The 427282-nt window shown below is 44.2% G+C and overlaps 8 protein-coding genes, 1 long non-coding RNA gene and 1 pseudogene across 43 annotated transcripts; 5 read left to right on the forward strand and 5 right to left on the reverse strand.

The window, feature by feature from the left end:
• Nucleotides 1-41901: 41901 nt before the first annotated feature.
• LOC126960705 (uncharacterized protein C8orf86-like) lies at nt 41902-60255 on the forward strand (annotated as a pseudogene).
• Nucleotides 60256-88906: 28651 nt separating this feature from the next.
• LOC126960706 (dapper homolog 3-like) lies at nt 88907-108381 on the reverse strand. The gene is made up of 6 exons (XM_050800331.1): nt 108341-108381; nt 106470-106586; nt 105959-106148; nt 105047-105185; nt 103928-104894; nt 88907-88987 (listed from the first exon to the last, which is right to left on the reverse strand). Exons 1-6 carry the CDS (start codon nt 108379-108381, stop codon nt 88945-88947), a joined length of 1497 nt encoding a protein of 498 aa, XP_050656288.1. The 3' UTR covers nt 88907-88944.
• On the forward strand, nt 104741-164391 carry FGFR1 (fibroblast growth factor receptor 1). Of its 15 annotated transcripts, none has more exons than XM_050801261.1 (18): nt 104741-104813; nt 115911-116089; nt 145099-145365; nt 146614-146703; nt 146955-147127; nt 148800-148923; nt 150334-150524; nt 153084-153228; nt 155282-155484; nt 156944-157089; nt 157323-157444; nt 157893-158003; nt 159576-159766; nt 160727-160849; nt 161001-161071; nt 161339-161476; nt 161613-161718; nt 161832-164391. In XM_050801261.1, exons 2-18 carry the CDS (start codon nt 115999-116001, stop codon nt 162006-162008), a joined length of 2469 nt encoding a protein of 822 aa, XP_050657218.1. In that variant the 5' UTR covers nt 104741-104813; nt 115911-115998; the 3' UTR covers nt 162009-164391. The 15 variants fall into 15 exon arrangements, with proteins under 15 accessions (XP_050657218.1, XP_050657219.1, XP_050657221.1 ...); XM_050801262.1 differs by having other exon boundaries at nt 155282-155478; XM_050801264.1 differs by having other exon boundaries at nt 146614-146697.
• Nucleotides 164392-167271: 2880 nt separating this feature from the next.
• LETM2 (leucine zipper and EF-hand containing transmembrane protein 2) lies at nt 167272-190067 on the reverse strand. 2 transcript variants are annotated; one of them, XM_050801326.1, is made up of 11 exons: nt 189233-190067; nt 187767-187847; nt 183325-183778; nt 181792-181935; nt 175627-175764; nt 174664-174864; nt 173080-173199; nt 171237-171350; nt 168730-168822; nt 168305-168406; nt 167272-167992 (listed from the first exon to the last, which is right to left on the reverse strand). In XM_050801326.1, the coding sequence occupies exons 2-11, from the start codon at nt 187811-187813 to the stop codon at nt 167969-167971; spliced, it is 1437 nt and encodes a 478-aa protein (XP_050657283.1). In that variant the 5' UTR covers nt 187814-187847; nt 189233-190067; the 3' UTR covers nt 167272-167968. The 2 variants fall into 2 exon arrangements, with proteins under 2 accessions (XP_050657283.1, XP_050657282.1); XM_050801325.1 differs by having other exon boundaries at nt 167272-167551; nt 189233-190066.
• Nucleotides 190068-192372: 2305 nt separating this feature from the next.
• Nucleotides 192373-193409, reverse strand: LOC126961231 (uncharacterized). Its single transcript, XR_007728223.1, has 2 exons — nt 193309-193409; nt 192373-192852 (listed from the first exon to the last, which is right to left on the reverse strand). It is a non-coding gene; the product is annotated as an uncharacterized LOC126961231 (long non-coding RNA).
• A 54-nt stretch (nt 193410-193463) lies between these two features.
• On the forward strand, nt 193464-308112 carry NSD3 (nuclear receptor binding SET domain protein 3). 9 transcript variants are annotated; one of them, XM_050801247.1, is made up of 24 exons: nt 193464-194031; nt 229013-229731; nt 239125-239196; nt 239743-239905; nt 245261-245415; nt 247242-247757; nt 250273-250399; nt 256907-257007; nt 259137-259182; nt 262039-262169; nt 262541-262669; nt 263312-263438; nt 272679-272876; nt 273365-273538; nt 278839-278985; nt 282399-282582; nt 287187-287389; nt 288360-288472; nt 289111-289380; nt 296192-296308; nt 298097-298238; nt 299354-299460; nt 301278-301482; nt 301905-308112. In XM_050801247.1, the coding sequence occupies exons 2-24, from the start codon at nt 229057-229059 to the stop codon at nt 302144-302146; spliced, it is 4344 nt and encodes a 1447-aa protein (XP_050657204.1). In that variant the 5' UTR covers nt 193464-194031; nt 229013-229056; the 3' UTR covers nt 302147-308112. The 9 variants fall into 9 exon arrangements, with proteins under 9 accessions (XP_050657204.1, XP_050657210.1, XP_050657209.1 ...); XM_050801253.1 differs by having other exon boundaries at nt 296192-296275; XM_050801252.1 differs by having other exon boundaries at nt 282426-282582.
• On the reverse strand, nt 300571-346664 carry DDHD2 (DDHD domain containing 2). Of its 7 annotated transcripts, XM_050801314.1 has the most exons (18): nt 346650-346664; nt 345314-345541; nt 343953-344143; nt 340937-341026; nt 340355-340475; nt 338917-339006; nt 336557-336692; nt 332890-333098; nt 332540-332607; nt 330715-330837; nt 328905-329000; nt 326437-326553; nt 326178-326333; nt 325574-325676; nt 325271-325441; nt 324362-324524; nt 317909-318016; nt 315289-317459 (listed from the first exon to the last, which is right to left on the reverse strand). In XM_050801314.1, exons 2-17 carry the CDS (start codon nt 345531-345533, stop codon nt 317935-317937), a joined length of 2136 nt encoding a protein of 711 aa, XP_050657271.1. In that variant the 5' UTR covers nt 345534-345541; nt 346650-346664; the 3' UTR covers nt 315289-317459; nt 317909-317934. The 7 variants fall into 7 exon arrangements, with proteins under 7 accessions (XP_050657269.1, XP_050657268.1, XP_050657271.1 ...); XM_050801312.1 differs by lacking the exons at nt 315289-317459; nt 346650-346664 and adding an exon at nt 300571-301296 and having other exon boundaries at nt 345314-345558; XM_050801311.1 differs by lacking the exons at nt 315289-317459; nt 346650-346664 and adding an exon at nt 300571-301317 and having other exon boundaries at nt 345314-345558.
• PLPP5 (phospholipid phosphatase 5) lies at nt 308572-314928 on the forward strand. Of its 4 annotated transcripts, none has more exons than XM_050801359.1 (7): nt 308572-308672; nt 308804-308912; nt 309355-309445; nt 309854-309917; nt 310421-310545; nt 311526-311696; nt 313433-314928. In XM_050801359.1, the coding sequence occupies exons 1-7, from the start codon at nt 308599-308601 to the stop codon at nt 313594-313596; spliced, it is 798 nt and encodes a 265-aa protein (XP_050657316.1). In that variant the 5' UTR covers nt 308572-308598; the 3' UTR covers nt 313597-314928. The 4 variants fall into 4 exon arrangements, with proteins under 4 accessions (XP_050657316.1, XP_050657318.1, XP_050657317.1 ...); XM_050801361.1 differs by having other exon boundaries at nt 308575-308712; XM_050801360.1 differs by having other exon boundaries at nt 308575-308672; nt 309409-309445.
• Nucleotides 346665-363714: 17050 nt separating the features above from the next.
• On the reverse strand, nt 363715-400748 carry BAG4 (BAG cochaperone 4). 2 transcript variants are annotated; one of them, XM_050801327.1, is made up of 5 exons: nt 400295-400640; nt 383355-383462; nt 368967-369221; nt 367714-367968; nt 363715-366977 (listed from the first exon to the last, which is right to left on the reverse strand). In XM_050801327.1, exons 1-5 carry the CDS (start codon nt 400562-400564, stop codon nt 366492-366494), a joined length of 1374 nt encoding a protein of 457 aa, XP_050657284.1. In that variant the 5' UTR covers nt 400565-400640; the 3' UTR covers nt 363715-366491. The 2 variants fall into 2 exon arrangements, with proteins under 2 accessions (XP_050657284.1, XP_050657285.1); XM_050801328.1 differs by lacking the exon at nt 383355-383462 and having other exon boundaries at nt 400295-400748.
• Nucleotides 400749-401024: 276 nt separating this feature from the next.
• LSM1 (LSM1 homolog, mRNA degradation associated) lies at nt 401025-414967 on the forward strand. Of its 2 annotated transcripts, XM_050801368.1 has the most exons (4): nt 401025-401159; nt 405140-405208; nt 407879-407994; nt 414538-414967. In XM_050801368.1, the coding sequence occupies exons 1-4, from the start codon at nt 401114-401116 to the stop codon at nt 414706-414708; spliced, it is 402 nt and encodes a 133-aa protein (XP_050657325.1). In that variant the 5' UTR covers nt 401025-401113; the 3' UTR covers nt 414709-414967. The 2 variants fall into 2 exon arrangements, with proteins under 2 accessions (XP_050657325.1, XP_050657326.1); XM_050801369.1 differs by lacking the exon at nt 405140-405208.
• Nucleotides 414968-427282: the final 12315 nt, after the last annotated feature.

A 427282-nucleotide genomic window follows, 5' to 3' on the forward strand; every position in this document is an offset into this window, starting at 1 on the left:
TCTTTTTTTTTTTTTTTTTTGAGACAGTCTTGCTCTGTTGCGCAGGTGGGAGTGCAGTGGCGCAGTCTCAGCTCACTGTGCAAACTCCACCTCCTGGGTTCAAGTGATTCTTCTGCCTCAGTCTCCCAAGTAGCTGGGATTACAGGCAGCGCCACCGCACCAGGCTAATTTTTGTATTTTTAGTAGAGACGGGGTTTCACCATGTTGGCCAAGCTGGTCTCGAACTCCTGACCTCAGGTGATCCGCCCACCTCAGCCTCCCAAAGTGCTGGGATTGCATGTGTGAGCCACCACACCCAGTCTTTTTTTTTTTTTTTTTTTTTTTTTTTTTTCATTTCTAATAATCCCTTCGCTCATGCGGCCCAAAGATTTCCTGGTTATTTACAAATTTAGATGACATTCATTACATCTGAAAATTTTAAAAATCGGAAGAAAGTGTACAGTGCACACAGAGAGACACTATATATATTCTAATACCAATGCGAGAATGACTTGACAGAACTAGTTACAAGAAAAGGAATAACCCTCCAAGATCTCCAAGAGTGACTTAAGTCTTGTTATCTCCTCTTCCACAAAACCTCATTTTCCAAACCTGGCATTCAAGACCAGTCTAGCCCCATCATAAAATGTAAAGCCTTCTTTTTCCTAAACTCCTTTTTTCTCTAGTGAAGCAGAAACCATTGTCTTTTACTCAAACCTATTGAGCTTTCCTGCCTTATGTCTTTGTAGTTGATAATAAAAGATGTCACCCTTTATTGAACATCTACTATATGCCAGGCACCATGCTAAGTGCTTTATGGAGGTGTTGGGACTCAGAAAACAATACCCCAAAACAAAGACCTGAAAAGCAAAAGTTTTTCTCTGATCTTCTCCCGCTCTCCTGTCTCTTACTTAGTCCATTCTACCCCCAAACCTAGCTATAGAAACTAGAGCGGGTCATAGAAACCAGAACCTCTTTTCCCCAAAACCAGCCATAAAACCTAAAAACATTACTCCAACTTTCCCTTCACCTTTGCATGTAAAAACTGGCCATAAAGAAATTATCTGACCTACCTTGTTTGACGGTAGGTCATAAGACCTTCATTTTAGAGAAAGTCCTGCTCCATTCCCAGATGGAAAAGAAGCTGCTCAGAGAGGCCAAGAAGAATCTAGACAGGCTTTGTTGGGTTTTCCCACTCATAATAACTAATCTATCAGCATTAGATCAGCCTATTTTTGTCCATCATGTTTCTGCACCGCTGTCCATACTTCATTGAACCTGAGCATAAAAATGGACAATTAGCCCTGTATCCATGGGTCGTCATTCTGAAAGCTCCCCTGTACACACATAAAATAAATTTGAATGCCTTTTCTCTAGGTAATCTGCCTTTTATGAGTTGGATTTTCAGCAAAACTCTGTTTTCCCTACAGAGGATATTTTAGGTAAGCCTTATAACAATCCTATGAAGTAGGTACTATTCGTCCCCATCTTACATATGGAAAAATGGAGTTTAGAAAGGTTAAGTAACCTACACCCAGCCACACAGCTATTCAAAGGTGAGCCAGCATGGGAAACCATGTCATCCTAACACCAACACGTCAGCGTTCAGTCTCTACCCTGCATTGCCTGACACTCTGCTCTCTCCCGCTCCTCACAATCCAAATCCTCAAGATGCAACTCGAAATCTCTCTCTTTAATAGTGTCCCACTTTCTTCTTTTTTTGTTGTTTGTTTTTTGAGATAAGGTCTCACTCTGTCACCCAGGCTGGGGTGCAGTGGCATGATCTCGGCTCACTGCTCTGACTCCTAGGTTCAAGCAATGCTCATGCCTCAGCCTCCTGAACAGCTGGGATTACAGACACATGCCACCACGCCCAGGTTTTTTGTTTGTTTGTTTGTTTTTTGTATTTTTTGGTAGAGACAGAGTTTCACCATGTTGGCCAGGATGGTCTTGAACTCCTGACCTCAAGTGATCTGCCCACCTCAGCCTCCCAAAGTGCTAGGATTACAGGTGTGAGCCACCGTGCCTGGCCTTTTTTTTTTTTTTTTTTTTTTGAAACAAGGTCTCACCCTGTCACGCAGGCTGGAACACGATGGCATAATCTTGGCTCTCAGCTCACTGCAACCTCCACCACTGGGGTTCAAGCAATTCTTTCGTGCCTCAGCCTCCCAAGTAGCTGGGATTATAGGCGCACACCACCATGCCTGGTTTTTTATTGTTGTTGTTGTTGTTTTTTCAGTGTCCCACCTTCAACCAAAGAGAGCTAAAGTGACTCTTCAAAAAGAGAGCTGAATGCTCTCTTTTGTCATTCTGAATCTTATTGTCTGAACTCTGAAGAGGTCGTCGTTTCTACTCCTTGCCACCACTGTTTCAGTTTAATTCATTCAGTTGATCAGTTTTTCTTCAGTCTCATCCATGGACCATGCCCTGCCAGGTGAACAGTCCGCACCCCCAATCCTCAAGGAGGTGAGGTCAGGTCGGTCGGGTCTCCCGACTAGATGGTGAGCTCATTGGAGGCAGGGACCAGATGGGTGCCTCTCTGCATTCTCTGCAACACTGGGAGCCCAGGAGACCTGCAACAAATATTTCTATATTGATTGGTACCTTGGATGGTTGACAACTGTGCAGAGGGAGGGCTGCTTTTCTCCCCGCAAATCTTCGCCTGCCCCTATGACCGGCCTGGTCTATGGATTCACCGCTTCCTGTTCCAGGCATTTCTCTTCCCACCAGGAGGCTGCTCGGGCCAGGTCATTTATCTCTCAGTCCTGTCTTCTTGGGAGAAGGACTGCTCAGCAGGTGCCTGATAACAAGCCCATTAAACCTCTTTCTCTGCTCTCAGCATGAGCGCTCCTGCACTCTGCAGTGTTTATCTTCCCTTCCAAGCAGCTGGGAGGATGAGCAGAGTCCACCGTGGAGAGGGGAAAGCAGGAAAGAGACTGTACCTGGAGCTGCAGGTCACCGGAACAACAAGAACTGCACACAACACCCCCCGAAGGAATAGCAGTGGGGCAGAGGTTAATAGAAAACCGAACTTCATCCCATCCTTCCTCCTCCACCTGCTCCTCTCTCTCTCTCACACACATACATACACACACACACACACACACACACACACACACACACACCCTCCTTCCTTGCACCCCTGACATGAAATACAGGAGTAATACCCACAGTGGAATACAGGAAAGAGGAAAAGCAAAGGAAGCTACCTTTTATGATGGGAACTGGTATAGGTGGTCCCTAGTCTCCAGGGTGCAATTTGAGAGTATCAGGTGGGCCTAACTCCTCTGCCCCCTGTCACCAGGGCCTGAAAATTCCCATTTAGAGTTGTTCCCGTGTGATGTTTCCAAAGTCCCCCTTTGAGAAGTAAATATTGCGCAGCCAGAGCTGGCTCTGTGGCACTCGGAAGGGCCCCACACTTGGTTTAATGCTCTGCTGTTGCTATCTTGAGATCCTTAATTTTTTAAGGAGGAATCTTACGTATTCATTTTGTACTGGGCTTAGCAAATTATGTAGCCAGTCCTGTGGGCCACAGAGAGGAAGGGTCTTTAGGGGCAGGATGAGGACAGAGCAGGATCTCCTTGTGGGACTGTGTGCAGGGGCTGGTGAGTGCTGGCAGAGCTGTCCTGGGATTGAGGTTTCACTTCACGGGCTGTATTCAGGCCCACAGAGCACAGGAGGCCACAGCCTGCAGCTGCTCAGGGAACCTGCCCGGGGCCAGGCCAGACTTTCTGTTTTTTACCCCTCACCAGCCTTTTCCAAGTCACCAAAACCAGGGTAGCACAGAGCTGAGAGCTTCTGGGTCTCACTGTGTCTTAGGGAGGACATCAGAGGTCCCCCGTCCCCAGCTCTGAGCGTGCACAGGAGCCTCACCACACTTACACCAGGCCCTGGACTCAGCCTCCAGTCACAAATCCTTCCACAGTCACCAGAGCCCTGACAAAGCTGACTCTAAGGAAACTGGGACTGGGAACCCCCAGTTCACCAGGGTTGAACCGACTCCAGAAGGAGCTCATCAGAGAGACCACAAGAGAGCAGAGAATTCACTCCCAGCGCCACCTCCAGCAGGAGCCCTGCTGCCTCTCTGGGAAAAGCAGCACTTTCTGCAGGGTTGGCAGAAGCAAGGCCTTCCTTCAGGCCAGGACTCAGTTCCTTTGCATCCCAGTGTCAAGCCCAGGGCCTAGCCCAGGGAAACCCCTGGAAGAGAAATGGGGAAGGAGGAGAGAGGGATGATCTAGGCATGTCTATTCAGAATGGAGCCTGGGAGGCCCTCCTGTCTTCTAGTCCCCTCCAGAACAGCCTCTCAGATTCCACCAATATGATTTCATTACCTTTGCCTTTGGGGCTTGAGAAGCACTCATAAAATTCAAATGTCCCTGGAAATAGTCATTCTATGAGCTTTCTTCCATGGAGATGAAGGGTAGGTGCTTAGAGATGGTGAAGGCAGGAAGGAGGCAGGGAGGAGGGAGACAAGGAGGGAGGAGGAGGAAGGGCAGGGATGACACACAGCTGCTGCCCCCGTGGGCCCTTGGCAGGAGCACAGCAGCCGCTGGAGTGGGGAGAGGCCCTGGGCGGTCACTGAGGCCACATCTGTGGCTGCCGGGCAGACGGAGGCTGCTCCACAAGGCTCCTGATCTGCTGCTTGTTGACTTCTGTTTCTCCCAGGCTCCTTCCTGCCCTTGCTGTCCTGGGCCGATGCCTCGTTGCTTCCCTGGCGACCAGAAAGCAAGGCCTCCCCTGCACAGTGGGTGGGAGCACAGGAAAGGGTGGTACTACTGCAGAGTGTCAGAGCTCTGCCTCCTGCCTCCCCTCCCCCAGGCCCTCTGAGCATGCTGCCTCTGAGCATGCTGCCGCTGAGGCTGAAGCCGCACTGGGAAGTCTCCTGCCACGTCCGACTGCAGGAGTGGGAGGAGGAGCTGGAGGTGGGGGCTCTCAGACACTCATTCAAAATCCCGCCCTCCCCACAGAACGCAACCTCATTAAGACGGCCTGCTGGAGAGAGGATTAGGCATCACGGTGAGTCCTCATCATGTGGTTGTTATTATCAGTAGTTTCCATCATCATTCAGAACTCATAATTCAAAACTGGTGCCCTCTTGCCAGCCGCGGCTGCCCTTGGATCAGCTGATCAGAGCCAGGCTCCCCCACACCTACATTCCCGCTTTGAACCCATAAGCATGTGGAAGCCTCAAGCACGCAGGCCTCCAGACCTGCCTAAAAGAGAAAGGGAGTGGCCCACTCCCCCAAACCAAAGGGAGTGACAGTGGCCAAGGGGAGGGGCAGCTGGTGGTCAGGGAAGGCCTCATGAGGGAGGCAGCACCAGGCCCTTGAATAGGGGAGGGGCAGAGAGGACAAACAGAGCTTCTCTCCTCCTAAAGCACCTGTCTCTACTCTCCTTCCTCGCACCCCTAATAGCCTAGAAGTTTCCCTGTATCCCCAGCAAAAAGCATTTTCTGGGGAATTCTAGGGATCAAAGTGGTCTTCACTGCCTCAGTGAACCTGGTAGTGAGGACAATAACTCCTGCCTGGTTCCTCTTCACACCTGCAGCTGCTACCGGGGTGACCTCCAGGGTCCTCACTGCCGCTCCCTCCCGCCTCAACCTGGAGAGGAAAGTCACTCCTTGGAATCATCTCCTGCAGTGACCCTAGGCATGGGGGAGCACCCCAGGAAGGCCTTAGATACTTTACAGTGTCCCCCTACAGGGGAGGCTCAGCTCAGGCTGCTGCCCTCACAGACAAGGACGCCACTGCAGGGTGAGTTTCTTGGGGTTTTTTTGTGGGATGAATAAGAGATGCTAGAAAGCTGTTAGAGGGCTGGGCACGGTGGTTCGCCCCTGTAAACCCAGCACTTTGAGAGGCAGAGGTGGGAGGATTGCTTGAGCCCAGGAGTTAGAGACCACCCTAGGCAACATGGTGAAACCCCACTCACACAAAAAATAAAAAATTAGCTAGACATAATGGCGCACACCTGTGGTCCCAGCCACTCAGAAGGCTGAGATGGGACAGGAGATTGAGGCTGCAGCGAACCATGATCACAACACTGTACTCCAGCCTGAGTGACAAAGTGAGACCCTGTCTCAAAAAAAAAAAAAAAAAAAAGAAAGAAAGAAAGAAAAAGAAAAAGAAAGAAGAGAAGAAAAAAAACTGTTAGGTATTCCTGCCTAGACCTTGAACTTTACAGATTTGGAAGACAATGGCAAACTGCAGTCATAAATGTGGTCACCCAGTTTGTAAATGACAACAAGGATAAGTCACAGAGGCACACCCTCATTTAACAGAAAGGGAAGGGGAAAGGAACAATAAGAGAGAGAAGAAAAAATCAGGGCAGAAAAAGAGAGTGCATTAGGACTTCTCTGCATGTAACAACAAAGCCAATTCAAACTGACCTAAATAGTAAAAGTGATTTACAGGGACATGTGACTGGAAACACATGGCCAGATCTGGCTTCAGGTTCAGTTTGATTCAACCGCTCTACCAATGGCATCAAGGATCCAGTTTCTCTCTGTCCTTCAGCTCTGCCTTCTGCAGGATTAGCTTTATTATAATGCCAGTAGCCAAAACACCCAGGTTTCTTACTTCCCCCTCCAAATTCAGGGGGAACAGGCCATCATACCCAGAGACCTCCCAGTACATCAAGGAAACATCTTACCTAGAAACTGCCAATAAATTTTTTTCCCAAACTGATTGTCTTGAATTTGGTAACATCTTCACCCCTCAACCAATTTCTGTGGCTCTTACTTCTTATGCCAAAGCCATTTTCCCCAGACTTGGAGCTCAGGATAGAGTTGATTTTCCACAAAGCACATAAACAGAGGAGTAGATTCCTCAAGTAAAAGCAGGGTACAAGAGTTACCTTATTACCAAAAGATAGAAAGAATGGGCATGAGGGAGGCAATCACAATACAAAATAACACAGGTGAGAGTTCTTATATAAGAGAAATTAGACAACAGCAGCAAAAACTATAGAGAGGCCAAGGAACACCCAAATTGAATGTGTGTCTAAGGTGGGATAGGGGAGACCTATGAGGAAATTCTTCCTGAAAAACTGCAATCCTTGAAGGGCATCAAACCGTGTGTGGACTTCAGAAAAGATGTGTGTGTGCACATGTATGCACACATAGGCTTTAGATAGGACACATGGGTGCATTGCACGTGTATGCATGCATGAGTTTTAGATAGAATGCGGGTGTGTGCGTGTATACATGCACAGGCTTTAGATAGGACACATGTATGCATGCAAAGGCATTAGATAGGACACATGTATGCATGCATAGGCTTTAGATAGGACACATGTATGCATGCATAGGCTTTAGATAGGACACATGTATGCATGCACAGGCTTTAGATAGGACACATGTATGCATGCACAGGCTTTAGATAGGACGCGTGTATACATGCACAGGCTTTAGATAGGACACATGTATGCATGCAAAGGCATTAGATAGGACACGTGTATGCATGCATAGGCTTTAGATAGGACACGTGTATGCATGCATAGGCTTTAGATAGGACACGTGTATGCATGCATAGGCTTTAGATAGGACACATGTATGCATGCATAGGCTTTAGATAGGACACATGTATGCATGCATAGGCTTTAGATAGGACACATGTATGCATGCATAGGCTTTAGATAGGACGCATGTATGCGTGCAAAGGCATTAGATAGGAGACATGTATGCATGCATAGGCTTTAGCTAGGACACGTGTATGCACGCATAGGCTTTACATAGGACACATGTATGCACACATGGGCTTTAGACAGGATGTGCATGATACCATGCATGTGTACTAGTGCACACACTCACACCACACATATTGGAAAGGAGGGGTGTCCTGGCAACAGGAGGGTCTTGTGCAGAGATCCGGAGGCACGTCTGACAGCACAGTCTGATGGGGAAAAGCAGGAATCCAGTGCAAAAACTGGAGATGGCAGAAGATGAGGAGCCATGAGCTGGGGCCAAATTCCGGCAGCTCTCAGCAGAGTCCCCCTGAGCCTCTTGGACATAGTCCTGAAGGCTATGGAAACTGCTGGAGAGCTCCGAACGGGGGATGGCACAGCCACAGTGAAGTTTAGAAAAATCACCGTAGCCTCACTGCAGGGTGTAGTTAAGGAGCAAGAGAACAGGCGGGAAGAGCAATGGGAAGGTGATTTCAGATGTCTGGGTGGCCTTGCAAAGGTGGTGGGGGCAAGCAACATTTAGAAGGGGACAAAGCGAGATACTAAAGGGGATGAGAGAGCAGGGCTGGGGAGTGATTGATGTAGAGAGTGACAGGGGAGGCACTATGGATGTAAGAACAGGGCTGGACAGCCACAGCCACCATCCATCAGTAGAAGGCCACCATCCACTGTGGCCACCATCCATCAGTAGAAGGCCACCATCCACTGTGGCCACCATCCACCAGGAGAAGGCCACCATCCACTCTGGCCACCATCTACCAGTAGAAGGCCACTATCCACCAGAAGAAGGACACCATCCACCAGGAGGCCACCATCCACCAGGAGAAGGACACCATCCCCTGTGGCCACCATCCACCAGGAGAAGGGCCTGCCGGAACTCTCTTCCCTCCTCCCCTCCCCCTGCCATTCATCCACCTCTGAGGTGCCAGCGGTGTCACAATGTACTGCCACAGTCAGGGTGACCACCTATGAACCCCCTATGATTGTGAGAAGGAAATTGCAGGTACTTGCGTGGGAAATGCTGCAGTATCCAGCTGGCTGCACAGGTGGTGGGGGTGGGGAGCGGGAGCTTAAAAAGGAAGAAAACTGAAGGGGACAGATGATCCTGATGAAATGGAGATTGGCTTTTTATTTTTTAAAAAATGCAAGTGAAAGAGAATGCAGCCCCAAAGAGTACCTGGAGCAGAATGGGATCCTGAGTCTTCGCCTCAGAGGTAGCTCCCTTCGTGTCTGGTAATTTTTCTTCTTGAAGGTGAAGGGTTTGCAGTCCCTGTTCCAAGAACTGAAACCTCACGTCCTATTTCTTGTAGACTTTGGCTTTTGTTGAATGGGAGATGCTGGAATCTCTTCCGCAGGAGACCAAACCAAGTCGTCCTCTTGGCTACACTTCCTTGGCCCTGGCTCTAGTTTTGGGGGAAAGAGGAGAGTGCTGAGGAATTGATAGAGTGGAGAACGCACAGGGGGATGCAGGAGGAGGAACGGGGCTCCTCCCAAGGGCCCTTGGAAGAAAAGCCCGGAAGGAAGCCCTGGTGACGCTGCTAATGTTCTGCTCTCCTCAGCATCTGCAGGCCTGGGGCCTGGGCCCTTGTCTGACCCCAGGGGAAGAGGAGGAGGAGGTGCTGATGCTGAAGCGGGTTTCCAAGGCCTGCTCAGCCCAAACGAAAGCCACCAATTTGGAAAACGCAAGACCCTCGCTGGCCACAGCCCACCCCTGCCTCCGCCCACCCTGGAGGAATTGCCCCACTCGCCTCCCCAGTACACTGTCCCCATCCAACCCCAACCCATGTCCACAGGAAGGCGCCAGGGAAGCTGCAGTCGACGGGATTAGCCATCGAGTGCCCAGGATGGGGCTTTGGCCTTCTCTCTGTCCCAAAACTAGCAGTTGAGTCCAGAAGGAGCCAAACTAGAGGCCCCAGTCTCTATTTTCAGAAGATGCTCAAGGAAATCTCTTCCTCAATCTTTAAAAACCTCTCCACCCAATCGCCAGGAAGGCCATGAGGTCAAAAGCAGCCGTTTTGCTCACATCCCGCCCCTCCTTCCCCCTCCCTGAGCACCAAGAATAACTTCCTGCTGGGGATGAGGGTGGGTAAAAAAAGATTTAATTACAGCTTCTGTTTCTGACCTTGCTCCCCCACCCCTGGGAGCTGCCATGTTGCCCTGCCTGGCTGTGGTGTCACCAAGCGGACACTGGCCTGGGGACACCAACCACAGGCTAGAGAGAACCTGGGGGCTGAGGGTGGGTTCCCTGAGCCAGCTCTGATAGTACCAGAAAATCCAGGGTTGGGCTGCCTACTAAGGCAGGTCTCCTACTACAGCCGAACCAGTGGGAGCACTCAGAGCAAGGGTGCAGAGCAGGCCTCCATGGATTGTTTTAAGAACATAGCAGGTAGGCCGGGCGCGGTGGCTCACGCCTGTAATCCCAGCACTTTGGGAGGCCGAGGCGGGCGGATCACAAGGTCAGGAGATCGAGACCACGGTGAAACCCCGTCTCTACTAAAAATACAAAAAATTAGCCGGGCGCGGTTGTGGGTGCCTGTAGTCCCAGCTACTCGGGAGGCTGAGGCAGGAGAATGGCGTGAACCCGGGAGGCGGAGCTTGCAGTGAGCCGAGATCACACCACTGCACTCCAGCCTGGGCGACAGAGCGAGACTCCGTCTCAAAAAAAAAAAAAAAAGAACATAGCAGGTCAAGCTCGGTGGCTCACGCCTATAATCCCAATGCTTTGGGAAGCAGAGGTGGGAGGATTGCTTGAGGTAAGGAGTTCAAGACCAGCCTGGGCAACATAGTAAGTACCCGTCAATACCAAAAAAACATTAACCAGGCATGGCAGTGCATGCTTATAATCCCAGCTACCTGGGAGGCTGAGGCAGGAGGATCACTTGAGCCCAGGCATTGGAGACTGCAGAGAGCTATGATCACACCTCTGCACTCCAGCGTGGATGACAGAGCAAGATTTTGCCTCTAATAAATAAACAAACAAACAAACAAAATCACCAACTGGACATAGGGGAAATCGCTGGCTTTGGTAAGGCCAAGCTGAAGAAAAGAAAGACTCAGGAGAACATTTGGCCCGCCAGAGACCACTGAGCAGAAGTAGAGTGAAATTTCCTAAGAGCCTGGAGGGTTCCCTACCCCCATCATCCTTGAGCTCACAGCACTGATGTGGAGGAACAGCCACCACAAGATGGGCCCGAGCCACAAGCTGCATTGTGAACCCAGGTACCCTGCGCCCATGTACTACGTTGGTGTCTGAGGGAACCCCCCCAATCAGACTGCCAAATTCTCCAGTGTGCCCTGGGATATCCTAAAAATTATTTCTATGATTATGAAAAATAAAACACACCTTGTGCACCACCCCCCCAAAAAAATTCTAAGGCAGGATGGAAGATGCTTCTAAAAGACAGGGTAATTTTCTCCCCAGATGTTTCCAGACCAGCACCGTCCCCACCTCCAATTTCCAAATCTCACCCTCAACCCCCACCCCATCACATTCTGACTGGCCAGATTGCTTCACAGTCATTACTTTTTCTTTTTTAGAGACAGTGTCTTGCTCTGTCACCCGGGCTGGAGTGCAGGGGTATCATTTTGGCTCATTGCAGCCTCAACTCTGCTGGACTCAAGCAATCCTCTTGCCTCAGCTTCATGAGTAGCTTGGGACTACAGGTGTGCACCATCATGCCTGGCCAATTTTTTTATGTTTTGAAGACATGGGGTCTCCCTATGTTTCCCAGACTGGTCTTGAACTCCTGGGCTCTAGTGATCCTCCCACCTTGGCCTCCCAAAGTGCTGGAATTACAGGAGTGAGTCACAACGCCCAGTGGTCACTGCTTGTTCACATTTAGTGTTCAACAGCATCAAATAAAACCTTGGCGTGCGGCCACCCATCATCGTGAACAACCCTATTCATGCGACTTCTCTGGGCCCTCCACCCCCTTCCCTCATCCGCCCTGCCTCTGCCTTCCACGGCCACCAAGCAAACATTTGCAAGTCCATCTCTGCAGACTGCAAGTGCCGAGTGATCCTCTGAAACTCTGATAACCAGATGAGGAGGGCCTTTCTCCCCATGAAACCCCTTAAACTCCTCAGAGACCCCTTTTAATCTGGTCATCAGATGTTTTTGAAAACCATTGCAGAGCCTGGGGAAGGCATCCATGGAGCTATGTGAAAATGATCTCCCTGCTTTGGGACCTTACCCACCAGGATTCCGTTAACTTCCTTTGTTGTCCAAGAATGTAAGTAGGAATCCCTCCAGGAGACAGGAGGGGTGATTCCAGTGAAGAAGAGAATGAAAGCTTTTAGACATGGTCCCTCTGTGCCAAGAACAGCTTTGGAGGCTTACAAGTGCTCACAGGACCATCAAAGGGAGCCGGCGCTGATACCTGTTGTTGACTCGGTGAAAATACTCTATCTCAGGGTTATTGCCATTGAAAACATTTCCTCTATCTGGAATCTTTTCTACACCAAGCATACAATTGCTGCCTTCATCTCTTGGGAGGAATCTGTCACCAAATCCATAAGCTGCCTCTGCCAGCAGGCGGGGCAGGATACCAACTTGCCCGACCTCCGCCCACTGGGATGAGCCAGGATGGAGTTCCTGTGTTAGTAAAGCCCCAGATGTCTCTCCTACCCCTGTGACTGCACCCTCTTCCTCCCCCACCCCACCCCTCCCCTCTCACCCTCATAATCAAGGCAAGAGGAGAGGGGTGGAAGCAGAAATTTTCACCTCAATCAATGTTTGGGGACATTTACATAGACATAGGATGTGCTACTATACCCAAGCAAAGGAAAACTAGGCTGGGTGCAGTGGCTCACACCTGTAATCCCAGCACTTTGGGAGGCCAAGGCAGCAAGGCAGGAAAATCCCTTGAGTCCAGGAGTTCAAGACTGGCATGGGTAACAGAGTGAGACCTCACCTCTACAAAAAATAAAAACTAGCCAGGCATGGTGGTGCACACCTGCAGTCCTAGCTACTCAGGAGGCCGAGGCAGGAGGATCAATTGAGCCCAGGAATTGGAGGCTACAGTGAGCTATGATTGTGCCATTGCATTCCAGCCTGGGCAACTGAGTGAATGATGCAATCCCAGCACTTTAGGAGGCTGAGGTGAGCGGATCACCTGAGGTCAGGAGTTCAGGACCAGCCTGGCCAACATGGTGAGACCCCACCTCCACTAAAAATATAAAAATTAGCCAGGTGTGGTGGCACTCGCCTGTAATCCCAGCAACTTGGGAGGCTGAGACAGGAGAATTGCTTGAACCTGGGAGGCAGAGATTGCAGTGAGCTGAGATTGCGCCACTGCACTACAGCCTGGGCGACAGAGCAAGACTCAGTCTCTAATAATAATAATAATAACAATAATAGGAAGGAAGGAAGGAAGGAAACTCGCCTTGTACCATGCCCTCTATATGCCAGACATATGCTATGTCACACAATCTGATAGTAACACACTGAGGCTGGTGTTTCATGGAGGAGAAAATTGTCCAAGGTCACAGTGGCAAAAGTGAGACTTGAACCTAAGTCCCACCAGATGATGGCAAGAATGTGGGCAAACCACTAAGATGCTGAGCTTCGGGCCACCTGTCTCCACACTGGGAATCGCAATAGCACCTCACTGACCCACCTCCTAGCCCTGTGCGGAGGGAAGACAATTGCAAATGCAAAGTTAATTCACAAGTGTCAGTGGGCTGGGAGCACCTGAGAACAGGGAGATCCTCCACTGTACCACAGTGTGCCCAGCATCCAGATCCACTCTGGGGCGTTGTCAGCCCTCTACCGAGTATCAGCCCTCTACTGGAGTGGAGTGAAGCCATGCCCACACTGTGTCCCATGGAAAGCAGAGGAGAACTCTTCTCATGGTGTGGATGGAAGGAGTGGGGGCAAGCAAGGCATCCATCACACGGCAGACCACCCTAAGCAGAGATCGAGCTCACAGTTCTAGGAGTGGGAAGCGGATAAGGGGTCCCCCAAACCTCATCTTTTGGGTCAACCAAATTCATGGCAGCCTAGTCCAAAGAGCCCTGTGGCCCTCTCACAAGAGCTAGAAATTGAACTGAGGCCCACTGCACACCTCGCTTTAATGGGACAGCTGAGCCCAAGCGTTGGTAGGGGGGGCAGGGCAAAGGGGCTGATGGTGGCCTGCTGCCAACCTCAAAGAAACCACATGGCTCCTGACACAGGGGCAGACAAGCAAGGTGTGGTGGTTCTTGCCTGTCATTTCAGCTACTCAGGAGGCTGAGGTGGGAGGACTCCCTGAGCCCAGGAGTTTGAGACCAGCCTGGGCAATACAGCAAGACCCCATCTAAAAAAAAAAAAAAAAAAAAAGCAGGGTGTGGGAAGGACAGACAAGACCCTGAGATCTGGGTTTGGCTAATCTAAGAGTAAAAATGGGCCAGGCATGGTGGCTCACACCTGTAATCCCAACACTTTAGGAGGCCCAGGCAGGCAGATCACAAGGTCAAGAGTTTGAGACCAGCTTGGCTAATACGACAAAACCACATCTCTACTAAAACTACAAAAATTAGCCAGGTGTGGTGGCAGGCGCCTGTAGTCTCAGCTACTCAGGAGGCTGAGGCAGGAGAATCGCTTGAACCCGGGAGGCAGAGGTTGCAGTGAGCTGAGATCACGCCATTGCACTCCAGCCTGGACTCTGTCTCAAAAAAAAAAAAAAAAAAAAAAAAAAGTATTTTAAAAGGATAAAGTGCCCTGGAGATGGAGATAAAACAGAGAATCCCCACAAAACCAAGTCAGCCTTGTCGCCAGGGCATCTCCTGTGTTCTGTCCTGAACATTAGCGTCACCTCATGGAAGGCTCCCCTGACTCTTGCTGAGAGGTCTTCACAGTCCCAGGACACCTCATCTGTACCTGTGTCATGACACTAACTGCATTCAATCTTTTGTTGCAAGCATTTACATTCCTATTTCCTCTTCCTCTAGAACTAAGTGCAGGACCAGAGACTTACTATTCTTGTGTCCTTCTAGGGCAGCTACGACAGTGCCGGGTGCCTGGGGAGTGTTTGACAGATTCAGGTTGAAGAAACAAAGGCAGGAAAAGGCAAGGAAGGGAATGAGGGGACCGAGGAAGGTCGGAATCAGGACTCCTGGACCCACTGCCGCCTGCCCTACCATCCATCACCCCATCGTCCATCCCCCAGGTTCCAACATGGTCCAGTGGGGTCCCAGACACATTCGGGGGGTGGACGGCGTTTCAGGCTAGGAGGAGGCCTTTTCCCAGGCCCTGTGGCCCTCCCCACTGGCGGGAAGCGATCTTTCCAGGTGATCCTGCCGGATCGTATCTGCAGAACTACAACTGAGCCGCTCTCTCGGGTGATTTGTGTCTCAAAACCACGCCAAGGCTGTAAATCAGGTGGTAGGAAGCTCTGTCTCCTGTTTTCCTGCTCAGCCAGACGGAGACAGAATGTACTGCCACCGGCTCCCAAATCTGGAAAACCAAGTCTGATTTAAGACGAGATGTTTTAGCAGGCATTAGCTCAGGTCAAGGCTGGGGAGCCGGGTCTCTGCATCTCCCTTCCTGCTCCGAAGCAGAGAGAAACAGCCACCTCCTCCCCAGCTGGGGGCTGAGTGGGTGGAGAACCTGAAAGCCAGGTGCCTAACAAGCCCTGGGGTTCGGTAGCAGCTGCTTAGAGCTCCTCCCCGGGAGGCTCCGGAGGGGAATTTTCCACTGCCCAGTTCAATTTAGCTCAGCTATACCACGGCCTTGACTGTTTACAGTGGGGAGGGCAGGGCGGTGAGGGAGCCCTGTAAGAGTACTCGGTGCAAGAGGGCCGCGGCCGAGCTAGAGGGGTCTGCAGGGGGACAAGGTGTGGCGGAGTGGGATTCAGGCGCAGGTTTTGCTTGTTTTCACCACGCCCCAGGTCTAGCTTACGGCCTGCACCTGGGATGTTGGGGCTGCGCAGAGGCGCTGTGGGTGGGGACCAGGCCCCCTTTTGGGTAGGGAGGGGAGGAGCAGGGCCCTGGCTGCGGGGAATTGGGAGAGAAGCCAAGGCGTCTCCCCGCTCCCTGTGTTCCTGCCTTTCTCAGGATGTCTGAGATGCCCAACGTGGGTGAGTGCACCCTCCCTCCCTGGCTCTGCTCCTCCCCCTCCCCGGAACCACCACCCCCTCAGCCCTGAGCTGCCGATGCCCTCGGGGTTCTGTTTTCATTCCAGGCTGTGGATCCGGTCTTGGGAAGCAGGTAGGAAACCATGATTCTGGGGGTTAAATGAAGAAATATATTTAGTGAGCACAGAAATTTAGAAATTTAGAAAGCCAAATATTGGGTTAGCCGCCAGGAATGGAGAGGGAAAAAACCCAAAGCAAACAGCAGAGGAAAGAAATTCCTACCAGACAAGGTTCTTATTCATTCTCCCAACCCCAGGTGCAGGGGCCTGCAGGGGAGAGACCCGCTGAACTTAAGACTCTGATCAAACCCCAAACTCGGATCCTAGGCTGCCCATGGGGCCGGCTGTTCATATCTGGATTGGCAATGGCACCCCAAAGCCCTTTGGGAGCCAGGGGTGGGGGTGGGGAAGGAATAACAAAGTAGAATGTTCCTGGTTTGACCTGGAAAAATCAGTTTAACCTCCCTGGGCCTCATCTACGGAATGTAAGGGTTAGATTATGATTTCACAGGTCATAGCATCCTACTATTCTGTTTCTGCCTAAAATAAGAATGAGTGTGAGGAATAAGAATGAATGTGAGGAAGACCACAGAAGTGGGACCCACCTGTTTCTGAGGCCTAGGGAGATGCAGTGATAGATTTCAGCTTATTCCCCATTCTTGGGTTTCTGTACCTTGACCCTCCATAGAGTAAACTTCTAGGTTCTGAGCTGACTCCTCGGAAACCCTAGACTCCAGGGACGCGTTTCTAGCACCTGCTCAGACTGCTACTCAGTTAACAGCCTGGCCCAGAAAGATTGCAACACCCAGCCTGGCTCCCAGGCAAGCTAAACAGGGCTTGATGATGGGAAGAGGTTAAGGGGTACATGGAGAGAAAGAAGGATCAGAAGGCGGAAACATCATAGACCTCCTGGGATGCCTTCTGCAGGATCACACAGAAGGCAAAATTTGTCCTCCTGACTCCAAGATGCCAAGACACATTTGTGTTGAGCCACTGAATTATCTACCCCTTCGGTAGATGTGGTTGGGGAAGAGCTGCAGTAAGAGGCTGGGTCCCAAGCAATGAAGGACCTTTTGAAGCAGAAGGTGTTAGGATGGGGGCAAAGGACTGAACTCTGACCAACCAGAAGAAAGGAAAAACTGGAATTCCTTTCCCCTAGGTCTGCCTCTCTTTCTCAGGGTCTCTATTTACTTCTTATGCACTTGACTCTCTGCTTCCCTGTCCCTTTCCTTTCCACAAAGGAGCCCAAGCTTCAGGTGGATCTGGCACCCCCGCACCTTGTGGGCAGGAAATCTGAGCACAGGCATTTCCTGTACGCTGACAAATGCCCACTGCAAAGAGCCCCGGCCTGAAGGTGGCCCTGTCTCCTAGTTATGTCCCTCCTCATCCTTATCTCCCCAGGCTCCAGCCCTCACCAGCAGGGACTCAACAAACATTCATCTGTCAGATGAGTCATGGGACCAGAAGCTTGGGAGAAGACATGCAGAGCCAACCACTAACAAAACTGGCAAATGAAATATATGCCCAGAAACCTGCTCCATCCCCGGCATTCCTTAAGTCCTGTAAATTGTACCACCTTTCACAGTTTTCAGAAACTAAAAGTCATCCTTGACATCCATCTAATCAGTCACCTCTTATTTATCTCCCAGATTCACTCTTTTTTTTTTTTTTCTTTTTGAGACAGAGTTTTGCTCTTGTTGCCCAGGCTGGAGTGCAATGGCTCTATCTCAGCTCCCCGCAACCTCCGCCTCCCAGGTTCAAGCGATTCTCCTGCCTCAGCTTTCCTGAGTAGCTGTGATTACAGGCATGTGCCACCACGCCTGGCTAACTTTGTATTTTTAGTACAGATGGGGTTTCTCCATGTTGGTCAGGCTGGTCTCAAACTCCCAACCTCAGGTGATCCACCCACCTTGGCCTCCCAAAGTGCTGGGATTACAGTTGTGAGCCATCACACCCGGCAAATTCATTCGTATAATCTTGCGACCCCCACGACTACTGCCCTCATGGACCCTGGGCATGCCTCACCCGAATTACAGAAATTCCCTCCCAGCTGGTAAACATGCTTGTGTGTGGCTCTCCTTCATTCCATCCTCCCTGGTTTAGCCAGAGAAATAATTCTAAAATGTACACATCCCAAAGCATCTGATTTTCCTGCATGCAGTCTCTCATCATCCGTTCACTAACTGGAGGACAACATCTGAATTTATTAGTGAGCATACAAAGGCTTTTCATCCGCTGAACCCAGCCCATCTGCTACCATTTCCCTGGTCTCCAGTCAGAACTAGTGACCGTCCCATAAACAGGTTCTGCTGGACTTCCAGTCAAGATGGAGCGGTGAGTTCTCTATTCCAACCACAAAGCAGCAGTAAATAAAACATTCTCGCATGTAACCCAACACACACAGTTGGGCTCAAAAACAAGGCAAGCTTTCTGTGAACCAGAAGCAAGAACAGAGCCCAAAATCACTAAATGGGGCTGTGACCGACATGCTGCTGGGCTCTGAGTCCCAAGAGTTTGTTAGAGAAGCCAGGAGCGCAGTTACCTTAGAAAGGGCAGTGACTAAGATGAACACCAGGGGCCTTCTGGGGGCCAAGAATGTTCTTTTTGTGCTCTGGGGGTTTGTTACACAGGAGCATTCACTTTGCGAAAACTCATCGAGGTGCCCCTTTACGATTCATGTGCGTTTCTGTATGTCTGTCATATTTCGATAGAAATGTTTACTTGAAAAACGTTGTCCTGAGAGAAAGCCGAGAGGAAGACCCTGCTTTTAGATGCTGGAGACCAGGATAGGGTGAGGTAAGGTGGGGTGGAAATAGAGCACAGCCTCAAAGTGAGGACCCGTGCCAAGCCACCCACAGCTCCTCATCTGGATTGGCATCATTCTGGCACAGAAGAAGAACCATGAAACAACACGTAAGAGCTGGCACTGGAACAGCGGCTTAGGAAAATGGGTGGAGGCGACCACAAAACTATAAACTGCGCATTCAGGAAGAGGAGGAAAAAAGACAAAAACAAAACAAATCAAAGGGGGAAAACCAGCACTAGAAATGGATCTGCAAATCAAAATTCCAAAACACATTTTAACAATGAAAAAGTCTAATGCTAAGAAAGATGGTAAAATCAACAAACAACATGAATTCATTCCAGTTGACATCAGTTTTATAGAGCAGAAGTCGTAAAATCTATCAGTTTTATAGAGTAGTAGTAAAATCTATCAGTTTTACAGAAGATAGGTTTTGCAGTATATATGAATTTACATTTCTCAAGGAAATCATAAAAACATATTAAAAATAAGCAATAAATATTAGATGAAAATAGGAATGGAACAAGAAGAAGTAGGAATAAAAAAGATTAGGAAAAGTCCAGGCGCGATGACTCACGCCTGTAATCCCAGCACTTTGGAAGGCCAAGTCGGGTGGATCACCTGAGGTCAGGAGTTCGAGACCACCCTGGCCAACATGGTGAAATCCTGTCTCTACTGAAAATACAAAATTAGCCAGGCCATGCCTGTAATTCCAGCTACTCAGGAGGCTGAAGCAGGGGAATTGTTTGAACGCGGGAGGCGGAGGTTGCAGTGAGCCGAGATCACACCACTGCACTCCAGCCTGGGTGACAGAGTGAGACTCTGTCAAAAACAACCAACCAACCAAAAAAAAAAAAAAAAAAAAAAAGGAAAAGAACAAACTGGAAATCTTAGACAAAAATAGCCATTGAATTTTTTAAGCCTCGGTATTCAGGTTAAACTCTAGACTGAGTGAGGTCAGAGAAAAGATGAAATGGGGGATAGTATGGAAAAATTTATCCAAAATGAAGTACAAAGAGGCAAAGAAGGAAAAATATGAAAGACAAGACATAAGTAGATTAAGAGACTCTAGCCTAAGAGAGATCTAGAAGAGGAGAATAGAGAAGCTGGCTTTATGTATTTATTTTTATTTTTTGTTTCTGTTTCTATTAGCATCTTGCTACCCTCTTCTAAACTTTGTACCAGAGATTTGGAAGGGAGATTGGAGATGAGTCATTTTCTTCCTCCAGCAGAGGCAGTGGGTGTCTAGACTCGGTCAGACATAGTTTATACAGAGTGGCTAAACTCCATTCCCCTGCCACCCATGAACCCCAGGGATACAAGATAAGTGTGATACCAGCAGAGATTTCCTCCAGTTCTCTGACATCTATTAATAGATGATAACAGCAACTTCTAGACTCTCTGGACCGTAGCTACAGTGGTCAATCTGAAAGTTACATGCATCCCCTGATTTTCTTTTTTTGTTGTTAGCACCCAATTCCCTATATTCAACCCCTTTCTGCTTGAAATACCTAGATTAGTTTCTATGTTCTTTACTGATAAAGGCATAATGGCTGTATTTGAAGATATACCACCCTTCCACATAACATAGACCCAAAAAATAAAGAGTTATAAAACAGGAGGAAAAGATCACAACAAGTTCAGGAGACCCAACATCCAAATAGAGTTCTAGAAACAGAACTTGGGGGGAAACTGAGGGAAGGAATTCAGCAAAAATTCAAAAAGTGTTCTCAGAAAAAAAGGACAGAAATGTGTCAATTAAAAGAGCCCACCTAGTGCACAGCACTAAGGATGAAAATGGAGCCATGACAAAGCACATCATAATGAAATTTCGGAATATTAGGGATAAAAAGAAGATCCTATAAGCATCCAGAGATGGGGACAAACAGTTGTATACTCAGTTATCAAGAATCAGAATTCATTCAGACCACTCAAAAGCAAAAATAGAATCTGGAAAATAATGAAGCAATGCCCTTGAAATTCTAAAGGAAAAATTATTTCTAACATAAAATTTCACACTCAAAGTTGCAATCACGCGTAAAGATAGAGAAAAAAATATTTTACACGTGTACAAATAATTTTTGTGATGTATTTCCTTAGTATCTTCTCTCAGGAAGCGACTGAAGGATGTGTTTTACCAAAAATAAGAAAGCAAAAAGAGGAAGCTATGGAATCCAAAACCAAACCTGGAAAGAGACAAAGAATCCCTAGGACAATGATGAAAGGGGACACCAAGGTAAGAGCTGTGTAATGAGTGTGGAAGGCAACCAGTCCGGATTGCAGCAGATCAGAATGCTCCAGGAAAGATTCCCTCAAGAAGATAAAAGTGATAAACTGGCGGGGCGCGGTGGCTCATGCCTGTAATCCTAGCACTTTGGGAGGCCGAAGCGGGCGGATCACCTGAGGTCGGGAGTTCCAGACCAGCCTGGCCAACATGGTGAAACCCCGTCTCTACTAAAAATACAAAAATTAGCTGGGCGTGGTGGCACGCACCTGTAGTCCCACCTACTTGGGAAGCTGAGGCAGGAGAATCGGTTGAACCCAGGAGGCAGAGGTTACAGTGAGCTGAAATGGCGCCACTGCACTCCAGCCTGGGGGATAGAGTGAGACTCCGTTTCAAAAAAAAAAAACAAGTGATAAACTACTTAATGTTTGGATGCACTGAAAGAAGGTTTATACATGGCCAGGCATGGTGGCTCACACCTGTAATCCCAGCACTTTGAGAGGCTGAGGCGGGCACATCACCTGAGATCAGGAGTTCAAGACCAGTCTGGGCAACATGGTAAAACCCCACCTCTACCAAATACACAAAAATTAGCCAGGTGTGGTGGTGCACAGCTGTAGTCCCAGTTACTCAGGAGATTGAGGTAGGAGAATCACTTGAACCTGGGAGGCGGAGGTTGCAGTGAGCCAACATCGTGCCACTACACTCCAGCCTGGGTGATTAAAAAAAAAGGTTTATATAACTTGGACTAAATTAGTAGTAAGAATATAGAAAATGAAGCAAATGAAAAAGGAAGACAATCATGAACTCCAGGGAAAATAAAAAGTTGTGCAGAAAAGGAAAAATAATTAATCACAGTGTTACAATAGTCATAGTAATATAAATATTTGATATTGATCTCATCAAAATTATAGTACTGAAGGGATTAAGGGACAAAATAGTGTATGTGTAGTGGTGGAGAAGGGGGTGGAAGAGAGCCAAAGCTTTATTGTCCATAGAGAGAAGACCATAAGTAAAAGCTATAGTTGAAAAATGAATATACGCATATTATTTAGAGAGAAAGAGATAAACACCAAAAAAAACTAGCTGAAAGAGTTGAAAAAGGAGGGGGGAGGATCAGTTGAGCCCAGGAGCCCTCGGTTGCCGTGCACTATGATCACAACTGCGAGTAGCCACAGCACTCCAGCCTGGGTGACATAGCAAAACTCCGTCCCAATCAATCAATCAATGAGCTGAAAAAGGTTGCCTCTGAAGAAAGGGAAACGTGAGGCAAGGAGTAGGGAACTGCTGTTTTTCATAATAAGTCTTATAGACCAATTTAACTCTTTATGTGTATGTGTGATTTCATATAAAGATAAAGCTAAAAAAATAAGATCAGAACTTAATGAAACAAAAAACAAACAATAGAAAGGATAATGTAAAATGCTGGTCCTTGGGGGAAAATTAATAAACCAGACAAATCTCTAGCAAGCCTGATCAATGAAAAAAATAGAAAAGAAAGAAAGGAGGCTGAGCACCATAGCTCACGCCTGTAATCCCAGTACTTTGGGAGGCTGAGGCGGGCAGATCACCAGAGGTCAGGAGTTTGAGAACAGCCTGGCCAACATGGTGAAACCCCACCTCTACTAAAAATACAAAAATTAGCTGGGCATGGTGGCGCATGCCTATAGTCCCAGCTACTCAGGAGGCTGAGGCAGGAAAATCACTTGAACCTGGGGGGCAGAGGTTGCAATGAGCCGAGATAACGCCACTGTACTCCAGCCTGGGCAACAGAGGGAGACTCGTCTCAAAAAAAAAAAAAAAAAAAAAAAGGAAAGGATGCGCTAACAATATCAGGAATAAAAAATTACTATTTCCACCTACACAGAAGATTTGAAAATTTTTGTGAAAAGCTTTATGTATTAAATACTTCAGATAAAATGGATAATTTTCTAGGCATAAATAGCCAAAACGATGCAAAAATAAATGGAAAGCCTAACTAAACTAATTACCATCAAACTTTTTGAACTGGTAATCAAAAGTCTCTTGCCTTAATAATGCTGGGCGCAGTGGTTCAAACCTGTAATCCCAGCACTCTGGGAGGCCAAGGCAAGGGGATCACCTGAGGTCAGGAGTTCCAGACCAGCCTGGCCAACATGGTGAAACCCTGTCTCTACTAAAAACACAAAAATTAGCTGGGCATGGTGGCGGGCACTTGTAATCCCAGCTATTCAGGTGGCTGAGGCAGGAGAATCACTTGAACCCGGGAGGCAGAGGTTGTGGTGAGCTGAGATCGTGCTGCTGCACTCCAGCCAAGCAAGACTCCAACTCAAAACAAAAAAAGAAAAGGCTCTTGCCCTAAATGATATCTGTCCCAGATGGTTTTAGGAACTCATTTTCTTTTTTTTTTTTTTCCTGAGACGGAGTCTGGCTCTGTCGCCCTGGCTGGAGTGCAGTGGCGCGATCTCGGCTCACTGCAAGCTCCGCCTCCCGGGTTCACGCCATTCTCCTGCCTCAGCCTCCTAAGTAGCTGGGACTACAGGCGCCCGCGACCGCGTCCGGCTAATTTTTTTTTTTTTTGTATTTTTAGTAGAGACGGGGTTTCACTGTGGTCTCGATCTCCTGACCTTGTGATCCGCCCGCCTCGGCCTCCCAAAGTGCTGGGATTACAGGCGTGAGCCACTGCGCCCGGCCAGGAACTCATTTTCTTAAACCACTAAGGCACAGATAAACTGTTTGTTTGTTTGTTTGTTTGTTTGTTTGTTTGTTTGTTTGGAGATGGAGTCTCCTTTTGTCACCCAGGCTGGAGTGCAGTGGCACAATCTTGGCTCACTGCAACCTCCACCCCCGAATTCAAGCCATTCTCCTGTCTCAGCCTACTGAGTAGCTGGGATTACAGGCACACACCACCATGCCCGGCAATTTTTGTATTTTTAGTAGAGATGGGGTTTCACCATATTGGTCAGGCTGGTCTCAAACTTCTGACCTCAGGTGATCCGCCCGCCTTGGCTTCCCAAAGTGCTGGGATTACAGGTGTAAGCCACTGCACCCAGCCACAAATAAACTCTTAAAAAAGAGTTTTCTGTTCCTGTGCCATTTGTCCTCCTAAATTCTTCTTCTGGTAAGATTTTCTGTAGAGCACAGGATAGCCCAGTTACGGCCTGCATCTTCCAACCTTCCTTGCAACTGAGGTGTGTCTGACTAAATGCTCACCTTAGATGATGAGCAAATGTGGTGCCATTTCTCCATTACTTGCTATGGAGAAATGGCGATTCCTAGGGTTGCTGTAACAAAGTATCACAAACTGGAGGATCAAACAACAGAAATGTATTCCCTCACAGTCTGGAGGCTGGAAGTCCAAGATCAAGGTGTCAGTAGGGTTGGTTCCTTCTGATGATTGTGAGGCGAAGTCTGTTCCACCCTGTGTCCTAGCTTCAGGTGGTACACTGGCAATCTGTGGCATTCCTTGGTGTCTCTCTACCTTCATGTTCACATGGTGTTTTCCCTCAGGTGTGTCCAAATTCCCCCACCCCTCTTTTTTTTTTTTTTTTTTTTTTTTTAAATTTTGAGATGGGGTCTCACTCTGTCACCCAGGCTGGAGTGCGGTAGTACCATCATGGTTCACTGCAGCTTCAACCTCCCAGGCTAAAGTGATTCTCCCACCTCAGCCTCCCAAGTAGCTGGGACCTACAGGCGTGTGCCACAACACCCAGATAATTTTTTTTTTTTTAATTTTTATTGTTGATAAAGATGGAATCTTGTTCTGTTGCCCAGGCTGGTCTCCAACTTCTGGCCACAAGTGATCCTCCCTCCTCGGCCTAGGAAAGTGCTGGGATTATAGGTGTGAGCCACTGTGCCTGGCCCAAATTTCCTCTTTTTATAAGAACACCAGTCACATTGGATTAGTGGCCCACCCTACTCCAATATCACTTTAAACTAATTATATCTGTCATGACCCTATTTTCAAATAAGGTCACATTCTGAGTTACCGGGAGTTAAAACTTGAACATATGAATCAAGGGGACAACATTTGCTTCAAAGGAAATTGCTCACCCACCTCTTTCCTATCCTCCCTTTCCTGAGGGTTGCACACATACAGAGCTGAACCTGTGTTGCCGTGTAGATGAAGACAAACACCTTTAGGAGATGGCACAGAAACCAAACAGGAAACCCTCAGGTCTCCAAATGACTGCACTGAGCAGAATTGCCCCATCAGCCTGGACCATTCATTTCTAGAGTGTGAGCAAGAAGTACACTTCCATCTTATTTAAACAACCGTATTTCAGTTTTTTTGGTGGTGGTGGTGTTATAGGAGCTTAGCTTTTACCCTAAGAAATACAGCTACTCAACTCACTTCATTAGGATCTTAACTATAATATCAAAACTTCATAAGCACTGAATAAAAAATCCAGTAGAGCAATATCATTTATGATCATAGATGCAGAGCTTCCAAATGAAATACTAGCATATTAAATTCAAGGAAAGATATATATACCATGACCTAGTTGTGTTTAATTGCTGGAATTCAAAAATGGAATGTTAGACATAAGAAAATCTATTAAATTATACTACTTTAACAAATTAAAGGAGAAAAAATCCACTTAACACAATGGATGAAGAAAAAATATTTGCTGAAACTCAATACAGTTGAACACGTAGACATGGAGTATATAGTTAAGGAATTATTTTTAAATGTGTTTAGGTTTGATAATGGTACTATGGTTGTTTTTCTTTTTTCACTAATTCTTATCTACAGATGCAGCTGGGCGCAGTGGCTCACACCTGTAATCCCAGCACTTTGGGAGGCTGAGGTGGATGGATCACCTGAGGTCAGGAGTTCGAAACCAGCCTGGTCAACATGTTGAAACCTCAACTCTACTAAAAATACAAAAATTAGCTGGCCGGGCGCAGTGGCTCAAGCCTGTAATCCCAGCACTTTGGGAGGCCGAGACGGGCGGATCACAAGGTCAGGAGATCGAGACCATCCTGGCTAACATGGTGAAACCCCGTCTCTACTAAAAATACAAAAAAACTAGCCGGGCGAGGTGGCGGGCGCCTGTAGTCCCAGCTACTCGGGAGGCTGAGGCAGGAGAATGGCGTAAACCCGGGAGGCGGAGCTTGCAGTGAGCTGAGATCCGGCCACTGCACTCCAGCCTGGGCGACAGAGCGAGACTCCGTCTCAAAAAAAAAAAAAAAAAAAAAATTAGCCAGGCGCGGTGCCACATGCCTGTAATCCCAGCTTCTAGGGAAACTGAGGCAGGAGAATCGCTTGAGCACAGAAGGTGGAGATTGCAGTGACCAAGATCGCGCCACTGCACTCCAGCTTGGGTGACAGAGCAAAACTTCATCTCAAAAAAAAAAATTGCAATTGAGCTGGGCACAGTGGCTCATGCCTGTAATCTCAGCACTTTGGAAAGCTAATGCAGGAAGATTGCTTGAGGCCAGGAGTTCGTGACCAGACTGGGCAACATAGTGAGACCCTGTCTCTACAAAAAATGAAAAAGTTAGCTGGGCATAGTGACATGTGCCTATAGTCCCAGCTACTCAGGAGGATACATACACATACACATACACACACACACACACACACACATATATACACACACACACACGCAAGAGATAACTTATAAAAATTTTAAGACAAGATTGGCCAGGCACGGTGGCTCACGCCTGTAATCCCAGCACTTTGGGAGGCCGAGGTGGACGGATCACGAGGTCAGGAGATCGCGACCATCCTGGCTAACATGGTGAAACCCTGTCTCTATTAAAAATACAAAAAATTTGCCGGGCGTGGTGGCAGGCGCCTGTAGTCCCAGCTGCTTGGGAGGCTGAGGCAGGAGAATGGCGTGAACCCGGGAGGCAGAGCTTACAGTGAGCCGAGATCACGCCACTGCACTCCAGCCTGGGCGACAGAGCAAGACTACCTCTCAAAAAAAAAAAAAAAATTAAAGACAAGGACTGAAAGAAGATGTGTGCAGTATACTCAATGACAAGGGGGTTAGTATACATATTTTATAAGGACCCCTTAAAGATCAATTTAAGAGAGCGTCCAGTTCCAGCAAGATGGAGTAAGCATGCACTACCTTGTCTGTCACATGCAACACAACTATAAACCCTGGCTAGGCTGCATAGGGAGCAGCTAACTATCCAAGCACACTGAAAAGTAAATGGTAATAGGCCAACTGGGGAAGGATACCAGAATTCAAAGTTCCACCTAACCAGTGGTATGTTTACCATTTGTTTTCCTTCAGTATTACCTGGCCAAAACCCAGGAGTACACATCAGATGAGAACAGAAAGGAAAACCAAGAGAAAACTTTTTCTAGTGTGAGAAAGGATAAAAGGGAACCACTAAGAGTTAGAAAGAGTCCTCTATTTTGCTTTTGTTTTTTCTTCTCTTTTTTTGTGCTCTCCCATTTCAGCCCGCAGTCACTATCACAATAGAGGCACAATACTGGCAGATGTCTGAAACTCAGAAGAAAACAGAGGAGCTGTGGTCTTGAGAATGTGGGGTACATTCCCATTGCTTATCACTCTCTAATTTGAATGACTGCAGATTTCTCATCAGAAACCACAGAAAGCAGAAGGGGGAGAAATGACATTTTTAAAGTGCTAAAAGGAAAAAAATCTATGAACTGATAATATCCAATTTAATGCAATCACTATGACTATTTCTTCTGTACTTTTTGTACAGAAATGGACAAGCTGATTCTAAAATATATATGAAATCACAAGGGACCCCAAATAGCCGAATCAATTTTGAAATTAAGCAAGCCAGGAGACACACGTCCTGATTTCAAAACTTACTACAAAGCTACAGTAATCAAAATAGTGTAGTACTGGCATAAAGATAAACATACAGATCAATGGACTAAAACAGAAAGTCCCAGAAATAAACCCACACAACCATAGTCAATAGATTTTTAACAAGGGTTTCAAGATCATTCAATGCGGAAAAAAAATCACCCTCAACAAATGTTGCTGGGACAACTAGATAACCAGATGCAAAAATTAACTCAAATTGGACCAAAGACCTAAATACAAACACTAGATCTATACATCTCTCAGAATAAAACACAGCTGTAAATCTCTGTGACCTTGGATTTCGCATGGAGACTTTGATGTGACACTAAAAGCATAAGCAACAAAGTTAAAAATGGGTAAACTGAATAAATAAAAAATAAAAAACTTTTGTACATCAAAAGACACTATATCGGGCCAGGTGCAGTGACTCATGCCTGTTATCACAGCACTTTGGGAGGTGGAGGTGGGCAGATCACCTGAGGTCAGGAGTTCGAGATCAGCCTGGCCAACAGGATGAAACCCCATCTCTAAAATACAGAAATTAGCTGGGCATGGTGATGCGCACCTGTAGTCTCAGCTACTCGGGAGGCTGAGGCAGGAGAATCACTTGAACCTGGGAGGTGGAGGTTGCAGTGAACCAAGATCACCCCACTGCACTCCAGCCTGGGTGATGGAGCAAGACTCTGTCTCAAAAAAAAAAAAAAAAAAAAAAAAAAAAATACATATCAAGAAAATAAAAATACAGCCTATAGACTGGGGAAACAGAGCTAGATATATGTTTGTAAATCATATATCTAGTATTCAGGATATATAAAGAACTCTTAAAACTCAACAATAGTTTGGGTACAGTGGCTCACGTCTATAATCACAACGGTTTGGAAAGCCGAGGCAGGGGATCACTTGAGCCCAGGAGTTTCAGACCAGCCTGGGCAACACAGGGAGATCCTGCCTCTACAAAAATTTAAAATTAAAAAAATAAACCTCCACAGCAAAAACAAATAATCTCATTCGAAATTGGGCAAAAGAGGCCAGGCATGGTGGCTCACACCTATAATCCCAACATTTCGGGAGGCCAAGGCAGGTGAATCACTTGAACGTAGGACTTTGGACCAGCCTGGGCAACACGGTGAAACCCTGTCTCTAAAAAAAATACAAAAAAAATTAGCCCGGCATGGTGGCATGCTGCCTGTAGTCCCAGCTACTCAGGAGGCTGAGGTGGGAGGATCACCTGAGCCTGGGAAGGTCAAGGATGCAGTGAGCCATGATTGTGTCACTGCACTCCAGCCTGGGCAACAGAGCCAAACCCTGTCTCAAAAAAAAAAAAAAAAAAAAAAAGGCAAAAGAGCAGACATTTCTCTAAGGAAGATATACAAATGACCAACAAGCACATGAAAAGATGCTCAAAATCATTAGTTATTAGGGAAATACAAATTTAAAAAACAATAAAATGCCACTTCACACCCATTAGGATGGCTATAATCAAAAAACAAAACAAAAAATACTAAGGGCTGGTAAGGATGTAGAGAAATGGAAACCATCATACATTGTTGGTGAGAATGTGGGATGGTGCAGCTGCTACAGAAAACAGTTTGGCAGTTCCTCAAAAAGTTAAACATAGGATGTTTGAAAATTTAAAACGTACATATGACCTAGCAATTCAACCCCAGCTATACAACCAAGAGAATTCAAAACAGGTGTTCTAACAAAAACTTGTACAGGATTGCTCATAGCAGCATTATTTATAATAGCCAAAAGGAGGAAACTACTCAAAATGTCCATCAACTGATGATGAATGGATAAACAAAATATGTTATATTTCTACAATGGAATATTATTCAATCATAAAAAATGAAATGTTGATAAATGCCAAAATGGACGAACCTTTAAAACATGCTAAGTGGCTAGGTAGGGTGGCTCATGTCTGTAATCCCGGCATGTTAGGAGGCAGAGGTGGGTGGGTCACTTGAGCCTGGGAGGTTGAGGCTGCAGAGAGCTGAGATCACGCCACCGCACTCTAGTCTGGGTGACAGAGCAGACCCTGTGTCAAAAAAGAAAGAAAAGAAAAAACAGAAGAGAAGAGAAAAAAGACAGGAGAGGAGAGAAGGCAAGGGGAGGGGAGGGGAATGGAGCGGGGGAGGGGAGGGGAAGGGAGGGGAGGAGAGGAGAGAAAGGAGAGAAAAGAGGAGAGGAGAGGAGAGAAAAGGGGAGGGGAGGGGAACGGAGTGGAACATGCTGGCCAGGCGCAGGGGCTCATGCCTGTACCCAGCACTTTGGGAGGCCGAGGTGGGCGGATTGCCTGAGCTCAGGAGTTAGAGACCAGCCTGGGCAACACGATGAAACCCTATCTCTACTTAATACAAAAAATTAGTCGGGCGTGGCGACGTATACCTGTAGTCCCAGCTACTCAGGAGGCTGAGGCAGGAGAATTGCTTGAACCTGGGAGGTGGAGGCTGCAGTGACCTGAGATTGCGCCACTGCACTCCAACCTGGGTGGCAGAGTTACACTCCCAAAAAAAAAAAGAAAAGAAAAGAACATGTTAAGTGGAAGAAGCCAGACAAAAAAAGCAACACATTAACACATTGTATGATTCCATTTAATGAAATATCCAGAATAAACAAATCCATAGAAATGAAGAGCAGCTGAGGGGTTGCTGGGACTGGGGAAGGGGGAGAAATCAGGAATGACTGCTTCATGGGTACAGAGTTTTCAGGTGATGAAAATCTTCTAGAATTAGATAATAGTGATGGTTGCACAGCATTATGAAAATACCAAAAGCCACTGAACTGTACACTTTTAAATGGTTAAAACAGTGAATTACATATTATGTGACAATTTTTTAAAGAATTCTGGCGGGCTGCGCTGGCTCACGCCTGTAATCCCAGCACTTTGGGAGGCCGAGGCGGACGGATCACGAGGTCAGGAGATCGAGACCATCCTGGCTAACACGGTGAAACCCTGTCTCTACTAAAAATACAAAAAAAATTAGCTGGGCGTGGTGGCGGGCGCCTGTAGTCCCAGCTACTCGGAGGCTGAGGCAGGAGAATGGCGTGAACCCGGGAGGCGGAGCTTGCAGTGAGCCGAGATCGCGCCACTGTACTCCAGCCTGGGCGTCAGAGCGACACTCCGTCTCAAAAAAAAAAAAAAAAAAAAAAAAAAAAAAAAAAAAAAAAAAAAAAAAAAAAAAAAAAAAAATTCTATATCCAGTGAAAATATTCTTCAAGAATAAGAGGGAAATAAAGGCGTTCTCAAGTGAAAAATCAAGAGAATTTATCATTAGCAGACCTGTTGTAAAATAAATACTAAAGAAAATTCTTCAAACGGAAGAAAGAGGATACCTGAAAGAAATTTAGAACATCAAGAATGAAGACAGAGAAACAAAAATGGTAAAAATCTGGTTAAATATAGTAGACTATTTTTATCTTAAATTCTTTAAAATATGTATATGTTGGGGCTCAGAAAACAATACCTCAGAAGTATGGCGCTTTGGTATGCTGAACACTTTGAACTAAAATAGAAAGGACTTAGAAGCTACCTCAGAATTAAGGCTTTTCTGGCCTGGTCTCTCTGCCTAGAGACTTCTAGAGACTTCTAGAGTCTCTATTCTCCTAGAGACTTCCCCTAGAATTTGCTTATCTGACTAAGGAAACTTCTTTCCAAAAGAAATGCGATTGTCTTAAGATCCCCTTCCTAGGAATCTCATCAAATAATCAGAAAAGATTAACCGTCAGAGAAGAATCAAGACTAAAGTCAGATAACTCTTCAGCTAGTCCTCTGAGGCAGCGCCAAGAGATAACCTGGGAAGCTTTATCTACCAAGTTAAGTTTCACCCCTCACCTTCCAGTAACTTGCTGGCATCATTTAGTTTCCTAGGAGAATCATTTACAAGATAATGTCTGAGCCTCCTGGACCCATTCATTTCCCCTAAAAATTATTAACAACCCCTACATTTTCCCCATCTCCCTCTTCCCTGTGAAGAGGATATATAAGCCTCAATCATCTGGCCCTTCTTTGGGTCTCATATATAATATTGCTCCCATGTTTTTGTATGTTAATAAATTTATATGCCTTTTTCTCCTATTAATCTGTATATTGTCAGCCATTTTAGCAAATCTTTATTTTATTTTATTATTATTATTATTTTTGATATGGAGTCTCGCTTTGTCGCCCAGGCTGGAATGCAGTGGGGCGATCTCGGCTCACTGCAACCACCGCCTCCCGGGTTCAAGAGATCCTCCTGTCTCAGCCTCCTAAGTAGTTGAGATTACAGTTGCATGTCGCCACACTCGGCTAATTTTTTTGTATTTTAGTAGACAGGGTTTCCCTGTGTTGCTCAGGCTGGTCTCGAACTCCTGAGCTCAGGCAATCTACCCACCTCAGCCTCCCAAAGTGCTAGGATTACAGGCGTGAGCCACTGCACCCGGACTTTAGCAAATCTTTAGAGAGAACAAAAGGGAAACTTTCCCTCTGCCCTTACATATGACAATTGAAAGCAAAAATTGTACCGTGAGACCTTGAAAGCACAGGCAACCAAAGCAAAAATGGACAAGTGGGATCACATCAAGCTAAAAAGTTTCTGCACAGCAAAGGAAACAGTGAAGAGCAAAGGAAACTAAGAGAAGAAGCAACCCACAGAATGGAGAAAATATTTGCAAACTACCCATTCGGAAAAAGAATTAATAACCAGAATATGTAAGGAGCTCAAACAACTCCACTGGAGAAAAACAATCCAATTTTAGAATGTGCTAAAGATATGAATAGACACTTCTCAAATGTATGGCCAACAGGCATAAGAAAAAATGCTCAACATCACTAATCATCAGAGAATTGCAAATCAAAACTACAATAAGATATCATCTCACCCCAGTTAAAATGGCTTTTATCCAAAAGACAGGCAATAATGAATGCTGGCAAGGACATGGAGAGAGGGGAACCCTCCTATGCTGTTGGTAGAAATGTAAACTAGTACAGCCACCCTGGAGAATAGTATGGAGGCTCCTCAAAAACCTGAAAGTAAAGCTACCACATGATTCAGCAATCTTATTGTTGAGTATCTATCCAAAAGACACAAAGTCAGTATATTGAAGAGATACCTGCATTCCCATGGTTATTGCAGCACTACTCACAATAGCCAAGATATGGAAGCAAATTAAATATCCACCAACAGATGAATAGATAAAGAAAATGTGGGCTGGGCATGGTGGCTCATGCCTGTAATCCCAGCACTTTGGGAGGCTAAGGAGGGAGGATCACTTGAGGTCAAGAGTTCGACACCAGCTGGCCAATATGGTGAAACCCCATCTCTGCTAAAAATACAAAAATTAGCTGGGAGTGGTGGCACATGCCTCTAATCCCAGCTACTCAGGAGGCTGAGGCAGGAGAATCGCTTTAACCTGGGAGGCGGAGGTTGCAGTAAACCAAGATCATGCCACAGCACTCCAACCTGGGCAACAGAGAAAGAAACTGTGGCACATATATACAATTGAATATTATTCAGCAATAAACAGTGAAATCTTAGGCCGGGCGCGGTGGCTCACGTCTGTAATCCCAGCACTTTGGGAGGCCGAGGTGGATGGATCACAAGGTCAGGAGTTCAAGACCAGCCTGGCCGAAATGGTGAAACCCTATCTCTACTAAAAATACAAAAATTAGCCGGGCGTGGCGGCAGGCGCCTGTAATCTCAGCTACTCAGGAGACTGAGGCAGGAGAATCACTTGACCCGGGAGGCGGAAGTTGCAGTGAGCCGAGATTGCAACATTGCACTCCAGTCTGGAAGACAGAGCAAGACTCTGTCTCCAAAAAAAAAAAAAAAAAAAAAAAAGAAATCTTGTCATTTTCAACAACATGGATGAAACTGGAAGACAATATGTTAAGTGAAATAAGCCAGGCACAGAAAGACAAATACCACATGCTCTCATATATGAGAGGTTAAAAAAAGAAAAAAAAATGAACAAATGGAGATAGAGGATGAAAGGATAACGGGAAGTGGAAGATAAAGCAGAGATGGTTAATGGGTACAAAAATACAGTTGGATAGAATGAATAAGATCAAGTATTTGATAGCACAATAGGGTGACTCTAGTTAACAATAATTTATTGTATATTCTTAAATAACTAAAAAAGTGAAATTGGAAAGTTTCTAACAAAAATGATAAAGTCTTGAGAGGATGGATACCCCATTTACCCTGATTTGATCATTATATGTAGCCTGTTTGAAAACGTTACATGTAGGCTGGGCACAGTGGTTCATGCCTGTAATCCTAGCACCTTAGGAGGCCAAGGCAGGGGGATCACTTGAGGCCAGGAGTTCAAGACCTGCCTGAACAACATAGTGACACACTGTCTCTACAAAAAATGTTAAAACTTAGCCTGCCTGGTATGATAGCATGAGCCTGTTGTCCCAGGTACTTGGAAGGCTGAGGCAGGAGGATCTCTGAAACCCAGAAGTTTAAGGCTGCAGTCAGCTGTGATCATGCCACTGTACTTCAGCCTGGGCAACAGAGCAAGACCCTATCTCTACAAAAAAAAAAAAAGTACTCCATAAATATATACAACTACTATGTACCTATAATAATTAAAAATAAAATTTAAAAAATTATATCATGGCCAAGCGCAGTGGCTCACACCTTTATTCCCAGCACTTTGGTAGGCTGAGAATCACTTGAGCCTAGGAGTTTGAGACAAGCCTGGGCAACATAGTGAGACCGTCTCTACAAAAAAAAAATGTTTTAATTAGCTGGGTTTGGTGGTGCATACCTGTTAAATCCCAGCTACTTGGAAGGCTGAGGTGGGAGGATCACTTTAGCCTCAAAGGTAGAGGGTACAGTGAGTCATGACTGCACCACTGCACTCCAGCCTGGATGGCAGAGCAAGATCCTGTCTCAAAAAGAAGAAAAAAAAATTATGGTTTAAAGAGTTTTTGATGTGTGTAGGTATAATATAGTTAACAACTATAAGCAGAAAGGGGGAGGGTAAAGAAATCCATGTGGTGGTAAGGCTCCTACATTCCACCTGGGGTGGTAAAATATGAATTCTAAGTAGACTGTGAAATATTAGGTATATATATCATAATATTATAGAACAACCTATTTTAAACAATTTTTTTTTGAGACAGGGTCTCACTTTGTCGCCCAGGCTAGGGTGCAGTGGCATGATCTCAGCTCACTGCAATGTCTGCCTCCTGAGGTCAAGTAATTCTTATACCTCAGCCTCCTGAGTAGCTGGGACTACAGGCGCGTGCTACCAGGCCTGGCTAACTCTTGTTTTTTTTTTTTTTTTTTTTTTTTTTTTTTTTTTGATGGAGTCAGCTTATTGCAACCTCAGACTCCTGGGTTCAAGCAATTCTCCTGCCTCGACCTGAGGCAGGAGATTACAGTATTTGGGATTACAGGCCCACGCCACCCTGCCCGGCTAATTTTTTTTGTATTTTTAGTAGAGACAGAGTTTCACCGTGTTGGTCAGGCTGGTCTCGAACTCCTGACCTCGTGATCTGTCCGCCTCAGCCTCCCAAAGTGCTGGGATTACAGGCGTGAGCCACCACGCCCGGCCTAATTTTTGTATTTTTTGGTAGAGACAGGGATTTGCTGTGTTGGCCAGGCTGGTCTCAAACTCCTGGCTTCAAGCGATCCACCCACCTTGGCCTTCCAAAGTGCTGGGATTACAGGTGTGAACCACCACACCCAGCCAAAAAAAAAAAAAATTAAACTATACGATGGAAGATGTGGTTAAAACTCAACAGATAGCCACATGTGGTGACTCATACCTGTAATCCCAGCACTTTGGTAGGCCAGGGCGGGTGGGTCGTTTGAGCCCAGGAATTCAAGACCAGCCTGGGCAACATGGTGAAACCCCATCTCTACTAAAAATACTAAAAATTAACCAAGTGTAGTGGTGTGGGCCTGTAGTCCCAGCTACTCAGTAGGCTGAGGTGGGTGAATCACCTGAGCCCGGAAAGTAGAGGCTGTGAAGAGCTTTGATCACACCACTGCACTCCAGCCTGGGCAATGGGAGTAAGACTGTCTCAAAAGAGAAAACAAAAACAAAAACAAAAAAACAGATAAATTAAAATGAAATACCAAAAAAAATATCAAATAATCCAAAAGAAGGTAAGAAAGACGAAATAGGAATTTTAAAAACAGAACAAACATAAAATAAATACTAAAAAGGGAGACCTAATTTCAAACATATTGGTACTTATATGAAATAAAGTGATCCGGCCGGGCGCGGTGGCTCAAGCCTGTAATCCCAGCACTTTGGGAGGCCGAGACGGGCGGATCACGAGGTCAGGAGATCGAGACCATCCTGGGTAACAAAGTGAAACCCCGTCTCTACTAAAAATACAAAAACTTAGCCGGGCGAGGTGGCAGGCGCCTGTAGTCCCAGCTACTCGGGAGGCTGAGGCAGGAGAATGGCGTGAACCCGGGAGGCGGAGCTTGCAGTGAGCTGAGATCCGGCCACTGCACTCCAGCCTGGGTGACAGAGCGAGACTCCGTCTCAAAAAAAAAAAAAAAAAAGAAATAAAGTGATCCAAAAGAGATAGTCAGATTGGATTGGATTTCTTTTCTTTTTTGACAGAGTTTCACTCTTGTTGCCCAGGCTGGAGTGCAATGATGCAATCTCTGCTCACCACAACCTCTACCTCCCAGATTCAAATGATTTTCCTGCCTCAGCCTCCCGGGTAGCTGGAATTACAGGCATGCACCACCATGCCTGGCTAATTTTTGTATTTTTAGTAGAGACAGGGTTTCCCCACGTTGGTCAGGCTGATCTCGAACTCCCGACCTCAGGTGATCTGCCTGCCTTGGTCTCCCAAAGTGCTGGAATTATAGGCGTGAGCCACTACTCCTGGCCCAGATTGGATTTTAAAGCAAACAAAAACAGACCCAACTATTTACCATCTACAATTTTATAGTACAAGTAGGTTAAAAATAAAACAATGGGAAAAGATATACCATGCAAGCACTAATCAAAAGAAAGTTGGAGTGCCTATATTAATATTAGACAAAAGAGACTTCAGAGCAAAGATAATTTCCAGAGATAAAGAGAGGCAATACATAATAATAAAAGAGTCAACCCAGTGGGGCCTGGTGGCTCACGCCTGTAATCCTAGCACTTTGGGAGGCCAAAGTGGGCAGATCACTTGAGGTCAGGAGTTCGAGACCAGTCTGGCCAACATGGTGAAACCCCGTCTCTACTAAAAATACAAAAATTAGCCAGGTGAGGTGGTGCATGTGGGTAATCCCAGCTACTCGGGAGGCTGAGGCAGAAGAATTGCTTGAACCTGGGAAGCGGAGGTTGCAGTGAGCTGAGGTCGCACCACTGCACTCCAGCCTGGGCAACAGCATGAGAGTCTGTCTCAAAAATATAAGTAAGTAAAATAAAAATAAAAAATAAAAGAGTCAGCCAGGTGTGGTGGCTCATACCTGTAATCCCAGCACTTTGGGAGGCCTATGCAGTTGGATGAACCGAGGTCAGGAGTTTGAGACCAGCCTGGCCAACACGGCAAAACCCTATCTCTACTAAAAATACAAAAATTAGCCAGGTATGGTGGCAGGCACCTGTAATCACAGCTACTCGGGAGGCTGAGGCATGAGAATCGCTTGAACCCAGGGGGCAAAGGTTGCAGTGAGCTGAAATCGTGCCACTGCACTACAGCCTAGGTGACAGAGTGAGACTCTATCTCCAAAAAAAACCAAAATCTATTCCCCAAGAAGACATAACAATTTTAGATGTGTACGCACCTAACAAAAGAGCTTCAAAAGACACACAGCAAAAGCTGATAGAATTGAAAGAACTAGACAAGTCCACAATTATAGTTAGAGATTTCAATACTCCTTTCTCAGTAACAGGACAAGCCAACATAAAATCAGCAAATATAAAGAGTTGAACTATTTCATCTACCAACTGGATTCAATTGACATTTACAGAACACTACACCCACCCAACAAGAACAGAATATACATTCTTCTGAAATGCACATGGAACATTCACTATGATAGATTATATCCAAGATCATAAAACAAATCTTAATAAGTGCAATAGCCTTGAAATCATACAAAGTATGTTCTCAGATCATAATAAAATTAAATTAGCAATCAATAACAAAAAGATAACTGAAAAATCCCAAACACTTGGAAATTAAACAACATAATAATCTATATGTCAAAAAGAAAGTTTCAAGGGGAATTAGAAAATACTTTGAAGTGAATGAAAAATATAATATAAAATTTGTGGGATGCAGTTAAGGCATGCATAGAGGGAAATACATATTATTAAATGCTTATCTTAAAAGAAAAAATCTTCAATCAATATTATAAGCTTCCACATTAAGAAACCAGAAAAACAAAACCAATATAAACTCAAAAAATCAGAAGGAAAGAATAAAGATGAAAGAATAAAGATAAGAGTGAAACCAATAAAATTAAAAACAAGAACAATGAAGAATATCAATAAAACCAAAACTACTTCTTTGAAAACATCCATAAAATTGATAATCCTCTAGCCATATTAACCAAAAAAGTGGGGAGAGGGAAACATATTACCTGTATCTGGAACAAAAGAGAAGACATCACTACAGATACCGCAGACATTTAAAGAATAATAAGATAATACTACAAACAGTTTACACAAATACAAATTTGATGACTTACATAAAATGAACCAATTTCTTGAAAACTATAAAGCCAAAAAATTGAATTCATTTTTAATGAATGGTTAAAATATTCTGATCATTTCTTGGGGTAATAGAATTGTTATGCATCCTGCTTCCTACAGTGGTGACATGAATCTAGACGTGCTAAAACTCAGAACTAGGCTGGGCACGGTGGTTCACACCTGTAATCCCAGCACTTTGGGAGGCTGAGACAGGTGGACTGCCTGAGGTCAGGAGTTTGAGACCAGCTTTGTAAAAACCTCGTCTCTACTAAAAATACAAAAATTAACCGGCTTGGGGGCATGAACCTGTAATCCCAGCTACTCAGGAGTCTGAGGTAGGAGAATCCCTTGAACCCGGGAGGCCGAGGTTGCAGTGAGCCGAGATCGTGCACTCCAGCCTGGTGACAAGAGCGAAATTCCATCTCAAAAAAAAAAAAAATTAAAGAAAATAACTCAGAGCTATACATACCCCCTCCTTTAAAAAGTCAATTTTACTGTTAATTTTTAAAATTTATAAAATCAATTAAGAAAAGGCCAAATCAATCAAATGGACACAAGTAAACAGAAGAAACAAACAAAAACTGTAACAATATTCAACTGTCCTAGTAATCAGGAAATGCAATTAAAATAACAATAAGAAATTATTTCAGACCTAAGCATTAACAACAGCAAGTCTTGGGAACATGTAGATTAATAGGACTTTCACACACTACTGGTAGAAGTACAACTGGTCAACCCCTTTGGCGTGGAAGTTAACAAGACGAAGCTGAAAATGGGCCTCCCCTTCACCGCAGCAATGCCCCTTCTAAAACTTCTCTTAGGAGACTGGACATCGTGTCTCATACTTGTCATCCCAGAGCTGTGGGAAGCCAAGGCAGGAGGATACCTTGAGACCAGACTGGGCAACAGAGTAAGACCCCATCTCTACAAAAAGTATTAATAAAAAAAAAAAATAGGCAGAAGTGGTGGTGTGTGCTTGTCGTCCCACCTACTTAGGAGCTTGAGCCTAAAAGTTTGAGGCTGCAGTGAGCTACAATCATGATACTGCACTCAAGCCTGGGCAACAGAGCAAGACCCTGTCTCAAAAAAAAAAGAAATTCTCCTAGGAGGGCAAAAAAGGATGTGCTCAAGAAAGTTCATTGCAGCATTGTCTGTAATAGCAAAATATTTTCAAAAGCTAGGAAATTCAAACATGGTATATTATTCATAGAATGGAATACTATATAGTAGTATTTTAAAGATATATAATACAATTTATGACATGATATTATATTTTATTTATTTTTGAGACAACCTCACTCTGTCACCCAGGCTGGAATGCAGTGGTGCGATCTCAGCTCATTGCAACCTCTGCCTCCCAGGTTCAAGAGATTCTCAGCCACCTGAGTAGCTGGGATTACAGGCACCCGCCACCACGCCCGGCTAAGTTTTGTATTTTTAGTGGTGACAGAATTTCTTCATGTTGGCCAGGCTGATCTCTAACTCCTGGCCTCAAGTGATCCACCCACCTCAGACTCCGAAAATGCTGGGATTGCAGGCACAAGCCGCTGCACCCAGCCTGACATGGTATTTCAAATAAATGAACTTAAAATCATGTGGAATTAACAAAGATAAAATCTCAAAAATATAATGTTGAATGTAAAGCAACCTGTAAAAATGACACTATTTATACAAGTTTGAAAACATGCAAAAGACTATTACATATTGTTAGACATCTACAAATGCTTTAATAATATAAATACATGCCTGGAAAAGAGAAACCCGAATTCAGTCTTTATCTCAGGGTGCAGTACACAAGGGGATTTCCGTCATATCTTTTTTTCGTAACTTCTTTTCGTTTTAAGAAAAATTAAGTAAGCAAGGCAAAATACTGGAATTTAGTGGAGATGAACGGTGGATTTATGGACCTTCATGATGTTATTCTTTGCATTCTTCTTGGTATTTTAAATATTTCATAGTCAAAATAATAATTGCCTCTATATACAAAAATATATAATAGTGGTTAAAAGCACTAACCATGAGCTCTGGAGCTGGAAAGCCTGGGTTTTCTCCCATTTCTACTGCTCACTATCTGCGGGCTTTAGCAAATTACCTAACTTCTCTGAGCCTGGTTGCTTTTCTGTAAAATAAGGATAGCAGTAGCTCTTTCCTTATTTTTTATGAAGATTATATGAGTTAAAATGCAAGATGCTTAGTATTATATAATGTTGGGCATATAGCAAATACAAGTTTTAGGAATGTTTCTTAATTTTTTGTTGTTGTTGTTGAGATACAGTCTCTCTCTGTCACCCAGGCTGGAGTGGAGCTTACTGCGGCCTGGACCTCCTGGGCTCAAGCAATCCTCCCACCTCAGCCTCTGAGTAGCTGGGACCACAGGAGCCCACCACCACACCCAGCTAATTTTTTAATTTTTTGTAGAAAGGCGTCTCACTATGTTGCCCAGGCTGGTCTGGAACTTCTGGCCTCAAGCGATCCTCCCACCTCAGCCTCCCACAGTGCTGGGATTACAGGCGTGAGCTACTTACTGCACCCAACCCTTTTAAAAATTATTCTTACTTCTCATCCTTGGAAACTCTGCTGTCAACTCTGTGGTGGCTTCCCCAACACTGTCCCCACGTCTAGTTGGGCACCCCATCCTGAGTTTTTACCCTTGCTCAAGTGGGTGGCTTTCCTTTTTTTTTTTTTTTTTTTTTTTGATACAGAGTCTTGCTCTGTCATCCAGGCTGGAGTGCAGTGGTGTGATCTTGGCTCACCGCAACCTCCGTCTCCCAGATTAAGTGATTCTCCTACCTCAGCCTCCCGAGTAGCTGGGATCATAGGCATCCGCCATGCCCGGCTAAATTTTTTTGTATTTTGGTAGAAACGGGGTTTCACTATGTTGGTCAGACTGGTCTCAAATTCCTGACCTCAGGTAATCCACCCCCCTCAGCCTCCCAAAGTACTGGGATTACAGGTGTGAGCCGCTGCACCCGATCCTTGACTGTACTATTATCTTATTTACCTTTGTATTCCAAATGTCTTGCAATGGTAGGAATATGAGTCATTATTAACAAACAAACAAATGAACAGGTGACTATCCCTTCTTTCCCCCAATAAACCTACCTGTGTTCTTTCTCCCCTTCCTCCTTCCTCTTCCCAAGGGCCCAGTACTCTAATAGACTGGCTTAAGTACCTCTAGTCATGGAAGATATACTTAGCAACACTCTTCTTGTATAACAAAAGAAACCCTTCTGTAGAAGTCACTCTTGAAACAAAAGAAAGAGTCGCTAGGGGTGGAATCTTAGATCCTAAGGCACACCCCCTCCTCCGCAGCTATTCTCTCTCTCTCTGCTTAGTGCGGGACCATCTCAACAAATGAGAAACACTGGAAGATAACGTGGGAACAGAGCTCTCAGGGAAAACGCCACGAGTGTTCTCTTGAAAAGTTGTGTGTGAGACACATTTTTTAAAACACAAATCATATTCTGAATGAGTAAAAGAATGTTTTTAATTTACTGGAGAAACTGGCTTGTTAAATCCTATTGTGAATTCTTTCTTAAAACCGAAGTAAGGAATTCTTTTGTTAAGTAAATATCAAACCCTTCCCTGCCAAAGATCTTTTGAAATCTTTGCCGTAATGATGCTGATGTTTTCTGTGTTTATATGTCAAATGCCTGGAGCTTAATCGTTAATGGGTAAATAAGAGACGCCGCTAGGTCCTTGCCAAGAGAGGCCCAATAGCTGAGGTTGGGAGAACAATGGCTCTGCAGGACTCCCCCAGAGAGAGAAGAGGGGAGAGGACAGTTAGGGAAAGAGTGGCTCTATTCTCTTGTAGATGCGGCTCTTGAAGGAGTCAAGGAAGAGACCAGCCTGAGGAATGAGAACGCAGGCACGTGTGCTGGAGTGGACCTGAGTCTGAACAGCTCTGGCTTTGCTTCATTTCTCCTTCTTGCCAGTAGATCAGGAATTCCTGCTGCTTTCAAGAAAACCATCAGTAGCATATGGTGCTATTGGAATCACCGCCCACCAGTGGGCAGAAGAAAGCTGGGGTCACAGGCTAATTTCCCCAGGCAGGTGGCCTGGGTTGAATTCCACGCCCGCCACTGTACGCTAATCTGCCCCACTTTAGGCATGTTATTTAACCTCTGTCCTTGGAGTCCTATGCAGCAAAATGGGGATGAGAGTGCCTACCCCATAAAGGGTTTTCTGAAAATTAATTAATATTGTAGAAAAATGCTTAGAACCGTGTCTGATGTACATGCTATATATGTTAAATATTTAACTGACCGTTAAGGCCAGGCACATTGGCAAAGTAACCTTAAATCCAAAAACAGCAGACCAACTGTAAGGAAAGAGCTAACTGGAAATTTTTGTAAGTCTGTTTGCTGAGGAAGCCTTTTCCAGATTTTTTTTTTTTTTTTTTTTTTTTTTTTTGAAACAGAGTCTCGCTGTGTCACCCAGGCTGGAGGGCAGTGATGCGATCTTGGCTCACTGCACCTCTGCCTCCTGGGTTCAAGCGATTCTACTGCCTCAACTTCCTGAGTAGCTGGGATAACAGGCACACGCCACCACACTGGGCTAATTTTTGTATTTTTAGTAGAGACGGGGTTTCACCATGTTGGTCAACCTGGTCTCGAACTCCTGACCTCAGGTGATCCACCCACCTCAGCCTCCCAAAGTGCTGCGATTATAGGCATAAGCCACCGTGCCTGGTGCCTTTTCCAGATTTGAAGTTGTAGGGAGAGCTGAGGATATTCACAGGGCAAGGACTCGGGTCTGCTAAAGCAAGGTCATTCCCTGTGGATTCTAGTTCTTCAGATGGATAGAATGAGGTCAAAAATAAAGCTCTCACCCAAGTAGGAGGGAAAAAATGCTCTCAAGGATTGCCAGACTAAAAGTTTCAGAGTTGAAAAGGGCATTTCAAGCTATAAGCAGCCAGCCAAGAGCTAGGCACAGGGTGTCTCAGTTCTTGGCATTGCTGGGCCAGCATCTATACTTAGGGAAAATCCACATGGAAGGACCCCTTCTCCTCTCTCCAGGAAAACACTCAGCTCAATGACAGCTGGGTCCAAAGCAGGGGCCTAGCAAGTACTTGTCTGGGCCTCTGGTGCCGGAGTCAAAGGAGGTCCCGAACCAGCCTTGGGATTCCAGCAAGGACTTTACCCCATGTTCAGGAGGGGAATCTTCAGGTCTCCCTCAAAGACTCTCTGTGGGCAGCTCCTCCACCATCTCCTTGCTGCTGTTCAAATTCTCACTTTTTGTGTGTGCCACTTTTAATTTGTGAAGGCATTGTCACGTCTGCTAGCTCACCTGATCCGCGCCCCCATATCTTCAGAGGATACGGAAAAGTGCTATTAGAACATCTGACAGTCAAGGAAGCAGAGACTCAAATGGTTAATGTCAAGCCCAGGACCACAGAGCTATTAGCAGAGACTTACGCCTGCGCCTCTGACCCTGGCCTGGGCTCTTCACATTACACTCTGCCACACTCCCTCTCCTGTGTGAGGGCTCCCCCAGGAAAAGAGGAAAGACAGGAGTTATTCTAGGCAAAGTAACCTTAAATCTGAAAGCAGAAGATGAATTGTAAGGAAGTGCAGCTCCAGGACGTGTTCCCCTATCTTCCCATCAGACCTCAGCCAGCAGCCATGGACACAGGCCTCTCTTTCCTCCCCACCCTGCTTCCCATTCTGGGGTAGGTCCCTCCCAGCCCATTATGGCTGGGACGTGCAGCATCTTTTTTCTCTGCTTCTCCAGAACCAGCTGGTTCTGCTCAACTCCCAGAGATGATTTTCTAAGAACCCCAACACTTCTATCTGCCCGGGCTGCCAGAAAGAGAAAGGGCACCCCCAGAGACACTGAAGACTCAGAGACTCCAGAAGCCGCCAGCACTTTCTATGATGTGACTGGCTCTGGGTGCTCCTTGTCTTGTGAAAGGGGCTGGCTCAAATGGCACAGATATTGAAGATCTTCCTGAAGAAGACAGGAAGAGATGCTCAGGTCGGGGAGGGAATGAGACCCCCTGAGGAAGGGACTCCTCCCAGCTGAGGAGTTGATTAGAAGCAGCCTTGGAGTTGGCAGGAGCCTTAGAGACTGCCTGAGCCAGTCCAGGAAGCTGGCTGAGGAGCTTGGGAGCAAGAGACTAAAACCAGCCAAGTTTGGGACAGAAGGGAAGGAAAGGGTTGAGCAGTGAACAGAAAGACAAAGAACAGGCGGTTCCAAAGAGCCAAGAATGCAAATCATTTGCAGACACCGCTAGCAAGAGCCTCCACCAAGGCTGCTGTGGGGGTGCCTGACGCTGTGGGCACAACCACTTCTACACGTCATGGTGAGCGTGAGCCCGTGTGTGAGCGTCCCCGCTGAGTCATCCGATGTGTGTAATGATTGTGTCAGTTGTGAGTCACCAACTGTGTGTCAGTCGGGGCGGGCTGTGTGTGTGTGCTCAGTGCACAAGCACGTGAGGGCTGCCTGTGCCCAGAGTGACAGTGGAATGTGAATGAGAGCCAGAGAACCCGAGGAGCTCAGAGCACTCCCAGGGGGAAGCTGTGTTTAAAGGGCACCACGCTTCATTCACACCGTACATCACACACCACATTTCTGAACACGTTCCAGAGAAAGCCATCTGTGCCTGCTTCCTGCTGAAACCCCCTATGGAGCAGCAGTGCTGAATTCTTCAGGCTCATGGGGTTGTTATCAGAGTCAGATATGGCCACAATCTTAGAATCCTGCATTTCAAGCCCTTCATTTTGCAGAGGGAGGAACTGTGGCAGAGAAAACTGACACAATGGTCTCAGAGTCACAGAGCTAGCTGGTAGAAAAGCCAGGTGGGGGCCCAGGTGTCTGTCCAGACTTCCCTGCCCAGGACTCGGTATGTCAGCACAGAGTGGGTCCTTTTTCCTTTTTTCAGCAGGGATGTGATGACATCACTTCTTTTAACTAAAATGCACCCAGATCCTCCCATGAAATGACACTCTGATGTCGCGTCCTAAAGGCTGGATTTGATGAATAGCCCAAAAGGCAAAGTTGGGGCATCTCTAGCCAGACGGTTCTAGACCAAGAGTCATTTGACCTATTTTCCCAGAGCCTTGCCCCACCCAGGTCAGGAGGAGTCCACAGGGAGACCCATTCTTAGGTCTCCAGGTCCAAAACTGGCCAGGCACTTTGGCAGCCTTGATGCTGTGTGATTCAGAAGCTGCTTATGAGATGTTTGCGGATGTCTCACGCAGGACTCCTAACTCGTCATCCTGCCACCTTCCTGGTGGCCATTTCACAGCTCAATTTCTCCTGCCCCACAACAATGAAAAAATAAATGAAAGTATGGGATTTATTTTAGCAGTTTTCAAATTGAGTATCTCAAAGGGTTTAATAGGTAAAGAGCCTAACCCTATTAACTAGTAAGTTGAGGTTTGGGGATTATCTATCAGTTTCAATTACCCATTCCATTCATTCTTCTCAGATGGCTCAGAGTTGACCTGAACTTCAAAGGGATCACTTCAACCACTGGATTTATTGTTCTTATTTCATATTAATTAAGTAGTTACTATATACACAGCACTGTTGAGGCCATTCAATAGGCACAGACACTGCCCTGTATCCCCGGAGAGCAGAGATTTATTATCTCATTTATCGGAACTTCAAAGCCCTTTCGCTCCAATTACAGCTTGTCACTGACCATGGAGGCGGGGGGAGGTGCTCAGGTCACATGAGACAGGGAGAATGGGAGGGGCAGAGAAATCACTGCTCCAGGCTAGATCTGGAGTGAGGCTGGTCTTACATTTGGGCCCAGGTTCTACATTCATAAACTGGTGTTTTTCCCAACAGGGCTCTGCTAAAAACATGTCCTGGAAAGGGAGGTAAAAGGATGCCTTCTCAGTCAGACGCAGTGGCTCACGCCTATAATCCCAACACTTTGGGAGGCCGAGGGAGGGTGGATCACCTGAGATCAGGAGTTCGAGACCAGCCTGACCAACATGGTGAAACCCTGTCTCTACTAAAAATACAAAAATTAGTCAAGTGTGATGGTGCGCACACCTGTAATCTCAGCAACTCAGGAGGCCGAGGCAGGAGAATCGCTTGAACCTGGGAGGTGGAAATTGCAGTGAGCTGAGATCGCACCACTGCACTCCAGCCTGATTTTTTGAGACCCCATCTCAAAAAAAAAAAAGATGCCTTCTCATGTGGCAGACTGATGGACAGATTAAGGGTTGATATAGTAAGTGTCCTTCATATGTGACACATGGGCCAAAAGAGTAGAATCACCAAATGTTTCCTTGAATATAAAAAAAATATTTGCAAGGGTATTTATGTCAGCATTATGTGTAATTGCAAAAAGCTATAAAGGACCTGAAAAATCCATTGATAGGAGATCAGTTAAATAAATCAATCATGGTACAACCATACAATGGAAGACAAGCCACTATGAAGAAGGAGTTAGATCTATCTACATTGACCCAAAAAGAGGCATGGGATTACTAGGTTTAAAAAAAGGAAAAGAGGCCGGGCACAGTGGCTCACTCCTATAATCCCTGCAGAGGCAGGAGGATCTCTTGAGCCCAGGAGGTCGAGGTCGAGGCTGCGGTGAGCTATGATTGTGTCACTGCACTCTAGCCTGGGTGACAGAGCCAGACAAAAGAAAGAGAGAGAGAAAGAGAGAAAAGAAAGAAGGAAAGAAGGAAGGAAGGAAGGAAGGAAGGAAGGAAGGAAGGAAGGAAGGAAGGAAGGAAGGAAGGAAGGAGGGAGGGAGGGAGGGAGGGAGGGAGGGAGGGAGGGAGGGAGGGAGGAAAGGAGGAAGGAAGGAAGGGAAAGAAAGAAAAGAGAGGAAGGAAGGAAAGAAGGAAGGAAGGAAGGGGAAAGAGCAAGGAACAGAATATGATGTTATTTTGTATTAAAAAATTAAAAGGGGCATCCTATAAGCAAATATGTATGTTTATATATTTGCATATGTAAACAAGAAAATAGGAAAATGTATAAAAGTGTAAAAATGTGGGAAAAGTGTAGTATATAAAAAATGTAGAGAGATACACATGAAGCTGGTTATAATGTTTACTTCAGAGGGTGGGGTTAAAATGGGTAACAAAATTAATATTTTGTATACTCTACATGTTTTGCCTTATCCATATAAGTTACAAAAACTTATATGGATAAGTCAAAACATATTTAAGGTTTATACATACAAACTACACTTTATAAAGTTTATATTTATAAATATAAACTTACATTAAATATATTAATAAACATAAACATGTTTATAACCTAAGAATAAAATGTATTACAAAAATAAAGAATAGACAAAATGGGCTTGCAGATGCTGCCTGGCCACACTCATCCTTGGCGCTTGCCCCCATGGAGGACTCACCTACTGTGACACTCGGAGAGCTGGCAGCCATCACTCAAGAAATCAGGACACATTTGGCCTCTGCTGCAGCATCAGGGAACAAAACAAGGACTAAGGCTGTCAGTTCTCAAGAAAAATACTGATGTGCATAAACATATGTGACATAAATTTATTCAGTGACTTTGAGATATCTTACTCTAAACAGATAAAATTAATTAAAACTAGTGCAAATTTCTGGCAACAGTATTTCAACTCCCCATTATTTATTGAGGACATTGAAAATTGGAACACATCACAGATCCTTAAGTCATTCTCTGAATCAGGAGGAGAAAAGGGGAAGGCAGAGAGCACTCAATATTTGTGCCAGGCACTGGGCTGAGTGCTGTACCTACATTATCCCACCTGATGCTTGCAATAACCCTGCAAGGTGGCAGTAAAAGGAACACACACACACACGCTCACACACGTGATCACACACACACTCATACACTCACACTCAAGCATGCGCTAGACAATACGGAACAAAGCAAGCATTGGCAACTAATAGAAGTATAGTGCTGGCTAAGCACAGTGGCTCACATCTATAATCCCGGAGCTTTAGGCTAGGAGTTTGAGACCCAGTCTAGGCAACATAGCAAGACACCATCTCTACAAAACATTTTTTAAATAAAAATCTTTTATTTTTCTTCAGATGGAGTCTCGCTCTGTCACCCAGGCTGGAGCCCAGTGGTGCAATCTCAGCTCACTGCAGCCTCCACCTCCCAGACTCAAGTGATTCTCATGCCTCAGTCTCCCAAGTAGCTGAGATTACAGATGTGAGGCACCACGCCCAGCTAATCATATATTTTTAGTAGAGACGGGGTTTTGCCATGTTGGCCAGGCTAGTCTCAAACTCCTGACCTCAAGTGATCTGCCCGCCTTAGCCTCCCAAAGTGCTGGGATTACAGGCGTGAGCCACCACACCTGACCTAAATAAAAATCATTTTTAAAAACAGGTATAGTGCCTCAGGGCTCAAGGAAGCAATACCCCTATGGCTGTATGGTAAGCAGCAGGCAAGGCTACTGATCAGACCAGGGTAGTAGTAATTCCAGAGTTCTTTGCACACTTAGCCAGGAGACTGGCTAGCTCAGCACTGCCTGGGTTCACTTTATCCTTTTTACGGCTCTAAAGCTGTGAGAGGCGGGACCTAAGCCCAAAAGGAAGTGAAATGAGGCAGGACTCTCTTCACTGCAAGTGACTGAAAACTAGCTCAATCCAGCAAGGCAGCAAATTATTTGGCTCTCATAACTAAAAATGTCCATGAGTAGACGGCTTCTGGCTCAGTGGGATCAGGGGTCAGCTAATATCAACCAAAACTTATTCTGTCCCTTCATTTCTTCTGCGTTGGCTCCATTTTTCAAGCAGGCTCTTTTGAGAGAGCAGCAAAGATGGCCCCAGAAATTTCACGTTACTTACTGCCTTGCAAGTAGCTATTCCAATGAAAAGAAAGCACCTCATTCCCAGCAGTTTCAGCAAAAGTGCAGGGATGACTGTCATGGGCCTAGCTTGGGTCACATGCCCATTTCTGAGTTAACTACCATGCTGATCTGATTGCCTATGGAGGGTCAGGCCTTCCCAAATCACATGGACTAGAAATGGGGTAGTGATCCTCCCCACCCAAAAAAAATGGAAGGATAGTGGCAAAGGAATATAGGAGGGATATTGGACAAGCAGACCACAGATGACCTTCACAATGTCACGTAGAGTCCTACCAATAAGAGGACAAGGATGGTGACTCACATCTGTAATCCCCACAACTCGGGAAGCTAAGGAAAGAGAATTACTTGAGGCTAAGAGTTCGAGACCAGCCTGGGCAACATAGTGAGACTTCATCTCAATTAAAAATCAGCTGGGGGTGGTGGTGGACTCCTATAGTCCCAAGTACTTGGGAGGCTGGGCTGGGGACATCATTTGAGGCCAGGATGTCGAGGCTGCAGTGAGCTATGATTGCACCACTGCACTCCAGCCTGGGCAATAGGCCAAGACAAGAAAGAAAGAAAGAAAGAAAGAAAGAAAGAAAGAAAGAAAGAAAGAAAGAAAGAAAGAAAAGAAAGAAAGAAACAGAAAGAAAGAAAAGAGAGGAAGGAAGGAAGAAAGGAAGGAAGGAAGGGAGGGAGGGAGGGAGGGAGGGAGGGAAACCCACCAACAAACTGTAAACTGTGAGAATGTGAGAAGTTGGTAGGCATTAGTTTTTTTGTTTGTTTGTTTTTGTTTTTTGTTTTTTGTTTGAGACGAGTCTGGCTCTGTTATCCAGGCTTGAGTGCAGTGGTGTGATCTCAGTTCACTGCAACCTTCACCTCCCGGGTTCAAGCGATTCTCCTGCCTTGAGTATCTGGGATTACAGGCACATGCCACCACACCCAGCTAATTTTTGTATTTTTAGTAGAGACGGGGTTTCAACATGTTGGTCAGGCTGGTCTCAAACTCCTGACCTCAAGATCTGCCTGCCCCGGCCTCCCAAAGTGCTGGGATTACAGGCATGAGCCATCACGCCCGGCCAGCATGAGTTTTTCATTTTTCATATCTTGGCCACCACAAGGCCCTTGGAAATTATTCAACATGATAGAAGTTCTGAAGACCCTGAGAACCCTCTTTTTCCATTGCCAAGGTTAAGGATTCAGGGAGGATGCCCAAGAACTCCGCGAAAAGCCTTGTCAGTAAATACTGGAACCATCAGTTCCTGACAGCCCACAGAGGACATGGGGAGTTCCAGTTGCCTAAAGAACTGTAACAGTAGAAGCTTCTCGATGCTAAGGAGGCTGGAAATGTCCTCCCAGGAGCCAAGGACACAGGTTTCAGCTCATGCTCTGCCTCTAACAAGCCACAAGACCTTGAAAACATGCTTAAGTGTTGGGGGCAGTCAGAGCTTTCATATGTAAAATAAAGAGGTTGGGCAAAGCAACATGACATGCAAAGTCGTCTCCAGTTTCAAAATTGATTCTAAGTCAGAGTCACCCGAGTTGGAAAAAGTTTATGGGTAAATAAATTTTACCCATAGGTAAAATGACTAAATAAATAAGTGAGAAAACAGTAGGCTAAAAAAGCAAAACAAAACAAAACAAAATCCCACACCACACCCACCAGCCAAATCTGTGACAATTTGAGCAATAAATAAATGCTAACAGTAATGGATTATAACCCACTAATAAAATAACAACCTACAAGTTCATACTGATATCCATCCACCCATCCATTTATGCATACATGGGAAGGTCAAGGAAAAGCTCTTCTTACAGTAAAATGTTAATTAATAAATTAACAAGGAATAATGATGTTACAAAATCATCAGTGGATATTTAAACTGGTGGTTCAAAGTTTAATGAGGAACAAGATATTTACAAAGTCTCAAGGCATCTCCCCATAAATTACTTATTAATTACAAAGAGGAAACATAGTAACTTTACAGTGATGAAACCTGAAGGCTACTACCTTAGCCAGTGATCAAAAGTTAACGTCCGCTGGCTGGGTGCAGTGGCTCACGTCTGTAATCCCAACACTTTGGGAGGCCAAGGCTGGTGGATCGCCTGAGGTCAGGAGTTCGAGACCAGCCTGGTCAACATGGTGAAACCCCATCTCTACCAAAAATACAAAAAATTAACCCAGCATGGTGGCAGGCGGGCCTGTAATCCCAGCTACTTGGGAAGCTAAGGAAGGAGAAACTCTTGAACCAGAGAGACAGAGGTTGCAGTTAGCCAAGATTGCGCCATTGCACTCCAGCCTGGGCAATAAGAGTGAAACTCCATCTAAAAAGAAAAAAAAAAAAGTTAACATCCCCAGTGTTGGAATAGGCCAACATCATGTGTATCTTTGATATGGTGTTCTGAGGAGGTCACAGCATCTCCCCAGTGTCCTGCCCAAAACCCATAACCTGAATTTAATCACAAGAAATGTTACTTAATAATTGACCTGTACTATTTTAAAATGTCAAGGTATAATTTGAACTTTTTTGCCACACACATACAAAAAGTCAAGGTCATAAAACACAAAGAAGGCTAAGGAATTGCCCAATTTAAAAGAACTGAAGAGACAATAACAATTAAATGCAATGTGTGATCCTGGATTAAATCCTGAATTGAAGAAAAAAATAGTTGTCAAGGACATTACTGAGTGTAATTGATGAAATTGAATATGGATGATGACGTGAGCATGCATAGCAACCTGCCTGGTGTGGGTAGTCCAGGGACACCAAGCCCCGACGCTCCAGCTAAGGCGTTCATTCCCGAGCCTGGGGACTGTGGCACCCAGCCCTCTGAAGCTTCATGGTCCCAGGATTTCTTTCATCTTCTGCTTCCCTCTTTAAGCTTTCTGATTCGTTCATTGGCATAGTCTGCTGGGAGAGGCAGCAGAAATGTCTGGAAGATTCTCCAGAGCCCCAACAGTCTGCCACCCTCACCTCTCACATCTACTTCAGCTCCAGTTCTTTCCCTGTTCCCACAGGGAGAGTCCATCCTAAACAGGGAGTTGGTGACCTGATGTCCCTCAGGAGCTCAGGAGGCCCTGACGCAGTGTGAGCTCAGGTCCCACTGGTGTCCAGAGGGAACTTCCAAGTGTGGAATCCCTTACACAGAAATACTTTCTGTAAACCACTCCTCCTTGCTTCTTCCCATCCTGGCTCAGTGCCCAACCCCAGCTCCAGCACCAGGAGGGAGTACTCACCCAGTTCAAAGCAGCACATCTGTCCAAGAGAAAAAAGCAAAGTCACCAATATGAGCCAAGTTACTGAGATGGAGGAAAAAAACTCTAGGCCACAGTCAGGATTCTGGTTCTAACTCTCTTTTATTTATTTTTATTTTTATTTTTATATTTTTTTGAGGCGGAGTTTCACTCTGTTGCCCAAGCTGGCGTGCAATGGTGCAATCTCGGCTTATTGCAACCTCTGCCTCTCAGGTTCAAGCGATTCTGCTGCCTCAGCCTCCCAAGTAGCTGGGACTACAGGCGTATGCCACCACACCCGGCTAATTTTTTTGTATTTTTAGTAGAAACAGGGTTTCACCATGTTAGCCAGGCTGGTCTCAAACTCCTGACCTCAGGTGATCTGCCCGCCTTGGCCTCCCAAAGTGCTGAGATCACAGGCGTGAGCCACCACGCCCGGCCTATTTTTTATTTTTTTAAGAGATGGAAATCTGGCTACTTTGCTTAGGCTTGACTTGAACTCCTGGCCTTAAGTGGTCCTCCCCACTCAGCCTCCCAAGTAGCTGGGACAACAAGTGCATGCCATCACTCACAAACTAACTTTTACAACCACGTACTGAGTATCAGCCCTGTTGCAGGCATCATGTTGTAAGTTTTACACACGTTTTCTTTCATCCTAATGATGCCCATGTTACAACAGAGGAACCTGAAGCCTCAGAGAGATTTAAATACTTCTCCATACCTCCCAAAAGATTTTAAAATAAAACCCAAATGGATTCACAATGTAACTATTTTTTTTTTCAATGAAGAAATGTAGAATGTTTATATAACTGTAGGAACTGGAGACCTGCACAGGCCAGACTCTGTACTAGAAGACATTAAAAACACACATTTGATTATATAAAATGTAAAATATGGTAAAAGACACCTTAAACAAAACTAAAAGACAAAAGACTGAAAGAGGAGGCTGAGGCAGGAGAATGGCGTAAACCCGGGAGGCGGAGCTTGCAGTGAGCTGAGATCCGGCCACTGCACTCCAGCCTGGGTGACAGAGCAAGACTCCGTCTCAAAAAAAAAAAAAAAAAAAAAAAAAAAAAAAAAAAAAAATTGGTAGCCCATAACATAAGAATTGATAGCCCTAACACACAAAGATTGCCTACAAATTGATTAGAAAAAGACAGTCAGGCCGAGCGCGGTGGCTCAAGCCTGTAATCCCAGCACTTTGGGAGGCCGAGACGGGCGGATCACGAGGTCAGGAGATCGAGACCATCCTGGCTAACACGGTGAAACCCCGTCTCTACTAAAAAAATACAAAAAAAACTAGCCGGGCGAGGTGGCGGGCGCCTGTAGTCCCATCTACTCGGGAGGCTGAGGCAGGAGAATGGCGTAAACCCGGGAGGCGGAGCTTGCAGTGAGCCGAGATCCCGCCACTGCACTCCAGCCTGGGCGACAGAGCGAGACTCCGTCTCAAAAAAAAAAAAAAAAAGAAAGAAAAAGACAGTCAGAAAAAGAGAGGCCATGTACAGTGGCTCACACCTGTAATCCCAGTGCTTTGGGAGGCCAAGGCAGGAGGATCACTTGAGTCTAGGAGTTCAAGACCAGCCTGGGTAACATAGTGAGACCCCCATTTCTACATAAATTGTTAAGTTTTAGCCAAGTGTGATGGCATGTACCTGTAGTTCCATTCACTCAAGAGACTGAGGTGGGACGATCACTTGAACCCAGGAGTTCAAGTCTGCAGTGAGTTATGGTCACACCACGGCACCCCAGCCCAGGAAACAGAACACGACCCTGTCTCTAACAAAAAAAATAAATTAAATTAAATGTAAATTTAAAACAAATTATTGTACAACTACACTATGGAATATCATGCAGTTATCAAAAATATTAATGAGCACATGCCAACATATTGACCCAGACTGTAGATTTCCACACTATATTCTTAAACTTTATAAAAGGGCATAGGGCCGGGTATGGTGGCTCATGCCTGTAATCCCAGCACTTTGGGAGGCCAAGGCATGCGGATCACCTGAGGTCAGGAGTTCGAGACCAGCCTGGCCAACATGGTAAAACCCCATCTCTACTAAAAATACAAAAAAAAAAAAAAAAAAAAAAATTAGCCAGGCATGGCCGGGCACGGTGTCTCACACCTATAATCCAGCATTTTGGGAGGCCAAGGCAGGCAGATCACGAGGTCAGGAGATAGAGGCCATCCTGGCCAACATGGTGAAACCTCGTCTCTACTAAAAATACAAAAATTAGCTGGGCATCGTGGCATGCACCTGTAGTCCCAGCTACTTAGGAGGCTGAGGCAGGACAGCCTGGGTGACAGAGTGAGACTCCATCTCCAAAAAATTAATTAACTAATTAACTAAAATGTAAACATTTTTAAAAAATTAAAAAATTAAAAAGTGCTGGGCACGGTGGTTCATGCTTGTAATCCCAGCACTTTGGGAGGCCGAGGCAGGCAGATCATGAGATCAGGAGATTGAGACCATCCTGGCTAACAAGGTGAAATCCCGTCTCTACTAAAAATACAAAAAAATTAGCCAGGCGTGGTGGCGGGCACCTGTAGTCCCAACTATTTGGGAGGCTGAGGCAAGAGAATGGCGTGAACCCAGGAGGCAGAGTTTGCGGTGAGCCGAGATCACGCCACTGCACTCCAGCCTGGGCGACAGAGTGAGACTCCGTCTCAACAACAACAACAAAAAATTAAAAAGTACATATATAGTATGATTCAATTTTGTTAAAACACTTGTTTAAAGAAACAAAAACCCATATATGCATACATATGTTTGCTTCTGTTTCCCTTATCACACATTAAGTACTGGAAATATGGAAAAAAATATGAAAAAAAATGCACTATTAAGTAGTGGAAATATGCAAGCAAGCTTAGCACTGGTTACTTAGTAGGCATGAGAGGCAAAGAGTAGCAAGAATGAGTGTTCAATTTGTTTTTGTATCCCTATTTAATTTAATTTGTTAGAAAAGAGCAGGTAACTTTTGTAATTTTCACAATTTTAAAAAATTAAGGACAGGCTGGGAGCAGTGATTCATGCCTTTATAATCCCAGCACTTTGGGAGGCCGAGGCGGGTGGGTTACTTGAACTCAGGAGTTTGACACCAGCCTAGCCAACATGACGAAACCCAGAGTCTACTAAAAATACAAAAATTAGCCAGGTATGGTGGCCTATAGTACCAGCTACTCAGGAGGCTGAGGTGGGAGGATCACCTGAACCCAGGAGGTGGAGGCCCTGATTGCACCACTGCAATCCAGCCTGGGCAACCAGAGTGAGACCCTGTCTCAAAAATAAACAAATATCTCACTGTTACACTGAAACTTACTTTATTTAATAAATAAATATAAGTAAATAAATAAATAATAAATTAATGACCTTCCAATCCAAGGATCACTATATACAGTTGCTCAGGTTCAGCACTGTATAAAGGATCTGGGGTGGGAGGTATGTGTAGTATTCACATCGTACATGTCAGGGAATGAAGGGATGTGTGGAGACACCAGCCAAAGTTCTGAAGCTGCAGGGGAGAGTCCTCTCCTACTTAAAACCCACACCATACAATGGATCACACACACACTCAGAACAGCTGCAAGTACATTGCTGACACTCTCATATGCACCACTGTGCCTCTCCCAGACACACTTCAGGGGGCCTAATTCCTTACCCTTCCCCACTTTGAACCTGGTATAATCCCTTTACTTAATGGAGGAATTCGGGTTAAGGCAAAGGTACAAGCTGCCAGAGACAGACATGCCCTGGCATTGGAGGGCAGGGGTGGGCAGGGAGCATAAGCGATGAGAGTGTGGCACATGTGTGCCCTCAGCCAGGAAGACTGCAGTGCAGATGTTCCAGAAAGCACAACCAGGATAAGGCTGCCACCACAGTTGTTCAAGCTATGCGGTAATATACTAAATTTAACACAATTTTACCTGAGCAAGGGGCATTGTTTTCCAATTTGCACAGAGATGCCATATGGGCAGATAGAAGCCCCACTAGTAATTGACAGAGACAGGATCCAACCCCAGGATCTGCTTCATTATCAGCTGTATGACTTTGGAGATAAAAATAAGATCATGGATGTTACAGCACTTTTTGAAAAGTCATTAATATAAGGTATCGTTATAAACAATTCTCCATTCTCCAGCCAGCAGACTGCTGGAGATCATCTCATCTGTTCCCAGTCTCTAGGCATATGAGAATATAGGCCACTGGGAGAGACTCACATCTGAGGTTTCTTCAAAAACACTGGAGCCCACAGTGATCTCTCATTCTTCCCATTTCTATCACATTTAGGTCTGTAGCAGGCATTTAGAAATCAGTGTGTTTTACAAGTTCAATAATCTTTCTTTGAGTGAGTAAGGTATATATGTGTGGGATGTGTGCATGTGTACATATATGTGTTCTCAATAATATCTGAAACTCCCAGAAGACAGACATTGTCCTTCTTTGCATTTCCTACAGCCCTGTAGCACCTTACAGGTATTCATCAACTGTTTTCCCAGGTATCTTTTATTTATGTATGTATGTATTTATTTATTTAGAGACAGAGGCTGGAGTACAGTGGTGCGATCTCAGCTCACTGCAACCTCCGCATCCTGGGTTCAAGCAACCCTCCCCCCACAGCCTCCCAAGTAGCTGGGACTACAAGCACCCGCCACCACACCTGGCTAATGTTTCTATTTTTAGTAGAGACAGAGTTTGGCCACGTTGGCCAGACTGGTCTCAAACTCCTGACCTCAGGTGATCCACCTGCCTCGGCCTCCCAAAATGCTGGGATTACAGGTATGAGCCACTGTGCCCAGCCTCCCAGGTATCTTAACTGTGTTAAGATATCACTGCCCGTGTAGTCTAGATTTAAACAAATGAAAGCTCTTCTAATAGAGATGAAATTAAATAACATATAGATGACGGCTACACAGTACTTGGTCTGTGATAGATGCTTATAAATATTTCTCTTTACTCTACTTATGATGCAGAGCGAATAACATTCATTCAACAACATTCATTCAAGGCCATTTTTTTTTTTTTTTGAGATGGAGTTTCACTCTTGTTGCCCAGGCTGGAGTGCAATGGTGCTATCTCAGCTCACCACAACCTCTGCCTCCCGGGTTCAAGCGATTCTCCTGTCTCAGCCTCCCGAGTAGCTGAGATTACAGGCATGTGCCACCACACCTGGCTAATTTTGTATTTTTAGTGGAGACAGGGTTCTCCATGTTGGTCAGGCTGGTCTTGAACTCCCGACCTCAGGTAATTCGCCCGCCTCAGCCTCCCAAAGTGCTGGGATTACAGGCATGAGCCACTGCGCCCAGTCAAGGTCATTTGTTAAGTATCAGGCAATGTGCTGGGTATTGGGGATAAAATGATATGTAAAAAAGTCTTTTATCGAGTTCTGTGGGTCATCTGGCCAGAAAAAACGACCTTGATGGTGAACTCCCATGTTATGTGAAGTAGTGAACAGGCACTTTTAGATGGAGCATAACGAAGGGATAATTGGATGTATTCATGATTTTCTAGGGTTGAAAGGGGGTAGGATATGGCAGTTTTGAAGGTGATGTTTGAACAGGGTCTTGAGGGATAACTAGGAGTTCACAGAGCTGAAAAACAACAAGAGCATCATAGATAGAGGAAGCAGAATAAGAGAAGCCACTCTCAATTTTTAAAGTTAGTTTGAAAATAACCATCTTCTTGAACAGAGCTATGACTCAACGCAATACCAGGGAAATGACCCCAAATCAAAATCAGCTCATAGGAAGAGACAAAAGCATTTCAGGCCTGGGCCCTCCATCCACCATCCCACCCCTAGGTCTCTTCCGGGCCTGACACTAGCCTTTACCAACATGTAGTTTAAAGGTGTTTGTGGCTGTTTTGTTTTGTTTTAATGGAGTCTTGCTGCCACCCAGACTGGAGTGCGGTGGTGCAATCTCAGCTCACTGCAACCTTTGCCTCCTGGGTTCAAGCAATTCTCCTGCCTCAGCCTCTCAGGTAGCTGGGATTACAGGCGCCTGCCACCATGCCAGGCCAATTTTTGTATTTTTAGCAGAGATGGGGTTTCACGATGTTGAGCAGGCTAGTCTCGAGCTCCTGACCTCAAGGGATCTGCCCACCCTGGCCTCCCAAAGTGCTGGGATTACAAGCATGAGCCACAGCACCCGGCCATAAAGGGGTTTGTGGCTTTTTCAAGTTTGCAAGTTATTATTTTCCTTTATCTAGAAAATAACTATTTTTAAAGCCAAAGACTAAAAGTTACAAGCAGCCCCAGGGATTTATTTTAAAACTGAGAATTTCCCCAAGGCCTGAAATTTGGTGTCTGGGTTCCAGACCTGGGGGTAATTGTTTGGCTCCCCTCTCAGACCTGCCCTCCCACCCTGCACCATCTGTTCAGCAGGGCACAGCTTCCCAAAGGTCTGCCCAGTCCTCTCCTGGTAACCCTACCTGGGGAGAAAAGCCATTCCTATGACCCACCAGATCAAAGATAGAGCCCACAGTGTTTACGGTATCAGCTTTCGCTCCCCGAGGGAAGGGCTGTATCTTTCTTTATGGCTACAAAACCAACGGTGGCTTTGTGAATGACCGGCCCTGTTGGCACCTCCAGGCACAGGAGCCCAGCTGCTGCCCCAGCCCAGGTAAGGAGGAGGCTGCGGACAGGGCGCCCAGCCCGAGAACAAAGCTATCAGTCCCATCGCTGCAGGGTACCAGCCTCGCCCTCACACCTGCCAGGCGGGGACCTTTTCTTTCTCAGTTAACTTCTTTGTCTGCCTGGTTCAGCACCAGGCACACTGGAGACTCCAGGTTTGTGGCAGCCCAGTTTTGGGACAAGACCTTGAGATCTGGCCTCAGGAGATCTGGGTCATACCCTTCCTCTACCTATGACCAGGTGCCTGTCTGAGCCTCAGTTTCCCCATCTTTTTTTTTTTTTTGAGACGAAGTCTCGCTCTGTCACCCAGGCTGGAGTGCAGTGGTGCGATCTCGGCTCTCTACAAGCTCTGCCTCCCGGGTTCACGTCATTCTCCTGCCTCAGCCTCCCAAGTAGATGGGACTATAGGTACCTGCCAGCACGCCCGGCTAATTTTTTGTATTTCTAGTAGAGACGGGGTTTCACTGTGTTAGCCAGGATGGTCTCGATCTCCTGACCTTGTGATCCACCCACCTTGGTCTCCCAAAGTGCTGGGATTACAGGCGTGAACCACCGCGCCCGGCCAGTTTCCTCATCTTTAAATGATGGTGATCATCATGTCTGACCTGACTGCCTTTCAAGGTTGGTCACTCATGTAAAAGGGCAGCATCGTGGGGCAGCAGAGGCAGCGCAGGGTGGAGGCTGAGGGCTCAGCTGGAGCTTACCAGCCAGGCTGTTATTTCCTAGTTATGTGACCCCAGGCAAGTTATGTAACCTCTCTGATGCCTCAGTGTTCCTCATCTGTAAAATGGGATTATAACAGTTCCTGCTTCACAGGGTCATTAGGAGGATTAAATGAGATCATGTTTATAAAGAGCTTAGGACAGCATCTGGCACATAATACAATTTAGCCAGCATCTACTCTGTGGAAGGTGCGGGGTGGGGTGGTTTACAGAGATCAAAGGCACCGAGTTCACAGCATGGTGACTGCGAAGAGAATCAAATGAAATAACAATTGCAAAAGCAAATCAGGTCATTAACCCCGCACGCACACCCCACTTCAAACATCGTGTGTGTGTGTGTGTGTGTGTGTGTGTGCCTGTGTCTGTGTCTCCACTGCATGTTGTGATACCTGCCTCCCTCTCCAGCCCCTCAGTCATTACCCTCCAGCCACACCGGACTCCTTTCTTGTCCTGGAACCTATCAAACTCTTTCCTGTCTCAAGCCTCTGCAGTCCTCTCTGCTTGAACTGTGGCTCCTGCAGAGAAAGCATCACAATCTCTGGGGAACTGATTGGAAATGCACATTCTCCAGCCCCGCCCAGACCTCCTGAATCAGAAACCCTGGGGTGGGCCAAGCAAGCCATGCTTTCCGGGGCACAGGTGATTCTGATGTGTGCTGAAGTTTAAGAACCACTGGCCGAGAACATTTTTAGGTCTGCTCTTCTTTTGCCTGGCCCCTCCCTCATGGAAGAATTCCTTCTTATTCCTCTCTAAAGAGTGGCTGCTGCCAAAAAACATTTGTGAGATGGCCTGGGTTTTCTTTGTTGATTTATCATTTAGTTTGGAAGAAATCAGAAGTCTCTTTAAGAAGCCAGTTTGAGGCCGGGCGCGGTGGCTCAAGCCTGTAATCCCAGCACTTTGGGAGGCCGAGATGGGCGGATCACGAGGTCGGGAGATCGAGACCATCCTGGCTAATACGGTGAAACCCCGTCTCTACTAAAAAAAATACAAAAAACTAGCCGGGAGAGGTGGCGGGCGCCTGTAGTTCCAGCTACTGGGGAGGCTGAGGCAGGAGAATGGCGTAAACCTGGGAGGCGGAGCTTGCAGTGAGCTGAGATCCGGCCACTGCACTCCAGCCTGGGCGACAGAGCGAGACTCCGTCTCAAAAAAAAAAAAAAAAAAAAGTCAGTTTGAAACATCCACCCCAATGGGAACAGTTCTAGATGAAGTCGGAAGATCTGGAGGCAGCGCAGTAACACACATAGGTTTTCTGGCCATATGGACATTTCAGAGAAAACAATGCACAGAGGCCTGGAGCAGGTGAACTGGCTTAAGTAGAGAGAAACTAAGTCATTTGGGGATATTTAGCACCTAATATCAAGGCAGAAATGTCAAAGACGTAATTAACAGTTATATTCTAATCTCAATAGTAGCTAAGTACAGACTTAAACATAAGCCCGTATATAACAAAATAACCCCAGGAGACACAAAGAAAATCTAGAAAGTTGCTGCTAAAAACAGTTATGTTAGTGATATCTAGGAAAGTTTTTTTTTTTTTTTTTTTAACATGTCATTGTGGTTTACAAATGAAAATTGAGGCCAGGCGTGGTGGTTCACGCCTGTAATCCCAGCACTTTTGGAGGCCGAGGTGGTGGCTGCCTGTAATCCCAGCTACTAAGGAGGCTGAGGAAGAAGAATCGCTTGAACCTGGGAGGCGGAGGTTGCAGTGAGCCGCGATCGTGCCACTGCACTCCAGCCTGGGCAATAGTGTGAGACTCCATCTCAGAAAAAAAAAAAAAAAAAAAGAAAGAAAGAAAATTGAAACTTCACCAATTTATGGCTATTGCCTAAAGAATTTGTAAATGCATGGGTCATTGCAAGCATCTTGCTGACATGTCTCGGTCTGTGTTACCCTGGCGGACATCACCACACTCACCTGACAGGCAGCAGCTTCCTTCCAGTAAAAGCAAAGAATCTGAAAGGAATGGAAAAGGCTCCACACAGTGCCATTTTATAGAAGGAAATGCAACAAGGTCACAGACCAGGAGGACAGCAGCCCAGGCCGGCTGGGCATGGAGGAAGGCCCAGGATGCTGCTGGGCATGAACAGACTTCCTCATACAATGTGCCTCTGAAGAAATAATGCAATTGTGCGGGGCCAGAGGAGCCACAAATAGAACAAAGGGAGGAAAGGAAAAATCAATACGCAGTAAAGAGGAGGAAGGGAGCCCGGCACGATGTCTGAATCTTGCTGGCAAGAAAAGGAAACAGGTGGTCTAAGCAAGCAACCCTTCACCCCACATTGTAATGCCTGGGCATGGACGTGTTCCATAGACCACTCACTGAGAAGTCTTCGCAAAAACACTCCAAGGCAGACACTGCTATCCGTCTTCCACACATTGGGGGATTGAGAGTCAGAAGGATTATACAGCTTGTTCAAATTATAAATAAAAGCACTGAGATTTGAGCCCAGGGTCCCAAGCCCTTTCTAAGCTACAATAGCTGCCTGGTCTATGAGGCAACTCCCCAAATATGAGCTGCAGCAAGCTTGGGAGCAGATAGGACCACTTTACCTGTGTTATGGAGTTGGCTTTCCCAGGCTGATCCACCTGGGAAACAGCCTCTGGGGAAACCTGACTCCTTCCCTTCCCTGCCCTGCACAAACTGATGCTATCTCTGCAAGCAGTCAGAGGGAGAGCTGCAAGTGGCCTTCACCGGGGCCTCGGGAAAGGGACACCTTTCTCCTTAGCTCCCTGTTCCCCTCTCTTCCTGGAGGATGTATTATAGAGAAAAGGGATACTCAGAGAAGCAGGAAATGGCAACCTTGGAGCTCCCAGCACTGGAATCTGCATTCTTTCCTAGTCGGTCCCTTCCCAGGGAAAAGTGGGGACTCCCTTTACTGCTCCACATCCTGAGCCCCTGAGACCCAGTAGTGCCCCCCTTCCTTCTTTCCACCCTGCAGCATTTTTCACTGGAGAGTAGAACAGAACTCAATAAATCAAAGTGGTTTCCCCAGCAACCGTGGGAGAAGCAGGTTTACTTACGCCAGGTAAATAATGCATGAGCTCGGGCTGAGAAATACAGTGACCAAGTTCATGTTACTAACGGGTTCACTGAACCTCCAGGCTGAGTTTCTGAGCCGCAGTCTCAGGGGATAAGGTTGCAGTTCCCCGCCAGGCCCTCCTCTCCAAAGGAATCCTTTCTGTATTCAGGCTTTTTGTTTTTTGGGTATTTTTTTCTTTTCCCCAGTCTCACTGTGCTATATCCTCCTCCCTGAATCAGATTGCCTCTGCCTTCGACAGCCAAGAGACTAGGTACTCATTCTCTGAGAGGCTTCTCCTGCTTTAAAGACAGGGCATATGTGGGGAGAGGCTGGATTTTGCAAAGTCAGGCTGGCTCCCTTGTCTCCTTGGGTCTACCAGAAGACTGTTGGCTTCCAAACGCATTAGGTATACCTGACAGGTCAGCCAGGTCCCCATGCTCCCTGGCACAGATGGACTGTCAAAAAGAAATGTAAACTGAACCAAATTGTGAAAGAACAACTGTGATAAAGACCGTAGGCTCCTCCCTCCCCCTGAGAATAACTGATACTGAATCTACATCTCTCCCCTCGCAGATGTTTGACTCTCTCTGATTTGCACTCTGAAAGTAATAAGTTCTTTTTTTAAAAAACAATTTTATAATTACTAAATTATAGTATAATGCAGAAAAATCTTTTTTCAAACTTCCCTCTCCCAATCTAACATGTCCCCCACCATGTCCCCACCCTAAAGAGAATCTCTCATTTTTAGATGATAGAAAACTTGGCCAGGTGTGGTGGTTCACGCCTGTAATCCCAGCACTTTGGGAGGCCGAGGCAGGTGGATCACCTGAGGTCAGGAGTTCGAGACCAGCCTGGCCAACGTGGTGAAACCCCGTCTGTACTGAAAATACAAAAATTAGCCGGGCATGATGGTGCGTGCCTGTAGTCCCAGCTACTCAGGAAGCTGAGGAAGGAGAATTGCTTGAATCCAGGTGGTGGAGGTTGCAGTGAGCTGAGATCACACCACTGCACTCCAGCCTGGGTGACAGAGCAAGACTCCATCTCAAAAAAAAAAAAAAAAATATATATATATATATATATATATATGTATATAAAATTCCCATGGAGAAAAAAATTAAGAAGTTGCCTCAACACAGGCAATGAGATTTAGGCAATATTGCCGTTTATTCTCTCTATTCTAACGTGTTAATGGTATTATAAAATGGTCTGAAAGCCAATCTTGTATACAGTATCGAAGTGTTAATGAGTAACTACCTATGGAAATACCCCGATTAAAAGCCTTCCTGTTTCTCAGGTGGAAAGGAAGTAATTCACATTGACAACAGATGCAGCCCCCTGATGCAAAATGAGGCAAGCCTTCGGGGAGTATCATAGCAACCTCATTGGTCTGTGAAAATTATAGCAGTTTCACATTAAAACCGGAAAACTGAACAGCCAAATCTGTTGGAAAAACTACAGGGGGAAAAAAAGCCCATGGAGCAAATGTAAATGAGACAACTAAAAAAACCTTCAGGTACCTATTAAAGCAGCTTAGGTAAAATCACACAGATAAAGCAAGGTCTAGCTTGTGACTGAAATAAAGTACAATGTTTGATCAGGACTACACAGTTGCTTAGGGGATTCAGGATCATGCATTCACCACTAAACATTGTGACAGGCACATAAGAAATGGCCGGGTGCGTTGGCTCACACCTGTAATCCCAGCACTTTGGGAGGCTGAGGCAGGCGGATCACCTGAGGTCAGGAGTTTGAGACCAGCCCACACAACATGGCAAGACCCCGTCTCTACTGAAAATACAAAAGATTAGCTGGGCGTGGTGGTGGGCACCTGTAATCCCAGTTACAGGAGAATCACTTGAACCCGGCAGGCGGAGGTTGCAGTGACCGAGATTGCACCATTGCACTCCAGACTGGGCGACAAGAGCAAAACTCCATGTAAGAAAGAGAGAAAGAGAGAAAGAGAGAAAGAGAGAAAGCGAGAAAGCAAGAAAGCAAGAAAGAGAGAGAGAGAGGGAGGGAGGGAGGGAAGGAGGAAGGAAGGAAGGAAGGAAGGAAGGAAGGAAGGAAGGAAGGAAGGAAGGAAGGAAGGAAGGAAGAAAGGAAGGAAAGAAATGAACGTGCTCAGTAACAACCAACTGACAAAATGACTGGAGGTATAATTGGGGGACGTGCCACCCTGTCTCCCACAGATCCTGCAAACAGGTATGTAATGATGACACAGCAGTAGTTAGCCCTGAAATGTGGGCTGATAAATGGATTCGTGCAATACGATAGCACAACCTGAAGAATGCTTCGGAAAATCGCCACCACAAAATGTACTGGGATTGAGTTGTAACAGCAGATCAACAAATCCTGTCCCACTGAGCAAACAGTCTGTCTATTGGAGAATATGAATAATTACTCTGGAAGTTATCAACAGAAACACAAAAGTCTTGATAGAAAATCACAGAACTTATTTTTTTTAAAAAAATAAAACAATGCGTGTCCCCAGCAGAACAGCCCTAGAGTAACTATGGAACCTGAGAAACTCTTGTAGTAAAATCTGCTATCCCTCTGGGAGTTGGAGAGGTTTCCAGACACTCACTGCCCATTTTTCAGGTATCAGGACTTAGCACATTTTGGCATCCATTCAAAAGGCAGTACATCTAGACAATTGCCATATCAGCATGACATTCCTGTCCCAACAACAGATTATTTCCACATTGTTAGCTATTAATCCCACAAGGATTGTTAGAAGTTATACAAACACAATTACATTATACCTTAAAGTTTCATAGTATCGATAGTACTTTCAAAGCATTATTGCACTTTTATTAAACTTTTTTTCTGTTTCTTTTTTTTCTTAGAGTCAGGAGTCTCACTCTGTTGCCCAGGTTGGAGTGCAGTGGCGTGATCATGTCTCACTGCATATTTTTGTTTCTATGCTCTCATTTTACTACCCACAAGAAAATTGTGGGACTAGTGGAACTAGCATTTGACAAGAGAGAAAACTAAAGCACAGTCAGGCCTTCCAGTGCCTTAAACCCTCAGCAATTTCAGGCCTGTCGTTGTGGCCCGGGGTATTGCTGGAGCAATACCAGGACATTCATACCCTCAGAGACACATCCCTACAGTTCAAGGTATATTATCCAAATGATAATAACACAGCACGTCACAGGCTTTCCCCTGTGTCACCCCAATAATTGAAAGGAAAAACTGGAAAGTATTTCACGACCCTAAGTTGCTAGACAATTGCAAAACTTCCACGTAAAATGTGCCATCTGCATGCATCTGAGACCTGGGAGGTCCTCCCTGCTCCCTCCGCACCCTGCCCTGACACATCACCAGGGGAAGGTACATCTCACCAGGACGATTCTGCCCTGGCCCCTGACCCACCTGGCCACAGCCCTGCACCTCTCCATGAACCATAGAAAATAATTTAAGAGTTTGGGTCTAGGGAGTGCCAATCAATCAGTCCTTGGTGGGCTGCAGAACACGTGAGGTAGGGCCAGCAGTCAGCAGGGTGGAGGTCAGACAGGATTTAGGTGGAGCTCACGGACAGGCTCGGTCACAGAGACCCCTGCCCCCACAAACACATCCCCATCCCAGTTGAGAACCAGGAGGATACTACAAAGTCTAAGGTGGGAGGATTGCTTGCTTGAGGCTAGGAGTTTGAGACCAGCCTGGGCAACATAGCAAGACCCCATGTCTATGAAAATTAGAATATTAGCTGGACATGATGGCTCACGCCTGCAGCCCCAGCTACTCAGGAGGCCAAGGTGGGAAGATGGTTTCAACCTGAGCCCGGGAGTTTGAGACCAGCCTGGGCAACATAGCAAGACCCCATCTCTATGAAAATTAGAATATTAGCTGGGCATGGTGGCTCACGCCTGTAGCCCCAGCTACTCAAGAGGCCTAGGTGGGAGGATGGTTTCGGGCAGGGAGTTTGAGGCTGCAGTGAGCTATGATTGTGCCACTGCACTCTAGCTTAGGAGACAGAAGAAGACCCTATCTCTAAAAAATTAAAAATAAAATAATAATTTTTTTTTAAAAAAAGGAGATTTCTTTAAAGGCCAATGGGTGTGGCCTGTGACCCAAGCCTCTAAAGCATTTTTAGGGCATGTGGGGAGGAATAGCGGCCGTCCCTGATCACTGTCAGAATTGCCCACTCTACTATACAGCTTCAGAGCTGGGCCCTTCCTCTACTGGGCAATCTTTGACCAGATTTCACCGCCCCCCACCCCGCCGCCCGCCAACCACCCGAGCCTGGCTCCTCTCCCAGTTTTTCCAGAATGCTCTTAAAATATCATAAGCTTCAGTTTAGCTGTACTGACCCCCTGCTCAGGCGCTTCCTCCCCAGACAGGCTCTGCCCCTGAAAGGAAAACCACACTACACTCTCAGACTAAGCCCCAACTTCTCAGAGGCCCACTGCCATGCGCCTAACCCGCCCCGCAGTCTTCAGAGGAAGCCTGAAGCCTCTCCTAAGGCAGGAAGCAGAAGACAGAATGCTGGGCTCCAGGGCCAGAAACTCTACTCCATCTTCCCCTTGCCCTGCCCACCCCAAACATCAGTCCCACACCCAAACTCCACCTCCCACCTGATCCCATCTCAGGGTCTGCAGAGCACCCTCCAAAGCATCGCAGCACCGTAAAGTCTCAAATGCACTTTCCCATACTCAGAAAAGCTCTGCAGGGCAGGTGACCATCCCTCTTTCACAGATAAGAAAACTGAGGCTCAGAGAGGTTGAGTGCAGAGGATAGAAAGGAGGTTGGTACAGTGAGTGGCAGAGCAGGGAATGAGCCCAGGCTGCAGGTCCTCAGCTTGGCATTCTCCACTGCCCTGCAGCTCCCAGTCCTTGCCGGGGGGCCCTTCTCTTTGGGCCCCCATTTAGGTCTTTGGAAACTGAGGCACACATTATTCTGCTCCCTATACTTGACTTTCAGCACGACAGTGACTATAAATGACAGCAGCCACAGGAAGCTGGGGATTTCCTTCCATCCTGCTTGTAAAGAGCCGTGGGGGTGGGATGGGTGTGGTGGCTCACTCCAGGAGACCCAGCACTTTGGGAGATGGAGGCGGGAGGATTGCGTGAGTTCAGGAGTTCAAGACCAACCTGGGCAACATAGTGAGACCTCGTTTCTACTAAAAATTAAAAGAAAAAAATTAGCTGGGTGTTATGATGCATGCCTGCAGTCCCAGCTACTCTGGAGGCTGAGGTGGGAGGATTGATGGAGCCTGGGAGTTTGAGGTTGCAGTGAGCCTTGACTGCACCACAGCACTCCAGCCTGGGCCACAGAGTAAGACCCTGACTCAAAAGAACAAGCCAACAACAACAAAAACAAGAAATGTGGAGGCAGTGGACAGGACCAGAGCAGCCCAGAGTCAAGCCAGGGGCTCCTGAAACAATACCAGGGGCAGTGCTGGGAGAACACAGTCCCACCCTTGACCACACATACATCCTACAGTCGGGCACTGGCCTGGTGGGTCAGCCTCTGATGGCACGGGCGCCTCTCTGCTCTGAGTCCTGAAAGAAGGCTTGGGCTGTGTGGCTGGGCCTCCCAGACCTCAGAGGCCTAATGGGATGCAAATTGGAATTTGCTCCCCTAATGATGTATTATGCATGGACTTCCTATTAGAGTTCGCTTGAAAACTCATCATCCATCACCCCAGCAGGGCCGAGACAGCCTTGGGCCTGTGTCAGCAGTTTCTTATCCTTTGGTGTCTAATGGCAAATTCATCTCCCTCCGCTATGGGGTTCAGGGGACTCCAGAGGTTTGGCACGTGGCCTGGATGGAGCGGGAAACCACTTTCCAGCATCCTTTGAGGTTTCCTGACCTTGCTGGAAGCAGGCAGGGCCAGGATGGGAAGAAGGAGACTGGTCTGCATGGTGGGGACCATCTCCAGTGGGCGCTGGACGACTTGACCTCTTGCAAAGGTGCCCTGGAGCGTGGAGATTTGCTGGCGGTAGGAGGGAGAGGTGTGGGCTAGGAGGGAAAAGGGAGTGGGTGCTGGCATCAGGTACGGTCCCAGGACCACACGGTCTTCCACCCACGGGAGTAGATATGGTCCTGAGTGTTCTCACATGATCAGGCTGAGGCCCGTTTCCTCCCTCCCACACACCCACTTGCACACACACACCCCCACACATCCACATGCAACCTGTGTCCCTGTACCCCTGTATAAACTCATACTTCCCACACAGGTTCACATACACTCTATCTAAACCCCCACTCACACACAGCACATTCCTCCAGAGTCACATACACACACCCTCACATACCTACAATCACACACATACCCCACAGCACACCACCCTCATACATGTACACTCACACATACCCATATACCCCCACACACAGCACACACAGGTTTATACCCATATGTGCACACTCGCACTCACAGTCACATAATACCACACACATAAACACACCCCTTCACACACCCTCACACAGGACACACAGGCTTATACACATATATACCCACATCACACACCCACACATACCATGCACATAACACACACCCTCACTCACACACACTTACTCTCACACTCACATATACACTCACATACATACACTCACACACTCACACACTATCATTCTCTCACACACACATTCACACACACTCACACACGGTCATGTAGACTCACACTATCACACTCACCCATATACACACTCTCACATACACTCACACACATACACAATCACACACTCGCACTCACACACATATACATTCTTACATTCACAAATTCACACTACCACTCACACACTCACATACACACTATCACACATACACATTTTACATACACTCATATACACACACACATATTCTTACATACACTCACATACACACACGCATACTATCATACACACATATACACACACACTATCACATACACATACACTCACACACACTATCACTCACACTCACACACATATACACACACACTCTCACACACGCACACTCACATATACTCACACTATCACACTCACATGCACATATACACTCTCACATGCACTCACAAACGCACAACTGCACTCACAATCACCCTCACACACACATACACACATACACTCACACACTCTCACACACACGATCACATACTCACACTCGCACCGTCACACAATCACACACACTGTCACACACATACACATACAGTCACACACTCACACACACACACATTCATATAGTCACACTCTCTCACACACACTCACACGCCAGTGTGGTCTCAGAGGCCGCCTCAGAGCGAGCTGCTCCTCATTCATGAGAGGCTGGGAGGAGCTCTCCAGAGTCGCTAGGATACAGACTGTGTGGGCGTGTTTGGAGCAATGATAAAGTTCCTTGTGGATGTGAAGGTGGGAGTCGTGTTCCCTTCTGCAGCATCTTCCCACCATGGAGAGGCGGCTGGGCATTCAGGACGAGCAGCCTGACAGGAAGGCTTCCTTAGGCTCCGGAGATGCGATAAACACAGGTCACAGGAGGCTTCAGCCCATGAAGACTGTGGAGCGGGAATCCCATCAGCCACTGCTGACTGAGCACCTGCAGGGGCCAGGGCTGAGCCGGGTTGCCCAGGAGACCCAGACCCACTCCCAGGCGAGAACCCCTAACCCAGGGTTGTTTATGACCTGCCACACAAGGGCTTACAAACCCTAAGTGCTAGTCTGGACGGTCAGAGGAGCACAGCGTCACTGTGGGCTGGAATGATCAGGGAAGAAGGAGAAAGCAAGAGCATTCCAGGTGGAGAGATTGCCGTGAACTGAGACCTAAGGTAGGATTATGGAAGGTGTGGAGAGAAGAGCCAACCTTGAAGAATTGGGTATTAAGGGTCTAGTCCCTGGGTTGCACTGAGGTTGGGCCTGGTTTTGAACTCACTATTGCCTCATCTGAGGAAGAAGAAAGACCTCCGCCTATCCTTCAGCCATGCTTCCACGTTCACCTCTTCCAGGAAGCCACCCAAGATCTCCCCTCCTCAGAGCCCAGCACATCTATTGCCTCTAATACTAATGTCTCGTGATCTCAGATTTAGACCTAGTCAGCCCATAGTTAATGAGTTTTTATGATAACTCCCTGATATAAATGGCAGAATCTCTATCTACCAGGGCAAGTCATTGAAACCACTAGCAGCCTCAGTGAGGTACACGCCATATCTCAACACAGATTGTTAGAAGTGTTCAGAGGAGGAAGAGAAAACACCCAGATAGGACCATGAAGAAAGGCTGCATGGAGGAGGTGGTGTTCATGATGGCCTGCAAAGGACAGCCTGAATGTATCCCTCACCACTCATCGGCTTACAGCTGTCTCCCACACTACATTTTGTTGATTATGGCTTAGACCTGGTCATTCCTTATAATGTCTGGCACAGACATTACAGAAAAGTAGGAGCCCACCTCCAGCCCACTCCCGGTTCTGTGAGTCTGTCATTTCCAGGGAAGGTTGGAATCCTACCCTTGGTAGCCCTGTGGCTGCTGCCTTTACTCTGTATGGCAGAGTGAGTAACAGAGTGCAATGTAGAACCTAGGAACCAGGACCTCAGAGCTGTTGGTCTTTCTTTTGCTTTTATTTTATTTTTTTTTTTTTTTGAGACGGAGTCTCGCTCTGTCGCCCGGGCTGGAGTGCAGTGGCCAGATCTCAGCTCACTGCAAGCTCCACCTCCGGGGTTTACGCCATTCTCCTGCCTCAGCCTCCCAAGTAACTGGGATTACAGGCGCCCACCATCTCGCCCGGCTAGTTTTTTGTATTTTTTTAGTAGAGACGGGGTTTCACCGTGTTCGCCAGGATGGTCTCGATCTCCTGACCTCGTGATCCACCCGTCTCGGCCTCCCAAAGTGCTGGGATTACAGGCTTGAGCCACCGTGCCCGGCTTTCTTTTGCTTTTATAGCCAGGAACTATAGATTATAAGTGAAAGTACAAAGCTCCAAAGATACTTCAATGAGATGAAAGCAAATCACACATTTAAAAGTGTGCTTTCTAATGCCAGCACTTTGGGAAGCTGAGGCAGGTGGATCACTTGAGCTCAGAAGTTCAAGGCCAGCCTGAGCAACACAGCAAGACCCTGTCTCTATTAAAAAAAAAAAAAAAAATATATATATATATATATATATATATATATATATATATATATATATACACAAAAATTAGCCAGGCACAATAGTGTGCACCTGTAGTCCCAGCTACTTGGGGGGCTGAGGTGAGAGGACCGCTTGAGCCTGGGAGGTTGAGGCTGCAGTGAGCCATGTTGGTGCCACTGGGTGACAGAGCAAGACCCTGTCTCAAAAAAAAAAAAGAAAGAAAGAAAAGAAAAAGAAAATGTGCTTTGCAAAGAAATGGAATCAACCTAAGTGCTCATCAACAAATGAGTAGATAAAGAAAATGTGGTATATAGGCTGGGCGCGGTGGCTCAAGCCTGTAATCCCAGCACTTTGGGAGGCCGAGACGGGCGGATCACGAGGTCAGGAGATCAAGACCATCCTGGCTAACCCGGTGAAACCCCATCTCTACTAAAAAATACAAAAAACTAGCCGGGTGAGGTGGCAGGCGCCTGTAGTCCCAGCTACTCGGGAGGCTGAGGCAGGAGAATGGCGTAAACCCGGGAGGAGGAGCTTGCAGTGAGCTGAGATCCGGCCACTGCACTCCAGCCTGGGCCACAGAGCGAGACTCTGTCTCAAAAAAAAAAAGAAAAAAGAAAATGTGGTATATATACACAATGGAATACTACTCAGCCATTTAAAAAAAGAACGAAATCATGTCTTTTGCAGCAACTTGGATGGAACTGAAGGCCATTATCCTAAGTGAAGTAACTCAGGAACGGATAACCAAAATACCTCATGCTGTCATTTATAAGTGGGATCTAAGCTAGGGATATGAGAAGGCATACAGAGTGGTATCATGCATATTGGAGACCCAGAAGCAGGGAGGGGTCAGGGATTGAAAAATCACCTATCAGTCAGGTACACCGTACACTATTCAGGTGATGGGTGCACTCAAAGCCCAGACTTCACCACTATACAATTTATCCATGTAACCAAAACCACTTATACCCCTAAAGCTAAAACAAAACAAAATCAGGCCAAGCGTGGTGGCTCACGCCTGTAATCCCAACACATTGGGAGGCTGAGGCAGCTGATCAAGAGGCCAGGAGTTTGAGACCAGCCTGGCCAAGAGACCAGCCTGGCCAATATGGTGAAACCCTGTCTCTACTGAAAATACAAAAATTAGCCGGGTGTGGTGGCATGCACCTGTAATCCCAGCTACTCGGGTGACTGAGGCAGGAGAATTGCTTGAACCTGGGAGGCGGAGGTTGCAGTAAGCTGGGATCACTCCATTGCACTCCAGCCTGGGCGACAGAGTGAGACTCTGACTCAAAAAAAAAAAAAAAAAAAATCACACTCTGAAATAACTTTTACAGTGGAGAATCCTAACAATTACTGTACGCTAGCCAGGTGACCCAGGTCCACATCAACAGTGACAAGTTATGTTGACAGTATGTGGTCTTGGTATGATAGGCTGAAAATGACCTTTGATAGCTGCAGTCCTTCTCGCCAAACCTATAACTCCAGTCTAATCATGAGAAAAACATCAGACATACTCAACCAATATGCCTCAAAACTGTCAGATTCATCAAAAACAAGGAAAGCCAGAGAAACTGTCACAGCCAATAGGAGCCTGAGGGAACATTACAACTAAATGTAATATGGCATCCTGCAATCAGAAAAAAAAGGACTAAGTAAAAAGGATATCTGAATAAAATACTGGCTTTAGTTAATAACAATGTATCCATGTTGGTTCAGTAATTGTAACAAATGTATCTATTCATGTAAGATGTTGATAGTAGAGGAACTGATGCAAGTAGATGGGAACTATCTACTGTTTTGCAATTTTTCTGTAAATCTAAATGGTTCTAAAAGAATATTTTTATTCAAAATAATTGTGCTTTTTTTTTTTTTTTTTTTAGACGGAGTCTCACTTTGTCACCCAGGCTGGAGTGCAGTGGTGCAATCTGGGCTCACTGCAGCCTCTGCTTGCCAGGTTCAAGCAATTCTCCTGCCTCAGCCTCCCAAGTAGGTGGGATTACAGGTGAGGGCCACCACGCCCAGCTAATTTTTTTGTATTTTTAGTAGAGATGGGGTTTCATCATGTTGGTCAGGCTGGTCTCAAACTCCCGACCTCAAATGATCCACCCACCCTGGCCTCCCAAAGTGCTGGGATTACAAGCGTGAGCCACAGTGCCCAGCCTAATAATTGTGCTTTTAAACAATAAGGGAATTCTGTCAATGTTAGTCATTACAAGTGTTTTTGTTTTGTTTTGTTTTTTGATTTTGAGACAGGATCTCCCTCTGTTGCCCAGGCTGAAGTGCAGTGGTGTGATCATAGTTCACTACAGCCTCAAAGTCCTGGGCTCAAGGGATCCTCCCACCTCAGCTTCCTGAGTAGTCAGGACTACAAGAGGGTGGCACCACACCCAGCTAATTAAAAAAAATGGTTTTTGTAGACATAGGGTCTTGCTGTGTCACCTAGGCTGGTCTTGAGCTCCTGACTTCAAGTGATCTTCCCACCTCAGCCTTCAAAAATGCTGAGATTGCTCATGTTGATAATAGACTCCCAATCCAGTGCTCATCCTGTCCCATCACATGGTTGCTGGGCATATTCTATGTGCCCATAGGGTCCTCTTGGCTGTGACAGTTTCTCTGACTTTTCTTGTTTTTGATGACCTTGGCAATTTTGAGGAGTCAGGTATTTTACAGAATACCCTCAATGGGGCTTTGTCTGTTCTTCTCAACTTGATTTCAAGTCACTAAGAACCATGATAGGGCCCACAGAGCTGAAACCACTGCTTTTCCCCAGGCAAGTAGGAGGGAGAAGAACCCCTCTTCCCTACACCATGAGTCCAGGGACACTGAGAAGCCAGGGCTCAGGGGTAAAGCTGTGCTTTGGGGAAGCATGGGAGGTTTTCAGAAAACAGGCTCTGAAGGCCGGGCACGTTCTACAGTCCCAAAGTGGGACTACAGGTGTGAGGCCAGGAGTTCAAGACCAGCCTGGGCAACATAGCAAGACCCTGTCTCTACAACAAATGGATCGATTGATTGATTGATTGATTTTTATTTTTGAGACAGGGGCTCACTCTGTTGCACACACTGGAGTGCAGTGACATGATCTTGGCTCACCCTCCTGGGCTCAAGCGATTCTCATGCCTCAGCCTCTTCAGTAGCTGGGACTACAGGTACATGCCACCATGCCTGGCTAGTTTTTGTATTTTTTGGTGGAGATGAGGTTTCACCATGTTGCCCAGGCTGGTCTTGAACTCCTAGGCTCAAGTGATCCACCCACCTCAGCCTCCCAAAGTGCTGGAACTGCAGGTGAGAGCCACTGTGACCCACCTCTACAACAAATTTAAAAATTAGCCAGGCGTGGTGGCTCATGATTGTGGTCCCAGATGCTCTGGAGGCTGAGGTGGAGGGATCCCTTGAGCCTGGGAGGTCAAGGCTGCAGTGAGTTGTGATTGTTCCACTGCGCTCCAGCCTGGGTGACAAAGCGAGACCTCCATCTCCTAAATTAATTAATTAATTAATTAAATTTTAAAAGGCTCTGGTCTCACTGCACCAGCGCTGGGTATGATGTTCCAGCTTCGCGTCTTATGGAAGATTTGGCCTCCTGCTAAGATGGGTCCAAGAGGGAGAGTCTTGGCTTGGGATTGGATATTCCGGAGGACTAGTCTCTCCAGAGCCAGTCTGAGGGACGACCTCCTTCCTTCACAGCCGGCTTCAGTGGGTCCGTGGGGACCAATGGCACTGTGGATGCTGGTGCCTTCAAGAAGTTGCCTTGACAAGCCATCCTTCCAGGTGTGGGGGAGAGAGAGAGCGCCTGCGTGAGTTCTGAAAAGGACAGAATTCTAGGATGTTGAGCTGCCTCTAAGGCTGTTGTCATCTTGATGGGTACCTTCATTATACAATTTTCTAGGCTCGACCCTCCCTTGCCAGCCCCTCCTCTTAGGACTCAGCCTGATGAGGGGGTGGCAGCAGCTGCTGGGCACTGGCCTGTGTGGGTTGGACAGAGCTGGCAGCAGACGCGGCACGCTAAATTCAGGGGACCATTCGAGATGTCTAGACAGGAAGTCAGGCCGAGACAAAAGCAACGACACTCCCCTCACACTAGAGCCCAAGCAGGCTGTCCCACTGCTTCAGGAGCCCAGAGGATCAGACCTCTGGGATCTGAGTGCCAGCCCACAGCAGGTCTTTCTTTTTTCACTTTTTAGAGCCAAGATCTCACTGTGTCACCCAGGCTGGAGTGCAGTGATACAATCATAGCTCATTGCAGCCTTGACCTCCCAGGCTCAAGCAATCCACCTGCCTCAGCCTTCCCAGCACCGGGACCACAGGCGTGTACCACCACACTCAGCTAATTTTTAAATTTCTTTGTAGACACAGTGTCTTATTATATTGCCCAGGCTGGTCTCGAACTCCTGGCCTCAAGCAATTCTCCTGCCTCAGCCTTCCAAAGCGCTGGGATTACAGGTGTGAACCACCTCACCGGCCCCAGGGCAGGTCTTTACAGAAATAAAGAGTATGTTTTGACCCAGCCCCTGTGCAGCAGACTTGTGCAAGGTAGGGCAGGGAACTGTGGGTGGGTGGCACTCAGGTGAAAGCGGCTCACTATGGCCTTAAAGTTGAGGCTGGGAGAGTAGATCTGGCATCAGTGCTTCAGGCCCTCCTCCCAGAGCTAGCATTGGGTGTGCTCTGAACATCACTTAACATCCAAGTGGGAGTTGGCAGGGAGAGCAGGGCCTCAGGGGTCTAGCTCAGCTTACCCAGCATCCAGCACTGGGACCTTGAACAGTCAGTCTGTCTCTCTGGGTCCCCGTTTGTAGAATGGGGCTAATCCTATCCCTGCCCTACCTGCCTCTTGGGTTATTATGAGATGTAGATGAAACGCTGCTTGGGAAAGACCTGTGTGAAGTGCTTGGCAGGCATGACTCTAAAGGGTGTTTACACTGTGAAGCTTTGAGGCTGTTGAGATATTCAGTTCCATTGAACTGGGAGACTCTGTTTCTTTTGGCTGTCAATGACTGAGTTGCTTAGATTGGGAAGTCTTACAGGTCATTGAGTCCAACACACCCATGTTGTTCTTGAGAAAAGCTACAGCATGTGATGTTGTGACCTCCCTTGTCCCAGAACAAGTCGGTATCTGAGCTGGGACAACAGCCTAGGGCCCCCAATTCCCACACAGGGCTCCGTGGCTCATGCCACACGGCTTCCATGTCTGGCAGGGCCCATTCTCCTGGCGCTAAACACCTTCCTCTCGCCTCCCTCACAGAGAACCCAACAACCATCATTTGCATTTTAGTGCACACCCGCTTCCTGCCAGCTTATCGTATAACCAAACACCCATGCCAGATTCTGGGATCTTTAAGGAAATACAAAAGAGTGAAAGACACAACAGAAAGATGATAACCGAGTGTTCCTTGGGCGCTCTGCCAGTGTGGATCGGCAGTATGCCTGGAACTCCCAGCCTCAATCTGTTCACCAACCTGTTACTTTCCCTCATCCAAGCTGCTCCTGAAAGCCCGTCTCCTCTGGGAAGTCTTCCCAGATCAACTGAGCGACTGGCAGCTTCTGTGGTTGGCCCGGTCTGAACCTCGTACTTCCCTGGGTGTCATGCACCCACCTTCCACCCCTGCGGGCACATGGCCTTGTCCCCTCTTCCCAGTGGCTAGGCCCCTCCTGGCTCCCCGCTTCCCTTCCTGCACCCGACAGCTCCCCAATCTGCCCTGATTCTGGTCTGCAGCTTGACATACATTTGATGTTAATACTTTTTCATCTCCTCATGTATTCGCCTCCTGCTTTCATTTGGTGACAAGTGTGCCCTCTCTTTGCTTCTTCACATCTGTGTGGTTCATCGGAGACATTTGTAACTCAGGGGGTTTCATTATCAAGAAAGGAGAACCTCATGCCTCTGCCTTTTCTTGGGTCCGATGAGGAGATGGCTGGACTCTCATTTCCAGTGCTTTAAACAAATCCAAATTCCATGTCTCACTAGCTTCAGCTAGCTAACTGGATTCCTGCTTCCCAGAAGTCTCTCTATCCATGAGCAACAATTCTATCTTTGATTTTTTTAAATTTAAGCTATGAAAGAGATAGACAAGTCAATTTATTTATTTACTTATTTTTCGAGACAGAGTCTCACTCTGTCTCCCAGACTAGAGTGCAGTGGTGTGATCATGGCTCACTGCAGCCTCAAACTCCTGGGCTCAAGTGATCCTCCCACCTCTGCCTTCTGAGGAGCTGGGACTACAGGCCCACACCACCATGCCTGGCTAGTTTTTTAATTTTTAGTAGAGATGGGGTCTCGCTCTGTTGCCCAGGCTGGTCTTGAACTCCTCAGCTCATGCAAGCCTCCCCAACGTCAGCCTCCCAAAGTGCTGGGATTATAGACATGAGCCACCACACCTGGCCCATTTTTCTTCCTCAGACTTTCTACTTACCCTGATCTTTGGTTATCTGAGGTTAGTGTTGTTTAAAAGGGGCCTGCAGAAATGCTACCATTTGTCTAAAAAGGAGGGGAGGTAGAATACACACACACACACACACACAACACGCAATACACATACACACAAGATAGCTATACATAAATATGTACATGCATAGGTATGTATGTTTTTGCTGTCGAGTTTAACTTATCTTGGAATGATATGTCTAAATTATCTCCGTAACTATACATTATCTCTGAATGATGCACCAACATCTGAAAATATCAGTTGCCTTTGGAGATTTTCATTATATGCCTTTAGAGCTTTTAAAACTTAAAAAATAATAAATTATTTGATATATATGAAGCTTAATTAAAATAAATGTTTATCTTGAGGTATAATAAGAAATACTTCTTCCCCATGGAGCCACCAGCCTCCCATCTTAAGAAATGGAACCTCACCAATGGTGCTGAATCTTCCTGCAGCCCCTCCCTGCTTCCACAGAGGGAAACACTGGCCTCAGTCCTATTTTCATGCTTTCTTGGAGTTTATCACAAATGTATATATTCCTAAGTAATATATCATTTCACTTTACTGCTTTCAACTTTATAAAAATGGTATCACACTGTTTGTATCTTACTGTGACTCGCTAGTTGCTCTCACTATAGCACTAATATCATCCATGCTGATGCTGGTAACTCTGTCTCACTCTGTTGTCCAGGCTGGAGTGCAATGGCACGATATTGGCTCACTGCAGCCTCCACCTCCTAGGCTCAAGCAATCCTCCTGCCTCAGCCTCCCAAATAGCTGGGACTACAAGCATGCACCATAATGCCCAGGTTTTTTTTTTTTTTTTTCTGAGACGGAGTCTCACCCTGTTGCCCAGGCTGGAGTGCAGTGGTATGATCTCAGCTCACTACAACCTCCACCTCCCAGGTTCAAGCAATTATCCTGCCTCAGCTTCCCGAATAGGTGGGATTACAGGCATGTGCCACCATGCCTGGCTAATTTTTAAATTTTTATTAGAAACGGGGTTTCACCATGTTGGCCAGGATGGTCTCGAACTCCTGACCTCAGGTGATCCTCCCACCTCGGCCTCCCAATGTGCTGGGATTACAGGCGTGAGCCACCGCGCCTAGCCGGCCAGCTAATTTTTGTATTTTTAGTAGAGACGGGGTTTCACCATGTTGCTCAGACTGGTCTCCAACTCCTGAGCTCAAGCGATCTGCACGCCTCTGCCTCCCAAAGTGGTGGGATTACAGGTGTGAGCTGCTGCACCTGGCCTGGCAACTTTTATTCATGTATTTTCATTGTTAACTAACATTCCATTGAGTGCATACACCCACTTTCTCCATCCATTTTCCTGGTGATCCACAATGAGTTCTTTCCCATCTACGTGGCTATGAACATTCATATATCTGCCTCCTGCTGCATGCATGCAAGAGTTCTCCAGGGTTGGCTCCTGGCAGTGGAACTGCTGGGCCAGTGGGTAGACAGACTCCCAGCTTTTGCCAAATGGCTTCCAACATGGTTGTGCCAATCCTCTCAAGCAGCATGAAGGGGTTTTCTTTTGTTTACCATTTTATCCATGCTTGATATGAACAGTCTTTAAATTTTTTGCCAATCCAGTGGGTGTAAAATGGTGCGATCTTATAAGCTTCATTCACATTTTTTTGGTTACTGCTAACATTGAGAGCATTTTCTTCTGTTTATTGGGCCATTTGTGTTTCCTTTTCTATGACCCTTTGAATTCTGAACCATGTAAATATATTACCTGTCCAAAATATTTATTTATTAAAATGGGCCTGCAATAACTCATTTCTCATATACAAAGGGCCTACCACTTTACACACAAATATCATGTCTGAACAGTGTCACAATAAATAAAATTGCTAATAATACATTTGTGAGTGTTATGAGCTGAACCACATTCCTCAAACATTCATTTGTCTGGTTGGGCGTGGTGGCTCATGCCTGTAATCTCAGCACTTTGGGAGGCCGAGGTAGGCAGATCACAAAGTCAAGAGATCGAGACCATCCTGGCCAACATGGTGAAACCCCGTCCTTACTAAAAATACAAAAATTAGCTGAGCATGGAGGCACGCGCCTGTGGTCTCAGCTAGTCGGGAAGCTGAGGCAGGAGAATCCCTTGAACCCAGGAGGCAGAGGTTGCAGTGAGCCGGGATCACACCACTGCATTCCAGCTGGGCAACAGAGCAAGGCTCTGTCTCAAAAAAAAGTTTATTTGTAAGCCTTATCCTCCAATACCTCAGAATGTAACCATATGTGGAGATAAGGTCTTTTAAGAGGTGATTGAAGTTAAAATGAGGTCTTTAGAGTGGGCCTAATCCAATCGGACTAGGGTCCTCATATGAAGAGGATGTTAGGACACAAACACACAGACCAAAGGACAACCATGTGAAGACGCAGGGAGAAGGGTCCCTCTGTAAGCCCAGAGAGAGGCCCCAGAAAAACTCACCTCATCAGCACCTTGATCTTGGACTTTCAGCCTCCAGACCCATGAGACAATAAATGTCTATTGTTTCAGCCACTCGGTCTGTGCATCCAGTACAGGGAGCAAACTACGGTGTACACAGCATCTCCACATCCTCATTTCAGCTACTCATTCATCATCAAATATCAGCAGAGCACATCCTGGGTCTAAGGGCACTTTTCATTGTTAAATCCTCACTGCAGTCTTTTAAGGCAGGAATAACTACTCCTGTTTTTAAAATGAAGAAACTGGCTGGGTGTGGTGGCTCATGTCTATAATCCCAGCACTTTGGGAGGCCAAGGTGGGAGGCTTCCTTGAGCCCAGGAGTTCGAGACCAGCCTCGGCAATACAGTGAGACCCTGTCGCTACAAAAAATTTAAAAACTAGCTGGGCATGGTGGTACATGCCTGTAGTCCCAGCTACCTGGGAGGCTGAGGTGGGAGAATTGCTTCAGCCCAGGAGGCAGAGGTGGCAGTGAACCAAGACCGCACCACTGCACTCCAGCCTGGGCCACAGAAGGAGACCCTGTATCAAAAAAATAAATAAAATAAAATGAGGAAACCAAGGCTCACTATATTTAAGTGAGTGCAAAGGAGGATAACCAGAATGACAAAGAAATTGAAACCTCCATATGAGGAGCCAGAGAAAACTCAGGCAGAGGTAATCATCATGTTTACATGAAGACAGGCTATCATGGGAGACAGCCCTTTATAGCCCTTCTTTATAGCCTTAAGGGATGGAACGATGGTGAATAGGAAAAAACCTTAGGCACACAAATTTCACCTGAATAGGAAGAAAATCATTGTCACAGTCAGACTGCTCTAAAGACAGGGCAAGGCATTTGGGGAATAATGAATCATCCCTATAGAAGCTGGACAGCCACTTAATTCGGGCTGGCGTGTGTGTGTGTGTGTGTGTGTGTGTGTGTGTGTGTGTGTGTGGTGAGATTCAAGCTTCAGGTGTGAGGTTGGATGACAGGACATCAAAGGTCCCTTCCTGTCCCAAGAGAGTCAATGGTGTGTCTGAGACCAGGTGACAGGTAAGCAGTGGACCCTGATTCCCAAATCTCTCCACCACACTGAGCTGCCTTTAAACAGATGAGTGGCTGGACAAATGAGCTCCAAGGATGGTAGGGTTCACTCAGCCGCCTGGGGACGGGACACAGTGAAAGGGAGTCTATACAGCTTTTGAAATGAGAGAATGAATTCCTTGCCTTTCCCTTTTCAGAAGTCTGGCACATGCCTTTTTGGAAGTTTCAGGAGCAGGTAGGCAGCTGGAAGTAGTAGGGAAGGAGCCATGTTAAGAAGCCACCAAGCACCAGCTCCCCCATATGTCTCCTCCTTAATTAATCTTCTGCATTAGTTCCAGCTGTAAGATGACTTTTCCCCTCCATTTTACAGCTGTGGAAACTGACACTTAAAAAGGCTATGGGGCCAGGGCGTGGTGGCTGACGTCTGTAATCCCAGCACTTGGGGAGGTCAAGGCCAGTGGATCATGAGGTCAGGAGATGGAGACCAGCCTGGCCAACATGGTGAAACCCTGTTTCTACTAAAAATACAAAAATTAGCTAGACATGGTGGCAGGCACCTGTAATCCCAGCTACTCAGGAGGCTGAGGCAGGAGAATCACTTGAACCCGGGAGGCAGAGGTTGCAGTGAGAGGAGATTGTGCCACTGCACTCCAGCCTGGGCGACAGACGAGACTCTATCTCAAAAAAAAAAGAAGCTATGGAACTGTCCAGACTTACAAAGCTAAGTCACAGCAGTGACCTTCACTAAATCACCTAACTTCAGGATTTTTTTTTTAAAGAGAAACAGGGCCTCATTCTGTCACCCAGGCTGGAGTGTGGTGGCACAATCACAGCTCACTGCAGCCTCCAACTCCTGGGCTCAAGTAATCCTCTGACATCAGCCTCCCAAGTAGCCAGGACTACAGGCATGTGCCACCATGCCCACCTAATTTTTTAAAGTTTTATAGAGATGGGGTATTGCTATATTGTCCAGGCTGGTCTTATACTCCTGTCCTTAAGAGATCCTCCCTCAGCCTCTCAAAATGCTGGGATTATAGGCGTGAGCCACTGTGTCAGGCCTCCATTTTCACATCTTGTTGCCCAAAGGCTATCTGAATGCAAACAGTTTTGATTTCTTTTCTGATTTCTGTGCCAGAAGGGGATAGGACAGGGGCACTTCCTTCTTATTCTCTGATTCAGGCAATTAACAGGTGAAGTAAATGCTTCCAACCCTGGATTCCAACCAGACGGCCACCCTTGGTCTTCTCCCTAATGAAATTCTCCAGGAAGAGAACTAGTGCTTCCTTCTCCTACAAATGTGGCCCTCTCTTCCTTCCTTCACTGAACACTTTTATTCCAGAAGAGAGTAATGCTCCCTTCTAGCAGAATCTCAGTGGAGAAGGGCGACTGCACTGGCTACAGCAGAGAGGCCTGAATGGGCCCGTTTCAAGCTGAATGATCTATTCAGCCTTCATTGATCTGCAAACTGGCTGAGAGCCCTTTGAGCTAGCCAGGAACGTGGCATCGGAGCAGGGAGTGCTCTGTGCTCTTCTTCTTCGTGTGTGTGTGCGTATGTGTGTGTGTTGGGGGGGAGGGGTGTGCGTGGATCCAAGGCAAAATATAACTCCTATTTTAGTCTGAGTCCCACCCTCATTGGTTAGGACACGTAAACATGGGGCGGGCAGCGGTTCTCCCAGACAGTAAAGAGGCTGAGGGGGAGGATCAGGATCATTGTTTTCCCTTGGAGCTGGAAAGCTAGACGAATCCACTCCCCAATTCAGCTGGTTCTGCCAGAGAGAGGAAGCTGGGAAGGTTCCAGAACAGGAAGGAACTTCTTCACTCTATCAGCTTTTCTTTGACTTCTGGGGGCTTCAAAGGCCTTCCTCCTCCTACAGAGGTCAGAATCCAGGTCCTTTCTGCAGCAATCCTGTCCCAGAACTAAAGAATGGCACATCTTTAAGCTCTGGGTCCATAGGGCTGAGCTTTCCTCTCTCCTCTCAAACTTGGCCTCAAGAATTCCTTTCTCCGCAGTCCAGTTCCACCCTCTCCTGCACCCCTGACTTATCTGCCATATTATTTCCGCCATCCAACCTTCATAGAACTCAGAACAGAGCACACTCCATCGTTACAGATAACCCACAGAAGGGGTAGAGAGTTACAGAACAAAGAGAAGAAACAGTTGTTTCCCTTAGGAAGTTTAATTTAGATCAGGTGAGTACAAGGCTAAACCACTTAAATACAAAATTTATGAGCCAGTGCCCTGCACAAAGCACATGTCTTGCAGGTCAGACCTGGGGACCACTGCTGGGGATGACTTTCATGCCTGCGTTTTAGGAATGACCTCGCAGAGGAGGCCAGCAATCCGCTGTCATGAAGAGGAGTGCCAGGCTGCCATCAGGTTTACAGGGGAAGCTGTGGTGTGACCGGCACGGGACGCTGTGCCCACTAAGCACAGGAGCAAATGCAGAGAGCCAGTGGCAGCTGGGTAGGAGGGAGGGACTGATGCTGTAATACCAGACACAGGGAGAGGAGATTGCACAGAGGGAGATCATCCCACTGTCAGGGACCAGGTAGTGTTTGTCATATTCCACGGGTCCAGTGGCACAAAAGCCCCAGAATGGGGAACACAATGAAAATAGACACAGCCAGGCAGAGGCTGCTTACCTGCCGAGTGACCTTGGACAACACTTCAAGCTGGTTGGGCCTCAGTTTTCTCACCAAGGTGAGGAGGGGGTTGGATTTGATCAGTGATTTCCTGAATTTTAGACCAGTCTAGTTAACTTAAAGTTTGGGGGACTAACTTTTCATGCTGCCAAAAAAGAATATTTTAAAAATATCACCATCACTATCAGTTTTAAAAAGAAAGCACATTTCAGTACTAAAAAAGTACATGAGGCTGGGTGCAGTGGCTCACGCCTGTCATCCCAGCACTTTGGGAGGCCGAGGTAGGCAGATCACAAGGTCAGGAGTTTGAGATCAGCCTGACCAACATGGTGAAACCCCGTCTATACTAAAAATACAAAAATTAGCCAGGCATGGTGGCACATGCCTATAATCTCAGCTACTCAAGAGACTGAGGCAGGAGAATTGCTTGAACCCAGAAGGCGGAGGTTGCAGTGAGCAGAGATCGTGCTACTGCACTCCAGTCTGGGTGACAGAGTGAGACTCCGTCTCAAAAAAAAAAAAAGTAGATGAGACATCATCTTAGAATAGTAAGGAGAGGCCTTTAAAGAAATTCAGCTATATGGAAAACACTACCTGATCGTACTTTTCTCATTTCATCAAAGACTCTTGAAAGCTTCATTATGGAGGGAAACTGATTCAAGAATAGATGACTCCAGAGGAGCTTCCTAGCTCCAAAGATTTCAAGATTTGAATCCCACCTGAGCAAATCACCTAACCTTTGAACTTCTATACAATGAGGGTGGCTCAATGAGAGAATATAGATAGGTACTGGGTGTTTCCCCAAGGCTGCAGCATAGTAATAACTCTCAGAGAATGGTGACTGATGTACTCTCTGCAGGTGATGCCTGACACCTGGAAAGAAAGTTATCATTCCTCTTGTTTAGCCGTTCCAATTTCTCCTGTGTCCTGGGGTGCCCAAGAAGCTTCCTCTAGGGATTTCCTGTAGCTGTGAAGGTCTGGGCAGGGTGCTACAGGCAGAAAGCTGGGAGATACCCCCTACTTCTTGCACTGGAGGCAATAAATCACACAGGGGAGGAGCCGCACCTCGCCCTTGCAGCATTTGTAGGTGAAAGTCTTTCAATGGGCTGACACGGTGGCGGTGGCTCATGCCTGTAATCCTAGCACTTTGGGAGGCTGAGGGTGGGGATGGATCACTTGAGATCAGGAGTTCCAGACCAGCCTGACCAACATGGTAATACCCTATCTCTACTAAAAATACAAAAATTAGCCAGGCATAGCGTGTGCCTGTAGTCCCAGTTACACAGGAGGCTGAGGCAGGAGAATCACTTGAACCAAGAGGCAGAGGTTGCAGTGAGCTGAAGATCTTGCCACTGCACTCCAGCCTGGACAACAGAGTGAGACTCAGTCTCAAAAAAATGTCTTTCAATGAACATATGTTAGATTTCACTTCTATCCTCTGAGGTCCAGAGACTCTATGCTTTACACAAAAGAAAGAAGCTGTATGTGCATAGTTTTAATAGACCCCACCCCAGGCTACGGGCTCCAGAATTTCGCAACAGATCAGCCAGAAGGGAAGGGAGGTATTCTTCCCTAGAGCTGTCATTGTGGTGACAGAAACAATTGAGGGAGCAGCTCCCAACCCAGCCCCAGGATCCGGGTCCAGCAGACCCGGAGAGTCTGCCCTGGTTGCACAGACCGTGGTGGGACTGTCTGGCGGAACTGTTGTCTGGAGACAATGCAGCCCATGTGACAAGCCCTAATGAGTCCCTTCTGGAATCCCACAATGGCCAAGTGGCACAGGCTTCCTGAATAGGTCGCTGTTTTTCAGCAGTGACAGGAGCTGTGTTGTGGCAATCTCCTCTCTTATTCTACCTCTGGCAACCTCTCTTCTTTTCCTTTCTTTCTTACCTTTGTCTTTTACCTACTTTAACTCTCCTGTTCCCTTTTGATCTCTTCTTTCTCCTCCATCCTCCTGATTTCTGTTGTTTCTTAGACACAAAATCACCCTTCCTTTCTGCCCTGTGGTTGCCCCATTCCTGGATCACAGAGTTGAACAATTGCTGCAGCATGTATCCCCTCTCCTTCCTGGGGACTGCTTTTATTTATTTATTTATTTATTTATTTATTTATTTATTTATTTATCTGAGACAGAGTCTAACTCTGTTGCCAGGCTGCAATGCAATGGCGTGATCTCAGCTCACTGCAACCTCCACCTCCCTGGTTCAAGAGATTCTCCTGCCTCAGCTTCCTGAGTAGCTGGGATTACAGGCGTGCACCACCACGCCTGGCTAATTTTTGTACTTTTATTTTTTTATTTTATTTTATTTTATTATTTGAGATGGAGTCTCGCTCTGAGTCTTGCTCTGTCGCCCAGGTTGGAGTGCAGTGGCGCGATCTCGGCTCACTGCAAGCTCCGCCTCCCTGGTTCACACCATTCTCCTGCCTCAGCCTCCCAAGTAGCTGGGACTACAGGTGCCTGCCACCACGTCTGACTAATTTTTTGTATTTTTAGTAGAGACAGGGTTTCAACGTGTTAGTGAGGATGGTTTTGATCTCCTGACCTTGTGATCTGCCCACCTTGGCCTCCCAAAGTGTTGAGATTACAGGTGTGAGCCACCGTGCCCGGCCCCTAATTTTTGTATTTTTAGTAGACACGGGGTTTTGCCATGCTGGCCAGGCTGGTTTCAAACTCCTGACCTCAAGTGATCCGCCCGCCTTGGCCTCCCAAAGTGCTGGAACACAGAGGAGTGAGCCACGGCGCCTGCCCTGGGGGCTGTTTTTAAATCCTGCTTTCCCTGCTGCTGGGAATGTGGAATAGTCAGCGCATCTCTGTGATTGAAAGGAAAAGCCCCTGTGATATAAGTTAGTTGTGTGTGCTGCCATGCTGTGCCCCTGTATTAAAGTTCTCTAAGCACCAGCAGGATGGCTTCTTTTTCTCTGCCATTATGGAGAACTGGAAAGTTCTGATCTAGAAAGTACGCAGTTGGGTATGTTTGCCTTCCTGCTCTTCCTTCCTTGATTGGCAGTGACAGGGGTCATGGGCAGCAGAGACTGAGCCAATCATGGGCACCGGGGGCCCCTCCCAGCCCAGGCCACACTTTAGGGCATCTCCTGGGTGCCTTCCCTACAGCCTGGCTGGCTGGCTTCAGCTGTGAATCTGTCTGTAAGAAGCCTCACTGCTGGGGAGGGTCTCCTCTGCCGCTGCCAGCTTTCCTTCACCATCCACCCCTCGGCCTGCACTCTCCACCCCCACCTGACCTCTTCAGAAACAGAGCTGTGGAAAAATCAGCCTTGATGAATGGAGATTACAGGGCTCTGTGTGTTACAAAATGTGGTCAGGAAATGCTGAGGGTCCTCCTGAGCTCACTAGTGGATTCCCTAGAGAAGGATAATACAATTGAAGAGGAATTGCAAGGAGCTTTCCAAAGAGAAAGAAGAAAGGCAGCAGTTTCTGTCCAGGAGGGGAGATGTGGCAGAGGACAGAAGCCAGGGCCAGAGCACTGCAGCCACTCCATCAATCTGCAGCTTTCCATCACTTCAGCCCTGGCAGTGACGCTGAGGGGAAGGGAAATCCGAGGCCAGAGAGTGAGAGGACAGAGAGCACAAGAGATTGCCAAGGAAGTTATTGAGAAAAGGGATTTGAGAATCACCAATGTGTTTCAGGCTCCTGGATTGCTCGCCCTTCTTTCTCTGCCTTAATCACGTTTTCTTTGATATCTGTCGTTACGAAACCCAGGTGCAGGATGAAATGTTGAGTGAGGATGGAACAAAGGAAGACCACTGATGAAAATAAGGAAGGCAAAGGGGGCAGGACCTCCCCACACCTCCTTTTATTTTTTAAGAGACAGGGTCTTGCTGTGTCTCCCAGACTGGAGTATAGTGGTGTGATCATAGGTCGCTGCAACTTTGACCTGCTGGGCTCAAGGGATCCTCTTGCTTCAGCCTCCCAAGTTGCTGGGATTACAGACACATACCACCATGCCCAGCTAATTTTTAAATTTTTTATAGAGACATGGTCTCCAACTCCTGGCCTCAAGCAATCCTCCCACCTCAGCCTCCCAAAGCACTGGGATCACAAGTGTGAATCACTGTGCCTGGCCCCCACCTCTTTAGATCCAAACTGGCACCAATCTGGGTGGCAGCTTCAGAATGGCTCTGTGGAGGGGTGAGCCTGGTACCACCCCCAAATGTCTAAGCAATAAACCAGAGGGTAGTTCAGGCTTTCTTGCCCATCAGTGACTCCTGGTACCCCGCACAGCAGCTCAGGTAAAGGTGCTCCACATCTAATGAGCACCAACCCAGTTAAAAAGCCCTGAGCTTTACATTCTCCTAACCCTACAAATCCACTTTACAGTTGAGAAAATTGAGGTGCAGAGAGGCTGCTAAATTTGCCAAAGTGACAAAAGAAAAAATTTGTACCTTGGACAGACAGATGCTTACCCAGTTCCAATGAGAATACTGGAAAGTCAGTGAAGCAAAATACTAAGGAGGGTTGCAGTTATTCTGTATATTTGATTAAGGATAGTCTCATTTAGATCCTCTGAAGGGCTTTAGAATTTAAATAAAAGGCCACCTGAAGCAGAAACAGGAACAGGAACAGGAAGGTAGGAAGGGTGCATAACTGCTCCCCAGTCCCAGGACAACCCCCCTTAGCCAGGACCAGGGGGACGGACCACATCTTTGTCTGGACAAAGTTATGTGGGCATTTATTGTCCCAATGTGTGCTCCAACGATCCTCTATCTGTCATCAATCCTCTGTTTTTGCTGCCACCAACACATGATAATCTAATCTGGAAGTAAAAAAAAAAAAAAAAAAGCAGTGGAATATCTGTAGAAACAAACATCATGAAATGTCCTGGCTCCCTTCCCAGGGCTTCCATAAAAATGCAGGAAGGAAGAAGCCACAGAGCGGAGTCCACATCAGCAAGTCCTTCCTGAGTCTCCATTAAGTACTCAGGAGAGGACTGTGCAGCTTCAGTGTGGATTGCCAGGTGCTGTTGCAGAGGGGACCCTCCTGGTGGAGGAACAGGCTTAAGGATGAACAGGGGACAGACATGTGTTGAGTATTTGTATTCCTGGATTGTTCTCTTTTCTTTGCCCCCATATTCAACATTTTGACATAACAAACTTTCTTCCTGGCCAGGCACGATGGCTCACTCCTGTAATCCCAGCACTTTGGGAGGCCGAGGCAGGTGGATCACCTGAGATCAGGAGTTTGAGACCAGCCTGGCCAACATGGTGAAACCTCATCTCTACTAAAAATACAAAAAATTAGCCAGGCATGGTGGCAGGCACCTGTAATCCCAGCTATTCAGGAGGCTGAGGCAGGAGAATCACTTGAACCTGGGAGGTGGAGGTTGCAGTGAGCTGAGATCACACCACTGCACTCCAGCCTGGGCGACCGAGCGAGACTCTGTCCCCCACCCCCCAAAAAAACCAAACTTTCTTCCTGATTGTTTTAAAACTTCACTGCACTTAAAAACTTGGTTTTGAATTATGGTATAAAGTACAGCTCTAATTTGAGCAACTAGTGACCTGTGTTCTACTCAGGAAGCTGAAGCTGAGAGGCAGGGACAGGAGATCTTTCGTAGAAGTGAGGAACACAATAGCCAAACAGAAAGTTTATGGTGAGAAACCTGACAGTGAAGTCAGAAACAAAACCATATCTTTTTTTCTTTTACTTTTTCTTTTCTTTCTCTTTCTTTCTTTTTCTTTCTTTCTTTCTTTCTTTTTTCTTTCTTTCTTTCTTTTTCTTTCTTTTTCCTTCCTTCCTTCCTTCTTTCCTTCTTTCCTTCTTCTTTCTTTTTTTTTTTGACATAGGGTCTTGCTATGTTGCCCAAGCCAGTCTCCCACTACTGGGCTCAAGTGATCCACCCCGCCTGGCCTCTGAAAGTGCTGGGATTACAGGCATTAGCCACCATGCCCAATCAAAATAGTTTCTTTAATCAGAAGACTACCTACCCCTTGCTCCTCTACTAAAAATTCTGAAAGGCCAGGCAAGGTGGCTCACACCTATAATCCCAGCACTTTGGGAGGCCAAGGTGGGCAGATCACGAGGTCAAGAGATGGAGACCATCCTGGCCAATATGGTGAAACCCCATCTCCACTAAAAATACAAAAATTAGCTGGGCATGGTGGCGTGCGCCTGTAATCCCAGCTACTGGGGAGGCTGAGGCATGAGAGTCACTTGAACCCGGGAGGCAGAGGTTACAGTGAGCCAAGATCGCACTACTGCACTCCAGCCTGGTGACAGAGTGAGAGTCCATCTCAAAAAAAAAAAAAAAAAAAAAAATTCTGAAAGACGGAAGGAGGTGGAACTATAGGCAGGCTGAAGGCATGCAAAAAGATACAAATGAAAAATAAACTAGAAACATGCTAGCAGAAAGCACACTTGATTTGAAAGATTCTATCTCAGTTTTCTGTGGACCTATTCATAACACAGAAATATGGTTTCTTTTTTTTTTTTTTTTTTCTTTTTTTGAGACGGAGTCTCGCTCCGTCACCCAGGCTGGAGTGCAGTGGCCGGATCTCAGCTCACTGCAAGCTCTGCCTCCCGGGTTTACGCCATTCTCCTGCCTCAGCCTCCCAAGTAGCTGGGACTACAGGCGCCCGCCACGTCGCCCGGCTAGTTTTTTGTATTTTTTAGTAGAGACGGGGTTTCACCGTGTTAGCCAGGATGGTCTCGATCTCCTGACCTCGTGATCCGCCCGTCTCGGCCTCCCAAAGTGCTGGGACTACAGGCTTGAGCCACCGCGCCCGGCCAGAAATATGGTTTCTTAAAATACAGTTTCTGCACTGGTGGGTTGAGTCTCCTCAAAAATGCCTTCCATATTTTCACTGGCCCCTGCTTTAGCATGAACTCATAATTCCTTTTTTTTTTTTTTTTTTTTTTTTTTTTTTTTGAGACGGAGTCTTGCTCCATCACTCAGGCTGGAGTGCGGTGGCCGGATCTCAGCTCACTGCAAGCTCCGCCTCCCGGGTTCGGGCCATTCTCCTGCCTCAACCTCCCGAGTAGCTGGGACTACAGGCGCCGCCACCACGCCCGGCTAGTTTTTTGTATTTTTTAGTAGAGACGGGGTTTCACCGTGTTAGCCAGGATGGTCTCGATCTCCTAACCTCGTGATCCGCCCGTCTCGGCCTCCCAAAGTGCTGGGATTACAGGCTTGAGCCACCGCACCCGGCCGAACTCATAATTCCTGAACATCATCTCCAAGTGGGCTGGCAGAACTGGAGCAGGCAGGGTGGTTCTGAAACCTAGGGACACCCTTAGTGACACTGAGATTTGGGCACACAGGTGTCAGATTGCAGCTCTTTTTTTTTCTGTCATCCCACCACCTCCCTCAACACACACACACACACATACACACACACACTTCACAGGATCCTATGAAGTGGAACTGTTTTAGAAAAATAGTACTGGTGTTGATTCAAGCAGATTACTAACAAGTTTTCTCTAAAAACGCACACTCAAAATGTTACAGTTCTGTTTGGTGTGGTTTAAACTTTTTTTCTAATAGTTGAATTTTTAAAGAAAGAGGGGTTTTAAATTCCCTTCTGTAGACACTGTTAATCAAGAACAGCCTCTTTTCCCACATGGACTGGCTGGACACAAATGCTCTGGAGTCAGCCTATCTGCATTGATAGGCTTGCTTCCTTACATAATGACTTGCGGAATTATGTAGCCTCAGTTTTCTCACCCGTGAATTGGGAGCTAACAGTTGCATCTGTGAGGCTGAAATGGGATAACTTCTATAAAACCATTTACCATAGTACCAACTCATAGTAAGTATTCATTAAATAGTAGCTATCATAACTTCAAAATAAAAAATACCCCCAAAAAGGCTTATGTAGAGAGAGAAAATCTAACACTGTGACATTTATTTATTTATTTATTGAGACACGATCTTCCTCTGTTACCCAGGCTACAGTACAGTGGCATGAACACGGCTCACTGCAGCCTTGACCTCCTGGGCTCCAGGGATCCGCAGCCTCTCAAAGTGCTGAGATTATAGGCCACCACGCCTGGTCCACTATTTGTATTTTCTATACAGGCATACCTTGGAGATATTTTAAGTTCGATTACAGTCTATCACAATAAAGCTAATATTGCAATAAGGTGAGTTGCGTGAATGTTTTGGTTTCCCAGTGCATATAAAAGTTACGTTTGGCCGGGTGTGGTGGTTCATGCCTGTAATCCCAGCACTTTGGGAGACCTAGGCGGGTCAATCACCTGAGGTCAGGAGTTCAAGACTAGCCTGGCCGACATGGTGAAACCCCGCCTCTACTAAAAAATACAAAAATTAGCTGGGCATGGTAGCACATGCCTGTAGTCCCAGCTACTCTGGAGGCTGAGGCAAGAGAATCGCTTGAACCAAGGAGGTAGCGGTTGCAGTGAGCTGAGACTGCACCTGCACTCCAGCCTGGGCAACAGAGCGAGACTCCATCTCAAAAAAAAAAAAAAAAATTAACCAGGTGTGGTAGCACACACCTGTTGTCCCAACTACTCGGGAGACTGAGGCAGGAGAATTGCTTGAACCCAGGGGGTGGGGGTTGCAGTGAGCCGAAATAGTGCCACTTCACTCCAGCCTGGGCAAAAGAAGGAAACTCCAATCCTGTCTCTACTAAAAATACAAAAATTAGCTGGGCGTGGTAGTACACGCCTGTGATCCCAGCTACACGGGAGGCTGAGGTATGAGAATTGCTTGAACCCGGGAGGTGGCGGAGGTTGCAGAGAGCCGAGATCGCACAACTGCACTCCAGCCTGGGCAACTGAACGAGACTCCATCTCAAAATAAAAAAAAGAAACCACTCTCGTTGCTCATCCATAAGAAGCAACAAAGCAGCTCCCCATCCATTCACGTTCTATCATGAGCTTGTAGCAATTCAGTTACATCTTCAGGTTCCACTTCTAATTCTAGTTCTCTTCCTATTTCCACCACATCTGCAGTTACTTCCTTCACTGTAGTCTTGAACCCCTCAAAGTTATTCATGAGGGTTGGCATAAACTTCTTCTAAACTCTGATTAATGTGAATATTTTGACCTTCTCTTATGAATCTCAAATGTTCTTCATGGGATATAGAATGGTGAATCCTTTCCAGAAGGTTTTCCAGTTGACTTTGCCCAGATCCATTAGAGGAATCACTAAGACCGCTATAGCCTTATAAAATGTGTTTCTTAAACAATAAGACATGAAAGTTAAAATTACTCCTTGGTCTATGACTGCAGAATGGATTCTGTATTAGCAGGCATGAAAACATTTATCTCCTTGAACATCTCCATCAAAGCTCTTGAGTAACCAAGTACATTGTCAATGAGCAGTAATACCTTTAAAGGAATCTTTTTTTTTCTGAGCAGTAGGTCTCAGCAGTGGGCTTTATTCAGTAAACCACCAGGCGCGGTTGTTCACGCCTGTAATCCCAGCACTTTGGGAGGCTGAGGTGGGCGGATCATGAAGTCAGGAGATCGAGACCATCCTGGCCAACGTGGGGAAACCCCGTCTCCACTAAAAATACAAAAATTAGCTGGGTGTGGTGGTGCGTGCCTGTAATCCCATCTACTCAGGAGGCTGAGGCTTGAACCTGGGAGTCGGAGGTTGCAATGAGCTGAGATCACACCACTGCACTCCAGCCTGGTGACAGGGTGAGACTCCTACTCAAAAAACAAACAAACAAACAAACAAAAATTCAGTAAACCATGCTGTAAACAGATGTGCTGTCATCCGGGCTTTGTTATGCCATTTACTGAACACAACCAGAGTAGATTTAGCATAATTTCTAACAGCAATAGGATTTTGGAAACAGTAAATGAACACTGGCTTCGACTTAAAGTCACCAGCTGCATTACCTCCTAACAAGAGTCAGCCTGTCCTTTGAAGTTCTGAAGCCAGACATTGACTTATCTATAGCTAGAAAAGTCCTAGATTACATCTTCTTCCAGTAGAAGGCTGTTTTATCTACATTAAAAAATCTATGATCTTAGCTAGATCTTCTGGATGACTTGCTGCAGCTTCCACATCAGCACTTGCTGCTTCACCTTGCACCTTTATGATATGGAGATGGCTTGTTTCCTTAAGTTGAAGCAGCCTCTGCTAGTTTCCAACTGTTCTTTCACTGCTTCCTCACCACCCTCAGCCTTCATAGAATTGAGGAGAGTTAGGGCATTGCTCTGGATTAGGCTTTGGCTTAAGGGAATGTTATGGCTGGTTTGATCTTCTATCCAGATCACCCAAACTTTCTCCATATTAGTAATAATGCTGTTTTGCTTTTGTATCATTCATATGTTCACTGGAGCAGCACTTTTTTTTTTTTTTTTTTTTTTTGAGACAGAGTCTCGCTCTGTCACCCAGGCTGGAGTGCAATGGCATGGTCTCAGCTCACTGCAACCTCTGCCTCCCGGATTCAAGCAGTTCTCCCACCTCAGCCTCCAGAGTAGCTGGGACTACAGGGGCGTGCCACCACACCCAGCCAATTTTTGTTTTTTTAGTAGACACGGGGTTTCACTATGTTGGCCAGGCTGGACTTGAACTCCTGACCTCGTGATCCACCCGCCTCGGCCTCCCAAAGTGCTGGGATTACAGACGTGAGTCGTCGCACCCAGCCTCACTTTTAATTTTTTAAAAGAACTTTTGGCTGGGTGTGGTAGCTTACATCTGTAATCCCAGATCTTTGGGAGGCCAAGGCAGGCAGATCACCTGAGGTCAGGAGTTTAAGACCAGCCTAGCCAACATGGCAAAACCCCATCTCTATTAAAAATACAAAAAGTAGTTGGGTGTGATGGCACATGCCTGTAATCCCAGCTACTCTCAGGAGGCTGAGGTGGGAGAATCACTTGAACCCGGGAGATGGACACTGCAGTGAGCTGAGATAGTGCAGCTGCACTTCAGACTGGGGACAGACTGAGACTCCATCTCAAAAAAAAAAAAAAAAAAAAACACTTTTCCTCTGCATTCACAACTCAACTAACCATTTGGCACAAGAGACCTGGGTCTGGGCCTATCTCAGTTTTTAACATGCCTTCCTCACTAAGCTTAATCATTTCTAGCTTTGGAATTAAAGTGAAAAACATGGAATTCTTCCTTTTACTTGAACACTTAGGAGCCATTGTAGGATTATTAATGACCTAATTTCAATATTGTGGTATCTCAAGGAATAGGCAGGTCCAAGGAAAGGGAGGGGTGGGGGTCAGCCAGTCAGTAGGGCAGTTGCAACACATATTTATCGATTCGGTTCACTGTTTTATATGGGTATGATTCATGGTGCCGCAAAACAATGACAATAATGAAAAGATCACTGATCATAGATCACCATGACAGATATAATAATAATGAGAAAGTGTGAAATTTTGCAAAAATTACCAAAATGTGACCCAAAGACATGAAGTGAGCACACTCTGCTGGAAAAATGGTGCCGATGGCCTTGCTTGACACAGGGTTGCCACAAACTTTCCATGCTTAAAAATCGCACTATTTGGGAAGTACAATTAAGCAAAGCACTGGCCGGATGCGATGGCTCACACCTGTAATCCCAGCACTTTGGGAGGCTGAGGCGAGTGGATCACAAGGTCAGGAGTTCAAGACCAGCCTGGCCAATATGGTGAAACCCCGTTTCTACTAAAAATTAGCCAGGCGTGGTGGCACGTGCCTGTAGTCCCAGCTACTCGGGAGGCTGAGGCGGAAGAATTGCTTGAACCCAGGAGGTGGAGGCTGCAGAGCCAAGAGCATGCCACTGTATTCCAGCCTGGGCAACAGAGCAAGACTCTGTCTCAAAAAAAGCAAAGCACCATCAAACAAGGTCCATCTGTATATCTCTCAGAAAATAAGCTCACATGCTTGGAAACCTATCAGAACCAGACAAGCGGTGTTAGGAACACAGCCGCAAATACTTGGCCTGTATCTAGCCTTAGCAAGAAACATCCTGGAAGAACTAAGGGGATTTAACACCCATGCAGATTACTTTCTAGATAGGCCTGAGAAATCCATCCCAGCTGACTCAGCAAAGAGATACCTACAGACCTCCCTCATCTGCTAATCAAAACCCTTTATTGGGCCGGGCGCGGTGGCTCAAGCCTGTAATCCCAGCACTTTGGGAGGCCGAGACGGGCGGATCACGAGGTCAGGAGATCGAGACCATCCTGGCTGACACGGTGAAACCCCGTCTCTGCTAAAAAATACAAAAAACTAGCCGGGCGCGGTGGCGGGCGCCTGTAGTCCCAACTACTCGGAGGCTGAGGCAGGAGAATGGCGTGAACCCGGGAGGCGGAGCTTGCAGTGAGCTGAGATCCGGCCACTGCACTCCAGCCTGGGCGGCAGAGCCAGACTCTGTCTCAAAAAAAAACAAAAAAACAAAAAAACAAAAAAAAAAACCCTATATTGGCTGCAGGGCACTGTCGCGGTATGCCTGGCTTCTTCTTGGCTGGGCAGGCCTCATAAAGGTGCCCTGCAAGTTCTCTGCACTCATTGGCATGGAGAAAACCAGGCTTTGGTGAAGACAGGCAGTCAGAGGCATCTCCAGCCCTTCCAGGACCCAAACCATTCTTCAGTCATCTGAGATATCAGGAGATCAGCTTTCATGTTGTCCCTCTTTCTGTTTTGATGACTAAGAAGGCTTCTTTTTTTTTTTTTTTTTTTTTTTGAGATGGAGTCTCACTCTTGTCACCCAGGCCAGAGTACAAAGGCGTGATATTAGAAACGGCACGCACCACCCCCGTTTCTACTAAAAATACAAAAGTTAGCTGGGCGTGGTGGCACAAGCCTGTAATCCCAGCTACTCTGGAGGCTGAAGCCGGAGAATTGCTTAAACCCAGGAGGCGGAGGTTGCAGTGAGCTGAGACGGCGCCATTGTACCCCAGATTGGGCAACAAGAGCGAAAATCTGCCTCAAAAAAAAAAAAAGTCACTATTATTATTATTATGTTTTGCTGATTAGAAAACTAGTACACGATCAGGGCCAGGGTGCCTTGGAACACGCTGGAAGAAGGCCACTTCCTCTAGGCAGAGGCAGCCGGGCAGTAGCGCATAGGATTCCAGCCCAGGACACAACCTCCTCAACCACACGGACAGGCCTATAAAAAAAACTCCTCTCAAAAAAGTCAAACAATTTAAAGGTACATAAAAAATGAGCCAGGCACAGTGGCTCATACCTGTAATCCTAGAACTTTGGGAGGCCAAGGTGGGAAAATCACTTGAGCCCAGGAGTTCAAGACCAGCCTGGGCAACATAGCTACAGAGACAACTCTGTCTCTACAAAAAATTAAAAATTGTAAAATTGGGCAGCCATAGTAGCATGGACCTGTAGTCCCAGCTACTTGGGAGGCTGGGGCAGGAGGATCACTTGTGCCAAGGAGTTCAAGGATTCAGTGAGCTGTGATCACATCACTTCACTCCAACCTAGGCAACAGAGAGAGGTGGCTCAAAAAAATAGAGCCTGGCTCAAAAAACAAACTAAACCAAAGTATAAGCCTCTTATAATCACATTCCCAAAGAAAATCACTATTAAAAATTTGGTTAACTATTTTGTTTTGTTTTGACAGAATAATAAAATTCAGTTACGGGGAAATTTAACCTGAATGGGAGAACACCGTCTATTTTTAAATTCTCTTCCTCTCTGACCCTACCCAGCCCAATATCACCAAAGGTTCTTAACAACCCAGGAGAAGTCAGCTGCAACTTGATTAGCATATCCTTGGATGGAATCCACTTCAAAGTTGAATCCTCAAGTATCTCAGTCTAACCCTGAAACTTTGATCTTTGTCCCTAGGCAGGGCAAAGCCTAAGGAACTGGGTCCTTCACTCCTGGGGGTGGAGGGGGGTTCTCAGAAATGCAAATTGTTCGCTGTTCTGCCACTGTCTCCTCTGTCACCTCTCCAGACCCCAGCCTTTGGATGAGTGGCTTTAACTGGGAGAGGGTTTACAAGTCTGTGTCAGAAAGAGAAGAGCCTTTGGAGAACCCTGAAGAAACACAGAGGACAAAAGACCAGCCGGTTTGCAGTTAGTGTTCTGAAGGGAGTCACAATTCTAGACCAGCGACCATAACTGGAAGGATTCGCTGAGGTTTTATAGGCCCCCTTAGTTTCGCCATATGTGTTCTTGTCGTTTTTCTCTTATTTCACAGTAAAACCTATAACAAAAAGGGCTGTTTATCTTGGGGTACATCAAGGAAGAGGGAGATGAGGGTGAAAAATATATCCTTTTCTGCAGCTGGTGTTGGGGAACAAAGAATCTGGGGTAGAAGTGGGGGTAGAGATGGTAAATACATAGTAAAGCTGCAAAGAAGGCTGGGTGCAGTGGCTCACACCTGCAATCCCTGCACTTTGGGAGGCTGAGGCGAGTAAATGGCTTGAGCCCAGGAGTTCAGCACCAGCCCGGACAACATAAGGAGACTACCACCTCCACAAAAAAATTCAAAAACCAGCTAGGCATGGTGGTGCATGCCCGCAGTCCCAGCTACTCGGGAGGCTGAAGTGGGAGGATTGCTTGAGCCCAGGAGGTCGAGGCTGCAGTAAATCAAGATCGTGCCACTGCTCTCCAGCCTGGGGAACAGAGTGAGGAACCCTATCTCAAAAAAAACAAAAAACAAAAAAACAAAAAACAAGCCACAAAGATATGCAGCCTCCAGAAGGTGTCTTCCATCAAAGGGAAGTTCCTGGGCTAAAAAAATAATAATAATAACGACAACAATGACTACCATTTATTGAGCATTTACAATGTGCTGGGCGCTTTGCCAAGTGCATTACATGCATTTTCTCATTTAATCCTTTCAACAGTCCTGGGAAGAACAGTTACCATTGTCATCTTCATTTCACCATTGAGCAAATGCAGCGTAGCTAACTAGCTTGCCTAAGATCACACAGCTAGCAATAAGTGGCAGAATCAGGACCCATGCTCAAAACTGTTTGACCCCAGAGACTAAGTTCATCCCTTCAGGGCAAAATAATTCAATGCTTCAATGACTACCAACTGTCTACCTCCCACCCCCACACCTCAACACATACTCTCCAGGCTTGCTTTCCTCAGCTATCCCAGATGAGTTTGTGGATTTTCATGTTGTCATCTTTCAAGATTCAGGCATCGCTTCCCCTGAGTCATCTTCCTTCCTGATCTCTCCTCCTGCAGCCCCCTGCAGATGCCCCTGGGGGGCACTACATGTCATGTTTGGTCTCCCCCACAAGACAAGTGAGGTTCCCCAGGCTGTGCCCTCATCTATCTTTGGATCCACTGTGCCCGGCACAGCGCCTGACACACAAGAAGTGCTCCCTGGCACCCCAAGGCTCCATGAATAGATGTGGCATTCAGGCCAGACAGCTGAGCTGCCATGCAGCTCGTTCCCTTTCTCACTCCAAATTGGCAGAAGAGAGTGAATGTTATTTACAAAAACACCAAGCCAAACAAGACCCTCCCTTCCCTGACACACTGAAGCTGCTCTGGGAACAGACAGGGGTCACCAAATGGTGGCCAGATGGTGACTGCTACTCCATAACTCCAGGGGCCTGGGGCAAAAGGCTTGGCTGCCCACCTGCTCCCAGGACCTGTGAACGATCCACTTTGTAGGGAAAAACCCAGACAGTTCCCTCCTTCCAAATCCCCTTCTGCAACCAGCTCTCGGAGTGGAGACTCTGTCAGCTCTCACCACATCCTGGGGACTCCTGAAGCCTGGGCTGGAAGTTCTGCAACCTTGCCCCATGTCAATGGCACTTACTTTACCTGACTTCTTCCTTAACAGAGAGGTGTTAATTCTGCAGTATTGACCCAGGGTAGTGGGGTGATCACCCCTGGTAGGCACAGCTGAGCCCTAAAATAACTGAACCCAGACAGAACAGGGGAGCCCTGGGGCAGAAGGAATGTGGGGAGAGGGGAAGAGGAGCTCCCTTCTACCAGGGAAAACTCTGAGGACACAAGTAGCTGGAGGAACAGGGAAGGGATTTCCTACAGTGTTCCCAAACAAAGAGAGCTGGCGGGGCTTTGGGGAGAGCTCCGTTTCCCTTCGTTTCATTCAGCAGTGGTCTCCTCCTCCCACAGATGTGGGAGGCAACAGGCCCCCAACTGGTTATCAGGCCCTCCAGCGTGAGGGCCTTTGTCTCCCCTTAGACATCGAGCTGGCAGGGCGAAGGGCCGACAAATCCTCCCTGACCCTCCCAGCTCTTTGTTATCTCAGAGGGAAGATTACATTTCTGTATGGGGAGGCAAGGTGCCAGGAGGCCTCGGGCAGGACAGAGACAGGCAGAGCTGCTGTCTGACCCCCATTGCCTGGATCAGCTCAGGGCTGCCCTAGGGACACTCTCCCTCCACTGGCCTGGGGCCCTTCCAGAAATGGGAGGGCTGCGTTTCAGAAAGGGGGAGGGGTACAGGAGTGGGACAGAAGGGGAGGTGGGCTGGAAGGATAAAAGCAGCCAACTCTCAATTATTCAGAAGCATGTCTGCAGTGCGTGGACAGCCCATGCCTTCGCTGAGTTTCTCACCTTCTCTGTTCAGCTGCCATCAGCTCTTTCCCTGAGAAGTGGAGAAGGGAACCCTGGCAAGTTGGCCACTTGCTTTCATTTTGGCTTCTTGATGAATCTATAGAGGATTTTTCAGCAGCAGACCCATGTCCCTCAACACCAAACAAGCATTTAGATCATTCTCCTTCTGTTTAAATCAAGAACACATTCTTTAGCCTTTTCTTTGAGGTTCAAGATACTCCTACAATGGTTCTAAACCATAAGAAAAAGGGGCTTGATTTAAAACCCCTTGTTCTGGGCCAGGCTCATGCCTGTAATCCAAGCACTTTGGGAGGCCAAGGTGGGCAGATTACCTGAGGTCAGGAGTTTGAGACCAACCTGGCCAACATGGTGAAACCCTGTCTCTACTAAAAATACCAAAATCAGCTGGGCATGGTGGCAGGCGTCTGTAGTCCCAGCTACTCGGGAGGCTGAGGCAGGAGAATTGCTTGAGCCCAGGAGGCGGAGGTGAGCCGAGTGAGCTGAGATCATGCCATTGTACTCCAGCCTGGATGAAAAGAGCAAGACTCCATCTCAGAAACAAAAACAAAAACCTTGTTTGAGAAGAATTACGGAGAGGAAGGGCGATACACACTCCTTTAGGAACGAAGTAGAAAAATAGTAGCTGGGTGTTAACATTAAATGCTGGATTTTTTTCATGGCTTGTTTTCCCAATCATATTTCCTCAAATTGTATTTCCTCCTCTGGTAAGCCAGGTGGGTTATGCTTAGCAAGTCCATCAACCACAAATATACATGGAAAACCTCCTGAGTGGAACTGGTCAGACGCCTTAGATGAGATCCTTGCCCTAAAGCAGTTTAGAAGCCAGTTAGAAAGCAGAGTAAGGAAAACTACTAACAAAGCTATGGTTAGTATCAACTCAGTGGATAGTCAGAAAGTGAGCAGGGGATCCAGCGACTGACAAAGCTGGGATGGGCAGGGAAGGCCTCTTGGGGGTAGGGTGTGAGTTTGGCCTTACAAGCCTGTGATGAGTATTAATTAAAATGCAGGAGGCCTAATGGGTGGGCAGCTTATTTAGGAGTATAAACCAAACCTGACCAGGAGCTGAAGGGTTAAATGGTGGCTTGTAGGGGAAAACTCTATAAACAGTGGCTGAAGTTCATTTATTCAACAAAGATATGAGTTCTTGTTTCTCATTTTTTTTTTTTTTTTTTTTTTTTTTTGAGACGGAGTCTCGCTCTGCCGCCCAGGCTGGAGTGCAGTGGCCGGATCTCAGCTCACTGCAAGCTCCGACTCCCGGGTTCACGCCATTCTTCTGCCTCAGCCTCCTGAGTAGCTGGGACTACAGGCGCCCGCCACCGCGCCCGGCTAGTTTTTTGTATTTTTTAGTAGAGACGGGGTTTCACCGTGTTAGCCAGGATGGTCTCGATCTCCTGACCTCGTGATCCGCCCATCTCGGCCTCCCAAAGTGCTGGGATTACAGGCTTGAGCCACCGCGCCCAGCTCTCATTTTTTGTTTTATATTATTTTGTTTTGAGACAGGGTCTTACTCTGTCACCCAGGCTGGAGTGTAGTGGCTGATTATAGCTCACTGCAGCCTCAAACTCCTAGGCTCAAGCCATCCTCCTTCTTCAGCCTCCACCTCCAGCTAATTTTTAAAAATATTTTGTAGAGACAAGGGCTCACTTTGTTTCCCAGTCTGGTCTTGAACTTCTGGCTTCAAGTGATCCTCCTGCTTTGGCCACCCCAGGTGCTGGGATTACAGGCGTGAGCTGTAATTTAGTTGTTTATTTATTCATTTGTTCAACAAATACTTATTGAATATTTGCTCTTTGGCCAGTCAAGGAATTTTATGAGTGTCTACTATGTGAATAACACCGTGTTGGCCACTAGTCTGTCACCTACTGGTGGATTAGAAAAATAACGCGAGGACCCTTTTCTTTTTTCTTTTTTTTGAGACAGAGTCTTGCTCTGTTGCCAGGCTGGGGTACAGTGGCACGATCTCGGCTCACTGCAACCTCCGCCTCCCGGGTTCAAGCGATTCCCCTGCCTCAGCCTCCCCAGTAGCTGGGATTACAGGCGAGCGCCACCATGCCTGGCTAATTTCTTTGTATTTTAGTAGAGGCGGGGTTTCACCTTGTTGGCAAGGATAGTCTTGATCTCCTGACCTCGTGATCCACCTGCCTCAGCTTCCCAAAGTGCTGCGATTACAGGTGTGAGCCACCGCCCCCCTCCCCCAACTCTTTTCTTAAATTAGCCAGGGAGGCGTGGGTGGGGTGGGTGAGGAGTTGGGTGGGGGTAACTCATTCAGTATTCAAACTTCTACAAGTTTTGGGGATGAGGTGAACAGGCCCTGCCACTAACTTACATAGTGACTTCTATTTGTGTAGTATTTTTGGTCCACGGAGAGCTATCATTTTATTTGATTCTTACGATCATCTTGTGAAGGAGTATCAACAGATACCGCTGTTTTGATTTTATCAGATACAAGATTTGTCCTACATCAAACTTCACAAATGATGGACAGAATGGAGGAATCCTTCAGACCTAGTGCTGCCTACTTCCCACCCCAACGGTGGCCTCAACCTGGGCTTTCACATCACAGGCCCCACGGAGACTTGGAAAAAATACAGGCTCTTGGCTCCTTCTTGGGACAGCCTGATTCCTCATGTCTGAGCAGGCCCATGAATTTGTATTTTTCAGACGTTCCCTGGAGGACCCGTGTCCATCTGGATTAGGAAACCACTACATTATACCACCCCGCGGCAAGACTCAGGGGGAAGAATTTAGCCACTTTCCTGAGTTCCACAGTACTGGAGGGTGTTCTGAGTGGGCTGTAATTAATTTCCAAACCAACCACACCTCTCCCCTCAACTCCCACTTACTCTTTGCTTCCTAGACGTTCACTTCAGGCTGGAGACTTCTGAAGACCAACAACATTGCTGTAGAATTTACAGGGTCCAGTTCCCGGTGGAGCACAAAACCTAAATTATGTGGCTGGGGAAAGCGGAGATCCAATGGAAGGGTTTGAGGAGGGGCTGACCTTCTCATAATAAAACCAGCTTGTATTTACTAGGTGTTAACTATGCGCCAGGCCCTCGTTGACCTCTCGACTCTATACGAAAAAGCACTATTATCCCCCTTTCACAGATGGGAAAACCGAGATTTAGAACGCGAAAATCATTCCCCAAGGTGCACAGACTCCAAAGTCCACGCTACCAGGTACAATCTCAAGGCTGCGGCGTCTCTTCACCTGTCCCCCACACCCCCCCAAACTGCAGCTATGTCTAGGGCCTGACATTCCGGCGCCCTCTGGGACGCGCTCAGATGCAGGGGCGCAAGCGCCAAAGGAGACCAGGCTGCAGGAAGAGAAGAGTAGAGCGCCGGACAGCTCCGCCCGCTCGGCCGGCTCCCCCTCCTCTGGGGCCGCGGCTGGAGAACTACAAGGCCCAGCAGGCAGCGGCAGGGGGCGGAGGCGGAGGAGGGACCAGCGCCGGTGGGAGTGAGAGGGCGAGCCCTCGCGCCTCGCCGGCGCACAGCGCTCGGAGCGCTCCTTCGGCCACAGGCGCGGCGTCCTCGGCGGCGGGCGGCAGTGAGCGGGAGCCGGGACGCTGGTGCAGCCGTAGCGCGCGGAGGAACCCGGGCTGTGCCGGCAGCAGGGCCACGTCCGGACGGGACCGGGACTCCGCGTAGCGCATTGCGGCGACCTCGCCTTCCCCGGCCGCGAGCGCGCAGCTGCTCGAAAAGCCGCGGAACCCGAGGACTTTCTCCCGTCCGAGCTCGGGGCGCCCCACAGGGCGCACGGTACCCGTGCTGCAGTCGGGCACGCCGCGGCGCCGGGGCCTCCGCGGAGCGATGGAGCCCGGTCTGCAAGGAGCGTGAGACGCCGCCGCCGCGGTCTGGAAAAGAGGGGCACAAGGTCTGGAGACCCCGGGCGGCGGACGGGAGCCCTCCCCCCGCCCCGCCTCCGGGGCACCAGCTCCGGCTCCATTGTTCCCGCCCGGGCTGGAGGCGCCGAGCACCGAGCGCCGCCGGGAGTCGAGCGCCGGCCGCGGAGCTCTCGCGACCCCGCCAGGACCCGAAAAGAGCCCGGGGGCGGCGGGCCGGAGCCGGGGACGCGGGCACACGCCCGCTCGCGCAAGCCACGGCGGACTCTCCCGAGGCGGAACCTCCACGCCGAGCGAGGTAAGAGTCGCGGCGCCCCCGGATCCAGGGCTGGCTTGGCGTCCCGAGCGGCCCCCGGCGCCGGAGCCTCCCGGCTGCGCGCTTTGCCCGCCGCAGCCCAGCCGGGACCGGCGCCTCCCTCCGCTCGCCGCCCGCCCCCTCCACCTCCCGGCTCCCTCCCGGGCGATCCGCGCCCCCCTTGGGTCTCTCCTCCCTTCCCTCCGCCCGCGTCTCCTTCTGCGCCCCCTGCCTACGCTCGTCCCGCCGCTCTTCCCGCTGCCCAACTTTTCCGCCAACTCGCGCTCGGGAGCTGGCGAGGCGGCGGCGGCTCCTCGGTGAGTCCTGGGAAGGACAGGCCCGGGGCGAAAGCGGCGAGGCCCGCGGTTTCCTGGACTGGGGAGGAGGGCGGGAGTGGGCGGCGAGGTGGGGTGCGTTGTGTGTGTGTTGTGTGTGTGTTGCATTCCACTCCATCTCTTTTTGGTCCCCTTTTGGGGATTCACCCCCAATTCAGCAGGTAGCTTTGGGCTCAACGCTAAAAATCCAGGACATTCCTCAGTCCTTTTCCACCCCCGCTAAACCTGGGGTCCGGGTTGTGGGCGAATGGAGTAGGGGATGAACTGCAGAGGACGTGGAGGGCTAGGTTAGCTTCTCTTGGATAGGCTTTAAGGAGGTGTCGTCACCAAATGGCTGAATCTGCTTGAGCTGAGAGCGAAAAACGACTCCGCTTTCCAGAAGGGGTGATCTTATGACTTGGACGGTCTCTGAGAGGGTCGGAAGTTTGGGGAACGGGAGGACGACCCACAGTCGTTAAGCCGAGGTATGGGACGGGGGCGGGAGGGCCGTTCCGTCCCAATCTCGTTCCTGGAGGTGGGGGAAGGGATGAGGTTTTTGTCCGGTGCGGTTCACTCGGCAGCGATGCGTAGGCTTCTCTGGCCCAGACCCCTCTGCACCCCGCTTCCCCTCCCGTTATGTTTAGGGTTGGGAGAAAAGGGAGGCTACGACCCATGTTTGCAGAGGAATTTGTGGACCTTGTAGATGGGGTTCATATAGAACACACACCCCCTATGAAGCAGCCAGACACTTTTTTGGTGGTGGTGGGGCGGGGGGTGTGAAGCGTGTTTCTTGTTCTGGTCCCAGAAGCTATCAACCCGTTTGAAAAACATTACCACGATGTCTTTCTCCCCCAGCCCTCCCCCACCCCCATTTTCCAGATGTAACAGCCGCATCTGGTTCCGTTTCACCCCACACGGGTACACCGCAGCCGCATTATTAACTTCCCTCTTCCTCCCCTCCCCCTCCCCCAAATTGAAACTCGGATTCTTCAACTCGTCTTGACCACCTCCCTCCTTAACATTTCTGGAGACATGGAGATGCGGCGTTGAGAAAAGAAAGTTCCCTTGGATCCCGAGTTATCTAAGATCTCACTAAGTTAGTTATTCGCCGCCGCTAGTGGGTGGCGGCGGTCGGGGTGCTTTCTGGATTGCTCAGAAAAGAGGCATCTTGGGAGATGGGTCCAAGGTTTTAGGGGGTGGCATTCGCGAACGGTTCATCCGCTAGACTAGGGGAGGCTCTTTGGCCGTGCGTCTGGCCAGAACTGGCCTTGACGATGGAAGTTTCTGGAACCAAAGCGTTGCTTTCTCTCCCTTGTGTTATAGCTGGAGCTGCGAGAGCGCCTGCCCTGCCCGGAGCCCGCGGTCCCCTCTCGGCCGCCCCTCGGTGGCGTCACGCGCCCCTCCCGGAGCGAGCCCGGTGCGCTGGGCCGGGGGCGTGGGCGACTGCTGCCAGAGGCGCTCCCTGTGTGTTTTTAAGGACTGATTTGGGCCACATCCCCCGGAAACTAAAGTGGGGCGTTTTACCATTTAAGTAACGGCTACAGGTTTGAAAGCGGGGGGTTGGATTGTCCAGTTGTGTTTGGTAATAGTCTTTGAGGCAGGAAAGCGCCTTGTGGTCCAAAGTTGCGGGAGGGTGGAGAGAGTCAGTCTCTCTCACCCTCTTCTTTCCAGCCTCTTTCAGATTGAAAACACTTCTCTGGTTTCCTTCTTTGGGCGGTAGTTTTGGAGGCTGTAATGAAATCGCACTTTCTCTAGACGTGGTAATTAAGGTGACTGTTTCCTCCGCAGATGTGCCCTACCCTTTGCACCTCCGGACCAGGGCTTTTTTTGGAATACTATCTAGCCTTGAGACTGTTTAGCAGAAAGTGGCCATTTTCCTCCCTTGGCCCGGGCTCCCGGTTTCCTCCCTGAGGCTTGTTTAAAAGCGAAGTAGCAGGGCCCCGTGGGACGCGCCTTGGTCTGGTTAATCACCCCCATCCCCGGGTCATCCACCTTCCTCTCAGTGACCGAGGTTCAGCAGCCTCTGCTATTGCCGTCCCGTCTGTGCCGAGGGCCTGCCTCCCTAATGACTTGTTTACATATCCTACCCCCAGTGGGTTAGGAGAAGCTCCGGGGCTGCCCCTGACCCTCCGAGTGCAGGGTGTTTGGGGACCGGGAGGCTGCTGGGGCCTGACTCCAGCTGGGAGGGTTATGAACTGCATCAGTGACGAGCTCCTTGAAATATCTGTTGCATTTACTCTTAGTCATAGCTGAGTGTCAGCTTTTTAATGAGGTTCATCCAGATTGAGAGCCACTTGGACTTCACTGCTTGCTTTTCCAAACATGCCTGCAGAAATGCTCATTTTCCAGGTATTTTTCCCAGTACAGATTCGGGCCAGAGTGGGCACCGCTTGAACAATCTTAGGGTGCTTCTTTTCCTTGACCTCTGGCCATGGAGGATGTTAGAAAGTTCCATTAGGTGGCCCTTTGATAGCCAGGGAAGCAAAGGCTCAGGAAGAAATGGCGAAGTGTCCCCCACTCCCTAGGGGCAGAGGATTAGATACGTCGGGTGCATCCCTCAGGCTGGGCTAGCTTTATTCCTGGTGGACTCCAGAGGGCAAGAAAATTGAATTGAACACTGGGTAGGCAGACTCAAGCCTTAGAGACCAAGGAAAATCCATGGGTTTTGCTTTTAGTGGTGTGCTCTTTGTTTTCAGTATTGACCTGAAACAAGACTCCTAAAATGGGAGATTTGCTGGTGTGAACTTGGGGGTTTAGCAGCGGGCTTCTCCAAAGGTTTTTTTCTTGCCTCCGTTTCTAAAGTGTCTTTTGTCAAAATGGCTGTTAGGTACAGAACGTCCTGGCAAAGTTTGAGCCTGTTGCTGCTGGAGGAAAAGGCATTAGAATTGATTCAAATGTCTTATTCTGAAAGGGCCTCACATCACTTGATGAATTTAATTTCCTCCTGGGAAATTTGTGTCTTGCATTTGTCTTCCCCAGAGCTTTGTAAAAGGCCTGAAAGCACCAGGGACTGGTAGGAGTCCAGATGCAGAGCTTTAGAGAAGATTCTGGTGTTTCCAGAGAGGATGAAATGTCAGACTTGGGCTAGGATATTTGTTTTTCCCCCTAAGGTTGCATCTACTTTAAACAGAAATTCCCTCCTCACCACCATTTCTCTCTCCCCTGCAATGAAAGAAACCATGTTTAGGGCCCTCTCTCCCATTTAATAGCACTCACCTGGGTGAACTATCCCAAGAATTTGGTGGGGTTCCACTCATAGTACATCCTGTCTTCAAGAGCAAGGTTTTCTAGATTATGTGCAGCAGTTGTGTTCGCCAGGCTGGTCTTGAACTCCTGACCTCAAGCGATCTGCTGGCTTCGGCCTCCCAAAATGCTGGGATTACAGGTGTGAGCCACCGTGCCTGGCCACTTATTGCTAATTTTTTATATGTCTTTTACTTCCAAGGACATGTAGACTTTTTTTTTTTTAACAGAGACACAAAAAATAAGCATTTCTCTTGGACCAACTAAAATTTTGCAAGCTGAGCTGAGTAACTTTCTCCATGTTTATTAAGTACTTGCCCCCTGCCCTCTCAACATGTGAGTAGAGAATGCTCACTTTGGGGAAGAAATAAGTCTTACTCCCATCTGAAGGGAATAATGTTTTGGTATTACTTCCTTAATTCTGAAGAACCAAGTTGTCCAGAAATTTTCTCGGTACCCTTTGGACTACAGTTTGGCTGGTTAACAAGGGATACTAGCTAATTGCTTTTCTCTGATATTCTGAGCCTCTTTTTCTGGAGGAGTATCTGTATCAGTTGCTTTTCATCAGCTCTTTTTTTTCCTTCATTCACTTACTCATCCAGTTAACGAACATGTTGGCATCTCCTGTGTACATACTAGGTGCAGAGAGTGTTAGCAAAGGTTAGGGAGGCACAGACCCTGCTCTGAAGGAGCCTGCAGTTTCATGGGGAGAGAAGAGAATGAAGAACATAAGTAACAATCATATCATGTGACCTAAGCACCCTGTGAGAGGGGCTAGTAATGTGGTTTGCGAATTTGGAGGAATAAAATCCTCCAGCTAGAAGGCCCAAGAAAGTCTTATGGAAGAGACAGCTTCTTAAGGTGGGGTTCAGAGAAAAGGGAAGGCCTGGCCTGTTGCAGAACAAGGAAGGGCAAAGAAGAAAGTCTTGCACAGAGGCATGGAGGCTGCTTCGAGCTGTGGTGCCCTATAGAAATAGAACATGAGGCTGTGCACGGTGGCTCATGCCTGTAATCCCAGCACTGTGGGAGGCCGAGGCAGACGGATCACGAGGTCAGGAGATCGTAATCATCCTGGCTAACATGGTGAAACCCCGTCTCTACTAAAAATGCAAAAAATTAGCTGGGTATGGCGGCGGGCGCCTGTAGTCCCAGCTACTTGGGAGGCTGAGGCAGGAGAATGGCGTGAACCCGGGAGGTGGAGCTTGCAGTGAGCGGAGATCGCGCCACCGCGCTCCAGTCTGGGCGACTGAGCGAGACTCCGTCTCAAAAAAAAAGAAATAGAACATGAGCAGCTGGGCGAAGTGGCTCATGCCTGTAATCCCAGTACTTTGGGAGGCCAAGGCAGGCGGATTGCTTGAGCCCATGAGATGGAGATGAGCCTGGGCAACATGGTGAGACCCTGTCTCTACCAAAAAATACACAAATTAGATGAGTGTGCTCATGTTGTCTGGTAGTCCCAGCTGTTCAGGAGGCTGAGGTGGGAGGATCACTCGAGCCTAGGAGGCAGAGGCTGCAATAAGCTGTGATTGCACCACTGCACTCCCACCCGGGGGACAGAGGAAGACCCTGTTTAAAAAAAAAAAACAGCCAGGCACAGTGGCTCATGCCTGTAATCCCAGCCCTTTGGGAGGCCAAGGCGGGTGGATCACCTGAGGTCAGGAGTTCAAGACCAGCATGGCCAACATGGTGAAACTCTGTCTCAAAAATAAAAAAATTAGCCGGGCTTGGTGGCTCATGTCTGTAATCCCAGCTACTTGGGAGGAAGAAGAATTGTTTGAACCCGGGAGGCAGAGGTTCAGCCGAGATTGCGCCACGCAACCCCAGCCTGAGTGACAGAGCAAGACTCCATCTCAAAGAAAAAAAGAAAGGAAGAAAGAAATATAACATTATAACATGAGCTATGTGTACTTTCAGATTTTCTAGAAGCCACATTGGAAATTTAAGTTAAAAGAAAGAAACAGGTAATTTTTTTTTTTTTTTTTTTTTTGAGACAGAGTCTTGCTCTGTTGCCAGGCTGGAGTACAGTGGCGCAATCTCTGCTCACTGCAACCTCTGCCTCCCGGGTTCAGCGATTCTCCTGCCTCAGCCTCCCGAGTAGCTGGGACTACAGGCGCGTGCCACCACGCCCAGCTAATTTTTGTATTTTGAGTAGAGATGGGGTTTCACCATGTTGACCGGGATGGTGTCAACCTCTTGACCTCGTGATTCGCCCACCACAGCCTTCCAAAGTGCTGGGATTACAGGCGTGAGCCACCACACCTGGCCAAAATTTGTTTTTTAATTAACTTGTTTAGATTTTAATAATTTATTTAATATAACTATATTTCCAAAATATTATCATTTGGACATGTAATCAAATATAGAAATTATTGATGAGATACTTTACATTTTTTTCATAATAAGTTTTTAAGATGCGGTGTATACTTTTTACTTCTAGCATATCTGTTAGCACCAGCCACATTTCAAGTGTGCAGTGGCCACCGTGTGGGCCACAGATCTAGAATACAAGACATGAAGATGGAGAGTGAGAAATGCCTTTGGAAAGGTTGGAAGTTCCTGTCCTCCTGCTGCCAATTACCAGATCTCCTGAGAGTGCTGTCAAGGAGTGACTAAAAGCACTACACAATGAGAATTATAAATATCTTAATATTATATGTGAAATACAAATACATAATTCTTTACATTTGATTGGTACTTTAAAGAGGAGAGAATGAGCACATTCACCCACACCAACCATTTGAGCCTCGTAATCACCTGTGATGTAGCTTCCTCTAAGTGGGAAACTGAGGCTCAGAACGGTTAAGTGACTGTCCCAGGGTGGCAGGATCACAAATGGAAGGGCATGAATTCATACTGTCTCCAGCCGACAGGAATGAAAAGACTCAGGCTGGGTGTGGTGGCTCATGCCTGTAATCCCCGCACTTTGGGAGGCCAAGGTGGGTGGATATCTTGAGCTCAGGAGTTCATGACCAGTATGGGCAACATAGTGAGACCCCATTTTTAAAAAATATACAGCAACTTAGCCCAGCTGCTTGGGAGGCTGAGGTGGGAGGATCACTTGAGTCTGGGGGATGGAGGTTGTAGTGAGTCGAGATCGTGCCACGGCACTCTAGCTTGGGTGATAGAGCAACACTCCGTCTCAGAAAGAATAAAAAGACTCGGCCATGAATTCATCAGATAGTTTTCCTTACATAATTTTTGGACAAGGAGATCTGACCTTCACAGAAGGCTTTTCTCTTAGAAGTGGGAGAGCTGCAAGGTCACGGTGGTCCAGCCAGCCCCTGCTGTCTCACCAGATACTGTCCACCCTTTATGTTGGATCAGTACTCCAGTGAGAAGACAGCAGGCACTTTCACCCATGCAGCCCATTCAGTCTTCATAACCACCTGTGATGGAGGCAGGGCAAGTAATTCAGCCCCCTGCGATGAGTGGGAAACTGAGATCTGCCCCCTGCCTCCTCCCCACCGAGGACCTCTGCATGCAGGCGTGAATCCCAGGAGCCTGGCTGATATTGGAGAGGCAGGGCGGGGGGGAACCAGCTGCAGGGTCTTGGAGGAAGCTGCTGTGTACACCTGCAAGGCTGCAGGTCACATCTGTCAAGCAGTGAAGGAAGGAAACTGTTCCTAAGGGATTGGAAAAATTCATTAATTAGTAGAATGAGAAACTGAGGTGAAGGAGGAGGTGGCAGGGTCCAGACAGCATGTGGACTAGTGGCCTGTCACTGTGTTTTTTGCAGGCGGGTGGCATGGGGTGTATGCCCACTTCTTTTTCCAGGAGTTGGTGCCAGGAGGCCAGGTTTTCTTAACATCTTTGTTTTACAGATGTCAAACCTGAGGGCCAGAGGGGTAGGAGAGGAAGAGACTTTTTGCACCTTTTTTGGGAAAGAACGAGAGGGAAGCTGGCAGATGAATTTGCAGTGCATTGACCAGGGAGCTAAGAGAGGGCGGTCTGCAGCCAGCCCACACCTGGGAGGAGGCGGCAGGTTTTTCTGGGGACAGAGTGGCCAAGTCCAAGCAAGCTTAACCATCTCAACATGACATCACTCTTTCCCATTGGAACCTGAGAACTTGTTCAATACTCTGGCATTTACCATGGGACCTGGGTTTTCTTGGTCAGGTATGCATTTCTGAGTGACAGGCCTGCATCAGGTATATCTTTGGGATGTAGTGAGATGTGGAATATGGGTTTAGGGGTATCCTCTGGCAAGCACTGCTTCTATCCGGGATCTGGGAATGTGCCCCATGCAGTGTCCTAGATGGCCCATCTGTGGTCTGCTTTCAAGGGTCTTTCTTTTAGTTAGTTGGTTTTGAAACAGGATCTCACTCCGTCACCCAGGTGGGAGTGCAGTGACACAATCTCAACTCACTGCAACCTCCACCTCCCGGATTCAAGCAATTCTCAGATTCAAGCAATTCTCATGCCTTAGCCTCCTGAGTAGCTGGGATTACAGGTGTGCACCACCACGCCCAGCTAATTTTTGTAGATTTAGTAGATGAGGAATTTCACCATGTTGGCCAGTCTGTTCTTAACTCCCGACCTCAGGTGATAACCCGCCTCAGCCTTCCAAAGTCCTGGGATTATAGGTGTGAGCCACCACACCCTGGCACAAGGGTCTTTTGACCAACGGAACTGCAAATCAAGGCTCTTTTGTTACCAGAGTTACCTTGGATTTGCCTTATCTACTTGGTTTGGAGAAATTGAGTTTGCATCAGATGGAGTCAGGCTTGATCAGTCCCTTATTTACTTCCTCCCACCATGTCCTCTAATATGCAAAAACTTTGAGGCACTATTACATGCTAGCTACATTTCCTTGGGTAAAGTACTTAATCTCTTTGAGCCTCAGTTTCTCCATTGCTTAAAAGGAATAATGAAACTTATCCCCCATAAGTTTATAGTGAGGAATAAATGACGTTTTATAGTTCTAAATTAGTTCTACTTAGGGCATCCGTGGTACATAGTGGGTGTTCAGTATTCATTTCATTTTGTCTTCTTTTTTTTTTTTTGAGACGAGTCTCCCTCAGTCGCCCAGGCTGCAGTGCAGTGGCGAGATCTCGGCTCACTGCAAGCTCCGCCTCCCGGCTTCACGCCATTCTCCTGCTTCAGTCTCCCGAGTAGCTGGGACTATAGGCGCCCGCCGCTATGCCTGGCTAATTTTTTGTATTTTTGGTAGAAACGGGGTTTCACTGTGTTAGCCAGGATGGTCTCGATCTCCTGACCTCGTGATCCGCCCGCCTTGGCCTCCCAAAGTGCTGGGATTACAGGCTTGAGCCACCACGCCCGGCCTCATTTTGTCTTTTCTAATTCCTTTGGTAAATTTAGAAAAATGAAATTTTGAGAAATGTTTACTTCTCTTTTGATTTGAAATCATTAAAACATTTTAGTAAGCCTTGGGAGGGAGCTAGTGGTGTGGCATGTGTATCCCGCTGGCCAAGCACATGTGAATGAAGCCAAGAATCCAGGGGCTTTTCTGCCAGCCAGCACTGACTCACTTTCGAGGGGCCCTGCCTGGCTCGGGGGAGGCAGGGCTGAAGTACCACATTAGGGCATGTTCCGGGGAAGTAGATTCTCTGAATAACTTGGATGGCTCCCTGGAGCATTTAGGACAGAAGCCACCTGGAAGATAGAGATGGTCACCCCCATGTAGCCCTGACAGTGCCCAGAAAGTCTTGTCACTTGGTAAATGTTAACAGCTATGATCCGTTCTTTAAGACCCTGGGGAGTTTTAAATTTTACCCCTCCAGACCTGAGAAGGGTAAAGGGCTGCAGATTCTGTTCTTTTAACTGGGGCCAGCGTGAGCCATCTTTGACTCAGTGCTTGCAACAGCCCTTGATTCTGCAGTGGGACCTCCTAGGACCCTTTGCCCCCTGCAGCTTCTGGACTCATATCTGTCAGATGTCACTTGTCACCTTCTAGCATCAGGGAGAACTGGATCCCTCCTGGCTCCACACTCTTAGGCTCTTTGTAAGTAGCTCCCTCTGCAAGGGAGGCTGGTAGAACTATGGATGTGATTCATACAATTTTAGAGATAAAAAGAAAGTACCCAGGAGGTCATTTATTTTAGCTGCTTCATTGCATAAGTCGGGGAGTTGAGCATCAAGTCCAGCAGCTACTAACTAATTATGTCTGTACTTGGCTTCCATTTACTAGTCCTTAGCTTGTTCCATGATTCTTCATTGCCCCTTATTTCTCACCAGAGGGACTGGTTGGCCCTTAGATGGAGTGGTCTTTTTTAAATTTTCTTTTTAATTTTTTTTTGAGACAAAGTCTCGCTCTGTTGCCCAGGCTGGAGTGCAGTGGTGCGATCTCGGCTCACTGCAAGCTCCGCCTCCCGGGTTCACGCCATTCTCCTGCCTCAGCCTCCCAAGTAGCTGGGACTACAGGCACCTGCCACCATGCCCGGCTAATTTTTTTATGTATTTTAGTAGAGACGGGGTTTCACCGTGTTAGCCAGGAGATCTCGATCTCCTGACCTCGTGATCCGCCCGTCTTGGCCTCCCAAAGTGCTGGGATTACAGGCGTGAGCCACCACGCCCGGCCTTCTTTTTAATTTTTTGAGACAGTCTCACTCTGTCACCTAGGCTGGAGTGCGGTATCGCTATCTCAGCTCACTACAACCTCTGCCTCCTGAGTTCAAGCAGTTCTCCTGTCTCAGCCTCTTACAGGTGTGCACCACCACGCCCAGCTAATTTTTGTATTTTTAGTAGAGATGGGGTTTCACCATGTTGGCCAGATTGGTCTCGAACTCCTGACCTCAAATGATCTGCCCACCTTAGCCTCCCAAAGTGCTGAGATTACAGGTGTGAGCCACCGCACCTGGCCTGGGCGGAGTGAAGTCTTATGCTGGGGAGCCATCGGCATGCTCAAACCTCCTGCAATTGTAGCACACTTTGTAAAGCTGTTTCCCGCAAAAGGGCAGAATTATTTGGGACTTTCATGAGACCATTCACTTGGTAGCACATACTACCTGGAAGTTTATACCTTGGAAAACCTCATGATGGTATTCCCAGGCTTGTACATAATCTACACTCAAAACATAGCTGTAGAATTGAACTAAAGCATCCTTCTGTCCAATTAAGACATATAACCTCTTTTTGAGACAGAATCTCGCTCTGTCACCCAGGCTGGAGTGCAGTGGCACAATCTCAGCTCACTGCAACCTTCACCTCCCGGGTTCAAGTGATTCTCCGGCCTCAGCCTCTAAAGTAACTGGGACTACAGGTGTGTGCCACCATGCCTGGCTAATTTTTTGTATTTTTAGTAGAGACAGGGTTTCACCATGGCCAGGCTGGTCTCAAACTCCTGGCCTCAAGTGATGCTCCTGTCTGGGCCTCCCAAAGTGCTGGGATTACAGGATGCACCACCGCACCCAGCCAGGACTGATAATCTAATTCATTGTTGGGGTAGATTCACAGTTTTCTTCTGGACGCCTTAGTAAGTCCATGCTTTAAGCAGCCGCCACGTGGCATGCTTTACCTTCTGTTTCTCCTTGTCCCTCCCCTACCTGGACCCTCCTAACTTTTGGGGTTTTTTTTCTTTCCCCAGGGTCAGTTTGAAAAGGAGGATTGAGCTCAAGGTGGAGTATCCATGGAGGTGTGGAGCCTTGTCACCAACCTCTAAGTGCAGAACTGGGATGTGGAGCTGGAAGTGCCTCCTCTTCTGGGCTGTGCTGGTCACAGCCACGCTCTGCACCGCTAGGCCGTCCCCGACCTTGCCTGAACAAGGTAAGGTACTGGCTGGGGGCAGCCTGGACTCCTGGGCCTGGGAAACAGGATGGGCTGGGAGGGAGGTGATATGGTTGCAGGTAATGTGGTCAACAGGGAAGGCTCCTTCCCAGGTGGAGCAAAGAACTCCCTTCCTGCAGGAGAAACTCTCAAGATACCTGGGTTGGTTCTGGTCTGGTTATAAACATAACTGACTTCATCAGAGGTTGGGGTCATGAAGGCTGGTGACATCCATTTACCTGAGGTGACATGTTTGTGGGAGTTAATTTGTGCTTTTCTCTTTCTGAAGAAAGAATATCTGATTAGGACCCTAGTGTCACACTTTAACATAGGTGATGTATAAAATGCAGCTGGTGGTGCCGTGGGGAGAGAATGACCTTTGAATTTGGATGTAGAACTTGGGTTGGAGTACAGGGGATGTTGTAGGAGGTGAGAGCTTGCTAAAGACCTCTGGCTTCTAGAAAATTGTTCCAGAGCCACATCTTTGCCAGGCATGGTGGGTCACACATGTAACACCAGCACTTTGGGAGGCTAAGGCAAGAGGATCACTTGAGGCCAGGAGTTCAAGATCAGCCTAGGCAATATAGCGAGACCCCATCTCTACAAAAAAAAGGAAATTAACTGGGTGTGGTGGTGCACGCTGCTAGTTCCAGCTACTTGCTACTTAGGAGGCTGAGACAGGAAGATCGCGTGATCCTGAGTTGAGGCTGCAGTGAGCTATGATTGCACTACCATGCTCCAGCCTGGGTGAAAAAAAGGCACATCTTCTATAAAGATCAGCAGTCATGGCTCCATGCCTGCATTTTCCTATCCTTGATTGTATCTCACAGGTCCTGTCTGGGGGCCTGCCAAGTGGTTTGCTTTGGATAGGTAGTGTTTGAGGGGTTTTGAAGTGATTGAGACCCAGGAAGCATGAAGGAGCATGGAGACCTATGGCGTGTTGGAAATTCAGAGCCATCATCGGTAACAGGAAGGACTTACCCGACCATTCTTGGGATCTGTTTGAGCTGTGAAAAGGCCTCTTGGGAGATTACAGGTATAGCATACCTGGTGGCTTTCGAGGGACTTTGAAAACTAATGTATGGGCATTTCTGCTGCCAGAGGATAGTATGGTTTGTGACTCAGTGGCTGGTCGCACAGAGAAGGTTGACACAGTGGGTGAAAGGTTGGAGGTGCACGTGATGGTGTGGCTGTGTTCAAAAGGCTGCCACTCAGCTGGCCAGGGACCTATTTGAAGGATGAGTTATGGGTGAGAATATGTGTCCCCTGGATGGAGTTGGGGGTGAACAGGGAAAGTTGTGTGAGACTTTATAGAAGGTACAGTGTCTAGAGCAGGCATATTCATGTTGCTGTCAGTAACAGAACTGAAGGCAAGGTCTGAACTGGAGCACAGTGGAGACCCAAAGTGGGAGAGACTGTCTGCCCACAGGGAGTTTATGGTCAGGAGGGGATGGGCAAGTACAGGGATAAGTAACACAGACAGACTGTGTTTAAACCACCTGGTGAAATTACAACCAAAGGTGATGGGAATGCAGAGGAAGAGGGGAACAGAGAGCACCTGAGATGGGCTTGAGTTCAGAAGGGGAAAATGAAGGGCCCTCCATGTTGAACAGCATGAGTGTTCAGAGGCAGCATGTATATGGTTTATGGAGAACGGTTTGCCTGGTGAGTAGATAGTTGGGAAGCAACACTTGGAAAAATTGGATTGAGTTAGCATATGGAAAGCTTAACGCCCTGCCAAGAAAACTATATTTAGGGCCGGGCGCAGTGGCTCACGCCTGTAATCCCAGCACTTTGGGAGGCTGAGGCGGGTGGATCACAAGGTCAGGAGTTCCAGACCATCCTGCCTAACACAGTGAAACGCCACCTCAAGTAAAAATATAAAAAAATTAGCTGGGCGTGGTGGCGGGCGCCTGTAGTCCCAGCCATTCGGGAGGCTGAGGCAAGAGAATGGCAGGAACCTAGGAGGCGGAGCTTGCAGTGAGCCAAGATCGTGCCACTGCACTCCAGCCTGGGCAGCAGAGCGAGACTCTGTCTGAAAAAAAAAAGGAGGAGAAGAAAACTATACTTAGGCCAGGCGTGGATTTTGCTGGTAATCCCAACACTTTGGGAAGCCAAGGCAAGAGGATTGCTTGAGCCAAGAAGTTTGAGACCAACCTGGGCAACATAGTGAGATCCTGTGTCTACAAAAAATAGGAAAATTAGCCAGATGTGGTGGCACATGCCTGTAGTCCCAGCTACTAGGGAGGCTGAGGTGGGAAGATCACTTGAACCTGGGAGGTGGAGGTTGCAGTGAGCCATGATCATGCCACTTCACTTCAGCCTGGGTGACAGAGTGAGACTGTCTCACCAAAAAAAAAAAAAAAAAAGAAAAAGAAAAGAAAACTAGACTTAAATGGGTAGATGTTGGGAAACTTGAAAAGTTTTGAGCAAGTAATGTCACAATCGGCTTTCAGAAAGTTAATTTGGCAGCTCAGTGTGGATGGCTAGGGGGAAAGAGTGAGGTGCACCTGTGTTTGCGCCCTGCTCTGCCACTTGATAACTGCATTATTTACTTCAACAAACTACTCAAACATGGTACGCCGCAGTTTGCTCATCTGTAAAACAGGGATAAATAATAAAGGGTTAAGTGGGATAATCCAGATGAATCACTTCCATGTAAGGTGTTAGTAGTTGTTACTGCTGCCACCGCTGCTGCCAGAAGGATGAGGTTGAAGGTTGTTTTGAGTGTCTGGCTAGAGGAAGTGCAGGTACTGACCAGGATGGGGACTGGGAGATGATAAAGGAAGGAAAAAGTAGTAAAGACCCTATAGCAATAGCATCTGTGGGTTTAAGTAGGTTAGGTGTCAACTCTGGGCAACTGGAGACTAAGATGAGAGTGTAAAGGGAGGTTTGAGGGGAGTTGAGATTTGAATCCGCCAATTGTAGACAACGATAAAGGAGTCGAAGTGCAGCGAGGACCTGGTTGAGGTTTGAGAATGTGAATTTATGATGGATCCTAAAGTACTTTCTTTTTTTTGCAGCCCAGAAGGGAGATGTGGGTCTCGGGCCTGGCCGCTTGTGGGCCAGCCCAACGGGATGAGTACAAGGAACTTTAGGACCAGAGTGAGGGTGCTGGTAGAGGAGGAGGGTGTCACGGAAGCTGCTGGGGCAGGGTGGAGGCTGGAACCTGGGGGCTGAAGGTCTTGATGAGCACAAAGTACTGGCCTTGTGAACAGAAGAAAGGGAGGAAGAGAGGTGGATGGGGCTCTTAGGAGGCCATGTACCCAGGAAGACTGACATTAAATGACCATTTTTTAAAAATCAACTTAACTGGCAAAGGCACAGTGGCTCCCACCTATAATCCCAGTACTTTGGGAGGCAGAGGCGGGAGGATCACTTGAGCCCAGGAGTTTAAGATCAGCCTGGGCAACATAGCAAGCAAGACCTCATCTTTATAAAAAATAAAAAAAGGTAGCTGAATGTGGTGGTACACGCCAGTAGTACCAGCTCTTTGGGAGGCTGAGGCAAAAGGATCACTTGTGCCCAGGAGTTTGAGGCTATAGCGAGCTGTAATTACCCCACTGCATTCTACCCTGAGTGACAGAGCAAGACCTTAAAAAAAGTGGGTTTTGTTTGTTTGTTTTCTTAAAGAGACAGAGTTTCGCTCTGTTACCCAGGCTGGAGTGCAGTGGCATGATCTTGGCTCACTGCAACCTCTGCCTCCTGGGTTCAAGTGATTCTCCTGCCTCAGCCTCCTAAGTAGCTGGAATTACAGGTTCTCGCCACTATGCCTGGCTAACTTTTATATTTGTAGTAGAGATGGGTTTCGCCCTGTTGGCCAGGCTGGCCTTGAACTCCTGACCTCAAATGATCCACCCACCTTGGCTTCCCAAAGTGCTGGGACTATAAGTGTGAGCCACCGTACCTGGCCAAACCAACTTAATTTAGGTATAACTTACCCACTATAAAATACAACTGTTTTAAGTGCGTAGTTTGATGTGTTTTGATAAATGTCTACACCCCGTGTAACTATGACCCCAATCAAGCGATGAAACATTTTCCTCATGCCCTTTTGCAGTCCGTCCCATATTTGTTGGGTCACCTGTATTTGGGTTAACAGTTTGGGCTATTAATAAAACTGCTGTGAACTTTCATGTGCAAGCAAGCCTGTGTGGGCACACATTTTCCTTGGACTGCCCTGGTTTTGATTTTGGCTCCACACCTTACTGACTGTTGGCTCTTGGGAAAGTTCCTCTTTGTGCCCTTTTATAAAATATATTGATAATGAATGTGTGCTCATAAAGTCTTTGTAAATGCCATATGAGTATGTCTGCAGAGCTCATAGGATCCTGCCTGGTCCTAGGCTGTGAGCAGTCAATGGCAGTTGTGGGTCCCTTTTCTTGGGCCTCCAGGGGAGGCAGCACATGGCGAGGAGCATGTTGTTTCATGGGACACAGCAACGGAAAGCCGCTGCACTTGGAGAACAAGCCCCAGGTCTCCATTTGGTGGAGTAAACCCCATCTCAGTGTGAGTGTGTTGCTTTCACATAGCCTGTCTCTCATGAGCTTTCTGACAGAACAGAGAACTGCTGTGGCCAGGACCTTCTAAGGGGAGATCTGGCTTCATGCTTTGTAAGCCGTAAGGAACTTCGTAAGTGTAAAGTGTATTATATAGTCTTGGGCCTGCTGATTATTAAATAATGCTGCTGCTATATTTAAAAATTTATTTATTTATTTATTTATTTATTTATTTATTTATTTGAGACGGAGTCTCACTCTGTTGCCTGGCTGGAGTACAGTGGCACATTCTCAGCTCACCGCAACCTCCACCTCCTGTGTTCAAGCGATTCTTCTGCCTCAGCCTCCTGAGTAGCTGGGATTACAGGCATGTGCCACCATGCCCAGCTAGTTTTTTTTTGTATATTTAGTAGAGACGGGGTTTCACCATGTTGGCTAGGATGGTCTCGATCTTCTGACCTCATGATCCACCCACCTCGGCTTCCCACAGTGCTGGGATTACAGCTGTGAGCCACCATGCCTGGCCAGTGCTGCTATTGTCTTAAAAAAAATCATAGGCCGAGCACAGTGGCTCACACCTGTAATCCCAGCACTATGGGAGGCTGATGCAGAAGGATTGCATGAGCTGGGGAGTTCCAGACCAGCCTGGGCAACATAGCAAGACCCCATCTCTAAAAATTTTAAAAATTAGCTGGGTAACGTGGCACACATTGGCAGTCCTAGCTGTTCAGGAGGCTGAGATGGGAGAATTGCTTGAGAGTTGCTTGAGCCCAGGAGTTGAGGCTGCAGTGAGCTATAATCAAGCCACTGCACTCCAGCCTGGGTGTCAGAAGGAGACCCTGTCTTTAAAAAAAGAAAAAGCAGGCCGGGCGCGGTGGCTGAAGCCTGTAATCCCAGCACTTTGGGAGGCCGAGACGGGCGGATCACGAGGTCAGGAGATCGAGACCATCCTGGCTAATACGGTGAAACCCCGTCTCTACTAAAAATACAAAAAACTAGCCGGGCGAGGTGGCGGGCACCTGTGGTCCCAGCTACTCGGGAGGCTGAGTCAGGAGAATGGCGGGAACCCGGGAGGCGGAGCTTGCAGTAAGCTGAGGTCCGGCCACTGCACTCCAACCCGGGCGACAGAGCGAGACTCCGTCTAAAAAAAAAAAAAAAAAAAAAAAAAAAAAGAAAAAGCACATTATAATCTATGTATTAAGGGCTCTGTCCAAAAGGTGAGAACAAACCACACCCAAAACCCTGTTCACACTGAGTTTTCCCCATTTGAATGGCCTTGCTGTGATTTTAATTGTGTGTGTGTGTGTGTGTGTGTGTGTTGGGAGCCCCTCCCCACTGAGCGCAGTGCCAACGCCCCTCAGTCTGCAAGTGCTCCTGAGGGATTGGGGAGGGCCTGGAGTTTCTGGCTGTCCTTGGAAAGTTGATTTAATAAGGGTTCCAGGAAAACAAGCCTCCCTCCCCTCTCCCTCTCCTTCCCTTCCTTTGGTTTGGGATCTTACAGAGCCTCAGCTTGTTTTAGATCAGGCTTTGAGAGTGGCGAGGGAGTTGTTTGGAAAGACTGAAGCCAGTTTCAGATGATAAGCACCAACATTCTGAGCTTGTGGAGGGTGCATTTGTCTGTGTTTTGCAGTAAGTCAAGTCTTGGTGGGGAAAGCCAGTGAGTGTTTGCAACACTGCTTGCAAGGCCACTGCTGGCAGTTGGGGTGGGGTTCCTGCCCCCTTTTCAACAGTACTGTGGGTTAAACACCCCAGGCCCCCTGCTTTTGCCTCCCTGCTCAGAAAACCTGCAGCTCATAAGCGATTTAATGGGCTGAGTTTTACAGCTCCTCCCACCCACCCAGATTTGAAGGAGTCTGGTGGCCTGTTAGAGGCGGGAGATGTTGCGCTTAATGGAAAAACCGCACATTTCCATTCTGGCCTCAAGCCCCCTGGATACCCTGTGTGCACCACAAAGCGGGGCTTTGTCTCTGTGTTTTGCAGAAACCTGCATCTATGGGGGAGAGGCTGTGCGTTGTCCAGAGCTGTTGCCTAGCCTCAAATCATAGGACCCTTGCAGCTTCTCCATCCCTGGGCGTGTCCAGCTGCCTTTGGCCAAAAGGGGTGTGCATTTCAGCGTGGCTGCAGGGAGAGTCTCAGATAGGTACTACAGGTTCGGTAGTGGGACATCCTCTGTTCTGCTACCAGACCTGTAGTCTAGCATCTACACTGGACTGTGGTCCAGTGTCCTAAGGCTGCCTCGGGACACAGGCATGACCCTCCCCTACTCCCACCCCATCTCCAGCATAATTTCTTCTGATGAGAAGAACTTGTTTGCTTCTCACTCACACTGGATGGTAAGAGGAGTTTCTTCATCCCCTGCCAGGAGGCTAGTGGAATTCCATGGAGCAAAAGGTGATGTCAGATGACCCACTCGAGAACAAGGGTGGAGGATTTAGGCCTCTAGAAATCTGCAAGGTGCTAAGCTCGTAACAGGTTTCCCCAGAGTATCAGCTCTGTCCTGCTTCCCCTGGAGAGGTGGCTCCAGTGCCTGGAAGGGGTGTTTGCAAGTGTTCGGAGCTGGAGAGGGAGGACCCAGCCCTCGGCCTGTGAGAGAATGTGAGGACGCTCACGTGGCCCTCTTGACCAAGCTGGGGCGAGCGCAGCAGAGCTGCTCCGAGGCTGTGTTCTTGGCTCCAGCTTCTGCATTGCTACACCATTAGCTTCACTGATTTTCCACTCTGGCTCTGCCAGGCCCGCTCCCTGAAGTCAGGGAGGAGGAATTTCTCAGGGAAGAACAAATGGCTGTCCAGAGATCTTGCTGCCAGTGGGGGAAGGGAGGGATCCCAAACAAAGACTCTGTCAGGGTTTCCATCACCCGGTTTCTGTGACTACCTGGAGTCAGGTCAGCAGGAACTGCAGAGACAGTGTCAGGGATTCTTTGGGAGCCTGTGGCCCCGGCCCGGAGGGATGTTTGCTCTGGCCAGGCAGAAGCAGTGAGTGATGGCTTGTGTCTGGGCGGTGATGGATGGCCCTGGGAGAAGTGAGTCCTGGGGAGTCATTATCCCGGAGGGCGAGGTCTGGGGTCAGAGAGCCTGACCAGCAGCTGCTCCTGTTTTCACAATGCCTGTTCCTCCAGGGCCACTGGGGGCTCCAGCTCACCCTGTAGACACCACCTTTGCCTCTTTCTTCCTTCCCTGAGGCTTGGAAATGAGACAACTGTTTCCTTGTTGACCGGGGAAGTCCAGCTGCTCTCATTCTCCTGGGCTCCTGAATGGGGCAACCTAGGCCTTTCTCCTGGGCCTGGCTCTTTCACCAAATTGCAGGCAATCCCTTCTCCCCGCCTGCCCTACTCCCCAGCCTCACTGCACCCTAAATAATTAAGCTGAAAGCTAACTGCCCTACATGGATCTGAAAGGCCTGGGCAAATCCCAAACTGTTTCCTCCTAGGAGAAGCCTGCTGGAGTCTGGGCCACTTCTTACCTTGGGATTTGCTTTGACTTCCAGCTGGTGGCAGCCAAGTAGCAGGGCCAATTGCCTGAACCCCTCCTCCCCAGTAGTGGGCCTGTTGCCTCTTAGCATTGCCAGTGTGGCACCAAGAGACATTGAACTTCTACCCTCAGAGTTCCCTCCCTTCTCCTGTTTCTTGGCTCACACAATTCTCACCTTTCCACTTGCCAAACGAGGTATCCACTGCCTTCATGTAAAGCATTTGTGCCCTGCAAACTAGGGGCTGTGGGGTGAGGGGTCCGTGTAGTTGGTTTCAGGCACTGAGAAAGATCTACCCTGGCAGAGCTTGAAACTCCACGCCCTCTTCTCGTTCACGTGCTGTGGCGTGGCTGAGCCTCCCGGGATGGGTTGTGTAAAAGGAGGAGGATGGTGGGGCGGGGGCTGTGCCGTTTATGTTCGCAGGCCCTGGACATGGAGACACATGGAGCCTGAAGTGGGTGAGAGGGTCAAGGAGTTCCGCAAAGAGTGAACTTAGTGGTTACGAGGTTGGGCAGGGAAAGAGGTCAGAAACAGCAACACTGAGGTTTGTAAGAGTTAACCAACAGTGAACATTGAATTCACAGCTTAGGCCTTCCTCACATTTCTCTAGGATCAAAAACTAGCCTCTGGCTAATGGTCTATTCATTCACTGATTTTTTTTCACTCACTCACTCATTTATTCATTCATCTAATCAAGCAAATCTCTTCCTTTTTCCATAAATACAACGTATACTTTATACATTGTGTATCCTCGTCCCTTAGCTGGAAATGTCTGTTCCTGTCCTTTTCTTCCTTTTCACTTTTTATAATTCCTACTCAAATCTTAGTTTAAGGTTTAGTTTGGGTTTAGATTAAGGCTTAATTTAAGGGCCACCTCCCCCACCCCCTTTTTTTTTCCCTGAGACATAGTCTCACTCTGTTGCACAGGCTGGAATGCAGTGGAGTGATCGTGGCTCACTGCTGCCTGGACCTCCTGGGCTCAAGCGATCTGCCGGCCTTAGCTTCCTAAAGTGTTGGGATTGCAGGCATGAACCACCATGCCCTTTTGAGATGTAGTCTCGCTCTGTCATCCAGGCTGGAGTGCAGTGATGTGATCTTGGCTCACTGCAACCTCTGCCTCCCAAGTTCCAGCAATTCTTCTGCCTCAGCCTCCCGAGAAGCTGGGATTACAGGCACCCACCACCATGCCCAGCTAATTTTTGTATGTTTTGTAGAGACAGGTTTTCGCCATGTTGGCCAGGCTGGTCTTGAACTCCTGACCCGCTTCAGCCTGCAAAGTTCTGGGATTACAGGTGTGAGCCACCATGCCTGGCCTCTTTTTAACTTTCATTCTAACACATACTTTAGTCTGCCTCACATTATGTGGAGTTTTTAATATATGTCTGTTTACTCCACTAGAGCAAAGTTCTAGAAAGTCAGCAAGTATGTCTTTATCACTGTTTTAAAAACATTTGTGTTTAGGCCGGGCGCGGTGGCTCACTCCTGTAATCCCAGCACTGGCCAACATGGCGAAACCCTGTCTCTACTAAAAATACAAAAATTAGCCAGGTGTGATGGCACGCACCTATAATCCCATCTACTCAGGAGGCTGAAGCAGGAGAATCACTTGAACCCAGGAGGCAGAAGTTGCAGTAAGCCAAGATTGCGCCAGTTCACTCCAGCCTGGGTGAAAGAGCGAAACTCCATCTCATAAATAAATAAATAAATAAATGGTGTTTTGATAGGTAATCTGGGTTCATCTTTCAAAATTCAGAAAATACAGACTTGTAAAGAGGAAAAGGAAAACTCCTATATTTCCGTCATTCAAAAGCAATCACTGTTAACTGAATTTATTGTTTTAGACTTTTTTCTTGCATTTGTATAAACCTGACTTTTCAGAATTAGGATTTATACTGTATACGATGTTTTGTAACTGATATCAGCATTTAGAGTCATACAGAGAATATTTTTCATCATGCTTAAGAACTACATAATATTTCATTGTGTGAGTGTACAGAATTGATCCAGTTCTCTACATTTGGGCATTTAGGTTATTTTCAATAGTTTGCATTCAGTAGAACATACTCTTACAAATAAAATCTGTCCATGTATCCAAGGATAGTTCCATTTGTTTTAAGTTTTGATTATATCACTGTTATATCACTATACCAAATTGCCCCCAAAATATTATACCAGTAAATGTCTTTTAAAATAATAATAAATACTAGCCAGGCGGAGTTGCTCACACCTGTAATCCCAGCACTTTGGGAGGCCGAGGCAGGCAGATCACTTGAGGTCAGGAGTTTGAGACCAGCCTTGGTAACATGGCGAAACCCATCTCTACTAAAAATACAAAAATTAGCCGGTCATGGTGGCGGCCACCTGTAGTCTCCCAGCTACTCAGGAGTCTGAGGCAGGAGAATAGCTTGAACCCGGGAGGTGGAGGTTGCAGTGAGCTGAGATTGCACCACTGCATTCCATCCTGGGCGACAGCAAGGCTCTGTCTCAAAAGTAATAATAATAATAATAAATATCATCTCCACACTCTGCATGCTTGACATTTTCCCATTTTTACAATGATTCCACAGACATCGGTTTTATGACCATAATCAGATGAGTAAACAGGTTTGGGGGGTTAAGTAACCTATCTAAGTTTACATAGTGGGTGAGGGGTGGAACTAGGATTTAAACTCAGGTGGTTCTGACTATAGTATTTTTTTTCCACTGTATTTCACTATGTTTCTATGTCAAATTGGGTTTCCCCACAAAATCCAGGTGGACCAACTTCTGAAAGTAAACATTGCTCTCAGTCCCCTTTGTCTCACAGGAGTTGCGCATCCCCTCCCTTTGTCAGGGTGTGTGTGTGTATGTGTGTGTGTGCACGCGCGCGCGCGTTTGCTTGCTTGCTTGCAGTAACGTCTCCTGTGGCATTCTGTAGAGAGGTTACACATCAGTCACAGGTCTGTGAGCTGCCTTAATGAACAGGTTCCCTAGCGTAGAATAATCAGTGTAACAAAATCCCCATGGACGCTGCCATTTCCACTGTTGCCAGAGACCTCCTACTTGGAGAAGGTTCCCAAGGTATCAGATCCGACACCTGAGTTTTCTTCATAGATCACAGCCTAGACTGTGTGGTATATGGTATGGGTATTGCCTGGACACATAAACTAGATTGCTTCTAATATGGCCGTGATCCAACAATTTCTGATGGATGGAAGTAAACATATCAAAAGCTTCAGAGGCTGGGGCATTAACATTTTTTTGAGGCTACTAGTGTATTTTTTTTTTTTTTTTTTTTTGAGGCGGAGTGTCGCTCATCATCCAGGCTGGAGTGCAGTGGCGCAATCTCGGCTCAGTGCAAGCTCCGAGTGAGTTCATGCCATTCTCCTGTCTCAGCCTCCAGAGTAGCTGGGACTACAAGTGCCCACCACCACGCCCGGCCAATTTTTTGTATTTTTGGTAGAGACGGGGTTTCACCGTGTTAGCCAGGATGGTCTTGATCTCCTGACCTCGTGATCTGCCCGCCCTGGACTCCCAAAGTGCTGGGATTACAGGCGTGAGCCACCATGCCCGGCCTAGTGTATTTTTTAAGTAATGAAGAAGGGCCAGGCACAGTGGCTCACACCTGTAATCCCAGCACTTTGGGAAGCCGAGGTGGGCAGATAGAGTGAGCTCAGAACAGCCGCTTGGGCAACATGGTGTAAACCCCGTCTCTACAAAAAATACAGAAAATTACCTGGGCGTGGTAGTGGGTGCCTGTAATCCCAGCTACTCGGGAGGCTGAGGCAGGAGGATCACCTAGGCCGGGCGTGTTGGCTCACACCTGTAATCCTAGCACTTTTGGAGGCCAAGGCGGACTGATTGCCTGAGCTCAGGAGTTTGAGAACAGCCTGGGCAGCACGGTGATGAGGCAGGAGAATCGCTTGAACCACGGAGTCAGAGGTTGCAATGAGCTGAGATTGTGCCATTGCACTCCAGCCTGGCGACATAGCAAGACTCCCTCTCAAAAAAAAAAAAAAAAAAAAAAAAAGGTCTGAGTCAATTTGCCTTGGAGGCATGGGGGAGGAGAAGGATGTGAACAGGGAAGTGATCTAAGAGCTTATGTTGTCCTGCTCTGCCACAGCCTTTGGTCAATTATCACAGCCTTTAGAATGCTGATCAGCGCCCCGGCCCTTCAGAAGTGTCCTTTTGCATTCAGAAAACTCTGCTCCTCTGGTGTCAAACTCCAGAGTTTACTTTTGGAATTAAGGTTTATTTTCCTTAGGTTTTAGGAAGTAGCTTTTGAACCTTAGAAGATTCAGGTTCCTTTACTAACTACTGAATGAAGTTAGGCATTCAAAACGTGGGTAGTCATGATTTGAAGTGTCACTTGCGGCCTGGCACAGTGGCTCACCTTTAATCCCAGCATTTTGGGAGGTTGAGGTGGGTGGATCACCTGAGGTTAGGAGTTCAAGCCCAGCCTGGCCAACATAGTGAGTGTTTCTACTAAAAATGTTTTTTAAAAATTAGCCGGGCGTGGTGGCGGGTGCCTGTAATCCCAGCTACACTGGATGCTGAGACAGGAGAATCACTTGAACCCAGGAGGCAGAGGTTGCAGTGAGCCAAGATCGCGCCACTGCACTCCAGCCTGGGCAACAGAGACTCTGTTCCCCCAAAAATGAAGTGTCAATTTCATTTGTTTATTTCATAATTTTATAAACATATTTTTCATATGTTTATTTTATAATTTTAGTCCTTCACTACTCCCAAACTCCCAATGCATTTAAAAAATTTATTTGCCTAACCGTTCTCATGGGATAATATATCATGACCGTCAAAAGATGACGCTAAAGTGAATCCTCCATGTATAGCTGGGCTTTCTGTCAGCCTTAGAATCTCGAGAAGCACTCCAGGCCAGGGAGCAGGGATGAAGAGGAGAAGCATTTATTGAAGGTGCTGGTGGCTGGAGCCCTGAGACCAACAAAGAATCGTTTTTTTCTGAAGGACAGTTCAGTTGAGGGCTCTTCACTTCCCTCACATTGGAGGGAGCTTTGTGCCCACGGTGGGCACGGGAAGGGATGTCAGTAAGCGATGCCCCTCTATCATCTCACAAGACCCAACTAAAATGGGACATTGGTTAGGGCTGGGACAGGGTCAGTCAGCCCTCTCATTTTCCAGTGGAGGAAACTGAGGCTTGAGAGGGAGAGGGGAGGTGACTTGCCTGAGGTCACACAGTAAGTGATCAGCTGTCATCTGAGTGATTTCTTCAGGTGCTGTCACTGGCTGGATCTAGCCAGTGACAACCACCTGTGACTCAAACTGAGTTTGGGACTAAATGGTTTTACAAGGACCTCAAAGTATGCTCTCTCTCTTCTAGTAGGACATGGGGAATACTGACTTTGCTGAGAGTAAGGGCTCTTTTCCCAGGATTATTCTAGATCTCCTGATCACTGGAGCCCTGAGCATAGATACTAGGCTTTAGCTTCCTGGCTACCACAGAGCCATGTACTCCAGGTAGAAAAATCCCTCAATTGACTGGGCATGGTGGCTCATGCCAGTAATCCCAGCACTTTTGGAGGCCCAGGCGGGTGGATCAGCTGACGTCAGGAGTTCAAGACCAGCCTGGCCAACATGGTAAAACCCTGTATCTACAAACAAATTAGCCAGGCATGGTGGCATGTGCCTATACTCCCAGCTGCTTGGGGGGCTGAGGTGGGAGGGTCACTTGACTCAGGCAGGTGGAGGCTGCAGTGAGCTGAAATCGTGCCACTGTTTTTTAGCCTGGGCTACAGGGTGAGACCCTGTCTCAAAGGAAAAAAAAAAAAAAACGAAAAAAAACCCAAACCATGTTTTTAATTTCTTAAAACTGAGAGTACTGAATGCTCAACGTTCATGTTGTGTGCATAAAAGTGAGCCTGAAGGAAGAATGTGTGGTGTATGGATGGATGGGATATGAATGAAGCAGTCTCTGGGTCCATGCTCTCCTGGAAATGCGTGGAACAGACCAGTGGTCCCAGATTTTTAGATTTCATAGGCCAGTAAAATTTCCCCCCAGATTTTTGGAGCCAACAAAGGATCGCCAACTTTTATGCCAAGTAAGAACATTTTTAATAAACTAATGCTGCCTACTACCATTACCATCTGATTCTTTTTTTTTCTGTTTTGAGACAGAGTTTCGTTCTTGTTGCCCAGGCTGGAGTGCAATGGTGTGACCTCAGTTCACTGCAACCTCCACCTCCTAAGTTCAAGCCATTGTCCTACCTCAACCTCCTAAGTAGGTGGGATTACAGGCATTCACCACCACGCCTGGCTCATTTTGTGTTTTTAGTAGACACGGGGTTTCTCTGTGTTGGTCAGGCTGGTCTCGAACTCCCGACCTCAGGTGTTCGCCTGCCTTGGCCTCCCAAAGTGCTGGGATTACAGGCGTGAGCCACCGAGCCCAGCGCCGTCTAATTCTTTTATTGTGGTAAAATATATATAACATAAAATTAACCATTTTAACTTTTTATTTTTTTTAAGTTAATTGATTATGTATTTTTTTTGAGACAGGGTCTCACTTTGTCACCCAGGCTAGAGTGCAGTGTTGCTATCTCAGCTCACTGCATCCTCGACCTCCCAGGCTCAAGAGGTCCTCCCACCTCAGCCTCTCAAGTAGCTGGGACTACAGGTGCACACCACCATGCCTGGCTAATTTTGTTCATTTTTTTTTTTTTTTTTGTAGAGCTGAGGTCTCACTATGTTGCTCAGGCTGATCTCTAACTCCTGGACTCATCCCACCTCAGCCTCCCAAAGTATTGGAGTTAGAGGTGTGAGCCACCGTGCCGACCAATTTTTAAATTTGTAATTGACGTGTAATGGTTGTGTATAATCGTGGGTGCAGTATGATGTTTTGATCCACGCACACATTATGTAACGACCAAATCATGGTAATTGCTGTATTGTATCCATCACTTTAAATACTTATCATTTCTTTGTGGTGCATTTTCACCATTTTTAAGTGTACAGTTCTGTGGCATTAAGTTTATTCACGTTGTGTAGCCATCACCACCATCCATTTCACCTTCCCCGACACCCTACCTGTTCAACGCTAACTCCCTCTTCTCCCCTCTTCCAGCCCCCAGGTAACCACTGTTCCACACCTTTTCGTATTCAAAGGATGTTTTATTGTCTTTAGTCGCATCGTGTAAAACCACGAGGGAATTTCTTTACGGTGGGAAAAAAAAGTAACTTTATGAAGCCCATTCATTTCTCCACCCTGGAGAGGCTGTGACCCAGCCCCACCATTGCAGGGATGAGCCGGGATTGCGGGGAGATGGCAGGCACTTGGGGAGCTGAGATTCCAGGTGAACTGTGAGCTCAAGCACCCATGGCAGGCTTGGGGGACCAGAAGACACATCCTGAAACAGCTGAAGCCTCTACTAATTCATCAGCAAGTTTAGGGAGCGGCAAGTTTTCCCTGCCCAGCTGCTGGCGTTTCCTTCCCCATACAATTTCTGCTGAGTTTGAGGGAGGGGGGGTTGTTCAAGAGGCCCCAGCTGGGAGAGGTGGGGGGAGGGCGATACATTCTTTTCTTTAAGGAACCTGACCGAACTTTAAGGTCAGAGCTCAGTGGAGAGTGGGAGCTGCAGGGTTACCTCTTCGCCGTTGATTCATCTCTCCACCCTCCCCCACTGTTAATGATCTTTCCATTACAGAACCCAGACCAGGAAGTGCATGACAGGTCGCAGCTGCAGACACATGGCTGGGAGGCCTGGGCTCCGGGCCAGTGGTGGGAGGGTCTGAGCTCCCCTCCAGCAGTGGGACCCCTACACACACACACACACACACACACACACACACCCCGCTTTAGCTAACAACTTGGTGGAAGATGTTCTTATGCACTGTCACAGGTGATGACGAGTTAAATTTTGCTTGAAGTTTAGGATGTGTTTTATATTATAATAAAGGCAGGAGAAAACCCCTCCCCCAACCTGAGTGTTTAGATCCCCCCAACTTACAGTCCACCTAAGTGGTCCTTAGCAGATCCTGGGAGCTTTCTATCATCGTGCAGATGCCCCAACTTCTTTTCCCAAGATAGGACCCACCCAATATGGCCTTAGAAGCTTCCCAAGGTATCCAGGGCAGTTGCCAGTCACAGTCTTAATGCCTCCGAAATAGTGTGTTTTCCTCTCTGTGTTTCTATTAAAATGCCAGGCCCAAAACATGTTTCCGAGTGGAGGTCTAGATGCAACAGCATGGCCTTTGCAAACACTGATAGACTTGAGTTCAAGTCATAATGGATGAGTTGAGCCTCTCATTTTTCAGTCTTCATTGGGGATGGCTCTTTCCATTTGCAAGTTGTTCAGGAAATGTTAATTGACCCTAAACTGTGTCCTAGGGGGCAGTTGTCACACAAGAGTTTCTGTCTCCACCGCCAGCTGTGTCCTTGGCTCCCTTCCCTGAATCTGCCAAGGCTGGATTCTGGTGCCAGATGTGAAATGGTGACACAAACTTCTAGGAACTGTGAGCTTGGACGGCCCTCCCCCGTAGCCGCAGGGCATCTACCTTTGCTCTTCTTGGATGAGTAAGTGATCTTCCCTCTTTCCAGAGCAATGCTTTCTTCCTGTTTAGATAGGAGGGAGAGAAGCAAAGTGTATTGGGAATAGGTTGAGCGAATGGGTGTAGTAAGAGTTTTCTGTACAGCTGTGTCCTTAATATCAGTAAACAATGGGGTGAGAACTTTTGCTGGGGAGAGAGGAAGGAGGGAGGAGGGAGGGAAATTTCTTTTAAGACAACTCTTGGGTGCATTCCTTTGTTAATCACTTAATTATAGTCCTTCTCCCAACAAGGGAGTGAACTCCCCCTTGTGAGAGGTAGGGAGGAGGTGGGGGACACTGGTGCTGATCGGAGAAAGGTGGCAAAATCCCTAGGGGAAAAAAGTGCAGATTTGAAGGAGGCATCAGATGAACCCGTGCATAGAAGCTTGAGCCCCAGACTCAGTTCTGAGGCTGCGTTATCCCTTGCGACACCCAGAGTCCCTCTGTCTTTTAAGATCCACACACAACTCTCAGGCCAAGAGCACTTTCCGCCTGGGATTCCCCAGTGGGATTCTACGCGTGTCTTGCTGCCCAGCTCAGGGGGATCTGTTTTTGGGGGGTCTTGGGGCGGGTGCAGGGTCCTGGCTGTGGCTTTGGCCAGTGCAGGCGGCTCAGCACTAAATTACAGTGACGAGGTGGGACACACAAAAGGCTGAAATCTTTTTTTAATAAAAACAAAACAAAACTCCGGGCCCCAAGCCCCTGGGCTGCTGAATGGCCATGGCTTCCTGTCAGGATTAGCCGGGCTGCCTGGGCCTGTGTGCTCTGCCTTTCTCCTCAGGAAATACCTTTAGTAAGCCCCGGTGGGGTCCCCATGGCAACGCGCGGGGGGACCTGCTGGCAGAGGCCATTCAGCCCGCCATTGTCCCCCGGCCCCTTTGTTGTGAGCTTTATTGCCGGCCCTCTGGCAAACACAGCAGTTTGCACCGTTTTGTCAGGCTGAATGTAGAGTTTTTACATTTTAATGGGCTCTTCTGGCAGTGGCCCATTTGCATGCAAAATGTCCCTTCTTACTCTTTTCACTTTCTTCAATTTAAAAAAAAAAAAGTGCTTCTCCAAATCCGCTGGGTCGGGGGCTGGTGGACGCCGCTGGCCCTGGGCGTCAGGCCCTGCTAATTGATTTGGTGCTCCTGGCTCTCCTTCCACACATACCTGTGGAGCCCATTTTTGCAGCTTTCCTTCTATTTGGGGACTCCGAGAGTTGAGGGAAATACGTATTTTTTGGGCTTCCTCCACCCGAACCGTTGTAGGGTGGTAGCTGTGACCCGGTGAGACGCTTCCGCGCTCTGGCCGGGTCCTGCCAGCCGAAGGTAAGTTTTCAGTTCCATTTCAAAGCCAAAATAATGTAATAAAAAAACCTCTGCAGAGGGCCTCTGGAGTCCTGCTGCGCTGTTCTGTGCTCCTTTTAAGTTGCTTTCAAAGCCACCCCGAGTTCCTCCCCCACCCACAATTGCCCCCTCATTTATCTCTGGGGAGTTTATACCAAGACTGTAAACATTTCTGGACCACCAGTTTCCCCTGTGTTGCTGGGGAGTTTAGCCTTTCTCTCTAATTTTTTTTAACCCAGAAATCCAGAAATCAAAAAGATGGAATAGGGATGATAGAAATTGCTACCCTGAGACATCATGCTAATGGAGGATACCTGGATTTTGTTGGGGGTCAGTTATCTAAGCCCTAAGCCCTTTGGAGTGTAGAACACAGAGTAGGTAAGACAAACACCTACCATCAGCCCAGCACCCCAGCAACATGACTAAGTGCAAGACATAGCCATGAACATTTTCAGCTCTAGGGGAAGGCACATTCATGTTGGGGAGAGGTGGAGAATGCAGTTTGGCCAGTCTCAGAAGAGTGAGTTTTAAGGCCTAGGAAAGTGATGGAGATGATTGCTTGTTGGAGAGAGAGGAGAAAGGCCTGTAGGAGAGGAAAAGGAAAATCAAAGGAGCAGTGAGGATGTTGGCTCCACTGGGGAGGTGGAACTGGGGAGAGTGGGAGAGGAGGTGGTTGAGAGGCTCCAGACCAGCTGGGGCTGTCATGGAGTGTTTGAGGTGGGGGGCGGACAGGAGGCAGCAGCCAGGTCTGGAGCAGTCAGGGCTTGAAAGCCGGGACCCCTGTGAGCCCTGTGCAGTCCTGAGGATGTGGCCCAAGAGGGAGGGCGGACCAGCTCTTTTGCCTCGTGTTCTTAATCTTCTCAGTGGGTCATCAGGGGTCATCAGCTGGAAGCTGTAATCAAGGGTGAGGGGCTCAAGAAGAGAGAAGGTGTCAGGTGACTGCTGGGGATTGAGCTGAGGACAGGGGAGGCAGGGTGCTGTCTCCTGTGGTCCAGGTAGAGTGGCACAGACCTGGAGTGGGCCACGCCTCATCACCCCGTGTGCTGTGACAGTGCTGGCTGGACTGAGCCCTGGGAGAGAAGCTGTACACAGTGGAGGGGCCAGGACCCAGCAGATGCAGCCTCTAGAGGTTGTCCTTGTTTTGTGACTTTGGGAGCCATCTCTTAAGCTCCGTTTTTCCCTGTTTAAATGGGAAGGAACACAAGTCACCTGTACGTGAAGAAGAAGCAGGCCCTGTGAAATATGGAGTGCATTGCCAAAATGGGGCATTGTTACTGGTCTTGAGTCTGCTGCAATCACAACGAGCACCTCCCCCATTTTCTCACCTGCCACATTTGGACAGCCCAGCCTGCTGGACTCTCAGAGGCAGGAGAGTGCATTTTATAATTAAAAGCACTCAACTGTAAGGTAATGATTGATACGAGCTGTGGGCTTGAGGAAATGAGGGAAGGAGGGGAGGTAAGGCCAAAGCAACCAACTTCAGAATCTCACGGGAGGTGGTAGGATGCGGGGGTGCCATTAGACAGAATCAAAGAGCTGAGCCAGAAGGGCTTCCTCACCTGGGGACGTCAAGACACTGTGAAGGTTGAGGCTACCTTGCAAGCAGTAAAGCTGGACTCTGGGTGTGTGTGGATTCTGGAGAACCAGGCTACCTATGTTTGAATCCCAGCTCTGCCACTTAACAACCTAGCTGGGCCATCTTGGACAAATCCCAAATCTTTCTGTGCCCCAGTTTCCCCTCTGAAGATAATAATTCCTTTTTTTTTTTTTTTGAGACAGAGTCTGCGTCTGTCGCCCAGGCTGGAGTGCAGTGGTGTGATTTTGGTTCACTGCAACCTCTGCCTCCCAGATTCAAGCGATTCTCCTGCCTCAGCCTCCCAAGTAGCTGGGATTATAGGCATGCACCACCACGCCTGGCTGATTTTTTGTATTTTTAGTAGAAATAGGGTTTCACCATGTTGGCCAGGCTGGTCTCAAACTCCTGACCTCAGGTAATCCACCCACCTTGGCCTCCCAAAGGGCTAGGATTACAGGCGTGACCCACCGCACCTGGCCTGAAGATAACGAGGGGGAGGGAGAAGGGATAGCGTTAGGAGATACACCTAATGTAAATGAAGAGTTAATGGGTGCAGCACACCAACATGGCACATGTATACATATGTAACAAACCTGCACGTTGTCCACATGTACCCTAGAACTTAAAGTATGATAAAAAATAATACTAATAATTCTAACTCTTAAATACTTCACAAGATTTTAAGTTAACGCATGCTGAGAACTATGCTGGTATGTAGTAAGCCTCCGCATCCGTAGGATAGAAATCATAGTAGGATCAACCTCATAAGGTTCCTATGAGGATGAAATGGGAGGGTCTGTGTTAAAAGCTTTGTGCGGCCTATGGGATCTAGTGAGTGTGCTGGAAATATTGGCCAGTAGTGGTATTGCTGTTTACTCAGATGTTTATGGATCCCTAGATAATATATGGGAAGGCACATGGTACATTGCAAAGTGCTATGTAAATATGTTGTTATTCTTCACTGGGTTCCTGTTAAGTTGTGGGGTTTGGGGATGGATAACTTCCAGACCAGAGTGGCTGCTATGGGACCAGGCTGGTGAAGTGGTATTTCAAAATACATTTTCAGGTGTGTTTGTCCATGTGGCATGAATGCCCTGCATTCATAGTCTCTGCAGAGAGGTGTGTTCCCTGGGATATCTTTGGTGGCTCTGTTCTATCCCTCGGCTTACAAATGGAAATCATTATTTGTTATTCTCCCATGAACCTTCCGTTGCTGGCTGGCTGTACAGCCTGGCCTTATCTCCCACTGCCCCTCAGACCAGGGCACAGCCATGCCTGTAAGCACTTCATTCTCGTGTTCCCCCCCAGACATTTCACCTCTCATCTAAATCCTCCCCTCTCCCTTCCCTGTCATTTTGTCCAACCTCTACTCTCACTGCTGATACTTTTCTTTAGGTTTCATGACGTCAGAGCCAGTGCTGGACCTGCCTGTACTTGGTCCTCACGTTCTCCATTTGTCTCATGTTGCAATATAAAATCTTCATCCATATTAAGGTGCTATGCAAATCTTAGCCCCCCTGTTAGGGCAAGACATATGCCTTCTGGGCCTTTGTTTTACCCATTTCTCCTTGCACAGTGACAAGGGCTCCCAGAGTCACCTAATGGTAGCTATGTTGAAGAAAGTTCCCTGTCGTCTTGGATTTCTGAGAACTGGGGTCTCATCTTCTCGTAAGAATAGCAAAGTTTGTATGGGTTTGGGCCTCTCATGGTTCCATTCCTTCACCTTTTATAGAGCCCATGACTGGTGGAAGATACAGATTTAGAATCAAGAACTGGGAGGCCGAGGTGGGCGGATCACTTAAGTTCAGGAGTTCAAGACCAGCCTGGCCAGTTCAAAACCCCATCTCTACTGAAAATAGAAAATTAGCCGGGTGTGGTGGTGCTCGTCTGTAGTCCCAGCTACTCAGAGGACTGAGGCATGAGAATCACTTGAACCCGGGAGATGGAAGTTGCAGTGAGCCAAGATCCCAGAACTGCCTTCTAAATGACTAGGAGATTTTTGTCCAGTCCTGCCAGAAGCAAAATGCCGTACCTGTTGGCTTGTTGGGATTACAAGCCTGCAGTATTTGGGGGGAAAGTAGGAAGGGAAGAGGGACTCAGTAGGGCCTCATTATCATTAATTGTGTTCCTTGAACGTGAAAGCACCATGGGAAAGTCTCCTCCCACCCCTGCCTCTGTCCTTTCTAGCTGCTTCCTTGAGGATTACCAAAAAGTGTGGGTCTCTGGTGGGCTCCTAATTCTTTCTTAGGGGATAGAGACACCTTAGAGAAGCAGGGTGGGTTTGATGTATGAATCCCTGTCACTCGCTCTAAAAGGATCACTGGTTGCAGCCTGCACAAATTCCCAAGGTCCACCTGCCAGCTGCTTTGACCCAGGAACCTGTGTGGTAATGAGATCAGCAGCCTGAGTCCTCTAATGATGTTCAAGTCAAACCGTAACCCTGACTTTCCCACTCCTGTTGGTGAGAAGAGTGACTCCATTCTGTTGGCATCAAAGCATAAGGCACCTTTTTTTTCACAATGCACTTTTTTTGTTGTTGAGACAGGGTCTCTGTTGCCCAGGCTGGAGTGCAGGCAAGATTATAGCTCCTGCAGCCTTGAGCTCCTGAACTCAAGGGATCCTCCTTCCTCTGCCTCCCAAGTACCTGGGGACTACAGGCATGCACCACTATGCTTGGCTGATTTTTTTATTTTTTGCAGAGACAGGGTCTGACTATGTTGCCAGGGCTGGTTTTGAACTCCTAGCCTCAAGCAGTCCTCCCACCTTGGCCTCCCAAAGGGCTGGGATTACAGGCATGAGCCACCGCACCCAATCCACAATGCATTGTTAACACGTGGCACCTCGAGCCTGTAATAGTGAACAGCCAGTCTTTTTCAGCCTCAGGCTTGGTCACCAGGGAATCCAGATACCAGATGCTCTCCAACCTCCACTCCCCACCTCATCTCTCAGGAAACAGATGCATAAAGCAAGTGTTTAGGTGCCGCTTTCCTGTCAGCATCCCCATTGTGCATTTTGAGGACAACCTTTGTATCTGATTCCAATCAATCAGGTTCTCCAAGAGTTGGAATGCTGGTTTCAAGTGACTGAACAATAAAGTGGCTTTCTTTTCTTCGTCTTTCTTGGCCAGTCCAATAAAAGTCTTCTTGGCCAGTCCTTGCTAATGGACACCCTGGCCTGTTGGTCTTGACCAGAGAACCTGAGTTGACTCAGGGCAACTGGAGCTGAAGAGGCTAGAACCTTTCTAATGAGGACATAAGTGAAGGACACTGGAAAGACCAAAAGCGAATGGAAAGTGCTGACTGGTAATTGCAGGGTGAGTCATGCTCACTGACTAGTGAGCAGTCATGCCCCCAAATCAGCCACCTTATCTAGAATTCCCCAAGGTCCGGGCCACTGGACAGGGTAGTGACGCGGTCAAGCAGGGCCTGGAAAGCATACAAGCAGTTGGTTCCATCTCCTCCTATAGGAAGGTGGCATCATCCCTGCTTTGTAAACGGAGAACCTGACGCACACCAAGAGCACTCCTAGCCATGGAAAAAAGCCGCTAGAACCCGAGGTTAGGCTGATTTTTGGTTCCTCTGAAAATTAGCTTTTGCCAGATGCTAGATTCAGTTCTGGACCTATTGAGTAGTCTCTGGGTTTTTGACCTTGTTAGGCACTGTGGGAAAATTATACGTACGTCTGTGCTGAGTTGCTTGCTAATTCCTAGGAGAGACTTAGACATTCTGGACAATTAAGAAGCAATACAGGCCGGGCGCGGTGGCTCATGCCTGTAATCCCAGCACTTTAGGAGGCCGAGGCTGGTGGATCACGAGGTCAGGAGATCGAGACCATCCTGGCTGACACGGTGAAACTCCATCTCTACTAAAAATACAAAAAATTAGCCAGGCGTGGTGGTGGGCGCCTGTAGTCCCAGCTACTCAGGAGGCTGAGGCAGGAGAATGGCATGAACCCAGGAGGCAGAGCTTGCAGTGAGCTGAGATCCTGCCACTGCACTCCAGCCTGGGCGATAGAGCGAGATTCTGTCTCAAAAAATAAAAAGAAGCAATACAGGCCAGGCACGGAGGCTCACGTCTGTAATCCCAGCACTTTGGGAGGCTGAGGCGGGTGGATCACCTGAAGTCAGGAGTTCAAGACCAGCCTGACTAACATGGTGAAACCCCATCTCTACTAAAAATACAAAATTAGCCGGGCGTGGTGGCACGTGCCTGTAATAATCCCAGCTACTCGGGAGGCTGAGGCAAGAGAATTGCTTGAACCCAGGAGGCAAAGGTTGCAGTAAGCCGAGATCACGCCATTGCACTCCAGCCTGAGCAACAAGAGTGAAATTCTGTCTCAAAAGAAAAGAAGCAATGCAGCTCTTTGAGAAAGATGCAGTCGTAGGTGGTGTGGCGTTGCAGTCCACACGCTCCTGCTCCTCACTCACCGCTGTTCTGAACAAGTCAGTCAGGAAGTCGCACTGCAGCCATGGCTTTTAAAGATACTAAAATCACCTGTGAAGCTGGAGGTGACCATTCACCAAATTTAAATCCCTCTAATGAGCCACAGCATAAAACCCCTGGAGAAAGTGTGTGCTGACTTGATTCAGAGGAGGAAAGGAAAAGAATGTCAAGGTGAAGGGATCAGTTTGAATGCGTGCCAAGACTTTGAGACTCACTATAAGAAAATCTCCTTGTGGTGAAGGTTCAGAGTCATGGATCGTTTCTAGATGAGAATCCACCATCTACCCACTGACTTGCACAGTCCTTCTGAGATTGTTAAGCGGTTGACGTCCATCAGTATTGAGCCAGGAATTGAGGTGGAAGTCACCAATGCAGATGCTCAAAGTCAACTACTAATAAATTGATTAGCAGTTGTTTAAAAAGAAAAAAAAAAAAAGCAGCAGCAATATGGGTTGAGTGCAGTGGCTCACGCCTGTAATCCCAACACTTTGGGAAGTCGAGGTGGGTGGATTGCTTGAGTCTAGGAGTTCAAGACCAGCCTGGGCAACATGTTGAAACTTTAACTTATTATTTTAAAAAAGAAACATTATACCCAATGTCTGTCAATTGAGGACTGCAATGTGGTATGTCTACACAATGGAATATTATTAGGTCATTAAAAGGAACAAAGTGCTGATTCTATGCTATAACATGGAGGAAGCTTGAACACATGCTAAGTGAAAGAAGCCAGTCACAAAAGATCACATATTGTATGATTCCATTGATACGAAATATCTAGAATAGCCAAATCCATAGACAGAAAGCAGATTAGTGGTTGCTTAGACTGGGAATAGGGGATAGAGGAGTGACTACTATGAGTCAGGCATTTTTTGAGGGGTGGGGGATGGTAAAAATGTTCTAAAGTGTGATTGTGGTGAATGATTGCACAACTCTGAATATACAAAAACCATTAAATGGATGAATATTACAGCATGTGAATTACCTGTCTGCTGTTTAAAACAATAGAAACAATACAAAATAGAATGTAATTGAGTGTGAATTTGTGTGATTCAGACAGTAACTGTTTTACAGAAAATTAGAGATGAGACATTGGTGTAAACAAGGCTTCCTAGTTTGTTGTTTTGTTTTAAGACAGGGTCTGGCTGGGTGCAGTGGCTCACACTTGTAATCCCAGCACTTGCTAACTGAAGATGCAAGGACCGAGGCGGGTGGATCACTTGAGGTCAGGAGTTCAAGGCCAGCCTGGTCAACATGGCGAAACCCCGTCTCTACTAAAATGCAAAAATAAGCCAGGCATTGTGGCATACGCCTGTAGTCCCAGCTACTCCAGAGGCTGAAGTGGGAAAATGGCTTGAACCTGGGAAGCAGAGGTTGCAGCAAGCCGAGATTGTGCCACTGCACTCCAGCCTGGGCAACAAAGCAACTCTGTCTTTAAAAAAGAAAAAAAAAAGGGTCTTTGTCGCCCAGTGGCATGATCATAGCTCACTGTAGCCCAACTCCTGGGCTTAAGCAGTCCTATCTCAGCCCACCGCGTAGCTGGGACCACAGGCATGTGCCACCAAGTCTGGCTAGTTTTTAAATTTTTTTGTAGAGACAAGGTCTCACTATGTTGCCCAGGCTGGTCTTGAACTCCTGGGCTCAAGTGAGCCGCCTGCCTCAGCCTCCCCAAGTGCTGGGATTGCAGGCATAAGCCACTGCGCCCAGTCCCTAGACATTTTGGATGGTGGACTTTGAGTAGTTTGAGGCAGGAGGACTCTGGAGTGGCGCTGACAGTCCTCCAGATGGAGTAAGCTTTGCCATGGCAGGGAGGATGCAGCTGGGGCTGAAAGCATCCCGACTGGGGGGTGGGGAGGGTGGCGGTGGGGAGGGACAAACCCTGGTAGAGAGAATGGGGTTGGCTGGAGAGAGTGGAAGCCGATTGCAGGGAGTCTTGAAGGTGAGGCAGGGATGTGAATTTTATTCAGTACACAGGGTAGATTTTGATCAGAAAAATAATGTCAAGCACATGACGGCTTGGAAGCGGGAGTCAGAGCTGCAGCCCCAGGGAGGCTGTTTAAAAGATCATCCCCGCCGGGTGTGGTGGATCCTGCCAGCACTTGGAGAGGCCTAGGCAGGCAGATCACGGGGTCAGGAGTTTTAGACCAGCCTGACCAACGTGGTGAAACCCCATCTCTACTAAAAATACAAAAATTAGCTGGGTGTGTTGGCGCACGCCTGTAATCTCAGCAACTCAGGAGGCTGAGGCAAGAGAATCGCTTGAACCCGGGAGGCGGAGGTTGTAGTGAGCTGAGATCGCACCACTTCACCCCAGCCTGGGCAAAAGAGTGAAACTCCATCTCAAAAAAAAAAAAAAAAAAAATTATCCCAAGATGGTTCTGGGAAAGGGAGAGGATAGAGCATACCTGAGCCATGTTTGGAAGGGAACTGGGGTCTAAGCTTGCATCAGGAGGAAAGCGAGCTGGTTCTTGAGGCTTTTAGAGATCACGTATAGTGGAGTTCTGTTTGCACGTTCTGGTTGGGACCGTCAGGAAGGTATGGATCCAAGCTGGTATCAGCTAGAGCGGGTCTCACCAGGGCCAGTGTTCCTTTGCTACTTTCTCTTGGAGGGAAATAAAAGCCTGGGAGTTCTCTTTGCTACGGTTTTGTCTTTGGGAGCTGCTTTTTTCTCTGGGACCAGGCTGCAATAGGCCTTGGGTTGCCAGAGGGTAAGAATTCAAGTTTACTCTTGACCAACGGGTTGCACAGATCACAAGCTGCAAAATATTTAATCACTGAGGTCATTTGAGGGAAATGAGATTTGATCAATAGGAGTGTCTGCTCTGTTCCTTAAGAGTCGAGTCTAAACTGCTTTTCCCCTACCTTCATTGGGCAAAACCACAGACCATTAAAAATGGAAAGAATAACTTCTTCTAAGGCCCACAAAAGCTTATTTTTAATCAGTTGTGTGGTCTACTCACCTTTGTGGTGTTCCCCTTGACCGGACTCACAAAAATAAACGTGTGCAAGCCTAGTGGTGTCTGAGCCCTTCTAAAGCAGCACCCTTGTGTCTGACAACTCTTATTTAAGATAAAGCCCATGGGTCGATGCAGGACTGGGCCTGCAACCTCAGCCCCCATGAGGGAAACCACTGTCAGTCCCTGTCAGTTGCTGGTCACTTCTGAAGCGCGGGACACCTATTTTCATTTTTAAGGTTTCTAGCGGAAGCCTGCTGAGCACTTCAGAAAGACTCTCTTTCAAATAAGGGGGAGTGAAAGAGAAAAGGGAGATTAGAAAGGAAGGCAGTGAAGAGCTAGGGTGACTGCACGTGTGGTATTTATTTTTTTATTTTTTTATTTTTTTTTATTTTTTTTTTGAGACGGAGTCTCGCTCTGTCACCCAGGCTGGAGTGCAGTGGCCGGATCTCAGCTCACCGCAAGCTCCGCCTCCCGGGTTTACGCCATTCTCCTGCCTCAGCCTCCCGAGTAGCTGGGACTACAGGCGCCTGCCACCTCGCCCGGCTAAGTTTTTTGTATTTTTAGTAGAGACGGGGTTTCACCGTGTTAGCCAGGATGGTCTCGATCTCCTGACCTCGTGATCCGCCCGTCTCGGCCTCCCAAAGTGCTGGGATTACAGGCTTGAGCCACCGCGCCTGGCCATACGTGTGGTATTTATTGAGCAAGCATTTCCTGGGCGCCAGGCATCATGGTGGACGCTGGGGATTTGAAGGTACCGATGACACATCCCCACACTCAGGTTCAGAAAGAGGACTGCCCTTCAGTGTGACAGGTGCCAGGAAGGGGAGGGCACCTAACCCAGACTTGGAGTCAGCACCGCCCTCGAGGAGAAGTCAACAACTAGGCTGAGACAGAAGAGTGAGTATTGAGAGCTGGACAGAAACAGTCGGGGGCTCTGTGGCCGCTGGGGCAGGCGTGAGCCACAGCAGGGGCTGAGGGAGAGCAGGCTCTTTCAGAGCCTTGTGCATCGCATTGGGGAGCGACAGTTGCTCTCCAGAGTCTCTTAGGGTGAACAGATGGTGAGAAAAGTCCTCTCCAAGGCTGTGGGCGGGGTGTGGGTGGTAGGTGAGAGGTGGAAGGTTCCAGGAGTACGTTTGAACATCCTAAAAGGAAATAGAAACTTCATTTCCCCTCGTGAGTGCAGAGGGGTGTGTTCGGGAGATGGGTAACAGCCCAGCATGGTGGACTCAGGTGTGTCTGGGCCACGGGCCTTCTTGAATGCGTGTGGGAAGAGGCACTGGTCAGGGGAGGGACAGGTGCTCTTGGCGGTATCAGATCTTGTGTGAGGTGCGGACACCCCGGTGGGTCCAGCACTCCCACCCAGGGACAGAGAAGGATGGGGCACGGGGAGGGAGAGTGGATGGTGGGGGGCCTGAGAGGGTGTGCCCAGGCAGAGGGCTGAGGAGAAAGGACCTTTGTGTGCGACAGCTCCTGCTGCCAGAGCAAGTGTGGGTTTTATGGCAGCTGTGGCCTCTGGTTCTAATATAGTCAACAGCTCCAAATCCCCTGCCCTGACACCTGTTAGCGAGAGGTTCCCTGAGCTGACCTCTCTTTGGGCTGCCCCCTCCCAGCATGTGCATCTGACATGTCGGGGGCGAGACCCCCACCCTCGCCGAATCACACACATCCCGGTCAGCCCCTGGTTGACAAATTGCCTTCTTCTCTCGACTTGGGCAGGGGCTGCTGGGGTTTTGAGGGGCGGGGTTTGTTCAGCTGTTGCTAGGGAAGGGTGAGGCTGAGCTATCCCAAAAGAAATGGGGTGTTCCTCTGGCAAGTGGGGATCTTGGCAAAGAACTGAGTGTCCGGGGAGGGGGCAACTCTGGACACAAAGAAGTCCTGGGGAGGGCTGACCTTTCCCCTTAGGATGGGGGGAAATGAAATGTGATCCGCTTAATGCTGCTACAGCTGCTTCCTAACTTTGCCTCTTTCTTCCTTTGACTTTTGGAGGAGTGGGGTGGAAAAGAGATGGGGGTTCCCAGGCAGCCAGCTGTTTCCCCACTGACCCATGCTCCAACTCCCACTGCCCCGGCTCAGTAGCCTCCAGTAAGTGATGCCCGGGACGGTGCGGCTCCGTGTGGCCAGCATAATTCCCTTTGTCTCTCCCCTCCTCCCCTCTCCCTGTCTTCCTCTCTCGCCCCTTGGCCTCCCTTCCCGGCCCCGTGGTGGCTGCAGCCCAGCCCTGGGGAGCCCCTGTGGAAGTGGAGTCCTTCCTGGTCCACCCCGGTGACCTGCTGCAGCTTCGCTGTCGGCTGCGGGACGATGTGCAGAGCATCAACTGGCTGCGGGACGGGGTGCAGCTGGCAGAAAGCAACCGCACCCGCATCACAGGGGAGGAGGTGGAGGTGCAGGACTCCGTGCCCGCGGACTCCGGCCTCTATGCTTGCATAACCAGCAGCCCCTCGGGCAGCGACACCACCTACTTCTCCGTCAATGTTTCAGGTTGGTAGCCAAGCCGTGCCCTCGCCCCTCCCTAGACCCACCCCCTCCACCCCTCTCTGCCAGTATCAGGGGAAGGTGAACCTCCTCCCCCTCCGTGGTCTGACCCCACTCTGCTTCAGAAACTGCTGCCCACTAACATTGCTCCCTGCCTACCGCGTGGCTTGGCTCTCAGAGGGGTGACCAGGTGGGGTGGGCCCCAGGGCCAGAGATCTGGGGCTTCCAGGACACACCTCGGAGGTGATTGCCAGGGCTATTGGGATGTTAAGACCCTGTGATTTTTTTCCACCACAGCTTGCCCAGATCTCCAGGAGGCTAAGTGGTGCTCGGCCAGCTTCCACCCCATCACTCCCTTGCCATTTGGACTTGGTACTCGGCTTAGTGATTAGAGCCCCCGAACAGGTGGTGGGATCCCTGCTCTGCTGGAGAGGAACCCAGGTGCACTGCAAGGGAGCTGTGCGAGGGCAGCCAGGGAGCCCTGGAGCTCTGTGAACTTGGGAACCTGCCACTATTAGAATGTGACTTTCACAAAACTAGGAGTTGAGGAAGTGTTGCTGAAATTTTCTTTATGCCAATTTTGCACCTCGGGGTGCGGACTTGGCACCAGATCCCCAAAGGTGATAGGAAGGACTGGAGAAAGATCTGGCATGAACCCTGATGGGTGAGATAACATGTGTGTCAAGCCTGTTCTTACAAGAAATAAATACTTACTGGGGAGAGGTGTTGGCAGCTGCTGGGGTGTTGGGTGCCCTATCTGCTCTGGTTAGGGAGGGCAGCCCCCAAACCTTAGTGGACACATGCTAGAAAAATTCTGACTGTGGAGTGTTTAGCCCATCGTTTGGAAATAGCATCTAGCTACAATGTGTCTAGACCTGCCTGGGTTTCCCTGTAGTCAGCCGTCCAAAGAAGAATACACGCTGCCTGGCACCAGCACACCCAGGTGGTACCACAAGTTGAGAGAGAGCCTTTGAATGTAGGACGGAATTAAGTTAAAGAGGAACAGCTGACCCTGATGGAACCACCCAGTGTGAAGGCTTCCAGGCAGTGGGAGCAGTGCTTTGGGGAAGGAAGGAAACACGCACAGGAACTGTTCTTAAACAGTTTCCATCCCACCAAGAGATGGTCACTAAGGGAGAAGTGGGACTGGTATCCCCATGGGGAGGGTGTTTGTGTTCATCTGGAACTGCACTAGCCTTGGCGAAATCTAGGGGTCCCTAGGAGGAACCTCAGTGCCCCTTCTTCTTCCCATAGATGCTCTCCCCTCCTCAGAGGATGATGATGATGATGATGACTCCTCTTCAGAGGAGAAAGAGACAGATAACACCAAACCAAACCGTATGCGTGAGACACTGTTTCCTATCTTACTGCCCTTTGGGTCTGGGCGTTGGGTTTAAGAGGGGAGGGGAAGGCTGAAAGGGGAGGAAGAGAGGGCACATGGGGTCACGATGCCTGTTCTGCTAAGTGCCAGGCACTGCTCACAGGTGTTGGGCAGATGGGCAGGGCACCCCCAGGTCCTGGCCTGGGCCCTGCTCCTGAGCCTGACCAGCTGCTCCTCCCCACCCTGCCTCTCTCTCTCGGCTTTCCCCGGGCAGCCGTAGCTCCATATTGGACATCCCCAGAAAAGATGGAAAAGAAATTGCATGCGGTGCCAGCTGCCAAGACAGTGAAGTTCAAATGCCCTTCCAGTGGGACCCCAAACCCCACACTGCGCTGGTTGAAAAATGGCAAAGAATTCAAACCTGACCACAGGATTGGAGGCTACAAGGTACGTGTGTGTGCATGCGAAAGTTGAGTAACGGGAACAGGGGAGGCCGAGCTAGGAAGTCCTGATTACACGGTTTTCATTGTTTTAAGTAATACTTTCTACCTATACAGGTTATGTATTAAAATTTTTAAATGCAAAAAAATGCAAATAAAGTTTAAAAATTTCTTCAGTCTTCTTTCTGTGTAATATGGTTTTTACATAGTTGATCACGTCATGTATAATAATTTCCTTGCCTTGTCATTTGTTAACATGAGTGTTTTCATGATATATTTCAAGCATGAATGTTTGAAACATATAAGATTCCATTATTTTTAAATCCCATAATTTGGCTGGGCACAGTGGCTCACACCTGTAATCCTGTCACTCTGAGAAGCCAAGGTGAGCAGATTGCTTGAGCTCAGGAGTTCGAGACCAGCCTGGGCAACATGGTGAAACCTCTCTACTAAAAATACAAAAAATTAGCCATGCGTGGTGGCAGGCTCCTGTTATTCCAGGTACTCGGGAGGCTGAGGCAGGAGAATTGCTTGAACCCGGGAGGCAGAGGTTGCAGTGAGCTGAGATCATGTCACTTCACTCCAGCCTGGGTGACAGAGCGAGACTCTGTCTCCAAAAAACAACAAAAAAGTCCCATAATTTAATGAACTATTTTGTGATATTAGGTATTTTCTGGTTTTTCACCATAATAAATAATGTTGCAGTGAATCTCTTGTCAGCATTTTTAAGTGTGCTTCCTTAGGACAGATTGTTACAAGTGAAATTAACAACTTAAAGGGTGTAAGCATTATTTATTTATTTATTTATAGATGGAGTCTTGCTCTGTCGCCCAGGCTGGAGTGCAATGATGCCATCTTGGCTCATTGCAAGCTCCGCCTCCCGGGTTCATGCCATTCTCCTGCCTCAGCCTCCCGAGTATCTGGGATTATATGTGCAGGCCACCATGCCCGGCTGATTTTTGTATTTTTAGTAGAGACGGGGTTTCCCCATGTTGGTCAGGCTGGTCTTGAACTTCTGACCTCAAGTGATCTGTCCTCTTGGGCCTCCCAAAGTGCTAGGATTACAGGCATGAGCCACCGCACCCAGCCAGAAACATTTCAAATTAATTCACCATGCACTCACTACATGCAAGACACCATGCTTTAAATGCTACAAGACAGTGTTCCTGCCCATAAAAATTTTCCAGTCTCATCAGAGTCAAATGTCCATGAGTGGCTACCGTAAAAAGCAGACTGTGATCAGTGCCCTGGTAGGCAGAGGAAAGGGTGAGCACGGTTCTGACCAGAGACTGGACTGGAGGAGATGGTTTTTGAAATGAGCTGTCAAGGGCAACAGGGGCTGGATTCTTAGTATAATAGGGGAGGTGCACAGTTGGGAACATTCCTGGTGTATTTGGAAGTGTTTGCAGAAGGCACATCTGTCCAGATCACAAATGACCTTGAACGTCACAGTGGAGACTTCCAGAGTCTTTACACCCCATCTACCACCTTGCAGAGTGTGAACGGGCTGGTAGTGGGGGCACCCCACGCCTTGTCCTAGCCAACCCTGCAGCCTGGAGCCCTGTGCCACCAGACTCTGATATGGAGGGCAGGTGCCACGGGGTGCCAACATTGTCATGGGGCTTCTGCCTGTATTTTCCTTCAGACTCTGAAAGTACCCCTTCGGCATTTCCCCTCAGGTCCGTTATGCCACCTGGAGCATCATAATGGACTCCGTGGTGCCCTCTGACAAGGGCAACTACACCTGCATTGTGGAGAATGAGTATGGCAGCATCAACCACACCTACCAGCTGGATGTCGTGGGTAAGAGGACAGAGGCGGCAGGAGGAATGCATTTAGTGGGAAGAGCTGAGCTTGGAGAACACAGCCGGGGTGTCCAGGTTTCTTAGGGGCAGAGTCAGGATAGCGGTTGGCACTTCTTGGCTTTGTCACCTTGAGCAGGTCACTTCTCCCTTTTGAGTCTCACTTTTCTTATCTGTAAAATAGAGTTAAGATCAGACAGTAACACATGTCAAAGCTGGTTGTCACTGTGAAATGGAAGGTGGTTTCAGAGTCTGTCCTGAAGGAGATGCTGTTGGAGAGGTGTTAAATGCAGCGCAACAGGAGCTGTCGCTTAATGCCAGCAATGTGCCAGGCTCCTTAAATACCTGCTCTGTAATGCTTGTGGCACGCCTGCAAGGTAGGTGGTATTAGTCTAGCTCTGCACAGGAGCCCAGGCAGTGAGGCTCAGAGAGGTGAGATACCTTGCTGATGCAGAACTGTACACCTGTGCCAACTTCAGGGCATCACAGGAGACTCTAGGAAGAATGTTGAGCCTCTTGGAGCGATTACCACAGCGTTTTCCTTCTAGGAGTTCTGAAAATCACTCCCTAGAGATCATTGGGTACAGAGTCTCTCAGTCAGTGTTCTTCTTGTGATAACATGATCTAAAAAGGAGATTGTGGCCAGGCGCAGTGGCTTATGAGCTCCAGGTGGCGTAATGGGATTATTCATGCCTGTGATCCCATGACTTTAGGAAGCCAAGGCAGGAGGATTGCTTGAGGCCAGGAGTTTGAGACCAGCCTGGGCAACACAGTGAGATCCTGTCTCTATAAAAAAATTTAAAAATTAGCCTAGTGCAGTGGCATGTACTTGTAGTCCCAACTGAGTAACTGAGGCTACTGAGGTGGGATGATCACTTGAGCCCAGGAGTTCCAAGCTGCAGTGAGCTATGAAGACACCCTTGTGCTCCAGCATGGGTGACAAAGTGAGACCCTGCCTCTAAAAAAAGTAAAAAGGAGATTCTGATCCAGGAGGTTGCGGTAAGGTCTGAGATCCCGCATTTCTAACAAGCTCCTAAAGGATGCTGGTAGCACTGCTGGCGGATCACGCTGTGAACAGCAGGAGTCTAAGTGACTCTGGTTTTACTTAAGGAGGAGCAGGTTATGCTGAGGTCTGGGGGTGCAACTGAGTTAGAAGGTTCTCCATTAAAGCATGAGCGATTTACTGTGACTATAAATATGACCGCCTTGGGAAGGAGGATCCTGATGGCTTAGGGCCTGAAGAGATGGTGTCCCTTTCCCCTGCTCTGTTTTGAGAGGCCTGGGCTCAGCAGAAGTGCTGGGACGTGTACAACCCATCACTGGGAAAGCCAAGTGGGACGCAGGTGAGCCCACCCTTCTTTAGCCCTGGCAAGGTCCCCGTGACAAGCTCCTCCTCTCCCCTCTTCCACAGAGCGGTCCCCTCACCGGCCCATCCTGCAAGCAGGGTTGCCCGCCAACAAGACAGTGGCCCTGGGTAGCAACGTGGAGTTCATGTGTAAGGTGTACAGTGACCCACAGCCGCATATCCAGTGGCTAAAGCACATCGAGGTGAACGGGAGCAAGATTGGTCCAGACAACCTGCCTTATGTCCAGATCTTGAAGGTAATCACGGCACCAGTCTTCGTGGGCCAGTCTGCTGAGAAGGAGACCAGTGTCTCGGGGGCTCAAGTTCCTGAGGGCAGGCTCAGTGCCCCCGAATGGGATCATTCCTCACCCTTCAGGCACACACACTCCATCTCGGTAGGGATCTAGCCACATCCCCCAGGACTAGTGACAGAGGTCACAAAGTGGAGGTGAGCTGGGAACAGAGGGCTGCAGGGATGGGTGATGCTGGTCTGTTATAATTTTTGAGAGCAACGTCACTGGGGCTTTGGGGTCAGCTACGCGAGGAAGGCATTTGGACCCCTGCGTTTTCATTGCCCGAAACCAGAGCCTTTCCGACAAGCATTTCCCAGTCTTAGCCCTGCGTCCTGAGTTACGTACAATCTTTCTGGCAAATGGGGTGCATGATAAGAGCATCTTTTATGAAGAGTTGGAAAAACAGATGCCACCTATAAATTCTAAGCCATATGAGGAGTAATGAATGGCATTTTCTTCCTTTTTCCTCTCACTCCCAGACATTCATTGTCCCTGAATGCTCCATTAATCCAGGGAAGGTAATTGCCTAAACCTCCAGTGGATCTCGCAACAGGAAGGAACCAGAAGCTGGGAAAGTTGTTTACCTCTTTGTCCCAGAGTTAGACCTCATCCTCCCCTGGCTTGGCTGTCTCAGAGATATACTGGCCCTCCCTTCTCTTCTCTTTGCTACTGGTGCTAAAACTGCTCTGTAGGTCATTGGCCACTGTCCCCACTCACACAACCCCTGCTCTAGTCCTGGAGGGAGTGGGTTAAACACAAATAGAACATTCCATTTGAAGCAGTGATTTTTTTTTTTTAAATCAAATGCTTTGGACTTTTGAAGTCCACTTGTTCTGTCCTTCTAAAAGGGAAAGAAGGCCGGGCGCAGTGGCTCACGCCTGTAATCCCAGCACTTTAGATCACTTGAGGTCAGGAGTTTGAGACCAGCCTGGCCAACATGGTGAAACCCCATCTCTACTAAAAATACAAAAATTAGCCTTGTGTAGTGGTTGGCACCTGTAGTCCCAGCTACTCAGGAGGCTGAGGCAAGAGAACTGCTTGAACCCAGGAGGCGGAGGTTGCAGTGAGCTGATATCACGCCACTGTACTCCAGCCTGCGTGACAGAGTGAGTGAGACTCTGTCTCAAAAAAAAAAAAAAAAAAAATCTAAAAGAGAAAGATAATAAATCTCACTTAACATCTCCCTTCGCTCCCTGGGCCTGCCTGAAAGTTACACGGGAGCAACATGCGTGGCCACGTCTCAGCGTTTGCCCAACTGACTGGTGTGTCGTTGGTTTGTTCCAGCATTCGGGGATTAATAGCTCGGATGCGGAGGTGCTGACCCTGTTCAATGTGACAGAGGCCCAGAGCGGGGAGTATGTGTGTAAGGTTTCCAATTATATTGGTGAAGCTAACCAGTCTGCGTGGCTCACTGTCACCAGACCTGTGGCAAAAGGTAATGGGGAGATGGATGGGATCCTGTGCTGGGGATTTGATGTAGGCCCCAAGCTGCTGGGGCAGGCGGAGAAGCCAGTACCGGACTGTCCTTGCCACCCTACTGTATTTCTAGTGCCCAGAGCCATGGAAAAATACCCGGCCTGGGAGGCTGGTTTGGTTTGGTATTGTGTTGGTGTCTGCGGGCTCCCTCTCTGCCTTCTGTGTGTTCCTTGGCTGTGTGTGGATCCATGCGAGGACTCACGGGGACACGGTCTTGCTGTGTTACAAATAGTACTTCAGACTGAAGGTGTGAGTGAGTGGTGGTTAAGACAAGGGGCCATAGGCCAGGCACGGTGGCTCATGCCTGTAATCCCAGCACTTTGGGAGGCTGAGGTGGGAGGATCGCTTGAAGCCAGGAGTTTGAGACCAGCCTGGGCAACATAGCAAGACCCCATCTCTACAAATTAAATAAATTAGCCAAGTATGGTGGTGTGTGCCTGTAGTCCCAGCTAGTCTGAAGGCTGAGGCAGGAGGATTGCCTGAGCTCAGAAGGTCGAGGCTGCAGTGAGCTACATTTATGCCGCTGCACCCCAGCCTGGGTTGACAGAATGTGACCCCATCTCTTAAAAAACAGAGAAGGGGTTAGGCGTTCCCTTGCACACTCGCATCTGCTGGCTGTGTATGCACACATGCGCGCGAGTGTGTGTGTGTGCGCATGTGTGTGTCTGCAGCCCCCGCCATCCCTCCTGTGTTCACCTTCTGGCTATCTTTACCTGAAACCAAACAGCCCCTGCCCGCCGGCTCCATTTCTCCATGCCGCTCACCGCCCGCATGCTCGGATGGGCCAGTGGCTGCCAGCGTCTGGTGAAGGGTCGTAACCAGCCGTCATCTTCTCAGGTCTGCCGGAGTTCCTCCCTAAGGGTCTCACCCTCTTCCTCTAACAGGTTTTGCTGCCTGGTGGTTTTCGTTTGTTCCTTGTTGCAAAGAAGATGCGGGGGAGCATTTCTTCCTCTGGTCCCCCTTCTCTCTGTTTCCTTCCCTTGCTCTGCGTCTCTTAGAGGTCTCATGTCCTATGCTTGTCCATTTTGCTTCCATTGTCTCTTCTAGACTGCTGGAGTTAATACCACCGACAAAGAGATGGAGGTGCTTCACTTAAGAAATGTCTCCTTTGAGGACGCAGGGGAGTATACGTGCTTGGCGGGTAACTCTATCGGACTCTCCCATCACTCTGCATGGTTGACCGTTCTGGAAGGTACACACTGTAACTTCTCCTCTCGATGTCCTGCCCTTGCCACGGGCACGGGGGGAGCATGCATTTCCGGGCTCGGGGAGACACAGAGGCAGGAGAGCTGGAAGAATGGGCTCCTGCCTGCCTGGTGCCACATGCTGCCCCAGCTTTCAGAGCTGAATCCTCTCGGCTCAGAGAAGAGCTTCCCTAGTTTTGCAGGCGCACGGAGGCCTCCCACCCATGCACCTGCCTCTGCTCTCCCCCTGGTCATTGCAATGCATGCCCGGAATCTGGGTTTACCCTGCAGCCGGACTCCTCCAGGGCAGGCTCCTTCCGTCCTTGGGTCTAGCAGCCTCCCCAATCCGCTGGGCACTGAGTGTCTGAAAAGTCTCAGATAGGGCCCTACGCCTCTTCTCCTTTCTCAGGTGCTCAGCCCAAGGGTGGGGCTTGCTGCTTGCAAAGGGCAGTCCACCCTTCTGTACTACCATCCTCTTGCCTTTGGAGAAAGAGGTCAGCCTGGACAGGTGAACTGAGCTGCCTTCAGAAAGGCCTGTCTCAGGCAGCCGCAGCAGGCTTCATGACGCCCATGTATCCTCTTTGGCTGCTGCCGTCTCTCCTCTCCCAAGAGGGGAAGTCTGTGTGTTGAGCCAGGGAGGAAGGAGCCTGCAGCCTGCTCAGGGTGGTGGCTGGTGACCGCGGGGCCAGGGCTTGCTGCTGTCTCTCGAATGTCCTGCATGTAGGTCTGGCTGTTCCTGCTGGCACTGCCCTCTCCTCTCTCCCCTCCTTTCCCACTCTGCCCTACTTGCCTGTCAGGGTCTACGGATGCCCGTACTGGAGGCAGAAAAGCGTTCTGTTTTTATCGCCGTCCCTGTCTTGGTCCTGTCCGTGCTCCCCATGTGCTCCCAATCAATTGTCTTCGTTCCTCAACATCAGGGAAAGAAAAAACAGCAACACTTCTCCCTGTTATCAGCTCTGCTGTCTCCTTGTCAGACCTTGGGACGTTCTCCTCTGGGCTCAGTCTGGGGTCGTGCCTCATGCCTCTCTGGGGGGGTTCCCAGGGGTGCCGCCTCCATGGCTGGCTGCTGGGTTTTAAAGGGGAAGGTTGGGAGGAGGCCTGTGGAAGGAGGAGGGTGTCCACACCCGTGGGGCAAAGCGTGTTGCGTGAAACCAGTGCTGCACGTGCTGGGATGAAAGCCGCCTAGCCTTCCGTGCTGAAGGGAAAGGTGGACCGAACTGGCTTAGCTGCTGTGGCAATGGGGGGGAGGGGCGGTGAATCCTAATCGGAAGGTGGGAGAAGAGAATAACAAAATGCAACCCCGCCCCCTGCCGCCGCATTTCCTTAAGTTTTAGGGGTTGGGACCTATAAGTAGAATTCGTAAGAACTACCAGAAAAGTGTATTTTTGGAAATTAAGTCAGCTTTGCCTGTGGTTTGGCTAGGAGTAAATATTTACCTGTGTGCCCCGACAGAGATGACACAGACCCAAAGTGGGACATTAAGCAGGGCACAGGCTGGTTCCCCTCCTGTCCTCTGTCCTCATTCTGTGAGTGCCACCATCACCAGGTACTGTAGCCTGCAGAAATAAACGAGGCACCAACCCTGCCTTCAGGGACCCTGTGGCTTCTTAGGGACAGAGGACTCAGAAACACCTCTGTCCCTGCATGTTAAGTGCACGCACACAGTGCTGAGGCTTTGCAGAGAAGGGCCATGGCTCCCAAAGGAGACCAAGAAAGGCACACAGAAGTGACTTCTCAGTTGGCCCTTACAGGGTCCCTGGGTGCCTGTACCTCTCCAGTCCAGTTGAGCGAGGAGGCTCAGGAGTTAATGAGGATGTAGCACGATGGTTCTAGGCCATCCCTCTTCCATGGCTCGAGTCCATTGAAGGCAGCCTCCAAGATCAGGGGGTCATCTGATCCTCCTCGTGCCACAATCCCGGTCCTAGCTAGAACCTGCCGTAGTTCTTCTCCTCCCTAAAAGTTCCCAGGACACAGGAGATAGGTGTTGTTTTTCTAATGGAGCGGGACCTCGCATGGACGGGGCCCTCCGAGCCTGCTAATACCCTCTTCGCACTGACTCAGCTCTGGAAGAGAGGCCGGCGGTGATGACCTCGCCCCTGTACCTGGAGATCATCATCTATTGCACAGGGGCCTTCCTCATCTCCTGCATGGTAGGGTCGGTCATCGTCTACAAGATGAAGAGTGGCACCAAGAAGAGCGACTTCCACAGCCAGATGGCTGTGCACAAGCTGGCCAAGAGCATCCCTCTGCGCAGACAGGTAACAGAAAGTAGATGGGGGATTTGCACACTCAGCACCACCTCTCTCTCTGGGCCTCTAATGCCCTGCCCTCTCCATTGTCCCTAATCTACAACTTTGGGCCTTGTTTTCTGGCTTCTGGGCAAGGCACAGTGGAATGTCATGAACTAAGTGTTCCAGAGTCTGTTTCAAGCTGGCGTAGCCCGTGAATTTCCTGCACCCTCCATATCCCACTGCAAGTCCTCTGGACCCCCGGGACATGGATTGGGAGGAAGTCCTATTTGGACGGAATGTGCAGCTGATAACATGAATTTGAACTGTCCCCAAGGGCTGCTTAGAAGTGCAGAGATGCAGGGTAGAGAAGAGGACTGTCTGTATTAGTCCATTTTCACGCTGCTGATAAAGACATACCCAAGACTGGGCAATTTACAAAAGAAAGAGGTTTAATGGACTCACAGTTCCACGTGGCCCGGGAGGCCTCACAGTCGCAGAAGGCAAAAGGCACATCTCACATGGGGGCAGACAAGAGAAGAGAGCTTGTATAGGGAAACTCCCCTTTATAAAACCATCAGATCAGCTGGGTGTGGTGGCTCACGCCTGTAATCCCAGCACTTTGGGAGACTGAGGCGGGTGGATCACAAGGTCAGGAGATCGAGACCATCCTGGCTAACACGGTGAAACCCCATCTCTATTTAAAATGCAAAAAAATTAGCTGGGTGTCGTGGCTAGCGCCTGTAGTCCCAGGTACTCAAGAGGCTGAGGCAGGAGAATGGCATGAACCCGGCAGCGGAGCTTGCAGTGAGCCAAGATCGCACCACTGCACTCCAACCTGGGCGACAGAGCGAGACTCCATCTAAAAAAAAAAAAAAAAAAAAAAAAAACCATCAGATCTCGTGAGATTTACTCACTATCACAAGAACAGCACGGGGAAGACCTGCCCCCATGAGTCAGTGACCTCCTACCAGGTCCCTCCCATAACACGTGGGAATTCAAGATGAGATTTGGGTGGGGACACAGCCAAACCATTATCAGCCATACCATACCCTTGTCCCCTGTATGCCCACCCTTCTGCATGGGAGGGTGTGTGCAAGAGTGGCCGTTTCCTCAGAAGCCTGTGCTCATTCTGGAAGGTGCTTTGGGAGTTAGGAATCCATAAACTAAGGCAAAGTAGTTGCAAAGAGTCAGGAGAATAGAGTTGTTACTGCTATGATCAGTTATAAAATGTCAAGCTGGAAGAGGTGCATTTGGTCTGCTTAATTTAAAGGTGAGTGAAGTCTAGAAAGGCCAGCTCATGGCAGAAATAGGTCAGTCCTAGAAGTTGGGCCTCTTGGCCTGCCATGGTCTTTGAAACACTCTGTGTTGGGAAAGGAACATCAGATACACAGACACGTGTCTCTGCCATTGTTGGGAAGCCCTGACTAGGAATTGAAAGGAGTCACCCTTGACCCCGCTCCTTGCTCTAGGGTGACCCCACTCTTCCTTGCAGGTGTCTGCTGACTCCAGTGCGTCCATGAACTCTGGGGTTCTTCTGGTTCGGCCATCACGGCTCTCCTCCAGTGGGACTCCCATGCTAGCAGGGGTCTCCGAGTATGAGCTTCCTGAAGACCCTCGCTGGGAGCTGCCTCGGGACAGGTAATAATACTTTAACTCCCAACTTTTTGAAGGCATTCCTTGCTTGCTATTCTAGTGGTGGAAGGTGCATATACTAACACCTTCTGGGCGGTGAAGGTTCATGAAATGCCTGCAGAAACATTGCCACTTTCTGCTTGCAGTTGGGTGAAATACAGAGAGGTGGAGATGGGGTGCCTCTCAAGGTTTGAACTTCACCAGCCCCAACTTATGCCACTCTCTGTTTTCCCTGAAAGACTGGTCTTAGGCAAACCCCTGGGAGAGGGCTGCTTTGGGCAGGTGGTGTTGGCAGAGGCCATCGGGTTGGACAAGGACAAACCCAACCGTGTGACCAAAGTGGCTGTGAAGATGTTGAAGTGTAAGTGATGCTTCTGTCCTTGCAAAGAAAATCTTGTCCCGTTCCAAGCAAGCAGCAGGCCTCGGACCCAGCAGAACAGCTTCTCTGGTGCCTTTGCTGCCCACCCCTGCTCCCCTGCCTGCTTGGGGTTACCTGGGAGTGGAGGGGGTGTTCTGCACCCTGAGATTGTTCTGTGACCTCACTCTGTTCCTTGGTATCAACCTGGGCTGCGGTCAGGTGTTTATCCTGGATCCATCGCTTGCAGGCTTTCTTCACATCCCTGCCCACTCACTACCACCTATTGCAACAACGACTCCCATTAGACGGAAGAGAAAATAAGTTTGGATGGAAGTGGGGAGGAGAGAATCAAGTCCCAGGGAAAAGCAGCCCCTCGACACATACCCCACTCCCTTAGCCTTTATCCTGCCCTCCCTTCCCAAGTAAATGAGTCTCAACATGTTCTTTAAAGCGGACGCAACAGAGAAAGACTTGTCAGACCTGATCTCAGAAATGGAGATGATGAAGATGATCGGGAAGCATAAGAATATCATCAACCTGCTGGGGGCCTGCACGCAGGACGGTGGGTACCGGCCAGACTGGCCTTCCCTGCCCAGCCGGCAGAAGATCTGAGCTGCGGTATCAGTCCCAAGGCCTCTCTCAGCCACAGTTAGGGAAGGGGGTTAAGAGAGGCCACATTAGCAGAGGTTAAAATATGTTATTTCGGGGTCTGGGCTCCGCTCATTGGTGTTCATTCAAGAATACAGATACCTAGATTCACACACACGGTGTGTTAACAGAGGCAGCTGAGTAATTATGGGCTAAGAGCGCTCAGGCTGGGTGCAGTGGCTCATACCTGTAACCCCAGCACTTTGGGAGGCCAAAGCAGGTGGATCACTTGAGATCAGGCGTTCGAGACCAGTCTGGCCAAAATGGTGAAACCCCGTCTCTCCTAAAAATATGAAAATTAGGCCGGGCGTGGTGGCTCAAGCCTGTAATCCCAGCACTTTGGGAGGCCGAGACGGGCGGATCACGAGGCCAGGAGATCGAGACCATCCTGGCTAACACAGTGAAACCCCGTCTCTACTAAAAAAATACAAAAAACTAGCCGGGAGAGGTGGCGGGCGCCCATAGTCCCAGCTACTCGGGAGGCTGAGGCAGGAGAATGACGTAAACCCGGGAGGCGGAGCTTGCAGTGAGCTGAGATCCGGCCACTGTACTCCAGCCTGGGCTACAGAGTGAGACTCCGTCTCAAAAAAAAAAAAAAAAATATGAAAATTAGCCAGGCCTGGTTGTGCATGCCTATGATACCAGCTACTCGGGAGGCTGAGGCACAAGAACTTGCTGGAACCCGGGAGGTGGAGGTTGTAGTGAGCCGAGATCATGCCATTGCACTCAAGCTTGGGAGACACTCCCTCTGTCTCAAAAATAAAATAAATAGGCCAGGCACAGTGGCTCACACCTGTAATCCTAGCACTTTGGGAGGCCGAGGCAGGTGGATCACTTGAGGGAGGTCTGGAGTTCGAGACCAGTCTGGCCAACAGGTGAAACCCTGTCTCTACTGAAAATACAAAAAGTAGCTGGGCGTGGTGGCACATGCCTGTAATTCCAGCTACTCGGGAGGCTGAGGCAGGAGAATTGTTTGAATCCGGGAGGCGGAGGTTGCCGTGAGCGGAGGTTGTTGTGAGCCGAGATCACGCCATTGCACTCCAGCCTGGGCAACAAGAGCAAAACTCCATCCCAAAACAAAAAACAAAAAAAAAGCCAGGCGTTGTGGTGCATGCCTGTAATCCCAGCTACTTGGGAGGCTGAGGCAGGAGAATTGCTTGAATCCAGAAGGCGGAGGTTGCAGTGAGCCAAAAATTGCACCACTGCACTCCAGCCTGGGCAACAGAGTGAGACTCCATCTCAACATAAATAAACAGACAAACTGGGGCTCTTACCCCAATGTTGCTTGAGAATTTTCTGGACTATGCAGGGAATAATTATTTCTCTGATTTTCTTTGGGTAGTAGAATGGATTTCCCAGGTCCCCTAAGAGGAGGCAGGAGAGGGGAGGTGGCCAGGGTGTGCTGCTGGGGATGGGGTTTCTTTGAGGTGAAGCCAAACCTGCTCACCTGCTGCTGGCCCCGTGGCCTCTTCTCCTGTGCCCGCAGGTCCCTTGTATGTCATCGTGGAGTATGCCTCCAAGGGCAACCTGCGGGAGTACCTGCAGGCCCGGAGGCCCCCGGGGCTGGAATACTGCTACAACCCCAGCCACAACCCAGAGGAGCAGCTCTCCTCCAAGGACCTGGTGTCCTGCGCCTATCAGGTGGCCCGAGGCATGGAGTATCTGGCCTCCAAGAAGGTGTGGAACCTGAAGGCTCCCCTGGGTAATGCCAGGGTGGGAACAGAGCCCCCCCAGTCCTCCAGCCTGTGACTTGTCATCTTGTGGTAGCATTGTAGATGCACTGAGCACTGGCCATGTGTACCCTGTGTGTTGTCTTAGGCTCTCTGGGAACCGCAGAGTCAGGAGAACCCGTGTAGCCAGGTGGCCTTGGGGTCAGACTGATAGAAGGTCAGATGTGTGCACTGCCACTTTCTGCGTAGCCTCAGGCAGCTACTTAGCATCTTAAAATTCTTCGAATACAAAATAATAATATCAGCTGGGTGCAGTGGCCAAGGTGGGAGGATTGCTTGAGCTCAGGAGTTTGAGACGAGGTTAGGCAACATAGTGAGACCCCGTCTTTAAAAAAAAAAAAAAATTAGCTGGGTGTGGTAGTGCGTGCCAGTAGTCCAAGCTACTTGGGAGGCTGAGATGGGAGGCTAGCGTGAGCCCAGGAGTTTGAGGCTGCACTGAGCCATGATCACACCACTGCACCCCAGCCTGGGCGACAGAGCAAGGCCCTGTCTCAAAAGAAAATAAAGTATAACAACACCTGTTGTAGAATTGTTATGAGGATAAAATGAAACTGTCTGTGAGTGTTGAGTGCAGTGTTTGGTGTGTAAGGGCTGGCTTGGTTTGAGCCCAGCCACATGTGGACTTGCAGTGCTGGGAGGCAGGACCTGGGAGCACGCACCCCTGCAGACCCAGCAGAGGCATAAGGGGCCAGCATTTGGGGAGGGAAGGGAGGAGCGCTTGCTGTGATGAGAAGCCTGATGCTGGCAGAGAATATTAGAGGAGGGAAAGCAGAGGTTCGGGGGCAGAGCAGTGTGGCAGAAGTCCTATGACACAAGTCGGCCAGTTTGCATGGGTGGCAGCCCCCCCCACAGAGCCTTCCAGCTCCCTCACCTCCCCGCTTCCCACTCTCCCTTCCTCCGTCCTCAGTGCATACACCGAGACCTGGCTGCCAGGAATGTCCTGGTGACAGAGGACAATGTGATGAAGATAGCAGACTTTGGCCTCGCACGGGACATTCACCACATCGACTACTATAAAAAGACAACCAACGTGAGTGCCAACAGGGCTGCCCTATGCTGGTGGTTTCATCTGAGAAGCTAGGAGTGGGGTGGGCTCAGAACCCACCCCCCCCCATCCCTTCCCACCTGTGCTCTCATAGCCCTGCCTGGGGCCACGCCAACCTCCCCTGTGCTGCTTTCAGGGTCGACTGCCTGTGAAGTGGATGGCGCCCGAGGCATTGTTTGACCGGATCTACACCCACCAGAGTGATGTGTGAGTTTGTAACAGCAATTGCCAGGGAGGTGTGGGATAGAGAGCTGCTAGCGCTGCAGAGTCCTGCATTCTCCCTGGACTGAGGAGTCCTCCTTCCACCCGAGAGGAAAACAAAACACTGTCTGTGGTCATTTCCTCTGCTCCAGATGTTGAAAGGCTGATCTGTTCTCCATTCTGTCTCCTGGCACTGCCCTGGGTGGAGGATTTGTGCTGGAGGAGGGGAGGCGGAGAAGCTCTAACACCCCGTGGCTCTCCGCTTATTTGCAGGTGGTCTTTCGGGGTGCTTCTGTGGGAGATCTTCACTCTGGGCGGCTCCCCATACCCTGGTGTGCCTGTGGAGGAGCTTTTCAAGCTGCTGAAGGAGGGTCACCGCATGGACAAGCCCAGTAACTGCACCAACGAGCTGTAAGCCCGAGGAGATGTCGGAGGCCCTGAGCCAGGCCCTGGGGCAAAAGTGGGCTTGAGGGGCAGGGGGTTAGATGAGAGGGTGTCCATCTCCAGTAGGCGGCCCTTCGTCCCTGACCTTACGGTCCTGCTGCAGGTACATGATGATGCGGGACTGCTGGCATGCAGTGCCCTCACAGAGACCCACCTTCAAGCAGCTGGTGGAAGACCTGGACCGCATCGTGGCCTTGACCTCCAACCAGGTAAGGCTGCCCATGCCAGAGCCAGAGCTCAGGCTGTCCCCACTGCGTGCATGCACCTCCCTGAGTAGGGAGGAGGGGCCCGGCCCATCACTGCTTCCTCTCGCCCATCACAGGAGTACCTGGACCTGTCCATGCCCCTGGACCAGTACTCCCCGAGCTTTCCCGACACCCGGAGCTCTACATGCTCCTCAGGGGAGGATTCCGTCTTCTCTCATGAGCCGCTGCCCGAGGAGCCCTGCCTGCCCCGACACCCAGCCCAGCTTGCCAATGGCGGACTCAAACGCCGCTGACTGCCACCCACACGCCCTCCCCAGACTCTACCGTCAGCTGTAACCCTCACCCACAGCCCCTGCCAGGCCCACTGCCTGTCCGTCCCTGTCCCCTTTCCTGCTGGCAGGAGCCCGCTGCCTACCGGGGGCCTTCCTGTGTGGCCTGCCTTCACCCTGCTCAGCTCACCTCCTCCTCCGCCTCCTCTCCACCTGTTGGTGAGAGGTGCAAAGAGGCAGATCCTTGCTGCCAGCCACTTCATCCCCTCCCAGATGTTGGACCAAGACCCCTCCCTGCCACCAGGCACTGCCTGGAGGGCGGGGAGTGGGAGCCGATGAACAGGCATGCAAGTGAGAGCTTCCTGAGCTTTCTCCTGTCGGTTTGGTCTGTTTCGCCTTCACCCATAAGCCCCTTGCACTCTGGTCGCAGGTGCCTTGTCCTCAGGGCTACAGCAGTGCTTCGAGCCTCGATCGAAGGTGACCTCTGCTCCAGATGGGTGGTGCCAGTGGCTTACTAATTCCGATACTAGTTTGCTTTGCTCACCAAATGCCTGGTACCAGAGGATGGTGAGGTGAAGGCCAGGTTGGGGGCAGTGTTGTGGCCCTGGGGCCCAGCCCCGAACTGGGGGCTCTGTACATAGCTATGAAGAAAACACAAAGTGTATAAATCTGAGTATATATTTACATGTCTTTTTAAAAGGGTCGTTACCAGAGATTTACCCATCGGGTAAGATGCTCCTGGTGGCTGGGAGGCATCAGTTGCTATATATTAAAAACAAAGAAAAAAGAAAAAAAAGGAAAATGTTTTTAAAAAGGTCATATATTTTTTGCTACTTTTGCTGTTTTATTTTTTTAAATTATGTTCTAAACCTATTTTCAGTTTAGGTCCCTCAATAAAAATTGCTGCTGCTTCATTTTTCTATGGGCTGTGTGAAAAGGGTGGGAATGTCCACTGGAAAGAAGAGACACCCACGGGCCCTGGGGCTAGGTCTGTCCCGAGGGCACTGCACGCTCCTGGCGCAGGTTCCTTGTAACCTCTTCTTCCTAGGTCCTGCACCCAGACCTCACGACGCACCTCCTGCCTCTCCGCTACTTTTGGAAAGTCAGAAAAAGAAGATGTCTGCGTCGAGGGCAGGAACCCCATCCATGCACTAGACGCGCTGGGCGGAGAGTCAAGGCCCAGCAGCCAACCACCATGGATGGTTTCCTCCAAGGAAACCGGTGGGGTTGGGCTGGGGAGGGGGCACCTACCTAGGAATGGCCACCAGGTAGAGCTAAAGTGATTAAGAGGTAGCCAAGGGCACAGTTGCTCACACCTGTAATCCCAGCACTTTGGGACGCCGAGGTGGGCAGATCACTTAAGGTCAGGAGTTCGAGACCATCCCGGCCAACTTAGTGAAACCCCATCTCTACTAAAAATATAAAAATTATCCAGGCATGGTGGCACGCGCCTGTAATCCCAGCTCCACAGGAGGCTGAGGCAGGAGAATGCCTTGAACCTGGGAGGCGGAGGTTGCAGTGAGCCGAGACTGTGCCATTGCATTCCAGCCTGGGCGACAGAGAAAACAGAAAGGAAAGCAAATGATGAAGGTCTGCAGAAGCTGAAACCCAGACATGTGTCTGCCCCATCTGTGTGGGCGTGGTTTTGCCGGTGCTTGTAAGTGCAGGAGAACATGTCACCTGAGGCTAGTTCTGCATTCAGGTCCCTGGCTTCGTTTCTTGTTGGTATTCCTCCCCAGATCGTCCTTCCTGTATCCTTGTGACCAGACTGTATTTATTGGGACTGTCGCAGATCTTGGCTTCTTACAGTTCTTCCTGTCCAAACTCCACCCTACCCCTCAGGAAGGGGGGAAAATTCTCCGAATGCTTTTGTTTTTTTGGCTGCTTGGAATTTACTTCTGCCACCTGCTGGTCATCACTGTCCTCACCAGGCGGATTCTGGCTCCCCGGTACCTCATGGCTCAAACTACCACTCCTCAGTCGCTATATTAAAGCTTACATTTTGCTGGATTACTGCTAAATACAAAAGAAAGTTCAGTATGTTTTCATTTCTGTAGGGAAAATGGGATTGCTGCTTTAAATTTCTGAGCTAGGATTTTTTTTGGCAGCTACAGTATTGGTCACTATTGTAAAATTATCTTTGTTTCTCTCTGTAAATACGCACCTGCTAACATTACAATTTGTATTTATGTTTAAAGAAGGCATTTGGTGAAGAGCTGGAAAAGGAATTTTTAGCTCTTAAAAGCATTTGCTTTGAGACCACACAGGAGTGTCTTTCCTTGTAAAACAGTGATGATATTCTGCTTTGGCCCTACCTTGAAGCAATGTTGTGTGAAGGGATGAAGACTCTAAAAGGCTTCATAAGCCCTTGGGAGAGGTGCTAGAAAAATATATGGCACTATCATAATTACAGTGATGTCCTTGCTGTTACTACTCAAATCACCCACGAATTTCCCCAAAGACTGCACTAGCTGTCACATAAAAGAGAGTGAAATTGACCTGAGAGAAAATGAAATGGCCATTTTACATAGAGGACCAGATTGGGTCTCCTGAGGAAAGGAATCCAGTTTATCTAATGAAGATGTTGTGCCATCAAGGCACTGAGTCTGTCTGGTTTCCTGAGGGTTAAAAGATTAGGGCTGGGATCACCACAGCAGTAATCAATACTGCCTTTCCGTCTTTTCTAATTGCCATAGGCTGAAGATCATCGGTCCCTTGGCCCTGCTAATGTAATGTATTGATCTCAGGTAAGTAAGATTGAACATCAGATGAGGGAGGAAATCTGTCTCAATGTTAATGAGGTTGCTGTGCTTATTAGCTACCACTGGGTGGAGCCAGCGAGCTGAAGTTTCAGTTGGCATTAGGTGAACCACCAGTAAGCTCTCAAGTCACATTGGTCCAACTACTACCTGCTAGTATGTGTTGGTGGTGAGTGGGAACTCTTTAGCCTAGATTTGGCATTACGGAAAAATTGATTGGACAGCACTGATATGGCTTGTTTCGGAATGATTTAAGTATAGAATTAGACATGACACAAGTGCAAGGCCGTAAGTGTTAGTGGCCACCACCTCTCTATTGTAGCAGAATTCTATGTGAGACACAGGCCACATCTAGCATCACTGCAGTTGGGTTTTAGAGAATGCCTAAAGTGGCTGGGCATGGTGGCTCACGCCTGTAATCCCAGCACTTTGGGAGGCTGAGGCAGGCGGATCACCTGAGGTCAGGAGTTCCAGACCAGCCTGGCCAACATGGTGAAATCCCATCTCTACAAAAATACAAAAATTAGCCAAGTGTGGTGGTGCATGCCTTTAATCCCAGCTACTCCAGAGGCTGAGGCAGGAGAGTTGCTTGAACCCAGGAGGCGGACGTTGCAGTGAGCTAAGATCGCTCCACTGTACTCCAGCCTGGGTGACAGCGAGACTGTCTCAAAAAAAAAAAAAAAAAAAAAGTCAAAAGTCATACCCAATGAGATCATTAGCAGCAGGTAGAGCCAAGGCATCTGCATCTATAGAGAAGGGAGCAGAGAGGAGAAAGCTCTGAAGCAGCCAGAACAGCCTTCCATTCCCTCTGCTGAGGAGAGCCAGAGAAGAGGGTGGTCAGTAAGAACCCAACTGCTAAGACCTGGTCTGGGCGGGTTCCCTCTAGATGGACCCTCCAGTATTCAGGAGCATTTCCACCGTAACTGCCCCACATGCAGGTCTCCGCACACAGAAGGGATCTATTTCATAAACATGCTAACTAGAGGTGTAACTGTCTCATTACCCCGGGAGGCTAGCACCAGTGTGGTGTGTGGTGCTGGCTCTCAGGGGACACTGCATGTCTCCTCCCAGCTCTGCACTTTCCAGTGGTACCTTGGCAGTGGCTTGAAATCAACATGGTGGGAGGATTTATATCACTGGAATAACCAGATGCTATAAATCAGGGCTTTTCCCCCTCAAAGAGTTGGTGGTTAACGATTTACCAGAACACCACTAGGTGGGATTAGATGTAAGGATCATTGAACCCAACAGCCAAGCACCCTAAGTGATGAGAACAACGAAACATCCTTGACTTCTCTGAGCTGCTAGCAGGAGAGTGGGAGGAGAGGTGTATCAAGTGGCCCGGGTCCTTTGACCGGGTCACTGCTCATTCCCACCCTGCTCGGAGGGAAAGCCAGAAGGAACTGTAGGACAGCCCAGCAGTACCTATGACTCATTCAGCTAAAACATGATTGAGCAAGTTTAACTAGCTAATCCTTTTCCCACATTTAACACCTGAAATGTGGACTAATTAAAACACCCGTCATTTTTGAAACGGGAAAATGTATTGTGAATCACCTCGCTAGGCAGGATCCATGACTGCTGTATTTGCACAGTAGGGATTCATCATTCCCAAAGAACTGGGCTTCATTAGTGGGACATGGTGGGGCTTCTGTGATGGAGCAGAAGTCTAGAAAGCACTGTAGAATACATATTCTTGTTTCGAAGTGCTGGTGACGTTCCTCATTTAGGTGATCCCACACAGGACAGTTGAGTTTTACTTATTTTAACTGACTGCTGTCTAACCACAGCAAGTGAATCTAATTTTATCACCTACAGGCTGAAATACCTTTGGCCTTCTAACTACTCCCCAAGGGAAGAAAGCCCTTGGTCAGCTACATGGCAGTCTATTATTTCAGTATTATTAATACTGAAAACATCAAACATAAATATCCTAATGTGATACTTGTTGCTGGGTAGCACAGGGATTATATCAGACCTTCACAACCCCAATGACTAATAAATAGTCTTGTGAAAGACAAACTGGCCAGAAACACACACCCAACACAAACAAATGATTAAGGTTTAAACCCTTAATTATGCTTCCTAGCAAAATGGTGGCTAATGAAAGCCATATGCGCTAGAAGAGTGGCTGCCTAGCAGATTGCTGCAGCCTCTGCAGGCCCAAGAGGGGGATGTCAGAAGCAGCCAAATCTTTCTGATTGCCAGTCTGTTTAACTCCCCATTTTCTCCAAGAAGCTTCATTATATCCAGAAAGATCTTTTGGGGAGTATATCCATCCCGTCTCATAAGGTACTTTGTTTCCAGGATGCTGATTCTACTGGTGGATCATTCAGAAAGTTAATCAGGTGCTCCTAAAATGGTTTTTGGAACTTCCAAGTTCTTACTCAGAATTCCAAGCCATAGGAGACAGAGGTATCTAAGGTGCCAAGCTGATTCCATTGTGCAAAAAAATTTCCTCTCTCAAGGGACGTACACATGAAATTAAAAAAACAACATGGTGGGGGGTGACAATGGCACAGAGGAAATGGGACTTTGCAATTATATTTTTATAAGGGGTCTGAACTTGGTCTCACTACTCACATCACCTGGAATGGTTACCAGGCCTCAAAGGACTGCCCCATGGGCTAAACGACTGATCCGCTCTCTGAAGCCAGACAGAGAGTCTTAGCTGGGAGGTCCTTTACAGATGCCACTGTTGAGGGCCAGAAGCTGGAGAGAGTGAGCTCCATCCTCAAGTAGTCCTTATGCTCCTTTTGAACTAGCCTTGCTGTTCTGGGCCGTCATTTGTGATTTGGCCTGGAGTGTCTAGGCGTAAAAAACAAAAGGACTGTAGGCATTAGTCACAGACGTGTAAGTTCTTAAGGAGTGAATGCCATTTTTGTTTTCTTAATCAAAATAGTGACAGACCACAAAGTCAAATCTGAGATTATAATTTACCTTGGTAATAAAAGATACAGGAGATTTACAAAAAACAAGGTCTGTGTGTGCTTGGGATGCTTTTCTGGGCTTAACCCATATGTGTCTTAATAGATTCTCTGTCTTGCCAGCGTGTCTTTGGTCCACAGGAGCCACTTCCCACTTCAGCTCTCCCACAACCTCCCCACTGTTTACTCTTCATGCCCTGTGCTCTTGCCCCAAATCCCTTCACCCAATTGGGAAGACTGGATGATAGATAATTTCTTATTTACGTGCATTTCTCCTGAAATTCAAGTTGCTTTCCAGCTAGTATTTCCTGACATCAGAAGCCTGTGTAAAATACACAACACATGGAAACTATTTCCATCTGGCACATAAGAAAAAAAGGGTCTGCCTATATTGTAACTGGCTTGTAAGCATGTTTTAGTCTGACCCACAATTGTATTGGTTGTTTTTTGCTTTTGGATAGTTGAAGTAAAAAACGTGGTTATAAGATGACTAAAGTTCAGCCTACAATTTCCTGTTTGGACAACAGGAAGAATTGTGCAGTGTTTTGCAACAGGACTAATTCTAGATTCTCACTACCCTTAAAGATAACTGGAGGGAGAGGGTTTTTCTTTTTCATTTATTAAAGATACTTACAGCTTCTTTAGAAGAAGTGATGGATCCTTTAGGTAATGAAATTGGTGTTGATGGTGTTATGGGTGATGATGTAACTGGTGGCGGCTGTATAAAGTCTTCATCCTTAAACATCAGAACCAAGAGTTGGGTTACTGATTTAAAACAAAATGTATTAATCTACAGTCCACTACCTTGACTACCAGGAACTTGTCACAGCTACCTCATATCCTGGCACAAGATTCAAAAGGCAAAATCTGGAACCTAATTACATATAGCCAAATAATAAGCTTCCTCTTAGAAACAGATCAAACAGTACAATAAATATTCCTTATTAAGGAACATTATTGTATTGAATTTCAGTTTCATTAAGGAGATTAAAACAGGAGAAATTGACCCATTGCTATTTTCATTTTTTAATCTAACCAAATGGAAAGTAACTGTCTAACCTTAGTTCCCTTCAGTTGAGGTGCAAGATCCACTATGTTCTCTTTAGATTCGGTGAAAGTAGGTAGTTCCATAAGAATATCAGTCTTTGGAGCCTGGGGAGAGAAACATTTTATGTATAATAAGCTTTCTGCTCTTCCTAAAACCCAGAAACTTTTATAGTAGTCAATGCCTTTTTTAGCACAATTTGCTTTCCACTAAATCCCTAGCTTCCTCCTCCAGCTCCACCCTTTATGAGTACCATGAAATATGCCCCTGACATAGCAACTTAGTATTATTTCTCTTTGAGTTTTGAGTACTTTGTATACAAAAGTTGCACTCGGATAGATTCTAGCATTTAAAATAATCATTAGCAAACCACTGATGGTACTGGTCTTGCTGTCAGCCTCAAAAAAAAAAAGTCATTTCTCAATTATTTTTTTCCTTTTTTTTTTTTTTTTTTTTTTTGAGATGGAGTCTTGCTCTGTCACCAAGGCTGGAGTACAGTGGCTCGATCTCGGCTCACTGCAACCTCCCCCTCGCGGGTTCAATCAGTTCTCCCTGCCTCAGCCTCCTGAGTAGCTGGGATTACAGACGCCTACTACCATGCCTGGCTACTAATTTTTGTATTTTTAGTAGAGACGGTGTTTCGCCATGTTGGCCAGGCTGGTTTTGAACTCCTGACCTCAGGTGATCTGCCTGCCTCAGCCTCCCAAAGTGCTGTGATTACAGGCATGAGCCACCGCACCTGGTCTCAGTTATTTTCTAATAGCATTGATACAACTTGGTCTATGTTGCATCTTTTTCATTTTTAGTATCTAATAATAAATGATAAAATAGCCTGATTTACTAAAATGGTAAGCTCCTGTAATGCAGGGAAGATGGGGGGAGGAGTGGTATTATAGATTACGATCAGAATGGGGGTGGTGATACAATAGCTAGCTAACCTATCTTTAGGAATTAGATTTGAAAAACATATCACTGTGCTTTGAAAGTTATTTGTGTACTTTGGAGGGATAAGGCTACATACATCCAAAATTACAGTATATTTGATGTCTCTATTCTTCACAGAACCTAGCATGCTACTTGTTCTCATTTTGTATATATACATGGAGAATAGAAGTTTAAAAACATGGGTGGGAAAAAGCCAATAAATTGCTTAGGAGCTTAGCATTTTGTCCTTAATTCCTTTCTCACCTACTCCAGAAAGCAACGTCTGGATAAAAGAGCTGATGGCTCTCTAGAATAATTCTGAGAACCCAAATTTAGCTGAGACAGTGAGCTCCTCCAAGATTTCCTAGCCCCTGAGAGCAATCTAAGAATGACTATTGACTTTGGTCTGTCTTACATGAATGGTTCCTTGAGTTGGATAGAATAAGAACCCACTAGCCTGCCTTTTAGAACATGGTCTATACTCTGAAACTGCTCCTAGTCTCCCTAGAGTTTTTCCTGGACAAATCCCAAAACCAGATTACTCTAGAAATATGAAAAGGGAAAGCAAGATGGTGTTTCCTGAAGTTGGCTTTTCATACTGGACTTCAGATAATTTTCCTTGGCTTGTCCAAGGAGTCAACAGCGTAATTAAGATATAAAATGGCCCTCACTTAGTACTTGGACTAATCCCCTAAACCACAGTGTAGCATCTTCTACAAGAGTCTCCTTTCTTACTCATGCGGGGTTCTGAGTCAGACAGGAAGCCACCAGCTATAGAAGCGGGAGGCCCTTTCTGATGGGCCCAGCGCAAGATGCTATAGTGATTGGGCCAATCCTATGCTCTTCCCTACAACACCAGGAAGAAAAATGACTAAGGAAATGAGTTGAAGGGCATTCTAGATTAGCTATTCAGTGCTTAAAAACTAATAGGAATCTGGACAAATGAACAGGAAACATTCAGTCTAAAAGGAGAAAGCAACAGAAACACCCCCACACACAAGTCGTCTAATGAAGATGAGATAGTTAAGGAAAAGGAATAAACTGCTCCTATTTGTAAAATTCTCAAACTGGGCTCAAAGGCAGTAGCAGCCTTAAGGCTGCAGGTAGTCTGAGTGGCTTCAGTTTTCTGTTTGTTTTGTTTTGTTTGAGATGGAGTCTCAATTCTGTTGCCCAGGCTGGAGTGCAATGGCGTGATCTCATCTCACTGCAACCTCCGCCTCCCAGGTTCAAGCAATTCTGCCTCAGCCTCCCAAGTAGCTGGGATTACAGGCACCCACCACCATGCCCCGCTAATTTTTGTATGTTTAGTAGAGATGGGGTTTCACCATGTTGGTCAGGCTGGTTTTGAACTCCTGACCTCAGGTGATCCACCTACCTCGGCCTCCCAAAGTGCTGAGATTACAGGTGTGAGCCACGGTGCCTGGCCTTTGTTTTGTTGTGGTTGGTTGGTTTTTCAGGAATTTTTAAAACATAAAGCCAGTTGGGCCAAATTCTAAAAGGCCAAAAGAAATGCCTGCTCTGACTGCAGGAGTACACCAAATGTTTATGGAGAGGCCTCAGCTGGATGGACGATGAGGGTGTGAGCCCAGGTACTCACCTCCCCGCTGAGTGGTATCTCAATAGGCTTGGGCTTCACATCTATCAGGTAGAAGGTGCGGGACAGGAGCAAAAGGGAAGGAGGGACGTTCTCCTTCAGGTGGAGGTCCTGCCACTGGAAAACAGGAGGGGAACAACACGTGAGAATCACAGAACGCCAGAGCCGGAGTGATCCGCGGTGATCTACCGCCTCGCTCGCCGACACCTTCCCACCGCCCCCGCCCCTTCCGCCAAGCCGCTCAGGTGATGAGTAACGGCAGAACACGGACAGGAGCCCAGCCCTGGCTTCTGCACTGAGGGGGTACCCTGCCAACTCCTTCACTATGGTGGAATCACTCTCGGAGAATTCAATTAAACTGTCAACCCAGTCAAGTATCTTCTCCTGGACAAAGTGTAGATAATGTGAAAGAATAAATCACAGGCTGAGCAACACAGGGCGACTCTGTCTCTACAAAAAAATTTTCTAATTATTTGGGTATAGTGGTACATGCCCGTGGTTCCAGCTAGGGAGGCTGAGGTGGGAGGATTGCTTGAGCCCAGGAGTTTGAGGCTGCAGTGGCCTGTGTTAATGCCACTGCACTCCAGCCTGGGTGACAGAGTGAGACCCTGTCTTCTTAAGATCAGTAATATATGCACAAAAGATAAAATTCAAAAAGTACCATAAAAAAAATTCACAAAGCTTGTGCAGTGACCATGTCATAGCCAACGTTCAAGAAATACATGATTTTAAGGATCTTTCCCTATAATGTGCTGTCTTCCAACCAGAGCTGGTCCCACATATGAGAGGAAAAAGTGACCTAACACGGTTTCCAAGCCAAGGCTGGTATCCTAAGATTATCTGCGCACTCTTCATGGCATTTTTTACAATGATGGGAATGAAATGTAATAGGAGTTACTCCTTTGTTTTAAAGCATGGATGCTCTTAAAGTACAAATATGCTATCTGAGGAAAAATATTAAACATGGGTTACCACAGCGTGTGTTGGTTTGGGGCACTAACTGAAAAGCAGCCCCAGGTGGGCCACCAGGCAAAGTGGGGACCTCCAGACAGATTCACACAGATAACAGGCCTTGAACTGAATTTTTGCCAGGACCCTTTACACTACGTGGAGTAGGTCAAAATTCTGAGGTGGCTCCAAGACACCTTGTCCCTACAGCACCCACACTCTTTCCTAGTTATTCAACAGTATTCTAGGTGCTGTGTGAAGGGATTCTACAGGTGTAACTGAGGTCCCAAGTCGGTTGACCTTAAGATAGGGAGAATCTTTGGATGGGCCTCACCAATCACATGAGACCTTCAGTCTGGGGCTAGAGGTCAAACGCAGGGGAAATTGGAGATTTCAAGCACAAGGAAGCTCTGGCATATAAGAAGTTCTCTGATGTTGGCTTTGCAGATGAAGGAGGCCAAGAGGCAAGGAATACAGGTGGCCACTAGATGCTGAGAGTAGCCCTGGGCTCACAGCCAGCCAGGAAACAAAGCCCTCAGTTCGACAGCTGCAAGGAACTAGGTTCAGCCAACAAACTGAATGAACTTGGAAGCAGGTCGTTTCCCACAGCCTCCAAAGGAAGACAGCCTGCACTTCTGACCTACCAACTGTGAGCTAATATACCGGTGTTGTTTTAAGCCACAAAGTTCATGGTCATTTCGTAGGCAGCAATGGAAAACTGATAGAGATCCCAATCAAAGTGAAAAATCAACCTAGTTCTTCAACATCCCAGTGCTCAATGAAATAAGGCAAATTAGGTAAGACGGTTCACTTGCAAAGGAGAAATCACATAAGGAGGTCTGCATATTGTAGAAGAGACTTCTAGGGAAGAGGACCCCAGAGGGGTGCTGCTACTTGCCTCCGTGAGCTGTTGTCGCAGTTGTTCCTCCGTGAGACCCAATGATCTCATCCCTCGGGCCCTACAGGCAGACTGTAGTTCTGATACACTCAATGCCCTCACCCCTTCCTTGGCAATTATCTGAAAGAAATGTAAGGGATGGAGCTGGAGCTTTTGATTCCAATTTTATGCAATCCCTAAATTCCAGTAAGTCAGTGGAAACAGAATCGGAGGCTTGGACACTTTGTACCTTGCACTGGCTGCTGCAGCAAAGGCGATGTAGGGAGGTGGCAGTTGAAATAACGGGAATCCTGCCAACAGGTATTAGCAATATTAGGGATATTTACACAACTTCTCCCCAACATTCTGTCATCAGAGTAATTATTTCCCCTCTTGATCTGCATTTTGTCTGGTTGTGACATACCTACTTTTCTCTTCCGTGGCAGCTTTATGGTTCATTAGAAAAAAGTAGTTCACTTGAAAAACTCACAATGTACCATTTGTTGCATGTCCCTGTAGTGTTTTCCCCTGCTGTCCCCCCACCACCCCCAGAAATGGCCCTGACACACTGATCCACAAAACTCCCTCAGTAAATAACACAGTTTCTGCTTGGCGTAACCCAAAACTATGGTATTTCTGGGACCAGTGTTGTTTATTGCAAAGCTCTAAGAGCAACAACTGAAATCTAAATGGGGCCAAAGGGATCATGCTTTCTCAGTTCTGGGAAACCTGCTCCCCCAGGCGGAATGCTTATAAAGCAGCTGATTCTGAGTCAAGAAACATTCCTTCCATTTTTTTCAAAAAGCCTAATTAGTAGTTATAGTCCAAGGGTGCCTTTCTTCTACAAGGTGTTGAGGCTCTGCTTTTCCTCCCAGCATTATGTTTTGCATACCAAGCCAACTACCCCTTCTTGGCAGGCCAACGCGCCCAGCAGAATATTGACTTTGGCACCAGCTTCCCAGTATGAGAGCACAAGTGTGGGAGCAGAGCTTTGTCAGGAATCTACTGAGCTGCTATTTCCTTCCCAGCAGGTCCTAACTGCTTTAGATGAGTCCCAGCTAAGACATCCAAATTACTAACTGCTTATGATGGCCTTCTCAATAAATGGGTAAGGGGATGACAACTCCTCAAATGAGTAATCAAGGTTCAAGTTGTCATGGTAATGGTTGTTTAAACCACTCATTTTGTCAGAACCCAACATGACCAGACCCAATGGAAAATACTGCACTTCTATCCAGGCGTGGTGGCTCACACCTGTCATCCCAGCACTTTGGGAGGCTGAGGCAAGCAGATCACCTGAGGTCAGGAGTTTGAGACCAACCTGGCCAACATGGTGAAGCCCTGTGTCTACTAAAAATAGAAAAATTAGCCGGGTGTGGTGGTGCATGCCTGTAATCCCAGCTACTTGGGAGGCTGAGGTGGGAGAATCACTTGAACCCGGAAGGCAGAGGTTGCAATGAGCCAGGATTGCACCACTGCAGCCTGGGCGACAGAGCAAGACTTCGTCTCAAAAACAAAAACAATACTGCACAGTTCGTCCCACAGGCACCCTAAGGTATCTCCCAAAACCTTGCTAATTCCCTAGAGCTATGGTTAAGCTCTTACTTCATCATCTGCTTTTATAGACTTCAGTTTCATCAGGAGCTGAAAGCGGAGCAGGTTGTTGGTTCCAAACGTCTGCATTTCTAGCAGTTTGCAAAGGGCAACCAGCTGAGGGCGATCTAAGTGTTCCAGGGCCAGCTGGTCCTCAAATAGTTTGGAGAAGCGAACTATCTCCTTTGTGCTGGGCTTGTGGCCTGTCTGGACCTATGCAGTGGGACAAAGAGGCCAATTAAAATGTGTTTCCTACTTAAGTTAACTTTCCCAATAGGCTATTTGAAAGAGACACCAAAGCATTTATGGGACTCTCTCTGACATCTGGAAATGGGTCTCATGGTATAAAGAAAAGATATCCATCCGGGCCGGGCACGGTGGCTCAAGCCTGTAATCCCAGCACTTTGGGAGGCCGAGACGGGCGGATCACGAGGTCAGGAGATCGAGACCATCCTGGATAACACGGTGAAACCCCGCCTCTACTAAAAAATACAAAAAACTAGCCGGGCGAGGTGGCGGGCGCCTGTAGTCCCAGCTACTCGGGAGGCTGAGAAAGGAGAATGGCGTAAACCCGGGAGGCGGAGCTTGCAGTGAGCTGAGATCCGGCCACTGCACTCTAGCCTGGGCGACAGAGCGAGACTCCGTCTCAAAAAAAAAAAAAAAAAAAAAAAAAGATATCCATCCAAAGTCAAACTACATCAGCTGAAAAATCAGGAGTTCAGAAGTTTGACTCTAAGTCTACCGTTCTTTCCAAGAAGTTATCAATGTCTTCAACATGCTGATTACTTTAAGACAGGCTTTTCTGCAAACTACTATCAATGTTTATAATATTAAATGTTTACAATATTGTATGTTCATAATTTAGATATTTGCAATTCCAAAGATGGTGAACAGTTTGGGAAATCCATGATGACATGTGTTTTTCATATAACTCCCAACCCTGAAGTTGTTTAGCATTACATAAAAGATGGACACCTGCTTCACGTAGGATGACAGCTGTGTAGAGGCATCGCCCATCTTCGCTCTGTTCCTCCTTGCCATTTCTGTCATGGTTTCTTGAAGAAATTTTGCTAGTTCCAACTTTACAGCCATTTTCTTTTTCTGTTTTTCTTCCTTAATGGTAGAAGAATAAAAGTTACTCAATCCTTCATGATTGCAAATTGGTAGATAAAGATGGGAGAAAAACAACTGTCTCCTTGTTATTGCTCATCCCTACATCATGTAATAACATGATGCTCAGGCATAGCTGAATGGGTTTGTGAGACCAAAGCAAGTAAAAAGAAGCCTCTATTTGGAACTTGTCTCCTTACTTTTGTTTCTCACTAATACAATAATCATAAGCATTTGATAGATCCAAAATGTTCCCCCAATGGGAGGCTTTATCATTATTTAGAATGAGTTACTATCTCTCTCTCTGTCTCTCTCTCTCTCTCTGAGATGACGTCCCACTCTGTTGCCCAGGCTGGGGTGCAGTGGCACGATCTCGGCTCACCGCTACCTCCACCTCCCGGGCTCAAGTGATTCTCCTGCCTCAGCCTCCCGAATAGCTGGGATTACAAGTGCGTGCCACCACACCTGGCTAATTTTGTTTCTTTGTTTTTTTTTTTTTTTTTTTTTGAGATGGAGTTTCGCTCTGTCACCCAGGCTGGAGTGCAGAGGTACCATCTTGACTCACTGCAATCTCTGTCTCCCAGGTTCAAGCAATTCTCCTGCCTCAGCCTCCCAAATAGCTGGGATTACAGACACACGCCACCACACCGGGCTGATTTTTGTATTTTCAGTAGAGTAGGGATTTTCGCCATGTTGGCCAGGCTGGTCTTGAACTCCTGACCTCAAGTGATCTGCCCGTCTTGGCCTCCCAAAGTGCTGGGATTATAGGCTTGAGTTACGGCACCCAGACAAGAATCTCTTAACCTGGTGCAAACTATTCAGTCTACCAGTTGAGCCAACTCTTTGTTTGAGTGGCCCTGGGTTTTGCTTTACAAACAAAGAAAACTAGGAAATGGACTCTACACTAATGTAGCTTACAGTTTAATAGAAAACAGACATAAGTAATTACAATACAATGAGTTAAGTGCTCCAACAGACATGAACATAGCACTACACAGAAGAAAAGTAAATGGATACTCATAGGACACTGTTGGCTGGTGTTTCTCAATCCTTGTTCATCATCAGAAATGTACTATGGTAGCATTTTCAAAATAACCACAGTCAGGACTCAGTGGTAAAGAAGAACAGGAATCTGTATATTTTTAAGTTGCCTAGGAGATTCTAATGATCAGCCAATCATAAGAATCACTGATTTTTAGATAGATCTTAAAAGACATAACAACAACAACAACAAAATCACACAATAGCATGATCAGAACCCACTTAGTGGCCGGGTGAGGTGGCTCACACCTGTAATCCCAGCACTTTGGGAGGCTGAGGCGGGTGGATCACCCAAGGTCAGGAGTTTGGGATCAGCCTGGCCTGTCATGATGAAACCCTGTCTCTACTAAAAATACAAAAATTAGCCAGGTGTGGTGGCACATGCCTGTAATTCCAGCTACTCAGGAGGCTGAGGCAGGAGAATCGCTTAAACCTCGGGGGAGGATGCAGTAAGCTGAGATTGCATTACTGCACTCCAGCCTGGGCAGCAGTGAAAGACTCTGTCAAAAACAAACAAACAAACAAACAAAACCCACTTAGTCATCCATTTCATTCATCCATATCCTTCCATCCATCCATTTATTTATTGCACATCTACCATGCATTAGGTACTGGAGATAAAATGAACAATAACAGGTAAGAATTCCTGCCATCATGGAACTTTTAGTATAGTGGGAGAGACAAGCATTAGTGACTAATGATAATCCCGTAATTCTTCACATTAATGTAGAAGCATAATGGGTAAGTGCTATGAAAGAGAAATACATGGTGCTGTGATCTGATGTAAACAGAAAGCTCCTCTCTCCATGGAACAAAGCAAACAAGAATTTTCTGAGATGGTGGCCATGATGTAGACATATTTGTATGTTTCAGGGAATGAGTGGTGTTCAGGAAAGAGGTAACATTTAGATAAATCACTTCCTCTACTCCCCCCATCTTCCTGAATTCACTAATACTTTCCTTGGAATGTTATGGCATTAATTCTAGATGCTGATTATTTTAAATGTAAGCAAATTAAACCATTGCCAGGCAGTCAAATATTGTAAATTGATTTTATCCTGTGAAGGTATCCCGAATTTGTCTTCAAGACTTTTTTTTTTTTTTTTTTTTAAAGATAGAATCTCACTCCGTCACCCAGGTTGGAATGCAGTGGCACGATCTTGGCTCTTGGCAACGTCTGCTTCCCAGGTTCAAGTGATTCTTCTGCCTCAGCCTCCGAAGTAGCTGAGACTACAGGCACATGCCACCACGCCAGGCTATGTTTTGTATTTTTAGTAGAGATGGGGTTTCACCATGTTGGCCAGGCTCGTACCTCAAGTGACCCACCCACCTCAGCCTCCCAAAGTGCTGGGATTACAGGCATGAGCCACCATGCCCAGCCTTCAAGTCTTTATTCTTATTGTTAATTTCATAATGTATTCTCTGTCATCTCTCTCTTGGGCTAGCATTCCAGCTGGTTTCCCTTCCTTGGCTCTACCCTCTGCAGCCCCTCCTGTAGCAAAATTATTCTTCCAAAACACAGATCTAATCATGCCATCCACCCAGCTACCCTGCTTCAAACGTTCCGTTTCCATTATTCACCATGGTCAAAGGGAAAGCCTAAATTCTTAAGCTGGTGGATGCCTTCCAACCTGACCCCAACACATCACTTTGTCTGTTTCCTGTCATTGATGCCCTGGAACTGCCTACTTCAACCACAAATAACCAACCAGCGGTCTCTGATTACATCATACTCTCTCATGCCACTGAGCCATGTTAAATGCTATTCCTTTTATCCAGAATACCTTTGGTAAAATCCCACTTACTCTGTAAGTCTCAGTTCCAAAGTTACCTTTTCTGTGAAAAATTTCCCAATCTTACTGATTTAAAAGTTGCCTTTAAAATTAGCTGGGCGTGGTGGCAGGCGTCTGTAATCTCAGCTACTCAGGAGGCTGAGACAGGAGAATTGCTTGAATCTGGGAGGCGGAGGTTGTGGTGAGCCAAGATTGTGCCACTGCACTCCAGCCCAGGTGATAGTGAGAGACTTCGTCTCAAAAAAGAAAAAGTTGCACTTTTTGTCTTCTCATAATGTTTTGTTCACACCTTCTTACCATATGCTGTCTACGCTGTCTAGTAGAGTGGCACAGAAAGGGGAGAAGGAAGGAGCTGTCTCTGTTTTCTCACCTGCACGGTGACTGCCACACTCAATGAAGGCTCCCTCTTCTCAGGGGCTGCTGAACAGGTCTGTTGTGCCGACTAAATCATACCTACTGTTCCACTAGTCACCGCAGTAACAGTGGATTTCTGTTTTCTTTATTCTTTTATTTTTAAACAGGATCTCACTCTTGCCCAGGCTGGAGTGCAGTACAGTGGCATGATCTCAGTTCACTGCAGTCTCAACCTCCTGGGCGCAAGCAATCCTCCCGCCTCAGCCTCCCAAGTAGCTGGGAATACAGGTGCATGCTACCACATCTGGCTAATTTGTTTTACATTTTTAAAAAATTGTTTTTTTAGAGACAGGGGTCTCGCTATATTGCTCAGGTTGGTCTTGAACTCCTGGGCTTAAACAGTCCTCCCACCTCGGCCTCCCAAAATGCTAGGATTACAGGGATGAGCCACTGCATCCAGTCTGTTCTCTTTATTCTTTTGACAGTTAAAATCAAGTTAGAATTTGGTGGAGAAGAGAAAATCTTTTCAACAAATGGTCCTAGAAAAGCTAGATATCCACATACAAAAAAGAGAGAAATGAATCTATATACTGACATTACAGTTTTCATAAAAATTAACTCGGCCTGGAGCAGTGGCTCACGTCTCTTATCCCAGCATTTTGGGAGGCCGAGGTGGGCAGATCACCTGAGGTCAGAAGTTCGAGACCAGCCTGGCCAACATGGGAAAATCCTGGCTCTACTAAAAATACAAAAATTAGCTGGGTGTAGTGGCACATGCCTGTAATCCCAGCTACTCAGGAGGCTGAGCAAGGAGAATTGCTTGAACCCAGGAGGCGGAGGTTGCAGGGAGCCGAGATCGCACCATTGCATTCTAGCCTGGGCGACACAGCAAGGCTCCATCTCAAAAAAATAAATAATAAATAAATAAATAAAATGGATCACAGACATAAATGTAAGACAGAAAACTGTAAAACTTCTAGAATAAAATAGGAGAAAAATGTAGGTGACCTTCAGTTTGGCAATAAGTTTTTAGCTACAACACCAAAAGCATGATTCATGAAAGAAAAAAACTGATAAGCTGGATGTCATTAATGTTAAAAGCACTTGCTCTGTGAAATACATGGTTAAGGGAATGAAAAGATAAGCCACAGAGTAGAAGAAAACATCTGCGTATTATATCTGATAAAGGACTTTTACCCAAAATATACAAAGAACTCAAAATAACAATCAGAAAAAAAAAAAAAAAAAAACAACCATTAAAAAGTCAACCAAAGGGCCGGATGCAGTGGCTCACGCCTGTAACCCCAGCACTTTGGGATGCTGAGGTGTGCGGATCACCTGAGGTCAGGAGATCAAGACTAGCCTGGCCAACATGGTGAAACCCTGTCTCCACTAAAAATACAAAAATTGGCTGACCACGGTGTGGATGCCTTTAATTCCAGCTACTCGAAAGGCTGAGGCAGGAGAATCACTTGAACCCGGGAAGCAGAGGTTGCAGTGAGCTGAGATTGCACCACTGCACTCCAGCCTGGGTGACAGAGCTAGACTCCTTCTCAAAAAAGAAAAAAAAGTCGACCAAAGATCTAAACAGACACCTCCCCAAAGAAGATACACAAATGGTAAATAAGCACAGGAAAGATACTCAACATCATATGACATCAGGAGATTGCAAATCAAAACAGTGAGATACCACACTACACACCTATTTCGTGGCTAATGTCTAGAGCACTGACAACATCAAATGCTGGTACTCTCATTCTTTGCTGGTAAGAATATAGAACAATACAGCCACTTCAGAAGACACTTTAGCAATTTCTTAAAAGCTAAACATAGTCTTACCATACGATCTACCAATTACTCTCCTAGGTATTTACCCCAATGAGTTGAAAGCTTACATCCACACAAAAACCTGTACATAAGTGTTTATAGCAGTTTTATTCATAATTGCCAAAACCTGGAAGCAATCGAGGTATCCTTTCATAGGAGAATGGATAAACAAACTGTGGTACAGCCATACAATGGATTATCATTCAGTGATAAAAAGAATTGAGCCATGAAAAGAACTTGAAATGCATATTGCTAGGTGAAAGAAGCCAATCTAAAATGGCTACACACGGTATGATCCCAAGTACATGACATTTTGGAAAAGGCAAAACTACAGAGACAATAAAAAGATCAGTGGCTGCCATGGGTTGGGGGAAGAAGGGAGAGGGACAAATAGGTGGAGCACGGAGATTTTTTTTTTTTTTTTTTTTGAGACAGGGTCTCCCTCTGTCACTCAGGCTGGAGTGCAGTGGCACTATCATAGGTCATTGCAGCCTCGACCTCCTGGGCTCAAGCAATCCTCTTGCTTCAGCTTCCCAAGGAGCTGGGACCACAGCATGAGCTACCATGCCCGACTAATTTTTGCATTTTTTGTAGAAATGGGGTCTCACTATGATGCCCAGGTTGGTCTCAAATTCCTGGGCTCAGATGATCCACCTGCCTCAACCTCCCAAAGTGCTGGAATTACAGACATAAGCCACCGTGGATTTTTAGAGCAGTGAAACTATTCTGTATGATACTGTGATGGTGGATACATGAAGTTATGCATTTGCAAAGCCCACAGAACTGCTTCAACATAAAGAGTGAACCCTAAGTATGAGCTTTAATAATAACATATCAATATTGGTTTTTTAATCATTACAAATATAGCACACTAACGCAAGATATTAATTATAGGAGAAATTGTGATGGGGTGGGGTGGGGAGAAGTAGTACTTTCTACCCAATTTTTCTGTAAACCTAAAAACTGCTCTAATAAAGTTTATTAAATTTTATTAAAGTTAAAAAATCCTACATACCTTTTTGGATTCACTTTCAAAAGTTGATGGCAACATCTCTGGGAAGAGTTTCAGAAACACTGGTAATAAGAATTCCATGAAGGGTACAATTATGAACACCATAAATGGAACCAGGCGGAAGAAATCAACACAAGTTCTCAACAGCTATAGAATTAAATGCATATGCAATATTCATTATTTTAGGGCATGCCAAAAACAAAAATCAAAAACAAAACCAAAAAAGCCCTGTCTTGGTTCATTTTCTTTCTTTCAAGAGATAGTGTCTTGCTATGTTGCCCTGTCTGGCCTCAAACTCCTGGGTTCAAGCAATCCTCCCACCTCAGCCTCCCAAGGAGCTGGGATTATAGGCCTATGCGCCATGCTCAGCTTGGTTCTTAAAGTGTTAAAAACCCAAGACAGGTTTTCTGCAGCTGTTTATAAAAACGAAAAGGCAGGGTTTTCCTGTTTACCGTAGCTCTGAAGCAATTTTTATGGGATATCTTAAAGGAAGTCTACGACAATAAAAATATTATTGGCATCTCCTAGACTTCATCTATGTTAGAGGGTCCATACTTTAATAGCATTGTATCACTTAAAATTGTTTTTTTTTTGTTTGTGTTTTTGCAGCGGCATCTCACTCCAGGCTGGAGGGCAGTGGCACGATCTTGGCTCACTGCAACCTCCACCTCCCAAGTTCAAGCCATTCTCCTGCCTCAGCCTCCTGGGTAGCTGGGACTACAGGCACGTGCCACCATGCCCGGCTAATTTTTGTAATTTTTTTAGTAGACAAGGGTTTCACTGTGTTGGCCAGTGTTTCACTGTGTTTGGCCTCCCAAAGTGCTGGAATTACAGGTGTGAGCCATCGTGCCCAGCCAAAATTGGGTTTTAAAATGCATCTGCTTAATATATTAACAACAGTTGAAACACAAAGCCTCTCAACTTCTTGGAAAAATTAAAAAAACATAATTATAACCATTCTACAAATGTGCACATGTACCCCTGAACCTAAAATAAAAGTTTTTTTAAAAACCGTTCTACAGGAAAATATATAACAAATTCCAGAATACTGACTAAAGTTGTACAGTAAGTCAGTTGCAGACAAGAAACTGGTTCTCACCAGCAGTTATTATTCCTACTCTGAGATTTTTTTTTTTTTTTTTTTTGAGACGGAGTCATGCTCTGTCGCCCAGGCTGGAGTGCAGTGGCCGGATCTCAGCTCACTGCAAGCTCCGCCTCCCGGGTACACGCCATTCTCCTGCCTCAGCCTCCCAAGTAGCTGGGACTACAGGCGCCCGCCACTTTGCCCGGCTAGTTTTTTGTATTTTTTAGTAGAGACGGGGTTTCACCGTGTTAGCCAGGATGGTCTTGATCTCCTGACCTCGTGATCCGCCCGTCTCGGCCTCCCAAAGTGCTGGGATTACAGGCTTGAGCCACCGCGCCCGGCCCCTACTCTGAGATTTTTAAGATGAAGTTTACATTGAATTTAAATAGTTGAGTTCCCAAATAGTTCATTTTAATTTCACATTTTCTTTCTCAAATATGATTCTTGCCTACCCTTCGTCTCTCTCGTCTGGTTAGGACCTGTCCATGCAACAGCCTCCAAACCATTCTGGCAGCAACTTTGGCATCAATCCAAAGTAAGTAGAATCCATTGTAAAAATATTTAAGTTCATCCATGATTTTTTGTCTATAAGATTGTTTGCCTTCTTTAATCTTCGTGCCAGTTTCTTTTGTGGCCTGAGGGCTCGTCACCTGTGGATGTTTTGGGGCTTGCTCCAGCTGAGGTTTGCCAGGAACCTCTCGCAGCCAGCAAGTGGATGTGTGTAGCTTTTGTATTAGTCTAGTTCCTGGGTGAAGTACTGTATTGCCTGGCTGACTGGGATCCGAGTACTTCTTGCTCTCATAGTTCTTCATACATGTCTTATTTAAATGGGAATCTGGCAAGTGAAGAAACGCACATGATGGGGAATAAGAAGAGCAGGTAGGATGGACAAAATGGCTAGGGAATCTGGAATAAAAAGAACATCCTCTGAGTTAAGTACATACTATTACAAAGCACACACTATCATAAAGCACATACTATTAAAGAAATAGATAGTACATCCGGTCAAAATACAACAGCTTTTTTTTTTTTCTTCACTCCCATTGCCCAGGCTGGAGTGCAGTTGCACGATCTCAGCTCACTACAACCTATGACACCTGGGCTCAAGTGATTCTCCTGACTCAGCCTTCTTAGTAGCTAGGATTACAGGCACAGACCACCATGCCCAGCTAATTTTTGTATTTTTAGTAGAGATGGGGTTTCACCACGTTGGCCAGGCTAGTCTCAAACTCCTGACCTCAGGTGATCCGCCTGCCTTGGCCTCCTTAAGTGCTGGAATTACAGGCATGAGCCAGCATGCCTGGCCAAGGAATATTGTTTCAAAGACACATTTGATGGTCACTGTAGGAATTAACTAGTCACGTAATACTGCCTTACCTATTCAGTGTCTTTGAACTCCTCAACTTACAGCTGAAATACCCTTCACCTAAATTCTTCAAGAACATTAGGGCTGGCCACGGTGGCTCATGCTTATAATCCCAGCACTTTGGGAGGCTGAGGCGGGTGGATCACCTGAGGTCAGGAGTTCGAGACCAGCCTGGCCAACATGGTGAAACCCAGTCCCTACTAAAAATACAAAAATTAGCCGGGTATGGTGTCATGCACCTGTAATCCCAGCTACTAGGGAGGCTGAGGCAGGAGAATCGCTTGAACCCAGGAGGTGAAGGTTGCAGTGAGACAAGACTAGGCCACTGCACTCCAGCCTGGGCAACAAAGCGAGACTCTGTCTCAAAAAAAACAAAAAACGAAAACCAAAAAACCACACAATTAGAACTGGGCACCCCAATTAAGGGTCTCTACCTTCTGGTATTGCAACAGCCCAGGGTTTGCAGTTAAACTACCATATCAGATTGTTTGAAAATAAAAATATGGGCCATGCGTGGTGGCTCACGCCTGTAATCCCAGCACTTTGGGAGGCTGAGGGGGGTGGATCACGAGATCAAGAGATCGAGACCATCCTGGCCAACATGGTGAAACCCGTCTCTACTAAAAATACAAAAATTAGCTGGGCATGGTGGTGTGCACCTGTAGTCCCAGCTAATCGGGAGGCTGAGGCAGGAGAATTTCTTGAACCCAGGAAGCAGAGGCTGCAGTGAGCCAAGATTGCGCCACTGTACTCCAGCCTGGGTGACAGACCGAGACTCTGTCTTACAAAAAAAAACAATAAAACAAAAATAAACAAACAAAAAATTTGTCTTGGTTCTTTTTTTTTTTTTTTTTTTTTTTTTTTTTTTTTGAGACGGAGTCTCACGCTGTTGCCCAGGCTGGAGTACAGTGGTGCGATCTTGACTCACTGTAACCTCCGCCTCCTGGGTTCAAACAATTCTCCTGCCTCAGCCTCCCGAGTATCTGGGAATACAGGCGCCTACCACCACAGCTGGCTAATCTTTACATTTTTAGTAGAGACGGGGCTTCACCATGTTGGCAAGGCTGGTTTTGAACTCCTGACCTCAAGTGATCTGCCTGACTTGGCCTCCCAAAGTGCTGGGATTACAGGCGTGAGCCACCACACCTGGCTTTTTTTTTTTCTTTTTGTTTAAGAGACAGACTCTTGCTGTGTTGCCCAAGCTGGCCTCAAACCCCTGGGCTCAAGCAATCCTCCCACCTCAGCCTCCTAAGGAGCTGAGATTACAGGCACATGCACCATGCCTGGTTTAGTTCTTAAGGTGTTAAAAAACCCAGGCTGGAGTAGAGTGGTGTGATCACAGCTCACTGCAGCCTCGACCTCCCAGGCTCAGCATCCTGAGTAGCTAGGACTACAGGCCCACACCACCACGCCCAGCTAGTTTTAAAAATTTTTGTAGAGATGGGGTCTCACTATGTTATCCAGGCTGTTTTTTTTTTTTTTTTTGAGATGGAGTCTCGCTCTGTTGCCCAGACTGGAGTGCAGTGGTGCGATCTCAGCTCACTGCAACCTCCGCCTCCCAGGTTCAAGCTATTCTCCTGCTTTACCCTCCTGAGTAGCTGGGACTACAGGTGCGTGCCACCACGTCCAGCTAATTTTTGTATTTTTAGTAGAGATGGGGTTTCACCACGTTGGCCAGGATGGTCTCGATCTCTTGACCTTGTGATCCGCCCACCTCGGCCTCCCAAAGTGTTGGGATTACAGGTATGAGCCACCGCGCCTGGCCCCAGGCTATTCTTGAACTCTTGGGCTCAGGCTATCTTCCTGCCTAGGCTTCCAAAAGTGCTGAGATTATAGATGTGAGCCACTGCAGCCAGCCTCAGACTATTTTTGAAGGATACCAAGATAAAACACTCTTTGAATGGCCAAAAGGGGAAAAGTAAGTGCTCAGTGAATAGTCTTTATTTATTCTCAGTGAATAAATAAATGGTGGCCGGGCACAGTGGCTCATGCCTGTAATCCCAGCAGTTTGGGAGGCTAAGGCAGGTGGATCACTTGAGGTCAGGAGTTCAAGACCAACCTGGCCAACATGGAGAAACCCCTGTCTTTACAAAAATACAAAAAAATCAAGACCAGCCTGGCCAACATGGAGAAACCCTGTCTCTACAAAATTACAAAAAAATTAGCTGGGCATGGTGGTGCACGCCTGTAATCCCAGCTACTCGGGAGTCTGAGACAGGAGAACCACTTGAACCCAGAAGGCAGAGGTTGCAATAAGCCACGATCGTGCCATTGCACTCCAGCCTGGGCAATAGAGCGAGACTTCATCTCAAAAAAAAAAAAAAGGTAACAGACCGTAATGGGACACAAATATGCCCTAAGACTGGCTGTTCATCAGCCATTTTACTGGCTTTACATCTAAGGACCTCACATGATGTTCATCAATTACAGAGATGTCAATCTAAAACCATTACATCTTCTGGCTGGGCATGGTGGCTCACGCCTATAATCCCAGCACTTTGGGAAACCCAGGCTGGCGGATTACCTGAGGTCAGGAGTTCAAGACCAGCCTGGCCAACATGGCGAAACCCCATCTGTACTAAATATACAAAAATTAGTGGGGCGTGGTGGTGCATGTCTGTAATCCCAGCTACTTGTAAGACTGAGGCAGGAAAATCTCTTGAACCTGGGAGGTGGAGGCTGCAGTGAGCCAAGATATCATGCCACTGCACTCCAGCCTGGGCAACAGAGTGATGCTCCATCCCAAAAAAAGAAAAAAGAAAAAAAAAATTACATCTTCTATCTTTTTTTTTTTTTTTGAGATGGATTTTCACTCTTGTTGCCCAAGCTGGAGTACAGTGGTCCAGTCTTGGCTCACTGCAACCTCCACCTCCCGAGTTCAAGCGATTCTCCTGTCTCAGCCTCCCAAGTAGCTGGGATTATAGGCTCCTGCCACCACGCCGGCTAATTTTTGTAGTTTTAGTAGAGACGGGGTTTCACCATATTGGTCAGGCTGGTCTCGAACTCCTGACCTCAGGCAGTGCCCTCGCCTTGGCCTCCCAAAGTGCTGGGATTACAGGTGTGAGCCACTGCACCCAGCCTCCAAGAAACTTTTAATTGTGTACTAAACCAATCCTTTTACACATATCCTTTCCATCTAGAAGGATGAAGTTCAGGCCAGGCGAGGTGACTCACGCCTGTAATCCCAGCACTTTGGGAGGCTGAGGCAGGCGGATCACCTGAGGTCAGGAGTTCCAGACCAGCCTGGTCAACATGGTGAAACCTTGTCTCTATTAAAAATACAAAGATCAGCCGGAGGTGGTGGCAAACACCTATAATCCCAGCTACTTGGGAGGCTGAGGCAGGAGAGTAGCTTGAACCCGGGAGGCAGAGGTTGCAGTGAGCCAAGATTGCGCCATTGAACTCCAGCCTGGGCGACAGAGTGCGACTCCATCTCAAAAAAATAAAAATAAAAATAAAAATAAATAAATACATTTACAAAAAAAAAGAAGAATTAAGTTCATATTGGGGGGTAACTCCAATGCTTACCTTGTTCGAGCAATAGCTAAGACTGAATTATAACTGTAGAAGGCCATATTTATTTTTGTCTCAAGTAGTTAACATAGGGACCTAGGCAAAAGGAGTAAGTAAACAATTTAGTACTTCAAAAACACATCAATTAAAAGACATCAGGATTTTAGTGTTTTTAACTATTGCAAAGGTAGAACATTTGCATAGTTAAGATACAAAATCTCCTTCAAGCTCATGTCCAACAATCAGATATTTTCTTAGCTCTGGACTTGAGAATGGTACCTTGAGATTCCAACAAATGGTAATGATCTCTAAGATGATGTCGCTCATGAAGATGGTACGGTCTTCAGAGACATTTTGATTTCTGGTCAATAGTATCTAGTAGTGCAACTTCAATGATTGCCAAGTACTTAAAAAGTAGAGCAATATATATCTATTTGTAGCCTTAAAATATAGGTAGAAAGTGGATATCCTGAATTTCTTTTCAGTTAGCATTGTTCTATATTTAGGCAAGCTGTACCAAATCCTGAAGATTGGAAGTACCCACTAATCTAATTTATATAGCAGTGGATGAAGGTAGACATGGAACCTACTAATCGCTCAAGTGGAGGTAAAATTGTTTCCCTTGCTAGTGATTCTCCAGAGCGCAAACTGAGCTTTGAACCTGTAGATAACCTTCACCAAAACCCTTCTCCATCCAGGGGCGCTTTTCTGCTAAGGGTCGCGAGGAGCTGCAGAAGAGCTGGCATCTCCCAATGGCAGCTTTGCTCTCTTGCGGCTGGAAAAGGAGTTCCAGGGCCTCTCCTGAATAGAAATCTCAGCCACAGAGCTGACATTTTGAACAGGGCCTCGAAACCTCTGGACCCACACTAACGGTGGGTGGCGTTTCGCGGGCGGGAGACGACACCTGAGGTGGCGGTTAATCCGCTCGAGCCCCGGCGCTCCCGGGCGGCGGACACCACTCGCACTCGCATTGGCGCCGCCCCACGCCCGCTGCTCCCGGGCTCCCTCGGCTTTGCTCATCACCCCACCGGAGCAAAACGCGCCCTGGGCTTCCTCGCCTGGCGGTTTCGGCGCCCGTGATGTGTGCGCGGCCTGCATGCGGCAGGGTCTGGGGGTTATGCTTTGGTTTTTTGGTGCGGGGGTGGGACAGGCACTGGAACCACGACCCTCGTGGATGATCGGGGTTGTGGGAAATGAAGCCGAGGAGAAGCAGGGCCTGGGACTGAAAGGACTGAGCGCGCTGTGCGGGGGAGGAGAGGCCGAGCTTCAGAGTTCGCACTGTGCTGAGGACTGGCGGGGATGAGGTCGTGGGCGGAGGAGAGCGTGGTGGGAACTGGAAGCGGTCAGGAAGCCTGGATCGGGTGCTGATGAAAGGAGCAGGATGAGAGGAGCAGGATGCGGACGGAGCGGGCTCCGGAGGAAAAAAAAGGCAGCGAGGCCCACCAGGTCGCGGCCTGAGGGCTGGGCCTGCCCACCCCTACCTCCTCGGCCGGGCTCCGCGGAACGGCAGCCTAGGTCCTCCCAGTTCCTTCCCCGGACCCCCAAGCTAGAAGGGCCAGAAGCCAAGTCTCTACGGCTCCGCCTCTTTCCTTGCCCCTGATGTCACTCTGAGTGACGACATCACCAACCAATAAGCTCTCAAGTTCTGGGGAGGGCGGGCGTCCTTCACCTTAGCAGCCCAGGAAGCCGCAAAGCCGCGTTCCCATCGCCGAAGTGACTTCTTTGTGGGGCTTGGTTTAAGGAGCCTTGGTGCTGGGGGGCCCGAGGGTTTTTCTGCCAGTCCACACTCTGCAGGCAGTGGTTAACGCCCGAGGAAACCCTTGATTGAAGACTAAACAGGCTCTTACCCTACTGACATCGTAATATGTCTGATAGTTGCCATGGTAACCATCTCGGAGTCATGAATGACATCACTTTGATGTATTCTCCCTCGGCCCCTGCAACTCCGGAACTGCCTAAGGGGCGCGGAGAGGACTTCATGATGTCGCAGAAAGGGCGGGAATCGGAAGGAGAGCATTCCTTTCCAGAGGCCGGAATACTGTGAAATCTTCATATGGAAATCTGTATTCTACTAAAAATATTTGCTTCCTCAATGTTCCCTTAACAAGTGTTGTTTGTGATTAATAGTTTGTGTAGAAATCTCAACATATAAAATGTATGTGATAGTAGCTGTGAAATGACAGACACTATAGGTTTGAGGGCACTTCAGTTCCTAGGATGGCCAACTGAGCCATCTTGGGAAAATGAAAGATCTAGAAATATTCTCGTTCCCCAGTTATCTTTTCCCATCCATTTTATCTGGCTCCAGAAGAAAGATTCAAAAAAAAATTTTTTTTAGGCCGGGTGCGGTGGCTCACGCCTGTAATCCCAGCAGTTTGGGAGGCCGAGGCGGGCGGATCACAAGGTCGGAAGATAGAAAACATCTTGGCCAACATGGTGAAACCCTGTCTCTACTAAAAAAATAAAAAAATTAGCCGGGCGTGGTGGCGTGCCCCTGAAGTTCTGATTACTCTGGAGGCTGAGGCAGGAGAATCGCTTGAACCCGGGAGTCGGGGTTGCAGTGAATCGAGATCGCGCCACTGCACTCCAGCCTGGGCGACAAGAGCGAGACCCCGTCTCAAAAGAAAAAAAAATTTTTTTTTTTTCTTAGTGGCTCTACTCGACCACCATACAGCAAGGAATCGCCGTTTCACAGAGAATACGTCTCCTAACATGTGAGCTGACCACTGACTTTACTTATCTGGGCTACACATTTTTAAGAATGGAAGATGGCGGTATTAAACGTCAGTAAAAAATGCAGACTGCTTTTAATCCACAAAGGATTTTTCAGCTAATAACCAAATAGATCAACTGTTAAACAGGCAAAACTTTTCAGTTTGGCCACTAGAGGTCTCTTTGTGCATGTCTGATGTTCAACTTTGCACATAAAGGTTTCACTTCACGTTCTGTTTACCAGAATTAAAATCTACAAAGCTTTGGACTCTACTTTTCCCTCACTGAAAATTCCTGGTGGTCAAATTTTGAGTTCTAGAAGGTAGATGTAGTTTTCATACTAATTTCATCAATTAATCATTGCACTACCATGTATTGGTACTTTTCTGGAAAAGATCATAAAGGATGCAAATATATTTTCAGTTCCCTGGGAGACATTTTATACGGGGAAATATTCTTATTCATGCATTGTATTCACTTACAACCAGGCACAGTGAATATCATTAAGTATTCATAAACCAGATGAACGATTCCATGCCCAGTATTTGAAAGATGAGCTAGGTTTTCTACCATGGCCATATGTCAGCAATCCTATCCTAAAAAGGGAAGGGCTAAGAACCCTTCTTATTGAAATCCGTTTGTTCAAAGTAATGTCCATCTTCCCTAGTTATGAGACTTGGCAATTTCTTTGACTTTCAGGATAAGAGATTTATCATGTAAGGAGTTTCTGTATATAATCTTCAGAAGAGAAATTTTTAAAAAAATATTTTTCCCCATGACTCTGGCCCTGAGAACTGTGTTAGGTTGCTGTCTTAATGAGTTCCTTGCTCATTTTCTATGGCGAAGAGTAATCATCGTCTAAACCTCAGAAGATGTTAGATACTGAAAATGTAAACTATTATTTTTAATGGCCATTTTCCTACATACGCCACCAGATCAAGTATTACTAACTGTATTTTGTAATGCTTTGCAGGAAAAGACCATGCATCTACTTCACATAACTCCAATTTTAAACTCTTGCTGTCAGCATAGCTATTAGAAACAGGCTAATATAAGATCCCTGGGGACAATTTACTAGATTCTCCTCAAGGGAGAAACCCAGGTGCCGGGTGAAGGCAACAGTTTATCAACAAAGCAAGGAAGACACAGGAGGAAGAAAACGAAGAATGGAAGTAGAAAGGCTCATAGAAAAAAAAAAGACTAATTTAATCCCTCTTTCCTGGAGATGGAATTAAGCTAGACTTGGTGGCCCGCTTTGGCCATCTGTGTTTTAAAATGGCATATCACAAATAAAAAGTATGCTTTTACTGATAGCTTTAACCTGTGGTACTACTTAAAGCATACGTTTAAAAATATTTAATTATTAATAGTAATGAGAATTTTTATTTTCTTTTTTTTTTTTTGAGACGTAGTCTGGCTCTGTGGCCCAGGCTGGAGTGAAGTGGCGCGATCTCGGCTCACCGCAAGCTCCGCCTCCGGGTTCACGCCATTCTCCTGCCTCAGCCTCCCGAGTAGCTGGGACTACAGGCGCCCGCCACCTCGCCCGGCTAATTTTTTTGTATTTTTAGTAGAGATGGGGTTTCACCGTCTTAGCCAGGATGGTCTCGATTTCCTGACCTCGTGATCCGCCTGCCTCGGCCTCCCAAAGTGCTGGGATTACAGGCGTGAGCCACTGCGCCCGGCCAATGCTGATAATTCTCAGTATCACCCTTAGTATTATTACCGGGTTACGTTTTTTAAAAAAAACAAAAAACAAAACAAAACAAAAAAACTAGTTCATAATTAGTGCCCTTTTAAATAACTGATCTGTAGGAATCTTTTAATCTCCTTAAGTGATAAAGAGAACAGATATCTAATTTCTTGTAATAGTACCAAAGACATCCAGCACTATAACGTCTACAGAGAGTATGACGTCTAGCGGTAAAACGGCTTTATTCTCAGAACAGAGAGTATCAGTTTCCTCATTTGCTTGCTGCCTGTGTTTCCTTTTTACGTTCAGATCTCTGTGCTGTAACCTTCTAAATCCTTATCACCAGGCCCCAGGAAATATCACCTGGTCGGCACACTCCTGCAGGGCTAGATCACTGTGCACACACTTAACCTTCCATTGTTTTCCATACGTTTCCTAGGATGCGGGGGGCTAAAGGATGACGGAGAGTTGCCTCCCGGTTCCTCCTGGGCCGTGTAGGACAAATGTACCTCATGTCCCTCGATGCGAAGGTCTGGCCGCGAGCAGCCGCGGCCCCCGGCACGTGACGGTCACGGAGCCTTCGCGGTCTCCCGCGGCTGGGGGGCACCCGGGGATGCGGCCGGCACTGACGTCGTCCTCCCGGTTACCCACAAGCCTCCGGGCCGCAGCCGAGCAGGAAGAGGCGCGCGGGGCCGGCGCCTGCCGGGGAGATCGGGGCGCTCCCTCAGCGAGCCGGCGCCGCCGGCCCGGCCTCCTACTGCTTGCAACCGGGGAAGGCGGACCCTCTGACAATTCAGCCGGGGCTGAGAGGGAGACCGACGCCAAGGCGGTCTTGCATCGCCCCCGGCTTTCCAGATGCAGACCCTCCTGGAATGGGAGCCCTTCCCTGACAGCTGTAGGACGGGAGACTGCCGAGGGGACGCCTGGACTGCCCCGCCCTCGCGCGGTCACCCACCGGGGACCGTGCGACGGTCGCTCCTAACCCCAGGAGCTACAGAGCCGAGTCACCCTGAGGAGCGCCATATGGCGCTAGTGGCGCGCTGTTCTTTAATCAGCCACACTGAACGCGCCGAGCCCAGTTTTACCTCCCGGGCCCCACCTTTCCACGCCTCCTCCGGCTTCCCGGGGTGTTTTGTGTGTCATTCTCCCACGTACCGTCCCTCCCCGTCCCTTGGCCCTCTTGCCCAGTCTCCCTAGTCTTCCAGAAGCTAGCGGCCGCGGGCGTTCCTGGTTCGCGCTCCCGCCCCCTCCGCCCCGCTGACTCGCCGCTTCCTCCGGAGCCCCAGCGTCCCGAACCCGGGACTGCATTTCCCGGCAGGCGCCGCGGCCCGCGGCCAATGAGGGGCTGAGGATTTGGCGGCGGCGGCGCCCCGAGAGTCGGGGTGGGGGGGGCTTTGTGCTCGGCGGCGGCGGGAGCGGCGGCGGCGGCGGGAGCGGCGGCGGCGGCGGCCAGCACCGAGGCGGAGGCCGAGGGGACTGTGCACAGGTCGCCGCGGAAAGGCGTGCGAATTCCGAGCCGAGCTCCGAGGACCCTGCTGTCCTGGCCGGGACGCCAGCCGTAGGCTCCTCTCTGGCAGCAGCGGCGGCGCGGCGACCCCGTCCCTCGGCCTCCCCTTCCCTCCCCACCTCCTGAGCCTTCCTCTTCCCGCAGCACGCCCGGCCCGGCCCGGCCGTGGCCCTCCTCGGTGCCGGCCGCCATGGCAGAGGCGTCCGGCGCGGGGAAAATCTAGCCCGGGGATTTCATGCGGCCTAGCTCGGTTCCGCCTCCTCCCCGCGCGGCCCCGGCGGCTGCCCGCAGCCCAGCCCCACTCCGGGCCTCCGTGTCTCTCCTGTGATCGCACTGACACGGCCGGGGGGTTAGAATGGAACAAACTGAAGGTAAAGTGCGTGTGCGTGTGTGTATGTGTGTGTGTGTGCGCGCGCGCGCGTGTAATGCTAGGAAGGGCTGAGGAGGAAACGACGGGGAGGGGGCGACCTAGGGATGGGGCGCCAGACCCCAGGAGGAATGGAAGGGGAAGCGGGTGGCCTGAAAGGGCTCGAGGGGGGTCCTGACGGAGGAGCAGATGGCAAGGTGGGGGGTGTGGAGGGAATTGGGGGGTGGGGCAGGGGAGGTGGGAGTGGGATCGGAGTCGGAGTGGCGCTGAGCTGGGAATTGGGAGAAGTGGGATGGGGGCGGGGATAAGGATGGGATTGGGGAGGGGCAGGGAAAGGGGAGAAGAGTTGCATGGAGATTAGAGACCTGGGTGGACTGATAAATAGGGAGGTTTGGGGATGGAGTGTGGGAACCAAAAGAGTCTGGGAGAAGGGGATACATTTGCTGGAGAAATGGGGCATTTTATGAGAATGAAGGGAGAAATGAGGAATGGAAGTGAAGGAAAAGGTGGATTAGGGAAAGGGATGAGGCAGGCTGCAATAGGAGGATGGGAAATAGACGCAGGAAACTGGAAGACAGGATTGGGCTAGGGAAGGAAATTAACTGAATGATGACAGGGATGAGAACGATCGACTTAGCGTCAGAGTGGGAGGAAAAGAAGGGGATGGAGGTCGTTAAAGTGTTAGGAAGGGAGGCCTTTTGTTCCTATATTTGTGTGTATTCTGTGCCTTTCTTTCAAGACTAGAGAATAGAGAAGCTAGTGGTTATGGGATTGTGATTGTTGTGAAATGGGGAGGTGTGGGTTTTACTGTTTTGAGGGAGGAGACGATGTGTTTGTGTTATGGAAGAGAGGCAGGGAGAGACATGGCCATAATTTGATGGTTTTGGAGAGGAGTGAAGATTATTCCGATTTAAAGGGGGCAGGGGCAGCCATGTTTGCTGCCAGGCACTGCAGTGTAAATAAATTCCTTTTCCTCTTCGACATCAGTATGAATCTGGAAGGGGCCAGTTCAGATTGTTAGCCCCCTTTCTTTCTATTCATGAACTCTTTTCCCCTTACATCTTGGGTCATTTTAAATTATTCATAACCGCCAAAGTGATGTTTTCCATCTTGTGTGTTTTTGCTCCTTTTCTCCCTCTCTTTACCCTCTTCCTTCTGGTTGCAAACAAGGTATGCTAATGAGCTGCAGTGTAAATTTAACCCTTTTAATCAATTTAAAACTAGATTTTTACCAGCTGAAGGAACCATTACTACACTTACATATCAAACATGATCATGAAGTCTTTTACGTATTGAAAATTCGTTTGTTTCAGAAGCCTCAGAAGCAGTCAACATGTTTTCTGCAATTCTTTAAGTAAACAAGGAAATTGCATCGGTTATTTTACTTGGGCCTGTGCTCTTGGCAAAGCGCTGTGTCCGGGTGAAAGGGGTAGGAAGCTCTGCTTGTGGTAGATTATCTGCTTGCTGTATTTTGAATGTTGAAAAATTAGAAATGTATGTATTTTTAAATAGTATTTCTGATAGCTCTTGCTTACAGGTGATGAGCATGTTAAGAGTGTTGAGTGTGTTAAGAATAGTATTTTCTTTTTTAAATAAACTCTCTTTCCCCCATCTCTTCTCTGTGCCTTCATGTAGCTAGCTCAATACAATCTCCAGATGCCAATTCAGCACAGTGCAATGATCTATGAAGTAGGCATGCAGTTCTTAGAGTCTCATTAAGATGCCAGGGTTTTTTGTTGTTGTTGTTTTGTTTGTTCATTCATATTTTGATTGGAACTTCAGGTGACTCTGAGGAAACTACAGTAACTAATGTATTCAACTGTAACTACTTGTACAATTTGAAATAATTACTATTCTAAGGTTTAAATTCTGACAAATTTACAGTACATACATTGGTGTTAAGTAGAGCCTATTTTATTTCATATCGAAAAGGATTAAATGTGTGTGCGTGACCTTTTGTTTTTATTATAGCAGTTGGAGTAATCCAAACTTTAACCTATCACATTGATACTGAAACTGTTCTCTAATACCAAGAAGGCCTGTTAACATTGTAATATGGTGGACTCAAACCAGTTGAACTACATTTAACCTACCTAAATGGCAACATCCTCTCAGTTGTTATATAGAAACTTAGGATATATTCTTGGTTTGTTAGAAAAATTAAATTGAATGTTGTTAAAGTGGTACTTTAAGAGGGTGCTTTTAGTGTAAAAGCCAGATTTACAGCTTGGAGTATTTTAAGTTGATAATATTCAGCTGAATTTGTTTGAAATTCTGTGAGGAACAATTGCATTTAAAAAAAAATTCAGCATGCTTTTTCTGGAATTTATTTTTATGGTGATTTCAGTTTTATGTCTCCTACTTGATTGACATGTTATTTGTAATTAGCTGGTAAAATGTGTGCATGAGCTATCAGTACTGTAAATTTTTAGGAAAGTAAGCAATAATGAAATAGAAAAATTTGTGTTGGAAGCTTTCATTCTTCAAAAAAAAAAAAAAAAGAAAAAGTTTATTTTTATGTATTCAGCATCCTTTAAAGATCAGGGTTCCTGCCCAGCTGTGGTAAGTATCCTGGTTCCTTGCACAGGTATTAATATACGAAGAAGCCTACTCTTGTTAAATAACACTTAAAACCAATTAATATGTCCATCAGCCCACCTGTTACCTATGATAGCTTTTTTATTTTTCTAACCCTTAAATTAACAAATGCCCTCTCTTATACTGATCAGATTGAATGAGTTTTGGATAAAGGAAACTGATTGTCTTTGAGATTGATGATTGTTGAGTGAACTGTCAAATCTGATTCCAATGACAGCAGTTTCTGGAATTTATAATAATATTCATAATCCACTAATAGCTGCTCACAGTTGTCCTCACACTGTGCTATGCTGAGTGTCTGACATGCATGATTTCCTTTTCTCCTCCTAACAGTTTTATGAAGTCAGTACTTTTTTTTTTTGAGCGATGGAGTCTCACTCTTGTTGTCCAGGCTGGAGTGCAATGGTGCGATCTTGGTTCACTGCAACCTCCGCCTCCCAGGTTCAAGTGATTATCCTGCCTTAACCTCCCAAGTAGCTGGGATTACAGGCGCACATCACCATGCCCGCCTAATTTTTTTTTTTTTTTTTTTTTTTTTTTTTTTGAGACGGAGTCTTGCTCTGTAGCCCAGGCTGGAGTGCAGTGCCATAATCTTGGCCCACTGCAAGCTCCGCCTCCCGGGTTCACGCCATTCTCCTGCCTCAGCCTCCCGAGTAGCTGGGACTGCAGGCTCCTGCCACCACGCCCCGCTAATTTTTTGTTTTTTTTAGTAGAGACGGAGTTCACCGTGTTAGCCAGGATGGTGTCAATCTCCTGACCTTGTGATCCGCCTGCCTTGGCCTCCTAAAGTCCTGGGATTACAGGCGTGAGCCACCGCGCCTGGCCAATTTTTATATATTTTTTAGTAGAGACAGGGTTTCACCATGTTGGCCAGGCTGGTCTCAAAGTCCTGACCTTGTCATCTGCCCGCCTCGGCCTCCCAAAGTGCTGGAATTACAGGCATGAGCCACCACGCCTGGCCAAGATGGAGTTTTTTATTTTTTATTTTTTATTTTATTTATTTATTTTTTTTGAGACAGAGTTTTCACTCTTGTTGCCCAGGTTGCAGTGTCTCAAAAAAAAAAAAAAAAAAAAAAAAAAAAAGTTATTCACGTATTCACATATCATAGAAGGCTGAGAATTTAAAAAAATAAAGTTAGCATTCTTCATTCTCCACTGATAACCACTTGAATTTTCTTGTATGTCCTTCTAGAAAACTTCTATGCATGTATGTGTATATTTCTCTTAAAATATTTACAAATGGGTCATACTATCTGCATTTTGCTTTTTTGTTTTTTTATTTGTTTGTTTTTCGAGACAGAGTTTCGCTGTTGTTGCCCAGGCTGGAGTGCAGTGGCGCAATCGTGGCTCACTGCAACCTCCGCCTCCCGGTTCGAGCGGTTCTCCTGCCTCAGTCTCCCGAGTAGCTGGGATTACAGGCATGCACCACCATGCCCGCTAATTTCTGTATTTTTAGTAGAGACGAGGTTTCACCATTTTGGCCAGGCTGGTCTCAAACTCCTGACCTCAGCTAATCTGCCTGCCTCGGCCTCCCAAAGTGCTGGGGTTACAAGCGTGAGCCACCGCACCCGCCCACTTTTTCGTTTTAACAGCCTATCTGGGACATCTTTTTAAATTAGTACCTATGGATCCGCGACTGGGGGCAGTGGCTCACGCCTGTAATCCCAGCACTTTGGGAGGGAGGCTGAGGCGGGCGGATCGCTTGAGGTCAGGAGTTTGAGACCAGCCTGGCCAACATGGTGAAACACCCATCTCTACTAAAAATACAAAAATTAGCCAGGTGTGGTGGCGGCACCTGTAATCCCAGCTACTCGGGAGGCTGAGATGGGAGAATTGCCTGAACCCCGAGGGGGAAGCTGCAGTAAGCTGAGATTGCGCCACTGCACTCTAGCCTGAATGACAGAGCGAGATTCTGTCTCAAAAACAAAACAAGGCCGGGCATGGTGGTGGCTCACGTCTGTAATCCCTGCACTTTGGGAGGCTGAGGCGGGAGGATCACTTGAGGTCAGGAGTTTGAGACCAGTCTGGCCAGCATGGTGAAACCCCCGTCTCTACTAAAAATACAAAAATTAGCCGGGCATGGTGGTGCTTGCCTGTAATCCTGGCTACTTGGGAGGCTGAGAGGGGCCAATCACTTGAACCCAGGAGGCGGAGGTTGCACTGAGCTGAGATTGTACCACTGCATTCTAGCCTGGTAGACAAAGCGAGACTCCGTCTCAAAAACAAAACAAAAAACAAGAACCATAAAAATTAGTACATATGGATCCACAGCTTTTTTTTTTTTTTTTTAAAGGGTCTTATAAGTATTCCATTGTTTAAAACATTAACATTTAGTTTGTTAGCAGGTTTTGCTATTATAAGTAAATAATAGTTGGTCGTGAATTAAGTTCCTAATAGCCTGTTAAATGGAAGCTAGTACAATTACTTTATTTTACAAGAGAGAAAACTGAGGCCTATGGAAGTGAAGTCCGGGGCTTTTGTGACAAACTCATTACTTGGTTCTTTATAGCACAACCTATTACTTCCTTACTATAAAAGTGCTGGAGCTGCCTGGCTGGGGGCAGTGGCTCACCCTGTAACCCCAGCACTTTGGGGGGCCAAGGCGGGTGGATCACCTGAGGTCAGGAGTTCAAGACCAGCCAGGCCAACATGGTGAAACCCTATCTCTACTAAAAAATACAAAAAATTAGCTGGGCCCAGTGGTGTGCGCCTGTAATCCCAGCTACTCTGGAGGCTGAAGCAGGAGAATCGCTTGAACCGGGAGGCAGAGGTTGCAGTGAGCTGAGGTCACGCCATTTCACTGCAGCCTGGGCAATAACAGCAAAACTTCTCAAAAAAAAAAAGAAAGAAAGAAAGAAAAGAAAGAATTAGAGCTACCTATGAAAGCTCAAGGTGACGGGGCAAACTTAAGGTTAAGTATATTTAGTATAATGAGTTAAAGGGGAGTAAGCTGCAGTGAGGAAAGATCTTGTATTTTTTCATATTTTATTTACCATGTTGTGAACATATATGCACAAAATATTTTTACATGCAAAAATGAATTGTGTCCAAGTTATCTTGAAGTGTGTGTTTTTGTATGAAGTGGATTTTAGTGGACTTTTTCCTGTTTGAATAAAATTATCAATAAAATAAGAGCTATGAAATGAAAAAAATTAGAGGTCCATCATGATCTTAGAAAAGGACCTGGAAAAAAAATAGAGACATTGGTAAAAATTTTAAAGTGAGCTAAAAATCCCTATTTGAAAACAAGTTAAAAATCTTAGCAGGCACTGTTGATTACTTTATTTAAATTTTTTTTTTTTCTATCAAGAAGAAAATGGTTACTTATTCGTTGGGATCTTTTAAAATAAAAAGATAATCTTGTCTGTTGTAGACACTTAAGAAATTAAAATCGTTAAAGCTTTAAAAATGCTTAGAACTTGGCATCTGTCCATAAAATCCGTTTTTCAATGCAGTTCTGTTTTTAGTTTTACTTTTTTTTTTTTTAAAAAAGCAGTCTATTATTTTTTGAAAAAGCAACTAAGATAATTCATTTATTTGTAATTAACATGTCCAGCATTTGAGTTTTTAAATGAATGGTGAACTTTATTTCTGCAGGCCAATCTTTTTATAAATTATAAGTTATAAATAAGATTTATATTTTTATAAATATTAACAGACAAATTTAAGAAATTGCTTATACTAACATTACCTAACCTTTTTTAAAAAGCTTACAGTTTCGTTTTCATTTTTACTGTTGTTCTTAGTAAATATGTAGTAAAGACTTTAAACACTTCTGTAGTATGTTGTACCTGCACTGTGTAACATGAAAAGAAGGCAAAGGTATATTTAAAATTTTGTGGACTTAGAGAATGTTCAGTTTTTACTACATGGATGTGTTGTTACTCCTAAAGCACAACTTTTTTGAAAAGATTTTGAATTATAAAAGCTCTTTGAAAAAGTATTCTTAGCTTGTTTTTTTAGATGTGGATCTTTATTGTCATTAACTGATACACAGTGATAACTTTTTCCCCCTTCTAATATTTTATTACTAGGTTCTTTTTTCCATCTATGTTTAGGGCTACTTAAAGAGAGTAACTAGGAAAATGAAAATTGTTAATATTCGTACTGTTTCAGTTTTAGCCATGTGTAGCATGGAAAGATAAAATATGAATAATACCTTACATTTATTTGGCATCTTCTGAGGTGTTTGGTAGAATTCCCACAGAATTCTAAAATGTGAAGTTAGAAAGCACAATAATTGTTATTTATTTATTTATTATTTTTATTTTTTTCCGAAATGGAGCCTCCCTCTGTTGCCCAGGCTGGAGTGCAGGGGCGTGATCTCGGCCCACTGCAAGCTCCGCCTCCTGGGTTCCTTCTTGGGCTCAAGCAGTCTTCATGTCTCAGCTTCTCTAGTAGCTAGGACTACAGGCAGGTGCCACTGCACCTGGCTCTGTATGATTACTTAAAAAAAAAAAAGAGTGTGTGTGTCCTGATTTTTCTTCATAGCTTATATTATCCACATTCCAATAGATAATTAAGTATTAAGTAACAAGTATTTTTCTACTATAGATGTGCTTTTTCTTATTTTGGTATAAGTTATCCTAAGATATATAGGAGGTTTATTTTTATTTTTTTTATTTTTAGAGACAGGGTCTTGCTCTCTTGTCCAGGCTGGAGTGTAGTGACATGATCCTAGCTCACTGCAGTCTTGAACTCCTTGGATCAAGCAGTTCTCCTGGCCTCAGCCTCTGGAATAGCTATGACTACACACATGTGCCACCCTGCCCAGCTAATTTTTTTTTTTTTTTTTTTTTTTTTTTTTGAGACAGGGTCTTAACTCTACCACCTAGGCTGGAGTGCAGTGGTACTATCATGGCTCACCGCAGACTCAACTTCGCAGGCTCAGGTGATCCTCCCACCTCAGCCTCCTGAGTAGCTGGGACTACAGGCATGTGCCACCACTCCCAGCTAATTTTGTTTTTCTTTTTTTGTAGAGACAGGGTTTCACCAAGTTGCCCAGGCTGGTCTTGAGCTCCTGGGCTCAACCAATCTTCCCACCTTGTCCTCCCAAAGTGTTGGGATTACAGGCATGAGCCACTGTGCTGGTCTCCCTAGCTATTTTTAAAAAATTTTTTTGTAGAGATAGAGTCTCCCTTTGTTGCCTGGCTGACCTTGAACACTTGGCCTCAAGTGATCCTTATGGGGAGGAATTTTAAATTTAAGAATGGGTAGCTTATTGGGATTTCATAGGTTAAAAAAATTAGTTTATCAAATTGATTTGAGATTAAGAAGATCATATGGAGATACGCCTAGTAGCATTTGGACCATAGCCAAGACAATATTGTGTCTATTTAATCTTATGTTATCTAATTTCTCTTAGCTGTGGAGGCTTAAGAAAGCTGTATGTAAAAAACAAACAAAAACTTTAAGAAATAGGCATTTTAAAGCCTTTTACATTATGAAATGTGAAATATAAAAAAGCATATAAAACTTGAATTATAGTATAAACAAATAATTAGAAAGTGAAAATACAAAAATTAGCTAGGCGTGGTGGCACACGCCTGTAATCCCAGCTACTCGGAAGGCTGAGGCAGGAGAATCACTTGAACCAGGGAGGCAGAGGTTGTAGTGAGCTGAGATTGCGCCACTGCACTCCAGCCTGAGCGACAAAGCAAGACTCTCCGTCTTAGGGAAACAAAGGAAGTGAACATCGGGTAACTATCACCCAGGTAATAAGTCCTTTAAGAAAAGCTGCAGAGACAACCTCATTGGTTTAGCTGGTATTGCTTTGGTGGTAGTTGGACATTAGGGACAAAAATGTATTGATGTCCTTGGGTTTTTCTTTTTTCTTTTTTTCTTTCTTTCTTTCTTTTTTTTGAGACAGAGTCTTGCTCTGTTGCCCAGGCTGGAGTCCAGTGGCGCAGTCTGGGCTCACTGCAACCTCCGCCTCCCGGGTTCAAGCGATTCTCCTGCGTCAGCCTTCTGAGTAGCAGGGACTACAGGCGCCCGCCACCACACCCAGCTAATTTTTGTAGTAGTAGCGACGGGGTTTTGCCATATTGGCCAGGCATGAACCAGGCGCGGTGGCTTACGCCTGTAATCCCAACAGTCTGGGAGGCCGAGGCGGGCGGATCACCTGAGGTGAGGTGTTGGAGACCAGCCTGGCCAACATGGCGAAACCCCATCTCTACTAAAACTACAAAAATTAGCCGGGCGTGGTGGTGGGCATCTATAATCCCAGCTGCTTGGGAAGACTGATCCAGGAGAATCGCTTGAACCCGGGAGGCAGAGGTTGCCGTGAGCCGAGATTGCGCCACTTCACTCCAGCCTGGGCGAAAGAGCGAAACTGTCTCAAAAATAAAATAAAATAAAATAAAAAAGAACCTGAAGAATTCATAACAATGCAAGTTCAACGAATATAAAAACTGAATAGCTAGTTTTTAATTGTTATTGCCAGAAGGGGTATCTGAGCATGTTTTTAAGGTAGCTTTCTAACATTTATTATCAGTGTTTAGTGATTTGAAATCTTAGTTCCTTACCGATGAATAACAAAAAATAATACTGAATCCTCTAAGAAAGTGCTGTTTTATACAAAGTGTTTATTTAGAGTTCATCTCTGTTGCACTTTTTGGTAAGATTCAGTGATTAGGTTTTAAATTAACATGCAAACTCTAAAATTACTTACTTAGAAAATGTCGATTTGTCTATATTGTTAATTTCTTAGATTAACTATCTTATTTAACAAAATCGAGTTTGACACTCTTGCTTTCGCAGTATTGGAAGCATTCAAAAAGTATTAACCTGAGAAGTAATCAGTGATGACAATATGTTTAACCCTTCATCCTTGGTACTTCTTGAGTTTTAACTTTTCTGTAATTTGGCCAAGAGAACCAAATTTCTTTCGAAGCTGGAGAAACTGCATTATGCTTTCCTGGCCTTCAAGAATATTTTCTTAGGTATTTGGAAAGGTTAAGTGTTGATTTTTGAGGATTAGGATAGCAGAAAAATTTGAATGCTTTTTTCCCTCTGAGTACCTGCTGAATACGGTCTATTTGCATACAACTCTGCAATGTGAACTTTGAGAAAGGCATTTTTATAAATTAAAGCCTTTATTTGGTTATTATAATTTTGTCACTCCAAGCGGTCTCCTTTTGTATGATCTCTGCAAGATTCAAATGCATCAGAATACAGTATTTCATATTAGATTGTGGTGAGAAACTTCTTGCTTTGCTTTATTGTATCCTTGAATTCTTTTCTGTAGTGCAATAGCATGTTTTTCTTTTTTACTCCCACTGAAGATTAAATATATTTCTTGCTAATTTTTCCCTTGCATGGGTGATAGCGATTTTAAATCTTGAAAGGAACATGTATGTTGAGTTTTCCTAGATGTGAAAGTAAATATAATTTGATATTTTTAAAAAGATAAATTAGGTAGTTTGGCTTTGTGTATGCAGTAGAGTTAATATGCTTTTATTCACCTCATGGTTTCTGTGTCATTACCACCTGTTAGTTTTTATTTTTTAATGAAAAACTTGAACTTCTCCAAAGTGACTAGTTTTAAAATAACATTTATGTAAGGATTGTTTATTGCTGAGAAATTGAAAACCAGAAGGTATAAAGAAAATTAAAATTATTTAAAATTCTATTAGCTAGCAGTAACTACTATTAATATTTTGTTGTATATCCCTCCAATACTTTTTCGTATGTATTTTTTTACATAATTGGAATTGTGCATCCCTATTATTTTGTAACATGTTTTGTTTTTAATACATTATGAAATAAATATGTTTGTGATTTTAAAAATTGATATAGAATTTCAATGTACAGGTGTGCTATTACCTGTTTACCATTCTGTGTTGAGGGTCTTTTAGGCAGTTTGCAATTTGGGGACATTGTAAGTTGATGGACATCCTTATACATTAAAAAAATTATATGGCTGATTATTTCATTACAATAAATTCCTAGAAGTAAAATTACTTAAAAGATATAAACATTTTGAAAGCTTTTGATACATATTTCCAAACTGTTCTCTTGAAAAATTTTTTAAAATAACAGTTTTATTGAGATATAATTCACATACCATAAAATTCATCCATTTAAAGTATACAATGCAGTGGCTTTTAGTATGTTCACAGGGTTGTATAACCGTCACCACAATCAGTTTTAGAACATTTCCAGAAAGGTTTGAACCAGTTTAAACCCAGCAATATTATAAAGTTTTGTTTTAAAAATAGCATTTATTCGTAACATCTAAAGTGTAGTACAGTATACAGGAACACAACAGCTTGTGTGACATATACTTTATATGCATTTGAGTGACATTTTAGAAAGTCCTCCATGAAAAGATGATGCTCCTATGTCCCATTTTAAGAAAGCCTGACATATTAAGTTTAAGCTGATGAAACAAAATATGAGGTATATTTTTTGAATTATAAAATTATTCTCCTGGACAGTGAGAATGTATTTATTGAGAGAGTATTGTGTATGGTTTAAAATGTTTTTTTAAAAATTCAAATTTGATTTAGAAACACTTTATTTTAGAAAACATCTGTGGAAAGTGTTACCTATACAGTTAGCTGTAGCAAACTTATCACCTTATAGAAAATGTCTTTCTTTTTATTAAGAGACGTTTGCTTTGTTCTAACTGACCTTCACCCCTGAAAGTTGTTCTTTTGTTTTGTTTGCTTAAGCTATTTAACAAAACATTTTTTAAAAACTGGGTGGGTTAGCTGGGCGTGGTGGCTCACACCTGTAATCCCAGCACCTTGGGAGGCCGGGTGGGTGTATCACTTGAGGTCAGGAGTTTGAGACCACCCTGGTCAACATGGTGAAACCCCGTCTCTACTAAAAATACAAAAATTAGCCAGTGTTATGGCGCTCGCCTGTAGTCCCAGCTACTCGGGAGGCTGAGGCAAGAGAATCACTTGAACCCAGAAGGCAGAGGTTGCAGTGAGCTGAGATTGTACCACTGCACTCCAGCCTGGGTGACAGAGTGAGATTCCATCTCAAAAAAAAAAAAACAAAAAACAAAACTGGGAGGGCAGTGAAGTATAGGGCAAGAGTCAAGGAGGTCTGAGTTCCTATCCCCACTTCACTTTACCACTGAAGATCACTGTTCTTATCTCTAAAAGTGCAAATGAAAATTATTCTTGGAGTTACAGGGATTCAAATTAGAAGTACTAGACTACGTGTAGAACTGTACCAGATATATAGTTGATAATGAATAACTTTTTAAATAGAAGAATAATAATGTACACAAAATGAACTAGTCTTTAGTCACATGTTTAATGGAAGAAGAAATGAACTCAATTGGCCTAAACTCACTTTCATAGAAGTTAAAAGTTGAACCTCAACTAATACCTGAAGAGAATCTTTGCCTAGGTTATATTGGTAAGAGAATTCGTGCTGGTTCAAATTTGAACATGAAGTTAACTTTCCAGTCCAATTTTACTTCCATTGTTGTTATTACAACTTCATGATGGCTAAAGCTTCACTAAAGCTTGGTGTTCTGATTAAACAAATAGGTGACGTGAAATTTGGATATATATTATGAAATTCTGAATTTTCTAACTTTTATTGCTTATTTTGAAAACTGCATGTTGAGTACAGTTGAACCTAAAATACTAAAGTGATAAACAAAACCCACACTGGTCTTTATAGAAAAGATATACTTAGTAAATTATTATTTTAGATACAATAAATTGCTTAGTACTTTAAAAACTACATATCATCTTTGGCATACATTCTATTTTGCCTTTTTGTGGGGAATGGAAAATACAAGGTAAAAGAAAGTAAATTTGAATGCTTGCAAAATTTTAAGAACCAATCTCAAACCATTTTACCATAATTTAAAAGTTTGTCCAGGAAGTAGGTAGGAAAATATGTGGATGAATTTGTTAGTTTACTAGAGTTCATAGTGAATGGAACAAGATGACTGATGAAAGTTGTTTGTAGTAATTTTCATTGTGAGCAACTACCCTTGCTGTAAAGGATTGGAAAATAATGTAATTTCCTTCAAGTGGTAATACCACGTCTGTTGTTGCCGGGTGTGGTCAACAACAAAGTGAAGATAGTTGAGGTTAAACTAGATAGATAAGGGAAACAGGGTGTTTTACTAGTAGGCTTTGTATTGGTGAAAGGCAGTTCAATAGTAATGTGGTTTAGTCAGGAAAAAAATATGAACTACAAAGCAACCTAAAATGTTGTATAACTTAATGGAATCATAGTCAAGTGAAAACCGTATGATTGAATTTAGTGACAGAGTTTATGGTTAAGTGAAATACTTTTTTGTTGTTTTCTTTTTTATATTTTATTAACTAAGTTCTACTTCATTCAGGTCACTTCCTAAGGATATTTTAATGTCTTTAACCATCATCCTTCTGTAAACATCCTTCTCTAAATTTTTAGTGGAAAATTTAAAGTGAACACATTTCAGAAAATATTTGAGGTGACCACACTAGAGTTAAACAGATTGTGGAGTAGCACAGTTATTCTTTACAGGTAATTTGCTGCCTGGCGCAGTGACTCACACCTGTAATCCCAACACTTTGGGAGGCTGAGGCGAGTGGATCACCTGAGGTCAGGAGTTCGAGACCAGCCTGACTAACATGGTGTAACCCCTTTTAGATGGGTGTGGTGGCACATGCCTATAATCCCAGCTACTTGGGAGGCTGAGGCAGGAGAATCACTTGAACCCTGGAGGCGGAGGTTGCAGTGAGCCAAGATCGTGCCACTGCACTCCAGCCTGGGCAACAAGAGTAAAACTCTGTCTCAAAAAAAAAAAAAAAAAAAAGAAGATGTTTTGCTCTATTAGTAGTTTAAACTCAGAAAAGTTAAAAGAAAACATACTTCTCTAACATGCCTTAATTCCATACTAGGATTTTGTAAAGAGAATTATGGTGGCCATGCTGATTTTACTCCCTAAAATCCTATTTATGTAGCTAAGTGTATTGGCTGTGAATTTCATATAATTGTTTGATATTGCAAATAATGGTCATCTTAAATATTGTTAAGATGGTAGATAAGATTTAAAGTTGGTTATTTATTTATTTATTTATTTTGAGACAGAGTCCCAAAATAAAAAAGATAAACTTAATAACTTAGTCCAACCCAGGCTGGAGTGCAGTGGCACAATCTCGACTCACCACAACCACCACCTCTCGGGTTCAAGTGATTCTCCTGCCTCAGCCTCCCTAGTAGCTGGGACCACAGGCACCCACTACCACACCCAGCTAATTTTTGTATTTTTAGCAGAGACGGGGTTTCACCATGTTGGCTAGGCTGGTCTTGAACTTCTGACCTCAGGTCCGCCTGCCTTGGCTGCCCAAAGTGCTGGGATTACAGGCATGAGCCACCACACCTGGCTAAAAGTTAGTATTTTAACCACGTATATATTCTTGTTAGAATGAAAACTCAAGTGCTACACTTATTTATTGATAACTAGGAGGAATCACAGCTCATTTTCCCATTTTTTGTGGTCATTTTATATATGTGGATCACCTGATCCAACCTTTCTTATGATGTTAAATGAAAACCCAAAGATATTGTCTGTCCTCAGAATTTATGCAGCTAAGTTAGAGGTAGAAGCAGAACTAAAATTCAAGTCTCGTGACTCTAAGACCAATGTTAGAGTACATCCTTCTACTTTGTGGACATTTTGCTTGTCCCTAGATATCTGAGTTTGTCTTACTCTGCCATAGAGATCTATTTGCTGAACTTCCTCTTATGTGACTTCTATCATCACAGTAATATTAACAGATTTCTTTAAAAATTTATAATTAATCTTATTTTTTATACGCTTTTAAAGGATGTTTTTGTTAAGGTAAAATTTGAAAAATAATGTAGATCAGCACTGTCTAATAGAATTTTCTGTGATGACGGAAATACTCTTTATCTGCACTGACCAATATGGTAACCTTAGCCACATGTTGATGTTGAATGCTTGAAATATGGCCAGTGTAACTGAGGAACTAAATTGTTAATGTAATTTAATTTTAACCTGTTTAAATTTAAATAGCTACACGTGGTTAGCCCAGAATTAGCTATTCTTAGTGAAGGGAAAGAATTAAGTAGATATAGGCCGGGCGCGGTGGCTCACACCTGTAATCCCAGCACTTTGGGAGGCTGAGGTGGGTGGATCATGAGGTGAAGAGATCAAGACCATCCTGGCCAACATGGTGAAACCCCATCTTTACTAAAAATACAAAAATTAGCCGGTGTGGTGGCGGGTGTCTGTAATCCCAGCTACTTGCGAGGCTGAGGCAGAGAATCGCTTGAACCTGGATAGCAGAGGTTGCAGTGAGCGAGATTGCGCCATTGCACTCCAACCTGGCGACAGAACGAGACTCCTTCTCAAAAAAAAAAAAAAAAAAAAAAAATTAAGTAGATGTGGACGTAATTGTACATTTTTTGCCTTGTGATTACTATATTTGTGTGTTTTTGTGGGCTAGACACATTAAAATCTCATTTTTCCAGTGTGCCTGCTATGTTAGATGGTAAATACATTCTTCATGGGAAAGAAAGATAACTATAATTTATCAATAATATTGTTTGGAAGTTGAAAGCTGGAATATTTTAAAAGTCTTTTAATCAATGCAATTATTAGCAGACTACAGATTGCCAACCAACCAAATGATTTAAATACATAATGCAGTGCTTTCATTTCAGTATATTTTTTTTTTTTTTTTTTTTTTGAGATAGAGTCTCACACTATCACCCAGACTGGAGTGCAGAGGTGTGATCTTGGCCCACTGCAACCTTCACCTCCCAGGTTCAAATGATTCTCATGCCTCAGCCTCCTGAGAGTTCCATTTCAGTATATTTTGGACCAGTTATGTTTACGTAACATTTAAGATTTAAACTTTATACTACATGGAATACTTGAGTAAACCATAATTTAAATCTTTTTGCTATAGCCATAACTCAGAAGCCTCTGAAACAGAGTGAACTTCAAAGGAAATAAAAGATATTACCTGATGATCATCTTTTTCCTTGTCTTTTTCAAGCCTCTCTATTATGACTGATTCCTGGTTTTGGTTTCATTAGTTTTTTTGGTTGTTTTTTTGGTTTTTTTTTTTTTTTTGAGACAGAGTTTCACTCTTTTTGCCCAGGCTGGAGTGCAATGGCATGATCTCGGCTCACCGCAACCTCCGCCTCCCGGGTTCAAGCGATTCTCCTGCCTCAGCCTCCCGAGTAGCTGGGATTACAGGCATGTGGCACCACCCCGGCTAATTTTGTATTTTTAGTAGAGACGGGGTTTCTCCATGTTGGTCAGGCTGGTCTTGAACTCCCGACCTCAGGTGATCCACCTGCCTCGGCCTCCCAAAGTGCTGGGATTACAAGCGTGAGCCACCGCGCCCGGCCTTCATTAGTTTTTTTTAAATAAAAATCTAAACGGGTGTGGTGGCTCACGCCTGTAATCCCAGCACTTTGGGAGACCAAGGCAGGTGGATCACTTGAGGTCAGGAGTTCGAGACTAGCCTGGCCAACATGGGGAAACCCCGTATCTACTAAAAATACAAAAATTAGCTGGGTATGATGGCGGGCACCTGTAATTGCAGCTACCCTGGAGGCTGAGGCAGGAGAATCGCTTGAACCTGGGAGGCAGAGGTTACAGTGAACTGAGATCGTGCCAGTGTACTCCAGCTTGGGTGACGGAGCAAGACTCCGTCTTTAAAGAAAAGAATCCAGCCCCCCGTCCCTTTATTGTATTACCCTGTTTTATAGTAGCATATCACTGTCTGAAATTTCCTTGTTTATTTTAGCTCCATGAGACTAGAATCTTATTTCTTTGGATTTCCCAAGACCTAGAACAGGGTCTGGTACATAGTTGGTGTTCAGTAATGGACCACATCACAGACAAAACAAAAGTAGGACTCTACAAGGAGAAAGGTACATAACATAGCACTTGGAATCTAGGAATAGGCAAGGTGAGACTCAGCTTTTGCTTATCTTGGCAGTGTTGGTGTGGGTGATTCAAGCTGATTAATTTTGTATAGAAATGTTTCTCTAGGAACTCAATTAAAAATAAAACTTTTGTCCAGACATATGATATATACTAAATAAATTCTATCCGCCTTATAGAGCTAGAAAATGGAAACAAACGTGAGAAAATATTTCCGTGGTCAGTTTTTGACTAGTCAGTCTCATGTATTTGGGAAAACAGAGGTTATGGGATTTACTAAAAGTCATTTGTATGCCATTGGTGGAATGGAGAGGAGGTCTGCCAACTCCTAATATTCCAGTGTGTTTTTTGACTTATGATCCATGAATGAACATCACTTTGTAGCAGACATAGGCACTTTGATATAAGCAGCACTTGGCTGACGCTGGTTTGTGTTATCTGTGAGTAGAGATCAAACATTCTCTTATAGTAAATTAGGTGATTTAATTCCTAATTTTTGAAAGCCAACATGATAAATGTGCGATGGGTTTTGTTTTTACTCAGCTATTCTTATGCTTGTTCTTGAGTAGTGTTTTAAAATGTGAATGAAAGTCTGTTTATTTTTAATTAATTAATTTTTTTTTTTTTTGAGACGAAGTCTTGCTCTGTCACCCAGGCTGGAGTGCGATGGGGCGATCTCGGCTCACTGCAAGCTCCGCCTCCGGGTTCACACCATTCTCCTGCCTCAGCCTCCCGAGTAGCTGGGACTACAGGCTAATTTTTTTGTATTTTTAGTAGAGACGGAGTTTCACCGTGTTAGCCAGGATGGTCTCGATCTCCTGACCTCGTGATCCGCCAGTCTCGGCCTCCCAAAGTGCTGGGATTACAGGCGTGAGCCACCGCACCCGGCCGAAACTCTGTTTATTTAGGAAACTTGCACATTATTTATCTTTACAAAATATATTTCCACTTAGTGGTTATTCTTTAGAAAAAAATGTTGGATTAATATAATTCTTCGTGATGGCTATGAGAGACTTTTCTTAAAACTGTGACTATTACGTGTTTAAATTAACAAGACTTTAAAAAATGATTCTTACTATAGTGCTGTCTTTATTACTACAAGTTTTCCTTCTCCCTATATATTTTTATGAAAATCAGCCACAAAATTCAATGTAGCCCAGATATTTTGGTTGTCAGAAATGGAAAATCTTAAATAGGTGTTTTAGTAGTAAAAGGACCCATAGCATCTTATTATGTCATGCATAGTAATGGCTTGACTGCCATTTTGTTATTTGTATCAGGTCTACCCCTGGAATGACAGTAAACTCCAGAGCATAGAAAACTGCGGCAGCTGTGCCAGTGAAATGGGAGAAATCATTTCTGTTTCTTCTGCTTATGTGAGAGATGACAGTAACACCTTACCAGCAATTAAAATCTGAATGGCTTTTCCTGGTTGTCCAGGGACAAATTGTAGGTCACATCATCATGCCTGTATCTATAGATAGAACTATTTACTTCTTTTGTCGTCGTCGTCGTTGTTTGAGACAGAGTCTTGCTCTGTCACCCAGGCTGTAGTGCAGTAGCACAATCTTGGCTCACTGCAGCCTCCACCTCCCAGGTTCAAGCGATCCTCCCACCTGAGCCTCCCGAGTAGCTGGGACTACAAATGAGCACCACCACGCCCAGCTAATTTTTTTTTTTTTTTGTATTTTTAGTAGACATGAGCTTTCACCAGGTTGGCCAGGCTGGTCTTGAACTCCTGACCTTAAGTGATTCGCCCACCTTGGCCTCCCAAAGTGCTGGGATTTAGGCGTGAGCCACTGCGCCTAGCCTAAGACTTCTTTTTTAAGTGATATTTCTATTTTAGGTACCCCAAATCTGAGGTTAATGAATCTAGGAATTCCCCTCCTTCTGTTTATAGGGATGCTCCTGAAACTGAAGACAACCAAGTGAGTGGAAAGGCTTTCAGAAAATCCCTTGTTGCTGCTGTAACAAATTACAACAAACTTAATGGCTTTAAATGACACAGATTTATTCTTCTAAATTTTGTGATGTCTGACATGGGACTAAAATCAAGATGTCGGCAAAGCTGCGTTCCTTCTGGAGGCTGTAGGAGAGTAACTGTTACCTTGATTTATCTAGCTGCTTCCTTCCTTTTTTTTTTTTTTTTTTGCGACGGAGTCTCACTCTGTTACCCAGGCTAGAGTGCAGGTGTGATCTCAGCTCATGGCAACCTCTGCCTCCTGGATTCAAGTGATTCTCCTGCCTCAGCCTCCAGAGTAGCTGGGACTACAGGCACACGCCACCATGCCCAGCTAATTTTTGTATTTTTAGTAGAGGTAGAGTCTCACTATGTTGGCCAGGCTGCTCTCAAAGTCCTGACCTCAAGTGAGCCACTCGCCTATGCCTCCCAAAGTGCTGAGATTACAAGCATAAGCTACCATGCCCGGCCCTCTTCCTCCATTTTCAAAGTCAGCAGTCTTGAAATCTCTGAGTCTGATCCTTCCCACCAAAAGGATGATGAGGATCCTTGTGATTATGTTGGGTCCACCTGAATAGTGTAGGATAATCTCTCCATTGCAGCATTGTGTTTGCTGCCATTCCTATGTTCATTTAGCAGCTTTCTTCCCTCACATACTAGGGGACGGGGATACAGCAGTGAGCAAGATGTAGAAGTACGCAGTACCTTTGTTAGCACGGAAGTAGTTTTATTTTGTTTTTCTTTCCATGACTGAAGGCACTACTACACTTTGCTTTGGAAACTAAAGATTAATCTGAACATCAGTTATCAGTACACATTTGACAATTCTCTAAGCACTGAAGTTACTCAAAGACACCTAAATATCTCATGACATTCCAAAATAAATTGATTTTATATTGAGCACAGGTTTTGCATTAGTCTATAAATGATACAAAAAAGGAAGTCGTTTTATTAGAGTTTCAGATTCTCATCATGTGTTATGTTCTACAGTGATGATGTTGTGACAGTTTCTCTTATGCTGTTCATAGTGAATGTAGGTTTTGTGTACTGATACAAAAGACAAAGCTTCATATCATAATATCCCCACTGTTTAGGAAAATATGAATCACAATATGTTGTCAATTGTTTATATCTGCTTGTAGAATTATTATTAGATTCTTGGTACAGCACATCATATTTAATGTGGTTATGTAAATGTTTAAAGTTTATTGAAAAAAATTCTCGTCAAGTTGTGACTCTTGGATGATGTATTTACACTGTATTTTGAGCACTTAATAAAATAGCATCTAATTTAAATTTTCTAATGAAAAGATTACTTGCTAAAATTAAAAAAAAATTATATACTAAACTTTTTTAAAAGTTTAAAAATAATTGGGGCAAAATTTTTTTGTGTTTTCCTCTGAGTGACGTTATGTTTATGAGGCCTTTCTTAGGAAGGGAAAAACAAATCTGTACACTCAGTTCAAAATCCATGCCATTAAAAAACAGCCTGTGATATTTCAATAATACTAGTTACTTAATGGTATTAGCACATATTAAGCTATTTAAATTGTTAATCCAATCTTGTGCCCCCCCTGCCTCCCCTCGCCTTACTGTAATACTCTATTCTGTTTTGGATTGATTTGCTTATTGATAATGTGCCAGGCACTATAGTTGGCTCTGGGAGTTCAAGGATGAACTAGTTTCATGTTCTCAAACTTTCAGTCTGTCCGTATTCTCTGGCATCTAAGTTGTTTTTATTTCCTGGAATTTTATAGTGTGCTTTCATTAAATACTTATAATTTGGTTTTGCAACACATCAAGAAAAGCCCTTCTAAAAATCTAGATCATTTGAAACCTGTGATACTAAGAAGCCAAGAAGGTTCTCAATGGAAGTCTTTAGGTACTGGTTTATAGTAGGTCTTTGGAAGGGAGCCCCTGTCTCTTCTACTGCAGGTTAGAACTTGTTTCCTAGGCCAAAAATGCCAGAGGTCCCCTGCATCCTCTCGCCCCGTCGTCACACCCCCAGCTTCTCAACCCTGGATATTTTCCTTTGTCATCCAGGACACTTGTCCCTTTCTGTCAGTAGGGATCAGAAAACAAGGATTTGTTCTCTGATACCCAGGACTTGACATCATGCAGGCACTCAGTGTGAAATGAATAAATGCATCTCATGAAGGGCGATTTCCAAGCCTCATCTCCAGCACTTTCCTTTTATTGCCTTTCTGTCTCCGTCTCTTCCACATGGTGATGTAAGCTGTATGGCTGCAGGGACCTTGTCTGAATTTTCATCCTTATAACTTTAGTGCTTAGCTCAGTGTCTGGTCAATAGGTGCTCAATAAATATTTGTTTTATTAGAGAAGCCTGTGTAGGTTGGGGTGGGGACAACTGGCTGTAACTTTTGGTCACCTTCCCATTGCTGCAGCAGCAGAGTGGAAGGGAAGGAAGTATTCACTTGAACCTCAGCACAACCTTGTCTCAGCATTCAGAGGACAATTAAACAGCAGCAGGTGTCTAGAATTTCTGTAATAAAGTATTTTACTATTCTTTCTTACACAAATGTTTTGAGGTCACATTCACTTATGCACACACCCTTCCTGTATGTCAGGATGGCCTGTAGAATGTGTTTAGTGCTCTGATCGAGTATAGTAGGATGCCATGCCAGCAGAAGGGAATATGCATTCTGGCTTCAGAGGGTGTGTGGTATGTGGGGATGTTCTGGAAAAGCTTCTTGGAGTATTTTCACACCTCTGAATAGAATCTTTAAGGTTGAGTGGGAGATAAGAGAGGAAAAGCTAGGATGGTGGAGGGCAAGATGGGTAGTCCAAAGCAGCAGGAGAGGTGGCCGGACAAAGAAGCAGGGGCCACATTATGAAGGGCCTTTGGATTTTATGCTGAGGCATGAGGAGCCATGGAATGTTACTAAATTTAAATGGTTTGGGGTTTTGTTTTTAAGCATTGTCAATGTCGTAGAGGGTGGATTGGAGGTAGACAGGGTTGGAAGTAAGAAGAATAGCTAAGAAGATGTTGTTCTAATGCAGATGAGAAATGGTAAGACACAGCCAATGAACACAGCAAGAATCGGGCAGATCCAGAAGAAAGTTGGAAGGTAGAACTGAGCTTGAATTTATGCATTGCGGCTATCTTCTCCCAGTCTGGGGATTTATCTTTCCACTTGTGTTGTCTTTTGTGATACAGCTTTTAAAATTAACATCGTTGATTTCATTAATCATTTCCTTTATGTTGTATACTTGTTATATATTTAAGAAATCATTTCCCAGCCTGAGTTCAGAAAGATGTCCTGTTCATATTTTTGTTTTTTCTTAAAAGTTTTAAAGTTTTACTGTGTATACGAGCTCTTTAATCCACCTGGGGTTGATACATTACGTGGTGAGTATCTAAATTTTTTTCTCTATGGATAAGCAGTTGTCCCAGGACCATTCTTTGAATCTTCTATCCTTTTCTGGCTACTCTGCAGTGCTGCTTCTGTTGTATGTCACGTTCCCATAGAATGGTTCTGTGCCTAGGATCTTATTCTGTTTCATTGTCCATCTTTTTCTAGTACCTCACCTTTTAATTACTGTAGCTTAATGATAAGAATAAAGGTTTTTATTTTAAGCACATTTAACATGTGTACAAATCAGTAATTCTTTAGGTATTGGAGACTTTATTGTTGAGAAACATACATAAATGCCTTGTTGATTTTTTTAGAGCACTTTTTTGTTGAGATGTAATTTATGTTGCATAAAATTCACCCTTTTAAAGTATACAATTCAGTGATCTTTAGTATGTTCACAAGGTTGTGCAGTCATCACCACTGTCTAATTCCAGAACATTCCATCACCCCAAAAAGAGACCCTGTATGCATTAGCAGTCACCCTCCATTCCTTCCCTCCTCCCGAATCCTAGCAATCACCAATCATCTTTCTGTCTATATGGATTTGCCTCTTCTGGACATTTCATGTAAATGGAATTATATGGCATGTGGCTTAATTCTTATTTAAATTGAGTAAATTTGATAGATTAGCAGGGTATTATATAGGAATATTACTGTGTATTTAAGAAAATAGGACAATTCAGGTGCATTAGTGTGCACCTTTAGTCCCAGCTGCTCAGAAGGCTGAGGCATGAGGATCACTTGAGCCCAGGAGTTCAAGGCCTCAGGGCACTATGATCCCATATATGAACAGCCACTGCACTCCAGCCTGGGCAATATAGTGAGACCCCAAAAAAGAAAGACAAAAATACTGTATCTCAGTGAGGAGGAAGAAGAAAAAATCACCAATATTTATTTGTTTTGTTTTTATTGTTCAAGTGTCAAATGTAATTTATTTCTGGCTGGGAGCAGTGCCTACAAGCCCAGCACTTTGGGAGGTCAAGGCAGGCAGATTGCTTGAGGCCAGGAGTTGGAGACCAGTCTGGCCAACACGGTGAAACCCTGTCTGTGTTAAAAATACCAAAATTAGTCTGGGCGTGGTGGCTCACACCTGTAATCCTAGCACTTTGGGAGTCTGAGGCGGGTGGATCACTTGAAGTCAGGAGTTTGAAACCAGCCTGGCCAACATGGTGAAACCCCATCACTACTAATAATACAAAAATTAGCCGGGCTTGGTGGTGCGTGCCTGTAATTCCAGCTACTCAGGAGGCTGAGGCAGGAGAATTACTTAAACTTGGGAGGCGGAGGTTGCAGTGAGCTAAGATGGCACTGCTGCACTGCAGCCAGGGTGACAGAGACTCTGTCTCAAAAAAAAAAAAAATTATTTCTCCTTCATTTATTGAAAAGAGTGGTCCTTCTTATGCTTTTGCTTAGTTGTTTAATGACTAAATGTCATATAGCAAATCCTGTTCTGGAAGGGTAACTTTGGTTGATACATCTTGAGTTTATTATATATAGATGGAGCTAGACTACTTTGTTTTGGATGCATGTTGTTAGTAATTATACAAAAATGACGTGATTTGCTTCATGTATTGGAGGCAAGTGAGTAAAATTACGTGAAAATATAAAGGGAATGTATTTTTCCCAAATTGTTTATTTTTTAAGCAAGCAGATTTTCCAGTTTAACCAAGAAATTAGTCAGCAGCTTAGAGTTCTTTCTAAGGCTACCACGGAAAGTACCTTTAAGTCAAGATATACAGATAAGGTTTACTAATATAGAACATTTGTTTTACATACTAAAATGCTGTAAGCCCTTTGTGTCATTTGGAGAATTGATGTTTTATTAGTATAACTGCTGAAAAGTAGTACAGGAAAATGTTTTCCCCTAAATCATAGCCTTAAGCTTTGAAAGAGTCAGCCTCAACCAGAATGGTAGTAAACTTCTTTAAATGATTCAGAGTTTGACCAGCAGTCTTTTCAAACTTCATAATTTTGACATCCTCAAGTTTTCGTTAAAAAAGCTGTAGGAGAACTAAAAATGTGTTAAGTGCTTATAGAATTAATATATAATGGCCTTTGAATCTGAGAAGTCCAAGTATATGCATTACCATGGGAATTTAAGAAATTGTTTGGACTGGCACAGTGGCTCATGGCTGTAATCCCAGCCAAAGTGGAAGGATTACTTGAGTTCAGGAGTTCAAGACCAGCCTGGGCAACATGGTAAAACCCTGTCTCTATAACAAATTTTAAAAATTAGCCCGCCATGGTGGCGCACGCCTATAGTCCCAGCTCCTTGGGAGGCTGAGGTGGGCGAATCACCTGAGCCCAGGAAATTGAGGCTGCCATGAGCTGTGATTGTGCCACTGCATTCCAGCCTCAGTAACAGAGTGAGACCCTGCCTCCAAAAAAAAAAAAAAATCGTTTGAGAGGAAATGCCCACATTTTAGTCAGAAATAATTTGCATTTTACTATTGTGGTTCAAACTTTTTGGATAACTGTAACTGCCAACTGTATAACACTTGGATGCCACTAAAAGCACTGTATTTTGTTTGTGGGTGAAATAGTGAGATCTATTTTACCCTCAAAGGATAAAATAATCTAAAGACAAATGGAACAATCACTTGCATTCGTAATTTCATTTTTATTTCCTTGACAAAACATTTTCAAGCAGGATCCATTTTGTTTGAAAGTTAATGTTGAGTTGTATAGTCACTGTACCAAATTTGGTTATTGCTTTTGTCTGTAGTGAGGGCTAGATTAGATTCTATCGATTGTAGCTGCTTTTAGTGAATAAAAGATAAACATTTTTGTTCATTTCCTTTTTAGTACCATAGGGGCGTGGTCAAGTTCTTAGAACCAGGTGGTTGGGTTTTACTTTTTGTTTCCTCCAGAAGTCCACACCCCCATCTCTGCTTTTTCTTGTGTACGTGTAGGGTGAGGGTGAAGTGAAAATGTGATTAGAAAGGACTCATGGCTTGAAAAGGAAGAATATTGATTTTTAATGTAATTTGTGTCCGGTCCAGACAGTAGAAATTGACTTTTGCTTCTGTTCATACTTCATAGCAGTTTGGTTTTGCTGATTTTTAAAGGTATGTGTTTGGGTCCTTTAAAAATGTGTATGTATTACTTCAAAAAGGGATGAGGGGCTGCAGTTTCACAATAAATAGCATTAAAACATACCTCCATTATTTTAAAACAATACACATTTGTTACTATATTACTAAAAATTTTTAAATTATGAAAGCCCAAATGGGCAATACCAGAATTTATAAGTTGTAGTCAAAGGGTCACTCTGATCCTATACTTAATTAAAATATTAGTAGAACACAGAATCAGAAAGAATGGAGTCTTTTTAAAAAACTGACGTTAGAGGATTTTAGCATCTTCCTATAGTTATGCATTTTTTCTTCATAGAGTTTCTGGTTTCACCCTACCAAACCCATGTACTGAAAATAATGGAGCATGTTAAAAAAAAAATTAACTGTTCCTTTCCCCCCATTTTCTTCTTGGTGTCAATTTGGGGAAAAAAATGTAAAACAAGAATCTCCCTTGATGTTGTCCCTGTTACTCAGAGATCTTTATATTCTGTGATCAAATATGAGTCACATTCAGAAGATGTTTTTATGGGGGCTTTGTGTGTATGTACATATTAAATTGATTTCAAAGACAAGATCCAAATACAGGATCACTGAAACATTAAGTGATCATTCAGTTAGAAATTAGTATATGAATATATTTGATAGCTTTCTCTTTATACTTCACAGAATCTATGCTTAAGCTTGTCTTTATGTACTGCATTTCAATCTTTTGATTTTAAAACAAAATAACACTCTAGTTTTTTAACATTATGTATCTTAAAATTTTTTTTAAATAATATTTTTGCTGCATAAATTGCCAAACATGCCAGGTTTTCAAGAACCAGCATATTTGGTTCGTTACTGTAGACTGTCTGCATGCACTCCATTCCTGTTACTATGGAAACACATTGAGTGTGGATTTATCATAAACCTTGAGAAATATTCCTTGCAACAGTTCACATAAAGAAACATCTGGATCCCTTGTTTATCCTGGGGTAAAGGAAGACCACCCTCTTCCTCTGTGTTGTGAAAATCATAGTGTATTCCACTATTTTTTTCTAGCTGTAAAAATTCTAATGTACATCTATCAAGTATACTTTGTTTTATAGTATATGATTGATTATGTTTACTAGAACAGCTTTGGTAAATAGATTGATTTCCATACTGATTCAATTAACTACAACTATGACGATTGTATTTTGAGAGCTTCTACATTCTGAATTTCGGATCTACATTAATAAGGTTTTAAATAGATATATTCATATGGGTTTCTTTTTTTAAATATATCTTGGTATTTGATTGGGTTAACACTCCCTCTGGAAGTTTATTTGACTTCATTCCAGTCTCTTGGAACTTTAAACCTTCATGAAAGTTCAGTTGAGAACTAAAGAGAATCTCAGTGGCATCTAAGTGAGCTAAGTTGTTAGTCTCATTTTACCAAGGATATATTACCTGAGGAGATTGTAACTGCTTTTATATTCTTTTACTACCTCCATGCAAAGACCCACAGCAGCTCTGTGAAGCATTTCATTTATATAAAATAACTTCTTTAAGTTTATGCAGTTTAGTTTGAAAGATTCATTGGAGTCCCTTCTCTGAGCCTTTGAGTTAGGTTTCAAGAGCATATATGGGAATAACATTACTTCCTGCTCTTTAGAAAACTCACATAAACAGATTGTTTTATGAATAATTCTAAGAGGCATGCATAGAATATCTTAGAACACAGAGGAAAGTTACTCAGACTAACTTAGAGCTTAAGTGACTACTTCTTGGAAATGACATTCTGAGCTCAAAAAATGGTTAAGAGTCAAGCAAAAAAAAATAAAAAAGGAAAAGGGTGTATTATGGATAGGATATAACATTAGTAAAGGTACAGAGGAGTGAAATTATGGTGTGCACAGAAATTTCCAGTGATTTTATATTACTAGAGTACAAAAATGACTTGGGGTTGAAGAGGTAGGTTAGCGACTTTGTTTGGAGGGTCTTACATGGTCTGTCAGTCTAGGTGCATGGCTTTTTTCTGGGCAATAGGAAACCATTGAAGGATTTTAATCAGGAGAGTGATGTGGTTAGATTTACAGATTAACCTAGGAATATATTTGTAGAGTAGCTGGGTCTGAAAACAGAAATAGGCAATTTATATGACATCTTAAAACCACTTCAAATTCCAAAGGGCTTAAATAATGATATCAATGTGAGGAATTTTTTTTCTTTCTTTTTTTTTTTTTTGAGATGATGTCTCACTCTATCATCCAGGCTGGAGTGCAGTGGCACAATCTCAGCTCACTGCAACCTCCGCCGCTCGGATTCAAGCAGTTTTCCTGCCTCAGCTTCCCAAGTACCTGGGATTACAGGCGCACACCACCACGCCTGACTACTTTTTGTATTTTTAATAGAAACAGGGTTTCGCCATGTTAGCCAGGCTGGTCTCAAACTCCTGACCTCGGGTGATCTACCCACCTCACTCTCCCAAAGTGCTAGGATTACAAGCGTAAGCCACTGCTCCCAGCCTAAGGAATTTTTAAGTATAATTAAATATAAACTTTCTTTTATTGAGAAGAGACTGGCATTTTATTTTATTTTATTTTATTTATTTGTTTTTTTGAGACGGAGTCTCGCTCTGTCGCCCAGGCTGGAGTGCAGTGGCCGGATCTCAGCTCACTGCAAGCTCCGCCTCCTGGGTTTACGCCATTCTCCTGCCTCAGCCTCCCGAGTAGCTGGGACTACAGGCGTCCGCCACATCGCCCGGCTAGTTTTTTGTATTTTTTAGTAGAGACGGGGTTTCACCGTGTCAGCCAGGATGGTCTTGATCTCCTGACCTCCTGATCCACCCGTCTCGGCCTCCCAAAGTGCTGGGATTACAGGCTTGAGCCACCGCGCCCGGCCTGAGACTGGCATTTTAAACATAGAAAAAAATGAATATATACAGCACAACATGTAATTCTATAGACTCCAGCAATACATTCCACAGAAATAATTGTTTATGAATTTGTTATAGTGATTTAAACTATAAATTTAGCACATTATGAATACTTAATTGATATTTATAGGCTCAGGTTGTTCATCTGAAACACGTGACATGATTTCTTTCTTTCTCTCTCTTGCTCTCTTTTTTTATTTTAGAGAAAGAGTTTTACTGCGTCACCCAGGGTGGTCTTAAATGCCTGGCTTCAAACAGTCCCTCTACTTCAGCCTCCTAAGGAGCTGGGATTGCAGGCATGAGCCACTATGCCTGGCTTGATTTCTTTTCCTGCTTTTTTGTTTTTTTAAACTCTGTATCTGTGATTTGGCTTAAGGATTTTATAAATTTTTCTGTTATCACCCCACCACCCCCCACCACCATGAATAAGTTGGTAAATAATAAGAGCACTAAAGCTTTAATTGATAATTTTCAACTTTTTTTGCTTATTTAAAACTGTATAGTTTCAGCAAAATTATAAGTATTCATTGATTTATCTTTTTAAAAAAATTAGCGTAGAAACATTGTTCAGATGATGAATTTATCAGAAATGGTTTTATGTGGTGATTTCATTGACTTGAAAGTACATATTAGAATGGATAGATTAGTACAATTATTTAGTCTCCCACCAAATTGTTAGTTAACTCTGGGGAGTGGGAGTGCAGAAGTGTGAAGTGAGGTTCTGTTGTTTACTTTACATGTTTAGGAATTGTGGGAAGTAAGCTTTCTTGTTAAGAGCCAATGCTGTGGAACACAGTGTGTGTTTGAACCCTCCATTTACTTGATCTCAGACTATGGGCAAGTTATGTGATCATATTGGCCTTGATTTTTCATTTGTAAAATGGGATAGTAATAGTATTTCCTCAAAGGGGTGTTCTGTGAAGTAAAATAATATAACAAATGTAAAACGTGTAGAATAGTATTGACACTAAGCTCTCAAATGTTAGCCATTAATATTATTGCTTTAAAAATGAACTGAACACACCATCTTTATCAGGGATTTATTAAGGACAAAGGTATAAGAATTTTTGCTGGCCTGTACCAAGTAGTTTGAAAAGCAGTGCGTGAAGAACACCTTACTTCCACATCCTACTTGTTTCTTGTGGCCTAAAAGCCTCCTTGCCCAGCATTGTTCTTCTCAGATGTCTGTCACAATTGTAGTAGTAACACAATTCAATTCTTAGTCACCTTCTGTTTCACACTGTTTGCTACTATTTTATGTGTCTTACTCTCAAAATCTTACATTATCTTGCTAAAGAGATTGAAAGTACCTGTAGGTCAGTGATTTTTTTTTTTTTTTTTTTTAACTTTTTACCAGTTTTGTGTGCCCAGCATTGCAATGAATGATAATAATAGCCAACAAGTGGCCAGGCTCTAACTGTATGCCAGGCTCTGTCTTAAGTGCTGTTCGTAGATTAACTCTTAATTCTTACAGCAACCCTGTACAAGGTACACAATTACAGGTATCCAACATTTCTGGCTAAGGAAACTGAGGATTAGAGGTACTGAATAAGTTGCCTAAAGTCACACAGCCAGCAAGACTTGAAGTATGCTTTTGAACTTAGGTGGATTCTGAACCTGTGCTCTCAAGCATGGTGCTCAGTAGAGCCTCCTAATTTAGTAAGGTCTTAACCATTGTGTCAGTTGGTGTGTCTGCTGTGTGAAGGCTGGCCGCCAGACCCCACTGCCCATAAAAATCACTATGTAAAGAAATGTAGATGTAGTCCCAAAATATCTGTTTTTATAAACCACCGAAACTGCTTTCTTGATTGCATTGTTGTATTATTTGGAGGCGTAATATGAAGAAGTATGGCTTGCTTCATGCTTAGGGTTTCTAGAAAATATAACAATGTGGCTGCTTTAGCTTGTTTGCTCAGAACATGGCACCAGAATTTAATGGAGGCTCATATACCTTAGGTACCTGTAGCTTTTTATTTTTAGTACTTCTTCCAAACACTAGCCAAATCATTTGGGGTTTTTTTCCCCAAGCTTTTCAGTTTTAAAATTTTCAAACCTTTAGAAAAGTTAAAAGAATTTACATTGAACACCTAGATTCACCAGTTGTTAAAATTTTGTCTCCTTTGCTTTACTCTAGGTATATATACCTTTTTAAAAATTCTGAACCATTTCAAAGTTGTAGATACCATGACACTTTATCTCTTTACCGCGTATTTCAGCATAGCTCTCCTAAGAATGAGAACATTCTCGTATATAAACAGAATAGCATTATCAGGCCCTTGAAATTAATAGCTCCATTGTTTAAAGCCAGTTCATATTTTAAAATTCTCTAGTTGTCTCCATAATATCTGTTTAATCTGGTGTTTGTGTGTATTTAAATCCAGGATATAATCAAAGTTCATGCATTGTATTGGGTTGATAAATCTTATCTCTTTTAAATCTAGAATAGTCTTTCCACCTTTTGTTTGTTTTAGACATTAGCTTTTTTGAAGAGCCCAGGCCAGTTGTCTGGGAGAATATCACCCATTTTGGATTTGTCTGATTATTTCTTTACTTCAGATTCAGTCGAAGCACTGGGAAGAATACTTCAAAGGAAGAAAATGCAAGATTTGCTAAATGACTAGTTTTATGGCTTAACAAAGAGGGAAGAATCAATCACCCATGAGCCTGAGATTTCTAGTCTGGGAAGCTAGAAAAGTGATGGAAGCAATGACAGACTGGGGTAGTCTGAAAGGGACATTGTGCTAGGAAAAGGACAGTGCATTTAGTTTTGAACTAATGACTTTTAAGGATTTAGTGTAGTTGTCCTTAAGTAGTTGGTTATTCTCTGGCGATGGGATATTGTGAAAAAGAGCACAGGATTAGAAATCAGGAGAGTGATTATTTTTCAAGCTTTATTACTAATTAGCTTTGTGGAAAGTCAGTATTTCAAGTGTTCTATGTAGATACCTAAAAAATGGAGTTAATGCACACCTTGCCCTGCCAGTCTGACAGAGTTGTTTTGAGGATCAAATACAAATGTATATGAAAACACTCTGTGATATGAATGCATATGAGTTCACTCCGTGGACTCCTGTGTAATTATAAGAAGGTAATGTTATTTTCTTAGTTCAGACTAAAATGAGATATTTGAAGTTAGGGCTAGAGAAGACAGGAAAAGGGGAAAATATAAAACTTCTTGTGTTTGAAACTCAATCAAATGCATCAGAAATCTCAGTCTCTGAATACATATGCCTGAAAAACCCTGAAGACTGCAATTTGGGAGACGAATCTGGAAGCTGAGCTTGTATATGACAGTTATAAGAACCAAAAACACAGGTTGCATCTTGTTAGATGTCATTATTTGACTTGCCTTCAAGTTGGAAGTATAAATGAGAACTTTTGAATTCTGCCTGTGTAGTTGCTCCATGCTTGTTAACAGAATTTTTGAACATTTCCTTCTTATGTCTGTTGCTGTGAGCTATACATTTTTGCCAAAAGTTAAATTAAGGTAATGTTTCAGTTCTTAAACATTGTCAGTAAATATGGTATGCTAATCAGGAGCACAGACCCTGAAACCAGACTGCTTGGGTTGAATCTTAGCTCTGTCAATTAATTACTAGCCATGTGCACTTGAGCAAGTCATTTAACTTCTCTGTGCCTCTATATCCCTATGTATAATAGGAGATAATATCTACATGAAGGTTGCTGGAAGGATTAAATGTATTACTTATGTCAAGCACTTAGAATGGTGCCTGGCACTTACAGAGTACTATGCAAGTGTTAATGGTGGTTATTAGAATATTTGTGATTTTGATAGTGACCAAGGAATAAAGTACCTGAACAAAAGAATTCTTTTCCCAGAACTGATAGCTGAGGGAAACAGAACTGATACAGTAGTAAAAATCATGGACATCAGGAGCTCGAGATCAGCCTGGGCAACATAGTGAAACTCCATCTCTACAAAAAACTACAAAAAATAAGCCAGGTGTGGCACGTGCCTGTAGTCCCAGCTACTTGGGAGCCTGAGGTGAGAGAATCATCTGAACCCAGGAAGTCAAGGCTGCAGTGAGCTGTGATTGCATGTTTCTGCACTCCAGCCTGGGCAACAGAGTGAGGCCCTGTCTCAAAACAAACAAACAAACAAAAACAACATGGACTTCAGAGTCAGACATGCCTGGATCCAAATTCGAGTTCTCCCCCCTTGTGGTTTAAGCAGGCCACCTAACCCCTCTGAAGCTCACTTTCTTTTACCTGTGAACCAGAAATCACAATCCCTATCTTGCAGAGTTGTGATGATTAAATGAGCTGATGTGTAAAGTGCCTGACCCTGAGGTGACACTAAGAAAATGACAGTGCTCTGGATCCCTCCCACCCCCAGCCAGTGCAAAGCAGTACACACAGTTCAATTTCTTGTGTGCGGTCTTATTCATTTGTTTGTAATTTTAGGACTTCCAAAATGATTTCCGTTTGTTACTAGCAGAACAAACAGTAGCTGTATAATTGGATACACCTTGAAAAGTGTATTGTCAGCTTTGTTTCCCTCTTCCATTTGCTTTTTGGGGTTATTTGTTTTATTATTACAGCAAACCTACTGGAACCAAGATGGTAGACACTGTTAATCAGTCTGTTATTAATCTATTAATAATAGGTGTTGTTAATGATTCTGTTATTAACAGAGTCGAACTGGAATGTAGCCTCCGGATCCTCTTTTTTTTGAGACAGAGTCTCACCCTGTTGGCCAGGCTGGATTGCAATGGTGCGATCTTTGCTCACGGCAACCTCTGCCTCCTGGGTTCAAACGATTCTCCTGCCTCAGCCTCCCGAGTAGCTGGGATTACAGGCACCTGCCAGCATGTCCAGCTAATTTTTGTATTTTTAGTAGAGACGGGGTTTCACCATATTGGCCAGGCTGGTCTCAAACTCCTGACCTCGTGATCCACCCACCTTGGCCTCCCAAAGTGCTGGGATTACAGATGTGAGCCATGGCGCCCAGCCTCAGGATCCTTCTTCACAGTATTCCAGGCAGCTACAATCAGTTCATCAGAGTTGATATAGTTGTGAAAACTGGTTTGTTCTTCCTGCTTTAGAACTTTCTAGAAGAGGCCGGGTGTGGTGGCTCACGCCTGTAATCCCAGCACTTTGGGAGGCCGAGGCGGGCGGATCATGAGGTCAGGAGATCGAGACCATCCTGGCTAACATGGTGAAACCCCATCCCTACCAAAAAAAAAAATACAACAACAACAAAAAAAATAGCCAGACATGGTGGTGGGCGCCTCTAGTCCTAGCTACTCGGGAGGCTGAGGCAGGAGAATGGCATGAACCTGCGAGACGGAGCTTGCAGTGGGCTGAGATTGTGCCACTGCACTCCAGCCTGGACAACAAAGCAAGACTCCGTCTCAAAAGAACTTTCTAGAAGAAATGCTTATGGAATTATCAAAATAATATATGGATTGTCCATTAATCTTCTATCCTGTGATGTGCACTTGTCATACCTTATGACAAGGCAGGGTGGTCTTGTAGCATTTTCTAACAGATGCTTATGTATATTGTAACATTATTACATAATGTAGGCATCTTCAGACACCTACTAGAGGAGATGCAATAATTGAAAAGTTATAATGCAATGATCCAACCAAGAATATGCATCAAAATTACTGGGGATATAGTCTTAAAAAACTTATGCCCAGGACCCCACCCCAGATTTATTCAATTAGAATCTTTAGGAGATAGACTCTGACACATACATTTTGTAAAAGTACCCCAGATGCTTCTGCTATATATAACAGTTGTTAAAAATAAGTAGATACTGGCAACAGTGTAGAGAATCACACACTATTGGTATGAGAGTTCATTGACATAGTATAACCTATAGAACAATTTTACAGTATCTATCAAAATTTCAAATCTGTCCTGTAGAAATATATATGTGCACAAAAATCGAGTTTCAAGAATGTTTCAGGCCAGGCATGGTGACTCATGCCTATAATCTCAGCACTTTGGGAGGCTGAAGCAGGAGGATTACTTGAGTCCAGGAGTTTGAGACCTACCTGGGCAACACAGCAAGATCCTGTCTCTATTTGAAAAAAAGAATAAAGAAAAGAAAAGAAAAATAAATAAAAATAAACAAGATTTTCTGCAGACATATTTATTATATCAAACAATTGCGAGAAACTATCAGTACACAAATGGTTAAATACATTATGGTAAATACAACGTTTATTTGCTATGCAACCATTTAAAGAATAAGTATGAAAATTGTCTATACATGCTGATGTAGAAGCATATCTAGGATATATTGTTAAGTTAAATAAGCAAGTCACAGAATAAGCCCTATTTTAAAATTTTTATATGTAAAAATGTAGAGAAAGATGTGAAAGAATACCCATCAAAGTGTTTATAGTGGTTGTCTTGGCATAGAAGAGTGGGAATAATGAAGTGGGGAGAGGAACAGACCTTTTCACTTTGGTGTTTAAAATATTTGCAGGCCAGGCATGGTGGCTGACGCCTATAATCCTAGCACTTTGGGAAGCTCAGGCAGACGGATTGCTTGACCCCAGAGTTCAAGACCAACTTGGGCAACATAGTGAAACCCTGTCTACAAAAAATGCAAAAATTAGCTGGGCGTGGTGATGCATGCCTGAGTTTCAGCTACTGGGGAGGCTGAGATGGGAGGATCACCTGAGCCTGGGATGTTGAAGCTGTAGTGAGCCATGACTGCACCACTGCATTCAAGCCTGGGTGACAGAGTGATACTGTGTCTCAAAAAAAAAAAAAAAAAAAAATGCAATAACATTTTATTATTTTTGTAATTAAAACAACCACTGAACAAAATATGAATGATGTTAAAGGAAGTTCTTATGGAAGCAGATTGATATGTGTCAGGACACTGCTTATTTTGCAAACACTAGTTTTAACTTGAGACTTATGATCTCTAACTTGAGAGATAAAAAGGAATGTCAAAACTATTTCATGTGTTGGCAGTGATGATAAAATCTTGTTGCCACAGTTGTTGTGAAAGTAATCAGGAGTTTCAAACAGATAAGCATTGAAGATAAAAGGTATATCTGTTTTAGAAATGTTTAATGTCTGTGCATATCTGGATATGAAAATTGAGTTCAAAACATTTTAATTTAATCCTTTTTCAGTTGATTAGCCTCTAGTCAATGATAATATTAACACCTTCTAATCCCCTCTTTTATAATTTTAGGCCCGATGAGAGAAAGGGAAAGTTAAGGATGCTGGAGCAGAACAATGGATTTCTCTTTCTCTTTCATGCAAGGGATCATGGGAAACACAATTCAGCAACCACCTCAACTCATTGACTCCGCCAACATCCGTCAGGAGGATGCCTTTGATAACAACAGTGACATTGCTGAAGATGGTGGCCAAACACCATATGAAGCTACCTTGCAGCAAGGCTTTCAGTACCCAGCTACAACAGAAGATCTTCCTCCACTCACAAATGGGTATCCATCATCAATCAGCGTGTATGAAACTCAAACCAAATACCAGTCATATAGTCAGTATCCTAATGGGTCAGCCAATGGCTTTGGTGCAGCTAGAAACTTTAGCCCCACTGACTATTACCATTCAGAAATTCCAAACACAAGACCACATGAAATTCTGGAAAAACCTTCCCCTCCACAGCCACCACCTCCTCCTTCGGTACCACAAACTGTGATTCCAAAGAAGACTGGCTCACCTGAAATTAAACTAAAAATAACCAAAACTATCCAGAATGGCAGGGAATTGTTTGAGTCTTCCCTTTGTGGAGACCTTTTAAATGAAGTACAGGCAAGTGAGCACACGAAGTCAAAGCATGAAAGCAGAAAAGAAAAGAGGAAAAAAAGCAACAAGCATGACTCATCGAGATCTGAAGAGCGCAAGTCACACAAAATCCCCAAATTAGAACCAGAGGAACAAAATGTGAGTTGAAAAGTCTTTTTGAACAATTTTGTTCTATTTCACATTTACTGGAAGTTCAAGAGATCTTTTTGGTTTTTATCTCTTTAAATATGAATCCTTCTGATAATTTCTTTTTTCTAATCACTAGGAAAGTGCTTGGAATATTATAATAGATGCTGAGTATTTGTTGAATATATGAATGGATATTAGTTAAGAAATATTTTAAAAACATGTAAAACAAATCTTGCTGCTTTTCTTTGTCCTAATGGCTTCGGTTATTTTCATTTGCTTAAATAGACGGTTGGTTTTTGAAAATGAAGAGGAAAGGCAAAGATAAAATAGTTAATTATATTGAGTTTTCATTATTTTAGACCAACTTTTGCCAGTAGAGCTTAGATTTAACACTCATTGCTAATGTTTGCTACAAAATAACCTGAAATAATAGAAATCTGTTTATTAAAATCAGAGTTAGTATTAATATATATTGATTAAAACTTCAGGTGAGTTTTTATTATCCTTTATAGGTAACTTAAGATATGTGCTGCTGAATTTTTTAATATCTGAGGTTTCAGCGTGAATTTGCTTAGCAATAATATAATAAGTATGTAAAAAATAATTCTAGCTTAAATGAAGAGTTCATAATATGAATTGCAAATGTTTTCTAAACTTTGACTTAGGAAAACTATATTTATTTTTCTGACAGCTATCTGCTTTTATATGTGTTATGCCTGAATAAGTTATTTTCTGTTCAACGAAATGTTTACTTCTTACCAACTCATCTTTTCCTTGGTAGCTGGCTTCTATTACTTCATGCAACTCACAAGTGATGTTTTTCTGGAGTAAAGGTCACAATGGTTCTAGACTCTCACAAGTCCCAATGTGACATTTCAACATGTTTTCTCATTTTTCTGTAGTTTTCTTATTTATTCATTAACAAATGTTGGTGAAATACTCCTCCTACTGTGTGCTAGGCAATGCTCTAAGAATCAAAGGTATTGCAATGAATGAAAAGTAGAAATGAAAAGCCTGCTCTCAGGATGCTTATATTCTAGTGAGGGGAGCCAGAAAATACATATATATATGCATGCATATGTATGTACAAAAATTCAGATAGCTTTAGATGCTGTGAAGACAATAAAACTGGGTAATGAGATAAAGAGTCATCAGTGATGTTTCTAGTAGTCATTTTGCAATTAGATTCTAAAACCAGTTCTGTCTTTGTTAGATATCTGCTATACCTAGTTCTTTATATCACCTAAACCTTCAGGTAACTATTAGAGCTCAGGATTACAGTGCTTAGATTTTATTTTGTTTTATTTTATTTTGAGACGGAGTTTCACTCTCGTTACCTATGCTGGAGTGCAGTGGCTCAATCTCTGCTCACCGCAACCTCCGCCTCCCAGATTCAAGCAATTCTCCTGCCTCAGCCTGCCAAGTAGCTGGGATTACAGACATGTCACCACGCCCAGCTAATTTTGTATTTTTTTTTTTTTTAGTAGAGACGGGGTTTCTCCATGTTGGTCAGGCTGGTCTCGAACTCCCAACCTCAGGTGTTCTGCCTGCCTCAGCCTCCCAAAGTGCTGGGATTACAGGCATGAGCCACTGCACCTGGCCCAGATGTTTAGATTTTAATTTAAGGGTTTTAGTTCATTTTCCTTTTTATTGAATCATGATGAGCAAAATTTACTATTTGATGTTTAGGATCTTACAATAGCTTGGGATAAAGGAATATCAATTTTGACCAAAAGTATACCTGGAGAAAGTGGCATTAACTGCCTGGAATATTACTAGGAGCATTGCCTGAAAGTTGAGTCTTAGGGGGAAATCCAGGTTTTTTTCTTCTTCGTTCTCTCTCTCTCTATCCATCTCTCCCTGTCTCCTTCTCTCCCTCTTCCTCTCCCTCCCTCTCCCTGCTCCCCTCTCTGCCCCATTCCTCCCTCTTTCCGTCCTACCCCCTCATGCCTTCCCTCTTCCATCCCTCCCTTCTCTCCCTTCTTCTCTCCCTCTCTCCTCTCTCTCTCTCCCTCTCCTTCTCCCCCCTTCTCTCTTCCTTTCCTTCAAAGAAGTAAAGAGGTAAGTTCTTGTTAATTTAATTTTGATTAATTAGAATTGTATCACACATAGGGGCAGTTGTAGAAGTTGTACTCCATTCTGACCACAGACTTTCACAGCCAGAGCTCCCACGGCTCTTGCCTATCATTAATGTCATGCTTTTGCTAAGCTAGAGATGTGTATAAATTAATGTTTCACAACTGCATATGTTTTTAAATTAGATTTCCTTAACTTGAACAACATCTACAGTGCTTCCTTCAGGACAGTTATTTTAATGGTCAATACCGTATGCCTACTGGTTTTCCATAGGGGTTCCAGCCCTTGGTGTTTAGCATTGTAGAGGACTGAGAAGTGGAAGGGAAGCCCAAAGAAGCATCCACTGACTTCACTGGACAGCTTCCCTCCCCCAGATGCCCCAGGGAGACATAATGAAAACTGTATTCCTGGAGAAAAAGTCTGATATAAATCTCCTGGAGCTGGATTTGCTTTTATATAGATTTTTTCTTTTACTTTACTTTGTTGTTGTTGTTCCTTAAAAGCCCACTCATAGGTTCATAGGTTCTTTTTTGAGCAAACAAAATCTCGTATAGTTGAGTTCCATGTTTAACTCCGGGCGTGGTGGCTCACTCTGTAATAGCAGCACTTTGGGAGGCCGAGGTGGGTGGATCGCTTAAGGTCAGAAGTTTGAGACCAGTCTGGCCAACATGGTGAAACCCCATCTCTACTAAAAATATTTAAAAATTATCCGGGCGTGGCAATGGGTACCTGTAATCCCAGCTACTCTGGAGGCCGAGGCACAGGAATTGCTTGAACCTGGGAGGTGGAGGTTGCAGTGAGCCAAGATCGTGCCACTGCACTCCAGCCTGGGTGACAGAATAAGACTCTGTCTCAAAAACAAACAAAAAACACAACACCTTAAGATTTCACCTGCTACTTTTTTCTTAGTACTTGATGTGTAAGTATTTCCCCCTAATTCTAAGCTATTTGGCCTTCTGAAGAGTGGCTGTTATTTGGAACAACCTAAGTATATCTTCTCAACAATGAAAATGTGTCCAAACATCTAGGCAGCAGGAGACCTGAGATCACTACTGAAATTGTATATTTTAAAAATCTGCATGAGCTGTTTTTCCTCCCACCAAATCAGAAACATGTGGCTGTGTTTCTGCATGTCTTCCTCCTTGGCAGGTGGAATGCCTCAGGCATGTGAGCATAGGCCCTGTTATTCAAACAGTCGCTGGTCTCCTATCAGCACTTCAGTGGGCTAATCCACTAAGGCAGAGTCTCATTAACCCTTAGTTTGCCATATCCACTTATAAAAAGCAGAGTGGCTGGATCAGTCCCATGAACAGTAAGGTAGCAGGTTTGGCTCTCTAGCCTCAGAGTATTAGGCCTTAAAATTCTTAGAAACTCTTTATATGCAAAATGTTCTTTTGGTACACATTTTTTATTTAGTTTTATTTATTTATTTTTGAGACGGAATCTCACTCTGTCACCCAGGGTGGAGTGCAGTGGCGCAGTCTCGGCTCACTGCAACCTCTGCCTCCAGGATTCAAGCGATTCTCCTGCCCTAGCCTCCTTAGTAGCTGGGAATACAGGTGTGTGCCACCACGCCTGGCTAATTTTTGTATTTTTAGTAGAGATGAGGTTTCGCCATGTTGGCCAGGCTGGTCTTGAACTCCTGACCTCAAGTGATCCGCCCACCTTGGCCTCCCAAAGTTTTGGGATTACAGGTGTGAGCCACAGCACCTGGGCTGTAATATATTCATCTTAATGAATCCCTTGGTTTTAATAAAAGTACTAGGCTAAAGGCCGGGCGTGGTGGTTCACACCTATAATCTCAGCACTTTGGGAGGCCTAGGTGGGCGGATCATGAGGTCAAGAGATCAAGACCATCCTGGCCAACATGGTGAAACCCCGTCTCTACTAAAAATACAACCGGGCACAGTGGCGCGTGCCTGTAATCCCAGATAATCAGGAGACTGAGGCAGGAGAATCGCTTGAACCTGGGAGGCAGAGATTGTAGTGAGCTGAGATCGTGCCACTGCACTCCAACCTGGCAACAGAGCAAGACTCTGTCTCAGAAAAAAAAAAAAAAAAAGTGCTAGGCTAAAAATTTTACAGGAATATTTAGGATAATGTAATTTATTTTAGCCACTCAACATAATTTTTAGGTATTCTTATGTGGAGTCTATTAAAAATGTAAAAAAGTGATATATACCCACAAAATCCTAATTTTTAAAATTAAGATGAATTGAACATTAAGGAGAGCTAACTCACTGTCATCTTTTTCTGATGCTTTCTCTTCCTGACAAAGTAATGGAATTAGTACCCAAAGAGAGTATTTCTGTCCCGACTTAATTTTAATGTCTTAAAGTTGTCTCTGTCTCTAAATGCCTACCAGGTATATCTGTTTGGCTCATGCATTAGCACATTTTACAATAGATACTTCCTCTCTATTATTGCAGCATCCTTACTTGACTTCTTTTTCTTCTCTTATTTATATAGTCTTGAAAGCTTAGAATAAATCCTTTTGGGCATCCTTTACTCCCTAGCCACTTCTTTCTTTTAAAATGACTGTGTAAAAAACTTTAATTCTTTGAAAGTGATTTTGATGGTGTTTCAAACCAGCGTGAAGGAAACACCAATAATCTGGAACAAATCAAAAAAATTTTAAAAAGATTTAAAAAGATAAGACATTTGAATTAGAAGGTTTGAAAGGAAGTCCTTTTTTTTTTGTTTGTTTTCCTCTGGAGACAGGGTCTCACTCTGTCACCCAGTACACCTACTGTACTCACTCACTGGAGTACAGTGAGGTGAGCATAGCTCACATAGCCTCAAACTCCTGGGCTCAAGCAATCCTCCCACCTTAGCCTCCTGAGTGGCTGAGATTATATAGGTACACATCACTATGCCTGGCTCTTTTTTTGTAGAGATGGGATCTCGCCATGTTACCCAAGCTGTTCTTGAATTCCTGGGCTCAAGTGATCCACCTGCCTCAACCTCTCAAAGTGCTGGGATTATAGGTGTGAGCCACTGTGCACAGCTGGTACCGTTTTTAACCTCAGCTATCTCACACATGCTACTCCTTCCTCCTGGAATGTTCTTTCCTCCATGTTTTACTAAGCTAATTCTTCGTCCTTTGATTCTTAGATTGTAATTTCTTTTCTTTTCTTGTTTTTTGTTTTTTTGTTTTTTTGAGATGGAGTCTCGCTCTGTCGCCCACGCTAGAGTCCAGTGGTACGATCTCAGCTCACTGCAATCTCTGCCTCCCAGGTTCAAGCGATTCTCCTGCCTCAGCCTCCTGACTAGCTGAGACTACAGGCGCCTGCCACCGTGCCTGGCTAATTTTTGTATTTTTAGTAGAGACGGGGTTTCACCATCTTGGCGAGGCTGGTCTGGAACTCCTGACCTAGTGATTTACCTGCCTCGGCCTCCCAAAGTGCTGGGATTACAGGTGTGAGCCACCACGCCTGGCAGATTGTAATTTATTTTCTTAGAGAGGCTTTTCCTGACCTTCATATCTGAAAATACATATATACTTACACACTATTATTTCTCTTTTTCTTCCTAGCACTTACTTTTTTTGTTTGTTGTTGTTGTTTTTAAGAGACAGGGTTTCGCTGCATCACCCAGGCTGAAGTGCAGTCATAGCCCATTGAAGCCTTGAACTCTGGGGCATAAACGATTCTCCTGCCTCAGCCCCCCAGAGTAGCTGGGACTACAGGCATTTGTTGTTTTTAGGTACTGGGTCTCACTGTGTTGCCCAGGCTGGTCTTGAACTCTTGGCCTCAAGAGATCCTTCCACCTTGGCCTCCCAAAGTGCTGACAGGTGTGAGCCACACCATGCCCAGCCATAGCACTTACTTTTTAACTGGATGTTTGTGTTTCTGTTTTTTAATATCAGTCTCTCCTGCCCAACTGTAAACTTCTTGGGGTCAAGAATCACATCTGTTTGTTTCACTATTATATATAGCCTATGTAACTTCTAGAACTCAGCCTGAAACATGGTAGGCACTGTGAAGTGAATGGTTGATACTTGGGTTTGGGGACATTAGTCTGTCTTATAGAACATATCATTTTCCTAAAACTTAAAAACCTTTTTAGGCCAGGTGCGGTGGCTCACACCTGTAATCCCAGCACTTTGGGAGGCCAAGGCAGGTGGATCACCTGAGGTTAAGAGTTCAAGACCAGCCTGGCCAACATGGCAAAACACCATCTCTACTAAAAATATAAAAATTTTTTTGTATTTTTTTTTTTTTTTTTTTTTTAGTAGAGACGAGGTTTCATTGTGTTAGCCAGGATGGTCTCGATCTCCTGACCTCGTGATCCACCCGTCTCGGCCTCCCAAAGTGCTGGGATTACAGGCTTGAGCCACCGTGCTACTTGGGAGGCTGAGGCAGGAGAATGGCGGGAACCCGGGAGGCGGAGCTTGCAGTGAGCCGAGATCGCGCCACTGCACTCCAGCCTGGGCGACAGAGCGAGACTCGGCCTCAAAAAAAAAAAAAAAAAAAATATATATATATATATATATTAGCTGGGTGTGGTGGCGTGGGCCTGTATTCCCAGCTTCTCAGGAGGCTGAGGGAGGAAAACCACTTGAACCTGGGAGGCAGAGGTTGCAATGAGCCGAGATCTCACCACCACACTCCATCCTAGGCAACAGCAGAGCAAGACTCTGTCTCAAAAAAAAAACCTTTTTATACTTTTTAAAATTTAATAAAACTTTGTTTTCACAACAGTGTCTTTAAATGTTTTGAAATAATAGAATGAGAATTTTAAGTAACTTTTAGAATTAATCATATTCTTTTAGTAGAGTTAAGACCTACTTTAATGGATATACCCTCTTTTTAAGCCATCTAAATTAAATTCTGTTCTCTAACAAGTAACATATTTTAAAAATCTTTTACATTGTAGAGGTAATTTGGTTTTTTATTTTTACAGAAAAGACAAATAGTAAAAAGGTATAGAAGATCTTCCTTCACCATTTCCCTCAAGTCATTTCCAAAAGATAATTATTGGTATCAATTTTGTTTACATTGTACCAAATATTTTCAAGGCATGTATAGATTACATATTTTTAAATAAAAAGTTGGAAGATATTGGTAGACATGCAGATTACTGACATGAAATAATACTGCTCTGCTTAGATTTCTCTTAGCAGAATTCCTCTGCTTAGATTTTCTTGTTTTGCATATTTCTGTAGAATAAATTTCTAAAATGTGATTGCTAGATTGAAGAGTGTACATATCTTAAATTTTGATAGCTACTTCCAAATTGCCTCCCCAAAGGGTTTTAGAAACTTCTTTCTTTCTTTTTTTTTTTTTTTGAGATGGAATTTCACTCTATCCCCCAGGGTGGAGTGCAGTGGCACATTCTGGCTCACTGCAAGCTCCGCCTTTCGGGTTCATGCCATTCTCCTGCCTCAGCCTCCCAGGTAGCTGGGACTGTCAGTGCCTGCCACCATGCCTGGCTAATTTTTTTTTTTTTTTAGTAGAGATGGGGTTTCACTGTGTTAGCCAGGATGGTCTTGATCTCCTGACCTCGTGATCCACCTGCCTCGGCCTCCCAAAGTGCTGGGATTACAGGCATGAGCCACTGTGCCCGGCCATAAACTTTAAAATAACATACTTGTGGGGTTTATGATTAGAAAAGTAACGATGTTTAGTATAGACAATCTGACAAATACAGAAAAGTACTGGCCAGACACACTGGCTCACACCTATAATCCCAGAACTTTGGGAGGCCAAAGCAGGAGGATCACTTGAGCCCGGGGGTTTGAAACCAGCCTGGGGAATAGCAAGACCTCATTTCAGCAACAACAACAACAAAAATTAGCTGGGCGTGGTGACATATGTCTGTAGTCCCAGCTACTCAGGAGGCTGAGGTAGGAGGACTTCTTGAGCCCAGGAGGTTGAGACTGCAATGAGCCATGATCACGCCACTGCACTCCAGCTTGGGTGACAAAGCAAGACCCTGTTTCAAAAAAAAAAAAAAAAGAAAAGAAAAAGAAAAAGATAAGCACTCCAAAAAAATCACTTATTTTATTACCTGGTGGTAACCTTTTATATCCTTTTAGTGTTCTGTGCACATAAAAAAATTAAGATTTGAACCATACTATTCAAACTACTTTGTGATGTGCTGTTTTAAAATAGCATTGTAATTAGTGTTATCTTAAAATATGTTCTACTTAGCTATACTATAATTTATTCTAGATGTTTGGACATCTAGATTATTTCTTTTTTTTTTTTTTTATTGAGACGGAGTCTCACTGTGTCACCAGGCTAGAGTGCAGTGGCGTGATCTTGGCTCACTGCAGCCTCTGCCTCCCGGGTTCAAGCGATTCTCCTGCCTCAGCCTCCCAAATAGCTGGGACTATAGGCACACACCACCATGCCCAGCTAATTTTTTGTATTTTTAGTAGAGACAGGGTTTCACCATCTTGTCCAGGATGGTCTTCATTTCTTGACCTCATGACCCGCCCACCTCCGCCTCCCAAAGTGCTAGGATTATAGGCGTGAGCCACCAGGCCCAGCCCATCTAGATTATGCGTAGTACTTAGCTCTGATAAGTAGCAATAGTATGCATATCTTCAAACTTATCCATATTTTTTACATCTCTCAGTGCTTTTCAAATATACATTCTTAGAAGTAGATTTGCAAGGTCAGAGTCTGAAAATTTAATGCTTTTCATATATACAGCCAAATTGCTCTCCAGAAAAGTTTCAAGTTATGTCTTACTAGTAATCTTAGAGTGCCCATTTTTTTCTAGAATCTGAGCATTAAAAAGAAAGTTACCAGTTTATTTAGAAATTAAGTTTTTTGTTTTGTTTTGTTTTGTTTTTTGAGATGGAGTCTCACTCTGTCACCCAGGCTGGAGTGCAGTGGTGCAATCTTGGCTCACTGCAAGCTCCTCCTCCCAGATTCACCTGCCTCAGTCTCCAAAGTAGCTGGGACTACAGGCGTGCACCACCATGCCCAGCTAATTTTTTTATTTTTAGTAGAGATGGGGTTTCACCATGCTGGCTAGGCTGGTCTCAAAGTCCCGACCTTGTGATCTGCCCGCTTTAGCCTCCCAAAGTGCTGGGATTACAGGCGTGAGCCACCGCAGCTGGCCTAGAAATTAAGTTTTAAAAGTAACAAAATAAGGAAAAGGAGATAAAGCTATGGTATGGGATGGAAAATGAATGTTGAGACAGAATTAGGTACTGAATAAGTTGTATTCTTACTCCTTACATTGTTCAGTTAATAAATGCCCTTTATTCTCTTTATTTAGTTTTCTTTGATTCTTTTTATGTACGTCACTGTTTTTTTGTTTGTTTATTTAATGCCATTTTATTCAACTTACCTATACCTTTTCACCTAGAGACCAAATGAGAGGGTTGACACTGTATCAGAAAAACCAAGGGAAGATCCAGTACTAAAAGAGGAAGCCCCAGTAAGTTGTTTTACTAAATACTGTCTAACCAAATATGGTGGAAGAAGGTGAAACACAGTGACTGAGTTGCAACACATATTGGTACTACGCTTTTTAATTTCAGAAATTACATTGAAATAAATCTTGGAGCTGGCTTGAGAGGTGGATATTTTCAGTGAATTATTTTCCTTTTCAGAACTATGATCTGTTTTTTTTTTAATTGATCAGGTGTATTCTTAACATGCCTTTTTAATAACTTGGCAACAGAAACCATCAATCCTATCTTCAGTATTTGGGGTGGGGCTTATTAATATTTTTCCTCCTTCCCTTTTGCTAGTTTTAGATAGGAGACATCAGAGAAAAGTATAATTGAAGATAAATTTACATTGTTAGCACTTTTAATGTACTTTATACATAGTTTCTTTTTTTGAATTTCTGTTGTTTTTAACCCTTTCCTGTATCAAAGTATAATTGAAGATAAAATTACATTGTTAGCATTTTTAATGTACTTTATACATAGTTTCTTTTTTTGAATTTCTGATGAAGTTTTTTGACCCTTTCCTGTAGGTTCAGCCAATACTGTCTTCTGTTCCAACAACAGAAGTGTCCACTGGTGTTAAGTTTCAGGTTGGCGATCTTGTGTGGTCCAAGGTGGGAACCTATCCTTGGTGGCCTTGTATGGTTTCAAGTGATCCCCAGCTTGAGGTTCATACCAAAATTAACACAAGAGGTAAGAAAAGGCATAAACAGATGCTGAGTAAAAGGTTGGAAATGAAAGTGACTTTTAAATGTTGTATGTGAATATAAAATACACACATAATATATAATCTGATACAAAAATGTGCCTATCTGTATCAGTTTTGTGGGTTTGTTTTTTTTTTTTTTTTTTTGAGACGGAGTTTTTGCTCTGTTGCCCAGGCTGGAGTGCAATGGGGCAATCTCGGCTTATTGCAACCTCCGCCTCCTGGGTTTAAGTGATTCTTCTGCCTCGGCCTCTGGAAGTAGCTGGGATTACAGGCACCCACCACCATTCCTGGTTAATTTTTGTATTTTTAATACAGATGAGGTTTCACCATATTGACCAGGATGGTCTTGAACTCTTGACCTCAGGGGGTCCACCTGCCTCGGCCTCCCAAAATGGTAGGATTACAGACATGAGCCACTGCGCCCGGCCTCTTTATCAGTTTTTAAAACCAGTGAAATACTGATAGTCATCTTAAATGGCAGAGTGCTTCTATGGCTGATGCAGTCATTATTTGCCTTATGACACCCTACATTTGCTTATAATTTCCTTACACTTGCTTTTTTTAAAGACCTTAATCTGACTGAAAATATGACCTCTTATTTCCTAAAGAAAGCATATGGACAACTGATCAGATGTTTTATATGAGCTTAATAAGCATTTGGGCCAAGGCTTCTTTGAACATTTTTATTTCATTATTGACTGCTATGGATAGTAATTTTTTATCCAGACAAGTACTTTTCATCCTGGCAAATTTTGCAGGATGCTTTTTTTCCCTCTACACTCCATTCTTGAATCTGTAAATTTACTGGGGCATCCTTGTAAATTTGATATGACATGTAGCCTGAAGGTGGCTATATAATATAGGATCCTACCTGAGGAATGTTAATAAAAATTAAGAAAGACAATTCTAACTTTTCTGTACTCCTTTGCTGGGATTTGACCAAAGAATGATGTGGATTAGATTGCAGAGATTCTAGCATTTGAAATGAACTTGCTTAGTAGCCAAAGAAAGGTTTGAGCTTGGAACTTACTTCTGGGTGTTAACTTTGTGAATTGACTCTTGTCATGTGTGGAGCTCCTCATTGTCTGTGACAAGTTTGTACCTGTTTCTTTTTCTTTTACTTTAAACCATCTGTCTTGGTCCTTGTTCACTCTTCTGAGGGGAAAAAGTATCTGTTTATGTCTGGCAAGGCACATTTGTGATAGGATCAGCCATATCTGTGATTCTTGTGCTGCATAAACAAGAATCTCTCCCAGTATAGAAGGCCATCTGGCTGGATCATTTTTCGTCTTGTCAATGTTAAAGGTTAGGAGAGGGGTTGTGTCAGTGAGGCAGAAATGAAAAACCAACATTGTTGAGCTTTAGTGCAAGATCCTGTGTTCAGTAGTTCTTACATATTTTCTTAATACAATCCTCACAGCAATATAATGAAGTAGGTACTATTATTATCCCATGTTTTAAGTAGGTAAACAGAATCTCAAAGAAATCTTAATTTCACAACCTCTCCTCCTAAACACTGCCTTATATTACAGGGAAAGCAGTTAAATTCACCCAGTCATCATTTACAGAGTTTGGGGAGGCAGTCTTATTATAGTTCCTTCAATTTATATAAGAAGGGTATTGGACTAGTCGTCTCTGAAGTACCCTACCCCTCTAATGATCTAGGGTTATGTGAGTGGGAAAAGAAAAGACAAGGATTTTCCAAGAAGACCATGCTTTCTTAAAGAAAACAATTCATGTCCACATCTGGGCCTCCAGAACTCTCTAAGAAGTTATATCATGTCAGAACTGTGGATCTTCACTTCTCTCCCTTGAGGAAAGCATACTGTTAAGATTATATAAAGAGTTTCATATTCAATTACTTTATGAAAACCTGCAGATTTCAGCTTTTTTCAAGATACAAACGAAAGCACAATTTATGTGTCATCTGTATTTCAAAGGAAGTGTTTACATTTAGTTTTATTAATTAACCTAATCTTGGCCAGGCAAGGTGCCTCATGCCTATAATCCTAGCACTTCGGGAGGCCGAGGTGGGTGGATCACCTGAGGTTAGGAGTTCAATACCAGCTTGGCCAATATGGTGAAACCCCATCTCTACTGAAAATACAAAAATTAGCCGGGCGTTGTGACGCCTCTAATCCCAGCTACTCAGGTGACTGAGACAAGAGAATCACTTGAACCCAGGAGGCGGAGGTTGTGTTTGCAGTGAGCTGAGATCCACCACTGCACTCCAGTCTGGGTGACAGAGTGAGACTTGGTCTCAAAAAAAAAAAAAAATCTAGCCTGGTACCCCCTAGGCAGTTTCCTACTTTAGTGCTGGAAAAACAGATTTTGTTTATATTATTACCAGAAGTCTGAAATTTTAGGTTAAAAAAATGCATATATTTTAACAGAAATTTAAATTGTTCAATTTTTCTATAGTAGTTTAAAAAAGCTTTATTGAAATGTAATTCTCATATCATAAAATTCACCTTTTTTTTTCTTTTTTTTTTTTTTGAGATGAATTGTTGCCCAGGCTATTGTTGCCCAAGCTGTAGTGCAGTGGCACAATCTCAGCTCACTGCAACCTCTGCCTCCCGGGTTCAAGTGATTCTTCTGCCTCAGCCTCCCCAGTAGCTGGGATTACAGGCACCCACCACTACACCCAGCTAATTTTTTTTTTTTTTTCCTGGTATTTTTAGTAGAGACAGGGTTTCACTGTGTTGGCCAGGCTGGTCTCAAACTCCTGACCTTGTGATCTGCTCGCCTAGGTCTCCCAAAGTGCTGGGATTAAAGGCGTGAGCCACTGTGCCTGGCGAATTCACCCTTTTAAAATGTGTAATTCATTGATTTAAAAATCTGTACATTCACAGAGTTGTGCAACTGTCACCACAATCTATTTTAGAACATGTTCATTAACCCCCAAAAATCCTGTGTCCATTAGCAATCACCCTCATTTCCACCCGCTAAGAAGCCAGTAACTACTTTCTGTCTCTGTAGACTTACCTGTTCTTCTGGCTTCATTCACTTACCATAATGTTTTTGAGGTTCATCTATGTTTCAGCTTGGTATCAGTGCTTTATTCCTTTTTATTGCCAAATAATATTCCATTTATGGCTATAGTTTTAAATACAGTATATAGTATAGTTTTAAATGCAGTAGTTTTCTGACAGTTTTTCTGAAAACCAAAAAATACAGCCTAAAAATTTTGTTAATTATGTTCCACTCATGATGCCTATTAAGCATTTTATGCTGCTTATTATTTTTTTTAATAGCACATATACTGCATGTATACATGGGAGATACTCAGAGAAATGAGTGAATCTCCTGTGTTACTTTCTATCTAAGCAACTTTGTAAAATTTATCTTAATCATATATAGTAATCACTGGTTTCCATATTGTTATTGGTCAGTATTTTTATTAGATTCTTAGCATTGGAAAATGTACGTAACAGTTTTTCACACATAAAGATGTAATAATTATTTGTAAGAGCATGCTGAAAGATGTTCGGATCACAATTCTATTTTAAGTTGTATTTTATTACTTAGGTCTCATTAAAAATTTAACTCTTCAGTCAGAGACAGATGTGCTTGTTTCTTGACTTTTCAGGTCTGTAGCTTCTTATTTCAGTCTTATTTCATAGTTTGCCAGGTATCAGGAAACAAAGTGCTAACAAATAGGCAAAATGTTTGTCTTGTTTCCTCTCTAGTAAATGATTTAATGGGGGAAGAAGTTGAAAATATAGATTAAAATGAAATTGTGTTATCTATAAATTTCAGTTTTTATGTTAAGTCCTTTGGGATTATCTGTTTATATCTGAAGAAATAACTGATGTTTGGAAACTTTTTATGTTTTTTAAATCTGAATAGCTCTACCCACCACCCTGTCCTTGAAATTCACTAATTAGTTTAGGTTATATTTCTATTATTCCCCCCAAAAATCCTTTGGATTTTAGATAAATCTTCTTTGATTAATTATCGTTAGATTTGTGCTTGGGTCTTTATTCTCAGATGAGATGATGCGGAAATCTGAGTCCACTGTTGCCTTTCTCTTCCTAATTACTTTGGGTTCTCTGAAAAGATCAGTTCCTGCATTTCTCCATTGATGTAATACTTCTTCTCTAGAACAGTATTTTTCAGACATTTTTGGCAAAAGATGAGTTTTTATTTACTTTTTTCAAATGTCTAGTCTACTATGAACTAATACCTCTGTAAAATACAACCAAACTTAATTATTTAAAAAAAAAAAAAGAATGCCCTTCCCCTGAAAAAAACATCTAGTGCAAGATTCTTGATCATGTGTCTACATATCATAACAACGTCAAATTGCTGTCAGAGCTTCTCAATGCTTACTCAACTTCTTTACTTACTTTGTCACAGACTGGCTTGTCAAACCAATTTCAGAGTAGCATTGCCCCTAATCAGCAGTTCTCAGGTGCTGTAGTCCCAGGACCCCTTTTACTCCTAAAATTTGAGGACTCAAAAAGACTTTGTTTATCTAATGTTATTTAAATTTGGAAATTAAAGCTGAGATGCAGGCACAAGTGGCTCACGCCTGTAATTCTAACACTTTGGGAGGCTGAGGCGAGAGGATTGCTTGAGCCCAGGAGTTCAAGACCAGCCTGGGCAACATAGCAGGACTCCATCTCAGTTTAAAAAAAAAAAAAAAAAAAAAATTAAAGCTGAGAAAATTTCAAAATATTTATTAATTTATTTAAAAATAAGAACCTATCATAGGCTGGGGCCAGTGGCTCATGCCTGTAATCTCAGCACTTTGGGAGGCTAAGGCAGGAGGATCACTTCAGGCCAAGCAATTGAAACCAGCCTGAGCCACATAGTAAGACTCCCATCTCTGCAAAAAAAAAAGCAACAAAAAATTTTATTAATTAACTGAGCATGGTGACATATGCTTGTAGTCTTACCAGCTCAAGAGGCTAAGGCACAGGATTGCCTGAGCCCAGGAGTTTGAGGCTGCAGTGAGCTAGGATCATACAACTGCAGTCCAGCCTGGGCCACAGAGTGAGACCATGTCTCTAAAAACAAGAACCCCTTACTTACTATCATTAATTATATTTTTATGAAAAATGACTATTTTGTTAAGTTAATGAGAAGAATTTTTTTTTTTTTTTTTTTTTTTTGAGACAGAGTCTTGCTCTGTCACCTAGGCTGGAGTGCAGTGGTGCGATCAATTATTTGTGGTGATTTTTACAGTAGCTATTAGTTCTGTAACTGGTGGGTATTAGAACGTATCTTTGGACAATGGGAGTAATACTGAGGAACCTGGGTTAGATTCCCATTTTTGGCAAAGTAGATGTGAATGCTTATGTTCTGAAATGGTTAATAAGAATTTTTACTTACAGGTGCCCGAGAATATCATGTCCAGTTTTTTAGCAACCAGCCAGAGAGGGCATGGGTTCATGAAAAACGGGTACGGGAGTATAAAGGTCATAAACAGTATGAAGAATTACTGGCTGAGGCAACCAAACAAGCCAGCAATCACTCTGAGAAACAAAAGGTAACTAACATGTTAATATTATTTACCTAGTATGGTTTTTAAAGAGCTTAATAACTTAGAAGAATTTTTCATACTTGAATTCAGACAATTATTAGAATCCTTTTTTTAAACCCCTTTCAGCTCAGTTTTTTTTTTTTTTTTTGAGACGGAGTCTCGCTGTGTCGCCTGGGCTGGAGTGCAGTGGCCGGATCTCAGCTCACTGCAAGCTCCGCCTCCGGGCTTTAGGCCATTCTCCTGCCTCATCCTCCTGAGTAGCTGGGACTACAGGCGCCCGCCATCTCACCCGGCTAGTTTTTTGTACTTTTTAGTAGAGACGGGGTTTCACCGTGTTAGCCAGGATGGTCTCGATCTCCTGACCTTGTGATCCACCCGTCTCGGCCTCCCAAAGTGCTGGGATTACAGGCTTGAGCCACCGCGCCCGGCCTCAGTTTTAATCATAATGGTAAATTACTAGTAAGTTTGTAAGTACACCAATGAGTTTTATATGTCATATAAACAACGTATAGTACTATTAAAACCTTTAGCTACTTGCTTAATACAATACTGGATTCTATTGTGAGTTTCATTAATGTGCATAAGATATACCAGATACTAGTGAAATGTGGATTTTGCCAGGGATTTTTACTCTTTTTTCTATTTCAGCATGTTTCCATAATTTCTTTTCATTCTTATTTAACAAAATTGTTTTATGAAAGTAAAGTTTTAAAAATATTTAGTGAGTGCCTATTGTGAAATAGGTATGGTTTTAAGCATTTTACATATATTAACTCACTTATTATTCATAACAACCTATATGAGGTAGATACTATTATTCCCCTTTTTACAGATGAAGAAATTGAGGCACAGAAAGCTTATGTAACTGGTTCAACCGAGATCACACAAGTGATGGAATCAGGAAATATATTTGATGTGGTGGTGGAGATTTTAGAATTTTGACATGAACTCTTGGTAATCTGGTTAAGATTTTAAACTCAACTAATTTTAGTGTGGGTCTCTTATGATTCAGAAATTTGTCATTTTTTATACTTGAAAAACTAAATTTTATCACAGAATTTTGATTAACTTTATGAGACTTACATTTTACAGATTTATAGATCAGTATTTGACATACACTATCTCATAGTTTTATTAACTAATTTCTGGCTACATCAGTCTAGCCACCTGGATAATTCCTAATTGCTTTGGCCATCTCACACATCTTTATTCAAAGTATTTTTACCCCTCTTGCCAATCCGAAGTCTTCTGATCAACCCTGGATCTAGAGACCTATGGAAACTATAATTCCAGGTCTACCTTTTTTCTCATCCATGCCTATTCTCCTTTGTCTTATTAACTTTCATTTGTTCCTTGGGGCTCTGTCCTTTCACTTCATTCTGTCCCTGCATGCATTGTGGTTCAAACTCTGCCATCATTTGTTGTGATCTCTGTAGCACCCCTGACTTGCCCTCTGCCCTAGATATGGGAGAGAATTGGGAGTTTCAGGGTATCATTTTTAATGATAATAATCATTTCTGTCATCATTGTTCTCTTTTCCCTCATTATCACTAGCTTTTTATGTATATGAAAGGAGAAGGATGTCTCCCTCTTGGGGGCCTTGTCCAGCAGAGTGATCAGCAAAGGAAGGATATAAAAGAGAGGCGATCCTCATGTTATCTAATATCTATTTATCAGAATTATGGAGATAGAATATTCCACTTGTTTGACCAAAGAACCTGAAGATATTTATGTAGACCTGAAAAGATAATAAGATCACATGGGAAATACATGTCGATTTTAATGTACCTATTAGAGTAAAGCATGTCTGATAATCTCTATCTTTTTTAAAGATTCGGAAACCCCGACCTCAGAGAGAACGTGCTCAGTGGGATATTGGTATTGCCCATGCAGAGAAAGCATTGAAAATGACTCGAGAAGAAAGGATAGAACAGTATACTTTTATCTATATTGATAAACAGCCTGAAGAGGCTTTATCCCAAGCAAAAAAGAATGTTGCCTCCAAAACCGAAGTTAAAAAAACCCGACGACCAAGATCTGTGCTGAATACTCAGCCAGAACAGACCAGTGCAGGGGAGGTGGCCTCCTCACTCTCAAGTACTGAAATTCGGAGACACAGCCAGAGGCGGCACACAAGTGCGGAAGAGGAAGAGCCACCTCCTGTTAAAATAGCCTGGAAAACTGCGGCAGCAAGGAAATCCTTACCAGCTTCCATTACGATGCACAAAGGGAGCCTGGATTTGCAGAAGTGTAACATGTCTCCAGTTGTGAAAATTGAACAAGTGTTTGCTCTTCAGAATGCTACAGGGGATGGGAAATTTATCGATCAATTTGTTTATTCAACAAAGGTACCTCCTTTTTTCGTGGAGTTTTTTGGGGGATGGTATTTTTAAAGTGGTCAACCTTGGCATTTAAAACAATGACCTTGGCATAATTTAAATACCCTTTCTACCCACTGAATTTGAAACATACAGTCATTGTACTCTGTGGGCAAAAAAGACAGGCAAAAAGTCTATGTTTTTCTTCTTTTTTCCCCCTTCTTTTGTGATATTCCCATCTGTAGTAGATTAGTCTTGAGCTGTGCAGCCAAAATTGAGCTTAGTTCCCTAAAGTCATGGAAAAAACTGGGCACTTTGCCTGTTTCTAGTTTGTGTAGTTAGCTTTTCTTAGTTGCAAAATGTGCTGCTTATTAAAATCATTTTTGTCAATTATATGAATTAACCATTGTTATAAAAGCCACTGTAATAATTGTACCTGCTGACCTGTTTGGTTCCACCAGCAATTTTGTTAGATTCTTATTGGCTTGGGATATCTAACTGCCTTTCAGAGAAATCCCAGAACTGTGTTCGTTCTGTAACAATTAGCTGTGGCAGTAACTTGGGTAATGGGGTAAAAACAGCCTCTGCAAACTGTGTGCCTTCATCAGTTTGTCCTGGGCCTCCATTTAGGGCACTTATACTTTAGCTTGAAGACTTTAAAACTCTTCCATAATATTGGTGGTATTTATTCCATATACCTCTTCACTACCATCCCATCCCATACCACTGTGTTGAGTTTGTGATTTTGATTTAGTTGCATTTCATTCATGTGTATTAAAGAATTCTATGCTTATTTTTTCCTAATATAGTCATATGCAGATTAATTAGTTAAACACAGGTATCCTTAATTAGTAATGCATCTTCCTAGAGAAATGTTAAGGGTGCTCTTGTAACCTGGTCCGCCCATAGGTTCAACTGACTTCAGTTAAGGCCAAGCCACCTGGAAGAACTTGAATTGCAGTCCCTACTTGGTTCTCTTGATAGCAAATGTATATTTTTCATCTTTCAAATGGCAAATGAGTATGTTGCATCTTTTTTGAGTACAAATTGGCTTTATTCTTGGAGCTAGTTTTACTGCTTCTGAATGTACAAGTCAAACTTTGTCACCACCACCCCAAAGAATGCTATTTAAAGGAAATTCAAGATGAAACTGATCTTTTCAAAATGAAGGCTCTAAAAATACATGCATGTATATATTTGTGTTTATCTTTTTCCTTTTTAAAAGATGAGGTCTCGCTCTGTGGCCCAGGCTGGAGTGCAGTGGTCAATCATAGCTCACTGCAGCCCCAAGGGATCTTCTGCCTTGGCCTCCCAAAGCACTGAGATTACAGCCATGAGCCACTGTGCCGGACCTTTTAATGATTTTTTGTAGAGATAGGGTCTCACTATGGTGCCTAGGCTGGTCTTGAACTCCTGGCCTCAAGCTGTTCTCCTGCCTCAATCTCCCAAAGTGTTGAGATTACAGGCAGGAGTCACGGTGCCTGGCCAAAAAAATACATATATATTTATAAATCACTTCTTTACTTCTATTCCATTGCATTAAAAATACCTAAAATGACACCTAAGTTAATTATACCTGCCTTCTTTCTGCTTCAGATTACTTATTGGGTCACATTTTGGTCACCATGAGTGACATATTTCTGTATTTAGGGATATTCTTGTCTCTTAAGACATATTGGCATTGTTTTCTGTGTAATAGAGCACTTTACCAAATGAAAATGACTAGAGTTCTCTTACTGTGATATGTATAAAGACCAGAAAATACTTTGTTTTGATAGAAAATTGAGTGATACAGGTATATTTTTTGGTGACATTTATCATCTGGACTTAGACAAATATTCTACCTCATGTGATCTTATTGTGCATTTAAAAATGTATCTTGGAATTAGCTGGGCATGGTAGCATGCGCCTGTAGTCCCAGCTACTCGAGAGGCTGAGGCAGGAGAATTACTTGAACCTGGGAGGCAGAGGTTGCAGTGAGCCAAGATCTCGCCACTGCACTCCAGCCCAGGTGACGGAGCCAAACTCCATCTTAAAAAAAATTCTTTTTTGGCCAGTTGCGGTGGCTCACGCCTGTAATCCCAGCACTTTGGGAGGCCGAGGCAGGCAGATCACCTGAGGTCAAGAGTTCGAGACCAGCCTGGCCAACATGGTGAAACCTCATCTCTACTAAAAATACAAAAAAAATTAGCAGGGCATGGTGGCACGCACCTGTAGTCCCAGCTACTCGGGGAGACTGAGGCAGGAGAATCACTTGAACCCAGGTGGTGGAGGTTGCAGTGAGCCAAGATCACACCACTGCACTCTAGTCTAGGCGACAGAGGGAGACTTCATTTCAAAAAAAAAAATTTTTTTTAATTAAAAAAAAGTGTCTTGATCGCTTAATCAAATTGTTCTGATAAAGGCTTAGATAGCGTAATTGCAATCAAAGACCATATAAAATTTAAGTAAATTATGATCATTTAAAGCCATCTTTATAAGCCCATGATGCCACTTGCCTGGTAATCACCTGTTTTGTTGTTTTTTCTTTTGCCTTATTTTAAAGGGAATTGGTAACAAAACAGAAATAAGTGTCAGGGGGCAAGACAGGCTTATAATTTCTACACCAAACCAGAGAAGTGAAAAGCCAACGCAGAGTATATCATCTCCTGAAGCAACATCTGGTTCTACAGGTTGGTATGAGTGAAGAGTATATATAGAGGTCCATTTTGAGAAATCCTTGTTCTGTTCTGCTATAATATGGTAGCTGTGTTCCTAAGAAACTCTTAGTTATCAAAAGTAAATTATATTTAAAAATCAAATTATAAAAGCAGTTACTTTAATAGGAAAGAATGGGTTAGAGGCTAGAGAACTTTATTCATAGCAAGTTATTTTTTGTACAAGAATTAAAATAATATGATTCTATAATTAAAAGTGTATAGCTATAAAAATCTATATCTATCAGAGTAAATACACCATTGATTATCTCTCTTTGCATAATAACAGCTTACTTTTCCTGTTCCATTAGCACACACATACCATTTCCTCCTTTACCCCTGTTGGAAACAAACTGGCAGATGCCAAAGCTCTTGTCATTATTCCTAGGTGTGCTAGATACTAGTAGCTGAGGGGCCTAGAGCCTAATTGTCCTAATGTAACCTATTTTCTGATTAGCAGATACCATGAATTGAAAATCAAGCCATGTTATTCTTGCTTAAAGGAGAAGCTGTATTCAGTAAGATTGTGCCTTTGGAATGTTTAACTTTTTTTTTTTTTTTTTGAGACAGAGTCTCACTCTGCCACCCAGGCTGGAGTGCAGTGGCTCGATCTTGGTTCACTGCAACCTCCGCCTCCTAGGTTCAAGCGATTCTCCTGCCTCAGCCTCCTGAGTAGCTGGGATTACGGGGGAACGCCAACACACGTAGCTACTTTTTGTATTTTTAGTAGAGACAGGGTTTCACCATGTTGGCCAGGCTAGTCTCCAACTCCTGACCTTCTGATCCACCTGCCTCGGCCTCCCAAAGTGCTGGGATTATAGGCATGAGCCACCGTGTCTGGCCTTTTTTGTGTGTGTGCGTGTGTGTGAGACAGGGTCTCACTCTGTCATACAGAGTGGAGTACAATGGTACGATCATGGCTCACTGCAGCCTCAACCTCCCAGGCTCAGGTGATCCTTTCACCTCAGCCTCCCAGGTAGCTGGGACCACAGGCGTGCATCACCATACCTGGCTAAGTTTTTGTATTTGTTGCCATGTTGCCCAGGCTGGTCTTGAACTCCTGGACTCAAGCAATCTACCCGCCTCGGCCTCCCAGGGTGCTGGGATTATAGGCCTGAGCCATTGCACCCAGCCAACATAATTTTTTTTTAGACTAATTTACTAAGGATTTTAGAATTTTAATTGAATGTCTGGTGGGTTTGGTTTATGTAACAGTATTACATCAGTAGTATTTATGCAATACTGCTTGCTTCATATAGCCATCAAGAAAAGAGTTAAGTATTAACTAGCTTGTTCATTTGGAATCTTAGTTTAGGAGAAAGGAATTCGTTTCATTTTGTTCTTTAAAAATTTGTTTTGAGTCTAAGAAGCGACTACAGTAGAAAAAAAAAAAGATAAACTATTTTCTGAACATCCTTATAGACCCATATATGAGTTTGTTTGTTTGTTTCCCCACACTGACCAGCTGGGTGTCCTATGATTCAATTTGATTCTCACACTGTTTCCCTGGTGTTAGAGTCCAGTCCCTCAGGGTAAGGGCTCAACTCTCTAAGACTGCCCTGACTTCAGATGTCAGTTGCAAGTCTGGGGCTTCAGAACTTCTGACTGACCAGCTATAAATTGGAGGTTCTCATGACACCCTCCTTGAGTTTAGTCATTTGCTAGAGCAGCTCACAGAATTCAGACAAGCCCTTTCCTTACATTTACTGGTTCATGTTAAAGAATATGGCAAAGGGTACAGATGAACAGCCAGATGGAAGAGATGCACAGGGCAAGGTATATGGAAAGGGCTGTAGAGCTTCATGCCCTCTCTGGCCATACCACCCTACAGGCACCTTTGTGTGTTCAGCAACCTGGAATTTCTCCAAACCCTGTAGCTCAGGGATTTTTATGGAGGCTTTATCATGTAGGCATGATCAATTAACTCAGTCTTCGGCCCCACTCCCCTTCGCAGAAGATGGGGAGTGGAACTTAAAGAAAGCATCTAATCATAGCTTGGTTTTTCTAGTGACCAGACCCCAACTAGGAACCCACCAAGAGTTGCCTCTTTAGAACAAAAAACATTTGTATTATGCAGGAAATTCCAAGGGATTAGGAGCTCTGTGCCAGGAACCAGGGGTAGTGATCAAATATATATTTCTTATCATATCACAGTATCACAGTGACGAAGTAATTTTCTGGATGGATCAAAGTCTTAAGACCTGAAGTGGTAATCTTGAATCAATAGTAACTCAGCAAACCTGTGATTGAGTGGCATAAAGTGTAAATATTTTTGTAAGGGAAATTTAAATAAAATTCTAATTATTAAAATAGCAAAGTAAAAACAATCATTGTTCACAAAAGTACTTGGGATAGCTTTTGATAAAAAGAAAATAATGGAAGCTGCAGGACAGGGAGAGGTAATACCAGTGGAGATGGGGCACATGTTGGATGGGGCATTTTAAACAGCCTTTTTTAAAATGGAATTGTGAAGGAAAGTTGAGTTAAAGAAAGGAGGGAGTGAATAGCAAAGTCCAGTACTACATTTGCAAATTGTGTCATTTCAAAATACTTTATAAAAAGATGAACTTACAATGTCAAAGGAATGGGTAGATGGACTTAGAAGATTTCACATTAGCCATAATTGAGAATATTCCCTTCTTTGAATATTAAAAGAATCTTTTGGCCTCCACTTTCCATAATTAGGTACGTCAGTTTTTTTACCTCTTTACACTAAATGATTAGTAATTTGTCTGAATTTAAATGGGATATCTGGAATAGGAGGATCTTTATTTGAAATCAGTTTCCTAAGGAGAAAGTAAATTCTTCCTATATTAGATTGATCTTAACTCAAATATTATGGTTTTATTTTAGATGGAGCTTGTTTTTCTTCTTCCTCTCAGTTACTGAACTTTTTTTTTTTTTTTTTTGAGACCGGATCTTGCACCCAAGTTGGAGTACAGTGGTGTGATCATAGCTCACTGTAACCTTAAACTCCTGGGTTCCAGTGATCCTCCTACCTCAGCCTCCTGAAGTAGCTAAGACTACTGGTGCCTGCCACCATGCTTGGCTAATTTATTTTATTTTTATTTTTTGTAGAGGTGGGGGTCTCACCTTGTTCCCCAGGCTGGTCTCAAACTCCTGGGCTTAAACGATCCTCCTGTCTTGCCCTCCTGAAGTGTTGGGATTACAGGCATGAGTCGCTGTGCCCAGCCTGAACATTTTCTTTTTATGTAGTCTTTTTATTGTAAGATGTAATTTCTGCTATGAATATTTCCTTTTTTTCTAAGTGGAAGGTTATACTTCTTTGTATCTGGAAAAAGGCAGTATTGCTTTTTGCTTAAGCAGGCACATAGAATTTAGGTTGTAAATTAAGATTGAAAACTTAATTTAGGGCCGGGCATGGTGGCTCACACCTGTAATCCCAGCACTTTGGGAGGCTGAGGCAGGCGGATCATGAGGTCAGGAGTTCGAGACCAGCCTGGCCAACATGGTGAAACCTCATCTCTACAAAGGTACCAAAAAAAAAAAAAATAGCTGGGCATGGTGGTGCGCGCCTGTAATCCCAGCTATTCAGGAGGCTGAGGCAGGAGAAGCGCTTGAACCCTGGAGGCGGAGGTTGCAGTGAGCTGAGATTGCATCATTGTACTCCAGCCTAGGTGATAGGGAGAGACTCCGTCTCAAAAAAAAGAAAAAGAAAAGAAAACTGAATTTAGGGACTGGTGCTGTAAAGCTTTGAGCTTGGCTGAAGTTTGGTTAGCAGCCATGGTTGATAAGCATACTTTGTCTTTTTAAGTGACCATTTTGCTTTTTGTGAAAATAACTTCAGTAGTTGAGAAGTCAAAATAGGCCGGGCACGGTGGCTCACGCCTGTAATCCCAGCACTTTGGGAGGCCGAGACGGGCGGATCACGAGGTCAGGAGATCGAGACCATCCTGGCTAACACGGTGAAAACCCGTCTCTACTAAAAAATACAAAAAACTAGCCAGGCGAGGTGGCGGGCGCCTATAGTCCCAGCTACTCGGGAGGCTGAGGCAGGAGAATGGCGTGAACCCGGGAGGCGGAGCTTGCAGTGAGCTGAGATCAGGCCACTGCACTCCAGCCCGGGTGACAGAGCGAGACTCCGTCTCAAAAAAAAAAAAAAAAAAAAGAAAAGTCAAAATAGAGACTTGTTCACCCTTCATAAACCAATTGCATCATCTCAGCTGGTGTTAACTGCTTAAGGAAATTATTGAGCCTTTTCTTAGTAAATTTCAGGGATATATAAAATGTTTGGCACTGTCACATTTTTGTCGTTTGAAGAATTGTACTTGTATTCACAGTAGATTTCAAAGCTATTTTCCAAACCCACAAATGCTCACCTCTTTCTTAGAACATGAATTTAATACTCTTCAGTGGTTTTAAATTTATATGTTCTTTGGGTAACTTTCAGAATCATTTTAAGAAATCATGTTGCTTTATCCTCTCTAAGACAGTAAATCAAATATCTTCTGCTCTTCATGATGTGATTATATTACCCTCAACACAAGTAAAGTTTTTTTTTTTTTTTTTTTTTGAGACGGAGTCTCACTCTGTCGCCCAGGCTGGAGTGCAGTGGTGCGATCTCATCTCACCGCAAGCTCCGCCCCTGGGTTCACGCTATTCTGCCTCAGCCTTCCAAGTAGCTGGGATTATAGGCAACCGCCACCACGCCTGGCTAATTTTTTGTATTTTTAGTAGAGACAGGGTTTCACCGTGTTAGTCAGGATGGTCTCGATATCCTGACCTCATGATCTGCCCGCCTCGGCCTCCCAAAGTGCTGGGATTACAGGCGTGAGCCACCGCACCCAGCCTTTTCTGTTTTTAAGCAATTCCATTTTCATTTTTGCCCTCCCTAGTAGTATTTGAATATTGACACTTACACTAAAGTATGGATCTCTGGGATCCTCAGGTTGGTCTGGGAGGATAGCATATCTGTTGTCTTAGTAAACATTTTTGTCAGTGTAAGGAGAAGAGTGAGAGTAAAGAAAGGAGCCAACACCTTTATTTGTGATTACTGTAAATCAATTAACCACAGCTCCAAAACAATATATTATTATCAAACTACCCACTCTTTCCCAAAAACAAAACAAAGTAGTGGCATCCCTCATTTTGGCTTTGAACTAAAGTGAGGGAAGTCATTTATACATAGCCAAGAGTAATGAAAGCAGAAAATATAAAGGTTATATGAAAGGCTTTATAGATAGAGCTTCTATCTGATTTTATAGGTCTTAGTGGCTTCTTCCTATGGCAAGCCAGAGGTGACTATGATTTAGGAAGGAATATGTAGGTGGTCCAGGCACTGAAAACATGGAGAACAGCTGCATTGCAGGTATCATTCCTCCTCAGGCTCACAGAATGAAATCATTCCTGACTTAGTGTTATTTCAAGTTGTGTTCTTCAATTTCTGTTTTATCCTTTCCAAAAATGGGGTCCATGTGAGTTTTCTTCAATTTGCTTTTAAAGAATTGTACTCTTTGAAAATCTTTTTTTTTTTTTTTTGAGACGGTGTCTCACTTTGTCACCCAGGCTGGAGTGCAGTGGTGCGATCTCGGCTCACTGCAAGCTCCGCTTCCCGGGTTCATGCCATTCTCCTGCCCCAGCCTCCTGAGTAGCTGGGACTACAGGCGCCCGCCACCACGCCCGGCTCATTTTTTTTTTGTATTTTTAGTAGAGATGGGGTTTCACCGTGTTAGCCAGGATGGTCTCGATCTCCTGACCTCATGATCCACCCGCCTCGGCCTCCGAAAGTGCTGGGATTACAGGCGTGAGCCACCACGCCCAGCCTAAAAATCTTAATAGTTTGTTTTACCATTTAACATGAAAAGCTTGATAATTTGTTCCAACTAGTTTTCCATGACTAATTTTTTCCAAAATATAACAGATCCCTTGATAGTCAAATTAATGATTAGGTTTTGGTCACATTTTTGTGCCTTTCCTGCTTTTCCTGCTTTTCCTGCTTTTGTTATTAATAACAATAGCAAAACTTATATAAGTGCAACAAGCACTGTTAACCATTTTACATATAGAATTAATTAAACTCCTTTGTTAAAATGCAGAATGTGTAGCACTGATTGAATTTTGAGCCAATAATTTCTAATGCCAAGTGGGTAATAAAGTTATTTTTATGCATCCTTCAGTCCCTTCATTCCCTAATTATATTTACCTAAAGATGTTTATGTGCTTTTAAAACTAAACAGTGTCTCTGCTGTTTTAGTTTGACTTTTTAATTTTTAAAAAACCAATCCCCCTTTATTTGTATAGTTTAGGACCCTTTGTGAATCCCAGTCTCAGCTCATCAGCCTTCACAATTTGATCTGTTAAATAATTTATATGCTCCTGAGTATTTAGCAGATTTTAATGACTTTAATTAAAATTCCAAAAGTAATTGGTAAGAAAAGCAAATAATTTGGTCATATCTTAATTACACAGATGTCAAGGTATCCTTAAATGAGTTTTTGTTTGTGTGTTTAAATCATTTCTTAGGCTCAGTAGAAAAGAAGCAACAGAGAAGATCAATTAGAACTCGTTCTGAATCAGAGAAATCCACTGAGGTTGTGCCAAAGAAGAAGATCAAAAAGGAGCAGGTTGGGTTCCTACATGTAGAGAGTTAAAACATTGTATTTGTAAATGTTGTGGCTTACATTCCTGTCTTAAAAGAAAGAGAAACTTCCCCCCACACTGAGTTTCCTTTCTGGACTATCTTACACTTCTGTCCCGGTGGGTTCCAGTGCTCAATTTTAATACAGCCATTCCTGTGATTCTGCTTCAAGCATTTTCACAGAAAACAAGCTTCAGGAGATGGGAAGCCAGTGGTGCAAGACTCTTAAAAAACTCCTTTACATTTATTTAGAAGTTTCTGTTATCAGCAAAATGATTTCATGTTTTTATGATTTTTATTTGGAACCATCATTGAGTTCCTTTTTTTTTTTTCAAATTTTGATTTTTGGTTTAAGCTGCTGGTATGTATTTTTTTTATTTTTAAACAAATCAATTTAATTTATATTCTTATATTTAAGAAACAGATAATCATAGATGATCTGGTTTTTCTGTTAATATCGCAGATTTTTTGGAATGTTATTTTCCCAGTGGAATATTCGCCTGGTATCAGGTTGTCAGATAAATAATATTTAGGTAAAAAAAGGTGTGTATGGGGGGTTGCATTTTGACTGAAGCGTATTAAACCAGTGTAATCAATGTAGTAAGATTCATTTAAATGACCTTTTCAAAGAAAATTTTAGAAGCCATTCTTCTTTAAACTCACAATCAGATTTTTTCTTAATTTTTTTAGTGAAAGGATATCCATTCTTACAGCCTAAACACCTGCTAGTAAACAAAACAAATTCTGAATAGAATTAGTTCCAATAAGTTTTATATTTTTTAAACCATTTAATATGGAAGAATGTGAGCTTTTCTATTTAAAATATTTCCTTCATCATTTTAAACTTCCAAATTTAAATCTAACTTTGTGGGTGCTCTGTGGTATCACCAAGCAAGTGAAACTGTTTTTCCAGAATATTTAACTAAAATTTAAATAGAATACTAATTTGTCATTCATTTATCATATTAACTTTCATATTGCATACTTAGGAAACTATATTCCAAAAAATCTTTCTAAGCTCTTGAAAATCTATAGTATTCATTTCCAGAATGAAGTTGTGATTTTGCCAGCTGGTTCCCAAATTCAGTCTGTGACCAGTCAGTTTAAAACTAATAAGCAGAATGAGTACAAAGAGTGGGACAAATTGTTAATGCCACTGTGTTATAGTTAGTAGTAGAACAATACCAGTGATTGTTTAGAAGATTTTATATTTGTATTACTAATTGTATCTTATAAAAGCGTTTCTGTTGTATGTTTTTTTACCTGTTGTAAAAAAAATAAAATTTTTTTTAAAAAGCTTAGAACAATCCTTAAATATTTACAAAATGTGTTTCAACATTCATATTTCACCACATCTTAAAGAAACATGAAATTCAATTTATAGCTTAAACAGGAACTCCTCCAAACAGCCTCCTTTCTCTAATTCCAATGGTTCAATCCTCAAATTACCACGTGTTTTACATATACATTGGCAGAATAACTTCTGATCTCGCTCTCCTAATGTAGGATCAAGACACTGTTCATAAGACACTCAAGAAAGTGCTTTTGCAATATCACAAACTTATTTTCTTAAGTTTGTACTAGCAGCAAAAGTATTGAGCTTCCAGCTGTATGGAGCCCTGTAGCACTCTCTACAGAGAGGGTCCTGATTCCCAGCAACTTAGCTGTGAGTGCAGGCGCGGAAGGGTCTTAAAGTGGCGTGAGTTACATTAACCTGAGTATCATAGTAAGTAAAAATTTATCCTAACGTCTTTGGGGCGGGAGGGGTTTTTAGCAACATTGGGGCTGGTTGCAGAAACAACCCCTCTCCTGCCTTCCAGACACTGAGGAAAGTATTCTTGTTCTCTTCATATACCAAGGGAATGGTGGGAAAAGTCTTTGCTAGAGAGCATGTGGCTGTGTGTTGTCACTTGATATTCAGCACAGGCAGCTAGGATTTAAACCCTCCCTGATCTTGAGACAGAGAACTTTACCCAGAAGATGGGACTGAGTTCAGATTTCAGATACATTAATCACTCATCATTACTTAGATTGATGAAAAGTATCTTTTCCCTCTGTTAATAATTAAAAGGGAAAAAAATTCTTTGTTAATGCTGTATTTTTCTGTCCAAACAGGTTGAAACAGTTCCTCAGGCTACAGTGAAGACTGGATTACAGAAAGGTGAGTTAGTATTATAATGTTGCTTTGCATTTCCTTGATTAAAACCAATTTTTAAGAATTACTTATTTGTACTCCATGTATTTTTGTCTGTCTCTGTAAATCATTGTTGTTGCTCTTCAGTGTGAAATTGCAGTATTCCCCGGTGTTTGTGTGTGTGTGTGACTTTTAGAGTTGATCTTATTCTGTACCTCCACGTGAAAAGTCTTACTTGTTTTGGTAAATTGGAGAACACCACGTAGACTTGATACTGTTTCCAGCCTTTCTCCATAAGATTCTGGGGTTTCACTGGCTTATAAACTAGGGATGTGACGAATCCACTTTTTTTGGTATTCGACTGAATACCGAATAGTAGCTATTCATGTTTGTCAAACATGGACTATGACAAATCAGACAAGACAAGCTTATTGAAAAAAATCTTGCCACATTTATTTTTACAGTGCTGTAAAATCTTTTTGTAAATTAAAATGATTCATAGCATATTTATGGCCACTATTAGATGACCTTATGTGAATCTATTTGAGATATGCACAAAGTTTAAGAAAGCTTAAACTTATATCTGTATTTTCTGTGTGCAATTTGACTACAGTACAAACTCCATAGCATGATTCGTGCGGTTTTGGTGAGATCAAACTGTATTTAATACCTGTAGTTTACTCTGGGCAAATTGCATTATTTAAAAATAAAATAAAACAACAGCCTCTCTGCATTCTCGGGGAGAAGTCTGCAGCGATGGTCTCCGTGGAGATCCTCAGCAGAACTGAACAGCCTCTCGGAGGGAACACTGCTTGGCGGAGCTCCAAGAAAAGACATCGCGATCGCTGCGAGATTAGGAGGCCTGATTGCGTTGTGTTTCCACCATTCCACAGGGTCGGCGGACCGGGGAGTGCAGGGCTCTGTCAGATTCAGTGACAGCTCCGTCTCCGCAGCGATTGAGGAAACTGTGGACTGAGATTCCTGTACAATTTCATCCCAGAAACTCCAGACTTGTAGTCTCCATGCAAGATTTCTTTGTCGGCGGCTCGATAAACAGTTTCTTTGTTTTCGATTTTGATTTCGCCAATCATCATTATTGGCATTTTCCTGCCTGGTTTCTTCTTCAAGACTCTGAACAATTGCTTTTACAGTCAAATGATTTTTTTTTTCGGTTGGAGCTGGATGGGTACAGCTTAAATCATGGGTCCAGCCTAAAAACCACCATTTAACTTACACTGATCAATTTCAACATGGACTGTTTTTGGTTTTTTGTTTTTAAATAAAGCATCATTAATGCACATCTGCAGGGTTTTGCCAAACAGCCCAAACTGTATACATTACAATCATTAAAAGTTCTTATTTTTTTTTAATATTAGTGCCGTTATCATGGAGAACAGCATGACAGCTGTCTTTGGCAGTCTGTCATTTTTCTAGCATTTTCAGAAACTCATCGGAAATGGCGGTACCTGTGTTTCCCTTCGAAAGCCTCTCAGTACAGCACTCCTGTTCCTCTGTTAAAACTCCTTGTTAATCCAGTGATCTTTTAGGCCAAGGAAATATTTTGTGGTGGTGTTCTGGGTCCATACACCAGCAATGAAGGAGATAGATTTGTGTACTTGTGTTTTTTAATCAGCATTAACATGGGCAGGCACCCTCATTTATAGATGTCAGGAAACATTCAGTGAAAAACTTGTAGAATGGGATGTGATAACGAGGTTCCAGTAATCTGAGCAGTCTAACGAGGCCCACCTCCTCCACCACAGAACGTGGCTATGTTCCAAGTGCTACTCTCACTCAGCCTGTTGCGGATCTTCATGGCCTCAGGAGACTTGTTTCTCCATGGGCTCTTCTGGACTGCACACTTCCACCATAGCTTGCTGGGCTGATCTAGATGTCTGTTTGTTGTATGGAAATTTTGGGGGAAAAAAATCCAAAACACAAACTGTGGGTTGAAATATTAACCGTCTCCTTGGTTCCTTGGTATTCACCGTGCCTGATCTGCACATTTCATCGTGGCTGTTTCTGTATAGCCTATACTGCATTAGCCCAAGAGATTGTTGCTTTGTAACTTTTTGCACTATTGTTTTGGCTGGATTTGTATTACACACAGTTTTAAAAAAAAAATTCCACACTATTCTCTGCCTTTTTTTCCTATTTATTTCTTCCCGCACAAATTCCACATAGAGGCCTTCCCATCCAGCTCTACGTGATTTGGCTGCACTTGAACACTGTCCATTTACAACCCTCAGCAATGTGCCTCCTAAATGGCATGACATATGTAGATGTGCTGCAGCGCTTGTTAATGGTCACAATAAATGCCACTTCACCAAGGAAGTCTCAGATGAACAATTACGAACATCCAAATTTTATTGGGGGGCAATAATCAACTGAATTGCAAAATTCAGGGGAAAATGGCACTATCCGTGTACGAATCGAATACAAATCAAAGATTTGTCACATCCCTAATAAAAACAAGATGGAGATGTCTCTGCAACCATATTTGTAAGCTACACAGTGTGTTGGGTTTTATGTCTTCCCCCTCCAAATTGAATGGTTCTTTGAATTGCTCCAAATCCATCAGCTATCCTGCAATTTTGATAGAATTGATTTTTAGGTTGGAACGTGGGCTCTGTTGACTGAAAATAGCTTTAGAGAGGAGAACTGAATTAAATGTTTTGATAGAGCGGTTGTAAATTAATCAATCACTACCAGGAAGGTCAGAAGTTCTGAAGTTTTGACTCATTACTTCAGTGTTACAAAGAGAGCTGTGCTTTTTCCACACTAAAGATGAGTTTGGGAAAAGAAAATATTCTCCCACACACAAAAAAATTAAAACAAACCTTAAGTACTATTTTAGGATTAATTTCAGTATGTTGTATTAAGGTGCCAGCGAGATTTCAGATTCCTGTAAACCTCTAAAGAAAAGGAGTCGCGCCTCAACTGATGTAGAAATGACTAGTTCAGCATACAGAGACACATCTGACTCCGATTCTAGAGGACTGAGTGACCTGCAGGTAAATATGTGCAAAGGTCTAGACAAAGTGCTCTTTCTTGAACATAATGCTTTTGCCTTATTTATTTGGGGAAATTGGGACATTTTCTGTATACTCATAGAAAAAAAATCACTTTGGTTATTTTGAGCTTCTTAATTCTTTTGCTCTCATGTTATATAACAAAACTATAGTTTGTTTGTAATTTTAACTACAGTTTTTCCCAAAACAGCAGACCTATGATATCTGTGGATTTTGGAAAGAAAGGAAGGAAGAAAGAGGTTGTTGTGTCAAGATCTAATGTTTGAGCAAGTCTTACTAGGATTTTCATAGCATCTTATCTTTGAGGGAATTTTTGTTTTGTTTTTCTTAAAAATGCTATGTTTTCTATGTAGGTAGGCTTTGGAAAGCAAGTAGATAGCCCTTCAGCTACTGCAGATGCAGACGTTTCTGATGTGCAGTCCATGGATTCAAGTTTGTCCAGAAGAGGCACTGGAATGAGTAAGAAGGACACTGTATGTCAGGTAGGCAGGTAACTGGTGTTATGGCTTGAAATAATTGCTATTATATTCTGCCAGTAATAGACTTAACTCCTGTTGAAGAGGGCAATATGTTTCTAAATTATTATGATATTACTTTAAAGCTACAGATCTAAAACCTCTTTCTGGTTCTTTTTTTCCCTTTCTGAGTTGGAATACTTACCCACATGCCAATCTTTAGTGTGATATACTATTATTAATTGGAAGTAAATGGCAGATGACTGACTGAAAAAACTTTCTTAAATTCAAAATTTTAAAGTAATAACTTTCTCAGTGTATTATTACTGTTCTTGAAAAATACTGCTTTGCCCTGTGAAGAAAAGTTAAATATGCAGATCCCAAAGAAGGAATCCCAAAAGATTAAGTATGACCTTAAACTTTATACCATATTGGATCTGGAAATACTGTAATTGTCTAGTTCTCTGGTTTTCAAAGTGAAGGCCAAGGACAAACAACATCAGCATCTTCTGGATATGTATTAGAAATGCACATTCTTGGGGGCCCCCACCAGACCTACTGAATCACAATCTGTGGGTGAGGGACCCAGTAATTTGTGTTTAACAAGCCGCCCATGTGGTCCTGATGTTTGCCAAAGTTTGAGACCCACTGCTTTTTGCCATATTACAGATTTGTGAAAGCTCTGGTGACTCTCTGATTCCTTGTGAGGGAGAGTGCTGCAAACACTTTCACCTGGAGTGCCTGGGATTGACATCACTCCCTGATAGCAAGTTCGTCTGCATGGAATGTAAAACCGGTAAGATGACTTATTTTGATAGTCATGAAAAGATGAATGGGATTGTGCCAGGAATGTGCACTGGCAACCTCTCCTAGGACATCTTGTTCCCATCACTTTTATTAGCCCTCCTCTCTTCCCAAAGGTATTTCAACAAATTAAGATTTGGCTTCAAGATTTAAAAAGTAGTTAAATTTCCTCCTACTGGTGCCTTCTACCATAAAGTCTATCAAAGTACCAGGATGAATTTGTGTTTTATCTAAAGAGTTATACAAAGTATTTAATTGAGTTATTTTTCAGATGGGTTTGAGATTTTGGGGGCTCAATAAATTGGTTTAAAGTTCTTTAAGAGACTGGAATAAGTATCAGTGCATAACCACAGTGATTATATTTTTAGTGGAAATTTGGAGCTACTGGAAATCATTTTTTAAACTTGGGATTCACCATTTATTTCTTATCTCACTATACATAGACTACTACCTACCAAAATAATTTGTAGAGAAATAAATATGCTAGTTTATATTTCTTCTCTCTGTAGCTATAATTCTGGTTAATATCGTGGAAAGCAAGTCATAGTTGTTTAATCTGTAACAACATGGCACATAAAAAATAACTGGAGATGAGAGGGACATGCTTCTAGGAACCATGTTGACGTGTTTTTTGTTTTGTTTTGCTTTGTTTTAGCTATGAGGAACTAAAGCCAATTGGATAGCAAGTATACATGATATGCTGACTCTCTGTTATTTTTCCACTCCTTTTCCTTTTATTTTGATTCTTACAGATACTTATCTTTTCTTATTTGATTGTATGCCTCCTAAAATCTTTCAGACAAAAAGTTAGTAATTTTTTTTTTTTTAAACTGAACACTGACTAAGTGTTAGGTGCTACAAGTACTAAGCATTTTCTCCTGCTATTTCATTTGATCCATGATGAGATAGGTACTATTATGATTTCCATTATACAGAAGGAGAAACTGAGGATTAGAGAGTTTAGTAGCTTCCCCAAAGTCACAAAGATAGCCCATGATGACTCTGGGATTTAAACCCAGGCAGCTGGACTCCAGATTTATATTTTCTTTCTCATGGTCTTCTATTGCCCTGGTGAATAGAATGGACATCACAAGTCATATGTCATATATCCCAATACACAGTCATTCACATACATACACACACATACAAATACACACACACACACATAAAGTAAGCTTTGGAAGCTGCTTAGAACATATAACTTAAAATGTCTCCCTTATAAAATATTTTATTCATCACATTTAGACTCTGCAGTAAAACTTGTGAACAGTTTGCCAACTGGCAGCCCCTGGGTCATATTATCTGCACATCGTTTTATTTGGCCTTCAGAATGCATTTTCATTTTTGAACATGGATGAAGCATGTAATCCTGGCTCCTCACATTCCCCATTATTCCTTTTTCTAAAACTCAGTCATTCAAGTCACTTGTATATCCTGCCTGGCCCCTCTAAGCATTCACATGTTGTATTAGGGAGCTCCTGCATTGCTATAAAGAAATACCCGAGATTGGGTAATTTATAAAGAAAAGAGGTTTAAATGGCTCACAGTTCTGCAGGCTGTATAGGAAGGATAGTGCCAGTATCTGCTCGGCTTCTGGGAAGGCCTCAGGAAACTTACAATCATGGCAGAAGGCAAAGTGGGAGTAGGCACTTCAAATGGCAAAAGCGGGAGCAAGAAAGAGAGTTGAGGGAGAGGGCCACACATTTTTAAATGACCAGATTTCACAAGCACTCACTCACTGTCGCAAAGACTGCACCAAGCCGTGTGGGATCCACCTCCATGATCCAAACACCTCCCATCAGACCTCACCTTCAGCATTGGGAATTAGATTTCAACAGGAGATTTGCGTGAGGACAAATATCCAAACTATATCAAGTATGCAATCCCTGATTTAAGATATTGATAGGAAGGACCATGTATCTCAGTATTAAAACACTCTTAGGGCTTCTCTCCTAACTCTAGAATCCAGGAGAATTCTACCAACAGAGGCTAGGTTTATTTAATTTGGTACACATCTGTTAGAAAATTTAAGAGGGAAATTTGCTTTAAAAACAGTTAAGTATGGGATGTTGTCAGTGAGAATGAAAAAAACTTTTTTATTAAAAAAAAAAATTGAGTAGAACAAAGTCAGAGGACTCACATTTCCTCATTTGAAAGTATACTACAAAGCGACAGAAGTCAAAACAGTGTGATACTGGCATAAAGACAGACATATAGACCAATGGCATAGAAAGCCCAGAAATAAGCACTTGCATATATGGTCAAAAGATTTTTGATAAGGGTATGAAGACTAGTCAGTGGAAAAAAAGACAGTCTTTCCAACAAATGATGCTGAAAGAGTTGGATATATGCCTGTAAAAGAACAAAGTTGGACCCTTACCCAACAGCATAAACAAAATTAATTCAAGATGAATCAAAGACCAAGATGTAAGAGCTAAAACTATAAAACTCTTGGAAGAAAACATAGCATAGAGGAAAAGCTTCATGACAATGGATTTGGCAGTGATTTCGTATATATGACACCAAAGGCACAGGCAGCAGAAGGAAAAACAGACAAATTGTACTTCATCAAAATTAAAACTTTTGTACACCAAAGGGTCTTATCAACATAATGTAAAGGCAACCCATAGAATGGGAGAAAATATTTGCAAATTCCATATCTGATAAAGCATTAATACCCAGAATATATAGAGAACGCCTTCAACTCAGCAATAAAAAACTAAACAACTCGAGTCAGGCATGGTGGCCCATGCCTGTAATCTCAGCACTTTGGGAGGCTAAGTCGGGCAGATCACCTGAGGTCAAGAGTTCAAGACCAACCTGACCAACATGGAGAAACCCCATCTCTACTAAAAATACAAAATTAGCCTGGCATGGTGGTGCATGCCTACAGTCCCAGCTACTCAGGAGGCTGAGGCAGGAGAATCGCTTGAACCTGGGATGCAGAGGTTGCAGTGAGCTGAGCTCATTCCCTTGAACTCCAGCCTGGGCAACAAGAGCAAAACTCCATCTCAAAAAAAAAAAAAAAAAAAAAAACAAACTAAACTAAACAACTCAATTCAAAATTGGGCAAAGATCTTGAGCAGGTAGTTCTCCAAAGAAGATATGCAGATGGCCAATATACACATGAAAGTATGCTCAATATAATGAGTAATCAGGGGGCCAGGCGCAATGGCTCGTGCCTGTAATCCTAGCACATTGGGAAGCCAAAGCAGGTGGATCTCTTTGAGCTCAGGAGTTTGAGACCAGCCTGGGCAACATGGTGAAACTCTGTCTCTATTAAAAAAAAAAAAAAAAAGAGTAATCAGGGAAATGCAAATCAAAGCCACAATGAGATGCCACTTGATACCCATTAGAATGACTAGTATCAAAAAAAAGAAAACAACATGTTGGCTTAACTATGGAGAAATTGGAACCCTTGTGCATTGTTGGTGGGAATATAAAATGGTATAGTGGCTGTTGAAAACCCGATGACGGTTTCTTAAAAAATTAAACAGAGTAACAAATGATCAAGCAATTTCACTCGGGGTATATACCCAAAAGAACTGAAAGAAGGGGCCAGGCGTAGTGTCTCACGCCTGTAATCCAAGGATTTTGGGAGGCCAAGAGGAGCGGATTGTTTGAGTCCAGGAGTTCTAGACCAGCCTGGGCAACATGGTAAAACCTCATCTCTACCAAAAATTAAAAAAAAAAATTTAAAAAAATTTAGCCTAGCACGTGTCCATAGTCCCAAATACTCAGGAGGCTGAGGTGAGAGAATCACCTGAGCCCAGGAAGTCAAGACTGCAGTGAACTGTAATTACATCACTCCACTCCAGCCTGGGCAACCAGAGTGAGACTCTCTCTCTTAAAAAAAAAAAAAAAAAAAAAAAGGACTCCAACAGATAATTGTACTTTCATATTCTTAGCAACATTATTCACAATAGTCAAAAGGCAGAAACAATCCAAATGTCCATTGATGGATGAATAAACAAAATGTAGTATGTACCTACAATGGAATATTATTCAGCCTTAAAAAGAAATTCTGATACATGCCATAGCATGGATGAACCTTAAGGACTTTATGCTGAGTGAAATAAGCCAGGTATAAAAGGCCAACAAATATTGTATGATTCCATTTATATAAATTACTTGGAATAGTCAAATTCTTAGAATAGTAGTCACCAGGGTTGTGGGGGAGGGTGAGATGAGGAGTTCTTTTAATGGGTACGGAGTTTCAGTGTGGGATGATGAAAATGTTCTGGAGACAGTGCTAACAATGTGAATGTACTTAATGCTACTGAACCATACACTTAAAAATGGTTGAAGTGTTACATTTTATGTTATATATATTTTACCACAATTATTTTTTAAAAATTAAGTGCTTTTAATTTACTTATGACATGAAAATTAGTTTGGTACCTATTTGGTACACTTCTAACATATTAGAAGTGAGAACTCTGATTCTTCAAACCATTGTTTTAGGTCATTTAGGCAGTTTTCCTTTGTTTACAAAAGATAAACACTTCACATGTAAGAAGTATTGCAGATACCTACCTAATATGTTCTTATACTACCACTTTCTATTATTTAAGACAAATGTGATTTCTAGAAAGAAAGCATTTTTATTTGCCCTTTTGAATAAAATGTACAATAGAATAAGGCTCCAAAAAGAGTTCTGTAATAGGTAGTTTTACTTATTCTTTTTTTCCCCACTTTCCCTGTGGTCTTTGACTCTGGACTGATGGACTGACTTCTTTTTTTTGGTCCCATTGCCCAGGCTGAAGTGCAGTGGTGCAATCTCAGCTCCCTGCAGCCTCGACCTCCCAGGCTCAGGTGATCTTCCCACCCCAGCCTCCCGATTAGCTATGGGGACTACAGGCACGCACCACCATGCCCAGCTAGCTTTTTAATTAATTATTTATTTATTTTTGAGACAAATTTTTGCTGTGTCGCCCTGGCTGGAGTGCAGTGGCGCAATCTCAGCTCACTGCAACCTCCACCTCCCAGGTTCAAGTGATTCTTGTGCCTCAGCCTCCCGAGTAGCTGGGCTTACAGGCACACAACACCACATCCGACTAATTTTTGTATTTTTAGTACAGCCAGGGTTTTCCCATGTTGGCCAGGCTAGCCTCGAACTCCTGACCTCAAGTGATACACCTGCCTTGGCCTCCTAAAGTGCTGGGATTACAGGTGTTAGCCACTGTGCCCAGCCTCCAGCTATTTTTTTGTACGGTTTTGTTTGTTTGTTTTTTGTTTTTTAGGTAGAGAGTTTTTACCATCTTTACCAGGCTGGTCTTGAACTCCCAGACTCAAGCAGTGCACCCACTTGGCCTCCCAAAGTGCTGGGATTACAGGCGTGAGTCACTGTGCCTCACTCCTCACTGACTTATTCTTAATGAAGGCCATTTCCTAGTGAAAAGGAAGAGTATGGAAAGCACTCACATGTTAGAGCTCTAACCTAAGTCTTAAAAGAGTTTGATAGTTCAGCTCTCTGTTAGCATAACACTTGCACTAGTTTTAACTATTTTCATTTATATTAGGCTTATTTTGATCATTACATAAATGAAGTCTTATTTTATATTTTCTTGAGACAGTTCTTGTTCTGTTGCCCAGGCTGGAGTGCAGGGGCATGATCATAGCTCACTGCAGCCTCGACCTACCGGGCTCAATCCTCCCACCTCAGCCTCCTGAGTAGGTAGAACCACAGGCACATACCACCACACCTGGCTTATTTTTTAAATTTTTTTTTAGAGATGGGGTCTTACTGTGTTGCCCAGGCTGGTCTTGAACTCCTGGGCTCAAGTGATCCTCCCACCTTGGCCTCCCAAAGCACTGGGATTACAGGCATGAGCCACCGTGACCATCTGAAGTCCTATTTTATTCTTACAGAGAGTAGTTTATGCATTAAGCAAATGTGTGAAGTCAAACTTCCTACCTTTCAAATATATTTTTTTAATTTTTAAAACTTTTAAAAGTTATTTTAAAAATATAATTACCTTCATATCTATATACATGGTAAAATGTACTTTATTGGCCTTAACCATGTGGTAAAAAAATGTACTTTGAAATTACGTATATACAATGGGACCAAAACAAAACCCCACCTTACTGTACTTTATTTCTGCAACACAATTTAAAAAGTGAACATCACAGTTTTAACTACTCATTTTAAAGAACTTTTATAATTCAGCCAATTTGTAAAGATTAGGTACTTCCAGAATCAAAGAACAATAATGCAGTTCACCTAACTTTCTGTAAAAAAACAAAACTATTCCTTATATTTTTTCCTTCAGATTTTGAATAGGCATTATAAGAAAAGTGGACAAAAGACTTGAACATTTTCAAAAGATGATATCCAGATGACCAATAAACATTTGACAAGTTTGTTGTTATAATTTGCAGTTCTTTGCTTAAAGTTAAACATTTCTTTCTGTATATTTATTGACTCTTGTGAATTATCTGTTTATGTGTCTTATCCATTTATGTTTTGTGGTGTTAAAAGTGTTCTTATCATTCATTAATATTTTAAATTTATTTCTAATTACACAAGTAAAACATAACCACATTGTTTTGAAAATATTATAATTACTGTTCTTGCTGATGTCACCCTTGATCATCAGTCTTAATCCTAGGCCCTTACTTAATTCCAGTCCCGACAACCATTGTCAGTTTGATGTGTAGCCCTATAAACCTTTGTGTGTGTCTGTGTGTGTGTTGTAATATAAATGTATCATACCATTGTTCTGCCGGAGCTCTTTTTATGTCAATACAGATGCATTCTATTTAATTGCTGCGTAGTGCCCTAGTACACATATATTCATAGTTTATTTAACTCTTCCCCTGTCGAAGGACACTTGAGTTACTTTCAGTTGTTTGCAATTACAAACAATGTTTCAGGCAACATCCTTTAACATTTACTCTCAGTCTTCCCCAATGTAGTTATTGAGAAATTGAATTTCTAGGCAGAAAGTGAATGTACTTTCATTTTAATGACTATTGCCCAGTTGCCTTCTAAGGTAGCTCATTCCAACTTAAACTTCTACCAGCCCCCTACACCCTTATCAATAATTGGTATTATCACTGTAGTCCCAATTTCTCTGGATTCTGGGGCATGAGAATCACTTGAACCCAGGCGGCGAAGGTTGCAGTGAGCCAAGATCACATGACTGTACTCCAGCCTGGGCGACAGAGCAAGACTCTGTCTCAAATAAAATAATAGGTATTATTAAACTCTTTTAAGTTTTTTTCTGTTTGTTTGTTTGTTTTGTTTATTTTGAGATGGAGTCTCACTCTGTTGCCCAGACTGGAGTGCAGTGGCATGATCTTGGCTCACTGCAAGTTCTGCCTCCCGGGTTCATGCCATTCTCCTGCCTCGGCCTCCCGAGTAGCTGGGACTACAGGTGGCTGCCGCCACGCCCGGCTAATTTTTTTGTATTTTTAGTAGAGACGGGGTTTCACCATGTTACCCAAGATGGTCTTGATCTGACCTCGTAATCCACCCGCCTTGGTCTCCCAAAGTGTTGGGATTACAGGCGTGAGCCACCGCGCCTGGCTGTTTTTTTTCTGTTTTATAACCGGTTTCAGTTATCATTTATCTGATTACTAGTGAAGATGAACATATTTTAATTTTCTTTTGGCTATTTGTCTTTCTGTGAATTGCCTGTTTACATCCTCTGCCCACTTTTACATTAGGCTGCTGTGGTTTTTTTCTATATTGATTTGTAGTTTGTAAGTCTTATTCCATTATCTTTGCTTATATATGTTGTGTGCATTTTCTCCATATGTAAACTGTTTATACGACAAAACATAATCTTTTGTCATTTTTGTTGCATGTTTCCCTATATCTGTTTGTCTTTTACTTGTTTCTTCTTTTTTTCCTGTTTAGTTTTTTCATATTTGGCATTATTTTCTTCCTTGAATGTCTGACGTATTCACCGGTGGAGCTATCTGGGCCTAAAATTTTTTTTGTTGAAAGATTTCCAATTATAGTTTCAATTTCTTTTAATAGTTTACAGAACTATTCATATGTCCTGTTTGTTTTTGTGCCAGTGTTGGTAAGTTCTTTTTTTCTAGGAATCTGTCTATTCATCTAAATTTTCAAATTTATTAGCAAAAATATAGTGATATCCTTTTACTATCTTTTTAATGTTTGTAGGATTTGTAGTGATGTTCCATTTTTCATTTCTGATATTAATATTAGGACCTTTCTCCTTTTTTTATTATTCTTACCAGAGGTAATCAATTTTATTACTCTTTTTTTTTTTTTTTTTAGACGGAGTCTCGCTCTGTCACCCAGGCTGGAGTGCAGTGGCCGGATCTCAGCTCACTGCAAGCTCCGCCTCCCGGGTTTACACCATTCTCCTGCCTCAGCTTCCCAAGTAGCTGGGACTACAGGTGCCCGCCACCTCGCCCGGCTAGTTTTTTGTATTTTTTAGTAGAGATGGGGTTTCACCGTGTTAGCCAGGATGGTCTTGATCTCCTGACCTCGTGATCCGCCCGTCTCGGCCTCCCAAAGTGCTGGGATTACAGGCTTGAGCCACCGTGCCCGGCCAATTTTATTATTCTTTTTCAAAGAACTAGGTTTTGTTAATTCTCCCTAGCGAATGTTGATTTCACTTCATTCTTGACGAATATTTTTACTGGGTATAGAATTCTGGTTTGGTAATTATTTTCTTTCAGCCCTTTGAAGATAGCATTCTATTGCTTTTTGGCTTCCCTTTTTCTCTTTCAGTCAGCTCTGTTTGAAAGTAATTGTCTTTTTTTGTGGATAATTTGAATATTTTCTTTGTCCTTGATTTTCTGTAGTTCAAATAAGATATTTCTAGCTGTAATTTTCTTTTTTATTAGGATTGTGAGTTTTCATTTTATGTATATTTTGTACATAGAAATAATCAGTGATTATCTAATGCAATCTGTCTTTCCTTTGGTAATTTATTTATTCTATGTGGGGAAGACTTTGCTGCTGTCTGCTACGAGATGTTAAACTCTGTTCTGGCTTTTCTGTGGAATCAGTTTTGGAGATCTAAATTGTTTTTAGTATTCTGTCTCCAAATTGATAATCAAATATTCTAGCAAAATTTAAAACATAATTTGAATTTAGCATTTATTTTAAGTGCTTTTTTGTGCATTAAATTCTTAAATATAGTATTAGAGTCTGTTTTAGGAGTAGCTGTTTGATGTCTATAGCTGCTTCTACTTGAATATGCTTTAGTCAATTTTATTTGATTTATATTCCTCACCAATTTTACAGGGCAGCACCCATGTTTCTCGTGTAAAGTGTCTGGTAAAGATGTGAAGCGTTGTTCTGTTGGTGCTTGTGGGAAATTTTATCATGAAGCCTGTGTCCGCAAATTCCCCACTGCCATCTTTGAATCAAAAGGATTCCGCTGTCCTCAGCACTGCTGCTCTGCCTGCTCTATGGAGAAAGATATCCACAAAGCAAGTAAAGGTAAAACAGCTGAAGAAGAGACAAAGATTTTTGTTTTAAGTGCAGTGGCAAATAACATTATCAAGTATATATTACAAACAACATAGGGCATTCTCCTTCTGTGTATCTCTCGCTTTAACAGTTCAGCCACAGTACATACACAGTACATGTTAAGTAGAGATTACATTCTAAATTCAGACCATGAGAAGAAAATTCCATGTGTTCAAAATACCCTTGAAAGTCCTTCAGGTAGGTGCCATATTGGATACCACCGTCTCTGCAGCATTGGAACAAATAATTTTTTCTTTGGACGATCTCTAAGTGACTATTAGGCTTACATTTAGGGGCCATATGGCATAGGATGACAGAGCCAGACTAGGGAAGAAAAAATGCTTTATATCTACTGTAACTAGCATCTCATTGGGACCCAAAAAAGTCCAACTCCAAAAACTTCTTTTTATGTCCCGCGGATGCCTTATTAGATTCCTTTTTGACTTGTCTTTAAACAGGCCGCATGATGAGATGTTTGAGATGTCCAGTTGCCTATCACTCTGGAGATGCTTGCATTGCGGCTGGAAGCATGTTAGTATCCTCCTACATTCTCATCTGTAGTAATCATTCCAAACGGAGCAGTAATTCTTCTTCTGCTGTAAATGTAGGCTTTTGTTTCGTTTGTGCCAGAGGTGAGTGTCTAACTTTTCTCTTCATTTATTTTTGAGATCATTGGCATATTTCTTCATTAACATAGAGTCTCAGCATTGGGAAAGAACTCAGGCCATCTAGTAGAATCTTCTACCCAGTGCAGAATTCCACTGTAATATATCCCTGAGAGAGATGAACATTCCAGTAACTTTTATAATGCTAGATGTCCAAAGTGTTAGAATAGTAATTCTTCCATAAGTTAAGCTAAAATCTGCATTTCTAAAAATAACAGAATTACAGTTAAGTTCTTAGTTTTTCTGTTTGGAGCGTTAAAAGATTAATCTTTTCCCTTCTGCAAACAACTCTTCTATTCAAAGCAGATCCTTCCCATGTTATAATCTTAAACCAGAACTTTCAACTGATTGAGATTTCACTTGGAAGGCAAGACCAGCACATCTATTTTTCAGTTGTTTGTGTTGTATTTTATCCTAATGTTTTGATCTGGCATTGAGGAGGGCCTGATGGGACACAGCCAAGGCAGCATATGTGGTGGTGTTAGTTCAGAGCCAGCCATGTGGGCTTTCTTAAAGCCAGCTGTTGATGTTTAAGTATGCCAAGAGATTGATCAACTAAAAACAATACTGTAGCCCTACAGGGGTCAGTGAACCTGGGTTCGTGATAAATATAAAATGAAACTTCTTTAGTTGAATGTTATACAGAATATCTGGCTTTATCTCAGCCATATTATAATAAAACTTTTTTGGTACTTAGTAAGTGTTATAAAAACCAACTAATATCCCTAAATATTGCTTTCATTTTGTTTTTAAGTGCAAAGTTTTCTGACCTTCCCTCTGTCTGAACTATTCTCAAGGCCTCTAAGGCCCATGATGCTTGTTAGATTCTATTTAGACCATACCGAAGATGAAAGTAGTTTTTGTTTGGTTGGTTGGTTTTGCTTTAGGGGACAGTTATTTTAATTTGGTGAAAGTACTATAACAACTTTTAAAAATAGAATTTAGGTAGTATGATAGATCTTAGGTGGTTTTGCTTTTGTATCTCATTATGAAAACATTACTTGGAGGTAGTCAGTAAAAGATTAAATAAATCGTAGTCCTTTGTGGAGTAGCTAGCGGGGTCTGTAGTAGACACTACTTTCTGTTTGCCTGCTTTATAAGCACATGTGACTGTCTGCCTTTGGAGCAGGAAGTACTGTGTCTTTCTTAACTACAGCAGTGTCAAATGTATCCTGCTCTGAAACCTGGCTGGTATCATGGAGGAGTAGGTCTGAAATGTTTCCTGCCATATGGTAACAGGTGGGCAAATAATAAATAAAAAGGTGTTACTCATTGCCTTTCCTATCTCTGCATTCCTAAGAAAGTGATGATTAGAAAAAATCATTGTATTATCAGTTGAATATTTAGCTTTAGAGTCTTTTAAACAGATGAGTGGCAGTGATAACATAAAGTCATTCTTATTGCTTTGCAAACTCTGTGCTACCATTGCTGGGCACTGACATTTCCTGTCAGTGTATAAGCATGTATGATTTAGCCTGCATTTTAATATCAAGTTTATAACTATTATGTTGGCTTATGTTGGGGCACATTCTGAATCAAATGCCATCAGTAGATTAATCAATATTCTCTTTTGCTCTACTTCATTCAATAATTGGGATACCTTTAAAATAGGTATTTTCAGGCTGGGCACAGTAGTTCACGCCTGTAATCCCAACACTTGGGAGGCTGAGGCAGGAGGATTGCTTAAGGCCAGGAGTTCAGGACCGGTCTGGGCAACATAACAAGACCCCATCTCTACAAAAAATAAAGGAATTAGCCAAGCATGGTGGTGTGTGCCTGTAGTCCCAGCTACTCAGAGGCTGAGGAGGGAGGATCACTTGAACCCAGGAGTTCAAGACTGCAGTGAATTGTGAAACAAAATATAGTATTTTCAATTTAGGACACCTAAAAATTGTACGCTTATAGAAACTCTAGCCATTTTGTTAAATTTAACTTATATAACTTGATTAAAATTCTGAGAATAATGTCAGTGGAGGGAAAACCCATGTTTAACAACAGAATCAGTATTTACATCTTAATAATTTGACAGTTATTCTGGAATATTTACTGAATTTAAATACCTATTTAAGCAAAATTATTTAATTCCCACATATTTAACTGTGAGACTTTGTATGGTAAACATAACCTTCATTTTATTTTTTAGCATTTGACAAAGACTTACTCTAAATAGATCAGATGTTGGGAAAGCTTAAATCAAAAGTCTTTCACAAGTAAATAATATGTGTTCTTTTATAAATATTTATAAAGGTCACCTTTTTAAAGGAGACATAACTGTAATAAATCCACACACAGAAGGGAGCACTTTAGTCATTTATGTTTGGGTATTAGAAAACTTAGCTTGTTTTGCTTGTTTCTTGCCTCATACAGAATTTTTCCCTTCACATAGATTTTCTCTTAGTTCTTGGTTATTGGGTGTTTAGAATCATTAAACTATTTCTTAAGGACTACAATGTCTGGCAGTATTTTTCAAAATGTTTCAGGGTTTGAGGAACATCACTCCTCTTCCACATGCCACCTAATTGTGGATTCACAAGAAGCATGCAGACATTTTTCAGTATAGTGCTTGTTCTTTAGCATCTCCTTTCATCTTAGAGGCTGGGTAAATTGAGTTACTTAGCATTCTATGCCTTTCTTTGTAATGGTACTTTTAAATGGGTAATGTAGGCTGGAGTTTTCTTTTCATTTTAACAGTAAATAATAGCAATTTATTTTGCATATGTAAGTCTAACTTTACTAAACACTATCTGAATGAATTGCCACAGTTTCCCTAAGAAGTTCTCTCTCCATGGTATACAGGTGAGAACACTGAAACCCAGATTAAATAATTTACCCAATGTCACACAAGCTAAATGGAGGGACCAGCATTTGTACTTGATCCTTCTTATTTCAAAGCCCATATTCTTGGCCGGGCGCGGTGGCTCAAGCCTGTAATCCCAGTACTTTGGGAGGCCGAGGCGGGTGGATCACGAAGTCAGGAGATCGAGACCATCCTGGCTAACACGGTGAAACCCCATCTCTACTAAAAATACAAAAAACTAGCCGGGCGTGGTGGCGGGCGCCTGTAGTCCCAGCTACTCGGAGGCTGAGGCAGGAGAATGGCGTGAACCCGGGAGGCGGAGCTTGCAGTGAGCCGAGATCACGCCACTGCACTCCAGCCTGGGTGACACAGCGAGACTCCGTCTCAAAAAAAAAAAAAAAAAAAAAAAAAAAGCCCATATTCTTTTACACTACACCATCTCCTTCTATTAAATGTATGAAATGTATGAAGTTCATTTCAACATTATATAACTTTTTTTTTTGAGATGGAGTTTTGCTCTTTTTGCCCAGGCAAAAAGATCTCAGCTCACTGCAACCTCTGCCTTCTGGGTTCAAGCGATTCTCCTGCCTCAGCCTCCCAAGTAGCTGGGATTACAGGCGTGCACCACCACACCTGGCTAATTCTTTTGTATTTGTAGTAGAGACTGGGTTTTTCCATGTTGGTCAGGCTGGTCTTGAACTCCCGACCTCAGGTGATCCGCCTGTCTTGGCCTCCCAAAGTGCTGGGATTACAGGTGTGAGCCACTGTGCCCGGCCTATATAACTTTTATTAGAAGATTCTGGCTGAGCATCATGGCTCATGCCTGTAATTCCAACATTTTGAGAGGCAGAGGTGGGAGGATTGCTTGAGCCCAGGAATTCAAGATCAGCCTGGGCAACATAGCAAGACCTCGTCTCTACAAAAAAATCAAAAACGTAGCCAGGCATGGTGACAAACGCCTGTAGTCCTAGCTACTTGGGAGGTTGAGGTGGTAGGATCACTTGAGCCAAGGAGGTCGAGGCTGCAGTGAGCTGTGATCGCGCCACTGGACTCCAGCCTGGGTAACAGCGTGAGACCCTGTCTCAAAAAAAAAAACAAAAAGAAGACTGTCATATTGTTAGTAATTTCAAGTTCCATTCTGTTATTTAGGCCAGAGATATTTCTTGAATTTGTCTCAGTGTAGAGTATTAAGATAATGCCCACAGAGAAAAGTAAATGGTAATTTCCCTCCCCTTCAAAATGATCTCTAAATAAAACTGCTGCCATAATTTGTATTGTAAAATCCTACATCGTTATACATTCATGCAGTAGCCAAGATAGAGGATAGAGAAATGTCCCCTGGTCTCATAGTTGCCTAGGTTTAGGAGTGGCTTGTAGCTACATCATGAATTAACTGGGGGAGGGGGAAGGCAAAGAAGAGGGAACCACAGGTAGCTTTAGTGTTTTCCTCCAAGTAGCATAGCTATAATTGGTAGATCAAAAGGATTGATTTTATTAACCCTTTATATTGTCTCAGGGAAAATATGAAAATGTTTGCATTACCTCAGTAAAGTTCAGGAAATTATGGCTCCTTTAAAATCATGTACCAGACCTGGCACAGTGGCTCATGCCTGTAATCCCAACATTTTGGAAGGCCAAGATGGGAGGATTACTTAAGGCCAGAAGTTAGAGACCAGCCTGGGCACAGAAGCTATTATAGACCCCATCTCTATAAAAAATTTAAAAATTATCCTGGTGTGGTGGCATGTACTTATCTGTAGTTCCAGCTACTCGGGAGGCTGAGGCCAGAGGATTGCTAGAGCCCAGAAATTCAAAGGTGCAATGAGCCATGATCACACTACTACCCTCCAGCCTGGGTGACAGAGCAAGACTCTGTCTCAAAAAAAGATAAAATATAATATAAAGTGAAATAAAACATGTACCATATTGATAGAGAAGAGTTTCACTATCTGGCAGAGAAAGTTAGGATTTCTTTGAGTGTTTCTGAAGATATGAATAGAAAAAAGGAGAGACTTCCATTCTACCTTAAAGTGCTACTTGTTATATTGAAGGTAGATCAGGGTCTACTTATGTAAATGATTCTTGTTTCAATCTCATTACATGATATATAATATCCTTTTGTTCTTTGGGTTGTCCTCATTGTACATCCAAATATGAAGCAGTGTAGCTTTGTTTTCCCTAAGGGGTTTTCTGTATGATGTCAAGTGTTTATATCTTCAAATTATTTGAAGTTTTCTTCTGCAGAATATAGGTTTCTATAATATATAGGGAAAAGGAATTGAGTAGTTCAGACTCCCTTTGAAAACTATAGAAAACCTTTCTGTCAGATCTTTCTTTTTTCTTCATATTCTCATTTTCGCCCTCCCCACCCCAACTTTGAAGCATACATAATAGGTGTTGGTTTATTTTTTCCTCATGGAATCATGGGTAGTTTCATTGCAGCTCATCTCTTTCTGTTTGTTTCGTATAGGGCTGATAGTTCAGGACCATTCAGACCCCATGTTCAGTTCATATGCCTATAAGTCCCACTATCTACTGAATGAATCAAATCGTGCTGAGTTGATGAAATTACCTATGATTCCTTCTTCGTCAGCTTCCAAAAAGAAATGTGAGAAAGGTAATAATCAAAATAGTTTCTCTTGCTTTTATTTTTGCATTTCCTATTTTTTTCTCTTTCAATGTAGGGGGGAAATGTATGCCTGTCAAGCACCATCTGTTGCTTTTGGTAAATTCTGCCTTGGTGGTTGTGATTGTGTCTTCATATGGCTGCACAATTATTAAAAAGGGCTTAAAATAATTCCATTATTGCAAATTTTTACTTATTCTTCCCTTGAATAAATTTTCACACATTCCATATTTACAAGTTATTAAAATAGAAAGACTAGGATTTTGGTCAGTATAAATATAGAACAATATTCTAAATGTTCTTTCTCTTTTTCCTGGTGTGAAACTATCATTCAAGTTGGAATAGAAAAGATAGGGTATAATTTGTTACTAACTTTCAACTAATAAGGTAGGTTGTTAAAAGAGGGAAACTAAGATACTGATACTTAAAAGTTTGCTTTTAGAATATGTTCTGTCATTGTGCTCTTAAATGTTCGGTTAAGATGCTATGAAAAGTAGTTGCCCTTCCCTTAGGAGACATTGGTAGGAAGCTGGTGAGGGAGAATACCCCTAATGCTGGATGCTGGAAGGCAGCCCAGCTGAATTGCTGATGGATAATTATCCACACAGTACCAAGAGCTAAATGGATATTTGTATTCTCCCAGTTAATTTAACCTATGGAAGAAAACTTTATATTGTGTTTAGTTTCCATAATCCTACCTGTTATAAAAATGATTTAACAATGATGTATTATTTGGGGAATTATTATCCCATAGGGAAAAATAAATGAGCTTGAAAGATGAGGGCCTTTTCCTGTGTACATTCCCATTATGATCTGGGGCCAAGTTCAGAATCTTTAAAGAAAACTTCATTCATAACTAATATACCATACACACACACACACACACACACACACACACACACACGGTGTATTTGAAATGGGCTTTAAAAAAATTCTTTGTGTTGCCTGTTTGATGTATCTTTGCTCTTTGTCAGACATCTGAAGTGGCAACTCATGACTAAAAGTGCGACTCAGCAAGTCGATTGGAACATATTAGAAGTATTGGAGAGAGTACTGGCTTTTTTGTCTGTTTTCCCCAGTCAGATTATATCACTTTATTGATAATACTGCCTGCTTTCAAAACAAAAAATGAACATAGGTTTGACTTACTCCATAATTATTCTGCCTGAGACATTTTAGGAAATGCTTTATATTCCTGCTGGTACCTATATAAAATTAGATTAATTCAATTGTTGCTTACTTTGTTTTCAGTACTCAGTATTAACTTTGACATGAATTGAAATTATTTTGAGCCCTCTGTTTGCTTAACTTGAACCATATCTCACTTCTCTTGTATCCCAGTTTTCTTGCATAGCACCAAAGTGGACCATTCATATTTTTTTTTATTTCCCTTGTGTATTTTAATCATCTTTATCATGACAATTTTCTCTGATGATTCTGGCTCTGTATTTCCTCTGAAATAAGACTTAAAATTAAGAACTATTCCATAATGTTAAAAATGACCAGCCTGACTTTTCTACGTCAGTGCTAATAATCACATGTCCTCTAAAGCTGTTTGCAGACTTTTCTCCCTACTGGTCATTCCTTTCTGATGGAAAAAAAAAATGAATAATCTCATTTTACTTTAAATTTATAGATGAATTCCCTACCTAAGTTTAGAGCACTTGGGCATCTGATCTCTAGGTTGGTAAACTGAACCAGTTAATCCATATTGAGATGTAGTCCCAGAAAAAAAAATCTTGATGGTTGAAGTAAAAGCTTTTAAGCAGAGGAAATATAGTAATTTAATTCATCATGGGTTGTATATGGATTTTCTTTTTGTTTTTATGTTAATCAGAAGTTTGAAAATCTATAGGAAGACAAGATTTTCTGGAAAATTGGTAGCAAGCCCTCAGAAGGTTGGAGCATGTGATTTGATAAAGTTGCATAGAGGGCTCTTACCCTTTTGCTTATGAGACTTTAAATCTCGGTACACTCATGGGTTATAGACCTGATTTTCCAATGAAAAGATCAGTTTTTTTCAATAAATATTTGTCTTTATTATATTTCATCTTCAGTGGTTAACAACATTCTCTGTCACGTATTGAAATACATATTAGAAATACCTAATTTCCTCCCAGAATTTCATATTTCTTAGCATTTACAACTATTTTGTTTGCCACACCTATTTTGGTCTCAATCCAGAGAGTATTTTGTGTATCTAAAAGGAAGGAGTTTTGACAGGGAACTTGGAGTGAGCCCCTTGCATATGGTACTTCATTCTATACTGATAACTACTTAATTTTATGCTATAAAGCAGTGGTTCTCAATATGAAGTCAGAAGAGATGTAAACAAAATTTTTGAACTATGTTTAATATTTCAGAAAATCTAACAGAATTACACATTTGTACAGAATCAGGCTGCATGAGTTTTTTAAATTTGGCTATGATTTAACAATTTAATGTGATAATACTAGTTTTGTTATTGGGATCAGAATCTCTGATTAGCAGTTATATATTTCTTTGGTTAATAAAAATTGGAGAAATTGTTACTTTTAAAATGCAGATTTTGGCCAGGCATGGTGGCTCACGCCTGTAATCCCAGTGCTTTGGGAGGCTGAGGCAGGAGGATTGCTTGAGGCCAGGAGTTCAAGACCAGCCTGGGCAAGATAGTGAGAGCCCGTCTCAAAATATATTCTCTGTATATATATAGAGAGAATACACACACACACACACACACACACGCACACACAGAGGTTTTTTGGTTGTTGATAAAATACTTGAAATTATGTGGGTTCATGAGGAGGGAAAAGGGAATCCTTGGTGATGAAAAAGTTGCAAACCACTGCTGTATAGCCTGTATATCTTCACCAAAAGGTAATGATAACATAATCACCAATTTGAGATTCTGTGTTCCTTTTGCTTTTTGTATTCTTTATGGAAAGAAAAAAGTACTGATCAACCTATTGGCTATTTTTTTCTTGCTAATTATATTGTAAAGGAATTTAGTTAACCATGGCACTGGATTAAAATACAACAATGACTTGCTTTCTTTTTTATCTCTGAAGGAGAAAAGAAAGTTGCTACTTACATGTTTGAAAAACCTCTCAAATCTACTCAGTCAAAAGATTTTATGCTTCAATTTGGTCATATGTTAAGAGTTTAGCTTCTAAACTGATACCTCAGTAGCCCATAGTTTAAAGGAGTAAAGAGTACATGGATGCTTTTGGTACTACTCAGAAGCTCTGAGTTTCTGGCCACTGAAACCCTGAAAAGTAGCTAAATACATTCATTTGCTATTTTAATCCATCACTGTAGATATGACTCAGTCCCTTTGTTATTTTCCCCCAATTTGAATCAGATTTAATGTGCTGAAAAGATAACTTTCTCCTTTTTCTTTCTTTTTCTCTCTCCTCTTTTCTCAGTTATTAAGACTGTTTATTTGTTTCAAGGTGGAAGATTGCTCTGCTGTGAATCGTGCCCAGCTTCCTTCCACCCGGAATGCCTGAGCATAGAAATGCCAGAAGGCTGCTGGAATTGTAATGACTGTAAAGCTGGCAAGAAACTACATTACAAGCAGATTGTTTGGGTCAAATTGGGAAATTACAGGCAAGTTTTTCCAAGAACAAAGAGGAAGTATTCAGTCATTGTGCAGACCAGTTTCATACTCTGGATGCAGAGGGACTTGGAGATAGATAGGTAGACAGCATGGACCTACTTCCTTAAAAAAAAGAAAAGAAAAGAACCATGTTTTGAGGCTGGATTCTTAAGGGGTTGGGAAGGTTATGTTCCTAATTCATTATTGAATTTATTTTTCTTTTTCTTTTTCTTTGGGATTGGTTGGTTGATTGTTTGTGAGACAAGGTTTAGCTTATCACCAAGGCTGGAGTGCAGTGGTGTGATCTCGGCTCACTGCACCTGCTGGCTCAAGCCATCCTCCCACCTCAGCCCCCAAGTAGCTGGGATTACAGGTGCACACCACCACCCTGGCTAGTTTTTTGTATTTTTAGTAGAGATGATGTTTTGCCATGTTGCCCAGGCTAGTCTCGAACTCATGAGTCAAGCAGTCTGCCCACCTCAGCCTCCCAAAGTGCTGGGATTACAGGCATGAGCCACCATGCCCACCAATTTTTAAGTCCTGAAAGTTGTTTTATACTAATGGGCTATGTAACTACTAGATTTTGGAATAAAAGGTCTTATGTAGACAGTGGAGATGATTTTTTTTTAACTTTTAAATTATTATTATTATTATTATTTTTTGAGACGGAGTCTCACACTGTTGCCCAGGCTGGAGTACAGTGGCGCGATCTCGGCTCACTGCAAGCTCCGCCTCCCGGGTTCACACCATTCTCCTGCCTCAGCCTCCTGAGTAGCTGGGACTACAGGCACCCGCCACCACGCCTGGCTAATTTTCTGTATTTTTAGTAGAGATGGGATTTCACCGTGTTAGTCAGGATGGTCTCAATCTCCCGACCTCGTGATCCACCTGCCTCGGCCTCCCAAAGTGCTGGGATTACAGGTGTGAGCCACCACGCCCAGCCTTAAAATTTTTTTTAATTTAAATTGAATAAATATAGTGAGATATGGAGTCTCACTATATTGCCTAGGCTGGTCTCAAACTCCTGGGCTCAAGCGATCTTCCTGTCTCAGCCTCCCAAAGTGCTAGGATTATAGGAATGAGCCACTACACTTAGCCAGATTTGATATTTTCTTTGTGTCTTAATTAGATACATGTTGATTTCTGATTTCTAATAAAATCAAGTTTATATTCTGGTCAAAATAGCTCTTTGCCCCTGAATCTCATCCATTTTAGCCCTAAACCATGTGTAAAGAGAAAACTTTATAGAATTTAAGGAGAGATTATTCCATTAAGAGGCTTTAGTCTTAAGGGAATGAAGCAGGAAGTATGTGAGTACCATTATTTTAATAACACTTTCTCCTTTAAGGCTTTCAACGAGCCTTCGCTGAACAGATATAGTGATACAGTTTTAAAGCTTGGCCAGGTACAGTGATTCATGCCTGTAATCCTAGCACTGTAGGAGGTTGGGGCAGGTGGATTGCTTGAGCTGAGGAGTTCAAGACCAGCATGGGCAATGTGACAAAACCCTCTCTCTACAAAATATATATACAAATTAGCTGGGCATAGTGGCGTGCCAGGTGTGGTAGCATCATAGCTACTCGGGCGACTGATTCTGGAGGATTGCTGGAGCCCAGGAGGTTGAGGCTGCAGTGAGCCATGATTGTGCTACTGCACTCCAGGCTGGGCAACAGAGCAAGACCCTGTCTCCAAAAAAAAAAAAAAAAAAAAACCCTAAAAAACTCTACATTTTGAGGCAATTTATCATTTTACTAAGAAAATAGATACTATTCAAGATAGCACAATAGAGTTCTGCTTTTCAGTTAGAATCCTAGATAAAATATATTTCCTTTTTTTTTTTTTTTTTTTTTTTGAGATGGAGTCTCAGTGTCACCCAGGCTGGAATGTAGTGATGTGATCTCTGCTCACTGTAACCCCCACTTCCTGGGTTCAAGCAATTCTCCTGCTTCAGCCTCCCAAGTAGCTGGGATTACAGGCGCCTGACACCACGCCTGGCTAAGTTTTGTAATTTTAGTACAGACAGGATTTCACTATGTTGGCCAGGCTGGTCTTGAACTCCTGACCTCAGCTGATCTGCCCGCCTCAACCTCCCAAAGTGCTGGGATTACAGGTGTGAGCCACCATGTCCTACTGTAAAATATATTTCTAGAAAATTTCAAACATACTGTAATTTTTTTAGCAAGAGCTATGTTTGTTCTCTCTCTCTCTCTCTTTTTTTTTATTAATTTTTTTGAGACAGTCTTGCTCTGTCGCCAGGCTGGAGTGCATGGTGTGATCTTGGCTCACTGCAGCCTCCGCGTCCTGGATTCAAGCGATTGTCCTGCCTCAGCCTCCTGAGTAGCTGGGACTATAGGCGCGCACCACCACACCCAGCTAATTTTTGTATTTTTAGTAGAGATGGGGCTTCACCATGTTGGCCAGGATGGTCTCAATCTCTTGACCTCGTGATCTGCCCGCCTCAGCCTCCCAAGGTGCTGGGATTATGGGTGTGAGCCACTGCGCCCAGTCTGTTCTCTCTCTTTTACATATGTTACATGTTTAACCATTTAAATTTTAGAACTTCATTTTTAGCTGAGATCTGGGGTATTGAGATCAAACCTCCCCCTGCTTCTTTTTCTTTCTTTTTTTTTTTTTTTTTTTTTTTGAGACGAAGTCTTGCTCTGTCCCAGGCTGGAACGCAGTGGTACAATCTTGGCTCACTGCAGCCTCTGCCTCCCAGATTCAAGCGGTTCTCCTGCCTCAGCCTCCCGAGTAGCTGGGATTACAGATGCATGCCATGACGCCTGGCTAATCTTTGTGTTTTTATTAGAGATGAGGTTTCACCATGTTGGGCAGGCTGGTCTTGAACTCCTGACTTCAAGTGATCTGCCTGCCACAACCTCCCCAAGTGCTGGGATTACAGGCTTGAGCCACCCCACCCGGCCGATACAATGTGTTTTTAATACCTGGAAAGAAACACATCTAATGTTAATAGTGTCAAGGATGAGATTACAAGAAGAGGCATTTTCACTTTTCTGTTATACATTTCTGCATTGTTTTAATTTTTAAAAGAAGTGCATACTGCTTTCATAATTGAAAAATATGTATCTTTCTGGTGTGGAGAAGGGTGCACAGTTTGAAAATTAATATATTTAAGACATTTCTAGATAAGAAATACCTAAAACAATGTAAGAAGCCTTCAGATCTTCAAATAAACTTCAATTTTTTTAAAGTTATGAATATGAAAATGTCTTTGACTTATTTTAATACTTAAGTTTTAATTACATTACATTTTAAAGAACCCAAAACAGTGCTCCAATTAAGTTCACAGTCCAGTGAGATTTTGTATCTAGGTCAGATTCTTCTTGTATGTTTTGGAAAGACTTCCATCCATGAACTAATTCTTAATGTATTTCTTTCCAATCAGGCCCAGTGGGGCTGCATGAAGCTGTTTATTTTCAATAACTAGTTACTCCAATGTATTGCTTCTTGGGGGAAAATATGAGGACCTGGAACAAACCCAGGCAGAACGTGTGCCTCTTCCTAACTGACATTAGTGAAGGCAGTAACTGTATACATATTTACCTTAAAGTTGTTTAGAAATAGAGCCTGCTTTGAGAACGAACCAAATATCTATCACAGAAAATAGTGGTTTTTGTTTTGTTTACAATATGAGCATGGATTCTTACCCATGTTTTTAATTCTTAGACGAACAGCAAAGTACCTTTCAGGTGACACTTTATCATCAAGTTCTGCAATATAAAATCGGGGAGTGCAATCATGTCATCATTTATCTTCTCAGTAATACAGTTATGTGTTAAAAAATTGTTTTATTAGGCATATGTAAAATAAGAGATTGAAAAAATTTACGTCTATGTATATTTACTACAAAAGCCTGTGAGGTTGGTCTCATTTTCTGACTGTTAGCTTCATCATTTAATTCTTAATTTGTCTGCTTGCTAGAAACTGTCAGATTTTCTCACAGATGGTTTCATTTAGTGACTGCTGTAGTATTCAATTATCATAGCCTGAAACAGTTATATTTTCATTCTGTCCTCTATTCCATGTTTATTATGATCTAAGATGAATTAGATTCTGAAATACAAAGTGATATAAAACCTAGTACATTTGACCAAGAGGTGTTTGCCCAGGTTGACTACAGACTAAATGCTGATTTGAATGGGAGTGGTCATTCTTTATTACAGCATCAGTTTATTCTCAAAATGATTCCATTGACTACTAGAAATAAACTGTTATACCTTGAAAGATAATCTCAGTATTAAGTTTGGGGAGAAACATGACTTGTAGGATTGAAATTAGGTTTAGAATGTCATTGGGTAGTAGGTTCAGTATTATGATATTTTAGAACATATTTTCATGATATGTATTTTATAAATATGAAATATTTTTTCAAAGAAAGTACATCAGGTGATTAGGGCCTAATTTGTTTAGTCTGTGTTCACTATTTCATTAATTACTTAATTTTTTAAATGATGTGCGGTATTTTATGTTGTTAGAATCTGAATGAAAATTGCAAAATACAAAACTTTTTTTCCCTTCTGCCAACCTTGTAAATAGTGGTTTTTTGTTTTGTTTTGTTTTTGCCTTCTTGATCTAAAATTGCTTTCGTTTTCAGATGGTGGCCAGCAGAGATCTGCAACCCCAGGTCTGTGCCACTGAACATCCAGGGCCTTAAACATGACTTGGGGGACTTCCCTGTGTTCTTCTTTGGTTCTCATGACTACTACTGGGTACACCAGGGCAGAGTGTTCCCTTATGTTGAAGGAGACAAAAGCTTTGCTGAGGGGCAGACTAGTATTAACAAGACCTTCAAAAAAGGTAAGCTGGATGATGTTTACAATGACTCAAAACTACAACTCCGGTGTCGGTTTCTCAACATCTCCTCACCTCCCTAATATTTCTGATATTAGAGAATTTTCACTAGGCATTATGATCCTGTGTCCATAAGCTTCCAGTCACATTAGAACCAGGTTTGAAATACATTTCAATATTGTAGACTGTGCTGTGTATTTGAAAGGAATTTCTTCAGTGATCTTTCTGTAAACACAGATTATTCTAGGAATAGTCTTTGTTTTTTTGTTTGTTTTTTTTTTAGACAGGGTCTCACTCTGTTGCCCAGGCTGGAATTCAGTGGCATGATCACAGCTCACTGTAGCCCTCAACTCCAGGGCTCAAGCTATCCTCTTGCCTCAGCCTCCCGAGTAGCTGGGGCTACAGGTGTCTGCCATCATGCCCAGCTAATTTTTGCATTTTTTATAGAGATGGGGTTTCACCATGTTGCCCGGGCTGGTCTTGAACTCCTGGGTTCAAGCAATCTGCCCGCCTCAGCCTTCCAAAGTGCTGGGATTATAGCTCTAAGCCACCAACCCCAGCCTGAGAATAGTCTTTTTAATCAAGTGAAGTTCTTTTGCAACAGAAAAATAGTAAAGACTTCCCATGAAAAGCCTTACAGTTGCTTTTGCAGTGTTTGGCTTTCTGGTAAGGGTAAAATGAATTTAAATCTAGTATAAGGCAAAAAGCTGCTGTTAGGGTCACTTGGAGACCTCTGATCATTGAAGTAGAGCCTCTTCCCTGAGGCAACAGCATGCACAGAGCATAGTGTTAATGAGTTATATCCTATTTCATTGTTACCCCATCCTGGTGGTAAACAGTAACTTCCAGAAAATAATTTTAAAAAGAAAAATCTCAGGCCAGATGCAAAGCATTGGGAAGGCAGTGTAAAACTACTATCCCATCAATTTTCCTTTGGTTTTTGGTATTTACATACTTTGTATCATCTTATTGGCAGCACTGGAAGAAGCTGCAAAACGTTTCCAGGAATTGAAAGCACAAAGAGAGAGTAAAGAAGCCCTAGAGATTGAAAGAAACTCAAGAAAACCCCCTCCCTACAAACACATCAAAGTAAGTCTTTATCTCTGGCCTGGGATTGCCAAATAAAATAAGAAGCAAAGTAAGTCTTTACTATGAAAGCATTGGTATTTAATAGATGAGATGAAATGCATTACTCTCTAGTAGTTAAAGACCCTTTTTGACTTGTGCAAACTTTTGCTAATTATCACAGTCTTCTGTAAAACAGAGCTGCTGGAAGCATCAAATGGGAGACGTAGCTATTGTGCTGTGAAAATTAGGCCTTTGATAAGTCCTCTCATACCTAGTAGCAACATGTCTTATGTGAAATGCTGTTCTTGTTCTACCAGGTTATCCTGCCACCAAATGAGAATATAGGTGTTTACTCCCTTTATTTTAGAGAACCCCCAAACAAGCATATTTTCTCTTGTTTTCAGTTATGAAATTTCCATCTAGTGAAAGTAGAAATACCAAGGATAAATAAGTGAAAATTCACATGAGGCTTTGATATTTTTTGTCAACTAAATGACAAAAGAGATGGTTATTAATTTCAGCTTACTCATCAGGAAAGATAAAGAACCTTTCTTGGAGTAGCACCACGAGGCAGTAGCATGGATATTTTAGATGTTCCTGTTCACATTGCCAGATGACTTACCTGCTGCCTCCCTCTTGCTTGTTATTTTGTTTTCTAGGCTAACAAAGTAATAGGAAAGGTGCAGATCCAGGTTGCTGACCTGTCAGAGATTCCCCGCTGTAACTGCAAGCCAGCTGATGAAAACCCTTGTGGCTTGGAATCAGAGTGCCTGAACAGAATGTTGCAGTACGAATGCCACCCACAGGTGTGCCCAGCTGGAGATCGTTGTCAGAACCAGTGCTTCACAAAGAGACTGTACCCTGATGCAGAGATCATCAAAACAGAGCGGAGAGGCTGGGGCCTCAGGACCAAAAGGAGCATTAAGAAGGTAGCATGGGATGGTGGTGGGGGGTGGAAGAGATCAGAACCTGGGCTTTTTAGGAATGCTTCAATAGGGAATAGTTCTAGGGATAAAATAAACAGGGATTTATGGTAACATTTTAAAACTTCCTATGTTGAGAGTTTGGTACTTCTTGAGCAAAGAAGAGTAGTAGGAAGAAGGTGGTGATAAAATGTACTTAAACTTTGAGTGTCCAGTGGCTAGTCATAAAAAGGAGAGAGGGGACACTGGTAATTTCTATGTGAAATAGTTTTTACTTGTTTTTTTATTATTTTACTTTTATTTTCTTTTAAAGACAGGGTCCCCATTCTGTTACCCATGCTGGAGTACAGTGGCATGTTCATAGTTCACTCAAGCCTTGAACTCCTGGGCTCAAAAGATCCTCCCACTTCAGTCTTCCAAGTAGCTGGGTAGGGTCTCACTACATTGCTCAGGCTGGTCTCAAACTCCTGGACTCAAGTGATTCTCCTGTCTTGGCCCCCCAAAGTGCTGAGATTGTAAGCATGAGCCATTGTGTCCAACCTAAAATTACTCTTGACATTTTTCTACCTTTTAAAAAAAATTAGCTAGGCGCAGTGGCTTACGCCTGTAATCCCAGCACTTTGGGAGGCCAAGGAGGGTGGATCACGAGGTCAGGGTATTGAGACCATCCTGGCTAACACGGTGAAACCCCATCTCTACTAAAAATACAAAACATTAGCCGGGCGTGGTGGCGGGTGCCTGTAGTCCCAGCTACTCAGGAGGCTGAGGCAGGAGAATGGCATGAACCCAGGAGGTAGAGCTTGCAGTGAGTTGAGATTGCGCCACTGCACTCCAGCCTGGGCAACAGAGTGAGACTCCATCTCAAAAAAAAAAAAAAAAAAAAAAAAAAAAAAAAATCAGGTTTGTAATTTAAAAATACCATCTAATATAGTAAAGAAAAGTCATACAATACGATCAATACAATACAAAAAAGATAGCAGAGTGAAATTCTTCCTTCATCCCTTCACTTCTTCATCTCATCAGAGATAACCGTTGTTAATAGTTTGATAGGTAGCCTTTTATAACTTTTTCTATATGGTTATAAACATACATAAAAATATATGGGTTTTTTTAGGATTTTCTAAACATAAATATCTGACATTTTCTTCCCATTCACACACTATATTATAAATACATTTGTGGCAGTACATATAGGTTTTACCTCATTCTTTTTAACAGTCTCCTTTTAGTCATAGTAAAATGTACCATATTTATTTAACCTATTTCCCAGTAAGTAAATAATTAATTTAACCTATTCCCAATAAATAAATAGATAAATATTTTTAAATTCCATAATGAATGTTCTTGGTCATCCACCTTTCTGCACCTATTTCTGTAGGTCAGATTGCTTGAAGTGAAATTCAGTTATTCGGGACAAGTGTATTAAGCTGCTTCCTATGTGGTAGGTACTATTCTCGGCACTTGGAAAACAATAGTGAACAAGACACATGAAACCCTTACCTTAGTGGATCTGCTTGAGGAGACAGATAATAAACATGTCGAGTGCCACTAACTGCTGTGAATAAAAATAAAGCTGGAAAAGGGGCTAGCTGGTGACAGGGATTGCCCTTTTCAATTGACTGGCTCAGGAAGGCCTGAGGAGGCGCCGTTTGCCCTGTGTGTAGTAGAAAGCCATGCAGGTGTGTGCAGGAGAAGAGCACATCAGACTGGAGGCAGGCAGCTGTAAAGGCTGCAGTGTGCTCCAGGAACAGCAAGGAAGTTCTGGGCCTGGGGAGGAGCCACAGGAGAGGAGGGAGAGGAGCTGCAGTGAGAAGGGCTGCCACCAGCTAGATAGGATGGGGCCTTACTGGCCATATTGGCCATGGGATGGGGAACATCTGGAGGATTTTACTAGGGAGTGACTTGATCTGATTTGATGTATTAGTTTTCTATTGCCACATACAAATGTTACCACAAAGTTAGCAAATTAAGACAGAACACGCATTTTATTATCTCACAGTTAATATGGGTCAGGAGTCCAGGCAATCCTTAGCTGGGTCCTCTACTGAGGTCCTCACCAGGCAGCAGTCAAGGTGCCAACTGGGGCTGGGTTCTCCTCTGTGGCTTGACTAGGGAAGGATCTGCTTCCCTGTTTGCATGGTTGTTGGCAGAACTCCATTTGGCAGAACTCCGTTCTCTAGCTGTAGGGGTGAGAGACTCCGGTTGTTTTTGTTTTTGTGGGGGGTGTGTGTGTTTGTTTGTTTGTTTTGCCGTTGGCCAGGAGCTGCTTTCAGCTTCTAGAGGCTGCCCACAGTTCCTTGCCACATGGGATTCCCAGCATGGCCACTTGCTTCCTTACAGCCAGCGGGGGTGAGAGACACTACACGAAGATGGACACTAAAGTCTTATGTCATAAACTCACAGAATCACCTGTCGCCCATGCCATATTCTGTTGGTTAGAAGCTAATCACAGGTCCTGCTCACACGCAACAAGGGGAGGAGGCGACACAATGGCAAGAACACCAGCAGGCAGGCATCACAGGGGCCACCTTGAGAGTCTGTCTGCCACACTTGGGTTTCGAAAGGATAACTGTGGCTGTGGTATGGAGAACATATGATAAGAAGGAAAGAGCGATCAAGGGAGACCATTAGAGTCGCCCAGGAGAAAGACCATGGTGATGTGGAACCACTGGGGTTGTAGTTGAGCCAGGAGAGAAGTGGTTGGATTTCTGACATTTTAAAGGTAGAGCCAACAGGATTTGCTGATGTATTGGATATGTGGACTGGGCTGCTTGGTCCAAGGCCAACCACATCTAAAATGTCATCATATAATGCAAAATGTTTTATATTACTTTAGTGCCATGTATATCATATATACACATTTTTGACTATGATTTCATGGGAGTTTATGGGGCCATCCTGAAATCCATCCACTTTAATATTGTGTTAACACCTTTTAATAGTAGTTGCACTTATTCTGAAATGTGTTGTAAGATAACTTATTAAACAATCTTGATTTTCCTGCTCTTTAGCACTTGAGGGTTTGCTGATGTAAGACAATTGGTCTTTTACAAAATAGCTAGAAATATACAATCATTGAAAAGTGTAATCAGAAAGACATTATAGCAACATGAATAAGATAGTCGGTGTATTTACAGGAAAGAAGTCCAATATGAAACGGAATGTACACAGGTCCCCTTCTTTCTCCACAGAACAGATTCCTGAAAATGTGTGCCAAACTAGGGACTTCTTGTTATGAAGTAGTTTCTTTCTCAGAAAAAATGTTAAGGTATTAAATATTGAATTACAGCCTTTTTGCTGCAGTCTTTAAGGACAGATCTGTAGCATTTTTTAAGTTAATGAATTTGTTAACAATTTTTGTTCACAATTGAATTCACAGTTAATGGTTTTTAAGTCTAGTAAGCAACTCTTTGAGGCTAAAGATCTGTCTCTTAGAACATCTGAAATATTTCCATCTTTACAGTGGTATGAAGTTTATGAGACTTGCTGTCATATTTGATATCAGCACTTAATTTTTCTATGTTTACTCATTTTCATAGACTGATTAAAGTGTAAACCATAATAAATCATGATCAAGCTTTTAAATTCACAAAACTATTTCTTCAAATGAAGTCTTACCTTGAATCCCAATGTGTGAAAAAAGAAGTAGTAGAGCTGATTTGGTTGAAATTCTCCTCTATAGGTTTCCACTAAAGAAAATTTGCCATAGGCCGGGCAGAGTGCCTCACACCTGTAAGCCCAACACTTTGGGAGGTCGAGGCAGGTGGATCATTTGAGGTTAGGAGTTCGAGACCAGTCTGACCAACATAGTGAAACCCCATCTCTACTAAAAATATAAAATTCGCTGGGCATGGTGATGCACGCCTGTAATCCCAGCTACTTGGGAGGCTGAGGCAGGAGAATCACTTGAACCCAGGAGGTGGAGGTTGCAGTGACCTGAGATCACACCATTGCACTCCAGCCTGGGCAACAAGAATGAAACCCCATCTCCAAAAAGAAAATTTGCCCTAACATCATTAGGTATAGTAACAGTAGGTTGCAATGCAGCCAAGATGGCAGTACAATCTTCTGCTACCCTTTGATATCATATCATAGTGCAAAATGTTGTTCATTGGCTGATAACAAAGTCCAAACTGGATACAGGAAAAGCCATTTGAGGCTGACAGTGTATGTAATAGATGAATGTGCAGAACAGTCCCATGTCCTTTGTGAGAAAGGACTGGAAGGAAAAAGTAAAGGAAATTAACTGTTTATGGTGCTGCATTTACAGATCAATTTTGTTTTTATTTCCTTGAAATGGAGTCTTGCCCTGTCACCCAGGCTGGAGTGCAGTGGTGCAGTCACATCTCACTGCAGCCTTGAACTCTCGGGCTCAAGTGATCCTCCTGCCTCAGCCTCCCAAGTAGTTGGGACCACAGCCATGCACCACCACACCTCGCTGATATTTTTTATTTTTTGTAGAAATGGGGTCTCACTGTGTTGCCCAGGCTGATCTCAAACTCCTGGCTCAAGCAGTCCTCCTGCCTCAGCCTCCCAAAGTGCTAGGATTACAGGCAGGAGCCACCACACCTGGCTTGTTTTTCTTTTTCTAACTGAATTCCATGTCATAGCTTATACAGTAGATAAAAACAGGAGAGGGAAAAAGCCAGCGGTCACCTTTGGTAGTGACTGCTCTGCAGCTGAAACATGCAGCTCCGTGAAGCAGAGCGGTGCTTCTCACTAAGCTCACTCACCACATGCCACCAAAGGAAGAGTCAGGGAGGTTAGGGCCCTTCTAGTTTAACCATTCATTTCTTTTCTCTTACTATAATCTATTTTTATCAATAGACAAAGATTAAATATTTTAAAGACCATTGGCTTATGTTCTTAATGATTTTCCACAATCAGAAAACGTGATGCAGTACTTCTCTTCAGATAGTGACTACCAACAGTTCTGTGACACCAAGAGCTATAAGAAGGGCTAGTGGAAATTTGTGGGGTGGAGGGAGGGAGGGAGAATAGGACAGAAATCTGATAAAATAAGCCAATACATTTTTGTTTTTCAAGATATTTATTTTCCTCTAAAATATATTTGTAAGACTGGTAAGTCCTTATAGAGAATGTTGACCTAGACTGAATCAGCAATGCTTTTGAGGTGAAAAGGTTAATGATTATGTAATTATAAACACAAAATGTCGAATGTATAATATTTGCTCTTATTTTAAAAGGAGCTTATCACTGTATGCCTGTTAGAACAGCTAAAATGATAAATAGTGGCAATAACAGATGCAGGCAGGACGTGGAGAAGGTGGATCTCATGAACTGCTGGTGGGAGCATATGACAGTAGACAACTCTGGACAGTAGTTTGGCAGTTTCCTTAATAAGGAAACATACACTCACCATATGGTGCAGCAGACGCACTCCTGGCCATTTATCCAGGAAGATGAAAATCTATGTCCACACAAAAACTTTCACCGGAATGTTCATAGCAGCTTTATTTGTAAAGCCAATATCTGGAAACAATTCAGATGTTCCTCTATGGGTGAATGGCTAAACAAATGGCAGAAACACTACTCAGAGATTTAAAAAGAACAACCTGTTGATATACTCAGCACCTTGGGTAGATCTCAGGGGAATCTGCCTGAGTTTTTTTCTTTAAAGCCAACCTCAAAAGGTTCTGTACTGTATCATTCAATTATAAAACATTCCTTTTTTTTGTTTTTTTTGTTTTTGTTTTTTTTTGAGACAGAGTCTTACTCTGTCACCCAGGCTGGAGTGCAGTGGCACGATCTCGGCTCACTGCAGCCTCTGCCTCCTGGGTTTCAGCAATTCTCCAGCCTCAGCTTCCTGGGTAGCTGGGATTACAAGCGCCGCCACCACGCCCGGCCAATTTTTGTGTTCTTAGTAGAGGTGGGGTTTTCACCATGTTGGCCAGGCTGGTCTCGAACTCCTTGACCTCAGGTGATCCGCCCGCCTCAGCCTCCCAAAGTGCTGGGATTACAGGCATGAACCACAGCGCCCAGCCAAAACATTCTTAAAATGACAGAATTCTAGAGATAGAGAACAGATGAGTGATTGCCAGGGGTTAGGATGGGATGAGTGGAGGAAGGATGGAGGAAGGGTGTGATTATAAAGGAGTATCACAAGGAATCTCTGTGGTGAGGCACCAGCTCTGTATCTTGATTGCAATGGTGACTACGTGATCCTATGCCTGCTAAAACTGCATAGAAATATATATAAACACAAATGCATGCATGTAAAATTGGTAAAATCTGAATAAAGTCTGGATTATACCAATGTCAGTTTTCTGGTTTTGATATTATAGTGTAGTTACGTCAGTTGTTACCATTGGGGGAAACTGACTGAATGTTCTCAAGATTTCCCATGTACTATTTTGCCACTTCCTCTGAGTGTCAGTAATTACTTCAAAAGAAGCTTAAAAACAAAAACAGAGCTCACTTGTTTCAGATTCAGATCTCTTCCAGGTCTTACCCCGAAACCTGCATAGCCACAAACTAGTAAAAGTCTGTTATAATATAGCTTCAAAGGCTAAAGTTAGCTTTATCCCCAGATCCCAGCGATGTACCACATGTTGTCAGTTGGACTATAAAAATAGTATTGTCAGCAAGAAAAGGCAAGCAGATTGTCACCTTCTGAGGCACTTATACCAGAAAAATAATGCCACCTGTATGCCTATGAATAAATAACCATTTCTTTCTAGGGTTGAAGTTATATTTTCAGGGTTCTCTTTAATTATTTTGGGTTATATATGCGTCATTAAGCAATGCTTTATATAATACACTGATTTTAAGTTACGTATTGCACATTTATCTCCAGGGTGAATTTGTAAATGAATACGTCGGTGAATTAATTGATGAAGAAGAATGCAGATTGCGAATCAAGCGAGCCCACGAGAACAGTGTAACTAATTTTTATATGTTAACTGTTACCAAGGTAAAATTGCTTTTTTTTTTGTAAGAAAAAGGGATTTGTTTTTGTTTTTGTTTCATAGTCTTAATTTGAACTCAGTTTCTTTTAATTTGATTTTTCTTCAGGCAGAGCATAATGATTTGCAGTAGCTAGTGTGCTGCCTACTATAATGTGCCAGTTATACCAGAGTACAAAAATGAATGATACTGAAGCTTTGCACATGTCATGTGAGACAGCACTGTGAGTGAAAATAAAACCAAGAGCAGGGTTAGCATATCTGGATTTTAGTCTGAGTTCTTTGTCAAAAAAGTCCTGGGCCTCAGTTTCTTTATTACTGAAGGAGAGAATCAACTCTGTGATTCTAAGTTATAAGCCACCGTTATTAAAGTTCTACTGTAGCCAAAACTCCAAATTGTTTTGTATATTAAAACTTTTTGGCAGGGCACAGTGGCTCACGCCTGTAATCCCAATACTTTGGGAGGCTGAGGAGGGCAGATCACATGAGCTCAGGAGTTTGAGACTGGCCTGTGCAACACAGGAAGACTCTGTCTCTACAAAAAATAAAAATAAAGTTACCCAGGTGTGGTGGCACGTGCCTGTGGTCCTAGCTCCTCAGGAGGCTGAGGCGGGAGGATTACTTGAGCCCAGGAGGTCAAGGCTTTAGTGAACTGTGATCACACCACTGCATTCCTGCTTGGGCAACAGAGCAAGACCCTGTCTCAAAAAAAAAAAAGAGGAAAATAATGAGTTCTGTCATAAGAAAAAATGACAGTAAAACTGCTAGTTTAATCCCTGCAGTTGTAAGACCTATTTGATACACATTACATCCATTATCTCAGTTAACTTTTTTGTCAGTTCTCTCATTTACAGAGGACAAGAAGCTGATGTCCAGCCATGATAAGTGATTTGTTGACTATTTTGTTACAGTTTTAAGAACGAAGACTAGTACCCATGTTTCCTGTGTTCTAGGCTATCATATCTCTAAAACTGAGATTCAGAGTGTCATTAAAGTAAGAAATGGAGCTTAAAAGTATTTTAACTGATATGTCATTGTTTGAAAGTTTTACAACTTTCATAAACATGTTTCATAAACATCAGTTAAAATGCCATTCTTTATGATTGCTGGGATCTGGCTCCTTCAGCCCCATCCTCCCTGCCAGTGGCCCCTCCAGCCATCGTGACAGCACTTGAGAGGCTCAGTTCTGTGGAGCTTATCCAGATTATTAGAGTTCAAATTCAGGAAACCTGAATATTCAGCTTTTTAATGTATTGTGAACTTTAAAAACAGAGCAAATAGATAAGCACTGGAGAATATATCCTACACAGTAGTCCTTCCATCAGACAGATCTCCAAGTTTTGTTTCTCATTTTTCTTTCTTCTTTCTGGCCTAAGCTCTCATGTATCCCCTCCTATACCAGTTTTGCTTCCTGCTTGGAGCAGAAAAGGGGGGCTGACAGCAAAACACCAGAGTAGTTATCAGAACTTTGAGCTCTCTAATCAGAAAATATCATTCCTAAACCTCTGACCCACTAATCTTCTAAATAGCATTATTCCGTGGTCTGTTTGTTTCTAGAAGCAAACTTAAAAAGCAACTAAATCCCACTTTATCCTAATTACTTTACTTTGACTTGAAGGTCATCAAATAAAGGAAAGAACTTAGTAAATTGCCCAGGCAGTCTCACATTTCCTGATTTGTCAGTTGTCAGACACCAGCTGGTAGCAAAATGCTGCTGCCTGTGATCCTTGACTGAGTTGGATGTTTCTGGGAGAGACTTGATTTATGAAAAAGGTACCTTTCTTTTCTTTCTGAAGGATCGTATAATTGATGCCGGCCCCAAAGGAAATTATTCTCGCTTCATGAACCACAGTTGTAATCCCAACTGTGAAACACAAAAGTGGACAGTGAATGGAGATGTTCGAGTGGGACTGTTTGCTCTCTGTGATATTCCTGCAGGTAAAAAAGTGACTCGTTCCCCATGCTTTCCTCCCTAGGAAGAAAGAATATCCTATAGAGCCAGGACATGGTTCTTCAAGGCTTGATGCCTAAGAACTTATTCAAATAAGAGGAAGGTTATATTTAGAAAACGTATTCAAATAAAAGGCAGGTTATATTTAGAATTGAGTGTTAGCTGCCAGTGAGAGGCAAAAATCTATAACCTCAGAAAGGAATTTAGTGAGAACTTTTATGTAAGAGTGGGTATGATAGGATTCTGTGTCCACAGTCCTGCTGAATGAATTCTCCAAGTTAGCTGCTGTCCGTACAGTGTAACCAGATGTTTTAGCTGTTGTTTTCTTTTTAAAACATATTAACAGTAATTAGCTTGTGTCAGCAGCAACTGGTTCCTTAGTTGCTGGTATTTTTTGTTGTTGTTTTCACTTTGAAAGATCATTCTGTTTCAAATTAGACATAAAAGCCTCTGAAGCCAGAGCTGTTGTTTTCATTTTTCCTTACCCATCCAGCATCTGAACAAAACTTGGTTTCTCCTTTGTTTAGTTTGTAGAAAAATAGGTGAGAAGAGAAATGCTGTAGCTAAAACAGATTTAAACTGTGTTTCTAGAACTCATTGTGGATTGTTTAAGCCCAGCTAGAAGAAAGCTTAGGAGTCCCTAGTTTGAGTCCCTGGATCTTTGGTGTATGCAGTGAACCTTCATTTGGGATCTTTATTTGATCATAATATAAGGCAGTAATTACTGGAAATAGTATTGTCACAATTCCATGGTCATATTGTTCATTTAGAAACTAGTGTGACTTAGCTATAGAAAAGAAGGCTGAACTAGAACCTATTCTCCTGCAGATTCTTAGATGCTGTCACATTGGTTTCAACCACTGCTTTGAAAAGGACATGACTTCTTTTGAGGATGTGTAGTTTTGCTGTCCTTGTTCATGGGTGGGGATGTTTTTCTCCTTTTCTTTTTTGACCATCACTGTTATCAATGAGGTAGAACACTGGCAAGGGAAATGCCTTCATGCCAGAATGATGTCTCTTTTTTCATCAGGGGAATGTGCCTGTGAGAGCATTTCTCTTCCCCATGACTCGAGTTTGAATAATTATTTCTCCTGTGTTTCAGGGATGGAGTTAACATTTAATTATAACCTAGATTGTCTGGGCAACGGCAGAACGGAGTGCCACTGTGGGGCAGATAACTGCAGTGGTTTTCTAGGAGTGCGGCCAAAGGTCAGTCTTGCAGGGGAGCGCCCCCAGCCAACAGGAGATAAGGAGTAGGGCTGTTAAGGAGTCTGTCTGGCCGGGCGCGGTGGCTCACGCCTGTAATCCCAGCACTTTGGGAGGCCGAAGTGGGTGGATCATGAGGTCAGGAGATCAAGACCATCCTGGCTAACACGGTGAAACCCCATCTCTACTAAAAATACAAAATATTAGCTAGGTATGGTGGTGGACGCCTGTAGTCCCAGCTACTTGGGAGGCTGAGGCAGGATAACGGCATGAACCCGGAAGGCGGAGCTTGCAGTGAGCTGAGATCCGGCCACTGCACTCCAGCCTGGGTGACAGAGTGAGACTCCATCTCAAAAAAAAAAAAAAAAAAAAGAAGTCTGTTTGTGTATTTGTGACCATCTCAGGAACCTGCTGGCAGTTGGGCACCTGGATTAGTTTGTGGGTCATCAGCTGGGCTTATCAAACATTTAGACTGTGACTTTCCAAGGAAGCTTGTTTTGGTAACGTCTGTTAGGTTCTGAGAATGTATTTTATTTCAGGTTGAATATGAAATTAGCAAAAAGCTAATTTAAAACTTTTTAAAAATCCACAAAATACTAAGGGCCATTGAATTATACATTTTAAAATGGTGAATTCTGTGGTATGTGAATTATACCACAATGAAAAAAATTAACAGGTTGCCTAAAGTTTGGATTTACCACTACCCTTGCAATTAAAAATAAAAAGCACCTGGCTGGGCGCAGTGGCTCATGCCTGTAATCCCAGCACTTTGGGAGGCCGAGGCTGGTGGATCATAAGGTCAGGAGTTCGAGACCAGCCTGACCAACATGGTGAAACCCCATCTCTACTGAAAATACAAAAATTAGCCAGGTGTGGTAGCACACACCTGTAATCTCAGCTACTCAGGAGGCTAAGGCAGAAGAATCACTTGAAACCAGGAGGCAGAGGTTGCAGTGAGCCAAGATCACGCCATTGCACTCCAGCATGGGTGACAGAGTGAGACTCCGTCTCAAAAAACTAACTAAATAAAAATAATAAAAAGCACCCTATTCAAAAGTCAATGAAGGCCAGGCGCAATGGCTCATGTCTGTAATCCTAGCTCTTTGGGAGGCTGAGGCAGGCGGATTGCCTGAACTCAGGAGTTCAAGACCAGCCCGGGCAACACAGTGAAACCCCATCTCTACTAAAATACAAAAAATCATCCATGTGTGGCAGCAAGCGCCTGTCGTCCCAGCTACTCAGGAGGCTGAGGCAGGAGAATTGCTTGAACCCAGGAGGCGGAGGTTGCAGTGAGATGAGATCGCCCCACTGCACTCCAGCCTGGTGACAGAGTGAGACTCAGTCTCCAAAAAAAGTCAATGAAAGGCTGAGGCAGGAGGATCACTTGAGCCCAGAAGTTTTGAGACCAGCCTGGGCAGTATAGCAAGACCCTGTCTCAACAAAAAAAATTACAAAAATTAGCCAGGCATGATGGCATGCGCATGTAGTCCCAGCTACTTGGGAGGCTGAGACAAGAGGATTGCTTGAGCCCAGGAGGTCAAGGCTGCAGTGGGCCAAGATTGCACCACTGCACTCCGGCCTGGACAACACAGCGAGAACCCTATCTCAAAAAATAATAATAATAATAATTTTTAAGTCAGTGAAAACAAAACTTTATTTTTGTTATAGTATTTGTCGCAGCATAAGGCCTTCTGATGTTTTTAGGTAATTGTACAACAGATGAATTTAAATGAATGTGAGGTTGTAGGGTTTTCCTATCTGTGTCCAGCTTCACGCACTGTCTGTGATGTTTGAAACGATGATCCTTTCTTTCCTGCCAGTCGGCATGTGCGTCAACAACTGAAGAGAAGGCAAAAAATGCTAAGTTAAAACAGAAGAGACGAAAGATCAAAACAGAACCAAAGCAGATGCATGAAGATTACTGTTTTCAATGTGGAGATGGTGGAGAGCTGGTCATGTGTGACAAAAAAGACTGTCCCAAAGCATACCACCTCCTATGCCTTAACCTGACTCAGCCACCATATGGTAAGCTGGACCTTCAGGACCCTTTCCCTAACCTGTGTCTTTGCCAACTATGTGTAACTCAGAATATATTCCATGCCATGGGATAGGAAATGTTGAATAGAGCAAACAATAGCAAAAAATTATGCTGGCAAAAAAATCTTTCCCCTTACACATTTGGGATACCCTGTGGTTCATCAAGGATTGGTTTCTTCTTGTATACTGTTCCCATAAGTGGGTAGTTGGTACCTGTGGCGTTGGGTTTTGGCCAGTAGCTCACATCCGTCCTAAATAATACACCCAGATCTGTGTTTGGTTGAAATTTGGAGTTGTATTCAATTGAATTCCATCTCCAATTAGAGAAAAAGGAACCTGGGTTTTTCATGGGTAATCAAGACAGGCACTAACTTGGGCACTTCTTCTTCCTCCCCTTCTCCCCGAATTAGGAAAGTGGGAGTGTCCGTGGCATCAGTGCGATGAGTGCAGCAGTGCAGCTGTTTCCTTCTGTGAGTTCTGTCCACATTCATTTTGTAAAGATCATGAAAAGGGGGCCCTGGTTCCCTCCGCACTGGAAGGCCGCCTCTGCTGCTCGGAACATGACCCCATGGCTCCTGTGTCACCAGAATACTGGAGCAAGATAAAATGTAAATGGGAATCACAGGATCATGGAGAAGAAGTAAAAGAATAAATGTGTGGTGTCCCCTCCTTTCTATTTACGTGAAAAAAAGCAAATAGATCATGCATTTAAAAAGAAGAGACTGCTACAGTGCATACAGCCTTTGCCATCGGAACTGCCTTATTAAAGCCAAAATGGGAAACCAGTTCATGCAGGCAGAAGCAGTTGGTGGTGTCTGGTTTTTCTGTTTTGTTTGGTTGGTTTGGGGATTCTTTTGTGGAGGGTTAAATTCCCTTGGTCTTTTCTTGCCTTTTATTGTGCTTCAATGCCATTGCAGCTTGAAAAAGAAATGTTTTTGCTTTTAAAATAAGAACAAAGAGAAAAGAAAGTTGTGTTAATGAGATAAATTTAAAGTCTAAGATGTGTTCCTTGGTTGTATAAAGCAAAAGTAGCCATCATTCCTTTATTTATTTTCATTTTTAGGAATTTCAAGAAGTGTAGTTCAATAGTCTAATCAAGTGTGTGTGTGTTTTAAGTAGGAATCTGAGAAAGCCCTCTAGGAAAGGGTGTGATAAGCTTTATATACCTCTTTACTGAGCAGTAGGTAGGCTCACTTCTCTTTCCCTTCAGAATGCTTTTCATAGACTTAGAGAAGGGCTCTATGGAAGTATTAAATCTGGCCTCTTAAAAACAATGCCTCGGTGGATTTTACCTCTGTGTTCTTAAACAAGGTGGGCTTTGTACTATGGTAACTTTACCTAGAAAGGTATATGGTGTGTTTCCTTGGTGGAAGGGAAAAGAGGAATGGATGTGCTCACTGATTTTTGAAACGTTCTCCATTGACAGGGATGGTTTGGATTTTGGATGAAGTGCGTTTCTGTGGATATGAAGCATAGTTGGAATGGTCACGCCTATTTTCCTGACACATAAAGGCAGCTAAAGGGGGATGAAGGCACAAACCAAAAGTTGTATCATATAAGCACCATTTCCTGTCCAATTTTATTGTAGACTCTGGTCTAAATTGGAAAGAATTACAGGCATTTTATTTTTTGTCTCTGTTTTCCTCTCCTACTCAAACATTTCTTTTGTCACCTGACCATTCAGTCATGTTTCCTGGTAAAACCACACAAGTGAGTTTGAATTGTATTTGAATAGATCTTTTTGGTTGAGTTCCTAATTTAGGGGTTGAAAGTTATAGGGGCATCCCCAGGTTACATGTAAAGAATTTCTATTATTATCCAGTACTTAAGATTGCTCCCATTGAGTAAGGGGAAGAACTTCTACTTTTACAGGGTACATAAGAGCCACACAAACACACTTCATCTTAGGAAGCACTTGGAGAAAACTCTCAAGAAAGTCAGTGTTAGCAAAAATGGTTGACGGTGACGCTTGACTCTTATAGACGCGAGTATACCAAGATGTCTGCTCACCAAACTCACTTGGCTTTTAATGCTTAGGAATATCTATATTCCAGTATTCCTTGTATGAAATAATTAGTAATGTCAGACATTGTTGTAACACTGTACTAAGTAGAAGTCTAGGGTTAGCTTGAATGAACGTTAACTTTCTCTGTGAATTTTGACTGCTTACAATTGCTGGTACCTGGTTAGCATTTATTTTCCCTCAAGTACCTAGTAACCTTAGGAAGGTAGGGAGGGTAGATGCTCTACCACATTCCTTCAGCTGTACTGAGTGTTCCATTTGCTTATCAATTTAGAGTTCTTCTATGGAAAGAGGGTGAAAAGCTGTTTTGTGCCTCTTTTTTTTGTATGTAAATGTGCAATTATACTGGATTTTCTCTTGTAAAAAACAACACTACAATTCTTTTACTGAAGCTCCTAAACTGCCATTTGCCTGACTCCAGCAATTAATTCTGCGGTGACTCATTGGGCTTCCAATACTTCTGTTGATTAGATACGGTCCCAAAAGAGCAAAATGGAAAATGCAATCCATGTCACCAAATATAATTGCTACAAGTAAGATGAAATACAGCTCACCAAAACACTAAACTTTGCTCTTGAGCAATTATAGAGTTTGATGTCCTTTTAAAAAATAAGAAAACCTAGGTTTTATCATACTAAAATTTTATTTTGTATATGATGTTTGGTTTTTTAAACTTACTAACATAAGGATTTCCTTTAATATTCCAAATACAGTTCTTGTTGAAACAGTATCCAACATGAAATCTTATCTCCTTGCTTTTAGACTTAGTGCTATTTACTATCTAATGACTTTTATATGGTAAGCCAGGGTACATCCTATATACTACAGATACCTTAGGTTTCAGTACCTTTATGCAGCTTCTTCATTGTGTCATATCTGTAACAGAGCTCTGATGAAATTAAAAAATATATGATTAATAGGATTGTTTCACCATTTCAGAAATCAGAGTAGAAAACAAAATAGCTGCCGGGTGCAGTGGCTCACACCTGTAATCCCAGCACTCTGGGAGGCCGAGGTGGGCAGAACACGAGGTCAGGAGTTTGAGACCAGCCTGACCAACATGGTGAAACCCTGTCTCTACTAAAAATACAAAAAGTAGCTGGGCGTGGTGGCACATGCCTGTAGTCCCAGTTTCTCGGGAGGCTGAGGCAGAAGAATCACTTGAACCCAGGAGGTGGAGGTTGCAGTGAGCCAAAATCATATCACTGCACTCCAGCCTGGGCGACAGAGCGAAACTCCTGGTCTCAAAAAAAAAAAAAAAAAAAAAAAAAAAATGCTAACCATAGTTCTGAAGTCTTTGGCCATGAGTGTTCTTTAATGGTCTAAAAAGCGGTTTTAGTCATGCCGGTGCCAAGGAGCTCTCCTCACATCTCCATAGTGTCAATGTTGACCTATTTTATATATTTTTAAGTTGCAGATTACAGATACAGAAAGAGAAAATTGTCCTTTATGTGTGCATGAGTATACATGCACTGTGCCTGTGCTACACCAATGAAATATTCCAAAAGACACATTGCTCACTCATAGTCTGAAGTTGACATTTGTTAACTTTTAAATCTATATGTGGTCAGTGTAAGTGGTTGGTTTTTATTCTTGTCAAACAATGAAATAACTTAAAGCAGCATGGGCTAATGGTGGTATTTTTTTTTAACCACATGTTAATTTGTTGAAGGAAGAAGTGAACATAAGATTTTTGATAATCAGCCTAAAGCTTCAGAAATTGGATCAGTAAGAGCTAAAGATGAAATCCTGGGAAACCTTCCCAGGCACTGTGCAGGGGAGGGAGGGGCTGGACCGCCACTGCTGTGAGGGAGGAATGGGAAGAGCAGCCCCTGGCTGGGTGAGAAGGGCAGAGTGGATGGCCCTTCATTCCTGGAAGGCTGAAGCAGCCAGAGGCAGTGATTCATCTCTTTAATGTCTAATCAGGGAGAGAGACAGGAGTGACGTGAGTTTTATTTTCATTTTTGTTTTAACAAGTTCCCACTGTATCTTAATTCTTAAAAATGATCTGGCCTAATCTATAGAACTGGCTGAGTTTGAGAATCATTTAAAATTTGGAATTTTCTATACAAGTCAGGAACATACCTGAAAGCTAAAACATTTAATGGAGGCAGGGGGGCTGCCCCCAGCTCCCTTCTGCCATTTACACAAAATATTTGAAAACATGTCTGTAAATAATGTTGTAGAACTGAGATACTGAGTATCATGTAAAGGACCCTCAGATGGGACAGGCTGTTGAACAACTTTCCTAGATCATGAAGTGGAATTTCCTTTTTGAGTAGTTTCTTGCACGGTGTATTCCAATAGTTCAAACCCAGACCTACAGTTTGCAACCAGGCCATCTGTAGACAATATAATCTCTGGACTGCCCAGGACTTGTTGCTTGTCTTTCATTTCATTTTAAATACAAAGCTCTTCCTTTAGCATTCACCTTAAAGTCAAGGTGCTGGCTGCCACCTGCCATGTCCTCTTAGAAGATAAGAAAACAGTGGCTATGGAGCCCTCACGGCTGGGAAGCTGACATTCTATGTACTTCCACATGAGAAAAAGGACATTGGAAAGTTGCTTTATTTCTGGGCAGCGTAGACTAAAGTTACTTTTCACAAGGCTGATGCATCCAGCCACCCCCAGTTGTCCAAGTTGGTGCAGACATGAATTGATGAACTGAAACACTTTCCTTTGGCCTAGGGCCACCTAGAATTGGTCTCTGGTTATTTGTAAAACAAAAAGTAGAACTTGGTTCCATTTTCAGATGGACTAGGGAATACTATAATTTGACAGCTTTGCAATGAATTAACAAATACTGAAAAGTTGGAAATGTGTATATACTGAAATCTCACCAACTTTTACCTGGGGTGGGGTACCAGGAGAAAGGGGGTTATAATAGGGTAAGGGGGGGGGATAATGTTTACCACAGGTACGAAGTAGTCACTTTAACATTGAGACCTCTGCCTCATTGAATTCAGGTTTTTTAAGTACTTGAAACTCTTCAGATTCTCCTTATTTTACAGTTTCTTTTTACATTTATGAAGTAGAAAGCATTGTTTTGTAAACCGTTTTGAAAATAAGTAGCCTAGTCTCTTATCCTCTTTAGCGTGGATTAAAGGTGAAGTTTTGCAAATGGGAGAGTGTTCAGAGTAGATAGCTCGGATTGATTGAACACATTTGAGGAAGAGACTCCTGCATGAGATACCAGCATTTTTACAAATATTTCTTATGTACGTTCTTTATTTTGTCATTTTGTCAACCCTGTCCCCAAGCACATCTTCTTTCCTTTTACTATGTCTATGTAGGGAAAAAAATAAAAAAATTGCACTTACGTTACACTCGCAAAATGTGGGTAATCTGTGTCTTTCAAAAAACATTTCTGTTTTTTGTTTTGTTTTGGTCAGTCCATTGCGTAAGTGGCAAGTTTGGGTGCTTGTGGCAAGTATGTATGAAGTGGGAGGGGGATGAGAATTGCCTGTCCTTCAGTAGGCTGTAAAAGTAATTTACATGTAAGTAAAAAGGGAAAATAGAATAGATGCCAAAGTCATTTATTCAGTCTTTAAGTTTTCTTACGTGGCATTACTGCATCTGCTAGTTAGTGAGAAAGCACCCTAAGCTTTTACTGCTCCCCTCCCTGCCTGCCAACACACTTGATGTGTGCAAACAGCCCTCAAGTATCTGTCAGATTACCTATAGAAGGTATTGATAAGGTATTCTTGTCAGTTTAGAAATGGACTGGATAAAACTTACTTTGTTGTCATTTTATCTCATTTGTCCTGTTACATGCCCTATGTTAAGAAAATCATATTGCCACTAATAACCAAGATGCTAAATGAGTATTACAACTGGCTAATATCATTTTTTATATACAAGGGTATGTGTATATTTGGAATTGATACAAGAAATTCATTTGTACCCATTTGAGTGATATTGCACAACAAAACACAGATACCTACAGACTCCATTTTCATTTTCTCGTGTTCTTTATGATGATGATCTTTGTAGATTGGTTATTTCTGTACTTTATCTGTAATAAACTTTGTAGATCCTGTGAACTGTTATTTTGCCTAAATCACTTGAGACTTGAGTCTTTAATAACAAAGCATCAATATTCACTAAAGTCAATCTCTTTTGAGTTTCTGTGACTTGGCTAGAAGCTCTTGACACTAAGGGATTAGTGTTCATTTTCCCTGGGGGTGTTCCACTAGGGCATTACTGTATAATGACTTGATGTTGCCACATAGACTTCAAGATATATAATATTTTGAGGATTTTGTTGATTGGCCTATGTTTTATTGCATAGTGTGAAATGTGTAAAGCTTGGTTAACCTGTATATAGATAGCTTATTGTTGACTAGTTACAGTGTATTTAGGATTGCCTGTAATATTTAAGCTTCTTTACTGATGTGTGTGCTGGTAGGAACATATAATTTTTGTACATTATATTTACTGATGTTGCCTTTTTTATTTTACAAATACTTTGGAATTCCAATGTGTTTTTTGCTTCCGTGAGGATTAATTTGGAAAGGTTTTTAATGACATTCCACTGATTTCAGATTTTGCTTGAGATTGACTTCAATAAATTGTCCTGTATGTTCCAAATTAAATATATGGGCTTGTTCTTTGCCAGTAATTTTTTGCTACAACACTCTGGGCAGGAGGCCATCCTGGGTGGGAGGACTAAATGACACAATCTAGCCAACCTCAGCCAGTGTAGTTTCCTGCAGAATGCGGCTGTGTTGCTAGGGAACCAGGATCTGAGAGCGAGTTGTTTGGTTTTCTGTTTAGAGGCGAGGTCCCGGGAGAAGGCTGCTCCCCGCGGTTGTGTGGCTGGGGTGTGGAGAGGAGCTGCTCATGGACCGCACGCCGACCTACTCGGCTGAAACTGGGGCGTTGGCTCCCCGCTGAACGCACCGGAGGGCAGCTCCGCTGACTTTGCGTCCCCTTTGCCCTCGGCACAGCCGCCAGGCCGGCTTCCTGGGCAGCGGCCGGAGCGCGGGCGGCTGGGAGAGGGGGCGGTGAGCAGTTCCCGGCCCGGCCCTCCCCGCGGAGGCGGCCACGTCAGCGCGGCGTCGCTCGGCGCTCGCGGCCGGATGGGGAAGGCGGCGGCTGCGGTGGCCTTTGGGGCCGAAGTGGGCGTGCGGCTCGCGCTGTTCGCGGCCTTCCTGTAAGATCCACGGCCGGGTCCGGGCGGCCCCGCTTCCCAGGCAGGCAGGCGGCAGGGGGCGGCGGGCCGGGCAGTGGGGAAGCAGGGAGGAAGCCAGGCGACCTGCTCTGCGCTTCTTTGTTCCCCTCTAGGGTGACGGAGCTGCTCCCCCCGTTCCAGAGACTCATCCAGCCGGAGGAGATGTGGCTCTACCGGAACCCCTACGTGGAGGCGGAGTATTTCCCCACCAAGCCGATGTTTGTGCGTGGAGAAAGATCGTCCCTCTTCCCTCCCCGTAACCGGGCTTCCCGCGGGCACCTGTGCTTTTTCCTCCGTGGAGACGGCCTCTGTAGGGACCCACTACCCACTCCGCTGCTATGCGCTGGGTTCCGCCTCCTAGGGCTCTAGTGTTTAAGATCCTGATTGAGAGAGGAGGATGTCCGAGCCTCTTTCGGCTGATACAACGTTTTCCCGGGTGCTCTGTGCCTCAGCCTGAGGTACCGGGGCCCGAGCCGCACAGTTGCTGCTGTTCGCTGGTGGCGCCGCCTGGCTCCCGGTTATGCGCTTTCAGACACCTTATGTTAGCGCTAGTGAGTCCTGCTGTTTCACGTCCCTCTTTCCTGTAGGAGCTACTTTAACCATGAGTGTGGCTTTTTTTTTTTTTTTTTTTAAATTGTTTTTAACCTCTGACATTCTAATTCAGGTTATTGCATTTCTTTCTCCACTGTCTCTGATCTTCCTGGCCAAATTTCTCAAGAAGGCAGACACAAGAGACAGCAGACAAGCCTGCCTGGGTGAGCACTAGTCCTTTCTGGCCGGTGTCTTCGTGCTGGGAACCTAGGAAGTCGTTGTGGGGTTCAGCCACGGTGAGCCTGTGTGGAGGCCACTGAGTTCTGCATTCCTAAAGGAACTCCATCCCCGCGGGAGAAGAAAATAGCACTGCAGGGACTTGGTTATGCAGGCTACACCGCAGGCAGCCCTGTGCCTAAATGCACTGGGTTATTTGTACTTTAGAAATGTCTTTGGCCTAGTACAAAAGTTCTCGACTACAAAAGTGATCACTGAAGACCTTAATTATTTTTGGGCCCAGGTCTTGTTGGATTCTATCCATCTCAGAAACAGTACGGCTGCTCTCTTAATGAGGCTATGACCATGCCTTTCCTCCTAGGCAGATCCTTCTAACTTAGGGCTTTGCTTTGCAGCTGCCAGCCTTGCCCTGGCTCTGAATGGCGTCTTTACCAACACAATAAAGCTGATCGTAGGGAGGTAAGTGACGACAGCTAACCACCTCAGCATCTGCTTCAGCCCTTACCCACCAGGACAGTGGTGGTGTCCACCACACGTCTTTCTCATTCTTTTCCCTTTATCTTCACTCTGATTTTTCTTTTCTCATTCAACGCTTACTCCCTTCCCCATACCTCAGTCCTCCAGATGACACCTGGGCTCTTTTCTGCCCTGAACAGCATTTCCCACCAACGGCCACAGCAGAGCCGGTCAGTGTCCTCTCGAGCACCTCCTGAAGCTGCAGGGTCATTTGCTGTTTGCCCTAGAAACTAATCATGTACTGGAGTGGGGTTTTCCCCTAATTTAAATGCTGACCTTGGAAGTAAGACTTTTCTCTTAGTGTGGTGACTATACTAATCCAGTTACTTTATTTTGCCTGGGGCACTGTTTGACCAATAGTTAACAGGATTATTAATGTCTGCTACAACTGAAAAATAATTTCTGGAGTTAATGATTTACGTTCCAACCATGCTTCTTGCTTCCAGGCCACGCCCAGATTTCTTCTACCGCTGCTTCCCTGATGGGCTAGCCCATTCTGACTTGATGTGTACAGGGGATAAGGACGTGGTGAATGAGGGCCGAAAGAGCTTCCCCAGCGGACATTCTTCCTGTATGACTATCATATGGACTCTACCCCTATGCTTGTTTTCATGTCATTGAATTTAACCTAGAAAGCTAGTAGGCTAGTAGGGATGGGAAAAGCTGACTACTCTTGTTTCTAGAATTTGGAAACCCCGCCCCCTGCCCCCCGCCCCTTCTTTAGTAACTCCACAGTTTAGCAAGTCTGAGCCTTGACTATCTGGGTAAATATTACAGAACAGAAAGAATTTACCTTTATAAGATTTGCACAGTTAATTATTATTATATTATTTGCCTAGATCCTGCAATCTTGTACTAGCAGTAAAAATACCTTTAACGAAGAGTATGTGTGTCAGGTGCTTGGAAGCATTTTCATTTACCTAATTATAGCTCACAATAATCCAGTGAGGTGGGGACTATTATTTTTATGAGTCCCATTTATAGATGAGGAAACTAAAGCATCAACAAGTTAATTCATATAGCTAGTATTCTGAAAACTATACTCTGATAAAACATGAACTTTGGGGCACTAAGTCCTTCATTTTTCTTTTTGTTTCCTTTTCCTTCACAATGATTTACACTAGAAGTATACACAAAAAAGGATTAAAACATCCTCATGGCCGCGTGTGGTGGCTCATACCTGTAATCCCAGCAATTGGGAGGCCAAGGCATGCAGGTCACTTGAGGCCAGGAGTTCGAAACCAGGCTAACCAACATGGTGAAATCCCGTCTCTACTAAAAATAAAAAAATTAGCCGTGCGTGGTGGCACATGCAAATAGTCCCAGTTACTCAGGAGGCTGAGGCAGGAGAATCGCTTGAACTCGGGTGGTGGAGGTTGCAGTGAGCCGAGATGGTGCCACTGCACTCCAGCCTGGATGACAGAGCAAGACTCTGTCTCAAAAATAAATAAATAAATAAAAACATACTCATGCTTCCTAGCCTCCTATGTGGGGATGAATGAGGTAGCTTCCTTTAAAAGACACACCACTTAAAAGTTTTTCTTGTTCCAGTTGCATTTGCTGGTCTGGCCTTTGCTTCCTTCTACCTGGCAGGGAAGTTACACTGCTTCACACCACAAGGCCGTGGGAAATCTTGGAGGTTCTGTGCCTTTCTGTCACCTCTACTTTTTGCAGCTGTGATTGCACTGTCCCGCACATGTGACTACAAGCATCACTGGCAAGGTAAGCAAAGTACTCAAGCCATGGAAGCTTGCATATTTCACTCATTTTATTCCTAGCACCTAGCATAGAGGAGACGGTTACTAAATATCTGCTGAATGAACAAAATAATGAATATAGATGGTCTGGGTTCTATACTAAGAATATACATTTAAAATTATAGGAAAGATAAGACAAAAAGAGTTTACCAAAGATATCCTAATTTTTCCATTATTTGAAGCATTGTAAGTTCAAGTTAAACTGCATCTACAGGAAATTTAAAACCTCAGAGTTCAATTTACTCTCTTAAAAATTAGGTTCATTGTCATAGGACTTTTGTTCAAAAACATAAGTAAAATTCAAGAAAACGTAAAATTATAATCAAACCAAACAAGTTTAAGCTGAATGCTATAGTAAGTAAAATATCCAAATTGTAGAACACCTGGCTGGGCGTGGTGGCCTACGCCTATAATTCCAGCACTTTGGGAGGCTGAGGCAGGCGGATCGCCTGAAGTCAGGAGTTCAAGACCATCCTGGCCAACATATTGAAACCCCGTCTCTACTAAAAATACAAAAACTGAGGCCAGGCGCAGTGGCTCACGCCTGTAATCCCAGCACTTTGGGAGGGTGAGGTGGGTGGATTACCTGAGATCAGGAGTTCAAGACCAGCCTGACCAACAGAGTGAAATGCTATCTCTACTAAAAATACAAAATTAGCTGGGCGTGGTGGCACATGCCTTTCATCCCAGCTGCTTGGGAGGCTGAGGCAGGAGAATGGCTTGAACCTGGGAGGTAGAGGTTGCAGTGAGCCGACATCGCACCACTGCACTCCAGCCTGGGCAATGAGAACAAAACTCTGTCTCAAAAATAAATAAATAAAAATACAAAAATTAGCCAGGCATGGTGGCACATGCTTGTAGTCCCAGCTACTCAGAAGGCTGTGGCAGGAGAATCGCTTGAACCCAGGAGGTGGAGGTTGCAGTGAGCTGAGATCACGCCACTGCTCTCCAGTCTGGGTGACAGAGTGAGACTCTGTCTAAAAAAAATAAAAAATTATAGAATACCTTCAAAACCACAATTCCAAAAAAACGTTGGAAGTACTGCCCACAGGTCCTCAGGAACCCTATTTTAAATAAACTAGTTTTCTGCAAAGAGAAGCAACTTTTTTTTTTTTTTTTTTGAGCGATTCTCCTGCCTCAGCCTCCTGAATAGCTGGGATTACAGGCATGTGCCACCACGCCCGGCTAATTTTTGTATTTTTAGTAGAGATGGGGTTTCACTTGGCCAGGCTGGTCTCAATCTCCTGACCTCGTGATCCGCCTGCCTCGTCATCTCAAAGTGCTGGGATTACAGGCGTGAGCCACTGCGCCCGGCGAGAAGCAACCCTTAAAATACTTTATTCCTTCCTCTAGGACCCTTTAAATGGTGAAAATGGGTAGATGAATAGCAGTAAGTGGACCTTTGTCACTCTTCTGAGTTAGAAAAATTCTAATTTAGTACACTCAGAACAAAGCTTATTATACTTACTTAAGATGTGTTTTGATTTGGTGTTCAGAGAGCAACCTGACAATGATAATCCTGTAACTATGATAAAATTGAGAATAAAAATATTTTATTTAGAAACCATAAATCTGGAACTGAGGTTATTTTAAGCACCACCGTAGAGTATCCTGGAGGGCCAGGTCCTCTACGCTACATGTATGTGTAGTAGGATTTAGGAGCCTAATATTAAGAGAAGACATTGTTTCCACTCTCTTCAGATGTACTAGTTGGATCCATGATTGGAATGACATTTGCCTATGTCTGCTATCGGCAGTATTATCCTCCTTTGACTGATGCAGAATGCCATAAACCATTTCAAGACAAACTTGCACTTCCAACTGCACAGAAGAAGCCTGGGGATTCTTATTGTTTTGATATTTAAAAATTGAATCTGGCTGGGCATGGTGGCTCATGCCTGTAATCACAACACTTTGGGAGGCCGAGGAGGGTGGATCACCTGAGGTCAGGAGTTCGGGACCAGCATGGCCAACGTGATGAAACCCCGTCTCTACTAAAAATACAAAAATTAGCCGGGAGTGGCGATGTGCCTGTAATTCCAGCTACTCGGGAGGCTGAGGTAGGAGAATTGCTTGAACCTGGAGGCGGAGGTTCCAGTGAGCCAAGATCGTGCCACTGCACTCCAGCCTAGGCAACAGAGCGAGACCCTCTTCAAAAAAAAAAAAAAAAATTGAATCTACCTTAATGGAAAATAGGTGAACTAGCCCTCCTAACTGGACCATGCACAAGACAAGAAATTCTGGCCTTTTTTTCCTCTTCCAAGGTGCAAGTGAGGACATAAGCTACACTGTATTCTGCCTCCAAATGATTACACACTTTTGTCCCTGCTCACACAGATCTATCTTGAGGAGTTACGGTTCTTTTCTACTACTGTATGCCATACATTCTAGTAAAAGGATCTTTCAAAGGTGTCCAACACCTTATAAATCTGGTCTATCAGATTGATATCCGAAGATCTACAGTGTTTTTACATTTAATTTAAACGCCATTCTTAGAAAGATCTTGTCACAAAGAAGCCTTTACATAGCCCCATCTTATCTCAGAAGCTAATTATCAAAACTTAATTTCCATTTCGTATAGCTCAAGATCTTAAAATCTAGGACATGGCCAACTAAATTACTTTGATTCTGTTTACCTTCTCTGATGACAATTCCATCAAGCCTTAAATAGGAAAATGTTGAATCTGGGGTAATTTATCACTTTTGTGCACATCTTATCTGAGTCCAGCCATCTGGTACTGCTGTACATTTTGAACACCATGGGTATAAACAATTTGTTGAATTACTAAGTGAACACAATAATAAAGAAGAAAATGGTCAGGAGTGTGGTTTCAGCACTACTAACAGATGACTATTTCTACCTCATTTGACCATAACTGTGCTCGCGAGCTTCCTTCCTTCCATTCATGACTGAAGATCTGCTCAAATGCACCAACACTGCCAAGTGACTAAGGCAGAAAAGAAAAATGACAGGTATCATCATCTGAAGGACAGATAAATCTTTTTCTGCCTCTTCTTCACAATGGGATATAAGGAACAATTACAAGATGTCATCAGAACTGATGCTGTAGGACCTATAGCTCCCTTTCTCTTTATTGTGATTGTACTTTAAATATGACCTTGTCTTTTATGTGTATCTTCCTATATTTTCAATATATCTATCTTTTTCCTTCAGTAAACCTGATATTCAAATAAAATGGTAAATGTGTGCTTTTTAAAATATTTAAATTACATTAAGGGGCTGGAACTTTAGTAAAGCAAAACACTGAATTCCCCATCCGCCATAAGTGATTCAACTGCTGTTATCTATAGTACTGGCTAATATTTACAAATACCAAGGGAAAGTCTCTTATAATTGCCATGCTTTAAATTCTGAACTTAAATTCTGCCTATGACAATGAAAATACCAGTCAACGGGAAAGAACTTACTTACATATTAGTTCTTTGCCCAAAACTTATTTGTTTTAGTAATACATAAAGGCAGATAAAATCGTGACTGTATTGATTTTCTTGACTTTGTGATGGGTGGGTCCAGGTAAAAGTAGGCCACTAGTCAGTATGGTTCCATTTTAGTATTTACTAAATTTTTAAATATAATCACGTAAAAAACAAACATTTCAAAAGTGCAAAATATTAGAAATCTAATCAGTGCTATTAATCTTTCCATGCAAACAATCTCTTTTGCTGAGATAAGTGATACTAGTTCTGCAGCTGGGAATATGTACAAAATGATGCTATACCAGACTTTAAAAATAGGCTTGGTCTAGAGATTGCACATAATACAAATGAAGCAGTGCAAATAATATATGACTAAATACAGGATTTCAATCAAGCTTATTATGCTGGGAATATACAGCTATAATACCATGAATAGACAAGATACAAAGTTCTTTCACAGTTACCCACCCTTCACCACTAGGAAAGAAACATTCCTTAATACAAAGAGTAGTTTATCTGGCTATCCAGGGCTATGCTGTCCATCTTTGGTTACAGGGACTCCCTCTGCTTATCCTTTGGTTTACTCTTAAACAGCGCCTGTTCTGCCAATAGGAAGAGTAAACATAAATTTGAAGACCACAACTTGGCAAAAGCTTCCCCTTAATATACAGTGAATACTTAATTCTCAATAACTCAGAGTTTATATACTTTTTAAAAAATAAAGTATTCCATATATCTGAAACTTAGTGGCATACTTAGCATTAGGCTATAAGGAGATGACAAAGAAAGGCCAGGCCTGACCTATACCCCAACCTTACCTCTACAGTCTCCATGGTGACAGTAATTACCCTTCATTTTCCTTTTCTCTCCAGAAAGGGATAAAGATCACTGCTGTCTAAGGAATGGCTTAGTAAATATTAAATGCCAGTGGCTTCGGAAACCATAACATTTATAAAAAAATTTATAAACAGTAAACCACAGCTCGCCTGCCTTTGCCACTCTATAAACAGAGGTCTGTGGAATCTGAGAGCAAGTATAAAGGACTATCATAAAGAGAACTACAAAGACAGTGACAAACTCTGACCAATGAAGAAGAAAAATCTACAGCAAAGTAGTGAAAAGATGCCTTGACAAAATTAGTGTGCAGTCACTTATGTTCTTAGAAGTAAACCTCACTTCATATGTTGCAGATTCGGCTGACACTGACTGCAATAGCTGTTTCTTGGACCCTACAGAAATAAGTTTTTCTTTCAGAATAAGTTAAACATTTCCCCCTAGCCAAACCTACCTGCCAACCAATGCTGCCTATGCCAAGAGCCTTTTAAATATGCTTTGCAGATTATGGATGCCTAAGAAGGAAAGAGGATACACAATACTACCTTAGCCCAAGTAGAAATGGCAGGTGACAAATTCTGTTTCACCATAAAGGCACCACTAAAAGATTTTATTTAGAACCTCAGCAGCCTGTACAGGCTACGTAATTTCAGGTTCATCAGCTTTTACAACTACTTTCAACATAAGAATAGAAGCTATTAGCAAATAACTTATATCAAATATAAAAGGGAGGCCTAGGATATACAACATCTTTGCTTTATAAAGATGCATCTAACATGAACTAACTTGTCAACTTTAGACTCTTACAGCAGCTCAAACAGTTGCAAAAACAATGAACATCAGTGATTTCTGGCAATAAGTCTGTCAGTCAGTTCTAAGAGAGTAAACAACACTTTTTTAAAGCTACATTTTAGTCTTTCTTCATATACTACACATAAGAAAGAAATGCAGGTTAAAAAATAAATCACCCAAAAGTCTTTTTCATATCCACTGAGACTTAGCCTTCAGTTCAATACAAACAAGAGATAAGTGTACTCCAAAATGCCTTCTAAATCTCAAGAATCTGTTTCCAAACTAGAACATTTTCTAAAGATAAGCAATAAGTTCCTTAAAAACATGTCTACGCCACCCAAAACAAATCAAACCCAAAATAGGCTATACACCATGTCAAGTACTAATCAATAAAGTGTGGCACCTACAAACTATCATCAAAGAATTAAAGATACAAACCACCCCCAGCTATGAAGAAAAAATGGCAAGTGTTTATATGAAGCCAGTGGTTAAAAGTAATAAGGCCTTTTGCTTTTCCATTCATTTCCAAAGAGGAAGATTATCTTCCAAAGACCACAGTGGTGAGTAAGTGGCAGCCAACATGCAGGAAATGACGCAGCTGAGGAGAGGAAAATTGCAGCAACAAACAGGTGGATTTTCTGGGGAAGGATCCCTCAATGTCCGTCTAGGGAAGAAAGTGGGAGAAGAGCTGCAGTCACAACTGGAAGGCAACCACAGAGAATGCCAGAGTCGAATATACAGACTTTGTAATTTCACATCTAAAAGGCTGAGTAATTTAAATCTCAGGATGGGTGGTTGGTAATTAAAATCATAACTGTTGCCACAGCAATTCTTAGTAACAGAACCATTAAGACTGAGTTTAGATCCTAAAAAATGACAGGTGTCATTGGACAAAATCTCTAGCAAAACAGACATACACTAATCTTCCTCTAAATGGGCTACTGTGTTTTTTTCCCCATAAATTTCTACCAGTCCCTCTAAAAATGAATAGCAGCCTAGATCCTGGTGATAGACAATAGCAAGTATATTTACAAAGAGCTTGAGGCTCCATCGCTCATTATAACATGTTAATATGTAAGAATTACACTACATACATGACATTTTAAAACTTACATTAAGCAGGCATAGATGGGTTATTTTTACTGTAAAGGCTGATCAAGGAAGATACCCTGGGTTTGGTAGATCTCTTTGAGGACCAGCAATACTGTGTCTTCAGACTCCCTATAAAGAAAAAAATTATATTGAGAAAAGGAACTAACATTTGTGCCAAATGTTTTACATATATTATCTCATTTAATCCATACAACCATTTTGCAAGTTTATTTTTCACTTTTGCAAAGAAATTAGATTCAGAGGTAATGTAATTGGCAGTGGTTTGGAAGGTGACCTAGCAAAGAACTCTGGCATTAAATCTAGTAATATAAAAAAGCTAGTAAGAAAGGCCAGGTGCGGTGGCTCACGCCTGTAATCCTAACACTCTGGGAGGCTGAGGTGAACAAGTCACTACAGGTCTGGAGTTTGAGCTAGCCTGGCCAACATGGTGAAACCTTGTCTCCACTAAAAATACAAAAACTAGGGCCAGGCACGGTGGCTCACGCCTGTAATCCCAGCACTTTGGGAGGCCGAGGTGGTTGGATCACGAGGCCAGGAGTTCAAGACCAACCTGGCCAATATGGTGAAACCCCGTCTCTACTAAAAATACAAAAATTAGCAGGGTGTGGTGGTACGCACCTGTAGTCCCAGCTACCGGGGAGACTGAGGTAGAAAAATCGCTTGAACGTGGGAGGCGGAGGTTGCAGTGAGCTGAGATCACGCCACTGCACTCTAGCCTGGGTGATAGGTGAGACTCCCTCTAAAAAAAAAAAAAAACTAGCCAGGCATGGCAGCATGTGCCTATAGTCCCAGCTATTCATGAGGCTGAGGCAGGAGAATTGCTTGAACCCAGGAGGCGAAGGTTGCAGTGAGCCGAAGGTTGCAGAGAGCCACTGCGCTTCAGCCTGGGCCACAGAGTGAGACTCTGTCTCAAAAAAAAAAAAAAAACAAAGAGGCCAGTAAGAAATAACCAAGAATTGTTCCTTTTCCACAGAGATCATTCTAGAGACACTACTGAAGAGTTTTCCAGTTGGTCACCTTAATTTTTAAAATATTATGCACTTTTTGGAAAAGGTAATACAATCATAAGGTTCCAAATTCCAAAAATATAATAAAGTAATGAAGTCTCCCTCCCACCTTTGTTCCTCAACCACCACCAGTTCCCATCTTCTGACAACCAGTGTTATCAATTTCTCATGCATTTTCCAGATATTATTCTATGTATGCACAAGCAATTACTTACATCCACAGTTCATAACGAAATTTGATTTAAAAAGATTAACATTCATGAGGGACTGCCTTAAGGATATAAGGCTCTAATTCTTCTAGATCTGTGGTTCAACATTTATGGAGTCATGCATCCTTTTGAGAATCTAATGAAATTATGGATTTCTCCCCAGAAAGGATCACATTGCAACCACAATTATAAATGTGTATTTCACTGGATTCATAGACTTCCCTCATCTCCCACAAACTCATAGACACAGACCCCAGCTTAAGAAATTCCTGTATCAACAAGTGGGAATTAGCTCTATCAGATATTAAAATGATACATAAATAAGCAAATCAATAAATAAGAAGTTGAGAAATAGTCCCATTTATGTATAGGAATTTAATTAAGTGGCCATGCACAGTGGCTCACACCTATAATCCTAACATTCTGGGAGGTTGAGGCAGGTGGATCACCTGAGGTCAGGAGTTCGAGACCAGCCTGGCCAACATAGTGAAACCCCATCTCTACCAAAACTACAAAAACTAGCTGGGCATGGTGGCGCATGCCTATAGTCCCAGCTACTCAAGAAGCTGAGGCAGGAACATCATTTGAACCCAGAAGGCAGAGGTTGCAGTGAGCCAAGATCATACTACTGCACTTCAGCCTGGGCGACATAGCAAGACTCTGTCTCAGAAAAAAAACCAAAGAATTTAATTAAGTTAGAATCTCAAATCTATTAATAGTGTTGAGACATGTGGGGAAAAAAGGACCTGAATCTGAATCAGATTTATATGTAAAAATGAGATGATAAAATATTAGAATAGCCAGGCATGGTGTTGCACACCTGCAGTCCCAACTACTCAGGAGGCCAAGGAAAGAGGATTGCTTGAGCCCAGGAATTCAAGGGCCTAGTGCACTAAGATCATGCCTGTGAAAAGCCACTGCATTCCAGCCTGGGCAACATAGCAAGATCCTGTTTCTTAAAAAAAGAAAAAATAAATAAATACATATATATATATATGAATATACTGTGTTGGCTGGGTGCGGTGGCCCATGCCTATAATCCCAGCACTTCGGGAGGCCGAGGTGGGTGGATCGCTGGAGTTTGAGACCAGCCTGACCAACATGGTGAAACCCTGTCTCTACTAAAAAGACAAAATTAGCCAGGTGTGGTGGTACACACCTGTAATCCTGGCTACTTGGGAGGCTGAGGCAGGAGAATCACTTGAACCTGGGAGGCAGAGGTTGCAATGAGCCAAGATCACACCACTGCACTCCAGCCTGGGCGACAGGGTGAGACTCCATCTCAAAAAACAAAAACAAGCAAGCAAAAACTGTGGTAAGAATTTTTTTAGAAAGTCAGGAAGATCTTTCTGAGTATGACACAAATTCCAGAAACTAAAAAGCAAATGTCAACACATTATATTACATAAAAATAAAAATTTTGACCGGACACAGTGGCTCACGCCTATATCCCCACACTTTGGGAGGCAGGTGCAGGTGGATCACCTGAGGTCAGGAGTTCAAGACCAGCCTGGCCAACATGGTGAAACCCCACCTCTACTAACAATACAAAAATTTTAGCTAGGCATGGTGGCGCATGCCTATAATCCCAGCTACTCAGGAAGCTGAGGTACAAGAATCGCTTGAACCTGGGAGGCAGAGGTTGCAGTGAGCCAAGATCATACCACAGCAGTCCAGCCTGGGCAACAGAGTGAGACTCCTTCTCAAAAAAAAAAAAAAAAAAAAAAAAAAAAGTTGTTGGCCAGATATGGTGGCTTACACCTGTAATCCCAACACTTTGGGAAGCAAAGTGGGAGGATCACTGGAGCCCAGGAGTTCAAGACCAGCCTGGGCAGCATGGCAAAACCCCATTTCCACAAAAAAATTTAAAAAATGAGCTGGGCATGGTGGTACACACCTGTGGTCCTAGCTACTCCCAGCTGCTCAGGAGGCTGAGATGGGAGGATGGCATGAGTCCAAGGTCGAGGCTGCAGTGAGCTATAATCACACCACTGCACTCCAGCCTGGGTGATAAATAGAGGGAGACTCTCTCACAAAAAAAAAAAAAAAAAAAAAAAAATTCTGATGCAGAGCAAATGAAAACTCTCAAACACTGCTGATGGAGATGTAAACTGCTGGTGGCAAAACAGTTCGGCAGTTTCTTTCAAAGATACACCTCCATGTAGCATCCACCCATTCCATTCCTATTTACCCAAGAATATGTGCAGGTCAAGTCTTATAGAACGTTCCTAGCAGCTTTATTTGTTAATAGCCCAAAACTGGAAACTATCCAAATATTCATCAACAGGTGAATGGATAAACTGTGATGTATCAATATAATGGAATACTACTTAGCAATAAAAAGGAACAACCTATTGATACACACAACATGGATTACGTCTATAATCCCAACAGCTTGGGGGGCCAAAGCAAGAGGACTGCTTGAGGCCAGGAGTTTGACACCAGCAGGGGTAACATAGTGAGACCCCATCTCTATGAAAATAAATTAAAAAAAAAAAAATTAGGCCCAGTGGCACATGCCTGCAGTCCCAGCTTCTCAGGAAGCTGAGATGGGAGGATCCCTTGAGCCTAAGAGGATCCCTTGAGCCCAGAGATCTAGGCAACAGTGAGCCATGATTGTGTCACTGCACTCCAGCCTGGATGACAGAACAAGACTCTGTCTCAAAAAAAAAAAAAAGAGCTAAATGCCAAACAGCAAAAGTATATACTGTAGGATTCCAAATACAAGTCATAAGCAAACTACAGTGACAGATCAGTGGCTCCCTGGAAATGAGGAGAGAGGAAAAGAAGGAAGGGATTACAAAAGGCACAAGGAAACTTTTGAGAGTGATGAATATGTTAAGTTGATTATAGTGACGGCTTCACAGGTGTATACATGTCAAAACTCATCAAATGTGTATTCTTTTAATATGTGCAGTATATTGTACATTTTTCACCCAACAAATTGGCAAAGATTTAAAATTATTAAAACTGTTGGAAAAGCTGTGGAGAAACACACACTTTCATACATTATTGCTGGGAATATAAAAAGGTACAACCTCTTATTTGGCAATATTTATCAAATTTTACAAATGTGTATACCCTTTATGCCATTGATTCCGATTTGAAGTATTTTACATTACAGATATACTCATGAGTAGGTGAAATGACATGAACAAGGTGTGTGCAAAAGAAAAGGAAAGCTGAAAGTCCACGAGTAGAGGACGGCTTAAATAAATTATGGTGTATTTAGACAATGGAAGACTATGTAGCTAAAAAAAATGAGGAAACTACATATAATAGGTTAAAAAATGCCAAGATATACTAGTAGAAAAAACAAGGCACAGAACATTGTCTTTAATATGACACTATTTATATTTTTAAAAGAAGGGAAAGAATATATTCATATACATATATTTATTATGGAGGCATAAAATGGATGGCTAGAAGATGTTTTACAGTAGCTGTATATGGGGAAGAAACTAGTTGCAAGGAACAAAATTAAAAAGAAGCTTTTCATTATTTTTCTTTCTTTGAATTTCAAACCATATGAATGTGCTGCCCACACAAAAATATTAAAAGAACGCTTCTTTCTTTTCTATCAAGCCAGATCACCAGAGATCATTCTTAGCATTATTTTAGTCCCTTACAAGATTGCTTTTAATGAACTGCACTTTGATTTTATGTCATGGCCTCTACTGTATTTATTACATACAAATGATAGTGACTGCATCAGATAATTCCTTATCAGAATTCAAGAGAAAAATTCTTCTTAGGACCTTTGAGCTTGCCTTTTTTTTTTTTTTTTTGAGATGCAGTCTCACTCTGTCACCCAGGCTGGAGTGCAGTGGCACGATCTCGCCTCACTGCAACCTCTGCCTCCCAGGTTCAAGCAATTCTCCTGTCTCAGCCTCCCTAGTAGCTGGAACTACAGGCATGCACCACCACACCTGGCTAATTGTATCTTTGGTAGAGACGGGATTTCGCCATGTTGGCCACTTTCATTTTTAAATGGTCTGAGCTTTCATTTTTAAAACACTTATCTCTGACCCACCTTATTTTCCTTGCTTTATTTTTATGAAAACTTCTTCAGGGATTAATTTGTATTCTTTTATACTATTCTTTTTTTCAGACATGGTCTCACTCTGTCACCCAGGCTAGGGTGCAGTGGCACCATCATGGCTCACTGCAGCCTTCAACTCCTGGCCTCAAGCAATCCTCCTTCCTCAGCCTCCCAAAGTGCTGGGATCGTAGGCATGAGCCACCATATCCGGCCTGAATTTCAATAACCACATTAATCCATTCTACAATCCATCAGGTAACCAATTATATTTAATAATAATTCTTCCCAGACGTGGTAGCTGATGCCTGTAATTCCAGCACTTTGGGAGGCGGAGACGGATTGATTGCTTGAAGTTTGAGACCAGCCTGGGCAACACGGCGAAACCCTGTCTCTACAAAAATTAGCTGGGCATGGTGGTGCACAACGGTCATCCTACTTATTAGGGAGACTGAGGTGGAAGGATCACTTGAGCCCAGGAGGTCAAGGCTGCAGTGAACTATGAGCATGCCACTGCACTCCAGCCTGAGTGACACAGCAAGACCCTGTCTCAAATAATAAAATAAAATAATAATTAATTCTGTCATATTATAATGACAGTAATATTTGTTCCAGTTCATTCATGTGCACCTAAATGGCCAAAAGACACATTTTTAACACGAAGCTAATTGAATTTATGGTTGTTGGCATCATTAGCCTCATCCATGTTCTACCCAGCTGCAAAATAAAGTAACAGTGTGTTTAAACCAGATTCTTGAAATGACATGAAATGACATGATTGTGCTTGTGCTGTCTAAATGAGAAGTCATTTTAATCCCAAAGGCACACAGGTCTTCTTTTTTGAAACAGGGTCTTGCTCTGTCACCCAGGCTAGAGTACAGTGGTGTGATCATGGCTCACTGTGGCCTCAAACTCCTAGGCTCAAGCGAGCCTTTTGCCTCAGCCTCCCAAGTAACTGGGACTGTAAGTGCATACCACCATGCCCAGCTAATTTAGTTTTTGTAGAGATGAGGTCTTGCTATGTTGCCCAGGCCGGTCTCAAACTCCTGAACTCAAGCAATCGTCCACCTTGGCCTCCCGAAGTGCTGAGATTATAAGCCTAAGCCAATGCACCTGGCCTATCCTCCTTTTTCTACATCTATCAAATATCTATGAAACAGGTAAATAAACAAAACAAACAAAAATAAACAACATTTACCAGTAGCACAGATGGCTTTGTAAAGCAAATAAATACTCATTAAAACTTTCAATAGGCTTCTCCTGTAGCACATAGTCAATGCGTTGGCCTCCATTCAGCATCCCCACATTGATAGGCAGGACTTCTTCTTTATCTGCCACAGAGGTCTCTTCTGGGTTAACATCTGGATATGGAAGAACCATAATAAGAATCTAAAACCTTTGGCCTTCAGGGTTATCCTGTTAACTTCTCCTCATACTCCAAGTTTACCGCAGAGAGTAAACTGTTCTCTCTCTCTGTTCAGAGAGCTCTCTCCCATCTTCCTCCTCTCAATCTCCTTCAAGCTCCTTCTCACGTCACAGTAATTTTGTCCAATCCCCTTTTCTGCTTTTGTGCAACACATCTCATTACCTATACCATTGATAGCTAGGTCATTTGCCTTGGGTTTATACTAAATGCAAGCAGGAATAGAGCTCTTTAGAAGTTGAAAACTAAAGCAAAATAATGCAATATTAACTATGAAATTAAATGTTAAATTAAATTAACTATGAAAAACACCACACCGGCCGGGCACAGTGGCTCACGCCTGTAATCCCAGCACTTTGGGAGGCCGAGGCAGGCGGATCACAAGGTCAGGAGATCGAGACCACGGTGAAACCCCGTCTCTACTAAAAATACAAAAAATGAGCTGGGCGCGGTGGTGGGCGCCTGTAGTCCCAGCTACTTGGGAGGCTGAGGCAGGAGAATGGCGTGAACCCAGGAGGCGGAGCTTGCAGTGAGCCAGGATCGCGCCACTGCACTCCAGCTTGGGCGACAGAGCGAGACTCCATCTCAAAAAAAAAAAAAAAAAAAAAAAAAAAAAAAAAAAAAAACACCACACCATGGCATCCCTCTTATCTGGCATTGGTCAACGTGTACAGTGTCACTGACCACTAGGCTTCTCTGAAGTTGATTCAGGTTCTGCTTCAGTTTCTTCTGCCGCTTCTGAAACTTGTAAGGCAGGGTATGGAGCTCTGGTAAAAGACTTCCAGGCCATCCGCAGCGAACCTAGCAAGTTGTTCTTAAGGTCCATACTCATTCTGGTCAAGCCCTCTCTCAGTTCTGAAACATATAAATAAAGAACATTAAATGACTTACAAAGAGTTTAGGGTCCAACACAGCTGAACAGAGTGAATGATGCCCTTTGCACTGGCCAAAAGGTCTAGAATTATCAAGTTCTATGCTCAGACTTACCTAAGTGCATCCGCTTCCTGCCTTTATGATGTGGGATCAGCATTGGCTCAAATTCCACTCCTGGGACCACCATTGGTTCAATCCTATAGGCCACAGGATCAAACTACATAGAAAAAACAAGAGCTACATTTACCTCTGCTGAGTACAGTCTGGAAACTATGTAACTTTTTTTTTTTTTTTTTTGAGATGAGGTCTCGCTCTGTCACCCAGGCTGGAGTGCAGTGGTGCAATCATGGCTGAGGTACACTCCAGCCTGGGTGACAGAGCAAGACCCTGTTTCAAAAAAAAAAAAAATCAATACCTGAGGTAGCCTTCAACTCCTGGGCTCAAGCAATCCTCCTGCCTCGAACTCCCAAAGTGCTGGGATTACAGGCATGAGCCACCATGCACAACCAGAACTATATATGTTAAGCAAGAATAATCATAAGTTCATTTAAAAAAATGTACAGCTCTGTTCCATCACTTCTAAATCAATACTATTATAAGTTGTCTCATTGCTAGAGAATGGAATAGGAAAAAAAAATCAACACAACAGAAAATCCTATGTTCTTTAACAATAAGCCCTGTTATTTAGGTAAAACCACAATAGCTATACAATGCTTACAGGGTGATAAATATTGAAGAAACCTTTGCACGTCGGAAATCTGTAGTTGGGATCAATTCTTTTTAGTCCTCGGACAGTAAGGAACATTCCAATGGGAGATCCAAAGGCAAAGAATATTTCTGGTTTATAGATGAGCCGGGGATATTTCACAGACACCTCAAAGGAGGAAAATAAAAGCATCTCTCATTAATAACAAAAGTTACATCTGTTTCTACCATACCAATAGCAGGCGGTAAAATGATCAAAGAGAATTAGTTACCTGCCCAATGCCAACATCCAGATAATCACCATTTCTAGTATTACTGCTACTGCAGAACTCAGATTCTTTGGGGATGTTTGCCCCTGAAGCAGGCTGCAGGGTTGGTCTATTAATACCCTAAAGAATAAAAAATAGTTATGTGGAGAAGCTGGGCGTGGCAGCACGCACCTGCAGTCCCAGCTACTCAGGACCCTGAGGTAGGTAGGAGGATTGTTTAAGCCCATGAGTGCAAGTCCAACCTGGGCAACATAGTCTCTATTTAAAAAAAAAAAATTATGAGGAGCTACTATATAGTAAAAGTACAGACAAAGGATTATATAGTTTTCTACTGGTTTGAAAGGACCCTTAGGAAAGTTCTGAAATGGCAGCCAAAAATTCTAGGAAGATTTCCTCAGAAAACAAGATTAAATTATTGCCTTAAATTGTTAACTGACATTCTTACATGCTCTAAAATGATGAAAGTCATACATAGCCATTTTGGCAGCAGTTGAAACTTTAGGCAACAATCATAAGAGAAAACAATAGCAGGGTATGTGGGAAGATAATGCTGAGGACTGCTAGAGTTCTATGAAGTGCTGTGCCTCTGTAATCAAGTAGGATGTCAATGGGCTGGGCCAAGAACTGAGTCTTTAAAAAGAACTGAGCCAGGCCGGGCGCGGTGGCTCAAGTCTGTAATCCCAGCACTTTGGGAGGCCAAGACGGGCGGATCACGAGGCCAGGAGATCGAGACCATCCTGGCTAACATGGTGAAACCCCGTCTCTACTAAAAAATACAAAAAACTAGCTGGGCGAGGTGGTAGGCGCCTGTAGTTCCAGCTACTCGGGAGGCTGAGGCAGGAGAATGGCGTAAACCCGGGAGGCAGAGCTTGCAGTGAGCTGAGATCTGGCCACTGCACCCCAGCTTGGGCGACAGAGCCAGACTCTGTCTCAAAAAAAAAAAAAAAAAAAAAAAAGAACTGAGCCAGCTGCTAAAAAGTTGGAAAAGAACTACCTACTGGCCGGGCATGGTGGCTCATGCCTGTATCCCCACCACTTTGGCAGGCTGAGGTGGGCGGATCACTTGAGGTCAGGAGCTTAAGACCAGCCTGGCCAACATGGTGAAACCCCATACTAAAAATACAAAAATTAGCTGGGTGTGGTGTCGCACACCTGTAATCCCAGCTACTTGGGAGGCTGAAGCAGGAGAATCACTTGAACTCAGGAGGCGGACGTTGCAAGTGAGCCAAGATTGTGCAACGAGCGAGACTCCGTCTCAAAAAGAAAGAAAGAAAAGAAAAGAACTAACTAATAAGACATGGAAGAGAAATTCAGTGACCAGAAGAACTGAATGTGGAAGTACTGTTACAACATAGGTAAACCTTGAGAACATTATGCTAAGTGAAAGAAACCAGTCACATGGCTCAAAAGGTCACATATTGTATGATTCCATTTATACGGAATGTCCAAAATAAGCAAATCTGTAGAAACAGAAAGTAGACTAGTGGTTGACTCTAATTAGTGGTTGACTCCCTGGGGGCAGGGAGCAATGAGGAGCGACAGCAAATAGGTATGGGGTTTCCCTAAAGGAGAATGAAAATGTGCTGAAATTGGATAGTGGTAATGGTTATAAAACTCTATGAATATACTAAAAACCATTAAATTGTAAACTTTAAAAGGGGGGATTTTATGGTATGTGATGTGAATTATATATTGGTAAAGCTCTCATGAAAATAAAAAAAGCAAAAAAATAAATAAATAAATGGAAGGAGAATTCCAGAGGAAAGAAGACTTCTGAAGCTAATGACACTTTTAAGGACGTAAAAAAAGACGGGCCAGGAGCGGTTATTCATGTCTGTAATCCCAGCACTTTGAGAGGCTGAGGCAAGTGGGTCACCTGAGGTCAGGAGTTCAAGACCAGCCTGGCCAACATAGTTAAACCCCATCTCTACTAAAAATACAAAAAGTTAGCTGGGCATGGTGGTGCGCACCTGGAATCCCAGCTACTCAAGAGGATGAAGCAGGAGAATCGCTTGAACCCAGGAGGTGGAGGTTGCAGTGAGCTGAGATCACCCACTATATTCCACCCCAGGCAACAGAGCGAGATTTCATTTCAAGAGAAAAAAAGAAAAAAAAGAAAAAGAAAAAAAAAAAAGGATGTAAAAAAGAAAATGTGTTTAATTTCTAGAAAGAGAGCCAAAGATTGGCCAGGCGCAGGTGGCGAGCACCTGTAGTCCCAGCTACTCAGGAGGCTGAGGCAAAAGAATCGCTTGAACCTGGGAGGCAGAGGTTGCAATGAGCTGGCATCACACCACTGCACTCCAGCCTCAGTGACAGAGCAAGACTCCGTCTCAAAAAAAAAAAAAAAAAGAGCCAAAGATCCATTACCAAAAAACTGCTTGACTTCCCAGAATAAACATCCCGCAAAACACAAGGATACACTATGGACATCAAAGAATTGCTTGGTCCAACAAGCTGTATTAGGCACATACCGTTGCGTTTTTTCTGGTACTGAAATAGTTTAATATCTTCTTTCTTGGTCCTAAAGGAATTCCCATTTCCTGAAGATCTCGGTCTGTACATAAAGCCTATGCACAGAAAACCAAGTCTTTCTTATTTCTAGACAAAATAAAATCAATCCTGTCCCCTAAGAGGATTAAGACCTAGGCACTCTGTTGCCGCCTGTCTCTCTAGTAGTAAAACATCATATAATAACTTCCAGAAAAAAGGACCTGTTTTATTCATGAAACACCCTAAAAAAGAATAGAAAATATCAATACTTATAATATCAACGTTACAATAATACAGACAACATTGTGTTATTGTAAAAAAAAAAAAAAAAAAAAAAAAAAACCCAGAGAGGTTGGGTATGTAAGGACTTCAGGACATAAAAATCTTCCTTGATTTCTATACTGACTTAGATGTCACATGCCTGAGGAGGATTATACTCCTGCTCATGAATGCAAGCATTGAGAACATACAGCAAACACACAAGTACGCAACAGACTAACAATGAAGATCTCAAGTGTCACTCATCTTTTTTTTTTTTGTTTTTGAGACGGAGTCTTGCTCTGTCGCTCAGGCTGGAGTGCAGTGGCACGATCTCAGCTCACTGCAACCTCCACCTCCTAGGTTCAAGCGATTTTCCTGCCTCAGCCTCCCAAGTAGCTGGGATTACAGGTGCCTGCCACCAGGCCCAGCTAATTTCTTGGTATTTTTAGTAGACGCAGGGTTTCACCATGTTGACCAGGCTGGTCTCGAACTCCTGACCTCGTGATCCGCCCACCTCGGCCTCCCAAAGTGCTGGGATTACAGGTGTGAGCCACCATACCTGGCCAACTGTCACTTATTAGGGAAGCCTTCCTGCACCTTCTGAGACCAGGTTAATTCTTACAATACGGTGTACTTTCCCTACTTAGTTCTTATTGTAATTGCAATGATGTGTGTGATTATTTAATATGTGTCTTCCCCAGTAAACTATAAACACTATGAGGTCAGGGATCATATGTCTTATTTACCAGTCTATCCGGTACTTGGTATAGTAAGCATTTTCTAAATATCTGTTACATGAGTGAATGTATCACAAACCAGAAAAAGGCCAAACAAAAGTGGAAAAAACAAAAAACAAATAAACAAGCTGGCTGGGCACCGTGGCTCACACATGTAATTCCAGCACTTTGGGAGGCAAAGGTGGGTGGATCATGGGGTCAGGAATTCCAGACCAGCCTGGCCAAGAGACCAGCTTGGCCAACATGGTGAAACCCCGTTTCTACTAAAAATACAAAAATTAGCCAGACATGGTGGCGGGCACCTGTAATCCCAGCTACTCGGGAGGCTGAGGCAGAAGAACTGCTTGAACCCCAGAGACAGAGGCTGCGGTGAGCTGAAGATCACACCATTGAACTCCAGCCTGGGCAAGAGTGAGACTCCAACTCAAAAAATAAATAAATAAAAAATAAACAAGCAAATAACAGTAGAGCTCTTGAAAGTACAATAGAAAATTAGAGTTGGAATAGCTAATGGTTATTTATTTGTTTGTTCTTGCACTCATGTTTTCTATGAGCCGTACTGGTTAGTCTGCTCCACTGCTCTATGAATATCAATATGGCCATCTGAACTTTGAACTTCGAACAAGGCAAAGGTCACTTGATATGATAAAAAGCAAATAAATAATGCTAAGGAACATTAATGATAAAGTATTTATGACTAAAAAGTGTCTAAAGGGTATGCACTTAGTAAACATGATGAACAATAAAAATACTGAAAATGGCTTGGCATAAAGTTTTAAAAGATTATTTTTACCAGAGCTTCCTTATCTACTTTCTCCTTCTCAAAGATATCAAAGAATTCAGAGAGCTGAAGTTTCTTCAAATCTTCCTCTAGTGTAGGTGTATCTCCTTGATCCATTACAATATTTAGCGAATCCTAAAAATTAAATTATAAAGCTCATATTTTCAAAATTCATTTAGTTTCCTTTATACTATTTTGCAGTAAAGAAATACATAGATTTCCACAGCAATGTATCTTAACTTTAACAAACTGTCATTTATGCAAGATATAAATTAAGAGGTTCCAAGGTTTTGCGACTTCAATTGAAAATATGTTTTGAAAGAAATGAGTAAAATATTCATCATCATTAACAAACATTTGCTGAATTTTAAGGGAGCTCGGTGCTTAAGAAATTAGGAAAATGGTGCTTAAGAAATAAAACAGTCTAGACTGGGCATGGTGGCTCACGCCTGTAATCCCAGCACTTTGGGAGGCCGAGGTGGGCAGATCACAAGGTCAGGAGTTCAAGACCAGCCTGACCAACATGATGAAACCCCAACCCTACTAAAGATACAAAAATTAGCAGGGTGTGGTAGCGTGTGCCTGTAATCCCAGCTACTGGGGAGGCTGAGGCAGGAGAATAATTTGAACCCTGGAGGCGGAGGTTGCAGTGAGCCAAGATCGTGCCACTGCATTGCATTCCAGCCTGAGCGACAGAACGAGACTATCTCCAAAAAAAAAAAAAAAAAAAAAAATAGCAATAAAACAGTCTAAGACAAAAGCTCTGCTCTGGAGGAACTCATGGTCCAACAGGAGAAATAGGTACCAAATCAATCCTATAGATGATACATGGTTATAGGAATTTTTACTAAAAATGTTTAAACATCAAGTTCCCCAATACTTTCGAACAGAGTTTCTATAAATCATATCAATTTGGCCGGGCGCGGTGGCTCACGCCTGTAATCCCAGCACTTTGGGAGGCCGAGGCGGGCGGATCACAAGGTCAGGAGATCGAGACCACGGTGAAACCCCGTCTCTACTAAAAATACAAAAAATTAGCCGGGCGCGGTGGTGGCGGGCGCCTGTAGTCCCAGCTACTCAGGAGGCTGAGGCAGGAGAATGGCGTAAACCCAGGAGGCGGAGCTTGCAGTGAGCCGAGATCGCGCCACTGCACTCCAGCCTGGGCGACAGAGCGAGACTCCGTCTCAAAAAAAAAAACAAAAAACAAACAAAAAAAAAATCATATCAATTTGTAGCCAATTCATTCATTTGTTCATATGCAAACTTCATTTAGCTCAATGATTCCGTAACTCAGCAGTGCATATTTTTGAGACGGAGTCTCACTCTGTCACCCAGGCTGCAAGGCAGTGGCACGATCTCTGCTCACTGCAACCTCCACCTCCCAGGTTCAAGCGATTTTCCTGCCTCAGCCTCCCAAGTAGCTGGGATTACAGGCACACACCACCATGCCCAGCTAATTTTTGTATTTTTAGTACAGATGGGGTTTCACCATGTTGGCCAAGTTGGTCTTGAACTCCTGACCTAAGGTGATCCACCAGCCTCAGCCTCCCAAAGTGCTGGGATTATAGGCATGAGCCACCACACTTGACCAGCAGTGCATGTTCACAAAAGAAAATAAGATAGACTAAACAATTATTATTTGTAGAAGCATATTATTATCTTGCTTCTATAATCCAAGAATGACAGAGATAATTAAAAGTCTGTTAAAATGGAAATAAGTGTAAACGTAATGTCATGACATGAAACTAAACTCAGCTAAAAACAAAAAATAAGTCTAAAATCTATAAATCCTTACTAAAGAAAACTACAAGAAAACCTAGCTGAACATCTAAATTACCTTTTCACTGTCAATATCCCCCAAAGAATCTTTCTGATTTGTTAGGATATCAAACAATATAAGCGAACCTATAAGTAAAATAGAAGAAGGGACAATTTCTAAGCATTAGCACTAAATGGCTGTCTGTTATACAAAAAAGTCATAAGCCAATTACACATGTAAGCAAATCTACACAGCAAGAAGTCTTTCTTTCCAATTTACCACCACCCTTCCAACCCCTTCCAAATTTCTTGATCAGAGACCACTTCCAGACCTCTGAATTTCCTACTGATAAAAGACACTGTGCTTCAAAAACAGGTGTCTTTAAAATGTGATAGTCTTCTCTGGTCACACAGAATTCATTTTGTTACCTAAACTATGACCAGCAATGGATACACCCCCTTTGAAATCAGGGTTCCTCTGCAGAAAAAGCGTGTATATTCGGTTCATTTCAGAAGCAACTGTGTCCACAATAGTCTGACAGTAGGTGGGGCTATTGTAGAAGAAGACATCCAGAATTGTGTCATTGGTGAAGTGCCTGAGGCGGTTAATGCTGGGCAGGGTTATTCGCTGCAGATCTCTGAAAAAAGGAAAAATAATTTAAGCAGGAAACCTAAATACATTTAATAGCCACTTCCAATTTTAAGCCTTCAAGCTTAGACTTAAACATTTTATAAGAAAAAATTGTCGATTTATAGGAAAAAACAAAAAGAGGACAAAGGAACATGTGTAATGAAGCCAGAGGGATGTGATCAGCAAAATTCAGAAAATATGAAACCCTACAAGTCAAACCCATTTCTTCCATACATAAACTACAAGAAAACAATAGATGTAGACAGAGGTAAGTGGTAATCAAGAAATTAAGAGACTTTTTTTTTTTTTTTGAGATGGAGTCTCGTTCTGTTGCCCAGGCAGTGGCACAATCTCAGCTCACTGTAACCTCCACCTCCCAGGTTCAAGCGATTCTCCTGCCTCAGTCTCCCAAGTAGCTGGGATTACAGGCGCCTGCCACCAGGCCCGGCTAATTTCTTGGTATTTTTACTAGAGACAGGGTTTCACCATGTTGACCAAGCTGGTCTCGAACTCATAGCAATTGCAGGCATGTGCCACCATGCCCAGCTAATTTTTGTAGTTTTAGTAGTGACGGGGTTTTGTCATGTTGGCCAGGCTGGTCTCAAACTCCTGACCTCAGATGATCCACCTGCTTTGGCCTCCCAAAGTGCTGGGATTACAGGCATGAGCCACTATGCCCAGCCCAAGAGAGACTTATAATAAAAGATATATCAACTAATTGCAATGTATGGACTTATTTGGATCCCAGTTTAAAATGTGTTTGTAATTATATAAATATGTATATAAAAATTAATGTGTATATATAATTAATGTATATAAAAATATGTATATAAAATATAATAGACAACTGGAAATTTGAACACTGACTAGGTATTTGATGACATTAAGAAATTTTTAAGTGTGATAATAGTGTTATGGTTATACATTTTTTAAGTCCTTTAAAATACACTGTTCAGGGCCGGGTGTGGTGGCTCACGCCTGTAATCCCAGCACTTTGGGAGGCTGAGGCGGGCAGATCACGAGGTCCAAAGTTTGAGACCAGTCTGTCCAACAGAGTGAAACCCCGTCTCTACTAAAAATACAAAAAATTAGCGGGGTGTGGTGATGTGTACCTGTAATCCCAGCTATTTGGAAGGCTGAGGTTGGAGAATCACATGAACCCAGGAGGTGGAAGATGAGGTGAGCTGAAATCGCACCACTGCACTCCAGCCCAGGCAACAGTGCAAGACTCCGTCTCAAAAAAAAAAAAAAAAAAAAAAAAAAAAACTGTTCAGGCTGGCACAGTAGCTCACACCTGTAATCCCAGCACTTTGGAAGGCTGAGGCGGGTAGATCACGAGGTCAGAAGTTTGAGACCGGCCTGGCCAATATAGTGAAACCCTGTCTCTACTAAGAAATACAAAAATTAGCTGGGGGTTGTGGCACATGCCTGTAATTCCAGCTACCTGGGAGGCTGAGGCAGGAGAATTGCTAGAACCCAGGAGGCAGAGGTTGCAGTGAGCTGAGATCATGCCACTGCACTCCAACCTGGGTGATAGAGTGACACTCCATCTCAAAAATAAAATAAAATAAAAAATAAAATATACTGTTCAGGCCAGGCACTGTGGCTCACACCTGCAATCCCAGCACTTTAGGAGGCCAAGGCAGACAGATTGCTTGAGCCCAGGAGTTCAAAACCGGAGTTCAAAACCAGCTTGGCCAACATGTTAAAAGCCCAACTCCACAAAAAATAGAAAAATCAGCTGGATCAGGCTAGGCACGGTGGCTCACGCCTATAATCCCAGCACTTTGGGAGGCCAAGACGGGCAGATCACCTGAGGTCAGGAGTTTGAGACCAGCCTGACCAACGTGGAGAAACCTCGTCTCTACCAAAAATAGAAAATTAGCCGGGCGTGGTGGCGCATGCCTGTAATCCCAGCTACTCGGGAGTCTGAGGCTGGGAATTGCTTGAACCCGGGAGGCAGAGGTTGCGGTGAGCTGAGATCACAACACTGCACTCCAGCCTAGACAAGAGCGAAACTCCATCTCAAAAAAAAAAAAAAAAAAAAGGAAAAAAATCAGCTGCGAGTGGTGCCACATGCCTGTAGTCCCAGCAGTACTTGGGAGGCTGGGGTGTGAGGATAACCTGAGCCCGAGGAGATCCAGGCTGCAGTGAGCTGTGATCACACCACTGCACTCCAAAAAAAAAAAAAGATACAAACTGAAACATTTACAGATGAAATTACAGGATGTCTAAGATAAAAACCATATGGCATGAAAGGGCAGTAGATAGGGTATGAAGATACAGATGAGGCAGAACCAGCCATGTGTTGAGGCTTGTTGGGGCTGGGTAATCAGTACACAAGGATTCATCATATATACAATTTCTGTGAACAAAATTATCTCTAATAAAAAAAGTTTTCTAAAAAGACAAAACAAAAAATATAAAAGGCTTTTCCTGGAATTCTCAGCAGTAAGGTTTCTTGATTACATGTCAAACGATAAAGAGCTCCCTCTCTCAATGCACAATTTCTAAAAGCAGAAAAAGGTGTGAGTGCCAGGGGCCAAAAGCAAATAGAATTTGTATCTGGCAGAGGAAGACCACATGACAAAATCTAATAACCAGTTAAAGGTTTCTTAAAATTCCCAGAAAGATTCAAGTATACAACTACTTCTGCAATTTATAAGGGCTATGCCCTTAGTAACCTGTTAGCATTTGCTCAAATATTAAAGAATCCGAACCCCACCACAATGAAGTGTTTGGCAAATGAATATACCCAAATCATAGTGTACTGAGAACTGAGACACAGAATCAGAAAAGCCATTTCTGAGACCAGCATGGTCAGCTCATGAAACAATGCTGACTACTTCCTGCATCTCCTGGTTCTATTCTAGAACTATATTAGAAACACACTACTTGCTGGAGAGCCCCATATCCTCAATTTAAGCAACCTTCTCTGTCATTACCATAAAATTTACAAACAAAACTAATGGGCTTGTACCTTAAGAAAGCCGTCACTTCAAAGTCACTGTACCAATTATTCCCTAAGTTATAAATGCTAATAGTTTTATGTTTGAGAAATCCTCCCTTTTTTCTAAATTTGGACAAATATTATTTAAATATAATAACAAAAGGAATAACAAAATACTTTGTACATCTTGGGGTATGCATGGCTTTTGACATCTGAAAATGGAAATGGTTATACACTATGGGAAGATAGCAACATTTGGCTTTAATGTTAAAGATACAATGAAGCTGTAATAGTAAATACTAGTGAGCCAGTAAAACATACTGAAGATACACACAGCTCTCTACTCCTAACCAGGGTTAATTAAACCAAGGGACTGATCAGTATTTAATAGCATATCTCTAAGAAATTTTAAATATTCAGCCAGCTATAGCATAAAAATGTCCCCAAGCATAGCAATGATCAGAAAATACATTATTATCACAGCTAACAACTCAAAGGTATTAAGTATTACTCACACATCCACACCAGTAGAATGCAAAGGACTGTGCCAATTGACTGGAAGAAATTCTACCCTCCCAATCTGCTGATTTTCTTGGGCTTTCTTAAAATGTGTCTGTAGCAAGTTCAAGGAAACACTGCGAAAATCATTAACTGGAAAAGAAAATTAACTTATGCATCAACAATGAAGTAACAAATCTGTAGAATCTGGATGCAACAAATCATGTAATTATACTCTAACTACATTTGCACAGAACACATACTGACTTCTGTCAAAAATAAAGTGGTATTCAGGAAAAATTATGAATGCATATAGGAAAAGATGTTTCTTTACTAACTTTTTTTTTTTTTGAGATGGAGTACTGCTCTATAATCCAAGCTAGAGTGCAATGCCGAGATCTCACCTCACTGCAGCCTCCACCTACCCGGTTTGAGCAATTCTCCTGCCTCAGCCTCTCGAGGATCTGGGATTACAGGCGCATACCACCACACCCAGCTAATTTTTGTATTTTTAGTAGAGATGGGTTTTGCCCTGTTGGCCAGGCTGGTCTTGAACTCCTGACCTTAGGTGATCTGCCTGCCTTGGCCTCCCAAAGTGCTGGGATTACAGGTGTGAGCCACCACACCTGGCCTAACAACTTGCTTTTACCGTACAAAATATTTCATCAAAAGAAGGCTAACTTCAGGCCAAGAGCAGTGGCTCATGCCTGTAATCCCAGCACTTTGGGGGGCCAAGGTGGGTGGATCGTATGAGGCCGGGAGTTTGAGACCAGCCTGGCCAACATGGTGAAACCCCATCTACTAACAATACAAAAATTAGCCAGGCATGGTGATGTGCACCTGTAATCCCAGCTACTCAGGAGGCTGAGGCAGGATAATCACTTGAACCCAGGAGGCAGAGGTTGCAGTGAGCTGAGATTACGTCACTACACTCCAGCCTGGGCAAGAGAGCAAAACTCTGTCTCAGGAAAAAAAAATAGTATATTTAAAAACAAAAAAAAAGGAACATGAAAAAAAAGAAGGCTAACTTCAAAACGTCAGCATCATGGGAACTGTTACAATTTTTTTTTTTTTAATCACATGACAATACAACAACAGTCTTGCAGTTGAATTCCTATCCTAACTTCCTGGTTCTTATAAATAGCACCACCCAATACTTTAAAGAAAAAAAATACACTGTTGTTTGAAATTCGTATCACATCAATCTCAACCTTCCACAATACAATTCTAGTTTATGTTTAGAACCATTAGCCAGTAGAGGCCGGGCGTGGTGGCTCACGCCTGTAATCCCAGCACTTTGGGAGGCCGAGACGGGTGGATCACGAGGTCAGGAGATCGAGACCATCCTGGCTAACACGGTGAAACCCCATCTCTACTAAAAAATACAAAAAACTAGCCGGGCGAGGTGGCGGGCGCCTGTAGTCCCAGCTACTCCGGAGGCTGAGGCAGGAGAATGGCGTGAACCCGGGAGGCGGAGCTTGCAGTGAGCCGAGATCCGGCCACTGCACTCCAGCCTGGGCGACAGAGCGAGACTCCGTCTCAAAAAAAAAAAAAAAAAAAAAAAAAAAAAAAAAAAAAAGAACCATTAGCCAGTAGAATAAGACACCCTAATTGGAATAATTAAACTTTGAATACTATCAGGTTTTAGAAGACACTTTTTGTTTTTGTTTTTGTTTTTTTTTTGAGACACAGTGTCACTCTGTTGCCCAAGCTGGAGTGCAGTGGCCCGATCTTGGCTCACTGAAACCTCCACCCTCCCAGTTCAAGCGATTCTGTTGCCTCAGCCTCCCGAGTAGCTGGGATTACAGGTGCCTGCCACCGTGCCTGGCTAATTTTTGTATTTTTAGTAGAGACGGGGTTTTGCCATCTTGGCCAGGCTGGTCTTGAACTCCTGACCTCGTGATCGACCCGCCTCGGCCTCCCAAAGTGCTGGGATTACAGGTGTGAGCCACTACGCCCAGCCTAGAGGACACCTTTCAAAATCTAGTTATACTAATGACTTAAATCCTCCAATTACAATATCAAAGGTTTATCACAGTATGAATTACAAAAATGATTGATGCTTCTGTTATTCATTAAACTCTATCATCTTTATGTTCCCTGTAAATTTGAAATGGTTAGAAACAGGACTATCACATCATAAAACAATTTTATAGGGATTAACTGCTTGTTCATTCAAGTTAGTTAAGAGTATAAACTATTAGCCCCAGGAATTTCCTAGCACTTCAGGTCTAAGCTGAGAAGCTTTACTACCTTGCCACCTGTCTTTAACTCTCTAAATCCTCTTATGCAGCTAAGACAACAGACCAAAGACAAGGCTTTATCTCAGCTCACAAGAGCACTGATTAATATTCTCTCACATGCTTTGCAAACCTACCACACTGTACAATGCTTCGAAAGCGGAGATCACAAGCTGGTCCAATCCCATGGACTACAAAAACCAAGTGATCTATTTGTAAAGGTTCTCCTATAAATGAAATTAAAAAGAAAATTATTCTGTATAATTAGTCATGTATTCTAATACCACTCATCATGAAAAGGTTATAAATATGAGCAAGTTAAAAGATGAACAGATAATTTAAAAGATATAAAATAGTCCTTTAAGTACGTAGCAAAAATACACTGATTTTACTTGGTTTCTAATTTATCTTGAAATAAATCTGCAAAATTTTTTTCAGGATTTTTTTCTTTTTTTCTGAGCTCTGAAAAAGAAAACTTGGCTGGGTGCGGTGGCTCATGCCAAAAAAAAAAAAAAGTTCTTTTTTTTTTTTTCAGGTTTTTTTTTTTTGGTTTGAGACCGAGTCTCGCTCTGTCACCCAGGCTGAAGTGCAGTGGTGTGATCTCAGCTAGCTGCAACCTCCGCCTCCCGGGTTTAAGTGATTCTCCTGCCTCAGCCTCCCGAGTAGCTGGGACTACAGGCGTACACCACCACGCCTGGCTAATTTTTTGTATTTTTAGTAGAGACAGGGTTTCAATAGGTTAGCCAGGATGATCTCGATCTCCTGACCCGCCTGCCTCGGCCTCCCAAAGTGCTGGGATTACAGCCCTGAGCCAACACACCTGGCCTTTTTTCAGTTTTTAAAAACTTTTTTTTTTTTTTGAGACAGAGTCTCACTCTGTCACCTAGGCTGGAGTGCAGTGGCATGATAAACACTCATTCCAGCCTCAACCTTCTGGGCTCGAGTGATCCTCCTGTCTCAGCCTCCAAATTAGCTGAGACTACAGACCTGTGCTACCATGCCCAGTTAATTTTTGTATTTTTTGTAGAAATGGGGTTTCACCATATTGCCCAGGCTGGTCTCGAACTCCTGGGCTCAAGTGATCCTTCTGCCTTGGCCTCCCCAAGTGCTGGGATTACAGGTGTGAGCTACCATGCCCAGCCTGGTTTTTAAAACTTTTTATTTTTAAGTAACTAGAAATGTACAGAAAACTAGAAAGCATAATACAGACACTCCCACGTACTTTTTACAGACATTCAGCTTTTTAACAATTACATTTGCTTTATGATTCTTTGTGTGTGTACACACACACACACATTTATTTTTCTGAATCATTAGAGAGCAGGCTACATACATCATGAATAGTATTGCCAAATTTTACCCATCCTACCCATATGTGCTAAGCAGTTTTAAAAGATATTTTTACATCTATTAAGATTCTTAGACAAATTGATGCTAATCTCAACTTGGAATAAACCCATACGATTAAAGATGATTTTTAAACCTTGAGGTAATCTAAATCCACAGAAAAAGGTCAAAATTTAAGGAGTAAACAAATACATCATAAGGTAAGAAAAAATAAATGGTTAACATTACCACAATGAATGTCAACAGAGATGTTCTCAACTCCTCTCTTCACAGTTCTTGGTCGACCCTGCTCCGTGGGTGCTGAACCCCAATCATCAGATCCTGCAACTGGCTGGTAATGCACCATAAGCTTAAACAGAACAGATCAGAGAAATAAAAATATTCTACAACACAATCATCTCTATACAATGCAGTTTTAAGTGTAGAATGATGTCTTTCAAACCACGCAGTCAAATGTGAACTGGAGTTTTGATATGCAACTCGTACAGCTTAAAATGAGAACCCTGAAAATATATTAGGCTAATGGATTTGTCAATAGTGCCCTTCTACATGGAAGACATGCTCACATAATATGTCAGTGATTTTCTTGTTCTACAGTGGCATAATTTTCCCTAAGAAAATTATTTTGTATAAGCTGAGTTGGGTAAGTAACAGTAGTAGCTACAAGTTTTTAAGTTTCATAGTTGTGAATTCAATATAAAATGTGACAAAGGTTATCCTACATAGAACGCTTAGCAAAAGAAACCAATTGAGCTCTCCCTAACAGTGCAATTAACTTTTTATCCCAACAAGATAAATGCTTTGTTTTACCTTTGGATTGTGTAAAATAATAATTTCTCTGTTGGGAGATTCCAGTTTCTTTTTCCATTCATCCAAAGTTACAGCAAGCATGTAAGTTTCCTTAAAAGAAAACACATTTCATTAGAGTTCTCTAGTAGCTTTCCTATTAAAACTGAACTTATTCACAAGAATACTACTGTATTAATGAGTTTCAATAAGAATATCCTACTCCAATTTATCAAATTTATTTTTAAATCCTTTTTTTGTTGTTGTTGTTGTTTTGTTTTGAGACAGAGTCTTACTCTGTTGCCCAGGCTGGGGTGCAGTGGCGCAATCTCAGCTCACTGCAACCTCTGCCTCCTGGGTTCAAGCGATTCTCCTGCCTCAGCCTCCCAAGTAGCTGGGATTACAGGCACCCGCCACCTCACCCAGCTAACTTTTGTATTTTTAGTAGATATGGGGTTTGGCCATAATGGCTAGGCTGGTCTCAAACTCCTGACCTCAGGTGATCCGCCCACCTTGGCCTCCCAAAGTGCTGGGATTACAAGCATAAGCCACAGCACCCAGCCTATTTTGAAATTACAACAGATAGTAGCACCAGGACAAAGGGGAAAAAAAACACACACACACACACACACCCCCCCCTCGCACTCCTAATTCCATCATCTACACTAGATAATTACTGTTCACATTTTAGTATATTTGTTTTTTTTTTTTTTGAGACGGAGTCTCACTCTGTTGCCCAGGCTGGAGTGCAGTGGCCGGATCTCAGCTCACTGCAAGCTCCGCCTCCCGGGTTCCCGCCATTCTCCTGCCTCAGCCTCCCGAGTAGCTGGGACTACAGGCGCCCGCCGCCACGCCCGGCTAATTTTTTGTATTTTTTAGTAGAGACGGGGCTTCACCGGGTTAGCCAGGATAGTCTCGATCTCCTGACCTCGTGATCCTCCCGTCTCGGCCTCCCAAAGTGCTGGGATTACAGGCTTGAGCCACCGCGCCCGGCCTAGTATATTTGTTAATATTAATGTTCTAGACCATGCGTGGTGGCTCATGCCTGTAATCCCAACACTTTGGGAGGCCAAGGCAGGAGGATCACCTGAGGTCTAGTATTCAAGACCAGCCTGGCTAACATGGCAAAACCCCATTTTTACTAAAAATACAAAAATTAGCCGGTGTAAGTCAGGCACAGTGGCTCACACCTGTAATCCCAGGTCGGGAGTTCGAAACCAGCCTGACCAACATGGAGAAATCCTGTCTCTACTAAAAATACAAAATTAGCCGGGCATTGTGGTGCATGCCTGTAATCCCAGCTACTCAGGAGGCTGAGGCAGAAGAATCACTTAAACACAGGAGGCGGAGGTTGTGGTGAACTGAGACCGCGCCACTGCACTCCAGCCTGGGCCACAAGAGTGGAACTCCCTCTCAAAAAAAAAAAATTAGCCAGTGTGGTGGGGCGCGCCTGTAATCCCAGCTACTTAGGAGGGTGAGGCAGGAAAAGTGCTTGAACCCAGGAGGCAGAAGTTGCAGTGAGCCGAGATCGTGCTACTGGACTCCAGCCTGGGCAACGGAGTGAGACTGTCTCAAAAACGAAACAAACAAACAAAACAAGAAAAAGGCCGGGCGTGGTGGCTCACGCCTGTAATCCCAGCACTTTGGGAGGCTGAGGCAGGCGGATCACGAGGTCAGGAGGTCGAGACCATCCTGGCTAACACAGTGAAACCCCCGTCTCTACTAAAAATACAAAAAATTAGCCAGGCGTGGTGGCGGGCGCCTGTAGTCCCAGCTACTCAGGAGGAGGCTGAGACAAGAGAATCGCTTGAACCTGGGAGGCGGAGGTTTTAGTGAGCCAAGATCGCGCCATCGCACTCCAGCCTAGGCGACAGTGAGACTCCGTCTCAGAAAAAAAAAAAAAAAAAAAAAAAAAAAAAAAAATACTAATGCTCTACTCCAATTTAAAGAAAAATTTCAGTTTTCAGAGCAAGAAAAATAAAAGCTAAAAAAGATCAATCCTGTGACCATAGCATAATAGACTTTGCGTGTGTGTGTGTGTGTGTGTGTGTATTTTTTTTTTGTAGTGATGGGGTCTCGATTTGTTGCCCAGGCTGTTCTCAAATTCCTGGGCTCAAGTCATCCTCCTGCCTTGGCCTCACAAAGTGCTGGGATTATAGACAAGAGCCACGGTGCACAACAGGCGTTTTTTGGTTTTTTTTTTTTTTTTTGAGATGGAGTTTTTCTCTTGTTGCCCAGGCTGTAGTTCAATGGTGCCATCTCAGCTCACCACAACCTCCCCCTCCCGGGTTCAAGTGATTCTCTTGCCTCAGCCTCCCGAGTAGCTGGGATTACAGGCATGCACCACCATGCCCGACTAATTTTGTATTTTTAGTAGAGACTAGGTTTCTCCATGTTGGTCAGGCTGGTCTCAAACTCCCAACCTCAGGTGATCCGCCTGCCTCGGCCTCCCAAACTGCTGGGATTACAGGCGTGAGCCACCAGGCCCAGAGTACTGTTTTCTTTTTTTACACCTTAAAACAACACAGCCATTTCCATTGTATTCTAAAATCTGAAAAAGGCCGGGCACGGTGGCTCACACCTGTAATCCCAGCACTTTGGGAGGCCTAGGCCAGCAGATCATTTGAGGTCAGGAGTTTGAGACCAGCCTAGCCAACATGGTGAAACCCCATCTTTGATAAAAATACAAAAAAATTAGCCAGGCATGGTGGCGGCCACCTGTAATCCCAGCTACTTGGGAGGCTGAGGCAGGAGAATCACTTGAACCCGGGAGGTGGAGGTTGCAGTGAGCCAAGATCGCACCATTGCACTTCAGCCTGGGCAACAGAGCGAGACTCCATCTCAAAAAAAAAAAAAAAAATCTGAAAATAAGACTACTTCATCCTGAAACTTGCTTGCAAATAGAAATGCTTTATCATGTTTTATAATGTGATACAGACAGAACCAAACTCTTTCTGGAAATTTCACAAAATAAATTACAAAAGAAAGATTATTAAATAAGAGAAGGAAAGAATAAGTAAAAAAAGAGTCAAAAGAATACCTCTAAAACTTGGCTGAAGCTCTCCGAGTAGGGAACATACTTATTGTCTTTGTCCCCCTTGTAAAACCATGTACATCGTCTCACTTCCGATGCTAGTTCATCCCAGTATACAGCATACCGCATCCTTTCCCCCAAATGAACATCATATCTGCCCCCATCAGTAGGAACAACTCTCCCATTACAATCTTTTCCTTTCAAGGATTGAAAAGGGGAAAAGAAGTACATATTTCAAAATATATCTCCCAACATACAATTCTGAGTTATACTCTAAATAATGTTATAAAACATATGAATGAACAGTTCCTACTTGGCTAAACACCAAACAAAATGGAATTTAATTCATATCTTTTTCACTACCTACTTTACAAACCGTCAAAACCATTCCTGATTTTAATGAAACATGAAAAAAATATTACCCAAACAGTTTTGTTCTTTTTCTGAGGAAAGATAGCAGTGCCCCTTAAAAAAAAAGTATATAATGTGATTTTTCTGAGTTTGCTTGGGAACCATAAGGTAAATTAATAACCATCATGATGATTCAGTATAAATAGAATCATTCTTGTTTTATAAAAGAAAAGTCAAGTGACAAGTTAGAGAGTTCATTCTTCTGCACTGTGACACCCCACTCTATACATACTTTTTTCTCTTTTTTTTGAGACAAGTCTCACTCTGTCACCCAGGCTGGAGTCCAGTAGCACAATCTTGGCTCACTGCAACCTCCGCCTCCCAGGTTTGAGCAATTCTCCTGCCTCAGCCTCCCAGGTAGCTGAGACTACAGGCACAGACCACCCATCTGGCTAACTTTTGTATTTTTAGTAGAGAAGGGGTTTCACCATGCTGGCCAGGCTAATCTCGAACTCCTGACCTCAAGTGATCTGCCCGTCTTGGCCTCGCAAAGTGCTGGGATTACAGGTATGAGCCACTGCACCCAGCCTTACACATTCTTTATAAAACAAAACATAAGCTAGAACATTAAAGATATTACTGGGGGGCTGGGCACAGGGTGTAACACGCCTGTAATTCCAGCACTTTGGGAGGCCAGGCAGAAAGATTGCTTGAACCTAGGAGTTCAAGATCAGCCTAGACAATATAATTAGGTCCCCAACTCTAAGGAAAAAAAAAATTATTGGGTAACTATGCAGAAATAATAATAGATACTGTTTTCAAAATACAGACCAAATTCTGGAATATTATTGATTGGCTAGGTATTAGTGCAGAAGTTCTATATAAAATGCTGTAAGAAATTATTTAACTGGAAAAATCTAAAATTTAATTTTCATAGCACTCACTATAAGGACCATTATACTATAGTTTGAAGAGGGGAAAGTCTTTGTCTATTCCAAGTCATAATTTTCACCTACCAGAGTTATATGCCTCCTCCAGCTGCTGTGAATCCTCAGAGTTGAAAGGAATCCATGTCTCCTTAGAATCTATTATCTTACAATAAAACCAATGGGGAGAAACTGGTTCATACAAGCTGCCAGCATCCATGTCTATTAGCTCAAAGGAACTACATGAGTTTGATGATGGGGATGGATCTGACTGGGACAACTGCTCCTGTTGTGACTGCACTGATGACATTTCGCTCTCTAAAGACAAAAGAAAACTATCAGGAAAATGATTTTAACTGTGTAACTGTTCGCACACATACACAAGCACAAAACTAATCATTTTACGGAGCCATTTCTGCAACAACAACAACATCATCATCTACATAATTTAAAAGAAAAATAACATAAATTAGCAGCTGGATGGGTGGAAGCTTTAAATAAAATGCTTCTATTAGATCAACCATTGCGCGGAGTTCCCAATTCTCTCGGAAAACTGGGTAATTTTACTCAGTCCATAAGTTATAAAACAAACCCAGAATTACAGGACCACATGCTCGAAACTTGATTGCAACAAAAACATTTTACCCTAATTTCCAATCTAAATGTAGTTAAAGGCAGAAAATTTACTCCAAGTCAGCTGGGTCATGCCCTGTCCTAGTAACGCCAAGGTTTTGGGCTCCAGGCCCCTACCATTACACAACTAACAGAATCTTAAAATACAAAAAAAATAAAACTACTCGCTTAGGAACCAATCATTTTTGATGGATCCTTGAAGTCATTAATGGGCGGTGGCACAAATTCGGAAAAGAAATCTAGCCCGGGGCCACGGTGCGCACGCGCACGCCCACTAGCAAAGCCAGAATCTCAGAGGAAAGGTAACGAGCGACCTCAAAAGCCTCCTCCCGCAGAGGCTGCTCTGACCAGCTGTTTCTACCTCTCCAACACTCCTTCCATTCGGCAATGACCAGCGCCGCAGGCACCAGAGGGACACTTCTAAGTTGCCCCGTAGGGCAGGGGGCAGGAGCGCATCTCACGCGGGCCCAGCGGGACGGTAGACGCCGGCTTTCGGCTCCATTGTCCTTTTCCCCGCACAGACTTACCTCAGCCACCTTGGCGCGCCCCTAGCCCCCGCGACCCTAGGCCCTGGCGCCCCGCTCCGGGCCCTCGGAGCTCGGGCTCAGGTTGTCCGCCCGCAGTCCCGCGACAGCAGCAGGACAGCCAGTGCAGACCACAGGGTAAACAAGGTTCACAGGGTGCCCAGGGTTCCCCCAGGCTAGGGGCTTCCGCATCCCGGCCCCGCAGCGCTGCACCGCCCACCGGCACCCAGCCCGGCCTCCCTCGGTCCAGCCGCCCGACGCGGACTCACCTGGCGGCCCCGCCACTCCTCAGGCTCTCCTGCCCTCCCTGAGGGGGACACGGCATGGCCCGGCCGCGGCCTTTACCCCAGCCCGGGCGGGGCGCGGCGGAGCAGGGCGGAACCTGCGGCCCAGCCGGGCTCGCGCCGAACACCAGGCGCCACGGCGGTCCCAGTAGGCGAGTAGCGGGCCCGGATGCCGGGCGAAAAGGTGAGGCGGCGGGGAGCGCGCCGCGCGACCGCGGGTGGGGCGCGCAGGGCCCCAGGGCACGGGTGGCAAGTGTCGCGAGAGGTGGAGGGATTCGCGCGAGACGTGGCTCCTCCTGCGGGCAGGGAGGTGCAGCGCCGGGCGGCGGGCGGCTGGCGGCTGAGGTCTAACTGCCAGGAAGAGTTTCGAGTGTCCGTGGCGGAAAGGGCTTCGAGGCGGCCCCTCACGTATGGGGCGGGAAAGTTGGCCTGATCCTCGTGATACGCTGCAGACCCTACTAGTGCGCCAGGGTCGTGTAGGGGACCACCGGACACAGGGACGCCGCGGCCCTGGGATCAGCGGAGTAGGGCGGAGGGCGCAGTCGCCCCGCTCTTTGCCTCTGTTTCTGGGTGCTGAGAACGGGTGTCACTGGCTTTTGCCAGGAAAAAAGGCTTTGGCCCCTCCTCCGTGCATTTATTATGATTTAGAGGTTACCAAAAAGGTATCCCTAAAAAATGTGGTGTTGGCGCCTGGGTCAGAGCTACTCAGGAGGCTGAGGCTGGAGGATCGCCGGAGCCCACTGGTGCAGGTTGCATGAGCCCAGATGGCGCCACTGCACTCCAGCCTGGGTAACACTGCGCCACTAGTCTCTAAACAAACAGTAAAAAATGTGTGTGTGTGTGTATTTAGAGGCAACCTTAACAGGATTTAAAAGATGCGTGTGTGTGTGTGTGTGTATTTAGAGGCAACCTTAACAGGATTTAAAAGATGCGTGTGTGTGTGTGTGTGTGTGTGTGTGTGTATTTAGAGGCAACCTTAACAGGATTTAAAAGATGCCAGGGAGGTTGGAGATGAGATACTGCTGTCCAAACAGGCAGACATAACTGAGGTGAAAAGGTGAAAGGGGCTGGGCGCAGTGGCTCACACCTGTAATCCCAACACTTTGGGAGGCCAGGAGTTAAAGACCAGCCTGGCCAACATGGTGAAATGCCATCTCTACTAAAAATATAAAAATTAGCCAGGGGTGGTGGCTCACGCCTGTAATTCCAGCTGCTTGGGAGGGTGAGGTGGGAGGATCACTTGAACCCGGGAGGCAGAGGTTGCAGTGAGCCAAGGTCACAGCCACTGCACTCCAGCCTGGGCAACAGAGGGAGACTCCATCTCAAAAAAAGAAAAAGAGAAATTTCCCGCAGTCATGAGGTCGAGTACAGGCCCTGCCCGACTCTCCTTAGTATTTCATTTTAATACCTTTTGGTATTAAAAATATATATATTTTCCTATTTTCTAACTAGATTATAGGGCAACGATTTCGGGAATTTTTTTTTTCAGCTTTTTTTTTTTTTTTTTTTTTTTTTTTTTTTTTTGAGACGGAGTCTCACTATGTCGCCCGGATGGAGTGCAGTGGCGCAATCTTGGCTCACTCTCGGCTCACCGCAACCTCCGCCTCCCGCGTTCAAGCGATTCTCCTGCCTCAGCCTCCCTAGTAGCTGGGATTATAGGCATGCGCCACCACGCCTAGCTAATTTTTGTATTTTTGGTAGCGATGGGGTTTCACCCTGTTGGCCAGGATGGTCTCGATCTCTTGACCTCGTGATTCGCCCGCCTCGGCCTCCCAAAGTGCTGGGATTACAGGCATGAGCCACCTTGCCCGGCCTATTTCAGCTTTGTTCTTTCTTCAGAAACAGAAAAAGAAAACAACTTTTTATAACACATTTTTTCTCTCTACAAATTAACAGCCACACACAAATATCCCCAACACCTTCCCTTCAAATTTATTACACTTAGAATAGTTTCTGCAAGGCCGGGCACGGTGGCTCACGCCTGTAATCTCAGCACTTTGGGAGGCCCAGGCAGTACAATTTAGCAAGGGGTGGAGCTAAAATCACGAACCCGCACAGTGTGACTTCAGAGCCTGCACCTAAGTAACTTGCCTAAAATCAGTCAAGTAAGTGACAGAACTGGAACTTTAGGTTCTCTATCTTCAAATCCTGTTGTAGCCTCTATACCAGCTGTTCTCAAATTTGGAGGGCTGTCTCAAAAAAAAAAAAAAAAAGTGGATTGCAATGTGTAGTTTGAAAATATATCAGTAAACTTTTCATATTCTGATACTATTAAAATCCATTGGTCTGTCTTGCAGTTTATTTTTGTTGTTTTGAGTAAAGTGAAAGCAAGTTTATTAAGAAAGTAAAGGAATAAAAGAATGGCCACTCCATAGGCAGAACAGCCTATCCTGCACTTTGAATGGATCTTTTTACCCATGTGTGACTTAAGCCATCATGTATTGGTCATTTGGGAAATACCAGTTCACTGAGCTATGCAGATCTTCCAAATGTTAATATATTTTATTATACTTTTTTTTTTTAATTACTGATCTCATCAGAAAAGTCTTTAATATTGGGAAGCTGTCAAGCTCGGAGTAGCAGGTACAAGTTTTCCAATATTCTGCTTTTTCTTGATAGGTCAAATTTTATCATTGGCAACAAATGATAAATTGTCTTCCTTGAAATGGCAAGTCTCCTTTGTTTTCAAGTAAAGTTCTGCTAAATACTTACATACAAATAGCCATAGTTTGTCCCTTGTACTTTCAAATAAAAATGATGTTGCATGAAAAAAGAGCATCTAGTTCAGCTTCCAATTCAAATAGTCACTCAAGTTCTTTTTCTTCAAGACACCACCATCTTACTTTTGGTATGCAACAAAATGGTTGTATGGGCCACAGTGGCTCATGCCTGTAATCAAGCACTTTGGGAGGCTGAGGCTGGCGGATTGCATGAGTCCAGAAGTTTGAGACCATCCTGAGCAACATGATGAAACCCATCTCTTAAAAAAAAAAAAAAAAAATTGGCCGGGCGCGGTGGCTCAAGCCTGTAATCCCAGCACTTTGGGAGGCCGAGACGGGCGGATCACGAGGTCAGAAGATCGAAACCATCCTGGCTAACACGGTGAAACCCCATCTCTACTAAAAAATACAAAAACTAGCCGGGCCAGCTGGCGGGCGCCTGTAGTCCCAGCTACTCGGGAGGCTGAGGCAGGAGAATGGCATAAAACCCAGGAGGTGGAGTTTGCAGTGAGCTGAGATCCGGCCACTGCACTCCAGCCTGGGCGACAGAGCGAGACTCCGTCTCAAAAAAAAAAAAAAAATTAGCTGAGCATGGTGGCACAGACCTGCAGTCCCAACTACTCAGAAGGCTGACATGGGAGAATGGCTTGAGCCCAGGAAGGGGAGGTTGCAGTGAGCCATAATCACGTCACTGCACTCCAGGCTGGGCAACAGAGCCAGACTCTGTCTCAAAAACAACAGGTTTTGTTCATAATTTTGTCATATAGAATGTGAAAAAGATGTGAACTAATGAGTTAAGAGTTAACAAAAGTAATCATTTTTACTGATTCATGAAGGGTATTCTTAAGCGAAACTGGCACTATTATTATTAATGCATGGCAGTCAAGAATACAATGACTGACAGTGAAATTTATTTCTACTGCCTTAATTTATGCTACAGTGTCCACACTCTTAGCATTGCTTTTGCATCAATAGTACAAACGTCAACCCAGCAAAAAGGGCAAATCATATCTTAGTATCACTATGAAAATAGTTTCAGGCCACGCGCAGTGGCTCACACCTGTAATCCCAGCACTCTGGCAGGCCGAGGCAGGCAGATACTTGAGGACAGGAGTTTGAGACCAGCCTGGCCAACATAGTGAAACCCCATCTCTACTAAAAATACAAAAATCAGCTGAGCATGGTGGGGGGCACCTATAATCCCAGCAACTCGGGAGGCTGTGGCAGGAGAGTTGCTTGGAGGCAGAGGTTGCAGTGAGCCAAAATTGTGCCACTCCAGCCTGGGCAACAGAGCAAGACTCCGTCTAAAAAAAACATACTTTCCACTTTGGGAGACCGAGGCGGGTGGATCATGAGGTCAGGAGATCGAGACCATCCTGGCCAACATGGTGAAACCCTGTCTCTACTAAAAACACAAAAATTAGCCAGGCATGGTAGCACGCATCTGTAATCCCAGTTACTTGGGAGGCTGAGGCAGGAGAATCACTTGAACCCGGGAGTTGGAGGTTGCAGTGAGCCAAGATTGCCACTGCACTCCAGCCTGGTGACAGAATGAGACTCTGTCTCAAAAAAAAAAAAAAAACTTTTGGCCATGTGCGGTGGCTCACGCCTGTAATCCCAGCACTTTGGGAGGCACGGATCACCTGAGGTCGGGAGTTCGAGACCAGCCTGAACAACATGGAGAAACCCTGTCTCTACTAAAAAATACAAAATTAGCCGGGCGTGGTCACGCATGCCTGTAATCCCAGCTACTAGGGAGGCTGAGGCAGGAGAATCGCTTGAACCCGGGAGGCAGAGGTTGCAGTGAGCGAAGATCGCACCATTGCACTCCAGCCTGGGCAACAGGAGCAAAACTCCGCCTCAAAAAAAAAAAAAAATAGTTTCAAACTTGTTACACCTGCAAGAGTCTCTAAGACTCCCAGCATCCATAGACCACCCTTTGAGAACTGCCCTGGAGCTTGGAATACAAAAGTAACAATACAATACCTACCCCTGAAGGAGTTCAGTCTTAATAGTAGAGACAAACCATTAAACAAATAACTGTATCTTCAGTGCTATAACAGAGGCAGGTACTAGATAAATTAGTAGTTACAAAAAAGGGAGTAATCACATATCCTGACATAACAGAAATTCTCATTCTTGGTAGAATCCAAAAATCAGATTTTTTTTTTTTTTTTTTTTTTTTGAGGTAGGATCTTATTCTGTTGCCCAGGCTGGAATGCAGTGGTACAATCATAGACTGAATTCCTAGGCTCAAAGCGATCCTGGGTTCAAGTGATCCTCCCACCTCAGCCCTCTAAGTAGCTAGGACTACAGGCATGTGCCACCATACCTGGTTAATTTTTTTTATTTTTTGAGATGGAGTCTCGCTCTGTCGCCCAGGCTAGAATGCAGTTGGTACAATCTCGGCTCACTGCAACCTCTGCCTCCCAGGTTCAAGCGATTCTCCCACCTCAGCCTCCAAATAGTTGGGACTACAGGTGTCCACCACAACGCCTGGCTAATTTTTGTATTTTTAGTAGAGATGGGGTTTCACTGTGTTGGCCAGGCTGGTCTCAAACTCCTGACCTCATGATACACCCGCCTTGGCCTCCCAAAATGCTGGGATTACAGGCCTGATCCACCACACCCGGCCGTACCTGGTAAATCTTAAAATTTTTCTTAACAGACAGGGTCTCACTACATTGCCCAGTCTGGTCTTGAACTCTACACTCAAGTGATCCTCACACTGTGGCCTCCTAGAGTGCTGGGATTACAGGCGTGAGCCACTGTGCCCAGCAGGAATCTGCATTTTAAATAGTTACCACACATGATCTGGATGCAAGTATTTGGGATCCACATAGTATATATTTTAGGTTCCCCAAAAATCTGTGTACATAGGTAGTTTCAGGCAAACAGGATATCTTACTGTGCCCCTTAAAAATAAAAACCCACGGCCGGGCTGGGTGGCTCACTCCTGTAAAAACTTTGGGAGGCGGAGGTGGGTGGATCACGAGGTCAGGAGATCGAAACCATCCTGGCTAACACAGTGAAACCCTGTTTCTAATAAAAATACAAAAAATTAGCTAGGCGTGGTGGTGGGCTCCTGTAGTCCCAGCTACTTGAGAGGCTGAGGCAGGAGAATGGTATGAACCTGGGAGGCTGAGCTTGCAGTGAGCCGAGATCGCGCCACTGCACTCCAGCCTGGGTGACAGAGCGAGACTCTGTCTTAAAAATAATAATAAATAATAAAAACACACTTAATGTTACTGGCTGTTGTCTGTGGTTGTGTATCAGCCTTTTACCAGATAAGCCTTAACAGGTAAAATGTAAAACAATCTCTACTTTTTCCCTTTCAATGTTCTAGTGCAAGAGGCAGCAAATTTTTTTCTGTAAAGGGCCAGATAAATTCTTTAGGTTTTGTAGGCCATAAGGCTCTGTCACAACTAATCACTTCACCTGTTGCATCACTAAAGCAACCAGAGAGGAGATGTAAACTGATACATGTGGCTGTGTCCCAGTAAAGTGCAGGCAGGGGTTTAATTTGATCTCAGGTAGTAGCTTGCTGACCCCATGCTCCCTAGTGCAGAAGATAATGCTAATGGCCAGTAAGTTGTCTGAAGAGCAAAACCAAGAATGTAGGGGTCATAAACAACTGAATCTTATATCTAAAGCTGGAATCATTGTTTTTAGAGGCAGAAGTCCTCAATCCGAGATTGACACCTAGGCATCCAGAGTGAAGAAAACTTCACAGTTGTCTCTGATGCTGACTATAAAATAACAAGACCAGGGCTTTGGGCTCTGACAGCGATTTTCAAACTTTCACCGCTCACTGCAGCTTCGACCTCCCAGGCTCAGATGATCCTCCCACCTCAGCCTTCCAAGTAGCTGAGACCACAGGTGTGCACCACCACATCCAGAGAATTTTTTTGTTATTTGTAGAGACACGGTCTTACTATGTTGCCCAGACTGGTCTCAAACTCCTGGGCTCAAGCGATCCTCCCACTTTGGCCTCCCAAAGTGCTGGGATTACAGGCATGAGCCACCATGCCCAGCCCTAAGGAGGTTCTTAAAAATGTAGATTTTCAGATCCAACATGATGTGAAACATAGATTCAGAAACACAGATTAAAACGTAGATTTTCAGAATCCAACAAGATTCTGATTTGACTAGAACATTTAATCAGAGGGGTCCCTATTGTGATGGTTAATTTTAGGTGTCAGCTTGACTAGATTAAGGAATACCTAGAGAAATGGTAAAACATTACTTCTGGGTGTGTCTGTGATGTGTCTTTGAGGGTGTTTCCAGAAGAGATTGGCATGTGAGGTGGTGAACAGACCTCTCTGAAGGCACAGAAGATGTGAAGATAACTTTGTGTCCCATGTGAATGCTCACCAAAGGGTGACCTCCGCAGAAGAGAACTTTAATAACCAAGTAGAAAGGATGACCTATTCTGTGTATACTAGTCAGCCTCTGGCCCCTGCCACCCCTTGTCATTGCCCAGCCACCCCTGTCATTGCTCATGAAGAAACTGGCCATGGTAGCAGGCATAAATGTTTTGCATGGCTCAGCAACATGGACTCCCACTCACCAAGGCTGACCTGGCTATGGCTACCTCTGAGTGCTCAATCTGACAGCAACAGAGACCAGCACTGAGCCCCTGATTATGGCACCATTACCTGGGGTGATCAGACAGCCACCTGGTGGCAGGCTGATTACACTGGAAGGCTTCCATCAGGGAAGGGGCAATGTTTTGCTCTTACTGGAATAGACACTGAATAGGATTTGCATTCCCTGCCCATAATGCTTCTGCCAAAACCATCATCCCTAGATTTACAGAATGCCTTATCCACTGTCATAGTATTCCATACAGCAGTGCTCTGACCCAGCAGTGCTCTGACTCACTTCACAGCCAAGAAAGTGTGAAAATGGGCTTATGCTCATGGAATTCACTGGTCTTACCATGTTCCCCACCATCCTGAAGCAGCTGGCTTGACAGAGTGGTGAAATGGCCTTTTGAAATCACAGTTACAGCACCAGCTAGGTGGTAATACTTGGCAGGACTGGGACAACCTATAGGTGCTCTGAATCGGCATCCAGTATATGGAACTGTTTCTCCCATAGCCAGGATTCATACATCCAAGAATCAAGGGGCAGAAATGGGAGTGGCACCACTTACCATTATCCCTAGTGACCCACTAGCAAAATTTTTGCTGCCTATTCCCAAGACTTTATGCTCTGCTGGCAGGTCTTAGTTCCGCAGGGAGGAATGCTGCCACCAGGAGCCACGATTCCACTGACCTGGAAATTCAGACCGACACCCAGCTACTTTGGGCTCCTCATGTATCTGAGTCAAAACGCCAAGAAGGGAATTACTATGTTGCTGGGGTGACTGATCCAGACTACTAAGGGGAAATTGTCCTATTACTCCCTAGTGAAAGTAAGGAAGAGTAAGTGGGGAATACGGGAGATGCCTTAGGGCATCTCTCAGTATTACCATGCTCCGAGATTAAGGTCTGTAGGAAACTACAACACCCCAATCTAGGCAGGACTACAAATGGCCCAGACTCTTCAGGAATGAAGGTTTGGGTCGCCCTGCCAGGTAAAGAACCACAACAACCATCTAAGGTGCTTGCTGAAGGCAAAGGGAATACAGAATAAGGGTTTTAGCTGGTACTTATAGCTAACTTATTCTACAAATGGGCAGTAGTAGTTATAAATACCAACTAAAACCATGTTACAGAAACAAAGACTGTTTCATTAAGAAACAGTCACATACAGGCTAGGTGCGGTGGCTCATGCCTGTAATCCCAACACTTTGGGAGGCCAAACTGAGCGGATCACTTGAGGCCAGGAATTTGAGACCAGCCCAGCCAACATGGTGAAACCCTGTCTCTACAAAAAAAAATAATAATAACAATAATAAAATAAGAACAAAAATTAGCCAGGTGTGGTGGCACACACCTGTAATCCCAGCTACTCGGGAGGCTGAGGCAAGAGAATCGCTGGAACCTGGGAGGTGGAAGTTGTAGTGAGCCAAGATCATGCCACTGCACTCCAGCCTGGACAACAGAGTGAGACCCTGTGTACTAGCCTGTTCTCATACTGCTAGTAAAGACATACCCGAGATGGTAATTTATAAAGGAAAGCAGTTTAATTGACTCACAGTTCAGCATAGCGGCTGCGGCCTCAGAAAACTTCCCATCGTGGCAGAAGGGGAAGCAAATACGTCCTTCTTCACGTGTCATCAGCAAGAGGTGCCAAGCAAAAGGAGTAAAAGCCCCTTACAAAACCATCAGATCTCATGAGACCTCACTATCACGAGAACAGCAGCATGGGGGTAACTGCCCCCATGATTCAATTACCTCCCACTGGGTACCTCTCATGACACATGAGGATTATGGGAACTACAATTGAAGATGAGATTTGGGTGAGTACACAGCCAAACCATATCACTCTGTATCAAAAAAGTCACATGTGTATATTTATTTATACACACACACACACATACTTTTTTTTGAGACAGGAGCTCCCTGTCACCCAGGCTGCAGTGTAGTGGCATGATCATAGCTCACTGCAGCCTTGACCTCCCAGGCTCAAGTGATCTTCCCACCTCAGACTCCCAAAGTGCTGGGAGTACAGGTGTGAGCCACTGTACCCAGCCATATGCATATATTGAGCAATATCTGTTTTCATTCCTTATTTCTTTATAATGCAACATAAGACATATTGACTTTACATCAATATTTAAGTATTGTTAATTTTACATCATAGTATTTAAGTTATGGGATATCAGGAAGAGTAAACATCACCCAAGAACTTCACCTTCTCTTCTCGGGATGGGATTAATGCATTTCTGATTGTACATAGGATAGTTGTGTCATGGTAGGCAGAAATAATACCTTGCTATTATCTTTGAGATTAAATATTGCTTAAGGAGATGCATATGGGTGCCAAGATGATAAGAGGTGGACTTGTGATGCTTAATTTTAGGTGTCAACTTGACTGGATTAAGGAATACCTATAGAAATGGTGAAGCATCACTTCTAGGTGTGTCCATGAGGGTGTTTCTGGAGGAGATTGGAATGCGAGTCTGTGGATTGAGTGGGGGAAGATCAATGTAGGAAGGCAACATCCAATCATTGGGGTCTCAGAACAAAGAAGACAGAGAAAAGGGCCAGGCGCGGTGACTCATGCCTGTAATCCCAGCACTTTGGGAGGCGAGGTGGATGGATCACCAGGTCAGGAGTTCGAGACCAGCCTGACCAACATGATGAAACCCGGTCTCTACTAAAAATACAAAAATTAGCCAGGCGTAGGGGCATGTGCCTGTAATGCTAGCTACTCAGGAAGCTGAGGAGAATCACTTGAACCCAGGAGGCAGAGGTTGCAGTGAGCCGAGATCAGTCACTGCACTCCAGCCTGGGTGACAGAGTGAGACTCCATCAAAAAAAAAAAAAAGAAAAAAGAAAAGAAAAGGAAGGAAGGAAGGAGAGAGAAAAGAAAGAGAAAAGGGAATTTCTTCTCTCCCTCTCTGTCTCTCCTGGAGCCTGAGACACTCTTCTGACCTTGGACATTAGAACTCCAGGACTTGCACCAGCAGCCTCACATGTTCTCAGATGGAATTACACCATTGGCTTCCCTGGTTCTGAGACTTTCACACTTGGACAGAGCCATGCTACTGGCATCCCAGGGTCTCCAGCTTGCAGATGGCATGTCCTGGGACTTCTCAGCCTCCATAATCATATGAGCTAATTCCCTAATAAATCCCCTGTCATCTATCTGTCTACACTGTTAGTCCTGTCTCTCTGGAGAACTCTAAGAAAATTAATCTATACTTTAATCAAGAATATGCAGGCTACAGCTGTAAGGCAAGATGCTTTGAATCAGGAAACAAGAAGACTTGAGCTTTCAGCTGTACCACTTACTGATGAAGTAAGAATGTTAGAATTAGAAGAAACCAATTAGAGACATCCAGGGTGATGTTATCTTCCAGCCCAAACTCAATGGTTTTTAGAAGCTCAAAAACCAGTCATGAAAATGCATTTTATTACTTTACAGCCACAACTGAAAAGTTCCTGCCCTCAACGTGAATAATTTCTCTTAGATATTTCGCTTTGAGGAGTGATTTATATTTATGATTTCTCTTACTTAAATGAGGGCCACATTTTGAGAGCAAGTAATAGCTTCAGTTTAAGCTGTGCAGCAAGGTGGCTCTCCTCTAGCCCTGGGAGGTTTCCAACAAGCCAAAGTTTCCTCTCAGCTAGGGTTGCCAGACTGAGCAAATGTAAATGTAGCAAATGGAAATATAAAATGTAAAATGTTTAGGAAAACACAGGAGAAAATCTCTAGCAACTAGGGGTAAGCAATGAGTTCTTAGAGACTTGACACCAAAAGCTCCATGCTTTAAAGGAAAAAATGATAAACTGGACATCATCGGAATTAAAAACTTTACTCTGTGAAAGACCCTCTTAAGAGGATGGAAAGACAAGCTACAGACTGGGATAAAATTTTTGCAAACTATGTATCTGATGAAAGTCTAGTATCTAGAAAACAAAGAACTCTCAAAACTCATTAATGAAAAGGCAAAAAAAAAATTGAGCTAAATCTTGGTTTCTACTATCATTCTTCAATTAGAGGACGCAGGACTCATTGGAGAAATAACTGATTCTTGGACTGGAACAGGAAAAATACAGGATGAACCTGGAGCATCTCATAGTAGCAGAAAGTTTAGAAGGGCTTAAAAAAAAAAAAAAAAACACAAAACAATGGGTATGTGTCAGAAGGATAATGGAATCAATGGAAAGAGCTTCCAGTGGCCTAAGTGGAACAATTAGAGCAATAAAATGAATAAGGCAGCATTAGAGCATAACCCAAAGTATAAAATAAATATCCATGAGTCCATACTCAATAAATAAGAGATTAGGCCAATCTTCCTTGTAGGGAAATTCCAAATAATTTACATAGATATTCCACTCCCAAGAAGATGAAGAATAAGTTCCACACTCCTTAAGTGTACAGCTGTGTCTACTGACTTTCTTCCAGAGTATAGTGTGAAAAATGGACAAAAAAGAGTATAGTGAAGAAGTCTGACCAACACTACCTCAGCCAGGTGATTAAGGTTAATGTTAACAGTACAAGTCATGTTGATAGCATATGCCCTTGATATGATTGATGAGAAGAGTAAGTCGCCTCTGTGGTCTTCCTCCCTAAAACCCATAGCCCCCATCTAATGATGAGAAAAACAGACAAATCCCAATAGAGAGATGTCCTAAAAAGTACTTTGCCCGTACTCGTCTAAACTGTCAAGGTCATCAAAAACAAGGAAAGCCTAAGAAAGTGTCACAGCCAAGAGGCCCCTAATGAGACATGATGACCAAATGTAAGGTGGTATCCTGGATGGAATCTCAGAAGAGAAAAGGGATATTAGGTAAAAACTGAGAAAACTAAATAAAGTATGGCCTTTTGATAGTAAGAATCAGTATTGATCCATTATGACCGATGCACAACACTGAGTTAAGGTGTTAATAGGGGAAACTGGGTGAGGGGCATATGGGAATTCTCTGTAGTATCAAGTATCATCACAGTTTTTCTGTAAGACTAAATTATCCTAAAAGTAAAAGTTCATTAAAATAAACCTATTTAGAAAATAGGCAGAATACTTGCAATATATTTCACAGAAAAGAATATACAGATCACAAATTAGCACATGAAAAGATGTTCAACATCATTAACAATTAGAGAAATGCAAGTTAAACAACAATGACATATCAAAACACACCTATCATTATGGCCAAAATAAAAAATAGTGATAATACCAAATACTGGCAAGGATACAGAGAAACTCATACATTGCCTGTGAGAATATAAAATGGTATAGCCACTCCAGAAAAATACGGCAGTTTCTTTAAAAATTATACGTGCAACTAAACTAAGACCCAGAACTGCACTCCTAGGCATTATTTCATTTCATAAGAAATGAAATAGACGGAGTCTTGCTGTGTCGCCAGGCTGGAGGATCACTTGAGGCCAGGGATTTAGGATTAACCTGGGCAACATAGTCAGATCCTGTCTCTAAAAAAAGGTGTGTGTGTGTGTGTGTGTATGTGTGTGTGTGTGTGTGTGTGTGTGTGTGTGTGTGTTTTGAGACGGACTCTCGCTCTGTCACCAGGCTGGAGTACAGTGGTGCGATCTCAGCTCACTGCAGCCTCCGCCTCCTGGGTTCAAGGGATTCTCGTGTCTCAGCCTGAGTAGCTGGGATTACAGTCATGTAGCACCACACCCAGCTAATTTTTGTATTTTTAGTAGAGACAGAGTTTCATCATGTTGGCCAGGCTGGTCTTGAACCCTGACCTCATGATCTGCCCACCTCAGCCTCCCAAAGTGCTGGGATTACAGGCGTGAGCCACTGCAACCAGCCAAAAGTTTGGTTTTTTTCTTTCTTTGTTTTGAGACGGAGTCTCAGTCTGTCACCCAGGCTGGAGTGCAGTGGTGTGATCTCAGCTCACTGCAAGCTCTACCTCCAGGGTTCACACCATTCTCCTGCCTCAGCCTCCCAAGTAGCTGGGACTACAGGAGTCCACCACCACACCTGGCTAATTTTTTGTATTTTTAGTAGAGATGGAGTTTCACCGTGTTAGCCAGGATGGTCTCAATCTCCTGACCTTGTGATCCGCCCATCTTGGCCTCCCAAAGTGCTGGGATTACAGGCGTGAGCCATTGCACCCAGCCAAGTTTTTTTTTTTTTTTTTTTTTTTAAATGATAGAAGAGGCGGGGCATGGTGGCTCATGCCTATAATCCCAGCACTTCGGGAGGTGGATCTTGAGGTCAGGAGTTCAAGATCAGCCTGGCCAGCATGGTGAAACCACATCTCTACTAAAAATACAAAAAATTAGCTGGTGTGGTGGTGGGTCCCCATAGTCCCAGCTACTCAGGAGTCCAAGGCAGGAGAACTTCTTGAACCTGGCAGGTGGAGGTTGCAGTGAGCTGAGATCATACAACTGCACTCCAGCCAGGGTGACAGAGTGCGAGTCTTTCTCAAAAAAAAAAAAAAGAAAGAAAGAAGAAGGAAAAAAAGATGGAAGAAATGTAAAACACAATGTTTTAGAAGTTAGAAGAAAAAGCTTGCCAGGCATGGTAGCTCATGCCTGTAATCTTAGCACTTTGGGAAGCCAAGGTGGGTGTATCGCTTGAGCCCACGGAGTTCAAAACCAGCCTGGGCAACTTGGTAAAACCCTGTCTCTACAAAAAAATACAAAAAGAAGTAGTCAGTTTTGACGGTGTGCACCTGTATCCCAGTTACTCAGGAGGCTGAGGCAGGATGATCAATTGAACCAGGAAGGCAGAGGTTGCAGTGAGCAGAGATTGTGCCCCTGAACTCCAGCCTGGATGACAGAATGAGACCCTGTCACACAAAAAATAAAAATAAAAGAAGATAAAGTTGTATAAATCTACAAAGTACCACAAAAAGGCAAAACGTTTAAAAAACAAAAAACAGAAAACATAAAATTAAAGAACCAATCTGAGGCCTACAGTCAAAACAGTAGTAACTCTAGAAAGTAAATATTAGAGAAGACTGGGATGGAGGAAAGAGGGAAATTAACAAACAAACAAAAAATCAAAAAATTTCATAGGACTTAATGGTATGAGTTTCCAGAATGAAATGGCTCCAGCAAAATGGATAAAAATGGCCCTACAACAAAGATACTCTTAGGAAATTTCAGAACAGTGGGCCCCCCATCAAAATTCTATAAGCTTCTAGATAAAAATATCAGGTTTTATACAAAGGATCTGGAATCAGAATGGCATATGCTTCTAAACAGCAATTCTGGAATCTACAAGACAATATAACAATGCCTTTAAAATCCTTAAGATAATCATTTCCTAAAATTCTATACCCAGCCAAACTATCAATCCATTGGCTAGGTGGAACAGACATTTTCAAATACACTAGATAAAAATAAATTATTTCCCATGCACCCTTTTCCAGGAAGCACCTGGAGAATATGCTCCACCAAAATGAGGGAATAAACAAAAAGAGAAAGACATAGGATATGAAAAACAGAAAACCAAAAGAAGAGACAAAAAGAATTCCCAGGATGACCCTATGTACTATGCCAGGAACATACTAGTTTTCCAGTCAGAAGAGTTCAGGATAGACTTCTTCAGAAGTTTGAAATTGATAAAATATTTATTTTTTATATATATAAAAATATATATATATTTAAACATTTTAAATATATATAAATATATATTTAAATTATTATATATTATATATAAATATAATATTTTAAATTAATATATATTATATATATTAATGGCCAGGGTGATCTCCTGACCTCAAGTGATCTACCCACCTCAGCCTCTCAAAGTGCTAGGATGACAGGCGTGAGCCACCGTGCCCTGCCAATATTAATAATTTTTAATCATTTTTTATTTATCTTAATTTTTAATTTTTTTAAAAAATAGAGACGAGGTCTCACTATGTTGCCCAAGTTGGTCTTGAACTCCTGGGCTCAAGCAATCCTCCTGCCTTGGCCTCCCAAAGTGCTGGGCATACAGGCATGAGCCACCATGCCTGGCCTTGTCTGAGCATCTTGAGAGACTTAGACAACTGAGAGAAGGGAGATAAGCAAACAAAACAAATATGACAGATGATTAATTCCAGGGAAAACAAGTTGTTAGGAAAGGAAATCAGGTTACTATATAGCTAAACTCTGCTTAGCATTTACATAGTCAGGATAATGTACAATAAAACTACCAAATAAGTATATCGAGGCCAGGTGTGGTAGCTTGGGAGGCCAAGGAGGGAGGATCACTTGAGCCCAGCCAGGCATTTGAGACCAGCGTGGGTAACATGGCAAGACTCCATCTCTACAAAAAATTACAAAATTAGCCAGGTGTGGTAATGCATGCCTCCCAGCTACTGGGGAGGCTGAGGCAGGAGGATCCCTTGGGCCCAGGAATTTCAGGCAGTAGTGAGCTGAGAGCGTGCCATTGCACTCCATCCTGGGTGACAGAGTAAGACCCTGTCTCCAAAAACAAAAATATATATATATAGAGAGAGAGAGAGAGAGAGACAGAGACAGAGACAGAGACAGAGACAGAGACAGAGAAACCTGGCCGGGCACGGTGACTCACACCTGTAATTCTAGCACTTTGGGAGGCCAAGGTGGGCAGATCACCTGAGGTCAGGAGTTTGAGACCAGCCTGGCCAACATGATGAAACCCCACCTCTACTAAAAATACAAAAATTAGCCAGGTGTGGTGGCACACGCCTGCAATCCCAGCTACTTGGGAGGCTGAGGCAGGAGAATGGCTTGAACCTGGGAGGTGGAGGTGCAGTGAGCCAAGATCATGCCATTGCACTCCCACCTGGGTGACAAAGCAAGACTCCATCTGAAAAAAACATAAAAACTCAATTGAAGCTGGTTGAGGTGGCCCATGCCTGTAGTCCCAGCTACCTGGGAGGCTGAGGCAGGAGGATCACTTGAACCCAGGAGTTTAAGACCAGCATAGCAAGACTCTGTCTCTAAAAACAAAATTTTTTGATTAACAAAAGAAAAACTCAATTGAAAGTGGTTGCCTTTAGAGAAGGAAAAATGGGGGTGGGATCAGGAGAATGCTGCCTTTCATAGAACTGACTTTTTAAACTCGTAACTTCTACGAATTGAGGTAAATGCCTCACTTTTTTAAAAAAAAGAAGTAAAAAAAAGTAAAGTTGTAAAAGAAAAGCTCTATCAATGATCCATCCCCCAAAAACTTTTTTCATGCCTATTTAATCTATATTCTTCAATTTTTTTTTTTTTTTTTTTTTTTGAGACGGACTCTCGCTCTGTCGCCCAGGCTGGAGTGCAGTGGCCGGATCTCAGCTCACTGCAAGCTCCGCCTCCCGGGTTTACGCCATTCTCCTGCCTCAGCCTCCCGAGTAGCTGGGACTACAGGCGCCCACCACCTCGCCCGGCTAGTTTTTTGTATTTTTAGTAGAGACGGGGTTTCACCATATTAGCCAGGATGGTCTCGATCTCCTGACCTCGTGATCCGCCCGTCTCGGCCTCCCAAAGTGCTGGGATTACAGGCTTGAGCCACCGCGCCCGGCCTCTTCAAAATTTTTTTAACCTGCCTACCTTTAATGGTATTATTTACATTAACCAACTAAAGAACTGTTTTCAAAACCCCATTTGTAAAATCATTTAAAAGAATTCTGCACCAACATGTGGAGACACCTATAATCCAACCCCCATATACTTCATTAGGGCTTATTTGTTTAAACATTTACATTGGCATTCATACTTGGAACAACAGAGGGTTATTATTTAAAAAAAATAAAAGAAAAAGAAAAAAAACATAGTTGTGTTTATCATGCCAGGACTGGGTAACTTTATTCAAGACTTTGACAAAATAATCCCCAAAGTAATATAAATGTAGACACTTTAAAAAGTCCAGATGCGAAATTTCAAGAAAACTTTGAATTCAATCCAAAGTCAGTATTAAGTCAAAAGTTGAACCAGTTCTACAAATTATAAATACTATTTTCCTTCTTAAGTTCATATATTTTCTGAGATAGATTACCAACTTAGTTTTCTTTGATATTGGTATTTGGAATAATTTTAACATGATTTAACATTTTTAAGTTCTAAATCTATACTTATCCTGAATATCTTATTATAGTTAAAAATATAAATCCAGAAGTGACAACTCTTCCTTACAGAATAATTCCAATAATAAATGTAGAAGGATTGAGAGAAATAGAAAATCACCATTAGAACACCACAGTAGTAACTGCCACAAGCAAGATCTGCCAATGGATAGTAAAATGAGCAAAAGTTTAAGCAGAAACGGGACATTTGCATAGTCTCAGGGTATCTCCAGCAAATATTCAATAATTACAAGGAAAACACAGTAAGTTTACAGTAGCAAATCCTAGCAGACACCACCTTAGCATAGTGATCAAGGTTAACAACACCGGAAATACATTACAACATCAGGTATCCCCTGTTATGATACACTGTCACAGACTGGAAGACGGGACTTAGACATGACAGCTAAATGCAAGGCTGGGTCTTGGAACAGTAAAATGACATTAGTGAAAAGACTGAAATCTCTACTTTTTAAACTTTCTACTTTAGTTAGTATTATATCAAGGTTAATTTCTTAATTTTGACAAATGTTCTATTGTTATGTAAGATGTTAATATAAGGGCAAGGTGGGTGCAGAGTATACAAGAACTCTACTATTTTTACAACTCTTCTGTAAGTCTGAAATTATCTCAAAAGCTTAAAAAATAACTGTTAGAAAACATACATGTATATGTGCATAACGTGTACATATATATAAATCAAGACTTCATGGAAATTGGCATCTTGGGCACTCAGTCAGTAAAAGAGTAGTGTTCTCTTCTGAATTATTCATTGTCTTACTGGTAACTTAGCTTTAAGGTCGTCCCCCTTCTAGACTTTTAATCTCAAGTATAAATTTCCATTTTCATAGAAAAGCCTTTTTTAAACATTCCTATATTAGGCCAAAAATAAAATCCTAGAATAAAATTATCACCATATTATCTTATAAAATCACTCATCCCAACCATAAGACCCAGCCAGTATTTTTACTACATTTCTTCTCATTTAATATGTTTGTACTGGTTTGGTTTGGTTTATGAGTGGAGACAGCTAATATATTTAGTATTTACTCACAGGCCTGACAGTCTAAGGGAAAAAAATTATCACTTGGGTATCTTATGAAGAAACAGCTGTTTTTCCAAGAACCAATATTGTGTACTCACCTCAGACATAAAAAGTTATTTACCAAGTCTCTTCTATCTAACAGCATAGAGCTACCCAATCAAGGCCAACAAAGACCCTTTCAATATCCTTTTCTTAAATTTGGCTCTAAAATGACTGTTAATAATGGTAATAAATGTCTTTTTATTAAACAGGCAATTTTATCTTATGCAATTTAGGGAAATAAACATAAAATCTACTTTTAAATGAAGAAAATAATAATTTCTCACTTTAACTATGGCTGATTCATTCCCTGAGCATGAATCCCCTTTTACCCTCATTGTTTTTAACTATAAACTGAGCTGAAATCTGCTCACAGGTGAAACTAATATTTTAGATGGAGAATAATATTACCAAGTAATCATATTTATTACTTTTTGTAGTCATTATTTCTACTCACTGTGGCATTTAATGTTTCATCTATATCTCTCTATCACAATGCCCTCTATAGAAGCAGCAATAGTGAAAACATAATTACACTTTGGGGGGAAAAAAAAAACAGGTAATTTTTAAGTGGATCTTTATCTAAATACAATAAAAAAGCAATAAAGAAAAATGTCTGTAAAATTTTCATTTTATGTCAATGCCATTTCCAAATTCACCTTCCACTACTACCATGAACAGCAGAAGTGGTTTAAAAAAAAAACAAAAAAACTCTAACCTAACGATCTATACAAAAAGGGAGACAATTTACTCACTACACATTGCAGTATATTCAAGTGGTGAAAAGATATAAATTCTTTCAGAACTGTCATACCATCTGGCTGTCAATATAGTCTCTTGAATAATTATATTAAACATATTACTACAAAATGTACCAAGAAGTAGAGAATAATGCTATATTTGTGAACTGCAAATAAAACAAAACAGAATTCCAAGAAGGCTAAAGTCTAAGCTATAATTACACATGAAGTGTATTTTGAAAGCAGTCACAATGTACAAAAATGGGACAAGATATCCAGATGTTTAAAAAAAACATCCTGTTTGTCTTAGATTATATCCAGTTTCATCTGGTAGGTTTCTGATAAGCCTGTTACATGAAGTGTGTTTCCCTCCTGCTGATAAGAAGCAGCTTGCAGATATCCATAAATTTTTTAAGGAGTGAGTCTACTTGGCAATATTGGTAACTCCATAGTTTCCTATTACATTCATTCGTCTGAAAACTGAAAACAACTCAAGACTAAAATATTCTTCCATTCCTTTTCCAGTTTTTCAAGTATAAAATCAAAGGAAAGTTGGAATGTATTGCTTCTTGTCACCAACAGGCATTTCAAAAAGAAGGTAATTAACCAAATCAAGTGTTCTTTGGTCAAGTTAGTAACAGGCTTCCACTTTGTTCTAAATCCTTTCATAATCCTTTTTTTTCTAATTTTTCCAGTATGGCCTGAATCTTACAAACAGCCTCTTTTCTGGCCTGCCGTACAGAGTCCTGGCCCCCAGTTTCAACTGAATCCAGTTCCAAAAGTTCCTTGGTTAGCATTTCTTCCAGAAGCCAGTATGCTTTGTCTGTCTTTTTTCCTACAAATTCTTCTACTTCTTGTTCAAGATACTGGACCTTCTCCAGCACATGTATGATTTTTTTAATACTTGGAGGAGTACTTTCATCTGAAGGTACACGTTCTTCAGGAAGACTGCTACTTTGATCTTGATTATTGGGATGGTCACTGGTGGCATCACCATACAGCTGAGGCTCAGCACTATACTGGACCTGGCAATCCAAAAGATCCGAATCATCATTGTTCACTGTCCCCGAGGATTCGTACTGATGGACACTGCAAGGAAAGTTGTGCCGGTTCATGCTTTGCTCTGATTGGCTATAGGGATATGAAGAATCCTTGGAGTGGAAGAGCGAAAAGAGGAAAAGAGCTGTTTTAATGGGAATCCATCAACATCAAATTTGTTAGCCCACATCTTTCACTTGACCAGAAAGGTACATGAAAAGATTCCCTAACAATAAAATTGGACCCTCTACTTAATCATTTGCAAAAAACACAGTCCTGAGAAGATAAAAGGGAGTGTGCCCTGTCAGACAAAAGGCACCAAATTTCTGAGTTATAATGGCTGGAACCTGCCCTGTGGCAGGTCCATCACCATGAGCACCTCATAATCCATCCTGTGACCTAACCAATAAGAATTAGTTTTTCCCCTAAAAGGTTAAAAACCTCAAGCAAGATCTTGAAAAGGAAGACAGCCACAGTGATAATGTTCAAGTCTGTGGTTTAAATACAAGCTCATACTGCAGATACTTCACATTGGTTTTGTCTTTTGTTCATAGATTATTTGAAGTAGTAAAATGCAGTCTTTGCATTTAACATTTAGAATTATAACAAACAGAAAATGTGTATCTTTCTGTCTTTTAACAAAAACGATGTGAATCTAAATCTTCTCTAAATATAAAGTTTATTTAAAAAAAAAAAAGGAAACCAAGCTGAGGTAAAGCTATACATAAGTAGTCACCAACTTTTTGCAATTAGTCCCCATTTAACACAAACCAATACAGAAACTATATAAACCGTGTTATGTTCTCTTAATTACACACACATGAAAGGAACAACGTTTAGGTCTCCTACCTTGGGCTGCTGGAGTGGGGGTGAAGGGGGTGACTGGGGAGAGCCACTGCTAGGCCATGGTGAAGTACTTTCGGTCATGTAGAGATTGCCAGGTGGTGCTGAGGGCGCTGACGAAGGCCATGGATAACGGCCACCCATTCCATAAGCACCAGGAGAAGCCCACGCATCCTCTTGTGGTCGTACAGTTGGTCCTGATTGTGGAACACTACGATTACCATCTCCATAAGGATAATGGGGCAGGGTCATTCCAGGGTTCTAGATTGAAAGGAAGAAATATACTAGTCATTGTTAAAAACTTGTAATAAAAATATTCTACTACAGGCAGATTCTGAGATGCTTCCTCTCTTCTTAACAGAGTATACATTCACTGCTACTGGACTAAACTATAGTAACTCTAATTAATCAGCTGTAGTAATTTCTCCAAGCCTCAAAAAGTTGGTTCCAAAGATACCAGGGGTAGATTTAATGACAATAAAACTCAGAAGGAATAAGGCCTAAAAATTCAATGGATGAAGCCCAAGTCTGTCCCATAGACACTATAAACAAATGGACTCATATGCTATAAGGAAGCACAAATAAAGACATGTTAGAACTCCTCTTGAAGTGAACAGAGAAATAAACATAGTTATTCACAGAATATTAAAAAATATGAAACTAACAGGGCGCTAAAAAAGGCTAAGATTTGCCTGGCATGGTGGCTAATGCCTGTAATCCCAGCACTTTGGGAGGCTGAGGCGGGCAGATCACAAGGTCAGGAGAGTAAGACCATCCTGGCCAACATGGGGAAACCCCATCTCTACTAAAAATACAAAAATTAGCTGGGCGTGGTGGCGTGTGCTTGTAATCCCAGCTACTTGGGAGGCTGAGGCAGGAGAATCTCTTGAACCCAGGAGGTGGAGGTTGCAGTGAGCCGAGATCACACCACTGCACTCCAGCCTGGCAATAGAGCAAGACTCCGTCCCAAAAAAAAAAAAAAAAAAAGGCTAAGATAGGGAAACTTTCAAGCAGCAAATCTCTAAAGATTACTTTCAGTATAAAAATGTATGATTATGAGATTATGACATCTTAAGGTACCTTCAGCCAAAGTCCATATACTGCAATAGCTGTTACAGATAAGAAAGGCATCAATATAAAAGACTTCCCAATCTAGAAGTGTCTTATTAAATCGGCACTAGTATGAATAGATGCCCTTCCACTGTTTACAAGAGGCAGAGACTTTGAATTCATTTTTTTCCCAACAAAAAACAACTCACCTGTGAAGCCGGATATCCTGGAACCTGCCCCCTAAGAGGGGGTGCTTCAGTCTGACAGTCCTGCTGGGGATAGATCCAACGAGAGACTGGAGTTGGGCTGTTGCCAGATGAACGGTAAGTACTTGGAACTTCTGTGGAGTAACTGGTCTGAGTATAACCAGGTGCATAATAAGCCCCTGAGTATGAAGCAGTATTTGCCCCAGGGCCTGGGGGGTATGTTGGACCATATGCTCCATTTGTATAAGAATTCAAACTCTGAAAAAAAGCAAGTTGAGAGAAAAAAAGATGAATTAGTAGAAGAGCTGAAATGCCCTAACTTAATGCCTAAACTTGAAAACTTTGATAAGATATTAATCACAAATGCAGGCCAGGCACAATGGCTCACGCCTGTAATCCCAGCACTTTAAGAGGCCAAAGTGGGAGAATTATTTGAGGTCAGGAGTTTGAGACCAGCCTGGGCAACATAGTGAGACCCTGTTTCTACAAAAATAAAATAAAATAATTAGAGACCCTGTTTCTACAAAAATAAAATAAAATAATTAGCCAGGCATCGCTGGGCACGGTGGCTGAAGCCTGTAATCCCAGCACTTTGGGAGGCCGAGGTGGGTGGATCACCTGAGGTCAGGAGTTCTAGACCAGCCTGGCCAAAATGGTGAAACCCTCTCTCTACTAAAAATATAACAATTAGCCAGGCGTGGTGGCAGGTGCCTGTAATCCCAGCTACTCGGGGGGCCGAAGCAGAAGAACTGCTTGAACCTGGGAGGCGGAGGTTGCAATAAGCCAAGATTGCTCCACTGCACTCCAGCCTGGGGGACAAGAGTGAGACTTCATCTCCAAAAAAAAAAATTAGCCAGGCATCATGGCGCACATCTGTAGTCCCAGCTACTCAGGAGGCTGAGGTGAGAGGATTGCTTGAGCCCAGGAGGTCAAGGCTGCAGTGAGCCATGGTTGTACCACTGCACTCCAGCCTGGGCAACAGAGTGAGACTCTGTCTCAAAAAGTATATGAAAACAAAAAAATTATTTAAAAGACTATAGAGACAGACCTAGCTCTGCCATAGGCTTTGTATTTAACCTCCCCTAACTTCAGTTTCTCCATCAGGAAAATGAAGATCATAAATGTATCTTTGAGGATTACTGTCAAAATTAAATAAGATGACATATATAAAAGGTTTAGCATAGTGTCTGGCACACAGTATGCTCAATAAATGGTAATTATTTGCATTATCACTGTTGTTAGTATTATCATGGCTGGGTCACGACATGAACCCAGAACTGACTCCAAAGTCTAGTTCTTTGTATTATACTATCACTCTGCATCCCAAATGATACTAACAACAAACTCCTCACATATTGCTCACTATAGTTTTAAATAACCTATTCAGACTCTTATCCACACCCAGAATCCTCAGTTTAATAATCCAAATGAGATTCAAGCTAGGCAGGCATGCTGGCTCACGCCTGTAATCCCAGCACTTTGAAAGGCTGAGAAGGGAGGATCACTTTTTCTTTTTTTGAGACGGAGTCTCACCCTGTCACCAGGCTGGAGTGCAGTGGCACTCGGCTCACTGCAACCTCCACCCCCCAGATTAAAGCGATTCTCCTGCCTTGGCCTCCCCAGTAGCTGGGATTACAGGTGTGCTGTAATTTTTGTACTTTTAATAGAGACGCAGTTTCACCATCTTGGCCAGGCTGGTCTTAAACTCCTGATCTCATATCCACCTGCCTCAGCCTCCCAAAGTACTGGGATTACAGGCGTGAGCCACCGCACCTGGCCTAGAAGGGAGGATCACTCCTGAGTTACAGACCAGCCTCAGGAACATAGTCAAACCCCATCTATTTAAAAAAAATATATATATATATTTTTTTTTTTTTAAAAAAAAGATTCAAGCTTAATGCTAAATTTAAATGATCACTTCAATGTTTTCTATTAATTTCTACTTTACCCTTTAGAAACAGTGAAAACACAGAATCAAGTTTTCCTATTCTTATCTCTATCTCTAAGACTATATAATCTTTCCCACTTCAGGTACGAGGATACCCATGACCAAAGAATTCCATGCAGGATGAGGTGTAATAAACAGTCTGCAATGCATTCCCTGAGCAGAAGACCATGAACCACCACTTTGTTAAAACTACTAAGAGGCTGTTAAGGTCTTCGGGCATAAACAAAGAACTCCTTAATACATCACACACACAATTGGAGACTTAATAAAACATTATGTGACTTTTTGTACTGTTGTTCAACTTCTAGAAATCCTAAGGAAATGATTCAACTAGAGAAAAAGTTATAGGCATGAAGTTCTTCATCACAGTATTATTTACAATCACATAAAACTGTAAACTACCTAAATGTCCTATAATAATGGAATCTTTAAGTAGATTAAAGACTATTCATTGAAAAAACTGTATTCAGTCTTCAAATTTTACTATTATGGCCAGGCGCAGGGACTCATGCCTGTAAAAATCCCAGCATTTTGGGAAGCCAAGGTGGGAGGACTGCTTGAGCCCAGGTGTCTGAGACCAGCCTGGGCAAACAGCAAGACCTCATCTCTGGGGAAAAAAAAAAAAAAAAAAAATTTAATTAGCTGGGCATATAGTCCTTAGCTACATGGGAGGCTGAGGCAGGAGGATTGTTTGAGTCTAGGAGTTCAGTGTTACAGTGAGCTATAATCAAGTCACTGTTCTCTAGCCTGGGTGACAGTAAGACCCTGTCTTCAACTAGCTAACTAAATATTTTACTGTTAGAATTGACCAGATATTTAATGATATTAAATAATTATTTTTAAGGTTTTTTTTTCCTTTTAAGTTTTAATAATGACATTGTGGTTATGTTTTTAAAACTTCCTTATATTTTAACGAAACATACTTAGGTATTTGTAAGTGATAAAATGATATCTGAAATTGCTTCAAAATACTCCAAGGAAATACTCCAGAATAAATACAAGATGGCCATGTACTGATACCCACTGAAACCAATAGATAGGTTCATGTTAGTTTAGTGTGCTATTCTCATTGCTTTTATGTGCTTTTGTTGTTTTTTTTTTCTTTTTCCCTTCTCACAGGTGTTGGCTTTGTTTTTTTGTTGTTGTTGTTTTTCTTTGAGACGGAGTCTCACTCTGTCGCCCAGGCGGGAGTGCAGTGGCCGGATCTCAGCTCACTGCAAGCTCCGCCTCCCGGGTTCACGCCATTCTCCTGCCTCAGCCTCCCGAGCAGCTGGGACTACAGGCGCCCGCCACCTCACCCGGCTAGTTTTTTGTACTTTTTAGTAGAGACGGGGTTTCACCGTGTTCGCCAGGATGGTCTCGATCTCCTGACCTCGTGATCCACCCATCTCGGCCTCCCAAAGTGCTGGGATTACAGGCTTAAGCCACCGCGCCCGGCCTATGTTGTTTTTCTTTAAATAGAAATGAGGTCAGGCTGTTGCCAGGCTAGTCCCAAACTTTTGGGTTGAAGTGATTCTGGCACCTCAGCCTCCCGAAGTGCTGGGATTATACCACGCCCGGCCATTACTTTTTTTTTTTTCTCCCCAAGACACCCAGGGTAGAATGCAGTGGCACAATCACCACTCACTGCAGCCTCAAACTCCTGGGCTCAAGCAGTCCTCCCACCTTAGCATCCTAAGTAGCTGGGACCACAGGCATGCACCACCATGCCTGGCTAATTTTTGTATTTTTTGTAGAGACAGGGTTTGGCCATGTTGCCCAGGCTTATCTCAAACTCCTGGGCTCAAGCAATCCACTCGCCTCAGCTTCCCAAAGTGCTGGGATTACAGGTGTGAGCCACCACACCTGGCCAGCCATTACTTTTGATGCTTGAAAATTTCCTTGATTCCTGGAATTACTTCCTGGTTTTGAGATGTCTTCATGAGTTCATAGCTTCTTTTCCCAAATAACCACTCTCCTGACAGATCACAAAGCTGTCACATGCATGTTATAAAAGAACACAGAATCAGAAGATTATATAACAGTCTTGCAGTTGCTAAAGATGTTTGCTAAGGATGAGCTAAAGATCCTATTTCAGAAACATGGCAAAGTTTTTAAGTCTTCGTCTGAAAAGCAGCTTGTGTGAAAGTTGCCAATGCCAAGATGGAGTCACCTACATCCGACCCAAAATGGATGGGGGAGGTCATGAAACAGGGGATCTCACGCACACGTCTGCAATAAGTATTATCACAAGGACTTTTTTTTTTTTTTGAGACAGGGTCTCACTCTGTCACCCAGGCTAGAGTACAGTGGTACCATCGTAGCTCACTGCAGCCTAGATCTCCCAAGCTCAAGTTATCCTCCTGCCTCAGTCTCCCGAGTAGCTAGGACTATAGGTGTGAGCCACTGCACCCAGCCGATCACAGGGCTTTCTAAAACTCACAAGAAATCCCTGTAGATAAATGTATAATCCCCATGTAATGTTTCAACAGAAAATACACATGTGCTCACCTCAAAAAGGTGTATGTCTAGACACCTTTGGGTTCTTTTAAATCCAGCAACTGGTATGTTGTATCTAAAAACACTTGCACTTTTTTTTTTTTTTTTTTGAGAAGGACTCTCACTTTGTCGCCCAGGCTGGAGTGCAGTGGCGCGATCTCGGCTCACTGCAAGCTCCGCCTCCCGGGTTCACGCCATTCTCCTGCCTCAGCCTCCCAGTAGCTGGGACTACAGGCGCCCGCCACCACGCCCGGCTAATTTTTTGTATTTTTAGTAGAGACAGGGTTTCACCGTGTTAGCCAAGATGGTCTCGATCTCCTGACCTCGTGATCCGCTCGCCTCGGCCTCCCAAAGTGCTGGGATTACAGGCGTAAGCCACCGCGCCCAGCCACACTTGCACATTATTACTGTTGCTTTTAAAAAGTTACTACTAAATTATAAGTTAATCTTTTTTGAACCTACATATGAATGTAATAAATACTTTTACCTAAGGGGGAAAATGTCATGAGAAAAAGCAATCTTTATCAGTAAGATCAATCCGTGAAATCTGAAAAATTAACATCAACTTATGATTCATGACTTTGAGGAGTTTTGTCTCCCTCTTACTTTTTTTTTTTTTTTTTTGAGACGGAGTCTCGCTCTGTCGCCCAGGCTGGAGCGCAGTGGCCGGATCTCAGCTCACTGCAAGCTCCGCCTCCCGGGTTCACGCCATTCTCCGGCCTCAGCCTCCCGAGTAGCTGGGACTACAGGCGCCCGCCACCTCGCCCGGCTAGTTTTTTTGTATTTTCTAGTAGAGACGGGGTTTCACCGTGTTAGCCAGGATGGTCTTGATCTCCTGACCTCATGATCCGCCCGTCTCGGCCTCCCAAAGTGCTGGGATTACAGGCTTGAGCCACCGCGCCCGGCCAATCTCCCTCTTACATTAACTATAAAACTAGGCCGGGCGCGGTGGCTCAAGCCTGTAATCCCAGCACTTTGGGAGGCCGAGACGGGCGGATCACGAGGTCAGGAGATCGAGACCATCCTGGCTAACACAGTGAAACCCCGTCTCTACTAAACATACAAAAAACTAGCCGGGCGAGGTGGCGAGCGCCTGTAGTCCCAGCTACTCGGGAGGCTGAGGCAAGAGAATGGCGTAAACCCGGGAGGCGGAGCTTGCAGTGAGCAGAGATCCGGCCACCTCACTCCAGCCTGGGTGACAGAGCGAGACTCCGTCTCAAAAAAAAAAAAAAAAAAAAAAAACTGTAAAACTACACATGCTACTCTCCAAACTGATCTATGAAGCAATCTCAATGAAAATCTCAGCTGCCTGGCCGGTTGCAGTGGCTCAGGCCTGTAATCCCAGCACTTTGGGAGGCCAAGGTGGGCGGATCACCTGAGGTCTGGAGTTAGAGACCAGCCTGACCAACATGGAGAAACCCCGTCTGTACTAAAAATACAAAATTAGACAGGCGTGGTGGCGCATGCCTGTAATCCCAGCTACTCCAGAGGCTGAGGCAGGAGAATGGCTTAAACCCGGGAGGCACAGGTTGCTGTGCCATTGCACTCCAGCCTGGGCAACAAGAGTGAAACTCCGTCTCAAAAAAAAAAAAAAAAAAAAAGAAAAAAGAAAAAGAAAATCTCAGCTGCCTTTTTTGCATAGGTTGAAAAGCTGATCCTAAAATTCATATGAAAATGTAAGTTACTCAGAATAGCCAAAACCGTATGGAAGAAGAAAAAGATAAAAGATAAGAGTCCATCTCTTTGGAGAGACTCACACTTACTGATTTCAAATTTTACTTCAGAGTCACAGTAATCAAAACAGTTTGGTATTGGCTTAAGGACAGACATATAGATTAATGGGGCAGAATTGAGACTCTGGAAATAAACCCTTACATATGTATGATTTTTAAGAAGGGTACCAAGGCTGGGCACGGTGGCTCATGCCTGTAATTCCAGCACTTTGGGAGGCCGAGGCAGGTGGATCACTAGAGGTCAGGCGATCCAGATCAGCCTGTGCAACATGATAAAACCCCGTCTCTACTAACAATACAAAAAATATTAGCCCGGCATGGTGGCAGGTGCCTATAATCCTAGCCACTTGGGAGGCTGAGGCAAGAATCACTTGAACCTGAGAGGCAGAGGTTTCAGTGAGTGGAGATGCGCCACTACACTCCACCTTGGGTGGCAGAGCAAGACTCTGTCTCAAAAATAAAAATAAAAAAGGGTACCAAGATAATTCAGTGGAGAAAGCATAGTCTTTCAACAGATGATACTGAGACACAACTATCCACACGTAAAGCAGTGAACTTGGGCCTTATTTTGCACCATATTGCAAAAATTAACTCAAAATGAATCATAGACTAAATGTGAGAGCTAAAACTATAAAAAATTTTAAGAAGAAAGAGGGCCGGGTGCTGGGCCTGTAATGCCAGCACTTTGGGAGGCTGAGGCAGGTGGATCACGAGGTCAGGAGATCGAGACCATCCTCGCTAACATGGTGAAACCCTGTACTAAATATACAAAAAATTAGCCGCGCATGGTGGTGGGCGCCTGTAGTCCCAGCTACCCAGGAGGCTGAGGCAGGAGAATCACTTTAACCTGGGAGGTGGAGCTTGCAGTGAGCTGAGATTGTGCCACTGCACTCCAGCCTGGGTGACAGAGCGAGACACCACCTCAAAAAAAAAAGAAAGAAAAAAATCACAGGGGTAAATCTTTATGATCTTTGGTTAAAGTCTTCTTAGATAAGGCATCAAAAGCAGGAGCAACAAAAGAAAAAATAGAAAAATTGCACTTCATCAAAATTAAAAGCTTTTGTGCTTCAAAGGACACCATCAAGAGTGTGAAAAGCCAACCCAAAGAATGGAAGAAACTATTTGCAAATCATATACAGTCATGCACTGCAATGCATACATAACAGTGGTCCCATAGGATTATAATGGAGCCAAATAACTGTATTGCCTAGTAACAGTGTAGCTGTCATATGTGATAGCACAATGCATTACTCACCTGTTTATGGTGATGCTGGTGTAAACAAACTTGCTGTGTGCCAGTTGTATATAAGTATAACACATACAATTATATGTAATACATAATACTTGACGATGATAATTGACTGTTACTGGTTTATGTATTTACTACATACTACACTTGTTACCATTTTCTTAGCGTGTACTCCTTCTATTTGTATATTTTTTAAAGGTTAACGTAAAATAGCCAGAAGGAGGTCCTTCGGGAGGTATTCCAGAACCAGGCATTATCATAAGAGATGACAGTTCCCATTCGTCTTACTGCCCCAAGATGAGGAGGTGAAAGAGAGTGATACTGATGATCCTGACCCTAGGTTGCCCTATGCTAATGTATGTTTGTGTCTTCCTTTTTAACAAAAATAGTTGTAAAAAAACAAAAACAGCCAGGTGTGGTGGCTTACGCCTTTAATCCCAGCACTTTGGGAGGCCAAGGAGGGCAGATCACGAGGTCAGGAAATTGAGACCATCCTGGCTAACGTGGTGAAACCCCATCTCTACTGAAAAATACCAAAAATTAGCCAGGTGTGGTGGCATGCGCCTGTAGTCCCAGCTACTCGGGAGGCTGAGGCAGGAGAATTGCTTGAACCTGGGAGGCGGAGGTTGCAGTAAGCCAAGATCACGCCACTGAACTGCAGCCTGGGCGACAGAGTGAGACTCTGTCTCGAAAACAAACACAAAAACAAAAACAAAAAAAAACTTAAAAACAGGAAAAAGCTTAATAGAATAAGGATATAAAGAAAGAAAACTTTTTTTTTTTTTTTTTTGAGACGTCTGTCACCCAGGTTGGAGTGCAGCGGCGTAATCTCAGCTCATTGCAAGCTCTGCCTCCTGGGTTCAGGCCATTCTCCTGCCTCAGCCTCCTGAGTAGCTGGGACTACAGGCGCCTGCCACCTTGCCCGGCTAATTTTTTGTATTTTTAGCAGAGATGGGATTTCACTGTATTAGCCAGTATGGTCTCGATCTCCTGACCTCGTGATCTGCCCACCTTGGCCTCCCAAAGAGCTGGGATTACAGGCGTGAGCTACCACGCTCGGCCCCAAGGAAACATTTTTGTACTACTGTACAGTATGTTTGTATTTTAAGCTAAGTATTACTATAAAAGAGTCAAAGCTTTTTAAAATTTAAAAGTTTATAAGGCCCGGTGCAGTGGCTCACTCAGGTCTGTAATCCTGGCACTTTGGGGGGCTGAGGCAGACAGATCACCTGAGGTCAGGAGTTCGAGACCAGCCTGGCCAACATGATGAAACCCTGCCTCTACTAAAAATACAAAAATTAGCCAGGTGTGGTGGCACACGCCTGTAGTCCCAGCTACTAGGGAGGCTGAGGTGGGAGGATCACTTGAATCCAGGAGGTGGAGGTTGCAGTGAGCCAAGATCATGCCACTGCACTCCAGTCTGGGGGACAGAGTGAGACCCTGTCTCAAAAAAATAACCTAAAATAAAATAAAGTTTATAAAGTAAAATGTTAACAGTATTTATTGAAGAACGAAAAGTATTATCATACAAATTTATGGTAAATTAAGGGTACAATGTTTAAAAAGCCTACAATAGTGTACAGTAATATCCTAGACCTTCACATTAACTCACCACTCACTCACTGACTCACCCAGAACAACTTCCAGTCCTGCAAGTTCCATTCATGGCAAGTGCCCTGTACAGGTGTAATATTTTGTTATCTTTTATCTGTATTTTTACTGTATCTTTTCTATGGTTAGATGTGTTTAGATACACCAATACTTACCATGGTGCTACAGTTGCTTATAGTATTCAGTGCAGTAACATGCTGTACAGGTTTGTAGCCTAGAAGCCATAGGCTATACCATATAGCCTAGGTATATAGTAAGCTGTACCATCTAGGCTTGTGAAAGTATACTCTATGATGTTTGCACAATGACAAAATCACCTCTTGATGCATTTCTCAGAAAATATCCCCATTATTAAGCAATGCATGACTATATTTGATAAGAAACCTGTATCTAGAATATATAAAGAATGCTGAAAACTCAACAATAAAAAGACAACCCAATTTTAAAATGGTCAAAGAATCTTTTTTTTTTTTGAGACAGAGTCTTGCTCTGTCACCTAGACTGGAGTGCAACGGCGTGATCTCATCTTGGCTCACTGTAACCTCCGCCTCCTGGGTTCAAGCAATGCTCCTGCCTCAGCCTCCCAAGTAGCTGTGATTACAAGTACCTGCCACCATGCCCAAAAAATTTTTTGTATTTTTATTAGTGAAGGGGTTTCACCATGTTGCCCAGGCTGGTCTCAAACTCCAGACCTCAAGTGATCTGCCCACCTTAGCCTCCCAAAGTGCTGGGATTACAGGTGTGAGCCACCACACCAGGCCCAAAGAATCTGAATAGACATTTCTCCAAATAAGATATACAAATGGCTAAAAAGCACATGAAAAAATGCTCAAATCATTAATCATCAGAAAACTGCAAATCAAAACAATGAAATACCACTTTGCACCCACTAAGATGGCTATAATAATTTTTTTTTTGAGACGGAGTCTTGCTCTGTCGCCCAGTCTGCAGTGCAGTGGCACAATCTCAACTCACTGCAAGCTCCACCTCCTGGGTTCATGCCATTCTCCTGCCTCAGCCTCCCAACTAGCTGGAACTACAGGTGCCCGCCACCACGCCCAGCTAATTTTTTGTATTTTTAGTAGAGACGGGGTTTCACCATGTTAGCCAAGATGTTCTCGATCTCCTGACCTCGTGATCTGCCCACCTCGGCCTCCCAAAGTGCTGGGATTACAGGCGTGAGCCACCATGCCCAGCCTATAATAATTCTTTTTAAAGGAAAATAAGTATTGGTAAGGATGTGGAGAAATCAGAGCCCTCATACATTGCTGATGGGAATATAAAATGGTGTAATCCCTTTGGAAAACCATTTGCCAGTTCCTCAAATTGATAAATATAGGGTTACTCTATGACCAAGCAATTTCATTTCTAAGTATAGACCCAAGATAACTAAAAACATATTTCCACATAAAAACTTGTACATGAAGGCTGTAGCAGCATCATTTATAATAGACAAAAAGAAAGACAACCCAAATATCTATCAGTTGATGAAATTTGGTATATCCTGACAACATGAAGAAGGCTGAAAACATTACATAGTGACAGAAGCCAGAAACAAAAGGCCACATACTGTATGATTCCATACAAAATGTCTGGTTAGAAAAATCCTGAGAGATAAAAAAGTAGATTACAGGTTGCCACAAGCTGAGGGGAGGGAGTAATGACATTTTAAGTGCAGGGTTTCTATTCGGGGTGATGACAGTGTTCCAGAATTAGACAGTGATAATGGGTAAACTTTGTGAATATACTAAAAACCAACTGCATTGTACACTTTGAAGGGTGGATTTTATAGTATGTGGCCAAACCACAACTATGTAACATTCAGCAATCACAATGTCTACTTCTCAATTTCAGTCACAGGGATGAGGCTGACACAAGTAAAATGAAAGTTTGTGGTAAGTACTAACATGATCTTTATTTTACATTCCATTATCTCTGATCAGCCTCATCCTGAAGTTCATATATACATGATCATTATAGGCTAGGCACACAGGCTCACACCTATAATCCCAGTGCTTTGAGAGGCCAATTTGAGAGGGTAGCTTGAGGCTAGGGGTTTGAAACCAGCCTAGGCAACACAGAAAGACCCTGTCTCTACAAAAAAACAAATGAATTAAAAAGACATGGTGAGGCCGGGCGCGGTGGCTCAAGCCTGTAATCCCAGCACTTTGGGAGGCCGAGACAGGTGGATCACGAGGTCAGGAGATCGAGACCATCCTGGCGAACACCGTGAAACCCCGTCTCTACTAAAAAATACAAAAAACTAGCCGGGCGAGGTGGCGGGCGCCTGTAGTCCCAGCTACTCAGGAGGCTAAAGTGGGAAGATCACTTGAGGCCAGGAAGTCGGGGATGGTCCAGCCTGGGATACAAAGCAAGACCCTGTCTCAAAAAAAACCAAACAAAAGCCGGGTGCGGTGGCTCACGCCTGTAATCCCAACACTTTTGGAAGGCTGAGATGGGCGTATCTGAGGTCAGGAGATCAAGACCATCCTGGCTAACACGGTGAAACCCCGTCTCTACTAAAATTACAAAAAATTAGCTGCGCATGGTGGGGGGCGCCTGTTGTCCCAGCTACTAGGGAGGCTGAGGCCACAGAATAGCGTGAACCCGGGAGGCAGAACTTGCAGTGAGCCGAGATCGCACCACTGCACTCTAGCATGGGCGACAGAGTGAGACTCTGTCTCAGGGAAGAAAAAAAAAAAACAGAAATATGGCTAGATTAAAAAAATTATGGAAATATGCAAATATGACAATTACTCCTTTGTCAGTACAAACATTTTGAAAAGTAATTTGGCTGTATCTAATAAAAATGTACACACCTGACTGGGTGTGGTGGCTCATGCCTGTAATCCAGCACTTTGGGAGGCCGTGGCGGGCGGACCATGAAGTCAGGAGTTCGAGACCAGCCTGGCTAACATGGTGAAACCCCATCTCTACTAAAAATACAAAAATTAGCTGGGCATGGTGGTGGGCACCTGTAATCCCAGCTACTCAGGAGGCTGAGGCAGGAGAATCGTTTGAACCTGAGAGGCAGAGGTTGCAGTGAGCCGAGATCACGCCATTGCACTCCAGCCTGGGCGACAAGGCGAGACTCCATCTCAAAAAAAAAAAAGAAAAAGAAATGTACATACCTACAGCCGACAATTCCATACCCCAGGGAAATTCTTATCTCATATTTATTTATTTATTTTATTTATTTATTTTTTGAGACGGAGTCTTGCTCTGTCACCCAGGCTGGAGTGCAGTGGCCAGATCTCGGCTCACTGCAAGCTCCGCCTCCCAGGTTCACGCCATTCTCCTGCCTCAGCCTCCCGAGTAGCTGGGACTACAGGCGCCTGCCACCTCGCCTGGCTAGTTTTTTGTATTTTTTAGTAGAGACGGGGTTTCACCGTATTAGCCAGGATGATCTTGGTCTCCTGACCTCGTGATTCGCCCATCTCGGCCTCCCAAAGTGCTGGGATTACAGGCTTGAGCCACCGCGCCCGGCCTTATCTCATATTTATATAACAGAAAGATGAAAACCAACGATGAGCAAAAGAAGCAAGCTGCAGCAGAGTGTTTGTTAGTATGAAATCACACATATCAAGTTTAAAAACATGTAAAATGGCCGGGCGCGGTGGCTCAAGCCTGTAATCCCAGCACTTTGGGAGGCCGAGACGGGCAGATCACGAGGTCAGGAGATCGATACCATCCTGGCTAACACAATGAAACCCCGTCTCCACTAAAAATACAAAAAAATTAGCCGGGCGTGGTGGCGGCGCCTGTAGTCCCAGCTACTCGGGAGGCTGAGGCAGGAGAATGGCGGGAACCCGGGAGGCGGAGCTTGCAGTGAGCCGAGATCGCGCCACTGCACTCCAGCCTGGGCGACAGAGCGAGACTCCGCCTCAAAAAAAAAAAAAAAAAAAAAAAAAACATGTAAAATAAAAGTATATAAAGTTTATGGATACGTAGGCAAGTGGTAAAGGCATAAAAACACAAATGGAATAATAAATACAACTTCAGGCCGAGCATGATAGCTCACGCTTGTAAACCCAGCACTTTGGGAGGCCAAGGTGGGTGGATCACTTGAGGTCAGGAGTTCGAGACCAGCCTGGCCAACATGGTGAAACCCTATCTCTACTAAAAATCCAAAAACTGGCTGGGCGCAGTGGCTCACGCCTATGATCCCAGCACTTTGAAAGGCCGAGGCAGGCAGATCACAAGGTCAAGAGATCAAGACCATACTGACCAACATGGTGAAACCCCATCTCTACTAAAAATACAAAAATTAGCTGGGCGTAGTGGTATGTGCCTGTAGTCCCAGCTGCTCGGGAGGCTGAGGCAGGAGAATCACTTGAACCCAGGAGGCAGAGGTTGCAGTGAGCCAAGATCATGCCACTGCACTCCAGCCTGGCGACAGAGCAAGACTCCATCTCAAAAAAGAAATCAAAAAATTAGCTGGGTGTGGTGGTGCGTGCCTGTAGTCCCAGCTACTCAGGAGGCTGAGGCAGGAGAATCGCTTGAACCTGTGAGGAGGAGGGTGCAGTGAGCTGAGATCACACCACTGCACTCCAGCCTGGGCGACAGAAAATGACCCTGTTTCAAATAAATAAAAAAATAAAATTTCAGTAAATGAAAATAAGTGTCATTGGGTTTCAATTAGTATTCGGTTTACTTCTTTCTTAAAAATCTGAAACAAATGTGGCGAACAGAAACTGACAAATTAGAATGCTAGATTTTTGGGTTTTTTTGTGTTTGTTTTTTGCTTTGAGACGGAGTCTTACTCTGTCGCCCAGGCTGGAGTGTAATGGTGTGATCTCAGCTCACTGCAACCTCTGCCTCCTGGGTTCAGGCGATTCTCCTGCCTCAGCCTCCCAAGTAGCTGGGAGTACAGGCGCCCACCACCACACCCAGCTAATTTTTGTATTTTTAATAGAGACGGAATTTTACCATGTTGGCTAGGCTAGTCTTGAACTACTGACCTCAGGTGATCTGCCCGCCTCGGTCTCCCAAAGTGCTGGGATTACAGCTGTGAGCCACTGCACCCGACCCTGCATGCTAGATTTAAAATGTACATATTTTCTGTACTTTTTGTAAGCTTAAAATATTTTAAATTAAATGTCTGTAATAAGTCAAATTTTCAAAAATAAGTACATTTTATGTTTGCTGATTCTGGGTCCTGAAAAATAATTTATTATGCCTCAAGCTATAGGTATATTTGCCTAGATATATCCTTATCTCTGAGCTAAAAACATTAAAATGAGATTGATGGAGCCCATTGAAGCAAAGAAAAAAAAACAAACACTCATCACTGCTCTGAAATCTGCACAGGTTTTGAAAATAAATCTATTCATTAAGAAAAAGTTCAGAAAGTCTCTGTTTTTAAACCATACCTGGCCTTGCAATTCTGGTCTTACAGGATATGTACTTGGGTAAGGAGCCCTAGATCTTGCAGAAGAATTCCAATAGTTAGAATTGTAGCTAGGATATGGTGGCTGCTCCTAAGAAAAAAAGAAAAATAAATTCACTCTTAATAACATTCATACATCATTTTAAGATAGATTGATAGAGGCAGGTTATAAGGATTAAAAAAAAAAAGCAACAGACAAAAAAAAGCAATAAGCTGGGCACAGTGGCACACGCTTCTTGTCCTGCTACTGCGGAGGCTGAGGTGGGTGGATCACTTGGCCTCAGGTGATTGAGTCTAGTCTGGTCAACAGAGACCCCGTCTCTTAAAAACAAAAAATAAAAGAAAAAAGGCAATAGGACCCCACTATAAAACTACTCATTATTCAGTACATGGTAAATCAAATGCTCTGGGACAAAACAATTATTAGTAAAAAGCTGTTCTTATCTGTTTCGCTAATGACACCACACCAAATGCTAGATAAAGGAATTCTACTACATGAAGATGATTAGCAAAATCAGAGACATTAGATCACCTCTATCCTTCTCCAATAACTAACCCTCATGACTACTAATTTAATTAGTGCAACAAAATGGTTCTTTGCTGTTGTTATATTTACCAATAACTTTGGAACACAAAGACATTACTACTAGAGTTTAGCTCAAGCACATACATCTTCAATCTCCAACTTCTTTGCCTTGACACACCCTAGTTTTTTCATATTCTACTCTCTGCTATGGCTAAGCTTTCTGCTGGCAACCTCAGTGTCAGGTTTTGATGCAGAACATTTACCAATCCAGAGAGAAAATCTAGTTATAACAATAATTTCATCAGCCTTTCTCTCCAACTCAGTTAATGCAATGATTTGCAAAAAGTCAATAAACTTTGATAAAAGACTAAACAGACTCAAAACTTCTCAGAGCACTTATTATCTGATTTATTACATACATTATCCTATGAGTTATTTTGCTTTCAACTGTATAGATTTAGGTTTTGTTTATTTTTTAAATTTTTTTTTTTATTTTTGGAGACAGAGTTTCATTCTTGTTGCCCAGGCTGGAGTGCAATGGCACGATCTCGGCTCACTGCAACCTCCGCCTCCCAGGTAGGTTCAAGCAATTCTCCTGCCTCAGCCTCCCGAGTAGCTGGGATTTCAGGTGCCTGCCACCAAGCCCAGATAATTTTTTGTACTTTTAGTAGAGACGGGGTTTCACTATGTTGGCCAGGCTGGTCTTGAACTCCTGACCTCAGAAGATCCACCCACCTAGGCCTCCCAAAGTGTTGGAATTACAGGCGTGAGCCACTGTGCCCGGCCCAAGTATCGTTTTAAGCTTGAACAGGACCTTCGACATTTTATCTAAAACTTTGAATATGATTTCACAAAGAAATTCATTGGCAGCTGAAATAACTGAGAGATTATCACTATTAGCTTAACTGCTCTACTTATCAGTTTCATAATACTTTGTTTTCAGTAATACTTTGAATTTTTTTCAGTAATCATAATTATCAACACTGTTGGTACTGTTATCTTGGTACTGTTATGCAGGTATTATAGTTACAAATGAATACTTATATTAGTATTACTGGGAATCAGTATTTTCATAATGGGACACAGGAGACACAGATGTAAGAATAATGAAACTTAAAACCTTATAATCCTTAATTTGAATTGTAAATATCAGTATGAATTCAAACTGTATTTTATCTTCTTAAAAAACCACCAACTTGGCCAGGCGCAGTGGCTCACGCCTGTAATCCCACCACTTTGGGAGGCCTGATGCGGGTGGATCACCTGAGGTCAGGAGTTTGAGACCAGCCTGGCCAACATGGTGAAACCCCATCTCTACTAAAAATATAAAAATTAGCTGGATGTGGTGGCAGGTGTCTATAATCTCAGCTACTCAGGAGGCTGAGGCATGAGAATCACTTGAACCCAGGAGGCAGAAGTACAGTGAGCCAAGATCATACCACTGCACTCCAGCCTGGGCCACAGAGTGGAGACTCCGTCTCAAAAAAAAAAACTCACCAACTCAGGCTGCGCGCAGTGGCTCAATCTGTAATCCCAGCACTTTAGGTAGCTGAGGCAAGAGGACTGCTTGAGGCCAGAGACCAGGAGTTCAAGACCAGACTGGAAAATAACGAGACTCAGTCTCTACTCAGAAAAATAAATAAATAAATAAATAAATAAATGTCAGGTGGGCATGATGATGGGTGCCTATAGTGCCAGCTACTCAGGAAGCTGAGAGGTGAAAGGCAGAGGCAAAGTCCAGGAATTCAAGGTTATGGTGAGCTATGATCTATGACTGTGCTATTACACTCCAGCCTGGGCAACAGAATAAGACCCCATCTTTAAAAAGAAAAAACCAACCAACTTGACAACCACACACAGAATATAATTCAAATAATCCTTGAACAGTTTTCTGAATGGACATCCTTAGTGGTACATATTCTAAAGGCAAAAGAAATTTAAAAATATCTTAAACTCTTCAAATAATGTTACTAGTAGTGATATTACTATCTAAATTTTTAAACTTTCTTGTGTGTATTGTAGAATAGAATAAATACATACAGTAGTGTTATTGGGAACTGATACTGTCACAAGGACAAAGAAAGATAAAATATGGAATGGGGCAAGATGAGGAAAAACTGGGGGATAGTGAATGTGGTTGTGTCAATACAAACTCACATAAGAAAAAAACATAATTTGGCTGGGCGCAGCGGCTCACGCTTGTAATCCCAGCACTTTGGGAGGCCAAGGCAGGCGGATCACGAGGTCAGGAGATCGAGACCATCCTGGCTAACACGGTGAAACCCCGTCTCTACTAAAAATACAAAAAATTAGCCGGGCGTGGTGGCGGGCGCCTGTAGTCCCAGCTACTCGGGAGGCTGAGGCAGGAGAATGGTGTGAACCTGGGAGGTGGAGCTTGCAGTGAGCCTAGATCGCACCACTGCACTCCAGCCTGGGGAACAGAGGCAGACTCCGTCTCAAAAAAACAAAACAAACAAAAAAGGTAATTTAACCTTTTATGCAAAACAAACAAATATGGGTGAAAGTGACAGTGTGCCAGTCCACACAAAGGATTTAGGAGTCACTGCAAATTCCAGCAACCCTCTTGTGTTCCCATGCCCTCTACAAGACCTACATTATCTTATGGGAGCTGTGTTTTCAACTGAAGTCCCAGGATGAGAAGACACACAGGTAGACCTAAACTGAACCTGGGGCCTAGAGCAGAACCACTAGAGTGGACTCACAGACCCTGAGCAAGAAATAAATGTTTATCATTATAAGCTACTAAAACCCTGGAATTGTTTCAGCATAGGAAAAGTCAATCAATGCAATAATTATCAAGTTGGTAACATAACCATAGAGAAAAAAGAATTACTTCAAACGACTTTTAGCTCACATTATATTTTAACTGTATGTCCTCAGTGGAATTTATTCTCTAAGGATAAGCTGAACTGCAAAGAAACCTAAACTGCATCCATTAGTTGTTACTCATAAAACTGGTATTCTTATTTTCAAGTTTTACTCACTACCATTCAATTCACCTATTTAAAGTATATAATTCAGGCCTGGCATGGTGGCTCACACCTGTAATCCGAACACTTTGGGAGGCCGAGGTGGGTGGGCCACTTGAGGTCAGGAGTTCAAGACCAGCCTGGACCACATGGTGAAACCTCATCTCTAGTAAAATATAAAAATTAGCTGGGTGTGGTAGCAGGCACCTGTAATCCCAGCTACTCAGGAGGCTGAGGCACGAGAATTGCTTGAACCCGGGAGGCAGAGGTTGTAGTGAACTGAGATTGCACCACTGCACTCCAGCCTAGGCGACAGGGGCGAGACTCCATCTCAAAAAAAAAAAAAAAAAAAAATTAGCCAGGCATGGTGGCACACACCTGTAGTCCTAGCTACTTGGGAGGGTGAGGCAGGAAAATTGCTTGAACCCGAGAGGCAGAGGTTGCAGTGAGCCAAGATCATGCCGCTGCACTCCAGCCTGGGTGACACAGCAAGGCTCCCTCTCAAAAATAAATAAATAAATAAATAAAAAGTAAACAAAGTCTATTTGGTCTGATATTAATGTAGCCACTCCGGCTTTCTCATAGTTGCCATTTGCATATTTCTTTTATATATATATGTATACATGTATATATATATGTATGTGTGTGTGTATATATGTAATTTTTAATTGACACATAAAAGTAGTATATATTTTTGGGATACATGTGACATTTTGATACATGTATGTAAAGTGTAATGATCAAAACAGGGTAACTGGGATATCTGACACTCAAATATTTATCTTTTCTTTATTGCATTATATTTATTTTTCCATCCATTTACTTTCAAACTACTTGTATCTTTAAACCTTAAGTGTGCCACCTTTAGACACCATATAATTGGATCTTGTTTTTTTTAAATCCAGTCTGTCTTTTGACTAGATTGTTGAATCCATGCACATTTAATATTATTGATATAGCTGGATTTACACGTTTTATTTTTACTTTTTGTCATCTACTTTTACTTTTTGTTTTTTATACGTCTCATGTGTTTTTGTCCTTTATTCCACCTTTACTGCTTTCTTTTGCATTAAGTGAATATTTTGAAATGTAGCATTATAATTTAATGATTATCCATTTTTATACTTTTTTTTTCTTTAGAGGTTACTTTTGCATTAAGTGAATATTTTGAAATGTAGCATTATAATTTAATGATTATACATTTTTATACATTTTTTTTTTAGAGGTTACTCTTGGGCTAACAATATACTTCTTTTTTTTTTTTTTTTTGAGACAGAGTCTTGCTCTGTCACCCAGGCTGGAGTGCAGTGGCACAATCTCGGCTCACTGTAAGCTCCACCTCCTGGGTTCACGCCATTCTCTCAGCCTCCCGAGTAGCTGGGACTACAGGCGCCCGCCACCACGCCCGGCTAATTTTTTTTTTCTATATTTTTAGTAGAGACTGGGTTTCACCATGTTAGCCAGGATAGTCTTGATCTCCTGACCTCGTCATCTGCCCGCCTTGGCCTCCCAAAGTGCTGAGATTACGTGAGCCACCGCACCCAGCGGGCTAACAATATATTTCTCATCAGAATCAGCTTCTGATTTATACTAACTTAATTCCAGTGAGATACAGGAATGTTATTCCTATATAAGTCTGTTCCTTTTCCCCTTTTTTGTGATTTTATTGTTATCCACATTATGTCTACAAATGTTACAAACTCAACATTACATTGTTATACTTATTACTTTATTTAATGTCTTTTAAAGAATCTGAGAGAAGAGCATATTTGTATCTTTTGTTATATTAACCTTGTTATTAATCATTTCTGATATGTTGGTGTGTTCAATGGTGTCTGACATTTCTCCAACACATCAGTCTTTTTTTCTCCTTCAAATTGTATAATCTGTATTGATCTATCTTCAAATTCATGAATCTTTCTTCTGTCAGTTATAGCCTATTGAACTCCCCTAATTTTTCATTTTAGTTATTGTACTTTTCAACTCCAGGATTTCTATTTGGTCCTTTTTTGATATATAATTGCTATCTCTTTAATGATATTCCCTATTTGACGTGACATTATCACACACCTTTGCTTCTTTAATCATAGTTTTTCAGTTATTTGAACATATATAATGGCTACTTTGAAGTCTTTGTCTATTAAATGTGACATCTGGTCACTTTCACAATCGGTTTCTGTTACCTGCTTTTTTTCCAGTGTATGGGTCATACTTTCCTGTTTCTTTCCATAGCTCATAATTTTTTGTTGGAAACTAGACATTATAGCAACTCTGAGTACTACTGTTCCCACCTTTTCCACCTCAGGCTTGTTATTGTCATTTGCTCATTTGTTTAGTAACTAGCTGGATTATTTTTGTAAAGTCTGTTTGCCCTCAAACTTCAAGTATGAAGTATATGATATTGCTCATTAGAAGGCACAGCCTTGGGGATGCCCACAGTCACCCTGGATGACAAAGGTTTTTGCAAGACTTTCCTTGAGTGTATCTTTCCTTGACCACATCTAGTTGTTAAAGCTTCACTAATTTCCAGCTGATTGCTCTACTGGTTTTAATAACACCCTGGGGCATAAATTGCTCCACAGACTGAGTAGATCAAATTTGGGTCCCTCTAAAGGCACAGTTAGTTCCCAAGGTCAGTGCTTGAGAGTTGTTCTGATACCAAAGGACTAGCTTCTTCTTTTCCTGGTTCTCTCCAGCAAACTAGCTGGCCTACAGTTTATCCTACATCTCCAGTGAATTTAACCAGTCTCTTTCCTATTGCTTTGCACAACAACCTCCGCAGTTTTTTTGAGTTTCTCCATACTCTTGAGCTTCTCCATACTTTGTTCCTTTAGGAAAAGATTAAGAGCTACCTGTTTTACAGCCTATTTCTGCTTCCAGATAAAACATCTGAGCCACTCTCTACAGCTATAGTGGGGACAATGGTGTGTTTATCTGAATGGCATCCCTGCTTTACGAAGTGGAGTACCCAGCGGAAGTGAGGCTGTAGACTTAGGTCTTCTCGGCTTGAAAAGCAAGGGTAAAGATGATCAGAGCCCCAGTATTTTCAGCAGTGCCTTGCCCAAGGTCAAGTCTCCATCCTAAGAGTAGGGACTGGGTGAAAGAAAGGAACCACCACCAGTCAGCCACAATTACCTAGAATTTTGCCTCAATGACAGGCACTTGGGGCAAAATGAGAAATGTTGGTATGCTACTCCTCCTCCTAGGATGAAAACCTTCTGACTGAGGCAATGGGGTAGAATACATGAAGCTGGAGCCCTGTGTTCTTGGCTACACTCTCTAGAGTGAAGTTTCTATCTCACTAGCTGCAAAAAATGAGGGATGGAGAAGGTTTTAGTTCAGATATCACAGACCCAATGTTCTTCATGTTTCTTCATGGCCAGGCGCGGTGGCTCACGCCTATAATCCCAGCACTCTGGGAGGTCAAGGCAGGTGGACCACGAAGTCAGGAGTTCAACACCAACCTGACCAACATGGTGAAACCCTGTCTCTACTAAAAATACAAAAATTAGCTGGGCATGGTGACACACACCTGTAACCCCAGCTACTCAGGAGGCTGAGGCAAGAGAATCACTTGAATCCGGGAGGTGGAGGTTGCAGTGAGCCGAGATCACCGAGATCGCCAAGACGGCACCACTGCACTCCAGCCTGGGCGACAGAGCAAGACTCTGTCTAAAAATAAAAATTTTAAAAAAAGTGTTTCTTCATTTGCTCTATTCCCTAGGACCATTTCTAGAAACTGTAATTTGTTGTTTTTTAAAATTAATGTTCACCAGTTTCACTGGGAACTAGGTCCACAGAATTCTTCATGCTGTCATGCCAGAACTGGAACCTGGCATTATTTTGAACTTATTTTACACATTATTGTTAGATTGTGCAAATATTTGTAATTATTTTAAGTTAGGAATCAAGACTTTTTCATATAAAATACACAAAGAAGTTAAAATTCCTATAATGTTAAATTTGAATTAATGTAAGTATGAACTCATTTATTTTTCTATTTTCAAATACTTATTTTATAATTCTGCCCTTTGGAAAGGTCTAGACACAATGACAACACAATAATAATTACTATATAAGCCAGGCACCCAACTGTAATTTCTGTACCAAGTATTAAGGTATTGGCCCTTGCCCCTCAGGTCCAAACACAGCACTCTTTTTCTTTTTCTTTTTTTTTTTTTTTTTTTTTTTTTTGAGACAGAGTCTCGCTCTGTCTCCCAGGCTGGAGTGCAGTGGCCGGATCTCAGCTCACTGCAAGCTCCGCCTCCCGGGTTCACGCCATTCTCCGGCCTCAGCCTCCCGAGTAGCTGGGACTACAGGCGCCCACCACCTCACCCGGCTAGTTTTTTGTATTTCTTAATAGAGACGGGGTTTCACCATGTTAGCCAGGATGATCTCGATCTCCTGACCTCATGATCCACCCGTCTCGGCCTCCCAAAGTGCTGGGATTACAGGCTTGAGCCACCGCGCCCGGCCTCTTTTTCTTTTTTTGAGACAGAATCTTGTTCTTGTTGCCCAGGCTGGAGTGCAGTGGTGCTCTCGGCTCAATGCAATCTCCGCCTCCCAGGTTCAAGCCATTCTCCTGCCTCAGCCTCCGGAGTAGCTGGGATTACAGGCATGCACCACAACGCCCAGCTAATTTTTGTATTTTTAGTAGAGATAGGGTTTCACCATGTTGGCCAGGATGGTCTTGATCTCCTGACCTCGTGATCCACCCGCCTCGGCCTCCCAAAGTGCTAGGATTACAGGCGTGAGCCACTGCACCCGGCCGCAAGCATGGCATTCTACACTTGGCTCTGTGATGCAAGGCTGGAAGTCTACAAACATTTCTCCCTCCCCAGCTTGCTTGCTTTCTGGTTCTGCCAAAACAGTATGCTAGGCTAGAGGAGGAGACAGTGGACTTGCTTCTTCCTGTCTGTTTGCTGTTTCTCTCAGTGTCAGCCCTGCAATGCTATTCAACCTGTATGCAGCAGTCAGTCAACAACACTCTTCAAGCTGAATGCCCTCAGAAGTACCTGCACCAGGTAGGAGGCACCACCTCCTGGCCACTCTTCCAAGTTTCCAGGTTCTTTTTATATGTCATGTCATGTCATGTCATGTCATGTCCTTTCATTTCATTTCATTTCATTTGAGACAGGGTCTCACTCTGTCACCCAGGCTGGAGTGCAGTGGCACAATCACAGCTCACCACACCCTCAACCTCCTGGGCTCAGGTGATCCTCCCACCTCAGCCTCCTGAGTAGCTAGGAATACAGAGGCCCACTACCGCCTGGCTAATTTTTGTGTTTTTTTGTAGAGACAGGATTTTCCCATGTTGCCCAGGCTGGTCTTGAACTCCTGGGCTCAAGCACTCCACCTGCCTCAGTCTCCCAAAGGGCTAGGATTACAAGTGTAAGCCACTGCGCCCGGCCATTCTTCCAACTTTCCTGGTTCTAATCATCCCAACCTCTTCCCTTTATTCCCCAGCCCTAGGAATTGTAGCTGCTTCCTCCACTTACTATTTTCTGTTACTTCTGTGTTCTCTTTTTCCCTTTTGAGAACTCTAATAACCTATTTAGCTAATTTCCTAAATCAAATTCTAACTAGTGTGGTTTCTGTTTTCCTGCTCAGATCTTGACTTGACGGTTTCTAAATGTAATTCTCCACTTGGGAGAAAAATTCAACCAGGTTCTTAAGGAATGGCTGATTATGAGGCTTGGGACAAAATATATACAAAGCCTGAGACATCTTGTTGTACCAGAAATCAAGGGAGCTATCAAAAATCAATGGGTCATGCCAGCCATGGTGGCCCATGCCTGTAATCCCAGCACTTAGGGAGGCAGAGGCAGGAGTATAGCTTGAGCCCAGGAGTTTGAGACCTCCCTAGGCAATATAGCAAGACCCCGTTCTCCACAAAAAGAAAAAGAAAAAAAAAATCAATGGGTTATGTCCAAAGGAATCAGAAGTCAAGAAAAAGGGACTCCCATTGACATAATATGGTATCATTTAAGCATCAAAAAGAACGACTGCTATCTGCTGCTAAGGTTTCCAGTACAGATGCAAGGAAAAGTGTCCTTGTGCTTTCCGTCTGTCTGATTGTGGCAGCTGAGATTAGATAGAAGAATACAGGGAAACTCTGGAATAACCTTGAAAACAGGGAAGAGTCTGTTTTACTCTGAAGAACCTAACTTTTGAGTCGGCGGGAGAAGTTTTGGGAAATAGCCCCTACCACCCTTACCTGGTTGACTACACTTGTGAAAGCTTAAAGGTGACCGGGCGCGGTGGCTCATGCCTTTAATCCCAGCACTTTGGGAGGCCAAGGCAGGTGGATCACGAGGTCAGGAGACTGAGACCATCCTGGCTCATACAGTGAAACCCCATCTCTACTAAAAATACAAAAAAAAAATTAGCCAGGCATGGTGGTGGGTGCCTGTGGTCCCAGCTACTCGGGAGGCTGAGCAGGAGAATGGCGTGAACCCAGGAGGCAGAGCTTGCAGTGAGCCGAGATCATGCCACTGCACTCCAGCCTGGGTGACAGGGCGAGACTCTGTCTCTAAATAAATAAATAAATAAATAAATAAATAAATAAAGCAAGTTTAAAGGTTACAGCTAATTAAAGGCAAGCCAGTGACTCTTTGGTCCATTTGGGAGGAGAAAAAAAAAAGACTGCAACTGACTGAAACACACTCAATATATTGAGTGTATGTGTGCACACATACATATATATGTTATACAAATGAGTTCATAATGCTACTTTAAAAAATGAGGGTGGGATTAAATGTTTAAAATCAGAAATACAGGCCGGGCGCGGTGGCTCAAGCCTGTAACCCCAGCACTTTGGGAGGCCGAGACGGGCTCATCATGAGGTCAGGAGATCAAGACCATCCTGGCTAACATGGTGAAACCCCGTCTCTACTAAAAAAATACAAAAAACTAGCCAGGCGTGGTGGCGGGCGCCTGTAGTCCCAGCTACTGGGGAGGCTGAGGCAGGAGAATGGCGGGAGGCGGAGCTTCCAGTGAGCTGAGATCCGGCCACTGCACTCCAGCCTGGGCGACAGAGCGAGACTCCGTCTCAAAAATAAAATAAAATAAAATAAAATAAAATAAAATGAGAAATACAATTCCTTTTCTGTAATTTTAACAGACTTTAGGGATAGGTAAAAATTAAATCTTCTTAAATTCTTACCCTAGAATTCTTGTTTAAAAGATGGGTCAGTGGCCGGGCGTGGTGGCTCACGCCTGTAATCCCAGCACTGTGGGAGGCCAAGGTGGCTGGATCACGAGGTCAGGGTTCGAGATCAGCCTGACCAACATGGTGAAACTCCATCTCTACTAAAAATACAAAAATTATCCAGGCATGATTGTGCACACCTGTAATCCCAGCTACTCAGGAGGCTGAGGAAGGATAATCGCTTGAACCCGGGAAGTGGAGGTTGCAGTGAGCCAAGATCGTGCCATTGCACTCCAGCCTGGGCGACAGAGTGAGACTCCGTCTCAAAAAAAAAAAACAAAAAAAAGATGGGTCAGTATGTATAGCTCAGTTGTGGTGGTAGTGCTGGTTACATAATTGTATGCATTTAACAGAACTCACAGAACTATACCCTAAAGACAGTGAAATTTACTTTATGTAAATTATGCCATAATTTTTTTAATGAAAAAAAGAATGTCCTCAATGAAGCACTAAAAAAGTAGAATTTTATTGTCTTAATGAAAAATAATGTCTTTGTCTTTTTTTTCCTCCTTTTGGACAAAATGGGACAAATCTAAAAATATCCCCAGTAACAGTGAAAGTCTGTAGCTCATGGCCCTCCCAACATGACACTAATTCTATGAAATAGCAGTTTCACAGGAAACTGGCTGAAGCTGAACTCTATTCTATAAACTAAGTTACCAATATTATCACGTGCCTAACTCTTTCCAAACTTTTTATTTGTTGAATGAAATACAAACTAAAACAAAGGTAATAAAATGTTTTCACAAGCCACAATAATGTGACTTAAAGTTCTATGCCAAAGAAAATTTGATTAAAATTATGCAAGATAGCTAATGTATTTCCTTTCTTCTCTTTTGAGAAATAAATAATCCCAGATGAAGACTGGAGTCAATTCCTTTAAAGTGAATATATGATTACATTTTCCAAAGTGGCTTACCAACATTCCCCCAAACTGAAACCCCAGCCCAAACAAATCTAGCAGCAGAGGAATCAGTAGCACTTGTACTACATAAATTCCATTTACAGATTTGCTTATATTTTTCATAAGAATTGGACAAAAATTATTAGTAAAGTACATGATAAATTATTTGTATAGCTATATAGTTCAAAATCACTAATAAATTACCTTATGCTCCTATACTGACAATCATAATTTTTTAACTTTTCAAACACATTTGGATCTCTTCCAAATGCTTCTCTGTTCTGTCCCTCTTGTCCAGCATCTAGTTCAAACATTTACCTAAGAAATTTCGCACAGCACCCCATTCTACTTCCTTTACTGTAAGATGACCTAGCCTCCTACTCCACCATGAGAGGAGACCAATAGCTGTTAATGCCCCTCTGCTCCAACTCCAAACTTGTTGCTTTTCTCCCTTTAGCTCAAAAGAGGTTTCTCAACTCTTTTCCCTTACTTCCTTTTTGTTTTTGTTTTTGTTTTGTTTTGTTTTGTTTTTTGAGACAGAGTCTCGCTTGGTAGCCCAGGCTGGAGTGCAGTGGCATGATCTCAGCTCACTGCAACCGCCGCCTCCCTGGTTTCAGCAGTTATCAGAGTAGCTGCGATTACAGGCGCCCGCCACCACGCACGGCTCATTTTTGTTTTTTGTTTTCTGGGACATTTTGTTTTTTGTTTTCTTGCTCTGCTGCCCAGGCTGGATTGCAGTGGTGTGATCTCGGCTCACTACAACTTCCCCTCTCTCCCAGGTTCAAGTGGTTCTTCTGCCTCAGCCTCCCAAGTAGCTGGGATTACAGATGTGAGCCACCACACCCAGCTAATTTTTGTATTTTTTAGTAGAGATGGGGTTTCACCACCTTGGCCAGGCTGGTCTCAAACTCCTGACCTCAGGTGACCTGCCCACCTCAGCCTCCCAAAGTGCTGGGATTACAGGCGTGAGTCGCCGCGCCCAGCCTAAAGTTTTACTCTGAAAAATCATAGGGAGTGGCCGGGTACCAAAAATACAAAAGTAGGCAGGCATAGTGGTGGGCACCTGTAATCCCAGCTACTTGGGAGCCTGAGGCAGGAGAATCGCTTGAACCCGGAAGGTGGAGGTTGCAGTGAGCCAAGATGGTGCCATCACACTCCAGCCTGGGCAAAAAGAGCAAAACTCTGTCTCAAAAAAAATAAATTAAAAAAAAAAAAAAAATAGGCCGGGCGCGGTGGCTCACACCTGTAATCCCAGGACTTTGGGAGGCCGAGGCGGGCGGATGACAAGGTCAGAGATCAAGACCGTCCTGGCTAACACAGTGAAACCCCATCTCTACTAAAAATACAAAAAAAATTGGCCGGGCATGGTGGCAGGCGCCTGTCGTCCCAGCTACTCGGGAGGCTGAGGCAGGAGAATAGTGTGAACCCGGGAGGCAGAGCTTGCAGTGAGCCTAGTTCCGGCCACTGCACTCCAGCCTCAGGGACAGAGCGAGACTCTGTCTCAAAAAAAAAAAAAAATAGGGAGTGATAGATTTCTAATTTTTTCCCTGCCATACTTAAATGTGTTAACATAGTCAAGTCTGTGTTGTAGTTCAGTACATTATCTCAATACAACCAGTTCTATACAGCAATGCTTCTCAAATATTAATGTGCATATGAATCACCTGGGGATCTTAATAAATTGCAGCAGTAAGTCTGGAAGAGGAGAGATTTTGCACTTCTGTCAGCCTCACAAGTGACACTGAAGCTTCTAGTCCATGGACCACACTTTTTGAGTAGCAAGGTTATAAAAGGTTTCTATACTATTTGGTTTTCTAATTTGACAGATTTATAGTATTAAAATGCAAAACATAAAAAGTCAAAAGAACAAATCTGGAAAAAACATTGCAACATCTGTGACAACATGCATACCTTTTTTTTTTTTTTTTTGAGATCGAGTCTTGCTTTGCCGCTCAGGCTGGGGTGCAGTGGCATGATCTTGGCTTACTGCAACTTCCGCCTCCCGGTTTCAAATAATCCTCCTGCTTCAGCCCCCCTAGTAGCTGGGTTTACAGGTATGTGCCACCATGCCTGGCTAATTTTTGTGTTTTTAGTAGAGACGAGGTTTTGCCATGTTGGCCAGGCTGGTCTCGAATTCCTGACCTCAGGTGATCCACCCTGCCTCAGTCTCCCAAAGTACTGGGGTTACAGGAGTGAGTCACCACGCCCGGCCAACATGCATATGTTTGGTATGAGTTTTCTATTGCTGCAGAAAAATTGCCATCCTATACTTTTAAAGTTGCAGAATCATCAATCTAAAAGATAGTACAAACTCTTAAAATGGTTTACAAATGCCCATTACACATTTCCACCTTTATCTCCAAGTACTTCAGCACCATCACCCACCCTATGGGCACAAGTGTACTCAAACCACACTTGACAACTCCTTACACAATGCTAAAATCTTAACTTCTGTAGTCTATCCAACCCTCCATAACTCTATCCCAGAAAACAGACTTTGGTTTTGATAATACAGCAGGCCCAGCAGAAGTCAGTCATCAGTTTAGAGGTCCTCTCCTCTTTCCCCACTTCGACTGATTTTTGGTCTAATTTGGCCAAGCATTTCATCACTCTATAGTCCCATGACCTACGTATACCAGATTTAGGCAGAGAAAATATGGATCTTTCTTTTTTTTTTTTTTGAGATGGAATTTCACTTTTGTCTCCCTGGCTAGAGTGGAATGGTGTGATCTCGGCTCACTGCAACATCCGCCTCCCGGGTTCAAGCGATTTTCCTGCCTCAGCATCCCAAATAGCTGGAATTACAGGCGCCCGCCACCATGCCCGGCTAATTTTTGTATTTTTAGTAGAGACGGGGTTTTGCCATGTGGGCCAGGCTGGGCTCGAACTCCTGACCTCAGGTGATCCACCCTCCATGGCCTCCCAAAGTGCTGGGATTACAGGCATGTCACCGTGCCCAGCCAGATCTTTCTTTAATTTATAATTAATCTTGTCTGGGCACTGTGGCTCACATGTGTAATCCCAGCACTTTTGAAGGCCAAGGCGGGAGGATACCCTGAGATCAGGAGTTCAAGACCAACCTGGCCCACACGGCAACACCCCATCTCTACTTAAAATACAAAATTTAGCTGGGCGTGGTGGCGGGCGCCTGTAATCCCAGCTACTAGGAAGGCTGAAGCAGGAGACTTTGACCCCGGGAGGCGGAGGTTGCAGTGAGCTGAGATTGTGTCACTGCACTCCAGCCTGGGCAACAAAGCAACACTCCGCCTCAAAAATAAAAAATAATTTCTCACTGCTACATGTATTTCTCATACAATTGTTTAAACTGTGATATAATCAACATGCTATAAACTCTACCCTTTTAAAATGTACAATTCAGTAGTTTTTAGTATATTCAGAGTTGTGCAACCATCATCATTGATTTTAGAAGATTTCTTATTTTTTGTTTTCTATTTTTTATTTTTTTTTTAGAGACAAGGTCTCACTATGTTGCCCAGGCTGGTCTCAAACTCCTGAACTCAAGCAATCCTCTGGCCTCGGCCACCCAAAGTGCTGGGATTGATTACAGGTGAGAGCCATCTCACCAGGCCCTGATTTTAGAACATTTCATCATCCCAAAAAGCATATTCTCACCTACACCGCCAGTCCCCCAACCTCTGGCAACCATTAAGCTTTCTGTCTCTAGATTTACCTACTCTGGCCATTTTATATAAATGGAATGACACAATATGCAGTCTTTCTGACTGACTTTGCTCACGTAGTGTGATGTTTTCGAGGTTCATTCATATTGTAACACGTATCAGTAGTTCATTCCTTTCTATGGCCAAATATTCCATTGTATGAATATATTAACACCATATTTTGTTTATTGATGCATCAGTCGTTATGTCCTTACAACATTCCTGTATTCGAATAAAGAACCAGGGCTGTGAGAGGTTCACTCTTTTATTATAACCCAAATAAAATGACATTTGGGGCCGAGCGCAGTGGCTCATGCCTGTAATCCCAACACTTCGGGAGGCCGAGGAACGGGGGAAAGGGGGATCACCTGAAGTCAGGAGTTCAAGACCATCCTGGCCAACATGGCGAAACCCCTCTCTGCTAAAAATACAAAGATTAGCCGGGCGTGGTGGCGGGCGCGGTGGCGGGCGCAGTGGCGGGCGCCTGTAATCCTAGCTACTCAGGAGGCTAAGGCAGGAGAATCGCTTAAACACGGGAGGCGGAGGTTGCACTGAGCCGAGATGGTGCCACTGCACTCCAGCCTGGGCAACAGAGCAAGACTCCATCTAACAAAAAATAAATAAATAACATTTCCACTTTTTGGCGATTATGAATAATGATGCTATAAACAAGGGTGGACAAGCTTTATGTGAACATATGTTTTCAGTTTTCTTGGGTATATAGCCAAGAGTGGGCTTCCTGGGTGTTATACTAATTCTAATGCTTAATGTTTTGAGGAACTACCAAACTATTTTCCACCATTTTACATCCCCACCAGCAATGTACGAGAATTTCACTATTACATTTTCAACAAATGAGGGTAATTCTTGAACGAATAGAGAGGTGTGCCGCCACCGTAGAACGACAACCCACTACCCAGAAGACTGCATTAAGAAAGCAGAAGTGTATGTCCGGCGGGAAAACAGAATAAAATGTTACAGGTCCAAGCGTATTAGGCAAGTGAGTTAACCTCGTAGAGCCCCGGTTCCTTATTCGAAAAAATAAAAAAAGCGGGCGGGGGGCGGGGGCTGCTGTAATGCCACTTTACCTTGCAGTCGCCGTGAAAATTAAATCAGTCAATCCGCGTAAAGGTGCTTTACAACACTGATTATTCACGATTCGATCTCAGGCAAGGCATTAGGGGCAAACGCTAAATGCCCAGAACCTCCCCCTCGCAAAGGTTCCTTCCCCTCGGGAGGGTCACTGAGCGACATCGGGGGCTGCAGTCACGCAGGATAAACTGCTAGAGCTGGAGCAGCAGATCCGTGCCACCCCTACCCAGCATTGCTCCCAGGAGAGAGATCTGCAGCCTGCTGCTAAGCTTAGTAAGCCCGCGCAGGATCTTTCTTTTTTAAATGGTAATAAACGTATTTTTTGCGGTCGAAGCAGAAAAGGAGGGGCAAAGGGAACACAAGCATATCCCCCAACCTCTGATCCCAGTCTCGGTCTCTCCAACATCCCCCCTCCCCGACCCTCCTCCACATAAGGAAAACAAATATGAAACCCGATCCTTTACGAATCCCAGCCCCAAGGGCCCTCACCTCCCCGCAAGGACAGAGGGTGCAAAGCTTACCTGGTGGCTTCCTCCGGCTCGACCAGGCTCTGGCCAGGCGCCTCCAGAGGAATAGTAGCCATCGCCTCCTCCGCCTTCTCCCAGCCAGGTGGTCTCCGCTGGGCCGCCCCCGCGCACCCGCCAGGAAATGGGAGGCTGGGGAGGTTCGGGGCGAAGAGGATATAAGGGTGGAGGTGGGTGCACCGGCACATCTCCACCCCCAGGCCCGTAGTAGCGGCCGTAGTGCGGACCGTCACTGGGGCCGTAGCCCGAGCGCCTCAGGGCCGACATGGGCTCTCCTGCCCTGAAGCGCTTCCCGCCCCCCGCCCCACGGCCGACCCTTCGCGCAGGCGCCCGCGGGCGATTGCGAATGGAGAGCAGCGAAGGGGGTCGGACGACGCCAGCCAATCCCAGGCCCGGTCCCGCCCCTTCTGCTGCCGAGCCCCGAGAGCTGAGGGACGGAGGTCCGTGACTCTGGGGTCTCGGGAACCCGGGGACGAGGGAAGACACCGTGTTCCTTAAGAGGGAGTATACGTTTCTTCGCCATCTATCCAATGGAGATGCCTCTTCCCTACTTAACAGGAACAGGGAAAGGGTGTCCCCCAACCGTACGGCTGCCCCTCCTCTTCCTGGGGGCCCGCACGTGTTACAGGAAGTGGGTGGGGGTAATATGGAGGAGCTTCCGGCAGGCCCCGGCGGCTGAAAGCCGGGGCATAAGTGCTGGTCTCGGTCGGGATTCCGGGCTCGGTCCCGCCGAGGCGGCGACTGCGGTAGGAGGGAGGAGGTTTTGGACGCGCTGGCCCCCCGCCGCTGTGCATTGCAGAGTTAGTTCAGTTCAAAATGAACTATATGCCCGGCACCGCCAGCCTCATCGAGGACATTGACAGTGAGTAGTTCATCTCCTCCCGGTGGAGCCTGGGGTGAGACCCTCCCGGGCGGGCGCCTCTTCCGAAGAAGCTTGTAGAATGAGTCCCGGGCGGGGCCGGTGTGTTCTGAGCTCAATCCGGGCGTTCCGCGTCGATGTCCTCCACAGCTGCAGTACACACCGCTTGCCCACCCAGTAGCCTGCTACTTGTTCTGCCCCTCGCAGCCTCCGCCAGCCCTCTGGCTGGTGAGCCCCAAGCGATGGAACTCATTCGTACTTTCGTGGGTCGCGGCAGCAGAGGCCCGAACACGAAAGAAGCCCGGGGGGGGGGGGGCTTCTCCCCCGTCCCCTCCTGCCCGCAGTATTTCGAAGTATCAGCGTGTTACCGGTGGATGGATCGGAATACCTAGAGAAAGGATTCATTAAAAAGCAAAAATATTAAGACAGCAGCAGTTGGACTTGATTGGCAGTAAACGTAGGCGCTCTACGGTGTGGCTATTTGCTAGCTTATTTTACTGTGAGGGTCATTAGCACCTTCAGGTTATTGTAGTAGAGACCACTGTTAGACATGGTATTGACTTTTCTGGAAAATCACTTGCAACCTTTTTTTTTTTTTTTAAGACAATTCATTTTTGCTTTTACTAAGAAGACCTCCTTTATTCCTAGTTTTTGTCCGGAAGAGGAGCTCAGTCCTATACAAAAGCGGAAAGAACCGCCTGCAGTTGTCCGGGCTTTCATTTTTTCTAAATTCTATCTGTGCATTATTCCTCAAGCAACATTTTTTATTGTTTTAATCACGTGATCTTTCTCATTAACTTACTGTTTCAAGATGATTTACACATGGTTTTAAACAAGTTGCAATCGTCTCAGTTACTCTGTGAATATACGATTTAGAATATATGGTTAAAATTTCGTTTTATGGGCCTGGCGGGGTGGCTCACGCCTGTAATCCCAGCACTTTGGACGGCCGAGGCGGGCAGATCGCCAAAAAAAAAAATCTGTCAACCATAAAATGAAATTTTTTTTTTTTTTTTTTTTTTGAGACAGAGTCTTGCAGTGGCGCGATCTCGGCTCACTGGAACCTCCACCTCCCGGGTTCAAACGATTCTTGTGCCTCAGCCTCCCCAGTAACGGATTACAGGCACCTGCCACCACGCCCAGCTAATTTTTGCATTTTTTAGTACAGACGAGGTTCGCCATGCTAGCCAGGCAGGTCTCCCAACTCCTGACCTCAGGTGAGCCACCCACCTTGGCCTCCCAGAATGCTGGGATTACAGGCGTGAGCCACCGCCCCCGGCCGACAGATAGTTTTTTTAACCCAGATTACTTATTTTGCTATGTAAGGGAAATGTAGTGTAATTGGACTAAATACATATTAACGTCTATATGAACCTGTTATGTGTAACAGGATATTTTAATTGCTTGAGGATGCCCTTTTGCCCTCATCTCTCATATATCCTCTAACACATCCTGCCATTTTACTAAAAATCAGTTTTGCTGTTTGGCCCTCTAACCCCTACCACTTTGTAGATTCCAGACCCCCCACTTTATGAAAACTTGGAAACCGTTTGATATGCACCCTTTGCTCCCCCACCCTAGCACACAGTTTCCTGCCTGTCTTTCTGTATTTCCACCCATCCTCTAATTTCAGTAGGAAGGATTCCTCCCTTTTTGTTGTCTGTTATTACTGTCTCCTCTCACTGCTTCTGGAACCTTTTTTCGTTGTTACCCTTTTTCTTTCATATCCTCTGTCTCCTCAACCCCTGCGTTCTTCCCCTCATATGTGTTATTGTCTATCCATCTCAAATATTTTCTCCGTTCTCTTCATCATATTCCCATCCCTTTTTTCATATCTTTGTCCCCAAACCTCGAGTCATTTTCATTTTGTCTGTTTCCTTATCACCTTCAATAGACCACTTACATTACTCCTGCAATCTAATTTTTATCCTGAACACACTAGTCAAGCTGCATTCTTCAAAGTTATTCGTCTAAGGCATTCTTCTGTGTTCTCTCCCCTCTGTAGCACTGTGATACTGTCCCCACCAGATTCTTTAATTCTCTTCTCTTGATTTCTCTAACAACTGGTACTTGGTGATTTTCTTACTTCTCTGGCTCTTACTGTTCTCCAATATAGATGGTCACTTGGATGCCATGTGGCCTACTTCTTTAAATCTTTAGTAGATCTCCTGTACTTTAGTAATTTTATATCACCTGTTTGCAGATTTATCTAAAATTGCTTTCTCTAATCTTGATGTCTTTGGTTTTCCAGTCTTACTGTTTCCAACTATCTGCGTATGTTTCTGTTTAAGTGTCCTGATAGCACTTTAGAATCACAAAGAGCTAATAACCTTCACCCTGAGCTTGCTGCTTTTATTCCCAACTCTTGGTAAATAGTTTTGTGATGTCTCATGAAACTCCTACATCTTTACCTCACATCTTTAGCACCCCACCCTCTCACACATACCCACTTACACAAACTCAGTTAACAGACTCCATCACTTTATGTTTTCTTGTTCCCTGTGAAGTCAAATCTAAATGCAGCCTGTCCCCAGTACTTTTCTGACTTTATCTACTGTTCTTTCCCTTCACAGCCTCAGCTTTTAGCTAAACATGGATGTATGGCCCTTTTATTCCTCCTCTTTAATTTACAGATTTCCTTCTCCTCCCAGCTTCCTGTCTATCACTCTTCCCGTGCCCTAAAATTATCTGCCTTTCAAGGTCCAACTCTGATACCTCCTTCAGAAATATAGCTTCTATCTCTGTAGTCTCATATAATTAAGATTTGCTTTCTGTGGTACTTATTTATAGTCCAAGGAAGAGTATAAATTCCTTCAGGGCAGAGTCACTGTGTTTTTCCTCTGTTCTGCATCTAGAAGGTACTTTAAGCATGGAATGAAAGAAATTTTGCTGGGTGTGTTAGTAACTGGCTTATTCTCATTCTTCAGTGTCAGCTCAAAGTCACCTCTTCGGAGAGGCTTTCCTTTGCCACCCTTCCTTCTGTAACCACTTCTCTCCCTTCATCATACTGCCTTGCTAGTTTATTATTCCATTGTCCTAATCACAATAGGTTATTTTCTTGTTTATTTGTCCTCCTCCACCATGAATATAAATTCATAACATTGGTGACTTTCTAAGTCTCATTCTCTACTGCATGTTTAGACCCCAGCACAGCACATGCCCTCTCAGTAAACATTGAATTTCTGCTCTAGCTTATTATTAGAGTCTTCATTTTAAATACCTGAAGCATTGTGTTTTTATTTAAAGCCTTCCCTGGTTACAAACAAAATGTGAGATAGAAGCTCGTCTTTTGAGGACAAAATAATTCTATAAATAAGATCATAAGAATCATCTAGACTGTATTTGTCAATTTACAGATATAAAAACTGACATGACATTGAAATGGTTTAAGTGTCAAACATAAGGGGTCTTTGGCTAGGCGCCGTGGCTCACACCTGTAATCCCAGCACTTTGAGAAGCCGAGGTGACCGGATCATCTGAAGTCAGGAGTTCGAGACCAATCCGGCCAACATGGTGATACCCCATCTCTACTAAAAATACAACAATTAGCCAGGCATGATGGCGAACTCCTGTAGTCCCAGCTATGAAGGAGGCTGAGGCAGGAGGATCGCTTGAACCTGGGAGGCAGAGGTTGTAGTAAGCCGAGATTGTGCCACTGTACTCCAACCTGTGTGACAGAGTGAGACTCTGTCTCAAAAAAAAACAAAGACATAAAGGGTCTAGAGCTAGCTAAGTCAGGCTCCCTGATGCCGTGCCCTGTCCTTTTCCCACTCTGCCACACTGCTCTGATTCTTTTCACCACTGCTGTTATATAAATCTGGGTTGCTGTGCTGCTTTCTTCAGTTTTCCAGTGAACTTGAACTTCACCTTAAATGCATTGGCAGAGGAAGTGGTACAGCTTAAACTGTTATTTATTTTTATTATCCTAAATACTCACTGAACTTGTCAGTTTTCATTTAAAAGACTTTTTCCCCTCTCCCCAGAAAAGCACTTGGTTCTGCTTCGAGATGGAAGGACACTTATAGGCTTTTTAAGAAGCATCGATCAATTTGGTATGTATTAATTTATGGACATCTCTCATACTCTGGATAATAACAGCTTCCCACTGCATTTTTTGTTATTTAATATTGAAATTTATCTGCAACTTTTTCACATGTGTGACTTAGTAGGACTGATTTTAGTGAGTGTATCATTGTTTTCTATACATTCAGATTAGGTTGTTCAAAGCTTATATATATTTCCAAGTTCATGTTTCTAAAACTGGCTTTCACTAGAATCCCCAGTAGGGGGAGCCAAATGATAAAAATAAACTCAGTCCACCGAAGAGGCTGCTCATCTTGTTTTGTTTTGTTTTGTTTTTTTGAGCTCTCACTCTGTCGCCCAGGCTGGAGTGCAGTGGCACAATCTTGGCTCACTGCAACCTCTGCCTCCCGGATTCAAGCGATTCTTGTGTCTCAGCCTCCCAAGTAGCTGGAATTACAGGCTCCAGCCACCACATCCAGCTAATTTTTCTATTTTTAGTAGAGATGGAGTTTCGCCCTGTTGGCCAGGCTGGTTTCGAACTCCTGACCTCAGGTGATCCACCCACCCAGCTGAGCTGGACAGTTGTTCTGTTCCTCATGGCTCTAGGACAGTCGCTTGGTGTCTAGAAGGTGAGTCAGCTAGTTTGAAGGAGCTTCACTCACATGTCTGGTGCACTGGTGGGGACAGCTGGAAGGCTGGTCTTAGCTCCCATAGTGCTGGGATGACAGGCGTGAGCCACTGTGCCTGGCCCAAGGCTGCTTATTTCTACGTTGGCAGGGTACAGTGAATTCAGAGCAGTTCCAGAAGTGAAGGTAATCCCTCCCTAGCCAATGAAAATTGGGTAGAGGGCATTTCCTGTATTTTAAGGACCCCAACATTAAGCTTAATACTTTACGTATAGGGATACATTGGAATAAGAGGCCTCTGTCTTCGTTTTGCATCCTGCATTTTTCTTAAGTTACAAGATTATGTGGGCCGGGCGCGGTGGCTCAAGCCTGTAATCCCAGCACTTTGGGAGGCCGAGACGGGCGGATCACGAGGTCAGGAGATCGAGACCATCCTGGCTAACACAGTGAAACCCCCGTCTCTACTAAAAATACAAAAAACTAGCCGGGCGAGGTGGCGGCCACCTGTAGTCCCAGCTACTCGGGAGGCTGAGGCAGGAGAATGGCGTGAACCTGGGAGGCGGAGCTTGCAGTGAGCTGAGATCCGGCCACTGCACTCCAGCCTGGGCGACAGAGCCAGACTCCATCTCAAAAAAAAAAAAAAAAAAGATTATGTTTCCTTCTGTTTCAAGGAACTTCATGTTCATGCTAACATTTATTGGATATCTGCAAAATCACTGGATTTGAGCATGAGGAAAAAACGTAATTAAAACATTGTAAGAATTATGGAAGATATGAACATAGATTTCTCCTTTACTTCAAATGGGACAAGTAGTACTAATTAAAAGAGGAAAAATGGCCAGGCACGGTGGCTCAAGCCTGTAATCCCAGCACTCTGGGAGGCCGAGACGGGCGGATCACGAGGTCAGGAGATCGAGACCATCCTGGCTAACACGGTGAAACCCTGTCTCTACTAAAAAATACAAAAAACTAGCTGGGCGAGGTGGCGGGCGCCTATAGTCCCAGCTACTCAGGAGGCTGAGGCAGGAGAGTGGCGTAAACCCAGGAGGCGGAGCTTGCAGTGAGCTGAGATCCGGCCACTGCACTCCAGCCTGGGTGACAGAGCAAGACGCCGTCACAAAAATAAAAAATAAAAGAGGAAAAAAAATTATTGTTAACAAATTGGAGTCCTGATTCTTAAGTCAGATTGATCAGAGTACTTTGAGTGAAAGGTAGTGAATATTAAGTTGACTTTTAGGTTGCAAATATAGTTATCTGTCAAGGTGAAAAAATAGGTTTTTGCTGTATCATAACCCATGGATACCTGCATTGGGTTAAATGACTCCTAATTACTAAAACAAAGTTGAATCTTCAGCAGATCATCACATACACCTACCCACACAAAAAGAAAAGCTCTTTCTTTCCAGAAAACAAAGTTTTGATCTCTGTGGTTGTTTAGACCCAAGTTTTCCAAGGGCCTTATTCGTTTATATTTTCCTATGGCTTTTTTGGTATTAGCAATTAACTTACAAAGGAATTTATTTCTCTTATTTCTACCATCATTCATGTATTAGCCCAACATAATCCCAGACATCCCCTAACTGGTATGTCTCAATGAAATAGGAGAAGATTATTTGAAATTTTAGCCTTCCTCAGAATTAGAAATCTTGAGGGTCGGGCACTGTGGCTCACACCTGTAATCTCAGCACTTGGGGAGGCTGAGGCAGGCAGATTACAAGGTCAGGAGTTCAAGACCAGCCTGGCCAATATGGTGATCCCTGTCTCTACTAAAAATACAAGAATTAACCGGGAGTGGTGGCAGGCACCTGTAGTCCCAGCTACTCCGGAGGCTGAGGCAGGAGAATTGCTTAAACTGGGAGGCGGAGGTTGCAGTGAGCTGAGATTGTGCCACTGCAGTCCAGCCTGGGCAACAGCAAGACTCAGTCTCAAAAAATAAATAAATAAAAAGAATTATAATGCTTGGAAATTGTGTTTAGCTAAATCTTTTCTGTTCAAAATAAATGATTATTGAGTTATGGACCTTTACCCAATAGTTAAACTAAATATCTTTGTTTTTTCCCTATACACTTATAGCAAACTTAGTACTACATCAGACTGTGGAGCGTATTCATGTGGGCAAAAAATACGGTGATATTCCTCGAGGGATTTTTGTGGTCAGAGGAGAAAATGTGGTCCTACTAGGAGAAATAGTAAGTGAAAACTATTAAGCTGCTGTAGATCTTCATATTCATGCTAGTTACTTTCTTTTTTTTTGTCTTTTCAAGAGAGAATAAAAATATTTTCCACATTTTATCTGGCTTCTTACAGGCAACTACCAAATTAGGGAAGCTACAGAGAATACTTAACTTTGTTTCAGTGCCTTTTGGTATTTTAAAGGTTTTTGATCCCACTGGCAGCAAAGTATCTTTTTACCGGATACCATTAAAAAATACGATTCTGGCCGGGCGCGGTGGCTCAAGCCTGTAGTCCCAGCACTTTGGGAGGCCGAGACGGGCGGATCACAAGGTCAGGAGATCGAGACCATCCTGGCTAACACGGTGAAACCCTGTCTCTACTAAAAAAATACAAAAAACTAGCCGGGCGCGGCGGCGGGCGCCTGTAGTCCCAGCTACTCGGGAGGCTGAGGCAGGAGAATGGCATAAACCCGGGAGGCGGAGCTTGCAGTGAGCTGAGATCTGGCCACTGCACTCCAGCCTGGGCGGCAGAGCGAGACTCCGTCTCAAAAAAAAAAAAAAAAAAAAAAAAAATACGATTCTGTAACAAATGTGTTCATTAATGTATTTGTTTAATAGCAGAAAATTGACAAAGCTTGATTTATATATGCTGGGGAAGATGTGACTTACATACGTTGGAATATTTTACAGTCATTTAAACAGTTGGATACAAGTAGTTTTTCATGGCATAAAGCTAATGCACAGTATTTGAGGGAAGCACACATTGCATATATAGTATAATGTGATGTCTATATTAGTAAAGGGGGAAAGGGAAAGAGTGGCTATAGGAAAAGCTTTTCTGTTACCTATCACGAGAATGGAATTCAGTCTTACTTGAATCCTTAGCTCACAGCCAGGGAGAGGGCATTTTGGTATCTGTGCCAGAAAGACCAGCTGGCAGGTGAAAGGTTAAGTCAGTTTTTCTGAGGTGTTGTTGCTGTAGGTCTTTGTGTGTGCAGACATACACACACACACACACACACACACCCCCTACTAGAAGTACTCAGATATTTTTTTAGGTGCCTTATTTAAAACGTTTGATTTCATCTTGCTACTTCTGATTATTGGGTTTGCAAGGAAAATAAAAATATCTTCAAGAGTAGTTGAAATTAAGGGTTGAGCCAGCACTGTCTTCTTTTTTCTTACCAAAAACTTTGGTGTTTGCTTAATTTTTAAAGTTTTTCATACTGTTTTCTAAATACCTAGCCATGTCTTCAGTCAATTTGCAGAAGTCTTTAGAGTGGTTTGGTTTGTAGCCACTTTTAACAGCCATTTGAGAAAGCAAGGAGATAATTTTGCCAGGGTTGGGTTGGTTCAGAGACCTCATATTGGAAATAGTCAGCTAGAAATGACTAATCCATGCTATTAATCAGTACTGCCCAAGTGCTGCTGTGAAATATATGAAATATCTTTTTCTTATTTATAAAATATTTTTGTAGTTTGTACTTTTAGTTCTGTTTATCATTTCTTGCATGTTTAAGGAGCAGAAATTATTTTTTGTTTTTTGGGTTTTTTTTTTTTGAGACAGTTTTGCTTCTGTTGCCCAGGCTGAAGTGCAATGGTGCGATCCTGGCTCACTGCAACCTCCGCCTCCCAGGTTCAAGCGATTCTCCTGCCTCAGCCTCCCAAGTAGCTGGGATTACAGATGCCCGCCACCACGCTCATCTAATTTTTATATTTTTAGTAGAGACAGGGTTTCACTATGTTGGCCAGGCTGGTCTTGAACTCCTCACCTCAGGCGATCTACCTGCCTCGGCCTCCCAGTGTGCTGGGATTACAGGCATGAGCCACCGCGCCCAGCCAGGCGGCAGAAATTGTTTTCTTCTTATGTCACGTAAAGGCTGAAACAAGGCCAGGCACAGTTGCTCACGCCTGTAATCCCAACACTTGGGAGGCTAAGACGGGAGGATCACTAGGTCAGGAGATTGAGACCATCCTGGCTAACACAGTGAAACCCAATCTCTACTAAAAATACAAAAAAATTAGCCAGGTGTGGTGGCGGGTGCCTGTAGTCCCAGCTACTCGGGAGGTTGAGACAGGAGAATGGCGTGAATCCAGGAGGTGGAGGTTGCAGTGAGCTGAGATCGCACCACTGTACTCCAGCCTGGGCGACAGAGCAAGATTCCATCTCAATAAAAAAAAAAAAAGGTCTGAAACAAAGCACCTAGAACCCATGGGGAGATACTAAATGACTATAAAGTAGTCTTCCAGTACTTTTTTTCTTCCAGAGATGGGGTCTCAGTGTGTTGCCCAGGCTAGATTCAAACTCCTAGGCTTAGGCAATCCTCCTGTCTCAGCCTCCCAAGTAGCTGGGACTATAGGTACATGCCACTATGCTTGGTACGCCAGTCTATAGGGGAGCTGACCCATCTTTGCGTGGTGGGGTTATAGGTGATTTTTTAAAATACTTTTCTGAATGTAATTTTGAAGAGGCAACATATCAGAGGAAAAGACTTACGTTAAAATACTGGGGTGGGTGCGGTGGCTCACATCTGCAATCCCAGTGCTTTGGGAGGCCGAGACAGGCAGATCGCTTAAGCCCCGAGAGACCAGCCTGGGCAACATGGCCAAACCCTGTCTTTCCAAAAAAATATAAAAATTAGCCAGGGGTGACGGTGCAGATGACCGGTCCCAGCTACTCAGGAGGCTGAGGTGGGAGGTTCACCTGAGCTCAGGGAGGTCGAGGCTGCAGTGAGCCGTGACTGTACCACTGCACTCCAACCTGGGTGCCAGAGCAAGACCCTGTCTCAAAAAAAAAAAAAAATTCACCGATACTATGCTTCTGTTTTATGGTAGTAAACATGGCAGACATGCTTTTTCTACTGGTTACACTGGCGCAAAGGTACATCTAAGTAGATGTGTGTGCAGAGAAAGTAGATGTTTGTGCAGAGACAGAAGTGAACGTGTTTGTTCTTGAAGTTTCTTTGTTTCCTTGGATCCCTTTTGTGAGGAAAAGTTCCCTTTTTAAAAAAAATATGTTATAGTTTGGATGCTGCAGAAGTTTTACAGGGGTACCACTAGAGAAACATGGTTCCAGGAATGCCTGCATGGTTATATGAATCAGCAGTCAGGAGAAATTGTGTACCAACCCCAGGGAAATTCATACGTAGGAATCACTTAGTTTCTATAAACACTATATTGGTTAAGAAATGCCTGAATTCTGCCTCAAGGACGATGATGATGACACAGCATTAAGTAATAAGACTGTTGGGAAGAAGCAGCAACAGCAACATGAATTGCTCAGCGAGTAACATACTGAAAAGCCCAAGAGGCAGCGCATTAGGCTGAGAACACTGTCCTCTCTTTAGCTGCTACTCATAGGGTGGGAGGGCAGGTGGTAATACATACTTTGCTGGTGCTGTTAGCATTGGACCCAGAGCAGGGCTTGCTTATGTAATTTGTGTGGCTTTCATTGTAACTTCTGTGGTGAGAGTCCTCTCTCTGTCTGATAATGCCACTGCCTGTGGGTTCTGAGACCTTGGCAGCATGTGGTGATAGTATGCAGGCCAGAGCATCGGGAGTTGTGTGTCAATACCGTCCCAAACTTTATCATTGAAAATCATAGAGGAGGATAAGAAACAGGAATACTTTGTCTGTATAGGCTTTCCATCTTACAAAAACAGCAAATAATACCTGTATATTCATTTTAAGGACAATAAACTGAATCTGTGGATAGTGAGATACTTTTTTAGCAAAGTTATTCTGCATTATGACATTGGTTAGCAAATGTTTATAAGGGCCAGGCACAGTGGCTCACACTTTGGGAGGCCAAGGCAAGAGGATGCTTGAGGCCAGGAGTTTGAGACCAGCCTGGGCAACATAGCAAGACCGCATCTCTACAAAAAGAAAAAAAAATTAGCCAGATGTGGTGGCACATGCCTGTAGTCCCAGCTACTCTGGAGGCTGAGGCAGGAGAATGGTGTAAACCTGGGAGGCGGAGCTTACAGTGAGCCGAGATCCAGCCACTGCACTCCAGCCTGGGCGACAGAGTGAGACTCCGTCTCAAAAAAAAAATAAAATAAAATAAAAAATAATAAAAAATAATAATAAATTAATTAATGAAAAGTGTTTATAAAGCATTCAAAGATAAAAATATTAAGCATACTATGCCACTTAAGTGAAAAGAAAACGAATTACAGTCAGTATTTGCATTGTGGGTTTTTGGCAGGAGTTTGTTTTTGAGGCAGGGTCTCACTCTGTTATCTAGGCTGACTACAGTGGTGTGATCACGGCTCACTGCAGCCTCAAACTCCTGGGCTCAAGTGATCCTCCCCCCTCAGCCTCCTGAGTAGCTGGGACTACAGGTATGCGTCACCACGCCCAGCTAACTTTTGATTTTTTTTTTTTTTCCTTTTAAGACAGAATCTCACTCTGTCAGCCAGGCTAAAGTGCAGTGGTGTGATCTTGGCTCACTGCAACCTCTGCCTCCTGGATTCAAGTGATTCTCGTGCCTCAGCTTCCCGAGTAGCTGGAATTACAAGTGTGAGCCACCACGCCTGGCTGGGTTTTTTTCGTTTAAGTCAGTATATATGTAGAAAAATTGTAGGGATATTATCAAAATGTTAATCCTCCATACTGGAATTATGGATAATTTTTAAATTTTCCTTGTTTGTCTATTTTCTATATTATCTACAATAAGCATGTGGGTTTTTTTTGTTGTTTTTGTTGTTTTTTTTTTTTTTTTGAGACGGAGTCTCACGCTGTTGCCCAGCCTGGAGTGCAGTGGCGCGATCTCGGCTCACTGCAAGCTCCGCCTCCTGGGTTCACGCCATTCTCCTGCCTCAGCCTCCTGAGTAGCTAGGACTACAGGCGCCCGCCACCGCGCCTGGCTAATTTTTTGTATTTTTAGTAGAGACGGGGTTTCACTGTGGTCTCGATCTCCTGACCTTGTGATCCGCCCGCCTCGGCCTCCCAAAGTGCTGGGATTACAGGCTTGAGCCACCGCGCCCGGCCACATGTGTTTTTTAAATAAGGAATTTTTTATTAGGCAACAATTGGTTTTTGTTGTTTTTTTTTTGAGATGGAGTTTTGCTCTTGTCACCCAGGCTGGAGTGCAATGGCATGCTCTCCGCTCACTGCAACCTCTGCCTCCCAGGTTCAAGTGATTCTCCTGCCTCAGCTTCTCAAGTAGCTGGGATTACAGGCGCCCACCACCACGCCTGGCTAATTTTTTTTATATTTTTAGTAGAGACAGGGTTTTGCCATGTTGGCTAGGCTGGTCTCAAACTCCTGGCCTCAAGTGATCCACCCGCCTTGGCCTCCCAATGTGCTGGGATTACAAGCATGAGCCACTGCGCCCAACCTAAGCAGCAATTTTTTAAATAGTGGAGAAAAATATTGGGACCAAATTGGTTTAGTAACCTAAATGGTCTGCTGAGGTTCTCCCTAGAAGACTTGTTGCCGTAAAGGGAAAAAGAGTCTTGTTATAGTTTAGAGACTACAGAACTGATACGGTGGTGCACACCTGTAGCCCCAGCTACTTAGGAGGTGAAGGCAAGAGGATCCCTTTTATTTTTGCCTTTTTACTTTTTTTGAGACAGGACCTTGCTCTGTTGCCCAGGCTGGAGTGCAGTGACATGTTCATGTCTCACTGCAGCCTTGACCTTCAACCTCCCAGGCTCAAGCAGTCCTTCTACCTCAGCCTCCTGAGTAGCTGGAACTGTAGGTGAACACCACCACACCAGCTGGTTTTTTTTCTGGTTTTTTTTTTTTTTTTTTTTTTTCCTGGTGGAGTTAGGGTCTCACTGTGTTGCCCAGGCTGGTCTTGAACTCGTAGGCCCAAGTTATCCTCCCACCTCAGCCTCCCAAAGTGCCAAAGTGCTAGGATTACAACTGTGAGCCAACCCACCCATCCTTAAAATAATTTAAAAAGTCTAAGGCCGCATTGCCTCAATAACCTCCCTCTTGGATTATCTACAGTGGGGGAGATAGCTGTCTATAAGCAGCCCTAATTTTTTTTTAAAGGAAATTAATCCTAATATGGGATTTTGGATCACATAAAGCTCTGTTATACCTTGTCACTGCCTGTAATGCCAGCACTTTGAGAGGCCGAGGCAGGCAGATCACGAGGTCAGGTTTCAAGACCAGCCTGACCAGCATGGTGAAACCCTGTCTCTACTTAAAATACAAAAATTAGCTGGGCGTGGTGGCACGTGCCTGTAAGCACAGCTACTCAGGAGGCTGAGGCAGGAGAATTGCTTGAACCCAGGAGGCAGAGGTTGCAGTGAGCCCAGATGGTGCCACTGCACTTCAGCCTGGGCAACAGGGAGAGACTCCATCTCGGAAAAAAAATAAATACTGGTCACTATTAACCACATTCATTGTAAATATGTATCCTATAGTAGTGTTGTCAGGCATTTCTTTGAAAAACTTATCTGTCCCTATGAGAAGGATATTTCAGTCCTGTCACAGTTACGAAAAATAATCTGAACCTGATAGAGGAATCCATTTGCCTTTAGATCTATAATGTTTTCTATTCTTGGTCTTCAATTGAAGTTTTCAAACCTGTCTCTTTTGTAGGACTTGGAAAAGGAGAGTGACACACCCCTCCAGCAAGTATCCATTGAAGAAATTCTAGAAGAGCAAAGGGTAGAGCAGCAGACCAAGCTGGAAGCAGAGAAGTTGAAAGTGCAGGCCCTGAAGGACCGAGGTCTTTCCATTCCTAGAGCAGATACTCTTGATGAGTACTAAGTCTTTTGCCCAGAGCCTGTTGCTCTTGAAGAGTAGGGACTGTCACTGATGAAAGTGACATCCTAGCCACCTCACACATTTGATCAGAGACTGTAGAGTTTTGAAAAGTCACTTTTATTTTTAAGTCTTTTACACATGCAACATGAAGAAATCGTGTAGGTGGGTTTTGTTTTTTTTTAAATAACAAAATCGTTTAAAGAAACAGTGGCATAGACTCCTTCACACGTCACTGTGGCGCCAGCAACTACTTCTTTTTTTTTTTTTTTTTTTTTTTTTGAGACGGAGTCTAGCTCTGTTGCCCAGGCTGGAGTGCAATGGCCGGATCTCAGCTCACTGCAAGCCCCACCTCCCGGGTTCACGCCATTCTCCTGCCTCAGCCTCCCGAGTAGCTGGGAGTACAGGCGCCCGCCACCTCGCCCGGCTAATTTTTTTTGTATTTTTTTAGTAGAGACGGGGTTTCACCGTGTTAGCCAGGATGGTCTCGATCTCCTGAACTCGTGATCCGCCCATCTCGGCCTCCCAAAGTGCTGGGATTACAGGCTTGAGCCACCGCGCCCGGCCCAGCAACTACTTCTTAATATTATTCTTCGTATCCCAAATTAGAGTTTACAGGGACAGTCTTCATTTACTTGTAAATAAAATATGAATGTCAAAAGTGTCATGTTATCTCCCAAGTTTGAGTTCCTGTAATGAATAGACGAAATTAAGTTTCTTCTCTCAAAGGTATAAGCAGTCCACATACTGGAATATCCCCCTTCAGTCACAGTTTTAAGTAGCTGGCTACTTAGGAAGGAATACTTTTATTCTGATCATCTCAGGGGTCCTCTCCTGTTTTCATGTTTGTATCTGTTAAGAAATACAAATATTCGGCGGGGGCGGTGGCTCATGCCTGTAATCCCAGCACTTTGGGAGGCCAGGGTGGGCGGATCACCTGAGGTTGGGAGTTCAAGACCAGCCTGACCAACATGGAGAAACCCGGTCTCTACTAAAAATACAAAATTAGCTAGGCATGATGGTGCATGCCTATAATTCCAGCTACTCGGGAGGCTGAGGCAGGAGAATCGCTTGAACCTAGGAGGCGGAGGTCGCAGTGAGCCGAGATTGTGCCATTGCACTCCAGCCTGGGCAACAAAAGCAAAACTCCGTCTCAAAAAAAAAGAAATTCAAATGTTCAGGCGTGAGGAGGGAGCTTTCAGCTGAGTTTCCCAGTTACTGGTTACTGCAGAAGACTCATGTTTGAGAAATGACATCACTGTTGCTCTTGCTCCTGCTTCGCCCCTGGCTAATCCAAACTAAGTTCCCATGAGACCCAACATGTTCTTACAGTGGCTTGTTCTCCAGGTATAGGTTTTCTAGTCCCTTGAATTGAGTCTTGAGTATCTTAGGTTCTCATCAAAAAGGAACATAAATGCTATTGTAGTGACTGAAAACCCATAGTGATGGCACTTTGTGTGATTGTTGAAGAGTAGTGATTGCATAAAAAGCTTAACAGATTTGTACTTCAAGAAGAAAGCTTGGGCTGGGTATGGTGACTCACACCTGTAATCCCAGCACTTTGGGAGGCAGAGGCATGCAGTTCACCTGAGGTCAGGAGTTCAATGCCAGTCTGGCCAACATGGTGAAACCCCGTCTCTACTAAAAATACAGAAATTAGCTGGGCATGGTGGCACACGCCTGTAATCCCAGCTACTCAGGAGGCCAAGGCAGGAGAATTGCTTGAACCCGGGAGGCAGAGGTTGCAGTGAGCTGAGATTGTACCACTGTACTCCATCCTGGGCGACAGAATGAGACTCCATCTCTAAGTAAATAAATAAATAAATAAAGGAATGCTGGTTTAGTAGACAATGGGCTCAACTAGGAGTTGGGAGACGTGGTGTAAAATTGGCAATTATTAGCAGATTAGGCTTGAGTGAGTCATCCTCTTATTCTCAGTAATTTTAACTATGATTATTCCAGGTAGTTCCTTTTTATATTCTGTTAAGCAAAGATGTTATTTTCATAAATTTTATATCTTATTTGTATGTGTGTGATTTTTTATTACGTTTTTTTTTTTTTTTTGAGACAAAGTCTTGCTCTGTTGCCCAGGCTGAAGTGCAGAGGTGCGATCTTGGCTCGCTGCAACCTGCACCTACCTCCCAGTTTCCCTGAGTAGCTGAGATTATAAGCATACACCACGACACCCCTGTTTAATTTTTGTATTTTTAGTACAGACGGGGTTTCACCCTGTTGGCCTCACAGGTTCCCAAACTCCTGACCTGAAGTGATCCTCTGGCCTCAGCCTCCCAAAGTGCTGGGATTACAGGCATGACCCACCACACTTGGCCTGTGTGTGTGTGAATTATTTTATAGTATTAACAACATTTTATGAGCTCAGGGGTTTTTAAAACTGCCCAAAATGCCTATAAACCATTTGACTTCTGAACTGTTCATCATTGGACTGATTTTACAGTAGGTAATTTATGAGGAAACTATTGCACTTAATGGCTTATCTAATGTTTTGCCCATAATCTTACTGTTTAAAAGAATGTATTATTAACTACCCACATAAAGAGAAGAAAGAAATACCAACTTTTGAAAAACATACCTGACTACAGTAAGATACTCTGAAGTTCAGCAGAATGACAGCATTTGTTTTTCAGAGCCCCACTGCTTCAAAGCATGTAACACCTCCAAGAAATGTGAATTTGTTACAGTTATCTTGTGTTTTGTTTCTTAATTTTTTTTTTATTAATATACTTTAAGTTCTAGGGTACATGTGCACAACGTGCAGGTATGTTACATATTTATACATGTGCCATGTTAGTGTGCTGTACCCATTAACTTGTCATTTACATTAGGTATATCTCCTAATGCTATCCCTCCCCACAATAGGCCCTGGTGTGTGATGTTCCCCTTCCTGTGTCCAAGTGATCTCATTGTTCAATTTCCACCTATGAGTGAGAACATGCGGTGTTTGGTTTTCTGTTCTTGCGATAGTTTGCTGAGAATGATGGTTTCCAGCTGCATCCATGTCCCTACAAAGGACACAAATTCATCCTTTTTCATGGCTGCATAGTATTCCATGGTGTATATGTGCCACATTTTCTTAATCCAGTCTGTCACTGATGGACATGCTATTGTGAATAGTGCTGCAATAAACATACATGTGCATGTGTCTTTATAGCAGCATGATTTATAATCCTTTGGGTATATACCCAGTAATGGGATGGCTGAGTCAGATGGTATTTCTAATTCTAGATCCTTGAGGAATTGCCACACTGTTTTCCACAATGGTTGAACTAGTTTACAATCCCACCAACAGGGTAAAAGCGTTCCTATTTCTCCACATCCTCTCCAGCACTTGTTGTTTCCTGATTTTTTAATGATTGCTATTCTAACTGGTGTGAGATGGTATCTCATTGTGGTTTTGATTTGCATTTCTCTGATGGCGAGTGATGAGCATTTTTTCAGGTGTCTGTTGGCTGTATGAATGTGTTCTTTTGAGAAGTGTCTGTTCATATCCTTTGCCCACTTTTTGATGGGGTTGTTTGCTTTTTTCTTGTAAATTTGTGTTCTTTGTAGGTTCTGGATATTAGCCCTTTGTCAGATGAGTAGATTGCAAAAATTTTCTCCCATTCTGTAGGTTGCCTGTTCACTCTGATGGTAGTTTCTTTTGCTGTGCAGAAGCTCTTTAGTTTAATGAGATCCCATTTGTCAATTTTGGCTTTTGTTGCCATTGCTTTTGGTGTTTTAGACATGAAGTCCTTGCCCATGCCTATGTCCTGAATGGTATTACCTAGGTTTTCTTCTAGGTTTTTATGGTTTTAGGTCTAACATTTAAGTCTCTAATCCATCTTGAATTAATTTTCATATAAGGAGTAAGGAAAGGATCCAGTTTCAGCTTTCTACTTATGGCTAGCCATCTTGTGTTTTCAATATCCATCAATTCCCACTGTAATGGCAAGAGTTATGATTTACTCTTACATTAAATTCCAAGAATTTCCAAGCCATAGCAAGGTTTCAGTCATTGTGTGTAATGTCTTGCTTTAGACCTTTATCATACAGCCAACAACCAAGACTTGGACCTAAAGGATGAAACTCTCCGGACTATCTGCAGCATTCTTAGTTCCTCAACTGCCCAGTGTGATGGTTTGCCTTCACCTTACCCAAGCCAGTCTTTGCAGATACTGAAATCCAGTGCTTTCTTCCCCGACCATTGCTGGACTCTTGTATTATTAGGCTCCAGGATCAGTCCCATTCATACTTTTTTTTTTGGAGATGGAGTTTTGCTCTTGTTGCCCAGGCTGGAGTACAATGGCACAATCTCAGCTTACTGCAACCTCCATCTCCCGGGTTCAAGCAATTCTGTCTCAGCCTCGTGAGTAGCTGGGATCATGGGCATGCGCCACCACGTCTGGCTCATTTTTTGTATTTTTAGTAGAGACAGGGTTTCTCCATGTTGGTCACGCTGGTCTTGAACTCCCGACCTCAGGTAATCCGCCTGCCTCGGCCTCCCAAAATGGTGGGATTACAGGCATGAGCCACCACGCCCAGCCTATGTTTTATCTTTAATAGTTTCTTCCAGGCCAGTGGCTCACGCCTGTAATCCCAGCACGTTGTGAGGCTGAGGCAGGTGGATCACCTGAGGTCGGGAGTTCGAGACCAGCCTCACCAACATGGAAAAACCCCTTCTCTACTAAAAATACAAAATTAGCCGGGTGTGGTGGTGCATGCCTGTAATCCCAGCTACTTAGGAGGCTGAGGCAGGAGAATCGCTTGAACCTAGGGGCAGATTTTGCTGTGAACCGAGATCACGCCAATGCACTCCAGCCTGGACAACAAGAGCAAAACTCCATCTCAAACAAAACAAAACAAGAAAACTTCCAATTGGGGCTTCCCTTGAGATTGCTTTCAGGGTAGAAAAATAAATAAGGAAGATCTACCAAAGCCCCCTTTCTGGCCATCTTTAGTCTGAAATAATTGAGTACAGCAGCATATCTCTTACTCTTCTTTTTTCGCCCTTAGCCCTTGACCTTCTTAGACTGCATGCTCTTAGTTAGCTAAGTTTAAACCGCAGTATCTGCTCCCCTCGCTGCTCTGATAAAATCCCAACAGGCTCTGGATACTCAGTGGAACCAAGTACCCTCATTCTGTCCATTATGGAGGCTCAGGGAAGCCGGGTCAGGATGAGTCCTAGTGATACCACAGGTGAAGAAGGCTGGAAAGTATCATTTTCCTCGTAGGAGTGTGGGTGGGCCAGGACGGGGAGGCCGAGCACAGTGCAGACAGCAGAAGGGGTAGGCCAGCAGGCAGAGTAGGCATGCCTGCGAAAGATGACTGACTGCACCTCGCCCAGAATTTCTTTTTTGAGTGGACTAGAATAAAATAGAGTGCAGGTGGCTCACGCCTGTAATCCCAGCAGTTGGGGAGGCCGAGGCCAGTGAATCACTTGAGGTCAGGAGCTCGAGACCAGCCTGGGCAACATGGCAAAATATCTCTACCAAAAATACACAAAATTAGCCAGGCGTCATGGCATGAGCCTGTCGTCCCACCTACTCAGGAGCAGACTGGGTGACAGTGAGACTCCATCTAAAAAAAAAAACGGCCAGGCACGGTGGCTCATGCCTGTAATCCCAGTGTTTGGGTGAGGGAGAAGGGACAAGATGGAGGAAGGTAAACAAGAAGGCACCGCCCCTGTTGTTTCTGGGTTCTTCATCACCAACTTACCCGTGCGCGGGAAAATGCAGGCCGCGCCTGGGAAAATGCAGATCAACTGAGCAGGCGCCACGGGAGGTCAATCCGAAGAGATCGAAACTTACCCGGCCACGCCTATGGAGACGCCCCTATCACACCCTTATCCCGGCCCACTGCCCTCCCCCTTCCAGTACCAATGCATAAAGGTCTGCTGCCGGCAGAAGCTGGTGTGACTTCCTTGGCCCCCGCATTCGTGGACCGGAGAACCTCAACTGAGAGCACCAGGGAGACTTCCCTGGCCCCCTACACCTGAGGACCAGAGAGCCTTGCCCGAGAGTGTGCGCTATTTGCAATAAAAGACTGCCACTTTCTTATGTACTTTGGCCTTATGTTTAATTATTTAGCTCTCCTAAATTAAGTATTAAATTAAGACAATTATTAAATTAAGACACCCAGCACTCTGGGAGGCCAAGGTGAGTGGATCACCTGAGGTCAGGAGTTCAAGACCAACCTGACCAACATGGAGAAATCCCGTCTCTACAAAAAATATAAAATTAGCAGGGCGTGGTGGCACATGCCAGCTACTTGGGAGGCTGAGGCAGGAGAATCGCTTGAATCTGGGAGGTAGAGGTTGCGGTGAGCCAAGATCACGCCATTGCACTCCAGCCTGAGCAACAAGAGCAAAACTCCGTCAAAAAAAAAAAAAAAAAAAAAAAATCAAAGCGCATCACACATAACAAAGGACATGTGAAACTTGATATCTGCATGTATGCAGATATTGGAGATGTAAAATAAATTTGTTACTGTGGCTGTCAGAAACATTTGAAAAATACTACCTTAACTTATAGTAAATTTGTATGTGCTTATTTCAACTAGGAAGGAAAAGAGTTTTTGCATCCATTGAGGTACAGAAAAAAAAATTTTTTTTAAGTCCACGTTCATTTTCATGTCTTTCTTCTCAACTCCTGAAAATCACCTGTGTCCTGGATGGGGCTGAATCTGTCGATCTCTGTGCTTAACACATGCTATTCCCTGAAATCTGCATGAATGCTTCTCTCACTATCTTCAGATCTCTGTCACATTCCCCTCCCTTGACTGCCTCTTTAAAATAGCACCCCTGGCTGGGTGCGGTGGCTCATGCCTGTAATCCCAGCACTTTGGGAGGCTGAGATGGGTGGATCACCTGAGGTCAGGAGTTCAAGACCAGCCTGGTCAACATAGTGAAACCCCATCTCCACTGAAAATACAAAAATTAGCTGGGCATAGTGGCACACGCCTGTAATCGCAGCTATTCAGGAGGCTGAGGCAGGAGACTTGAATCCAGGAGATAGAGGTTGCAGTGAGCTGAGATCGCACCACTGCACTCCAGCCTGGGCTACAGAATGAGACTCTGTCTCAAAAAACAAAACAAAACAAACAAAAAAAAACCCGGGTGTGGTGTCAGGCACCTATAATCCCAGCTACTCAGGAGGCTGAGGCAGTAGAATCGCTGGAACCCAGCAGGTGGAGGTTGCAGTGAGCCTAGATCGTGCCACTGCACTCCAGCCTGGGTGACAGAGTGAGATTCAGTCTCAAGGAAAAAAAAAAAATAGCAAATAGCACTCCTACCCCCATCTATAATTTTCCAACTTTTCACCCTAGCAAGTATTGCTATCTGACATATGTTTTACCCGTTTACCGTCTGCCCCCCTCCCTTGCTAGAATGTAAACCCTTAAGGATGGATTTCTGTCCGTCTTGTTCACTCTTAAATCCCCAGCATCTAGAATGATGCCTGACGTGCATTAAGTCTCAGTATGTATTTGTTGAATTGAAGGATGGATGGATGGACGGACGGACAGACGGACGGACGGACGGGTGGATGGATGGATGGATTGTAGCATGAATTAAGTTCAGGCTGGCTTACCAATACACTTCAGAGACCAGTAGGACCCCAAAAGGTGAAGACAGCTGGAACCACTGAGCAGCCAGGAGTAGGGTAATTAGTAGTGATCAGTCCTTACATTGAATATGGAGATGTTCCCCTACTGTGGAGTCAGCCTTTAGTGCAGGCCATAGCGCTTCAGGTGTGAAGAGTTTGGAGGTAATTGGTGTTAAAAAAAAAAATTCTGAGACCAGGTGTGGTGGCTCATGCCTGTAATCCCAGCACTTTGGGAGGCCAAGGTGAGTGGATCACCTACGGTCAGGAGTTCAAGACCAGCCTGACCAATATAATGAAACCCCGTCTCTACTAAAAATACAAAAATTAGCTGGGCATGGTGGCACACACCTGTAATCCCAGCTACTCGGGAGGTTGAGACAAGAGAATCGCTTGAACCTGGGAGGCGGAGGTTGCAGTGAACCAAGATCATGCCATCGCACTCCAGCCTGGGCAACAAGAGTGAAACTCTGTCCCAAAAAATCTGGAAAAGCATCCCAGGAAAACATGGGGCTGAGGGGTGGGGTTGGACAGGGAGCTGGGTGCCTGTCAGGGGTGCTGGAAGTAAAGATTTTCTTCTACCTGTTTTCCTCCTAATTGCCCTCCAGGCAGATGTGGGCTGCAGTGCCCACTCCCATCTTGCACGTCACCCTATAGGGGTCCTGTGGATAATGGGAGCAAGAGACTGCTTTAAGGGTGCTTGATTTTACCAATTAAGCTGGTCTTGTACTCACCTAAGTGGCCAAAGATCAAAAGTTAATTTTCCAGCCAAGTGTGGTAGTTCACGCCCTGTAATCCCAGCACTTTGGGAGGCCAAGGCGGGCAGATCACCTGAGGTCAGGAGTTCAAGACCAGCCTGCCCAACATGGTAAAACCCCGTCTCTACTAAAAATTCAAAAATTAGCCGGGTGTGGTGGTGCGTGCCTGTAATCCCTGCTACTCGGGAAGCTGAGGCAGGAGAAGCCTGTGAACCCGGGAGGCAGAGGTGGCAGTGAGCCGAAATTATACCATTGCACTCCAGCCTGCGTGAGAGAGTGAGACTCCATTTCAAAAAAAAAAAAAAAAAGTAAAACAAGGAGATATTGGCAAGAATCTTATTGATACGGTGATAAACATTTATCAAGGTGGGGCCAAAAGGTAAAATATTGGATTCTTTTTTTTTTTCAGATGGAGTCTTGCTCTGTTGCCCAGGCTGGAGTGCAGTGGCCCTATCTTGCCTCACTGCAACTTCTGCCTCCTGGGTTCAGGTGATTCTCTTGTCTCAGCCTCCTGAGTACCTGGGACTACAGACGCCTGTCACCATGCCTGACTAATTTTTATATTTTTAGTAGAGATGGGGGTTCCGCCACGTTGGCCAGGCTGGTCTTGAATGCCTGACCTCAGGTGATCCGCCCACCTCAGCCTCCCAAAGTGCTGGGATTACAGGCGTGAGCCTTCATGTTGGGCCAAAATATTGGATTCTAATTAAAGAGTAGGGTGAGGAAAGGCACAGAGGACAGCCTCCAAAGGGAGACTGCACTGCGAGCCTCCCTGGAACAGAGAAGGTATGCGGGAGACGGATGGCAACAGGTACCACAGCGGGAGCTGAGCCCTGCTGGGTAGAATCCAGGTGAGAACTGGAATGGACAAATTGGAATTGTGCTAAGAATTCTGGACTTTATCTTGTAGGTATTGATGTATTGTTACCTCATTTAAACCTTGTAACTAACCTGAGCGGATGAAGAAAAGAAAAAGAGGCTAGGCGTGGTGACTTACACCTGTAATCCCAGCACTGGGGGGCTGAGGCCACATGGAACGACCCAAGCTCCCCCTGACAGCCAGCTCGCAGCCCTCAGAGCCTCCTCGGCTCTACCTGGGACACCCTCACCCTATCAACTCTCTATTTTCAACCCCCTCCACAAACCTAGCTAACTCCCAATCATACTTTCCAGAAGCCTTCCATAACGCTCCACCCTCCCCCATAGAATTAGGGGTTCCATCATCTCTACTTCCAAAACACCTCGTCTGCCCTATGACTGTCCATACTGGGTCTATGGTTCAATTCATATAGTCCTAACTTTAGAGAGAGGGAGGGAGGGAGGGAGGAAGGAAGGAAGGAAGGAAGGAAGGAAGGAAGGAAGGAAGGAAGGAAGGAAGGAAGGAAGGAAGGAAGGAAGGAAGGGAGGGAGGGAGGGAGGGAGGGAGGGAGGGAGGGAGGGAGGGAGGGAGGGACGGAGGGAGGGAGGGAGGGAGGAAGGAAAGAAAGGAGGGAGGGAGGGAGGGAGGAAGGAAGGAGGGAGGGAGGGAGGAAGGAAGGAAGGGAAGGAAGGAGGGAAGGAGTGAAGGAAGGAAGGAAGGAAGGAAGGAGGGAAGGAGGGAGGGAGGGAGAAAGCACCCAGCTCCCTGTCCAACCCCACCCCTCACCCCCATGTTTTCCTGGGATGCTTTACCAGATTTTTTTTTTTTTTTTTTTGAGACAGAGTTTCATTCTTGTTGCCCAGGCTGGACTGTGATGGCGCAAAGGAAGGAAGGAAGGAAGGAGGGAGGGAGGGAGGGAGGGAGGGAGGGAGGGAGGGAGGGAAGGGAGGAAGGAAGGAAGGAAGGAAGGAAGGAAGGAAGGAAGGAAGGAAGGAAGGAAGGAAGGAGGGAGGGGGAGGGAGGGAGGAAGAGAGGGAGGGAGGGAGGGAAGGGAGGGAGGGAGGGAGGGAGGGAGGGAGGGAGGGAGGGAGGAAGGAAGGGATTAGAATCCCCTTTTCTGCTCCAAAGCCCTGGCTGTCTCGCCTGGCCTGGGGGCCTTCCTCTCCCGCATGGCACATGCACACCACCTGAGCTGGCCCCCTGGCTCTCCTCCCCCATGGCCTGCCGTGGTCATCTGGCCTTCTTTCTTGGAAGCTCTGCCCTCATCAAAAAGCAGAGCCAGATACAGATGGTCCAGAACCAGAGGAAATTCCCAGACCCCTCTCACCAATTTACTGCTCTGAGGGATGGAGAGAGTTAATGAGTCATTCTGCCTGGAAAGGATGAGGAAGAGAGCCTTGGCCCTTGCAGAGGTCACTCAGCACCACCTCCCAACCACCCCCCCGGGAGTCAGTGGCAGCCTCTGACATCAGCCACAGCCATAGGCTCTATCCTCTTTCTCCCACACCACCTCCACCCCTTTCAGAATGGCCATAATTCTCCACAGGAAGGCAGCAGCAGGGCCTTGATCATCATCTGCATGGCCTGTCCCATAATAACTGCCTCCCCACTCCCCCCACCTCGCTGAGGCAAGCCTGCAGGCACACATGTGCAGGAGGGGCACGTGCCCCAGCAGGTCAGAGGGAGGAGCTGGGGGAGCTGGTGCCCCCCTGCCTAGCTCATCCTCCGCACTCCTCTCTGAAAGGTAGAGGGCCTACGCACAGGCTGGCGGCAGGGGAGAGGCCCTGCTGTCTGTCTTGGCCACTCTCTGAGGGCGGGAAACAATGCTTTTGGGCAGGTTTCCTGAGTCTAAAGATATACCTGCACCCTTTCCCAGTTGGTCACTCAATAGAGGAGGAGCACACCAGGTGCAGTGGCTCACTTTGGGAGGCCAAGGCAGGAGGATGGCTTGACCCCAGGAGTTCAAGACCGCCTGGGTAACATAGCAAGACCCCATCTTTATTTTTAAAAATTAAAAAAAAAAGTTTTACTAGAGAAGGAGCAAGGCTCCCCTGTGTCTCTGCTGGAGGTGAGTGCTGAGGGTGGGGACAGCATTTAAGGGGGAAAGTGGACCCAGCACCTGCCTTGGGGAGATAATTCCACAGAAGAGACAAGCAAACACACACAAACCATTCAACAAATCAGGACCAGAGCTAAGCCCCTCGAGTGATACTGACAGTAAGGGTGTGGTGGGAGGAGCCAGCATTCCAGAAGATGGTCTAGGAAGGTTTCCCGGAGGGGAAGGTTTCTGGGAGGAGAAGGTTTAGAGGAAGGGGCTGGGTGCCTCTGGGTGGCCTCTGCTCCCAGGATCCCCCGACTGTATCACCGGGGTGGAAATCAGGGGCCGAGGGGACGACTCCCCTGTTCTATATAGGCTCCAAGCGCCAGGCCTGGTTCTGAGCAGATCCTGTCCCTTTCACCCTATCTGGAGTGGGGGAGACAGCAAGACTGCATGGGGCCCTGGCACTGCTCCCCATTTTTAGGGCTCCCCTCTGCCACTGCGAGGTGGTGACAGGACACAGAACTCCCTCACACAGGGAGCGGGGCCTGGGCCATGGGCAGTTCCAGTGTGAGTTTTTCCACTCCCAATATTCTTGCCCAATGAATCTGGCTTAAAAGCAGCCACAAGGTCACTGTAAAGGGAAGAAATTCCGTCAGAGCCCAGCACGTGCTGCGCCAGGGTTAGGGTGAGTGGGAAATGCAGAGGCCTCGCGGGGCCTTGCTCAGCCTGACAGGGCCCCTAAAGTGCAAAGACTAGGGTGAGCACCCCAATGCCCTGTCTTTTCTTTTTTTCTTTTCTTTTTTTTTGTTTTTTTTGTTTTTTTTTTTTTGCGATGGAGTCTCACTCTGTCATCCAGGCTGGAATGCAATGGTGTGATCTCAGCTCACTGCAACCTCCACCTCCCAGGTTCAAGCAATTCTCCTGCCTCAGCCTCCTGAGTAGCTGGGATTACAGGCGCCTGCCACCACGCCTGGCTAATTTTTGTTGTTTTGGTTTTTGTTTTTGTTTTGAGACAGAGTCTTGCTCTGTCACCCAGGCTGGAGTGCAGTGGCGCGACCTTGGCTCACTGCAACCTCTGCCTCCCGGGTTCAAGTGATTCTCCTGCCTCAGTCTCCTGAGTAGCTGGGATTACAGGCATACGCTACCACTCCTGGCTAATTTTTGTATTTTCAGTAGAGATGGGATTTCACCATGTTGGTCGGGCTGGTCTCAAACTCCCGACTTTGTGATCTGCCCGCCTTGGCCTCTCAAAGTGCTAGGATTACAGGCGTGAGCCACCCGCGCCCAGCCCATGCCCTGTCTTTTCAAGCTTTCAGCACATACCAAG

Source organism: Macaca thibetana, chromosome 8 (genome assembly GCF_024542745.1).
Source record: "Macaca thibetana thibetana isolate TM-01 chromosome 8, ASM2454274v1, whole genome shotgun sequence".
NCBI classification, from domain to species: domain Eukaryota; kingdom Metazoa; phylum Chordata; class Mammalia; order Primates; family Cercopithecidae; genus Macaca; species Macaca thibetana.

Coding starts and splice junctions, on each gene's coding strand:
- LOC126960706 (XM_050800331.1), bottom strand. CDS start 108,381: ATGAGTGGAACCCCACCAAATTCTTGGGATAGTTCACCCAG. Junction 106,149..106,469: donor GACCGCGGGCTCCGGGCAGG/GCAGGCGCTCTC, acceptor CCATGTCTCCAG/AAATGTTAAGGAGGGAGGTG. Junction 104,895..105,046: donor GGAAGAGCGGCGGGACGAGC/GTAGGCAGGGGG, acceptor CGGCGGGCAAAG/CGCGCAGCCGGGAGGCTCCG.
- FGFR1 (XM_050801261.1), top strand. CDS start 115,999: ATGTGGAGCTGGAAGTGCCTCCTCTTCTGGGCTGTGCTGGTCACAGCC. Junction 146,704..146,954: donor CACCAAACCAAACCGTATGC/GTGAGACACTGT, acceptor TTCCCCGGGCAG/CCGTAGCTCCATATTGGACA. Junction 161,719..161,831: donor TGGCCTTGACCTCCAACCAG/GTAAGGCTGCCC, acceptor CGCCCATCACAG/GAGTACCTGGACCTGTCCAT.
- LETM2 (XM_050801325.1), bottom strand. CDS start 187,813: ATGGCCTTCTACAGTTATAATTCAGTCTTAGCTATTGCTCGAACAAG. Junction 171,351..173,079: donor TGCGACAACAGCTCACGGAG/GCAAGTAGCAGC, acceptor CCTGTTTTCCAG/TGGCAGGACCTCCACCTGAA. Junction 168,407..168,729: donor CTCAACTGAAGGGAACTAAG/GTTAGACAGTTA, acceptor CTGATGTTTAAG/GATGAAGACTTTATACAGCC.
- NSD3 (XM_050801247.1), top strand. CDS start 229,057: ATGGATTTCTCTTTCTCTTTCATGCAAGGGATCATGGGAAACACAATT. Junction 288,473..289,110: donor CTCCCTACAAACACATCAAA/GTAAGTCTTTAT, acceptor TTTGTTTTCTAG/GCTAACAAAGTAATAGGAAA. Junction 289,381..296,191: donor CCAAAAGGAGCATTAAGAAG/GTAGCATGGGAT, acceptor ATTTATCTCCAG/GGTGAATTTGTAAATGAATA.
- PLPP5 (XM_050801358.1), top strand. CDS start 309,029: ATGCGCTGGGTTCCGCCTCCTAGGGCTCTAGTGTTTAAGATCCTGATT. Junction 310,546..311,525: donor CCCCAGCGGACATTCTTCCT/GTATGACTATCA, acceptor TTCTTGTTCCAG/TTGCATTTGCTGGTCTGGCC. Junction 311,697..313,432: donor CTACAAGCATCACTGGCAAG/GTAAGCAAAGTA, acceptor CACTCTCTTCAG/ATGTACTAGTTGGATCCATG.
- DDHD2 (XM_050801312.1), bottom strand. CDS start 345,533: ATGTCATCAGTGCAGTCACAACAGGAGCAGTTGTCCCAGTCAGATCCA. Junction 339,007..340,354: donor CTCTGTTGACATTCATTGTG/GTAATGTTAACC, acceptor TTTCATTTATAG/GAGAACCTTTACAAATAGAT. Junction 333,099..336,556: donor CATTCTACTGGTGTGGATGT/GTGAGTAATACT, acceptor TCCTTTTTTCAG/AGATCTGCAGCGAATAACCC.
- BAG4 (XM_050801327.1), bottom strand. CDS start 400,564: ATGTCGGCCCTGAGGCGCTCGGGCTACGGCCCCAGTGACGGTCCGCAC. Junction 367,969..368,966: donor CAGGATATCCGGCTTCACAG/GTGAGTTGTTTT, acceptor CTTTCAATCTAG/AACCCTGGAATGACCCTGCC. Junction 366,978..367,713: donor CCCCACTCCAGCAGCCCAAG/GTAGGAGACCTA, acceptor TTCCACTCCAAG/GATTCTTCATATCCCTATAG.
- LSM1 (XM_050801368.1), top strand. CDS start 401,114: ATGAACTATATGCCCGGCACCGCCAGCCTCATCGAGGACATTGACA. Junction 401,160..405,139: donor CCTCATCGAGGACATTGACA/GTGAGTAGTTCA, acceptor CCCTCTCCCCAG/AAAAGCACTTGGTTCTGCTT. Junction 405,209..407,878: donor AAGAAGCATCGATCAATTTG/GTATGTATTAAT, acceptor ATACACTTATAG/CAAACTTAGTACTACATCAG.